This window comes from Harpia harpyja, chromosome 9 (genome assembly GCF_026419915.1).
Source record: "Harpia harpyja isolate bHarHar1 chromosome 9, bHarHar1 primary haplotype, whole genome shotgun sequence".
NCBI lineage: Eukaryota > Metazoa > Chordata > Aves > Accipitriformes > Accipitridae > Harpia > Harpia harpyja.
Window position 1 is genome coordinate 26,218,713 of NC_068948.1, and position 542,730 is coordinate 26,761,442.

At 55.7% G+C, this 542,730-nt stretch overlaps 44 protein-coding genes and 2 long non-coding RNA genes across 92 annotated transcripts; 23 read left to right on the top strand and 23 right to left on the bottom strand.

Annotated features, from left to right (window-relative positions):
- Positions 1-5,394: 5,394 nt before the first annotated feature.
- LOC128146653 (claw keratin-like) lies at positions 5,395-8,956 on the bottom strand. 2 transcript variants are annotated; one of them, XM_052798220.1, is made up of 2 exons: positions 8,809-8,956; positions 5,395-6,338 (listed from the first exon to the last, which is right to left on the bottom strand). In XM_052798220.1, exon 2 carries the CDS (start codon positions 6,315-6,317, stop codon positions 5,805-5,807), a length of 513 nt encoding a protein of 170 aa, XP_052654180.1. In that variant the 5' UTR covers positions 6,318-6,338; positions 8,809-8,956; the 3' UTR covers positions 5,395-5,804. The 2 variants fall into 2 exon arrangements, with proteins under 2 accessions (XP_052654180.1, XP_052654179.1); XM_052798219.1 differs by lacking the exon at positions 8,809-8,956 and adding an exon at positions 7,020-7,155.
- Positions 8,957-20,635: 11,679 nt separating this feature from the next.
- On the bottom strand, positions 20,636-25,625 carry LOC128146649 (uncharacterized). The gene is made up of 2 exons (XM_052798215.1): positions 25,540-25,625; positions 20,636-23,448 (listed from the first exon to the last, which is right to left on the bottom strand). Exon 2 carries the CDS (start codon positions 23,431-23,433, stop codon positions 22,459-22,461), a length of 975 nt encoding a protein of 324 aa, XP_052654175.1. The 5' UTR covers positions 23,434-23,448; positions 25,540-25,625; the 3' UTR covers positions 20,636-22,458.
- Positions 25,626-28,262: 2,637 nt separating this feature from the next.
- LOC128146646 (keratin-associated protein 10-4-like) lies at positions 28,263-31,665 on the bottom strand. Its single transcript, XM_052798211.1, has 2 exons — positions 31,633-31,665; positions 28,263-30,695 (listed from the first exon to the last, which is right to left on the bottom strand). Exon 2 carries the CDS (start codon positions 30,672-30,674, stop codon positions 29,199-29,201), a length of 1,476 nt encoding a protein of 491 aa, XP_052654171.1. The 5' UTR covers positions 30,675-30,695; positions 31,633-31,665; the 3' UTR covers positions 28,263-29,198.
- An 11,785-nt stretch (positions 31,666-43,450) lies between these two features.
- LOC128146648 (keratinocyte proline-rich protein-like) lies at positions 43,451-47,474 on the top strand. The gene is made up of 2 exons (XM_052798213.1): positions 43,451-43,565; positions 45,386-47,474. The coding sequence occupies exon 2, from the start codon at positions 45,407-45,409 to the stop codon at positions 46,457-46,459; it is 1,053 nt and encodes a 350-aa protein (XP_052654173.1). The 5' UTR covers positions 43,451-43,565; positions 45,386-45,406; the 3' UTR covers positions 46,460-47,474.
- A 1,283-nt stretch (positions 47,475-48,757) lies between these two features.
- LOC128146656 (uncharacterized) lies at positions 48,758-50,547 on the bottom strand. The gene is made up of 2 exons (XR_008236807.1): positions 50,312-50,547; positions 48,758-49,186 (listed from the first exon to the last, which is right to left on the bottom strand). It is a non-coding gene; the product is annotated as an uncharacterized LOC128146656 (long non-coding RNA).
- Positions 50,548-53,141: 2,594 nt separating this feature from the next.
- On the bottom strand, positions 53,142-54,103 carry LOC128146652 (keratin-associated protein 9-1-like). The gene has a single exon (XM_052798218.1). It carries the CDS (start codon positions 54,080-54,082, stop codon positions 53,588-53,590), a length of 495 nt encoding a protein of 164 aa, XP_052654178.1. The 5' UTR covers positions 54,083-54,103; the 3' UTR covers positions 53,142-53,587.
- A 6,119-nt stretch (positions 54,104-60,222) lies between these two features.
- Positions 60,223-66,135, bottom strand: LOC128146645 (keratin-associated protein 10-6-like). Of its 3 annotated transcripts, none has more exons than XM_052798209.1 (4): positions 66,064-66,135; positions 64,105-65,253; positions 62,274-62,555; positions 60,223-62,183 (listed from the first exon to the last, which is right to left on the bottom strand). In XM_052798209.1, exons 2-4 carry the CDS (start codon positions 64,193-64,195, stop codon positions 60,619-60,621), a joined length of 1,938 nt encoding a protein of 645 aa, XP_052654169.1. In that variant the 5' UTR covers positions 64,196-65,253; positions 66,064-66,135; the 3' UTR covers positions 60,223-60,618. The 3 variants fall into 3 exon arrangements, with proteins under 3 accessions (XP_052654169.1, XP_052654170.1, XP_052654168.1); XM_052798210.1 differs by lacking the exon at positions 66,064-66,135 and having other exon boundaries at positions 60,223-61,896; positions 62,032-62,183; positions 64,105-65,331; XM_052798208.1 differs by lacking the exon at positions 66,064-66,135 and having other exon boundaries at positions 64,105-65,331.
- LOC128146647 (uncharacterized) lies at positions 65,832-68,045 on the top strand. The gene is made up of 3 exons (XM_052798212.1): positions 65,832-65,891; positions 66,114-66,255; positions 66,788-68,045. The coding sequence occupies exon 3, from the start codon at positions 66,809-66,811 to the stop codon at positions 67,952-67,954; it is 1,146 nt and encodes a 381-aa protein (XP_052654172.1). The 5' UTR covers positions 65,832-65,891; positions 66,114-66,255; positions 66,788-66,808; the 3' UTR covers positions 67,955-68,045.
- A 4,640-nt stretch (positions 68,046-72,685) lies between these two features.
- Positions 72,686-80,351, top strand: LOC128146530 (uncharacterized). The gene is made up of 5 exons (XM_052797960.1): positions 72,686-72,825; positions 78,326-78,465; positions 78,521-78,530; positions 78,806-78,882; positions 79,076-80,351. Exons 1-5 carry the CDS (start codon positions 72,686-72,688, stop codon positions 79,753-79,755), a joined length of 1,047 nt encoding a protein of 348 aa, XP_052653920.1. The 3' UTR covers positions 79,756-80,351.
- A 4,450-nt stretch (positions 80,352-84,801) lies between these two features.
- On the top strand, positions 84,802-93,951 carry TCHH (trichohyalin). The gene is made up of 15 exons (XM_052797961.1): positions 84,802-85,023; positions 85,512-86,835; positions 87,448-87,585; positions 88,162-88,305; positions 88,528-88,665; positions 89,248-89,385; positions 89,602-89,745; positions 89,962-90,443; positions 90,996-91,155; positions 91,402-91,545; positions 91,768-91,905; positions 92,488-92,625; positions 93,202-93,315; positions 93,562-93,705; positions 93,929-93,951. Exons 1-15 carry the CDS (start codon positions 84,886-84,888, stop codon positions 93,949-93,951), a joined length of 3,507 nt encoding a protein of 1,168 aa, XP_052653921.1. The 5' UTR covers positions 84,802-84,885.
- Positions 93,952-102,918: 8,967 nt separating this feature from the next.
- S100A11 (S100 calcium binding protein A11) lies at positions 102,919-105,038 on the top strand. Its single transcript, XM_052798223.1, has 3 exons — positions 102,919-103,141; positions 104,319-104,456; positions 104,750-105,038. The coding sequence occupies exons 1-3, from the start codon at positions 103,139-103,141 to the stop codon at positions 104,900-104,902; spliced, it is 294 nt and encodes a 97-aa protein (XP_052654183.1). The 5' UTR covers positions 102,919-103,138; the 3' UTR covers positions 104,903-105,038.
- On the bottom strand, positions 105,037-126,491 carry COPA (COPI coat complex subunit alpha). The gene is made up of 33 exons (XM_052798207.1): positions 126,372-126,491; positions 126,058-126,171; positions 125,512-125,585; positions 125,120-125,200; positions 124,746-124,822; positions 124,182-124,291; positions 120,148-120,257; positions 119,453-119,552; positions 118,742-118,877; positions 118,216-118,298; positions 117,504-117,654; positions 117,005-117,071; positions 116,824-116,899; positions 114,686-114,768; positions 113,554-113,693; positions 112,547-112,632; positions 111,979-112,117; positions 111,468-111,630; positions 111,224-111,370; positions 110,744-110,933; positions 110,514-110,609; positions 110,048-110,136; positions 109,683-109,806; positions 109,299-109,388; positions 109,100-109,209; positions 108,821-108,898; positions 108,546-108,614; positions 108,183-108,319; positions 107,407-107,593; positions 107,212-107,322; positions 106,835-106,996; positions 106,540-106,734; positions 105,037-106,217 (listed from the first exon to the last, which is right to left on the bottom strand). Exons 1-33 carry the CDS (start codon positions 126,409-126,411, stop codon positions 106,158-106,160), a joined length of 3,675 nt encoding a protein of 1,224 aa, XP_052654167.1. The 5' UTR covers positions 126,412-126,491; the 3' UTR covers positions 105,037-106,157.
- Positions 126,492-126,555: 64 nt separating this feature from the next.
- Positions 126,556-141,040, top strand: NCSTN (nicastrin). Its single transcript, XM_052796351.1, has 17 exons — positions 126,556-126,712; positions 126,969-127,073; positions 128,530-128,653; positions 129,178-129,296; positions 130,353-130,498; positions 130,686-130,836; positions 131,296-131,405; positions 132,236-132,388; positions 133,791-133,895; positions 134,074-134,151; positions 134,297-134,466; positions 135,692-135,794; positions 136,071-136,166; positions 136,685-136,772; positions 136,910-137,061; positions 137,389-137,601; positions 139,131-141,040. The coding sequence occupies exons 1-17, from the start codon at positions 126,601-126,603 to the stop codon at positions 139,251-139,253; spliced, it is 2,148 nt and encodes a 715-aa protein (XP_052652311.1). The 5' UTR covers positions 126,556-126,600; the 3' UTR covers positions 139,254-141,040.
- Positions 141,041-151,264: 10,224 nt separating this feature from the next.
- On the top strand, positions 151,265-159,083 carry NHLH1 (nescient helix-loop-helix 1). The gene is made up of 2 exons (XM_052796352.1): positions 151,265-151,538; positions 154,904-159,083. Exon 2 carries the CDS (start codon positions 155,315-155,317, stop codon positions 155,717-155,719), a length of 405 nt encoding a protein of 134 aa, XP_052652312.1. The 5' UTR covers positions 151,265-151,538; positions 154,904-155,314; the 3' UTR covers positions 155,720-159,083.
- A 4,829-nt stretch (positions 159,084-163,912) lies between these two features.
- On the top strand, positions 163,913-179,118 carry VANGL2 (VANGL planar cell polarity protein 2). Of its 5 annotated transcripts, none has more exons than XM_052795807.1 (10): positions 163,913-164,110; positions 167,003-169,353; positions 170,749-170,943; positions 172,696-172,963; positions 173,060-173,180; positions 174,830-175,437; positions 176,458-176,594; positions 176,783-176,918; positions 177,276-177,507; positions 177,812-179,118. In XM_052795807.1, the coding sequence occupies exons 4-10, from the start codon at positions 172,893-172,895 to the stop codon at positions 178,070-178,072; spliced, it is 1,566 nt and encodes a 521-aa protein (XP_052651767.1). In that variant the 5' UTR covers positions 163,913-164,110; positions 167,003-169,353; positions 170,749-170,943; positions 172,696-172,892; the 3' UTR covers positions 178,073-179,118. The 5 variants fall into 5 exon arrangements, with proteins under 5 accessions (XP_052651767.1, XP_052651769.1, XP_052651770.1 ...); XM_052795809.1 differs by having other exon boundaries at positions 168,709-169,353; XM_052795810.1 differs by having other exon boundaries at positions 169,141-169,353.
- An 816-nt stretch (positions 179,119-179,934) lies between these two features.
- On the bottom strand, positions 179,935-184,862 carry LOC128145553 (uncharacterized protein DDB_G0290587-like). 3 transcript variants are annotated; one of them, XM_052795821.1, is made up of 7 exons: positions 184,613-184,862; positions 183,448-183,654; positions 183,194-183,295; positions 182,615-182,653; positions 182,448-182,509; positions 182,183-182,275; positions 179,935-182,044 (listed from the first exon to the last, which is right to left on the bottom strand). In XM_052795821.1, exons 1-7 carry the CDS (start codon positions 184,671-184,673, stop codon positions 181,985-181,987), a joined length of 624 nt encoding a protein of 207 aa, XP_052651781.1. In that variant the 5' UTR covers positions 184,674-184,862; the 3' UTR covers positions 179,935-181,984. The 3 variants fall into 3 exon arrangements, with proteins under 3 accessions (XP_052651781.1, XP_052651780.1, XP_052651779.1); XM_052795820.1 differs by having other exon boundaries at positions 179,935-182,272; XM_052795819.1 differs by having other exon boundaries at positions 179,935-182,275.
- A 1,532-nt stretch (positions 184,863-186,394) lies between these two features.
- On the bottom strand, positions 186,395-193,812 carry LOC128145550 (SLAM family member 5-like). The gene is made up of 8 exons (XM_052795816.1): positions 192,880-193,812; positions 190,451-190,744; positions 190,090-190,359; positions 189,095-189,196; positions 188,857-188,901; positions 187,265-187,317; positions 186,757-186,918; positions 186,395-186,596 (listed from the first exon to the last, which is right to left on the bottom strand). The coding sequence occupies exons 1-8, from the start codon at positions 192,929-192,931 to the stop codon at positions 186,510-186,512; spliced, it is 1,065 nt and encodes a 354-aa protein (XP_052651776.1). The 5' UTR covers positions 192,932-193,812; the 3' UTR covers positions 186,395-186,509.
- Positions 193,813-194,287: 475 nt separating this feature from the next.
- Positions 194,288-202,223, bottom strand: SLAMF1 (signaling lymphocytic activation molecule family member 1). 3 transcript variants are annotated; one of them, XM_052795814.1, is made up of 7 exons: positions 202,140-202,223; positions 198,904-199,230; positions 198,270-198,551; positions 197,099-197,209; positions 196,356-196,441; positions 195,570-195,737; positions 194,288-195,443 (listed from the first exon to the last, which is right to left on the bottom strand). In XM_052795814.1, exons 1-7 carry the CDS (start codon positions 202,201-202,203, stop codon positions 195,387-195,389), a joined length of 1,095 nt encoding a protein of 364 aa, XP_052651774.1. In that variant the 5' UTR covers positions 202,204-202,223; the 3' UTR covers positions 194,288-195,386. The 3 variants fall into 3 exon arrangements, with proteins under 3 accessions (XP_052651774.1, XP_052651773.1, XP_052651775.1); XM_052795813.1 differs by having other exon boundaries at positions 195,570-195,740; XM_052795815.1 differs by lacking the exon at positions 195,570-195,737.
- Positions 202,224-202,320: 97 nt separating this feature from the next.
- LOC128145551 (CD48 antigen-like) lies at positions 202,321-209,722 on the bottom strand. Of its 5 annotated transcripts, none has more exons than XR_008236514.1 (5): positions 209,654-209,722; positions 206,308-206,622; positions 205,964-206,227; positions 202,818-203,044; positions 202,321-202,400 (listed from the first exon to the last, which is right to left on the bottom strand). XR_008236514.1 is itself a non-coding variant. In XM_052795818.1 (4 exons), exons 1-4 carry the CDS (start codon positions 207,210-207,212, stop codon positions 205,582-205,584), a joined length of 729 nt encoding a protein of 242 aa, XP_052651778.1. In that variant the 5' UTR covers positions 207,213-207,423; the 3' UTR covers positions 204,880-205,581. The 5 variants fall into 5 exon arrangements, 2 of the variants coding, with proteins under 2 accessions (XP_052651778.1, XP_052651777.1); XR_008236513.1 differs by lacking the exon at positions 209,654-209,722 and adding an exon at positions 207,161-207,423; XR_008236512.1 differs by lacking the exon at positions 209,654-209,722 and adding an exon at positions 207,161-207,423 and having other exon boundaries at positions 206,308-206,625.
- Positions 209,723-209,904: 182 nt separating this feature from the next.
- On the bottom strand, positions 209,905-215,157 carry LOC128145548 (natural killer cell receptor 2B4-like). Of its 2 annotated transcripts, XM_052795812.1 has the most exons (9): positions 214,943-215,157; positions 212,359-212,679; positions 212,005-212,286; positions 211,315-211,437; positions 210,733-210,797; positions 210,540-210,605; positions 210,316-210,381; positions 210,119-210,178; positions 209,905-210,016 (listed from the first exon to the last, which is right to left on the bottom strand). In XM_052795812.1, exons 1-9 carry the CDS (start codon positions 215,025-215,027, stop codon positions 209,939-209,941), a joined length of 1,146 nt encoding a protein of 381 aa, XP_052651772.1. In that variant the 5' UTR covers positions 215,028-215,157; the 3' UTR covers positions 209,905-209,938. The 2 variants fall into 2 exon arrangements, with proteins under 2 accessions (XP_052651772.1, XP_052651771.1); XM_052795811.1 differs by lacking the exon at positions 209,905-210,016 and having other exon boundaries at positions 210,023-210,178.
- A 113-nt stretch (positions 215,158-215,270) lies between these two features.
- Positions 215,271-217,898, top strand: LOC128146614 (natural killer cell receptor 2B4-like). The gene is made up of 4 exons (XM_052798135.1): positions 215,271-215,763; positions 216,608-216,928; positions 217,001-217,282; positions 217,594-217,898. Exons 1-4 carry the CDS (start codon positions 215,706-215,708, stop codon positions 217,740-217,742), a joined length of 810 nt encoding a protein of 269 aa, XP_052654095.1. The 5' UTR covers positions 215,271-215,705; the 3' UTR covers positions 217,743-217,898.
- A 2,084-nt stretch (positions 217,899-219,982) lies between these two features.
- On the top strand, positions 219,983-225,401 carry LOC128146586 (uncharacterized). The gene is made up of 2 exons (XM_052798054.1): positions 219,983-221,439; positions 221,775-225,401. The coding sequence occupies exons 1-2, from the start codon at positions 220,986-220,988 to the stop codon at positions 222,047-222,049; spliced, it is 729 nt and encodes a 242-aa protein (XP_052654014.1). The 5' UTR covers positions 219,983-220,985; the 3' UTR covers positions 222,050-225,401.
- A 3,903-nt stretch (positions 225,402-229,304) lies between these two features.
- Positions 229,305-254,819, top strand: KIRREL1 (kirre like nephrin family adhesion molecule 1). Of its 2 annotated transcripts, XM_052797335.1 has the most exons (15): positions 229,305-229,570; positions 246,312-246,461; positions 247,041-247,190; positions 248,659-248,816; positions 248,927-249,077; positions 249,757-249,862; positions 250,006-250,154; positions 250,250-250,377; positions 250,473-250,599; positions 250,770-250,870; positions 250,975-251,173; positions 251,335-251,442; positions 251,584-251,723; positions 251,836-251,913; positions 252,088-254,818. In XM_052797335.1, the coding sequence occupies exons 1-15, from the start codon at positions 229,519-229,521 to the stop codon at positions 252,556-252,558; spliced, it is 2,268 nt and encodes a 755-aa protein (XP_052653295.1). In that variant the 5' UTR covers positions 229,305-229,518; the 3' UTR covers positions 252,559-254,818. The 2 variants fall into 2 exon arrangements, with proteins under 2 accessions (XP_052653295.1, XP_052653294.1); XM_052797334.1 differs by lacking the exon at positions 229,305-229,570 and having other exon boundaries at positions 246,184-246,461; positions 252,088-254,819.
- An 8,319-nt stretch (positions 254,820-263,138) lies between these two features.
- On the top strand, positions 263,139-269,466 carry LOC128146473 (SLAM family member 9-like). 3 transcript variants are annotated; one of them, XR_008236775.1, is made up of 8 exons: positions 263,139-263,294; positions 265,756-265,848; positions 266,207-266,548; positions 266,871-267,164; positions 267,277-267,396; positions 267,502-267,582; positions 268,313-268,437; positions 268,562-269,466. XR_008236775.1 is itself a non-coding variant. In XM_052797881.1 (8 exons), exons 1-7 carry the CDS (start codon positions 263,222-263,224, stop codon positions 268,427-268,429), a joined length of 1,131 nt encoding a protein of 376 aa, XP_052653841.1. In that variant the 5' UTR covers positions 263,149-263,221; the 3' UTR covers positions 268,430-268,437; positions 268,562-269,466. The 3 variants fall into 3 exon arrangements, 2 of the variants coding, with proteins under 2 accessions (XP_052653841.1, XP_052653842.1); XM_052797881.1 differs by having other exon boundaries at positions 263,149-263,294; positions 267,502-267,593; XM_052797882.1 differs by lacking the exon at positions 265,756-265,848 and having other exon boundaries at positions 263,163-263,294; positions 267,502-267,593.
- Positions 269,467-271,906: 2,440 nt separating this feature from the next.
- LOC128146532 (uncharacterized) lies at positions 271,907-274,311 on the top strand. The gene is made up of 5 exons (XM_052797962.1): positions 271,907-272,110; positions 272,470-272,821; positions 273,133-273,414; positions 273,494-273,616; positions 273,813-274,311. The coding sequence occupies exons 1-5, from the start codon at positions 271,907-271,909 to the stop codon at positions 274,139-274,141; spliced, it is 1,290 nt and encodes a 429-aa protein (XP_052653922.1). The 3' UTR covers positions 274,142-274,311.
- A 1,235-nt stretch (positions 274,312-275,546) lies between these two features.
- ETV3 (ETS variant transcription factor 3) lies at positions 275,547-287,521 on the top strand. Its single transcript, XM_052796321.1, has 5 exons — positions 275,547-275,723; positions 277,127-277,189; positions 278,188-278,425; positions 280,649-280,764; positions 283,373-287,521. Exons 2-5 carry the CDS (start codon positions 277,144-277,146, stop codon positions 284,554-284,556), a joined length of 1,584 nt encoding a protein of 527 aa, XP_052652281.1. The 5' UTR covers positions 275,547-275,723; positions 277,127-277,143; the 3' UTR covers positions 284,557-287,521.
- A 9,264-nt stretch (positions 287,522-296,785) lies between these two features.
- LOC128146533 (ETS translocation variant 3-like protein) lies at positions 296,786-298,270 on the top strand. Its single transcript, XM_052797963.1, has 5 exons — positions 296,786-296,846; positions 297,114-297,351; positions 297,530-297,710; positions 297,806-297,926; positions 298,101-298,270. The coding sequence occupies exons 1-5, from the start codon at positions 296,786-296,788 to the stop codon at positions 298,268-298,270; spliced, it is 771 nt and encodes a 256-aa protein (XP_052653923.1).
- Positions 298,271-300,270: 2,000 nt separating this feature from the next.
- On the top strand, positions 300,271-326,101 carry ARHGEF11 (Rho guanine nucleotide exchange factor 11). 10 transcript variants are annotated; one of them, XM_052796302.1, is made up of 42 exons: positions 300,272-300,509; positions 307,444-307,476; positions 308,682-308,773; positions 309,313-309,411; positions 310,777-310,826; positions 310,925-310,982; positions 311,524-311,702; positions 311,837-311,908; positions 312,136-312,255; positions 312,498-312,552; positions 312,632-312,708; positions 313,172-313,309; positions 313,491-313,565; positions 313,872-313,973; positions 314,420-314,518; positions 315,116-315,158; positions 315,623-315,719; positions 315,818-315,940; positions 316,265-316,288; positions 316,734-316,878; positions 317,156-317,252; positions 317,789-317,818; positions 318,234-318,363; positions 318,503-318,682; positions 319,129-319,176; positions 319,682-319,869; positions 319,976-320,122; positions 320,582-320,661; positions 320,861-320,986; positions 321,081-321,198; positions 321,563-321,741; positions 321,831-321,906; positions 322,149-322,316; positions 322,482-322,569; positions 322,686-322,787; positions 323,060-323,148; positions 323,247-323,483; positions 323,603-323,872; positions 324,221-324,313; positions 324,803-325,017; positions 325,156-325,342; positions 325,428-326,101. In XM_052796302.1, the coding sequence occupies exons 1-42, from the start codon at positions 300,478-300,480 to the stop codon at positions 325,475-325,477; spliced, it is 4,611 nt and encodes a 1,536-aa protein (XP_052652262.1). In that variant the 5' UTR covers positions 300,272-300,477; the 3' UTR covers positions 325,478-326,101. The 10 variants fall into 10 exon arrangements, with proteins under 10 accessions (XP_052652270.1, XP_052652262.1, XP_052652263.1 ...); XM_052796303.1 differs by having other exon boundaries at positions 318,237-318,363; XM_052796304.1 differs by having other exon boundaries at positions 307,447-307,476.
- On the top strand, positions 320,733-400,412 carry MRPL24 (mitochondrial ribosomal protein L24). 2 transcript variants are annotated; one of them, XM_052796332.1, is made up of 6 exons: positions 320,733-320,738; positions 399,342-399,534; positions 399,618-399,713; positions 399,797-399,900; positions 399,973-400,103; positions 400,191-400,412. In XM_052796332.1, the coding sequence occupies exons 2-6, from the start codon at positions 399,355-399,357 to the stop codon at positions 400,325-400,327; spliced, it is 648 nt and encodes a 215-aa protein (XP_052652292.1). In that variant the 5' UTR covers positions 320,733-320,738; positions 399,342-399,354; the 3' UTR covers positions 400,328-400,412. The 2 variants fall into 2 exon arrangements, with proteins under 2 accessions (XP_052652292.1, XP_052652291.1); XM_052796331.1 differs by lacking the exon at positions 320,733-320,738 and adding an exon at positions 399,077-399,214.
- LRRC71 (leucine rich repeat containing 71) lies at positions 326,007-330,625 on the bottom strand. 4 transcript variants are annotated; one of them, XM_052796317.1, is made up of 15 exons: positions 330,208-330,625; positions 329,122-329,227; positions 328,928-329,044; positions 328,678-328,809; positions 328,419-328,494; positions 328,241-328,315; positions 328,066-328,134; positions 327,751-327,907; positions 327,560-327,643; positions 327,399-327,485; positions 327,187-327,297; positions 326,957-326,996; positions 326,811-326,878; positions 326,617-326,725; positions 326,007-326,540 (listed from the first exon to the last, which is right to left on the bottom strand). In XM_052796317.1, exons 2-15 carry the CDS (start codon positions 329,216-329,218, stop codon positions 326,080-326,082), a joined length of 1,683 nt encoding a protein of 560 aa, XP_052652277.1. In that variant the 5' UTR covers positions 329,219-329,227; positions 330,208-330,625; the 3' UTR covers positions 326,007-326,079. The 4 variants fall into 4 exon arrangements, with proteins under 4 accessions (XP_052652277.1, XP_052652279.1, XP_052652276.1 ...); XM_052796319.1 differs by lacking the exon at positions 330,208-330,625 and having other exon boundaries at positions 326,957-326,993; positions 329,122-329,815; XM_052796316.1 differs by lacking the exon at positions 330,208-330,625 and having other exon boundaries at positions 329,122-329,815.
- Positions 330,761-342,613, bottom strand: PEAR1 (platelet endothelial aggregation receptor 1). Its single transcript, XM_052796315.1, is given in 25 exon segments — positions 330,761-331,036; positions 331,438-331,626; positions 331,992-332,045; positions 332,186-332,297; positions 332,618-332,733; positions 332,810-333,025; positions 333,109-333,237; positions 333,540-333,668; positions 333,758-333,886; positions 333,993-334,139; positions 334,219-334,321; positions 334,414-334,577; positions 334,653-334,773; positions 335,407-335,581; positions 335,869-336,081; positions 336,509-336,645; positions 336,721-336,835; positions 336,931-337,177; positions 337,614-337,706; positions 337,798-337,898; positions 338,108-338,212; positions 338,309-338,401; positions 340,143-340,167; positions 340,170-340,302; positions 342,573-342,613. Coding segments are annotated over 25 exon segments (3,216 nt in total). The 5' UTR covers positions 342,591-342,613; the 3' UTR covers positions 330,761-330,884.
- NTRK1 (neurotrophic receptor tyrosine kinase 1) lies at positions 344,028-353,581 on the bottom strand. Its single transcript, XM_052796333.1, has 16 exons — positions 353,353-353,581; positions 351,324-351,398; positions 351,099-351,170; positions 350,510-350,578; positions 350,020-350,174; positions 349,726-349,874; positions 349,432-349,558; positions 349,022-349,351; positions 348,534-348,592; positions 348,181-348,283; positions 347,653-347,799; positions 347,413-347,543; positions 347,163-347,335; positions 345,419-345,659; positions 344,827-344,985; positions 344,028-344,718 (listed from the first exon to the last, which is right to left on the bottom strand). Exons 1-16 carry the CDS (start codon positions 353,550-353,552, stop codon positions 344,533-344,535), a joined length of 2,376 nt encoding a protein of 791 aa, XP_052652293.1. The 5' UTR covers positions 353,553-353,581; the 3' UTR covers positions 344,028-344,532.
- INSRR (insulin receptor related receptor) lies at positions 355,491-362,324 on the bottom strand. 2 transcript variants are annotated; one of them, XM_052796314.1, is made up of 20 exons: positions 361,176-362,324; positions 360,941-361,083; positions 360,642-360,786; positions 360,341-360,555; positions 360,145-360,271; positions 359,752-359,990; positions 359,507-359,674; positions 359,188-359,377; positions 359,017-359,058; positions 358,643-358,908; positions 358,356-358,492; positions 357,966-358,131; positions 357,461-357,569; positions 357,256-357,326; positions 356,829-357,058; positions 356,637-356,747; positions 356,358-356,517; positions 356,142-356,271; positions 355,934-356,068; positions 355,491-355,763 (listed from the first exon to the last, which is right to left on the bottom strand). In XM_052796314.1, the coding sequence occupies exons 1-20, from the start codon at positions 362,003-362,005 to the stop codon at positions 355,499-355,501; spliced, it is 3,879 nt and encodes a 1,292-aa protein (XP_052652274.1). In that variant the 5' UTR covers positions 362,006-362,324; the 3' UTR covers positions 355,491-355,498. The 2 variants fall into 2 exon arrangements, with proteins under 2 accessions (XP_052652274.1, XP_052652273.1); XM_052796313.1 differs by having other exon boundaries at positions 360,145-360,555.
- Positions 365,749-371,775, bottom strand: LOC128145731 (death-associated protein kinase 2-like). Of its 4 annotated transcripts, XM_052796327.1 has the most exons (13): positions 371,103-371,253; positions 369,246-369,316; positions 368,612-368,715; positions 368,251-368,472; positions 368,026-368,164; positions 367,702-367,831; positions 367,454-367,502; positions 367,300-367,326; positions 367,012-367,164; positions 366,796-366,841; positions 366,617-366,706; positions 366,339-366,422; positions 365,749-366,120 (listed from the first exon to the last, which is right to left on the bottom strand). In XM_052796327.1, the coding sequence occupies exons 2-13, from the start codon at positions 369,312-369,314 to the stop codon at positions 365,974-365,976; spliced, it is 1,260 nt and encodes a 419-aa protein (XP_052652287.1). In that variant the 5' UTR covers positions 369,315-369,316; positions 371,103-371,253; the 3' UTR covers positions 365,749-365,973. The 4 variants fall into 4 exon arrangements, with proteins under 4 accessions (XP_052652287.1, XP_052652285.1, XP_052652289.1 ...); XM_052796325.1 differs by lacking the exon at positions 369,246-369,316 and having other exon boundaries at positions 371,103-371,768; XM_052796326.1 differs by lacking the exon at positions 369,246-369,316 and having other exon boundaries at positions 365,865-366,103; positions 371,103-371,763.
- On the top strand, positions 372,115-377,810 carry SH2D2A (SH2 domain containing 2A). Its single transcript, XM_052797964.1, has 8 exons — positions 372,115-372,460; positions 373,791-373,942; positions 374,122-374,297; positions 374,437-374,526; positions 374,613-374,778; positions 375,051-375,224; positions 375,374-375,874; positions 376,196-377,810. The coding sequence occupies exons 1-8, from the start codon at positions 372,115-372,117 to the stop codon at positions 376,331-376,333; spliced, it is 1,743 nt and encodes a 580-aa protein (XP_052653924.1). The 3' UTR covers positions 376,334-377,810.
- PRCC (proline rich mitotic checkpoint control factor) lies at positions 377,719-386,655 on the bottom strand. Its single transcript, XM_052796324.1, has 7 exons — positions 385,974-386,655; positions 383,296-383,343; positions 382,270-382,854; positions 381,570-381,665; positions 380,518-380,661; positions 380,092-380,157; positions 377,719-379,474 (listed from the first exon to the last, which is right to left on the bottom strand). The coding sequence occupies exons 1-7, from the start codon at positions 386,514-386,516 to the stop codon at positions 379,388-379,390; spliced, it is 1,569 nt and encodes a 522-aa protein (XP_052652284.1). The 5' UTR covers positions 386,517-386,655; the 3' UTR covers positions 377,719-379,387.
- On the top strand, positions 390,375-398,284 carry HDGF (heparin binding growth factor). Its single transcript, XM_052796330.1, has 6 exons — positions 390,375-390,532; positions 396,874-396,950; positions 397,113-397,251; positions 397,353-397,535; positions 397,606-397,817; positions 397,973-398,284. Exons 1-6 carry the CDS (start codon positions 390,446-390,448, stop codon positions 397,977-397,979), a joined length of 705 nt encoding a protein of 234 aa, XP_052652290.1. The 5' UTR covers positions 390,375-390,445; the 3' UTR covers positions 397,980-398,284.
- A 52-nt stretch (positions 400,413-400,464) lies between the features above and the next one.
- Positions 400,465-403,182, bottom strand: METTL25B (methyltransferase like 25B). The gene is given in 8 exon segments (XM_052796322.1): positions 400,465-400,686; positions 400,760-400,947; positions 401,023-401,345; positions 401,347-401,757; positions 401,850-401,912; positions 401,994-402,281; positions 402,355-402,467; positions 403,079-403,182. Coding segments are annotated over 7 exon segments (1,581 nt in total). The 5' UTR covers positions 402,460-402,467; positions 403,079-403,182; the 3' UTR covers positions 400,465-400,483.
- A 150-nt stretch (positions 403,183-403,332) lies between these two features.
- ISG20L2 (interferon stimulated exonuclease gene 20 like 2) lies at positions 403,333-406,121 on the top strand. The gene is made up of 3 exons (XM_052797620.1): positions 403,333-404,138; positions 404,536-404,736; positions 405,142-406,121. Exons 1-3 carry the CDS (start codon positions 403,497-403,499, stop codon positions 405,253-405,255), a joined length of 957 nt encoding a protein of 318 aa, XP_052653580.1. The 5' UTR covers positions 403,333-403,496; the 3' UTR covers positions 405,256-406,121.
- A 4,265-nt stretch (positions 406,122-410,386) lies between these two features.
- On the top strand, positions 410,387-414,784 carry CRABP2 (cellular retinoic acid binding protein 2). Its single transcript, XM_052798036.1, has 4 exons — positions 410,387-410,572; positions 412,887-413,065; positions 413,827-413,943; positions 414,062-414,784. Exons 1-4 carry the CDS (start codon positions 410,503-410,505, stop codon positions 414,110-414,112), a joined length of 417 nt encoding a protein of 138 aa, XP_052653996.1. The 5' UTR covers positions 410,387-410,502; the 3' UTR covers positions 414,113-414,784.
- Positions 414,785-419,016: 4,232 nt separating this feature from the next.
- On the bottom strand, positions 419,017-423,423 carry LOC128146297 (dnaJ homolog subfamily A member 1-like). 3 transcript variants are annotated; one of them, XM_052797554.1, is made up of 8 exons: positions 423,285-423,423; positions 422,152-422,302; positions 421,882-422,080; positions 420,944-421,048; positions 420,623-420,850; positions 420,312-420,542; positions 420,107-420,207; positions 419,017-420,012 (listed from the first exon to the last, which is right to left on the bottom strand). In XM_052797554.1, exons 1-8 carry the CDS (start codon positions 423,404-423,406, stop codon positions 419,785-419,787), a joined length of 1,365 nt encoding a protein of 454 aa, XP_052653514.1. In that variant the 5' UTR covers positions 423,407-423,423; the 3' UTR covers positions 419,017-419,784. The 3 variants fall into 3 exon arrangements, with proteins under 3 accessions (XP_052653514.1, XP_052653513.1, XP_052653515.1); XM_052797553.1 differs by having other exon boundaries at positions 423,279-423,423; XM_052797555.1 differs by lacking the exon at positions 423,285-423,423 and adding an exon at positions 422,392-422,511.
- A 5,466-nt stretch (positions 423,424-428,889) lies between these two features.
- NES (nestin) lies at positions 428,890-436,522 on the bottom strand. Its single transcript, XM_052797544.1, has 4 exons — positions 435,598-436,522; positions 434,486-434,610; positions 433,822-433,895; positions 428,890-433,210 (listed from the first exon to the last, which is right to left on the bottom strand). The coding sequence occupies exons 1-4, from the start codon at positions 436,408-436,410 to the stop codon at positions 429,390-429,392; spliced, it is 4,833 nt and encodes a 1,610-aa protein (XP_052653504.1). The 5' UTR covers positions 436,411-436,522; the 3' UTR covers positions 428,890-429,389.
- Positions 436,523-440,642: 4,120 nt separating this feature from the next.
- BCAN (brevican) lies at positions 440,643-457,420 on the top strand. 6 transcript variants are annotated; one of them, XM_052797533.1, is made up of 15 exons: positions 440,644-440,911; positions 446,117-446,209; positions 446,333-446,725; positions 446,940-447,114; positions 447,208-447,335; positions 448,385-448,678; positions 450,260-450,685; positions 451,315-451,503; positions 451,675-452,127; positions 454,266-454,373; positions 454,574-454,732; positions 455,762-455,844; positions 456,224-456,368; positions 456,592-456,774; positions 456,867-457,420. In XM_052797533.1, exons 2-15 carry the CDS (start codon positions 446,125-446,127, stop codon positions 456,890-456,892), a joined length of 2,847 nt encoding a protein of 948 aa, XP_052653493.1. In that variant the 5' UTR covers positions 440,644-440,911; positions 446,117-446,124; the 3' UTR covers positions 456,893-457,420. The 6 variants fall into 6 exon arrangements, with proteins under 6 accessions (XP_052653494.1, XP_052653493.1, XP_052653491.1 ...); XM_052797531.1 differs by having other exon boundaries at positions 451,315-452,127; XM_052797532.1 differs by having other exon boundaries at positions 440,645-440,911; positions 450,260-450,517; positions 451,315-452,127.
- Positions 457,421-457,968: 548 nt separating this feature from the next.
- Positions 457,969-460,808, bottom strand: HAPLN2 (hyaluronan and proteoglycan link protein 2). Of its 2 annotated transcripts, none has more exons than XM_052797539.1 (6): positions 460,453-460,808; positions 460,120-460,233; positions 459,493-459,843; positions 459,149-459,265; positions 458,854-459,039; positions 457,969-458,716 (listed from the first exon to the last, which is right to left on the bottom strand). In XM_052797539.1, the coding sequence occupies exons 2-6, from the start codon at positions 460,205-460,207 to the stop codon at positions 458,433-458,435; spliced, it is 1,026 nt and encodes a 341-aa protein (XP_052653499.1). In that variant the 5' UTR covers positions 460,208-460,233; positions 460,453-460,808; the 3' UTR covers positions 457,969-458,432. The 2 variants fall into 2 exon arrangements, with proteins under 2 accessions (XP_052653499.1, XP_052653498.1); XM_052797538.1 differs by having other exon boundaries at positions 460,446-460,808.
- A 2,059-nt stretch (positions 460,809-462,867) lies between these two features.
- Positions 462,868-468,675, top strand: RHBG (Rh family B glycoprotein). Its single transcript, XM_052796603.1, has 10 exons — positions 462,868-463,120; positions 464,567-464,753; positions 465,149-465,299; positions 465,431-465,578; positions 465,895-466,061; positions 466,259-466,396; positions 466,576-466,709; positions 466,913-467,034; positions 467,382-467,455; positions 467,679-468,675. The coding sequence occupies exons 1-10, from the start codon at positions 462,940-462,942 to the stop codon at positions 467,742-467,744; spliced, it is 1,368 nt and encodes a 455-aa protein (XP_052652563.1). The 5' UTR covers positions 462,868-462,939; the 3' UTR covers positions 467,745-468,675.
- Positions 468,676-504,880: 36,205 nt separating this feature from the next.
- Positions 504,881-530,667, bottom strand: LOC128146165 (uncharacterized). 3 transcript variants are annotated; one of them, XR_008236699.1, is made up of 6 exons: positions 530,653-530,667; positions 529,000-529,317; positions 519,437-519,485; positions 513,934-514,031; positions 513,153-513,522; positions 504,881-507,239 (listed from the first exon to the last, which is right to left on the bottom strand). It is a non-coding gene; the product is annotated as an uncharacterized LOC128146165 (long non-coding RNA). The 3 variants fall into 3 exon arrangements; XR_008236700.1 differs by lacking the exon at positions 519,437-519,485 and having other exon boundaries at positions 504,881-505,247; XR_008236698.1 differs by lacking the exon at positions 519,437-519,485.
- Between the last annotated feature and the right edge of the window lie 12,063 nt (positions 530,668-542,730).

The following is a 542,730-nucleotide window of genomic DNA, read 5'->3' on the forward strand; positions in this document are numbered from 1 at the left end:
GGCTGGAGAAACGATGTTCCCACAATGCTCTCCTGAGGGCTGCTGCTGAGAATCGGTCCTGGGAAGGTGAGAACAACTGGTGGGCATACACCACGGCTCTGGAGTCCCCACATGATACCACACAGGGCTCAAGACTGCTGGTGTAGGCACATGGCTGCGTGCACGTCACCTCACAGGCAGGCAAGCACTGGGAGCTGATGTTGCAGTACATTGTTCTCAGGGTTTGATGTGAAGCTGGGAAAGACAACATGTAGTCAGGAAACCACCACAGTCCGGTGCCAATGGGTGCCCATCACACGTGACAGCAGTGGGGTTAGGTAGGCAGATTAGATCCTTGTTCATGCTTCCTATTCCTCCCTCAAGGCCTCCTGTCCTGTGATCCCTTTTCTTCCTCCCTTCTTACCCCTGTGGAGGATGCTTAATACTTTGTTTATTCAGTAGGGTTTAGCTTTATATTTGCATCTGAAGTTTTGAAAGATGTAAGAAAAAATAAAGTAACCCTTAAATATTTTTAAATGTAAAATTGATTCTTACCACTGTCTACAAGTTACTGCGGTGAGTCTTCTATGAAAAGTAAGATTTCACTGCGACATCTTACCTCATTGCCAAAATCACAAAATACAGACACAGGAAAGAGTCCTCATTTAAAACTACCACTACAGAGACATGACAGATACAAAATTATTAGCTTAAATCAAACTCGCCTACAGCACCAAGACAGGAAAGTCAGGAGAAGTTTTTAGGAGTCTCCTGAGATGTTCCTGCTTTTATACCTTTTTGCAAGCAACTCTAGGGATGTGAAGCACCTCATAAAATCTCTAGCACTTACCAAACTATGGGTTTTCCTTTCTGGTTGACTCCTCTAATACCTGTAATTATTTTCATAGTTTCTAATTAGTAAATGATCCACAGACCTACACAATATGACTCTCGTATAATAAATTTGGGCTTTCTATTGTGTTGAAATTGTACAGCCAAATTCCTATGCAATATCATTCTGCTGACTTACTGGATTTACAATGGAAACTGATTGATCCCTACTTACTATTTTTTGCTAACGATTTACCAAGAAGGGACCCCCAGAAAGATCAATCCTGCAAGTCTGCTTTCATGAATGGCCTGACCCTAATGCCGAGCAACATAAGATAATTTTGAAGTTCAACCTCACTTTTAAGTTTGAGATCCACCTTGGAGAAAAAAGAACTGGTGATTTTGGTTATGCCCTTGCAGTGGCCCCGCTGGCACACTCATCACAAGGCCCTAAGCATAACATCCTAAAGTGAATTTTGACACATACTTGGGTAAAACTCTTCAGAGGGCTCAGAGCTTAAAGGAGATGTCATGTGTCACTTCAATCCCATTTACCTGTGTTTTGAAAGACTTTTTGCAGGGCCTTGTCCCGGCCAGCGCTCAAGAATAATTTGTGAGGTCTGATTCTGTCATGGTGCTGTATCATCCATTCAGTCAATAGATACAGGTGGGGTCGCAAAGAATGCTGACACCCCCATCCAAGGTGGGTTGGATGATTCCTTTTGGGAGGTATTATACCTGAATCTAAGGCTTACAAATAAATTGTGGGACTGACACATCAGTAAGCCACCTTCCTTAAAGCCATTAAAGAGAAGTAAACAGAGAGATCAACTCCTGTTTCAGTTGGAACCAGAATGATGCCAAGAGGATTTTTTCCATTATATTTGAGACAAAAGGAAGCTGCTGCATGTTGGAGGCATGTCACTCAAAGTAGGGCTGTAAATGGATCACTAATTATGAATTGAAATGAAAACAATTGCAAGGCTTAGAAGAGTACATTTTTCTTGGTGACAAGAATTTAGTGAATAATGGATGACCTCATATCCTTCCTGTTGTCTAAGAAAGTATATAAAAAGGTAGAGAACTAAGAAATCTTCTATTCTTCCAGGTCCACTGACTTATTGCTACAAGACAACAGGGTAAGTCTAACTTCATTGCACTTCTTTGTAGCTATAGGATGCTTAAAACTTACTTTATCTTGCAAAATGCTAGCAATTTTAGAAAAGCTGAGGTAAAGAGAAGAGTAGATTTAGCAAGAATTCTTAGAAAATCTAGGGGAAAGGGAAGAACAGAGCAAGGAAGATTCTGTTACTTTCCTCTGGAGACTTTCTGAAGTTACAGACAAATCTTCCTGTAGGTCTACTTTGACAAGAGAATGAATGGGACTTTTCTGAACAAGTAATTGTATGAGGATCAGGCAATTTAGTCCCAGGGAAAAGAGCAATATCTTTTGAGAGATTCAGAAGAATAAGAGATAAGGATGGTGCACAAATGAAGAAGAACTGAGAAGCATTAAAAGGGGTCAGTCAGGAAGGAAATAGTAGGGAAAAAGGAAACTGAGGGAGGGTTGAACTGGGAGTTAATGAGCAGCTGGAGGAGAAGGACAAGGTGCTTCTGGCTCATACTGGGAACCTGTTGGCATCTGACTGTGGTGGTTTCCTGACTGCATGTTGTCTTTCCCAGCTTCACCTCTGGTCCCCAAGAATGATGTTGAACAACATTAGCTCCGAGTGCTTGCCTGCCTGTAAGGTGATGTGCACACAGCCATGCGTCTACAGCAGAAGCATTGACCCCTGTGTTGCCTTGTGGGAACTCCAGAGCCATGGTGTATGCCCCACCGGTCGTCCTTAACTTCCCAGGCCCGACTCTCAGCAGCTGCTCTCAGGAGAGCATTGTGGGAACATCGTTTCCCCAGCCATATGGTGCTTTGACCCCATACAGCTCTGAGGAGTTCTATGGGATGGGAGGTTCCTTTGGTTCTTGGGGCATGCCAGGGATGGGAGGCTTCTTTGGATCTGGGGGCTTCTTTGGGTATGGAGGCTCCTCAGGGATGGGGGGCTCTTACAGCAGGAGGTCCTACAGCAGCAGCCGTGGCTCCCGCCTTGGAAACTGTGGCTCATTCTAAGGCAACCTGAATACCCACACAACAGCTTAGGAGATGAAAATGCAAGATCCAGATCCGGAGCCAGGGCTGGCTTTCAGAGATGGCGAAAGCCCATTGCATCAATGGGAGTCACCCTTGCTCAGTACCTCCGAAAACTGGGCCCACACCTCTTTCTTCCATGTTATGCCTCATTGTTGATCAATAGCAGTTTCATATGATGGCTTCTCTCCTTACATACTTATTAGTCTTGTACTATGTCCTTTCTGGTGGAGTGGAAATGCTTCAGAATTTGCAAGTGGGACTTTGCTGCAAAGATTTCAGCTTTACCTTGTAACATGCAGTGCCTTTTATCATTGACACGATGGTCTGGCTGCCTTGGGACTACAGAATAGACCATCAACAAACTGCACCATTCTATACCATAGCACTTATTTCATGTCATATTAAAATCTTGTTGAATCATATTACTAGCTTTCTGGTTTTCCTTTTCTTCCATTCTGCTTTACAAACTAGTTGTAGTGAAATTGAACTCAGTGGGAGTCAAAATAGGAGGTGGAGCTCCACGTATGTAAAGGGAAGTAGAATTCAATACCCTCATGCGTGGCTGCATGAAAGCATCAGTCTCACTGTTCTTTCTGTGTAGGGAAGTATTTCTACACATTTTAGTGGCTGAGCCTGGAAGGAGTCATTCCTGAATACTCATTTCAATTTGAGAACATTTTAGATAATGTGGTTTGCAGAGGATGAGTGGTAATTGTACCTACATTCGGCTTCATGCAGTTGCACTCACACAGTATTAAGAGGACCACAGTCAGCGATTTTGAGGCTGAGCCAGGAATATCTATATAAACTACTATACACACATGTGACTTCAATGAAGGTGATGCCTCACAATTTACAAAGGAGAGTTACACCCACACACAGCTCTTAGTCAATAGACTGAGGAATGAAACATTGAGTAATGAGAGTGAAAATTGCTGGGGCATTGCTACCACAATCTTATCTGCAGTACACTAGAGCAAAGTCAGATATTCCTGAGCTGAGACTAAAACTAGAGTCACAACAGCTAAGTAATTCCTTTGGTACTTTAGGACTCCAGTGTGTACACACACATCTCTGCACATGTCTTCAAGTGGCTGAGATTACCAATTCTGCACTAGGAGAAAGGTTTTATACCCAAATAAAAGCAATCCTGCTTTTTTTAACAATCAAAATATATATTATTACTTAAGTCTGTAGATTATGATCCAACTAGCAGAACATCATTACTTTGCTTGATAGGCTTCTCGTAAAGTAATGCCATTACCACTGGGTGATATAATACAAGTAATATTCTGTTAATGTTGTGGTGCAGCACACTGCATGCATAAACCCACAATATGACTAGAGCTATTTGAATATTTCGCCTAAGATTTTCTGACTGAAAATCCTGTTTCATCAATGGGCTTGCAGACATATTATCTTAGAGATCTGTGTAAAAGATATCAATAAAAAAAATATTTAAAACCACATGCAAAGTTGTGGTGGAAAAATCTGTTTCTCAGGCAGGTCTGGCACTGATTGTGCATGAGGCACTTTGTGATCCTTAATTCTGAGAGCGCACAAGGGCATCCATCTAGCTTTTGCCTGAGGGATCACATGGTGATGCTTAACAAGCTCAGATCATTTACTGCATAAATGCTTCAATTAAGTTAACAAACCACAAGGATTAAGATAATCAAAGGAAGGAAATTAATACTATGCTTGGCACAGCAGCATTTGCTCAGCCTACACACGAGCCCTCTCTTGTCACAAATAGCAACACAATGGAAATGGCTCCTAAAGAAAAATATTGATACAGTTGCTGGGGTGAATTTCTCAGCTTACTTCCAGGCACATCACATAATGCAAGACTTGTAGTCTGATTCTCAGTTGCATACAAATAACTTCTTCCCATTCCTCTTGGCCCTGCCTCCCCACAATACTCAGATCTAGCTTAACCCATTTCCCTTTGCAGTCTGTAATCAGATAAGCTATTTTACCAACAAGACTAGATAAATCATAGCACAACTTTGCCTTCTGATGGAGTCAGGACCTGTGCAGTCATTTCAACTCCTGCTGAGGGTTAAAACAATTTCCTCAGGGATATTCAGGGAATGACTGGTAATGACCCCAAGTAACTGACCTAGCTTCAAAGTTACCTTGGTTTTGAGTGGGAGCTGTACCAGACCATCTCTGAGGTTGTTCCAACCTAAATTATTCTATGATTCTGTTCTATTTATTAGTATGTATACCATGGTATATATAAGAAAGGGGAAAAAATACTTTATTCAAGAATTTCTGACAAATTGCACTGGCCATACAGAGGAATTAATTCTTCTCTGATGATAGCCCTCAATTAATGTATAAGAACTGATGCACAAAGTTAGCTTCTTTCAGACTGGTTTGTAACTATTAAACTGCAGTGAAATGAGAGCCAGAAGACAGTGCTATGATGCAACAGGGCTTTAATACAAACAAAAAGTGGAATACATTCTTGCAGAATGAGGCAATGCAGAGACAAAGAATGTAATTTCCATTTCAACAAGGACTACAATCAATCAGTCCTTCAGAGGAGCACAGGACTCACAAGACATTCTTCTTCAGCTGGACACTTTCACAGTCAAGTCCCATTACTTGTTTTACTGTCTTTAGGTTCAGAAAAAACAAAACATAACATGAGCAAATGACAAAGTGAGGCAACATTGGGATCATAAGCCTTAGAAAAAGCGCAATGAGATCCCAAGCAACCCCAGCTCCTACTGACATCAGCTGGAGCAAAGGCTGCTTGGCATGTCTGATTTCCAGGTCTATATGTCAACTACTAGTTTGTATTTTATTGTTCCTTCAGTCATTACTCTTTCTTGAAGATTTAAAATGCCCCATAGTTTCCATAGCGATACCTATAATAACCTCTGGAAAAAAAGGGGAGATAATTTCTACCAAATCCTGAAAAATATGAGTTTCGGTAAAAGCTTCCCAAACGGGAGATTCCACCACCACACGAGCCCTCTCCACCATATGAGCCCCCTCCCATGCCACCATAAGAACCACCTAAACCATGGGAGCCCATCCCATAGGAGCTGCCTCCACCACAAGAACTGCCAGAGCCCATTCCTCCACCTCCAGAGCCCATCTCTCCACCTCCAGAGCCCATCTGACCCTCAATTTCAGGTATGGCAGTTCCCACAAAACTTTCCTGAGGGCACGAGCTGATAATGGGTCCCGGGAAAGTCACGACAACAGGTGGCGCATACACAATTGCTCTTGAATCTCCGCATGATGTGATACAGGGTTCATTCCAACAGTCAATAGGTGGTTGCGAGCATCTCACTTCACATGGCGGAGCACAGCGGGAGCTAAGCATCTGTCCATAGGAAGACATCTTTCCAGAAGGCAAGTCAACCTGAAAGGCAGACTGTGCACTAGCCTGGTAGTTATAGCCAGAGGAGTGAAAGACAAACTGTTGTAGTAACATGGTTTGTGTAGATGTGTTGAATGGTATTCATCTGAACAGATGCAGATACATATGTTCGAGTCATCTACACTAAACTTGAGAGTTAGTGATTAAAAAAAAAATAATAATAATCATCATTTCTAAGGCACAATCCTTTCTACCCTAAAGTAGACGTATGCATTACAGATCTCACCAATCAAGTGAGATGAATTGCTGGGTTGAGGTTTCTAAGTCTACTCCCACTCCTCTCTAGTGCTCCATTACCCCACAGCCTATTCCCAAAATGAGTTCTGGGAAGAATGTCTCTCTGTCCTTTTCTCACATCATTGCCTTTGCTGTCTGGGAGTCAGTCCTATCCTGATAATGTTTTTGGAGTGTCCTGACTTCATAGATAGATGCTTAATTCCTAGGAATTGCTACCATCCACATTTTTGAAACTCCCATTCATTTTTTCCTGCCACACATGGCAATGCCTATATCCACCCTATTTGCAAGTTAGAGTTTCCAAGTAAAATGTTTTTGGAGAATAAGGTCCTACCATAAAATAGGGTAGGATATATGACCTCATATTAACACTACCTATAAATCCACGTCTATAATTATGAACTGATTCAGTTAAATCAGACTTACCCAGTCACCAAGAAGAATAAGTCAGCAGAGGCAGCTACAGAGATCTGAGTTATGAGCACTTTTATATGCTGTCATAGAGAATAGAAATTGGGAGATACCTTTACGCAACCATTCTCTACATCTTGTGAAACAGAATGTTTTCCCCTGGTGATGCCTGCCTTTATTGCAACTGCTTTGATAACAGCTTATGATTATTAGATAATTTCCAATCCCACACAGCATGATGCGTGCACTTCACCCATTTTGTCTTTTTGCTGAAAACCTCACAATAAATTGAGGTTGGTTTTCTCTTAAATACTTGCTAATACTTGTGAAGGTAGCTCAGAGATGGATAAACTATATGCTGTTAGTAAGCATAGGATTCCAGTTTATCATTTGTCATCTCAGGTAGTAATAACCAGTGGCCTTCTGGAATTTTCCTCTTTAAAGGTAGGAAATCTTTTTACATTAAATAGCCATTAGTGTCCATGGCCATTGTGTACTCACTCCAGGGGCTTTGGGACTGGAGTTTATGGCTTGGGACTGTCCTTTGGACAGATGTTCTCCTACATGACTATACCACGTCCCAAGTAAGTAGAAAGTAAGAGATACCAAAGTGGTTCATGGGCTTTCCTGTGAGCACTAGGATCAGGCACAGTAATCCAATTAGAAATTCAGCTAAGGAGAGGCACCTGTCCAAGCTTTTACAATTTATCATCAGTTCCTCATTTCAAGGAATCATCCCCTTCCAAGGTGCCTTCAGAATAAACACCAAAAAATTACTAATAACTAGGAAAATTCAATTTCTTCATTTCTGAGTGTGCTTATTGGAGGCCAATACAAGGAGAGGAACGCTATACACTACCTGTGGGACTACAGGATTCAGAGGAAAGGTTACCTGAAGAACAGGTCAATAGCCTCAGCTAGAATAAGTTCACAAGACCTGACAAATGCCTATACTGTGGTGCACATAATCACATTTACGTAGAAAAAAACCCTCTTAACTATGTTCTTACAGAAAATTATTAAAACTAAAGCAAAAAAAAAACCAGATTATTTTGTTTACATTTCATGACCATGAAATCAATACAACAACCAGAGGAAGATATGCAGACAATAGAGATACAACAGCAAGCCGCACAGAGTAGTATGACTCACATAATCTGTGGGCACGAGAAGTAACTAATAATTACAGCAATTGACAGCTGAAGCAATTTAAAGGAGTTACCAAACCAAATATTTTTTAAAAGTTAGTAAGGACCTCATTGTTTTTGAGGTTTTCCAATGTATAGAAAACTTGCTCAAAACACAGCTTCTTAACAGACACTACAGAAAATCACACTGGCTTGACCATCTGTACAGTTTGCTTTCTGTAACTGATGCTTTTCCCTAGCAGTTTTAAGTAAGGGGAACTCATGTTTTACATAAGGTAGAAAGCCATAAGAGCAGATACAGTCTTTCAAGCCCAAGCTGTAGTCAGCCCTCATACTCTACAGATATCCTTTTAAAAATATAAGATACAAAATGCAAAAAAGTAATTGGCAATGGTCCAACATCCCTTTTCACAACACCTGAATCTCAGCTACCTTACATCAAAGAATTCTTTTAAAGACAGAGAAATAGATACCCTCCCTCACCAGCTGAAAGCTAAATACTTCGGAAATATGAAGAAAAAAACACCAGAGATTTTGTGTTTTTCTCTAAAGAATTTGTTACTTCATATACAGAGCAACACACTTACATAAACCAGCAATCTGGCCTGGCTGAGGAATCCCAGACTTGGTGCTTACAGCTTTAGATTTAAACTCACCTCACATAAAGCAATTCTTTCTTATTTGAAAGATTCCTCATCTTGTTTTTTCTAGCATCATGTTGTTGTCAGCTTTATTGATTTCCTAGTTTTAGAAATCCCAGTACTGTGCTCTACTCCTTACACAGCTGCTTTGCATACTAAGATTAAATGTTAAAGAGGAAGCTAGTTTAATTGTTATTGCTCTCACCTGTGCCATGCTATAATTTTCTAAATTGGTCTTAAAGCTCTCTTGTCTGAAAGGAAATAGCCTATATTATTATCACAGATTGTAGCAAAACATTATCCTTAACCTTTATTTTTCCACAGATTTTATCATAGCAATTCCAGGCAGATAGTGCTTGTAAGAGAATAGCAAACACCACCATACAGCAAAACAAATAGGCTAAAATATAGGAATCATTGTGCAAGAGTGTAAATTTAAGGCTCCTTTGGATCCTGGATATCCACATTTTGGCATAGGCTTCCAATGTGGTCTAAGACCTGTCAGCTGGAAACCTATTTCCAAAACTGTTCAAACTGGAGGGTCAATATTGCTGAGTGCTTTTTCATCGCCCAATTGCAAGACTGAAGATGGAATAAGGAACTAAAGAACTAGATCACCACTGTCTGCTCTTCCATTATTTGTATATTCAGTGTTATTATATTGCTCAAACCACTGCAGTATCTCAGGTTTGTATTTTTATGTTCATTGTAAGTTGTGCATTACATTTACTTGATTCCCTTTATTTACCCCTGTTGAAAAAAAAATCTTTTTTTTGTTGGCAGCCTACTCCTCTCCGTGTATTTGGAGCTGTTGGAGATGATTTACTCAGACTATGCTATTTTAAGTATAGGATACCTCATGACTGTGGGCTGAGCACAGCACAAGACAACAGAAAAAAATAAGAAAAAGATTCTAGATTGATGATAGTATTGTAGTTTTCCAGAAAAACTGATGCTTCCACCAGTTCCCGAAATCAAAGGAACTTCATTTCTTCTTAAAATCACACCCACATCTGCCTTCCATGTCTCAGGCTTTATCTTATATTTATAATAATCTTCTCCAGTAACCATTTCTTAGAACCTAAAACCACTGCTTGCCTGTCCTGTCAGTCACTCAGTAAAGCTAAACAAGTCGTTGTGCCTGAAAGTTGGGCTTGTTTGTGTAACTATGTGGTTGGCACAGGAGAAAGGAGGACATAGGGGTTAGATGCAGTTCCAGATTGAGATAGCTACACTTGGGTGTCTGAAAATGCATATCTGAGTTTCTCTTACAGTCAGCAAACGCATTTGGTGGAGCCTGGCAATCTATCCATTCATTTACCTTTCCATAAATGCTTGCATTTCATCAATTGAGCAGTTCTGCCATCTTTTCAAAGTACTGTCTAGCTGTCCCTTGAGGGCACTGGAAGTTTAGAAACTCAACTGATATGGACACCCTGTATTCAGCCACCAATGTGTGTTCCTGTTGCCATTGGCACTAAGATGACTTTCTTCAATTTTTTGCCTTTTCACATTCCTCACTTAATGCCCTTTCAGCAAAATTCACCCTGATCCCAGAGGGAATTTGTAGTCAGTGACCTCAGTCTACTCATGTCCCATTTGCATCCCAAATACCTAGTCTCTAAGTATTTAATGGCAAAATGCAGCTCTCTCTTTATATGGATTTCCTCTCTTATGGGTAGGTTTGGTTACACTTTCTAGCTACAGTGCAACAACGAGGTGGTGATTAAATAATTATACACACAAATAATTCTGAAGCTGAAGAATTCTCCCCCACCACTAAATGAGATTTACTTGGAGCTCAGGAATAATTACACTACTGCAACCTTACCAGGCATCTTTCATCTTAAAAAACAAAACAGAACTAATGCTCTTTAATATATGAGTGCTGCTCTCCTCAACAAAACCCGAGGGTATGTGAAATTGCAGCCCAAGGTGTAACTACATCTTGCATGTCTGTGTATAATTTCGCTTTGTATAAAAGCTGGCCAATGTATATCTCTCAGGCTGCATGCAACATACCCATCACCCAAGCATGTTTTCCAGGTCAGAGGCACCTTGCTTGACCAGCAGCAGGGCTGTAGGACTCTGAAGGCTACTGGGTCATCTGAAGTCCCCAGGTGTGGGACGAGCTGATGCAGCAGCATTGATAAGGCTGCTGGGTTGCTCCATAAATCAGCCCAGCCCTGCCCCACCTCACCCTACCCCACAAGACCCAAGATCTGAGGAGGAGAAAAACTGTACCTTCTTCTCTATGTCTGAATTGTTGCAAAAAGAGGTGAAGGACCTCAGTAAGAACCAAGAGGTTTGTAGAGGTGAGAAGGATGTAGTAGTGTGTGTTTGCTGGAGTGGCAATTGTGTATTCAGACAAAGACAGCCTGGAATAACACTTTTGTCCTGTGATAAAAAGGGAGGAAGGGATGTGGGGTTAGCTAGGTCTTCTTAAAATGCAAGTATGGTAGAGATGTGTATAGACCCCTTTCTTAGTAAAATGGGTGCTCGTGAGTCCAAGTTTTGGGTTATTTAGAGTGGAGTGCTTTGGAAGTTCCACCCTTGCAAATAATGCATTTTTAATACTTTGTTAGCGTTCATGGTATGTGCTGATACTGCTGGAGTGGATTCATATTCCTGTATCACCTCACTGCTCACAGAGGTGTGGTGCTAATATCCAATTTAATAATCTATTAATTATAAAGCTATTAATTAAATCTTCATTCTGGTTTATTACTTAAGCCTGCTAATCTCAGCAAGAAAAACTGGCAGCTGGCTTTCAGTTCCTTCAAGGCTATTAGACTAAAAGGGTGCTGATCTGGTGGTACAGAACCCTGTTAAGTGAATTCATAGTTGAGCTTAGAGACAGGGAAGGCTCTTCTCACAAAAGGAAAAGCAGAATTCTGCTATCCAGAGGAAATATCTGAATTACGGTGCTAAGTCCTCCTCTTCTGCAAATATCTGTATAGCACTGCTTCTTCCAACTTGGGTCAACAAAGTTAAAACTTCAGCTTGAGTAGAAAGCTGCCACAAAGGCCAGTGTACTCCTACCTTGCTCCCAGTAGCTCATGTCATGATTTGAAAAGGGATTTAAACAGTAAAAGCAGCCCTGCACCAGCACCTTTTCTGGGCATCTCATGCAGGATTCACTCTGCCCCTTCTCCTGTGTCTGTCCCATGTCTTGGTCTCCCTGGTCCCATCATAAATTTGGCTAGCATGCAATATTGGAATTATAATGACAGGTTATAAGTAATAACACTAATAATAATTAGGTGTGTCTAAGTCTTAGATCCACCCTTATGTACAGAGTGTCTTTAGACAGGTTAGGTGGCTTTTGGGCATCAGTTATCCTGTAATAAGATGATAAATATCTGTGCCATGTAGGTGTAAAGAGAAAGAAGGTCTGCAAGAAGCAGTGAGAAGACGATGTGGGATGTTATGATGACAATGAAATGTGGCATCCTTTATAATGACTGAAACAGCAAGGGTAGAGGAACAGCTGGGCTCCCACATCCAAGGCAGTCTGGGTGGAAAGCACTGAAACAAGCAGCATAAGAGAAACAGGTGAAATGTGTTCGTGGGAGATTGTTAAATGGCAGGCAAAGGAGGAAAGACTAAGAGTGAAGGCCAAATTGGTAGAAAGATGCAGTATTATCAGAAACACTGGAGGTTTTGCTAGGCTGTTAATGCAGTGTCTGAAGATATGGCTTGGGCAGATGAGTAGAGAATATTGAGGGTTCTTTGAAAATGCAATGTGTTAATACACACTGAATGGATCCAAATGACATGCCTGCACCTCAGACAGCAGAGCAATATGGTGCACAGTATGGATATTATACACAAATTTCCCCAAAAGGGATCAAGCTCTAAGTTCCTAGGCTGGAAGGCTAATGGCTCTTCCCTTAAAAGCCTCAGCAAGGCTCTTGGAGGACGGACTATCTTGTGCAAGCTGCTTCATTCTCAAGAAGAACCAAGTTAGTGGTTTTCAGACACAATTTTTTTTTTTTTTTTTAATAAAAGCAGTAATTTGCAAGTCATCTTCAGCAGGTGAAAAATCACTTCCTGAATCCCCTTGTGCAACTAGATTATTGTTAAGCTCCTTGAACTGCTGGACTGGGGTAGATAACGAGTCAAGACTGGGTCTTTTGGACTGGAGGTTCCTGACAGCTCCACCCTGCTGATGACCTTATTACCAGATTTTTCACAAAACTTTTTGTGTGAGCCAGGCAGTCAACAAAGCTTCTATCTCTGCCCTGCCTCCCAGCTTATCTAGGGTGTGACACACAGACACAGTTCACAAGCTAATCTTCTAAGATATAGTAATTACATCTTCATATTGGATTAATAAAGTAGGGCACATGCTAATGTCTGCAAGATAAACAAGCAGATTTACAGGAGTTCTCATCCTGTAAAGGGAAAAATTTAAATATATTTACACCAAATATTTGAGGGGCTCATTTTAGAAAGAGCAGATTTACAGGGGGCAGGGAGCATGTATGGGCTGCTCATCTCCCAGGCAGATGTCTGGGTGAGCCGGCTGAGCAGACAGCAAATCACAGTGAAGGTGAGAGCCTGGGGGGGGGCTGCAGCAGGCAAGTGGGCAAACTGTCTTCTCAGAGGCTGGCAGCTTTCCAGGGAGACTGGCAGGAGTCCAGGCTGCTTAGCATGTTTTTGTATGATGTTTTAACATTCCTGTAAAGTTTTCTGCAATGCCTCTTCTCTTTGAAGAAATCTCTGGGAAAACAGCTTCATCTGGATTGGGCTGCTTGCAGAATAAGGGGCACACCCTGATGTTCATGGGCATCTGCCTCCACAGGTGAGGACAAATGGATAAATAGCAGCTCTCAAGACTCAGCAGCCCAGCAATGGGCAATTAGAGTTTAGCCAGCTTTCACATTTCAGGTTTAGGGACAAGTTTACCTATGAATTTTATTTCATTTCTGTTGAACTGGGCTTTTAGCTTGCAAAGACTGGCAGAGGTGCCCAATCATAACTGCAGCAATATTCTTCTTGGTACCAAAAGGACAATGCTTGCACTTAAAATGTGTGGAAATCTTTAGAGGAATAGAAGCTTAGAATTTGAGTGTGGAGGCGGGTAGCAGGCAATAGCTGGGGGGGGGGGGGGGGTCCTGAACCGAAGTAAATAATAAGAAAAATTTCTCAGGGTGTCATTCCTTTTCATCAACTTGCTGCTTTTCAGCTGACACATCAAGCCATGAACTCTCAAAACCACAAGCTGTACTTAACAGGATGAGGAACAAGTGAAAGCTGTGAGATGAAAGTGAAAATAAAACTGTCTTGTGCAAAGGCATGTGAACAGAGCTGAGGAGTGCAAGAGGGAGTTTTTTATTTTCTCGCTTCGTGGGTGAGCAGGACTGACAGATTTGGTTTTGATCTTTGCCATTTGAATTTCATTAGTAGGTACCTGAAAATCAAGAGTAGAAGAGAAAGAAAATGAGAAAACCACCATGATAATGCAGAATAATTTTAATGGGAAGGGAAAGTACAGGGCAAGATGCTAGAATAAATAACAGCTTAAAGGGCACAGTTCCAGATGCAGATTTTGTCACTCATATACTGCCTTAACTTCTATATGCAAGTAATACATTTAATCAAATACTTTTTTCCCTTTTCTTAAATAAAATGAACTATAAAGAGAGGATCAGTTTCTTTTTCCCCCAGACTTCCTTCCTGCAGTGAAACTGAAAGCCAGAAACAAATGACGCGTGTGTGTGTGTGTGTGTGTGTGTGTGTGTGGCGAATTTCCTGGAGACTAATTCTCTTAAATGTTAAGGCCAGTCTAATTAGGTCTAGCAGTGAAAGGTTTGTCATGTCTCAGTTGACCACATTTGTGGTGTTATTGAAACAGCTGCTGCTTTTATTTTTCTGGAAAGCAATGGAAAAAGAACAAATTGTTCTTGAGAATCAGACACTGTGTGTTTCAGAGGTCAGGTTAACACAAATTAGGATAGGGGGCATCTTATTACTCTAATCACCTGACGGAGAATGTACATGAGGAAAAAAACTGTGAACTTAAGGTAAAGCATAAAGACAACATAGGTAAGTCTGCTTTAGAGAGGCAGTAGGAGTCTATAAGGCCTTGGGACTTGGTCAGTGGGATTGGTATCACTATGTTATGCTTCCGAGATCTCTTCGTCCTCATTTGCTGTATCTGTATTTTCAGTTTCTGGCTTCTCTTTCTCTGCAGCATGCTCTTCCCTCTCACTCTCAGATGGTTGATAGCGTCTGTAGCTGGGTCTACTGCAAGGATGCATCCAGTGGGAAGAAAACACATAGGAGCACTGTGGTTTTGGGACAAATCTCTCTGCAGGTGGCTCTGAGCACAGGACTTCTGCTCTCAAAGATGTCAGTGGGGCTGGTGCATCTTCCTCCAGGACTGCACAACTTCCGACTACTGTCTCCTGTGGGCACGTGCTGAGGATCGGCCCTGGGAATGTCACAACGACAGGAGGGGGGTATATAATGACCCTGGAGGCACTACAGGATACAACACACGGGTCGTTGCAGCTGGCAGCAAGAGGCTGGGGGCACTGCACATCACATGAGTAGAAACACCATCCTGCATCCTGCTCCCCACTGAAGGACATCTGGCAGAAATGGTGGCGAACCTGCAGCACATAAGAGACCACAGGCATGTTTCTCAAAGCACTGGCAACCCACACCCTGCCTTTCATCCCGCCGACCCTTGCACCTTGGGGGGGACTCCTGTTCTTCTCTCCTGTTATCCTTGTAGGGAGGGTGAGGCATGTGCCACAGCTGGGGATACGTTGTGGTGGAGAAGAAGGTGCAAGTAGATAAGAGTGCAGCTCAGGTATTTTAGTTATAGGGGCTATGCAGGTAATGTAGATGCTGTAGCAGAGACAATGTGAGCCTGTGACTTCAGGAAATGAAGCTCACAGGTCAGTACAAGCTTGTCCTCTTGCTCCACTCACCCCATCGCCCTGAGTCCTTCTCACCCTGCCTCCACCCTCCCAAAAAGGACCCTTAGGCCTCTGAGTTTAACCAACCTCCATCCCATTTTATCACTGCTATCCATTGCCCATGGACCATTTCTACCTCTGCCCCGATGCAGTACCTCTTCTCACTCTCCCAGTTACAGATCCTGTCTGAGCAGCCACCAAGGACAACTGGAGAGGTACTGCAGCTGTGGCCAGTGACTTCAACATAGCCACTGCTGGTGCCATAAGGCCACTGGTCATACAGGATTGGGTATTTTATATGGCTGTATTGGAGAATGGCCTTGCCTGGGATTATTTGTTTGTCTCGGTGATAGAGAATGCCCAGCCCTTGTTAAAGTAATTATGCATAATAGGATTCCTATGCCTCTGCTGAGATTGCGCTGGGCACTGTATCAGTGTCCTGAGAGGTTTGTGCAGACTAACAAGTCTGTGTCAGGCAGGACTGGGAGGAAGAAACATTATCCCAGCTCTGCAAGCTGCAGACTGCTGTGTGGGAGGTGGAAGGACCCAATTTTCCATGCTAGTCCCTGAGATCCTAGGAAAATCTTGCCTCCAGGTACCTCTAGATGGTTTTCAGAGACCATTTGTGGCAGAGCCAAGAACGTCATAGAGATTTTTGGTGCCTACCTTTTTGCCTAGACCCTGAATCCATCTTTTAGGTCATTCAATTGGAACTAATTACAAAAATATATTGTGGAATTTATCTGTCAAAGTTAAAAACTGTGTGATGATTACCTATAAAGTAGCCACTTTATTTTTGTCCCTGGAGAAAAACAGGCACTTTCAGAGTGCAGTCAAGCTCATTCAGAGGTAGGTGTTTGAATAATGCATGTGAAATGCCTGTTTCTGTCCACTGACTATGATGGAAAGGTTAAGGGGGATCCCATTACTTATCTTGTCTAGCTTTTTGTGTCTGTCAATACTCAGCATCAGATGCTCTCATCAGAAAAATCATGAAGTCATTGAGTGTGAAAACAATTCTCCTTGCAGAATTTCTCCTTCCTAATAGTGCTATGATAAAGGTGTCTTAACCCAAAGAGAGAGGCTTCAGCCATGAACAAACAGACCCGTATGAATGACCAATTGAAAACTGGGGAGACATCACTTCTTAGTGAAATGAATTCTTTGTTCTAGCTGTGGTTTGGATGCAAACATGATCATTCTGGCAGGAAAGGAAGGAGGCAAGAAGATTTTAGTCCTTTTTTTATCCCTTTGTAAACTAAAACTTGCTGATTTATGAATAAAAACCTTTGGAAAATTAATGTTACTGAGCAACCTGATCAAGTGGGAGGTGTCCCTGCTCATTGCAGGGGGGTTGGACTAGATGACCTTTAAAGGTGCCTTCCAACCCAAACCATTCTGTGGTAATGTTATCTAAACTCTACCTGAATAGAGCTTAAAATGCCTTTTATGTTGGATACCATACAGTAAATAGATAAAACCAAAATTGCACTACCTTTTTTAATAAGAATGCCAGTCCCCATAGATATATTTTTAAGGCTACACATGGTCCAAGTATACAACTAAATAATTTCTAGCAGACTTTTTGAGAAAGAATCTCATTAATATTTTTAGAAAGTGCAGAGTGGCTTGCTGTTAAACCCCAGCTCATGTTAGAGCAACGTTTTACTCAGTATACTTAGATTGAGGTGAATGGGACTTACCAGCTGTCCAGGAAGAAGTCAAGAGAAATAGCCAGAGGAGCCCTAAATCCTTTGAGTTTTATATGCTTTCTTGAACTTCCAGGAAGATGAGACAACCTTTGTGCATGAGGTCTTAATTATTTTCCAAACAATTTTTCCCGCATGTGTAACACTTGTAATTACTATAATTATTTTAACATTGTTTACCGGCACTATTCAGTTCTCTGTGGTACATACTGTCACATGCTGTGGGGTTCCCTTTGTATTATATTTTTATGGTATAAATTAATTGCTGATGTGACTCTACCACTTCTGTCTCTATTAACATGGGGATGCAACTCATTCCAGTTTGTTCAGCTTTGACTTGAACATTGACCACGTGAGCAGTGGTTCACAGACAGCAACTGATGTATTGCAGACATATTGGCTATATCTGCTGCTAGGTGTGGGATTTTAATTCATTCCCCTAAATCCACTGTACATTTAGCTGGAGGGACCATGGGATTCATCCTCGTAAGTGGTTTGGAGGAGGGAGGAGTGGAGAATACAATTTTGCAGACCACACATACCCCATTTTTGTTCACAATGAAACTGATTTCATTATTTGCTTCCTGTCCTTTGTTTCACTGACTGTTGTCACAGCTCCAGCTGGAGGATGTCATTCTGCTTGGGGATCGCCATTCTTACTCTAGGTACTGACCAGCTGCCAACTGGCTTCAGTCACCATGCATGATCAGAAGGCTAAGAAAGATAACCTCTGAAGGATGCCCACTTACGAAGAGAAGACTGGAAGGAGATAAAGTAATAGTTTCTGCACATAAAAGGTAGATGTCAAGGTGAAAGAATTTAGCTGCCATTTACACCTGCTGAGGACAACAGAAGTAGTCATGGGCTAAAAGTGCATCAAGGGAGACTTAACTATGGCAAAAAAATTTTAATCACGTGGCTACTGATGTACGGGAATTGCCGAATTTTGTGGAGCCTCACTGATTTCCCAAGGATTCAGGTGGATTCTCAGAATTAAAGTCACGTGCTCAACTCTCACAGGCTTAGCCGAAGCTGCCTTTTAACTCACTTTGACATGATTGCTTTTGAATGCAAACAGAAATGCATTGTTTAATGAAAATGCAAAATGCCTTGACTTGTCAAGGCTCGAAAACAATATCCTGTTTATGAGAACAACTAAGACACTTCCATCAAGAAATGCATATTCTAAAGTTGCTATTAGCCCTGAGGTGTTTGTTTCAAATAACATACTATTAATATTATAATGATAAAACACTTTGCATGCACAAACCAGTAATGAATATTTTTGAAATGTTTTGACATTCCCTGTTGTGTGGAAACCTCACCTCACCAGTCTCTAATTGTTGGGATTATTTTCCCCATCCTCCCACAAAAGGCAATGAAAAGTTCACACAAAGTTATCCAAAAAGCCAGGCCCCAAATTCATAGCTCATGATGGAGGCTAACCTCATTGAGCTCTGTTACTAGAGATTGCTGGCAATTTATGTTAAAAATTGTATTTCGTATTCTTTGATAATTTCAGGGAGCTTATGGATCTCTTGGTGACTTCTGAACCAATTTCTGATCATACCCTTCTTCCTTAAAAATGAGAAAAGTGTGTGTAAAAATGGAAAATCCTGTTTCTATGCCATTTTACCTGCAGAGCATCCAAATACCCCAAACTGGAAACTCATTTACACCTCTCAGTCTTCCTTGTAGGAAGAAAAGACAGCAAGGTTGCCATTTAATTTCTAGAAGTTATGACACCTTCTGCACAAAACTGCCTTTGGAAATGGGAGTAGAAACACAACCCCAAACAACTTATAACGTGGGCAATGTGGAGTTTGTCCGGCTGGGGGATTCTGCACCAGAACCACTTTGGACAGCAGTTGCGTGGAAAGGCTGTGCAAAGTAAGCCCAAAAAAGAAAAAGCTGCTTTGCAGCCCACCCTGTCACTGTCCACCTCGGAATGGAGACCATCTTTGCTCTAAACACTCATTTGGTGGGTGAAGGTAGTAAAAAACTGTCCATTCAGTGTTTTCTTCTCCAGGGCAAATATACCCAGCTCTCCTAGCCTCCTCCCTCTTCTTGCACCCAGCACACTGACCACCCTGCAGCCTCCATCAGACTCGCTCCTGGCTGTCCATGGCTCTTGTGCTGAGCACCCAGAACCGGACATGGAGGTCTGGATGTGGCTTCCTGAATGCCAGCTGGAGGGGAATCAACACTTTTCTCCTGCCACTGGCTATGCTCTGGTTCAGGCAGCCCAGCCTGTGGTTGGCTTTCACCGCCACAAGGATGCAGCACTGCGTCACGTCACCTTTTGGGCCACCAGGTCCTTTTTTTTTTTTTTTTTTTGCAGTATTCATGACCTCTCCAGGAACAGATCCCACCTACTAATCCATTCGATGAGGGAGAGCAGGGTCTGCTGCCAGAGCAGGTAGCAGGAGGAGAGAGGGAACAAGAGAGCATAAAAACCATCCTCATGCAGAGAGCCACTAAAAGTTCAGGCACTATTTAGTGGTTGCTTTGAGATATCAGGTTTTTATATGCTCATGTCAGTGTAACTGCTTTATCAGGAGCAAAAACACAGAAACAGAAGCTCAGATTTTTAAAAGGAAACCCTTTTCTGCTGATCAATGCCATCTTCCCCATGCCAGCTGAAGGGGAGTCTGGATCCTTTAGGGACCAATAGCAACTGAGATCAGCAGAGCCTTTTAAACCATGCAAGTGGGATAAATGCATGTGGGAGAGCTTCCCCTGGGCCTTGGCTGTGCCACCCTCATGCCTTAATTGCGAACCTCCATCTCCCTCTAATGGCTGCAGACCTCCAGACCTCACTGCCTGTTCTGACTGTGCTGGTGCCTAGGGTGAGCAGGGGTAGAGAGGAGCCAGGTTTTTAATAGACCTGGTATCAGAAAGTGATTGATCCCATGGGATGTAGTCAGGAGGGAGCTACTTGCTTAGGTCTTTCCTCTCTTTTTCATTTAATTCCCCAGGGTTAGTGATTTACCAGAAGTTAAAATGAATTCTCTCTCTGCATGGGGAGCAAGACTCCTCCTAATCCTGGAGGACAGCTGGTAGCATCTGTCGCTGGTTTTTACAGGTGTTGTGGTTTAACCCCAGCCAGCAACTATGCACCACGCAGCTGCTCACTCACTCTCTCACACACAGTGGGATGGGGGAGAAAATCGGGAAAAAAAAGTAAAACTCGTGGGTTGAGATAAGAACAGTTTAATAGAACAGAAAAGAAGAAACTAATAATGATAACAATAATAAAATTACAATAATAATAAAAGGATTGGAATATACAAGTGATGCACAGTGCAATTGCTCACCAGCCACCAACCAATGCCTAGTTAGTCCCTGAGCGGCAACCCCCCCCCCCAACCCCACTCCCCCCAGTTTATGTACTGGGCATGACATCACATGGTATGGAATACTCTGTTGGCCAGTTTGGGTCAGCTGTCCTGGCTGTGTCCCCTCCCAACTTCTTGTGCTCCCCCAGCCTTCTTGCTGGCTGGGCATGAGAAGCTGAAAAATCCTTGACTTCAGACTAAACATTACTTAGCAAAAACTGAAAACATCAGGGTGTAATCAACATTCTTCTCATACCAAACTCAAAACACAGCACTAAACCAGCTACTAGGAAGACAATTAACTCTATCACAGCTGAAACCAGGACACAGACAAATCTATCACTTTATTAGAAAAAGGAGTCTACAGAAATCCTGTTTGGTCTGTTTGGGGCGCTGGAGAGGAAGCCAAGGAGAAAGGAGGGGGTTTTCCTGCTGGGATTTGCCCAGGGAGCTGGCTGAGCAGAGCAAGGCAGAGAAGCAGTGATGGGAAGAGCTGCCAGGGCTCCCACTGCACCTCTGGATGGTGGTAGAGAGCTTCTGCTTCCCTGGTGCTTCCCCAGGAGCACCTCCTGGGAGAGACTGTGGTGTAGGGCAGGTGTGCCAAGAAATGTGCTTTGGGACTTTGCCCCTTACATAAATATCCTAGGAAACCAAAATATTGGTCAAGCACGATTTCCTGCTATCTACAAAAATGTTATTGTCAAGGAACAGCTGGAATTGAAAGTTAGTTTTCCCTCTGGCTGCAATTTTATAACCACAAACTATTGATGCTGATCACCCATCCAATGCAGGCAGGGCCAGCTCAGGGTCACAGCATCACAAGAGACCACCTGCAGCGTACTCTCTCCCTCCTGCTATGCCAGGGACTATCCCACACAACCCATTTCATAATTTGCTCAGCTGTGGTTTGTCCAGTGAAAAAATTGCAGAGCAGGGGACACCTGGGGGAAGCTTGCCCTGGTCCTGGGGTGCAAGAGTGAAAGCTCCTGTGTGACCCATATGCAAACAGGCTGTTCTCCCCTGCAATGCTGGTGTGACCAAACTAAGCCTGGGTAGACAGTAAACTCCTGCCTGAGAGCTGCTAATGAGTCTCATAACTTTAATCAAGCCTTCTTCTAAATACCACCCTGCGCTGCTTCTTTTACTATGTCTCTGGATAACTTTTCAACACCAAGATCTGTTCCCACAGATGGTAAATCTAGTCCTAAAAGCGTGGTTACTGCCATTATTTTACACAAAAGAGTGGTATAACAACAGGGAATAGTTTTTTCCAGCAGTAGGTATTAGAAACAGTTTTAAAAAATGGAAAATAAGTCAGACAGAGAGCAGGAATCCAGCTGCAACCTCAGTTTAATATGACCGGTACAACCGGTGAATATAATTGATCCAGTAACAGTAAAAACCTCTCGGGGTGTGAACACTGTAGCAGAGTTGTATCAGCTTGAAGTTCAAAGCCTGAGCACCTGCTCAGTTACTTAACTTCTCACTAACATCTTTTCTGTTGCAGGAATAACTGAAGTGTGGTCAAAAAAGAAAGGCAATGCACTCTATGAGTTTAACATGGATACAATAAGGGGTAAAATAAGGCCAAAGCTTCTCGGGGGGTTAGGAATGGGAACAGGGGCAGAAAAATAACCTCAGACCTCAGCTACACAGCTTGCTGGTTTTACGACTACTTCATCTCCTTTACCACAGCCATTTTGAAGCACAGCGACTCTTCTTGGAGTGGCTTGAACGTTTCACTCCCCCTGCATGATGCTGGATCGAGTGCTGGGTGGCCCGTGGGTAGAGGCATTTGGACTTGTTTAGGTGTTGCGTGGATGAGCTCTTGTGCTTGACTCCCTCCTGCAGCAGCGAGCATTTAGCTGTGTGTTGCTGCAAGGAGCACTCCTTTATTTCCTGCCCAGGGAGACACTTGGGCACATGTGGCTGCGGCGGGCACTTGCTTACACATTGCTGCGAGGAGTAAGAGGTGACACACTCCTGCATCGGGTAGCCCTTCATGCACTTCTGCTGGGGGAAACTGCTCGTGTACTCCTGCAGGAAAGACTGCGTTATGCACTGCTGGGGGGGGCACTCGGTGACTCCCTGCAGTGGCAGGGAATAGCCGCTGGTCATCCCCTGCAGGGACCGGAGCTCCGTGCCGTACCGCTGCGATGAGCATTTGGATATCTTCTGCGACCTGCATTCGTCCTTGCATGAGGACGAGTACTTGATCCCACATGGTGGGAACTTGAGTTTGCTCGGCTCTGGGCACCTGGGTGCGCATGGTGGGAGGCTCTTGGCCATACGCTTTTTCTCGGGGCGGCTGGTCTCACAGGGCTGGAAATTCTGCATCGTGCTCAGCTTCAGGCTGGGCTTCCTGCAGGGCAGAAGGCGAGTGGTCTCGCAAGGCTCAGGGTACAGCAGGATGCACTGTTGTACATTGGGCTGACAAGACAGCAGAGACATCTGGCTTACGTTTGGCTGTGGGCACACGTAAGTGAAAGGTTGCGTGTAGCTTTGCCATCTCGGCATTGGGCTCTTGATCACGCTTACAGGGTGGCATGTGGTACTGCACGCATCAGACTGGGGCGTGCACTGCTGGATGCTTTCAGTGATATAGCTCGATCCCGGTAGGTACAGGTGTTTATACTGCTCCCCATAATAGTGCATGGTCATGCAAGGTGCTTATGCCTAAAAGAAGCAGGAAAAAGACAGTTCACGTAGGCATTGGCTATTTTTTTGTGATGCAGGCCTTGGAGTTTCCCCGCAGGCATCTCAACATGGCAAGCCCACACCCAAGCCCTCCTGAAGGTCAGAGGCTCTTGGTGACTCAAGACCAGGCTGGGATCACCCAGGTGAGGAGAGGAGAGTCTGTTCTCGGCTCATGCCCCCACACCCTTCTCTTAAGAGCCCAGAAGCAATCAGGAATTGGAGGCAGACAAACCAGGGAGTTTTCATGCCACTCTTCAAAGGCCAGCTAAGTGTCCAACAAAGCATTTCACCAAGGAGAAGTGACATTATGACCTGCTGTCTTACTTCCTGGAAACCTCCTGTGTCCCCACTGGGACGTCCTTTCAAGTTTATATCCTGCAACTCCCAAGCACCAGAGATGAAAGGCAAGCCAAAATTAAAGGTGTGTCCATGGTGTAATACTCAGGCGTGGCTGCAGTTCACATGGGCAAACCCAAGCTGAGGTTAAATTAGCTAGCTGAAGGTAAGGATAGGTTTGTGACAGCACAGAACTCAGCATATATGACCTGCCTGCCAATTCACAGTCCCACAGGGGTCTGCTGGGCTGGCAGTGTGCAATTACAGGCTCTGAGCTTGTCACCATAGCATCAGCTTTGCTGCCTCTGCAAGCCTTGCAGTCCTAGCTTCATACTATTGTGTAGGCATCCTCAAGAAAAGAAAAGAGGAAATACAACAGCGTTGTGTCGAAGTATTTGGTGAAACCATAGCAGGAAAGGAGAAGCTATCAAGGCATGATCTCAGCTGGTGTTAACTGGTCAATTTTCACTGAGTTGAGAGAATTACACCCATTTAAAGCAGCCTCCAGTCCTGCACTACAGTCATACCAAACCATAGTGTCCTGGTTTTGTTATGGTAACACAAAGACCCACTGTCAAAATGCCTGTCATACCAGCTCTGATGGATACTGAAACTTCATCCTGGCAGCCCCTGTGCAAGCAGCATGAAGGGGAGTCTAGCCGAGAGGTCCACATTTTCCTCCTGAAACCACTGTGAAATGTGGCCAACTTTTCCTTGGCCCTGGGACTTGTAGGAGAAACCATCCCACTTCATTCCCCACTCTGGAAAACACCGGTTTCAGGGAGTTTTCTGAATTTTTTACCGGATTATTTTGAGCACAACAGGTACTGGAAGAACTGACATGTGAAAGGTACTCTGATCAAAAATGTTTTTTTTCATTTCAACATTGTTTGGAGATTAAGACATATAATTAAATGACTGTAAAGAAACTGCATTTTCTGAACACTCCTAGTTCTGTCTATAATTACGCAAGGCATTTTATCTTCCAAAAGCCTATCACTGGGTGACTATTAGCAGTAACAATGCTGTGTGTTACTATCATTAGGAAAACTTATTATCACTACAATTATAATAATCATTGACTAATAAAAACAACCCATTGAAAAACAATGATAGCAATTGCTACTACTACATGTACAATGCTAAAGTATCTAGTGATGCTCATCAAGATAAAAAGCTTCTAAAGTAGGGGGGATTATTTGCTTCCAGGGGGTTGTCTGCATCTCAGACTTATTTTTGTCATTGTTACCCTAGATAGAAATTTTAACATGTTCAGACTTAGCTAGAGAGTCTCTCTGCTGACTTTCACATTGGCACTGAAGTTGGTCAGCTTCTTACTATTATCTGAAAAGTTGTTCTGTTTAAATTCCATAAAATGGCAGCAAATTTCTCCATGCCACTTCCTTTAGAGGTGTTGCAAGGTCAGATGTGACTCCTGCCAGCATCGAGCCCTTTATGTAGTCAATAGCCTCCTTTGGACTAGAACTAACAGAAAGCGTAGAAAAGCCCACAAATCCCACTCCTGACTTCACAGTCCATCTGGAAGTGCTCTCCCAGTATTCTTCAGTTTAGCATGGAGGAGATGCTCCAGCTGTTAGAGCCGCGCTTGCCGGTGCTGATGGCAGCATCCCCCAGAGGATGCTTCTCTGCGAGTACACAGCCAGGACCTCTGCCTGCTCCGGCCACCCAGGAATAAAACAGCATTTCAGGAGCTCCATTAAAAGCCAGACTTACCCACTTCATCAGTGAGAACAACCGGAGAGAAGTGCCTAGGAGAGCCCTGCAATGACAGAGCTTTTATACAGTGAATAAGTGCCCTAGGGGAGTAAGGCGGTTTGGCTGGGTGATGCTCTAATTGCCTGCCAGTCCTGGCCAAGCCACGTGCAGCTTCATGCCAGCAGGAATGGCTGTTCTCGCTCTGTGGGGCTGTCACCACCTCCCAGCACTGCTGGGGCATCTGGCTTATCTGTGAAACCTCCTGATCCAACATGCTGAACGAGCAAAGGCCCTGGCAGGCCAAGGATACCCTGTGCAGGGGCTGCTTATGGCCCTCACGCTACGAATCCCCATGCACAGTGCCAAAGCATCCCTGCCTGCCCATTGCAAATCCAGACCAGCTAAAACACACCTTTCCACCCAGAAGATTGCAGTTGAGACCACCAAAGGGACCGCTCAAGGGACTCCTCATTTCCATGGAAGCTGAATGCATAAGTCCCTTTGGTGCCTTTGAAAACACCATCCAGGAAGGACTCTCGGCAACTTTCTGCAGACCGTAATTACTGTGGCATGCAGACTTCCTTCAGTTACACAGGGAACCCAGAGAAGAGACAGATGATTGGCACTGAGAAAGCCTTGGGCTAAGGGCAAGACAGCTACTAAAAAGGACTTGCCACAAAGTGAATAACGTGCTGAAAGAGGTGATGCTTTTCCGGCACAACAAAGGGGAGAAGGGACAAGCAGGAGCACTGGGTCGGCCCGGGGAAAGGCAGCTGAATCAAACCAGGCTTATGTCCTGAAAACACAAATCACATTTCCTGCTCTGCTGCACAGTCTCTGCACCAGTCATCCCTCCCTTTGTTCCCTGTTTATGCCACGAATAAATCCAAGGGAAAATTAACAGTGGCATGAGCGTAAGTGCCGACAGGGAATGCATTTTTATGTAGTCATATCTGCATAAGCGAAGGCCCTGGCATTTTTTTTTTCCTTTAATGCGAATCTGACACCTATGAATTGCATTCCAGCACGCTGGGAATTTGGGTGAGGTCCCACACATTGAAATAAAAAGAGTTGAAATAAGTTCATTTTTATGGAGTAGGTGGAAAATTTCTCACCGATATGAAGCACTGGGGATGGTGCTGGGTTGCCATCCCTGGAGGTATTTAATAGACATGTGGACGTGGCACTTAGGGACATGGTTTCTTGGTGGACTTGGCAGTGTTACATTTATGGTTGGACTCGCTGATCTTAAAGGTCTTTTCTAACTTAAATGATTCTATGATTTGAAGCAGAATATTGATCTCCAGCTTATGAACAATTGAGTAAATTTTCTGTTTCTATTTTCACCAGGAAATCCAGAAGCCTGAAGGTAGGTTTGTTATTTACATTTCTGATTTTCCAACAAAAAAATCTCCCTCAGTATCATGGAAAAAAACACAGACAAAGCGCATGTTTTCCCAGTTGATGCTGACATTTTGAGAGCTACAAAAACCAAAGGGAAGAATGCTTTCTTCAGGCTTATCTTCTTTTTTTTGCAGTTGAAGACAAAAGCACTGAATCCAGCCTGGATTTCTCCAGCTTTCATTACGTTTCACACCCCTGGACTACAACGCCCTTTTTAACGTTAAATGATCTGACCCAAGATTTTAGGAATCAAGCTGGCGTCAGAGAGCATGTAAGCAGATTAATACAATTTTTATAAGCTCCATAAATCCAGTTCCTGGGCAAGCTCCAGATCAAGTAGCCTTCAAGTAACGCTAATACTCAGTTTAGTGTTTCCAGTGCAGGTAGCAAAATATTAACCTGATGATAACATTGTGCCCTGTCATCCAAATGTTCTTAATTAGCATCTGTAAAGTCCTTTCATCCCAGAGAGACGCACAGTGCCATATGGGACATTGTTGTGGGGGCTATTATTATTCCATTATTCCCAATTAAGCACAGGGGAAACTGAGGCACATTGCACTGTGGTCACTTGGCAGCGCAGCATGAGTCAGAGCCAGGGTCAGAACCAGACTCCATCGCAACTGCCTCCAAAACAAGCCCCATGCTCCGGTAGCCACTCCACCCTTGTGACATGAGGTCCTGCACCACCCGGCCACCCACAACCCAGGTATATTTTCCTAAAGACCCCCTGGGCTCTGGCTCCTATGGGAAAGCGACAATGATGTGACAACTCTTCAGAAGGCTACACTATTGCTCATCTCGGTTTTAAAGGGGACACAAAACATTGGGTTGTGAGAGCATCCCTGGCTCTGCAAAGTGGAAGGAGGGCCACGGTCACTGCTGCTCTTGCACGCTGCCTTGCTGGGCCAAAGCATCATCACTGGACATTCAGGAGAAGGTGTGAAAAGGGTCTGCTCCTCCATGACCCACTGAGCACCCTGGGGAAGCAGCCAGATGCCACCTCGACATTGCTAGATGCTCAAGCCTTGGACACATCCTTGCCTTCAGAGGGCAGCCCGTGGTGGCACCCCAAGGTCACCGAGCAAGGGTGGAGCAAGGCAGGATGCGGGGCAGCGTCCCGGCCCCAGTCACACCCTCCTCTTTGTCTTGTGACACTTGTTTTTGCCCTCCAAATAGGCATGATGTACTTAGTGTGAGCTACTACTCATTTTCATAATGATAGGGCATATTACAGGATTTTTGTATTTTTCAGACAGCATTTCGCTATATTTAATAAAGAGGAAGCACCAGAGGGCAAAAAGACAAGATATTTAATCTCAGGTCAGAGAACTATATTTATTTAAGTATATATGTATGTATAATATAAGCATACATATATATATATGGTTTGTTTTCAGTACAGTGTAGAGTACACATCTTCAGGCAGCGTAAAGAATATAGTTAATTGCTTTTATAGCTCAAACATTTATAAAATAGTCGTGCTACAACTTTCAGCGTTATTTCAAAGACTTTCTTTAGTTTCAAGTCATATTTTCAATATTAATTAAAGCAACCAAGTGAATAAAAACTTTCATGTATAAAATCTCAGCAAGGATCAACTTCACCAAGCCAGAAATCCTGTCTTGTCTGGAGACTCTACTGAAGTCAGCGCAGAGTCAGTGGTTTAAAGCAGCAGAAATTTCTGGCCACCTTCTGAAATGAAGGCCATTGGAGTAAGGTTCGTATACGGTTTGCTTAGCAAATTTACGTTTGGCTTCCAAATCTGTGAGTGAAAACAGCTGTTTCGGAGAACTCGCAGCCTCATGGAATCCAGGTTAGCCTGAACATTGTCTCCCAGTGCCAGGACTAAACCCAGAGCCAGGCACAGAACAGTCCTCTGCCGGCCGCACTGCCAGTCCTTTTGATTCTGTCATGATTTGGACTCCTTAGACATTTCTATTTCTTCTTTTTTTTTTAAATTTTTTTAAAAATCACTATTCATTTCAACTAGGTGAGAATTTAATAGCATCCCACTAAACTATGCCTTGTAGCAGATTAAGCCTACTCCAGGTAGGCTTACAAGCCACAGGTACCTGGAGTGCAGCCATGGAAATAATATTGCACCCTGGCCCAAAACAGAGCTGAGCTACAGGGGAAATACTGGAAAACAGAGATAAAGCAGACTTAAGCAATAGGAACTAGTTGGCAGGTGGTACGAGGAGATAAATAACCCCTGCCCCAAAGCTGTACCTCGCTCTTTTTCTGTGGACCATCCTTTCCCCCACTCCTTTTTACCAGGGCCATTTGGACACGGAACAGTACTTTTTAGAGTGACTTGAAGTTTTTACTCCACCTAACTGACATTGCTGCAGGACACATTTGGTTGCACATGGCTGCTGTGGGACACACTTGGTGGCACACTGCTGCTGTGGGACACATTTGGTCGCACACTGCTGCTGTGGGACACCCTTGGTCGCACACTGCTGCTGTGGGACACACTTGGTGGCACGCTGCTGCTGTGGGACACATTTGGTCACACACTGCTGCTGTGGGACACATTTGGTCGCACACTGCTGCAGGACACCCTTGGTTGCACACTGCTGCTGTGGGACACCCTTGGTCGCACACTGCTGCTGTGGGACACACTTGGTCACACACTGCTGCTGTGGGACACATTTGGTCACACACTGCTGCTGTGGGACACACTTGGTCGCACACTGCTGCAGGACACCCTTGGTTGCACACTGCTGCTGTGGGACACCCTTGGTCGCACACTGCTGCTGTGGGACGCATTTGGTCGCACAGTGCTGTGGGACACCCTTGGTTGCACACTGCTGCTGTGGGACACACTTGGTCACACACTGCTGCTGTGGGACACCCTTGGTGTCACACTGCTGCTGCAGGACACAAGTTGTCTCACACTGCTGTGGGACACAAATGGTAGCACCCTTGGTGTCACACTGCTGTGGGACACAAATGGTAGCACCCTTGGTGTCACACTGCTCCGGGACACACTTGGTCACACACCTGGTTGCACACTGCTGTGGGACGTACATGGTGGCACACTGCTGCGGGGCACAAGAGGTCACAAACTGGTGCGAGACACACTTGGTCGCACACTGCTGTGGGACACACGTGGTGACACACCTGGTCGCACACTGCTGCTGCGGGGTGTACGTGGTCACACACTGCTGCGGGATACACTTGGTCGCACACTGCTGCTGCGGGATGCCCTTGGCCAGGTACGGCTGCTGTGGCACACACGTGGTCACGCACCTGGTTGCACACTGCTGCTGCGGGATGCACTTGGTCGCGCTCTGCTGCTGGGGGGCATAGGCGGTCATGCACTTGGTCACACACTGTTGTGGCACACCTTTGGTTGCACACTGCTGCTGCAGCACACACTTCATCACACAAGGCTGCTGCGACACACCCTTGGTCGCACACTGTTGCTGCGGCACGCAAGTTGTCACACACCGAGTTACACATGGCTGCTTTAGGATGCACTGGGTCACACACTGCTGCTGCGGCACACACTTGGTTGCATACTGCTGCCGTGGCACACACTGGGTCACACACTGCTGTTGGGAGAAGCTGGAGGACCTGATCCGCTGCTGGGGGACACAGGGGGTTACATACTGTGGGGTGAACAGTGTCGAGTGCCAGGTAGGCACTGGCAGGCATTTGGCAGCATACATCAGCGGGCACTTGTTGGGGATGGGTTCCTGGTAGACCAGAGGAAGGCACTGATGTAGGTAGCACGACATCTTGGTGAGGCTTTGGCAGGACTGGAATGACATGTGAGAAAGCAGAGTCTTTAGACAGGCACCCAGCTGATTTTCTCACAGTCCTGCTGCTGCCCGTGTAGCAGGACTGGCTCGCTTCACTGGGTGATGGAGACACATCCTGCCTATGCCACAGTCTCAAAACCACGCCAGTAGCAGCCGAGGACCCAACCCATTATTTTTAACTCTGAAACATGGCGCTAAGTCAAACAGTGGGGAAAATCAGAGACACGTAGCACTAAATATCTCCCCAGACTGCAATTCCCTCCCCATCACCTGGACCTCCACTGGGGGAGAACTGATCTTGGAGGTCAGCAGAGGAAGGGCTGATCTCAGAGCTGCCTTTCAATCATTAAATCCAGTTTTCCCCTCCTGCTTTTGGTTGGCGACTGCCTCTGACCTCTTGCTGATGCATTAAGAAAAAGGCCCAACCCAGAAACAAGCTCTGAACCTCTGGCCACATCTGCCATAGCAGGAGAGGCAAAGATCACCCAAGGCACCGCTGCTTGGTGATCCCATCACACCGCAGGCAGGCAGAGGTTCACAGCTCAGTCCCAGCATCACAAAGTTCATGCTCATTAGAGAACCAAAACCAATTAAAGGGTAACGATACCACAACTGAACACAAACCTGCTTACAGCTCTTCTAGCATTATGTTCCCTGATGCACCAAAGCTGCTCTGATTGTTGTCAGGCACCCCCAAAAGCAAACAACAGCAGCACCCCAATTACTTCTAACAACCTTTCCTCACATTTTTCAGGAGTGACTCTTGGACTCAGATGCCCAGCTGCAGACACTGAGAGCGCACTCCCACTCCAACACAGCAATTCAAACGAACTAGTTTTAAAAACTTTTCCCATAGAGCATTTTTTATATGTAAAAAAGCAGAAATAAATCTGCATTTCAGCAGCTACAGAGGCTCAGCACAAACCAGACTTACCCAGCTTCCTGGCGAGAACAGCTTTGTGATGTGACCAGTGAGTCCTAATAGAAGGAGAGCTTTTATATAGCTACTAAACGTGCCTTGAAGGTATGAGGTACCCATGACATAGCCTATTAGCTCCTATGCAAAATCTGTTCTGTGTTCAACATTCGTAGTGACTAGCATCAGTGTACTCATCCCTGAGGATGAGTAGTTGAATGTCGGCTCCCCATTGTAAGAATAATTACCTTTTGTATAATCCTTCCTGGCATGGTAAGACTGAATGGTATTTGGAGAGGCAGCAGCAGTGGCATCCCCTGCTTCAGGGGTTTTGCAAGGCAGAAGTGCACCAAATAACATGCAGTACTGGCTTTCCAGAGGTCTCACTGGAGCCAGGCTTCACAGTCCCTGGAAATGTCCTGGTGGTCCCCCAGAAATGGGGCCATCCCATCACTCAGCCTCTTTCGGCACACACATGGCATTGGCTTCATGCCGTGAGAGCTGCACTGACCGCTCCATGTCCTTCTCTAACTTTAGTCCCTGGTCAGAGCTGGCAGCATTTCTTATCTGCCCCATAATGCCCAGCAGCCAGGATCGGGTTTGGGTGCAGGCTGGACACAGGACACTGAGTTCTCAGGAAAAACAGGAGGTCCTAGTAAAGTTCAAATCACCCTCTTGAGTGGGTGCAGTTCATCATCCATACAGAACTTCATTTTTAGTTCACATAGCTCTGGAGAGTCCCTGGCTGTTGGTGTCTTGATGCTCCCATGATCCCAATGCAATCACCTGTTAGAGCAATGGGAATACACCGTCCAGTGACTCTCAGATGAGCAGAAAAGATGAGCTACAGTCACATTTGATTGCAGCCCTTGCACAACAAGCTCAGCTGTCAAAGCTGTGACCGGCAGCATGACAGTCTACAAAAAGTACCAGGAGCAGATAAACTTCCTCCAGTCCTGCGGGTGACTTTCTCAGTGAGTCAACTTCTTATCACACACTGCACCCAGAAAAAAACTAGTCAGAAAACTGGGAGATTAATTTTTTGAAGTCACTGAAGTTCTAATCAATGCTTTCATGTATATGTTGTCACATGAAATATCCCCCCCAAAGTGACAATTTCTTCCTGCTGACTACAAGGAGAGCTGAGGGGGACCAGTGCAGAGGAGTGCTCTGCCCCACCGACATCTAGCACTGGCTTAGATGAAACCCACCCCAAGGGGACCAGTTCCTGAGTATGCTTATTAAAAACTGCAGTTTCTTGTGAAGTAGAGAAATGGCTCTGCCCATGTGGTTTTGGAGGCAAAGAGAAAGGTCCATAAATAATTTTGTAGTGAAACTGAATAATAAAGTTTAGAAATTCTTGGACAACTATGACCCACACCAGGCAAGAATCACAGGGGGTGAAATGCTCCATTTACTATAGGCTTCTCCAGCAAGAACAAATCCTGACCCTTGCTGGTCAGCACTGAGTGTGTTCATCTTTGCCTGAACCACAAGAAATGTGGCTTTGTTGTGGCATCTCTCCTGCAGAAATTGGTTCTTTGATCCAAAGCCATAACTCTTCATTGCTTTTTAGCTCCAAAGGTTGTAGGTGTGATCCCCCCTGTTAACCAAAGTGAGCCCTTCACTTTTATATTATTTTTATTCTAGTCTGGATGCAGGCACTGCCCCAACCTTCAAACAAATCTTTATTTTATTCTGTACTTGACTGAAACCCCATGTGTACCTGCCTAACTTACTGAAAGCCCAGGTGAACTTTAATTTTTTGATCACAACATTTACTTGTCTTTTATGTTAATACCCAGTAATGTCTGTAAGACTATGTGTCTGAGCCCTCTTAAAAAGTTGTTGTGGTTTAACCTCAGCTGGCAGCTAAGCACCTCGCAGCCGTTTACTCACTCCCCACCAAGTGGGATGGGGGAGAGAATCGGGAAAAAAAAAGTAAAACTTGTGGGTTGAGATAAAGGCAGTTTAATAGGACAGAAAAGGAAGGGAAAATAATAATTACAATTATAATTATAATAATAATAGTAGAATATACAAAACAAGTGATGCACAATACAATTGCTCACCACCCACTGACTGATGCCCAGCCAAACTCCGAGGTGCGGTGCCCCCCGGCCAACTCCCCCCAGTTTAAATACTGGGCATAATGTAATACCGTATGGAATACCCCATTGGCTCATTTGGGTCAGCTGTCCCGGCTGTGTCCCCTCCCATTTTCTTGTGCACTCCCAGCCTCCGCTGGCAGGGCAGTATGAGAAGCTGAAAAGATCTTGACTTAGTATAAATACTGCTTAACAACAACTAAAACAGCAGCGTGTTATCAACATTTTTCTCATCCTAAATCCAAAACACAGCACTATACCAGCTACTAAGAAGAAAATTAACTTTATTCCAGCTGAAACCAGGACATCAGTACACTCCAAAACTGCAGAATCAAAGAAAGAAAGAAAAAAACCAGAAACCCAATTAGGATCCATTTTAACTTTGGCAACATAGCAACTTTGGAGACTTCCACTATGTAACAATTTAATGAGTGTTTCACTTTCGCATGATAATGCCTGTCAAAAATGTGTGCTTCTGTTGTCATCATCTGTGCATATCCTGGTAGTATCCAGTTTTTCTCCCCACAAGCCAGCCCTGCCCTGCAGTGGTTGTCAGCTAAGAAAATCTCCTGCGCTTTTTTAACATGCCTGATGATTGAACCTGCTGAATAGCATGAGATGAAGGTGGGAAAAAGAAGTTAAAACAGGGCTGTGGCACTGAGAAGTATGACGAGGGAAGCTGAAAAACATCCTGGAGGAGATGCCAGGTGAGACATTAGGGATTCCACCACCTTCTCTTTAATAAGTCAGGAATGCAAAGGAGCACCGTCACAGTGCAGCAATTTTGGAGCATGAGCCAATGCACCAGGAATTCAAAGCTCCCTGCCTTCTCCAAATATAGAAATTTGGCAGAAGAACAAGACAGTCAAAAAAGAAAACAGAAGAAACACATGGTACATGGAAAATAAGGAGGTGATTGGTGACAGCCAACATGGCTTCACTAAGGGCAAATCGTGCCTGACAGATTTGGTGGCCTTTTACGACAGGGTTACAGCATTGGTGGATAAAGGAAGAGTGACTGACATAATCTACCTGGACTTGTACAAAGCTTTTGACACTGTCCTGCATGACATCCTTGTCTCTAAATTGGATATACATGGGTTTGACAGATGGACCACTCGGTGGATAAGGAATTGGCTGGATGGTCACACTCAAAGGGTTCAGGTCAATGGCTCGATGTCCAAGTGGAGACCAGTGATGAGCGGCATTCCTCAGGGTTTGGTATTGGGACCGGCGCTGTTTAACATCTTTGTCGGCAACATGGACAGTGGGATTGAGTTCACCCTCAGCAAGTTTGCCAGCGACACCAAACTGTGTGGTGCAGTCAACACACTGGAGGGAAGGGATGCCATCCAGAAGGACCTTGACAGGCTTGAGAGGTGGGCCCATGCAAACTTCATGAAGTTCAACAAGGCCAACTGCAAGGTCCTGCATATGGGTCAGGGAAATCCAAGCACAAATACAGGCTGGGCAGAAAATAGATTGAGAGCAGCCCTGAGGAGATGGACTTGGGGGTGTTGGTTGATGAGAAGCTCAACATGACCCGGCAATGTGCATTTGCAGCCCAGAAAGCCAACCATATCCTGGGCTGCATCAAAAGAAGCATGACCAGCAGGTTGAGGCACATAATTCTGCCCCTCTACTCTGCTCTTGCGGGACCCCACCTGGAGTACTGGGGCCCCCAACATAAGAAGGGCATGGACCTGTTGGAGCAAGTCCAGAGGAGGGCCACGAAGATGATCAGAGGGCTGAAGCGCCTCTCCTATGAAGTCAGGCTGAGAGAGTTGGGGTTATTCAGCCTGGAGAAGAGAAGGCTCCAGGAAGACCTTATTGCAGCCTTCCAGTACTTAAAGGGGGCCTACAAGAAAGCTGGAGAGGGACTTTTTACAAGGGCATGTAATGATAGGACAAGGAGTAATGGCTTTAAACTGAAAGAGGGTAGATTTAGATTAGATGTAAGGAAGAAGTTCTTCACGGTGAGGGTGGCAAGGCACTGGAACAGGTTGCCCAGAGAGGTTGTGCCTGCCCCCTCCCTGGAAGTGTTCAAGGCCAAGTTGGATGGGGCTGTGAGCAAGCTGGTCTAGTGAAAGGTGTCCCTGCCCATGGCAGGGGGGTTGGACTAGATGATCTTTAAGGTCCCTTCCAACACAAACCATCCTATGATTCTATGAAACAAGGTAAATTGGCTAAGTGTGATCTGGGATATTGGGTTGAAACTTCAAGTGATGTAAAATTAGTCTTGCTCCATTAATGGTAACAAAAAAATACCAATAAACTAGACAAAGAGCTGTAAAGCAGGAGGGAGCTACAGTGGGGAGTTGTTAAGCTTTAAAACTAGTGCATAGTGAAGGACACTACATGTGCTAGGCTACAATTGCAAAGCCAAGGAAGACAGTCTTCCCATGAAGAAATAGATCTGCCTTGGAGAAGTACCTGCATGGGGCTGGGATGGCCATTTCCTCCAATCTCTCCAAGACACAGCCATTTCCTCCAGCCTCACCAAGGCATGACCATGTCCTCCAGCCTTGCCAAGGCATTGACATTTCCTCCAGTCTTGCCAAGGAATGGCCATTTCCTCCGGCCTCACCAAGGCTTGGCCGTTTCTTCCAACCTTACCAAGGCACGGACATTCCCCCAGACTCACCAAAGCATGGACATTTCCTCCAGCCTCACAAAGGCACGGACATTTCCTCCAGTCTCTCCGAAACATCGTCATGTCCTCCAGCCTCACCCAGGCCTGGCCATGTCCTCCGAACTTGCAAGGCATGGACATTTCATCCAAGCTGTACAAACCACTAGAGCGCAGCATTCGCCCACGCAACCACCTCCTGCAACAGCCTTGCAGAACCAGATACTGGTAGCTGGGAAACTGCCTTCAAATGCCCTCTCTCTCTCTCTCCAGGAAAATAGTTTAAACTGGCAGCCTGTGAACTAGACCTAGCCCAATGCCTTTGTGTCATAGAACCCTAATGTCTGAATGCTCCTTATTGTACCAAGTCACTGGCATGAAGTTAAATCTGAGTTGCCAGTGCTCCCTGCAGCCCAACCACAGCCTCCTGTTCCCACGGTTGTAAAAGCCAGAGCACCTTATTCCAGCTGCTCACATGTACATGTGCTTCTGGGCGTTGAGAACACACACTGAAACAGTAGCTGGACTGCACATCATGTTCTTCACAGGAGAGTGAGTCTGTTCAGTCCATCGCTGCAGCGTGGTAAGGTGCATGCAGGGAGGGGAGGGTGGACAATAAAGGAAACCTGAGAGAATAAGCAGCGATCACACTTTTATTGTATATCAGACTTGTAATTAGAAAGCAGCATACAGGCTGTAGATAATAAAACTTAACATATTATTAGCCCAGCAAGCAGTAAATTCACAGTCTCACTGTTTCAATGATTTAACTGCACTGAAGGCAAAATACTAACCCCATCATGCATTAGAATGAAATGCTCCTCACTTGGACTCCTTCTTGCTTCATTTTAAAAGTGTTTTATTACTTAATGAACTCTTGCTGTTCTGCAATTAGTAGCCCCACACACCTCTTTGCACTGGTTGCTACCAGGCTCAGTGGAGGTTAGTGTCTGTAGAAAATCTGACTACATGATCATAATAGCCCTGGTGACTTTTAAAATACTTAAGCTGAGCTGTGGAGTTTCAATGCAACTTTCTCTCTTCCCAGCACCCATATCCATTAGCTCCGTCCATTAGCTGGGCTTCCAATAGGAGAGAAATCCAGGCATTGAGGTTTGAACTCAAAGCTTGATCACAGCCACAGATGTCCCCTCTGCAGCAGCAACAGACATTAATTCAAAGGCACAAAGCCTCCAGTAGCACAGCTCCAGGGACTGGAGCACCTCAGCTCTGAATGGGGAAGCAGCATGTGGTCATCGAGGCACCCAGCTGCCAAAGATGAAGCTGTGAAATGTATCTAGTGGAGCCTCTATCACACCAGCAATGAGAACGTGAAGTTACCATGACATGTCCCAGATTTTGTTCCTCTGCCATCACTTTCCATATTCAGGAGCTACTTTGGCCTGGGAGGCCATTGACTCGCATTCTGGTTTGCTATTGTTCTGGGTTTGGCACAGAAACAAGAGCTTGTAGTGCCTTGGCTGGTGGTGGGCATTTCTTGGCTGCTGGTTTTGATGTAAAAAGCTCCTCAGGTTTCTCTTCTTTTTGGCTGTTGCTGTGTCTGTCTCTGCCACTGCTGGGTGACTGGTGCTGGTTCCAGCATGGCTTTGCTTACTGCAGGTGGCAGAGGGGCTACTTGCTTGCACTGCTGCTGGTTTAGCTGGGAGGACATCCTCCTTGCAAGCCAGGGACTGAGAAAAACAGTATAGGAAAAAAGAAAATCCAATGTTTTTAAAGAAGTTAAAATTGCACTTTTTTTCTTTTTGTAAAATGACAAACCAAGAGAGGAAAGAAAAGCAGCAGCAAAATCAGCACTTTTCTATTAGAAACACTAGTAGTTTCACCTTCATCCGCATACAGGTGTTAGAATGAAGCAAACTGTGAGAGCTCAAGATTGTTATGACTAACTCAGAGCAATGGAATGGAGAAGATCCAAGATAAGTCTCTCTCTCTTGAGCCTGAAGACCAATAATTGCCCCTTCCAAGCTATCTTCCTGCTGTATATTCATCTGCTCAGTATCCCTTTCATTACTCAGACCATGTCAGATGATCCCTTTTCCAGCACTCAACCGTTTTAGTATTGGTTTGCAGTCCAAACACCTCTGAGGACACCCATGTTGGGTCAGAGCCTGTTTTGTCAGACACAGCATTCATGCAAAGCTGTGAGACTCCTCAAAATCTTCCCAGCTGCTCTGGGATTTACCCTTTCCTTTTCCTCCCCAAGGAGTTTGTTCTATCACCCAGAACATGTTATTAAATCAGATGCTCAGGACACACTAAGCTTTTAAAATTTCCTCTTTCCATAGCAATTCAGCTAACAGAGCAGTTTTAGGATTATAATGCAAGGCATGTTTGTATAATCTCCGAGTCCTCTGGGCCTGATTCTCTTCCTATAATCACCTTGTGCAATGGTGTAATGCCATCAAAGTCACAAGAATGGCATAGGTATAACCAAGATTATCTCCATTGATCTGTGGCATTACATAGATGTAGAAACAGCTGGAGAAGAAACAGTTTAAATCCTAGAGCCTGCAGCTCCCAAAATTTAATCTCAATTAATTCCATTTGCAAATGGAAGAGTCTGAAATTGCTATCGCCAAACTCTAATCCTACAGTAAGTCGTATTATGGCAAGTCTAATTAACAGTATTTAATAGATTCACCAGAATCAAACTTACCCAACTCAGCAGTGAAGCAATTAATCAGTGCAAAGACAGTCTAACAGACTTGGGAGTCAGAGAGGTCCTTATATACCCCAGGAGCCCTACCTCCCGGAGAGAAGGGCCTGTGCTGTACGTGCTGTACTTTTTTTTTCACAGCTCCAGAATGGCCCCATTTGCAGAAACAGGTGATTTTTCCTGACCTTTAGGAGAGAAAACTCCCCATTCTTAGGCATTTTCTATTTTAGCAGCAGAAGGCTGTTGGTTTGGCCACATCTGAAGCATGAAAGCTTGTTCTTACTCAGATGTTTTCCAAATGCTCTGCTCTAAAGCCCCATGGCTTCAGCCCTGCCAGAAACAACAACAAAAATAACTCAGGCAGCAAATTCACACAGAAATTCGATATGTGCGGCCTGAACCTCAGGGACATTCAAGGTCTTTTCTGACTTCTTTAGGAGCATAAAGCAACCTTAATCCAAATGCAAGCGGTGCCCTGAGAACCTCCCTGTTGCACCAGGCACTTGCGTGACCACTGTGCAGCTGACACTCCAGCAAGCTAGTAATTCATCCCCTTCCAAGAGGTCGGGGAAGCCTGAAACATGGCACTGTACCCCAGCTCACTGTTCTCCAGCAGCAGCAGCACTGCAAAGATGAGCACAAAGCTAGCGTGACCCCCAGGCTGCTCTACTTTACAATTGCACATCCTGGTGTATGGGCTAGAAAAGGCTGATGACAGGCTAAACTCCAACAAGTTCATTCCTGAGTGCGAGCACATGAATGAAGCAACAGAGAATTAGGCTCTTTGATGTGATAGCTGACTGGAAAGTGTTTCTGTTGTGCCCATTGGGTTTTCAATGAGGCAACCTGTTGTACTCAAGAAGCACAGTAATTCTGCAGAAGCAGTTAGGAATACATTTAGGCAGGGAATTAGGAGAAGATTTTCAAGAAGCAGTGCAAGGAGACTCTGGAATAGGCTGCCAAATCAGAAAATTGGAATCAAAATATGGAACAAGCTTTACGATGGAGGTTGTTGAATTTATGGAAGAAGTTTTATAACTATGAATGCAGAGTCACAGACTTAACTCAGTGATTCAGCCATGTGCGTCTCTTGAGAGCTGTTAAACTAATCCATTGATATAGGTTTAATAGGAAATCCTCTGGTTCCTGGGAAGCTCAGGTGCTGTATTTTGGCAAAAACAAAGAGAAATCACTCATGAAATAACAAGCAGAAAAAAAAAATACTGAAGCATGGATACTTCATATCCAATACTTGGATATTACAGCATTTGGCCATCCCTGTGGGTGACCAGCTTCTCATCTTCTGTAGCATGACCTGACACCCAGCCTTCAGCACTAGGAGAGAAGATGCTTTAGTGACTGGATTCACAGGCAGACAAACCGATACTAGGAAATTCAGTAACAGGTAATTATGTCTTTTGTCTCGTGAGATGAGTTAATCAAGATGTCCACCCTGAAATGATGACAGACACAATAATAAAGAACAAGATGGGGTGTTAACAAAACAGTGTCTAATTAAGCCATCAGGGCGATCCGTGTCTTGGGAGATCCAGTTCAGCAACTTCTGAATCACACCAAGACATGAAATCCAAGAGTGCAATAGTTCCCTCAGAACGTTTTCTCTGTGCACAAAGGCTCAAAGTACTGGACGGAGAAAAATCAAAGAGCATCCATACAGACGTGAGGATCACAGCAAGCATTTCACATCTTGAGCTGAATTTCTCTGCAGTGGTCTTCACTTCTAAAAAAGCTGATCCTTTTTTTTCAGAGTGAAGGAATACAGCTTCAGGACCCTTAGAGATATGGAGACACTCATCTCAATGATAAACCAGATAAAGTTGACAGCTACAGACCTTCATTTGGAGCTGCTAGCATAACTGCTGCATACCTCCCAAGACATCTTACTTTTGGGGACTTAATTACCTGATCAGCATTTGCAAGGCCACTGTTGGGTTGATAGCAGCACAGCACCTACCCAAGCTGTGTGGGAGCTGGAGTAACATCTTCTGTCTAGGAAGGATGGGCTCGGGCCAGTATTTATCTCACTTGTGGGGTTATGTTCCCTGGAATTAGTAGTACAACTTCAGTATTGACTGGGAGCTGAGCCAGGCTCCAGCAGGTGAGAGCTGAGGAGCTGCTTAGCTCCACGTTCACTGTAAAGCCACCTTACTCAATGCACGTTTCTCCCATAGTTTCCCAAATATTTCAGTAAGGCAGGTTTCACTGCATATGGCATTTGCTTCTAAAAATAGTCTTTGTGCAATTCACATGGAAGGGGAAAGCAATTACACCTCTACTATGGGAAAAACATTCACTCCCTTTCCACGAGCTGACTTCAGAGCCTCTTCGGTGATAATTACCATCATTTTTCTGCTGAGGTTGCTGACATGGAGGTGAAGTGACCTCCCCGAGCCTCTCCAGACCTGGATCCAAACCAGTGTTTGCGGTCAGGACAGCCCCACCTTCTGATCTCCAGACAGAGTTCAGGTCATCTCCCTTCCAGCTATGGAAAGTGATTTTCTTTAATCGCTCGATGTTGCAAGTTGAGGCTGGAAATTTGACACCTAAATATTCCAGAAACCTCACTGCTTGCTTAAATAAAAGCAATGTCTCAACACAGAGCCATCCATGGCTGTACACCCTGTAACAGTCTTTGCCTCAACACTGCTCCACAAGTGCTACGTGCCCTATTTCTCTCAGGTGCTCTAATTGATGGACATAACAAAGGTTACTGAAGCTCTGACCTGAAGATGCATATTCACTTGTGAATATTGCACAAATATTCAAATGCAATGTTTGATCTAATGAAATGCGCTGTCTCCTTTCGAACCCAGCTGCTCTGTCCTCTTCAGGCCAACAAGTGCAATGATAAAACCCACTTTTTTTTATGAGTCTGAGCTTATTCCCTCTCTCTTCCTGATTTGATGGGCTATATTCCAGGAGCATATCTCAGCAGAAGGGCTACTTTGATAACCATGAAGCATGATGCTACCTAGAAAGCAGACAGGCAGGTTCTCCACTGCTGGAAAGTGTCCTAGTTCCTGCCTTCAGCAGAGCTGCAACTGCAATTTGTACCAGCAGAGCAGCAGGTGAGGCCTGAGTCAGGGTTAGGTCTTGGGCTGGGATATTCTCCTCACTAGGAAAGGCTGGCAACTAAAACTAAGCAGCTTCCAGAGCCAGCCAGGCAGGCAGCAAGGCTGGGCCCCACCTGCCATGAGGTAAGAAAGTAAGTTGCATGGATGAAGTCATGCTATAGGAGAAGAAGATGTGGTCTAAAATTCAGGTGTTCTGTCCTTCAGTTGCCAAACAATTATTAACAGAGGAAGTTATACCACAACTAGAAACAGCTTCTTACATTTGCAGCCCAGGAATCCCAACTGGTGACAGGTACCAGCTCAGCCTGTTGCAATAATTGTATCTGTAGTGCATGCTCTGATAAGGGCTCTGGTAAAATGGTGGAGACAAGACAAAGATAGTCCCAAGATAACCAAATATGATGAAATTCACCTCTGTGTGGGATGAGTCGTCTCTGCTGCTGAAAATAATCCTACCATCAGAAATTAGGACTGTTTGACTTGTCTCCTGATAGCTCCCTGAGATTTTGAGGGTAATAATCAGTGAGCTATTTTCACTCAATAAGCTTTTTTTACATGGAAATAAACTGTAGGGAATAAACTGTATACACTACAAGCTCCCTTTATTTCACATGTAGATTGAAACATCTTTTCAAATGCCATCCTGGCACCTAAATAAGACCAGTGTCCAAATTCCATTTGGATGTGATAAATCTTGTATATTATTAAAAAAACGCTTTACTTTTCACATGATACATGGAGATAAAGTCAGTTCCCTCTTCTGTCACATTTAGATGGCTGGGAGCTGCATCTCCTGTACCATGGAAAATAATATGCATTCAAAATTGTGTTCTGAAATGAAAGAAGAATGAAATCTATTAAGATCTTCATGGGAAAAAAAAATAAACCCATCCATCATGAGTTTATAGAATGACAAGAAAGTCACTTTAGAGAATTCATTGATGAAAAGCAGGTGAAAGACTGTGGTAGGTTGACTCCATCTCAGCCAGACCCAATACAGAGATGTACAGATTAGCCCCCCTGTCTTAAACTACAATACATCCTAAGAAGTGAGGGCATTAGCTGACATGAAATGACTCATGCATGGGTTGAAGTGGAACCACGCTGGCTGACACTGCACCAAGACCCCTGATCTCAATGGGGTCTGCAATGAATGTATTAACCTGAGAGTATGACCTTTATTCACACAGCAGGTTTTTTGTTAAATCGGATTAGTCAGAAAGGGGAATAAAACGCATTCTGCATCAAAAGCCTCTCTTTACAATGCCTACGTGTAAAACAAGTCTGTGGAGGAAATGCACAACAGCAGTTGTGAAAGAATGAGCTCATTACCTAGGAGGACTCATTCCCAGAAGGCAGGGCTTTGAAACCATATAAAAGTTCTCAAATCTCTGTGCTCCACCATCCACTCGACTTTGTGCTTCTCCCTGTTGACTGGTTGGGTAAGTCAGGGAATACTGATACTTTTTTGTGATGTCTATTATTTTACTGCTTGGCTTAATGTAGGCAGACTCTTTAAAGAAGTGTTTTATTTGATACCTTTGAATATGCAAAAGATTTCTGCAAAGAAGAGAAATTGTGGGCATTGGGGTAGGACAAGCAGTCTTGGAATGACTCTACAAGGCAAATTCAGATTGTGCGTAAATCTGAGGATAGTCAAGTGCTAAATTAGACCCTTTCTGAAGAAGAGATTAGATAAAATTATATTGGTTTAACTATAACTGATCCTGCCTCCAGGGAAGGAGGAGGTCTAAATGGCCTCCTAAAGCTCCCTCCAAATCTATTTTCTGCGATTCTGCTATTTATAACAAAAAAATTTTTTAACTTTCAATTTCATTGAAGAATTATTTTGCAAAAGATAGATTTGTGAGTGTGAGGGGCTGTAGGGAGCAGAAGGGTGAAAGTATTCCTAGTGTGCTGTCTCATTTATGCTAACCATGTCAAGAGCAATATATTAATCTGGCTTAAGATCTTATCAGGTCCTTATAAAGAAAATAGCAAGAGACAAGTGATATTGATCTGGAGGATCTAGGAGGATGTAGAAGAGAGGAATGAATTTGCTTTGAAGATGTGCTGAGAGGTGTAGACAACATGAGGAAGAGAGAACAAATTTGCATACTCTCACATGAGCTGTGTTGGTGTTAGTCCTGCAGTGAGGGGATTTAAAAATGCCCCTTCCAACCAACACTTCTGTGATTCTAACCTTTTATTTGTGCCCTTAGATTGTCTTTAGAAAAACAACAGCACAGGCTTTACCAAAGACACAGCACCAGTCCAGCTGAGCCTGGTGCCTGCCTTCAGCAGCCCACAAAACAGAGCGTTTCATAAATTGTTAGGAAAACCCATTTGGCCTGTTGCACATTACTGGCCTTGGGAGAATAAATCCCTCCTGATTATTCTGATTCATGCGACCTACATGTATTATTAGTGGCCATGATAATCCAGAAACATAGGGACGCATTACCACTGCTAATTCTTTCCATGACAGCTGGAAGGACTGTGCCACAGGTAACCTCAATCCATTACATCATCAAAGAAGTCAGAGTGAAACCAGAACAAGAAGAGTTGGCCTATTGTTACTGTAAAGACTCTTAATACTACAGAGAGATCTCAGCTTACTGGTGAGGTCCACCTTGAGGCTTTAGCACCTCAGGTTTCTAATCCCAAGTAAAATCTGGAAACCATTTTAAAAGGGGCAAAATCAAATGAAGTATTTCAGTTTTGTCAACATAAAATATCCTGTTGGGCCCAGATTTATATTCTTCTACATTTTGATACACCAAATGTTTTTAAAGGTTTGTCTTCAGCATTCATTATTTTTTTTTTATTATTTTGACTTTCTGAAACCGCTATCAAACCAGCAGATCTGTTATTTGCCAGCTCCTCTCATCAATTCCCCAGGACAGAAATGAAAGAGAGTTAACACATTGGGAAGAGCTAAGCAACAGGAGGAAGGTCTCTGAAGTGTAAATCAGCTCCAAGTTCAAAGGAGTGGCTCTACCTCAGTTAGACCTGACAGGGCTGTCCCACATTGCAGAACGGAAAGGAACAAGATAAGACAGAGTCAGAGCAGAAGCTGAAAGGCAGGATGAAAAAGAATGAGCAATTCATAATTCTTTCAGAGCCAACCTGCCTTGGGAAAACAAGGGCAAGCTAAGAGAACTTTACTCTTGCAGTTGATTCATGTTTCTTATAATCATTTCACCCCTATCCCAATGCAGTTCATTTAGCAGACACAATAACACTCTGACATTTTTTTCAGATAATCTTGTTTCCTGCAAAGATGTCTTTGAATCAAATGCAAATCAAGCAGGAAATCAACCTCCCACCTGGCCTGAGCAAAACTATTTCAAAGCCAAGCCAAGAGCCTGAGCCGTGCACTGAGCCAGTCCCATGTCCACAGCAGCAACCTGAAGTCCAAGTCCCAACACCTTGCCCAGAACCAGCCCCAGTAGTAGTGGTACCATGCTCAGAAAAAACAGTGCCATTGCCAACACCAGTGCTGGAACCATGCAAGGGAGAAACACCAGTGGTTGAAATACCCAACTGTCCACCCCCGGAGCAGCAGCAGCAACAGCAATGCAAGCTACCACCAACTTTCCCACCTGTATCATGCCCTGAGCCTGTTCCATGCCCTGAAGAGAAATCAGTGTGTAAAGAGCTGCCTGTGCCAGCCCCTGTTTCCTGCTCTGAACCAACTTCATGTGTGCTGGAGAAGCAGGAGTGCAAGGAGATCCCTGTGCCAGTTCCTGTTACCTGCTCAGAGGATGCACCGTGTCCCCAAGAGAAGCAGCAATGCAAGGAGATTCCTGTACCAATCCCTGTTCCATGCCCTGAACCTGCACAATGCCCCCAGGAGAAGCAGGAGTGCAAGGAGATCCCTGTGCCCACCCCATGCCCTCCAGAGAAGCAGGAGTGCAAGGAGACCCCTGTGCCAATCCCTGTTCCATGCCCTGAACCCACACCATGTGCCCAAGAAAAGCAGGAGTGCAAGGAGACCCCTGTGCCAATCCCTGTTCCATGCCCTGAATCTGCACCGTGTCCTCAGGAGAAGCAGGAATGCAAGGAGATCCCTGTGCCAATCCCTGTTCCATGCCCTGAACCTGCACCTTGTCCCCAGGAGAAGCAGGAGTGCAAGGAGATCCCTGTGCAAATCCCTGTTCCGTGCCCTGAACCTGCACCATGTCCCCCGGAGAAGCAGGAGTGCAAGGAGATCCCCATGCCAATCCCTGCTCCCTGCCCTGAGCCAGGGAAGTGCTCCCTTTCAGAGGATTGTCCTCCCATTGAGCAGCAGCAGGTGAAGCAGCCCAGCCAGTGGCCACCCATGCAGAAGTAACTTGCAGCTGACAAGGGAAGCCCTGAAGAGAGAAGATTGCAAACCCAGACCTCCTCTCCCCATGTCTCACAATCAGAGGTCATTTTCCAACACCCTTTTACTCACTGTAGAATTTCTGTTAAGAAGCACAGCTTCCAACTCTCCCCCCAACTAACGCTAGCGTTACCCTGTACTAACAGCCATAAGCTAACTGACACGTCAGGACTGTCGATAGATAATAAGGCTTCAAGCAGTGTTGTAGGCATGTGCGTTCAGCTTTCCAGCGGCCTGAATTTCTGCCCTCTCCCAATCATCCCGCTGGCTTTTAAAGGCCCAGAGAGAGACCAAAGAGCATGATGGCACGCACGAGTCAGGGTTCATTAAGCTAAATATTCAAACTTAACCCAAATGCAGTTAGGGACCTAGAGCTCATCGTCCAGACCCACACACTGCCTCCTGGTTTTCATGCCTTCCTCCCCAGCTCCCTGTACGCGAATGCCATCTCCCACTTTGCATTTAGGGGTTTTGCCTATTAATAATAGGATTTGAGGTTTGTGCAGGACCTGCTGCTAAGGGGTTCTTGTCAATGACAACAAGACTTTCTGAATCATGAATCCATAGTGCTGAATATTTTATGCAATTTAAAAAGTCCATTGGGCTAGAGGAAATAGAAAGATTTTTACAAAAGAGCCATCACCTCTTAATTATCTGCTCAGCTGAATTGGTAGTAATCCCTACCTCAGAGAGCTCACCCTGGATTTTCTAGGATGTGTAAAAGAACAGCTCGAGCTGAGATTATTTATGGAAATATACAGATAATTAAATCCAATCTAGACATGTTTTGAAATAGATTAACTTCAGGTGTGGCTTCCATCTCTTAGAGAGGATAAAGGAGGAAGCATACACAGTGCTGTCTCAATTACACCCTGGAACATGTTTCACCACACAGTGTTGTTGCGTATGTATTTGGTACTTATCTTTAATTATTTTAGGCTGATATTGTATCCAGGATTTACTTCACTGTGAAAATCAACAATAAAAAATGACTTTGAAAACCAAGTTGTGGAGACTTTTAATAGCTTCTGCTTAAAAAGATGAAAAGGAGCCTCAGCTTGCAACAGTCAGTCATTTTTAGGCTCAAAGCTGGGTGAATCAGGACTCAGAAACTTGGGTGCTTGCAGGGGACCCACGTGCCCAGGTTAGAGAACCTGCAAGAGCCCCTACACTGCATCAGTCCATTGGGCTGGCCAATAGCTCCGAAATACCTCTCAGCAAGACACCGCATCCGAGAGCAGGGCACATGGCCTCTGCTAACACCAAGCTGCCCCGTGGTCAGTCTGCCCAATTTAAACATATTTATAGCTACTCTGTGACTTTCAACAGACATAAGGCATGGGCATGTCTACAAGGCGGTTGCAAGCACAAGCAAATGAGTTTTTCCCACGCTTCGGATGAGCCAGGAGTGATGTAATCTCACTAGTTTGGCCCTGTACCTGTTAGATGGGTGTTAGATACATCCAACCTCACCGTCTGATCACAGAATCACACCAAGACACATGGCTTCTGGTTTGCAGAGCAGGCTTATGTCTGTCTGCCAAACACCAATATCATATTATTCAACAGTTTCTGTATTTATAATTTGCTTCCCCTAGTCTGCCATACAGCTGACTAGAAATCAATTAGCCAAGCCCATACATCCTGCTGAGAAACCAAAACATTCTGAATCCTCTTTCCGGTCCTTTTAAAATGGAAACTATTCATTCTGAGCAACCAAAAGCTTCCTTTCAGTGTTAAAGACTTCCAAAGACTGTTTTCCTACAGTAGAGTTGAGACTCTAAAACCACAATTAATAGTTTTGATAGATCCACAAGAATATACTTTAGATTATTATATCCTGCAGAAAACTGAGTTTCCCCAGTTTTCTCAGGTTGTTTGTTCAGGATGATTGCCCTGAGATGGGAAGCACATTGATCCTGAGCCAGTTTTGACACCCAGGCAGCAGCTCTGCCCCAAAGGACCACAAATTTAAATGGTCTTTCTAGAAACTGCAATCATTTTGTGTCCTGTTTGCACTAGACAATTCACACTTCTGGTCCACTTGGTCATCATATTAACAGCTGTAGGTTTCTGGATCTATTGGAAATAAAAATTATGAACAAATCATTCCTTGGGAAATCTGGAAGGCAAATGTGCATGGGTCCCTGGGTATGCATGCCTTGTATACAAGTCTATGTTTAAAGGTAATTCTTTGGCTGATAAAAAAAAGCAACAGAATGAATGACACTAGTAAAGTGAAAACAAAAAATATCAGGAAGCAAGTAATGGGGTTACTTATAATTTTATTGTAGTATGTCCCAAATTAAAGATCAGAAGAAAACACCGCATGATTATTTTTTATATATAGTAGAAGATGAATAAGTCCAAGTTAATGAATTGCATCTCCTTGTAATTTCTGCTTGCAAACAAAGGAGGCACGCTGCAAATTTCTAGCTATTCTGGCAGAGCCAGCAGACAGAAGGAGAACTTGGAAATAAGCATTTGCATCTTCCATGGCACTTTGTGGCCATTACTGTTAGTGCTACTTCTGCTTTGGGCATTGCTGCTGCTGCGGGATGCTCTTCACAGGACACTTAGCTTGCCCTTTCGGGGGCCGGCATTGCTCCACAGTCTTTGGAGGACACTTTTCCTGGCATTTTGAATGTATTTGCTGCTGCTGTTTCTGCTGGTGGGAAGACATCTTTGCTAAGCCTGGAAGAAAACTAAGGTGATATTTCAGTTATTTTAAGCCTTACACACTTCTCCTTTCTGGATATTACAGTTTCAGTCAGTGCTTTGACACCAAACCAACAGTGAAGAGCCTTTAGAAGTTAATCCTCCCAGCAAAATCACAAAAAAACCCACTTGGAAATCCCTGAGGATGCTGCTGTTCAGACCAAATTTGTGTTGGTGACTCCAATTGGCTGTAGCTGCCCCATATTGCTTTTCTGGGCTCCAGTCATGGTTAGCCTCTATGGAGATCAGCCACTCTGCTGAGGCCTCAGGGCATAACTGTATATAAGCATAAATGAATATGAGGCAAGCACCATCCTAACAAAGTTGTGATCCAAACAGGTAAATGGCTACAGAGGCAGAGGGAAGAGAAACAATGAGAGCGGTTTTCCTCCCCCCCCCCCCGCTCACTGTTTTCTGAACATTTCAACTTTGACAAGCTAAGAAGCAATACAAATTTTAATGAAAGCATGCTTAGTTCAAGGAGAACCTCAGAGCAATATTTAAAACTAGTCAAAGAGGAGCAGAAAGCCAGTGACTTCTCAGTATTGCAAACATATTGGAAGAGAAAAATCCTTTGATAACAATCCCTTCCAGCAACAGCCATGTCTCTGCTCAGTTCTTTGAGCGCCTCAGAGCAGGAGCCATATCTCCAGCTGTTAAACATAGGTGAACTGTCCTCCTGCTCAGTGAGGATGTGATGTTATACAAAGAACTGAAACTCAGACCCCTGGAGATCCAGGAGACTGCAGGGATCAGCCCATGGCTGCTCAACAGATGCAAAACAAGCTGCCAGCAGATGCCATCCTTTGGTAGCCAATACTCAATACCCGGTGGTTATCCACAAGGATTCTTATCAGTTGGGAAAGAGTTATGAGAGTTGATGAGGGTTTGCTGGTCCAAAGAGTCAGCAAGCCACTGTCTGGAGCCTCAGAAAGTCTCAAAATAACAATACGTCTTTCACCCGTATGGAGGTGAAATTACCAGGGAGATGAGCTGAAACTGTTACTAGACACACAAAATAAAGAAAAATCACCCTGTCTCCCAAGAACAGGGCACCAGAAACCCCCACCTATATAGCTAAAAGTGCATAGAGGGACTCACCTGGTGTCTCCTGCTGCTGGAGGAAAGGAAGAAGAGGCCACTCAGATTAATAAGCCTCCCAAATGGGAGGCTTTTATATGCTTTCAGAAGTCAGCCCCAGGAGCTGATGACAACAGATTAACTTGATGACCAGAATCTTTCACAACCAGAACCTGCTCCACTGACACCTCCGTACACCTGGACTTCAGTCAAGGTCTGTGAGAGATGCCTCCTCTTTCAGGTGCGGGGGATTTGTTGTTTTTAATGCAAGGCACACCCAATCTGGTAATAACTGGCTAATTTATTAATAATTCATCTTGTCCTGACCTTGGGCAAAGATCCCACAACCAAACTCAGATTTGAGAGACGGCTCAGATCCACTCCGGAGCTAGCAGAACATGTTTGCATAATGTTTAGGTGTTTCCTGATAGTTCTGCCTGTGATCACCAGGACAGATCTCCAGCTGGCATAAATCTGAGTGAGGTCAGGGGGAGGGCTGCGTGCTGCATCCCAGCTCCTCGGAAGGGCAGCAGGTCTGTGTGTGGCAGTCTGTAGTTTGGGGTTTTGTTCCTGTCCTTCTCCGTTTTCCTTCCCCAAAAGGGGAATGAAACATTTTATGTTGCCACGAAATTAGAAAGCTTTCACCTTACTTTTTTCTTGCACTTTCAAGTAGCTTTTCACTGAAGCAACAAAAACTTCTTTTTCACAAACAGTGGGTTTGGCTTGCTGAAGTTGTGGCAGAATTTTCTGGGGATGGATCTATGTTTCAGAAAAATGTCGATCCCCTTGAAATTTTTCAAGGAAGGAAGGAACAGAGAAAATGTTTCAATGGAAACATTGTCTTTAGCGCTAATGGAAAAGGTAGTTCAAGCCTCCCTTGAGTATTCCTTAATGCTATGCCCTGTGGGGTCATATTCAGCCCTAGGAATTACAGCCCAGTCTCCATTACAGGTGTGTGATACATGGAGAGATGATGCACATGGCTTCCACTGGATGTAGAGGAGCAGAAGGTGCTAATGGAAACAACATCATCCCATATCTTAACATCCCTCACTCATGCCTGATTTACCAGGGGTCTTAATGACCCCAAGGTTGATATAGACCAAATGTCACAAATTTGTTGTAAATATACAGGGGAATCTTAGCAATGCTCAGAACTAACCACAGATGTATAGGTGAGCAGTGTGTCAGGGCTTTTGCAACATGTTTTCCTACAGGCACAGGAAGCATGATGAGCACAAACCAACAGGTCTCTTCTGCCGCTTCCTCTGGGGTTCTTAGAGCTGTGTGCTCCCATCTATGATTACAGTGCCTGGTGCAATGCTCACAGCAGAGAGGGAGAGAAGAAAGAATTTTACATTACTAACACAGCTGATAGAGCTGGATGAAGATGCTTGGAAATCAGTCATAGGTGACGAACCTATGGGATGGATCTCATTAGTAGCTGCATATGACTTCCTGACTAAGACTTTTTCCATGCCTGAAAGGGTGCACTGACACTACACATGCGGCAGCAGTAAGCAGTTATTAGCGAGGCAGAGTTCACTGCTGAACCTCCAAAGGTTTGCATTCAACAGTAGGAATTAGAGGTGCACATTCCTCGTCTCCTCCTCCGTTTTCATGCTGTTGAATATCTGGTCCACCTACCCCTGCTTTGTCTATCTCAACTGAAAGGTGTGTTCAGATGTAGAATTTGTTTGCCTTACTGAGACATATTTTGCCTATCATTATTCCTGTTTAATGGTGTCACCTTTTGGTGTTGACAGAAATAACACAAAAAGGAATCTACTGTCAAACTCTACACCTGCACACAAGGTTTTATTAAAAGCTGATTTGGTAACAGTGTTTACACACACACCTAAATATAACTCTTTTCTTTTCTAGATTAGATATCCTCCACCCTTACCATAATGATATGGTAGGTGGATAGCAATTCTCTACATCCCAGACATGGAAATTGTGTGGCCATCACAGAGACAGGTAAGCAAGTCACACGCACAGTATGGAAGACAATGGGAGCATTACCTCTGAAACTCAGCATTTAAACGGGTATAACATCCTGCCAGATAATAGGCCTCCTTCAGTTTCAAAATTATGACTCCAAATAAAGAAGATGCATTTATAAGTGAATTAAAATATTATTGCACCTGCCAGACGTTAATGAACCCAAAATGCCAACCACTCTATCAGTCAGGGATGTGACTTCTCCTCGTTGCAGTTGGGGAACGGAGAGATAACAAGAGTAAGACCTGCCCAAAGTCACACAAAGTATCTGCATCAAACCTGGGAACAAAACTGCAATCTTGCAGGGCTCAGACCTGTTCCTAAACCACAAAAAGATTCATCTCCTGAAGCCAAATCCCTTACTTTCTATATTTAGTCAGTGAGGATCATGGGAAGAGTTAATCAAAAATACCATTTTTGTCTCCATCAGAATGTTTTTAAGAAATAATTAAAACCCCAGCAAGAATGTGTCAATTCCTTCTTTCTTGGATTTGGGGCTTTCTTCCACTTAAATTTACCTTTTAACAGTTTCTAAGATTTGCCTCCACAATCCAGAAAGATAAAGGTCAAAATTATATCATTAATGAAAGTGAAAATTAATTTCTATCATTATTTTCAAGTAGGATAAAACTCATTTTTTTGTATCTGTCAGAAAAGTATTAACCAGACGATGTTTTGCTTATAGCATTAGAAGACATTGCTCCACATTATAATGCATGCTCTCTCCGTTTACAGCACTGCATTTCAGGCACAAATCCTCCACAACCATAGCAGCTTTTTAAAATGAAGATTAAAGGAAGTTGTTCTTGGGTCCAAAGACATGGAAATGGGGAGATGAAAGAAAGACAGAAGACACATGATGCCATCAATGGTCAATTTTTATTGCTACACATAGACATTAAAAGACAAAAGGACATATGTTAAAAGACAAGATGAGAATTAAAGAACAGAAGGGGAGACATCTTCCAACATCAACGGCTTACAGCATAGCCATTGCTAAATAACTTCCCAAGATGCCCAGCAGTATAATATTGGCCAACTGCAGTTACCAAGAAAAAGGTGCTGAGATAGCAGTAGCACAAGTATCATAGGAAGCAAAGATACAGGCTGGAAACATTCAGAGAAATATTTTCCAAGGCAAAGAGAGCATGGGGTAACCAGATCAGTAGAGGTCTCAGTATGTTGCAGATGGGTCTGTAACTTGTTATTCATTCCGCAGGTGCTCATGAGCCTATGGATATTGCAATGCACCGACGCACCAGGGCTGCATGCAAGGCTCATGCATTAAAGCAATCAGCACGGGTGAGAGCAGACCGTGCTGCATGGTTCCAGGCACACTGTCTCGCAGGAGTCAACGCACTTGGTGGCACACACCTCCACGCATGGGGGTGGGCAGGGCTCCACACACTGGGTGGTGCACTGGGTTGAGCACTGAGTGGCACATGGCTTTACGCAGATGTCAATGCACTTAGGGGGGCAGATGTCCACACACTGGGTGCAGCAGGGCTCCACGCACTGGGTGCTGCAGGACGTGGTGCACTGGGTGGCACAGGGCTCTACACACTGGGTGGTGCAGGACGTGGTGCACTGGGTGGCACAGGGTGTTGTGCAGACCTCCATGCACGGCGTGGAGCATGGCTTCACACAGACGCTGCCGCAGGGCTCCACGCACACTGTCTTGCAGGGCTCCACGCACACTGTCTTGCAGGGCTCCACACATTTGGTGCATTTCTGCACACAAATGGGAGGGGGCAGGCAGGGCTGTTTGCACTGCTCATAGCAAGACATCCTTCTGAGCTGCTGGTAAAGCTAAAGAAAAAGATAAAAAGAGAGATACAAAATCAGGACACTCATCTTTTCTTCTTGAGCCACAATTCACAACCTGAGCTCTTGAAACATATATAGCAGTTAGTTGTTGGCCCGAGAAAAGAACTGTTAGAAAAAATTGCATTTGTGAATGATTTCTGGATTCAGACACATGCAACTAACACTACCAGATTATTCCTTCCTTTCTCGGGAACCTGCAAGCATCACTGTTATGGAGACTAGAGCCATAAACCCTGAATTTTATAAAATTGCCCACAGTTAAACTTTGTAGAAGCCGTAACATGAAAACAGTTCATTTCCTTATTTTCTTAATTAAATCAGCAAATGTTCCAGGGCCCATCTTTTGCTTATCATTTCTTCAGTTCCTCACGCACACCACAGCACGTATCTCCCTTTGTGTAGATGCTGAGCTGCTAATGCCCGAGGATAAAGCCAAAAGACCACAAATTCAGACACTATCCCAAATCCTCCAGTGGTATATCATGGTACGTCATTGGAGTTGTATCAAAATTCATGGGCTCATCCCTTCATAAGAGAAGGGTTGGCCCAGAGGTTGCAGCTCCTATTTCCAATTCATTTCCTCATCTTGACTTCTCCCAGATGTCTCCTGCAGCTTTGCCCTCAGGTATTCTCCAGCTTACTTCTTCCAGATAATGCTTCTTCCCACCCATCTCTTTTGAAATCCCAAGACTTACTCTGCAGCATCCACTAATTTATTTAATTTCCAGACTTAAGGAGGTATGAAAAAAGTAATGAAGACAGAATACAAAGGACGATGAGAGACAGTCACAGTTTCTGAAGAGGTGACAGGACATTTGCAAGCTACTTAAGGAAAAGCAAACTCTTTTTTAGAGTCGAACATCCTCTCCCACATTCCAGGACAAATCCTGGAACAGAAACACCAGAAGCAAAGCTCTCCTGTGATCAGTAATACATCCTCTTGACCAGAACAACCAAGTAACACAGCCATCACATTATTCTCTGATAAATCCAAGAAAGACTTACCAGTTCACCAATGCAGGTGAGTGAGGGAGAAGTCAAATGAACTGGTGTGCACATCAAAATGCAAACCTTTTTATATGGCTTGCATGGCGTCAGCTCCGGAAACAAGGGAGCCCAGGGGTATGGACACCTGACCACTAACTACCTGAACAGGCTCCACCTATACATGCTTTACATATTTGTTTACATCCTAATTTTTGATGGAAAAGGTCTTCCAGGAAAAACATGTGATCCTGAGCAAATTCTGCTTCCACTTAATACCCGAGTCATGTGGTTCCCAACAGTAATGACACTGTAATTTTTAAAAATCAGGTACCAGATTAATTGCTTTTCCAAAAAGATTTAATACACTTGGATATTTTCATCTCCTTATTTCCATAAATGTCTGAATGATACCTTAGGTTCTTACCAGTGCAGTTAAGAATGGATAGCTATTATTAGGGAACATGAACAATTGATCTGATTTACTATGAGAAATATCATGTCCTAATTCTCATGGTAAGAAACAGCTAATCCTACAGTGGGCCATCAGCGCTTCCACAAACTGTTGAGATATCAGTTTCTCTAATACCTTTTTAATCATTAAATACACCCAACCCATTCCTATCCACCTTCTATTAACAATATTCATGCTTGGCAATGCCAATAGGGACACAACTCCTGTTACCTTGAGGACCTCTTCAAGCCATTCAGGGCAAAGTAAAGCGGCACTCATTTTAAAGGCATTTTTCACAGCCAGAGCAGTGTAAAGGGCTTCAGTTTAAGTGGGATTTAGGCCCAGGACTGCATATTAGTGTACTGAAGCCTTTTGCTGATCATGAGATCTCACTCAGCTCTGCAGCATAGAAAATCTTTATTTCTCTGGGATATTCCAATCACAGAGGTGGAATGTGATCATCAGACTACATTTAGGATTTAGGTGACCAAATTCCCCAATGAGATCATTTACACAAATGCTAAATGGGAAAAAAAAAAAAACAAACCCCAACCTCTTCAGCATGAGCAGTACATCCTGTTTACACTGGAAACCAGGAGTCCCGCCGGAGAATTGCAGGCATCAGCACTGGTTCCTTTCTAGTGTTTACATGGGGAAACCAGAATTCCTGTCCTAAGCTCATGTAAACTGATGGATTTGCAGTGCTCTTGACATCCTCCCAGCAGCACCTCATGGTTCATTCACTCTTTCCACTCCTCTTCCTTTGCTGGACAGAGTCAGTGCATCACGTGCAGTTTCTCCCCCCCAAGACTCATACTGCTGCACTGGTGGCTTTTATAGATAGGAAGGAATAGGGACTTTTACAGTGTGGTCTAGACATCAGCTTCATTGTGAGGAGAAACATCCATGACTGCATCAAATAGACCCTGCAGACTGTAAAACATAGAGCAACTAGCTCAGATTTAGGTGTCTAATATTTCGACAGATTAATCTCTCCCCATCTTCTCCTCCTAGAGCTAACCCTGCTGGGTGATGCTGAGCAAGCAATTATCCTCCAGTACTTTTAGGTCCCCTCAAAGCAGCAGCCTCCAACACTTATCTTGCCAAGGAGTTTCTCACAGTCCGGTTTGTACAGTTCCTCATGCCTTCCTAGGGCTCCAGGCTCACCTCTAAAACCAATGTTGAGGACCAGTCCTACGTCTCCCTTACTATAGTGGGTTATTGTATACCCTATTGTTATATTTGATTAGCAAGAAATAGTAATGACTTCTAAGAGAAATAGACATTTTAGGAGATATAAATTGATCTGCATTTGTAATATGTGAGAACATCAGAGGGCTGGATTATTATTCTTAATTGATACTTATTTGTGGATTTCTATTACATTTATGAGCAATTTGGTGATTTTACTAGTCACATTAACTTCAGTGAGTCAGGACCCTACAGCAACATCCTTTCATGGCCATCCTCCTTTGGCAAAAGTGCCGAAAAGAGGTGATTTTTTTTTTTCCAAATCTGACACTTCTGGGATCTATTTAATTAAATGGCATATGTTGAGGTCTCTTGCAGAACCAGAGGCTGGTGTGATGGGTAGTGCTTTGATGAAAAGAGCACAACAGAGCACAAACCTGAAGCAGAAGAGCTTCCTGGAGCCCAGAAGGAGACAGACTCCCCTATCCAGAGGTTTGTGTGGCGCTGCAGAAGAGGAGCCCCCTGAGCACTGTATTCTGGTGCTCAGGAGAATATTTCTGAAAAACTCAGTAAAAAAGAACATGGTCAACACTTTTGGCTTCCAGTAATCCAAGAGAGACTTCACATTTCACCACCAAGACCTACCAAAGATGGAACCATATCAAGATTGGACTTATTTTCTTACAGCCATAAAAATTTTCCCTGCAGACATGAAACACCGCATAGTCACGGAGACGTGATTGTTAACATAAATACAAAACTTCAGGATGTGCAGATGTCATCAGTTTTGATGGAAATATCTCAAACTGAAATTTTTCCCTGTGCAGCTGTTTGGATATGCACCATTTGGGGCTGTCCGGCTGGATTCCTGCTGGAAAAAAAAAAACCTATTTATTTCATAAACTGCTGAATACTTTGCTTTAAAAATATGATACCTCTGGATTTTTTTGCATCCCTTGGTTTACCTAAAAGCCTCCAAAGTAAGCTTTCTTCCTCTGTGGCACCCAACACTTGTCAGCATCAGGGATTTCATTTTGCTTATGTGCAGCATCCCATATAGTACACTACCCACATTTTGGTGAGCAAAGCATTTTTCATAGGAATCAAGGATTCTCCCCATATTCTCAGCACGGCAAGGCCTTCCCAGCCCACTCTCCTGCACTTTGTTGCAATTAAATCTTAAATTCTGGGGCTTCATTACACCTGACTTTCCCTTCTCATCATTGCCTACCACAACTACCCAGGGAAGGTGCAAGGGTATGATCCAGCACCGAGGGCAGCTTCTAGGTGAGGCTGGTATCCAGGCTGCTGGTCCATCACTTGCTCCAGCTTTGGAAATTGTCACATAGCTGAGATGCCAGGAGGCTGAGTGTAGAATGCAATTAGCCTCACATGAAAACAAGTGGCTTGTCTAGTCCATGCCCTAGGGACTATTTGATCAAGTAATTAGATCATTACTTCTGGGGCTGAGAGGAACCCAAATATGGCACTATCTGCCTCTTTTCCTGTTTACTCAGGAAGGTGAGTGCTCCATGAAGAATGATAAGTGAGCATGTGAATGCAATTAAATCTGAAAAAGAGGAACTAGCTGTGATTATGAAAAAATCTGTCATCTGTTTTATGTTTTGCCTTCTGACTATTGCAGATATTTGCTTTGATTTTCCCAATATTTTAGAATGGGAATCTAGCTTTCCTTAGGATTTTTTACATTACTGAATAAAACTGTGTCCTGATCTCTGAAGAATACATTTTAAAGCTCAGAGCACATTGCCTGAAAGAGCAAGAACTGTGGGCCTACTACAATTGCTTATGCTGAACAGCAATTTTCTCCCTAACTGTTATAACAGTTTCATAGATGTAGTATAAACATCCCTGTTTTCAGGGAGGAAGGATCTCGTTTTCTCTTCGTATGGCACAATCTTGTGTTGTTCACCCAGAAATGAAGTCTCTGCTCTCTGCTAATGGTCCCAGCCTTTTACAATCTGAATTTTCATGTTCATATGAAGGATTAAATATAATGCAAGCATCATGCCATCAGAAGATTGCTGCAGAAAAACAGTTTAAGGGAAAATCTTATCTGAATGCCATTTTTTCCACCTACAGTTTCTTATTTCCCTGAAGATTGTTGATTTGGGAGCAGGAGCAAAGGAAATCATTGCTTGCACAGAACCTTTTAATGAGTTTTAAAGGAGTTTCGGAGTCAAATCAGACCTCCACAGAGGGATGATTAGGAAGCCTCAATTGGTTTGGTATTTCTATTGTGTAGCATTTGTGCTTAAGTAATGCCTAGAGCACTTGCCGAAGTCCAGACACAGGCTGTGGTGAGTGCTATACAACCAGTGGTGAGAGCCAGGGTCTGCCACAACCTCTTGAGAGAGAAGGACAGAAACAGAAGAGCCGTGAGGGTGGAACGATTTGTCCAAGGCCGGATGTCCCCAACCCACATGCAATGCCATGTCCATTGGGTATGATTTTTCATGTCCTACTATTGGTCAGAATCCTCTACTAGAAAAAGTGAGACAGTGATAATTGCAGGTTAGTCACCAGCCACATGTCCTGGGGCATCATTAAAGAACGAGCCAGTGGGTGCGTGCAGACAGAGCTGTACCCATGTCTGCCCCTCCAGCAGCTGGTCTGGCTTCCCCTGCAGTCTGCTTCCCCTGTCTCTGCTCCCTTCAGCAGTTGCTGCTAAGCCCAGTCTAACTCTGCACCATCTCTGCCCTGGATACCTGCAGGGCACTACCCTTGGCCTGTGTAACAGGGTGACTTTGAGTCCCTGAGGACATTGCTTTACTCCTGGGTGAGCAATCTGCAAACAAATTTGGTGCTAAGGAGGAAGCACTGGGATCCTGTTAGCAGATATTCATGGAGGGTTACCAAAATTGTCCAAGACACCTTGCTAATACTAATAACACTTCTGCAGAATTCAGCAGTGAGTGAATCTGTGTCGATCTCCCTAACTGATGAGGCTTGCCCGATTGCCACCAGAGACATGGAAATAGAAGTCAATTGCAAAAAGCTCAGATAGGACCTCTTACACATGGGTGACAGTCATGAGGCACAGTCTCCCAGACCTGCTCATTTTCCCCTCGTTAGTGGCTTATTTACCCATTGCTCATAATGGAACATTTCATCTCTGCCTGCGGGATGCAGACACAGCTGGCCCTGAGCTCCTCCAGCTCTGGAGGAGCACTTCAGCAAATGGTTGGGTTTTCAAAGTCTTTTCAAAACCATGGGAGAGTGGTGCTTCCTCGTGATGTACAGCATCCCCTCTCCCAGCAATGATCTGGGATATTCCAGAAGAGTCCCAGGTCTCCGGCTATTGCCTTAGACCTTCCCATGCATTCTAGCAGGAGCTGCCAATCTACAGAGGTCAGGCTTTTTGGAAGAAATTAAAAGGAGAACATGTGAGTCTGGGGGAATGCAAAAGTGAAGGAAACACTTGCAGACAGCTGATTCCAAGATCTTTTTTTTTTTTATTGCTTCATACAGGAAAAGAAGATCACAGGAAAGAACAAATGGGGAAATTCCTCCATCCACATCAGTGCGAAGAAGAATTACAGAATCTTTCTCCCAGGCAATATTCCTGGGGGCACAAAATCAATTAGTTACATGTTACAAGGAAAGGCATTGTTCTTGAGGTAAATATAGCAGAAATGATGCAGAACGTAAGGAAAACCATTTGAGGATTTACTCTTCCTAGGACAGGAAGGGCACTAGGGAAGCAAGGATGGGAGGAAGACGCTGGCAGGTGCAAGGATCTGCAAACCATTTTCATTCCTTAGCCTTTGGAGACTCCACAGGGCAATGGCACTGCAGAGTGGGATCCCCTTGCAGCTCCCACCACAGGAGCCCCTCATGCAGCCTCTCAAGGAGCCATGCATTTATGACAGCAGACATCTGCGCATGTGATGGAGTAGTGCCGGCCACAGCCAGAGGTGCATACACCCATACACAGGGGGGAGCCTTGTGCAACACAGGCGGTGGGACAGGAATCCACACACTTCGTAACAGCCTGAACATCCCCACAGCATGGATCCATGCATGTGGTGGTGCACTTGGTCACTTCCTCACAGCGCGGATCCATGCATGTGGTGGTGCATTTGGTCACTTCCTTGCAGCAGGGATCCACGCACATGGTGGTGCATTCACTCACACCTCCACAGCAGGGCTCCACACACATGGTGGTGCACTTGGTCATCTCACTACTACAGGGTTCCACGCATCTGGTGGTGCACTTGGTCACTCCGCCACAGCAGGGATCCATGCATCTGGTGGTGCACTTTGTCACTTGCCCACAGCATGGCTTCACACACTTAGTAGTGCATCTGTTCACATGTCCACAGCACGGATCCACACACCTGGTGGCACACTTCATCACTCCTCCACAGCAGGGATCCACACACCTTGTGGTGCACTTGGTCACCTCTCTACAGCATGGATCTACGCGTCTGGTGGTGCACTGGGTCACTCTGCCGCAGCATGGATCCACACACTTAGTGGTGCATCTGGTGACACCTCCACAGCATGGATCTACGCATCTGGTGGTGCATTTGGTCACTTCCCCACAACATGGATCAACGCATGTGGTGGTGCACTTTGTCACTTGCCCACAGCATGGCTCCACGCATGTGGTGGCACATTTGGTCACAGGTCCACAGCATGGATCTACACATCTGGTGGTGCACTTGGTCATTTCCTTGCAGCAGGGCTCCACACACGTGGTAGTGCACTTGGACACCTCACTACAGCATGGATCCACACACGTGGTGGTGCACTTGGTCACTTCCTTGCAGCAGGGCTCCACACACTTGGTAGTGCACTTGGACACCTCACTACAGCATGGATCTACGCATCTGGTGGTGCATTTGGTCACTTCCCCACAACATGGATCAACGCATGTGGTGGTGCACTTTGTCACTTGCCCACAGCATGGCTCCACGCATGTGGTGGCACATTTGGTCACAGGTCCACAGCATGGATCTACACATCTGGTGGTGCACTTGGTCATTTCCTTGCAGCAGGGCTCCACACACGTGGTAGTGCACTTGGACACCTCACTACAGCATGGATCCACACACGTGGTGGTGCACTTGGTCACTTCCTTGCAGCAGGGCTCCACACACTTGGTAGTGCACTTGGACACCTCACTACAGCATGGATCTATGCATCTGGTGGTGCATTTGGTCACTTCCCCACAACATGGATCAACGCTTGTGGTGGTGCACTTTGTCACTTGCCCACAGCATGGTTCCACGCATGTGGTGGCACATCTGGTCACAGGTCCACAGCACGGATCTACGCATCTGGTGGTGCACTTGGTCATTTCCTTGCAGCAGGGCTCCACACACGTGGTAGTGCACTTGGACACTTCCTCACAGCATGGATCTACACACGTGGTGGTGCACTTGGACACTTCCTCACAGCATGAATCTTCGTATCTGGTGCTGCACTCAGTCACTTTGCAGCAGCATGGGTCTGCATGTGTGGTGGTACACTTGGTCACTTCCTCACAGCACGGACGAACACATGTGGTGACTCCGAGGCAGCATGGATCCATGCACCCCGCAGCCTGTGTCACATCAAGATTACCCAGGTTCACATAAGTGGTGGTGCCCTGAGGAATCCTAGCATAGCAGCAGGGATCCAGACATCGAGGCAAGCTCTGGATGTTACAGACAGCGCCACAGGGATCCACATATTTTTTCATGGGGAAACTCTTCACCAAGATGGTGGGAGGTGGAAGGCAGAGCTGTCTCAGTTGGCAATCATTTTGGCAACGCATCTTTGAGGGAGGGGTAATGTCTGAAAGCAGGAAAGGAATATACTTTGTGGAAAACGGAGACATTCAGCTTTCACAAGGCTATTTTACACAGAGTTCAACTATACTTTTTCCAGCAGAATACTGAACAATATACTGGGAAAACAGCCTGAAATCCATAGCAGGGCATTAACTCCACATGAAAGCATTTTAGACAAGTTTGTAGCTACTGGTTGCACGTACATTTCAGACAACTTCTTCTCAAAACAGGAAAGAAAAGTGGTGTTATTTGGACTAGATTATATTGCAGGGTCTGAAGTCATGACAGCCCCCACCTCTCCACAGCTCCCCTTGGTTTGGGATTAACTCTTTGACACTACTTCCTTATTTCCACCTGAAAAGGAGACTACTAGTCTTCTGATAGTGCCCTGTCCACATGGAGGTCCTTAGCTAGAGGACATGAGTGGAGGCTTTATGCTGGAAAACTTCCTCAGGGAAAGGATCTGATGCTCACAGTGCAGCTGCTTTTCCACTTCTCCCACAGAAGTCCTCCTAGCTCTTCTGATCCAGGATTCCTTCCAGGCATTGCTTACCCTTGCAGCCTGCAAGTCTCCACTTCTTATCTTCCCTCCCACTTTTTTCCTTTGAAGTCCTAGCCTTGCCTTTTGATCTCTCTCAAACCCAGTAATTTCCTGGTTAAAACAGGGTAGCAATGTCATTGGGGAAAGAGAGAGGTTAGTCCACTCTCAACTACCCTGAGATGTATCTTGATGGAGAAAGCAAAGCAATTGCAAAACACACAGCAAATAAAGACTGGTAGAAGGTGGAATGAATATTTACCCTTAGCTCAGCTGCTTGGTAAGTACCATACGCAAAACTTGCTAAGCAGAAGCACTCATAAGTCTTCTAAATTGCTTCTGCAGATAATATTTAAAAATTAAATAACCCCAGCCACTACATTACTTCCCAGTAAGCCAAGAGAGACTTACCCAATTCTCCACCAGCAACTAGCAAACGAAACCAAAATGGTTTGAGAAACACTACAATATGAATCCTTTTATATGATTTCAGTGTCCGTGTCTCCGGAAGTGAGACATGTCAGGGGTATGGAAATAAAATTTTTAATAATCCAGACCTGCTCCACCTCCAATCCTTAAATTACTTGCTTACATTATAATTTTTAATGAAACCTAGCCACTGAGGTAGTACATACAACACTGTGACTGCTGCCTGTAGCCTGAATTCCTGATCCATGTATTTTCTATGGTGGATGGGGAACAAAGAACTGATGATACAACCTGGAAACAATCCCCCTCAGGATTAAACTTTGTTTTGATAAAAGTTAATTTGGTACATTTTCTTGCCCCTTCCCCAAGACAGCCATACAGACCAGGATTACAGATGGGGTAGGACTCTAAGCAGCTTTGTTCTGCTCTACTGTGCAAGTTTGCTTGCTCTTACTTTAGTGCACAATATCCCTCCTACTGAGAATTTTATTCTCGATAATCTGGTCAGAATTTCCCTTGTTGCAACTTGCAGTCATTGCCCCTCACTCTCTCTCGGCACCTCTGAAAAGAGCCTCTCCATTAATACCTTTTAGATAGCCGAAAGGGGCCCCAGGATGTCCCCTAAGTCTTTTCCTTTCCAGGGTGAGCAGGTCCTTCAGCCTCTTCCCAACCATCATCTCCTCAAGGCCCCTGGACCATCTTGGTGGTTTCCACTGGACTCACTCCAGTTTGTTGGAGACTGTCTTGCACTGTGGGCCCCAAATAGGACACAGCATCCAGATGTGGTCTCACATGTGTCAGATGGAGGGGACCACACCCCCCCCCCGTAACTGCTGGTTTATGCTGGAGAGTGTAGCCAGGTACATGGGAGCACCCAAGTTTTCCAGGCAGCTTCATGACATCTCTGCTCCTCAATCAAGTGCAGTATGGCAGCATAACCAAAAATTGTTATGATTTTCGCAGTTAGGCAGCCAGGGAAGGCTTCACACTGTGTTAAGATCTTCAATGTCACTTAGGCTCCTTCTAGGACTTCTCCTGCAGCTGCCCATCTCTATGCAGTGACCCTCCAGGGTGATGAACCATCTGTATTTGGTGCTCTGACCACAGTGTCCATGGTAGTGGCCCTTTTCGGTTTGCTGTGCATGTTTCCTTCATATAGCAGGCTAAACCAAGACTGAGATACACCATTCACAAAAGACAGCTAACTGTGCATGACTGCCGCAACACAGAGTCGCCGCTTTCTGCCTGCCACAACTGTGGTCAAGTAAAGATGTTCTTGTCTGAAGATCCCTCGTTACAAGGGAAAAGGGAGAGCCAACAAGTGCATTGCCTGTGAAAGATCAAAGACTCTGAAACTTCCTTCTCTGCTCACTCCAAACTAGCCTTAAGTCACTTGGTGACACAAGCATCGAACCAGTATTACTTGCACACAGAGACAAGGGCATATATCATCTGGAGACAAAGGTGTGTTCTTGTGTCTGCATGCTGTTCTCCCTTTAAATGTGCATGTCCATACTGCTGAGCATGGTGGTGTCCAAGTTAGTGGGGTTTGGTTATTTAAGCTGAAATAAATAGATCTGGGATGAGTGACCACTTGGGTTGCCAGTCCGCTGCTGACCACAGTGATTTGAATTAACCCTGAGTATAATTCACGTGACTTTGGCAAACCAGTGGACTGAAGGGAAAAGGGTGGTGGTCACTCCTCCTATCACTCATCTGCTCTTCAAGGGTGTACCTGCATGAGGATAAAGGCAACATCATGGCGATGGAGTAGTGCTATGTTATTTGAGTCAGAGCTTTAGGAGAAAATGCAAAACATCACGCGACTAGTGATGATATAAGAGTTTCCAGAAGCACGTCAAGACACTGCCACCAGCAGCACCACGTCTGAACAGGACAGTGGCAGTGACAGAAAGAGGTCAGATGTGGCTAAAAATAAAAGAATCCCCCAGATCCCACATCCCATCCTGTCTCTAATGGCCCAAATGATGTGTTAGGCTGGAGGATGTTTTACCGTCACAGAAAAACTGACCCATGACTGGACGACTATTTGAGAGCAAGCCGAGAGTCCATTCATTTCCCAAATTCTTCTCTGGCGTCAGCCCCTCTGAAAGGCCACGTGAATTCACAAGCCATCTTTGCTCACTCAAGGTTATGCTACAGCCACGGAAATAGCTGGTTTCCATTAAAAATAATTAGTCAAATAACCCATCACAGGGCAGAGGCGGAGCAGGTCCAGGTTAGCAAAGGGTAGCTTGTCTGTGTGCCTGGGGCACCTCATCTCTGGAGGCCAGGCTCTTGAATATACAAGGCAGATCCTAGGTTAAAGTTGCCGTGTCTGCTCGCCGCCTTTATTTGCTGGTACTGAGCCAGGTAAGTATCTTTGGGATTGTACAGATCTAAGCCTATTGCTGGTGTTAATTTTGTACTATGTGCTGAAATAGATTACTGCTACCAGCTGTGTATGGGAAATTGTTTATTGGCTCTCACACCTCCTTGGTGATAAGGGTTTGAAACAGTAATAATCTTCTTCCTTCACACTTACATTGCTGTAATTCCCATGCATGTTCTGCAAAATGCTTCCTGTTGTCTCAGCACTGGATTTAGAAGGATAAAACATCATCTTGCTTGCTGAACACCTACACGGCAGGCAGGAGCTGAAACTGCTGTGCATGTAGTTATCATCTAAGCGGTGAAGTGACTGCAGCATCACGTAAGGCAGCGGCCAAAGTCCCAGGTAAGAGTTCCTAGCCTCACAGTAAACCTGAACTACGTCTTTCTTTTACCTGTCTAGCCTATTGCTGCTTTTAGCCATGGTGAAAGTAGGACAGTGATAGCTGCATCTCTTGCAGCTGCTCCGAGATGGGTATTTGCCTGCAAGGGAGTTTCAGGACAAGGAGAAAACATCTGGAAAAGAGAGGGGATTAACCTGAATTTTATAAACCTGCTGAAAATGTTACTCAGTCCACTGCTATCTGTGCAAGAAAATGGTGCTAGGGTGAAATTGTTTGGCTGAAAAGAGATTTTAATAAGAAAAGCTGAGTTTGGAAGTTTATACAGAAAAACAGAATGACCAAACATCTTTTCATAAGGAATGCTTGCAAAATTTCGGGGAGAAAAAAAAACCAGCAAATTTTCTCTCTATTCCTTATTTCACAAACAAATTGTGGCACATACAGCAACCATCTTGCTGAAGAATTCACCAGCCAAGAAAATTAAATGTCTGACACTTTGGGTTAGTAGGCACCAAATTGCTCTTTTTCTTTCAGGCTTGCCTGCAGTGCAGCAAGATGTCTTCCCAGTGCAAGCTGCCCTGCCTGCCCCCTTCTGCCTGCACGGGGGAGGCTGCACACACTGACACTTGCCCATCGCATTGTGCCATGGTGGACCTGGATGCTCTGTGCCCTGTGCAGGACATGCAAATCTGTCCTGAGCAGACTTTCCAGGTGGACCCCTGCCCATGTCAGGGTGCAGCCACCTGCCTGGATGCTTGCCCTCAGGTTGGGCCCCCCTGCCCACCTCCTGCTGTCCCTGTGCCCAGGGACAGCTGCTGCCCTGAGCACACAGCTGCCTGGGACTCCTGCACACCTCCATGTGTAGGTGCCTGTACGTGCCCAGCAGCAATCCCCTGTGATGCCCCTCAAAGCAAGGGAGGGACTAGCTTCCCATTCCAGCCCACAGTCTCACCAATGGCACCCTGCATGCCTGAGACAGTTGGGATGTGCATGGAAACCTTCCCCCTCCAGCATGCAATCTCGCCAGTGGATCCCTGCATCCCTGAGACAGCTGGGAGCTGCGTAGAAACCTTCTCCATGCAGCACCCAACTTCAGAAATGGATCCCTGCACCCTCAAGACAGTTGGGACCTGTGCGAAGACCTTCCCCCTCCAGCATGCAATCCCAATGGTGGAGCTCTGCCTTTCTGACACAGCTGGGACGTGCATGGAGACCCTCCTCCTCCAGCAAGGAACCTCACCAGTGGAGCCTTGCATCACCGAGACAGTTGGGACCTGCATGGGAAACAACCCCTTGCAGCACCCAGTCTCAGCTGTGGAGCCCTGCACCCTCGAGGTGCTCGAGACCTGCACAGAAGAGCCCTGCTGTGCTCAGGGTGCGATCATTGGTGATCCCTGCCTCAATCAGAGCTTGGTTGCATGCATGGATCCCTCCACATCCCAAAGTGTGATTTTTACAGAGCCATGTGTGTCCCAGAGCGCCACAGAACCCATGGGGACATGCACACCCCAGAGCACTGTGGTGCTGTGCACACCCCAGGGCACTGCAGGACCCACAGACACCAGTTCTACCAAGGGCACAGCCAAGGGTGCCAGTGCCCACCCGTCCCCACGAGCACCTTTCCACCTGAACACCCGCACCGCCACCATCGTGGAGCGGTGCCTTTCCAGGTGTCAAAACTGGCTGCGAGGCAAGAACTAAGAGTGGCATCAGTGGGCACACAGTAAGAAGTTTCCCTGCATAAATGAGACCTCCTCTGGTGAGTCTCTTGGTTTCTCATGTGTAACAACAAGCGAGAAAATTGCTTCATGTTAAATAAAAAATACTTTTCAATCATCTGTTAATTATGGCTCTTATTTTTATTGCCTAATGTTAACTGCAATAGTAATGCCAAAAGTGCAATGCAAGTATTAATTGCATTCAGAGACCTGTTTCATCATCTTCAACCTTTTTACTTCCCACGTACAAATAACTACTTTCATAGTCTGTCTTAAATTCAGTTATGATTTTGCCTTTGGGTTTTCTATCCTCTTTTTTAATGGTCTTTTAGATTGCAATTATTATGAGAATATTGAGAAAAGTAGCTCAAAGGCATCATTTTAACATAGCCTGAGAAAGGTCTTTTAAGGAGATATAAAATGACAGACAGCATTTAGGGTGAAGTAAGAGCAAACACTGAACAGAAAGAAGTTGCAGAAAACACCAGGAGAAGAGTAATGCTGAGTTTTGTTGCACAATGTTCAGTTGAAGACTGGGTAAAACTCTGTATAACTAAAAGGTTTTGTCATGTAACAGCTTTCCCCAGAACTGGAGTTAGATCTCTATTAGCAGCAACCTGATGCAGTAGATGGATAAAGCTTTTGAAAAGTTATAGAAAGACCAGGGTGAGAAGGATATGCCAATTATTCCTGCAGCTGCCTGCTGTGTAATTGATGTATCACCTGATATTTCTTGCCCAGCAGCCCTACCAGACTCAGGGCTAGCATCCAAGGCTCTCCGTACTTCCAGTGGCACTTGGTCATGAGCTGCTGTTTGCTGATATGGCAGTTTGCTGCCGCTGCAAGAAGAGCCCAATGCAGCTCAGGGTAGCCTGGAAAAGTGATGAGAACCAGCCTAGGCATCCGTAAACAGCTGCTCAATGAAAGCCATTTTTATTGGATTATGGCACTTTGCTTGCTGGGTCTTTAACATTCTCTGTTAGAAAGGATTTTTCTGTCTCCGTACGCACATCATAGAAAAGATCTCTATGTGTTAGTGCTCTCTGTGTATTTGCAAAGAGATGAAATAAGTCCTTATAGTGTAGCAATAATTGCAGCTTATTGGATTGAGGGAATAAATCTTGATGAATCTGAAAAGTTCAACAGCTGTTTCCATTTTTTTCCCCAGTAAATAAATCAACAGATATCATTCTCAAGACACTATGTCAGATTACCATGCCTGAAACTACATATATCACCCATTATGTAATAAGACTCTTCAGTGAGTTAGATTACATCTGCAGTATTAGACTTTGGAAACACCTATAAATCAAACATTAGTGAAGTTAGCCTATAGTAATGTAAAAATGACAACTAAAGATGAACAAGCAAAGATTATAAGCAGAGGAATACTGTTTACTGTAGTACCAAATATGCCCTTGCAAAGTTAAATCAGCTCAGTTCATTGTTACAAGATGCTCTTTTGACACCCTATTATTGGCTGTCCTTTACAAATTGTCGTGCTGTCCCACATCATCTCAGTTAGTTACAAAAATAACTTCTCATTACACACTTGCATTGCCCTGGCCGGCACTTCCCCTCGCAACCCCAACATTTATCGTTATGCCAACACAGCATCCTCCATCCCAGCACATTTGACATTCACACACCCATTTACTGATACTCAAGACTTTGTTGGCATCATCCTGGGTGCTTCTAAGTGCTTACCAACAACAACCTGGAGACTGAGCCATTTCCTCCACCACAGCAGCTGCTCAGCAGGCGAGGAAGTGGGTTTCCTTTCCTCAAGTGTCACTAAGTGTTCATCAAGACCAAGGTGAAGGTTTCTTTAGCTCTTTAAAGGATTCCACAGTCCACCCAGGGCCATAAGTATGTCATGTTTTATATGAAAACTAAACCTAGAAAAACTTGTCCTTTCTGTTGGGTGCATTGACTGTAATTTCAGCAAGCGTTTCTTCATTCGAGCAATGTGGGGCAGGGATGATCTTTGTGGCTGGACTGCAGTGCCCTGATCCCAGTCCCAGGCCTGCAGTGCTGGTGGTAAAGCAGCAAAGCAGGAAAGAAGGGCTAGATCCAGCTAGATCCTTTCACTGGTCCATGTTATCTGAGGATGTACTGTGTTTGCATCTCTAAACTCAAGAGCAGCCTGTTCATTGCCTTCTCCCAGCTCTTCATTCCTTTGATGGTTCTCATGTTCCCCTCACCATGATCTCCTCCCCTCACTCATCTGTCATTATTCCTGCCTTGTGACACCTCATCATCATCAGGGTGGAGTGTAATTGGTACAGCTGGAAAAAAGGCATCAGGTGTGATTGTGGCATTCCTAACATATCAGCTAGTAATTTATACCTTTCCTACAGAGAGGAAGGAAAGGACAAAATGCTGTCCAACCTGGGTTTGGCCAAACTTTGTTTGCAAACAAAAGTTGAGGACCTCATTTCTCAGACATGGCTGACAAGGCTGAGAGCTTGCTTACGGACATCTCAGCTGGTACTGAGATGAAGGACTGTAAGCAGTACCTCAGGGCTGGTACTGCTTATTTCATGGAGCCTGGTGAGTCATTTTAGGAAGCTGATCCTTCCAAGCAGGTCAACTGCTGCACGTCTGCACTTGTGAGCCCTGCCAGTCTGGAGTCCACATTCTCCTAGCCTGAGTCACCAGCTCCAGAGGGTCTTCCAGGCACAGGGAGGAGACTGACAAGTCCAGTTAAAACAGGCATCTCCCACTCTTTACTAAAGCCAGAGAGGTCAGCACCCCTTAGCACATCCAAGTAACTCTTCAAAACACACACGAGCTGCACTAAGTGAAGCATTTAACAAAAATAACAAGTTCAGCCATTGCCACATCAGCTCCAAATTCCCTATTTCTTCACCCTGTTTTCTCCCCTCTGGTTTTCAGGTTCCCATCCAGCATCTTGCTGGGTTCAGGACCAGGTGACTTTTGCCCGTGGGCTACAACTGGCTCCATTTCAAGCAGGGCACAGTTCTAAACTTTAGCACAAATGTACACCTGGGCAAGAAGTTTCTGAGAATAGCTGGGAGCCTGCCAGAGCCCAGCACACCTTCCTCTGGGCTCGCCTTTCCAGTGTAAACAAACAGAAATGTTGCTCTTAAACAAGGCAGGCCACAGGCAGAACTGGTAGCGCCTGGTTTCCGCCATCTGTCCTGTGTCCAACAGCCTGATGAAGGGAGAACTGATTAGTCCTTTCTACTACAGCAGCATGAACCAAGCCTCTACCAATTTTCGTGAAACTAGTAGAGATTTAACATTTGTTTGAACCATGCCACTGCGTAAAATTTGCTTGCAAATAATAGGTTAGGATATTAAACACAGGAGCGTAGAAGCTTTACTTCTTGGGAAAGCCAGGCTAAAGAAAGATGAACCCCCATGAGAAAAAGAAAGCAGGTGATTTCCCTGTCTGTATATCTCTGGAAAAAAAGGAGAGGAGTGGGCAGGGCAGGCAGAAGTTGCATTCCTGCAAGCAGCACAGGTGGCACAGTGCAGGACAAGGTGCATCAGCCTGCTTACTGCCTGGCTTTCCCCCCTGCTGCCAGCCCACAAGCCTTGTGCAAGCAGCTTCCAGACCTGCACTGTTCACCTCATTGAGCACTGCCACACTGCTGCCAGATACGCGTCCCTGCCAGGCAAGCTCCATCTCGCCCCAGAGCACCCGCTCCGGTCATCAGCTGCCAGCCCAACACAACCGCCTTGTTCCTCCCCAGCAGCACCTTGCCCAGCCAGATCCACCACACTGCCAGCCAGGCTTTGGTGGGGTTTCTATCAGGTCGTGTTTCCCAACACATCCTCTCTGCCCCCTTCCACCCTCTGCTCTAGATGACACTCCTGTTGTTGCAGCACAGCCACCCCTGAGCAATTCTTAGCTGCTTCCTCTCCACCTGCCCTCGATGCTCCTGCAGTCACTCCTTGGTGACCAGAGCTGCTTTTCAGGACAGCAGAAAGCAGCTTTCCACCCCAACCAGAGAAGACACTAAACCTGAGACTTTAAGCCATTGCCCAAAACTGCAGCTTCCTCTAAAAATGAGCTAGCAAAAGGAACTGAAATTCTCCTGCTGATGTGCTGGGCAGTGAGGAAGCTAACGGGCAAAGACACCAAAATTGTCCCCACCACCAAGGGGAGCAGCTGAAATGAGTGCAGCCCGTGACTCACTTCCACCATGGCCGCAAGAGGTGACTCAGGTCTCCACCAGACTCTCAGCTTTTGAGTGGAACAAGCTAGCAGAGACCACAACCAAGGCAAGTGCCCCATCCCGTCCCAGCCCATCTCCTCTGCTGACAGCCCTGGGAGAAGGCAGCGAGCTCCATGGGTGCACGGGTGGCAGGAGCAAACTGCCACTGCCTCCATCCCCAGCCAGGGTCCCCGCACACAGCAGGAGCGATGGCTCTGGGCTCAGGATGATACAGTACAGGAAGAAAATTAAAGAGGAGTGCTCGCAGCCCAGCTGCTATACCTGCCCAGCCTCTGAGCACTAGCACAAAAAGCTGGTTCATGGTCAGAGCTCTGCCCAGAAGCTGATTTTCCAAAGCTAAACCCCGTGGCCAGCTCAGGGAGTGTGTCTGAGCGAGGTTTGGGTGCAGGCAGCAGACCTGATGGGAGGGACGGCATCCCGGCTGCTCACACCAAATGCTCAGAGGTGTGTCTGTGCATGCACACACTTGGCCTGGGCACCCACAGCAAACACGCACACGTGTGACCATGCATGCATACATGCAGCGTCCTCTGGCGATGTACAGCATGGGAAGGCAGGAGGACATGTCCTGCTGGAGCTTGGAGAAGTTGAAAGGAGAAGAACATGCAGGCAGTGTCAAAGCTTGTTTTCTGATGACAGATAAAAAGTAGGATTTGGAGTCTTCTGGGCTGGAGGTAAAGAGTAGTAGCAGCATGATTAATTTTGTCTTGATCATCTGCCAGTTAACAGCATTCCCAAACATCTGGGGTGAAGGACTGCCATACAGCATGCTGCCTTACCAGCGGTCCTCCTCCCTACAGTGAAAAACAGGTGCCTTCAGAGGGAGGTGAAATAATTCCTCATAGCAGTAAATGTGGGATAATCTCATCTCACCTTCCTCCCTACCCTTTTTCCTTGTTAGATTTATTCTTAGTCTCTAATTGCTAAAGATTTGTTTAAAATGAGACACAATTTCATCCGTGCTCTCTATGCGCTGGCTAGCTACATATCATCATTTCCTTTCCTTTTCCAGACCAGAGCTCTTTAAGTAAACTTGTGAGTTCCTTTGCACCTTCAGAAAACATAATTTACTCCATGACAGCTTCTATGTTTTGAATTAAAACAGACAGCTGGATAAGTTACGAGCAAACAAAGCACAGAAAAATCCTGCCTTCACAAGGAGGATCAATGAGTGAGAGGAACAAGATAATCTGAGATACCCATGCCCCTTTGTGAGTTCTAGGGTACAAATGCAAAGGAAGGGCTTAATTAACTTCTCCATAAGTATAATTAACATATGTATTAAAACCGTCTCAAAACAAGAAAAGTATCCTCAAAAGCCTTGTTTCAGCCAAGAGATTAATTCCTAATTTTAATTGTGGGATTATTCAAATGCAGAAAGAGTCTTTTAGATATTAAAGGCATTGCTAGCTGGCTTTCAGTGCATTACCACAGGGAGACTTAGAATCCAATTATCTCTGAAGAAATATGTTAAATATGCTCATTAACATGTAAAAAAGTGGAAACATCTATTAGAGAAAAGCTGATGTATTACACTTCTTAATGTCACAACGAATTAGCAATAAAGAAGGTTGCAACAGAAATAACTTGCTGAAATGCCTAGGCAGCACAGGAAAACACAGCATTTTATTCCAATTAGCTTAATTCCTGATAATGACATAGATGTAGCGATAAAACACTCTGTATAATGGGCTCCAGCCCCAGGAAAGTTTAGGAAATGTGCTTCGTGTGTGGAACGAGGTAAGCCTGAACCTCGGTGTAAACTGCCCTCAGCTCTCAGCAGGCAAAAGAAAGAAGGAAACAACAGGAAGAAAAGGCAAAGAAGGCATGTGAGGAAGGCAATAACCCCAGATAAAACCTCTGGGTCCCATGGCTGCACAGAGTGCAGGCACTAACCAGGCATTTGCTTTTTCTTCTAACCTCCCCCCTAAAGCAAGCCCCATCCATTCAAGCCCCGAAGACTTCCAGCTCTCTAAAACCCATATTTAAATGCCTTCTCACATTAAACCTTCAGTGCAGCACTTTCCCTCCTTCATCAGCACTAACCTACACTTCTGCTCTTCCCTGCTGAGCAGGAATAATCAGAGTCATGCAGGAATAAACAGTAATTTCCTGATTTAGTTTTTGTTGAGGAACCTGACCGCTCTGACCTAACTCCCACCCCTTGAGCCCCAGACCTTAAACACCCCCAAAGCCTAACACCGAACACCAGCTCAACACCAGTCCCTGCCATTACTGCCTGACATGCGCTCATGACACAGCCCCAACTGCTGGCAATGCTTTTTCTGTGCCCCCTTCCCTCCCAATGCCTCCTTCATCTGCTTCTTCCTTTCCTCCCCATTAACCAAGGAGCTGAGCAATTTCCCAGATCCACAAGGTCTTCGGGCAGAAGAGAGGAAAATAACCCTGGGCTGTCTGAGGAGGCACCGGTTTTCTAGTTCTTTTTTCAAAGAGAAGAATTTTAGGTGAGATGGCTGAAGTTTCACACATTAAAATACAGCAGGAGAAATTTAAGCATGACCTAAGTTGCAGATCTTCAGCAATCACCACAGTGGTAATAACAGCTACTATCTTATTTTAAAGCTCTTATGTAACCATGCAGACTTAGATTTTCCACACCTTTCTTTTTTTTTTTTTTCTGCACTTCTGACACAAATCTTGCTCCAAATAATCATGCTAGAGTCCCAGTGCTGCTGTGAGCCAGGTGTCACCTCCAGCTTCACCCAGGCCTGGTGCACATCACTCCCTGAAACCCATGCCAGTGGTGCAGTCCACAGCCCAGGGAACCATAGCTGCCCCTTGTGTGAACACACAGAACCAGCATGCTTAGAATATCTTTTTGCCCAAGAAACAGAAAGAAAGATGAACTGGACAGATGTGGATAAAATTAGGTACTCAAACTGCTTAAAGGAAGCAACCAGAGAGCATTTTACCAGCAGCCTAAGCTTGAATACACACTCTGCCTATCCAGAGAAGCTGGTTTACCCAGTGCCCCAACACATTTTCTGCTGGTGAGCTCAGAAAATGGAGCTCCTTCAGCAAATACACCTGAAAGATTTGCTAATTTTAGTGGAGTGAGTTTGCCAAGTAAACAAAGTGCTGCAGACTTGTTCCCTCCTCTGCCACACCATGCACCTTACCTCTGCAGGAAATCCACCTTGGAAAGCCATCCCTAATTAATGTGCAATTTGGCTGCTTTGAACGCAAACTCCGAAACTATTTATTCTCCTCTGAAGTGCAGGTGGCATCACAGCGGAAAGAGCTAGCCCTCCTGCCCCAAAATTTAGCCTAATGACGCTTTTCTAGCACCAGCATGGCTTAAAGGTCTTGGGGTGCCCAGGAATCTCTAACCACACAGGACACTGCCTTGGAAGCTGCTGGCTCCTTTTGATATTGGGTGAAAACAGAGAAATTGGAATCTAAGCTTTATTTCAGCCAAAGGCATTACAAGCTAATTGTATTAAGCAATTTGGCTCTGCTGCAAGAGCAGTTTTCACAGTAAAGAGCAGCACAAAAGCTGCTCTTCTGTTGTAGAGGTGTTCCTAGGAAGATCAGCTTCCTTCCAGACCTTTTCAGAGAGCAAGCCCTCCCAGCCCCATCCCAATCCTCTTCAAAACCCCCCAGCATCATTGCAAACCAGGTGTGAGCTTGTGCAAAGCCTCCCCTCCTATTTCACAGCTCTCAAGGCAGCACCACTGAAGTTTCATGTGATAAGGTTAGCACAAGTCTCAGAAGCACCTGCCCTCCACTCCCTGGATTCAACATAATTTATTGCAAACTCTGCTAAAAGTGATGGGTTTTGTCTTTTCTGTTGCAGCACTTTTAACTTCTTCACATATAATTTGATCCTCTAACCTTTTCTGCTTCATAAAGCATGCATGAAATCCCATACAACATAAACCTGTTATTGTCTACAGTTGTCTACAAGAGAAGAAACCGCCCTGCTCAAGGTCTGGGTGGTTCGACTAGAAATAACTTCAGCAAGAACACCCTAAACACTTCTGCCTCTCCAAGGTGCCCCAGTAATTGCCCCCCACCCTTACTGCAGCTTAATGAGAAGATTAGCAGCGAACATGCCACATGTTAGAGGAAAGTGGTGCATTTCCATGCAGGTATGATAGAAAGGTTGATAAACAGAAATAAAAGGGTACTGTTTAGGAGATCGCAGCTCCTCCCTGGGCACTGCCTACTCAGGCTGACAGAAAAGCTGCTTGATGGCACCTAGGATTAAAACCATGATATATTAGCTTAAAGAAAGGACATGGTTTCAGACAGAACCAGCCAGAGAAAAAGGAACCCTGAGTTCAAGAGGACTCAGCACATAACCAAAGGACAGGACAGCCTGCAAAGCCCTCCTGACCCTCCAGCCTCCCATAGTTATCCTCTCCAAGCCCTTCCATGCACACCTGCAAGGATTTCACATAAACAAAATAGGACCCATTAACCTTCCCCCCTGCCAGGCACGGAGCAAGCCAGAGCATTTTCCTGAAAGTGCTTTTTTTGGTACAAAACTGGATGTATATTATTTTCTGTGCCTAAAACACCTTGCACTTTAAAAGCCACATGGATTTCTGATACCATTTTTTTCCAGTCTTTCTTATTAACTACATATTGGCCAAGAAAAGGACTCTAAAAAAGAGAAAGCTAAAGGACACCTAAAAGTCTTACTCAAAGTGCTTAGGAGACAACTGTCATGTCACACTGCATTTGGAGCAGCCAGGGGAGTAATAAGACAGCATAGAGAGATACAAAATTTACTTTCCTGAGCAAAGAGCAATAACTGCATTTAGGTCTGCAAGGCTCCCAGTTAACCCACTGGACCTCAGTATGGTGGCGTCACCCACAGGACACAGGGTTGCAGCAGGGACTGGTGCTGGACAGCACGAGGAGTTTAAGTCCCTTCCTTGCCATGTGCCTCAGTTTCCCCTTCTGGTAAATCGGTGATTGCAGCCGACCATGCCCATAGTCCCCAGCTGCTCACTGGCTCTGGGACACACCATGTCACACCTCTGTCCTACTCCAAGTGCCACTTGGTGGCACTGTTTGAAAAGATTTCTTTGCTCGATTGGGATCCATAAGAGGGAGTATCTGGAAGGAATCACATTAATCTTAGCATCACAATATCCTCAATTTTCTTCCTTTGTTTTCTTTTCTCTTTATTTACCATGCAAGCATGCCCGACCGGTCTCCTCCCCTGCGTGTCAGTCACTGGGGACCTCCTTCTCACAAAACACGTTTGCCAAACACAAGAGTCCCAGGCATTGCTCAGGCATCACCTTAAACTAAATTCTCCAGTGGTAAAAATAGCCTTTTCTGTTAAATTCCTCTGAAATGTGTCTGCAGGTGGGGCAAGCTTAGGAAGGAAGGATCGTGCATTAACTCCAGAGAAAAGCATCAGAGCAGAAGTTAATGAGAAAGAGACAACTGAAGACAGGGGTATGCCACCATAATTGGGTGTGAGATGTTTCAGGTCACCCTGCTGAAGGGGTTTCTCCTCTGGAAGATGCAAGCTGTGATCCTGAACTGTATATAAGATGGCCAAGAGCTGATCTGCTCCAGACTGCACTCTTGAAGCTCAGCGCTCCTCCTCCTCGCCCAGATAAGCCTGGACATACTTTTCACGTTGTCTGACTTTGCTACCGGCAGGAAAGCAGGAGCTTCTGGCCATAAGGATGTCCCTGGATCTGCCACTGCTGAGCTCTCCTGAAGGAAAAAAATAGTAATAAAGGAGATCTGGAATTAAACTATTCCATGGTTTGTTAGAGACAACCTCCATTCACAGCTCTATTCTGCGCCAGAGAAAGCCAAATGGGATTTTTTTCTCTCTTCTCTTACTGTGTGTCCCCAGCCTTTTGGCTCTCACTGTCCCTCACCTCTCCAGCCATCACCTGCTGGTTCTCACATCTAGCCACTTCTGCAGCTGAGTTTCATTTTTCAGATTTGTTTTCCTGTGAGATCCTTCTTGCTCTCTCTTTCCCTTCCTTTATACCATTTCATTTTATCTGTGCCCTCCTCTGGCTCTTCTTTCTCTCTCTCTCTGTCCAGCTGTGTTGTTTAAGAGTAACTTATCTGAAACCCAAACAAATGAACCAAAAAAAAGCTCCTTTTTGTCTGGGTTTTTCTCGCAGGCTGCCTCAAATTTGCAGGGAGATGGCCCAGCTCCAGGAAAACATCAATGGCATCACTGCTGCTTTCTACACGTGTGCCAGAAGCGACAGCAACTGCAGCCCTCTGAGCAGGGAGGAGCTGAGGCAGCTCATTGAACAGTTCACGGGATGCGATGGAGGTGAGGATCCGGCCCCACAGCTGGCACCTGCCGCACGTGTGCCTTCTGGCTGCAGGGCTGGCAGGGTGGGTAAAGCTGCGCACTCCCATGCGGCTGTACAGGACACCTGGCTCCCTGGGAAAGGCACAGATGCCTTCAAAGCCCAGGATCTGCAGGGAAGAGGAGAGGCTGTTCATTCTCCCAGCGCCAGCAGCTTGTGGAGCTCAGTACAGGGAGCAACACAAGCCATGGGGGAGTGGGGGCATGGGGCTGGATTTCTGCCCTGAGACTGCTCCAGTGCTCCTAGAGAGATGGCACAAATGGCTCACGGGCTTTGCCAACACCATTTGTCTCTTTACAGAACCCTCCAGGACCCCAAAACCATCAAGAAGGTGCTGTGCTTCCTGGATGATAACAGCAACTGCAGCGTTGTCTTCAGTGAGTTGCTCAGCCTGGTTTTCCAAGTGACCAAGGCTTGTTGGAAGCCACTCCAGCAGCACTAGGCACCAGAAGATAGTTAAGAGCTGATAGCGCAAGAGAAGGCAGGTAGGGAGCAGTGGCCAAGGCTGCATGCAGCGGGGAGGGTCTCCTGCAACCAGCAGGTGCCTGAGCAGGGTGTGAACAACCAAAGCCCAGGACACTGAGACACAGCACCCAGCCAGCCATCAAATCCAGGAAGGCGAGACACAGGAGCAGGACCAGGACACTGATCAAACCCAGGAGCGTGAGACAGCAGAGCAGGACCAGGACACCCACCAAGATGATGGGACTGAAGCACCAGAAGGGGATCCAGAGAGAGCTGAGATCCTGGACACTGCAACCCCAGAGCAGGACAAGAATACCCATAAGGCTGAAGAGACTGAGGCACCAAAACAGGACCCAAAAACCCACCAGGCCCAAGAAACTGAGGCACCAGGACAGGGTTCAAACCACCATCAGAGCCCAGAGACAGAGTCAGCAGAGCAGAACCTGAATTGTCCCTCGGAGACACGAGGAAGAGACCCAAACAACAAGACCCAGGTCTGCAAGGCCCTTTGGCAGGACCGCAATCCCAGCAAGACCCAGAAGCTGCTGCCCCCACAGTGGGGTGCAAGCCCCCATTGGGATCCCAAGCCCCAGGAAACATGCCATAACCCAACTTGCCATCAGCTTCCTGAATCCAAGGTGCTGGAGCAGAAGCACAGCAGGGCAGACGCTCCGTCTTGTCCAGCACAACAGCAACAAGACGCTCCTCACCAAAGACAACCTACTACAGAGCAACAGCTCCTGCAGTCTCTGTATATCAGTGGCCACCACAGCAGTAAAGGTTGAAACAAGCCCCCATCTAAGTGAGGCTGTTGCCCCCTGCATGGAGGTACATTTTGTCCAGTCCCACTCTGTTTTTTGTATTTCTAGTTGTCATGTCTTGTCCAATTCCTCATTAAACCTGGGCTTCACACCCCTGGTTTGTACTGAGCTATGCATGACTAGAGCCCTTCCCTCTTACTCTTTGTTAGGCTGCCTCTGCCTGTGTAAGCAAAGCAATAAAACTGAAGGCAAAAGGGCACAGTGTCCCGGTGTGGTGTTGCAAGCATGCCCTCAGCCTGAGCAAACAGCCAGGTTGACATGATGAGGTGCAGAGGACCTGAGCGTCTGTCCCTTGCATGACATATGGCCAGACTGCTCCAGGGTGCAGATGGAGGGATGGCTGCAGAGAGGCAGGTGTGTCTTGGGGATGGATAGCCTAAAGGAACTGCTGCTCAGCTGCCTTTGCAATTTAGCCGAGGTGAATCAATTGCTCCCTACGGGCAGGGATGTGACATCCCTGTGAGAGATGTCTTCAGAGAGGGTAGAAGTCTGGCTTAACACAACAGCATGGCCGACCTGAACAGATCCTTCACAGCATCCATCTGCTCCAGGCGCTTTTCATGTCTGTCATGAAAAAAATAAACAGCTGCTTAACACTGAATGGGAGGGATTTGTCCTATTTAACCTCACTTTATTAATAATCTCAGATGCAAGGGGAATGTGGAGCACGCTATGAAGATCAAAAATCCCTATTAGCTATAGAAGTCTCCAAAGGAAGGAGTGGAGATATATTAAACACAGGAAAAATGATTATTCGGGTACATCCAGTCCCAGCAACAACTGAGAGGCCAGAGATAAAAAGCTGACATGCAACTCATGCACAAATGGAGCCAATCTCAAACTCAGATTCAGTTCAAGCAGTTCAGGGTACCAGGTCTTTGGGCACTTGTCCAAGCATGCACATAGGAATGTGGATAATGCTGAGGGCATGAGCAGTCTGGTGAAGTCAGTGGGGTTTATTAGGGGGTTCAGACGTGCTGGACCACCAGGCAGGCCCAGGACTCGGCGTCCCGCAGGGAGGGTGATGCTCAGCCTGTTTTTCACCATGCTATCTTTCACTTGCGACCTATCAGCAAAATCAGCACATGATAAATGCACCCGCACCTCCTGCTCTGTGGCTGGTGACAAGCAGCACACAGAGACCTCACTGGAAAATAAAACGTCATTCCTCTGGGACACCCCAGAATTTCACAATTTGCTAAGTGCTGAATCAGAAAAACCAGCATTTCAAAACTATCCCCAGAACATACATTGCAAAAATGATTTAGTTTAAAAGTGCTAATGTCATAATTAAATGTATTAGACACAAAGTACGCCAGTATGCTCTACTTCTGATAAAACATATTAGCAAAAAATAAGTTCTGACTTACCTCATGACAGCGGTGGACATGAAATGGGAGAGCCAAGACTTTCACCACCTATCTGTCAAAAGCCCATTCCATCTGAGACATTCCTCAAAACATTTCATTTTACAGAGAACTCCATTTTTCTTGTAAAATAGGTCTTAGAGGTTTGTCCAATGGCTCTTTGCTTCTTATTAGTTCTGGCTTAGGGTCTAAAATCACTAGATCCAACCATCCCCCTGTAGTCTGTCTGTCCATCAGCTGCCACCTTTTGCAGCAACAGTAAAAAACTGACCTCCCAGTTCAGGCAGGCACCAAGCCCTGTTAGGGTTGTGTTAATTATATGCTCTATTCTAAACAACACTACCTTTGCCATCAGGGGTATCATATTTGAAGTTAAGGGGGGGGGCGGTTCATTTTAAGGAGAACATGAAAATTATCCCACTGACACAAAAACCTGTCTAAGAGTCCTGCAAGCCTGGGAGGTGTTGGAAGAGAAAAGGTCTTTTATACACCACACAAGAAGCCCACTTCCTCTAAGATTAAATGCAATAGAAGTTCAGTCACCCTGTATAAACAGTGACGTGGATGGGCACAGACTTGGGTAAGAAGCAGTAGGACAGAGCCCACCCTCTTTGGTAATAGCTTTTAAAAACCTACCCAAGTCCTGTCTTATGAAAGCATCTTTGGGGAAAACCAAGCTGTTGGAGAAAAAGGGGTTTCAGTGCTGCCAAGAACGTGCTTTGCAACTCATTGCTTTGACCTGGGAATGGCAGCAAAGCACGGGAAAGCAGGTGAGCATGCCAGCATGCGCATAGCCGAAACGCGACGTACCTTTTCCTGCATTAATACCCCAACTCTGCCTGGTGGCTCACGTGGCACTCGACCATCCCGCACTGTCCCAGCCCCTGCGGGGGGATTACAGACTGTTACAGGACACCAAGCCGCACTGTAATACTCTAATTCTAATAACAACTCCAATCTACCATAAAATTACAGTTTCCCAAGGGTGTTATTATCACACAGGTGGGGTATAATTTGCACAAGTATAATTTAATCTTGAAAAAAAGCTCAAAAATGAAGTATGGTTAGTAACAAATCTTCGTACGCACTTGTATGAGTATCCCCAAGGTGTTACCAGCACTAATTAATTAGGCTCCTACACCCAGTATGATCTTACCTTACAGATGGGCCAGGTGAGCTACTCACCCAAGGCTGCGTGACAAGTTCATGCTCTGAAGGCTTTCTGCAATGTCTCCGTCATGCTTGTCAAGGCAGCATCCTACCTCCAAAAGCAGGGGCCCAGGTGGCATGGCTGGTATCTTCCTTATTTGCTCTGTGTGCTGCAAGAGTTCAGGATGAATAAAGGAATCAGTTGGTCTCTAACTAATTTATTGTTAAAACATTAAAAAAAAAAGAAGATTGTAGAGGTAATTACAGCAAAAGCTGCCTAGGGCAACTAGATGAAGATTCAACATGAATTGACCTCTCAGCAGAGACATTCCTGCTTTTACTTTTAATTAAGGATCAAGGAAAGTTGAAATGAAAGTCATTCATGGAAGACGGTTAATATGAAAAATGTTTTGTCATTATTTTTCTCAATGAAAAGTCGTTGCTTATTGAACAGACATTTTCTTGTATGAAAATTCATTTTGCAAACTTTACCATTTAAAAATATTCTGTTTGTGGTTGGGTTTTTCCCAACAAAAACCTCAATAATATACAAAAAGGCTCCTTAATAAGAAGTTACCAAAAATAAAACACTCTACCAGGATGCCACACAAGCCAAGATCCGGAGGATTTGGGGATCTCATTGCTGCGCACTTGCATTCCGCCATTTTTGTAGTGCTTAGGTCTTCTTCTCTCCTTCTGCGAGCGAAAGCCAGACCCAAACCCCACTGACCTCAGGCCCAAGGTGCCAAAGGAACTGTACAAAAAGCAAACAAAAATAATCTCTGGTATTGTGGTACCGAGCTCATGGGCCATACAGATCGCAGCTGTCCCAAATCTGCTCATAGTGAGCTCTGCTACCATCAATACTTCTGCCCCCATCCTCAGAATTTCATTCTATTTCATTTCATACTGGGTTTATATGTGTGTGTGTGTGTATTGTACATATATAAATTCATACCTATGCAGATGCACATTTATATAAAAATACACCCTCCCATTAATACATATATATGCTTTAAAGCTACTCTAGATTTTTTAAAATCTGAAATACAATCAGCCCATAAAATAACTTTACAGTCTGGATTAGGTGGAACCAGCCAGTGCCTGAATTGCCACATGGCAACTGCTATTTCTGGGTTAAAATGATAGGTAAGGGGATGATAAGTTAAATAACCCGTTTGAGGACGTCAAGGTGCAGCTGGGCTTGGCCGAAGATGAATCAGGACAACATCCACAAAGGGTGTCTCCTTTCTGTAGCTCTGTCAAGGACCCTATAAAAGCACTCCGGTCCTCCGATCACTCCGCACGGCTTCACAGGAATCCCACTTGATCCCATTGGTGATTTGGGTAAGTAAGTCACTCCTTCTGAAACATGCACTTTGCTGAGCAAGGACATGTTATTTCTATAGGATTCATGTTGGGTGGCAGTGTTGTTCCTGCCACAGTATTTTCTGAGTCTTCTGTGTTTATATCCAGTGAAGTGTTGTTTCATGTTATTCGGATACCCACACGCTGTCGTTGTGTGTCCATGCGTAGAGGCAGCTTTTCTCAAAAAGAAAACGAGAGAGGGAGCCAGGTTTCATGCTTTACTTTGGTCTGGAGTCAGCTCCCACCCAGAATGAACAGATTGGAGAAATTTTCTGTTTTCTACAGAAATAGCAAAACCCAGGATTTCGTATGCAGAGCTGTGCACATATGTTCATGCATATGTGCACGTTATAGAGGCGGCAAGGCAGACACGGCACAGCTTCCCCAGCTGCAAGCTGTTCTCAGCACCGATGTACCTGATAACAGGCTTGGGGATCCTGCGAGGAGGAAGGAAGGAGGTGGCTTTTGAGGTTTCCAGACACAAAGCTCCAAGAGGGGCTCTGCTTTCTGCCAAGCAGATCTCAGTAAAATTAAATAAGCAGTTCTGACCTAGGTGATCTGACAGTTCCCCTCTGGCCAAAATCTATTTGCCAATGAACTGATGCTGTAATGAAAGCTTTATCAATTGTTTTGCATTACTACTGGTCACAGGAGCACCAGCCACAGGGCTTGTTTTAACTCTCTGTAAGCACTCTACTTGTCTCTGACCCAGCTAGATCTTGTCTCAGGCCGTGCCAGTGCTGTGTTAGACATCCTCTAACCTCCTTCACAGAAGCCAGTGTATCTCTCTTGGTGTCAGGCAGAGATAGCAGCGTGGGTCCTGGAAACATAAGTACCTGGTATAGCCCCATGGGGATGGGTTCTTGGGGCATCTCTTGAGTCACCATCCTGAGTTCCCTCCCTGCGATCCAAAAATGCAGGCATCCTGCCATCCCCTATCAACCATCATTCAAATACCTCAGTAGGCAAGTTGGAGGACACTCCCCATCCCACTAAAACTCGTAAGCGTTTGAGTGTCTTCCCAGTGCTCTGGTGAAAGAGCTCACCATGGCACAGGAGTGAACACACAGAACATGGCAGCCAGCGTCCTCTTAATGCACACAGCCTGACCCCGGCAATTCTCCCTCCTCTTTTCAGGCTCAGAGGCAAGCCAATCTCCCATCCTTAGGTCTGCTCCTTTTCTTGCAGGCTTGCTTGAATCTGCAGGAAGATGTCTCGCTTCTTAGACAGCATTTCCACCATCATCAGCATCTTTCACAAACATGCAAAGGAAGATGGAGACTGCTCCAACCTCAGCCAAAGGAAGATGAAGGAGTTCATCCGGAGGGAGTTTGCAGATATCATAGATGTGAGTGCTGCTGCAAGGGGGAGGGCTTGAGGCTGAGACTGGAGTGCAAGAGACTGCAAAATCTCCTTCTGGAGAGGGGATGATTCTTATGACAGTGGGATGGGGAGGCTTTCAAAGGGGAGCAGCAGTTGCGTTCCTTTGCACTGACAGCTTCAACAGCTCTTCCAACCCATTTTGCCACGTACAAATGGGCAAAAGCTGGAGAATGAACTGTGGGGAGGTATGGTTTTCTTTCAAAGGTAGGAAGGAAATGCATCCAATAGAGGGATACAGCATATCCCAAAGAGAAGACAGCTGGTTGGCTGCAGCCAGGGAACAACCAGGAAAATAGAGAACAAAGACATGGAGTTCTTGCTGAGCTATGAAAGTGAAGGTGTTAGAGATGGAAGGAGAAAAGATTGCAGTTGTCCCTGCCTTTGCATTTCTTTAACAAGGAGCAGGAAGACTAAACTCCCTTTTTTGTTTCCCTGTGTGTGTTTTCCCTGCAGAAGCCACATGACCCTCAGACGATTGACAAGATTCTGCAGTTTCTGGAGTGGGATGGTGATGGGGAAATAGATTTTAATGAGTTCCTGCTTTTGGTGTTCAGAGTGGCTAAGGCCTGCTACTGGTACCTGCCAAAGGGACCATGCCTTCTGCAAAGAACAAAGCTGACAACCAGTGGCAAGTCACTCCGAGACCCTGACATTAAGAACAGAGGGAGCCGTCAGCAGCTCCAGGGGGAGGAACAACAAACTTGTGAGAGTAAATATCATCCCCCCTGTGAACCTGAGCTGCAACGAGACACCAGGATCAACAAGCTTGAAACACTAGAGGAAATGGGGAGTCATCACCAGCAACATAACACGCAAAGCAGAAACGATGCAAAACGAAGTAGCAAGCCAGGGGAGCCAATCCCTCAGGAATATGAAGAACGAAACCAAAAGCCACATGACCAACAGAAGAGCCAAAATAGACGTCAGCCACCAGAGCCAGACAGACGAGGAGATGTACAACACCGCAAGTGCAGCAGCTTGCAAGCACAAGAGGCCAGACTGAAGGAAGATGAGAGGCAAAATCAAAAGGTGCTGCAGCCAGAACAACTGGCAGACATGAAGAGTCGCAGCCAGAGCTGTGAACCTCAAGCACTGCCAAACCGGTGGAGTAGCCATCAGCCACATGAGACAGCACTACCAGCATATGATCAAAAAACCCAGCAACCACAAAAAGCAGATATAGGAAGTCACAATCAGCCACGTAAACCTGAATTACTCGCAGAAGAGAGAAGCCGCTACCACGTACGTGAGCTGGAACAAAAAGCACTTGAACACAGCAGCCACGAGCCACGTGAGCCTGAATGCCGGGACTCAAAAAACACACATCAACCATACATACAGAAACCGCTAGAACTCGAACACAGACACTATGAGAATTGTGAGCCAAGAAAAAAAAACTCTGAAAAAGGGAAAAAACAGGAACATGAGTTTAAATATAAAGAAGCTGTGAAAGACATCCATCTGAACCAAGAATGGGAAAAACGAGGAGATACAAGAAGGAAAGAACCCATAGAGGACAAGAGGATTGATCTCCAAAAGGAACTGGAACTGGAGCTCTTTGAGCACCACAGCCGACTGACGCAGGAAACGGAAGAGCAAGGTGCCACGACCAACCAGAGAGAAACACACCAGAAACGTGACCATCAAACACGCGAGCCAAAAGACGATGGAAAGAGACAACATGACTCGGTGAGGTATGAAAGGGCGCAGGAGACCGCAGAGGCAGCAGCAGAAGCCGACGTGGAGATCCAGCGCATGTCCAGGGAACTGGAGCCACGTGAGGACATGGAAAGGAGGGACCGTCCCCGTGAGCGCAAAGAACCAGAGGATGAGAGGAGGATTTGCCGGGGAAGAGAGAGGGAAGAGCCCGTGCGCAACAGGAGGATCGATCGCCAACGGGAGCTGGACCTGGAGCTCTATGAGCACCGCAGCCACCTGACAAGGGAAACGGAAGAGCAAGGTGCCACGAACAACCAGAGAGAGACACACGAGACACGTGACCCTCGAACACGCGAGCCTGATGACAATGGAAGGAGACAACGTGAGTCAGTGAGGTACGAAAGAACACAAGAGACCTCAGCGGCAGCAGCAGAAACTGACGTGAAGATCCAGCGCGTGTCCCAGGAACTGGAACCACCCGAGGACATGGAAAGGAGGGACCGTGCCCGTGAGCGCAAAGAACCAGAGGATGGGAGAAAGATTTGCCAGGGAAGAGAGAGGGAAGAGCCAGCACGCGACAGGAGGATCGATCATCAATGGGAGCTGGACCTGGAGCTCTATGAACGCCGCAGCCACCTGACACGGGAAACGGAAGAGCAAGGTGCCACGAACAACCAGAGAGAGACACGAGAGACACGTGACCGTCAATCACGCGAGCCCGAATATGCAGGAAGGAGACAACGTGAGTCAGTGAGGTACGAAAGGACACAGGAGATCACAGTGGCAGCAGCAGAAGCCGACGTGGAGATCCAGCGCGTGTCCCAGGAACTAGAACCACCTGAGGACGTGGAAAGAAGGGACCGTCCCCGTGAGCACAAAGAACCAGAGGATGAGAGGAGGATTTGCCGGGGAAGAGAGAGGGAAGGGCCCGTGCGCAACAGGAGGATCGATCGCCAACGGGAGCTGGACCTGGAGCTCTATGAGCGCCGCAGCCACCTGACACGGGAAACGGAAGAGCAAGGTGCCACGAACAACCAGAGAGAGACACACGAGAGAGGTGACCCTCAGACACGCGAGCCCGAAGACAATGGAAGGAGACAACGTGAGTCGGTGAGGTACGAAAGAACACAAGAGACCGCAGTATCAGAAGCAGAAGCCGACGTGAAGATCCAGTGTGTGACTCGGGAACTGGAGCCACGTGAGGACATGGAAAGGAAGGACCATCCCCATGAGCGTGAAGAACCAGAGGATGAGAGGAAGATTTGCCGGGGAAGAGAGAGGGAAGAGCCCGTGCGTGTCAGGAGGATCGATCGCCAAGGGGAGCTGGACCTGGAGCTCTATGAGCGCCGCAGCCACCTGACACGGGAAACGGAAGAGCAAGGTGCCACGAACAACCAGAGAGAGACACGCGAGACACTTGACCGTCAATCACGCGATCCCGAAGACAATGGAAGGAGACAACGTGAGTTGGTGAGGTACAAAAGGACACAGGAGATCACAGTGGCAGCAGCAGAAGCGGACGTGGAGATCCAGCGTGTGTCCCGGGAACTGGAGCCACATGAGGACGTGGAAAGGAGGGACCGTCCCCGTGAGCGCAAAGAACCAGAGGATGAGAGGAGGATTTGCCGGGGAAGAGAGAGGGAAGAGCCTGTGCGTGTCAGGAGGATCGATCGCCAAGGGGAGCTGGACCTGGAGCTCTATGAGCGCCGCAGCCACCTGACATGGGAAACGGAAGAGCAAGGTGCCACGAACAACCAGAGAGAGACACGCGAGACACGTGACCGTCAATCACGCGAGCCCACATATGCAGGAAGGAGACAACGTGAGTCGGTGAGGTATGAAAGGACACGACAGACAGCAGCGGCAGCAGCGGAAGCCGACATGGAGATCCAGCGTGTGTCCCGGGAACTGGAACCACCTGAGGACGTGGAAAGGAGGGACCGTCCCCGTGAGCGCGAAGAACCAGAGGATGAGAGGAGGATTTGCCGGGGAAGAGAGAGGGAAGAGCCCGTGCGCAACAGGAGGATCGATCGCCAACGGGAGCTGGACCTGGAGCTCTATGAGCACCGCAGCCACCTGACAAGGGAAACGGAAGAGCAAGGTGCCACGAACAACCAGAGAGAGACACACGAGACACGTGACCCTCGAACACGCGAGCCTGATGACAATGGAAGGAGACAACGTGAGTCAGTGAGGTACGAAAGAACACAAGAGACCTCAGCGGCAGCAGCAGAAACCGACGTGAAGATCCAGCGCGTGTCCCAGGAACTGGAACCACCCGAGGACATGGAAAGGAGGGACCGTGCCCGTGAGCGCAAAGAACCAGAGGATGGGAGAAAGATTTGCCAGGGAAGAGAGAGGGAAGAGCCAGCACGCGACAGGAGGATCGATCATCAATGGGAGCTGGACCTGGAGCTCTATGAACGCCGCAGCCACCTGACACGGGAAACGGAAGAGCAAGGTGCCACGAACAACCAGAGAGAGACACGCGAGACACGTGACCGTCAATCACGCGAGCCCGAATATGCAGGAAGGAGACAACGTGAGTCGGTGAGGTACAAAAGGACACAGGAGATCACAGTGGCAGCAGCAGAAGCCGACGTGGAGATCCAGCGCATGTCCCAGGAACTAGAACCACCTGAGGACGTGGAAAGAAGGGACCGTCCCCGTGAGCACAAAGAACCAGAGGATGAGAGGAGGATTTGCCGGGGAAGAGAGAGGGAAGAGCCCGTGCGCAACAGGAGGATCGATCGCCAAGGGGAGCTGGACCTGGAGCTCTATGAGCGCCGCAGCCACCTGACACGGGAAACGGAAGAGCAAGGTGCCACGAACAACCAGAGAGAGACACGCGAGACACGTGACCATCAATCACGCGAGCCCGAAGACAATGGAAGGAGACAACGTGGGTTGGTGAGGTACAAAAGGACACGAGAGACCACGGTGGCAGCAGCAGAAGCCGACGTGGAGATCCAGCGCATGTCCCGGGAACTGGAGCCACCTGAGGACGTGGAAAGAAAGGACCGTCCCCGTGAGCGCAAAGAACCAGAGGATGAGAGGAGGATTTGCCGGGGAAGAGAGAGGGAAGGGCCCGTGTGCAACAGGAGGATCGATCGCCAAGGGGAGCTGGACCTGGAGCTCTATGAGCGCCGCAGCCACCTGACACGGGAAACGGAAGAGCAAGGTGCCACGAACAACCAGAGAGAGACACACGAGAGAGGTGACCCTCAAACACGCGATCCCGAAGACAATGGAAGGAGACAACGTGAGTCGGTGAGGTACGAAAGAACACAAGAGACCGCAGTGTCAGAAGCAGAAGCCGACGTGGAGACCCAGTGTGTGTCTCGGGAACTGGAGCCACGTGAGGACATGGAAAGGAGGGACCGTCCCCGTGAGCGCAAAGAACCAGAGGATGAGAGGAGGATTTGCCGGGGAAGAGAGAGGAAAGAGCCCGTGCGTGTCAGGAGGATCGATCGCCAACGGGAGCTGGACCTGGAGCTCTATGAGCACCGCAGCCACCTGACAAGGGAAACAGAAGAGCAAGGTGCCACGAACAACCAGAGAGAGACACGCGAGACACGTGACCGTCAATCATGCGAGCCCGAATATGCAGGAAGGAGACAACATGAGTTGGTGAGGTATGAAAGGGCGCAGGAGACCGCAGTGGCAGCAGCAGAAGCCGACGTAGAGATCCAGCACGTGTCCCGGGAACTGGAGCCACCTGAGGACGTGAAAAGGAGGGACCGTCCCCATGAGCGCAAAGAACCAGAGGATGAGAGGAGGATTTGCCGGGGAAGAGAGAGGGAAGAGCCAGCACGCGACAGGAGGATCGATCGCCAACGGGAGCTGGACCTGGAGCTCTATGAGCGCCGCAGCCACCTGACAAGGGAAACGGAAGAGCAAGGTGCCACGAACAACCAGAGAGAGACACACGAGAGAGGTGACCCTCAAACACGCGATCCCGAAGACAATGGAAGGAGACAACGTGAGTTGGTGAGGCACAAAAGGACACGAGAGACCGCAGTGGCAGCAGCAGAAGCCGACGTGGAGATCCAGCGCGTGTCCCGGGAACTGGAGCCACGTGAGGACGTGGAAAGAAGGGACCGTCCCCGTGAGCGCAAAGAACCAGAGGATGAGAGGAGGATTTGCCGGGGAAGAGAGAGGGAAGAGCCCGTGCGCAACAGGAGGATCGATCGCCAACGGGAGCTGGACCTGGAGCTCTATGAGCGCCGCAGCCACCTGACACGGGAAACGGAAGAGCAAGGTGCCACGAACAACCAGAGAGAGACACGCGAGAGAGGTGACCCTCAGACACGCGAGCCCGAAGACAATGGAAGGAGACAACGTGAGTCGGTGAGGTACGAAAGAACACAAGAGACCGCAGTATCAGAAGCAGAAGCCGACGTGAAGATCCAGTGTGTGACTCGGGAACTGGAGCCACGTGAGGACATGGAAAGGAAGGACCATCCCCATGAGCGTGAAGAACCAGAGGATGAGAGGAAGATTTGCCGGGGAAGAGAGAGGGAAGAGCCCGTGCGTGTCAGGAGGATCGATCGCCAAGGGGAGCTGGACCTGGAGCTCTATGAGCGCCGCAGCCACCTGACACGGGAAACGGAAGAGCAAGGTGCCACGAACAACCAGAGAGAGACACGCGAGACACTTGACCGTCAATCACGCGATCCCGAAGACAATGGAAGGAGACAACGTGAGTTGGTGAGGTACAAAAGGACACAGGAGATCACAGTGGCAGCAGCAGAAGCGGACGTGGAGATCCAGCGTGTGTCCCGGGAACTGGAGCCACATGAGGACGTGGAAAGGAGGGACCGTCCCCGTGAGCGCAAAGAACCAGAGGATGAGAGGAGGATTTGCCGGGGAAGAGAGAGGGAAGAGCCTGTGCGTGTCAGGAGGATCGATCGCCAAGGGGAGCTGGACCTGGAGCTCTATGAGCGCCGCAGCCACCTGACATGGGAAACGGAAGAGCAAGGTGCCACGAACAACCAGAGAGAGACACGCGAGACACGTGACCGTCAATCACGCGAGCCCACATATGCAGGAAGGAGGCAACGTGAGTCGGTGAGGTATGAAAGGACACGACAGACAGCAGCGGCAGCAGCGGAAGCCGACATGGAGATCCAGCGTGTGTCCCGGGAACTGGAACCACCTGAGGACGTGGAAAGGAGGGACCGTCCCCGTGAGCGCGAAGAACCAGAGGATGAGAGGAGGATTTGCCGGGGAAGAGAGAGGGAAGAGCCCGTGCGCAACAGGAGGATCGATCGCCAACGGGAGCTGGACCTGGAGCTCTATGAGCACCGCAGCCACCTGACAAGGGAAACGGAAGAGCAAGGTGCCACGAACAACCAGAGAGAGACACACGAGACACGTGACCCTCGAACACGCGAGCCTGATGACAATGGAAGGAGACAACGTGAGTCAGTGAGGTACGAAAGAACACAAGAGACCTCAGCGGCAGCAGCAGAAACCGACGTGAAGATCCAGCGCGTGTCCCAGGAACTGGAACCACCCGAGGACATGGAAAGGAGGGACCGTGCCCGTGAGCGCAAAGAACCAGAGGATGGGAGAAAGATTTGCCAGGGAAGAGAGAGGGAAGAGCCAGCACGCGACAGGAGGATCGATCATCAATGGGAGCTGGACCTGGAGCTCTATGAACGCCGCAGCCACCTGACACGGGAAACGGAAGAGCAAGGTGCCACGAACAACCAGAGAGAGACACGCGAGACACGTGACCGTCAATCACGCGAGCCCGAATATGCAGGAAGGAGACAACGTGAGTCGGTGAGGTACAAAAGGACACAGGAGATCACAGTGGCAGCAGCAGAAGCCGACGTGGAGATCCAGCGCATGTCCCAGGAACTAGAACCACCTGAGGACGTGGAAAGAAGGGACCGTCCCCGTGAGCACAAAGAACCAGAGGATGAGAGGAGGATTTGCCGGGGAAGAGAGAGGGAAGAGCCCGTGCGCAACAGGAGGATCGATCGCCAAGGGGAGCTGGACCTGGAGCTCTATGAGCGCCGCAGCCACCTGACACGGGAAACGGAAGAGCAAGGTGCCACGAACAACCAGAGAGAGACACGCGAGACACGTGACCGTCAATCATGCGAGCCCGAATATGCAGGAAGGAGACAACATGAGTTGGTGAGGTATGAAAGGGCGCAGGAGACCGCAGTGGCAGCAGCAGAAGCCGACGTAGAGATCCAGCACGTGTCCCGGGAACTGGAGCCACCTGAGGACGTGAAAAGGAGGGACCGTCCCCATGAGCGCAAAGAACCAGAGGATGAGAGGAGGATTTGCCGGGGAAGAGAGAGGGAAGAGCCAGCACGCGACAGGAGGATCGATCGCCAACGGGAGCTGGACCTGGAGCTCTATGAGCGCCGCAGCCACCTGACAAGGGAAACGGAAGAGCAAGGTGCCACGAACAACCAGAGAGAGACACACGAGAGAGGTGACCCTCAAACACGCGATCCCGAAGACAATGGAAGGAGACAACGTGAGTTGGTGAGGCACAAAAGGACACGAGAGACCGCAGTGGCAGCAGCAGAAGCCGACGTGGAGATCCAGCGCGTGTCCCGGGAACTGGAGCCACGTGAGGACGTGGAAAGAAGGGACCGTCCCCGTGAGCGCAAAGAACCAGAGGATGAGAGGAGGATTTGCCGGGGAAGAGAGAGGGAAGAGCCCGTGCGCAACAGGAGGATCGATCGCCAACGGGAGCTGGACCTGGAGCTCTATGAGCGCCGCAGCCACCTGACACGGGAAACGGAAGAGCAAGGTGCCACGAACAACCAGAGAGAGACACACGAGAGAGGTGACCCTCAAACACGCGATCCCGAAGACAATGGAAGGAGACAACGTGAGTCGGTGAGGTACGAAAGAACACAAGAGACCGCAGTGGCAGCAGCAGAAGCCGACGTGGAGATCCAGCGCGTGTCCCGGGAACTGGAGCCACATGAGGACGTGGAAAGAAGGGACCGTCCCCGTGAGCGCAAAGAACCAGAGGATGAGAGGAGGATTTGCCGGGGAAGAGAGAGGGAAGAGCCCGTGCGTGACGGGATGATTGATCGCCAACGGGAGCTGGACCTGGAGCTCTATGAGCACCGCAGCCACCTGACACGAGAAACGGAAGAGCAAGGTGCCACGAACAACCAGAGAGAGACACGCGAGACACGTGACCGTCAATCACGCGAGCCCGAATATGCCAGAAATAGGCAACGTGAGTCAGTAAGGTATGAAAGGACACGACAGACAGCAGCGGCAGCAGCGGAAGCCGACATGGAGATCCAGCGTGTGTCCCAGGAACTGGAACCACCTGAGGACGTGGAAAGGAGGGACCGTCCCCGTGAGCGTGAAGAACCAGAGGATGAGAGGAGGATTTGCCGGGGAAGAGAGAGGGAAGAGCCCGTGCGCAACAGGAGGATCGATCGCCAACGGGAGCTGGACCTGGAGCTCTATGAGCACCGCAGCCACCTGACGCGGGAAACGGAAGAGCAAGGTGCCACGAACAACCAGAGAGAGACACACGAGACACGTGACCCTCGAACACGCGAGCCTGATGACAATGGAAGGAGACAACGTGAGTCAGTGAGGTACGAAAGAACACAAGAGACCTCAGCGGCAGCAGCAGAAACCGACGTGAAGATCCAGCGCGTGTCCCAGGAACTGGAACCACCCGAGGACATGGAAAGGAGGGACCGTGCCCGTGAGCGCAAAGAACCAGAGGATGGGAGAAAGATTTGCCAGGGAAGAGAGAGGGAAGAGCCAGCACGCGACAGGAGGATCGATCATCAATGGGAGCTGGACCTGGAGCTCTATGAACGCCGCAGCCACCTGACACGGGAAACGGAAGAGCAAGGTGCCACGAACAACCAGAGAGAGACACGAGAGACACGTGACCGTCAATCACGCGAGCCCGAATATGCAGGAAGGAGACAACGTGAGTCGGTGAGGTACAAAAGGACACAGGAGATCACAGTGGCAGCAGCAGAAGCGGACGTGGAGATCCAGCGCGTGTCCCAGGAACTGGAACCACCTGAGGACGTGGAAAGAAGGGACCGTCCCCGTGAGCACAAAGAACCAGAGGATGAGAGGAGGATTTGCCGGGGAAGAGAGAGGGAAGGGCCCGTGCGCAACAGGAGGATCGATCGCCAACGGGAGCTGGACCTGGAGCTCTATGAGCACCGCAGCCACCTGACACGGGAAACGGAAGAGCAAGGTGCCACGAACAACCAGAGAGAGACACGCGAGACACGTGACCATCAATCACGCGAGCCCGAAGACAATGGAAGGAGACAACGTGAGTTGGTGAGGCACAAAAGGACACGAGAGACCACGGTGGCAGCAGCAGAAGCCGACGTGGAGATCCAGCGCATGTCCCGGGAACTGGAGCCACCTGAGGACGTGGAAAGAAAGGACCGTCCCCGTGAGCGCAAAGAACCAGAGGATGAGAGGAGGATTTGCCGGGGAAGAGAGAGGGAAGGGCCCGTGCGCAACAGGAGGATCGATCGCCAAGGGGAGCTGGACCTGGAGCTCTATGAGCGCCGCAGCCACCTGACACGGGAAACGGAAGAGCAAGGTGCCACGAACAACCAGAGAGAGACACATGAGAGAGGTGACCCTCAAACACGCGATCCCGAAGACAATGGAAGGAGACAACGTGAGTCGGTGAGGTACGAAAGAACACAAGAGACCGCAGTGTCAGAAGCAGAAGCCGACGTGGAGACCCAGTGTGTGTCTCGGGAACTGGAGCCACGTGAGGACATGGAAAGGAGGGACCGTCCCCGTGAGCGCAAAGAACCAGAGGATGAGAGGAGGATTTGCCGGGGAAGAGAGAGGAAAGAGCCCGTGCGTGTCAGGAGGATCGATCGCCAACGGGAGCTGGACCTGGAGCTCTATGAGCACCGCAGCCACCTGACAAGGGAAACAGAAGAGCAAGGTGCCACGAACAACCAGAGAGAGACACGCGAGACACGTGACCGTCAATCATGCGAGCCCGAATATGCAGGAAGGAGACAACATGAGTTGGTGAGGTATGAAAGGGCGCAGGAGACCGCAGTGGCAGCAGCAGAAGCCGACGTAGAGATCCAGCACGTGTCCCGGGAACTGGAGCCACCTGAGGACGTGAAAAGGAGGGACCGTCCCCATGAGCGCAAAGAACCAGAGGATGAGAGGAGGATTTGCCGGGGAAGAGAGAGGGAAGAGCCAGCACGCGACAGGAGGATCGATCGCCAACGGGAGCTGGACCTGGAGCTCTATGAGCACCGCAGCCACCTGACAAGGGAAACGGAAGAGCAAGGTGCCACGAACAACCAGAGAGAGACACGCGAGACACGTGACCATCAATCACGCGATCCCGAAGACAATGGAAGGAGACAACGTGGGTCAGTGAGGTACGAAAGGACACGAGAGACCTCAGCAGCAGCAGCAGAAGCCGACGTGAAGATCCAGCGTGTGTCCCGGGAACTGGAGCCACGTGAGGACGTGGAAAGGAGGGACCCTCCCCGTGAGCACAAAGAACCAGAGGATGAGAGGAGGATTTGCCGGGGAAGAGAGAGGGAAGGGCCCGTGCGCAACAGGAGGATCGATCGCCAAGGGGAGCTGGACCTGGAGCTCTATGAGCGCCACAGCCACCTGACACGGGAAACGGAAGAGCAAGGTGCCACGAACAACCAGAGAGAGACACACGAGAGAGGTGACCCTCAAACACGCGATCCCGAAGACAATGGAAGGAGACAACGTGAGTCGGTGAGGTACGAAAGAACACAAGAGACCGCAGTGGCAGCAGCAGAAGCCGACGTGGAGATCCAGCGCGTGTCCCGGGAACTGGAGCCACGTGAGGACGTGGAAAGAAGGGACCGTCCCCGTGAGCGCAAAGAACCAGAGGATGAGAGGAGGATTTGCCGGGGAAGAGAGAGGGAAGAGCCCGTGCGCAACAGGAGGATCGATCGCCAACGGGAGCTGGACCTGGAGCTCTATGAGCGCCGCAGCCACCTGACACGGGAAACGGAAGAGCAAGGTGCCACGAACAACCAGAGAGAGACACACGAGAGAGGTGACCCTCAAACACGCGATCCCGAAGACAATGGAAGGAGACAACGTGAGTCGGTGAGGTACGAAAGAACACAAGAGACCGCAGTGGCAGCAGCAGAAGCCGACGTGGAGATCCAGCGCGTGTCCCGGGAACTGGAGCCACATGAGGACGTGGAAAGAAGGGACCGTCCCCGTGAGCGCAAAGAACCAGAGGATGAGAGGAGGATTTGCCGGGGAAGAGAGAGGGAAGAGCCCGTGCGTGACGGGATGATTGATCGCCAACGGGAGCTGGACCTGGAGCTCTATGAGCACCGCAGCCACCTGACACGAGAAACGGAAGAGCAAGGTGCCACGAACAACCAGAGAGAGACACACGAGAGAGGTGACCCTCAAACACGCGAGCCCAAAGACAATGGAAGGAGACAACGTGAGTTGGTGAGGTATGAAAGGGCGCAGGAGACCGCAGTGGCAGCAGCAGAAGCCAACGTAGAGATCCAGCGCGTGTCCCGGGAACTGGAGCCACATGAGGACGTGGAAAGGAGGGACCGTCCCCATGAGCGCAAAGAACCAGAGGATGAGAGGAGGATTTGCCGGGGAAGAGAGAGGGAAGAGCCCGTGCGCAACAGGAGGATCGATCGCCAACGGGATCTGGACCTGGAGCTCTATGAGCACCGCAGCCACCTGACACGGGAAACAGAAGAGCAAGGTGCCACGAACAACCAGAGAGAGACACGCAAGACACGTGACCATCAATCACGCGAGCCCGAAGACAATGGAAGGAGACAACGTGGGTCAGTGAGGTACGAAAGGACACGAGAGACCTCAGCAGCAGCAGCAGAAGCCGACGTGAAGATCCAGCGTGTGTCCCGGGAACTGGAGCCACCTGAGGACGTGGAAAGGAGGGACCGTCCCCGTGAGCGCGAAGAACCAGAGGATGAGAGGAGGATTTGCCGGGGAAGAGAGAGGGAAGAGCCCGTGCGCAACAGGAGGATCGATCGCCAACGGGAGCTGGACCTGGAGCTCTATGAGCGCCGCAGCCACCTGACACGGGAAACGGAAGAGCAAGGTGCCACGAACAACCAGAGAGAGACACACGAGAGAGGTGACCCTCAAACACGCGATCCCGAAGACAATGGAAGGAGACAACGTGAGTCGGTGAGGTACGAAAGAACACAAGAGACCGCAGTGGCAGCAGCAGAAGCCGACGTGGAGATCCAGCGCATGTCCCGGGAACTGGAGCCACATGAGGACGTGGAAAGAAGGGACCGTCCCCGTGAGCGCAAAGAACCAGAGGATGAGAGGAGTATTTGCCGGGGAAGAGAGAGGGAAGATCCCGTGCGTGACGGGATGATTGATCGCCAACGGGAGCTGGACCTGGAGCTCTATGAGCACCGCAGCCACCTGACACGAGAAACGGAAGAGCAAGGTGCCACGAACAACCAGAGAGAGACACACGAGAGAGGTGACCATCCAACACGCGAGCCCAAAGACAATGGAAGGAGACAACGTGAGTTGGTGAGGTATGAAAGGGCGCAGGAGACCGCAGTGGCAGCAGCAGAAGCCAACGTAGAGATCCAGCGCGTGTCCCGGGAACTGGAGCCACATGAGGACGTGGAAAGGAGGGACCATCCCCATGAGCACAAAGAACCAGAGGATGAGAGGAGGATTTGCCGGGGAAGAGAGAGGGAAGAGACCATGCGCAAGAGGAGGATTGATCGCCAACAGGAGCTGGACCTGGAGCTCTATGATTGCCGCAGCTGCCTTATGCGGGAAACGGAAGAGCAAGTTGTTATGGGATCCTGCAGAGATACACGTAAGAGAAGCAGCCTCCAGATACTCAAAGAAGAACAAGAGAGAGCGATTCTGCAGCACCATCAGGCAAACAAATTACAATGTGAGCCTTCTGAGTGCACTGCCTCTGAGCCTTCAGAAGACCAAGAATGGCAGAACCACAAGCTTTTACATGAGGAAGAAGCACATGAGCCCAATGGGTGCCCTACACATGAGGATGAAGAACAAAGGCACAAGAGGAGCCTCTACCAAACCATAGAGGTGGATAACAGACACCTGTCTCCCCCAGGAGAGCAGGTATCTGTCACCAACCTGAGGGTCTGTTATATGCCCGCTGAGCCCGTTGTACGGCCAGAGGTGCAGGTCATCCCTCAGCCCTGTGAGCCTCAGACCATTGCGTACTTGATCCACGTGATTCAGAATTTGAATGATCCTGAAGCTACCACCTACGAGATTGTCTGCCACCAGCCCCATGACCTGGGGCAGCCCATCTACGTGAAGAAGTGCTACATGTCACCCCAGCTGCCAGCATTCCCATGTGACAGGAGCAACCACCCAGAGCCACAACCTCAAAGGGATGAGCGAGAATCAGGGGAGCCTGAACCACCACAGCAAGGGAGCACACCAGCTTTTAGCTCCCAGGAAAACACAGGGGATCTCAATGAGCCACAGGAGAGGTTTGAAGCAGGGGTGAAAGAAGGGGCTCACCAGGCTTCTGCCTCTAAGCCAGATGGTGTTAAGGGTGACCCTTGTCAGGCAAAGCCCAAGGCTGAAAGGAGGGACAGCCAGCACCCCACGATGCCTGATGCAGAAGAGAAGGAGCATCAGTCCCAGGGAGATGGATCAAAACCTGCCAGAGAGCAGGTCCTGCAAGAGCCCGAATCCAGCTGCCAAGTGAGCAAGCATGAGGACAGGGAGGCCAACAGCTGCCCATCTCTGCCCCAGGCTCCAGAGCCACAGGAAGCTTGTGAGCCAGGCCAGCGAGCCACCAAAGAGAACCATTCCCAGCCACCCTGGAGAGATGAAGCCAGCCACTGCCATGAGGATGCAGAGGTTTCCCTGCCAGAGAAGAGCCGCCAGCCACGGCAGGAGAACAGCAAGGGGAGCTGCCAGCAAGTGAGAAATGCCCAGCCTCAACAGGAGGAGGAACCACATCTTTGCAGCAAGCAGAGCCAGGGCCCCCCTAGCTCCCCAGTCTCAGAGGAGGCACCGAGCCGTCCTGCCAGGGATGAAGCCAAGGCATCTTAAGGGGAAGTCCTCTCCCTGGAGCTGGTGGGGCTTCTCCAAGTCTCTTTGAGGATCACTTCTGCTCTCTGCTTTCAGCTTAGGATGTCACCATGTGGTGGCATAGAAGTGTTCAACACAAAAGGGTTAATGGAGTGCTCTGAGAGGGTGTCAAGTGGGTTTGGGGGTTTTCCATGTAACAAATCCTCAGCAAGTAGGTAGGCAGATAGTTAACCCAGGATCTTCAGCTTCTGCCTTCCTGCATTATATCTATCCACCTTAATGCACTATTTATTCACTTTTCTGCTCTAATAGGAGTCCTTGGGTCTCTCTGTCCTTTATGTCCCTGTCATCTCTTCTACCCTGTGGCATGACTGTTCTGCATCTCTCTGCACTCACATCTCCCTAGCGCTGTGACTGGCTCTCCTGTCAGCTGTGCCTGAAAATCCTTGAGGCTGGGAAAAAAAAACCCACTTTTGTAGACTCAATACTTTTGGTTACACCTTTCTGCTCCCCTAACAGATGAGCAGAATCCCAACTCCAGCCTCACAGAGGCTTTGAAGCAGCTGAGTTATGCTGTGGTTACTGCAGGGTAACGGTGGCAGGTGGGGGATCTCTTTCTTCTTCACACTGATGTATTGCATGAGAAACCAGAATAAATAGCTGATGACTGCACTGACTGCTGCCATCCTTCATCCTTGCATCTAATTTCTACAAGGGCCTCAGCCTGGTGGGAGGGTGTCCCAGTTCAGATCACACGTTCCTCCTAATCCCAGGCACTTAATCCAGACAGGGGCTGCTGAAAATCCCACCAAATCCCCCCTACTACATGTCTAGGAGCCCACATCCCTCTAAAACTCTGGCCCTTGCTACTGATCTGCATGATTTTGGGGGCTCCCAGCACAGCTCGCACATGCTGTGATCTGACACCCACAAGGGGACACACGGATGTGCCTGTGTGCTCCAGCTTTCATGACAGACGTGCACTACAGGGACAGCCAGCAGTGCAAAGCCACTGCTGGTTAGAAGCCATCCAGACACATTTTCCTGGCCACATGCATCCATCTGCCTTTTCCCCTGGGCTGCCCCATACCTGGCACCACTCCTGTATCCTTGGGCAGGAGAGAGGCAGCAGCACGGCAAGGAAAACGCACCGGATCTCACATATGGTGCATAAGGCTAGAGATGGAGACATCCATGACCCTCCCTGGAGAAAACCAGATTTTATTATTTCTTTCCCTTCAGCAAGAGCGAACCAATTCCCTCAGCAGCAGATGGGGCTGCAATTCTGCAAGAAGAGAGAGGGAAGCGAGGACAACCCCAGCACCATCTGTGTCTTTCTCTTAAATGCAACCAGAGCCCGCTGGCTGGTAATGGGGCTGGCCAGGAGGAATAAGGGCATCTCAGGTCCACTGTAGCCTGATGCAGCCTCAGCAGGCAGCACCCAGGGCTTCTCACTCACCTAGCCATGGCCACCATCCTGTGATGTTTGGAACCTGGTGCCAGAGGGACTCGGAAGGGTCTGCCCCAGCCAGGGGCAGGCAGATGCACGGGGCAATGCTCTCAGCAATGCCCCCTTCATGCACATGACAGTCGCACATCTTGGTGACAAACACACGGCAGCACAGATGGTCTGTCTGCAAACAGGGCCAAAGCCTTGACTGCAAACACACACAGCAGCAGCAAGAAACAAAAACCTCTTGAAATCCCCCACTGCAGCCAGGATGGGGCTGAGCCACGACCCCCTCTAGGATTTGCTCTTTCAAAGGGAGAAATAACTTGTCCTTCTAACCAGCTCATATTTTATTGTAAAGGGAGCACAAAGAGGAGTTTGCAAAATGCAGGTGGAAGTGCAAAATCTAAGGAGAAGGGCAGCAGGTTTCCTGCCCTCAGCTCCCAAGTTCAGAAAGTCCTTTTGATTTACATGGACTGAACTGTTTCCAGTTTGGGAGGAGTGGGATGGGGGAGGGGGGAGTACTTTTTCCCCAATACATGAGAAAAAAGGAGAAGTTTGGGGGCAGGAAACTGGGGCAAGAAAGGAAGTACATTGGGGACAGCTGTGCCCCTGATTTATGGCTTCCCTTTCTCCTGCTCTACGCTGAGTCACAGCCTCCACCAGGATTTCCTGAAGAACCCATCCCTGGAAGCTGTCCCAGATCCCTGAGCACATCCCGGCTTCCACACACCGCCGGGACAGCCCATGTTACCCTGACCTCTCCGCTCCAGGCTCCCCCCAAAGCTTTTGGGGAAACGCGGCAGCACCCAGGGCCGGGTGTCACAGGGAAATCTGGCCCTGGGCGGGCGATTCCGTATCAGTGCTGGTTGCAAAGGCGTGGAGCTGGGTGCCATAACCACAGGACTGTGCAAACACAGATAAACACAGGTCCGAGCAGCTTCCCCGGCTCTCGATGGATGGGGAGCAGCCGGCCATCACAGCCCCATGTGCTGGTTTCTGAGCATCGCAAGCCCCACAGCCGCCATCCTCCCTGCTCTGAGCTATTTGGGTACATCACTTGTTTTTCTGGGTGCCTTTTGGGTGCCTCCTGTTCCTCCCCCACCTCCATGTCTCCCTCCTCTTTTCAGCCCTCCAGGGTCTCTCACTCTGCAGCAGCACGAGGGGGGCCAGCCCCGGTGAAGAGCTCAGACCAGCACCACTGCAGACAAATCCTGGCTGCAGCCAGCTCCCAGTGCAGCACCCCAAACCCATGGGGTTGCCTTTCCCCCTCCTTTTACACCACAAGGAGGTTACAAGGTGTTATCAGCAAAGCTCAGCAGGTGGGACCAGTCAGGGTTGAAGGGGACAGGCAGCAATTGCACCCCAGGGGCGGGCAGCCCTGGCTGTGTCGGCAGCGGAACACTGCCTGCTCACCTATGCCTGATCTGCCTTTGCCAGCCTCATTAGAAAAGCTGGGGAAGCCCAAATTTTGCCCCAGCAAGAGGAAACACTGAGCATGCTCCGGGTAGTAGCAAGGCAGCCCTGAGGGGAGCTTAGCCCTGACCCTGGGGAAGAAACGAAGGGAGCCATAAAGGGACGAGTGGCAAAGGACCAAGGAGAGAAAACAGATGAGAAGGAGAAAATGGAAGCGTAAATAACTGTAAAGAATAAAAGTCGGGAGAGAAAGGGACAGAGAGTCTAGGGGAGGGGCCCAGCACATTTCTGAGCCTGAGCTGGGGACCGCAGGCATGTCCAGATTTGCCGTTAGAGCTGACAATTGCCCAATACAGCCCAGGGGGCTGAGTCAGGGCTAGGCGCTGGCTGCACTGGGAAGGGCGGTGGCTGCGGGGTGAGTTTCATAACCACCCCGGCTCCTGCTCTGCCACATCGCACCGAGGCTGTGCTGAGGACCGAGCCCCCTCCTCGCACGCCAGCCATGGTGAGTGAACCGGGACAGGGAGGGAGAGGCAGCTCCATAAGGGCAGGAGGGCGATGGGAGAGAAGCATTTCCCACAAGTGGCCCCAGAACCAAAGGCAAAATGTACTTTGGCACGAGAAAGAGGAAATGGTGCCAAGGGCTGAGCTAAATCTCTGACAGGGAGGGGGCCTGGGCACGAGAAGAGGGTGCCGAGCTAGAGAGGGAGGGCAGAGGGTCCCTGCAGGGGTGGGGGACTAGGGGGTGGCATATGTGGTTGTTTCCTGACACCCCCTCCCCTCCTTTTTTCCTACTGATGTTTCTGATGCCCATTCATCCAATTCGGGGCTACAGTTCTGCCTCCGCTGTCACGTCCCCCCGCCCCCAGCACCAGTGTAGGGGGGTGCAGAGGAGCCAAGAGCCGAGGACCTGTGGCTAAGAGCAGAAGCAACTCAGCTCCTCTCCCATTAACCAAAAAAGGTTGAACTGAGCCTCGGGCAGGGAGTCCCCTGGATACTGAGGTTAGGCAGGGAAGGGTGGATTCCCCCCCCCCCAGCTCTCCCTGCACTGCCCTTCCCCAAAGTCTAGAGCCATGGGGAGGGGAAAGAGCCCCACATCCCCCATACCTCCCTCACCTTGCCCTATCCATCCCCACTGGAGAAGCCCATAGGCCAGCCCAGCTCTTTTCCTGCCCAGAGGCAGTAGTTTGGCAAGCCAATTCTGCTCAAATTTTTCTCTCATGACTCAGAGTTTCTCCTCTGTCCAAACAGGACATGGGGAGGGAAAGGGGGAGGCAGGCTTATCTTTCCAGAAAAGCAGCCCCAGCAAAGCCATGCTGGAGAGCACGGAAAAAACTAGCACGTCGGAAAAAACTAGCACGTCGCTGTGGTTGCAGCGCAAGCTTTTCCCAGTCCAGGACGCTCCTCCGATGGGAACTGACATCTCCCCAGGGGATTTTCCATGAACCACTCCCCAATCCTCTGGGTCCTTCCTGCACCACAGTGCTGTGCCAAGGCATCAGAGAAATTAATACCAAAGAAAAATGCAGCTGGACAGGTTGGGTATAGGAGACTCCTCGAGGAAAGAAATTGCAGGAGGCCCTGCTCGGCCCAACCTTACTCCAGAAATAGAGTCAGGTTCCTCTTCTGCAAGCCCAGAGCTCCCTGCAACACTCACCTGAACTTGCTCTTGGCTCCTGCAGCCCACGGAGACTGAACGCTGCATCGAGTCCCTGCTAGCTGTCTTCCAGCGGTACGCAGGGCGTGAAGGGGACAACTGCACACTCTCCAAGAGGGAGTTCCTGGCCTTCATGAACACTGAGCTGGCTGCCTTCACAAAGGTGAGCAAAAATAGAGTCTCCCGTGGCATGCACTTCAGCCCCCGGGACAGCAATTAAAGCCTCTGCCCCCACAAGCACCATGGGGTAGGCGATGGGAAGAGCTCACTCCCATCAGAAGCCAGAGCGTGGCCTGACAAGAGTTGGCCTGACTGAATTCTGCCTTCCTCTGCCAGTCCCTCTCCACTGGTGATGAACTCAGCAGCTGCAGTTCCACACCTAGGGCAGGGAGGTTCAGTGAGGGGCATCTTTGCCTCGAGGCAGGCATCGATTCCCATCTCTTTGGTCTTTTGCAGAATCAGAAGGACCCAGGTGTCGTGGACAGGATGATGAAGAAACTCGATTTGAATAGTGACGGGCAGCTGGATTTCCAGGAGTTCCTGAACCTCATTGGGGGCATTGCGGTGGCCTGCCACAATACCCTGCTTGTTAACACCCCTCGCCCCTAGACCTGGCTCCTGTGTCTCCCCCACCACTGTGAACATTCCTCAAAAAAGACCGATGCAAAGCTGGAAGCAATGCCCTTAAGATGGGGACATCCCCAGTCCTCATTTTTATGTATAAAATAAAAGGTTTAAAATCCTAGCGTAAGGCATGGTTTTATTTCAGCATCATCAGTGAGGAGAAACCACTAGGAAAGCAGTCCAGACACAAGGGGAGCAGGATCTCTAGGTCATGCATGTTCTCATCCTTGTCACTGCCAGAAACTACACCCTGCCTGGCTTTGGAGATCCTCCAGCCTGTTAAGTACCATGGGGAAAGGTACAGTAATACTAAAGGGTACAACTACACAAGGTAAATGCAAAGACAGGAGCATTACCAATAAAGATAATTTGAGCACTGGCAACAGCAATTACACATTAATTATTGGCGGAAGCAGCCTCTGCTGGCATGATAAATTATTTCAGGACTACAGCCTCCATTTTCTGGAAACTTCAAAACCCACCAAGTCTGGTAGCTTAAGAGTACAAAAGAGGGATGGGGGGAGGGGGGGCTGAAAAGTGGAAATTAAGTCTAATCTCTCTTCTATCTCAGCAAGACCAACTGAGCTACAGAACAGGAAGATCAAGATGGTCAATTTACTTTATTCATGAGAGAAGCTAATTATTTTGAGAAACATTGCTAGGACAACAGAACAAAAAGTCAACACTAGCACTTGGATGCTGAGCTGTTCTCCTGCCACTTCTGATGGGAGCAGAGCTGCCCCTGAGCAGGGACAGGCTCTGTGCTGGCCCCGGTTCCAGACAGTGCCGCATTCCTGTGAGAGCCAGGCTCGGCTCTTCCTGCTGTCCAGGTTGCAGCAGGGTTTTTGAGCTCTTCTTTCAGGAGCGTAACACAAAAGGATACAAGAAGCAGTTGCTGCCTCTCAAGCAGTTTCTACAGAGCGTGATGTGTGGTAACCAGGGCTCAGCAAGAGCCACCCTTTACCCTCTGGAAAAGATTTTTCTTGAGACGATGGTACATAGAAACTTCAACATCAGCTGGATCTGGAAACAGAAGTGCAAGTTGCTACTACTTGGAAGCAGCTAAGAGTCTCACTACAGCATTCCTGGGTGGGGAAGAGCAGGTAAGACACAGCACAGGCATGGCTATGGTGAAGAGACTAGACTAAAGCTGGAATGGTGGGAGGTGAAAGTTTCCGCACTGTGCTATGAAACAAGACCATTTCCCTCTGATCTCACACCTCCTCAGGACAGGCATGCCCTAGCGGAACTGGAGTGGGCTGATCCGCAGCCCGATGACATCTTTGCCAATCTCCGTCACCTGAGGAATAAAAGGGAGATGATTAATGCTTAAAAGCAACTCAACAGCCCAAACCCGTATGCAGCGTTCAGAGCCTAGACAGTTCTCAAGAACACATGCTGCTCATCACTGCAATGTCGGTCCCTGAAGGTAGCATTTAAACTACACAGTATTTCACAATTCCCAAACTGTTCCACCGCACATGCCAAGTCCTCCAACATTCAACTTCACCCAAAACCTATGCCAAGTTAGGGGCAAGCATGGGGGAAGCTGCTGGAGGGGACTCTCAAGGGAAACATCACGGGTTAGGAGTGGGTGGTAATAGACGTTGAGACTCCCTTACTGTAGTGACGCGGCAGATCTGCCCATGGAACTCAGGGCAGTAGCAGGCTCCGCTGAGTGGACACTTCTCCACGGGTTTGCCACGATAGATGGGCCGGTAAGAGGCAGCACAGATGTCAAAGGGGTTGTGCATGTCATAGTTGAGCTGGTAGGTGTCAGTGAGATTCTTCTCACATGCTGACAAGATCTTGCGAGTCTGCAAAAAGCAACCACATCAACCAGAGACGCAGCCAGGAAGCAGTCCGAATAGGGTCTGCCACAGCAGATATTTCTACCCATGCACCTCACAGACATACCTGCTGGGCCACCTCAGGCTTTGGACCCAGCTCCAGCAGCCGACGGGCAAAAGCAGCAGCTGTCTTGAAGTTTTTGAGTTTGAAAAAGAGGTTGAGAGCAGTACGCAGCACCAAGATCATGTGGACAGGCTGCAGGCTGGAGTGGGTGAAATAGGCAGCCATCTGCATTAGGGAGAAGGAGGGAAAGTAGGGATACAATCACTACCAACCACGTAAATAACTGGATGCCCTGAAAATGCTGCAAGAAACCCCTCCCAAGTAATCACTGCCACATCTGCTTTAAAGGAGGAAATGGCCGGATTCAGGATTTCCAATGCCTTTTTAAACCTAAAGGCTACTTCCCCCTCGTGGTGAAGAAATTCACAGAGTTTCTGTACCTCACAGATTCGCTTCTGCTGTTCCAGGGTCTCTTTGGGCAGCTTCTTTCGCTCAATCTCCATTGAGAGTCCTACAATATACTCCCGGCAAATGGCTATCAGCTGCTGGGCCTTTCAGAGAGGGAGACAGAGTCAGGCATTTGGCCTCCAGCCCCACAGGCACGCAGACAACAGACTGAAGAGTATGCCTCTCACCTCAGCAATCTCCTGCTTGTTGTCCACCACCAGCAAGGGCACGCTAAGCAAGATGGAGCGGAACTTCTCCACAGCCTCCTCAAACTTGCCAGCCGTAGTGAGCTGGTAGCACAGCTGCAAGCGCTGGATCAGGTCATTGAGTTTCAGTCCAATGGCAGGGAGGGCATTCTTCAAGCCAGCTTCTTTCCTGGGGGCACCAAAGAGGGGTTGGGCGTACAAACAGGACCACTGCAGAGGCCAGCAGGAACACGCATATTGTCAGCTCGACTGCAACTTTTCAGAAATGTTTTGACCTAGGGCCACACCGTTTTTCTTTGCCATTAGCTTAGCACAAAAGACATATGTGCTTCCATAATTCTGCCACCCACAATGCCCAGCCCTCTCTGCACTAGCACAGGCTGGGAAGTCTGGCTCATTTTTCTACAGTGGCTTTCAGGCACCACTGTAAAAACACACCTGTGGTTCTCTAGATGCCTCAGACCAGCTTTGTCAGAGGCAGAGCATTAGTGCTAGAAAACACAGCATCCCAACTGCCTCACCCTGGATTTAGTCTCTAAAAAACATGAAAGCAGTTCTTTAACATCTTTACATCAAACAGCAAGCAGCAGAAAAATCCCACTAAAGACAGAATGCTCCCTATTTATATCCAGCAAACAGGAAGGCTCCTCCATTCACAACAGAGGAAGGAGACATTTCTGGCTACAACTGTCAAGGAGTCTGGGAGGTATATGGCACAAGTTAAAAAGCACAGAAAAGGAGCTAACCCAATTGCTTACCAGTTGCGATGTGGGTATCCATACATGGTAGGGAGACATGGCAGGGCTTGGTAGGTCGTACGGCCACGGGCATAGGTCTGCAGGAACAGCTGCTTGTAGGGTCCAAAGTTTGTTACTCCTACCTGGTCATGGAGGAGCTGAAATAGACACATTGGTCTGCTGAGTAAATCTTGTCCAGGGCTGTACAAAGGTCGCACAGACATCACTCAGGCTCACAGCACCTCTTATTTTATACCCAGAGGAAAAAAATGCACAAAATTATTCACAAAAGGACACAAAATGAAGCTTCAGACTGGATCAGAGACAGAAGTATATGGGGACAAGGGCACAATCTTTTCCCTAGAAACTCCAGGGGAAACTTACTCTCATTGCTGTCTCAAAGGAGCCTGCCAGAATGTGGTCAACAGGAAGCTGAGAATTGTTACACCACACCTACAAGAATGGAAGGGGAACATATACAAGAGAAATTGTGTATACGCACAGATTTGTCTTATCTATCCTTATCATCCCTAACCCCCCTTAAGAAAGTTCCTATGCTGTGCTCACAGATGAGTGTCAACAAGAAGGACTGAACCCAAAAAAACAAGCGCCGAAGTAGAAAGTTTCTGAGAAAGACAGTCAAAGACTTGTGCCACTACCTGAGCTGGGCTGGTGCCCTTGGTGGGTGGCACAAAGAATCCATCCTCTGCTGCTCCTGCTGGACCAGCAGGAACATCCTGGGGGAACACACAGAGCAGTGATTAGTGTGGAAGTTTCCAGCACCCAGATGAAATCAGAGCTGGCCACAGCTGTGGTGACCAAGTCACTGAAGAACCCCGTAACACATTTCCCCCACCACAACCACCACCACAAGCTGTCATTGCCTTCCCAAGTAACTACAACTGGGCTACTTAAGAAGCCTCCCAGAAGCCTCCTACCAGTTCAGGGGGAAGATCCAAATCTTCTTCAACTTCCCATCCACCTCCTTCTTCCTGGCCTTTACCTAAACCTTCCTCTCCAAAGCCTTCTCCAGCATCCACAAAGCCATCTGCACAGAGGGGGCAGGGGGAAACAGTCAGAGCTCTTACACAGGCACACACTTACACTTCTGCAAGAAAAACTCTTGGATTCACCCACCTTCATCCAGCTGCAACTCTGCATCTTCTCCCCAGCCTTCGGTGCCAACAGTGTCAATATCGATATCGGCAGCTAAGGCACCCCCTTTGCCTACAAAAAGGGTAGGATCCTTCATTTACAAATCTCCGAGTGGGTCAGGTGTTAAGCAAAGAATTACATTAGGCCAGCACCCTCCCCTCCAATTGTCAAGTCCCATCTTGTGCTAAAAGGCCAAAGATTTGAGAGATTTGCTAAAGACAGTGTAAATGCCAAGCTCGATTCCAACCTCTGCTGGTAACACACAACAAACCTGAGGTTAACAGCAACAGTTCAGGAGCCACGGAGACAAACATCTCCATTTTGCATATCCCAGCTTAATGCAACTTTTGAAGTACAAAGCAATACCTTTGCTAGCAATTGTTCCTTCGAAGAACCCCTTGGAGACAGTCAGCAATGGCCAGTTGGTATCCAGAGGCATGACAGGAGCAGGAGGCTGCAGCAGCTTTGCATTGTGATCAATGTCTGGAATCTGAGCAGAGAGGAACAGAAAACAGTTAAAGGCCACATAAGGAAAATCCCATTCTTTGACCTACCCGCCTCCAAGCAGCACAGACAGTCTCAAGCCTGGTAAGTGGCAACTGGAATGGAGATGGTTCCTCCCTCCCAGAAAGAAGCTGCCTAGCCAGTCACACTAACACCAGATCCCACTGTCATCTTCTTCCCAAACTCCAGAGCTCTTGAAGTAGAAAGCATTAAGTCAGTTTGCTAACCGTTTCCTTTTCAGGATCAAATGTTTCCTTCAGACCTTCAGCTTCCTCATCCAGACCATGAGTTGCAGCCGTGAGATAGGCCAGGGACTCTGAAATGAGATACAGCTAACATGAGTGCAGGTTCTTCATTGCCTAGAGAAAGAAAATTTCTCATACCTGCATGCATGGCCACACTGTCACAAAGGAAAGATTAGCAGCATGCCAAAGTGTAGAATCACACCTTTGGGGGTGTTACTAGATTTAGGACTAGAATGTGTACGCAACGACTGATCATTTGAATATGCTCTACAGTTGATTCAGGTTTTCTGGATGGTATTCTAGCTCTTGGGTTACTTTCTGCTCATCCAATTCAGTTTCTCAGGTAAAGGATTACGCTGATCTGTCTCCAGAGATTACTGTTTATCCCAACAACCTCCCCAGCTTCTCCCCAGACAACAGGGACACATGTTAGCCTGATATTACTCACTTTGCCCACAGTTCTTCAGGATCCTCACTCTCTCTGCCACATCTCCTAGATACAAGGCATTCTGATAGTGGCCACTCATATCTTTACGGATCTCAGCTAAACCAAAAGAAAAAAAAAGTCACAATAGCTTTGCTGTTCTTAGCCTCCACTGTGATGCCACTCATTCCCTCTGGGAATGACACTCAGATCCTCTTTATCTCATCCTTCTTTGCCACCATCCTGCCACTCACCTATCTTCATCATCTTCCGAAGCTTCTCCAGATTGCCAGTGATGAGATAGAGGAAGGAAAGCTTATCAAAGTTCTTGGTGCGCTGGTAGCACATCTCCACAATCTGGTGATTTCCTTGCAGCAACGCCACTTCTCCCAGCTTCTCCCAGCAATTCTTGTCATCCAGAGCTTTGGCTGCTTCCAGAGCAATCTAACAAGAGAACTGACGTGGTTACTAAGGCTTTGCAGAAAGCAACTTTATCTGCAGGCTTCTGTTGATAATGCCTGTGATGGAAAGCATGGGATTACAAGGATCACCGCACTAAATCATGCCCCTATCCGAAGGCCTGCACCTTAGTAAGGCTGCTGTCATCCTCAACTCTATCACTCTCAACTAACACTTCTTCTTCCCAATACTCCTCCTCCTTGCAGCAAAAAGTAAGGTTTGCAAGTGATGCCCCAAAAGACATGCCTTTCTCACAGCACCACCTGCTGCCTCACCTCAATGTTGCCACACTCCAGTGCCAGGCTGAAACGGGTCTTCTCATCCTTGACAAAGTGCAAGGCCACCTCTGGGTAGCCCTTTTTCTGCAGGTAGGCAATGATGGACTGGCCCACAAGCTTAGCATTCCTCACCATGTGCAGCACCTGCAAAGAAAAGGCCCAGGCACTGAAGCTGTCAACAACTTCCTTTACCCTCAGGTATATGTCAAGGAAGAGTGCAGGGTTTCTTACATCTCCTCACCTCATCATACTTTCTGTTGATCAATGCCAGCTTGAATTTGAATTCTGTGGGATCAATGGTGAGGACCCTGGGGCGGCACTCTCTGTCCAGGCAGTACACGTTGTTCCCCTTCACACGGGTAACATAGATAGGCAGGTCCAGGGTGCGGATAATTCCATGATCCCTATGCCAACACAGCACACACATAACATGCACACCAACACAACACGTGTATGACTACATTCCCTACCTCAAAGAAGGCTCAACACTCTGTATGTTATTTTAGCCTGCATTATAAAAGCAAGCCCCAGTCAGAGGAACAGTGCAGCAATCCAGCCCAGTGATAAAATACCAGTGCACAAGGTAAGCAACCAAACATGAGTATTTAGCTCTAGCTGTATTTGGGTATGTCCATGCTGTAACAGAAGTGCTGTTTCACAAGCACCAGCTTTGGAGTCTGCCAAAAAACCCCCATGGTAGTCTGCACAAGGCCTGCCAGTTCAAGGACTCAGCGCATGACTCCCAGACTCACCCAGTGGTGACAGCATATTTGATGTGATTGCTGGTAGTATAGATGAAAACACCGCTTTCATCCCAGGCACCGCTCTTGACACGGATGTTTTCATGGATGTTACACAGTGACTCCAGCTTTCTGTTGCAGATCATGATGGCTGGAGAGGAAAGCCAAAAGAAATAAGGCTAGGGAACCCTCTACTGTTAAACACCTGCCTCTGAATTATGGCTTCTCTCTTCCATAGTCCCAGCAATAGAGACTATATTCAGAGTGTCAGACAATAAGGATATGATGGCAACCACAACTAAATTGTCACTATCTGCCTTTGCTTTATGAAAGAGATTAGCTGGATCATTCTGAAGAGTACAAGAAGCCCTCTGTTTTACAAACTTGCGGAAAGGTTTTGCTGAAGAGACAAAGTGGCAGGGCTCACACTGTGAATGTCTTCAGCTGCACCTTCACTGCTAGCCATGGCACTGAATGGTTTCTCTAGCAGGCCGTGCTAGCAGGGACACTGCTCCCAACCAAGGAAGGAGCTAGTGTGCTCTAGGATCCAGGTGAAACACTGCACCCCCCCACCACTTACCATGCTTAGCCAGCAGAGCTACATGGGACATGTCAGCTGACCAGATGACGTATTTCACCTTGGAGATCTTCACTGAGGCCAGAGTTCTGGGAAAGGACAGCACTGACATCAGAGAGTTGGACAACATCCCTCCAACAGCAAGCTCTATGATCAAGCTGTATGATAACTAGCAGTGCTCAACACCCCGAACCCAATTTGCAGATGCTCTGAAGCCCCTTTTTGCCACTCTGGAGCTATAAAATCATGAGGCAGAACTGAGTGTCTCTGCAGTCCAGTACAGCAAAACAAACCTCTCTCCATACCTGTGCAAAAACAAATATATTTGTATGACAATTGACTTCAAAACCTAGATTTCTGAGGGGGTTTTAGGGATAGATTTAACCGAACGAGGGAAATAAGGCATTTCCAGGCAGCATTTGCATTGTTTGATTTACTTGTAACTTTCCCAACAATACTAGAAAGACAAAGGCATACAAATAAGGAAATGAGACAAGTTCTGGGACATAAGCGATCAACATAGACCATATCTATCTGTAGATAATCCAGAACCTTCTCAAGCCTACCAAGATGGCCAAAAGCACCAACTCCTTGCCTGTTTCTTTGTGGCTAGCAACACATACACCAGCACAAACATGCTGCTAAAAGAGCATTCTGAGCAGATATAAAACCTAAGGGACAAGACATCAGGCAAGCTTAGCTTGGTTGAGTTTGGGTTTTTTGATTTCTCTCCACTTTTATAGCACCCAATTCTGTAGTCACGGGATTTACAAGGGTATGGCACACATCTCCCTGTGATCAATGGCACGATGCCTGCAGCATAAATTGCACCTTGGCTATGTTTACACTCTGCTCTTCGTAACAGTTGTTAGCCATGGTTTGGATCAGTCTGACACAGCCTGCAGCTGATGCTAAATTCTGGAGTGCATTAATAGCTATTACTTGTCCCCAGAGGGCATACGCCAGCAGGATTACAATATTAAAACTTCTCCCTGCAGACTGGATCTTACCGCTTCTGCTGCACGTCAAAGAGGGTGATGGAGTCTGCATCTCTCAGTAACAGGTTCCCTGTGCCAGCATAGAAAATCTCATCACAGTTCGGCACCTGCACCTTCTTCGTGATCTCGTTCTTCAGGTTTTTGATTAGGATCTGCCATTTGATAAGAGGAAATGTAACAGCACAGGACAGTTAGGTAGATTCTACAAAGAAATTTAGGATTATTTTAACACAGAAATTTTGTATAGCTGAATCTCAGTGACAAGAGGCCAAAATAAGAGCTGCAGCTTTTCTCAAAGCAGGATCAGACTTTATCCTGCCAGAAAACCCAACCTCAAGTTTGCCAGGTGCAGACACAGTGTATCCTTCCTTTTCCGCCCCACTGCTGTGATTACTAGCTGGCTGATACAGTTTGCAAACCCCCTCTACAATTAGTATATGAACAAAGTAATATTAGGGAAAAGTGAGAGAGAACACAGTGTAGATAGAAAAAGGAAACGATGAAGTTGAGAGGGGTGAACGGCAAGTGGAGGAGGGAAAGGCAGGGAGGAGTAACAGAAAAGGCATGAAATAAATTTGAATTTACTAAGGCAAAAAACACCCTGAATTATTAAAAAAAGAAAAAGGAAAAAAAAAAGAAAAAATACAATATCCTGCATGGGTCAAAGAGCAAGACTTTTCTTCCCCTTCACATCAAGTAAATTCAAGCAGAGAAAACTTTCCATGACTGTCTTTCCCCCTTCTTTCTCCTATCGCATTCCACAAGTGAGAACAAAGAGCTTTATTAAAAATCTAACCTGTATTTTTACCATTTCCCCATTACTTTCATGCTGTGAAAGTGACCTGGGTGGCTTCACAGTCCTGTTCTGGTCAGCTTTCATTCCTGAACTCACCTGCTCTAGCAGGCTTCCAGCAACTGAGCTAAGATGTACTGTCAAAGAAGTTAAATAATATTTCAAATACATTTTCACTGTATTATATTTCTTCATGTACATCTGCAGCCCACTCTCTACTGACAATGCTTTGCCAGTCTACTTGGATCTCCAATAATTCTGTTAACCCAATCTCCCCACTTTCCATCTGCATGCTTCCAAATGACAACATACCCTGTTAAAAAGATGACCCTATTAAGCTTGTCCCCTTACCGAATGCATGCGATCCAGGACTGCAAAGCGGTTACGAGCTACCCACACAGCTGTTAGCCCGGAGGAACGCTTCCCTTCAGGGGCTAGGGAGAGCAAAACGCAGGCAGTGAATAAAACCTCTGGCAGGCTCTTATGGCAACACATTAGTCAGTCTTGTTTGATCCCATCTTGGCTGTTGTAGCTGCTTCCTAGTAATTCATGTTTAACCTGAGGCTATTCAAAAGACTCATTTCGTCCCCCGATGTCCTTTCGGATCTCAGTGTGGCCAGCGCCAGCCCTTCTCTCCAGCCAAGGCACAAGACAAGTGGCTGTCTGTACCGCCAATGCCACTGCTTGGCGCTGAAGCAGGCCATCCTGGGCGACAGCACCGTCTGTCAAGCTAATGAGCAGAGCCTTGCTGGCCAAACAAACTGAGCAGCGAGGGTCCCAGCTTCAACGTAAGCCCCCCTCTCTCTCCCCCCTCCAAACTGATATAACGAGCTGGAGGAGAAAGGCTGCACTCTCCCCAGCACGCAGCTGTTCTCCCAGTTTTAAAATGCTAATACAAACACAGCACTCTGCATGTCAGAGCACAGAAAGAACAGTACTGCAGGATGTGTATCAGATGTGGAGAAGGCTTTTTGCAGCAGCAGAAGGGAACAGAGCGAGACAGCTGCTGCTGGTTTTGGTAAAATAAAATTTTCTTTAGCTCTCAGCCCCTTTTCTCACCAGTCCTGCTGCTCAACACAAGTGTTTTTGGAGATTCACATGCTAGACCAAGCACTACTTCACCAAGCATAGTGCCATTTGTGGCAGATCTACATCCTAACAAATGATGATTTAAACCTGACTGGCTTGCCCTTCAGCCCTCATTTAGTACCCAACACAAGAAAGACTTGTCCAAATTCAATTTCCAGCTCTGCCTGGGGTTTTCTGATGGCAACTTCAGCTGTTTTTCTGAACCTCCACAACGCAACATTTTTACTGGCTTTAAGTCTTTAACGCCAACTGTAGATCAGGCAGAAAATGATTGAAATATATTACACAGAAGACTGTTAAAGAGTGACAAGAAAGCTTCCCTTGTAGGTCAAGTAAATAAGCTGAAGGACATGAGGATGACAACTCCAAGGCACATGTTAAATACCTACATTATAGTCCTGGGAGATCATCAGAAGGTTGCACACATAACAGCTTGTTGGAGAAGATACTTACCAACCAGTAGAATTTTATGCTATCCTTGAAAATGCACTAAAAGTGCATGGTTTTCATGAGGCCTAGACATTTCTTCCTCTGGAAGAAGAATATCCCCTTTCCTCATTTAAAGGGTCACAAGCTGGGTGTCCCCAGACAAGTCAGCTTTGAACATCTCAATCAAACTAAATATTTGAAAAATATTCAGTAACATTTAATTTATGTAAAGTTACTATAAAGCTCCCTTTCTCTTTCTCTCTCCAAATACACCTGCTGACTGTACTCAGCAAAGAAATCCTTCATTAGACCCACAGAAATCAATAAATCGATGAACAAGTGAGCTGGATTCCAGTCTAACTCATTCATCACTCCCACTCATTTCAAAATCTTTACTGCCGTGATGACAGAGGCAGGAGGAACCAGCTGGAGTTTCAGATCCCAAATGGAATTCATAGTTAGGAGAAAGAATTTTTTTTTTTTTCCTAAATCATGTTTTGATTTGTAAATTGCACAAAACTGATCTGGAATTTGCCGAGAGGAAGAATGACTACTGGCACCCTGGCATTGTCACTTTTACAGCCACTTTTCAGAGTATAAAACCTCTTAGAACAAAACATATCTGGTTAAAATCCATCTCTGTTGACAAGCCAGGAAGGCTGCCTGCTGCGTTGAAAGGGAAAACAGAAAGTTCCTAATAACAAAATTATAAAATATATATTTGTAGCAGTAAAAGTTTGGGATGAACATGAATTTTTCAAGTCAGTGTAGTGTGATATAGTGAGCAGGAAGCCTGCCAAATGATGTGTGCTGCAGGGGCACTGGGAAACACAGAGAAAGAGTCCAACAAGAGAGGCTTAGAGAAAAGAAGCTTTTTTTATATATAACACACACAGTTGGAGAGCGGAGGAGGGGACAGCTACATAGTAATAAACATTCACAAGGACTAATGTGAAATAAGAAATGCCTACCATCCGGATTCTGGGAGTCTGCATCCTTGGGAATGGTGTATAGGTCATAAGTACTGTTCTCTAAGTTACTGGCTCTCTGCAGAGAAGGGGAAAAACCCATTTTGAGATAGGATTTCACAGAACCAACATTCACAGCCTCATGGAAAGTTCTTTAGCACATTATGCAGCAAAACTGACTTACTGTGCAGAGAAGGACGGCGTTCTCAGCTGGGTTGTATGACATGTTGAACACAGGGAACTTGGAACCACTGAAGAAAAGAAGAGTCATGAAGAAAAGAGAAAGTTAGAGTGGACCAAGATTGTTTCTACTAAAGTTATCTTCTGGTAAATGCTCTTCATTCTCTGAAATATACCAACTACCAGAAAAGCTCAGTTTTGATGAATTTCCTGAATCAAAACCACCTGGAAACACTGTAAGAGCATGAGCATTTCCTGAATGAAAGAGCTGGCCCTTAAGCTTGAGACTTAAAACTAATTAAAAAAAAAAAAATTATATCTATGCACAGATAAAAATTGACCTAAAAAACTTCTTGTAGGTTTTGTAAGTTCATCTGACAGAAGAGTCAGCTGAAACTGAAGTATGTGAATACAATAATACGACCTATCTGTAAGCAAGAACCTAACAAGGGATTCAAGATACTGGCAACACCTCTTATAAAACGATGAGCACCATCTCCTACCTTCGCAGCTGCATGACAGCAACATCTTTTGAACTGTTGAAATCAAGCTGGCGGAGGAAACGGTCCTTCACATAATACAGCATGTTCCCATGCACAGCATAAGCAGGCCTCTCACGCTCCAGTTTGAATACAATCATGCCACCGTCATGGCCTGAGAAAAGGCGTGCAAGAATTCAAACATGTGAATTAAATCCTGTGGGTTTTTTCTCATTATGAAGATGACACTACCAAGCCCTTCTAACCAAAAAAGAGCCAACAAAAATCATAACTGATGACCGAAGCCATGTCTGCTACACCTCAGCCTGACTGAATTAAGTGATTCCTCCTAAGGGCCCACACCCCTTTAGGTTTCTTAATAAATCTAAGATCTGACGCTCTTCTAGAAACACTTTGCCTCGCTGTCATGCATTTCTTTAAGTGTTAATAGTCCAGCATGGCTTCCCCTAGGATCTGTCCCATCCCTTCTTAGCCTTAGAACATTTAGCTAGTTAATGCAGAGCCTATCCTGTTCTAGCTTTGAACTACAGCTGATACAATGAGATTGTGCTCCAGTAAATAAGGATCTTTTCCCAACAATACATTTAATATAAGCATCTGCAAGTCAGTGTGTTCTGCAAAGTGTGCTAAAAGCAAATCCTGTATGGATTTCCTATACGGTAAACATTTTCTCTTCACAGCAACCTATCAGACACTGAGTAGGAGCTTTTTTTACCTGCAGCAAAGAGGTTGAGGTTGGGGTGAGCAGCCAATACCCAAAAGCGATCATGATCACGCCGAAAGGTCTGGACACCCGTGCTAAATGTGCAATAAAAGCAAAAAAGAATATAAACAAAATGGAAACCTTGGCGTAAACTTCAGTTCCCAAAATGAAGATCCTAAGTTTTGCCATACAGACCATCTCCAGCATTCAGCACAAGTCGTCCACGGAGCGTAAAAACACTGCATTCAAAGCCTTCTGTCAAATAATATATTCTCATTTAACATATTTTCAGCAGCAGTATCGCTTGACAAGTCAGCCCTCTTCCACTTGCTTTCAGACAATTAAAAGCCTTGCTCTTAACGTGTGTCTCAAAGGGACAGAGAATGTGAAAAACACGGCTTCTCATTCATGAATTATCAAACACTAGCACTGATGTTTTAAGAACTGCTAGTGTTCGGTTTCTCTAAGAATAACTGTAGGTCTTTCATACGTGTAAAAACTTTCATAAGATTGAGTCAAATGCTTGACAAGCACTAACCGTTTAGACATATCCCAGACACGGATACTCTTGTCTTCTGAATTGCTGAGTATTAGCTCCTGCCGTGGGTGAAAGACAGCGCACGAGACGTTGTTGTAATGCCCCCGGCAAGTGTCAACCTCCCAGGCCTTCGATTCTAACCAGAAGTGGAAAAGAATGAGGAAAATAATACTTAAACAGGTAAGCTCTGCCATAGCGGAAGCAGAGCAAGTGCTTTATTATAAAGCGAACTGCATCGGCCACTAGTTACTATACCATTCTCTGCAATTTACATTTATCACCTCTCCCTAACCACTACCACAGCTCACCTAAGAGAGATAAGCTAGAATACTAAAGAGGTGATAAGAATTGTATATAGTTTAGTTGGACTGAGCTGACAAAAGCACAACCGGTCCTGATGGAGGGCTTCTGGCTCTCGAATAATCTCCATGTCTTATATATTCAAAAAACTTCAGAGTCAAGTTTTTGTACTCCTACAAGCTTCTGCTCAGCAGTGCATGCAAACCAAAAGAAGCTAGAAGTGTTCGCTACAGAACTGAGCTCTCCTCAGATTGCAAAAGCCAATGCTGCTTGGGATTATTTACCACTCTATCATACAGACACGTTTGCAAGGTGTAAATTACCTCCAGGTTCAGCCTACAGATATTCAAACATATATTTCAACTCTTAACCCCCTTCTCCCTGTGGGCTCCCCCTGGAGAATCCTCTTACCATTCATACGCCAGATCTTCACTTGCCGATCATCAGCTCCCGACACAATAAGTGGCATTGTAGGGTGGAAGGCAGCCCAGTTCACCCCACGATCGTGGCCCTACAGGCAAAAAGAAAACAGTCCCTTGAAGCAATTTGGTGACTGAATGGAATGAGCAAAGGAAGGACAAAGCAACAAAGACTGCAGACAGGCTTGCCAAGACACAGCTTTCACCGTTTTTATACACCATGCCGCTCATACCAAATGCTTACAGATAGTAAGATTATAGATGCCCACAATAATAAGCTTTGTGGATACCGTTCTTCACCAGTAGAGCAAAGCTGAAGCTCAGCAGCAGAGCAGCACTGCTTCCTAGCTTTAACAAGCCATTACAGAAGGCTGTCTCTACCATAATCTCCTCTGTTGCTTCCAGTAACACAAGGCAATAACATCTGCTATTTAACTGTGCTTTTGGCTGTACAGAGAAAACCATATCTGTTTGGTTACAGTGCAAACATCTCCAGATTTCAGATTTTAAACTCAGAAAAAGTAATGTTGTAATCTAAAGAGCATATAACTCTAGAGCTGAGTCAGGCGTTTCAACTGTTTTTTTCCTCTGCTATTTTCCTGGGCTTTTAGAGGATCAATTGTGTTACAGAGATTTCACCAAATAAATCTGAAAAGGCTGTACTGCACACATACATTGACACTGTACCTCAAGAACGTGCTTCACAACCGCATCCGTTGTCCCAAACAAATCCACCCCTGTTATTCCCCTGACATCCGATTCCACAGCTCCAGGGGACAGGTTCTTCTTCCTTAGGCCTTGTGGAACAAAGAGGAAGGAGAAGCAGGGGTGGAGGAAGCAAAAATCGTATTATCAAGACAATGTTTCTAATTTAACAAGTTGAGCGCTCTCCCTGTGCTGGGAACTTGAAAGAGGGTGAGAAACATCCAGGACTCCCTTCCACTTCCTCCAAAAGCTCAAGCTCTGATTAGACACAAAAGAAAGTTTGCGATGCAGCAAATCGTACAAAGGATCACCTCAGCTCACTGGGACACAGACAGCAGCACCTCAGCAAAGGAGGACCGACGCATTCCGATTTTTCTCCCTCTCACCCCTTTGCTAATCTAAGCTTGCAACTTTCAGGACACTTTCACCCATGCCACTTTGATGACCTCTTGGTTATGGATTTGAACAATCTGCCTGGACACAAAATATTTTCTGGAGCTAAAACTGTATGAAATAAAGACTGTTCCCAATTCTGAAGAAAACTAAGTCATCCAAGTTAAAACAGACCTGTATCTGCTGTCCTTCATTAAAACCCAACAGAACACAATAGGGAAACTGAGAATCGAGAAAAGCTTCTCCTCCAACAGTGCACAGGGAAAAGACTGTACATGTAACACTCTAAAACAAAACTTAGAAAATGTACTTTTCCATTTAAAAGTACTTGGCCCAAGGATGCTGCCATGAAATTTATCAAGGATAAGAAAAAATTGTCTAGGATAAAAGGAGAATTGCACTGGTGTGGATGCCAAGAGAGAGGGAAATGTAAGAAGAAAACAAACAATACTGAAGACAAAAAATTATTATTTTCTTGTTGCAATTCTGATTCCCAAACTCCTCATGGATTAACAGCTCAACATCTCAACAACCTCTCTGGCAAAGTTAGTCTAATGAAACCAACATGTTAAGCAGTGTCTCACAGCAAAGCACAGATGCTCAGCGCACTGAGTGAGGTGCACATACAGATGCCCAGGTAACGGTGAAAGACTTGAATGGCTGAGTAGATACTTCTACAAAGCTGACACAAAGTACCCCAGAAAGGAGGAATAAAACATCCATAATCCAAAAAAGATGAGTGAAGAAACACCAGACTTTTGGAAGAGAAAACACTTGAGCCTTTGACAAGCCAGTGAAACAGGACTGGGACACAAGTGGAAAATTTCTGGCATAACTGCACAAATCGAGAGGAAAGGCAGGACACTCACAGAACACACCAGCCTCCTGTGTTGCTCTGGGGAGGGAGCAGGGACAGAAAAGGGACTTGTGGCAGAAAGGCAGATATTAGGCATTCTGAGGTCAACTGTTAAAAAAAAAAAATCTGAAAAGGAGACTCAGCTCAACATGCACACAAGCACTCAGGAGAACAGGTATTAAAATAACCAGAGTGAAGGGGCAACATGCTAACTGTGAATGACAAGTTGCAAGTTAGGAGAGAAAGAAAGCAGACAGTGCTTTGCAAATTCTTTTGGTCTATTCTCTTATTCAATGGAAACTAAAGAGGGCTCTTGGGTGCAGACTCTTTCATTGCTGGGCTCAGATACTTTCCTGTCCCTGTAATCCATCCACCTTCAGTGGATAATCAGAGAAGTGCAGTGGAAGCTGAAGTTGTACCAAAAGTTTTGCCAGCCATCACCATATATCCACTGAGGGTGCTCAGAGAGAGGCAGTCTAGGTCTACAGATGCTATCTGGGGACTCTCAGCTCAGGTCCTCCCAGTCCCAGGGCTTCTCAACATTGCCAGCCCAAACCTTCAGGTGATCCTCACTTAAGCTGGTCATCCAGATCGACTAAACAGAGCCCTGACAGAACAAGGGAGTTTCCTGCCAAGCATCAGATGTCAACATTTGCCAACCACGAGTAAGGTTAAACAGGAGTTGGTGTGTAATGTTAGAGCACACACAAAAGCAGTCTGATCAGGGTAAGACCACTAAGACCCTCCTTGGGGGTTAATACTTATAAAGAGACAGAGAAAAACAGAAGATTATTTTGTAGTTTCTGCAGGTTAATATCAGCATCATGAGCAAGGACTTCATTCCACAGCACAGGTGAATAATACAACACAAACATTCATGCATTTTAATATATCTAAACAAGCTTATTCTGACTGCATTCACACAGTCTCTCTCGGGAGATTAGCAGGAAACAAACCCTTTAACCTTGAGCATACTTGTTTTGCATTGAAGATCCTTTTGCAGCAGGTTTCAAACCAAGGAGCACTATCTGTATAGGAATTCAAAACAACAGGGCCATCTTCACATTCTGTTGCCCAGTCTGGGTCACGCTCCTCATCCCTCACACTCTCTGCTGAGGCTGACAGTTTTGGGAGGAGGATTTTGGAATGTGACCTTTAAACTCACTTAACTGAGGGCATCAAAGAACCTGTGCTCATAATCCCAAAACCTGCTGAAAAAAATCCCCACTGATGTCAGCAGAAGCTGCAAGTTAATAGCAGCACTTAGAAATGGAGTTAAAGCTCAACACCAAATGATGCTCTCTATGACTAGGATTATGTGCACAACAGACATCAGACAAAATGGGGGAACAACCCTTCCCAGGAGACTGCTAGAGCCAGAACAGAATCCTGCTAAGGACATAAGTCATTTGGGGGACAAACTGGGGAGTGGAATTGTATTTTGAATCCGCTTCTCGACTCTCTGTAGGTTTTTCCACACGCTAGTATTCTCACAGTGTCATGTCTGACTGGAGCGACAGCTGAGTCAATAATTCACCATGTCTCTAAAACCCCTCATCACATATCAGCTGAGAAAAAAAGGTCTGTACTATCTCCAAACCAATTTCGCAGCTGGAACTCTGCTGAGAGAGAGTGTTTGTGGGAGAATGCAGCAGCAAAGCTTAGTGGCAGAATAGCTGTTAAACTCCCCATGCTGGCAGTACAGACAGGGGGACAGGTTTTAAATAACCAGGATATCCTGTCCCCAGCCCGTACTGTTGACACAGCTGGCCGTGTCTGAGCGCGTACTACAAACAACGCAGTGCGCCCAACGAAAACTGCAATGGCGAGAGCGGCAGGTCGGATGAAGCCTGTCTCTAGAATAGTTTATGTAGTAACACCACCAGTATTGCCCCCGCGAGCCTCCCACCCGACCCTTATCTCCATCTAATATTTTCTCCATTTCTAGGTTTTCATTTAGGGATTATATTTCATTCCATTAAGTCACCTTGTGGCCTAGGTGACTAGGCCTTTCTATAACTAAGAAACAGCTAAGATATCAGCAAAGTACTTTGGAGTTTTGACTTGCAACTCCTGCTCTGATCTTTAGGCCACACTTCATTTTATGAAATGGACAAGCAGACTGAAAAAGCTGAAAGAATCCCTAATAATATTAACTTCCTGTCACCACCCACAACTAGGCTACCAAAAAAAAAAAACCCCAAACCCCAAAAAACCAAAACCCAACATAGGCCTTTTTATCCTTCTCTCAGAATGAATGACACATTGCTGTCTCCAAGAGTTTTTCAAGGGGATAAAGGTGGTCCAGAAATTTCTAAAATCCTCCTACAAGTCTGTCACATCTGCAAAGCTGGTCAGTTGACAACACTATTTCCCTTCTGACAGCAATACTTGTTGCCTATATTGGCTATAAAACCAGACTGGGAGATTAGGTTGCAGAATCTCCATCTTTAGAGGGTTTTTTTGGCTGCACAAAGCTACAGCTCACCTCATCTACTGTTGCAGAAGACTTGCTTCAAGCAAAAGGGTGGACTAGATGATGCCCAGAGCTCCCTCCCAGCCAATATCCTATGACTTCATGGCAGCTGAGGGGAATAGGTCCCCATCAATAGAGAAATCTTAATTTTCTCCTGAGGCTTCTGCAGTCAACAGGCTCTGTTCCTGCTCTCAGATCCAAACCCCTCTTTCCTGCCTCAGTTGGCTTTCAGCAATTGCAGTTTTGAAGTGGGCTTTGCCACTGGGTACCCCCTTGATCTGGGCAGCTCACCAGAAATATCCCAAACGCGCACAGTCTGATCCAAGCTGGCTGACACTACCAGGTCCTCAGAGGGGTGAAACTGGGCACACATCACATAGTGGTTGTGTCCTGTCAGCACACTACAACAGAAAGGACAGAAAATACCATATGAACATAAGATATATTAATACACATTCCAATCTGCACCAACAGCAGTAAGCTCAGTCTCGGGTAGGATGATGAGGAATACAGGATTGCTAAATAAATGCTACTCTTGTTCAAGAGTTAGCATGACTGAACACTGAGCACATCTGTTCTTACATTCAAGGGTCAAATTCTGATGTCAATAACTTCAAAGGCTCAGCACTGACATGTGTGATTTTAACCTCAAAAATTTTTCAACCAAACACCACGTGAATTTATGAATACAAGTCTAGTGGCATCAGAATAAACAAGCAAAAGACAAGACTGACGGAAATATTCATAACTGATGTCAGTTCTATTCCTTCAACTAAGCACAGTTTCTGCTTGAAAACAACAGACAGCTCGTCCCCAAACCATGCAGTTATTTTTTAAAGCAACCGTTGATTTTACCAAACACAAGTTCTGGACTGCCAGTTCCAAACCCGAATGGTCTGGTCATCAGAAGCACTCAAGATCCATGGATATTCCTAAAAAGACAAAGTATTCTGTATATGAAGTAATACACACCCCAGGCATTCCCTCCCTACATGGTATTTTCCAACTGTCCCCAGGTATGACCCTTTTTAAATCTTATTTAAGATCTTGGCAGAATTTATGCCTCTTACACCTCTACAGAAGACCACCATATCTGGAGCGCCCTTATACCAGCAAGACCAGCACAACTTCTTTAGCAAAGGTTCCCAACGTGGGAAACAAAAGAGATTCCCTTTCACACACCAAGGGAGCAGACACCCATCACCGGGGTAAGGACGAGAGGAGCTTACGTGGTGGAAGAAGGTAGTGCGAATGTAATCCAAGTGCCCGAGCAGAGTGAAGAGACAACGGCGCAATTTGTAATTCCAGACCTGCACAACGCAGAAGTAGAACAATGATGGTAGGTGCCGCCGCCTGCTAGATTTTTTGTGTGCATTCTCACGTTTCAGTTCACCGACAAGCCCCTCTCTTCCATTTTAAAATGTGTTTCTAATGCAAGCTACAACGAGACTTCAACTCGCTGCAGTTAACTCTAAGGTCCCTGAAACAGGAGAAACGCAACTGCCAAATCTTGTTTCCCTCACACACACACTCTCTGTCATCTTTTAACCGGTTTCTTTGCACATTGCCTTCCCTGAATGATGCCTTTTAGAGAACAAGAGCTAAAGGGGTAAAATTTTACCTTTATTTTGTAATCATCACCTCCAGAAACAAACAGAGGCTGCTGTTTGTGGAAATCAATACCTCGAACAGGTCCTACAAATAGGAAGAGCAGGTTGGACACAGCAAGATGGCTGACAGCTGAAGCAGTCCCTTGTACCACTTAAAGACTACAACTTGCATTCCTCCTTGCTCCTGTTGCTATTGATAAATTACGAGCTTCAAAGCAACAATAAAGACGTGTAACAGTCTGACATCCCATCCCCAAACCCATTCCTTTCCATCAAGGTGCCTGCAGCAACCCACCGCAAAACATCCAGGCCCTTCAGATCTGTATTTACAGGTTCATTTTCATACCAAAAATAAAACTACTACCCCACTTTAAGCATGTGCAAGCAATGTTCAGAGCCAGCAAACTGGCCACAAAAAAACACAGGCTAAAACTGAGAGGCTCTGAAGCCAAACAAGCAGAGGCCTCAGTAACACTTCAGCAGAGCCGCCCTTCCTCCTCTCGCACCCCAGTTTTCCTCCACACGCAGGTCTCAACACTTCCCCCCAGCACACTGACCGTCGTGCTCATCGAATTTGTCGATAAGGGTGCACATCCGATAATCCCACAGCTGGATAACGCCATTGTGCAGGCTGGTGAGGATCCACGGCCGCTTGGGGTGAAAGCTAAGCCCTGCCGAGGTACAGAGATGTGACAGCGAAGCCTCCGTGCACTTGGGAGCCCAGAGGCCCGGAGCAGCCCTGGTGGAGCCGTCCGCCCCGTCCCCCGCCCCGCTCCGCTCAGGGACTCCAGGGGCGGGTGGGAGCTCCCGGCACGGCCTCCCCAGGTACCCAGGGGCTCCCAGAACGGCGCGAGCCCGGTACCGCTATTACCTTTCACCCGGGCCGACTTAGTCTCGAACTTGGTCAGCATCGCCCTCCACCCCGGCCCACGGCACCGCCACCTCCCCAGCCCTCCACGTCGGCGCCCCGGAAGTACCCCAGCTAACTTCCGCTTCCGTCACCTCCCCCACCATCGAGTGTCAGTCCTCCCGCCGGTGCAGAACGGCTTCTGGCGGCGCCTGTGCGTGGCCGCGGCGGAGGAAGCGGAAGGGCTGGGAAGATGGCGGCGGCGGGGAGAGCCTGGGGCAGCCGGGGGATGAAGGCTGCTGCGGGGAGCTGCCGAGCCCAGCTCCCAGCATGGTGGGGGCTGCTTCTCGCCGTGCTGGCAGCGGGTGAGGCTGGCTGGGAGAGGGGCGGGGCAGGGCAGGCCTGGCCTCCCCCGGTTTGGGGCCGCTCCGCGACTGAGGCGGAGGGAGGGCCTCGCCTGGCCCCCTTTGAGGTGGCGGCACTGGGAGCCCTTGCCTGTCGCCCTCTGAGTTGGGGAGGGGCTCGTCTTCCCTCTCCCTCCCCGAGTTGGGGAGAGCCTTTTGAGATGCGAAGAGCCCCTGGTTTGTCCCCCTCTGAGGTGGGGCTGTGTTTTCTCCCTAGGCTCCTGCCAGGGGAATTCTGTCGAGAGGAAGATCTACATCCCCCTGAACAAAACGGCACCGTGTGTTCGCCTCCTGAATGCCACCCACCAGATCGGCTGCCAGTGTGAGTACAGCTGCGGGGCCCTGGCGCAGCTCCTTGGCATGGTTGTGATGGGGCCTAATGCAGCTCTCCTCTTGGACTTGCCTAGATCAGTATCACCCTTGTTTTCAGCAATCTTTTCCCTCTTTTCTAATCCTGCTTTAGTAATGCTGACCTGTTTCTGCTAAACTGAGGGGTGGAGACCTTAGAGAGACTGTGTTCTTACAACCTCAAAAATCCCTGCCAAGGCAGAGAGCAGCATTTTGAGCTTTTGCAGTCAGTGCACACACAAGGCAGAACAAAGCCACGGCTTCTAGGGGTACGAGGCAAAGCTGTGAGCACCGCAGAATGCAATTAGGGGTTAACAAAGTATGAGAGGAAGGGAGCAGGAAGTGAAGAAGTGAGAAGGTGATGGCTGAAGGGAGTGGGGAGCTTGGTTGAGCTGCTTGTGCAGTGCTTGTTAACTTTGTAAGGTTTTTTGTCATGTTGAAATGGGGAAGGCAGGACCACATGACTGTTTAAAAGATAGACAAGGGAACCCCATTCAAGCTGGCTGAAGATAATGTGAGTCAGTGTTCTGCTCATTTCCGGTTCAGTTTTGCCTCCACGGTGAGCCACTCCCTGCAGCAGAGGTTGTCAGCTGCCGCTACAGGGCAGCACAGCTGCACTTGGTCTGTCAGACAACTGAGGGTACAAGGTTCTCTGCCTCGTCTTCCACCCTCTGTGTGAGCCTAGTGTTTGGTCAGACAGCTGTACGCAGTCCTGCCTTCCTGGTCACAGGCAGTTTCCGACAGTGACAGCGGTTACTAACTGTGGGGGTTGACAAAATGCTTGTTTTTATCAGTAGCTTCTTATGAAAGTCCTTTGTCTGTCATCTGTTTTCTTTGGGACGGGGCAAAATGACAAGCAGTGGACCTGCTTTGTTGCTAGTCCCCTTTGCTGTCACAATCTTTTGCCCCTTGTGCTCCTCTGGGCCTCGTGCTGAGCTGTCTTTGAGCTCTCAGTTTCTGAATTTGCAATCTTTACTCTTTGCTGAGGGGCAGCACTGAACTGCTTCTGTGACTGTGGTCCTTGAGGCAGGTCCTGTCTCCTCTGTGTGCCTTTCTTCTCAGGGCCTCAGTTTCCTGCTGTCCTTCCTTATTCTCTTCAGTCACAGGAAACTCCTAGTGCTTAGTTAGCTGAAGGTCCTTAAGTGCTTTGATGTGCTTAAACAAAAGATGCTTTCAAAGCCTGAGTGCTTATTTCTTAATCTATGCTGTTCAGCTCTTTTTTCCCCTACTAAAAGCCACTGTTCCTTTTTCTGTCCTGCTCTAGCTAAATGGTGCCATTTCACCAAATTGCTTCCTCCAGCCCTCTAATCCCATGAGGTGTTCTTCCCTGAAGCCCTTAGTAACACACTGCTCTGCTATTCCGGGATGGTTTGGGGGTGTGAATGAAGTAGATCACTGTGAAACAGGAAGGGCACACTCTCTTTCTGCAGCCTCCATCAGCGGAGATACGGGGGTGATCCACATGGTTGAGAAGGAGGAGGACCTGAATTGGGTGCTTGTTGATGGCCCACATCCACCCTACATGATATTGCTTGATGGGAACCTCTTCAACAGGTCAGTCAGTCATCATCAGTTTTTATCTTCCCAGGTTGACTGAAGCCCTAAAGACCAATATGGGTCCCTAATCTGGTGATGAAAATGTCATTTTTCAAGTGACAGATGGCAGAATCAGCCCTGACTGCACTGAAGTATAGTGAGGTAGAAACATTTGTGATTTTACTGTGGTTTAGTGCCTGAATTTGTTTCTTCTTAAATGGGCTGCTTTGCTGTTACAAGAGCTCTGCTCTGTGTAAATTCTCATGCCATGTGCATCACTGTAGCAGTTACTAAAGTTCATTAAGCAACATGATTAAGATTGCTCGCATCTCTTCCTGGGCAGGAAAGAAGTAGCTGAAGTTTTCTGCTTGTTGCTATATGGATAATCTTATGCAGTTCTGAGAAGAAAAAGGGACGTGTTGGTTATTCTGATCAAAAGCATCATGACATGCTCAACTGTAATAAGCCAGCATTAGCATGTCTTGGAATTGTAACTCTTCATTAATTAATTCATAATTTCTGTTGTATTTTCTGTCTTCCAGGAGGGTAATGCTGCAGCTGAAGGGAACCTCACGAGTGTCAGGCCTTGCTGTAGCCATTTCCAAACCTAGCCCTCCCCAGGGATTCTCTCCTGGTTTGAAGTGCCCCAATGATGGGTTTGGTAAGGAAATGTTAAGTCTTTATCCTTGTTAGGAGGAGGAGGAATAGTGCCTTTACATTGTATGGTCAAAGAAAGAAGCGCAAAGGATAGCTGAAATTGCAGCTGCACTTTAATGTCAAAATGGTGTTTAAGATAACAGGCTCAATATGTTCTTTCAAAGTAGTTGGCCTGAGCTGGAATCTCATCATTTCTCAGCAAAGGCTGGGGCAGGTGTTTAGGGGAAGACTGTTATATAAGCTGGCTAAAACAGCATTAAGTCACTAAAGTGTTAAACCTGACCAAGGGTTGTTGTAACTTCTTTAACATGTGAAAGTTGTACTTTGTCCACACGTGATCATTAAAGCATCTTGTGTTTGCATAGATTGAGTGGAGTGTGTGTTAACCTCTCTAGGCCAATTGCTACCTTTTAAAATTACATTCTGCCTCCCTGAACTCCCCTTGTGGTTTCAGTTAGGTTTTCATTTCACTATTTTTTCATGCAGCAAATTTACTGTATTGCACTTTGAGGGGAGAAATTGCTACACCTTCTATCGTTTGCACAAAGCTTTCTGCTGTGAAGGATGCCATGTATGCTCCTGAGATGAGTTTGGTGTGCTGGCATTTGTTGTGTCTCTGCCTTCATGCTGTTTGCACAGTATCTAGGTGTTAAAATGATTGGCACATTACGGATGCCTTAGGGGTACTTCCAGCACATGATGAGCTCAGAAAATACGGGTTTGTATGTTCCTCCTTTTGAAATATAATGTTTCTCTGTGTGCCTCCTCCACTCTCTCAGCATGTGATAAATGCTCACTGAGTGCTCATGCCAGCCTCCTGGCATGTGATGGCTTTGAGCATGCATGTTTCTCATTCTCTCTGTGTGGCACAGCGCTCTGTCTCTGCCACTCTGCCGCATACAGTGACCAACTCCATCTCTCCAAGCTTTTGTCAGCTGGTTCCTCAGCCCATAATAGTGCTCATTCTGTATTTGCTGCTATTTTCTCAGCAGGCCCTACCTCTCCTGCAGTCTGTTATTCTCATGCAGGCTCAGATTTGTCCATTTCTTTCTGTTTCCAGGTGTCTATTCCAAAGATTATGGCCCTCAGTTTGCACACTGCAATAAGACTGTGTGGAATCCTCTGGGGAGTGGGCTTTCGTATGAGGATTTTGACTTCCCTATTTTTCTCCTTGAAGATGCCAATGAGACACAAGTTATTAAGCAGGTACTGCACTTCCTCAGTGAGTAGGAGAGGGGAACTGCTGCACTATTCGGGAAAGGGGGCAGAAGTTTTGTTTTCTCTCAGCTTAGATGTTGAAATCTACAGTAAAAATGTATCGTCCAATTTTATATGCAGTATACAATGCTGTTACAGAAAGGCTAAGTTTTGTAATGATTTTACTTCCATCCAGTGTTATCAAGACCATAATGTTCCTCGTGACGGATCTGGCCCCGAGTACCCTCTCTGTGCCATGCAGCTTTTTTCCCACATGCATGCTGTCACCAGCACGGTTACCTGCATGAGACGCAGCTCCCTCCAAAGCACCTTCAGCATTAATCCAGGTGAGCAGATTCCTCTTTCCTTGTCGTGATGTTGGATAAGGCTGGTGGTAAAAATCCCAGTGGAATACAGTTGTGCAAAAGAAAGAAGATTTTAGAGTTTCTGTAAAGGCTTGCTTGCCAACTGAGCCTTTCCAAAATAAACTATTCAAGTGGTAAGGAATTTTTGGCTATGTTTGTCATCAGTTTAGAAAATAATATGTAGAAGAGGTGCTGGCTGAGAAAGGTACCTAATACCTGCTACATAGATCATCAAGAATGGCTCTGAGATTACTGCTCCATTAGACTGTGTGTACATGAATTGAAATCCTGGTCTTGGTGAATGTTTTGCCAGTGACTTTACCCCTGCTGAGCAAAAGCGTGCTCCTCTGATAGACCCACTGATGAGCTACAGCTGACCAGAAAGCTCATTTCTCACTTATCACTGCTGTAGTCTCAAGTAATGTTGCTTCTGCTTCCTAGAGGTTGTATGTGATCCTCTTCTTGATTACAATGTGTGGAGCACCTTGCAACCTATCAATTCCTCTGGAAAAGTCGATCCCGAGAAGGAAGTTATTATTGTCGCTACACGAGTAGGTACCTCTTAATCTTGCTTTGTAGAGCATGGGTTGGAAGGATTCTGGGAAGATGTGGGCTTAGGGTCTCGTGGGAATAGACTTCTCATATGTTTTTCATTTCTTCCTGTATTCCAAACCTTTTAGATCTGACTGGCTATTGTGTTTCTACAGGTACAAGCCTTTTAGTTGGTGGGTTTACCTGCTCTTTCAGTATAAGGACATTTGCCTTTTGTTTCTTTCCATCTTGTTATGTGAGACTTTTTTCAGCATTTTCTTCACTGATGGAACCAGACAAGTAGAAATAGCTAGCATGTCTGTTATGCTTTCCTAAGATACTTCACATCCTCAGAAAGCGTTGCAGAGAGGGAGACGGCATGGTTGGCTCATCTGTATCTTTTTGGGGGGGAAAGGCTGGATCACATGGAGATCTTCTTGTGTGTCAAGCAGTGAGTCAGCGTCAGAGCTGAGAAAGAAGTTCACTTCCCCATCTAGCAGTCTGTTTTACAGTCACTTTACACTCTCCAGAGATGCAAGTTCAAAACTCCATTTTGTCACCATCTCAGAGCCTCATGCTGAACAGTGATGCTAGCATTAAAATTACGGCATGCTTGATAATCCCAGTTTTCAGATCAGGGCTGAGGGGTGGTGGTGGTGGCAGGGCTCTGAGGCCTTAGGACTGCCATGGCAATGCAACTGGTATTTTAAGTTTCATTAGGTGGGGTGCTTTGATTCTTCCCTTGTAAGTAGGATGAGTGGGATAGGAGAGAGGTGATAGATTTGATTTCCCAATACAGTATTCCTCTGTCTATTTGCACATTTCTTACACCTCCTGTTCATGCTTACAGATTGACAGCCATTCCTTCTTCTGGAACATTGCACCTGGAGCAGAGAGTGCTGTCTCTTCTTTTGTGACCCACTTGGCTGCTGCTGAAGCCCTTCATAAAGCATCAGATGTTCATTTGCTGCAAAGGAATATAATGTTCACCTTCTTCCAAGGGGTAAGAGCAGCAGCATCGCTCCACCATTTGGCTTGTTCTAAGATAGCAAATCAGCCCTTGGCTCCCTGCAAATGAACTTTTTCCATACTCTTCGTGCAGAGTCATTTGTCTGCATCCCCACACCATGGTTCTCTCCACTCCCCCAGTGAGAACAGGATCTTAATTGCATTGGGATAACAACAGCAGATGGAGCTTCCACTGGGGCAACGCATATTCTGCCCCACAGTTCATTCTGGATGAATGATTCAAACTTTGCTTTCCCTCCTGTCTCCTCCCATTGTGCCTGTCTGTATGTCTGTTCTCTGCCTCACCCCCGTTCAGGAGGAACTGCAATGGCCAGGCTTTAAATTCTGAAATGAAGCCCAGAAAAGGCTAGATTAAAAATATATGTGTTGACAGCAGCAAAATGTAGCTCATTTCTGAGAGCCCAGCACTGGAGTTGGCAGCTGTGGAAAAGCAGAACAAGCACGTAGAGGAGGGACTGATGGCCAACAGCTGATGTTCCCCTCAAGGCATCTACATTGATGGCTTCTTTTGTGCAGCTTTGTGAAGCTGGCTCCCACAGCCCCATGCTGTGGCCATGTGATTCCCTTCATTCACCCTCCTCAGCACCAATATCCCTAGTCAGGATTTCCCTGGGGGAGACAGGCATACAGTGCTATGGAGCAGACATTCTCTGTCATGCTCCCGGGATGTAGGAGGAATGATAAGACTTGGCTGTAAATTAGTCAAGGGGGAAGTCTGGTGGCTGGCTGACTTCACTGCCCTTCTTTGTCGTGGGGATTCTCTTCTTAGGGGCACCTATTCTTCCCCAGGCAATGCTCAGCTTTTTGCAGCTCCCATGACAAACTCATTTCTGTCATCTAGCCTTCCCTCCCTTTTTTCCAGGGAAACAGACACCCCTCCTTTCAGGAAAGCTTCATATGTTTAATTCCTGGAATAGAGAATTGCCCTTTTCCCTGACTTGCTGTCCTCCTTACCAAAAAACAAAGAGGATGACTTATGCCAGAGTGAAGGCTGTAGTAATGCCTCTCTGCTGTTACTCACAGAAACAGTATCTTGCTAGATATCAATGCTTACTTAAGTCTAACTTTGCCTCCGTGCCTTTCTTGCTTGTGGAATTCAGTAGCTGTCCCCTGGTTTTTTTTGCTCTTTGCCTTCCTTTTTGTCCTTTGCTGCATCCTCTCCTACAACACCTTTGTCTTTGGAGCCAGGCACAATGTAATATTTACTTTGGTCTTTTGGTGTGTGCCAGGCTATGTGAACCTTCAGAAATGCTTGGTGCAGCAGTTGGCCCTCGAACTCCTGGTTGTGTTCCACCTCAGCGCCTCAAATATTGCTGTTAGTTGTGCCAAGCAGCTCTCCGTATGTGATTCATGTATTAATTTTTTTTCTGTTGTAGGAGACCTTTGATTATATTGGCAGCTCACGAATGGTGTATGATATGGAAAAAGATAAGTTTCCTCTCCGCTTGGACAACATTCATTCATTTGTGGAGTTGAATCAGGTGCGGGATAAGTTAGGGAACCTTTTTATTCCCTGTTTCTCTGTGATAATTTAGCTGTGGTTTTCCCAGCTAGCCTTCCACTGTTTTTGATTTTTTTCCTTGGACTGGACCTCCCTGCTCTGCAAGACTCAGTGATGTCCAGTCATGTACTTATGGTGGGGTTTTTTTTTTCTTGAAGGTGGCTCTAAGTAATGACTCAATTCTATGGATGCATACAGACCCTGTCTCTCGGATGAATGAATCTGTTGAAGTGCAGGTAATAGAAAGCAATCTGTAGTCATTCATCTAACCAAAATGCTGTGGGATCTTTAGCACACTGCAAATGATCAGGATGTTAACCTTTCCAGAGAAATTACACATCCAGAAGAATAGCAGAACAGTGCCATTTTCTCTTCTTTCAGGTTAGAAACTTGCTAGATATTCTGAGTAATAGCAGCGTGGGAGCAAACATGACTTTGCAAGAAGCTGGATATTCGCAGCCTCTTCCCCCATCTTCCTTCCAGCGCTTCCTCCGGGCCCGGCACATCCCTGGAGTGGTCCTAACTGACCACAAGACTGCCTTCCAGAACAGGTACTTTTCTGGGGTCAGTGGACGCAGGCTGGCCCATAGCCGAAGGCAGCAGAGCCGGCAGAGGGCATCTGAGCTCCTGCAACACCTCTGCCAGGGGTGTGCTGCCTAACATCCATGTAGAGCGGTAGTCCCCGCGGGGGAGCAGAGGAGCAAACATGTGCCATGGGATTGAACAAGCGCAACATAATTATTCTGACAACCGAAAGAAATCCAGTTTTGTACAGAAAATGTTCCCCACAGCTGGCTGGAAGCCAGAGGTGAGCAAATGGCAACTGAGTGTGCCTAAGCCTCATCTGTTCTTCCAGAAGCTAGCTGACTTTTTTTTTTCTTTTTTTTTTTTTTTTTAGTATAGCTTTCTATTTGTGATGGCAGAAAGCCCCAGGCATTGGAAAGGGCACTTTCATTTACCCCACATGACCCTACTGCAGCATGTTCCTTGGGTATCCCCTGCTCCTCTGCAACTTTGGAAGTGGAAATGTAGGGTAGAGGACAGACATATGTTTCTCCCCTCTTCCCTAAACTCTTCAAATTGTCTCTTTCCCTTCACCTTCTATCCTTTTCTACTGTTTCTGAGGATCTCTGTAGCAATCAGGGGGAAGTAGCTTCCCTTTCACCTCTAAATCTGCACTGCTGTAAAGGGGTGGGAAGAGGTGGAGTGGAGCAAAGCGCAACTCACTGCGGTGTGACCCATCTTTGGACTGGGGGGATTAGTCCCAGACTGGCTGGGAATGTCAGGCGCAAAGACCATGCAGTGGGCTTTCAGCCCAATTCCCAGTTCAACTGCATGTGCTGCAGATGCCTTGGTGTAAATCTCTCATAGAGTTCACTTGGAATTCCTTGCCGCCTTCAAGATAAGGCATTAATAAAATCCACTGGCACGACTTGCATCAAAAGCCTTCTTCCCAGGAGACCTTCTGCATGGGTTGTCCTTGCCTCAGTTTCTCTACCCATTTAATAGATTGGGCTGTTGTCCACCTGAAAGCTAATCACAGCTTCTAAATTGCTTGGAGATCCTCAGATGGGAGAAGCTGTGGAAGGGCCAAGTTAATTATAAAGCCTCATTAAATGGTTTAAGGAGCGTGTGGCAGGGCAGTGCTTTGGCAGGGCTGTATCTCTGCTCCCAGGAGACTGCTCCCACTGTTTGCTTTAGGCATACTCGGAATTTAATTCCGTGCCCTGTGGTTTCTTTCTGCCCCTCCCCAACCTCTGTTTGCCTTCTTTTCAGATACTACCAGAGCTTGTATGACACTCCAGAGAACATCCGGATGCAATATCCCGAGGGGCTTAGCCCTGAGGAGACCTTGGAGTATGTCACAGACACAGCCAAGGTTCCTACTTTGCATTTTCTCTAGCTGCTGTATCTGGGGTGGATGGGGCTTTGGGTAAGGGCAGATAGAAGCAGGGTCATGGGAAGAGGGGGAAAGCTGTTTCCAAAAAGGGTAGAAAGAAGGTGGGAGTGCTTTGTATAGTGACAAAGGCAATAGGCACTCAAATGCTAGCACAATGTAAGCATTTTGATGGATGTGTAGATTCTGGCTTGCTCTCCTTGCTTGTTTTGCTGGATCTGCCTATCTTGATTAACACAGAGCACTCTTCCTTTGCAGTCCCTGGCAGAAGTTGCCACAGTGGTCGCCCGTGCTCTCTACCGGCTTGCGGGGGGAGCCAACAACACCTCTGCTATTCAGGCAGATCCAAAAACGGTACGAGCAGATGGAATTGAGTCCCTGGCATCTCTTATGAGCCCTCACGTACTTCCCTTCTGTCTCTGTTTATGTGTGTTTACACAGCATGCTGTCCTGTCTGTTTCCATGAGGGCTTTGCCTCCCCCCCTTCTCTCTTTCCCCACCACAGCTGAATAAAAAACCTTTCACCCTTCTCCAGTTCCTTGCCTCTTGATCTCAGGGCAGACATCAAGCTTCACGAGCCCTGTACAGAACAGAGCTCCTTTATCCTCGTTCCACAAAGCAGAAGAGGAAGCTGAGGTGAAATGGCAGTGTGTGCCACAAGGATCAGCTAAGGAGTCAGTGGAGCTGGAATCAAACCCAATTCTCACAGCTCAGTCCTGACTTATATACAGTTGTGAGATACAGTCTCTCCTTTGCTGTGCTCTTGGCCCCTGTAGCGAAAACATCTGTAAGCCAAATAATTTTGAGAGGTATAGCTGTTAAGATGCTATTTTCTCTCCTCTTTGTATAAACCAATTTCCACCTCTTTCCAGGTGTCTCGAATGCTGTATGGATTTCTGATTAAAATGAACAATTCCTGGTTTCAGTCCATCATTAAACCAGACATAAAAGGAATTCTGGGTAAGAGCAACATAGGGAAGAAGAACAAGGGGATGGGTTTGACCCTATATGGTACCTGGCAGCTTTCTAAAGCGCTATGCTAGCATTGTCTGCTTCTGGCCGTCTCCCCGTCAATCCCATTTCTCTGACTGTTCCAGGTGATGTTCCCCAACATTACGTCGCTGTTTCCAGCCCTGTGAACACTACCTACCTTGTACAGTACGTCCTGGCCAACCTCACAGGCACTGTTGTTAACCTCACCAAGGAAGAGTGCCTGAACCCTGAAAAAACACCCAGCAGTGAGAAAGAAGTATGTATCCATTAGAGTGGGGTGATAGGTAAGGACAGATCTGCTGTCCAATTTGCTGATTTCTGCTTTTGAGGAAAGCTGGTTAGGATTGTTTTTTATTGCTCATAATAACACATGGGAGAACTGGGAAACTCCTCCAGCAAGGAGGCATCTCTTAATGCCAAAGGGCAGGGGAGGAGTGGGCAAAAGGATCCCTTTACAGTGACAGCAGTCAGAAAAGCCCCTCTCTCTCTCTCCCCAAAGACAGGTAATGTTCCAGAACAAGGGATGGTCTGGTTATTTGCTAGTGGCTGTTTGCTGTCTCTTACTCTCCTGTTTTCTTTGCAGCTGTATGAATATGCCTGGGTGCAGGGTTCTCTGGAGCCAAACTCAACATCACGAGTCCCTTACTGTGTTCGGTCAACTGTTCACCTAAGCAAAGCACTCTCTCCTGCCTTTGAGCTGAGGCAATGGGGATCTACAGAGTACTCCACATGGACAGAGAGTCGGTGGAAAGAGATCCATGCCCGAATATTTCTGGTAGCCAGCAAGGAACTAGAGGTGAGTTTGTACATGTCTGAAAAAGAAAGTAAAGAAAGAAGTGTGGCTAGCTTTGAATAACATTTCCTGACAGCTGGAGAAACAGTTCAGAGTTTGTTACAAGATCTTGTGCCATCATCCTGTGTGAGCTCCCTAGTTAAGAGCAGCCAGGCTTTGATCCTTGAAAACAAGGTAACCAAGAATGTATCACTGGTGATAACCCTACCACCTCCAGCCATTTGTGGGTTAATAATATAGTCGCTGGAGCTGAGACAGTGCAGAGTAATCAAGAGTCCCATGAGCAGGCTGAGCTCTGTGAATAAAAGATAGAAGTGACAGGAGTCTTAACCCCTTCCCCAAGCCCACGGAGACAAGCCCGTGAGTCTGACTGTTAAGGTGTTTTGCCTGATGTGCAACCCAGATCTTCCTTCCTGCAGTTCAAATCCCCTCTCAACCGTGCAGAAATAACTTTTGCACAAACCTTCACAAATGAAAGCTGCTGTTGGTTCAGTGTCTCAGATTCTATGTACCCCTGAGCTGGGTGTGATGTGGCTTAAGTGCCAGCAGAATAGGGGTTAAGTGTACAGTCACTTTGGGACTCTCTGCCTCTCTTGATGCCCTCTGGTTGGCTGTTAATGATGTCATACCCTGTCAGGACAGACTCAGGAGTGCACAGTGCTGTTGTCATCATGTGCTAGCAGTAAGCCACCCAAAGGCCATGCAAGCCCAGGCAATTGTTGCATCTCTCAGTTAGTTATTTGAAATCTGAGCAATTTATTTGTGTGGCGCTGGGCCTTTTTAACACTGTCAGGCAAGCACAATGCCCTGCCTGTGTCTGTCGGCCTGTTACAGCCCAGTAGATACTGGTGCCCTGGAGAGGCACAGTTTGAGCCCAGCCATCCCTGAAGTGTTGACCCAATAGAAAATGTACTGAGAGAGTTGTAGCGGCACATGAGTGTCTGGCTGCTGTATGAGTACTGTTCTGAGATATCCAGGGGAGACTGGGCATGGCAGTCCTAGCATGCAAGGAAAAGGGTTGACAGGCCTTATTGGTCTGGAACTTAGGCTTCAGGAAAGGTGCTGAGCAGGAGGTAATCTCGGTTATGCAAAGGCTATTGGCAGATGTTGATTCTGCCAGCAACTGTGCTTGTTGAAGGCATTTACAGTCCTCACGGGAGGAGGTGACAGTTCATGCAGGAGTAGCCAAAGTGTCACATTAAATGCTTGCTAAAAATCCTTGCAAACTGCGTCGACCACTCTGAAACGCAATACATTCTTTATCTGTGATACAACTTTCTTACCTTTTTCTCTTAAACATCAGTTTGTGTGCTCTGTTGATAACTACAAAAGCTGGCCTGATCCTCTCTGGCAGTTGCTTTTGTCTGAGGCTAGGAGGTCCTCAGAGTATCTTTTTGTTTCAATGTACATAGTGCCTCAGTAGTGAGCTGCTCTCTGTAGCTTTCTCTGAGACCCCCATTTGATGCAAATTGTGAGGTGCTGCAGGTCTGTGTTTGTAACAACAATGCTAAGTGTTTCTCATCCCTTCCTAGATAATCACTTTGGTTGTGGGCATTGCCATTCTGATCTTCTCTCTCATCGCCACGTATTTTATCAACGCCAAAGCAGATGTACTTTTTAGCATCCCACGGGACCCTGGGGCTGTGGCTTACTGAAGATGCTCTCGGGGCTTGAGAAGTCTTAGCCCTTGGATTACAATTGTCAAAGATAAAACTACACTGGAATGCCCCTCTCTCTGGATAGGGATGCAAATGTTTCTCTCCAGAGCTTCCCTGCTCGGGTTCTGGGAACTGAGCCCTAAAACTTAAGAGACTTTCCCAGAAAACCGTGCCGACCAAGCCCTAAAGAAACTGTGACTGAGAAGTTCCCAAAACCTTTCTTTTTAATTTGTCCTTACTTCTGAGCAACTTGAGAGGATTGGTCCTGAATGCCACTGAGACGACAATGTGATGGATGTGTTCCCTAAATGAAGGCAAGGGTGGAAAGCGTAAAGGTATTTTCTCTGGGATGTATGTGGACCAGCAGATTTCCATGGTGTCTGACAGCACAGGTTGCCTGTTAATGTCCAACAGTTGCTGTGAGTCTGTGTATACTACAATGCAGGGAGGGCAAGATGTGTTTAACAGATGATTAGGTGTAAAATGTCCTTTTTTTTAATGGTGCAATATTTTCTGGGTTTCATATATATATAAACAGTTCCGTTTAATTAAAAAAAAAAAAATCTCCACTTACAAATTAACCCATTGCCTGTTTTGTCTTAGTTGCTGCCAAAAGGACCAAAAACGCTGAGTGTTGCAATGTGTTTTGGTCTTGGGAGAAAGAGAGTTTGTCTGATTTGGTTTTTGACTCGCATTGAAACTTTTAATTCTTTCTACAGCTGGACAAAAGAAAGACATTGTGCTCTTAGACAGGACAGGGAATTAACTTGCTGTTGTTTAGACTGTAAGCTCTCCAAGGCAGGGATGGCCGATCACTCCAAACAGCGCTTTGTACCATGGTACCTTGATCTCGGTCGATCCCTAGGCACTGGTATAATAAACATGTTTTTTTAATGAGCATGCTCACACACTTTGTTTCCTTCGATGCTATTGCTTAGTGTCCAGCAAGACTGGACTCTCAGTGCTAGCGGTTGTGACTGACCAGGCACTTCGATATTCCTGGTTGTTCCTTTTGTATGAAAATTCACTTGTTCTTCAGCAATCGTGATTTAAAGGTGCAATAGTGCTGTTGTCCAAAGCGAGGAGCTCAAAAATAGGTAGAGAGGATTAATTCCAGAAATCAGAGCTGACTAGCACTAAAGCAGACATCACTTTCCCTTCCCTAGAGGACAGTGAGGGCTTATTGTTTTTAAGTCTTTTCTCAATGAGGCACACACTCTGGAGTTTTAAAGTAATTCAGACCTTGTACTTTCAGTGCTACCCTGAGGGAGACTTTTTCCACTTGCTAGTGCATCCTGCTATCAGGAAACTGCTCCTGATACTTGGTGGAATGTTTCTGTGCCTGATTTCTTTTAATTTCTCCTAGCAATGCTGAAGAAACTCATATCTCAATTTACATGGAGATATCTTGTCTTTACAATAAGGATTTTCATAGCCTCTAACTCCTAATCTTTGGACTCATTCCAACTTTGTCAGAACCCCAGAAAATCAGTTCCCCAGAATTATGCAAGTAAGCTATTTCTGTGCATGGAAGTACTTGGGGTGAGACGGAGGACCTCAAGACAGCATGTGGTCTGGCAGAGAATTTTGTAGAATGTGTTTTTCCTTCCCTAAGGTAAGTTCATTCTGGTTTTGTACATATCAAAATGCAAATGCTTAATTCAAGGTGGAGCAGTGCTGTGTGGAGAGATGTTGGGATCAGTGATGGCTAATCAGCAAATTGGGTCAATATACACAGGGTTCTTGATAATTTTCAAATTAAAAGTGCGTCTGTCCTTCCCATACTGCTCACTCTCCTGTCTTTCAAATCTAGATTCTGTGCTCGGGTTTGAGCTTTTTTGATTTTTTCCTTTTTCTTTCCCTGAAGTTTTCTGGTTGGAATTTTTTTCCCTCCTTGTTTTCCCCATACAAACAGGAGTAAACCCTTTTACCACTCCCAGCCCCATTTTCCACTCCCAGCTTTTTGTTCAGAGCTGCTCTCTGGCGAGGCAAACAAACAGCTGCCTCCGTTGTCTGTGCCTACGCCGCTCCTTGGATGGCCAACAGGTCTCCCCTGTGGACAGTGCAATGAGCAACCCTCCTATCAGTGGCTGACAAAAGGAGGGGAGAAGCAAGGGGGCTAGGCTGGCAGGCGCTGCAGCAGAGACACATTTTCCCTCCTGCTGCCAATGCTGGAGAACACCGCAAGTCTTCGCTTGACTGTCAGCCCAAAATTTACCCTGAGCTGGGGGTTTGCATGTCCCTCAAACTCTCTTGGTGCCAGCAGTATCGCTCGCTGCTCAGAGGGGTAAAAGGAAGGCAGTAGCCATTAGTGTTTCCAGCCCTCCTCATTTTGTTTTGCCATGGTCAGTAAATTTGTTTTGCTCAACTGGCTTTTGATGACGAGGCTTGCGCCGTGCAGATCTGAGCCTTCCCTCCTCTGGGGAATTGGGCCTGACTGTTGGATGAAAGGGGGTGGGGAAGAAATAGTCAGGATTGCAGGATTCATCTGGGAAGTAAATAAGCTACAAGAGTGAATCCTACTCCCTAGGTTTCTCTTCCCTGTCCAGCCCCAGACTGGCTGCAGCTGCTTCCCTTCCTCTCACAGAGAGAGAATCTCACCGGTGACACGGACCCCGCTACTGCCCTGTTTCACAGGGGTGAGGGGATGCTCTTGAGATCTTGAGGTGAATGGTATTTGAAATACAAAGGTGTTTTGTTAAAGTAAAGCCAATGTTGGTGAAAGCTGCTTTTTGTGACGTGGAGAATGAAATCTCATTTTACACAGAAACAAGACCATGCAAAAAGTTCTTATGTTCACTTGCATCCCTCTCCAGATCATAAACGGGGCAAGATGGGAGGAATTGGGATCTCTGTGACCTATTCAGTCGTTTAGTCTCACTCCTGATCTTCAAACAAAGAGCTGACAGTGGATTTGGGAGCGCTCATTCACCTCTGCTGGGACCAGGAAAGTCTCTGCTGCTTTTGTGTACGACTGCTCAAACGCTGCCCTTTAGGGAATTGCTGTCTGCTGCTTTAAGCCCGGAGTTAGTGTCTTAGCCCTGGAAAGGCTCGCTCTTAAGCCATCCTTTCCATACCTTCAGAGTACAGTTATCTGCAGTAGATACATGTCCCCAGTTCAAAAATGAAACAGGTTTGACCCCTTGTGTGTCTTCCTTCATAATGTACAGTAGCTGCCTTTGGTTTGGGGCTGAGTTGTATCTCTAGTTCCTCCTTGCTATCCTGGTATAACAGCAGCTGTCCTCAGCTGTGCAAACCTTAAAGTTGATAACTCCCCTGATACACTTTCCTCCATCACTCCTGACATTATATGCATTAATTAGAGCATCCCTAATGCTAATAAGCAATGGGGAATAAGTGCCTTCTCAGTACATTAATGTGCAAAATAGTTTGAGTATCGGCAAACATGTAGATTTACTTTTATCTTTGCGATAGAAGCAAAATTACTGAGTTCTGAGGAACAACTGTGTATTTTGATGTGTGCTGGCTAAATAAGGTAGAGTCTAAGTTGTGCTGGGTGACAGTGCAAAGCTGGTGGTACGGCCTTCTTTGAGGTAGGCTGACGTGAACGAGAATTCCCCCGTTCAAAGCCCATTTGCTTTGATAATTAGAAAAGTTTGCATGGGAAATTATGCAAAACATATGGAAAGCAAACAACTTTCCTGCTCCGTGTCTGGTTGTCTTTGAAGCAGCAGCTCACAGCAGAGTACCCCTGGCTGCCTCTTGGTCTAGGGAAGGGATGCAGCAAGCACCACTTGCATCTGTCGTAGCTGGTCCTGGAGGACATAGTCCAGCTGAGAAACAATTCACAGGAATGCTCTAGAGATACATAGCTGTTTTCTGGCTTTGACAGATTTCTCCTGGCAAACCTTGCTGCATTGATTTAAGATACTCTCCCAGCTGACAAAGGTTACCATTTCTCTAGCACAGTCAGCAGAGGAGACAAAAGCTCAGTCCATTTCAGTTCAGCATCACAATCAAGTTCAGATACTGGGAAAATGCTCTTTTCTGACTCTTAAGACTTTGGCTTGTTGCTCCAAAGCATGAGTACTTGAATTTCTTCCAGAACTACTACATTTTGAGGTTGTTTACATCATTCCTGGTCTAACCAGTTTTTCCTGACACTTATAGATGCTGGACAGCTTTGAGTTCTGTCCAAGCACTTGGCATCTTTGGCATCTTTTAGGCACTGAGTTCAGCAGGTCAGTTATTCTGCCAGTTTAGTGGGATGGGGTTCTGCAAGCTTTGTCCCCTGCTCAACACTTGACCAAAGAAAGAGGGAAGAAAGGAGAAAGCGGCTGAGCAGCCAAGGGCAGATTCACCCTTAAGAGATGGAGCCTGGAAGAAGCAAGTTCTGCAGCCCTCTGCCAGGGGAAAAAGAAGTGATGCAACTTCTAGCAAGTCTTGCTGAACTGCTCCTCAAAATAAACAGGCCATTGACACCAGCAAAGGCTTGGGCAGCTGCTCCCAGGGGCAGTTGCCTGTCTGCACCTTGCACTGTGTTTTGCTCTTGAAGGTAAAGGCTGCAGCTTTGAGCCTATTCCCATCTCCTCCCCACACCCAGCTCCAGTGAGTCTGGTGCTGGCAGGACAGCCCTGGAGAAGATCAACTGGACACTGGAACCACCTTTCCTGTTGTACTTGGAGAGAAGTAATTCACTATACCTGCTGCTGGCTCTTTTGGCTACAAGGTGCCAAGCCAGGAGTAGAAACCCAGGGATCTCTCTGCCTCACTTTTCTCTTGACTGTCAGTGACTGTCCTCCAAAATTCGCTTCATGCCTGTACCTTGCCTTGCATGGATCCATGAGAAGTCCTGTCCTTACCGATAACCCTGCAGACTCTCCATGGCACTCCCACCCATGCCTCTGGTACTGAGATAGTGCTTGGATTACCCCAAACCACCTCCAGCCTATATCAAAGCCCAGACTAGGTTTTTTGGGCAGCCCCTGACTCCTCTTGCTGAGGAGGGCAGCTGGCACATGCTCTCTCTGCTGTAGAGCCCCCAGGCATGTTGCTGAGACACACACTCCCGCCTTCACACACACACATAATTTGCAAGCATCAATTTCCTCTCCTCTCTCCCCACACAACTCTACCAGGGATTTCTGCACAAAAAGAAGATACCACTGACTCTCTTGACCTCTGAACTCAGCTGCCTCCCAGGAGGCAGAGGGCTGGGGCTGAGCCCAGAGAGGAGGGTTTGCAGCTGCCCTTGTGCCCTGAGGGGGGAGGCATATGGGGGTGACAGTCAATGAGACAAGGAGAAAGGAGAGGAAATGTGTGTTTTCTTAGCACCCGGCCTTCCAGCTCCTGGGAACTTTATGGCTCTGGAATATTAAGAGGCAGGAAAGTTAATTAATACCCAGAACAAAGCCAGGGCTGTTTGGCTTCTGGGAGAAGGAAGCAGTGGAGACAGGAAGAAAAAAATGGTGTCTTAAATAAGTTGTTTTTTACCTTTTGTCAGCAGCTAAAATAGAGATGAAGCCCACTGTGGGGGTGAAGGGATTGATTTTTGGAGACCAAAGAAAGAGGCTTTCTGACAAAGGGCAAGAGAGTTTGTTGGGTGAGCTATAGGAACAGCTACCATTGCCTTATTCAGGCTGGGGACAGAGCTTGGGACATCGCAGAGCAGTATTAGTAGTGCCATGCTCTCTGTCACTTCTCTAAGAAGTCGCTCTTTCTCTTACTTGAGATGACACTTCTGCTCCCTATGTAGCACCCTTTCCTCACCAGTCTTCCCAGCTTCTGCTGCCTCTCCTGTTCCCAGCACTGGAACCCAGCAGCAGTGGCTGCAGCTTGCTGGAGTCGAGCTGTCCCACAGATGGCCTTGATAGGACTGTCGTTCATCCCCTTCACTTCTCCCTCAGAGTCAGTATTGCAGTGTGGCTGGGTTCAGCTTCCAGTTGGGCTATTGCCTGCCTGATATCTAGCTCAGGATTTAGAGAGACTGAGGTCTTGCTCTACATACTGCTTTAAGGCATATACAAACAACCAGACCCTGTTTTCACAAGTGACAATTGCTTAGGCATGGATTATTCAAGGGAGAGCATTTAGCTTTAACTCCCAGATAAATACATGGAGAAAACGTGCTACCTGCCCCAAGAGCTACTCCTCTGCATGCCTTCGAAACTGCTCTAGATCTGTCTGTGCTGAATACTTTAAAGACATCTGAGCTTTGTGTGCCCTGTGCCTCAAGTGTCTGTGGAGTGGGCCTGAGCCTATCCTTTGCCTATGTAGACTGGCAGGTCTTTGGTCCATGGACCAATAAAGCGGATACAGACGTAATGGAGCCTTTGCGTGATGCTGCTGTCTAAAGGATACATTGAGTCCTGTGTCCCAGTCAAGTGCTCTGTCCTGTAGCCTATGGTCCCTCTCCAGTAGTCCTGCTGCCATGATCATTGACAACTGCTTTCTGTGTCCTACCCATGAGCAGCAATGAGGTCCAGCTGAAGGAAGGAAGTCAGCTTAGCTCAGGATAACTATCACAGCAAGCAAGGGCCATTGGCTGGCACCCAGCAGGCATCCAAGTCCAACATGTGTTTAAAATCAGGGTCTGACTACTACAAATAGGAGTGTAGGAATTGCCAGACTGGATCATGCCCAGGGTCCATCTCTGCCACCTCCCTTGTCTCTGACAGAGACCAGCACCCACTGCTGCTGGGAAAGGCACAGAAGACCCTGGAGTGACCCCACGCCCCAAATCCACAACACACTGATACCTGGCCACCTGGTTCCCACACTGGGTACCATTGCAGCTGTCTGCACCAGCTCTGCTCGACTTTGTCCTCTCTCTGCGTGCAGCAAGAACATCCAGTCAAATCTCACCACCACCACACCTGCATGTCTGTCCATCCGTCTGTCCGTCATCCAGTCAGTTGCATGCATCCCTGGAGGAAAAATACCAGAGCTAGAGAAAAAGGAAGGTAGTTTGGGGAGATACTGATTCAAGCTTGGTCTTCCCCAGCCTGCCTTGTGCAGCCCTGTGTTCCTGGGGCCCTGTCATTTTATCTCCAGCCTCTTTCACCTGCCTGTCCAGCCTGAGCGCTTGTGTGTGGTGCAATTGCTCAGAGGAGGTAGAGGGTGAGGCAGGGATGGAGGATGCTGCTTAGGACCTACAGCTCTCTGCTACCCAGGTGATCTTTCCCCAGTGCCAGCACAGCTTTAACAGTGAGGTTTCTGGGGCTAATCAAGATCGACATACAAACAAAACAGCATCTCTGCATCTCGCAGCCAGCAGAAAGGGAGAAGCAGATGGGCTAGAGGAGGCAGGGAGCTGCTGCTAAATGGATTGATGGAGAGGCCTTTAAGAGAGATGGATTGGAGAGGGAGCCGCTGGAGGAAAGGGCTGGGGCGGCCACGCTGTGAATGGGGCAGGGGCCCAGGGAGATGATGGGAAGGGAGAAAGGCCTGCAGATAACAGATGGATGGACACAAAGACTGGAAGGGAAGAGAGGGACAGATGGACAGGCAATAGAGAGTCAGGAGAAGAGAGGGATCTGGACATAATTAGATTGGATCCGATTATGACAGACTCGATTAGAGCAATATTATGATCAGGAGCTTCTGTCGCTATTTGGCTTTTAGGGGGGAACAAAGCCAGAGAGCACGTGTGGAAGGGGGACAAGCAGAGGCGAAGGGAACCGGGAAGGATGAAAGGAATGGGGTTCCTTGTGAAAGCTGTCAGTGGTGGTGGTGACAGATTGTCTAGTTATCGAGCACCGGGGCCGTCTGTCACCGACCGCTCACAAAACCTGCACTCCATAAAAGCCAGGGAGACAAAGGCGAGGAGAGGGGCTATCGGAGCCGAGAGCTTCTGTCACTAGCCAGGCAAGCATGCCCAGGGCGTGGGGAGAGCTGTGCAGATCAGGGGCCTTCTGTTATTAGTTAGGCACATGCACAAGTAAACATAGGTGTGTGTGCAAACACATGTGCTGAGGGGTGCTGGACCTTGCTCAGCCACCTACCCGCACGCATGTGTACTCTGCAGCCCAAGTTTGCACATGCACGCACACTTGTGCACACACAGCTTGCATAGACAGCCTGCATGTGCACACACATTTGCGTGTTCTAACATCCTTGCCCAAAAAGGCCTTGAGCCCTGGCTTTGCAGGTCATCATCACCCTGAGTGAAGATTAACAGGCTGCCCAGGTGCTTCTGCAGCGTCGATCCAAATAGCTCTGCTTCCCTCTCACTGTCTGCAAAGAGTCTGGTAGCTGGAGCATCACCCGGCTGAGCATTGCAGCGTGGTCGGCGAGGCCTTGCGCCATCTGTGCAGAGTGTCTGAACCTTCACAGCCAGCCTGGGCTGCAGCCATTAGTTGCAAGAGCATGCTGCAAACCAGACATGATGGAGCTGGCACCTGCCCCCTCCACAAACTGCACTTGTGCATGTCTGGACAAAGTATAATGGCACCAAAGGCGACACTGTGGATGCTACAGGATCTCTGATGGCTTGGCTGCAGGGAATGGTCCAAAAAGGCAGGTCTGCCAGAGAAGACTTTGCCATGAATGAGCAGCTGGGTGGTCACAGGAACACGGCGGAGCCCAGCACCTTTTGTTCTTCAGAGGGTCCTTGCTGGAGAGATGGGGCGCAGTCCCACCATGTGCATGAAGGTACCAGTTGATGGGCAGGAGTAGTAATGCCCCCCAGGGACTCTGTCTTTCCAGCATCTGTGAGTTGTGGCCGGGATCTTCTTTCAGGTCTCCAACCCATTGTTTGGACATGCAGCCCCTCACTGTATAAAAGTTACAAAACTCCAGCTGGTTCTGCTCCAGCAGCACAAGGGTTAAAGCTGCCTGTTTTCCCCGACAAGCCCAGGCCAGTGTGGTCCCCAGTGGCTTTGTACAATATGTCGCCTCATCTCCTGCCAAATGCTGCCTCTTCTAGTCTCTTTTCATACCTCGCCGTGCCCTCCCTGCACGCACGCAGGAGGCCTGGAGCAGCAAGCCCAGCTCGGGTCCCCCCGACCCTGTGCCACAGCTCCTCTCTCTGCAGCCAGTCCCTGAATCTTGTGGGTGAAGGTGGGCAAGTCCTGGAGGGCTTCATCCCCTTGGATGGAAATGCCACAAGGGACCCACCTGGGTCCATCAGCCTCATAGGTCAAGCTGAAGATATCAAGAGATTTTTAAAAGTTGGCAGTGCTCCCACTGGTGTTCACCACCCTCTTTCTTCTTGAATGCTGTATTGAAAGGGAGGCCCAGGAATTCAGAGGAAACGGGGGTTTCTGCAGGCTCCAGCTTGTGGGCTCCTGCGATTAAGAAACCTGGTTGGTTTTTACAAGGAATACCAGTTTCTGCCAGCCAGGAAGTCGGGAAACTCAGAGGTGAAGAACAAAGCCAGAGGGTCTCTTGTTCTCCCTCCCCCAAATCTCATCAGTTTTTTGCCAGCCTTAGGATATTTGAAGCTCAGAAGCTCTTGCCAAGAAGGTAGAGAATGAGGCAGTAGCCAAAATCCCCAGGATCACGGCAGCTTCCATGGGCTGCAGGCTCTGAGCAGGCACCAGGGAGGATTGCAGCTATGGGGGGAATATTGGCTTCGATTGCAAGGGAAGGGTCTTGAGTTTCTCGCTCTGTCGTCACCATCCCACGAGACCTGTGGCTGTGGCTTCATCTTCCCCTGCTCCCCAGCACAGCCCTGCTGGTGTTCGTCTTGCCCTCCACGAGCCAGTCAGCTCTGCAAGGCCGTGCAACGCTCAGCATCAGGGCTGCGTTCTGCCCCTTGACACTTCTCAGGTACAAAGAAAAACCATTTTCTAAGCTGAGGGACATCCCCAGATGAAATCCTCCCTCCTGGCAGTGCAAAATATGGATGCTGACAGATGAAGGGGCCTTTGCAATCTCAGCTCTTACCTGCAGGAGGAGGAAGTCTGAGAGTCTGTGTCATCCCAGGGCAGAGTTAAGGTGACTGCGTTATGGGAAGGGGACCTTGGCTGCTGGGAGCAGGCGCTGTGCTTGTGTCACTGCAGCCGAGCAGAGAGGGCTGACCCCAGTTAGTGTCCCCTGCCTCAGGGGTAAGCGGGGCAGTCCGTGTCCCCACAGAGCGCTGTGCATCACTTCCCAAGAGAACTGCAAGGATCCGGGGTGGGAGGATGGATCTGCCAATGCCTCGACTTGAGGGAACAACTTGAGTGGAAGCCCGCTGAAGGGAGCCGAAACCTGCCCGCTCGGCTGGATGCTGCACACTGCAATGGCTGTGAGGCCAGCACAGATCGGGCCTGGCATCCCCAGTGGGGAGGCTCCGGCAGCCAGCTCCGCTCCTTCCCTCCCCTCCTCCCCGAGCCCAGCCCGGCAGGATGCCCGGAGCAGCGCAGCATCAGCTGCGGAGAGAGGTGGGGCCCTGCTGGCGTCCTGGCAGGGGGAGAGGAGCTGGCCCTGGGGGTGGGCAGGCAAGACGGGAACAGAGGAGGGGCAAGGAGCACAGAGCGAGAAATAAATACAAACAGCCCATCAGGCTTCTCGGGGGAGATGGGGGGCTCAGGCAGAGCACTGCAGCGAGGGAGGAGGGGGACGTGTGTGTACGGGCAGGGGGATATGGAGCGCACAATGGGGCTGGAAGGGGTTGGGGAAGGGTGTGCATGCCTGTGTGAACGTGTGCTGCTTGTGTGTCCGCATGTGAGAGAGGAGTAATTTGTGCGTGAGAAGTGTGCGCAGGACGTGCATGTGATAGATGCATGACGTGCATTGCATCCAGTGTATTATTCAGGCATGCTGTGCATCGTGCGCATGTTAGTCTCGGGGCGGATGTGGCTATTGCCACGAGCTCATTAGGCGAATATTGTTTTATAATCGGTGCCATAGCAATGGTGAGGCAGGCTTCTCACTGCCACCTGATCCCTCTGCCTCATCCGCCACTCGCCCTGCAAACTCTGAGACCATCTGCTGATCCGTGCGCCCAGGTGCAAATGCCCATCACCTGGGCTTCGCCTGCCATGCAGCGGAGGGGGAATCAGCCCCCAGGGCCTGGGAGGGAGGTGAGGGGGGGCTATAACCTCCAGCACTCGGTGGAAGGAGAAGATGAAGGTGGGAGACTCCAGCAAGCAAGCTGCAGGGAGGTCTGGGAGGACACACACAGATATGTATGCGTGGGGTGGGGGACGCAGGGATTTCAGAGCAGGGAGTTTACTGATAATGAGGACAAACTAGAGCTGATTTTCTCAGGACAGAGTTTAACAAGATAATTTGAAATTGGAGAAGGGTGAGAGGCAGAGACCAAGTCTAACCCACAGAAGAGATCATTGTTTCATGATTAAATAGAGGATCAGTGTTTCAAAGCAATACCTGTGTATTCTGGGTACCTCTTTCTTTCACTTTCTTTCTCTTTCCTCACCAAACTTTACTACAGGTGAATTTTACAGCAGCTCACAAGCAGGACCTGTGGGATAGTTGTTGCTGCTGGTAGAACCTGTCTGGGAGAGGCTGTCCATGGTCCGGGCATCCACCAGTGCTCACCCGCCCCACACACGTACCTGCAGACCCATGCATCACGCAGCTGCATGCACACGGACACGCATCCATGCCAGCACAGCACGGACACACAGGCCAGCTCACACACACACCCATGCCATGGCTGCAGGGGCTGCACACCGGTGGGAGCCACCAGGAAGGCTGTGCTGTTGGTCCCACTTCTTCTGCAGACACTGCTCCTCGTCGCACCGCAGCGCAGGGACTTGCCTGCCTGCCTGCCTGTCTCTCCCTCTCCCCTTTCCACGTTCGCTCCCATCTCTCTATTTCTCCTTTATGAAATATGCATGGAGAACAGATGTCGCCTTCTCCCGGAGCACCCCCACCCTCCTCCCTCCCTCCCTCCCTCCCAGCCCACCACCTCCATCCACCCTCCAGGACCACATCCAACCTCCACCTCCCTCCTCTCCCGGGGGCTCCAACCTCCCGCACAGCCAATGGCATCCCCTCTCTTGACTTTAATATTTATGAGGGGGGGAGCACCGGAGCGGCCAATGAGGTGGCCGGGGTCGGACCCGGCGTGCGAGGCTGGGGTGTATATATAGTGTATGGGGCACATGCCTCCTTGGGGTGTCCATCTCAATGTGCGTGGCCCGCTCGCACTCCTGTCCAAGGAGTAGCATGCCTGGGCCCCAAGGCTGCCGGGGTTCCCCCTGACCCCCCAGGTCTATCCCGCAGAGCAGGACACCATGCACACCTAGGGAAACTTTCTGCCTCCTCAATGGATGGATGAGCCAAGCGGTTCCTCCCTTCCTGGATTACTTGAGCTTCATTCTGCTGGAAGAGAAAAGCTGGAGCCCGGGAATGGTCATCGGCTTGGGGGTAAGGTGGCTGTCCTGGGGGTGGGTGAGGAGTGCTCCTGGATGTTGCTGCGAGGTCTGATGCTGCTGAAATGGAAGTGTGGCAGGTGGGGAGAGGGATGGCAAGATAAGCAGCGTGGTCTGTGTGGGAAGATAGCCCTCTGCACAAAGCCGCAGGCTCTCCCGGGCAGGGGGCTTGACCTCGGTGCAAGGTTTAACGCACAAACCTGCGTGCGCTTCCTTCGCTTTGGGCTCGGCGGTGGCATGGGGGATTTCTGATTAGGAAAAAGAAAAGGAACCTCCATTCAGATGGCCTGAAAGTGGGTCCCAGACACACTTTGCATGGCCAGGGAGTCTCAAAAATGGTTACACCACTGGTCTGAAGGGCAAGCGAGGAGATGGGAAGCATTGCTTCCCATTGGGGCTTTAAGCATTACTGGGGTTTTGCTGAAGGCAGGACTGGAGCAAGTGTAGGTTTAAAAGAGGTTCTTGCAGTAGATGAATTTAGGAAGATGGCGGTTTACAGTTCATCTGAAGGAAAGAGTGAAAAAGAGCCTCTCAGAGCACAAGTCACCCATGCAAAGGAAAAGCTTTTTGAGGACTGGACTAACCCAGCAAAGGAGGAGTGGGATAAGGAGTTTATTTGGGTCCAGTACTGAAACTTGTCTTCATGCAAATGGTCAGGCATCTCCTGCCGACATCCTTCTGCAACTGAGAATAGAGACCCCCATGCAGGACTCCTGCCTGCCATGTTTGATACACCTTAAATTCACTCACAAGGATGCTGAGACAGGGACAGCAATGTGTCCCACAGCCTGTGCCCTCTGCAGACCACAGCAGACTGGTGAGTGGTTCCCAGGCTGTTCCTAAGCCAGGTCGCCATCCCCATCTGCCCAAGGAGAAGGAGTTTTTGCAGCTTCCCCTACTGCAGGATGAAGTAACACGCTTGTGCCTCAGCGCTGGTGTCCCAGGAGGGGACAGAAGGCGATTGTTTGTCTCCTTCCCTGCCCTGTGCTGAAGCAATGGGGCCAGGAGGCAGCGGAGCTGCTCTGCAGTTTCTTGCCAGGGTGGCTCACCCGCACATGGACTGCACCTCCAGCACGGCCCCAGTCAGATGAGGCAGCACCTGAGTTTGCAGAGCAAGAGGAGAACAGGCCTGTTGTTTTCAGAGCAGCAGCACCTGGATAAGAGGGAGACAGAAGAGCGGTGAAGCTGTGCAAGAGATTCAATGCAATTCCCCATCCCTAAGAGCAGGGGGGAGAGTTTTTAAAGAGAAGCTGTGCACACGGGTGCGGAGCTGCACACCTGAGCATGATCCTGGATGTCCATGCACCCACTCCTCACCACGGCCAAGATGCTGAAAGTGCAGAGCTGCTGTGGCACATGTCCAACCCCAGAGCTGACCTTCCCTCTTTCTCCTGGCCCGGCTGCAGCGTCTCCGGAGCTTGCACTCACGGCTGGAGCAGCAGTCCTGCCCTGCTGCGGGGAGCCACTGTGGCTGAGAGCAACGCTCCAGTGACGGCTATTGTGAGTGGGAGCAGGGTGGCACCACCAGCATGCAGGGGAACGTCAGGGCTGTGGCAACAAGCCTCGAGCTGGCCATGAAGGGCTGCCCTGGCTCACCGGCCATGCACAGACTTGCTTTGGGTGGTGTTCGCCCACAGACACACTGCTGCTGAGGGCAGAGCAGCCGGCAGGGCAGGACTGCTCCTTCCATCGCCGAGCACCAGAAAGGAGGTCCCGGGTATGCAGGAAGCGGACAAGAGCAGAAGGAGAAAAGAAATTAGAGCGGGAGGGGAACGGAGAAGGTTAAACAAGGTGCAGGAGTCAAGGCTATAGAGGACAGCTACAGCAGATGTGGCTAATTCAGGAACTTGAGATACACTCTCTTGCGTTGGTCGTGGTTCTTGGTCCCTGGCTGGTTTGTCTCTGAAGCTGATCACAGGGAGAGCAAGTTAAACACAAAACCAAACTCAGCTGTACTCTTAAGGACAGTGCAGCTTATTGCAAGCTCAAAGCCTTGAGACGGCATTTCCACAGATCCTGAAAGCCGTGTTTCCGTCAGCCCTTCCATCCTCTCCAGACTAAGGGCTTCACAAGAGTAACTTTTTATTTAGGATTTGAATGGTTTACTTGTACTCTCATGCATAGCTGAAAGGTTTTGTGTTATAGAAAAAAAAGTCCAGGTTAATTTTTTTTTTGTGAAATCTGAATATCACAGTGCAAGGGTGAGTGTGTGTGTACACAGAGATGCCTAACTTGGGGTAGATTTATGAGCGTGGGTGTAAGTTATTGTGCATAAATGGATGTGGCATTCTCACAGAGGAGTTTTTGACTGGGAACATTTGCACATATGTGCTGGGAAATATGTCTGTGTGTATATGTGTATCTGTGTGTGTACATGTGTGTTTGTGTAAGCTTGCAAAGAAGCAGTCACGTATGTTGGGGGGGGCTCAGAGGAACTGTGCAGACATTTCTATACATGCTTAAGAGGTTCCTTGTGTTTCTTGGGCAGTGTTTCTGCAAACACACATCAAGGGCTCTGCCCCCCGCCAGTCTTTTAAAACGGGATGTGGCCTATTTCTTCCCAGTCATTGCCTGTCCATATTCGTTTAGTTTCCGTTTCTCAGTCATATGGCTCATTACAAGCTTGTCAGGCCTGAGAGAGGTAATATGTTGTACATCTCTCCCTGGCTGGCTTCCCAGCCAGGCTGCCGACTCTTCCAGCAGCAGCGTTTCCCCATCTGAAGTTTGTTTCCCTTCCCCTGTTCCACCCCAGCCCTTCCCCTGCCCGGAGGGAAGATGCGCCTTCGGCAAGACCTGCCTTTCCCAGACCTGCTCCTGGGGTGCCGGAGGCATCTGTGCAGGCCTGGGGCACCCATGCCGGAGCCTCGCAGGGAAGGCAGTGGGGGAGAGGAGAAGGGAGAGGAGAGGCAGCTTTCCTGGCCGGTGACACAGCATCCCAGAGGGAGCGGGGAGCCAGCGTCTATTTGGACACATCAAGCAAAGCAGCTGTGTTGGGTTCCATATGTTGGGGGTGCCAGGATCCATGACATACGGGCTCATTTAGTATACAATAAGCCCCCCTTCCTCTCGCCCCTGCAGTCTGTTTTTCCCCTTCGCTCATCCACCACCTGTCATCTCTCCAGAGAGCCTGGAGAAATGGCTTCCACCTTCTCCCGGAGCCACCCCAAAGGCTCCCTCTCCACTGCCTGTGACCAGGGACCCAGAGCCCCAGCCCAGCCCATCAGGGACAGGCTGTGCCCTGCTCCGGCTGGGGCCAATGCTGCAGGGCAGGTGGAGCAAACAGCCATGCTTTCTAGCTACGTCTCTCGTGTCTGCCAGGAGCTGGGCAATACTGAGAGCGCCTGTGCTTCTGTTTTCTAGAGCACGCAGGAGGAGTTCGGCTTTGACACCTGACAGCTCTGAAACTGGGTCCTGCCACAGCTGCACAGAAGAGCCCACAGTCTCTGTGCACACGTGCACGCAGAGGATATTTATTTATTTATTTATTTAATTTATATGCATCCTGCCATCTTTCTTACATTATTTATTGTGAAGGTTGTTGCCCGCCCAACGAGTTCTCCGGAGAAAAGGGAAAATTTTGAAATTCCCTTGTGGAGACTGTGTGTGATGAGGAGGAAGAGAAGGAGAATAACCAGGGGCTTGCTGTGAGCCAGAGACCCTCCCTTTAAAGTAGAGCAGTTTTGCTTTGACGTACTGCCTGGGTCAGTGTGTCCTCGTGACATACCGTATCTCTGAAGCATCCATCTGTCTGTCCACCCCTCTTCTGCGAAGATGATGCTCAATTCAGACCAGACAGAGATCGACCTGCCCCCGACACACTCCGAGTCCGAATCTGTCTTCAGCGACTGTGGCGGCGGCCGCGCAGGCAGCGCGGAGGATGCCAGTGGCGTTGGCTTGTGCGCTCAGTCCCGGATAGCTGAGCCGGGTGAGGCTGTGAAGAAAGACCTGCAGCACCTGAGTCGGGAAGAGCGTAGACGCCGGCGGCGTGCCACGGCCAAATACCGGACAGCCCATGCCACACGGGAGCGCATCCGCGTTGAAGCCTTCAACATGGCCTTTGCTGAGCTGCGGAAGCTGCTGCCCACCCTGCCACCGGACAAGAAGCTCTCCAAGATTGAGATTCTCCGCCTGGCCATCTGCTACATCTCCTACCTGAACCATGTGCTGGATGTCTGAGCCGCCCAACCTGCGTCCGTCTGTCTGTCTGCCAGCCACATCTCCTACTGAACCATGTGCTGGGCATCTGAGCCAAAAGCTCAAGTCCGTCTGTCCATCTACGACCTGAACCACATGTTGGGCATCCAAAATGCTGTGCCTGTGTTCATCCATCTGTTCAAATGGACCAAGTCCCCAGCTGTCTGCTCTACCCCCTATCTGAACTATGTTCTGTATTTCCCCATCACCAAGCCCACATCCGTCTGTCTTTCCATCCTGCCTGAGACAGGCTGGATGTTTGGTCCATCAGCCATCTGTCCGTCCTGCTGGATCTGCTGCCTGAAGCCTGTGCTGGCCGTGTACGCTCCCAAATTCTGTCCATCCTTCTGCTGCGCATCCCACTGATACTGCCTAAGGGATCCTGAGCCTGCATCCATCAGTCTGTCTGCCACGTCCCCTCGCTGACCCATAGCAGGAGCCACTGAGCCCAAGTCTGTGTGTGTCACCTCTTTTATACAAGCCACAAAAAAATGGACCTGTGAAACACTGCAGCGCCAAGCAGCACTGCACTCTTGTCCATCTGTCTGCCTCCGCCTTCTGCCACCGGCCGCCCCACCAGCACAGCCAGTCTGGGCATTTTGTCTGTTTGCTGCTGTTCTGCCCCTGGCATTGTGCTGGTCACTTAAAGGCCCACGTCAGGACTATCTTCTCCGCAGAGGGAGCACAGCCCAGGAGCATCCATCCTTGGGCACAGAGCAGCTCTTCTGTGTTTGCCCAGGCTTTTCACACCCCAAAAAGAAGAATAAAGTGTGGTGCAGACCTGGCAGGACCTGGCCACGCTTTCCACAGATGACAGCAGCTCATTCCCCTCGAGATGGAGCAGAGAAGTGTGCTCACTCAGTGCTGCCTGCAAGGTGCCTGGAGCCTGGGCCAGGCTGGAGCAGCACCTGGGGTCTCTCCAAGCCCCTCCATCACACATCTGGTCTCCCTGAAGCTCAGCACTCTGCTCCCCAGACCTGTGCATCCCAGGCTTTGCTGCCCGACCCTCCTTTGCACTAGTGCATGACGAGTGTGAAGCCCCCCTGGCCTGGCCCATTGCACCTACAGACACAACAACCCCAGAGCACCAGACCTCCCCATGCAGCACTTCATCCCTCCTCCCCACTATTCCTCTGTCTCCCCTTCAGTGCTCCTGGTGAAAAAGGCCTGAGTGGGTCACAAGCGTGGCACATGCCCCAGAACAAGTGGACACCGGTGCTCAGCTCCCCCTCCTCTGCAGTGCAACTGGTGCTGCTGGGGCTCATGTGCAAAGAGGCTTACCCTCAGGGTGCCAGAGGCCCTCCGATTTACACCAGTATGGCACTGGTGCAGCATGACCTTTCACAGCACGCGCTCTGCTGGGGTAAACTGCACTTTACCTGCAGCTTGCAGGGCAGTGGGTTTGGAAAGGGGAGGAAGCAGGAACAGCCCCTTTGCCCAGTTTCCAGCAGCTGGGGCTCTCCCTGGCCCTCCCTAACATGGATCAGCACTTTGGGAGAGGGAGGGGAGTGGGAAGGGAAAGCAGAGCTGAGCAGCCTTTTCTCCAGCAAGAGCACGCTGAGGCTGGGGAAAGCTCGTTGCAAGAGTGAATGTTTTGCCTTGTTTTATGGGTGTGTGTTTGTTTTAAGAGTTAATTTTGCACTGGCAGTGGCAAGAGCACAGGCAGAGCCTGGGCAGGGGACCAGGACCTCGCAGAAACCACTGGCTGTGCTTAGAGCCAACGCTCCGGGCCAGGAACAGAGCCACAGCCTGGCCCACGGGGAAGGGGTTGGGGCTGCTCCTCATTGAGGGGAGACGGGCAGTGGTCCAGCCCACAGGGTAGGTGCTGGGGGAGATGGACTTGGTGTGCCAGAGATGAAACAGTCATGGTGAGAGGGTCAGTGCCATGTCCTGCAAACACCAGCAAACCCCCAGAGCTGGAGCAGAGGGTCCCAGCAGCACTGCCCTGCAGGGTCCCACCCTCTGCTTTTTCCCCTCCCAAGGTGTTGGCCACTGCCCGTGCCAGGTGTCCGAGCCCTGGGAGCCCCAGGTGGGCTTCCTGGGACCTTGCAAACCTCCTGGCTCCATCCCACCCCTGTCTCTACTGCCAGCTCCCAGCGATGCCTCGCTCCATACCTCATTTCCACCCCTCTCCCCATAAAAGCAGGGAGAATGATCGCTACCTCTGTCTCGCAAGGACTCGCCAGTGAATGTGGGATCCCCAAGGGCCAGAGCAGTGGACCCCGCAGCCGGCTCCCCCGTCACTGCACTGCTCAGCAGAGCAGCGGCAGAGCAAAACAGAGCAGGGCAGCCCACCCTTCCCCTCCACTCACCAGCCATGTCTCTGTGCCACAAGGATATTTATTGAATTAATTTATTGATAAATGTTATTATTTATTGCTGTGTTGTGCACTTTTGGGAAAGGAAAACTAGAAAACAAACAAACAAAAAAATAATAACCACAGCAGAAAACCAACCAACCCACCCTTGTACACAGTGTGCCCTAGCGTGTGTTTGTCTTGGCTGTTCAGACTGTGCAAGGATTTATTATTTATGAGTTCACAAGGAAGTTGGGGAAGGGGAAATGAATTAAACTGCCAGCAAAAGAGAGATCTTGAACTTGGAGTGCCCGGCTTCCCTTTTTCTTTCTTTCTTTTTTTTTTAATCTTGTTTTTAACCATCTCTTCCTCGTGCTGTTTGGCAGTGGTGGTGGATTCCCCATGCAGTAGTTGATGGCTGCGGCTGTGCCTGTGAAAGGAGGCAGGGGGAGGGAGGCCATCACCCACTGCTCCGGCCAAGGGACCAGGATGTCTCCTCTTGGCACTCAAAGAATCCTACCAGCACCAGCCAGGCTCGGGCTTGCTCAGAACCAGGGTGCACACCGTGTCTTTGGCTTTCCCCAGGTCTGCAGTCGCCGTTTGAGCCCAGCTTGGGTTTGCTGGGACAAGCAGACCCCAAATGGCCCAGTCCCTCTGGTGACAGCAGAGGGATGAGGACATCTGGTTCAGACATCAGCATCTCCAAACACACCCAGTAAACCACCTTCTCTCTCCTGTGTACCCCTGGGAAATCAGCGCAGCCCTGGCTCCAAAGTCACCCATCACTTGACCATGAACCTCTGCCTGGCAGAGCCCCCAGGATCCCCTTCTCCATGTCCCCCAGCCCTCTCCCCTGTGAGCCCCTGGCACTCTCCCCACTTCCTCGGCCCACCCCGAGCTACGTGGGGAAGCAAGTTTGCAGCTTGTCTCCTTTGTCTGCACCGAGCCCGTGTGTCCCTAGGGGCAGGTTGCAGCTGTTCGCCGACTTGCTCCAAATTTCTTCATATAATCAATTGGCCTCGGCTGCAGCTCGGCTCAGCAGAGATGCGTCAAAGGGGAAATAATAAACATGGGGGAGGGAGCAGGGGAAGGAAGCGGGGAAACTTTGCACCAGGCTGCAGGCTGGTGGGGCACAGGAGGGGACCTTGGGAGACCTCAGCCCTTCCAGGGCCCCTTTTTGTCCCAGCTCAGGGATTTCTCTCCGGCGTTCACCCCTCGGGATGCACCGTGTCTCCGCCGCCTGCATCCAGACCCAGCTCTTCTCCCAGTCCCTCTGGCACCAGCCTCCAGCACGGAGGTTTGTGCGGGGCGGCCATCTCCATCCCACCCCTGGCCACCCACTCTCCAGGAGGTGGTAATCGGGTTAGGGCAGTGTGAGCTCCACAGCGGCGGCTCCCAAACCTCTGTAGGGCTGTTGTTCCCCGCTGCCAACCCTGGCCCTGACATATGGTCCTCATTGTGCCTCACACAATGGAAACACTTCATGCTAATTTAGATGCTGGTTCTGGCCTTGCTGTCATCTTCGACAGATTGGGTCCCTTGCCTGTTCTTTGTGCTTGTGGGCAGGCAGGGTAACAGGCAGCTCGGCTTCTCCTCTACCTCCCTGAGCGTTTTCCTAGACACTTTGCAACTCTTTCCCTATTCCCACAGCTATTTCCTTCTCTCTCTCTCTCTCCTTCTCCATACACGGCTCCATCTCTCCATCCCTCCCCTGGCCTCTGGAGGACACTGGTCCCAGTGCACAGGTAGGTGTGTGCACGAAAAGTGTTTCACAATGGCTTTTCATTTGAAAAATTACCCATGGAAAATAGTCCTGACAGTGCAGATAGAGACATGCATGAAACTGCTCAGCTGCTTCTGCCTGGTAGCATTTCTGTATCCCTGCCCCAAGGACAACAAGGTGGAGATGACTGCTAGGCCCCTTCCACGTCCCTTCCTCCCCCCAAAAAGGAGTAGCCGGGGCAGGATGTGACACCCCGGGTTGGGAAAGGGGAAGGACACCCCTTGTTTCAGCCTGCTGCCCCAGGGCCAGGCTGCCTGCGTGTGCCCTGGTCCCCCAGGGGATGTCACCGTGGGCAGCAGCTGTGTCCCCAGCTTGCCTACACGAGGCAGCAGTGCCATCTGCTGGGTCCCCGGGACGGGGCCCTGCACGCTCATGCCAGACCCCTGTCACCCCCCAGGCTGGGGACCCCATTCCTAGAGCATCCCTGTCCCCTGCAAAGTGACCCAAACCCCACTGAAGCTCTCAGGCAGGGCTGGGACTGGGACCCACACAAGGGACAAAGGCAAACGGCACCCATGCACACACGTGGGACGTTCCCAAAAGCGTCTTCCATGACCCATCGTTTTAAATGCTCTTTCCTGCTTGGTTTAGAGCACAAGGGTCCCCTGAGGCTGCGATACTGATCAGAGACAGGCTACTGGGAGAGGCAGGCCTGGCCCAAACAGGCCGACTTGCTCGCTAGGTAAAGGGAGATCTGATCCCTTCCTTCGAGACATGGAACAGGAGCTAATGAGCCATCAGATGCCTCGTGCCAGCAATCACATGGCAGAGATAAAGAGCCTGTCTGGACAGCAGCGTGGCAAGAGCATGCAGCAGGGACAGTTTGGGACCCGTGGGTCGTTGTCCACCCCAGGCAGGGTCCACAGCACATGACACTGAGAGACGAGGGCCAGCAGGCCAAGGAGGGTCTGGTGAGATCACCGGCAGCCTGCATAGCCCCAGGGCTTGCAGACAGGTCAGACAAACATCTGTGGGGATGGGTTAGATGCTGCTGATCCTGCCCAGGGCAGGGAGAGGCTAGCCACCCTGCACCCTGCTTTCTAGGACTCCTAATCTCCAGAGTTACCTGCCCAGAGTCTCTGCCCCCCTCCCTGCAGAGTGGGAAGCCCAGCTGTGACACCTTGGGACCTATGGGTGTTGGACCTGTCTGGGGTCCGGTTGTTAGTGTGTAGGGTGGTGGGTCAGCTCTGGGCAAGGAGAGGGGTCTGGCGGGTGTGAGGGGACATAACTGCTCCCCACTCTGCTCAGGGAGGTGTATGAGGACTTTGCAAGATCCCTGGGTCTTCCCTGCTCTGTAGAAGGTAATTTCCAAGAACAAGACAAGACAGAGCTGGTTCTTGGAGTCCTTCATCCCCAGGAGATGGATGGGAAGCACCCAGCACCCTGTGCACTGCTGATTCCAGGTGCTCCACATGGGACAGGGCTGGGCACCTTGCAGAGCCGGGCAGGCTCTTCTGTCCTGAGAGCAGGGTGCAGAGGGAGGGGACCCTGTAAATCACAAGGTAGAACAATGCGGCCCTTTCCCAGATGGCAGGGAGGCTCCAGCAACCCCAGCTACCCAGGAATGAGCTCTGAGGGCCCATTAATCACTCCCGGAGCCAGAGAGGGAGTGAGAGGACGGCCCGGGGCAGCTGGCTGCAGGGGGAAGGGAGAGCAGAGGGGGCCCATACCCGGCAAAGATCCCCAAGCCCTGCTGGGTCACAAGGTCCCAAACTTGGCCACAGCTCCTGCACTCCCAAGGTTATACCTCAAGGCTGCTCCAGTGACTCACACAGCCCATTGAGCCATGTAAAAAGGGGGGGCACTGACCCCCCCAGCTCTGTGCCAGGACCCAGGGGACCAGCACAGGCTGGGATCCACCTCCCTCAAGTCTCCACAGCCAGCGCAGGATGCAGCATTGTGTCTCCTTGCCATTTCATAGGTGGAGACAGAGAGGGAGCTGGAGCAGCCCCGAGGCTGCTCAAGCTGCCCCAGGGAATAGGCTGGAGCTGAGCTTCCCAGTGACACCTGCAGCATGGAGCCCAGCTGAGAGGTAGGAAAACACACAGTTGGACAAACGTCACTGGCTGGGCTGAGCTGAGCTGTGTGGAGCACCCCAGAGCAGGAACCACAACAATGGCTCCTAGATGGGCTCCTCCACAAGAGCTAAGACACTTGATAAAAAGAGGAGGGAGAAGCTGGACAGACTGTGGGGGGGGTCCCTCCCGAGGTGCCCCAAGCTCTGTGTTCCAGCTTACAGCTCTGGCTGCCCTTTCCCTCCCTTCTTCCTCACCCAGTCGCTCTCACCGAGCTCAGCCTGGACCATGCATTTCTGGTTGCCGCGGAGAGGATGTTGCCGGACACCCCCTACCTGGTGCCTCGGCTTTATGGGGCACCACGGTGGCAGGGAGGTGACCCAAAGGGACCCAAAACACATGGGCTGAGCTGTGTCAGGGCTCAGACAGGGCATGATCCCTCCAGCCTAGCCTGGCCTGGCCTGGCCTGGCCTGGCCTGGGACGCCCCTGCCCCTGCCCCTGCCCCTGCCCCTGCCCCTGCCCCTGCCCCTGCCCCTGCCCCTGCCCCTGCCCCTGCCCCTGCCCCTGCCCCTGCCCCTGCCCCATCGCCCCTCCCAAACCCTCCTCTCCATTATGGGAAAACAAGCCATTTAAATCCGACCAATGGCGTGCGCCGGGAGGAGAGCGCCTCACGCCATTGGGCAGCGCGGGGGGGGCGGGCCCCGTCCGTTCCCACCCTCGCTCATTGATATAAAGCGTCGGGCGGTCCGGCTAGGCTGTTCCGGGCAGGTGGTGTGCCCCCGCTGTGGGCTTCTGCATGCGTGGAGGATGTCGGGGGTCCCACGCTGCCCGGTCTCCCACTCGCCCAATGGAGAGACTGGCTTTGTGGGGCGCTCTGCGTGGGGGCCCCTGGCCCGTGGGGGCATTCGGGTGATTGGGGGTCCTTCCCTCTGGAGCAGGTGGGGGTGCTGCCCCCCCCCCCCCCCCCCAGCACCTATGCTGCCAGGCTCCTTCCCACGGGTCCTGCTGGGTGAGGGGATGGTGCTGCCCCAGAGCACTGGGCCCTAAGACCTCCCCCCCCCCATAAGGGACCCCCACACCTAGTGTGGGGGCTTGCATGGGGCACAGTTTGTCTTTTCCAGCCCCCCCAGCTCCCTCTCTGCAAATGGGTGGTCTGCAGGTGTGTGCTGAGCTGCTGTCCCCTGTGTGTGTCCCCCCATCCCTCTTTGCTCCCAGTGCATCCCTTGTTCCTGGGGAGCTGGGAGATGGTCTGGGGAGGGGGGTCTTCCAGGTGCTCCCACCCAGCCCAGTGCAGCAGAGGCTCAGGGGCTCCTACATGCTGTGACCTGTTCCTGGGCCAAGCCCAGACACCTTCACCACGAGGGTCATGGGTGGGCTGTCCACCCAGACACACTGGGGTGACAGAGCCAGACCTGGGTGATGGACTCAGTTTTCATCGGTCGGGGGATCCAAGGACCACAGGGAGTCACTTGTTCACACACACACATCCTTCTCCCCCCCCCCCCCAGAAAAACCAGCCTGGCCTGGCACAAAGGTGGGAGCAGGACCATGACCCCAGTGGGCTGTTACCCCTTTGGGGGCACCTCTGCCAGGGTGAAGGCTCATCCTTTTCCCCCACCACACCCCACCGGCCTGGCTGTGCTCATGCCTGGGTGCAGAGGGGCAGTTGGGGGCATGGTAACTCCCCCCCCGGGCCCGGGGGTCACCTGTGCTGTGCATGACCCCACCGACCACCGAATCCGGGGGAGATGCCAGTGGGGCTTAACGCTGAGCTCCACCATGCCACCTCCCCCCCCCCCAGCAGTGGGGACCCCCCCGGGACACCCACTACCACCACCCTCCCCGCCATCCTTATCCCAAAAGCCCTGGCTGCAAGTCGAGGACCGGAGGGGACCCTGCTCCCCACCTGCAGGTACGGGGGGAGGGAGCCGGGACCTGGGGCCTTCTCCCCCCACGCAAGACAATGGCCCCGGAGGGGCGCCGGGAGCGCGGAACGGAGACAATGGGCGGGAGCGGGGGGAGCGGCCGGGAACAGCGGCGGCGCGGGCGGGAGCTGCCGGTCTGGGGTGCGGCGGACCGGGGCCGGGGCCGTGACCGGGGCCGGGCAGACGGCGTAGCGGAGTTGGGGGCGGGGGGGAGCCCGCTCCGCTGGGATTCGGGATTTCCTCCGCCTCCTCCTCCTCCTCTTCCTCCTCCGCCGCCGCCGCCGCAGCAGCAGCAGCCCCGGGATTTCGGTGCGGGGAGGGGGGGGACGCGCACAAAGGTGCGGCGGCGATGGTAAGTGCGTGAAGGGCGGGGGGAACGGGGGGAAATGGGGTGCGGGGCAGCTCCGCTGCAGCGCGGGAGGGGGGGGGGGGCGGGTGGAACGGGGCCGGGTGAGCCGCGCTGCGGGGACCGGGGCCGGGGCCGGGGCCGGGGCCGGGGCCGGGCTCGGCGCGTCCCTCCAGGAAGGGCCTGGGAAGCCGGGGACTTTCCTGGGCCGGCAGCCAGGCGGGGAGCGGCTGCTCGGCGAGCCCCGCTCCCGGGGGTGCCCCGCAGCGTGGCGGGGGGAGATGCGGGGCTGCCAGGGTTTTGGTTTTTTTTTTCTTCCTTCCCCCCCCTAGCCCCTGAAGCAGGGGCCGGGATGGGGAGGTGCTGAGGATGCACCCCGGGGATGGGCCCTGCTCCCAGGGTGCTGCTTATTCCCTTTTCGCAGGGCTCCGCTGGCCCTGGGAAACCTCCCCGGTGGGCGATGCAGCAGGGGCCGTGTCCCCCCCAGTTGCACGCAGCCTGGCACCGGTGCTTCTGGCTTTCCACTCTGCAGCAGGCATGCTTATACTGGAGTTTACTGGCCAAGCTGCCCTGCTGCGGTCAACCACCCCTTAGCCTCCGAGCCCTTTGTGCCCAGCATGGGTGTAAGCACAGGGCTTCCTCCCTGCCTGCAACCCCTGCGAGCAATAGTTGACTGCAGCAGCGGCTGGGGGACAAGGGTGGGCACCTATGGGGTGTCCACCCTGCTACCTGCCCTGCGCCAAGGCTGGGTGACTGCTCTGAGGACGGGGAAGTGAAAACGGCCGATGTTCCTGCCAGATCTGTGGGACCTGTGAGGCAGGGTCTGCCCGCTTCACCTGTCCCTGACAGCACGCTCACCTGCTTCTGGGAGAGACCCAGCCGGATTCTGATCCGGTTTATCTTGGTCCCGTCCTGGCGCAGCACCCTGAGCCAACAGGGAGTTCCCTCCATGCTACACCGGGTGCGAGCTCAGACATCGGCCCTGCTGCTGTGTCTGGGGTGAGAGGCTTTATTTCCTTGAGAGAGGGCATAGAGTCTGTTTCCCCCCGCCAGGCCTTGGTATAATAACCGAGGTGGAGGTTAAAAAAAAGAAGAAGAATTAAATATTATCTTCGCAGAGCCTCTGGGGATGGCTGTTGCTTAATCACAGCAATTCGGGATTGTGTTGGGACCGAGATGGGCTCCGAGGCAGCCTGAGTCAGATGTGATCCCTGTGCAGCCGGGGCTTCTCCTGTGTATTTACACTGTCTTTGTGCTGGGGAGGCGTAGCTCAGGATGAGACCGGCTGACTTAATTAACAGATGACTTCATTGGAGCCAGTGATGGCTCCTCGACCAGCTGTTGGACCGTGGGGTGGTTGTTTTAGGGTTGCAGGTCGCCAGGTCCCATGGGCAGCCCCCATCCTGAAGGCACAGCCCCAAGGATGGGCACGGGGCTGGGGGCACTGGCTGCCCATCCCCATGCTCCTTCTGGGCTCCCTTCAGCCATTTGAATGATTAGATGTGGTTTCTCATTTTCACCAGCTTGCAGACAATGGGGCCAGGGGGAAGGCAAGGAGCCCATCTCCCCTGTATCGGTCAGGGCTGAATCAACCCCAGGTCTTTAGTCCGAGTTAATTTTATATTTTGGTTCTGTTTTCTGAGGGCCGGAGCAGCTGGCAGATGCTTTATGGCTTTATTGTCCAGCCGGGATGCTTGGGAGAGGGCCTCGGAGAAAACCACGGGGTTTCGCTGCCCTTCCCTGGCTAGCCCCGTGCAAGTGCCAGCAATGAAGCAGTGAGTGCTTGGACCTGTGGGCATCGTGGCACCGGGGCTGCCAGGGCAGCAGGATGAGCTGCCAAAATCCCCCACGCAAGGGATTTTTTTGCCTTGTACCCTCCAAAGGCGTGTGCTGCCTTGGGCTGAGCATGGCCCCACCTTGAGCACTGTGGTCAGTGGGTGAATGCGGTCACCTTGCTCCTTGCCTGGACCCAGACAGATCCCATCTCTACGCTGTTTTTCCAGGCTCCGAGACGCGGATAGTACTGTCGTCTGCCCACTGCAGCCTGGCAGGATTTAGTAGGGTTAAGTATTAGGCACCCAGAGCCTATGGAACAGAGCTATAATCAATCTAAAAGTGCAGTTGTTTATGCTGCGGGTGTCCCTTTGGGGTAGGAACTGGCCTTTTGGGTTGTAGCCTTGGGGACAGAGTTTCTGACAACGCTTTTGGAGAACGTGCTGAAATGAAAGTAACAGACCAAACCGTGAGCGCAGACCCCTGCACCTCCTCAGCTTGCCCTGTCCAAGCATCCTGCGGCACTGCTCAGATGCTCGTGCCCACCAGAGAAGCAGCCTGGGACTCTGGCATTTGCATCCTCCAGTGCCCCAGGGTGACCGTAGGTTTGTCACTTCATGCCAGCATCCCACCCAGAGGTGCCACTGGCATGGCTGGAGGGGTGGTGGGAGCAGGAGGGGACTGGGAAATGTGATTTGGGCAGCAGGAGGGAGATCTGGAAGCTGCAGCACCTTGCCACAGGACTGGTGATGTCCTGGGCATAACGATGCCATCCCACCTCTGCTTGGACCCAGCACTGGAAACCACGAGGACAAAGCCGCCGCTCATCTTCCTGGGGAGCCCCGAGTGCTCCCCATGAGCTCGGGCTGAGGCAGACGGGGGCTGTGAGGATGCAGGGTGCGGGCTGAGCCCCTCCGCAAGGCGCCAAGCCCTGGGAAGGGAGAGATGGAGCAGGTAAGCAGCCAGTGGGTGTCTGGAAGCGCAGCTGGGTGTAGGGCTGCAGTTAGGATCCCTTGGTGCCAGCAGGGCAGGTTTTGCAATGCAAATACCTTTCTCTTTGCATCGAGCCCCATTCTCACACATATCCCTGGGTTTTGTACATTTTTTTATTTCCTCTGGTTCTAGATCTCGGTGCAGTCATTTTTACCTGCGCGGAGGCAGGTAGTGCATCCCCACCGCCCGATGCGGCTGCCACCTCCATCGCTCCCAGACATGCAACGGGATTGAACTGCCAGGTGAAAGGCTGGGCTTTGTCCCATAGTCGCACAGTGGGACTTCCCTGCCGGAGGAAACTTGGTGGGGACCAAGCGCTTGAGGGACTGGACGTTCCTGTGGATATTGTAACAATCCCGAGTGATCGTAATTAAAGCTGGCAGTTTGGAAGGGATATTAAACCTTCTGCATCCAAGCTGACGCTGAGCAATTTGAGAGCAGAATGAGACCCCATGGGGGAGTTGGATTAAGCCACTTGGGCTTCCCATGGGCCTTTCCCGCGTCCCTCTGAAGCGCCCGGTCGTGCCAACGGACCAAAGAGCTGGAAGTTTGCAGATTCCTCCCAGCAGCGGCATCTCCCAGGGCTGGGGCTGGAGTGGCGGCAGCAGCGGGGGGCCCGGGGCGGCCGCTTTCCCAGCCTGACACGGGGGGACTCGGCTGCAGAAAGGAGCGGAGCAGCCTCTGGGTTGAGGGACGTGCCACAAGCTCATTGTGAAGCCTCAGCTCCGCCAGGTGAGAGGAGCTGCGGGGCTGGATACGATCCGGGGAGAAGGGAAGGAAAATTGTTGGTGTTTGTGCTTCTGGAAGGGGGTGCAAACAGGGGGAGGGCAGCAAATTGCCTTGGCGGCCTCTCCCCAGCTCCTCGGTAGGTGATGCACGGCCAGTGCTTGGGGCTTGAATAGACATGGTGGTAGGGGATCTGCTTTGACCCCCCAGCTCCTGCCTGGGGAGCCCATCCCCCCCCCCCATCGAAGCAGAAGCACCCCTGGGGTTTCTCCCTCACTGTGCACCTACCTTCTGCTCTTTCCGGGTCACCCGTGGATGCCCAGCTCTTGGTGCCGGCAGCCGATTTGGTGCATATGTGAAATATGGCCACCGCTCCATTCCCCCCTCCACTGTCTCCCACTTCCCCAGCAGCGCGGGGCTCGAGGGGCCGGTGGCTGGCGGGGGAGCGCGGTGGTTGCTAGCCAGGGAAGGCATCTATTGTGCAGAGGCAGCAAGGCGTGTTTGCGTAGCCAAGCAAGCAAATGTGCCGGGTGCTTGGCTCGGCAGACCCATGTGCTGGGGCTGGGATGTGCCTCCCATTCCCAGACTGGTTTCGGAGGTGTGCCGGTGGCATCCCCACCGTGGGCATCGCTACTCCAGGGGTCCCCGGGCCAACCTCCCTGGTGTCAGTGTGGTGAGGGAAGACAGCCCAAAAATTATGGTGTGAGGCAGGGCTGAGGCTCGTGTTAGGTTCTCTGCCTGTCTATAAACAGCTATGGACTCCGGCTTGCTGTGTGCCTCAGTTTCCCCATCTCTGTCATGGGCAGAGCCATGCTTCCAGCCCTCCCAGGCTTATTGGGAGGATAAACAGCGGTGGAGTCATGTGCCGGGAATCCAGGACCCCAGGGTCCACCTGGCTCGCTCTGTGACTCAGTTTCCCAGTCACCGCAATGCTTGTTGGGTCAAGCAGGAAAACACCTGCCCAGATGTGGCTGATGGTTCCTTCTGCTCCTGCTTGGCCCCAGTGGTGGGAAGCCAGTGATCATTGGTGTGCGAAGGGCTGCGTTCACACCCCTCTCATAGCCACATTAGAACATCCTGACTTAATGCTGGTATTTATTTAATGGATCTAGATTTGCAGATGCTGGAAAAAGAGCACCGCTGGCATAAATCGCTGAGCTCTGGCATGGGAGCAGGTGGATGCTCGCCGATCCGCTCCAGTGCGAAGGCAACCAGTTTGGTCCCAACTCTCTTGGCCAGGACAGAAGTTGTTCGGCCGCCAATTTCTCCCTCTGCCCTTCGCTCAAAGTGGGTTTTTCTCCAGCAAATGTCATGCCTGGCTCTCACGAGGTCTTGGCACTGAATAAAGCTGGGAGAGAGCCACGCAGTGTGGGTTTGTGCTACCTGGTCCGAGGGGCATGCTGCCTCGCCGGGGATGTGATGAGAGGATTTCCCTCTTAGGATTTGCCCTGCAGCTGTTTGAAATAGGAAAGCTTTCTCATCGAGAAACGCTTGGATCTATGTTTTTTTGAGCGTTTGAATGCAAAAGATAGTTTGTGTTTGAGGTTCATGGACTCAAAAGCAGGAGAGGCAGCGGCAGCGGCTTTTCTGACCGCCCCGAAGCCCCAGCCGAGCTCTCTCTGCTTTGAACCCTGTGATGTGCTCCAGCATCATCCCGAGAAGCCATCCAGTCTGGACTTGAAGATGTCAAGAGATGGCAAATCCTCTCCTCCCCTGGGGAGTTTGTTCTGATGGTTAATCACCTGGCTATTAAAAATGTGAGTTTTCCTCCTCGTTTGCATGCGTCTGGCTCTCGCTCCCCGCCCTTGGCGGTCGCTCCGTGTCTCCACGGCCTCGGCAAGGCAAAGCCACTTCTCCTCCTGGAGACGAGGCATCCATTTCCAGCCTCTCCACCTGAGCACCTTGTGCTGCCGAACCGGCTTTCCCCACTCTGCCAGGCAAACCATCCAAAAAAAAAAAAAAAAAAAATCCCTCTCTTCCCTGCTGGAGCGGCCAAGTTGCTCCACTGGCACTGGAGCGGCTGCGGGACAGGAGGACAAGGAGCTCCCGGCTCCAGTGACCTGCGGGATGGCTGCTTGATTTACAATTTACAAATTAACCTTGCAAAACCATTGGGTTGGGGGTTATTCCACCCACCAGCCTTTGCTGGGGAGAATGTTCAGCTGTTTTGGTACAGGCAAGACAGAGGGTCCTCGTCGGCCAGAGCTGAGCCCTGGTCCGGATGCGGAGGTCGCCTGTGGTTCATCTGTGGATCATGCCAGAGCAAACCATCCCGCACCGCTGCTCTGCTCTGGGAAACCACCCCAAAACCTGCCCATAACCTCTGCCCCTTCACCAGCTTGTGATTGAAGGGCTGGCCTCACTGCAGCCCTCTGCAGCCATTCCCATGGCTTGTTGCTCGCTCCCCTTGGAAATGCGTGCCTTGTTCTCCCTCTGAATGGATCAACCTTCATCTCCCAGCTCTGGCTTTGCTTTTGGGAACTGGATGGCCCCGGGTTCCCCACACCACCGGTGCAGCCGTAGGGACCCCTGACCCAGGGGTGGACTTGAAGTGTGACTGCTGGCCACGGGATTGTGGTGGCTGAGGAGCGTTAAATCCATGGGCTGGTGCCTTGAATGACTGAGATGCATTGGAAAACCCCATCTTGATTTCGGCTTCACCTCTCCAGGAGTGCCTGGCTCTGGCTGGAGTGGGGAGGCATGGGAGCAGTGCTCAGCCTGGCTTGGGACACTTCGGGGAGGGTTGCATCCAGCAGCAGACAGCCGCGTGGTGCCGGCGTATGGGCCAGGGTGCCAGTGTGGCGTGGAGGTGATGCCTGGGCAGGTTTTGGGCTGTAGTGATGTCTGGGGGGTTTTCCAGCCCACTCTCATTTTCCTCCCCTGCCCATCTGGTGCTTGCCAGGGGTCAAGGTGAAGCGAGGAGCTCTCATGGGGCGGATGCCCCCGGAGGGAACTGGAGTGGGTGACCTGCAGGACAAGGAATTTGGCTGATGGTGCCCAGTGTGACGAGCTGCGGCTGTCCCCCAAACACGTGGCTGGGTGGCTGCCACGGCACACATGTGGTCCCGGTCCCCGGGGAGGGGATGCCGTGAAGCAGCCCTGTGCAGCAGGGATGCCTGGCTCCTGATTTCCTTCTTTCTTGCTTCCCCCAGCTTGACAGCGGACCCCCGGCACAGCCACCCGTCCTGTGAGCGGCCCCCCCATGCGCAGCCCCCCTCCAGCGCCCGCCAGCTGGATGCCGTCCCCGCCGGAGACTGAGGATGCCCCAAGTGCCTCGGTGACCACCGGGACGGGGGACAGCACCTGCCTGCAGCCGCCTCGCCTCAACTTCCCACACTGCCCTGCCGGTGAGTCCCTGGGGGTCTGTCCCTTGCCCCAGTATCAACCTCCTAATGGTGTTAATGGGACCAGACTGGGGACAAGCCAGTCCTCAGCCCCCCTGCGCCAAGGCCCGGGCATTGTTGCCAGCAGAAACCCGATCCCTGCCTGCAAACAAAGCCCAGAAGAGGGGGGGCTGGCAGGGGCTGGGGGGGTGCACAGGGGGTTCCTTTCTCTCCCAGTCCCTTCCCCTTCCCCCATCGCTCGCTGGGGATGCCAGGAAGAGTTCCCGGTCCTGTTGCCATCTCCTAGACAACGGGGGGGGGGCTTTTGTTTCCATAGTGATAAATGTGTGAGCATCCAGCATCTGGGACAAAAGGATCACCACCCCTCCCTCCCTTTTTGCCTCCTCGACCCCATCTCCCCCTCTTTGAGGCCTTGGAAAAGAGGCCAAAAGACATTTGGGTTTTATTTGGTCAAAATGACATTTCCGTGGTAACCCAGCATGGGCTTACCCCCAAACACAGCTGCCGTAACCCCCCCCAGCATGTGGTACTGCCTGGGAAGCGGGGTTTGGGGCTCTGGGGGATGCCTAATGCCCGCAGCCCCCCAGCACCCTTAGGGTGAGGGCAGGAGGATTTGGCAGGACCCCTCCGACGGGCTTCAGCATCCCCTGACATGGGTCAGGCAGCCCAGTGTCTGCGATGGCTCCCATCTGTGTCCGGGTCCCCTCCCCGGTGGGATCACAGACCCAGGCAAGCCAGCACCGAACCTGCATCAGGGCTGTAAGCGGCTTGGGAGTCCCCAAAACCAGCAGGGTGACCCAGACTGGGACCCCAGGAGACCACCGACAGAGACCCCGGCTCCTGCCGGCATCCTGTGAGCCTTTGCCTGAGGTCCTGCTGCCCGGCTGGGATCTCAGCAAGGTGTTCTTATTCCCAACCCAGCAAAGATCCGACACCATAAGTAGGTGTAGGTGGGAATCATGTGCGTGTGTGTATATATTTATATATGTGTGCATCTACAAATGGCTGTAATGGGAGTTTGGGGTTGGCTAATAACGACATGGCAGCCGTGAGTCAGCGCGCGGGGCGATGGTATCTGCTCCAAGCCAGCCTTGCGATGGTGGACCAGTCCTTGGATGCTGTTGGGGTGGCCCAGGCCAGTGGTCCCATCCTCAGAGCCACCGCGGTGGCATCTGGCAGCCTGGGAGCCCCCCGATTCCCCCGGTCCCAGCAATCCCGAGCTCTCCCCGGCTCAGGCTGCTGCTGCAAGGGGAGCTGGAGCTGGTGCAAAGCGATGCTCCTCAAGAAACCGGGACTCCCGCGCCTATCTCCTGGGTGTAAGATCCCGGCTCCACACTGGGAAACGTGTCCAGGCAGAGCCCCGTGCTGCAAGATGGGCCTGAAACATTGCCTGCACCCAATTATTCATTCCTTTTTTTTTTTTTTTTTGGCCCCCACCCTAGGCACTCAAACTAACTATTGTGGTATTAATTAAAGTGTAAGTCACCCAAAACAGAAGCTAATCATGCAGTATCATTAATAAAGGGGAAGGTGACCATCCCGGACCCAGCTTGGGCATGGGATAAAATAGAAAATGCCCCAAAGTGACCCAAATTCCCTTTCTCTGCTGAAGTCCCATCCCCATTTGCCACCAGGGCTGGAGCTGCAGTGGTGCAGGCACGGTGGGCGAGGGGATCCTCACCGGTGGCCAGGACCCCCAGGGGATTGCCGGGATGCTGTTGTGCCACTGCTGACCCTTCCCCTTCACCTCTGCAGGCGGGCAAGCTGTTTTCTCCTGAGACGACCCCAACCAAGTGATCAAAATAGAGTCCCTCAAGGTGACGGTCGACTTCTTGAAGGTGCCCCTGGGCCTGAAGAAGCCCCCTCTGAAGGAGGCCCTGGCTGCTGTCCCAGGGCCGGGGAGACCCAAGCCCCTCGGCGTGGAGCGGCACAAGCCCCGGCACTCTGACACCATGGACAATGAGTCGCAATACTCGGGATATTCCTACAAGTCCGGGCATTCCCGCAGCTCCCGCAAGCACAGGTGAGGGGTCAGTGCCTGCCTGGGGAGGGGTTCCCTGGCCCCAGTGGGTGCTGCCACCCAGGTGCACCCACCCCGCTCCCCTTTTTTGCCTTCCAGGGATCGGCGGGACCGGCATCGTTCGAAAAGCCGGGACGGGAGCCGTGGGGACAAGTCGGTAACCATCCAAGCACCAGGCGAGCCCTTGTTGGACAATGAGTCGACCCGGGGGGATGAGAGGGTGAGTTGGGCAGGGGGAGGAATAGGGTTGGCATCTCTGCCCTGTTGTGGGGATGCTGCCGAGGGTGGGAGCCGCTGGCGGGGTGCGGGGGCTCCCGGCATGCCTGGTGCTCCCCGGCAGAGCGGTTGAGCCGGTTGGGCTGGCCCTTGGCTGGCGGACGGGCTTCTGTGAGTGCTGTGGCAGCGCCAGCGGGGAGGGCAGATGGGCGGCATGGGTGCAAATGAAAGGGGACCGGCTGTCACGGCACCCTGGGGAAGTAGCTGGGTTGGGCACGGGCTGCCTAAGGGTGGAAAACACCCTGGAGATCCAATCCCTGGGGATCCACTCCCTAGGGATTAGCTTCAGCTCCTCGCTCGGTGAGATCCTCCTGCAGGTGATGCTGGCTCAGCCATGCCAAGGCGTAATAACCCCAGCCCGGCTCCCAGCAGGATCACACCGGCGAGCGGGTTGGTGCAGAGGAGGGTCCTATGCTGCATCCCCCCACTGGCTACCCCAGTCCCCTAGTCTCATGGGGGTCTCTCGCCATGAGCGGCAGTGGGGGCAGAGCTGCTGTGCCCCCCACACTGGGTGCCGGCACTCCTCCGGCTGCCGCAGAGCCTGGTCCCTGGCTTTAATCATCTCCCAGCCACCTACGTAGGCGGCTCCAGCTCTTTTCATCTTCCCCCACCAAGAAGTCGGCGCCGGCAGAGGCCGGGGTTTGCGGTGGCCGAGACGCCGGCGGCTGAGCCTGCTCGGTCCAGCTGTGGCCAGAGCAAGCCGATGGCAGCGTGGGTTCACCTGGGGATGGGCTGGGACATGGACTGGTCCTCCCGGACCCTCCTCTGCTTCCCATCCCTCTGGAAAGCCCCAGGCTGTGGCTTTATTTTGTTGTTTGGAATGAAATTGCTGGCTTTCCTGCAGAAATTCAGGGGGGAAAAAATAAGATACGATAAAACCCCAAGTTTCAGGGATGCCAAAGTGCAGTAAAACAGAATGCGCAAGTCTGAGTGAGAGGACAGACAGATGGACAGACCCATGGCTGTGCCAAGGTGGTGTTTTCAGTGCCTGTGGCGCAGCACCTTCTCTCTCCACTAAAACCCCATGTTTTAGCTGGGAAGGAATCATATGGGGACAGGTCATTTCCGCACCCCTCTGGCTGGAGGAGGGGTCTTTTTGGAGGCAGTGGGAATCCTGGCCGGTGCAGTGAGCTGCCAGATTGCCGGACACTTTGTCCTGCCCAGTGCAGTGCTGGAGGAGGCAGCGCCCGCCCGCTCGGCAGCAGCGAGGGTGTGTTGGGATGGCAGCTGGGCATGTTCCTTCTGGCCCTGCTAATGAGGGGGTTTGCCTGGAAGCAGGATGCTTCCCACTTCCAAAGCTGCTCTCACCAGTGCCGGAGAGGTGAAGCACAGCACAGAGCCGCCGACGGGGGTTTCCTAGAGGGTCCCAGCCAAATTGCTGCATTCCCCTACCCCAGGCTGAGGTTTCCACTGTCTAAATGGGGGTGATGGCGCCAGGCAGCGCACCGGGTTTTGAGGTTTGGTGGATGCGAGATGCTGGAGTTGGGTTGGGGTGGGGGTCCAGTGCAGCTGGCAGCCCCCTGGGGTGCTGGGGATGGGGAAGGGGGGACACGGACCCATCCCCTGTGTAACCCTCCCATCTGCCCTTCCCAGGATGACAACTGGGGCGAGACCACCACAGTGGTGACGGGGACGTCGGAGCACAGCATCTCGCATGATGACATCACCCGCATCACCAAGGACATGGAGGACAGCGCCCACCTGGACTGCTCCCGGCACCTGGGCGTCTCGCTGGCTGGGGCGCTGGCACTGCTTGCCTTCCTCACACCCCTCGCCTTCATGCTCCTACCCCAGCTGCTGTGGCGGGAGGAGCTGGAGCCCTGCGGGACACCCTGCGAGGGGCTCTTCATCTCCGTGGCCTTCAAACTCCTCATCCTCCTGCTGGGCAGCTGGGCTCTATTCTTCCGTCGCCCCAAAGCCTTCTTCCCTCGCATCTTCGTCTTCCGAGCGTTGCTCATGGTGCTTGTCTTCCTCCTCGTCGTCTCCTACTGGCTTTTCTACGGTGTACGGATCCTGGACTCACGGGACCGCAACTACCAGGGGGTGGTGCAGTACGCCGTCTCGCTGGTGGATGCCTTGCTCTTCGTGCACTACCTGGCCGTGGTGCTGCTGGAGCTGCGCCAGCTCCAGCCCCAGTTCACCCTCAAAGCCGTCCGCTCCGCTGATGGAGCCAGTCGTTTCTACAACGTTGGCCATCTCAGGTATGGGGGTGCCCGGGGGGGTTGCTGCCGCAGTGGGTTCCCCTCTTTGTGTGTGTGCATGAGGTGTGCGTGTCTGCTGGTTGCTCCCGGGTGTTTGTGCAGTCCCGTGTGTGCATTCTGTCGTGGTTTAACCCCAGCCAGCAACTAAACACCACGCAGCCGCTCCCTCACTCCCCCCCACCCAGTGGGATGGGGGAGAAAATCAGGAAAAGAAGCAAAACCCGTGGGTTGAGATAAGAACGGTTTAATAGAACAGAAAAAGAAGAAACTACTAATGATAATGATAACACTAATAAAATGACAACAGCAATAATGAAAGGATTGGAATGTACAAATGATGCGCAGTGCAATTGCTCACCACCCGCCGACCGACACCCAGCCAGTCCCCGAGCGGCGAATCCCTGCCCCCACTTCCCCGTTCCTATACTGGATGGGACGTCACATGGTATGGAATACCCCGTTGGCCAATTTGGGTCAGCTGCCCTGGCTGTGTCCTGTGCCAACTTCTTGTGCCCCTCCAGCTTTCTCACTGGCTGGGCATGAGAAGCTGAAAAATCCTTGACATTAGTCTAAACACTACTGAGCAACAACTGAAAACATCAGTGTTATCAACATTCTTCGCATACTGAACTCAAAACATAGCACTGTACCAGCTACTAGGAAGACAGTTAACTCTATCCCAGCTGAAACCAGGACAATTCCCATGCACGTGTACATGTGTGCACGTGCACATGTGTGCACGTGCATTGGTGCATGTGCAGGTGCACATGTGTACTCACGAGTGGTTGTGCCCACGCCACTGCCCTCCACGGCACCCTGGCATCAACCAGCTGGAGGAGCTGCAAGCGTGCCCCGCAGCGGGTACAGCCCCGCTCCATCCATGGGATGAGATGTCCCCACAGTGCCGCACGCTGTCCGTCCCTCCCTCCTTGTCCTGCCCCGGCTGTGTGTGCCTCCTGCCCTCGGCATGGTGCTAACTGGCTCTCTGTGCCCCCCATGCCTGGCTGTGTCTCCCTGCAGCATCCAGCGAGCAGCCGTGTGGATCCTGGAGAACTATTACCACGATTTCCCGGTCTACAACCCTGCCCTCCTCAACCTGCCAAAATCCGTCCTGTCCAAGAAAATGTCCGGGTTTAAAGTCTATTCCCTCGGCGAGGGTGAGCTCCCCTTCCCTTGGCTTCTCCTCTCGTTCTCTCTCCTCCTTCTCTTTCCCATCCCTTTGTTTTCCTCTCCGGAGGCTCCTCTTGGCTCCAGAGAGCCTGGAGTGTGATTGCTGCAGCCTGACTGTGGGGCAAGGGGAGTGTGGGGCACCAACCCCTCTCTAACCTCACCCTTTTCCCTGCAGAAAACACAACGAACAACTCCACGGGCCAGTCCCGGGCTGTCATTGCGGCGGCTGCCCGGAGGCGCGACAACAGCCACAACGAGTATTACTATGAGGAGGCAGAGCACGAGCGCAGGGTGCGGAAACGCCGAGCCAGGTACGGGGCCCGTGGTGGGGACCAGGCTGCGTACCGCATTGGGTGCCCCACTGCTGTGTGTCCCATGGGGTCCCCATCCCAGGACCCCCCGTGAGGACCTGGGCAGTGCTGGCAGGAGGGAGTGGGTGCTCCTGGGGTCACCTCCAGCCCCCCAAGACAAGGTTTTCCTGCTCTTAGGGAAGCGCATCCCAAGCCCAGCTGTTGCGTGGCCCAGCCAGATCTCCCCCAAAACTGTTTTGGGGTGGAAGCTGGGTTCCCGCCAGCAGCAAGTGGCTCTGCCCCCAACCCCAGGGGATCTCCTGCCCGTGGCCGGACTCTGCCCTGTTGCAGCCACATCCATGGCTTTCCTCCCAACAGGCTGGTGGTGGCGGTGGAAGAAGCCTTTACCCACATCAAGCGGCTGCAGGAGGAAGACCAGAAGAACCCACGGGAGATCATGGACCCGCGGGAGGCGGCTCAGGCCATCTTTGCCTCCATGGCCCGGGCCATGCAGAAGTACCTGCGCACCACCAAGCAGCAGCCCTACCACACCATGGAGAGCATCCTGCAGCACCTTGAGTTCTGCATCACCCATGACATGACACCCAAGGTGCATGGAGGAGGGGCATGGCGAGGTGGGGCGGGTCCACGGGTTTGCCCAAGGGCTTGGTCCAGATCGTGAGGGCTTGGGGGGGGGGTCCCCACCATGTGAGAGCATCCCCCTGGGAGGACAACGGATTGGGGGATACAGCCAGAAAAGTGGGTGTAACCCCAAGGGAGCAACACACAGTGATGGGAACCAGCGCCGCGGGGATGTTTTTCCTGCAGGACCTGCTGAGCAGCTTGAGGCTGCAAAAAAAAAATAGGCCGAGCCATGGGAAGGTGACGTTCACATGTCTTTTCCCTCCTCCAAGGCATTCCTTGAGCGGTACCTGATGGCCGGGCCCACCATCCAGTACCACAAGGACCGCTGGCTGGCCAAGCAGTGGACACTGGTCAGCGAGGAGCCGGTGACAAATGGCCTGAAAGATGGGGTGGTCTTTGTGCTGAAGCGCCAGGACTTCAGCCTCGTGGTGAGCACCAAGAAGATCCCTTTCTTCAAGCTCTCAGAGGAGTTCGTGGACCCCAAGTCACACAAGTTCGTCATGAGGCTGCAGTCGGAGACCTCCGTGTGAGCTGAAGAGGGATGGAGAGGGGTCGGGGGGGAGAGACCCTCTCCACACCCCTCCGTCTCATCCTCGCCATCTCCAACGGGGCTCAGGGAGGCCACGGCTCGAGGGCAGAACTGTGGCGGGCGCCAGGAAGGAGCACCCATGCCTGGCTCCATCACCTACCTGTGAGCACTCGCCCTCAGCCTCGGCTTGGCCCCCGTTGGGGTGGGCTGAGCCCCTTCCTCTTCCTCCTCCTCCTCCCCGAAACCCAGGTCCTTGTAGCAACCCCCCAGAAGGCACAGCCGGTGGAGGACAGTGGCATGGCCAGGAAGGAGACAGTGTTTCGGTGCCATAACTCAAGGGCTAACTCTACATGTTCTTCACCAGCGTCTTCAAGAACCATCAGGTCCCCAGGACCTTCTGCGCTTGCGTGTTTTCTACCTGGCAACTGTCCTGGCTCTGGCCTTAAACTACTGCCCGGCATCTGGGGCTGGTTTTTAATCCTAGAGATTTGGGGGGGCGGGAGTATTTTGCAAACACCTCCGTGATCTGTGGCTGCTATGAAAACCTCCTCCGGCATCCAAGACACTGGAGCGGCGATGCTCCTGGCTGTAGGAATGTCCTCCTCGCCTCTCTGCTGATGGTTTCTGTGCTCAGCTCTTAACAAAAGCAAGTGAAAATCTGGTTTTTAAGAGAAGCAGAAGGTTTTTTTTATATGATTTCCCTGCTCCCGAGGTGACCCATGTCCCTGGTCCCAACAGCATCTCCATGGGGCTTCCCCATGCCGGTTGGAGCTGTGGCCGTGGGTTGCAGGCACAGCAGCTTGAAATGTCTCTCAGGGTCCAATCCTGGCCCCGGAGCCAGCGGGGTGAATGAAACGAGGGGTTCCTGATGAGGGTGATGAAGGCTCGTGGCTCAGTGAGGTCCTTCATGTTCCACGGTGGCAGGTGGCCTGTGGTGGTCCCACAAGCAGGGGCTGGGGCTGGCTCACCATCAGGGACGCAAAACCTTTTGCCTTCCCTTGGTTTTGTTAAGGTCACAAATACCTCATGGATTTCCCCCCCCCCCCCCCCCCCGGATCCCATCATCCGGCCACGCCGTGCCTTGTCAGGGGCTTGTGTGGTCCCTGTGGGGGGGTTGTGGCTGGTTTGGTCATGGGAGCTGCCAAATTTCATCCCAGGGAGGTGTGAGGTTGGATTTGATTTTGGTTTATTTTGTCCTAAGCACTAAAAAGGGTGTGATTTCAGGGCGGGGGCAATGATACCGCTTGGGCCGTGGCACACTGGCCACATGTGCCACCCCAGAGGGGCTGGAGGCTTCCCTGGTAAGTACCAGTAGCAAAATTAAGATGCTGGGGGGGTTCTGTGGGGTCTGTCCCCATCCAGGCACCACACTGCTCGGGGCTGGCTTTCCCGATTTCCAGGAAATCGCCATTTTGGGGGAGATTCTAACCCCTCCCTGCTGCTCCCCTCGTCTTCCAGCTTCTTGAGGCCGAAGGACCTGGGTTTCACCCCCCTGGTCCTCCCAGCTCCATCAGTGCAGCTGCTGCTGGGAGCCTGTTTTGGGGTGTTTTACTGCAAAAGAGACTTCAGTGAGTGCGAGCAGATGGGTCGGCCGGGGAGGGGGGATTTTCCACTTGGGAGTTTAAGAAGAATAAACCCTTTTTCATTCGTTTTTGGTTTTGGTTTGGTTGTTTTTTTTTCCACAGAGCTGAGACCTTGTGCATGCGTGTAGAAAATTGTAAAATGTAAAATTGTTTTTTAATATATAAAAAGCTTGTTTTTACAGTTTGCAGTGGATCGAAGCATTATGGCAGTGGTAGGAAGTTTTGTTGGTTGTTTTGGGGTTTTTTTTTCATAGAGCAACTAAAATTGTACAAATTTTTTTTTTATAAAATAAACCCATTTTGACTTTTTTTTTTCTCCTTCATCTTCCTGCACCCAGTGCTTTGGGGTGAGGCAGCAGTTTTAGGTCCCAGCTCTGCTCCTGCCCAGTCTGGGCAGCTCAGAGATGCTGCAGTGGCAGGATGTGGCCTCAAGGGAGCACTCGGAGAGAAACACGTCCTGCCCTTGGAGGATCCTCGGTGCAGGGCAAGGGCTTGGGGTTGGTGGGGGGCCATGGATTTAGGGTCTATAGGGCCAAGGGGGTGGGATTTGAGGGGCCAAAGATTTGGGGCTTATGGGGTCAAGGAGTTGGGGTTGATGGGGTCCAAGGGTTTAGAGTTTGCGGGGTCCAAGGATTTGGGGTCTGTGGGGCCAAGAGTTTGGGCTTTACGGAGCCAAGGGTTTGGGATCTGTGAGGTCAGGGAGTTGGCATCTATGGGGCCAAGGATTTGGAATTTATGGGACAAACAGCTTGGAGTCTAATGGGGCCAAGGGTTTGTGATTTGTGGGGCCAAGGGTTTAGAGTTTGAGGGGTCCGAGGATTTGGTGTTTGTGGGGCCAAGGGTTTAGAGTTTGAGGGGTCCGAGGATTTGGGGTTTGTAGGGCCAAGGATTTGGGCTTTATGGAGCCAAGGGTTTGGGATCTGTGAGGTCAGGGGGTTGGGGTTTATAAGGCCAAGGATTTGGAATTTATGGGGGCCAAGGGGTTTGGGGTACCAAGGGATTTGGGGTTTATGGGGGTGAAGGGCTTGGGATGAGCAGAGGGGAGCAGGGGCTGCTGCTCTACCTCCCCCCAGTGCAGATGGGAGAAATGCCCAAACCCTCCCCGGGGCAGGGAGGGGGGGGGCAAGACCCAACCCCTTTGCTGGGGGGAACGAGTCCCCTCCATGCACAGCTCCCCAGGGCAGGGGCTGCTCCCAGCCTGCAGAGCCTCCACCTGCCCCGGGGCTGCTGCCGCCTGCAATCCCCTCACTGTGACAATTGAGGTGGCGGATGTTTGGGCTCCTGCGCACCCCATCCAGCACCTACCTGCACACCCCCCAGCCACCCCTGGGCACCTGTACCCCTGCTTGTGGGGGGTCCCTCATGCAGCAACGGCACTACTGATTCACTGGGACCCAGTGTCAGCGTTTCCTTTGGCTTTTACACCTTCTCTCCCCTCGTCTCAGCCCTGGGTCGCCCCCCCACACACACATGCTGTGCCCCGCTCCCTGCAGGAGGATGTTTGCCGTGGGTGGGGGGAGCAGAGCGAGGGGAAACTGAGGCAGGTCAGTGCAACTGCAGCACTGTCCCCAGCACAAGGGACACAAGCTGGGGTGGGGGGGGTGCTAGCCCCCCTGCCAGGCTGTGCTGGGGCTCATGGACCCCCCCCCCCAGCTCCTCATTTCCCTGGGGACATTCTTGCTTCTCCAAGGGTATGTTACCCACAGTGGCATTGGGGCTCCCTGGGGTGTTTATTTCCCACCCTATCTTTGCCCTGTGATGAGTTCAACAGTCATCTGACAAGCTGCTGGCCCCAGGGTGGGGAGGGCGGGTTATTTCAGTTCCGTGTGGTTTTTTTTTCCTTTCCGTGACTAACGGAGGCAGCACAAGAAACTCCTTCCCCCAGCCATCTCCGAGTGGGCTGGCTGCCAGCCACCTCTGATCTGTTCCCAGACACAGGGGAAAAAGTGACAGCTGGGCTGGGCGGGGGGGGCTGCCTGTCCCAGCAGAGAAAGTTCAGGGGTTTTGGGGTGAAATCCTGCTTTATTGGCTCGGCCATGCCCACCACAGACACCCTGAGCCTCTGTCCTTGCACGTGGGGCACAGCAATAATGGCGCACACACAGGCCACATCCCACGCAGTTCCCTGTCCCACGCGGGTCCCCATTCCCACCAGCATTTGGGCACACTCTCGAGCATCCATAGGAAGGGCTGAGGAGGCACGTGATGCTTATAGCACCCCGGTCGCTGCGTGGCCTCCGGCCGGGAGCATCATCCTGGCTCAGTCCCCTCGGGGGCGGCCTCGTGGTCCCTGGGGGTGTCTGGAAGCCACTGGGATACCCTGGGTGCCCTCAGACAGCACCGGGCTCCCTGGAGCAGCAGGGACCACCAGCGACTGTGGGTGTATCAGGCTGGGAAGAAGCAAAATCAGGTGCTAGGGGGGGCTACAAACCCTCCCCAGGGACCTGCATGGGCTGGAGGGGCTGGGACTCAGCTACCAGCACACCCCCCTGCCAGACACTGGGGTTCAGTGCATTGGGGTGAAATACCTGGGGTGGCGGTGGTTGGGGCGGTGGGGGATCCGGCTCGCAGAAGGTGGTTTCAGTGTGCTCTGAGGGTTTCTCTGGCCCCTTCTTCTCCTCCTGCAAGAGAGGCAGTGGCTGCTTGAGGAGCTTCACCACGTCAGTTGCGGTGGATGGGGAAACTGATGCACGGGCTTGGGCTTGCCCAAAGCCGTGCAGGGGCTGAAAAACAGCTCTCAGCCCTCCCAGCTCACGTGTTGCCGGCAAGAAAATCCCCATCAGCTGGGCTCACCTGGGAAGTAGGGATTATCGGGGTGGTGTCCTGGATAGGGACATGGTCCAGGGCTCCCAAATCTGCAATGCAACGAGCTGGGATGTGAATCACGGCACTGAGACCAGGTCAGCGATGATATAACGAGATGCCTCGGCCTCACGGGGCTCGGGCTGACCACGTCTTACCTGAAGAGTCGCTAGCAGGGGTGGCTTGGTCCTGGGTCCCTGCGGGCCAGGGCAGACACAGGCGTTACAACAGTGAGGCCGAACGGGCTTTGCAAAAAGCTGAGCAAGACCCTACTGGGAAGAGGGCAGCAGTGGGGGATGAGCTGGTGAGCTTTGGGTTTTGATTTTCAGGAGGAAAAAAAACCTTGAGCTTCAAGTTTGTGTTAAAGCAGGGAAGGAGAAGCTGTGGGGAGAGATGGCAGAGCTGGCACGGAGAGATGCAAAATTGAGCAGAAAAGGGAATTATGGGTTAAACTTCTGGACTTTTAAAGCCAGATCTGAGCAAGGGGGAACACTCACCATAGGGCTAAGCTGTGGCCAAAGGGGTTTCTGGCTGGTGCAAGGGCCTGATCCTGCCCCCACCCCAGCACAAAGCCAACCCCCCCCCCCCACCAAGCTGTACCAGAATAACTGACTTTTTGCAGCACTTCTCAATGCTTTGAGGATGTGGGCTGCAAGATGGCTGTCACCCTTTCCTGCTAACCCAGCATGCGACTGAGTGAAGGGGAGAGATGCTGGCACCCCAGTGGGGGAGCTCACCTTCCCCCTTGGTCTGCCGGTATGTGAAGAAGAGCACGAGCAGAGCAACCACCACAAAAATGGCCGGGGACCAGTACCTGATGGGAACAGCCGATGTATTTTCTACAGGAAGAGAGAGGAGATGTGGGCATGCTGCCCGCAAAGGTGGCTGGGGGCGGTGCCAGGCACTGGGGGGTCTCTGGGGGGGTGCAGGACCCTCCAAGGATGGTGGCACATCCCCAAGTCACATCTTTTCCTTTCTCTGTGGGACTCACGGGTTTTGTTCCCCACGGCGCCTGCTCTTGTCGGCGTGGAGGTGGTGATGGTGTCTGTGGTCCAAGGAGGCATTGGGGTGGCCGTTGGCCACCTTGTCAGATTGTCCACATCCTCGGCAGTTGTGGTGGGCTCTCCCACGTGCTCCAGGACGTCATCACGCTGCGTGGTGCTTTGATGCCCTGGCTCCTCTTTTTTGAGGATGAGAGCTGGGAACAAGTGTCATTAATTCACATTAATGGCTCCCCAAACCAGAACTGCCCCCGAGGATCAGGAACGCAGCTGCAGAGCTGGGAGCTGCACCGGCCCCACCATGGTCCTGCACCGGCAGCTCAGCCTGCACTGCAGCACCGTAGCTTAGGGAAAGGCAAGGCAGGAGCAAGAAACAGCTAACCCACGTCCCTCTGGCCTCAAGTGACTTGGGACGGAGGTGTGGGGCTGGGGGGCCATCGCCTGAGCGGGCGAGCGGATGCCAGCAAAGCAGCAGGTGCTGCCGACCCACATCCTGCCAGGGCGGCGAGCAGCCGGGTTCACACAGTTCTGCTGCACGGCTCCACCAAGACAAACCCCCCGCTAACGAAGAAGGTGCTAAATGGCAGCTGTGCCGTGGTGGATGCTGGAGAGACCAAGCCAAAGGCTTGTTGGAAGTCATGCACGGCCACATGCTGCTGAGCAGCGTCCCGTTGACACAGCACCCGTGGAGCTGCCGGAAGTTGGGCAATTGGTAGCGGTGCCAGCACGGATGGGTGCTCTGCGGTGGCAAAACAGGCTCCCCAAGCAAACCAGCCCATGGCCGCTACGGTCCCGACCATGAAAGGGGCTGGGTGGTCAGAGAGCATCCCTGCTGCTTGGCCAGCAAAGGGCTGGGCAGGTGTGAGGAAACCCAGGGTGTAGGTTTGTGGCACAGCCCAGCACTGGCACAGCCCAGGAAACCCCAGCCCTTCCCCTGCACACAAGCCAGACCCAAGCCAAGCAATAAAGCAGTCAACCTGAGCCTTACCCCCATGAAACAGCCAGGCAAGCATCCTGCCCTGCTGCAAAAGGTCCCCCGGGAAGGCATCGGGGCCCGCTGCCTTCACACCACCTCTTCTTCCTCCTCCTCCTCCCTCCAGCCCCAGAGACGGGGGGAGCCCCCAGACCCCACTCTGCCACCCCAGCCCCACTCACCAGCTCCACAGCAGAGCACTGCGATGCAGAGCCACCCCGTCCTGATGCCTCTTGGCTCCATCCTCCTCTGCCCCACCAAGCCTTCCACCGCCGCTCCCTCTCTTGCAATGTCTTCCTTCCCCTTTCTGCCCAACCAACAGCTTCCTGTGAGCTCAAAGGTGTTGGCACTGAAATAGGGTGATTAATGGCCAGAAACCGTGCTGGGGAGTCATTTCTGGGGCTGTGCCCAGGGTTAAGGGATGGAGCCCTGTCAGCTTGGGCGAAGGAGGAGGTGATGCTCCAGCGCTGCCCTGGCTCCCTTCAGGCCAGTCCCTGGTGCCAACACTGCTGTTTTAAGCCCTGTCCAGGCTGGGGATAGGAGTTACAAGGACAGATTTGGTGCCACACAGACGAATCCCTTGGTAAAATGCATGACCCACTGAGGTATATATTTTTAATTGATCGGCATGGATTTGAAGAACTCAAAAACAAGCCTGTCATATACTGTGAAAATGCAGAGAACAAACAAATTACTCCACAGGCTCGTCAATAATGGACTGTTTTCACCCAAAATAATATGCAGACAGAAATTGAGCTCAGATGCATCTTGCATTTTTATTCCAGCAGCTCCTAGAAGGCTCTCCTGTGCCAGGCACTTCAAAGAAATCTCCAGTTTCATCCCTGAATAATTTACTATCAGCACAGACAAGACAAAGAGCAGGGGGGAGCAGCACGCATGGGAAGAGGCTTCCCAGCTCAGGCAGCATCTGTCTGTCCGGCGGCACTGGAAAATTGATGCCAATGTGCGCGTTTCACTCAGTTGCTGGTTATGGGCGGGTTTGGGGAGCAGGAAGGGTGGGGACGTGCCCTGCTTACTGGGCACCCAGGTCCCTGTAAGTCCCAGCTCAGGGTGAACCCACGGAGACCCTGCTGCAGGACACGCATTCCAGTGGGATGCAGCCGCTACCACGCCATGCAGCATCCCTGCATCACTCGGGGCTTGGAGAGCTGCTCTCCTCCCTAAAGCTCTGCTGGGAAGCTGCCTAACTCCACAGACACAACACTTCACATCATAAAAATATTTCATCCAAGAATAAAAACCTCATATACAAACACATCAAAGGAATGGAGCAGAACAGCATCAGCCACGTTCCCTGTCCTGTTTTCCCCCAGGCCCGGACCACCTCGTGCTCCTGGACCTCGGCACAGCCCTGCAGCGTCTCAGGGGACTGCAAGCAGCTCGCTGGCAGCATAAAGTGATGCTGAGCATGGTGCTGGGGTGCTGCAAGGTTTGGAAGGTCCCCAGCAGGCACTGGAGAAACAGCCAGCACCAAAACTGCAGCAGCCTGGATGTGTTCGCCGTGGCAAAGGCACACGTGTTTCTATATTCAGCTTTCTACCAAGTGTTATTTTTGCTTTCTCTTGGTTTAGCAACCAAAGGAAGCAGCCAAAGTATTTGCCAAGTTTAAAAGTATAGCAAAAAACAAAAGGGCTTTAAGAGGCTCCTCAAATCTTCCTGTCCTCTTGTCCTGAGGCTCTGAACTGCCAGGTGCTGCAGGACAAATCCCAGGAGCATCAGCTCATGTCCTTGTGCTGGGAGGACTGGACTTGCAGCCCCAGTTTTGGTCCATGTTCCTTGGTCTCGCCAGAGAGGGCAGAAAAAGAAGCCCAAACCCCACGCGGATGCCAAAACATGGGCAGAGCTCCTGTGCCAGACGAGCCTGCACTTATGCGGCACTTTTACATCCTCACATCGATGGCCAGGGACCGCTTGCCGACAGGCAAATTGGAGGCAGCAGTAATGGGGAGGATGCTGCAGCCCCATGGGCCAGGGCTGGGCAGAGAGGAGCACCACGCTCAGAGCAGGCTCATGGGTGCACTGGAGGGAGCCGTGTCGGGGCTGCGTCACATGGTCTGTCTAGCTGACCGACGAGTAGACACTTTTCTCATCTTGCTCCTGGCACCACACCATACCGTTGCCCATCTTCTCATCATCCGTCTGCAACTGCAAAGAGACAAAAGCTTTGCTTGGCCTCGTGGGAGCTGATCCCTCCATTGGTGAGAGAGAGGGGACCCACGGGCTTGGCTTGAAGCTCTAGACCCTGAGAAAGCCCAGTGAAGACTCGTCTGTCTCTGCCCCTTGCTCCAGGGAGCACATCTCTCACCCTGGGGTCTTGCTCATCTCCTTGCTCAGCACTGGAACCCCTGCAGGGCAGATGGCCATGAGCCTGGATGGTGAAATAGATGGGTTTGGAGGTCTCCACACTGGCATTCGGCATCTTCTTTGGGTCATCTTGCTGTGCCTTAGAGAAATTCTGCAGGTGCACCTGGGGAAAAGGTTTTTAAAAGTATTTCCAGAGTCTGGAGCTGGCAAAGGGATTTCAAAGCCTGGGTGAGCCAGGGACAGAGGCCCTGGTCATGCACTGGGAAGTGCAGGCAGGTGGCTGTGGCCATCCTGGCTGCTCTTGGACCAGCCCCAGCACTGACATGTCCCCCTTCAAGTTCCCAGGAGGAACTAACAGACAAACCCAGGGGTTGTCCAGCTACCGTCCTTCCATCCCATCCCCACCACGTGGCCCCCAGGCTGTCCCTGTCCTGTGCAGGGAACCCCCAGCTGCGCAGCCCAGTCCAGCCACATACTGGGAGGACAGGAATGAGCCTGCGTGGACTCACCTGCTGTGAAGGGCCGACTTGGGCGTACACCGTCATGTACTCTGCTCTGGCCTCTGCAAGGAGAAAAAAGTGGAAGGTCAGCGAGGGAGTGGGTTGCTGCAGCTGGGAAGGGGCTGTAGTGGGATCTCCCTGCTTGACCCATGGTGCTGCTGGGATGCTCCTCGCCGAGGGCTGGAGGGAATCTCGGCTTAAAGTGTGCCAGGCTCAGGCAAAAGCTTAGCCGTGCAGGAGCTGCAGCACCCAGCAGCCCCTTGGAGCTGATGGAGGTGTTTGCTGTGGGTCTGGGTGGAGGTGAGCATCGCTTCTCATCCCACTGACCCTCCTGCCCCGGCCGCTGCAGGAGCGGGGAGCTTGCTTCCAGTTCAAAGGACAGCAGTCGAAGGGACTTGCCAGTGAAAATCAGTGCTTTTTTATTTAAATACAAGAGCCCAGGCTGCTTTTGGAGGGTGATATGCATTTGTCTCTCCTTCATATGTTGCCACCATTGCAGCAATCGTTAGTGTCGTCTTGTTCTTTGGCTCATCAAACAGAGGTGGGGAGAGAGGATTTAAATCCTTCATAATCCCTGGTTTGGTTCAAAATGTCAGTGCCTCCCATTTGAAGTGCTGCTGCCAGCCCCACAGAGGAACAGCCATGCAGGCTTCAGCCCATGCAGAGAGGAGCGCTTCGGGGAGAGGTTTTGCCCATGGTTCCCGAGGAATGAGTTGGATCCAAATTATGGGCTGGGAGGAGCCCGTGGTCCTGGTGCTGGGTGCACCCCAATATCCTGCTTGGGCACATGCAAATGCAAAATATGAGGCAGGAACTCCCCCATTCGTGTCAGCTTTATTTCAGCTTACAGAAACAACAAAACACACACATAAAAAAAGAAAAAATTCAGCAAGATCTTTGCTGGGCATTGGCTCAGAAGTAGCAGTGATGGGCACAGCACGTCCCATCACAAAACAGCCCTGAATGTCAGGGAGAGGAGATGAGAACTGGTCCAGCGGTCTCTTCTTCCACCAGGTCTCTTGGCTGGACTTATATCCTGAACCCCTGAGTCTAGCAGAGCTGATCCCAAAGCAACATGAAGGGCACGCTTCAGTCCCTGCAGCCGCCGTTGTGGGAAACCAGGCAATGGCTGTTTCAGGCAGCAATTTCAGGCAGCAATTGCAGGCAGTGGTTGCTTGAGTTGCATGTGGTGCTGCAGGGGAGTTTTTTCTGGTCATGGGGCACACGACCCCTCATTGCTTGTCTCTGACCCCCAGTTGTCTCTTGTCAGCTTTTCCCCAAAATCCTTCTTGCTTTGGTGATCTCACGGCTGTGCTCCCAGCTCCTTCTTGGTGGGCTGGCAGGAAGTTTTCCAGCAAGAGACTGGGGGAGAGCACGGCTTTAGCCACTGCGATATCACCTGGGATCATCCCCTTTCACTCGCCTTTGTGGGTGTAGGGTGGGGGCACAGGGAGGTATCGGGGTCCTGCGAGCTGGGGTATGCTGTGGTACCAAGCCACAGTGGTGGATGATTTCCCTCCTGATCTTAAATGCGACTAGGCTATTCCCACCAGGAAAAAGGGGAAGGGAGGGAAGTGCCTGGGGGAGCCCCAAAGTCCTACCTGTGTTCATAGCCTCGGCTGCAGGCAAATGGAAGATCCTCCAGCCTGGGGGAGAAGCAACACAGGGCTCCCGTCAGCAGCGGCAACAAAAGCAAACCCCATGCAGCATCTTCAGATCTGGCTGCTGCAGCCCCCCCGGGGACCTGGGCACTGGGGCTGGGTGTATCCTCCCCTCTCAGGTCCTATCTCCTGCTTGCCAGGTCTGCAGCGATGGTTACCCACAGGGGAAGCAGCTCACCTTTGGATTTACAGTAGATTACAAAGATAACCACTGCTAAAAGCGCTCCGGCTCCAATCACCAATGCAGCCATGATTCCAGCCTGCCTGCTGGAGTAGGTGCCTTGAAAGAGAAGAAGGTCTGGTAACAACATCCCCAAAATACATCTGTCTCTTTCTGGCATCAGAGAGGGGGGAAATAGGCACGTCTCTGCTTCAACAACCCGCTGAGCCCTTCCCTGCTTCGCAGGGACCCTTGTTTCACAATGACGTGGTCCAAGACAGAAAAGAGGTGACACACTGCATAAGGACAAGTGGCTTTGCAAACAGAGCAGCAGCTGGGAGACTCCCCCCCCAGCCCCTCCATGGCCACGGCTGCCCCTGCCGATGCCCCTTTGCCCTCCAGGGACTTCATAGGTGGCTTTTTGAGGGGAGGAACCCCACGTGGGCTGGGGGCAGCAGCTGCACACAGAGTCACGCTCCCACCTCCAGCCCATCCTTGGCTCTGCCTCTCCGTTGCATGAACTGATTTAATGTTCCCATCCCAAGCCAGGACTTTTTGGGGGACACCCCACTCTCCCCAAATTCCCCAGGTGACAAAGCACATGGATGCTAAGGGCACGGCCCAGAAAGCCTGAATATCCCCCCGTGAGCTGTTTTGGGAGAAGATGGACTGTGCTGGCCTCAGGCTCCCCATCTCTCCCCTCCCCAGGCGTGGGGGTCTGGCGCAGCCGGATGCTGTTAGCTAGCTTGGGCACACTCAGACATTTAGGAGTGAGGCCAGACACAGACACGCAGTTTGGCATCTCACCAGTGGTGGGAGGGTGGCTTGTGTTTTCTGGTGGCACAAGCGACACGGTGAGGGGAGAGAACAGGGAGAGGGGTAAATGCCTCTGCCAGGGGTCTGTGTTTCTCACTTTGCACACCAAGGCACAGCTCAGGGAAAAGCTGGAGCCACTGGGAGCAGGATATGGCCCATCCCTGCCACCCACCCATGCATATTTCCATGGCTGTTACCTGCACAGAGGGCAGAAGGCGAGATGACGGTGACATTGCGGCTGCTGACAGGGTTTTGTGCCGTGCATGTGAGCGGGATGAGTGGCTTGTCCAGGGGTGACTCCTCCACCAGCACTGTGGGCCCCTCCTGCCATGACAAGCCCCCAGTGCTCCAGTTGTAGGAGATGTTGCCAGAGCCGGAGCCCAACGCAGTGCAGTGCAGGGTGTAGAGGCAGCCACCAGCTGAGCAGTTCTGCGCCACACAGGTCACCATCAGCACTGCCAGCTCCCCTGTGGGAAGTGGGGGGCTGTCAGGAAATCCCCGATCCCCCCATTTAGTACAAAGCATTAAAAAAAAAAGCCAATGCTAAAAGGCACTTACTGTACACATGCAGGATGAAGGTGGCTTTTACCCCCAAGGTCTTTGCAGTGTAGGTACCAGCGTCATCCATCCTCAGCTGGGAGATGGTGAGCGCGCTGCCGTTCTTGGGGAAGGCCAAGCGCGGCTTGTAGTTGTCGTCAAAAAACGTGGCTTCAGGAGGATCGCCGAATTTCACCGTCACTATGACATCATTGTGAAAGCTCCAGGCTGTGGCTTTTCTATCCAGGTTCTTGAGGTGGAAGGTGACAGACCTGCCCACGGCCCCAGTCACCTCTGCCCCATCGCTGGTGCATGCTGGAGAGAGAAGCCGGGCTGGAGTCGGTGTGCCCAGGGAGAGGATGCACAGCAAGCTTGGGGGCTGGCTGGTGGAGAAGGCAGGAGGGCTTGGGGAAGGGTCCTTGGCCAGAAAGAAGAGCCTCAGCTGAAAAGAAGAGCCTCACCCTGCTGCAATCACACAGCATGATGCCATGGACAGGCTGATCTATAGGGGCCAGAGCCCCCTGTGCTATCGCGCACACAGTACCTCTGTTCAGCTGCGGGTAAAGTCACAGAATGGTTTGGGTTGGAAGGCACCTTTAAAGGTCACCTAGTCTGACTCCCCTGCCATGGGCAGGGACATCTCCCACTCAATTGGGTTGCTCAGAGCCCTGTCCAACCCAACCTCGAATGTCTCCAGTGATGGGGCATCAACCACTTCTCTGGGTACCCTGGGCCAGTGCCTCACCAACCACAGCATAAAACATTTCTTCCTGACATCTGGTCTGAATCTCCCCTCTTTTAGTTTAAAACCATCACCCCTTGTCCTATCGCTACAGGCCCTACTAAAGTGTCTGTCCCCATCTTTCTTATAAGTATTGGAAGGCCACAGTGAGGTCTCCCCAGAGCCTTCCCTTCTCCCAGCTCTCTCAGCCTCTCTCCGTAGCAGAGGTGTTCCAGCCCTTGGATCATTTTTGTGTACTCCCTCTGGACCCGCTCCAACAGGTCTGTGCCTTTCCTGCACTGAGGATCCCAGAGCTGGACGCAATACTGCAGGTGGGGTCTCATCAGAGCGGAGCAGAGGGGCAGAATCTCCTCCCTTGACCTGCCGGCCACACTTATCTCTATGCACCCCAGGAGATAATTGGTTTTCTGGGGTGCAGGCATGCATTGCTGGCTTACCCAAACTCTCTGGGGCATCCGTGGGGACAAGGATGCATGCTGGATCACCGACACTGGATATGGAGAACACTGAGGAACCACTCCATTGCGGGGTGATTGCAGAAATTAGGGGATTCCTTTTTATTTTAAATAAACTAATTGCCTCTGAGGCTCTAGGCTGAGGAGGACCTGTGCTTTCGCATACCCCAAGGGCTCGTCAAGCGAGCAGCACCAGGTTCCCCTGCAGCTACGGGACACCCACGCTGCTTCCCATGTGCAAAGGGGGTGCAAGAGACAGACCCTTGAGGTGCAAGGAGGAGTTTGCAATGGCTCAGAAAGGTCAGGCAGGTTCCCTTTCATCACCGGTCCAAAAGGCCAAGCTCACCTACATGGGCAGGCAAGAAAACAGATAACCTCTTCCCCAAATGTGCAGCTGCTTCTTCCCTCTTCTGAGGAAGAATATGACATTTCCCTTATTTTGTCTACTTCCCATTTTAAAAATCAGTGCTGCCCAGTCTGGACTGGGGACAGAAGTTTTCTCCCCAGTTCCTGGAAAGGGAACTGATCCTGGCTTAGCCAGGCAGCCAGACCCCGAGGTTGTCACGTCTCCCCAGGGCTCTGCATTTCTGCTCACCACTGCCTGACCCCATGGGGATGCCTCCAGGACATTGAGAGCAGTCATCTCTTGACCGCATGGAAGGAAGAGCTGGTCGGGGAGGATAAACTTGCAGAAGGAAATTCAGCTAAAACAGCAGATGAGGACTCATCCGGTGGTAAAACCCTCCTTGAGACTGCAGGGAAGGGGCCGGGGCAGAGCCAGTGTCTGCCCATTTCCCTCTTGCCTGAAAAAAGGCAGAAAGTGTCTCCTGTTCCAAACAGCCCTAAATACCCCACAATGAAACCACAGGAACATAGAAAACTCAGAGATGACACAGTAGGGACAGACCCTGAACAAGGAGCAGAACGGTAAACTTGGTGGCTGGTGCACATCTGGCAGCAGCTGGACAGAGGCTGGGCTGGAGCTGAGACCTGATGCATTCCCTCATTAGCAGAAGGGGACCACACGAGAGCAAGAGGCCAGCACCGGGTTGCGCTGGGCGTCTTTCACCCTGGTTTGCCCAACATCCTTGGGACAAACTCCAACCCCGCCGAGCTGCACCTGCACTTGGCACCGCTGGTCCCACACAGGCCAGCCCTGTCCCTGCTCTCCCAGGAGTCCCTAAAACCACCCCAAACCCCCTGTGGGCTCCTTCCCTTCCACCACCAAGGGAAAACGAGCACCTTGTACTTACTTGCTTGGTGGAGGAGGAGGAGGGCGAGCAGCTGGCACCAAAACACGTCCATTGCCTCACGGCGCACGGAGAGGGGCTCGCCGCACACAGCATCTACTACAGATCATGCATGATAGCAAGAGGAAGATGTATGCGCCTGCACCCACACAGCTTCCCCTCCAGCGGCTGATCACCACAGTGACATCAGGCAGTGACATCATCGCAGTGACGTGACAGACATACCCTGTCTGGTACCAGAAGGGGTATGACAAGAAGGAAAATCCCACATGCATAATGAAAACTTGAGCTGAAAAACTCCATTTTGAAGGAAAGATGAGTGTGGCAGCTGGGACAAAGAGAATCATCACGGCCATGTGTGACAAGTGTCCCAGCTCTTCTATGGGAACCAGCTCTAAGAGAGGGGTGTCGTGGAGACCATTGCAGGTCAGTGCCCAGGAGCACGCTGGTGCCCATGGACCGATATCACCAAGGGCATCCTTCATAAGGGATGCTGAGATCCAAACTCTCCCATCCCCTCAAACTCCATCCCCCCTAGACAGGACAGCTGAATGACAACTGCAGGGAAACCAGCCACTTCCCTAATTCAGATTATTCTGGGAAGTAGCATGACACCGATGTCATACTGAAATTCAGGTAGGGGAAGCGTGCTGGACAAGCTGGGGGATGTCAGGCTTTAAAATAACCCTGGTTCCTCTACCCCAGCAAGGAAGTGGGGGCTGCTGTTGCCCTTCAGTGCTGTGGCAGGGGCTGCCTCCCCCTCTCAGCCAGAAATTCAGCTTTAAATAGTCCACTTGGAAGATCCTGAACTCCTAAAAGCAGCTTGTGTTTCACAACACCCTGGCAGGGGGGCTGAGATGAGAGGCACAAAGAGACGCTCTGAGGGATGAGCTACCCCATAACCCCCCTTTGCCACCTCCAACCATCACCTGGGAGCTGGGGGGGAGGTCCTGTGGCATCGTGTCTCAGTGCTCCTCTGCAATGGCAATATTAGCAGTTTTATTTGAACTTTTCCCCATATTGAGCATCTGACGACCCCTCAGAGCCATGGGGTGGGCTGCAATGAGTGCGCGCATGCCCGGGCTGTGCGTTGCAGGGTCAGGCACCTTCCCCATTATTCTGCAAGGACCAACACAGGTAGCACTGGGCTCCATCCTGCACAAGTGCCAGGCACAGAATTTGGGGCTTTTGCACCATTTTAGAGGCAGAAGGGCAAGTGTGACCTTGCCCTTCCCTGGATCCCCCCCAAGCTCCTTGGGGAAGCGGTTGCTTTGCGGGCAGACTTTTCCAAGGAAGCTGCTCAGCTGGTTTTCTGTTGCAATGAAAGAAGGAAGCTAGGGAGGTGCAAAAACACTGATTTCTCTTCCCCCTAAAGCCTGATGCAGCGTCTGACACACTCCTCCAGCAAACCTTTCCAAAACACTTTACTATAAATTTATTTTCCTTTCCCTTAGCAGCGGCACACAAGATCAGCCCTACTGTACGAGCTGAGTTATGTTTGGATTATAAAATAGCTCGGACTCAGGGGGGAGTTGGAAAGATTTTACAGCCTTGGTCCCTCATCCAGGCCATCTCCAGCATCCCCACACCAGATATTTCTGAAGGGAGGTCGGGAGCTGCTGCAGGCAGGGGGTGGCCAAGGCACAGGCAGGGGCTGCCTCCCCCTCAGCCAGAAATTCAGCTTTAAATAGTCCACTTGGAAGATCCTCGCCTGGTCCCGTAGTCATCCCGTAGTGGAAAAGGATGGGGATGGAAAAGTGCAGTGGAACGCAGCTGAATCTCCAAGCATGGGCATGGGCTGCCGGTGACCCCAGTGCAGGAGGCAGCCAGGGCTGGGCAGGCACCGGGCAGGGCTCAGCCCCAAGGGGACTGCAAAACTTTCTTCAGTGCTTGGACCAAAACCCAGGCATTTTGTAACCAGTTGCTGAGCAGAGGTCAAAAAACAAAACTCGTTTCTGATTTTTTCTCCGCTGCCATTGAACCCACATCCCTGCACATCACCAGTGTTGCTGGCTGCCAGGAGCTGGGGGCTCCCTCTATCGAAGCCGGGGGCCACAGGATGAGGCCATGGGGTGAAAACCCATGGGGCCGGGATGAGATTGGGATGCAAACCTGCTCTGGCCACGCTTGCCAGTGCTGCCTCACTGTGCTGACAAGGCTCACCCTTCCCCTCTGAGGCACCGATTCTCTCTCCCTCACTTATGCCCAGCTGCGGGGTTGTATCCGGAGCCCCTCGACCCTCTCCCGGTGCTTCAGCATCTTGCCGGCCACCCTTAGCCACAACCTGGGGAGATTTCTTGCCTGGCTTTAACCCTGCTCTTTGCTCCACCGTCCTTCACCTCCGCAGCCATCGTTGCAGCCCCAGCTTGGCTGCAGTGGGGGGTCGGTGCGTGCCAGAGGGTTTTGCCCCGATTCCCTAGGGACAAGCATCCAGTTGGGAACGTGGATGTCAGTGCCCGGCAAGCAGAGGCGGAGGCTGGGCTCGGCTGCTGCCCACTGCCTGGAGAGGCTCAGGCCATGGGCATCATCACGCTGGCGTAAACTGTCATGGGCTCCTTGTCGGGGCTCTGCAAGCAAGGATCAGGGAAGTAAAGGGGTCAGCGAGGTGCCTGAGCTGAGGAGGGGAGGCTGTGGGTTGCCCCATGGTGATGCCCAGCCAGGGCGATGACCTGGTGGGGGGCAGCCACCCTTACCTGCGAGAGGGATGGGTAGCCCTGCGGGGCAGACGGCTCTGCCAGGCAGCTGTGTGGGGGTCGTGGGGCTCTGCCGGGGGCTGGGGCTGTGTCCGGGGGCAGGCCGGTGGCTGCAGCGTAGATGGTGGTGCAGGAGGGGTGCTCGGCGGCAGGGACCCCTTTCTGCTTCTGCTTGGAGAGTGAAGGACGAGCAGCGGTAGGCAGCTTGCCACAGGGGCCCTTCCCTCCCTCCGCCCTACATGGACCCACTGTTTCCTCCTCAGTTTGCGCTGAGCAGGACTTGGGGAGGGGGGAAAACCACACAGTCTGGCCCCAAAGCCACCCTGGGCTGCTGGGGGCTGGGGAAGTTGCAGCACCCAACCTTATTCCCAGCAATTCCTAAATTAATGGTGACTGGGCTGACTCCTAGAATGGCAGGGATGGGTGACCCCAGGGACCCCGTGGCCACCCCAGTGTCCCTCCCCACCCCGCCCACAATTTCACCCTCTCCCTTGCCAGCCACAGGGCTGTGTTGACACCCAGTGGTCAAAGCCCATCACAGAGGGTGCTGCAGACCAGCGAGGAGGCACCCAGCAATGACCCAGAGCTTTGGGTGCTGCTGCTGCCCAAAGCCAAGCTGCCGCTGTCCGAGACCCCCACCCAAGAAACCCTGGCAGGGTCATGCCCGCGCTCCCCACCAGCTGCAGCATTCGGGGTCCTATTACTAAAGGAGCATTTCCATCACTAAAGGAGCATTTTTCCACCCAGGTGCTGAGGCCAGCTGGGGTCATGCTGGTCATGGGTCACCTCCACCCGCTGCACTTGGGAGTAGATGGTGTGCACTGCATTGTCCTCGGCGAGTGGCAAGTGCTCCTGCTCCTGCTCCTGGCTGGCTGCAGGGAGATAAGCAAGTCACCAAGATGCAAGGGGAGCAGGGGCTGGGGGGGACCCCAGTGCTTTGCAAGCCACATCCTGCTCCTGTGCTCCAAGGACAGCAAGGGTGAGCCCATGCTGGATTCATCCCCAGCACAGTGCCTGCTGGCTGGACCCGGCTGCATCCATATCGCTGTAGCCGCCCAGCCGCAGTCGGAGGATTTCTGGCTGCCACAGGTCAGCTTTGCAAATCTGTCATTACACAGGGAATGGGAAGGGGGAGCACGGCCCGGCTGAGGCACTCATAGAGATAAGGTGCTCTCTAATTTGGGCTGGGATCATTCAATTCCCATTGAGACCGTGCAATATGAGCTTAGAAGCCCATCATCCGGGTAGAGTGTTGGATATCATGTGCAGGTTCGTTTCTCTTTTTTTTCTTTTTTCTTTTTTTTTTTCTTTTTTAAGCTCGTTTCCTTCCTGCCTTTTACTCTGTGCTTCAAGAGAAACAGGTTTCGCTCATCCCAAGGGCCAGGGTACTCGGTAGACAAGGTGCCCGCAGGAATTAGCCCCTTGGTCCATTCACTAGGGCTGGCTGGGCGCAGCTTCTGTCCCCCCGCAAGGCTCACCCCACTCATGGACCACCAACTGCCCCAGCACCCCTCCCTTCTGGCACTCACCGATTGGCGTGGCCAAATAGGCAGCCACAAACACTCCAGTGAGGACCATCACTGCAGCAATGGGCACCGCCACCATCAGCACAAGATGCTCTGTCCTCAGCTCGGCATTGCCTGGTATGGGGGGCAGAGAGAGGAGGGGGGTCAGCCACTGGCCCTGGGGCCCAGGGTCACCTAGAGCTGAGCACAGCAGGCTGCTAAAATCTTTCTTCATCTCATCACCTAATTTTGGGCTGATGATTTCAGTAGAACAGGAAACAAGGGGCAGGAAGTGCTTCTCTTGCAAAGCTCTCTTTAATCGCCTCCAGACAGCAACAGTCAGCAAAAAGCCTGCTGAGGGCCAGACAAAGCTCTCAAAACATCGCTGGTGGCTTTATGGAGGCCTGCGGGGAGGCAGCCCCTTTGTATAATGCCCTTGCATTGCAGGTGTGTGAGAAGAGGGCCCTGGGACGGAGCTCTGCAGCTCCAGCTGCCAGCTGGGCTCCCACCGCCGGGAGGCACCCAGGGTGGCCCCGCTCCTGGACCACTAACGGTGACACCACGCAGGGGTGTCCCTCAGTGCAAGGGGTTTTGGGGCAAGGCGGGTTGAGAAACAAGCCTGAAACCCTCCTGGAGCATCTCATTTCAGCACCTCCTTTTCCTAAGCAAAAGTCCTGACCTTTTTTCCCATGGGGATGTTTTCTCAGCACAGGTCACTGAGAGAGCCCCAGCAGAGGTGTGACTTCACCTCTGGGTCCCCAGGGAAAGGGGCAGCCACCATGCTTCCCAGCCCCGCGAAAGTCCCCCATGTCACAAGGGAGTGCTAGAAAATCCCAGTGAGACAGACCGTGACTTTTGCCCCAAGAGCCTCCGAAGGGGAAGTTGTCACCGAGGTTTTTATCCTCCCCAAATCACCCAGCATATGAGTCTCATGCATTTAAAATGAGCCTCAAGCACTGGGGCACAGTGAGTGCAGTGGCCTGGCTGACCGGGGAGGCAGGTGGGACCTGCAGCTCCGTGACCGGCATTTACAGGAAGGACTCAGCAACCCTGGGCAGGTGACACAGCAGCCACTTTTCTTGCAAAAGGCTCCTTTGAGGTTGCCTAAAGCAGCATGAAAAAGAAGTCCCCTGCAAAGCAAGAGCAGGACTAGGAGGCTGGAGAGAGCCACATCGGCAGCTGGGGACTTACTTACCCCCTTGCTCATAGCTGCACTCGGAGAAGTTGAAGGCAACAACCCGGCTGCTGACTGGGTTGCTGGCCGTGCAGGTGCAGGGGATGCTTGTGTTCTGCAGGGGATAGGAGAGGTGCAGGAGGCTGCCATTGCGGGAGCAGAGCCCCAAGGTGCTGGTGTCCCAGCTGCCCCAGCTGTAGGAGACTTTGTCCCCTTGCTCCGCCGTGCAGTTGAGGGTGACAGTGCAGCTGCCATTGGCCAGCACCCAGCTGAGGATCTGGATGCTGGGATCAGACACCGGCTCTGGAGAGAGGGAGGGAGGGAAGGGGTAAAAGTTTGTGTCTGGGAAAGGATGCAAACGTTGCCTTGGCCCCTGCCTGGGAAATCCTGCTGGCCTCTCCTAAATCCCCGGGAGATGGAGAGGAACCGGTCTGGCCCCAGAACCACTGCAAACAGCATTAGGGAGGGACATGGTCTGTACGTACCCAAAGGCTCCTGAGGGTACCCAGATGGGGTTGAAAGACTCACTGCAGCACCTTGACATCAGGGTGGGCATCTCCCACACCTCCTTGACCACCACCCACCTCCCAGACCTGCTCCCAGCACGAGAGGCTGGGAGCACCCAGCACTGTCCTCCCAAAGCAGCGTGTCTCACCATACACCTCCAGCTGTATCTGCCAGACTTTCTCCTCCGGCCCCTTGCTGACTATGTACTCGTAGAGCTGCCTGTCCTGCCGCTTGGTGTTCAGGATCTCCAGGGAGAAGTCCAACTTGTGGAAGCGAGTTCGTCCCTGCATGTAGTTGGTGTAGTTGCCATCTGAGTACTTGAGCAGGACAAGCTTCCTCTGTGGGTCCTCTGTGTCCCGCTTCCAGACGGCTGCCCCAAAGCGCAGGGTGAGGTCCTGGAGTTCAGGGGGGATCCGCAATATTGTCGCCTTCCCCAAGGTGCCCAGCACAGTCTCCCTCGCCCCGCGGCCCATGCCTGGCAGGAGACCAGAGAGAAGGGCTGAGACAGGCAGGGAGGCACAGGATGGCTCAGAACGACCATGTCCCCCACCCCCCGCCCCCATCCCGGCTCTGCTGGAGGAGGGCGGATGCCCACAGAGCTGCAGTAGCCAGCGATGGCTTTGGACCCACCCTGGTAATCCACAGATTGGGGACAGCTTGGGTTGTGTGAGACAAATGGGTCGAAAATTGAACAGATTATCGAACCACATTTTCAAGCTCTGGATTATCCACCACATCCTGCACCAGTGATTGCTGGCAGGTGGGAACATGAGTTGCACTGTAAATCAGGGCTCAGTACGAGCTCTGCCCCATGCCCACCTCACAGGACCATCCCCAGAACCAAAGGAGCGACCCCCAGCCCTTGGCCCCACATCCTTGACCCTGAAGGATGTGGGTTGAGGGCTTGGCTCAGGAGCCGGAGGGGAAGCGTTGCCTTCCTCTGCTCCTCTCCTGGAGCAAGGCGAGAGGGTCTTTATCTGCATCAGCCTCAGCATTCTCCTGCATCAGGCACCGCTGTGCGCAATGGCCGAATCCTGGTTTAAGGCTCTGGACTTTCTGTTGGCACAACAGCAGCCAGCCAGAACAGTGAAATATCACCCCATGGAGCCGGGCTGCCTCAAGCAGGGGAAGGCGCTTGTGGTCCCAGTGTGGTGGGGATGCTGGTCCTGGGAGAAGGGTGCTGGCTGTGGTGGGACCAGCCCGGAGAAGTCCCAGTGACACCAGGGCAGTCCAGAGGGAAGCGATGCTCAGTGGTTCTTGGCCAAAGCCTGCAGTTGGGTGCATGTCATGGCACCCATCTCCCTCAAGCACCTCAGCGCCAGAAACCTTCAGTGGGACTTTTCTTGTAGAAATTGCAAGAATTTGGAGGTGGGCTCAGGTGTAAATCCCAGGTTGTCCTTCTTCTGGTCGAGGTGGTCCCAGGTGCATTTCTTGGTGGCCACAGAAAAGTGCTCTTAAGAAGAGTGCAAGCATCTCCCACGTGTCCTGAAGCATCTGAATCACCCGGATTTCCTGGAGGGCATGCAGGAGGATCTTCTCCCCCAAACCCTTTCCTGTCTTTTGCTGCAAGGCAGTGATTACCCACACCCCTGAGCAAACAAGTTTGTTTGCACAGGAAACAGCATGGGAAGAAGTGCCAGCTCACTGTTGCTGCCAGCCACCCTGAACATGGAAGGGACCCCACCGTGTCACCCCCACATTTCCTATCGACTTCTTTCCATTGGGGCGAGGCTCTGCCCCAGAGCAGAAAAGAAAAGAGGAGGAGCTACCCCAGAAGAACAGGTCTAGAAAGGCCCAGATAAGCCCAGTATCTGCCTCTCCTGTGGCACATATGGTTCCAGTAAAAACTACAGAGTAAACACTCTCCCTGCCACCATCCCAAGTGAGTGGCATCACTTATTTTTGGCCCTTCCATGGCATGAAACACAGTAGTTTCTGAGCTGTGCCTGTGGGCTGCATCTCCCCAGCATTGAAGCAGCCATGCGGACATGGTCATCATCCCCCAGAAGCCCCACGGTCTGTCTGACCCAGTACCTCATATATTTTATGCTGATACATTTACTGTAAAGCCCAGCATGCAGACGGATGGTGTATTTTCTCAGCAACATGTGTTTTTGACACACAGCAGTTAGGCTCCTCATTAATTACCAAATGGAAAAGTCCTTTTTACATCACATTAGAAAAACCCTCTACCCCAGAGAGAAGCACCTCCTTTGCAGGGAAGACGACTCATCTGAAGCAAGACTGCAGGAGGAGGGATGTAAAGAGGTCTGAAACCATCTGTACTGAAGCCCAAATGGAGGAAGGTAAGCGATCCGCACAGGCACAGCGCTAGGTCCAGAGCAGCCCTCGCATCAGGTATTGGGTTCATGGGACTTTCAGTGTGCTGGCTAGGCAGAAAACCCCAGGGGGATTTTCAAGGCAGGTATTCTAGTAACAGTGAGCCAGCAGAGCTGAGGAGAAGCCCCAGCTCTGCCAAAGTTGCTGGTTTTCTGGCCAAGCCCTTCATTTGATACCCCTAATTACACAGATGCAGTGGCAGAGGGCTGACGGGGCTGCAAGGACACACAGCATCCCCAGGGAAGGGGAACGGACATCAGACTGGGACCAAGAAGAGTGTCAGGATTAGTCACAGCTCCCTTTGCTCTGCTCTGCTCAGGGGGCCCAACTCACCCGAGTGCTTTTGCGCAGGCTCACTACCACTGAAACCAATTTTGCAACATCCTCCCGTAACTGCCGACGGGCTGGGAGGAGAGGACCCAGGAGCCCTGGTGGGTCCAGGTGGTCCTCACTGCCTGACCAGCTGGTCTGGGGGGAATTTTGACTTGCCTGGGACACCATCATCCCCAGGACACCATCCACAGCCAGCCAGGGCTCTTCGGGCACCCAGAAAACAACCATTGCCCCACTGCCAGTCCCTTTCCACTTGGCTTATACACATTTTATTGCTTGGGTACCGTCTCCCAGCACACTGGCACCTCTTGATCTGAGACACTTGGTATCGCAGAGTGAGACAATCCACCAAGGACCTTCATCTCAAGTATCTCAATTCACATCTGGTACTAAATTATTTGCTCAGTGCTATTAATACCCCATTAAAACACACGGTAGAGTGCTTCACTATTGCAGCTACATTTTGTCCATCACCATCTTTGTTCATCATCTTTCATACTCTCCTCCCTCAGCCTGACTAGTAGGAGCATATTAGGGATGCACCACACATCCAGCTTGGAGTTGCGAGCCATTTATCTTTTACATGCATATTTATACTCAATCTGCCCATCCGCCTGGCACACAGCTCATGATTTCTAAAGGTCTTAATATCTGACAAAAATCCCCAAACAATCCAACCCAAGTATTGCACGGAGAGGAAAATATACATACCCCAAACACGGCCAAGAGAGATCAGCAGCCAGAGACACACGCTGCAGCCCATGCCTTGGTTCATGGAGCCTCTGCTGCAGTGGAGTTAATATCTACTGCCAGGCTCATTATAAGGACAGGTGTACTCAAATCAGAGACGATGCCTTGGGCCATGTGTTTCCTGTTTTTGGCTGAATAACTCTTTTTTTTTTTCGTCAGTGGAAAGTATTCAAAGCACTGAGTCGTGCTGCTGAACGCTTCACCAGAGTCAGCCCAAGAGACCTGCAGAAGGAAGCAGAGCATCGATTTATAGTTTGTGCCAGAACTGCATCATCCTGCCACAGGTCCTTAACCCAACGGCAAAAGAAGAGGAAACGACCAGCAAGTTAATCATTTCACATACAGTAACAGCTTCCCGGGGCTGTACAGAGCCTTCAAACCCTGCTACCACAGCGGGGGCGGGCAGGCGGCCGCTCCCCCCACGTGGCATCGTCCCAACCGCTGCTGTTCAATCCCCGTGCTGTGGGGCTGGTACCCAGCACGAAGCTCACCCAGAGAGACGGTGTGCACTTGTGCTCACAGCCACAATGCCCACCGGTGCAGGAAAACCCCAAATATTCTGGGATAAACCCATACTCCTACTTTGGGCTGCATGGGATCTACAGCGAGGAGGAGTATGGGTGGTCTTCAAAAACTCACTGAGGAAAAGCCCAATCCTTGTTCTCAGGCTGAGTGCTCAGGGAGGTGATCTGGACTTCAATTTGCCATCGTTCAACACCATAGTGGGTGCTCAGGGATGGGGACAGTCACCCGTCCTGCTGGTGTCCCCCTCCGGGTGGGCATGGAGAGGGGACTGCACCCTCCCGCACTCAACGGAGAGCTGGGGATGGGGAGCACAGGGAAAACACCGCTCGCTTGTTCCACTGCTGAAAAGGGGTGAGAAAAGCTTGGTTGTTTTTCTGGTTTTAGTGGAATGAATTATTCATCTCCGTCGGTGCTCAGCCCGCGCAGCTTTAAAATAGGAGAATGTTTTTTTCCTATTGCTTTCTTCAAGTTTTCATTGCTTTATTTGGCTTTGAGAAAAGAGCAGAGGCAACAGCACAAAGCAGGAATTCCTCCACTGTTTTAAACCAAATTTGAGTGCCACAAGGAAATAAAGGGTGATCTTACAGCCCACCGCTTTTCAGTGGAGACAAGCTCCAAGAGTTTTGTTGCCAATAAATTATTTCTAATGATAAAAACCCTAAAACCACCCCAGCATCCTGCTAGGCCGCTCCTTTCCTGCTCAGAAAGCATCTGGCTGAGAAAAGAAAAGAAAAAAAAAAAAACAAAACCAAGCCATTTCCCAATAATCAGCACTTTGCTGAAGGGAAGAGCTCCGCAGAGGCCTGAAAAAGAAAGGATGAGTAAGAGCAGTATGAAGGGACTCAGCTCCTTTTCTTGCCACGCGCACACAAGGAGCTTCGGCTCAGCTGAAACATGGCGGTGGTTCCTACCAGAGGCAGCTGGCTCCCAGACCGAATGCTTGGCCAGATGGTAGAGGGGCAAAGACATCGCCTAGGGGTATTTTGCAGAGCAGCAAGCTTCCCCGGCACAAATCCCACCTGAAAAGTTGGTGGTCAGGACAGGGGTGTCCAGTGGATGGGCTCCTTCAGCTCAGCCCCCCAGGTAGGGCAGCAGGATGGTCCCCAACCTTCCCCTTGCCACAGATAGGCGCCCCGCACTTGGGTACAGGCTGTGCCAGCATGGAGAAGACTGTTGATGGCAATCTGGTCCAGGAAAACTATAAAATGCCAGTATCACCCATGGGGCCCTACCACAGCAGCATGCCCCAGGCTGGGCTGGCACCAGCCAGGAGAAATGGGAAAAATTATTTAATAAGCAAAACCGTCAAGGAAAAAAATCCTTCCAGGAAGCACCTGGGGGCACAAAAAACATACAGGCAGTCACAGAAAAACCTCCTTTAACTGAAAATAATGATCCTAAATGCCTTTACTTTCCCCATCAGCTCAGGCTGAAGTCTCCTGGCTAGAAAGATGACTGAGGCACAGCACCAGGCTCTGTATTTATTCATCACGGGAGGTTTTATGATGATGCTGTTGCTCAGTGGTCATCTTGGATTTTGTCAGAGGCAGAAAAGCCCCAAACCTCCATATGGGAATGGACCAAGACCCAAGCAAATATTTTCAAGGGGGGGAGATTTCTGCAAAAATATACATTGGTGCTAAAACCATCAGCCACATGGCAGGAATTACCCCGAGCTGCTCATTAGACCCAGGAGCTTGAACGACTCATGCTCGTTATTGATTTTTCAAATGAGCCGGCAAGGTCCCTGTTGACCCCTTGATGAATCTGCCCTTAGGAGTCTTTGCTTAAAGATGGCTCTGGAAAGTGATGCTTCTTGGGTTTTACAGAGGGTAGAGCCTGGTTCTCCCTTTTCTTGGGCTGGTTTGCTGGAGCTGGCAGGAGCAGCAGCATCCCAGGGCTGCGGTGGCCCTGAGACATGTCCCCGTCCCTCCTTGCAGGTTGAGGGACTGTCTCCACCGCTCACAAGACACATCCTCCCACACCAATGGGCCTGTGTCCCACCATCCAGAGCCAGCTCCTCCCATGGGGGACAACTGTGGAAGGGCTTCTGTCCCCAGCAAGGGCGTTGGGGAGGGAAAGTGGGTCCCTCCATCATCTCCCCAGTCCCTGAGCACCCTCTGTGGCCAACCCCAGCCCAGAGGAGAACGCAGAACAGGCACCTAAAAAGGTGGTGTTTAAGGTTAAAATTAATTTAATGTATACACAGACACATTTCTGAAGGCAGAGGCCATACTCGCCCTGCTGAATACTCCCTTGCAGAGAAAGCCACCTTAGCAGCTCTCCCCCCTCAAGATGTTCTGGTGCTCCAGACCTGGAGGTCAGGCAGCACCCAGTTGCATCCATGCCAGTGTCACTGGTTTCAGGCTAAACACATCATGTACTGTCCTGCACTGTCACGCTGCTCATCAGCGCCATAAAGGGCATCATCAACAGCAGGCAACGGCCAAGGATCCCTCCGAGTCCATGGGCACCCCTGGGAAAGGCTCAGATTGGGTCTCCCCACAGATCTCAGGGCTGGGGAGAGGAGGATTTCCAAGAAGTTAACCATGAACTTAACAATTTAGATTGCCAGGGTTCTTGAAACACCATTGCAACAGTGTTCATCCCGGTTTTGTTCAGAACTGGAGAACATGACCTCTGATTGAAGCAAAGTAGAAAAGGTGAGGAGGGAAAGTGAAGCACGGAACTACCCTGAAGGCAGCGGCAGAGAGGCCAGAGCCTGGGCTGGTGGGAAGCAGGTGGGTGCTGGTGTAACTGACACTGGTTATAATGGTTCCCTTGAGCAACCGCATCATTCTGCATCCAGCCAGTTTAGGGACCTCATCCAGGCACTGGGGGTGATGAGATGAGGAGACATGTCAATCGCAGAGCATCCTTAAGCCAGACTGAGGAGGAAGAAGAGGGGGAGGAGGTGTCCCAGGACCACCAGCATGCTGGTGGTGGTGCAGGCTGCAGCAGCGGAGGACTCACCTGGAGGCAAAGAGAGACCTGGGACATGGAGAGGGCTGTGAGCTGTCCAGCCCTGGCAGGGGACCCCCCCCGATCCCCTCCCCAGCTGGGCTCCTGCCACCCACCAGCCCACGGTGCAGGGGGAAAAGGCACCCACCACTCCTGACCCATGGGCCACCTTCAGCCTTGCAGGGACTCACTGTCCTCAGGGTCATCACCACTGCTCTGGGGACCCTCCAAAGCCAAGGCCACCTTGCAGCCCATCCCACCCGAGTTTTGCCATTTCATGTGTGAACCGCAGGCGGTACCTGTCCAGGAACAAGGGTGCCTGTAGGTCAGTGAGGCATTGTTGGAGGAGACGGGGTTGCTGACTTTGCAGGTGTAGGTTTCTATCAAGGGGTCAAAGGAGACATGCTGCTCAGAGGCACCCGCATCCTCCAGCGGGAGCTTGCTGGGGGGGATCCACTCGTAGGCCACCCCTTCGAGCCCCACTGAGCACTCCAGGGTGGCTTTGCACCACGTCGAGTCACCCCTGATCACTTTGGCGTTCACAGTGGGCTTCGGGACCAGCTCTGCAAGAGGCAGCGGGATGTCACAGCCACCCTGTCCCCCCACGGGGTGCTGGGACAACCCTCCCATTCTCCCAGCTCACCGTACACTGTCAGAAGGATGTTTTCAATGTGCTCCTTGCCCACCTCATCCTCCAGGTACACCTGGTACATGCTGCTGTCATTTTTCTGCAGGCAGCTGATTTTTAGGGTGTTGTTGGGGAAGAGCTCCAGGCGTCCCTTGTAGGTGCTGTTGGCATACCAGACCTTCCCCCTGCTGTCCCGGCTGGCAATCTTCACCGAGTTGTTGCGCCGCCAGTGGATTTGGTGATAGGAGGTCTGGGTTTGCAGTCTGGGGCTGAGATATGCCACCCCATGAACAGCCCCTACCACCTCCAATGGACCGTGTTGTGCCCAGGCTGCTGAGAAAGCAGAGATTGGTACTGCTTGGCCAGCCAGACACAGCCCACTCTTCCCTGGAACTCATCCCCAGGGACCTCCATTCCTCCCAGACACATGAAAAATGCAAATAACCCATTTGCTCACTAATTCCTAACAGCTTTGCGCTCTCTTGGCCTTGGAGGCATGTGGCATGAACAAGCCCTACAGCTGGCAGCGGAATTTCCACCTCCCCACCCTGAGCATGCAACCACCCAGATGCCCTGGTGGGGTTTTTTTTTCCCTCTTTGCTTTCATTTTTGGGGTCCTTTCACCGCTCCAGGCTCACCCAGAGCAGCCCCTCAACCCTCAGCTTGGTGGTGGTGATGCCAGGGGCTCCCACAGGAAGGGAGCCAGTGGGTCGCACCTTGGGCACAGTGCTGGAATGGGAAAAGCCAGGGGAGAGAGCAGGGACGGGGAGGGTTTACCTGCAGGCACATCCCCAAGGTCCCCCACCATCCCCAAAGCCATCTCCCCCCCAACCCGGCACCCTCACCCCCAGAGAACCCACCGCCATACTTTGCATGATGAAGAAGAGGAAGAGGAACACCCTTGTAAGCCCCATCGCCATCTTCTCTCTGCGTCTGCACCCAAACCCCAGAGTGGAAATCCTCCTCACCAGGCAGCTGCTCACCGAAGACCCCCCAAGTCTGCAGCCCCTTGCCACTGTCCCTAAACCCAGGGCCAGGAGGGGGGGCTCTGCAGGAAGGGGGCTGGCTGTGCGGCCACGCAGCTGGGAGGTGACATGAACCCACCACACTTCCTCCACCACTTCCGTCTCCCTTAAGAGAAGTCACCCGCACAGGGTTTGGGGGAGGTTTGTGACGCCGTCCAGTGGGCAGCCAGGAAGAACAGGCACTGCACCCCTGAGCCTCCTTGAGGAAACCACGCACAGCACCCCATGGACCCCTGAGCCTCCCTGGGGACACCACGCACTGCACCGCATGGATCCCTGACACCCCCACCCCCCATCAGAGTCACCCCGCTATCCTGACAGTAAATGAAAAGCAGACCCCAAGGGTCACATCTCCCCTTTACAGCTGCTGTAACCAACCCACAGGGTTCCCATTTGTCCACCTGCAAACCCAGGTCTGTGTCCTCACCAAGGTCTGGCCCCTGGACATGCCATTGAGCAGCCCCAGCTTGAGTGGGGACCACTGGCACCAGCCTTCAGGGTGTCCCCATGATCCCGGTTTGCAGGTGAGAAGGAGATAGGAGGGATGACTTGCTGATACTAAAGCACGTGCCACAGCCCAGCATGCTGGCCTCTGACCAGGGCAGATGCTTAAAATGATTTTAATTACAGCCTGGATTCCTTTCTGAAAGACAACATTTCAGGGCCTTTGTCTGGCACCGGCCGAGGGGTATGTGGGGCAGCGAAGCCAGCACAGCCCCCACATCGGGGGCAAACAGCTGCCGGCATCTTCCCACGCACCACCCCAGCCACGAGTGAGGACTGCAGGGGCCAACCCCGGCCATGAACAAAGGACGACGGCAGCACCCGCTGAGCCCTGACCCAGTTTAATTTCAGCCCTGAGCAGTCCCCGTCCATTGAAGAGGAGATTCGATGTCAGCACAGGGAGACGTTAGTATAAGCACGCCAGCAGGCACGCAATGATGCTATGGCCAGACCACTGGCACCAAGTCAGTGGCACTGTGGTGCCAAGCACCCACCGGCTCATCCCCACGCCTGATTACACCATGCTGATAGAAATGAATGGAGATGGGAAAGCAAACTTCCCTGGCAGGGAGCAAAGTGCTGCCTCAGCGCTTGCAGCAAGTGCTGCAAATTATCTCCAATATGCAAAAGCAGGTCATTAGCATAAATTACAGCCCCGTGATGGAGCGTGGCTTTGGCAGGAGCCCTATGTGTTGATGGATGCAGCAGCCCCCAGGCTCTGTGCTGTCGCCTTCAGGCGTTTCTGCTCGTCAGGAGCATGGGGACCAGGTGTTTTGGGCTGCAAAGGGGCTGAGATGTGGCTCCTGCTTTAGCCCCTGCTCCCAGGCAGCAGCCACAGCCCAGCAAGGACAGCCACCACATCCCCAGCACCTGCGCTAAAGGATTTCCATCCCCTCCATCATGCCTGAACTTTTCCCACTGAATTCAGCGGGCCACAGGCCCCGCTGCCGCCTGCCACGTGCAGAGGGGAATGCCCTTACAGTGCAAGAAGTATTCGACTCACACCTGCACATCGTGAAAAGCAGAGCATAGGGCTTGGGATGGTGTAAACCAGCCCAGCACTGGTGGCAGTGCCGGCATGCTGAGACTGAGTCCCCATCCATGCCAGCCCAGCCCCCTAAATTCCCTTGTTGTGGCAGCCAGACACCCCCTCCCTCCCTGTGCCAGCCTCCTAGCACAGCTCCGGTTAATGATCCCAATTAATGCTTGTTTCACAGGGAGCAGCCACAAAGCTATTTTGATCCAGGGACTCGGGCAGGAGAGGAGCATTGCGGAGCCACCATTGCTCCCCATGCTGCCATCAAAGTGCCACGTTTCATTTTCATCCCAAAGAAAAGCCCTTGATCTTGCCTTTGGGAAGATCTTTGAAGCCAGAGCCCTTCTTTCTCCACCTCCTCCTCCCATGGCCACTCGTGCTGTAGGAGCATGGGATAACTTAGGTGGGAAGGGACATGGCAGCGTCTCTGGTCTCAGCTCACCATGGGGCATCCGGGGCCGTGCCCAGCCCAGCCAATGCAGGCAGGGACCATCCTGCCCAGGGCCACCTCTCCCCTACCCGACACACGTGGCTGAAACTCTGCAAAGTGCATCTCTGCACGAGATTCTGATCACTTCAGAGGGTCCCGAGCCACAAACAAGGCAATTCCCACTTCCTCCCTGTGCCCGAGGTACACTTTGGGCTATAAATAGCCAATTAAGCTAATTAAACAAGCACCATAATGCCTCATACAGTTCAGCTTATATTAGTGCCTAAAAATAAATTCCCAAGGTCTATCAAACCTGTCAAGACCTATAAAAACCCACAAGATCACACACTGGCACTAAACACATACACATCACACGTGTCCTCTTCCCCCACGACACCGCCTGTCCAATTTCACATCCATCTCCTCCGAAGACAGGTTTCCATCACCAAGTCTTTCCTCCTTCCCTCACAGGAAAGCCTCCAAGGCACAGCTGGGGTTTGCATCCTTGCAAAAACCCGCATCTGACCATTCCCATTCCGAGCAAGACCCCAGCTTTCCTGGTTGGGGTCCTGGTGGGTGCTGGAGGTCTCTGTGTGATCCAGGAGAAGAGGTCTGTAGGGAAGGGAAGGTCTTGCTGAGGCAGCCGGGGCACTAGGAATGGTGGTAGCCAGCAGGAGCCGGGGGTGATGTCTGCAACGGGGGACACCAGCTTCTAGAACCCCCCGTAGCCTGCAAGGAAATGGGTGAGGTTTAGCATGCCACAGCCCCAAAAAGCTGATGAGCTTTGGAGATACCCAGGTCTTGTCTTCCCACTGGTCCGGTGCCTGTTACCTCTACGTAGGCAGTGGAAACCAAAGCTGGGTCCAACCTCTTCTTCTTGAGAGAAGACGACTGTGGAGCAGAGCAAGAACCTGCCATTAGGCAATGCATGAGCAGGACAGTGAACCCAGCACCCGGTTGATGAACCGAGGAGACCTGGGTTTCTGTGCCGCTGCGGAGGGGCCGGGGTCACAGTGGGGCAACTTCACCTTCATGGTGGGCTGAACCGTGGAGTAGATGGTGTAGCTTTTGGGCTCCTGAGGGTGGCTGGGTCCCTGCCAGGGAAAAACGGTCGAGATGTGCAAAGAAAAACAAATTTTGGGCAAAAGGGGTCATCTTGACAGCTGCTATAGATGCAACCAGCACAGGGGCTGCACAGCCAAGCCCACAAGGCAGCTCCAGTCCCCCCTCGCCAGCGCAGGACTGACCCTACCTGCATTTTGGTGCAGATGACAGCATAGACAGTGTTTCCTCCCACGGTGGCCTCACTGGTCCCATTCTGGGGGAGAAAGCAACCCCAGACTGGTTAAAGGATGCAACCTGGGGTGACAGACATTTCCAAACAGAGGTTTCATCCCTCCAGGTAGTGTGGGGAAGAGATGCCCAGGGACACCCCCGGCACTTACGGGGTTTCGGCCGGTTTGGGCTTTGCCCACCTCCTCGTAGACAGTCAGCATCTGCTCAACTTGTCCTGGGGGAGTTTGAAGGGTCAGTTTAAGACCACTGACATGTTAGAGCCCCCAGACTGGGGGGGTTCAGCCCTCAAGCAAAGCAGAGGGAGAAAGAGGTCCCTTGGCAACTGGGAGGTTTTACTTTGTTGGCACCTGGCAGGGGCTGGGGAGGGATGGGCCAACTCAGAATAAAATTAATATCCAAACCCAAACAGTCCTCTAGACCCCATGGGACAAGGCCTCCAGGTTTGAGCACCAATGCTTGGGCTGCTGGGATGCTTCATCTAGCTCATCAACCTGGACCACCCTGCATCAGCAGGGATGGGCAAAGACTTCGCGCCCTGTGCAGCACCTGGCAGGGGGGTGACAGTGCCCGGTGGCTTGTCAGGCACCAGCCCCAGGACAGAAGGAGAACCCCAGGGCCAGCACGGAGAGCATTAGGAGTGTCACAGCAGTCAGGAGGAGAGCAGGGGCTGCAAAGCCAAAAGCCCACGGCTGCCCATCCCGCCAGCTACCGCACCAACCCCAGGGACAAACCTGCCGGGGGGTCCTTTGCTCGCTTCCTCCACCAGTAGCAGGAGACAATGAGGGCTATGGAGATGGCCAGTGCCAGCACCAGGGACACAGCCACTGCCCACCATGGAATGATGCTGGAATGCCCTGGGGAGGAAGGAAAGGAGAAGGGGACATCTTCGATGCAGGGCAGAGCCTTGAGCCATTTCTAAACACAGTCTCCATCACAGCTCACAGCACAAGGGGAAGAGACCTGGCCAGGAAACCTCAGCCCTGGTTCTTTCCCAGGAGAGGAAGCTGGGCACATTTTGGCGTCAGTGTGACAGCCTCCATGGTTTCACTGGCCCAAGCAGGGAGATGAAGGGCCCCGACAGAGGACTGGAAGCAGTGCTGCTTGCACGCCCCCTAAATCCTGCTTTTGCAGAGCTGAGGACAAATTACCTGGCTAATTACCCCTGGGCACCGAGGCTGGGTTGGATGCCAGGTTGGATGCACAGGCTCAGAGCACTTGCGGGATCGATCCTGCCACATCCCCACCGCTGCCAGCTACGGTTCACAGCCACGCAGCACCTTCCACGCTAGCTGCGCGCTGCACCGCGGCCCCAGCCCGTGGCTACATCTCCCGTTTACTCATCCCAAATGGATTTAAGTCCCAAATCTCATTTTGGAGCTGGAGGGGCAGAAACTCCCCCCCCCAACATTTGTCCCACAAACCTGAGGCCACAGCTTGGCAGGAAGCTGCTGTGACGTTGGTGCTGTCTGTGCTCCAGCTCACCGGGTTGCTCACGTTGCAGCGGCAGACGGTGGGGTCGGCATCCCCATGGACCTGCAGGTGCAGCCAGGGCTGGTGCTCCAGGGCTCCCCAGGGATCCCCACTGCAGGACCAGCTGTAGGAGACGTTGCCAGCACCAGACACAGTGCAGACCAGTGAGAGGTTGCACCAGCCCTGTTCCCAGTCCAGGATGTGTGTCTCCAGGTGCAGCGAGTGGACGGGCTCTACGGGGACAGAGCTGGTGAGAGGGGACAGGGGAGACAGGCTGATGGGGTGATGGGGACCTGGCTACTCACCCCACACTGACACACGGAAGCACCGGGTAGTCAGGGTGCCTGATGTGTCCTCAAATTCTGCCTCATAGACCCCACTGTCTGCTGTGCTAACCAGGCTGATCTGCAGGGAGAAGGTCTCCTGCTGGAAAACAGCTCTCCCAAAAAAAGTACTGTTGGAGAATAGGTCAGCTTTATACTTCTCAACCGTCAGGATCCGCTGCTGGTATCCCGCATCCAGTCTCACTCTCCATGTGACCTTTGTCCATCCCTGCGGGGGTTTCTCCAGCTGCAGGTGCAGCGCTCCATTGGCAGACACGGCTTGTTCCCAGCACTCCAGGGGTCCTAAAGCAGAAAGGGATGAGCGAGGGCTCGCAGCCCTGGGAGATGCTCCATGGCTGGGGAGGAGGCATAGCTGCTGGAGCCCACCTGTGCCCCCAGCACAGCCCCTCCTGCTCCTCAGGGGTGAGCTCAGCCTGATTCTCCATCGTCATCCCCAAGATGGTGGTACCCTTCGCTCTGCACCAGCCCAGGTTGGTTGTGTGTCTGTCTGCAGCTGCTACTCTGGCTATGCATTGCAGATGCTCACGCAATAGCCTCTGGCCTGCCCTGAGCAGGGATGGTTGCAGACCCTCTAATCATAGCATCTGGTTGCTTGTTTGTGCCTCAGCTCCTTCCTTGCCCATCCAGCCTGGGGAACAGCAGGAATTTTGCCCGCTGGACCTTTTTTCTTGAGTTTCTGTGCTTGCCTCCCTCTTTTCAGTGCAGCCCCGGATGTCAAGGGCTCTGGCAGAGGCAAGATAAAAAAGCCCCTAAAACAAACGAACACCCACGGCTGCCGGGGCCAAGTGTGCATACAACCTCATGGCTTCCTCACGGCTGCATGTGGTCAGAGCAGTGCCGGGAGCTGCCTCAGCCGTGGGTAGACTTTGTCCAGTACAGCCCCACACAACCACCTGTCGTGCAGCCCTCAGCAAAGCCCGGCTTGCACAGCCATCAAGGCAAGCATCAGCCTCCAGAGCTTGGCTTAGCCCACCCAGCCCACAACCCCTGGCAAGGCTTTGTCTCCGTGCAAGCGGTCCGAACACCGAGCTGTGCTTGGAGGACACCTGTGGAGCCACCAGCTTTGCTATCTCCTGGCACGGCCAAGAGACCCCAGGCAGCTCCAGCTTAAACCTTGTCTTTGCAAAGCCACAGGCATGAGGATTCCTGCCCTCACCAGACCCTGGGGTGTAGAGGAGACATCCCCATACTCAACAGATCTAGGAATACAATCAGCCAGAGCAAGCAAAGGCAGAAACATCCTCCCCTGGAGACATGAAGGAGCAGGCTCTATTTATCAGTTCCCACCCCTGATGGCTCACACCTGGGACCTGCAGCTCATTACAAAGGGGGCCCTTCCCACCACCCCAGGTACTAAACAGCCTGCAAGAAATAGGAGTTATTGCTTATTACTGCTTTGCAGGCATCTAAAACTGCAAGAAAGATGTAAGGGCACCTTAATGCCCTCATCCTAGGCTCCTGGAGCTGCCCTGGAGGGAGGGTGCTAGGGCAGTGGGTGTGCAGAGTCAGGGAACAAACGATGCAAAAACACACCCTGCAGCCTGGAGGTGTGATTGTAACCCACTGCATACAGCTGGTATGAGTGCTGGGGTCAGGCTGGTGCAGCACACCGTGGGTTAACCATGCCAGCACCTGCAGGGAGGTTTTGCAGCTCAGCTGAGCCTGTGCGGGCTGTGGGCTTTACTGCTTTAAGCAAGCAACACCCCATCTTGTGCACCCACCCCTGAGCAGCGAGTGCCCCCCAGCCCTGCACCATCAGGGTGGGCAATGGGGTTGGGAGACGCGTCTTAGGGTGCTGAGAGAGGGAAGGTGGAGGTGATACTTGCCTGCTCTCCCCATGAACAGGGAAGGGTGGCACGATGGGGGATACAGAAATGCAGCCAGGAGATGCTCCAGGCATCAAGCTGGCCCCCGAAATTGAGCGTTTGTCTGTTCCCCTCATGCAGGAGCTGCTGGTTTTAGGAAGAAGACCCTCAGCCTCCACCAGCTCCACTGAAATCGTGGGGGAAAGGTGCCATGTTTGTTCAGTGGAGAGACCTGGCCTTGAAAAGCTGCATTTCTGGGTGCAGGAAAGGTCAGGGCCGGCCATGGGGTGTGGGCTCAGCTCTGTCAGGGAAGTGACTTCTTTCAAGCAAACCCTGCATGCTGCAGGCAGCAATGCTGCCTGCGAAGGGGAATCGGCACTGCCTGAAAGCTGTCCCGGTTCTACCTGCTCTGGGCAGGACTGGACACAGAGAACTGAAGAAAAGCCAAAAAAACCCCAACCCAGCCCCACTCCATCTCCCAAGGGACCCCGAGCCCGGCTCACTGCCCGTGACCCCGCAGACGTCCCTGGACTGAGTTCCTGTGGATGCCTTCACGCCAGCAGCCCAGTCAGCCTTTCTCCAGCACCCAGCTCCCCGGGGCAGGCAGCAGCAACACCTTCCCATCCATGCATCCCTCCTGTCCTGCCTGCAAATGCTGCCAGCACCCAGGCAGTGAGCCCCTATCCTGCAGTGAGCACCCATCCTCCCAGCGAGCCCAGCACCACGTTCCCCTTCCTCACCTTGGCCGCTGGCTGCAGCCAGCAGCACCAGGCAGAGCAGCACCGATGGTGCCAGTGGGCACCAGGGATCCCGATGCCAGTGCATCTTCAAATGGCACCCGAGGGAGCTGCCTTGCAGCCAGAGAGGTGCAAAACCCCTCAGAGCTGGCGACTGTCCAGCAGCAACTTCCTCTCCCGCCTGCGGTTCCTTTGCACCCTCCGCCTCTATGTGTTATCCTCCACGCTGCCACTCTTGACCCTGCTGTCACCCCCGCTGTCACACCCCCCCCAAGCCCAACCCTCCCCCGTGGTGGACGCCAGCGTGGATGCCAGGGTACCCCGAGTCCCCGTGGGGCAGAACACAGTGGGGAAGGATGGGTTGCTGGCTGCCCCGGCAAGTTTGGCTACAGGGCTGGATGGCTGCAAACCTCAGAGGAAACTAATTTTAATTACCCAAGGGGGTGGGGGCAGGTTTTGGGCGTTTTGCTTTCCTTTTGCAGCTTGACTTTGGAGCTGCACGGCAGCACTTTGTAATGTGCGGACGTGTCCAGCACCCTGACGGCAGGCCAGGGGCAGCCCTGAGCAGCAGGATTCCGCCCATTGGGTAGCAGTGGTCAGCCCAAAAACCCCTGTGCCTTGTGGTCAGGGAGTTGGGGAGCAGTGCAGCCCAGCCAGGGGGGCTCCCAGCAGATGTGGGGGGCAGTGGACGCAGAGCAGGGGCTGATCTTCCCCCCGTGCCCTCCCTGATCTCCAACCCCAATTCCCACCTTTCCCTGGCACAGCAATGGAGCATGTCATCCTTCTCCTCTTCATCTCCCTCTTCTTCCTCTGCCGAGCCCAAGGTAAGCGTGGGTGGGTGGCCCCCAGCTCTGCCACGGGAGCTGCAATGAGTTGTGTCCAGCCTCTGTGCCAGGCATCCACATGGGGCTGGTATATTCCTTGGGAAACTGCTTTTAAAAGCATGCCCAGGGTCAGTGCCTGGCTGTGGGTTGGTTTTTGGGTTTTTTTTCCTTGTGCAAACTAGTGAGCAAACAGCTTGTCATGGGTTCAGAGTAGTCTCTCAGGTTGTCAGGTGAGGAAAAAAAAAAAAAACACAAACTGAAGCCAAAAGCAAAAGGCTCTTTTTGAGCATCAGAAAACCTCAGCACTACAGGTATTGCTTAAATTGGGCCATTGAGAAGGAATTTTTATGAAAAATTGTCCATTTTTTTAAGAAAAGGCTGCGTGTCTAGGAAAAAATGCTCTGCTCGTGAGGATTTGACTTGCTGTAGGAGGCACAGGGGAGGGCAGTGAGCAAGAGCTTTGTCAGTGCTTCCCCCGTCTTTGGAAAATGGAATCCCCTTTATGTTAGCCTTAGATAACAAATATATATTGGGTGAAAATAACCCCCACATGCACTGTTTGGAGTAGCTGTTTCTTACCAACCGAAGGTAAGCGGAGGCGGAGGATGAGAGAGAAGGAGGAACTGAAAACAGCTTGCCAAACCGCTCAGCCACTCCAGGGGCAACCAAGGGATGGCTGAAGGCGCACAATGCCAGAGGCTTTGAGCCCCAGATCCCCAGGGACGGACAGAGCCGGGCTGTGCCAGGTGTGGGACCCCACAGTGGTGGCGGTGACCATGCCCCGTCACGAGCCATGGAGCATCTCCCAGGGCTGCGAGCCCTCGCTCATCCCTTTCTGCTTTAGGACCCCTGGAGTGCTGGGAACAAGCCGTGTCTGCCAATGGAGCGCTGCACCTGCAGCTGGAGAAACCCCCGCAGGGATGGACAAAGGTCACATGGAGAGTGAGACTGGATGTGGGATACCAGCAGCAGATCCTGACGGTTGAGAAGTATAAAGCTGACCTATTCTCCAACAGTACTTTTTTTGGGAGAGCTGTTTTCCAGCAGGAGACCTTCTTCCTGCGGATCAGCCCGGTTAGCACAGCAGACAGTGGGGTCTATGAGGCAGAATTTGAGGACACATCAGGCACCTTGACTACCCGGTGCTTCCGTGTGTCAGTGTGGGGTGAGTAGCCAGGTCCCCATCACCCCATCAGCCTGTCCCCCCTGTCCCCTCTCACCAGCTCTGTCCCCGTAGAGCCCGTCCACTCGCTGCACCTGGAGACACACATCCTGGACTGGGAACAGGGCTGGTGCAACCTCTCACTGGTCTGCACTGTGTCTGGTGCTGGCAACGTCTCCTACAGCTGGTCCTGCAGTGGGGATCCCTGGGGAGCCCTGGAGCACCAGCCCTGGCTGCACCTGCAGGTCCATGGGGATGCCAACCCCACCGTCTGCCGCTGCAACGTGAGCAACCCGGTGAGCTGGAGCACAGACAGCACCAACATCACAGCAGCTTCCTGCCAAGCTGTGGCCTCAGGTTTGTGGGACAAATGTTGGGGGGGGAGTTTCTGCCCCTCCAGCTCCAAAATGAGATTTGGGACTTAAATCCATTTGGGATGAGTAAGCGGGAGATGTAGCCACGGGCTGGGGCCGCGGTGCAGCGCGCAGCTAGCGTGGAAGGTGCTGCGTGGCTGTGAACCGTAGCTGGCAGCGGTGGGGATGTGGCAGGATCGATCCCGCAAGTGCTCTGAGCCTGTGCATCCAACCTGGCATCCAACCCAGCCTCGGTGCCCCCCGGGGGAGGCAGGGGATGTCCCCCCCATCCCCAGCTTCTGTCTTTATTTGCAGGTGTTTCCTTGTCCTACTGCAGAGTGAAAGGGCTCCTCTGGCTGCTGCTGCTGGGCAGCCTGGTCGCAGCCGTGGCCATCACACACGTCCTCGTCTGGCAGCGGGGATCCCCTTCCCACCGTGCTCCCGGCTCTTCGGGTACTGGGTAGGACCCCTCAAAGGGGGAGCCTGCAAAGCAGCCACTGGCCCCCACCCCACTTTGTGCATCACATCAGGCCTCAAAACTCCCTAACAAATGATCTGCTTTTAACTGCAGAGAGCTGCTAACCCGCCTGAGCATGGATTAAAGAAAAATCTGCTTCTTTTTTTTTCCCCAGTATTCTGTATTTTGGGTTCATGAACAAGTTCTGGGCTGTTCTGTGGAGAGGACAGATCAAATTGGCTGCAGGGGTTTTCACCCCAAAAGATGAGGCTCCCCTCCAACAGCCCAGGGCAAAGCTTCCCCCCACCCCAGAAGAGACCCCAGGGGTGGTGTTCTCCCTCCGGTTTTGAGCAAACAGGGACACACTCCCCTCCCTGGTGTCCTGCCAGACTCCTCACTCTCGGATGGAGCCGTCCCGATGGGATTGGGATGCGGGGACTGAGGAGCATTACCCCACCCCAGCCTTGCGTTAACTCTCCTTCCCATCCTTTAAAGAAGCAGCTCGGCGTGTCACGCACTCATCGCCGGAGGTTTATTCCCTCTCCCAAATATCTTAACTCCAGATCTGACGCATTTAGATAAACCGCGGATGGGGCGCCTTGTGGAAGGAGTATCATGTTATCTGGGCGCAGCAGCAGTTTGTTTGTCCCTTATCTAGCCCTGGCCAACAGATACCACCTCGTTAAATCGCTGGTAGATGTTAATGAGCTTGTCCTGAGAGTGGTTTTGCTAGGATCCAGCAGCAGTCTCGGCTTTTCCTTGGGATATCAGGGATGCCCAAGCCCAGCACAGCCCTGCTGAGGCCAGGCTTCCCCAATGTCCACACCATCCCCTGCCCAGCAGCATCATTTGGGGCCAGTGGGTTGCAGGCAGCCGCAGTGCCGCTGGAAGAGAGCAAGAGGCGCCAGGGCCAGTGGCCCCTAATCCGATCACCCCGGCGTCTGCTTCTGCCCTCTGATCCGTGCCACTAATCACCTTATGGTAAGCTCATTGCCTCTGCGGTGGCCCCGAGCCATTCCCCGGCTCCAATGCCGGGTTGGATGCCGGCAGGGAAACCGTGGCTGGGAACTGGGTGATGCATGGGATGAGTTGGGGAGCAGGGATCCCCACTGCGAAACAGCCACCCCGAGAAGGGGCCATTGGCTGGTTCTGCTGGGAACTGGGCAAACAGGTGGGAAAGGGGCAGATTCCCAGCAAAAGTCGTGGAAAAAGGCTGTGGCACGGGGATCAGGGAGAGATGAGATCAGCTCAGCCTCTCCAGCAGCTGGAGCGGGTTCCTGCAAGCCCACCAGCATGCCCACCCAAGGATGCACAAGCCAATGGGTCCCCACTCCATCACCCGGCAGTGACCACAATGCAATGGCTTCAACTCCGCCGGTGGGGGAAACTGAGGCACGGCCTGACCCCCCAAGCCCAGACAGAGACGGGGCTTTCCCTCCCCGTGCCGTGCCCCGGCAGTGACGTGGGACACGCTGGCTCCCACAGCCCCTTCCTCCCCCTTGCAGGCAGAGGAGCAAAAAAACTAATTAAGGCTACAAAGGGAAAAGCAGCGTTTTGCAAGGTTGAAAACCTCCGCTCCAGCGAAGGGGCTGAGCCGATTAATTAGAGCTTTTGTCTGCGGCTCCATTCAACATGTAGGGAACAATTTACATCAAGGGGACCTTCCTTGGGCTGGAAGAGCTTTGCCCAGGGAGCGCGAGAGGGGGGAAAAAAAGGGGGGAGGGAATGAAAGGGGAACATTTACCATCTTTCACAGACCACGTTGAGGAGGAAGGGAAGATGCTGCATACTTGAAGCACCGCATTGCAGAGGGTGTTTTTATTCAGCGCATCATCCGCGGTTTCTCATTCCCCTTCCAGCTAAATTTGGCCCAGGAGATGCGCAGGCGAGGAGGGCGGCGGAGGGCTGGGGGGGCGGGTCTGCACAGGCAGAGCTGCTCGCGTGGTGGCGACGGCTCGGGGATGCGTGGCTGCTTTCCTGGTTCCAGCATCCCTCCGGTGTTCAGGAACGCAGCCGGTACGGCCAAACCAGCTGCAGGATGGGAGCGGGAAGTGGGCGGCCATCCTCTATGAAGCTTTTACACGGATGCCACTGTCGGGGACCCCCACAGCCCCCACACACACACTTCTCAGACAGGCAGGTTTTAAATGCTTTTTCTGTTTTAATGGGCCTGCAGGCCATCCCCGCAGCATTCCACCTGCGCTCCGCTTCTAAACCACGGAGGGAGGAAAAGCCACTTTTTTTTTTTTAACCAGAATACTCTCTCCCAGGCCGGAGCGTGGCTCTGCCCGAGAGGTGGCAGCATGCGACCGCACTCGGTGGCAGCCAGGCTGGGCTTGTCCCTGGGGGGCCTAGGCCTGGCCCTGGGCGGGGGTCCCTGACCCCCCCCCAGCATCCATCCCACAGGAGTTGAGCCCTGGTTCCATACGCTGATCCCAGATCACTTGGGAAAGCGATAACTGGGTGGAAACCTTCGCTTTTGAGTGGGACAGGGATGGAGGATGGGACTGCATCCAGGGGAAAGCAGCTTTCCACCCAGAGCATTTTATAGAGCACCTGAGCATCCCCCAGCCCCAGCTAAAATTCACCTGTCCTGGGGGACAGCCCCTGCAGCAGTGTCCCCCTTCCCAGCTGGTTCCAGTGGGAAAAGGGCCGGGATGCACAGGGGAAGGACCCCAGCCCCAGCTCTGCCTGTGCCCCCCCGGGCTGGTCACACCCAGCAAGCAGGATCTTAAACCTCTGCCTCCCCTCTGCCTCTGGTCCCATCACCTCCGCCGGGTTATTCATCATCCGCACAAGACAGTGGTGAAGTGGGAGCAGCCCCTTGCTCTCCTGCCTGTCCCGGGGCAGAGTCAGGCCCTGGTACATCCTGGCAAACACCAGCTGCCACCGTGTCCTCCATGAAGCCCGTCCCACCCACCAAGTTACTGCTTCCCTCGCCCCACAAAAACCCATGTCCTTCCCCGTAGCAAGCCTTGTGCAATCCCTCTCTGCCAGAGTTGTCACCAGCCCCGGGGGGTTTCCTGGCCCTGTGGGGGGGCTCAGGCCCATGTGTTGGGGGCCACAGCATCTGCTCAGGCCCCCCCAGCCAGCTCCACCCAAGGAGGGGACATGGTCGGAGCCAGGATCACACTTCTTTGCTGCATGCTGCTAGCGGCAGATGGGGATAAGGATGCTCCTGGAGCTGGGGTGGACAGTTTGCCTCAGGCAGGGCTGAGATGCTGGGGCAGGTGGGCTGGAGCACCCTGGGATGCTTCAGGGTTTTGGGGTGCTTTTTTTTGGGGGGGGGGTGGAGACCACCCTTGCCCTTACAATCGCCACAGCTGTGGTCATGTCTCCCCCCCAACCATCTCGTGGCACCTGGTGCCTTGCAGGTCTGTGTCTCTGTTGCGATATCAAGCTGCTGAAGGGGCTGAAGGGACAGTCCCTGTCCTTCCCGGCCCTGCACCCCTTCTTTGCGGATATCACGCGGGTCACCTGGAGGTCCCAGGGGACCCACATCACCGAGGCCAAGCCCAAGGAGAAGAGGCTCACCATCGACTACATGCCCAGGCTCCGTGGCCAGCTGTTCATCCACCCCACCAACCTGTCACTGGAGATCAGACCACCGAAGCTGGGGGACAACGGAAAGTACGAGGTGGTCGTGGACACCTTGTCTGACCCCACCAAACCAAAGACCTTTTCCTACTCATTGAGGATTCATGGTAAGTCCAAGAATGGAGGGAGGAGGGTTGTGGGGACCAGGCTTGGGTTCAGTCCACCCTGGGCATGTCCCCATGAGGGTGGGCTCCCACTGTGTAAGGCCCCCAGCCCTGAGCCCACCCATCCCATGACATCTCCCCCTTGACCATGCAGAGGAGCCCAGGAAGAGCATGGTCAGTGGAGAAATTCCCCTTCCTCTTTCGGTGCCTGCGTTCATCCGCTGCACCCACTGTACCCAGCCCCAGTGACACCCAGACCCACCCCAAGGTGGGGGTTGGTCCCTGGTCCCCAAAACAGCCGCTGGCCCCATGGCTCATGCCATGCCCCGTGCCCATAGGTGGCTTGCCCATGATGCCAGCCGGGACCAGTGACATGGGAGGACAGAGCAGGAGCACCGTGGGACCTAGGGGAGTGACCGAGCCTGATGCAGGAGATACCAGGACACAGGGCACAGGTGGGGGGCAGCCCCCAGACGGCAGCGGTGGGCTGGAGGCATGCGGGGTGCAGGACTACTACTGTGTGGTGAAGGCGTATCTCATGGCCACTGTCTTCGGGCTACTGCTGATGCTGGTGGCCACTGTTCACAACGTGACCAGGGACAAAGGCACCTAGCTGGGGGATGAGGTCTCAGTGGGGCCGAGAGTGGGGTCTGAGCCCCTCAGCATCACCGCTCTGCAGGGATCGTCCCCATGGCAGCGATGAGCCCGTATTCAGGGCTCCGGGTGCGGTGGCTCCCCTGCCTCCGTTTCCCCAGCCAGGGAAAGCCAAGATTGCTCTAATAAGGGCCCCTCAAGGATGTGAAGTGAAACCCAGTTTCCTCATTTGTTGCACAAGCAGCTGCCCCAAAATGCGGCAATGCCTATTCCTTCCAGAGGCCACCGCAGCCCATGGGGTGCCCGGCAGCTCCCTGGCACCCGGCGGGACCAAAACACATCCTGGTGCAGCCCCTGCACTGAGCGTGCAGCAGCATCGGGTCTCAGCACACCTGATCCAGGGACACCTCTGTTACTGGGACATCATCGGTTTCATATTTACGGCCCCGAATCCAGTGCGAGATAATAATTCAGCATTTCATAAAACCTTCTATAGTTTATAATAAGTGAATTATTTACTGGTGACCCTGACTAAATGCTGCGTGGCATAAATTATTGAGTGGCAGATCTGTCAAAAAGTTCTCATAAATAAGTTATCTGGTGCCGTCTTAATGTTCCCAGTAAATTACTCATTCAATCTCCCATCTAAATGCTCTCCTGGGGAAATTACTCACGCCTGCTGATTTATGAATTAGGCCTGGGCAAATAAGGACGATTAGGAAGGAGAGCCCTGCCAGGACACCCGAGGGTTTTGCGTCACCGTGATGCTTCATCCAGAATGCATCCCTGGTGCTGCCCCGTCCCAACAGCCGCTGGCTGGGTACCAGGCAGGACAGATCCTGGTCTGCCCTATGCACTGGTCCCAGAGGGACTGTCCCAACCCCGGGGTGCTCAGCACCCTCCTTCCAGCTACAGGCACCAGCCAGGCAGCCATCCAGGGTCAAGCACCGATCCTGGGGTCCCACAGTGATCCCGGAGTCGGGCAGCAATCCCAGGGTCCCGCAGCAATCCCATGGTCCCACAGTGATCCCAGGGTCAAGCAGCAATCCCGGGGTCAGGCACCGATCTCGGGGTCAGGCAGCGATCCCGGGGTCAGGCAGCGATCCCGGGGTCAGGCAGTGATCCCCGGGGTCCCACAGTGATCCCAGGGACAGGCAGCGATCCCGGGGTCAGGCAGTGATCCCGGGGTCAGGCAGTGATCCCCGGGGTCCCACAGTGATCCCAGGGACAGGCAGCGATCCCAGGGTCAGGCAGTGATCCCGGCGGCGGGCAGCTTCCTGCAGCAATGCCTGAGGAAGCAGCACCCACTCCCAGCCCTGCTCCGCTATTCCCCATTGCAGGAGGGAGTCAGTGGGGCTCCCCCAAATCCACGAGCATTCCCCCCAGCACCCCAGTCACCTCAAACAACTCCGCAGCAGCCCTGGGCTCGTTACCTGTGCTTTATTGCCTGCAGGCTATGGCACACTGCTCTGGCCATATGTTTTATTGCCATTATAATCATCGCCCGGCAAGCACGCATTTCCATCTCCCCCAACAAGCCTAAATCCTCCCTGCCAGCAGCCCAGGGTCGCTCTCGATGTCTCGAGCACACCAAGAACCATATTTCTACCAGGTCCTGGGCATAATTAAAGCATCACCCAAGGAGCTTGACAGCTGCGACCCCTATGCAGAGGCAAAGCACAAAGTCACGAGCCCTGGGAGGGGACCTCTCCACTTTTACCATCCCTCTCCCCGCCACTAGTACGCGGGAACTGCAGCCGCTTTCGATGAATCTCTTTGCTCTGCCTCTTATTCCAGGAGTGGAGCTGATTAAAATAATATGTTAAGCACAGCTCGACCTCGTGGGGTGATGGGGTGGGGAAGTGCCTTCCCCGTTGCGAGGCACAGCCTGCGATGGAGGCAATTAAATCAATCATGGAGGATGATGAATTGGGGAGGGGGGGGTGAGGCAGGAGAGAGGAAAATTCATGTGTGAGAGCCGGGAGTTTAACGGGAGACCAGGATGCTGCACAGTTATCCGCAGTGGGAGAACCGGATTTGCCCCCGCAGAGAGGGGATCGGGATGGGGATGGGTCTCCCTGGGGATGCTCCTACATCTGCTTCAGTGCAAAGGCCACCCTGGCCACTCTGCCAGGTCCCCATGGGAGCCCTGCTCGGCCATCACCCATGCATCAGGCCTGCACCAGTGTTTGCTTTAATAATTGAATGCCGGTTTGGGGGACAATTATTTATTTAAAGGAAACAGCATGTTAACAAGAACACAATCTAATCCCCGGTGACAGATGTCTGCTTTATTAGCACCTCTGTCCGAGAGCCGAGCCCGGGAGGCAAACAAACAAACACAACAAATAAAACCCTCATTAGAAGATGTAAGCACATGCCAGAAATTAGTGTGAGGGGGAAAAAATAAATATTAAAAGGCGGCAGCACTCCTGAGATGGCTGCTCATGCTGGGTGAAGTAGAGGGAGGTGATGCTCGGACCTGGGGCTGGACTGGCGCCGGGGTGATGCTGGAGGCTGCGTTTCGGCTAAATCCCCTGCTAGATGGCACCTGGCTGTCCCTGGGGCCCTGCACCAAGGGGTGCAACCAGAGCTGCTGGGTGAGAATGTGTTCCCTTTTCACCTCGTGACGCCCAAATCTGCTCTCCTTGCCTGAGCCCAGCATCAGGGAGCAGCAGGATTTGGGCAATGGGGAAACTGAGGCACAGAGGGGCAAAGGGATGCGTCCATGGCGCCCAAGGGAGACTCGTATCAAGGAGCCCTTTGTGGAGGAAACCCTGGTTGCGGTGGCGGGGAGCAGCCGGGGAAGGACAGGCAGCGCAGGCAGCAGGTTATGGAGACAGGATTTGTCCTGGCAAAACAGGCTCAGTCCTCAGCCACTGTCTGGGGTCCGGAGGAAGGAGAGCAGATTTTCCCCCCGTGTAGGATTAGTCCAAGGAACTGTTGGGGGGTGGCTGGCCAAGCGCTTTGGGGTGCTGGGGATGGGGTCCCGATGGCCAGGGCAGGGCTGGGTCACCATCACCCGCTGCCTGTGGCCGGATCCAGGGCACTGCCCCCCCCCGCCCGACTGCCTTCATCCCAGCTCAGCTGAGAACGGCGGCGATCGAGGCAGTGATGGATGCCACAGCACGCCAGCCCCGCGGGGGCTCTCTGGCATGTCCCCATCTGTTTGGTGTCCATTTAGCAAATGCCTCTGTGAGGACCAGCTGTGAGCTGGCACCCAGCACCCGCTGGCACCCAGCACCCACCCTGAAACCAACTGGGGAAGCCAGAGTGACTGGTCCCCCGGGCTGGAGTCCCCCCTCAACCATTTCTCCCTGGGACTCAGCTGTGCTCCAAAAAATAAAGGAATTAAAGAAAAAACGACATCAGCAAGTTGTGGAGGGTTTGGTACCTGGCTTCCTGCAGCACCTGGTGGGGATGCTCTGATGTCTAATATAGGGCTGAACCCACTGAGCGCAGTCCCAACAGCTCCCACCTCCCCAGCCCCCTTCTCGTCCCATCTGCTTTATCCCTGTGACTTGACCCACTTGTGAAATTTATTTTAAATCAGCCAAGGAGTTGAGGAGTTATTGGCAGGGGGAAGGAGGCCAGAGAAGCGAGAGGAGCTGCCTTTCCTTAGGAAATCAAGATTCCTGCAGCTCTTTGCAAATCACCATCCACCAAGCAGGCAGGAGCTGGGCAAGCAGTGCCCGCCGCAGACCCTCCTGGAAGGCAGTTAATTACCATGGAATAGAGGTCACGCCAGCAGGAGCATACAAGCACAGGCAAAGAGACTTCCTCGTAATTGCTTTTGGAAAAAAAAAAAAAAAAAATAGTAGAGAGACCTAACACAGGTCTGAAGGGCTGAGGTATAGACTTCTCCAGCCTGGCCGCTTATCTAAGCAGGGAATTCACCTGCCTTTCCCCGCCGAGGTGCTTTTCATAAGCCAAAAAATATCTCAAACTATTTTTTTCTGCTCCCTGGCCTTGTCCCCTGGCGAGTGGGAAGCAAAATCCCTTCTCCTGCATCCCACCTCAGCCACAGCGGGAGCATCGGGCATTGCAACTCCCCGGAGACCCCCAGGTCCTGACCCGGTGCAGACTGGGGACGGCTAACGAGCGACTTCGTTAGCCATTCCGCTCCAGTGCATTGTTCATAATGAGGAAAGGCGAGCGGCTGCCTCCAAATGGGTTCTGGAAGCTGCTCGGAGACATTAGACTCTGTATAAATATCATTATGATTGTTATTATTATTGGCACAGATGGGCTTTCATGGCCCGCCACGCACCGCAGGAGATCCTGTTCTGCCTCCGGTGCTCGGTGAGTGGGAGAAAACAAATTGCCAATGCCAGTCCCGGCTCTGCGCGGTGCTGGGTGGGGGGGGTCGTGTACCCCCCTGCCCTGGTCCAGCTGCTCCCCCCCCAGTCTTCCACCCCAGCCTGGGTAGTGTGGTGGGATGGCATGGGAGGAAGGACCTCTCACCTGGCACCGTGGGGACTGTGCCACCAAGGATGTCCCCAGGGCCACGATGGCCAGTGCTCACGGCAAGGATGGGCGTGCTCAACCCGCCCCGACGCTGGGGTTGATGGGCCTAACGCCAAGTTGGTTGAGCCGTGCTGTCCTGTGGGGACTTTGCCCCCCAACCTGCCAAGCTTTTGGGGCCTTTGGGGTCCAACACTGCCTCTGCTGCTCCCCCTGACCTCCCAGCCCAGCCCCGTTCCCAGGGGAATGCAGTCCCTGACCCTGGCCACTCCTGGTCCTGAGCAGCGAACACGATGGCATTCTCCTCTCCTCCCATCAGCAAATTCCCAGCCACCGTCGCTGCTCCTCCCTGACCTCTCTCCCCTTCCTCCGTGCTCGATAAACTCCTTCATATTTCTCTCCACTCCGCAGCCATCTCCTCTCCTACTCAAATTCCTCTGAGTGGCTGGGGGGGGTGAGGGGGGGGCAGTTCTGCGGGGCCCCCCGTCCCCTGGGAGACCCTCCAGTGCTGAGGGAAGAGTTTGGCTGGATTTGGGGTAGGAGAAGCCAACAGGCATGGCAGTGCCCGGGGACAGCATGGCCACAGTCCTCCCATCAACACCTCCCGTCCCCCCGTGCCGATCCGGACACAACCTGCATCGCCCACCAGCTGCCTCCCAAGAAGAGCTGCTGTTATTACTTTTAATAAAACATCCTTTATTATCATCTCTTTTTATTGCAATCATCTGTCTCAGCTGCTTCAGAACCCACGAAGGCTCCTGGTGCCCCCGGGGGCTGTGCTGGGAGGGGCTTGGGGGTCCCCAGCTCTGTCTGGGGGGGTCTCTGGGTGTCACTCCCCATCCAGGAGCAGCGGGTCCCGGAGAAAAGCTGCAGCTGAAGGAAGTCCCTGAGGAAGAGGAGGGAGCCTGGAGCCCCCCAAGCAGGGAACTGAGGGGGAGGCCGGTGCCTGGTGTCAGCTGAGAGCCACCTCCTGCATCGCACAAGGGACTCCGGCGACCTGCCGAATCACAGCCACCGGGCTGGGGTCGAGAAATCCCTTCTAGAAATCCCCATCAGAGCCAAAAAATTTGGACTTTTTGCTGTCACGTGTGGCAGTTCAGCAGCCTTAACTCCTGCCGCGAATCAACCCCGCGGCCGGGCAGCATTGCTCTCCTACCCCCTTGGCAAAGCCGGCAGCCGCAGGCGAAGCGCGGGAGATGCCTGCTGACTCAGGCGCTGGTTCCCATTTGCAATGTTTTCTCTAAAACCCTCAGGGCTAGAAATTCTATTTAAGAAGGGAAAAGAAAAGAAAAGAAAAGAAAAGAAAAGAAAAGAAAAGAAAAGAAAAGAAAAGAAAAGAAAAGAAAAGAAAAGAAAAGAAAAGAAAAGAAAAGAAAAGAAAAGAAAAGAAAAGAAAAGAAAAGAAAAGAAAAGAAAAGAAAAGAAAAGAAAAGAAAAGAAAAGAAAAACCCAACAACAAGAAGAAAAAAAAAGCACCAAAAAAACCCCAACCCCACCATGAAAGCTGAAGCTTCTGCCTCCACCAAGAGCTTAGCTTGCTCTACTCAACTTGGAAAGCTTCCCTTCCCCGGAGCCTGCGGGCAAGAGGATTTTTGGAGGCGCGGATATCCAGGGCCTTTAGCTGGAGCTTAGGAAGTTTTCCGAAGAGCAATAGCAAGAGGAAAAGCTGAAAGCTTGTGCAGTGCAGGGAGGGGAGGGGAACGTGCCTGGGACACTGGAGGAGAGGGCAAGGGCGAGGGTGAGGGGTGCAGCACAGGCACCCGCGTGCTCTGCCCTGGGGGTGCTGGGGGGGCCACACACCCAGCCAGCCACAGCGTGCACTGGCCCCAGTGTGCACACACATACTCACAGAGACATGCACACTCCCCCCAACACGCATGCACAGATGCACACACACATGGATGCACACAGAAGCACAAACCCAGGCTGGCATGCTCATGTACGTGTAGACACCCCAACATGGACACGCACACATGCACACCAGCATGCGACCATGTGCACGCACACAGGCGTGCCAACAGGCACACACAAAAAGCCCCCAACATACAAACACACGAACACAGACACCCCGACATGCATGCACACATGCACACACGTGAAAGCACCCCAGCACGCAAAAGAACATATGGATGCACACCCCAGCGTGCATGCATGCACACCCCAACATGCACACACATGCAAGCACACACCCCAACATGCATGTAAATGCCCCAACATGCACACGCCCCAACATGCACACACATAAATGCACACCCTAACATGCATGCATGCACCCCAACATGCACACACCCTAACACACATGTACACACCCCAACATGCACACACATGCAAGCACACACCCCAACATGCATGTACGCACCCCAACATGCATGTATGTACCCCAACATGTATGTACGCACCCCAACATGCATGCAGGCACCCCAACATGCACACCCGAGCAAACGCACACCCCAACATGCATGTATGTACCCCAACATATACGTACACACCCCGACACGTATGTACGCGCCCCAACGTGCATGTACACACCCCAACATGCATGTACACATGACAACATGCATGTACGCACCCCGACATGCATGTACATACCCCAACATGCATGTACGCAACCCGACATGCATGTACACACCCCGACATGCATGCACCCCCCCATGCACACACACACACACACACACACAAATTCACCCCCCAACATGCACGCGCAGAACCCCCCCACCCCCACCCCCGCTCCCCCCCCCCTCCCCCACTCCCCCCCAGCCGTCCCGAGTTGCCGCCCCCCCCGCCCCGCCCCGCCCCGCCCCGCCCCGCCGGCAACAGCGCACTCCGGGGCTCGGCGCGGAGCGGTGCGGAGCCCGGGGCCCTTCTCCGGTTCCATCTCTGGTTCCCGGTCCCGAGTTCTGCCCGGCCGGGTCATGCTCTAGCGGTGCCGGTACCGGGGCGCGGGGCCGAGCGGGGCGGAGGAGCGGAGCGGGGCAGCGGGCCCCCCCCCGCGCCCCCTGCCCGGAGCGCGGCCGGGACGGGAGCATGCGGATCCTCTTCTTCTGCCTCCTGACTCTCGCTGATACCCACGGACAAGGTGGGTACCGGGCGGTACCGGGCAGTACCGAATAGCAGCAGCGCGGGGCCGCCCCAAGTATGACTCCCAACTCCGCGGGCAGCGCTCCAGCCCCGGCTGGGTTCGGGCAACGGCTCCGCTCCCACCCGGTGCCCCCCCACTCCGCATTCCCGGTAGGATAAAAGCGAGTTCGAGCGGGGAAGGCGGTGGTTTCGTCCGCCGGCAACCGGCGGTTTGGTCTGGGCGGGGGGGGGGGGCGGATCCTGGTGTCGGTGCGACCCCAGGCCCCGGCCCGGGTGCTTGTACCCCGGGTCCGGTCCTCGTGGACCACCCCCCTCCGTTACTGGGCGGTCGTGATGGAGCCGGGTCGGGTTCTCCTCCTGCCACCCCGGGGCTGTGTCTGTTACCCCGGGTCTGGTCCTGTTGGATACCCCAGTCTGGGGTCAAGGTCTTGTGCGTCCCCCCTGTGTCATCGTGTGTCCCCTCCCACCACACATCTGGGTCCTGGTCCCCCCCAGCCTGGTCGCACGGGCGTCCCCAGGCCCGGTGCTGCTGGAGCTGGGGAGGTCGTGGTGAGGCTGGAGAAGTCAGGGTACGGGGTGGGCAGCGGTGGTGGGATGTGGGAAGTTGTGGGTGTTGGGAAGCCAGGGCAGGTGGGGGGGGGGGGGCGGTCAGTAGGGTGCCCCAGCAGTGGGGACCCAGCTCTGGGCACCCCAGGTGCTGGGGGGAGCCAGGGCTGTGAGGGTGACAGGGGCACCCAGCCTGGACATGGCGATGCTGGCGGGGAGCTGAGTGGGGGCTGCTGTCCATCCATCCGCAGGGAGTGGAGGGGGTATCTCTGGGGAACAGCCAGGACCCTCGGCTCCTGACCCGGGCAGCCCTTGGGAGAGGGGCTGGGGGGAGCGTGGGGCACCCTTCCTCCCCCCCATGCTTGCTTTCCAGGGCCTGCTGTAAGCCAGGGAACAGCCTGAGCCCCCCCTCACCAAGTCCCTGTCTGACCCCCAAAGGACTGCAAGGTGCCCTCTTGAGGAAACTGAGGCACGGGGAGTTGCTCGGCCAAGGTCACGCAGACCAAGAGAAGCAGAGTGGGGGGACAGCCCCACTGCCCCCCCCCCCAGGGCCTCCCTGCCCCGCTGTGCGAGGGGAGTGGGGAAGTGCGCCATAGGTGCAGCGAGCTCGCAAGGTCTCAGCTGGCTTGTCCCTCCACAGGGCTGGAGCCGGGTATTGCCCTGCACTGAAGCAGCCCCTGCACGGCCTCCAGTTCCTTCCCTGCTGCAAAATCCAATCTAATTTTTAATTAAGGGGGCGGTGTTGCTAAGATGCCAGGAGGAGGGAAAAAAATTGAGTTGACCCGGGGTTTAAAAGGAGCGTGCAAAGCCTCTTAGGGGGCCGGGGGGGGGGGGGGGCAGATCCCAGGCTCCCCTGCGCAGGGCTGGGGGAAACACCGCAGGACTCCGCTGCCCTCCCAGGAACAAAAGCACCCGCTCTCCCGCCCGGTGCCATGTGGATCTCATCGGCGAGAGGGGCCCAGCTCCAGCATCGGCGGAGGGAAGAGTCGTGTGGTTGGGCCCAGGGCTCTGGTGGGAGGGGAGGTTGGTCACATCGCTGGGCAAGGGACCCGGTGACCCCCCGGTCCCTCCTGAGCAGCCCCGTCCCACGGCAGTCCCCACTGTCTAAGTTTTGCTCTAGCCTCAGAGAAGAGCTTTGCTATAAATGGTGGTGCAGGAGGGGGGGGTCCTGCTTTTGCTGGGGGACAAAATTTGGGGTTGCCTCCCCCTGGAGCCGGGGCTGTGCTAGCTGGCGTGTGCACGCGTGTGGGGGGGCCGGTGCCATTCATGTCCTTGCACACAAAGATGTTGAATGGGTTTCATCACTCTTCATTTCTCACTAAATAATTTTCTGTATCTTATCTAAATGAAACCCATTATTCTTCCCCCCATTTCAATCACTCGCCGTGATTGCGCCTCAAATTGAAATATTTATTCATTTTCTGGGTGATTCTTTCTCTCTGTGGTTTTTTTTTTTTTATTCCCTCCCCCCCCCTTTCCCTCTCAAAAGCTGCAAAATTGAAACACTGGAGAGATGGGGGCTCATGGTGGGGTGGAAGTGGGGACTTGTCCTTGGGGGGGCTCATGCCAGCCACCCAGTGGCTTGTGGGCTGCCCCAGTGTGTGGCTCTGAGACCCAGCACACTCACTATATGTCCCCAGCCAAGCCCTGGTCCCTTAGGAGATGTCACCGCTGAATGAGCAGGGGTGGCATCAGGTGGTTTGGGGTCAGCCTGGTCCCGTTGCTGGGGACTTTTTCAGGTGAGCTTGGATGGAGCTTGCTTGGATGGAGCTTGTATGGAGGGATGTGGCACCTTGGCCCGATTTCTAGGGCAGGAGGGATGGTGCCAGGGCATGGGACAACCCTGGCTGGCCCTGAACTGGGATGTTAATGCCCTCGGTGGCTCCCCAAGGGGGAAGGAGGTGAAGGAAGGTCCCGGTGGTCCCAGCACAGCCGAGGTGATGATGGGGATGGGGAGATGATGGTGGGGATGGCAGCGGGCACCTGCCCATCCTCCCTCCGGCGGAGCAGCGGCAGAAGCGGCTCGGCTCCCCGTACGCTGCCGGAGCCACGGTGGCGTGATGTGGTTTGTAAGATGACCGTTGTCTGCTGCAGGGTAATAAAAACCCCCAGGAGATGCTCCAGGGCTGAGATGTGGTGGTGGGGGAGGATGGTGGCCCTCGCCCCCCGCCTCCCTGGGGCTGGGGGCTGCGCCAGAGCTGGTGGTGTTCGACATCGTGCCCTGGCCATGGGCACTTGGGGACTGGTGGTGATACTGGTGACCCCTGGGCTCTGTCCAATCCTGGGGGTCCCCGGGCTTCCCTTGGGTGCTTGCCTGGGGTGAACCCACCGTCCCTGTGGGCACACGGTGCCCTCAGCCCGGAGCTGCTTTCCTGGAGGAGCTGATCCATCCCTCGCCCCAGTTTGGCCTTGCTGTGTCCAGCAGCGTGTTGACGGTGGCCGGGTTCTGCCTTGCAGTGTACCTCCCACCCCCTGATGCTGTGCGGACCCGAGCCAGCTGTCCCCCACGTCCCCACCAGGCAGAAGCCTGGATCACCACGATTGTACCTGCCACCCCTCCAGACCCCTGTCCCCAAAACCCCTTGGTAGAGGGGACAGAGCCGCAGCGGGTCACCGCAGCCTCCCCACAGCAGGATGACACCCCCAGCCCTGCAGCCGCCCTGCAGGAAACCATTTTGGCAGCTGTGATGGGGGCTCTCAGGCACCAGTGGGGTTTTGCCAATGCTTTTCCCTTCTCCAGGACAGGCACAGGAAGGGGATGAAACCCCTTTCCCACCCTGGGGATGCCTCCATCTTTCCGCAGGGAAGTAGAACGAGGGAAGGGTGCATCGCAGCCCCACAGGAGGGGTGCAGATCAGGCCCCCAGCTCTGCCCCGCTGCGGGGCCGGGGCCAAGGCAGCCTTTGGGGCCGACGAGACGGGCCCTGCCGCAGCAGCCACCGCCCCGTGCCGGGACTTGCCTGGGCAGTCTGTGCCAGGGCTGAATCACCCGCTGCCGCTCTGGGGCCCGGTTCGCTGGCGGAGAGGCAGCCAGCCCAACCGCGGAGGCCCCCTGACAGCCTCCTGTGCCGGCCCCGAGCACTGCCTGTGCCGGCAGCATCCTGCCTGTTTTCTGCGGGACCCAGAGCTGTCTGTTTGTCTGTCTGCGGTGACCTCTGGCAACCATCCAGAGGTGAAATCAGGGTCGTTGGGCGCCCCTCTCCCACTGACCAGAGCTGAGTGGCATTAATTACATTCCCATCCTTTAATTTGGGATTGGCTTAATCCCGAGCCAGCTTTCCTCCTGGCCTAGATCCTACCTGGGATCCTGGCTCGCAGGGATGCACGCCCATCCTGGTGAGCACATCCCCAGGAATGCCGGAGCCAGCTCCGGTCACGGAACTGTGGCATGCAATGGCTGCCCGGCCTCGGTGCTCCACCACTGCCATCCATGGGTCCATCCGTCTGTCTGACACGCAGCCCCCCACCATGTGGGCAACACGGGGATTATAGCTAACTCTCCATAAAGATTCCCCTAATTGCTTGCCTTACCTCAGGTTTTATCATCAAAGCATCCGTTATTCCCTCTCTAGCCTCCTTTTCTTTTTATTATCTCTTAATTAATCACTCTAGCTTTCACACTTACCAGATAATTACAGTCTCCTGGGCACACAGCTCATTTTCATAACCTCCTGCTCCCAGCCAGGAGTGGGCACGGAGTGGGAGGGAGGCAGCGAGCGGGGAAGATGGAGGGGACGAAGGGACCATCCCGCGCTGGCAGCGTGACCCACGTCACTTCTCTCGGTGGCAGCGTGGCCACTGTGTCACCCTCCAGATGGGCAAGCGGGCAGGGCTGGGTACCAGCCCACAGGAGAGGGTGCTCAGGTGATGACCCCCCCCCCAGGTACCAGCCCAAAGGGGAGGGTGCTTGGCAAGCAGCGCAGCCAGAGGATGGGACAGAGTTAAGGGTATCTGGAAAAGGGATGGAGCTCTGGTCCGGGATGCAGCCTGGACTTTGCTGCAATACATCTGTAGGGGCTGGGAGCTGGAAAATGAGCTCCTTTCCACCCACCCGCCACAAAAGTCCCGTCGGCGTGGCATCAGATGTGGTGTGGCTGGTGACGCCAGGCCCTGATGCTGGGCTGGATCCCAGCGATGCTGGGGTCGCTGCCGCGAGGGGATGGCAGGAAGGAGGGATTTAAAGAGCAAACCCACTTGGGGAAGGCGTAGGGAAGGGAAAAAGGGGGAGAGAGGCCTTTTCTGCAAGGGTTGGGACATAAAGGGCTGCCAGCGCTGCCATGGCAACGGGCGGATTATGATCCAAATGGAAATCAAAATAAGAGGTGGGGGAAAGCAAAAGAGTGGAGTAAAGGAGGAGGGGAGGAAAAACAACTTTTATTTCCAATCGGAGAGCAGTTGTGTGCCTTGGAGGGGTTGCCATAGGAACGGCAAAGAAAGGGAGCTGGGAAAGTGTGTGCGAGGGAGCGCGCGGGTGTGTGAGGGAGCGTGCGCATGCGGGGGCGTGCGAGGGAGCGTGTAGGTGTGTGAGGGAGCACGTGGGCGTGCAAGGGGGTGCGTGTGCCTGCGGGAAGTGTCGCAGGCGTGAAGGGGGAAGTGGGTAGAGCAGTGAGGCAATGCAGAGGAGCGGGATGAAGGCTGCAGCCCCCTCGTTGGGGTCTCCCCTAGGGCAAACATGTCGCCCTTGGCCTCTGACACCAGGGACACCCAGTGAGCTCCATCCCGTGGGTGCTGCGGGATTGGGGGGGGCACCCAGGCTGTTCCGTCCTCAGGTTGCCTCCGAGCATCCTTGCAGGCATGGGAGTACCACGGTGCCGGAGATGGGAATATCCAGGTGCCGCCACTAGGCTCAGAGGGTGCCGAGGACAAAGCGGGGCTGGTCTGGGTGTCCAGTTCCCATCGCTCCCCCAGACAGAGCAAGCACCCTCTTAACCCCTTATGGGGGGGGGAGTTCCAGCCACCCCCCCTCTTGCTTCCTCCCATCCCTTTTTTCTTTTTATTCAAAAAAAAAACCCCAAAACCCCACCTTTTCAAGTGGATTTGATTTAAAATAATAGCTTTAAACGTTAAAGAGGGGATTTCCTGTCCTGCACTGCTGCCAGCCTTGATTTGGGGCATGCAGAGCTCCATCATGTGTCCCCCAGTGAGGGCTGGGGGTGCTGAGCCCCCCTGGCTGGGGCCGGTGGGCTGCTGGAGGTGTCTTGGGGGCTCATGATGGGATGGGGGACGCAGGGTGATGGGCTGGGTGCTGCAGGGTGGTGTGTTTGGGTGAAGGCTGGAGCAGGCTCCCTGGGGCCAAGGAGGAGCCAGGAGAGCGGCAGTGGGGAAACCGAGGCACAAAGCGCTTTGCTTTCCCCATCAACATGGGCAATCCCAATGCAGGGCCCCAGCTCTCCAGCCAGCTCTGCACCCAGCAGCGTTGGCCCAAAAAGCTGGGGAGCAATGAGAAGCAACCCCCTAAAGCTAAATGTTCCCCCCTAAAATGCGCCCCGCCCCCAGCCCCTTGCCTGGGGTCTCAGCCCCCTACTCGCTGCGGGGCAGGCGTGGGGAGCTGAGGGTTAAGCTCTGGGTTTTCTTTCTCTCCCTCGTCTTCCAGAGAGCCTTGGCAGGAAATTCCTCAAATTCCAGGCTTGTGGGATCATTGCTGGGCTCTGACCGCAGGAGTGGGGAGCAGAAGCCAGGGCTGCTCCCTCCAGCTCCAACTTCTCCTGAGCAGGATTTGCAGAGCCCCAGAGGGGAGGGAGGGCTGCGTGTCCCCTCCACCCCCAAACCCCAGGGTCACCCCAGTAGGGTGGGTGCCCCCATGGTCGGAGATGTGATGCTCATAGGGACCCCAGCACCCAGCTTGGGGTGACCAAGCTGGTGTGCGGACTGCTGGGCTCAAACTTCCATGGGACACCACCTGGCCTGCCCCCCCCCCCGCCCCAGATGTCCTAAGTGGGGTGCTGAGTCCCTCGGGGACCCGAGAACCCCAAATCCTCACAGCGGGGCCCCGTGGCTGGTTATGGGATGTGACGTGGCAGCTGGGGTTCCCCAGCGTGGGGAGCCTTGCGGTTTGGGTGGCCAGCTCTTGTGGGGCTCCCACCCCACCGGGTCCCCTGCACTGCTGCCATGCCATGCCAGGGCAATGACTCCACAGCCAGGCATGGTTGGGGAGGAAGGAGCCAAAATTCCTGTCCATGTTCTCCCTTTGGGAGCAAAGGGGGAAGGGAGCACCCAGGCTGGGGGACACACACACACAACCTGGGGTCCCCACCACATTTGGGGTCCAGCCAGAGGGAGACACCAACCCATGCCCAATCCCCAGGGATTTTTTTTTCCCTTCAAACCCATTTCCTCCCAGATTTGTTTTTTTATTAAACCCCCTTTGCCAGGGATCGAAACGAGCTGCTGCCAACTCCATCAGAGATGTTGAATTGAACCTCATCTCATTACCAATGCTCACGGTGCCGCCTTTACCAGTCGGGACTCAAGCCACCCATGGGGAAACTGAGGCATGACATGAGGCGTGCACGCCCCATCGCACACGTGGTCCCCCTGACCCTAATCAGGCGGCTAACGAGGCTGGGGCTCGTCCTCTGACTCATCCTTTTCCATACGTTGGGACGCGGAGGCCCGTATCGGAGCCTCGCGCTCTCACAGCTGCTTGTCCCGATTCAATGTGAATGATAATCCCATTATTAAGAGATGTCTCATTAAGACATCTGTAACGAGAGCGCTTACCAGCAGCTTGGTGGAAGGATGCCAGCGCTGTTTAAATATTTTTTTTTCCCCCTTCATTAATGATTAGGGATTTTTATTTCCCCCCACACAGACACACTTTTCCCAAAGAAGAGCTCCCCTCCCTCCCCCCGCCCCACACGCACACACAAACAAAAGTCTTAATTAGACATTGTTCCTAACAGGGATATTACACAAATTAATTAAACTCAAGCCAATAAACAGCACTGCTCCATAATTCTGACAGCCCCAGAAATGAAAAGGAAATAACAAGGGGAGAGGTTCCGCCAGCTCCTTCTGTCTGCTGGGGGGGGGGGAGGGGGCCCGGATGCCTGGGTTTCTCCGCGACGGTTTGGGGGGGGCTCGGGTCAGGGTCTGCACTGTCGTTGTGGGGCTCTGACCTGGGGACCCACTGGCTCTGGTCCCCACTGGGAGATGCTGGGTGTCCCTGGGGACATCGCATGGGGTGGGATGCTCAGGGTAGGGGATCACTAGGTTGGGGGGGGGAGCTGGGTGCAGGGAGGAGTGGGCTGACCACGGGAAACCCGGGTGGGAGCAACATCTGCAGCGTCCCGCACATCTGTAGCGTCCCGCACATCTGCAGCCCAGGCCTTTGTTTGGCAGTGCTGCGAAGAGCAGCGCTGGGAAGAGGAGGAGGAGGAGGAGGTGGAGGAGGAGGAAGGCTAGGGTGCAAAGGCAGCCCCGATCTGTGCCCTCGCCCCTTCTGCAGAGCCCCTGAGCATCAAAGGTGCAGCTCAACCCTGGCTCGGAGGCAGGAGCGTGCAAAGGCCCCGGGGACCCGGCAGGCAGCCCCCCACCCAGGGGTGCTGCGGGGACGAAGGAGCTTGTTTGGGGGTGGCGCAGGGGGTGTCCGTCCTCGCCTGGGGCATGCACACAGCTGCACACGCAGGCATACACGTGTGCACACACATTGCCTGCGCTCCTGCTCCCAGCTCTTACAGACACAGATATTCCTGTGCAAGCACCCAGCGGGTGCATGCACACACGTGCCCGCTCCCGCACAAGCACCCAGCTGGTGCGTGCGCACACACGCACACTCCCATGCAAGCGCACAACCAGTGCATGCACACACATGTGCACATGTACATCATTGCAAGGACAGAGCTGGTGTGCACACACATGCTCCCGTGCAAGCATGCAGGTGGTGCATGCACACACATTGACACATTCCTGTGTGAGCACACAGGCCAGCGCATGCATACACATGCACACACACCCCCCCATGTGCAAACACATAGCTGGTGTGTATACACACACACCCCGTGCAAGCACACAGCCAGTGCATGCACACACTCGTGCACATGCACTCCATAGCAAGGACAGAGCTGGTGTGCATGCACATAGCTGGGGTGTGCACACATGCCCACGCATTCCATTGCAAGCACACAGCTGGTGTGCACACACACACGCACACGTGCAAGCATACAGCTGGTGCGTCCCCCCCCCCATCGCCCCTTGCACCCCTTGCCTGCTGGCCTTGCCCGGTGCCCCCCGTACCCCCCTCCTGTGCCCCCTGTGCTCCCCGTGCCCCCCGCATCGCCCCGCATCACCCCGCTCGGGGCCGGCCGAGCCCTTTGTCTTTCTGCCTGGCTGCCCCCTTTCACTGGGATTGACGGCGGGAGAAAGGGGTGGAGTTTTTCCACCAACTTTGGGTGGCCGGCGGGTCCTTCCCCAGCGTAGGGCAGGTGGGAGGGAGAGAAAGACCCCCAGCCTCCCCCCTTTTCCCCCCCAGCCCCTGCCTGCACTGGGTGGGGGGCAGGAGTGGGATATCAGGGTGCAGGGATTCCTGCCGGGACCCCCAAACCAGGGTCCCCTTAGGGTGAACCCTTGGTACCTCCTCAGGGGGGTGAGGGTGGCTCCACTCTACCCTGGACCCCCATGTGTGGCCTTGGGGACATGCACCAAGCCCCGTGGGGCAGCAGTGGTGTCCCTGTGGGGCAGCAATGGGGATCCCAGCTCCCCACAGTTCCCCCTCCACCCCCAGCCTGGCTTGTTTGCCATACCGCACTAAAGCAATTCATTTATTTTCTTCTATATTTTCTCTCTCTGCCCAGCGCTGGTTTATATTTTATTGGCATCTTTGCAGCGCTGAAAGTAATGTAATTACGAGGGGAATTTATATGTTGTTTTGTAAGTTGGGAGTTCATTTTTTTTTATATTATTATTATTAGGTGGGGAATATTTAAGGCTCCTCGGGAAGGAAAAATAGAACCCAATTCCACCACGTCATCTCCCCCGGTATTTATGCCTCTTCCCAATGAGATTTTAATTGAAAATTGTTTTGCATGGTCCCTGCGTTGCGTGTTTTTACCCTGCCTCTAATGATGACCTGGGGCCTCAGCCCATCTTCCCCCACCATGTACCTGGCCTGGCTGTAAAAGGCAGGAGATTCTGGTGGAAAATTTGGGGATGGGTCACGCCGGCAGCAGAGGGGATGGGGTTATCCTTGGAGCTGATAGACCCCCATCTCCCCTTGATCTCTCCCTTCCCTGTGCCTCAGTTTCCCCACAAGGATGGCCAGCATCTCCTGGGGACCATGGCAACCCAGGGAGTGGTACCCGGGGTACCAGGGACTGTGCCCACCACCATGGGCATCCTCCCACCGGGCTATTGATGGGGTCCGACACAGGGATGCCGGCACAGCATGGCAGAACCCATCTCCCTGCCCAGGGAATAATTGAGGTGGAATATTTGATCGGATGGGAAATGAGCTGCTAAATTTGTTGTGAGATCGGTGTCACCAGTGATGGTGACCGGGACTGGGAAATGAGAAATCAGGAGGTTACGGGAGAAGCCAGTGCCGCTGCGGTGGGGACATGGCATGTTGGTTTGCCAGGGACATGGAGGGACGGCAGAGCCGGGGTCACCGCAGACACTTCGGTGGCACGGAGGGGATGGGGAGCCCCGGTCCTGATGGGCACCCATCCTGCATCCTGATGCTCCGGGGGATGCTGTGCCAGGGTGGCACGGTCAAGGTGACCCCGACCGGGGCACGGGGAGGCCGTGGGGACCCAGCGCTGCCAAAAGCGGGTGGGGAGGAGAGGCGGTGGGGCCGGGGGAGGGGAACCAATCTCCTCCTCATTTGTTTTTATAATTTTGCCTTTTAAAAAATGAAAATAACTGGAGCATCCTTTCCCTGGAGAGCTTCGCTACCACCAGCTTCGGGAGCAAGGAGTGGAGCGGGGAGGCATGGAGCAGCCCCTGCCAGCACCCTGCCAGCCTGCTGGGGACGCCCCAGTGTCCCCAGCCATGGGGAGGGATGCGCAGCCCCAGGGGAAACAGCGTGACTACAGGGGAGTCCGTGGGTGGTTTGTGGGGGCTCCTGTGTCCCCCCCAGCCTTGTTTTCCCCGTCGGGGGGGTTGGGTTAAAACAGCCCCAGTTCTGCCACTGCCATCGAACATACAGAAGTAACGGCGTCAAACGCAGCGGTGGCCAGGGATGCTCGGCTGGGCGAAGCGATGCCCCCCAAGATGGTGGCTGGGGTGGAGGGGGGCCGGGCTGGATGCAGCCCCGTCCCAGTGCCTCCCAAGACCAGGCACTGGGCGCTCGCCAACGATGTGCTGGCGTCATATGATGGTGTTGAAATACTTTCCGTTCCTGCCGGGATGGGGAGGACCTGCCAGCGCTGGGAGCGGAGCCAGGGCGCAGGGTCCAGAGGCAGCCGGGATGGGGACAACCGGCCACCAAGGATGCTGGCGCGGCAGGGATGCTGCCAGCTCCCCACACATCATGGAGCAGCGGCTGCAGGATTCAATTAATGAGGAATTAAAGGATAGTAATATTCAATTAATGTCAATCAGAGCAGGATTATAGGAGAGAGATTTTGGTCAAATGGGGTCGATGCCATTTTGACAAGGATGCGCCAGGGGCTGATAATGAAGCCGGGGGGGGACACACGACAGAGCTTCAACCCCCAAATGGTATGGCGGGCACCAGGATGGGTCCCCGGTTGCCGGTGCCCCTGACATCACCATCCCAGGGTCCCCTCTGGAACTGCTCCGGCTTTGCCACCCACCATCCAGCCACATTAGCGTTAAAAAGCCAAGAGGAAAGAGAAGAAAATAGAAGGCGGCATTGAGTGACTTCGAACAAGGAGCGGAAGCGGCTTCTCCTGCCAAGCTGCTTTCAGAGCGCCCGGCTCTGCCTGTTCCTGGCCAGCGCTGTCATGCCGGGGTAATCACGGCAAAGGAGGCTCATAAATTGTTGATGCCAACAGGGACCCTCTCTAGCAAATATCAATTTACTGGCTGGGAGCTGCGGGCGAGAGCACTGCTGGGGTGGGCAGCCACTGGTTGGGTTCCCAATCTGCTGGGGCCAGCAGTGACCGGGGGATGCTACAGGAGATGGTCGGGGGCATCCCCAAAGTGAGGACCCTCCCGGGTCCTCTCCGGAAAACCTCGCCGGAGCCTTGTCCCAGCCCTGCTTCCCATCCCTGGGGTCAGGATGGGGCCCCGCTGCCACCCTGGGCCCCCCCAGGGACATGCAGGGTGTGGGGGGGTCACTGGCCCCCACCAACCACCCAGAGACGTGGCTGGGTTTAGCTGAAAGACCCAAATTGCTGGAGCCAAAAATAGCCCCCGACGCCAGGCGGTGAGGGGGGAGCGCGGGGATGTGCCAGGGCCGATCACGTCTTGGCACCGGCACATCCCCGCAGCAAGGCACGGCACAGCTCTGCCAGCACCCGGCAGGATGGGACCCTGCGGGGGCTGCGTCCCCGTCCCCAGTGGGATCCGTCAGCAGGCCGCGGTGCTGCTGGCTGGGGTTGAGCTCAGTCCCCTTCTGTGCCTCAGTTTCCCCACACAGCTGGTCGCAGGCGAGGGGTCCGCGGGGTCCCCTCCATTGTTGGGTTATTTCAGGGCTGGCTGCAGCACTTGCGCTTTTTTTTTTTCCGTACCATTGCCTCGCACTGGGTGACGAGTGGCTTGGGGCGCTGGCACCAGGGCCGTGACAGCGCGGTGACAGCAGAGGGGGGATGGCGATGGCGACCGGGACAGGAGCGATGCCCCATCCACAGCATCCAGCCACGGCCTCATCCTGCCCTCCTCTCCCATCTCTTCCTTTCCGCTCTGCCGGGCAGGGCCACAAGGAAGCCAAATCCTCTTTTCTCTCCCACAGAATAAAACCAGTGGAGGGGGTTTTTTTTTTCTCTTTCCCTCCCTAATTTTTTTATTTTTTCTTTTTTTTCAATATAAATAGAAGCGAACAACTGGGAAGAGGAAGGGGGAAAGGCTTAAATTTAAAAGCAGCCAGAAGAGGAAGGGGAGGAGGGAGAGAGATAAAATAATAAAAAAAAAAAAAAACACAAAAAACCTCTAGCACGGAGAGATTTAGCTCCATCTGAAAGCTGTCAGCACGAATAAAAAGCTTTTCTTTGAACCCTGAGTTTAATAGCGAGAGGAGAGAGAGGGAGATTGGAGCACCAGCCCCAGGGCTTAATCAGCCCTTCATTTGATAAATAGAGGGAGACAGGGCTGGGAGTGGGGCTCCCCGGCCCCCACCGGGTCCCTGCACCTCGCCGGCCTGCCCCACACCCAGGGGACACGCGGGAGCCACGCGTGGGTCCACGTGTGGGTCCATCGGGGGCACGGGAGAGCCCTGCAGGGATCCCACATGCCTGCCTCTGCCCGTGCCCCCCATGCGTGTTCCCACACGGAGACACATTCCCTTGCACACATGCATGTTCCCAACACCCATGCGGGTGTTCCCAGACACATGGGTGAATTCCCATGCATGCATGTATATGCTCCTGGGCACACGTGTGCATTCCCACACACATGCATGTTCCCATGCACACAGGCACATTCCCATGCACATATGCATGTTCCCATGCTCACATGCATGTGTTCCCATGCACACAGGCACATGCTCCCATGCACACGTGTATTGCCATGCACACATGCATATGCTCCCATGCATTCCCATGCATGCGTGTTCCCACGCACACAGGCATGTTGCCATGCACACATGCACAATCCCATGCATGCATGCATCTGTTCCCATGCACACAGGCATGTTCCCATGCATGCATGCATGTGTTCCCATGCACACAGGCACATTCCCATGCATGCATGCACAATCCCACGCACACAGGCATGTTCCCGTGCACACCTGCATGTGTACCCATGCACACATATATGCATGCACGCTTAGAGCCCAGGGCCTCAATCCTCTCCATGCCTGCCACAGGGTGAGGAGTGGGTGGGATCGGCTGTGCCGAGGTGCCAACACTTCCCGGGGTGGGCGGCGTGGCGAGGCAAGGCGGGCACGGTGGCGAGGCAAGCACCCCTTGCCTTTCAAGCCTCCAGCCTTTGGGAAGCTGCCTGTCTCCTGGGCATAATGTCAAGGCCCCGCAACATGGAAAGACTTTCAGCGCTCGCTGTGCCGTGGCAATCACTCAGCGTGCAGCCTCCCCCGCGCCCGCTGGCCCCTTATCACCCTCCTCCAGACTAAACAGCCCTTTGCCCAGCAGGACAGGCAGCGCAGGGGGTTGCTTGATGAGGGTGGAGACATTCAAGCCCCCCACCCCGATACCTTGGAGCACCCCCAGCAAAGCTCATTTGAGGAGGAGAGGGAAAGGGAAGGAGGCAGAAACCCCCTGCAAGCTGGCGTGCAACACGTGCTGATGGCTCCTGCGCTGTGACAACCGCCGCCAGCACCCACTGGTGACCCGTCACCTTGGCTGGCATGGGGAGGGGGGGGTAGCACCAGCACCCACCAGTTCCTGCCCCGGGGATCTGCTGCATAGGGTGCTGGGGTGCGGGAGGGTCCTGGCGATGGGTGTTTCAGTGCTTGGGGACAGCTGCGTGGTGACGGGCATGGGGGGCCGGTGGCAGTTGCATCCCCTCTGCACTGGGTGGGTACCATGGGGCATCCCTGCTGCAGTGGTGCCCTCACCCTGCCGGGGAGGAGGGAGGTGCTGCCTGGGGAGCTCGCACCCTACATACCCATGGCAGCCGATTATCTGCTGCTGGGATTAGCAGCCAAGTTGGAGTTTGCAGGAGCTGAGCAGGGGCAACATCCCCTGCACCAGGGATGCTGGCACAGCTGGAGGAGGGCAGAGCATCCAGAGTGGGCAGCTCCTCGCTGCCTGCCGTTGTCACCTTCATCTGCAGAAAACATCACCCATGTTGCGCCATGCCAGCCTCGTACCATGCCAGGCCTGTGCCGTGCCAGCCGGGTGCCAGGCCACCGCTCCCCGTCGGGCAGGCAGAGGGCTGCGGGCGTCCCTCCCGTGCTGTCTGGCAGGCGGCCGCCGCTGCCTTTGCCTCCTCCCACCCGTCTCGCTCCCCCTTTCCCGGCTCTGATCTTCCCTCACGCCCACCTCTCTCCAGGCACCTTCCTCTTTGATCGCCGCTCTGCTTTTTATTCCCCCTTCCCCTCGGCCCCCCCATTCCTGCTCCATCCCTCCCCTCCTTCCCCCATCTCTCCCACTCTCTCCTTCCCTTTATCTCCCTCCCTGCCTGCATCCCTGCTCTGTCTCCCCTCCCAGGGGGGGCCACAGGGCTGGCAGGCGTGGGCTGGGGGGGTGGGGCCAGGGCGGTGGCACGGGGTCAGTCCAGGGGGGGCCAGGAGCAGTGACTGTCCGCAAATCACCACTGTGGGCTGCAGGTCCCTGGTGCACGGCCAGCAGTGCTGCGAGGCCTGTTGGCTGCACCCTGTTGTGCTGGGGTGCCCCGTCATGGGGATCCTGGGGTGTCTGATCTGGAGGTGTCTTATCCCAGGGATCCTGAGGTGCCATGTCCCAGGGATCCTGGGCTGCCCCATCCCAGGGATCTTAGGGTACCCCATCCTGGGGATCCTGGGGTGCCTGATCTGGGGGTGCTCTATCCCAGGGATACCTGGGTACCACATTCTGGGGAACCTGGGATACCTCATCCCAGGGATCTGGGGTGCGATGTCCCGGGGATCGTGGGGTGCCCAATCCCAGGGATCTGGGGTGCCATGTCCCGGTGATCGTGGGGTGCCCAATCCCAGGGATCCTGGAGTGCTATGTCCCAGCAATCCCAAAATATACCAGGTCCCAGGGATCCTGGTGTGCCCCATCCTGGGGATCCTGGGATGCCTGATCCGGGGTACCCCATCCCAAGGATCCCTGGGTACCCCATCCTGGGGATGCTGAGGTGCCACATCCCAGCAATCCTGGAGTGCTTAGTCCCAGGGATCCCAGGGTACCCCATCCCATGGGTCCTGGGGTGCCATGTCCCGGTGATCCCGGGGTACCAAATCCCAGGGATCCTGGGTGCCATGTCCTGATGATGCCAGGGTACTAGGGATCCTAGGGTGCACAATCCTGGGGTTTTGGGGATGTCTGATGCTGACTCTTTCAGCGTACCTGTCGGCAAAGCCTGGCACCTGGGGATGCCGCGTGTGGGTTGTGGGGTCTCTCCAGCTCAGGACCCTGTGGATTGCCATATCCCCACCCTGTGCCAGGACCCATGGGCAGGCGCCAGGGCGATGGTGGCAGATCGGTCCCCCGTGGCGGGCATGGCGAAGAGGGTGCCAAGCGCCAGCATGTCCTGGTCCCTTTGGTGGGAACAGGCAGCCCGGCTGCACCTCAGCACCACGACGTCCGCGGGGCCGGCGGGAGGGCGGAGGCTGCCGGGAAGGGAGGCAGTAGCCTGGGCTGCGGCAGGGGGATTTTGGGAGCTGTCGGGGGCTTTGTTTGCAGGATCAAAGGCAGGAGGGAGGCTGGAGCCCCCAGGTCTCCCGGGACAGAGCACAAGCTGGGGACAAATCTGAGCAGGTTGGGGTGCCTGAGCTGTGGCTGTGCCTGTCATGGCCGTGGCAAGGGCATGGGGCACCCCATGAATGGCATGGTCATGCCGTGCTGTGCCGTGCCAGGCCCAGCAGGGCCATGCAGGCGGAGGCCATGCTGGGGACTTAGTGGCTTCATTATCCACAGCTCACTCATCCCCAAAAGGGATTTCTGCCTCCCCCTCTCCTGCACCATGGCGGAAATCATTTGAATATTTTAGAAAAAAGGCTCTTAAGGGAGGGAACCGCTGGAGGAGAGGCAGCTCCTCCACCTCAATGCCCCTCTCCCCACTACCCTCCCAGGGTCCTGGTCCCCATCCCCTGCCTTGGGGCCAGCAGCACACGCATGTGTCAGGCACACCCGCACTGGCACATGCCATGCGTCCCCTCCCTGCCGCGTCCTGGTCGATACCCACTAGCCGTGTGACGGGCGCCGTGCTGGGGCACTGAGATCAATCCCAGTTGCTGCACAGGGCTGGGGCTCAGGGGCACGGCGGAGCCCGGCTTGGGGGGGGTCCAACACCCCCAGCAGCCCCTCCAAAACCTCCAGGGACAACGGGGACCTCTGGGGGGGTTCCTGCTGGGGCTGTGCTGGAGGCAGCTCCGTGGCAGCTCCATGACAGAGCACCGGGCGCTGCCGGCATGGCCACCAGCATGCGGGGCACCCCGAGCCCTGGCTGATCCCCTTCCTCTGTCCACAGTGGCACAGACGCGGTTCGTGGAGGAACCAGAGGACCAGACAGTGGTGGCTGGCCAGAAGATCATCCTCTCCTGCGTGGTGCTCAATTATTCCGGGATCGTGCAATGGACCAAAGATGGCCTTGCCCTGGGGATGGGGCAGGGGCTCAAAGGTACCCACGGGGCCGCAGGCGGTTCTGGGGACGTCACCGTGTGGGGCAGGGGCTGTCACTGAGCGGGAGGCTCTCGGGTGTTACGTCTCCTGCGGTGGCTGCTTCCCTCCTCTCTGTTTCCCAGCTCCCTGTGCAGCATCCCCGGCTGCCATGGGGCCGGTGCCATGTGCCCCAGAAGCGAAGCACCAGCTGGGGCTGGGTGCCCATGCTCTGCTCCTTCCTGCGTGTGCTGGGGTCCCTGTGCACACCGGGGTCCCCATACACACTGGGGTCCCTGCATGCACTGAGCATCCCACATGCACCAGGGATCCCACATGCGCCAGGTCCCCACTGGCTGCCCATGTCCCCACCAGGGCTGGCAGCAGGTACAGGCAGAGACCTGCCTGCAAGTTGGCAGCCCCTCAGGTCTGCCCAGGATGTAACCAAATGGGCAGGAGCTGATTCTCCATGAACAGGGGGTTCCCTTCCACACTGGCCTCTCCTCCCTGAAAAAGGGGCCCTGGAGCATCCCCCCAGCCCTAGAGAATTTGGGTAAACCCCATCCCCTCCATGTTGACCCTCCCCATGCTGTCCCTGCAGCCTGGCCACGCTACCGCATCGTGGGCACAGCCGACTCGGGCCAGTACAACCTGGAGATCACTGATGCCGAGCTCTCCGATGATGCCGCGTATGAGTGCCAGGCCACCGAGGCTGCACTGCGGTCCCGCCGGGCCAAGCTCACCGTGCTGAGTAAGAAGCCAGCCCCTCACTGCACCCCGTGTCCCCCACTGCACCCCACATCTCCCGAGCCATCGCAGGGAGCACGGCTGCTCGCAGGCACAGGAAAGGCTGTCACTGCCTGCACTGCTGCCCTCCCCCTTCCCTCCGGCAGCCTGGATGTGCCATTATCTTTAATGCCTTAATCTATATTCACGCCGTGGCTGAGTTACGGGACCTACGAGTGCAGTAACTTTGATTTCCCTGACTTTTGTGTCTTGTAAAAAAAAAAAAAAAGGAAAGAAGATGCTGGAGCCGCAGCAGAAATGTTGCATGAATGGGGTTTTGGGGCAGATTTCTTTTCTTTTCTTAATAACATTTTTTTTCCCTTTCTCCTTCTTTCCCTGGCATTGAAATTCCCATTAGAAAGACAGGAGATAAAAGGCACACGAGCAGGAGATGTGGCTGGGGTACTGAGCAGCATGGTTCTCCCCATGCCGCAGCCACTGGAGCCCCCCCAGGCAGGGACTGTCCCTGGGGACCCCCAGCCCGAAGGGGCCACGCTTGGCCTGGGGGGCTGTGAGCCGGTGGGAACAGCCTTGCCCCAGAGTCTTTGGGGCGGCACTGCCAAGGCTGGGGGTACCTGGGGTCTCCTCCATCCCCTGACAAGCTTATTGGGGTCCCCCTGCATCCCCTGCCCATTGTTGGGGCTCAGCTGGGGCAGGGCAGGGGGTTCTCCAGGCAGGGGGGTCCCTGGGCAGAGAGATCCCCAGGCTGGGGGTTCCCTGGACAGGGTGGGGGTCCCAGGCAGGGGGTTCCTCTGGCAGGGGGGTCCCTGGGCATGGGGGTCCCTGGGCAGAGGAGGCTCCTGTGGGTATTGGGGTCCCCAGAAAAAGGGGGACCCTCCCTCTCCGCCCATCCTACAACCACCTCTGCCCATCCTACTACCACACTCTTCCACCAGACACCCAGTCCCCATTCCATCATTACCGCCAGCTCCCCGGGGCGGTTCGCAAACAGCCAAGGCTGTTCCAGCGCATCCATCTCTGCACGCATGGCACAAAACCCCCAAGCCGCCCTCTCCAAGCCCCCACATCAGGGACACCCCAGGCCAGGCAACTGTGCCTGGCTTGTGCCTCCTGCCCCGGCTTCTGCCGGCACGGTGTCACCTTCCCGACACCAAACGGCATCTTTACCTCTCCCCGAGAGCCGAGCCCTAATAAATCAGTAACGGGGCTTTAACTCCTGATCAAAAAGAGGATTAATACCCACGTGGCGCCAGCCTAGTTGACACTCTGCTGTCAAATGCTGCCTGCAGCTGCAGGCAGCAGGGAGGAGGTCTGCCTCCGCTGCCCTTAAATCACTCTCCCGTTATCAGAACAGCATCAATTTTTCAGCATCACGTGGCGCAGAGCAGGGTCTGCCTGTGCCCGGGGCTGCAGGCAGGAGCCCTGGCTCCAAGCAGCTGGCACCCACCTGGTGTCCCCTCTCCCCTCTGCAGTCCCCCCCGAGGACCCCAGCATCGATGGAGCCCCCGAGATCCTGCTGCGTGCAGGGACGCCATACAATCTGACCTGCCGGGCACGCAACGCCAAGCCAGCGGCCACCATCGTCTGGTACCGGGATGGGCTCCAGCAGGACGGAGCCATCACCAGCACGGTACGAGGATGCACTGGGACCCCGCATCCACCCCCTCCACCCCACGCCATGCCTCAGTGTCCCCAGGGCTGTGCTGGGAGCCAACAGGGACCGTCCCCTCTCCCTGGCAGGAGGTGTTGGCCGACGGCAAGCGGGAGACGACCACCAGCCAGCTCGCCATCAACCCAACTGACCTTGACATCGGGCGGGTGTTCTCCTGCCGCAGCACCAATGATGCCATCCCAGCGGGCAAGGAGACCTTCATCAAGCTCAACGTTCACCGTGAGTCAGTGCTGGGGGCAGAGGGGACAATCCCTGCATGTCGGTGGCACGAGGAAGGCAGGGAGAGGTGGCACAGGGGTGCAGCTGGGGCAGGGAACTGGAGACAAGCTCTGGGGGTACCTGGGTGTCGTGGGGGACCCCAGCCCCGTGTTTGGAGCTGGGTCCCTGCAGAGGGGCTGTGCCCACGGGGGGGATTCACCCAGTCCCACCCGGCTGGAGGTGGGAGGCCAGGCTGGGTCTTCGTGGTGAACACCGACCTCCAGTGGCTGCTGCGGGAAGGCTCTGCCCTGCCAGGGCCCGGCACCCACCGCCAGCACCCACACCGGGCACGGATGCTGGGTGCCCACACCAGGAAGGGATGCTGGGTGCCCACAGCAAGCATCCACACCGAGAAAGAATGGTGGGCACCCACGGTGAGCACCCACACCAGGCAGGGATGCTGGGTGCCCACACTGGGAAGGGATGCAGGGCACTCACAATAGACAGGGATGCTGGTTGCCCACACCAAGCATCAGAGCTTTTGGGATCTCCCACACCACGGGCCATGCCCTGGGTGGCAGCGTGGGGAGGGGACGATGCAGGCAGCACTGGGCAGGGGGATTTTTTCTTTGTCCCCTCTCCCTCTGCCACGCTGAGCCTGTGCCAGCACCCGTGACGGCTCCGTCTGCCCTCCCCGCAGATCCCCCGACTGTCACCCTGTCCATCCAGCCCCAGACGGTGCAGGAGGGCGAGCGGGTTGTGTTCACCTGCATGGCGACCGCCAACCCTGAGATCAAAGGCTACAGGTGAGGGTCCCGCAGCACCCCAGGAGGTTCCCCCCCCAACCTCCTGGCTTGGGTTCGGCATCATATGGAGATGGGGGGGGGTCAAAAGGGGCCCTGGGGGTCCCCTGAACGTGCCCGCCTTGGGTCTCTGCCCCCCCCCCCAGGTGGGCCAAGGGAGGGGTGATCATTGAGGATGCCAAGGAGAACAAGTACGACACACAGGTGGATTACACTTTCTTCACGGAGCCCGTGTCCTGTGAGGTGCACAACGACATCGGCAGCACCAACGTCAGCACGCTGGTGGACGTGCACTGTGAGTGGGGCAGCCCCCTCCCCGACACCCCCGAGCTGCTGCTGCCACCTGCCCCAGGCTCTGCTCCTCACCCTCTTCCTCCCCCCACTCTCCAGTTGCCCCTCGGATTGTGGTGGACCCTAAACCCACCATCACAGACATTGGCTCTGACGTGACACTGACATGCGTGTGGTCCGGCAACCCGCCGCTGACCCTCACCTGGACCAAAAAGGAGTCCAACATGGTAGGGTCTGGTGGCTGGGGTGGGGGTTGGTCCAGGGGGGCGGTCCAGGGGGGCCTCGTGCCCCCTCCCTGATGCCCCATGGCACTTGCATCCAGGTCCTGAGCAACAGCAACCAGCTGTACCTGAAGTCTGTCACGCAAGCCGACGCAGGGCAGTATGTCTGCAAAGCCATCGTCCCCCGCATAGGTGTGGGCGAACGCGAGGTCACCCTCTTTGTCAATGGTGAGTGCTCCCCACCCTGGGAGCAGGTACCAGCCCCCCCGTGACAGACCCTGCTCCAGGGCACAGATGGGTTGATGCCATTGCAATGCCCATGATGAGCAGTGCCTGTGGCACAGCATGTGTCCCCCTCAACCCAGCGTTTCGGTCAAGCTCCCCATTGCTTCTTGCAGGACCCCCCGTCATCTCGAGCGAGGCCGTGCAGTACGCGGTACGTGGGGACCGCGGCAAGGTGGAGTGTTTCATCGGCAGCACACCACCCCCGGACCGCATCGTGAGTGCCGCGGCGGGGGGCCGGGAGTGCCATGGGGGTGCTGGGGACAACGCTGAGCTGCAGGTGCTGACGCAGCCCCCTCTCCCCCACCCTGGCGGGGCCAGGCATGGGCCTGGAAGGAGAACATTTTGGAGGCAGGGACACTGGAGCGGTACACAGTGGAGCGGACTAACACGGGCAGCGGGGTCCTCTCCACCCTCACCATCAACAACGTCATGGACGCCGACTTCCAGACCCGCTACAACTGCACGGCCTGGAACAGCTTCGGGCCGGGGACCGCTATCATCCAGCTGGAGGAGAAAGGTAGCGCCGGCATGGCACCGTGGCTGCCTGGCACGCCGGGACACTGGGGAGCCCAGCTAGGTCTCGGGCGTTGCAGGCAACGGGGCTTCAGCAACAGCAGGTGCCCTCCTGGCAGTGCCCCTGTCCCTTGTCGCCAGCTAACGTCTCCCCATCTCCTGTAGAGGTCTTGCCCGTGGGCATCATCGCCGGTGCCACCATTGGGGCCAGCATCCTCGTCATCAGCTTCCTCGTCGCACTCGCCTGCTTCCTCTACCGGCGCCGGAAAGGAAGTGAGTGGGGGACACAGGGGGTCTGCAGCCACAACAGAGGGAAACATGGGTGCTACCCATGGGGGGGATGCTGCCCACGGGGCGGGGAGTGGGAGGATGCTGCTGGTGGCCACCTCCATCCCTGATCCCGCATGTCCCTAGGCCGTAAGGATGTCACCTTGCGCAAGCTGGACATCAAGGTGGAGACAGTGAACAGGGAGCCCCTGACGCTGCATGCGGACCGCGACGAGGACACGGCCAGCGTCTCCACGGCCACCCGCGTCATGAAGGCCATCTACTCGGTAAGGGACACCCCATGCCAGGGTGTCGCCCTGCAAGCATCTTTCCCTGCCCTGTGCCGGGACAGATCGGACCAGGGAGGAACGAGCCCATCTCTCCCCCCCTCTCCTGCAGTCGTTCAAGGATGACGTGGACTTGAAGCAGGACCTTCGCTGTGACACCATCGACACCCGTGAGGAGTACGAGCTCAAGGTCCGGTGATGGTGCCGGGGCACGTGGGGTGTAGAAGAGGGGCAAGTCCCGGTTTTGTCCCGGAGGCTGCAAGATGCTCAGTGGAGGGGGCCGGGGCTCGTGGGTCCTCTCCCCTGCAGAGCCCAGTCCCTGCTGGGCTCAGCACGTCCCCCCACTATCCCTGTCTCCTTGCAGGACCCCACCAACGGCTACTACAACGTCCGTGCCCACGAGGACCGCCCGTCCTCCCGAACCGTCCTCTACGCCGACTACCGCAACCCCGGCCCAGCACGCTACGACACCCGCCCGCCCTCCCGCCTCTCCCACTCCAGTGGCTACGCTCAGCTCAACACCTACAGCCGTGGTCCCACGTCCGACTACAACGCCGAAGCGGCACCGGGTCCTGGACCCCCTCCCGGCACAGCGGCTGGTGAGACGGCAAGCCAGCTCTCCTATGAGAACTATGGGGGTCATGCTGCCTTCCCGGCCGGCACCGGTTATGCCACCTACCGCCTGGGGTACGGTCAGCCCCCCAGCCTGGACCGGGCACCCTACGACGCCTACGACCCCATGGGCAAGTACGCCAGTGCCACCCGCTTCTCCTACACCTCCCAGCACTCGGACTACGGGCAGCGCTTCCAGCAGCGGATGCAGACGCACGTCTAGGGTGGGCAGGGGCTGGCAGGCAGCACCGAAAACAGGGGGGTGGGGGGGCACAGGCAACAGGGGTCCACAGGTACCTCACGACTGTCCCCTGATATTCAGGGGCTCATCCTGACCCTCCTGTCCCACTTCTCCTCCGGCGGCTGGACTTCCCATGCCGGGGTTTGCTGGTGGTGGGGACGTGCCCCAAGTCTCTTCGAGCTTCCACACATTCAGTTCTTTCTTTTCGGTACCTTCCCAGAGGAGGGAGAGGGTTGGGGGGAATCCTCTCCCCCGTGCCCACCCCATCTCCCCCCCTTCCCACCTAGCCTCAGCGGGTGCGTGCAGGTCCGCGCAGCTGTTGGGGCCGGCTCTGCAGCCTCCGCTTTCCCCCCCACCCCGGATCCCCCCCCGAGCTCCACAGGGCCGGATCCTTCCCCAATGGGTCCCCAGTGCCCCTGAGCCAGCACCCGCTTCTCCCTCCTCTGCAGGAGCAGGGGGCTGCACATGAGCTGCCCCCAGAAACACCTCCCCCATCCCAGCCAGACCCCCGTGCAAGGGAGCAGGGAGGTGCTATATGTGCGTATATACATGTCTGTATGTACGTACATATATGCAATGCCTGGTTTCTGGTTTCGCGCAAAAAAGCCCCATTCGCGCAAAAAAGCCCCATCCCAACCCGTTCCTGTTCCCTGTGCCTTGATTTCGGGGACAGCCCCCACTCGGGGCCGGCTCCCCCCTTCCCCATCCGTCCCACCTGCCCACAGCCCCTGCGCCCACCCTTGGAGCTGCAAGCAGGGGGTGCCCCGGGGGTCCCAGGGGATCAGGACCAGTGAGTTCTGAACAGCAGACCCCCAGTGTCTGTGTGTCCCCCCCCATACGCACACTCATACCTGTGGGACAGGCAGCGGTGGATTTCCATCCCGCTGTTGTCAGCCTGACCCTGAGCAACATGCTGTTGGACCGGCCAGCTCTGTCCCACCATCACTGCCACAGCCGGTGGCACCAGCCGGCATGGGGATTGGGGGGGGGGGGGGTCCTTCTTATGAATGTATATAAAGGGTGTAAGCACCCTCCCAGCCACCAGCAAGCGTTACAGCTCTGCAACCCCATCCCCAGCATGCTCATGCCCCAGCCCCGAGGGTTTGGTGAATGTTTTGAGCCGTGGCAAACCAAACCAGCCAGGAGCGGGAGCTCGGCCAGTCCCCCAGCTCCAAGGACTGGAAGGTACTGGGCAGCCAGGGCGATGGGGGCCCCGATTTCGCTGCCTGCAGCAATAATGCTCGCCCGGCCGCTGGCTCAGGAGCTGGGGGACGGGGGTCTTGCCGGGGTGTGATGAGTTTTGGAGGGAGAGTGGAGGCACAAGCCAGGTTTTGGCTGGGGAGCCTTTCCCAGTCACATTGCTGCCCGAAGCTGTCCCTGTGGTCCCTTGGGATTAGGTACGAAACACCTCCCCATGTATGCCTGCCCCACAGGGTCTGCCCCGGGAAGGGGGACGTACTTTGGGGTCCCCATCCCACCGAGCACACCCTGTTCCCAGCCGCCAACAGAGCCGGACCCCCGGTGGGCTGGATCTGGCCCCGTCGCCAGCAGGTACGATTTTGTAGGGCTGCTGGGAGGGTTTGGGAAGGGGCTGGCAGAGCCGTGATGCTGATGCAGCCCCAGTGGCACAGCCAGAGGGCGGGGAATCACTTACCCCCCTCCTTTCCTCCTTGACCCCCCCCCCCCAAAAGGTACCGTCAGGACGGGCCAAACCCTGGAAGGTGCTGAGCCCGCGCCCAGCCTGAGCCTCTGACTGCAGGACTGCGTGCCATTTCTTTTAATGGTGCCTGATGTAACCCCCACCCCGACACTCTTCTCCTCGCCCCGCCCCCCCCCCACACACACACCCCCTCCCCGGGGACAGCCCCGTTTTTGGGGGGCTCCCATCCCAGGTGCTGCACCCCCACATCGATAGCAATAGCCACTGCGGCAGCGCGGGACGGGCACCCTGCCCCAGCCATCCCCGGGTGCCGTGAATCGAAGCCGAAGCTTTAAATTAAAACTCCCCCGGGGTGGGGAATGGGGCTCCCCCCCACCCCACCCTGAGACCACGGCTGAGCCCCCCCCTTCCGGCACCGGGTGAGCGGGTCCCTTCCTTAGCACAGGCTGTTTTAGACCCCTAGAGACATGTATCTGTGATCCCCCACCCTGCCCCAACCTCCCATTTTTTATTTTTCATTTTCCTTTTTTTTAAATATTATGTACTATATTTTTAGTCTTAAACACAATATATTATATATATTTAATTTTTTTATATATATATATATAAATATAAATGTTAAAAAAGGGGGCTGCAGTTCGCCTTTGTTCTGCGGGAGCATCGTGATGGGGTGGGCGCAAGTGACACCCCCCCCATGGGACAGAGCAGCTCGGAGGGGCTGGGGGGGGGTCTGCAAGGTCTTGGGGGACCCAGCGTTGGGGACATGGGTGCTACAGCTGCCCCAGGGAGGGACGACCTCCTTCCCCATGCCCAGCAAGGGGCAACACTTGAACCTGGGGTGAAGTTTGCTCTGGTTCCCGTTCCCAGTGGGGACATGGGCCGGCAGGGCAGGGGGGGTCCACTGGCCCTGCGGACACCAACCAAGCAGCCGAGGGGGCAGCAGGATGCGCGCTGGGCTCCGCTGACCTATTTCGGCGATGCTTTTAGCCAGAGCCGATGCCAGGAGGGGCAGGGGAGGCTTGCCAGCCCCTCCACATCCAGCCTGGCTTTTTTTTTTTTTTTTTTTTTTTCCTCCAGAAAACCCTGCAAACAGGCTTGCTTAACGATTTTGTTTCCTTACAAATGTAGCCTATTACTCGGCATGTTTCCATGCCTGGTTTATTATGCATCAACCAAGCAATTTGCCTCCTGCTCCCGGGGACCCATCTTTAAAACAAAAAAGGTGCTTTGTCATCCTTAATGGTTTTTGCTGGAGTGAGGAGCAGGCAGCTGGAAGCACGGATAGACGGATGGATGGAGACAGAGGAAAGGAAGAGACATTAAGTTTCTTCTCCGTCCATAACCCCTCTAACTCAAATGCTGCCACGCGAACCAAGCCAGGCAGCTTCAAAGAGATCAGCTCAGCACCGAAATCCAAGCCCCGGAGGTGTTTCTACCTTGCTGAAGAGGCAGCCTCCTTTCCCCAGGAAACAAATCTCCCCTCCTCGCCATCCGGCTAATTTATTCCTGAGATGTATTCTAATTTATTCCCCAGGACGGCAGCAGGCTCACCGCCTCCTTGCAGCGGCACAGAAATCTCTCGCCTCATTCTTCCTCCCGCTTCCCTCGCTGAGGCTGAAGCCTTCGGCAGGGGGGGAGCAGGAGGGGGTGGAATTTGGGGTTGGCTGTGTGATTTTCTTGTCGCTTCCATCTCCCTGCGCACCCGTTCTCCCCTCGATGCGACAGAGAGGAGGGTGGCAGGCAGGAGGGTAGCATCTCTTGCCAATGTTTGGGGGTGCAGGTGAAACCCCTGCCCTTGTCCCCGCATTTGGGGGGGGGCGACACCCAGATGTACCCACCTTCACATCCCAGGGTTTTTTCCAAAATCCACGCCAAGAAACACAACCCTGCAGCTTGGAGCTTGAGTCACCCTGATGACTACAGAGAGTTAAAAAAAAATAAATTAAATAAAGATTCCTTCATGAAAACCATCATTTGTCTCTCAGAGCCCAGCGCCTGATAACAACACGCTGTAACCAAAGAGAGATACGATTCCTGTCCCCTCCCTCAGCGCCAGTTGTCATGCTGGAATTTAATCTGTTACCCAGGCTGGTGATAAAATATAATTTGATTTCATTTCTAATAAATCATGAACTCTTGGAGGAAGAAGAAAGATGGCGGGAGGGTTAAGGTTCCCTGAATTTGTCTGCGTGGCAGACCAACATAGAATTGGGAGCTAACATCAGCACCCCAGCTCAGGGCTTAACATGAACACCCAAAGTAGAGGTTACAGGCAGGAGACAAGCAGATGCTGCCTACCGGCAGGGCCACATCAGTCCTGGGAGCAAACCAGGAGGGCACTGACCCTGGGACAGCGTGACCCAGTGGCCACCCCTCCAGCTGCAGCCCTTGGGCAGGACAGCTGCTTTGAGTTCAGTGGAGAAGAGGGGCCAAGGGCATGAGACACACCCCCCCCAAGTGCCAGTCCTCGGCCCTCACAGGCCTCCAGAGCAGGCCTCAGCGGCAGTCCTCAGCCCTCACAGGCCTCCGCAGCAGGCCTCAGCACCGGGCCTCAGCCCTCGCAGGCCTCCGGAGCAGGCCTCAGCGCAAGGCCTTGCCCTCACGGGCCTCCGGAGCAGGCCTCAGCAGCAGTCCTCGGCCCTCACAGGCCTCCGGAACAGGCCTCAGCGCCGGGCCTCAGCCCTCACAGGCTTCAGGCCTCGGCCTCGCCCCTTCAGGACAACCACCCTGGCTCTCCCGCGCTGCCGCAGTACCTCCGGCCCCAAGACCGTCGGTGCCAGTCCCGCCGCTCCCCGCCCCGCCGCTCCCCGCCCAGGCCTGGCACTGAGAAGCCCCGCCCCCAGCGGGGCTATTTATAGCCTCGGGAATCCCGCGAGACTTGGGTGGGGCCGCCGTCAGGTGAGAACGAGGCGGGGCGGGGTGGGGTTTGCCTGCTGTTGTTCTCTTCGTGCGTCATCACTCGGCGCCCGGCGGCAGCCAGGCCCTGGGGCGGGGGGCTGGGGGGTGCCGGTTGGGGCCTGGAAGCAGCAGCGGCGGGGGGTTCCCCGGGAGGCTGGGGTGGGGGCTGGGGGTTGAGGGGTCCTTGGTAGGGTCAGAGAGCACTGGGCCGTGGGGGCCTGAGGGGGGCGGGAGCCTCCAGAGGTGTTGGGGGGTGACTCTGAGGCCCGGGGCTGTGGTAGGCCCAGGGCTGGGGCCTGAGCCTGGGGGCTCCACCCAGAACTGGGGGGCGCTGGGGACCTTGGGGGGGGCGTCTGCTACCCCCATAATCCTGTTCTGCTCCCTGGCTGGGGGGCAGCAGCTTGGCTGAGGTGGGCAGGGTCTGTCTGTGTATGTGTGTCCCCTCGCTTCCACCTCCAGCCTCACCCACAGGCAGGCCTCTGTCCCCGGCTGCACCCCGAGCAGTGTGGGGTCTCCTCAGCCTCGGCAAGAGCAGCCCGGAGGGCACGGCTGAGGCCCAGAGGCGGCCACAGCAGCCAGGCCCATGCCCGAGAGTGATGGGAGAGGAGGCAGGAAGGGACAGGATGGGGTTTGTAGAGCGCTGCTGGGCTCTCCTGGTGAAGACGCTGCTTGCAAAGTGCTAAATTGTGTTACTGCTGGCCTGCCCCTGGAGGAAGCAATACGTAAGAGTGAATCTCTATCCCTAACCATTGGTGGTAAATAATAAAAGACTGCATTTCTCTTCTCCCTGTGTTCTCAGCCCCCTCCAGCAGCCGTTTCTGGAGCAGTGGCCTGTTTCACAACATGCGCTTTCATGGCAGGGGCACTTGCTGCATGTGGGACTCGCTCACAGCAGCCCTTGGTGCTTTAACCATGTCGCAACTCTTTTTCCGAGGAGAAAAAGTGTCTTAACTATTTTGAGTTTGGCCATCTCTGCCCCTCGCAGAGGGTCAAAATCGGGACCCCGCCCCGACACTGGCAGGTTGAGCTCTGGCCCTGGCTGTGGGGTGCACAGGCACCCCCAGTTTTTGTTACCTGCTGAGTCCCTCATGGTTTTAAATGGTTGGTTTTTGGTCAGTGGTGTGTGCTGGAGGGAACTGAGAGCTGGCATTGGCTTGCCGGGGGGGAGGGGGGGTGTCCGTGCCCCACCACCGCAGCACTATGCTGGCCCCGGGTTCCTTCTCGTGCTTCGGGGCATGAGATGGCAGCACTGGGGGCGAGTCCCGGTCGTGTGGGATGAGATCCCAACCCTGCGCCGGGGCAGGGTGGTAACGGGGTGGCTGCAGTGGGGGTACCCCATGGAATGGGGGGCTGAAAGCAAGGCCGTGGGCTGGTGCAGCCCCATGGGACCCACAAGATCCCTACAAAATAACATGTTTTCTGTCTGTACCGGGTGATGAGTAGCTGTGACTGTCACTGAGTCCTTTCCTGAGGCCACACTTCCCTCTTCTGGAAGGCCACACGGGCGCATCCTTCTCCATCCAGAAGATCTCGTTTACTGGGAGCAGTGGGGAAACCCCTGAACCCCCTCGGGTTGTCACCTGCAGGCACAGAAACGACCGACAGTGCACTGGGTGAGGAAAACGTGGTGGTGCCTCAGACACGACACTTTCACACCTGTTCCGGGAGCTGAAGCGAGGGGCACGGTCTGGCCGGGCACTGCTCCTGCTCCTCGCCTGCCAGCTGAGCCTGGGGTCTGTGGAGTCTGGCAGCTGCCGGCACCGCTGCCCGTGGGGACCAACATCTGCGAGATGACGCCGGGCAGCCTGAATGTGGCTGTCTGAAAGATGGGAGAGGCTGGGGGACGGTGGGTGAGGAGGGCTGGATCCAGCCCTGAGGCGTCCCCCACAGGAGGTTATGCTGCTTGTGGCGCTGAGCCAAGCCCATGCTCTGAGCAGACTTTGTCATCACTACTGTGACAGTGATGGGGACAAAGAGAAGTGGGCTTTGACGCCCAGGACCCTCCTCGCTCACCCCACTGCCAAGGCCTGGCTGAGGGGGACTTGACACCGGCTGGCAGCCCCGGAGCCAGGGGGATCCCCCGGTTCTGGTGCAGGGACGTCACTTCTCAGCCCTCCCTCCTTCCGTGTCTGGCAGGGCTGCGCCTGGGGGGCCACAGCAGCAGGGGTGGCACGGTGGGTGGCAACGCAATGTCCCCTCCTTGTCACTCTCACCCTGCTAACACAGGGACAGCAGCGCAGGTCGTGAGGCGGGAGGTGAAGGAAGGCCTTGCTGAGCTGCGGGCTGGCAGACGGGTGAGGTGTGAAATCGCGGGGGGTTGTTGCTACTTATAGACGCCAGAGTGTGAATGTGGAGCCCCACGGCTTTGCGCTTTCATTTGCTGCTGCATGAGAAGGCAGCAAGGGTCGAGGATGGGCAGGCACCACATCTGCCTTTTCAGGGTCACCTTGCTGACTGCAGCCGTCGGCTTTGCAGGTGGGTGAAGGGCGAGAGCAGAGTTGTCTGCAAAATGGCTGGGGACGGTGGGCTCAGGTCGGCTGCAGCAGTCAGATCCCCTGCTGCGGGTAGTTTGCGGTCCCTCATCGCCCTGTGCCTGCAGCCCTGGGGTGAGGGACGGGGCAATGAGCTCCTGGGACCTCCCTTAACTTCTCTTCTGCACCCTGTTTTTCTGATACTTAATAACCCCAAGCCTGGGCACAGCCCCAGCAGATGAATGGTGTCCTGGGGGGGACCGTGCTGCTCTCCCCGGCTCTGCCCCTCAACCAGATGGTGAAGGAGATCGAGTGGAGCTTTTCAGATGGTGACAGTGCCACCATTCGAGTGGCAGAGTTTGGCCCTGGCAGCTTCGAGCGCCCCGACTCCAAGGACCGGTTCAAGGACCGGCTGGAGATGTTCAACAAGACAGCACTGAAGATCAGGGCCCTGGAGTGGGGCAACAGTGGGGTCTACGGGGCTAGGATTAAACTGCAGCCGGCGCTGGTGGAGGATCAGTTCTTCAACCTCTCCATCTCCGGTGGGTGGTTGCAAAGCAGGGGGATGGATTTTACAGAAATTCTTTTGTTTGGGCACTAAACGCCAGCACGCGTGGCCCCTCTGCTAGTGCAGTTGGGTTGTTTCCAGCCCTGGGAACAGATTCGCCCCCATGTCCCCCTCCCCCCTTGTGTGCAAAGTGACAATTTATAATCACTTGAGCTGAGTTCTCAGTAAATTCTGTGGTTTTCCTGGCTGTGAAAAAGCACGGTCCCTGCTCCCCGCCCACCCAGGACTCAGCACTGCTCAGCATCAGCCATGCACCGGGCTGCTGGCTGCACACCGGGGCCCCACTTTCCCCCCAGCACGGCACGCAGGCGCTCGCCGCTCCTTGTGCGTCAAACAGCAGCTGCTGAGCCAAGGCCAGTGAGCACGTAGGCAGCTCCGGCTCTGAGCTTCCTGCTCCTGCACCGTTTCCTGACCTCCTCGCTCCATCATGCTGCAGCCACGCCGGGCTTGAGCTAATTGGCTCTGGCAGCTGGCTGCGGCACAGGGCGTGCGGCTGGTCCCCGCAGCCACGGTGCATGTTGGGCTGCGTCCTGGCTGTTCCCAGCCTCTGCCCAACCTTTCGGTTGCCCCTGAGCTCCCCCGATACAGGAGGGCAGCAGGGAGCATCCACTTTTGCCAGTGTGTATAATCCCCTTCTGTTGCAGAGCTGCTGCCGGACCCCAAAATCCAGAGCTGGCTGCTTTCGAAGAGCCCCGTGTGGTGCCACCTCATGCTGTGGTGCCACATACCCACTGGGACCGGAGGCACCATCATCTGGATGAGAGCCGGGGGGTGTCAGGGTGCATCCCCTCTGCAGCAGTGTGCTCCGTGTTGGGGTGCAGCCCGGCTCCCCCAACACCACCCTCACCTGCAGGGTCTGGCATGACCCGGAGGAGAGGAGCTGATCCATAGACCTGGCCAGCACGTGCTGGAGTGGAGGTGAGGGCAGCATGGAGGGATCAGAGGGGGGGTGAGGGTCTTGGGGGGCTCTCCTGGTATTTCCAGGCACCCACAAGCTCCCTGCTGCCCCACAAAGGGCTGGTTTGGGAGCCAGGCATCCCCTCACTGTGGTCCTTTCCCCATCGCAGGGGACAGCATCAGGCCCAGCTGCTGGACCACGGTGGCTGCAGTGGTGCTCCTGGCAGCCTACGCCACCACGCTGGAGTTTCCCCAAGTCCCTCTGCGGCACCATCCCTGAAGAAGAGGGATGTGGTAACGGCTCAGACCTCCATGCCCGCCTTCACTGACGCTCTCCACTTTGCATTGGCGCTGCCCAGCTGCCCCTTCGGGCCAGCTCCTCGTGTGGCGGGGACATCCCTCGCTGTCACATGCCAAGAACCACAGCCTGTTTCCATGGCCAGATGGCCCCAGCCACAGCGGTTCTGGCAGCAGCACGTGCTGACAGGAATGATGACCTTGGGACTGATCCCATCTCCTTCCCCTGGGTCCCACGGACACCCCGACATCCCCGCAGAGGACCAAGCCAGCGGCATTTCCCGGCGCGATTGTGGGGGAGTGACAGAACCAGCAGCTCTGCTCGGTGTTTTCCAAAGTCCTGAGCCAGCACCTGGTGCTTTCAGCCCACCCAGCCAGACAAGCCCCCGTGAGATGCTGCCCGTCTCCTCATTCACGCAGGGACCACGGGGGATGTCCAGTACGGTGATGCTTCACCTCGCCAGGGATGTCCCAGCCTGCAGAACCCCTCAGTGCCAGCTCACATGCAGGAGAATTTGGCAGGAGGAACCCCCTGCCTTGCACAAGAGCTGGTGACATCCCCAGCAAGCGCCTGCCGCGGACCCCTGTCTCCAGATGGATGGCCTTCGTGCCATCCAGCTGCATTGTTCTTCTTCTCCTTGGCTCTCAGAGGACCAGCTGGATTTCCTCGTTAGCTGGAATTTTCAACTCAGCGATTTTTATTTCCCCTCTGCCCTTGAGAGATGTGGGAGGAACTGGCAGAGTGGGCAGCGTGTCCAGCCCCTGCTTGGCTGCCTGCTCCTCTCAGGGGACCCCGACGGGCAGTTTTGGGACATTCACTGGCCACGAACAGCCCGTGTCCCTCTCTGCACCAGCCTCAGTTTCCCCAGCACTTTGAGGACCCTCTTTGAAAGTGCCCCAGGAGAAGCGCTGGAGTTAATAGTCCCCTGGGTGCAGGTTAATGATTTTGCTCATAGGTGGGGAGCGGTGAACACTGTCCCATCTGCTCTCTCCTGCTGCAGGGAGAGCAGCCCTGCTGCAGAGGCTGCTTTCCCCCTCCCTGTTTTCCATTTTGAGTTGCTGGAGGTTTTAAATAAAAAATAAGCTTTCTGTGCTGCTAATGGAAAGTGCTTCCTTCCAGCCACAGCCCCCGCAGCAGCTCAGGGCTCTGACATTGTGGCTGGAGGGCTTGGTGGGTGGCTTCTGCAGCCCCCTGAGAGGGGAGAGGTGTGTGAGGGACCAGGGGGAGCCCATGGGGATGATTTGGTGGGTCCACGGCTGCCTTGGCATTACCACAAGACCCTGATAAGGCATCTATTTCCCAGGTGTGCCCCCTGTGATTCAGGCAAGACCTCCCATCTGCTCGGGGACATCCCTTCCCATGCTGTTTTCTGCACCCAAGGGGGCTCAGGCACCCCCATGCTTCCCCATGGGAGTGGAACTGGGGGTGCTCCCACCACCCAGCTCCAGGATGCTCCTGCTGCCTGGGTTTCCCCAGGGAAGTGCTCTTGATATTGGGAAGCCCAATTTCAATAAGCCCTCGGTCATCCCCAGGGCTAGCGGGAGACCTGGTAGGGCTGTGCTGGCCATCACCAGTGTTAATCCAGACACTGAACCAGGCTGACGAGGGATGCTGCAGGGTCGGGGGTCACCAGCAGCTCCCACCATGCTCGCTTAGCATCCTCGGTGGCACGGGTCCTGCACGCTTCCCCCCCCCCGACCACCTCATCATTTATGGCCAGCTAATTAATAAGCTGGCTGTGCCCTGCTATGCACGGCTTCCTACGACTTGCAGGGAGAGGCAGCTTTGCTCCTCCCCATCTCTCCTGCTGCTGACTCTGCCCACTGAGCCACACGAAGAGTCGAGGAGGAGAAATGGAGGGGGAATTGGCCAGGAGCAAAGCCCAGCTACCGTTGCTGCTCCTGGCGCTGCTCAGCCTCGGGCCAGGTGAGTGGGTGGGTGGCCGCTGCTGAGCCCTCGTCCCTCGGGAGCCTTGTGGCAGGGGGCTGGTGGCAGGGTGGGCTACGGGCAGGGATGCCGACCCCATCCTGCCTTCTCCCTGCCTGCTGCTGGCTAATTGCAGCCCACCCCAACGCTGCCCCTCCATCCCTCTACACTCCCAGCCGGGCGCGAGATGATTTCTGGAATGCTGATTTAGCGGTCCAGCCTTAATGAGAGGTTTCATAATGAGGCAGCAGCCAAGCGGCCATGGACCCCCCGACTCCATCCCCCCGTGAGGGTCCCCTCACCCCTAATGTGGCTTCTGCCGGGTGCTGCTGTCGCCCCACGGAGCCCTTTAACCCCCCGGGACCATGCCAGATCTGACTGTGAAGCGGCTCCTTACGTAAAGCAGGAGCGAGGAATCTCCTTAATTCCCAGCATGCTAATCCACACTTTTAATAATTCCCATAAAACCTCCAATTCCTACAGAAAGCATCTAGTAGTACGGGCAGATTAGCGGCAGGGGGGTTATCTTCCTAATGATTAATTGGCTTCACGAGCAAGACAGGCTGTCGCCAGCCATTGGGCAGGAGGGCTGTGGTACAAGGTGCCAGCTCTGCCACACTGCTGACAAATATCTGACCCAACTAGATGGAAAATAGACTGTTAATGATGCTTCGGAGTTTTCCAGCTGCTTTCTTTGATCAAAATTATTTGATATAAGAGTGTAGTGGGGTGGGGGGGTGTGTGTGATGAGAACGAGCAAAATCTGGGCTGGTGGTGAATAAACACTGGGCTAAAATCAGCCCTGTAGCTGTATTTTTGAGGGTCTGATGGAGACCCGAGTTGGACTAACGTGGGTGCCAAATGCATCATGATGCATCGAGCATCAACGTGTTTGTCCCCCTCCCTCGCCCACCGGATCCTGTCATTGGGTCGTGGCTACAGAGACTCGGGTTCCCGGAATCCTGTGGTAAACAGGATGAACCGGGAGGATGCCAGGGAGGCAAGGCAGCAGCTGGGCTCGGCAGAGGCCTGGAACCAGCCGGCTTTTCCCAGCCGTCATTTCCTCTAACCGCTCATACAATAGGGTGGGGGTGGCCGGCGGGGACCCCCACCCCCAGAGCCACAGCTGGCGGATGTACTGTGGGAGGGTGGAAAACGCCGGGAGGGGTGCAGGGAGGATGCCCATGCCGTTGCCCATGCCGTTGCCTATGCCGTTGCCTGCACGGTGCCCTAGGTGAGCAGCCCCTGGTTTAAACGCAGTGGGCAGCGCCACTGGGGAAGCATGGCTGACGGACAGATGGACGGTGGGCAGACGGGGCACACATGCACCTCCAGCCTTCACATGGCTGTGGTGAGGGATGGGGGAAGAGCATCTGCCCGAGGTCCTCCATAAGGAGCCTGATGAGCTTCTGCAGGACCCCCCCAGCTCCTTTTTCCTACTCAGGGTGGTGGCTGTCCCCTCCTGTCCCCCCCCCCAGACCCCAAACCCAGTGTCTCAGGACTCCCAGCTTCCCCCTCACTATCCCACTGATCCCCCCATGTCACCCCACTCCCACGCACAGGCTCAGCATCCTCCCTTCAAGCTCAGCGAGAGCCACGCGTCGATGATTCTCACGGCCGGGGCAGCTTCACAGGGCCCCGAAAACTTCACAGGTACCCAGGAAAGCGGTAGAAATCTGATCAAGGTTATGATTCGCCTGGAAGAACAGGAATCGAGCCTGGGATAAGCAGGATCAGCGCAACAAAAGCTCCAGCGACGTGGAGCACTTCTTATAAAGCAAAGCAAAGAGGCAGCTTGTAATGTGGAGCTGCTGGAGGGTTTTATACAAAGTAAACACTCGAATGTCTGTGTTTAATCTGCTTTAATATACAGGCACATCTGCTTCTGCCTCCTGCGGGCGGGGGGAGAGGAGGGGAGGCGGCAGGGGGCTGCACCGAGGCGATGCAGGACCCATCAACCCATTGTGGGGACCCATCCTAGCCGGGACAGGGGGAAAGCCACTTGCCCCGACCTCACCATTCCAACGGCTGGGCAACCCGGTCCCCACGTGGGACAAGGAGAGGGAGAAGGGGAGGCTGTTATCCCGGGGCAGAGAAGCGTGGGGGGCTGCAGGGGCCGGGGCCGGCAGAGGAGACAGCTTGTAGGTAGGCGGGAGCTGCCAGGAGCGAGGGAGGTGGTGCCGAGCAGCTCCTGGCATGATTTTGCAGAGAGCTGTCGATGCTGCCAAAAAAACCCCATGGTGGCAGCTCAGATGGAGGGGCTGAAACTTGCCCCTTGCTGAAACTTGCTGGGGAGCCGCCTGGGATAGAGACAGCAAACTCCATCCCTGCGGGAATCACCCTGGTCCTGCATCTCGGAGGTGGCTCCATCCCTTCTGGGTCCAGCATCTCCACCCTGCAGGGACCCCAGCAGCCATCCCAGCTCTCCCCCATCACCTTAACCCTTGTCGATCTTTCGTAGGCATCTTGGCCGAGGCGCGTTTTAAGGCGGACAATGAGGTTTTGCAGATGCTGGCTGGGAACTCCTCCCAGACTCTGTTGGAGCGTTGTTCTGGTGAGAGCCCGGCTGCAGCCCCGGGGATGGCACCGTTCAGATGGGGCACCCGCATCTGAACCAGTAGATGCTTTATTTTTTTTTTGGCAACCAGTCTCCAAGCCCTGCATCCTTCCCTCCCTGCCAGAGTAGGAAGCGGCTCTGTCGGGATACGGGGTCTTTTGGGTGGGGACATCCCCGTCCCCAGCCCAGAAAGGGACCAGCCGGTGGAGAGACCAGGTGGCTGCGTCAGGGTGGGGAGATGCTGCTTCTTCCGCCTGAAAAGGGACACGTCCCCAAGGGTCCTTCTGTCCCTGTCTTTTCCCTGCTGTCCCCATCTTGTCCCTAGGCACCCAATGACTTTCTGCCTTGTCCGCAGAGCTCCTCTTCGGCCAAGCCAGGGCACAGCCCCAGGAGGTGAATGGTGTCCTGGGGGGGACCGTGCTGCTCTCCCCGGCTCTGCCCCCAAACAAGACAGTGAAGGAGATCGAGTGGAGCTTTTCAGCCGGTGCTGGTGCCACCATTCAAGTGGCAGAGTTTGGCCCCAGCGGCTTCGAGCGCCCCGACCCCAAGGACCGGTTCAAGGACCGGCTGGAGATGTTCAACAAGACAGCACTGAAGATCAGGGCCCTGGAGCGGGATGACAGCGGGGTCTACGGGGCTAGGATTAAACTGCAGCCGGCGCTGGTGGAGGATCAGTTCTTCAACCTCTCCATCTATGGTGAGCGGCTGCATGCTGGGAATTTGGCAGAGGTGCTGGGGGCAAACCTAGAAAGCCCTGAGTGCGAGCACTAACCCCTTTACAGGTGGGGAAACTGAGGCACGGAGCAATGTTGGGGTTTACCAGGGTTAGGTTAGACCCCAGCCTTTGCACCCCAGTGCCTGCAGCCCCTCAAGCTCTGCAAAAGGCCAAATCCTGCCACTGCAGGGGTCCCCGGGCTGGCCGTGCCATGCCCCGCTGGGGACAAGCATGATGGTGGGGATGCGCAAGGTGGAGAAATCCTCGCCATCCCATGCTGATCTGTCCCCTCCATTGGATGCAGAGTCGGTGCCAAGCCCCCGGACTCACAGCCAGCTCCTGGCCAGCACCCTAGAGTGGTGCAACCTGACGTTGCAGTGCCAGGGCGCCGGCAAAGGCGCCGTCAATGTCACCTGGAAGAAGGACAACAACATCCGGGACCTGACCTCTGACCGCCACCAGCTCTCCCCGGATGGGACCACCCTACGGTTGGCCCTACCACCCACCGCTGCCAACGTCACCTATGCCTGCACCGTCAGCAACCCTGCTGACCAGAAGGTCGTCCTCTTTGACCTGCAAGCCATCTGCCAAAGCGGAGGTGAGACCCTCGCCCCGGGGATGCACAGGTGTCCGACATCAGCTGGCTGGCTCGGCACGGGGGGGGCTCAGCCCTTGATGGGGGGTTGGCACCACTCTCTCTGCCTGCCCAGGGGGACAGACATCCTTCTCAAAGTCGGGGTACATCGTCCTGACCCTCATCCTGCTGGCGGTGAGCTTGGGGGGAGCCTTCTGGTGCTGGCGGATGAATAGTGAGAAGGCAGCAGACCCAGGCAAGTGAAGCCACCCCCCTCCCCAAGAGCTGGCATGGCTTTGAGGGGCCTGGGGGAGTGTGTGGGGGGGTTCCTGGCCCCCCCTCATGCCCTGCTCCCCTGCAGCTGCCACCCCCACAGTGCCTGCCGAGGAGAGCCACTCCGACCCCCAGTACACCGAGATCGTGCGCCGGAGCCCCCCGGAAGGTAATGACCAGGTGAGGCCCCCGGCGGGTCTGGGGGCTGCTGCCCAGGGAGGGCTGTGCTTTGGGGTCCCAGCCATGCTGAGGGGGTCCCAGCCATGCTGGGGTTCTGACAACTCCAGGAGTCCCAGTCATGCCGGGAGTCATGGCAACACTGGGGGTCCCAGCCACACTGGGGGTCTTGGCTGACTGGGAGTCCTGGCCGCGCTGGGGTCCTAACAACACTGGGGGCCCCAACCATGCCAGGGGGTCCTGGCCAAACTGGGGTCCCAGCCACACTGGGCTTATGACAACACTGGGGGTCCCAGCCACAGCGGAGTCCTGTTCAAACTGGGGGTCCTGCCAAACCGGGGGTCCTGGCCACACCAGGGTCTTGGCTACGCCAGGGGTCCCAGTCACGCTGAGGTCATGGCATCATGGGGGCCCCAGCCACACTGGGGGTCCCAGTCACACTGGAGTCATGGCCACACTGGGGGTCATGGCCATACTGGGGGTCCCAGCCACACTGGGGGTCCCAGCAATGCCAGGGGTCCCATCAACACCGGCGTCCCAGCCACACCAGGGACCTGGTCACACTGGGGGTCCTGACCACAGCAGTGTCCTGGCCCCACGGGACACCCATGGGTGCAGGCTGAACTCCATGCCAGGGCAGAGCAACCCGCAGGCGCTCCCCAGGGCTGGAGAGGGGAGTGGGGCTGGCAGGTCCCTCAGCAGCCCCCCAATTTCTGCCGCAGGGCCTCAGTCACCCTGAAAATAACCAGGAGCAGAGCCCGCCACAGAAAGCACTGGTCACCACCGTCTACGAGCAGATCCGCCAGGCGCCAGAGGACACAGCCGAAGAGGTGACATAGGCCCTCAGGTGCGGGGGGGCTGCCCCCAAAAAAGGACTGATGCCGGGTTGGGGGGGGTGTCTGTATGTGGGGACCCCCTGAACCTCCATCACTGCACACTGCAGAGGCTGAAGGGGCTCCTCTCTCCCACAGGCACCCGCAGAGCCGGAGCATCGGGATTTCCCGGAAGGGCTGTAAAGTGCATTGTGTGCCAAATCCGAACCCTTCAGCCCCCGTTTTGGCTCCGGGGATGGGAGGCACCATCTCGGGGTGATAACCGGCCGGATACTTCCCCCCCCACCTCCGGTTTCTCTCCAATCTCCTTGTCTGATGCCCTTCGAGACTGTTTTGGGGAGCAGGATCCCAGACCAAGGCAGAGACAAGCAGCAGCGAAGCTGGGGGACCCTCCGTGGTCCCCAGATACCCCGGGATGCTCCGGGATGGGGACACACACACACACACCGGGGTTCACCTCCCACGTGCCGCCACTGCTGGGCTTGGCCGGGGCTGGGGGCATCGGGGAGGGCAGGGGCACATCCTGGTGCCAGCCAGGCCATGCTGTTTCAGCACGGCACTGCACGTCCAGGATGAGACCCCCTTGGGCAGACTGACACCCCCCCACCCCATCCCACTCCCACCCATTCCCAGGCCTCTCCCCCGCCTCCAGGTCCCCCCCGGGGCCTCACAGGGACCCTCTGTGGGGAGATGCCCACGCAGGGTGGACCTGCCCACCCGCTTCGCTGCTGCCACAGAGACACGGGGAGGGGGGACACTGGGGTGTCCCCCCAGCCCCATCCCATGCAGCTTCCACTGGAGTGGACCTGGGTGGCATCTCTGGGGCCATGGAGGGATGCAGAAGGGACCGTCGCCCATGCAGACCCACCGAGAAGCACCGCCCCCTTCCCCACTCCCCGAGCTGTTGCCTGTGTAGCCCGTATTGTGATGATGGAGGGGGTGTCTCACTGCCTGTGTGTCCAGCACTTACTGTCACGGGGCCCCTCGCTCGGCCAGACCTCCCGCCGTTGTAAAAACAGCAAATAAATGTTGGTGAGATCACAGGGGAGAGCTGGCAGAGCGGGCACACGTAGGTGTGAGTGGGCATGCAAGTACATGTGTGTGCATGCATGTGCGTGTGTGTGCATGCATATACGTGTGCACACGTACACCTCTTTCTCTCTGTGCATCCGCACGTGGACCCGTTGCAGTAAAAACATCCTGGGGCCATGCAAACTGCCCAGGTTTGGGGCTGCAACCCAAGAAACCCCAGCCCGGCCCCCTGTGTGCAGGGGAGGGACACAGCTGCCTCTCGCTTCCCTTTTTGGAAAGGCAGCAGCGGTGTGACCTCTGCTTGTGGCCTGGGTGCTGCCTGGGGCCAGCCCGGCCCCCCACATCCCTCCCCGAAACCCAGGGGGCTCTCGCAGCCTGACCCTCCATCACAGCTGGCAGTCCCAAGGGGTGACAACTGCCATGGGGACAGGGCAGGGCTGTCCCCAGAGACCTGCTCCTCTTTTACCTGTCTTCTGCTGCTGCTGTGGGGGTTTTGGTGCAGCAAAAACTTCTCAAGCAAAGACTTTGCTGCTGGTGGCGAGAAACTGGCTGAGCCCCCAGCAAGAAATGCAGCATCGGGGCAGGGGAACGGGACATCCCGGGTGCTGGGGATGGGACATCCCGGGTGCTGGGAACCCAACCAGGACATTTCCAAGCCAACAGGGACCCTCTCCCCTCCATTTAAAGCCAGGGAAACCCTCCCAGGGAAGAACACCCACCCCAGCTTGGCCCCATGGTGGGAACAAGAACTCATCCTTATCCCAGGTGTGCTCAGCTCCATACAGGCAGCCAGCCCAGCTGGTATTATTTACCCAACAGCAGGCAGGAGCAGACAGCATCCGGCTCCTCCCTTTATTTATTACACCTGGTTCCCAGGGGGGTAATCAAGGGCTGGGTAGTGGGGATCAGCTTGGGGGTTTTGGGGACCAGCAAAAAGCCCTTGGTGCAGCTGGAGGGAGAGATCCCACTGACCCCAACCCATAGCTGGGCTGTGGCTTGGCAATGTCCCCATGGTGTCCTTGCGTCACCACTCCCCTGGGAAGGTGCATTGCCATACGTGGGTAGATTTGCATGTTCACTCCCTCCAAGCTGGTACATAGAGCTGAGATCAAGGCTTTGAGCTCGCAGCAACGTTGGAGCAATGGGGATGTCTGGAGCAATGGGGATGTTGCTTGGCCGCCCACGTGCCCTGGCTGCTGGTGCTGCTCCTCGTGGTGGCAGGTAGGAGCGAGGGGAGGGCAGCAACTGTGCTGGGAGGGGACCATGACTGTTCCAATGCTTGCGATCCCCATTTTTTAGGGAGCGGGTGGCAGTGGGAGAGAGCTGGGGAGGGTGGCTTTGGGTCCCAGTTGCAAAATGAACCCTAGCCCTGGGAGTTTAGAAAATACATGAAATATTAAGGGCGAGAACAGGAATTTCCCTCTGCGAAGGAGCCGGGAATGATGCACCAGGGCACTGGTGGTTCCTTGCCAGGGTGAGCTGGGGCAAGCTGGGGCTGCTTGCTTGCAGGTGATGGGGGGAAATGATGTGGGGCATTGCTCAGACTCCCATCCTCACTTTATTGCCAGCATAAATCAATCCTCGAGAGGTTTATGGACCCCAGGGCCAGCGCCTGGGGCTGTTTCCTCCTCCTTCTGCTCCGTGGCTGCTGCTGGACGCCCTCGGCCCAGCCAACCTGCCACAGGAAAAAGGAAAATTAATTTTGGCGAGTTACAGAGGAAGGCAAGGAGGGGCGATCTCCCCTCTTTGTTTGCCTGTGTGTTTCTGTGAGGAGGAAGCAGGAGGCCAAAGGGTCGCTTGGCCCTGGGCTGCTCCGGCTGTGCTGCAGCATTACTGCTACATACCCACCTCTTTGGGGTTTGCGGGGGGGGGGCGCCTGTATCCTGCAGCCTGCAGCTGCCGGGTGCACCTGGAAAACGCTCGATGGGTGCGACGAGTGGGCAGGGGTTGGGTGCTGCCCAGCGTTTAACCACCACCTAGCTGGGTGCCCCCAGGGACAGCTGGGACACGGCAGTGCCATGGTCTCGCTCCCCACCACCACACACAGCTGCTGAACTGAGCACAGTGTCCCGCCAGCACCCGACGTGGTGGTACCCAAATGAATCCCCCCACTCTGCTCCCAGGGGAGCGCATGCCCTGAACTGGGGGGTGGGGGTGTCCACGGCCATGCTCGCATGATGGGGTGATGAAGCCCCCAACGCTGCGCTGGTGCTTGCGGTTTGCAGCTATGCTGGCTGCGTGGTGCCCTTCACCTCACCTTCCTCTCTGAAAACCAAAGCAGTGGAGGGAGAGGTCAGAGCTGGCCCCAAAGCACGCAAGAGGTGAGCAACCGGCGAGTTGGGGTGCAGAATGAGCCCTGCAGTGTGGGGACATGGCTGGCTGGCTGTCTTTCCCCTGTCCGGGGGTGGCTGCATCGACATCTCGCAGCATTCAACATCTTGGAGTCGCATCATGCGGCATGGGCAGCTCTGCTGCTGGGAGCATCTCACTGTCACCCCAGGAATAGAGGGGCTGCGCCCCCCCAAAAGCTCAGCGCTGAGCTGCCCCACAGCCCTGGACGGAGGGTCCCTGTCCCCACTGGGACCCATGGGCACGTTTCCCAAAGGTTTAACCTCAAATGTGCCCTGGTTTGAGCCCCGCTTGGGTGCAGGCATGGTGGGGAGAGCATCCCCGTCCTCTCTGTGAAGCCCTGGCTGGTCCCTATCATGGGGATGACCCATGCACAGTGTGGGGTGACACTGGGACAACACAAGATGATACTGGGAAGGCACCACGAGCACCCAGCATCCCCCCTGGCCCAAGGGGATGCCCAGCCCTGTGCGTGGTACCCAGCCACCGGGGATGCTGGCAGGAGAGGTGATGGGTGTAGGATTAAATGAATCATCTCAGGCGGGCACCACACTCATGACTAAGGCACCAGTGGGCAGGCGCCCACAGGTACCTCAGGTGGGGGCTGTGGGCAGGAACAGGGGGTCTGCTGGGGGTCCCCATCCTCCACACTATCCCTGTCCCAGCCAGGCACTGCAGCTGCCCAGCCCCAGCAGGTGAACGGCGTCCTAGGGGGGTCCGTGCTGCTCTCCCTGGCTCTGTCCCCCAACAAGACAGTGAAGGAGATCGAGTGGAGCTTTTCAGTTGGTGCCGGTGCTACCATTCAAGTGGCAGAGTTTGGCCCCGGTGGCTTCAAGCACCCCGGCCCCAAGGACCAGTTCAAGGACCGGCTGGAGATGTTCAACAAGACAGCGCTGAAGATCGGGGCCCTGGAGCAGGGCGACAGTGGGGTCTACGGGGCTTGGATTAAACTGCACCCGGCAGTGGTGGAGAATCAGTCCTTCAACCTCTCTGTCTATGGTGAGCAGCTGCAAAGCAGCAGGTGGTAGAGTTGGGTTTACAGCCCCAGCGGGACCAGCCTGCGGGAGAGGCAATAAAACCCTTCTACGCCCAGAGTTATCAGCGCCCGGGAAAGGGGAAGAGAAATTGCTTTTGCTGCTGAGCATCTGTCATGGGAATTTTCCTGGGTTTATGACTAACCACAATCCACCCCCACCTGCACTTCCCCTTCCCGCATCCCCCCCGCTGCCCCTCCGGCCCAGCTCGCTCTCCCTGGGGGATCAAGGGTGTCCCGGGGTGTCCCTGGGCAGGCTGGGTCCCATGACAGGTTTTGTTTACACCTTAAACAGGGCCGGTGCCAGTGCCGGGGATCCGGCACCGGCTGCTCTCCCTCACCACCCAAGGGTGCAATGTCACCCTGCGGTGCTGGGTGCCGGCTGGCAGTGATGCTGAAGCCGTCTGGCAGCTCGGCAGCTCCCCCAGGACGCCGTGGGGACAGCTCTGTGAAGACAGCCAGACGCTGTGCCTGGCCGTGCCTGCCAGCACCTTCAACTCCAGCTACACCTGTGTGGCCCGAAATCCCATCCAGGAGAAGAACACCTCCATCCGCCTGGATGCCCTGTGCCAGCAGGGTAAACACCCACCCCACCACCCCGGCACCCACTGCCACCCAACCAGCGGGGTCCTGGCACCCACCACGGCTTGTTGCAGCAGGGACGCCTGACTGGTGGAGGTGGCATATGTGCCTGGGGCCGCTGGCCATGGGCGTGGGAGCCCTGCTCAGCGTCGTCTGGCTGCAGAGGAAGAAGAGGAGGAAGAAAGCAGCCGAAGGAGGTGGGTGCTGCTGGGTCAAGGCTGTGTCCTCGCAGCCGGGATTGCCTGGCAAACAGAGCTGGGAAAGAGGGAACCAGGTTTTTTCCTTTGTTGTGGCTCTGCCTGCCTGCCCTGCCTGGACCAGGATGGCTCCATCACCTCCTTCCCCACATCCCAGCTCCCCTCAGCTCACTCCCACCTGCTCCTCTCTCCATAGCTGCCCTCGCCTCCCCCTCCAGCGAGGATGCTCTGCTGGAGCCATTTTACGCCGAGACCCAAAGGAGAACCCCCCCTGAGACGCATGAGTGGGTGAGGCTGGGGGGCCGGGGCCAAATTTGGCTCCTGGCCAGTTGCACAGTGATGCTGGGGCCGAATTCGGCTCATGCTGGGGCCAGGCTCCAGCTTTCAGCCCTTCCCTCCAGGTTGAGGGTCCCTCCATGTCCCCGAAGTCCCCTGAGCTGGGGGCTGCAGCCCCCTTCCTCAAGCCCCATCCCCCTGGAAGCGGCTCCTGGCTCCTGGGGTAGACGGGGAGGTGCCGCGAGGTGACATTGAAGGGCACTTTCCAGGGCCACCATGTCCCCGGGGGGCTCGTCCCCAGCCAGGGAGCGGCTGTGACCATCCCCCTGCCAAAAGGTGGGTGGCTCAGTGGGGGTTTCCTCCCTGTTTTCTGGCCCCAAGCAGCGAGAGCACCCCACCACCATCTACAGCTAGCTGCAGGCAGGCACGGGCAGCTGAGCCGAGATGGTCGCCTTGCCCGCCGCGGCCTGTGAGTGCCGCCGGCATCTCGTCCATGCCGGCACCGGGGGGGGGGGCTCCATCCTCATCCCACCAGCCGCGGAGGGACCCGGCTCTGTCCCAGCAGTGATTGTCCCCACTTTGTCCCCAAGCAGGACAGCTGGAGCAGCAGGACGGGACCCACTGAGCCCCCATGACACTGGGCAGGAGCGGCTGCCGCACGAAGCCATGGGCTGACAGACACTCGTGTACCCCCCCCCCCGCCTCCTCCATGTTCCCCCACCTCTGCTGTGGGAGCAGAGCAGGACTCGGGGCAGGGGGTTGGGGGGGGTGGCAAGCAGCAGCCCTGGGGGCTGCCACATCCCCTTTCCCCAAACCCAAGAACAGCCCGGCAGGGATGGGGGTGTGGGACAGGCTGGAGAGGGGGGGCCAACCCCCACCCCCACCCCTTGGCTCATGTGTGACTCCAATAAAGGTGGGTGAAGGTGAGGTGTGGGTGGATTTATGGGGGCCAAAGTCCCCCCTGGGGTACCCAGAGGTGTGGGGGCTCTGCAGCGTGGTGGGGGGCTCTGGGTGATGGGGGGCCCAGCACCCATAGGGGGGCAGGGAATAGCACCCCATGTCTCTGTGCAGCAGGTCAGGGGTGGGTCACAGGGTGCCCTCTCCTAGAGTGTGGGGCCACCCCAGCTGCCCGCACCCCAGGGCCGGATCCTGCACAAGCAGGTCCCCCGATAAAGCCTCATCCCCGTAGGGCCTGGTCCCCATAGGGCCGAATCCTGCATGGCTGGATCCCTACACAGCTGTGTCCCAACACAGTCATACACCTGCACAGCTGGATCCTCATACAGTCACACCCCTGCACAGCTGGATCCCAGTAAAGTAGGATGTCTTCACAGCTGGATCCCCATGCAGCGGCATCCCTGCACGACTGGATCCCAGCAAGGTGGGACCCCTGCACAGCTGGACCCCCATATACCAAGACCCCGGCACAGCTGGATCCCTGTAAATTGGGACCCCTGCACAGCTGGGTCCCCGCATACCAGGACCTCTGCACAGCTGGATGCCGGCCCAGCCGGGCCCTTCGCTTTCCGCCCTCCTTTGTCCCCAGCCGCCACCCGTCGCAGGGGCGGGGGAGGCGGGGGCCGTGCGCCCGCGCCCGCCCGCCCCGCCCCCTAGCCGGAAGCGGAAGCGCGTGGGAGCGTGCCCGGAAGTGTGTGGGCGGTGGCGGCGGTTCCGGTTCCGGCGGCCGTGCGGGGGAGGCAGCGGCGGCGGCGGCAGCAGCGAGGCAAGCGGCGCGTACCCCGCATCGGCACCGCGGCCCGGGCGCGCTCCGCCGCCCCACCGCACCCGCTTCAACCCGCTGGACCCGGCCCGGCCCGCGCCGCCCCCGCAGGTGGGTCCCGGGACCGAGCGGGGCCGAGTACGCCGCTACCGCCGCCTCCCGGCCTCCGGTGGGGCCGCTTCGTACGCGCGGGCCCGGGGGCTCGGTTGCTGGCGAGAAGGGGGCCGAGGGCGCCGGTTACCGGAGGCGGGGGGGTAGGGGGGGGAGGAGGGACGACGATACGGGGACGTGGGTGCCCCGGGGAACCGGGCAGCCCTCGGTGAGGCGGAGGCCGCGGCGGGCCCGGCTGCCGGAGGCCTTTGGCGGCGATGCGGGGGGTGAAGGCGGAGGGTAAATGGGGGGCCCCCGGTTACCGGGAGGCGCTCGGCGGGAGGGGCTGCGGGAACGGTGTACGGTTATGGGGAGCCGTAACGGGGGACCCTCCCGGTAACCGATCGCCTCGGTACGTAGGAGGTCGATGGGGGCGAACGGTTCCCGACGGCTGGGGGCGGGGGGGAAATGGCCCCGGTAACCGGGAGGGCCCGGACGGCGGAAGGGTCCTGGGGAGAGGGGGGGCGTTAGGGGAGCCGGCGGCGGCCCGGGCCCTTCCCGGAGCTCCCCGGCCTGGGGGGGATGGAGGGGGGCGGCGGTGCCGGTGCTGCCCCGCCCAGGGCAGGGGAGGGAGCGGCTCGGCGGGCGGGCAGGCCGGGGCAGGCCGGCGGGGGGGGGGGGTGGCGGCTGTAACGGGAGCCCGGCAGCCCGGGCCCGGCCGCCGCGGCGGCGCCTGCTCTCCTCCTGGCAGCCATTTACATACTTTGAACATTTCAAAGCAGGAAAGCCTAGCGGGGCCGGTTCCTCCCGGGGGCTCGGCTGGCTGCCGGGTCTTTGGGGGGGCTCCCCCCCTGCCCCAGAACCGGCGGCTGTCGCTGCTGTTGCACACCAGAGCCCCTTTTACCTTTTGGGGGGACACCCACCCTACATCCCCCCCCCCAACGCTTGATTTCCGAGGCGCTGGCAGGTACAGCTTTGAGCTGAGCTGAGCCCACCTAAAGCGATTGGAATCAGATGTGCTGTATCCGAAGGGGATCAGGAGCCGGGATTTTATTCCCGCCCCTCCCCTCTTTTTCCCTCGCTGGTACATCTGGGCGAGCTCAGCAGCTTGTGTATTTTGGCAGTGGAGCCCGTCTAGTAACAGAAGACAAACTGTGTTTGGCTTGTTTTGTCTGTCTGACAGCCTCGCCATGCCACCACATTTCGTTCATGGGCTTTAACGGCAAGGCAGGAGGGAGGCAGGGATTAAATACCAGTTTTTGGGAAAGACGGACAGGGATGATTATGGTCAGGGAGAGCCCGGGCAGCGTCTCTGGGCACGGGCAGGGTTACGGCTCAAGGTGGCCTCTCCAGAGAAATTCCAAGTGCCGCCTGTGATGATGGCGTGTCGATGTCGCTGATGCCGATTTCCTTCTGTTTCGCAGTCAGCAGGAGGGAGAAAATGAAAGCAGGCTGCAGCATTGTGGATAAGCCAGAAGGAGGAGGAGGTAAGGAAGTCTAAAGGCTGAGTTGTTCAGCTGTTACAAATTCTTTTCCCAGGATAAAGGAGCTCAGGCAGGATTAATTCCACCTCTCCCAAAAGCTTTCGTATGTGGGCAAAAGCCGCATGTGAGTGTGGATCGATCAGACATCTGCATGATGGGCTGTCAGCGAATTTTTAAGAGTGCTGGGTTTAACATGCAAATAAATCTTCCCGGAGATGTTTTATTTGTAAGGATTTGGGATCTCTAAGGTGGATCTCCTCTGGTCTGGTACAGCTCGTGCCTGGTTTTGTCTCCCATCGCAGCCTGCAATAGTGGTGTGGGTGGCATTGGAGCATGATGCGACTTCTTCCACGCTGCCGGAGCCTGAAATTGTGGCCATGATGATTTGGGGGGAAAAAAAACAAAAAAAAAACACAACAGAAAAAAAAAAACCCTCGCGTTAGTAGTTGTGCTGGGAAACTATTCTGAGAAAGCTGAACTTGGCAGTCACTCAGAAACATCTGCCGGCGCAGTTGAAGCTGGAGCAGGCTGCCATGATCTGAAATCAGGGGGAGCTGGAGTCGCTGAGAGCTATCCGCCCTCACCCCCTCCTCGACATCAGCGCACCAAATGCTCAAATCCGGATTATTTGCCTTATTTCAGCCACCTGGAGTCCAAATTGTAGCGATGTCTAAAGCTTTTGGGCTCCTTTCCACTGCTGCTCATGCTTATGTCCCTTTCAGTCTTACCATTTTTTTGGTGCTGTTCGGGCATGCTCCAAGGCAAGGGGGCTAAAAGGAGGACGAAAATGAGCAGCTAGAGTAGGAGAGCCGGGTTTCTCTGCTTCCACATTGAATATTTAATAGAATTACAGCCCCCAGCAATGCTCTGTGGTCTTGCTCTGGAGAAAACACAATAAATACACAGTAGAGCTTGGCAGTGGTGAGCTCCTGTTGCTGTCTGAATGACTTTTTCTTTTTTTTGGTTGGGTTTGTTTTTTTTTTTTCCTGGCCTTTCCCAAGGTTATCATTTCCCAGAGTGGGCTTACAAGACTGAGTCCAGCCCCGGCTCCCGGCAAATCCAGTTATGGCATTTCATCCTGGAGCTGCTGCAGAAGGAGGAGTTTCGCCATGTCATCGCCTGGCAGCAAGGCGAGTACGGAGAGTTTGTCATCAAGGACCCTGACGAAGTGGCCAGGCTGTGGGGCAGAAGAAAATGCAAACCCCAGATGAACTACGACAAGCTGAGCCGGGCTCTCAGGTGAGCAGGAGTTTCCTTGGAGGTCAGGGGCTTCTAACGAGCTCTCCCTTCATCCTTCCCTGCCTTATTTGGGTGACTGTAGGTATTCAGTCCCTGGTTTGGTGGCACCCAGACTTCTGGGAGGTTTGTGTGAAATTCTGAGTTCTGGGATGCCAGATTGCTTTGGTAGGTCTGACTGTACTTGGGTGTGACTGGGGAGGGAGTCCCTGGTTCACCGTGCCGTGTTCTGCATCACAGTGTAAATTTGCACCTTTAGTTCAGGTTGTTATTATCAGGATGGCTTCCTTCCGGGGAGCTTTTCTGTCTCTTTTCTCAGCTTCCATAGCCGCTGCTGGCTTGAGCAATGAAGGTGTGGGAGGAAACCAGAGGTGTTACTCTATTATCACACCGTCAAGGGTACCGTTTCAGAGAAAGCAACTCCACTTCTAACATAATTTGTACTTGCCTCTTTACTGCTAAATCTGTACGAGGCAGAGGTTCGGTGCCAGTCCCAAGGCGAGGGCTTGGACTGGGTGTTTCCCGAGCCCTGATGACATGAATTTGGGTGTCCTTAAGGACACCCTTTGGCCACCAGTGTCCCCTTGCGTGAGACAGGGGCTGAGCGTTCCTCACTTTGCACTTTGTAACTCCAAAGCCTCCAGTACAACTTTGCCCTCTATTTTGACCCTTCCATAGGTGTTGGTTGGGTTTTTTTTCTGGTTATCACTGTGTATTTTGAAGTCAGTGGAAAACTAGTATGACCCTCTGAAGTATTTCAGCATTTCAAGCCTGTCACCTGCAGGAGTGGCTGGGTTCCTAACAGGTTCTGGCATTATCAGTCTGTAACGTGGACTTCGTTGCCTTACGCCCTCTGATACCTCCTGGGTGGAGCTGACAAAGACAAACAAGGCAGCAAACACAAGAGTCTCGTACTGGAACAGGAAGGAAACAATAAAGTGAATGGCACTGAGGCTGTAATTGGTGGATGGGAGTGGAAAATAGCCTCCACCTGCCAATACTGATCACGTCTTGGCATCTTGATGCTGAGTGTGACAGAAGGGCAACAGCACTGCAGGTATCAGCAGTCACTTCGGCTCGGGACCTGTGGCTCCTTCCCCCTTCCTGCTCGGAGCTGGCCCTGCTTTATTTGGTGCGCGCTGTGGCAACAGGCAGCATGTCTTAATCCACCTCTATGTACAGAGAATGGTGGCGATGATCTGCATGTAACACCTTTGTTTGTATACCAGTCTTAGGAGGCTGAGGACAAACAGTGGTGGTGTAAGTGGGGAGGAGGCTGTGGTGGGGATTATACCTGCTGTCTCTGTGGCCAAGTTCTTCTGCCTTCATTTAGTGCTGGGAAGGTGAGGAAGGGAGGCTGGCCAGCGGTCAGGGCTGGCTCCAAACGCCTGCCCTCCGCAGCCCTGATCAATGCTGCCTGCAAAGGTGAGGGAGTGTTTCTAGTCCGAAGCTGCGAATGGGTGAACAGAAGGGAAGCAACTTGCTCACTGGCATGAGAGCAGCAGAAACCAGCTCTCCCGATTTCCAGCCTGATGCCTTGTACGCTGTTACAAATACCCAGGGCCTTGAAGGTTGCAGAAATAAAAAACAAGTCTGAGGCTATCTCGGTAATTTGGTCCCTCTTGCTCAGCTCCGTCGTTGCACTGAGTTTTGCTCTGCCCCAGCCCAGGTACACGTTCCCCTCTTTCAGGTTCAGTCTTAGCACAGGTTCACCTGAATTTTCCCCTCCTGTTCTGGGTCCTGTAACGTTCCCCCAGCAGTCACAGCCCATGTGGAGCGACCATGCATGTTTCACTGGCTGCAGGGCACTTGGCGCAGATGGGATTAGGGAGGTAATGCCAGCGCCATGTGGGATGCTTGTACGAGACCCCTCCAGCCCATGGCACTGGTCCCAGTTTGGACAGGGGTGAGAACAGCATGTACAGGCTTGGCCTGTTCAGCTTTCGCTTCCTTTCAGGATCTCACCTTTTCCCAGATGTCCTAAGGAACATAATGGCCTGTAAAATGGTTTGAAACCTACTGCTAAAGAATGTGTTGTAAAAGGAGTGGGTGTCATTTGGAAACTTCCCGATTGACTAATATTTTCTTGTATTAATAACATAAATTCTCTGGGCAACTTTGTTTTTGTAGATACATCGTAGGTGGATGTTGATGGCGCTAAAAGAAACGAGAGCTTTAAACGGATCACCACATGTTTTGATTGATCTCTTTCACTTTTATTAACAGATACTATTACAACAAGAGGATTCTCCACAAGACAAAAGGCAAAAGGTTTACCTACAAGTTCAACTTCAACAAGCTGGTGATGCCTAACTACCCGTTCATTAACATTCGGCCTAATGGTGAGTGCAGGTTCGGGGCTGCTTCTTTTAACTGTCCCTGCTCCTGGCATGTGGAACAGGGCCGGGACCAACCCCACAGCCTCTGCAGATCCCCTATCAGTCATCTCCTACACTTGAAAGACTGCTGGGGCAATCAGTGCTGCTGTGGTGAGAATGTCTGGACGTTGATAAAGCCTTATCTGGAGTGCTCTTTCCCTCGGGTTTGTCACAGACGCATCTGTGGTTGTCTTCAGGGGAGACTGGAGACATCTTGGTTTCCTATTTGAGCTTGCTTGTTGGACTGTCTTTATGGGTGCCGCAGATTTGCTTTGCTTTGCTGTCGGGCGGCGGGTGTCCTTGGGATAAGAGGGTTTTAGTTCTGTTGCAGGGACCTTGCCTCACTCACATGCTTGTAACGTAATTTTATGGTGCCATATAAATGTGACCCTTCTTGACAAGGAGCTTAGAGGTGCATGGTGAGGCATGCATGTGAGCACTATCAGAAAGTTCGCAGCTTAACAGCAGTTTGCTCTCCTCCCTGCTTCTGCAAAGGCCCCTTGTTTGCTTCGGTTCTGGTCCTTTTAAATCAAAAGGAACTTTTCTTGACCAACTTCTGTCTAGAGTTCAGAGGAACGTGATAGCAAGCGCAGAGGAGTTTCCAGAGAAGAGTAGTAACTCATCTGAGTTTGACTAAAATCACAGGTATTTCTCGATTCTCCCTGTGGCAGAACAGTATGCTGACGTTCAGGATAACGAAAAAGAGTTTGGGAATGGAGCATAATTGTTCCCTTCTCGTTCTGAAAGGCCTTTGAGTCTCTTGCCAGGAGCAGTAGCAGGAGTTCACTCTGGGTTTGTCCCAGAGTCAGCAGTACTGCTGTGGTTTCTCTGGAAGAGGGTCCTTTGTTCGCTAGATACTTTTTGGTGGAGTTAAGTCCCCCCATAGCTAGATTTCTACAGCTGGGGCGATTGCCTCCATAACTGCACAGCCACCACGCGACCAGGGAAATTAGTGGCCATCGAGTCCATCAAAAAAAAACCCCAGCCCTTCTGGAAGTCATTACAGTGAGGCCCGAGACTGCAAACTCTCCACAGCACAGAAGGCGCGAACGCAGAGGCGCCTGAACCGGCCTTTCTCACAGCACTGTGCGCTTAGTTCTCACCTTGTGAAGAGTGCCCCAGGGGAAGCCTTGAAGATTCATCTAGCAGGGAGAGAGCAGGGGAAAGTGGGGATTGAATGTTGACTCTGAAACCCCGGCGGCTGAGAAGAACAGGTTACATGTGGGCAAGAGTATTTCTCATCAGTGCTCGTGTAGCCTGTGCCGACATACGGCGGTGACTGCTCATTCATAGAATCATAGAATCATTTCGGTTGGAAAAGACCTTCGAGATCATCAAGTCCAACCATTAACCATGCCCCCTAAACCATGCCCTGGTTGGCAGTTGAAGCGACCTGCATCCCTCCCCGCCCCAGGGGAGTCCCAGCTGGTCATGAGCACAAATGCGATTTCAAGGCATTGTCTTCTAAGCAAACAGTAACCCCAAAACAAGGCTGGGAGAATAGAAATATTCATAAAGGCGTTCTGCTTCACCTGTGTGGGACACACTGCCTTTATGGCAGTGAGGAGAAGGAAGTGTATTCTCCAGGAGTCCTTAGCCAAAGCATGGGGGTGTAAGATGTAGTATGAAGCTGCGCTGCAAATCTATAATTACTTGCAGCAACGAGTCTGGGCAGTTCCAGCTCAATATTGCTCACTGCTGTTCCTTTTCCCTGTTTGCAGCCACTCCCTCCTATCTCTGGGGCATGCATTTAAAAAAAGAAGTTTGGAGAACTGGAATGCACTTGTCTAATTACAACCTGTTTTCTTTCCTTCTGGCTGGGGTGGGGGTTGGGATATCAAACCTGTTTGGGGCACTGGAATCAGGTTTCTTCTCTCAACTCTCGCTTGTGCAGTTTTGAAGGGAAGGGAGAATCAACGGGTGCGTTGTGGAGGTGAGAAAGCAGGTGGAAGAATTTGCCTCAATATGGCTCGTTATGGCACGAGTAAGTTGTAGACAGGCGGCTTCATAGGAACGGCGGTGGAAGAGGAGCCAGCGAGAGCTGGCAGCGTTGCTGGCAGAAACATTGGAGAAAAGATGTCTTCCCAGAAAAGCACAAATCAGTGACTTTCAGTCAGCCCTGAGAGCTTGAGGTTTACCAGCAGCGCTTCTGCCGGTGGCATTCGAGCACGATTGCTTAACCTAACGCACCGTCGCCGAGACGTTTTCTGGTTAAACCAGAGTGGGGAGGTCAGGGGAGGGCGTCTGAAAGTGGAAGTTATTTCGGTGGCACTGGAGGTTCATGAAACCTCAGCCAGGGTGGAGAGAGGAGAATATTCATCCCCAGCAGTGGCAAGGTTTTGAGGTGGGCAGAGGAGACTGGAGCTATGCAGGGGAAGGGAGCAGATGGGAGAGGCACCTCCCATCTAATCGCCTGCTGTATTGTTGATAGCGCATGGTATTTTTGTGTTACTCTTCCAAACGCCTGCGGGTGCAGGCCAAAAAGCAGCTCTTTACCTGTGATTTAACTCCCTCAGCAGCTGCGCTCTTAACTCTCTCCCGTACTCTTTCTCTTTTCCCCTCCCTGTCCCAGGTGTTGTGCCACAGAGCGCTCCTCCTGTCCCCACAGCTTCATCCCGCTTCCATTTCCCACCACTGGACAGCCACTCTCCCACCGAAGATGCCCAGCCTGGTCGGTTCTCCGGTGGGTCCCTGGTCCCATCCAACCCAGAAGTGTTGGGTGACAGCGGCGAGAGGAAGCCGGACATGCCGGAGCTGGAGGATGGCTCCTCGGATTGGCGCCGTGGTGTGGATCTTATGGCCTCACGCAACGCCGTGGGCACTGGTAGCATCAACCACCAGAAGCGCAAGCCCGATATTATGCTCCCTCTCTTCACCAGGCCCGGGATCTACCCGGATCCTCACAGCCCCTTTGCCGTGTCCCCTCTGCCAGGGCGTGGAGGGGTCCTAAACGTCCCAATCTCTCCTGCATTGTCCCTGACTCCCACCCTTTTCTCCTACAGCCCCTCTCCGGGCCTCAGCCCCTTCACAGGTAGCAGCTGCTTCTCTTTTAACCCCGAGGAAATGAAACACTACCTGCATTCGCAAGCTTGCTCCGTCTTCAACTACCACCTGAGTCCACGGACTTTCCCCCGCTATCCGCTCATGGTGCCGCCACTACAGTGCCAAATGCCCCTTGAGGAGCAGCCCCAGTTCCCCATCAAGCTACAGCCTCCACCTGTGGGGCGCAAAAACAGAGAGAGACTGGAAAGTGCTGAGGAGCCGGTGGCCCCCCAGCTAGCTGCTCCTCCTCCCAGGGTCAAGGTTGAGCCCATGATGGACAAGGAGGCAGAGTCCGAAGAGCCACTGGCGAAAGGAAAAGACAAAAGTGAGAGAGAGGAAGGCTCTGGCATGGCAGCCAGCCTGGAAGAGGAGAAAGGGCCTGTGTTTGTCAGACCAGCTGCCCCGTCGTGGCACCCAGCCCCACTGGCACCCACCCAAGCCAGCTTCTCAGCTGAAGAATCCCAGGAGCAAGGGGAGAGCAGCGGGGAGAAGTCATCCCGAGAGTCTGCCGGAGAATCGGGGGCTCAGGAGAAGAGAGAGGATGCCCTGATGCCTCCGAAGCTGCGTCTCAAGCGCCGCTGGAACGGTGACCGGCAGGCAGATGTCCCCGAGGAGCACCAGAATGGCCGAGTCCACTGGAACGGGGCACTGGGCAGCCCACACCTCACAGCAGGTCCCAAGGCCGTGACGGCCACAGCTGCCTCCGACACCTAAGCCCGGGGGAGCTTTGCAGTCCGTCTGTGCTGAAAACATCTGTGTATTTATGTAGCAAGGTTGCAGAGCGTGGGGGGCGGGCGGGGGGCTGGGGCTAGCCTGGTTTGGTAATTCTAGAAACTAGGGGGTTTGTGTTCTTTGTTTTCATTGTTGAATTGCAGGTGAGACGCGGTTGTCTTGCTCCGATTAGGAGAGGCGAGGGAAGCCGGCCGCCCTTGTGCGTGAGCTTCAGGCCTTGCACGAACTCCAGCGGGGTTGAGGCCTCCACCGGGACGGAGGAACTCCAGACACGGTCTATTTTATATACACTCTAGCATTTATAGAAGCAGGAATCTCCGAATTCATCTAGTTCCCTTTTTTTTATATATATATGGAGCCTGGTGCGATGGTGGGAGAGGATTTCCTGCCTGTTCGAGACGTGCCGTGTGTCAGCCTCGGAAGCCGCCTGTATTTTGCGGGGAGGGTGTGCTGGGGGACAGGCTGAGGGAATATTGCACTGTCTGTGGAGTGGAGAAGGTTGCAGAAAGACAACTTGGAAAGTCACTGGCGCGCCAGCAAGGTGGGACGCTGCTGGAGAGAGGGAGCCGCGTTCCCAGCGAGCGGATCTCGGTAGCGCTTCAGGATATGTTAGTCGTCCTTTTCGCCTTTCTGAAATACTGCAGAAGCCATGAGCAAAAGATTTAAAAAAAAAAAAAAAAAAAAAAATCTTTCAGGGAAGGGAGTGGGGTGGGAAAAAAAAAATAACCTAATGCCTTTAATATACGCATTAAAATGTAACCTAGGTTTTGTTTTTTTTTTTTTTCCTAATTGTATGGGTGGAGTTGGGAGTGATTGGAAGATTAACACTGAAATGATTGTGGTGAGTTCATAGAGAAGGAATGACAGGAGCTTTGTTAAAACTTACTTCCTTTGTTTGGTTCCCCTATCACTTTGACTCATGCCTTAACTACGTGTACACTTTATGCGAGCAGGGTCTATTGACAGGAGCAGCCTGCGCCAGAGCCGGATGCACTTGGCCGAGGTTGGGTTTCGCGGAGATTTTGAATTTTGCCTGATGACGGAGAAGTGATGGAGAGTGTGGTGGTTGCGGGAGCGAAGGATAGTGGAGGGGCAGCTGTGCCTGCCAGGCTCTGTCTCCGCAGGCTGGGTCAAGGCGGGGTTCGCCATGTAAATCTCGCTGTATTTTTGCTATAAATCTGCTATTTCCCTACGCAGCTGCGTTTCTTGTTAGGCTGATGAACTTAGGCTCCGGGTTACACTGAGGAACACGCTTGTCTCCCGCTGTGTCGGGACGAATCCCTAACGATTCCTTGAAAGGAGCTTGGAAACAACCCATCTCCACGGGGATAAGAGCTGTATCCAGAGAGCGGCTGATTATTCACACGGTCGTAGGCGAGAGGCGTGCGCGGGCAGATTTTTCCAGTCGAGGACTCGGTAACTGTTGGAGGAGGACAGGGAGCATGTGTGAGCACAAGATTATTTGCAGACATTGTTAGATGGGGCTGGTTGGGCCCTGCCGAAAGAAGATTCCGTGCGTGGTACCCAAAGAGGTCCCGGGGAGGGGGGGGATGCAGGAGCCGTAATCCGCTTACCTGGGTGAGCTCGGCTCCGGACCCCCAGCACCTGAATTTACCTCCACGGCCAGAGCCGAGTGTGGAGGAAAGGGGGAAGGAACCCCTCAATCCGGTCCCGGAGAGGGGATCGAGTGAACTCAGGAATTAGAAACACGAGGCCTTTTCCATCAGTAATGCATATCGTCACCCTTCCTCACGCCCAAGTGCCGGAGCCCGTGGGTGCCTCTCCCGTTTGAGGAGGGGGCTGGTGGGGCAGGGAGCCACCCTTCTTGCCCTTAATTTAAGGCAAAAAAACCAACAAAAAACAGAAAAGTTGAACTGTTGTTTGGCTTTAAAAGTTTGTAATTGGTTTTGGGGGGCTGGGGAGGGGAGGGAGGGGGTGTTGTCTTCATAGCCATTGCACTGCAAACCGGGAGCTCCGCGTTCAGGGATAAAGGACTCAGGTTCTCAGGACAACGGACCAGTGACCGGCTGCGGGTGATGGGCTCCGCTTTGGAAAGGAGGGGGGGTTAAGGGGTGGGCCGGGGGCGGCCAGCCAGCCCCCCCTTCCCCGCTCCCTCCACACTAGCAGCGTCACCCACGTCCCTGCCGGCTCAGGGGGTCACCTCGGTGCAAGGTGGGGGCTCCTCCCGACCAGACTTCACATTGCCTAGCAGCAGCCTCGGAGGAGGGCGCTTATAAATACATTTTAAATAATAAATGAAAAAAATATATATATATTCCGATGTGCCAAAATATTTAAACTTGTAAAGTTTAAATGGTTGAAATCTCAACGTCCACCTGTATTAATTAATCAAGAGCATGTTAATGTTTAAACCATTTTTGCTTTGTTTAGTCATAGAGAATCTGTAGGAAAGAGACTTTAATCGGACAACCAGCAGTAAGCCAAGATATTTGGGGGGAAAAAAAAAAAAAGATCAAGATGGGGCAGGGAGGATTAGCCACACATCTCCCTGCAGTGGTGAGCGAGCTTGGCAGAACTTAACGAGCTGTAGAGCCAAGACGACCCCCGGGCTGGGGCCACCGTGCCCGTCCCCTCCTCAAAATGCCAGGGAGGAGGAGGAGGAAGAGCCCCTCTCCAGAAGCATTAACTTTGGCGGCCGATCACATCGCCATGATCGCCTGTAGGAGGTTCCACCTGTTGCTTGGTTGTCCCTTGCTTTTATTTATTCCATAATTATGTTTTTGTTTTTAAAGTAACTTTTTTTTCATGGGGTTTTTTTTTTTTCCTCTTTTTGTCTTATGGATCCTGGTGGGTTTAAAAAAAATGAATTTCTTCTTTTGGTTTGAAATAATCGTAATCAGATTGTTTAAAAAAAGTTCGATTTTTTAGAGTGCTTTTAAGGAGAAAGTATTTACCAATAGAAAGTTGGTTTTTTGGTTGTTTTTTTTTTTTTTAAAGAAAAACAAATCACTTTTTCTGAGGCATGTTCTTTGACTTTACTAGAATTGATTCAGCAGGGATTAGTGTGGATGCATACACGTATGGCGGGGACATGGTTAGCTTGAGCTGTCTGTCCACGGAGAGCAGGATTGAACGTGTGTGTATATGTACATAACAATGTAAAGTAGTCTTTAAATACTCCATTGTGCAGTGCCTTTAGACGTTCCACTTTCTATAAAGTCTTCAAAAAAAAAAGTTTGCATATATATATTATATATATATGATGTAATGTTATAGAAATATATGTATAATATACATATTTTTTCCAGGGGTATCTGATAGCTCTGTATTTTGTTATGGAAGTTGAAAGAAAAAAAAAAAATATTTTACCTCAAATTAAAACGTTAAATAAACCTTTTAAATAAGCATTTCTGCTGGTAGCTCAGTTCTTGGTGGGTTTCGCTCTGGGACTAGGGAGCCGGTGGTGCCGCTTTGACCAGCATCTCTCCAAGCTTTTCCTAGAGCCCATGTCACGTCCGGATCCCAGGTCGCATCCGGAACAAGATGCTCTTGGCTCGATTTTGGAAAGGAGCATCCCCTGTGACCTGCTGCTCTGCCCTGCAACCCCCTGCGCTCCCATCCCTGCCGCCGCCAGGGTTTTCCCAAAGGTAATTGCCGTCCCGTCCGCCTCTGGTGATCCTGATTTCCCATGTCCCCGTCCCCCGGGGGTGGCTCTGCAAGGGGATGGATGGACAGACAGAGCTTTGCCGACAGGTGCAGGTTTGGGAAGACTTGAAGTGCCGCTGAGCGGGATGGGGGGGATGCAGGGCTGGGCTTGTAAAGTTGTGTTTAAACTAAATTCAACTAAAACTTGCTTAAATTCCAGCCCTGAGACCAGTGCGGCTTTCCACCTTGGCCAGGCCCGCTGCCAACGGTGCCTTTTTTTATAGGGTTTCTCCAGTGGAAAGGGGCTGGGATGGAGGGCCTGGGGACGTGCTGGCATGGGGGACCCTGCTCAGGCTGGGAAGGCAGCTCAGAGCTTTTTTTTTATTTCCTTTTTCATTTTATTTCTGAGCACAGAAAGGGATCTGTGTCAGGAGGGGATTAGCGGATGGAGCTGGCTCTCAGCCTTGTGCTTACACCGTGGGGCTCTGCTCCATGGCCATCACCTTTCCAGGCCTTTATTATTATTATTAATTCTCTTGCAAATGGTGGTGGGACATCTGGGGCAGTGACACCAGGCACAGGGCAGCTTGACCCCCCACCATCCCCCCAGCACCCTCTTGTTCATGCCACGCTTTTGGAGGGACAGAGCTGCCCGGCAAGAGGTTTCCACTCCCTTCCTTGGACAAACAATCTAATAAGAAGTATTTTTAATTAAACGCCCATTAATTCCAAGGACACACGCACTAGGGTCCTGACAACCGGCTAATCCTGATGGTGGATGTTTTTTTTTTATTTATCAGTTGGGTGTGAATTCAAGACCTTGGTTTTGCTGTTGCTGGTGGCTGGGCCAAGTGAGGTGGCTTCAGTGGGGCATTCCCAGGCCAATTCTTGGGGGGATTTGAGACATTTTCAGAAAAAACAGGTCCTGTTTGGAAGTTAGCAAAATGGTCATTGCAAAAAAAAAAAAAAAAAAAATTCCCATTGCACAATGAGGCAGCAAGTGCAGGAGCCGGAGGAGTTGTGTCCTCTAGCCCAGAGGATGCTGCTGGCCCCTGTGCAGGATCAGGCCCCTCCCAGGGAGCAAGTGGCCAGGAAAATAAGGGGAAAAACTGCACTTTTGCAGATGCTTTTCCAGCTTCTTGATTAAAAGGGAAAACTGCAAATCCGGTTCCCATTTCATGAGGAAGATGAGCACCCTTCCAGCCCTGCTGAGGATTCCTCTGGGGCGGAATGTTGTCTGCTTTCCAGGATAAAATAAGGGAGATTTGAGCCCAAACTGGAAAACCAAAGCTTTATCTTTAGAAATTTCCAGCAAAAATCCAAGCGGGAATTTTCCAAAGTGGCCTCAGCAGCTCGTGCCGGCAGCTGATGGCAAAGCTGATTAAGAGCCTGCCTGCGCTTCGGAGCCAGGGCTGCGCTCCCAGCCAGGTGCTCCCCCTCCTTCCCAAACACCGGCACGGCCAAGAGCCGAGTTCAAAGCCTCGCGTTGGGGGAGCAATGTGGGGGCTGGGAAAGCTGCCCCCCACCAATGCTGTTCCTCCTTCCATTGCTCACTTTTCACTCCCTGAGCTAGAGCCGCGTTGGCTTGCGGGATGGGGGTGATACTGCAGCCCCTCGTGGTTCAGGTTTTTTTCGGGGGGGTGGGGGGCAGCCTGTGATTCAGGACTCCTCGTCCTCATCCCAGCCCCAGGAGCAAGTGCTTGGGGGGAGGATGCGGGGTGTGAAGCAGGACATGGGTTGCGTCTCCCTCTCTGCCTCCTCTTCATCTCCCTCCCCTCCTTCACCCCCCTTTTCCCCCTTCCTCCTCACCTGCTGGGGCCGGGGGGTCTGCCAGTATTGATCTGTGCTGTTCCTCCATTTCACCCACATTGATCAGGTACTTGCTTTATCTCTTATTTGGCCACCGCGTTATCTGCTCTCGCTCTGGCTCCCGGCTGGCCCCCCCAGTTCCCCAGGGAGGGGTGAAAAACCATGCTGGGGTTTCATCTGTTCCTCCCAGCATCGGGCCTCGCATCACCCAAGCAAAGACCCCATGGTTATGCCAAGCCGATGGCATCTGCCATAACCTAATGGGAGCAGAGTCTGGCCTCCCTGGAGGAGCTGGCAGCCGGCTCCTGCCCCTCTGTCCATGCCCACGGCCATATTCCACCTGCTCCATCCTGAAACAGGGTTTGGGGCAAGGCAATCTGCACACCCCTGCCCCGTGTCCTCACGGGGACGGCAGGACAGGCGTCCCCACTGCATCTGTTGGCTCCCAGGTCTGGTGTGCTGACGCAGTCAGTGCCAGCAGCCAGCACCGCTGCCAGGTGCTGCTGCTCCAGCCCCGCAGGGCATCAATCAGAGCCCTGGAAAAGAAAAAAACAGGTTTAAGAAACAACCCCGCAGGGTTTTCCCTTCTCCCTCAGAGGCACAAGAGCCCCAACGAGGTCTGGGGCAGGGCAGGGACGGGGTCCCCTGTCCCCAACTCATTCCGCATCACCCCAGGACCACCGCTGTCCCCATGCTCTTGCTTGCAGGCAGTGAAGATGAAATGGGAATGGGGGGGACGAGGCTCTACAGGTTGCCAGAGGGGAGCTGGACCGGCACAGACAGCCCAGGAGCTGCTCCCTGACCCAGCACCACAGCATCACGCCATGGCCGAGCATCTCCCCGATGCCGGAGCATCATGCTACCAGGGTCATGCTAGGCTGGATAACACGGCACTGGGCAGGGGGGGTGGGAAATCTTTCCGGGACTTTCCAAAGCCTTTTTGGGGAGGAATGCCCGGCTCGGGGTGGGGGGATGCTCGTGTGCAGCTGGGCATGTGGGAGGTCCCCCCACCCCGCTCCCTAAGGGTAGCGAGCCTGCAGACCCACTGGGAATTTCCCCACACCCTCTCCACCCCATGCTCACAAGTCCCCCGGGTCTCTTCTTGGCATCCCCCCACACCCCCCCAGATTTATCCCGGGCGGGGGGGTCTCTGCTCCCCGCAGGGATCTGGTCAGGAGCACCTCCCAGGTCGGCGGGAGCCTGCTGCTGTTGGAACCACCCAAATTCACAGGTGCAATAAAACCCCAAAGCTCTTTCATCCAGTCCCAGCCTCCTCTTAATGGCAATTAAAACCACCTCCAGCCCCATTCCTGCCTGGGGTGCTGTTAATCCTCTCTTGGCACCCGAAAGGCGCCTCTGAGAGGCTGAGAGCACTGCTCCCGCCTGGCCAGGAGGAGGGATGAGCTGTGTCATCCCAGCTCTGCGAAGCCCCAGGGCCTCATCCTGCCTGGCATGTGGGTTTTGCACGACGTCAGCTGCAGCCAAAAAGGGGCCTGGAGGCAGCCATGGTCTGGGGGGCTTGTGCTGGGGGGCGGCAGGCAGGTGCTGGAGGGGGCCGGGGCACACAAAAACGTGAGCAAAATGGGTTTATTACCGGGAGTCTGTTGGTGCAATTGCTATCGATCGGCAGCTGTCACCTTCCATCCCCGCTAATGGGACCTGAAGAGGCTTTGGGATTGGGAGCGGGGCGTGCGCCCATGTGCCAGCCTCATCCTGCTCCCGGCATGGTCCCCCAGCACCCCTTGCCCTGGCTCCTGCCTCCTTTCTCCCTTTTCCTTTCCTCCGCTTGCTCTTTTACCATTTTCTGTGATTCTGCCTTCCCTCCTCTCTCCCCATCTCTCGTTCACCACGTCCCCTCGCTCTTCATCTCCCCCTCTCGTCCCATCCCTTGTCCTCATCTCGGATGAGCAGTCCCCCACCCTCAGATGAGCCCCCTCTGCTTGTCCCCTCCCTCCTCCTTCCCTTTTCATCCTCTTTCCCCTTTTTTCTTTTATTTCCCCCCCTCGCTCCCCAGGTTTGGCCGCTCCACTCTGCCCTGACCCCTCAGCTCGGCCACCAATGTCCATGGCCGTTCCTTGGCTCGGCTCCCTGCTCCCAACCCACCTCTTGCTTTTCCCCCCTTCCAACCCGACCTCATCTCATTATAATTTTAATTTGCGAGGTCTCTCAGCAGGGTGGGGGGTATTAACCCATGAGAAATGACTTACTGATCCCAGCTCATGCTTTGCAGCTCCATCCCCGGGGAGATGGGGATGTCTCGGTGGTTTATCTACAACGAGCTGCTGGGACTGGACCTGGAGCATCCCCTGGCTCTGCACTGGTACAATGGGCAGGGGGAAGCTGTGCACGAGGTGCTCTGGGTATCAGGACATGGGTCTGGCACCAGCGCTGCTGCCTCCCCATCCCGCTCACTCCCGGCACGCTCTAGACATTCAAGTCTGAACAGATAGCAAGCCGCCCAGGCCCTTCCTCCCAATTACAAGGAGGGAAAGCAAAGGAGCGGGAACCCGCCTGGCGCTTTGGTAGGCAAAGCGCTCGGCGCCTGAGGCCCTGGCACCACGCCGTCGTGGCTGACGGTGTCGCAATGGGTGGGCAGCCGCGAGCCGGCTACACCCTGCGGGATTCGCAGCGAGCTCCTGGATCGGCAAGAAACATTCACCAGCTCCACCCAGCCTCTGCGCTGCCAGGGCACGTCTGGCTGGCTCCGGCTGGGCTCGGGCCGCGGGCAGGAGTGTTGCCGACAGAGCTGTGCTGGCTGGGAGCGGGCAAAGCTTGGCCTGAGTGCCAGGGAGGTGCCGATGGGCACATCTCGGTGAGCGTGGCCATGCAAGGTGGGGCGGGGGGGGTCATGCTTCCCACCGTGGCGTGGGCTTGCATCCCAGTGGGAATCGGCCCAGGGGGACGGATGCCGGGTTGGAATGGGGTCTCTCGGCACCGACCAAGCTGCACAGCGGTCAGGAGATGGATGCGGCACAGAGAGATGGGAGATTTTCACTCCAGCCCTGATGCCTGGGCGCTTTGGACCCAGACACCTCAATTTTGCAGCATCCCTGTGATTCCCAAGGGGATGAGCACCCACCAGGGATCCCCACAGCCATCCCCCACGCCCGTCTCGCACACCCCTTGCTCTCCCACCCCCATCCATCCGTCCTGTCCCCCCCCCAGCCTGTATCGCTTTCCACCATGTTAGCCTCGCTTGATTTCACCAGCAAACAGTCCCAGGATTTAATTCCCCAGCACCAGGCAGAGCAGGTGCACGGGAAGGAATGCTGCTCCCCACCGTTGCTGCTGGCTTCCTGGGATGGTTGAGCCGAGCGGGGCCCATGGCAGATGGAGGGGGCATCTGGCTCTGTGCCCCAGCCCCTCCTCACCCAGTCTTCCCCTTTGGGTCCCAGTTTTCCCCCTGGCCGAATCCCTCCCGGCTCAGACGTGACCCTGTGTCGCTGGAGGAGATAAAGTGGGGACGGTCCCGTCACCTTTCTGGCTGTCTGGCATCACCCGCTCCTACAGATCACAGGGATGGGCAGTGCAGGCATGTATGGGCTACTGGCCCTTTTGGTTCCCCTTGGCTTCATGCGTGGTTCTGGCAGGGTTTTCCAGAGGCCTCCAGGGCTGGTGAAACCCTGTCCTGGCCAAAACATCCCTGCCGGATCCCTGCTTCTCTGGCAGGGCCGGCCAAGGTGCTTGGTGCCCTTTCTGGCTGTCCCCACTGGCCAGTCTCCCATAGGGAGGGACCAGTGCACAGGGAGCTGCATCCCCATCACCCGCAGGGACGGGGCACGAGGAAGAGGAGGAGGATGGCAGCAACGGCAGCGGTTGGCAGCCCATGGCTGGTGAGGGGTTAACACAATCATCTGTGCAGCCACGGCAGCCCTCCCGGGAGTGAGCACGGCAAGACTGGGTTTTCATTTTAAGTGACCCTAACGCAGTGAAATGCATTGGGCCAGGCACGCCAGAGGCGAGGAGAACGCAGGCGAGATGGATGCCGGGCACCGGTGGGAGGTAGGAGACCCCCCGAACGATCCGGTGCGGAGGCTTTGGGAAAGGCACCATGAGCCCTTCCCTCGCAGAGACCCGCGGGTCCCAGCACCCCTCAGAGCCCTCCTCGCTCCTGGATGCCCACCGCGATGGCACCAGAGTGGGCATGGGGCACAGCCGGTGCCCCCAACACTCAGCTTTCCCCCCATAGCTCCCGCCCACGTGCTGGGATGTCCCTTTGCAGATGTTTGGGGCAGGACATGGCTCTGCTTGGGGTCACCGTGTTGGCCTCACGCTCCCGAGGCTGCTCAGTGCCTCCACCTCTGCCTGCAGGCAGGGCTCACTACAGGCAGGGTTCAGTGCAGGCAGGGAATGGGTCTCGTTTTCCATTTTCACCAATTTCACCAAATCAAGGGTGGGGGTTCACCCTATTTGCTCGGGTTGGTGCCCCTGCGCCAGCCCCCCCTTTGCTGCTGGCTCCAAAGAGGATTTAGGTGGTGAGGGAAAACCCCAAAGGGCTTTGAGGATTAGGGCTGGGCTTGGGGGATGAAGCCGACGATATCCCAGCCCAAATCCCAGCCCTGCTCCTCGCAGCGGCCATAAGAGCTCCACGGTCAGGAGCCAGATCCAGTGCCCCCATCTCCTCTGGCACCCAGCATGGCCAGCCCCAGGATGGCCATATCCAGCCCCAGGATGGATATATCCAGCCCCAGGATGGCCAGATCCAGCCCTGGGATGGCCGTATCCAGGCCAGGACAGATGTATTGAGTCCTGGGATGGGCTGTATCCAGCCCTGGGATACAGGAGGGGATCAAGCTGGGGACAGGGCATGCCACCGTCCCAGAACGCAGCATGCCTGGGGATCAGCCTGGCCCCCCCCCCGGGCACCCCCCCTCCGCCCCTCGCCTGGATGTCTCCAGGGCTGTGACTTTCCAATGTGACCTTCATCCCTTTGTCATCCTCCCCCCCAGCCCAGTTAGGGTTTCTGTTTGAAACCTTTTAAATCCCATGGTCCCAGGACACCAAAGGATGGGAATGAGTGGGGACAGGAAGGGAAAGGGGGAAAACACTGCAAGCATCGGCAGATGCTCCGAGCCTGGGATGGGGTTCCCCGCTGGGGTGCGGGTTGGATCCTGCGGCACAGGGTAGGGCTCCTGGCCCTGGGAAATGAGGAGGTGACGTGCCACCAAGGGCACGCTCCTTCCCCATCTTTCTGTGGCAGCCTCTGTCCCCTGCCCCATACCTGGGATGAGGCCCAGGATCTGGCCCCCCCTGCCCAGTCCTGCTGGGGTGTTGTCCCCCCCGGCTCCTGGCTGTTCCGATGCTCCCTAATCCGCTTGTTTTAATAGCATTAAATGCCTTTAAACAAACAGGCCCTTCACCTCTGCCTGCCCAGGGGACGATGCCCCGGTAGGGCGGGGGGGGGGGGGGGCGCAGCTAAGGAGATTGGAGCGGGATTTGGGAGAGATAAAGGGGCACGAACCCGGCCAAATCCCAGCCCTGACAGCCAGCCCTGCAGGATCAGCCCCAAACCCTTCCCTGTACCCCCCTGCTGTCCCCCTCCCCCCATCCTGGGGGAACCCAGGCATCCTGGCTCCCTGCCCACCCCCAGAGCAGGGCACCGGGGACCCCAATTTGGAGCCCCCCCCCGCCTCCACATCTGTGGTCCCCGCTTGGCTCCTCTCCCCCCAATCCGTGGGGGACCTTAACCCAGAGACGGGGCACCCCAGGAAAACACCCCTGGGGTTCAACAGCTCCTGTGGGACTCACGGGGACCCTGGACCCCCACCCTGCACCAGAGACTTGAAAGAGGCGTCAAGGCCCTTGCTAATGAGAAATGAAGAACAAACAAGAGGAAAGCAAATTAAGAGAGGAAAAAAATGGGCATGAAGCTTTTCCATCGCTGCCTGAGCCCTCGGTGGGGGTTGGCAGCCTCCTGCCCTTTGGATCTGCTGCTCTCGGAGCCCTGTTTGCCTTCCTGCTCCAATCCAAATATCCCAAATTGCCTTATTTGTATTTACACGGCTGGGACACAGGGCCAGGGAAGCACCGCGGCCACTGGGGCAAGGGAGAGGAGGGAACGGGAGTGGGCGACGAAGCCGCCATTGCCTAGTCCCATTGCTCCCATCTCTTTTTTTTTTTTTTCCTGGTTTTTTTTTTGCTGAATCTGGAATCACACTCAGATAAAATGGGGGGGGGGGGGGGGGGGGAAGGGGGGGCACCCACCACCAGGCACCTGCAGCCAAAGGGGCACAAAGCAATCGGGGTTTTCGGCCACTGCTGAGCAGGGACCCCCAAACCTCCCCCCCGCACCCTGACCCTCCACTCTCCCCTCTCTTTCCCAGCCATTTCTCGCTCCCTCTCCTCCCTGCCAGGGTGTAAGCAGATTTACACTTAACCCATCCCCTCCCTTTATATATCCAGGTGATGCTCCCTAAGACCCTCAGAGGGTTTCTCCTGCCCAGCAGCTCCTGCCTGGGAAGACCCCACCACGGCGGGGCCACAGGTGAGTGGGGCAGGAGGGGGGACATCCCACGGGAAGTAGTCAGGGCCGGCAGGTTTTGGTTTTTTGGCAATGCCGAACCCCCCCCTGCAAGTGAGGACACAGCTGTCCCCGTGAGTTGTGGCAGCACGGCCTGCTCCAGCCATATCGGGGAGGTCACGTACCACTGCAGCATCCTCCTCCGGTGGTGGGTGCATCCCCCAAGTGATGGGTGCATCCCCAAAGTGATGGGTGCATCCCCTCCGATGCAGGGTGCATCCTGGGTGCTAGGTGCTCATCGCAGGGCTCCTCTGCTTTCTGCTCGCAGGCTGGAGGATGCAGTGTGGCTGTCTGTCCCAAGGGCTGCCTGTCCTGTCTGACTCCTCCTGGGTATCAGGTGAGCACCCAGTGAGCGGGGTGAAGCTTTGGGGAGGGAAGGGGTAAAGAGCCCACCCTCAGCCCCCCTGCTTTCCTCCCTGCCTGCACCCAGGGTTGGTCCCTCTCTGCAGACCCACAGCCACGCCAGGATGGGGCACGGATCTTGTCACCATCTCCCCCCTCAGGAGCTAAAAAGCAGCTGCCTTTGGGGGGGGGTAGCAGTGACCTTGGGGTGATGTCCCCCGGTCCCCCCGAAAGCCCTAAGCATGCCCCGCTCGCTCCGCAGGGCTGGCATTCCCCGACTGGGCGTACAAAGCCGAGTCCAGCCCCGGCTCCCGGCAAATCCAGTTATGGCATTTCATCCTGGAGCTGCTGCAGCAGGAAGAGTTTCGCCATGTCATCGCCTGGCAGCAGGGCGAGTACGGGGAGTTTGTCATCAAGGACCCCGAGGAGGTGGCCCGGTTGTGGGGTCGGAGGAAATGCAAACCCCAGATGAACTACGACAAGCTGAGCCGGGCGCTCAGGTGCTGCAGGGGATGGGGGGCATGGGGTGGAGGGGGCACAGCCCTTGCTGTCCCTGAGGGACCCCACGGGGTGGCATCTGCCATCCCAGGGGGACCCCTCGGCTCGCCTAGTTCCTAGCCCTCGGCGGGGGTGTCCGACTGTCTGCCCACCCGTTAACACCCCCCGCCTCCCCCCCAGGTACTACTACAACAAGCACATCCTGCACAAGACCAAGGGCAAACGCTTCACCTACAAGTTCAACTTCAGCAAACTCATCTTCCTCAACTGCCCGCTGTGGGACACCCACTGCCCATCCCCGCTGCCAGGTGCCGGCAGCCTGTGCCACCCCCTCGCCATGCCCCCCAGCATGCCGAGCCAGGTAGGGGTTCCAGGGGACCCAGGCCTGTCCAGGGGACATCCCTGGGGACAAGCTGCCCTCTCCCCACACTGCCACGTCCCCTTTCATCCCCCCAGTTGGTGCCAAGCATGCTGCTGAGCCGGCGGGTGCTGGCAGACCCACTGGTCTGGCACCGGGGTCCCCGGCACCCCTGGCACCCCGACACGCTGGAGAAGAGGATGACCACCGCTGGGACCTGTAAGTGTGAGGCCAGCAAGGCTGGTGGGCATGACAAATGCCCAGCACCCAGCACGCTGCTGCCTGCACGGGCAGGGGATGCATTGGGTACAGGCAGGGCTCGCTGCCTGCAGGCAGGACACGGGCTTGCAGGGTGGTGGAGAGCAGTGGGTGCCAGGTTTTTTGTGGGTGCAGGGTATGGTGGGGCTCAGGCAGGCAGGGACACGGCCGTTGCTGGTCCCACAGCAGCACCCAGTGGCTGTGGCTGGGAGAGAGGACGGGGCACCCACCCGGAGGATGCTGAGGCCAAGGGAGAAGGGACCTGCCAGAGCAGCCCAGGGTGCTGCCCGCACCCCTTAGCATGACCCCGGCTCGGCCATGCTGTACGGTGCCGCCACCGGTCACAATCATGGCGTTCTCCGTCTCTTGCTGCCTGCAGGCCTCTGCTCCGTGTCCCCTCCATGCCTGGGGGGCTCCTGTTGCTATCTGGGGGTCCTGGAGGAGCTTTCCCACCTGGCTGCCTTCCCCCCACCGCTGCCGGCCCTGGGCCACCCAGCACCTGCCTGGGCCACCTTCCCTGGCCACCTCCTGGCCCCCGCCAGCCACCCCCAGCTGCTGCTGCCCCCAAAGCCAGGGGTCCCCAGTCACGCGGAGCTCCCCACATCGGTGCTCCTGCACCCCGGCTTCCCCCCCCCAGAGCTTTCTCCGGGCTCCCACTCATGGCCGGGGGGCTGGTGCCAGAGCCCCCGTCATCCCAGCCGGGGGAGGAAGGCAAGGAGGAGGAAGAGGAGGAGGAAGGCCGGAGTAGTGCCATCGCTGCACAGAGCGGCCCTGGGGTGAAGCTGGAGCTGAAGGGCAGGGGGACGGGCAAAAGTGCGGTGCTCCCACCCAGCAGCTTCCCACCGCCCCGGCCCTGCGGCTGGTCCCTCCAGCCACCCTAGGATGGGCTGTGCATCGGGGTGGGGTGGCAGCCATGACACCCCCTCGTCACCCCATCCCAACCCTGCAGCACCCCGGGACGTGGCCAACATCCCCAGCGCAGCCCCCAGGGTCCAGCTGAGCCCCTTGCGGGGTCTGGGGTGCCCCTGTGGCCCCCAGGCTCAGCCCTTCGCCCCTCTCCCCAGCCATCGGGTCCCTGCCTGCACGCAGCTGCCAGTCTCACCCTGCCTGTACAAAAGGCAGGAACCAGCCCCACCACCCCCCGACCCCCCAAATAAACCAGTTTGCAGAGAGGGGTCTGGCTGTTCTCGCCCCGGCTGGCACCCCAAATCTGGTGGCACCCCAAAGCCACTGTCACCACAGAGGGGAAGCCGCATCCACAATCTCCAACCCCCCCTCAGGGGTGTGCAAAGGGGATTTTGGGGTACGGTGGCGCGGGAGGGATGCAGGCAGGATGGGCTGGCCCCCAAAAAGCCGATTCGGCCCTGGAGGGGCAGTGGGAGGCTGGGACTCGGTGCAGGGTTTGAGATTTGGGGTGCAGGGAGACGAGCCAAGGGGCTGCCACTCATTCCCAGCAATTCCCGGAAAACGGCTCATTTTCATTTTCACTTTTCCATGTTTTCCACGCTGGGAAATCTGTGGGAGCAGGAAGGGGGGAAAGCGCCTCACTCTCCTTTTTGGGGACCCCCTCTGTCCTCCCCTCATGGGCACCTGTGGGGGCTCAAGGGGTGGTGAGGGTTTGGGGGGCTCCTTGTAGGGCACCCCTCAGTGGGGTGTCAAGGGGGTGGCCCCCACATCCCCTCCAAAGCCTTGCGCCCCCCAAATCCCTGCTGCGGCTAAGGCTGCCCCCCATACCTGGGGAGACAGGTGGGACCCCTATAACCAGTCTGTGTCTGTGGGTCCCCCACAGCTGGGCTGTGACGGGGGGGTCCCAGCAGACCCCAGCCATGTGCTGGTCCCCAATGCCAGGCTGTGCGGTGCCCCCCCCCATACCCAAGCTGTGTCTATGGGTTCCCCCATACCTTGGTCTATAGGTCACCCCATATGCGGCTCCCCCCATGTCCAGGCTGTATCTATGGGTCCCCAACACTGAGGCTGTGTGTGGGGGTCCCTCCACACCTGGGCATCCCCATGGGTCACTTACACCCAAGTCTTGCTGTGGGTCCCCCCACATCCATGCTGCCCCTGTGGGTCCCTCACAACTAGGTCTCCCCGTGGGTCCCCCCGAATCCACGCTACCCCCGTGGGTGTCCCCGCGGGTCGTGTCGTGTCGTGTCCCCCCCCAACCGCCCTCCTCCCCCGCACGGCCCCCGCCGGCGCTGCCCCCTCGGCGGCGGCGGCCGGGCGAGCCCGGGGATTGGGAGCGGGCGTAGGCCTCTCCCTCGGCCCGGCCCCCCAGCGCCGCCGGGCGGGTTCGGTGAGGGACGGGGGGGTCGGGGGGGGGTGGCGGGCGCGCCGCCGCCGAGCTGAGCCGAGCCGGGCCGGGATCAGCGCCGGAGCCGGGGGCGGTGGTAGTGGTGGTGGGGGGAGTCGGGCCCCGCCGAGGCCGCCGAGGCCGCCGGGGATGGTGGCGGCCGGAGCGGGGCGGCGGCTCCCCGCGCCCTGACCGCCGAGGGGCCGCGGACGAGGCACCATGAGCGTGCGGCCTCCGCAGGCCCTCGACAGGTAGGTGGGGGGGGCCGGGGAACGGGGAGGACGGGGGGGACGCAGCTCACGGGGGCCTCTGGGCGGCTGTCAACCGGGGGAGCGGGGCCCGGGGCGGCGGGGAGACCCCCCCCCTTCTCCCTTCCCTGCGGTTGGAGGGTCCCCTCTGAAAAAGCGGCGTTTTGGGGTGAAACTCTGTGTTTTGGGGAGCGTGGGCAGGGTAGGCTGCGGCCCCTCCGGCTCCGGGGGAGAGCGGGGGGGTGGGTCTCAGTCCTCCCTGACAACCCCCCCCCCCCCCGCCCCAGTCCTGTCCCTCCATCGCCCTGGGATGGTCCCGGTCCCACCATGATGCTTGGACCAGGCTTATGGTCCCATCCCGTCCCCCCTCCAAAAAAAAAAACCCACCCCAAAACGAACCCACATCTGACCGGTGGGAAAATATGGCCAAAATTAGGAATGGGGGAACACCCGGGTTGACTCCTGCGCCGTTAAATACCTTTCCCTAGGCGCAGCGGGAGCGTTTTGCCCCAGATAGCCTCAGTTTTAACCTGAATTTCTTCAGGTGGGTTTCTGGGGGTGCAGGGGTGCACCCCTGGGGTGGATGGGGTGTCTTATCCTTGCCAGGGCTCGGTTCCTCGCAGGCAATTAAGCTAATTAAACCCCAGTGGGATGTGTTCGCTTTCTGCCCCAGGAATGGGGGGCAAGCAGCCAGTGAGGGTCCCACTCGTTGTCCCCCCCCCAGTCTCTGGACAGCGTGGTCCCAGGTTGGCAGTGCTGCCTGCATCTTCCCTGCTCTGTGCATGGGAAGATGGAGGTCCACGGACGTCTGGGAGCTGGAAATGGGCACCTCATTCCTCAGCAGCCAGCTCAGATCCCTCTTGGCATCCGTGCTCGGGGTCCAAGCAGACCGGCATGGCAGAAGGATGCGAGCCAGGGGAATAAGCCCCAGAAAAGCCCCATTTGCTTTTGGGGTGACTTGAGGGTGGAGGCAGATTGTGATTGCCCTGCCTCAGGGTGAGGGGCTTCCCCATGTCCCTGGCACGGCTGGGCTCCTGGTCCAGGACCCCCTGGTCCAGCCGTGGGGATGTGAGAGCATCTATTCCACATGGATCTCACCCATTCGTGCCACCGGCATGGCTTTCTGCCAAAACCAAGGTTTTCTTTTCGTTCCTCGTGCCCAAAAGAAGCCGATTCAGGGCGTTGAGGGCAGCTGCGATGCCGCATCCGCTGGAGACATCCCTGGCTGACGGTGTTGAAGATGCTCAACATGGGCTCCCGGCGCATCGGCACATGCTGCTGCGCCAAAAGGTGGTTTGGTGCGTTCGTTGGCAGGATGGGCGGCATATTTCCACATCCTTCGCCAACGAGCCCTTTGCATGGCTTTCTCCTGGTTTGGGGGAAAGAGCGTGTGTGCGAGGCAGGGGCTGGGGTGGAGCACAAAACCACCCCACCGCACTTTCCCTCTCCGTAACTCTTAATTAGCCAGAGAACCCAGCCACAAGGCCAGCGATGAGGCTCTGCATGTTTGCAGCCAGCCCCTCCGGAGCAGAAATTAAGGAGCTGCTGAATTTTGCTCCCATCCCGGGTGGGGAAGCGGCAGGATCAGGTACTGGCAGCATGTCAGAGCGGGGACACACCGCATGAGCCTCGCTGCCTGACTTCCCCGCCTTGGGGAGCTGTGGGGCATCATTACCGGGCTTAAGACTTCTCTCTGCTCTTTAAATAGCCGCGGTCTCCTCTGCTCTTTAAGGTCAGGCGCCTGAAGTGCCCTGACTGAGCCGGGAGTCACTTGTTACTGGGTGGCACAGCTCTTCAGCAACAAAAATGACTTGCAAATGGGTTAATGTGAGGACTTTCCCCCCCAAAACACCCCAGCAGCCCCTGCCCTCCTGCCACCACCACGCAAACATTGGCTTTGGGGTGGACATAGGGCTTCTACCCGCTGGTTCCCACAGCCCATTGATGTCCAGACAGCCCCCATGGCAAGTAGGCAGGCTTCCAGGAGAGGCAAACCAGTACAGATCTTCCTCCTCCAGTGTTAGGAGACGCCAAAGGAGCTGTGCATCACCGGCGAGCGCTGTCCGGCTGTGGGGACTGACTTGTCTGTGGGTTTAGTCGCCGCTCTCTAACCTCTTGTATTGCCATGGTTTTAATCATAGAAGGAGCCCACAGGGAGGCTGGAGGAAAGCATTTCAAGAGTGGCTGTTCCCAAGCTGCACTGGTGGAAAGAAGCGCAATCTTCCCCTTTGCGGGGTGCATGGCTTTTATTTAGGAGAAAGGTCGGGGAGAAAACATACCTTCAGGGGAGGTTATTCCATATCTTGGTATCTCGCTCGCTGCTACAGATCTCGCACCCCAAAAGCACCATCAGTGCTGGACAAACCAGATCTGCCAGTCTGTTTTCCAGGAGACGAATGGCACCATTAATGATTACACTGCCCGGCACAGGGAGGGTGATTTGGGGTTGCTCACGGTTCTTGCCCGTCTTGCTGCACACTCTGGCAGCATTCCTGAAAAAGCTGGGCCCCGCGCTTCGTGTGAACCGCATCTTCCTTGGTGGAGAATTTGGATCCCGGCTCTGCTTTCCCCATCGGACTCCCTCCACGCCCCCATGCCGTGGTTTTCTTGCAGGCGGGGAGAAGGATGGCACACACTTTTTAAAACAAAATTTTGTGAGAGGAAAGGGCTTTTGGTGTGCAGGATTGCTGCTGATCTGGCCTAACTTTGCCAGTAGCGGTCATGATACTTAACATTTATGTAGCAGAGTGCGCGCACAAAATGCTTTGCAAACATTATCTAATTAAGACGTAAATACTTGCTCACCCCTTCCTTGCCTTCTGCCTTGTCGCCGGCAGCCCCTCTGTGCTCTTCCCAAGCTCTTGCTGGTCTCTGCTGGGCAGAGCACTCCAGTCTCCGTCCCTTTTTGGGTCTAATCCTGCTTGGGAGCTCCCACAGCTGCCTCTGGGAGTGGAGCTTGGGTTGTTTAGGGTCTCCCTTCCCCGTCTGTCCCCTTGTAGAGGCTGCCAGGGCTGTTTTGGGAGAGAGCGGTGCAGGAGGACCCAGGCCCAGCAAGCCGGGCAGGCATCACGACTGCAAAACTCAACAAATTTTGCGTAACCGACTGACTGCCCAAAATCACAGCTGTCCCCGTGCTCAGCCTCTGTTCCTCCCCGTGGGGAATTGGCATTGCAAAAATTTGCAGCACACAGACAATTAGAAATGTGGGGAATGGAGTCTGCCGCGCCATTAAACAACCAGGGCTGCCGTGCTCGTCGTGTTAATTTTTTTTCCCCTGTTTAATTAAAAGTCTTAATTTAAACAAAGCTTTTGCAGAATCCCCTGTCTGCTGCAACAAAGTTGCTGGAGGAATCCGGGGATTTAAATTCAGTTTGCTGTGGCGCGTACATGGGACTTTGCATCTGATTTGCAAAATGAAATTTGCTACCAGCCGCCTCCTGAGGGCTGAGGCTTTGCTTTGCTTTTCTCCCCTGGAAAAAAAAAATAAGCAGAGAGAGAAAGAGAGAGAGAAGGGAAAAGCTTTGCTGCATAAACCCCAGATGGATCCGGGATGACTCCAGCCTTGTGGGTTTGCGGGCGGACAGGCATCAACTGCAGGGTGGCTTGGCAGTCGCACGTAGCCTGCGTGCCACGGGGACGCGCCAGATCTCGGCCGGCCGCTGCGTTGCTGGTGATGCTGCCCCAGCCCTGCCGAATCCCTGGAGTTGGCAGTACGCTGGCAGTCCCAGCTCTGCTGCCAGGAAGAAGGAGCTGGGTCTCAGCCTGCAAACACACCGGGGTTGGCACGGCAGGGATGGATGCACCGGGCTCTTGATCCAACACTGGCCAAAAGTCCCTGGAGGGCTGCTCTCATCCCGCACTTGAAGTGGGCTCTGACGTGCTTTTCTGGTTGGGAGTCGGAAACCTGTTGTGCGCTCTCGTGTGGGAAAAGATGAGAAGAAAACCAGATCTCCTCAGGGACAGGGGATGTCATCGCAAGCTGCATCTGCAGGCGGCCAAAAATGTTGAGAAAGGACTTTTTCCCCCCCCTCTTTCTTTCATTTGCTCACAATACCCTAGCAAGGTTTAAATCTGCCTCGCCATGTGAACTTAGATGCAGAAGCATAATTGCAAGCTTCCCTGATGTGTCACCGTGCAGCAGTTGATGGGACAGCTGCAGAGCAGGAGCAGTGGGCGACTTTGAGCCTCAACCCCTCCGCTGCAGCCCGGAGAAGCAGCAAGCATTCCCAGGGGACACACACCCCGCTCCCGAGGGGATGCAGAGGGATGTCCCCGGGAGATGCGCATCCTCAGCACGGCCAGCTTTCCGCTGCAAGGCTGGAGTCGCTCCAGCGAGAGGAGCGTCAGGGCTGGACACAGCCGGGCCAACGTGTTTTCCCTCTGCCATGCCACAGGGAGGGGGAAGGGGAGGAAGCTGAATCATTTTTATATTTCTTTTTTTTTTTTTTTTTAGCTGAAATTCCTTCCTTCCTTCCTGTCCCCAGAATACCAGTATGTGAAACTGTCTGCAGGGCTGTGGCCTGGGATAGCAGCCGGCAGCAGGGTTTGGCACAGGAGATGTCGGGTAATCCTGGTGATACCGGCAGTGCAGACTGTAGTGTCAGGCTGCGGTGGAAGCAGTGACTCAATTGCAAGAGGCACCCCACCAAGACACTGATTTCCCTTTTCAAGTTGTGGGTCGTTTGTTTTTTGTTTTTTTTTCTTTTTTCCATATATATTTCTTTTTTTTTTTTTTCAACTTTTCCTGCTGATGGGCTGATGCTGTCCCTGCCTGCCTCCCCACTCACTTCAAAAGGCAGTGGGTTTCCAGGCATGCCAGTGCGGGCTCCGGCTGTTTGCAAAACGTTTTCTCTTCCCCGGAGCTGGGATCACAGGGAGCAGCCGTTTGGAGACCTGGGAGAGAAAAAAAATTAAGCTCCCAGTCTCAGAGAGAGCATTTTGCAAAGCTCTGGCTGGAGACTGACCCTCTTTGAGGATTTGATCCTGTTCCTCTCTTAATCTTTTAATTGTGGCGTTTGCTCTGCGTGGGCTCCTGAGATGGCAGCGCCTGTCCGTGCTTTGCTCTTTAGTGTGCATGATGATTTTATTTTCCTCCTTGGTTTTCCTTTTTTGCCTTGGCTGTGCCCACCTCCACCTGGCTGGGTCCCTCTCGCCGGGATGCCCACCGTGCCCTGCCCTCACTTCCCACCGTGCTGCCCTCTCCCATCCTGCCACCATTGCAGGCAGGCTAGGCAGAGCATCTTGCCCCCGTCGTGTGTTCATGAAAAGCAAATAGCCATGATTTAACTGAAAGTAGCCAAAATCAGGGAAAATAAACTCAGAGCCAAAACCTCTGAGGGCAGCAGATAGGATGTGACTGCAGGTGCTGGTTCGGAGACTGGCATCAGCGCTGGGACTGGGTGAGTCAAGGGCAGTTGCAGGATTTGGGCATTGTACAAGGGCTCTGGAGTTACAGTTTTTAGGAAAACCGGAGGGCTGGGCTTTCAGGGCACCGAAAGCTACTTCCTTGGTTGGAAACAGGCACCGGGGTCAGGTCTCTGTTGAGCTGGCAGTGTTTGGTTTAAAATGGCATGTTTTGGCTCTCTGTAAGTCAATTAGGAAGGAGCTTATGCAAAGCCGAATTAAACTACTCTTTTAGACGGCAATAAGCCAGCGCTGGCCGGGCTCCTTCGAGCGGGATGGAAACGGGCTCCTGCCACGGGCATGGGGTTAGCATCTCCTTGTGTGGTGCTGGTGTCAGACTGGTGACTCCTGGCTGAGCTGTGGGCTCAGCTGCATGTAGTCCTGGCACCGTAGGGCACCAGGGAGCTTCCCCTAACGAAGAGGCTTAACGACTGTCCCACTGTGCAGCAGCACCTTAAGTCTTGGCATCCGGGGTGATGCAGAAAGAGGAGCGGATCCTTCCTTGGCCTGGATAAGCAGCAGGTCTGACCTGCCCCGAGTGCCCTCTGCCTGGCTGCCAGGTAATCCTGCGGGGTTAATCCTGCACCTACCCTTCAACCAACAATGGTGCCGGTCCCCATCCTGGATTGCCTCTGAAACAGGGGGGACCGGTCCCACCCCTGCACCCAGCTCCTGGGGAAGCTGTTGGGGATACTTCGGCTGTGTGTCCCCTCTTCCGCAGCCCCCATCCTGGGCTGCGACCATGCCCGGGCTCCTTCACACTGAGGTCCTGGTTTATTCCCCCACTTCAGCAAGCGAGGGTTGTAATCGAGTAAATTAGAGGCTGTGGCATAACAGTTGTGCAGGTTGGGTTTGGATTAAGATTACCCAGGCAACCTTAAATGAGGTGTTTCCTAATATCGTCTCGCTGGACCGGGGAAGGACCCAGGGAGCTATTGCGCCTCGGGAACTGGCTACATGAGCGGGACTGTTGGGTTTATACCACTGCAGGCTCTGACTTTGCATCCCCGTGGGGTGGTTTTGGGGGGGGGACCCTTTTGCTTGGCCCCCACAAAGGGCTGAGAGTCTTGCCCAGCTTTGTAGTCCTGCAATGAAACTGGGCTGGGTTCACTGCTGATGTTATTTTAGGCAGTTGGGGGCTTGCCAGGGGGGATGCTTGCCCAGGAGACACCTGCTCTGTGCTTCCTCCAGGCAGCCCCCCTGCCCAAGAGACGATGCTGGGGGGTGATGCTGGGGGTCGATGCCTCACCCTCCCCATCAGCCAGAGGAAGGTGCAAAACCAGGAGGAGGATTTTCACTGGCGAAGGTGAATCCTGCCCCAAGCCCAGCGGGCGCTGAGAGGCCATGCCGGGCACAGGGAGGTGTTTTTGGGTCTGGCCACCCTTCCCGAGGGGTGTAAGCGTGCTGTTGCTGTGCCGTCTGTCACACCTCTGCCTCTTGATCTGTTTGTCTCCTCTCTCCCCCACTCCCCGCACCGCTGTCCTCGGCATGTCCCTTGTGCCACTGCCACCACCCCTGTTTCTGTCCTCCCCAGCAGCCGACCAGGCAGCAAGAGGCACCTGCCCAGGTAAGCGGGGTCAGGGATGGGGCTGCTTGTGCTCTCATCCTGCACCCTCGCTTCATCGCAGCCATCGGGGTGTAGGGCAGAGAGTGGCTGCTCTTCCCACCGGGAGCACCTTCATTTTCTCGCTCTTCCCGTTGCTTTCCAACCCCTCCGGCCCTGCCCCAATGGGGGAGAGCTGTGGCTGTTTTCGTTGGGAGGAGGAGAGACAGGACAGCAGAGCCAGGCTTTCATCCCCGTGATGGTGTGGGATCATGGAGGGGCACAGGGAAGGGGAGGCAGTGCTCCAGGGCCCTCGTTTTGTGGATGGAGCTGGGTTTGGAGGCAGTCAGGCCCCCAAGGAGGGGTAAAGGCTGGGGGCTGCTCTGGCATGCTGTTCCCTCCAGCAGCAGCTCATGGGTCTCCTGCCCACGCACCGAGCCTGCTGGCACCATCTTGTTCAAGCAGTGTTTGCAGGAATGACTGCCCAGCCTTGACTTCTCCAGACCCCTGTTAGCTGGAGAATAAACGCCAGGGCTAAAAAGAGCTCTGCAGGTGAGCCCCTGCTTCCTATCGCAGTCCTTCCAGCACAGCAGCAAGGGGATGTGCTGTACCCCTTTGATGCACAGAAAGCCCTAGCCCACACACCCATCCAGCATCCAAAGCCTTGCTGCAGGACGATAGCAAGGCTCAGCGAGAGGGCAGGACCGTAAAGTAACTGTCTGTTGTCTGTCTGTCTTTCTCTCACCCATCCTTCACTGCTTCATGTCTCTCCTTCCAGCAGCCCCATTGCAGCCTGGTAAAGACCTGCCACTGAGCTCCATCCTGTCTGCACTGCATGATGCATCTCTGCCCTCACCTGCCACCTTTGCTGCTCTCCCTGAGCCCCGCTCACCCCGGGCAGCCCCTGCCACTCCTCCCTGCCAGCAAATGCAAGAGACCTCGGGGTCCTGGCCCTGAGCGGGGTCTCTTCTGGGGCTCTCCCCGGAGCCCTGTGGTGGTGAAGGGAGAGAAGCCTTTTCCCAAGGCGGCTGGGGACAAGCAACTGGAGGGACGAGCAGCACTTGCCCATGCTGGTTGCCATCACCTTCCTGCTCCATGCATTTGTTTTTCCTGAGCCCAAGAAGGAGCCGTGGCTGGAGGATGGCTCTGTCTAGTCGTCCCCAGTCCCAGCCGTGGCCAGAGGATGGCTCGGTCCAGCCTTCCCCTCCCTGACCTCTCCTCCTCTGCAGGTTAAGCAGCCTGTCTTCCCTGGGTGATTCGTCTTCAGAGCGGAGGTCTCCCGGGCACCACCGCCAGCCCTCGGACTCCTCCGAAACTACAGGTAGGTTTTCCTGCCCCCTCCTCTGCTTCCCTTGGCGCTTGAGGACTGTATTTAGTGCCCTGTCCATGCCGGGAGCTTGGTGGCACATTGCCACCTGCCTCAGTCCTTGCAGCGCCCTTGGGGACAGGCCTCCTGTGCCCCTTTGCAGCACCCAAAGTCACCCAGCCAAGGCTGCATGTGCCTGGGGAGGGCAGGACCCTTCCTCGGCTGCTAGTGAAGCAGCCCAGCGGGGCCAGGGATGATGCTCTGCCTGCAGACAAGGGCTCTTCCCACCCTGCCCGTGCAGGGGCACCCTGTTTTCAGGAGAAGGGGTCCAAGTGGGGACGCGGCACAAAGGGTTTGTAGAGTGAGGATGAATTAGCTATGCTTTTGGGGTCTGGCAGCAGGGTGGCTGACTCCAGGGGCTCTGCACCCAGCTCTGGCTCGGGAGAGCTGGCAGAAGCCACAGCCCCTGAAACAGAGTGGCAGGGACTCCCCACAAGCCAAGCCTGCCCCCCAGGCTCAGAGCCTCGCTGGTTCTCCCTCCCCTCCCTCCCCAGGTCTGGTCCAGCGCTGCGTCATCATCCAGAAGGACCAGCATGGCTTTGGCTTCACTGTCAGCGGGGACCGCGTCGTGCTGGTGCAGTCGGTGCGGCCAGGTGAGAGGGGCCGGCACTGGCAGCAGGCAGGGCGAGGGCGGGGGGAGGCAGGAGATGCCTCAGGGCTCCCCTCACCCACTCAAAGCCACATCCCTTGTGAGCAAACATGGGAGAAAGGGGGTTTCCTTCCTAAGCTTTGCCAGCTTGGGGTCTCGCTACAGCATTGGCTAGGATCGGCAGGATACCATCGCTGGTGGGAAGGCAGGTGTTTTTGGGAGAAGTGTTTTGGGGAAGCTCCCCAAAACCGCTGTGCTCTCCCCACTCCCTGTACAACCCAGGGAGCTGCTGATGGTGGGTGGGTGGGGAATTCCCTTTTGTAGCCGTGGGTAAACACAGATTCAGCAGCTCACTGTTCTTGGTGCTGTGCTACAGGAGACGCTGCCGGTTTTGCTGTATAATGACTTTGCGGGGTGGCTGGGCTTGGAGCAGCAATTTAAATAGACAATGAGCTGCTTATTTTACAGCGGATGTTCCCACCTCCTCCCCATTCCCCCCCCTCTAGCCCGAAAGCCAGGAAAAACGAGAATATAGGAAAGGGAAAACGCGAGAATATAGGAAAGGGAAAACGCGGCGAGTTTCAAGAGCAGGTTAGCACTGGAGTGCTTTTCTCCTGCAACTGGAGCTGCGTGAGGAGCCCCCTGCATCGGCCCCTACACCCCGGGGCTGGCTGGGGAGACAGAGCCGAGGTCCGCAGGTGCAGGACAGCCTGGAGTCCTGTCCCCATCTCCCCACTCGCTTTGTTTGCCAATAATGAGACTGTTAAAGCCAAAAGAATCCGAACAATCCGGCTTACTTTCCACTCTCGGAGCTCGCTGCCATGTCTCAGGCCCTTGGCTTGGAGCTGAACCTAATGCAAACATTTTCCTCTTGGTTTCAGCTTTAAGAAAAGCGAATTTTTCATGTATTCCAACCTCAGCAGCTTTGTTAAAGAGCAGGCAGGGGGAGAGGAGGCAGAGCAGTGCTGCTCTTCCTGGGCCTCGCTCCTGCCTTTGGATCCAGGCACATGGTAGCTCTCTAGATGTGTCAGAGCCAACCCGGATGGTGGGTTAACAGGTTGGGGCCCTCTCCTTCCACCCTGAGATGGATGGAAGAGGCTGGGGTCTGGCTAGGTGAGCAGAGGAGGGCTTGTCTGGATGAGCTGTGAGCTGAATGTGTGCTGGGTGTTTTGTGTAAAGCACCCGAGGCTTGGTTGCCAGCCTTGTCCCATGGGAAATATGTGCCTGGTGGTCCCCATGTCCCCACCCTGGCAGGACGAATGGCACAGAATATGCCAGGACGATCTAGGACTGGCGGGAGTGGAGCCCCTGGCTCTGTCTGCTGCCCCTCCGTCCATCCTGATGCCTGTCTCTCCTCCCTGTATCACAGGGGGGGCAGCTATGAGAGCCGGGGTGCAGGAGGGAGATCGGATAGTCAAGGTGAGCATCCTCGTCTGTCGCCCCTGCTACTTCTCCACACGGGGCCACGTGCCCCACTCCCCCCACCAGCCTGTCTGACCCCCTCTCTCCTCTCCCAGGTGAACGGCACAATGGTGACCAACAGCTCTCACCTTGAAGTGGTGAAGTTAATCAAGTGTGAGTATGACCAAGGAGCTGCGGCAGCTCCTTCTCACCCCAAGTGACTGGCAAGGCTGCTCTGCCTAACTGCCCTGCACCATCATGCCTGTGCTGCTGTGGGTGAAACGGGTGTGCAGGAGCACATTTCCATCGGGCTACTGGGGAGATTGGTGGCAGCCAGCCCCCACCTCTTGCCCCCACAGCATGACAGTCTGCCCCATAACAGGGTCCTAAAATGACAAATCAGTGTTTACAGCTTCAGTCACAAGCCTTGCAGCACCAAGAGGGGCACCTCATTCCTCCCCAGCCCAGGAGGCCACAGGATCCCACCCAAGGGCGGGTCTGGATTCTTGGGAAAAGATGGGAAAACCTGTCTCCGTCCTTCCAATGAGTTTTTGTAGGGTGGGCCAGGGTAGCACCCACCACGGCAGAGGTGGCCTTGCTGCTTACAGGGACATGCCCACGCTGATGCCATGAGTCCCGTCGGCTGCTTTAGGTCAAAAGAGTGAATAATGGGAGTCTTTCTCACTCTCCCTTTCCCACTCCCAAATTTTTCCAGCTGGTGCCTACGTCGCTCTGACCCTGCTGGGCTCTCCCCCTCCCTCAGTTGGGCTCTCCAGTTCTCAGCAAGACGTGAGCACGGTGGGGGCTCCCCGCATCACTCCCGCCTGTCCCCCACCGCCACCCCCATCGCCGCTCCCTCCGCCGCAGCGCATCACCGACCCCAAACCCCTGCAGGTAGCAAACTGCATGGTGCTCCCCCCACCACCTTCCACTCTGCCACTCTGCTCTGTCCCCCCCCATTGCCTGGCGCAGTGGGCAGGAGGGAGGCAAAGCTCATCCCATCTCTTTGCATCCATCCAAAATTGCAGGACCCTGAAGTCCAGAAGCATGCAACGCAGATTCTCCGGAACATGCTGCGACAGGAGGAGGCAGAGTTACAGGTATGACAGTGGCACGGCTCTTTTCTTCTGTGGAGCCACAGCGGAGCAGCCCTCTGTGCTGCCCTGGTGCTGTCCTGGCTTCCCAGCCCTTGCAGCACACAGTGACCTGTGCATGCTTCAGCCCATCATCCCACCGAACCTGCTCAGCCCCATCACCTCATGGGCAGCAGGACAGGGCTTACGGGGTTGGGGCCGGTGTGAGCATCCCCTCTTGTCTCTCCGCTCAGCGCTTCTACGAGGTGTACAGCCGAAACCCTGCCACGGCAGTGGAGGAGCAGATCGAGGGAGCGCGCCGGCGGGTCAGCCAGCTGCAGCTCAAAATCCTCCAGGAGACTGGGGGCTCCATGGTACGTGAAATTAGTGGGGTTACCCCCAGTTCAGGGGTCCTGCCATCCTCCCAACTCCTTCCGAGCATGGCTGGAGCCTGGGGAGACCCTCCCGAGGCGGTGGGCGCAGCGGCAGAGACATCCCTAGTTTCCAAAACCTGCTGTGGGAGCTGCTGCGGGTGGCCCATCCCTGGCCCTGCGCCCAGGTGTCCCCACATGCCAGGGAACATCCCACCGCTCCAGCACAGCTTCTCGTGTTGCAGGATTCAGGGCGGCTGTGCGGTGACTCTGGCTTGGCCGGTTTCAGGGTGATGGAAGGTGAGTTGTACTGGCGGCTCGGACCGTCCCCACGTCCCCGCCTCCTGAACACGCGGGTCAGTCTCTCCTCTGCTCCCAGGACGCCTCTCCCTGGACTCACAGGATGGTGACAGCGGGTTGGAGTCTGGGACAGAGCGGTTACCCTCTGTGAATGAGGTGAGAGTGGGGTTACTGCGGCCATGGGGAGTCCATCCCAACTTCTGCTGGGCCCTGGGAGCGGTGATGAACGGGTCTGTGCATCCTTAGGGGTGAACGACCTGCCTTTACAATCACAATTATTTGTTTGTCATCTGAACAAACTGAATTTCTTGTAATGCAGTCTCAGCTCTGAATTTCTTGGGCTTGAAATGCTTAGCCTGGTGTGACTGCCCCCAAAATGAAGGGTACCCCAAAGTTTCTAGCTTGTGGTCCTAATCTTGAAGACTTTCTGATGGCCCTGGAGGGGTTTTGTAGTTTTCAAGTTCCCTGGGCCCATCTCCCTTTATGGTCTCTGACCTGGAAACTGCTCTTGAGACGGCCCCAAGTGCCTCTGCTGGGTGGGTGAGTGGCAGCATCAGCCCCCAGCGTGGAGCTTGGCCGTCCCCCCCTCCCCTGACGCCTGCGCTGCCATCCTGAGCAGATCTCCCTGAACCGCAACTCTGTCCTCTCTGACCACGGCCTGGACAGCCCACGAACCTCCCCGGTCATCACTGCCCGCCTCTTCCAGCACCACCGTCGGCAGGGCTCCGACACTCCCTTCACCCCTTCTGCCGAGCAGGTGGGTTGGGGTTGGGTGGGGGGTCCTGCTGCACAGCCAGGGTGTCTGATGGGTGCTCGACCCGATCAGATGTGGTCCGAGCCTCCCTCGGGAGCTGGTGGCGTGGGTGCTGGAGGGAGGGCAAAGGCGTGCCCCCAAAGCCAGGTGCCTGGCTCCTAAGTCTGTCCCCTCTTCCTGGCAGGGGTTGGACCGGACAGGACAACCGCTCATCATCGGGCCGGAGGAGGATTATGACCCAGGATATTTCAATAACGAGGTAATGCTGTCCAAAGTATTCTTGGCTTTTGTCCCCTCTCCTTAGGGCACAGGGCTGTCCCTCTCCCACGTGGGTCCTTTTGTGGGGCCCCCATGTCCTGGCACCTGTTGGCATTTAGAAATCCTCCCAGGGGACATCCAGGGATGGGCTGGTCCGGGGGAGGCAAATGCCCGGCTGGGATGAGGAAAGGGGTGTGGAAGCTGGAGATTCACCCCGGTGCTGAGCTGTGGGATGGGCCTGATCTGGAGGAGTTAATTCCTTTCCTTTCTAACTGGCTTTTTCTCCTCTGGTCCCTTCTCTATGCAGTGCGACTCCCTCTTCCAGGACCTGGGCAAGCTGAAATCCCGGCCGGCGCATCTGGGGGTCTTCTTGCGCTACATCTTCTCCCAGGCAGATCCCAGCCCCCTGGTAAGAGACGCACCGGTGTCACCGACACAGACACCAAGTGGGGCGGCGGGGGATGCAGACAGGGTGGCATATTTGGCACGTCCCCTCCTCCAGCTGAGCGGAGGGTGGTGCTGAGGGTGGTGCTGGTTTGCTGATCCCATCGCAAAGCTCTGCCGGAGGCTGCCTGAGGCTAAGGCAGCTGCCTGCGCTCCGGCTGCCTGCTGCAGGCAGCTGCCAGCCAGTGGTTCCCACAGCTGTGTGTGCACGTGAGAGGGAAACACAGCATAGGGTTACACTTCCTCCCCTTCCTCCCAGGCGTGGCATGGTGGGGTGCTGCCCTCCCCAGACCCCAGTGATCGTTTCCTGTTTCGTGGCCATACGGGCGCCCGCTTTACGAGCCTTTCGCTTCCCTGCTTCTAAACCTTCCTCCTCCTTCGCTGCCCACCTCCGCTCTCCCTTCTTTGCAGCTTTTCTACTTATGCACAGACGTTTGCCAGCAGACGACCGCCAAGGATTCCCGGGGCTTGGGGAAGGACATCTGGAACATCTTCTTGGACAGGAACGCGGTAAGGGCAGGACTTGACTGTGAGCCTGTACAGGACTCCTTGTCCCTGCAGGGGATCAGTTGGAAAGCCAGCATTAGACATCATGGCCCTTACATGGGGATGCCTTTTTAAGGGTGTTTTTGCCACTGACATTGCTTTGTTGCTGCTGGTTCCTCCGCATTGGTGTGAGCAGTTGCGTAAGGCCTGTACTCAAATGTTGCACAACTGCAGCTGCCCCGGTGTGTGGAAGCTCGGCACAGGCAGGAGAGGAGGGTCCTGGCAGTGAGGACGGGGCTCCAGACACTCCCGTTAGTGCTCCTGGGGCCCAGTGCCCCCTCAGAGGGAGCAGGCTCCCACTGCACTGCTCCAGAGGAGGTTGTGTGTTGGGTGCTGGGATGAGTGCTGGGTGCTTGGTGTGTGAGATCTCCAGCACTCACCTCTCTGGCTGCAGAAATTGCCACGGGGCGATGGTGCAGGAGCACAGGGCACCCTCTCCACGCTGGCTTGAGCGTGGCTCTGGCATGTGCACCATATCCCCAGCTCCTTCCAGCCCTGCTCACTGCACTGGGAAAGTGAACCAGTGCTGAGCCACTCTTCTGTTCTGCCTTCCCTCCCCAGCCACTCCGAGTGAAAGTGTCTGAGCAGCTCCTGGCTGAGATCGGTGAGTGAGGGGCTCCCAGGTCATGTGTCACGGCCCAGGGCCTGCCGCAGCACCCACGGTCTGCACGGCTGGCATTGCTGGCACCTTTGCCCTGAACAAGGGCTGTTCATTAGGATGCCAAAGCAGGATCCCAAAGGACTTCTGCAGGACTCTGCCTGTTGCCCTCTTAGAGAGGACATGCCAAAGTTTGGGACTGGGGCTCCTGAGCACTTACCCAGCTTGGTTCCGGTGGTCCTGGGTGTCTTGTTATGGGCAGGTGTCTCAGCCTGGGTGAGCACGATGGGAGACAGGTTGTCCCAGCCAAGGGGGCTGTGCTCTTGCAGGGGGAGGCCAACAGAGAGGCTCTGCAGTCTCCCTGCCTGCCCTGCTCTGCCCAAGGCCCTGAGGCTGCAAGAAAATCCCCTGTGCCCTTCCTTGCATGCTGAGCATGGTTGGTGACACCGACTCTCCTCTCCCATCCCCAGAGACTCGCCTGCGGAATGGGGATGATGTCCGAGCTGCCCTCTTTGAAGCTCAGGAGATGGTAATGCCCGAGATACAGGAGCAGATCCAGGACTACAGGTAACAGAGCTGCTGGGATGCCCCGCAGAGCTCAGCGGGCTTCTGCCCGTGCAGGCGGCCGTGCCCAGGCTCGTGGCCCTGACCCTTGTTCTGCACAGAACAAAGCGCACCATGGGCCTGGGGAGTCTGTATGGGGAGAACGACCTCTTGGATCTGGATGGGGACCCCCAGAAGGAGCGGCAAGTGGCCGAGAAGCAGCTGGCCCAGCTGGGTGACATACTGTGAGTGCCGGACTGCCGCGGAGGCTCCCTGCCCTGCACGTGGGGGAGCGCCTCTCCGCCCGGATTTGGGGCGAGGACATGGGGAAGGGGATCGAACAGGGGCTTAGCTCTGCTTCTTGGTGCTGCTTCATCCACACATTTGCTGTTGGAGGTGGGAAGGAGAGTTTGGACCAGGCGCTGGGCACGGTGAGGGGCAGGGGGCACGGTGAGGGTCAGGGGGCACGGTGGGATGGAGGGCTCAGTGCTGTGAGCCCCCTGCTTGAGGGCTGAGTAAGGAGCCCGTTCCGAACAAGCTCTTTTATCCCTCCCCATCTCTCTCTCTAGGTCAAAATACGAAGAGGACAGGAGGTGAGTGGCCCCAGGGCACAGAGGGAGCACGTCCAGATGCGACTGCTTTACAGTTGTTAGCTGAGGAGGCAAAAGGAGAGGAGTTGCAGGAGCATCCCCTTCCCATGCTGGCCTCCGGCACCCTGTCCCCATGCCAGGCATATCCCCGTGGGCTCTCAGGCTGGCCCTGGGGAAGGGTGAACACTTACCTCGGGGTCCTGGTGCGCCGGCTGCAGCCCCCTGCCAGGCCCTGCCGCCCCAGCTCTCTCTCTTCAACTGCTTCTTGCCTTTCCTCCTTTCTCACTTGCTCGCATCCCCACCCAGGCATCCTCTCCTGCCTGGGGAGGGATGGACCCTCTCCCCACAGAGTCCCACAGAATATCTCGGCTTCTCCCATTGTCTCCCCTGGCCTGCAGTGCCCTGTCCTGGTGTTGGATTTACAGCCTCACACTCTCCTCTCTTCCAGCTCCCCCATGGCCTTTGCCCTCAGCACGTATATGAACCACACAGGCATACGCAGCCGGGAGCCCCGGGTGGCCGGCACCAGCGAGAAGGCCCAGTCACTCCCGGACAGGGACAAGTGGCTGCCCTTCTTCCCCAAGACCAAGAAGGTGGGTGGCTTGCTGGCAGCCGCTCCTCTGCCCCAGGGCCAGGCTCTTGCTGCTGGATCTTTTGAGGCGACTTGAGGAGGGGTTCTCCAGAGATCCTTGACTCCCCCCATGCCTTGCAAAGCTGCTTAGCGCCAGGGCAGAGCCAAATCCCGGCCCCATCCCTTCCCCAATGGCTCATGCCACAGCTTTCAGCCAGCACAGTGAAGGCTGGGGACACCCTCGGGGCCTGTGTGGTGACACGTGTTTTTATCAGAGCTCCTCTTGGGTGTCCCAACAGAGCAGCAGCACAAAGAAGGACAAGGATGCCATGGAAGACAAGAAGCGCAACCCTATCCTCAAGTATATTGGGAAGCCCAAAATCTCCTCCCAGAGCAGTGAGTATCAGGACCTTCTGGGGTGCTGTACCCACCAGCCTCCCTGCTGCCTGGAGGAGATCTGCAGCTGTCTGCGTGCCTGGGGCCATTGGGTGGCCTTTGGCCCCCATGGGACTCCCATTCACCCGGTAGCAGGCACTTTGCATCAGCCACCCTCTGCTTTCCTCCAGCCACTTATTGGAAACCTGTTGTCTCAACCGTCTGTGCTCCCACACGGCTTTGAGGGGAGTGGGAAGGGAGCAGAGCTGAGTTCTCCCCCCAAATTTATCTTATGTACCCCATCCTGCAGGCTTACAGGCTGCTCGCTGTGTAGTAAAAGTGCCACAGCTCCTGGAGGGGCTGGGGTGGTGGAGAGCAAGTGTGTACACGTATGTGTGTCTGTGTACACGTGTGTGTACACGTGTGTGTGCCTGTGTTCCTCTTCCTCCACTTTTGCTTTGAGTTCTCATGTTGTTAGCTCACACATTCCCACTTTGCCTCCTTCGTTGCTGAAATGCAGGATTGATTTGACCTCTCATTTTTGTTTTTCCTTTCAGCATTTCATGTCCCTTTGTCCCCTGTTGAAGGTAAAAGGCCTCTTCTTTTGTTTGCCATTCACCTCATGTGCTTAGTTTCATTTTGTCCCCCCGAGCTACCTCAGCATTGTTACTCTGGGTGTTGGGGTGGGCTTGGATGGGTGCCATGAGGTCCGGGAGGAAGGCTGCCTGCAGCAGCCGGCCATTCCCACGCAGCATTTGGGCATCCTGGGTGCCTGCTCAGTACATCTCCCTGAGGAAGCTGGCAGCCAGCCTCGGGGAAGACCCCTCGGTGAGCGGTCACGGTGCTGCCGGTGCCTTCGCCTCCGCAGCCCAAGCTCAATGGGGCTCTGTGGGGCAGACGGCCGAGGCCGCGGTGCCACAGGGTGGGCAGCAGCACCGGCATCTCCTGCCCAGCTGCGCACAGCCTGGTCTCACTGGAGTTGCTTCCTTGCTTTTGCCCCAGCAGTCAAACCCGGTAATGTGAGGAACATCATTCAGCACTTTGAAAACAACCAGCATTACGAGAGCCAGGAGCCTGGCACCCAGCGTCTCTCCACCGGCAGCTTCCCCGAGGACCTGCTGGAGTCAGATGGGTAGGGCAGGGGGATGCGTGGGGGGCAGCTCCTGCTCTTGGGGGTCCCATGGCAGTTTTTGGCGGATTTGCATGCACAGGGACATCCCTGCTTGTCCCACCAGGCTCAGCCTGTTCTCGGCTTTGTCTCCCTGCTGCAGTTCCCGTGCTGAGGTAAAGCTGGGCCGCTCAGAGAGCTTGAAAGGCCGAGAGGAGATGAAGAAATCCCGGAAAGCAGAAAACGTGCCTCGATCCCGTAGTGATGTGGACATGGATGCTGCAGCCGAGGCCACGAGACTTCACCAGTCGGCATCATCTTCCGCTTCCAGCTTGTCCACAAGGTGGGAGACCCCATCCGAGCCCCGGCCAGGGAGGACCTGGGTTCCCCTGGGCATGTTTGGCTTCAAAGGGGAGCTGGGACAGCCAGGGGTCTGAAAGCTGAACCCCTTGGGCTGAGACGCTGTCTCTTGGGAAGGGAAGGCTTTTGCTGAGCCTGTGGGTCAAGGCCAAGCCCCAGCCATGCACAGTGGGGTGGTCCCGGCCCCACAGCACCCAGCTGTCTGCAGAGCCTCCTGGCCAATGTTTGCCAGGGGAGAACAGAAAGAATTGGGCTTTAATTCCCATTTGTGCCCCAAACCCCTTTCGCAGCCAGTAGCACTGGACCCACATCTGGAGGGGCTTATGGAAATACTGCTGGGTGCTGCCCCACGGGGTGCAGCAATGGGAGGAGAGGGGCCAGGATGTTGGGACATCGGGACATGAGGGTGACTCTCCCATCCCTCCCCAGGTCGCTGGAAAATCCCACCCCCCCATACACGCCGAAGATGGGACGCAGGTGAGTGGCCCAGCCTCGATCTCTGCCATCTTTACCGAGCCGGCCGGGGTCCCTGGAGCCAGTTTTCTTTCAGAGCAGAAGGGTCGCTGTAGGGGTGTGCCAGGGCTGTGCCTCGGCTTTGGGGGTCAGAGGGGCTCCATCTGTGCCTTCCTAGCTTTTCCCTCCCCGTAGGCGAGCCTTGACAGAGCACAAGGGGAGGGGAGGCGATGCCCAGGGCTGCCCTGGGAGGGAGTCCCCTGTTAGTTCTCCATCCTCCTGGGGCGAGGGGGCACCTCTGTTCCCTTGTGTCTCACGCAGGAGCTTAAAGGACCTATATAGATGTCTGCTGGGGGACCTAGTCTTTTAGCTCAAGAGTCAGAGGCTTGTACTTCTTGTGCTGAAGGCCCCGGGTTCAAGCCGAAATAGGGCCCAGGTAGATATTGGCTGTACTGGGAGTGCTGCGGGGTGGGCTGGCTTGATGCGGGTGGCTGCAGAGTACTCCCACTGCCACCTTTCACCCTCCCAGGAGCATCGAGTCGCCCAACCTGGGTTTTGGCGTGGACCCCTTCCTGCCTCATCTCCTGGAGGACGAGCAGGGCCAGCTCTCTGACCTGGAGCCCGAGCTGGACTCCCAGAACTGGCAGCACATGGTCAGCCGGGAGCTGGTGGCCAACCTGCCGCAGAAGGAGATCGACCGACAAGAGGTGATCAACGGTAAGGAACATGGGACATGCCAGGGACACAAGGGAACCCCCAGCAGCGCGCCCCAGCACTGCAGGGCTCCCCTGGGCACTTCTCCACCCCTGTGCCTTTCGCACAGAGCTCTTTGCCACCGAAGGGTCTCACCTCCGCATCCTCCGAGTCCTCGACCTCCTCTTTTACCAGCGGATGAAGAAGGAGAGCCTGCTGTCCCGGGAAGAGCTGGCACTCCTCTTCCCCAACCTCCCTGACCTGATAGAAATCCACAGTAAGCCTCTTCCCGCTCGGATCCTGCTCTCCCCTGGAAATAACCCCCTGCAGTGGGAGCAGAGGGTGGCCCATGTGGCCCACGGCTACCCAGGGCTCCTGTGTGGTCACCCACCATTCAGACCAGTCCTGCTGACAGCATCATACCATCTCACCGCTCCAGCCTCTCCGTTCCGTCTCCTGGGAGTGATCCAGAGCCTGTTTTTTCCAGGCTCTGCCAGTGCCTGTGTCTGGGACACCTGGTCTGTACCAGCCCTTGGTGTAGCCCGCTTTTAGTGTCACACTCCTTGACACACTGCATCTGTGATGGCAGCAATCGAAGCCCCTCCTGCCTGCACCCATGCTGGAGAGCTGGCAGGGACCCTCTGGGGCAGGCAGCTCAGCGAGTGCTTGCACAGATGAGTGGTGGGTGGCCACAGCTCCCCCGTTCACGAGTCCTGTCTCTCACATCCTCATTCAGATTCTCTCTCTGAATCCATGAAGAAGCTCCGGGAAGAAGGACCAATCATCAAAGAAATTGGGGATCTCATGCTGTCTCGGGTAAGCGGGGACAGGTGTGGTAGACATCTTCTTGCCCTCCAGCATGGAGGGGTTGACATCTTTAAGGGGAGGTGGAGGTGACTGTCATGCTGCCCTCTGGCCATGACTGTGCTCAGAGCAGACAAGGTCAGGGAGACTCGGGGCTCAGGGCCAAGCCTGGGGGGTGCCTGAGCCTGGTTCTCCTCTGCACCCCCCCCAGTTCGATGGCCTGGCCAAAGAGGAAATCCAGCAGGTTGCTGCTGACTTCTGCTCTTACCAATCCATCGCCCTAGAGCTGATCAAAACCAAGCAGCGCAAGGAGACCCGTTTCCAGATCTTCATGCAGGTTTGTCCCTCTCCTGGGCAGTTCCTTGCCCTGGTGCTCCCCTGGCTTCCCCCAATCCCACCTCGGGGCTTTCGCCCTCTTCCCTCCGCCCTAGGAAGCAGAAAGCAATCCACAGTGCCGGCGCCTGCAGCTGAAGGACTTGATCATCTCCGAAATGCAGCGCCTGACCAAGTACCCGCTGCTGTTGGAGAACATCATCAAGCACACTGAGGGTAGGGGCTGGGGGGGCACTGGGGGCTTGTCCCCAGGGTCACTTGGCTGTGTGCTCCCATCTCCAGCACATCCTTCAGCTGGTGGGAGGCGATCGCTTTCTACCGTGGGGCTCGTGCCTCTTGTTGCCATCCAGAGCAAAATCCCAGGGCAGTGGTGAGGACGTGCTGCCTTTCCAACAGAAAGAGCCGGGCCAGGGGGGTCCTGGGTTTGGGAAAATCTCCCTCTCATCAGCAGGGAGCTCTGGGCCAGTGGCATTTTGTGCCCAGGATGTGGCTGGGAGCCTGTCACAGTGAGATGAGGACAGCCCCATCTTCTCTGGTTGCTGCTGCCCACTGACCCGCTCTCACCTCTCTGCCATCCCAGTGGGTACCTCGGAGCATGACAAGCTGTGCCGAGCCCGGGACCAGTGCCGGGACATCCTCAAGTATGTGAATGAGGCGGTGAAGCAAGCGGAGAACAGCCACCGGCTGGAAGGCTACCAGAAACGCCTGGATGCCACCTCGCTGGAGAGGACCAGCAACCCGCTGGCAGCCGAGTTCAAGGTAGCCTCAGCTCCCAGGCAGCAGTGGGCAACTGGCAGGGGTCTGCCCGGCCCCGGCCCACACTCATCACCACCCTCGGCTTCCCACAGAGCCTGGACCTCACCTCCCGGCGCATGATCCACGAAGGGCCGCTCACCTGGCGCATCAGCAAGGACAAGACTGTGGGTACGGACCTTCCCCACCACCTGGTACTGGGAGCACTGGGAGACCTCTCCCTGGATCCTCAGCATCCCCCAGGACATGGGCATTTTACCCCAGCGCCAGCAGCATTACAGGGACCCCCTTAGTCCCCCTTTGCCACATCCACTGGGCCGTCGTCCCTCCTGACTGCAAGGAGGGAGGTTCCACCTGGCTTGTGAGCGCATCCCTGGCTGAGCCTTCGTGCTCTGTCTCCTCTCCCACCCCAGACCTGCACGTGCTGCTCCTCGAGGACCTCTTGGTGCTGCTGCAGAAGCAGGATGAGAAACTGGTGCTCAAGTGCCACAGCAAGACGGCACTGGGCTCTTCAGACAACAAGCAGACCTTCAGTCCTGTCCTCAAGCTCAACTCAGTGCTCATCCGCTCTGTTGCCACAGGTAGGGACAAAGGCCAGGGAGAAGCCACGGGGGCCGGCAGCGAGGACCGCCTGTCTTCCAGCCATGTCCCACTGCAGCCATGCTGGCGACTGCAGTGCCAGTGGGTCGGGTTAAAGCCCTCGCCATGCTCTGACCTTCCTCATCACTCTTGGTCACCCCACACAGATAAACGAGCCCTCTTCATCATCTGCACATCAGAGTTGGGACCCCAGATCTATGAACTGGTGGCACTGACGTCCTCTGAGAAAAACACGTAAGGCTCGGCGGGATGTGTCCTGGTAGCGATGGGCAATGCCTGCCCAGGGTGGGGGCTTCTCTGGGGGCAGCAGCCCCCCCTGGGGAGCTGATGAGGGGCTCTCGGATGGGCAGGTGGATGGAGCTGCTGGAGGAGGCGGTGCAGAGTGCCACAAGGAATGCCACCTTCCCCCCCAAGCGCCGGACGCCAGAACCCACCCGCGCGGCATCCTCCGGGTGAGCAGCCCAGCCCTTGCTGGGAGCCAGGGTCCTAGCCCAGTCCTGTGCTGGGGGGGTGCCAGGAGACGAGGCCAGCAGGCTGCTGGTCTCTCTGGAGGGTGGTTGGGATGGGGACAGGGGTCCTCCCTGGTCACTGGGGACATGGGGGTGGCTGCCAGGGCGCCTTGCACCTTGTGTGGGAGCTTCGGCAGTGTCTGCCCTGGGGTCAATGCTGTCCTTCAGCCCTTGGCTCCTGCCTCTTACCCAACACCCCTTCTCCGTCTTTGCAGCCTGGTGTTACAGGACCCCGATGTCTCCCCAATCCTGTCCCGAGGCACCAGCTCTGGAGCAGAGGCAGAGGCAGAGGATTGCTCCTCAGGTGAGCTCCCCCCAGCCCTGCCTGCTGCATGCTGCTTGCACCCTGCCAGTCTTTCAGGGATGGGACATGGGTCTGAGCAATTCCTCTTCTCCCCACAGCGGACGACAATCCCACCGTGCTCCTGGGCAGGGAGAAGCCCCCGGCGCTGCTGGAGGAGTCGGTGAGCAGCGATGTGGAGGAAGGGGAGGAAGAGCTGCCCGCAGCCCCCGTGCCCACAGGGACCTACCTGGAGGTGGCTGACACCCTCCCAACCGAGCGGCCAGGGCCCCCCATGCGCCTACCACTCCCAGGGCCCGTCAGCACAGAGGGTCTGGCCGAGGCAGCACTGGAGGATGGTGAGTGCTGTGGGGGGCTCCGGTGGGGAGGATCCCCCCACCGCAATGCCAGTCTCTCCCCAAGGTAGCTGAAACCCAAACCCACCTCTTCCCCCCTCTCCCTCCACGTCCCATCCCAGTGGAGAACCTGCGGCTCCTGATCCTACGGAGGCTTCTGCCCTGCCGGGACGCGGAGCCTGAGGACGACCTGACACCCACGCCGTCGGTCATCGGGGGTGCCGGCCAGGCCTGGGACTCGGTCCTCTCCAGCCAGGATTCGGCTTCCCAGGAGGTGCTGGCAGAGCCTCCGAACACTGCTGAAGACACAAAGCTCCAGTCGAGCCGGGAGGAGATGGACGAGATAGCTCCGGCTGCTGAGGCGCCGAGCAGCTACAAAGTCGTCCGAAAAGGTAGAGGGGGCGATGGTGAGGGTCCTCGGCCAAGCAGGGTGGGGGGCAGGCACCAGGGATCCCCTCTCCTCTACCTGATCTGCCCCTTGCTGGGATTTGGGGTCTCACTCCCTGCTTTCCTGCATGAGCTTTGCTGGATCAGCGCTGGGGGCTTGCACAGGGGGCCCAGGGGTGCAGGTGAACCCTCTCCTCTCTCCTGTATGCACCCCAAGACTGTAGGGGCTCTGACGGGTGCTGGTGGCAGGATACTGATGGGTGCTGGTGGTGGGTGCTGGTGATGGGGTGCCAGTGGCGGGGCCTGCTCACTCCTTCCCTCTCCCTCCCCTCCTCTCTTTTCGGGGTGCACAGCCCAGGTGGAGGGTGCTAAGGAGGCCACGCCCTCACCAGGCAGCAGCCAATCAGAAACTGAGCTGCAGGAAGGAGGCGGAACTAATGTAGATGGTAAAGAGACCCCCCATCCCCTCCCCAGACCTCGCAGGGTGTCCCCACGTCCCCAGGAGGGCCAGGTTCCCATTTCCCCACCAAGGGATGCCCTCACGTCCTTTGAGGGGAGCCGTGTCCCCTAAGGGGATGTGTGTCCCTGGCGGGGGGGCGGGGAACGGGGACAGGGACGGTGTCACTTGGAGGGACCTGTCCCTGTGGCGGGGGGGGGGGGGTGACAACACAGATGGACACCGTGTCCCTGAGGACTGTCCCCATGGCCGAGGACGCCCAGTGCCACTGCAGCCCCAACCCTGACGCCATGATCCAGAATGAGCTGGAAATGGGTCTGTGGCCGCATCCTGCTGTGAAGGGGCACAACCTGCTGCCCCCTACGGGGGGGGGGGGCGGGACCTCGGGGAAGCAACCCCCCCCCCCGAGGGGTGGCCACCAACACCCACCCGAGCAGGTCCCTGCCACACTAACGCTGCTCAACCCCTCTTCCTTCAGGCAACTACTTCTACGTCAGCATGCCTGCAGGACCACCCCAGACCCCGGACCCAGACCCTGTGCTGCCCCCCAGCCCCCCGCGGGGCTCCCCGCAGGAGGCACCCACCCATCCCAGCCCCACCGAGGGGACCCTGGATCCCCCAGCTCCCCTCCGTGACGTGGACCTCATCTTCCGCACCATCGAGCAGCTGACGCTGAAGCTCAACAGGCTGAAAGTGAGCTCCCCCAATTGGGGAAAACTGGGGGGTGGTGTGTCCTGTCAGGGTGTCATGGAGGGGGGCGGACGTGGGCTTCAACCCCAAACCTGTGCCCACCCCTCTGACCTGCCACCCTTTCTCCCGGGCACCCTCCAGGCTGTCGAAACAGCCCACCGGGAGCTGCTGCGGTCCCTGGGACGCAGCTCCTCGACCGACGCCACCCCCCTGGGGGGCTCAGCCCCAGAGATGGATGGGTGGTCCCAGCGACCCGCCAACTCCGACAGTGACAGCCCCTTGTCCTGTGCCCTCAGGAGCCTTCAGGGCCCCACCACCAACGCCCCAGGTAAGACCCACCACCCTGCGGTGCTCGCCCTCCCCATCCCCTCACCCCCCTGTCCCCCTCACCCCCTTCTTCCCATCTCTTCCAGGCTCTAGAGCCCCCCTCGCCGAGGACCCCGCTCACAATGTCGGACTTTAGCCGCAGTGGGGAGGGGGGGTCTCCCCCCCAGAGTTGCTCAAAGCTGGGGAGCTGCCCAACAGCCCCCCCATGCCCCCCTCCCCGTGCCGGCAGCCACGGGAGCCTCCCCCCAGACTGCCGGGGGCTTCAGCTGGAAGGAGGGAGCACGATCCGGTGGGGCTGGCAGCCAGGCCCCCCCTCACCCCCTCGCATGGCAGCCCCGGCTCAGCCCCACCCCCCTGCCCCCCGGCCGCGAGAGCTGGATCTAGTCTGTATAAATGCACTTTGTTCTGTTCCTCTCCGTGCTGCGGCCCCCTCCCCGCTCCCTGCTGCCTATAAATATGTACGTACGTGCACCCCTCCTGTAAATAACCACCGCCGGCCCCCCCCAGCCTGCCCGGCCAGCAACCAGGGATGGGGGACAGCGAGGACGCTCCGAGCACTGGGCTATCCTCCCTGGCTGCCATCGGTGACAATCGGTGACCCAAGGGGGCGGCCAGGGAGCCGGGGTGATAGCTGGGGTGCGTCCCACCTCCGCTCCTCCCCCATCCCTTCTCCCCCTCCCAGATGTCGCGGCGAGGCCAGCGCTGGGGTGTCTGATATATATATTATATATAATAGAGTCAAGACTGAGCGGTTGCTGTTCGACACTGTATCATCTGGTTTATTTTCCTCCTTTTTACGGTAAAGGTTTTGATTTCTTTTTTTTGTTGTTTAAAGAAAAGGCAAGAAGCGAGCTCTCCTTCACCCGTGGGCACCTGTGCAGCTCCTCGGGGGCCAGCTAGGTGCCCAGTTCCTGCTCCTCCTCTTGGCCCTGGGTTTTGGGGAGGGGGTCTTGCAGCGGCGGCAGCAGCTCCTGGAGCCGCGCGAAGGCTGGGCTGGTGGGAGGGATGCGGTTCTTCTGTGGGGAAGCGGGGCATCAGGCCCTGTCCCATGGCGATGCCAGCCCCATCACCCACCTGGCTCACCTCCAGGGAGAGGCACAGCAGCCCCTGCTGTCCTGGCATTTTTGGCTTCTTCTCCTGCTGCTGCCCCTCCAGTGCCGCCAGGAACGCACCGAGGCCCCGTTCGGTGATGTGGTTGTCTGCGGAGTGAGAGGGCGGTCGGGAACAAGCATTGGGGGGGGGGTGGGGACGAGCCCCCCCACCCCCTTCACTCACGGGTCAGGTTGAGGTTGAGGAGTGCCCGGTTTCCCGGCAGGATGATGCTGCCCTGGTGCTGCCTGGCCGCCTCCAGTAGCGGGTGCAGTGGCTTGGCCGGATCCGGCACCTGGACACAGGGGGGGCCCCTGAGGGAGTGTGGGATGCCAGAGTCGGGCACCCCCTCCCCACGCCATCCCCCCAGTGTCCCCCACCTCTGGGCTCGGCTTCTCCTGGCCACTCAGTTTTGCATCTCTGCTGCGGGCAGCTCTCAGCTCTGGTGCTGCCGGGAGAGCAGGGAGGGAGCTGAGACAGGCGCAGCCCCCCCTGAGCCCCCCCAGCCCATCGGACCCTCACTCACGCTTCTTGGACTGTCTGGCCTCCTCCCTCCGCAGCGGCTCCTGCAATGGATTGGGGCAGTGGGCAGCGGCTTGCGGACCCCCTGCCTTCCCCCGGGAGGTTGGGGAAACTGAAGCACACCTAGGGCAACGCCTGCCCGCAAAGCCAGGGGAGCTCGGGGATATCTGGCAACTGCCTGCTGGGCTTCCCCCTGCCCGCCCCGCTCCCCGCATCAGCCACCTGCCTCCTCACCTTCTTCTTGGCGGGGGTTTTGCCGTGCTTGGCCGGGGGCAGCTTGTTGGGGGCCATGCTGCCACGCAGGCTGGAGGGACGCTCGCTCTGTTCCTCCATCTCTTTTGGGGTCTGGGGGAGAGGGGTGCTCAGGCTGCTGGGAGCCTCCGAACTTTCCCAGAGGTAGGGAGGGAACGTGGCCCCCGCAGAACAAGGAGTCGGGGGAGTCTCACCTTGCGGAACCATCCCAGCGCCTCCGCCAAGAGCAGCCGCCTCCTCTCTACCACTTCGGCATGCGTCAGCGCAAACGGCCCCAGGACCTGGCAGGCAGCAGGGCTGGGCTCAGGGCAGGTGAGCCACGCACCCTGCTCCCGGAGAGGTGGGGGGCACCCACCTCGGCGAGCCTGGTGGCCCCCACGTCGCCGATATCGTTGTTCGCCAGAGACAGAGAGAGCAGGGAGCGGTTCAAGCGCAAGCCCTGGAGGGCCGAGGGACAGGATGGGTGCTGGGGTGCAGGGTGCTGGGCACCCAGCTGACCCCCAAGCCCTCCCCTGCCCGCAGCAGGCAGCCCCTCCCGCTGCCCACCTTGGCAATGTAGCCGGCTCCAAGGTCCGAGATGCGGTTGAAGCTGAGGACAAGCGAGACCAGGCTGTTGGAGGAGCTCAGGGTGGAAAGGCTTTGCCCAATGAACCGGGCGGCCGCGTCCCCGATGCTGTTGTTGCGCAGCGAGAGGTGGGCCAGCCTGCAGGATGGGCAGTGGAGGCCTGGGCTTTGCTGCCTGCACTGAGGCAGGGGGGACGGGGGTCTTGCAGCAGGCAGGGGCTGCCTGCAGCTGGGGACCCATCAGTGGTCCCATGGGGGGAAATAAGCCAAGCGTGGCTTGATCCAGCTCCGACTCACGTGCTGTTGCTCCCCATCAGCGTGTGGAAGGTGGGCTCGGGCAAGGGGTTTCCCTCCAGGCTGAGCATCCTGTGGAGGAAACCCCCCCACCCCTAGCCAGCATTAACGATCCTCCCCGACACCCCTGTTCCTCAATTAGCAATAACGAGGGAGCACCCCTCAACCAACTGCGTACCGCAGATGAGGACAGTGTGCCAGCAGTGCCGCCAACGCAGGGAGCAGCCGCTCTGTCAGCCCAACCTTCCAGAGGCTGTGGGAAGAGAAAGCTGGGCATCAGGACCTGCTGCCAGGGAGGGGATGTGCTGGTGTCTTGAGGGGGGGCTGCCTGGGACCCCCTCCCTGCCTGCACTCACTGTACTGCCTGCAGGCCAGCCAGGGCGGGCAGGCACTGGCTCAGGACCCCCAGCATGTCCCCCTCGATCTTCCAGCCTGCCAGAGACAAGGAGGTCAAGGGCACGGGATGGGGGGGGCAGATGGGGGGAAGAGCCCCCAGATGTGGCCTCTCCCCTCCCACGAGCACTGGCATGGCTTGGGGGGGATCCCACAGGCTGATTTCCAGGGGTTCCTCAGCCCTGGGAGCCAGGGGGAACCCTGGGGCTCCCCAGGACCCACCTCGCAGGAAGATGGCACGGACACTCCGGGGGTCCTCGTGCTCCCTCTCCACCTGGATGCAGGGCTGGAAGCAGCTGTACTTGCGCTGGATGTGGGCGAGGACCTCCGCCAGCGGTAGCTCGGCGGGCTCCTCTGCGGGACAGGGACAAGGGTGGGCTGGAGGGTGCTGCCAGCAGCCCTGTGCTCCCCCAGGAGGGACCCCACGGGCACAGGCTCTTCCCACACTCCAGTGTCGCCCCAACCCGCTCACCATTGGCAGGGAAGCTTGGGGGTGGCTGGAGGGTGACTTTGGGGACACTGGCGATGCCAGCCCGGGTGCAGAGCTCGGGAAAGTCCTGCTCCAGGAGGCCGGTGCACTGGTACTCCTCTGCAGGCAGGGCAGGCAGGAAGGGGGGGACATAAGGGGGACCCCCACAGCCCCCCCCCCACCTGCCAGGGTCTCACCTGTGCCCTGCTCAGCCTTCCTCTCCGTGCTCTTCATCTCCTCTTCTGCGGCCACCGCTGCCTTCTCCCTGGGCACCCGCTCCCCCCGCCGCCTCATGGTCTGCAGCTGGGGGGCACCGGGGGGGGGGGGGGTGTCAGTGCCCCCTGGCACCCCCTGGCCCCAGGGCTGGCCCTGCCCAGCACCCAAGCCCCCAGCATCCCTGGGCCAGGGGGTCTCAGTGGGGTCCCTATGCAGGTGAGGGTGGACGCCAGGGCCCTATGAGGGTCCCTGGGCTGGGGGCCCTATGGGGATCCCTGGGGGGGGGAAGGGCAGGGGGGTGTCCGAGGGACAAAAGGCCTTATGGGGGGTCTCTTGGCTGTGAGGTCCCTATGGGGATCCCTGCAAGGGGAAAGGGGTGTCCCAGTGGCAGGGGGCCCTACGGAGGTCTCTCTAGGGGGTGAGGGGGGTCCTAGGGGGTCTCCCTGGGGTGGGGTGGAAGTCCCAGGCCTGGTGGCCCTGTGGGGCTGCAGGGTGGTCCCAAGGGCCTGTGGAGGCCTTCCTGGGGGGGTCCCAGGGCTTGGGGGGGGGGGGGGCCTATGAGTGTCCCTAAGCAAATGACGGGGGGGGGTCTGAGGGCCCTATGAGGGTCCCAGGGCTGGGGGCCCTATGGGGATCCCTATGTGGGTGAGGGGAGTCCCACGGACAAGGAGCTCTATGGGGTCCCTATGGAATCCCTGGAAGGGGAAAGGGGGGTCCCAGTGGCAGGGGGCTCTATGGGGGCCTCAGTAGAGGTGTCCTTGGGGTCAGAAAGGGTCCCAGGGTTGGGTGAGCCCCATGGGGGTCCCTATGGGAGTCTCCCTGGGGGGGGTTCCAGGGCTGGGGGGGGGGGGGGGCCTATGGGGGACCCGGGGTCGGGTGTCCAATGGGGGTCCCTATGGAGGCCTCCCTGGGGGATTTCCAGGCCTGGGGGCCTATGGGAGTGCGGAGGGTGTGTCCCAGGGCCGGTGGGGCCCATGGGGATCCCTATGGAGGCCGCCCTGAGGGGTTCCCAGGCCTGGGGGGGTCTATGGGGGTGCGGGGGGGAGGGTCCCAGGTCTGGCTGTAACCTCACTCCTCGGCCTCTGCCCCTTCCCAACGGACAACGCAACGGCCGCGCCGCGGGGGGCGGGGCGTCGGGGCGCTGCGGCGCCTGCGCGGGGCGGGGCCGGCCGGGAAAGGGCGGAGCAGGGTCTAGGTGGGTGGGGCTGGCGGGGAAAGAGCGGGGTTAGCCTGGAAGGGGCGGGGTGGCAAAGAAGAGGCAGGGCCGGTACGGAAAGGGGCGGGGGCGGAGCGAAAGGGGGCGGGGCCGCCACCTCGGCAGCCCGTGGTGGGAGAAGCCGGGCACTGGGCAGCGATACTGGGAGCACTGGGCCTGCACTGGGCCGTGACTGAGCCCTGACCGGGCCCAGCGCTGGGCCCCCCTTTCCTGGGGCCACCGTTGGACCATCACTGGGCCTTTACTGGGCCCATCACCAAGTCCATCCCTGATACCACGCCTGTGCCCCCCCCCAGGCCCCCACCCCAGCCGGCCATCCCTTCCTCCCCCCGGTGCCATGGAGGTCCATCCCCCTCCCCCCACCCCATGCAGACCCCAGGGACACGGCTGCAGGCAGCCCCAGCTCACACCGCACCGACAACCCCTTTATTCACAGCCCGTGTCCTCCCCCTCGGGCTCGGGTACAGGGACAGTCCTGGGGTACCCCGGCCCCCCCGGGGTGGGGTGTGGGGGGGTCCCCACAGTCCCTCAGCGGTCCTTCCTGCGCAGCGGGGGGGACGGCGGGTAATGGCGGGTGGGCGGCACATCATAGTGGCTGGGGATGTGGCTGTTCTTGGGGGAGTCGTAATGGTTGGGGGCATCTGCAGGGGTCACGCCTTCAGCACCCCCGGGGCAACTCTCTGCAGGGACAAGAAGAGGCTGCAAGGAGTCCCACCCAGGCCATGCAGCCTGTCACCAGCACCAGGACACCCCCCCCCCCCCCCCAGCCATGCAGCCCCCGTTACTGGGGTCATGTTTCCCCCTGAGCCATGCAGCCCCCATCACCAGCTCCATGACCCCCCTCAGAGCCATGCAGCCCTGTCACTGGGACCCTGTTCCCCCCAGAGCCATGCAGCACCCGTTGCCAGCGCCACGCCCCTCCCGAGCCATGCAGCCCCCATCACTGGGGCCATGACCTCCCCTGAGCCATGCAGCCCTCGTCACCAGCACTGTGTCCCCCCCAGGCCATGCAGCCCCCGTCACCGGGGCCGTGTCCCCCCTGGCTGGGCTCACCAGACCCAGGGGACACCCCCAGCCGTACCCTCCTGGGATGGCTCCTCTAGGAGCCCTATCTCGGCGTAGGACATCTCCCGTTGGACAGGGGATTTCATCTCCATGTAGCTGCCCTCAGGGGCCTTGGCGGTGGCAGGGGGCAGCTCCTTGATGGTGGCGTAGGGGTTCTCACTGGCCAGGGAGCTGGTGCTGGCCCCCAGGCCGTCCGGGGAGTGGTCTGGGGGAGAAGGGGTTGGGGGGAGGGCTCCCCATGGCAGGGAGCACAGGGGAGAGGGAGCAGCTGTGTCTGGCTGTGTCCCAGGCAAGTCCCAGCCCCATCTGTTCCCTACCCCAGCCCCATCCGTTCCCCACCCAACCCCATCCCATCCCCATCTCATTGCTCTCTCATACCCATCCCCATCCCATCCCTGTCTCTTCCCCATCCCCATCTCATCCTCATCCTTTCCCCATCCCATCCCTGTCCCTTCCCCACCCCAGCCCTTCCCCATCCCAGTCCTGTCCTTTCCTGACCCCATCCCCATCTCCATCCCTTCCCTTCCCCATCCTGGTCCCTTCCCCATCCCTCCCCATCCCACCCTGTACCTTTGCTGTTGTACTTCCCCAGGCTGCAGCTGTAGCTCCGGTCCAGCTGCCCCCCTGTAAGGGGACAAGTTTGGGGTCACCACCCAACCCACGCCAGCACCTTCCTGGTGGATCTTGAGCAGGGAGGGGACCCTGCTCCAGCCAAGATCCCCACCAGCTCCCTGGGAGCTGCAGCCCCCCCAACCCCCCCTTACCCCTGGGGCCCAGGGCCGGTGCCCCGAGGTGCTTCCAGTCTGGGGGCAGTGTGGCGTTGCCTTCGGGGCCGTAGGGTCTCTCCGCGCCGGGGAAGAGCTGGGTGCTGGGCACCTGGAGCCCAAACAGGGGATGGGTTGGCCACGAGGCTCCTGGCAGCGGTGCCGTGCCATGCCGTGGTGCACCGTGCAACATCATGCTGCACCACAGTAGACCACACAACACCACAGTGCACCGTGCTGCACCATCATGATGCAATGTGCAACACCGTGCCACACCATGCAACATCATAGTGTACTGTGCAAAACCATGGTGCACCATGCAACACCATGCAACACCATGGTGTGCAACACCGTGCTGGCACCATGGTGCACTGTGCAGTGCCATGCTGCACCATGCCACACTGCTGGGTGCCACGCTGTGCCGTGCCGTACCTTGAGGGAGCTGGCCCTGTCCTGGACGCCGGGGCCGGGGGCTGGCAGCGTGCACTGGGATAGTGTGTGGTAGCTGGGGTTGGAGTAGTAGTGTGCATGGTGGCTTGGTGGAACATCTGGGGGGACAGGCGTCAGCTTGGTGCAGCGGGGTCACCGGGGCTGAGGCCGCATCCCCACCACCACTGGGCTCACCTGGCACCACGTAGTCGGAGGTGTCCGTCTGTCCCGCCGTGTAGGCCACGGCCAGGTGCCGGCTCTCTTTCCCCTTCTGCCAGTGACGGTAACACAGGGCCACAGCTACCACGGCCACCAGCAATGCCACCAGGGCCACCAGGCTGAGCACCACCCCCAGGGAGCTGTAGCCTACTGGGGGGGCCGGCACGATGGTGTAGGGCTGCTCGGGGGTTCCTATGGGTTGGGGGGGGGGGGGGACAGTCCTTAGGGTGAGGCAGGGACCCCGGCGGGGGCCCTCCCATTCTGTGCCCACTCACCGGCCTCACAGCGGGGCTCGATCCTGCCTGGGGCGCAGGAGCACATCCCGCTGGCGGGGTGGCAGGTAACATTGGGGGGGCAGTGGCAGAGCTGGTTGCACTGGAGCCCGAAGGTCCCGAGGGGGCAGGCTAGGGGCACAGGGAGTGGGGGATTCAGAGCCATACTGCCCAGCACTGTATGGCTCTGTACGGGGACCACAGAGCTCCATACTGCCCAGGACCATATGCCTCCACGCTGGGACCCTATAGCTCCATACTGGGCCCATATAGCTCCATAGTGGGCCCATATAGCTCCATACTGCCCAGGACGGAGCTGGGTTGGGGTAACCCATACGGCCCTGGGCAGTTCTCGCTCTTTCCCCCCCTGGACCCCCAGGCTGGATCCAGGGGGTGCAGACCCACGGTGGGGGGGTGTCCATGATGTATTCTACCTTCTCCGCAGAGTGTCCCCGTCCAGCCGGCCGGGCAGTAGCATGTCCCCTCAGCAGGGTGGCACGTCCCCCCATGGTGGCACAGGCAGGGCTGGGCACAAGCATCCCCCCAGGAGCCAGGGGCGCAGGCTGGGGGTGGGGGGGGAAGCAAGGGATGAGGTCAGCCCCACACCCCACTTCTCCCCCCCCCCCCAGACCCCTCCCAGACCCCCACTCACGTTGGGAGCAGCGAGGGCCATGCCAGCCCGGGGCGCAGAGGCAGGAGCCATTGGTGGGGTGGCAGGAGGAACCATTGGCGCAGGAGCAGCTCAGGGAGCAGCGCTTGCCATAGCGGCCGGGCGGGCAAGCTGGGGCGAGATGAGTGCGTCTGGTCTCAGCCCCAGGGGTCGAGGGGCAGTGGGGAGGGGGTAGGTTGGGAGCAACCCACAATTTTTTGGGGGGGAGGGCACTCACGGCGCTGGCAGGTTGGGCCACGGTACCCTGGGGCGCAGGTGCAGGATCCATCCTGGGGTGAGCAGGCAGCCCCGTTGCGGCAGGAGCAGGGCATGAGGCAGCCTCGGCCCCAGAAGCCATGCAGACAACCCTGCTTGCACTGCGGCCCTGCAAGGAGGATGAGGGATGAAGGTCAAGGGCTGAAGGCATAGTGGGGTCCCCTGCCTCCCTGGTCCCTGCCCCTTACCTGTCCAGCCGGGCAGGCAGCGGCACTCTCCGGTCACTGGATCGCAGCCGTCAGCGTGGGCGCAATCACACCATTGCCCGCAGCTCACCCCGAACGTCCCATTCTGGGGTACCAGTCCAGGTCAGGGGGTCAGTGCCCGGGATGGTGTCACCAAACCCCAGCGCAGGCAGCACCGGCACAGCCGGCAGGACTCACCGGGCAGGGCTGCAGGCAGCGGGGGCCCTGCCAGCCTGGGGGGCAGCTGCAGGTCCCACTTTGGGGGTCACAGGCAGCCCCATGGGCGCACTCACAGCTCCGGTTGCAGCTGGGACCCCAAGTGCCGGCAGGACATGGCATCGAGCAGTCAGGTCCGTGCCAGCCTGCGGAATGAGGGGACAGTAGGGTGGGCGTGGGGACGGGGATAGGGACACCCCCCCACCCTGGTGTGCACCCACCTTCCTTGCAGAGACAGGAGCCGTCGAGGGGGGAGCAGGCGAGGGCATGCTGGCAGGAGCAGCGCCCCGAGCAGTTCATCCCAAAGGTGTCGGGGGGGCACAAGGAGGAGCAGTGCTCATCCTGGGGGTGGGGGGAGAAGACTTCAGGACAGCTGGGACCCCCACCCAGGGCTGGGGAAAGGACCCAGGAGTCTGGGGACACCCCGTCCCCTCCCCGTCTCTCCTCTTGGCATCCTGGTGCTGGAGGGAGAGTGGGTGACCCCCAAAACCCCATCCCACCATGGGAACCCCAAGGTTGCCTCGACCCCCCAAGCTGCCCCCCAGGAATGCCCACATGCCCATGCCCCTCCCCACCACACCAAGGGATGCCCAGACCCCAAAACTGCCCCCAGAGACAACAAGAGCCCCAACCTATCCCCAAGGATGCCCAGGCCCCCGTGTTTCCCCCCAGGGATGCCCAGGCCCCATGCTTCCCCTCAGAACCACCCAGACCTCCACACTCCCCCCCCCCCAGGACCACCCAGACCCCCGCACTCCCCCCACAGCCACCCAGACCCCCCCCTCAGGACCACCCGGACCCCCCTGCTCCCCCTCAGGATGTCTCCAGACCCCCACTCTCCCCCCTAGGACCACACAGACCCCCACCCTTCCCCCCAGAACCCCCCAGACCCCCACTCTCCCCCTAGGGATGCCCAGACCCCCACCCCACTCCACATGCTGTCCCAGCACCACCAGGCCCCCGTGCCTCCCGCACCGTGTAGCCGGGAGGGCAGTGGCAGCGGCCGGTGGTCCCGTCACAGGTCCCCCCATGGAGGCAGAGGCAGGTCTGCAGGCAGCCAGCCCCGAAGGAACCAGGGGGGCAACTTTCATTGCAGAAGAGCCCGGCCCAGCCAGGGTGGCAGATGCACTCCCCGAGCAATGGGTGGCAGCTGGGGGGGTACCCGCTCAGCACCCCGGTATGGGGCACTGGGTGTGCTGGGAAGGAGCTTTGCAAGTGGGAGGGGGGGCACAAAGCACCTGCCCCAGAGGGGGTTTAACCTCTTCTTGGCCACCCAGCCAGCTTCCCAGCTTGCTCAGCGAGGGTGCTGAGGGGAGGTGAGGGTGCTGGGGGGAGGCGAGGGTGCTGGGGGGAAGGTGGGGGTGCTGGGAGAGGTGATGGTGCAGGGGGGAGGCAAGGGTGCTGGGGCGGAGCTAGGGTGGGATTGGGGGGTCCTACCTCTGGCTGTGCTGGGGGTGGCAGAGGCAGCGGCTCTGGCAGTGGAGGCCGTAGAGGCCGGGTAGGCACAGCCGCTCCTCGCAGCGGCTGCCCTGGAAGCCGGCTTCGCACAGGCAGCCCCCGTCCACGTGGAAGCACTGGCCCCCGTTGGCACAGTCACAGCTCTCCTGGCAATCCTGCCCGTACCGCCCCACCGGGCACCTCTCCCGGCACCTGCGGGGGGGGCGGGGCAAAAGGGGGTGATATGGCCCCACCAGGAGCAGAGGTGGTTACTGGACTCCCCCCAACCTGCCCCAAACTGAGGCCGTCCAGCTCATTGCATGCCAGGCTGGGGGAGCTGGGGTGGCCCTGCCTGTACAGAGACCTGGCACTGGCAGCAGTGGGGCTGGGTGGCCCTGTCCCCATGTGACTCATCCCCGCGTACCCCCAGCCATCCGCTGTACCCCTGTGCTCCTTCCCTGTGCACCCCCATCTCCATCTGCCCCCAGCCCAGTGTGCCCCTGTCCCCTACGCTCCTGTCCCCATCTGCCCCCCAGGCCCATGGACCCCCATCCCAAAGTGCCCTGTCCCCGTGTGTCACACCACATCCCCCCTGCCCCCCAACCCCCTGTCCCCCCCATGCCCGGTCCCCCCGCCTCACTGCTCTCCGGTGAAGCCGGGGGCACACTGGCACTGTCCCCCATGGGGGTCACAGTGGCCCCTGTTGTGGCAATGACACTCGCCCTGACAGCCGGGACCGAAGCGCCCGGGGGGGCACGGCACAGAGCAGATCTCCCCCTGCAAAGGAGCACCAGGGTCAACGGGGGAAACTGAGGCAGGGACCGCATTGAGGGGGGGTCGCAGCCCACCTACCATCCATCCATGGGGGCAGACGCAAGTGCCAGTGCTGGCGGGGTGGCAGATCCCCCCATTCTGGCAAGGGCAGGGGTTGCTGCAGGGCGTCCCCTCGGGGCAGTGCACCTCGCAGCTGCAGGGAGAGGGGGGCGAAGGGTGAGCGGGACCCCCACCCGGGTGGGTGCCAGGGTTGGGGGGGGTGGTGCAGAGTGAGGAGCCCCTACTCACAGGGGGCCAGCCAGCCCTGGGGGGCAGAGGCAGGCGCCGGTGGAGGCATTGCAGGGGGCCCGGTGGTGGCAGGGGCAGGGCAGGCGGCAGCCCTGGCCGTAGGTGCCGGGTGGGCATGGCTGGTGGCACAGTGGGTCGGCAAAGCCGGGGGGGCAGGAGCAGACCCCACTCAGAGGGTCGCAGGGGGCCCCGTGGTGGCAGTTGCAGCGGTGTCCGCAACCCGGCCCCCACGACTGCTCATCACACTCTGCATGGGGGAGACCACCGGTACCTCCCCATCCCAGCCCCATCATCCATCTTCATCCCATCCTCCTCCTATGTCCATCCCCATCCCACCCCAGCCCCATTCCATTCTCCATCTCCATCCCATTCCCATGCCCATCCCATCCTCATCCTATCTCCAACTCATGTGTATCCCATCCCATCTCCATCCCCATCCCATTCCCTGTCCCCATTCTATTATCCATCCCATCCCAATCTCATCCATATCCCATCCCTATCCCAATCCCATCTCCATCCCATCCCAATCTCCATCCCTCTCCCCATCCCCATTAACCGCCGGGATGTCCCACCCCAGGCTGCCCAGCTCTCCAGTGAAAGCCGCTGCCCCACCCTGCCACCCCCAGCTGGGGGTCCCCACCTCTGTGCCCCCCCCACCCAGCACCCCGACACCCATCCCTCACCGCTGGAGCAGTTGGTGCCCCGCCAGCCCGGCTCGCACTGGCAGAGGTCGGGAGCCACGCACCGGCCATGGACGCACTCCTGGGTGCAGCGTGCTGTGGGGACAAAGCCGGGGGGGGACGGGCTTTAAGGAGCCAGGATACGGCCCCCGGGACCCCCCCCGCTCGCCCTGCTTGCCCCACTCACGGACGCAGGTGTCCCGGCTCTCGTAGTAGCCCAGGCAGCACTGGTAGCGTCTCCGGTAATCGGTCCGGACTGCCTGCCGGTACTCGGTGCGGTACACTATCCTGCACCCCGCACCAGCACCGTTAGGATGGGAACAGCCCCACTCCAGCCCCCCCATAGCCATGGGGACACCCCGCAGTGGGACAGCCCCGCTCCAGCCCCCCCCATAGCCGTAGGGACACCCCGCAGTGGGACAGACCCGCTCCAGCCCCCCCACCATAGCCATGGGGACACCCTGCAGTCCCCAAGGTGCGGCCAGGGCTGCTCCCACCTCTGCTGCAGGCAGGGCAGGGGGGAGCCCAGCGCCCTGGGACAGGGCTCAGTGGAGGACACGACGTGGGGTTTGGTGTAGGACTCCTTCACCGCCGCCGTGAAGCTGCCGAAGGAGAGGACGTGGGGTGATGGTGGGTCCTGGGAGGCCTCACCGCTGTCACCCGCCCCCCCCCGCCCCAGTCCCCCCATTCCTTCCTACCTCTCCCAGTAGCTGCAGACATTGGGGTCGCTGGGGCGGAGGGCAGCCAGGAGACAGGCGTGTATCGCCAGCACCGCGGCCCGCAGCACCATCCTGCACGGGGAGACAGCGGGGAGACAGCTTCGCCCTCCGCCTCGCTGCATTCCCGCTCCCCACCCACCGCCCCCGGCCCGGGCTTCGGCACAGGATCCAGCCTCCCCTCGGAGCTGGCTTTGCATTCCTCTGTGCACAGGAACAGCCCCAACCCCGGCCCCTGCTGCTCCCCCAGCACCGGCCCGTGCCAAGGGGAAACTGAGGCATGGCCGCTCAGCAGCCTGGGTGGCCCCACGCAGCCCTATCTCCGCATCCCGAGACACCCCAGGGCTGCATCCTGGCATCACCACGACGTCTCCCACCACACCCCATCCCGGTGTGGGATGCTGCTGGGGGGGGGGGGTACCCGGGGTGCCGGGGAGGAGTTCGGCACAGCGGCTCCCAGCCCTGGCATGGCGCCTCGTGGCCCCGTTTCAACCCGTTTCATGTTTATTCCCAGTTGCGTTTCCTGGATCCATTGGCTTCTTGCTCAACCCAGCAAGGGTCTGGCTTTGCCGGGGCGGCTCTGGGATCACTGCCAGCTTGGGGGCCGGCAGCAGGGGAGGGACAGCGAGCCCCCCGAGCCTGCGGTGCTGTGTTTACCGGGACGCGTGTTTTATGGCTAAACACACGCGTGCCGGGGGAGGAAACAGAGGTTTCCTGGTCGGCACAGCTGGATTTATGGCCACTTCCATGCCACTCCAGCCATGGGACACCCCAAAAGTGCTGTCCTCCGCAGCCCCCCGAGTCCATCCTCCCCCTCGCCAGGGCTGTGCTGTGGTTTGGGGCCAAATAAGGGGGTGGAGGGAGGGAGCGACCCCTTTGTCCCGGAGCAGCCAGTTTTGGGTGGAAAAACCGTTTAGTGGGAAAGTTTCACCCCATTTCCCATCAGCTCCTGGCGGTGAGGAATTAATTGCTCATCCACAGGCAAAATTCCCTCCCCTGGACCCCCCCAGGGAGCAGAGCTGGGGGCACCCTCCCAGCCCTCCCCATCCGGCCCCATCCCCTGCTCTAGCAATGTAGGGAGGGGGTCGGGGGGTCCCAACATGGCTGCAACAACAGGAACCGCTGGGAGATGCTGGCAGGAAAAGCGAGGATTCATCAAAACACACCGGCAGGCCCCATCTGCTCCTCGTTGGGGGGCCCAGCAGTGAGGAAGAGTCCCCCCAAAGTTGCCATAGTGGCAAGAGACCCCACAAGAGCCAGCGCTCCCCAACCCATGGGTGCTCCAAGCACCCCCCAAGCAGGATGGGGACCATGGCCCGCCAGTGATGGGGGGGGGGGAATGGGGTGAGGGCTGGGGACCAGGGGACCAGCTCTGGCCCATCCCCAGGGGGGACACTGTGCTGGGGCCCCCCCCGGAGCCACTATCTGTGCCCCCGTGCTTCCTCCAAGGGCTGACACGTTTCCTCCAGGGGCTGCGAACCCACAGGGATGGGGCTGGGTGAGGGTGAGGGGGGTGAGGGTGAAGGTTAGGGTTGGGGTTGGGGTTGGGGTTAGGGTCAGGGTTAGGGTCAGCAATGGGGTCACCACGGGGTGTTGCAGCACCGTCCCACACCCCATCCGCTGTCCCCCCACCACCGTTTCCCCCCCCTGCCACTGTCCCTTTGCCTCGGCCATGGGGACCTGCAATGTCCCCAAGCCCCCGCCATGGTACTCGGGACCATTGCCTCCAGCAGCACCCTGGCAGGGCACAGTGCAAATCCCCCCAAACCCACCCCCAGGACCCAAGTTGCCCCAGGCTGGGGATGGTGGCACTCACCTGGCCAGGGGCCGTGGTGGCAGGCAGGGTTGGGGTGCGATGGCCCCCCACGCGGGGCTGGCCTGGCCCGTTGCCTCAGCCGGCCGGGACGGCACAGCGCAGCCGTCGGAAGTGGAGGGAGGGCCAGAGCCACTCTCAGGAAGTTTGGACGCGGAGATGACTACGGAAAAGGGAAAAAAATAAAAAACCTTAGGGTTTTTTCTTTTTTTTTTTTTTTTTCTGGCCAGAAACCAGCATGTTTTGGAACAACATCACCGGGGCTGCTCGCACACGGTGCTGGGTGGGGTGGGGGGTCCGTGGGGACATCCCAGCGCGGCCCCTCGACCGGGTCCCAGTGCTGTCCCAGGATGGTGTCCTCATCCCCTGAGGTCTCTGTGGGGACCAGTGACCCCTCAGCAGTGGGGCCAGCTCTGCCCGCCCCACGGCTGGTGACAGCAGGACTCTGCGCAGGAGCGGATGGAGACCGTGGCACCGCCGAGAGTGGGGAGCTCTGTACCCAGCCCCGGCTTCTCCTCCCCAGAGGTCCCCACCCAGGGCTGGCACCCATGGGTGCAGGCCTTGATCTGGGGTGTCCCGCAGGGTCGGGGGGGGTGGGCAGACGGGACCCCCGGCCGAGCGGCTGCTGCTCTCGTGCTGTGAGGGGCAGCGGGGACAGGGGTTTCCTTCGGCTTAACAGCAGCATCTGGTGGCAGCGCAGAGCAGAGCCCGGGGCTGGTGCCCAGCATCCCGGGCACACATCGTCCCAGGATCCCTGCAGCCCGGGCACACATCGTCCCTGCACCCCGAGCACACGTTGTTGCTGCATCCCGCCATCCCAGGCACACATTGTCCTGGCATCCCAGGCACAGATCTTCCCTGCATCCTGGGCACACATCATACCTTCATCCCAGCATCCTGGGCATACATTGTCCCCGCATCCTGACATCCCAGGTACACATCATTCCCGCATCCCAGGCACACATCTTTCCTGCATCCAAACATCCTGGGCACATATCATCCCTGCATCCCAGGATCCCAGGCACACGTTGTCCCTGCCTCTCAGCACCCCAGGCACACATCCCCACATCCCAGAATCCCAGAAACACATCATCTCTGCATCCCAGGATCACCGGCATGTATCACCCCCACATCCCAGACACCCCATCCCTACATGGCGGGATCCCTGGCCATGTGTTTCCCCTGCATCCTGGGATCCCTGGCCATACATCACCCCCATATCCTGGAATCCCTGCCCTTGCACCAGCCCTGTATCCCAGGATCCTGGCCATATATCACACCTACTAACCTATATCCTGGGCTCCTGACCATACATCCCACCTACATCCCAGGATCCCCCATCACGTCTCACCCCCATCCTGGGACCCCTGGCCAGGCAGCTCAGCACCACATGTGTCCCCCACCTCCCCATGCCCAGCCGCCCCCCGCTCCCAGCAAGCACACGTACATTAGCCGGCCTCAACTGATGTCAAGGCGCCGTTAATTGCTTTTCCTCGCTACAGTAATAGCTCTAATCACTCATAAAGATTTTCATGTCCCAGGGTGGCTCAGCTGCCCCCCCTCCCCCTTACCAGCCCCGGGGTTCCATTAGGATCAAGCCCACCCGCAGCTGGGGGTCTGCTGTGGCCACCCCGAAATGGCACTTCCCAGAGCAGGGATGGGCACCAAGGCCGTGGGGGTTGCGGATGCAGAGGGGTCCTGGGCTGGGGACATCAGGGCCGGGAAAAGCTGGGGACATCCAGAGCCAGGAACCTGGTGTGGAAGTACCCCCCCCGCTGCTGCCCCCTGATGCTCTTAAATAAGGTGTCCCCAGGGTGTCCCCCGGGCGGTGGGGCAGGTGTCCCCCGGGCGGTGGGGAAGGTGTCCCCAGGGCAGTGGGGAAATATTGCTCAGGGACACTTCAGCTGTGCCTTAGCACCGAGATGCCTTTGCAGCTCCCCTGAGACCCCCGGTGCCGGAGAGGACGGGGACCCCCAAGTGCACTTAGGGGCAGCTGGGGGCTGCGCAGGGTCCAGCCAGTGCTCAGCCCCCCCGGGACCCACAGTGCTGGGACACAGCTGCATCCCCAAAAACCATCCCCCCCATCCTTGGGAGGGAGGGGGAACCCCAGAACACATGGTTGGACTCCTTAGGAGGGACCCGGGGGTCCCCATAGGGGCTTCTGGGGGAGCGGGACCCCCCAGGGAGCAAACCCAGCCCCACCAGCATCCGAGGTGGCAGCAGCATCGGGGAGCAGGAGGGCAGCTGGGCTGGGGTGGGACCCCCTGTGCAGGATGCGGCTGTGGCCCACCAGTGACTCTTTGCAGTTGCGTTGGCTGCAAGAGGCAGAATCGGGCCCGGGACCCCCCAACCTTCATTAACCCTCGTTAGTGGGGCCAGGCCGTGGTGCCGCTGGGGCGGGCAGCTTTGCCAGGGAGCAGAGCCGTTAATTACCTCATTGCCAGAGTCCATTACCGCTCCCCCTGGAGCGGGTGAAATGGAGAAACTGCAGCAGGAGGCGGGGAGCAAAATCAATCAGGGTTGAACCCTTCAGGGACAGGGGCTGGGGGGGAGGCTTAACCCTTCCCTGACCACCCTAAGGGGGAAACTGAGGCACAGCCACCTCCATGGGGGAAACTGAGGCACTGCCGTCCCATGGGGGAAAATGAGGCATGGCAGCGGGGAAGCCCACCTTGCTTGGGCGGGGGGGGGTGTCACTACCGTGCATGGTCCCTTCTGGGGCGTTGGTCTGCAGCAATCTGCGGCATGGGGCTGGAAAAGCTCAAGGTTGTAATCTTGTTCCTTCCTCAAATTAGATAAGAGGGAAAAAGGCCATAAATCAGCGCAGGCAGCGATTAGAGAGACCCCAAGGAAGCAGGTGGGGGGCTCTGCCAGCCGGGCTGTGCTCGAGCAGGACTGGATCCTGCCCACGCCGGCTCCCCATGTCCCTGGGGCTGGACCCTCAGCAAAGATTTGGGGCCAGATGGAGGGACCGGAGCCCCAGGCTGGGGGCTGGATCCAGCCCCGCTGTGGGGTTTGGGGATGGATTACAGGCTGGGAGCCACAGGACGCTGGGGACGGCTCCGGTTTCCTCCAGTTCTTGTCATGCCGCATCCAGCCCTGGCCACCCGGCACAGCTGTGCGCCGTGCCAGCCCCAAGCCCCTCGGCAACTGCCACGGACCCCCCCCCACTGGCTGCTCCCACCTTGCACCGTGCCTCAGTTTCCCCTGTGACACCACTTTCCTCGTGCTTATCTCAGGTCGCGGTGGGTAACAAAGGAGCTGTCAGGGCCCTGCCTGCACTGCCTAATTAGCCAGATGAAATCAATTCAGCTCCATTACGGTCAGATCCAGGTCTCAACCATTACCAAGGCGGCCCAAGAGCCCGGGGAAAGAATGATGAAGTGGATGCTACAGGGCATGCGATAACCCCCTGGCTCCAGTGATGGGGTGTGGGGAAGGGAGGGTTTCGTCCTTTTTAGGCAGGGGGTTGGCTTTGTGCTGTGAAGTCCCATCCCACTCCAGACCCCTTGGTGAGGGGACCCAGGTGCCCAGGCTAGGATATGGCGTGAGCATCCCTGGAGGGATGCCCAAGGTGGTCCCCGTGGCACAGCCAAAATAATCCTTCTCTGGGCTGGGGACAGGGACATCGGTCCTGCATCCCAGGCACACAACATCCTGGGATCCTGGGCACACATCATCCCTGCATCCCAGGATCCTGGGTACATGTCATCCCTGCATCCCAGGCACACATCATCCCTGCATCCTGGAATTCCTGGGGCAGTACATCCCCTCCAGCTCCCCAGCCAGAACCTCCCGGCTCCAAAAAGCCCCTTTTTCTCCCCAAAAGCCCTCCATCCCACCCCATGTCTGGCAGACACCCCGGAGCAGGCGGGTCCCAGCGCAGGGGAGAGATGGACAGTTTTATTATCGACCAGTTTTGCTGCAGAGCGGGCGAGCGTGGGGTGTCCCCACCAGCCAGGAACCGGGATGGGGGACAAAGGAGCAGCCAAGCCACAGGCTGCCCGCATCCCCCCAGAGAGCTGAGCCTGCCCAGCTCCCACACAGGCATAGACCCAGTGCTGGAGGGGCTTTCAGCTCTGCCCACCCCTCCCCAGAGCAAACCCTATATCAGCCAAGCGCCTCCCCCCCAGCACGCCAGGGAAATGCCAAGGAGCCTGGGATCATGACCACAACCCCGGGGGGGCACAGCCTTGGGGGTCCCCCAGCCCAGCCCTACAGCCCCCCCATGGTGCTGGGCTGGCATTTTCCACTATAAATAAGGTTTCAACCCTCTCCCCCCATCAAGGCATCAGTCCAAGGGGCTCCGTTGGGTTGGGGGAGAGCCACGGCCCCGGGCAGCGGGGAGGGCAGGGGGAACAGCAAGGAGCGGAGGGTGGGTGGGGGTCCCCGCTCAGCCTAGGATGTCCAGATAGACTGGGGGGGTCTTGACAAGGGCCTGAAGGTGGCTGTGGATCTCCTTGATAGGCCGGCGTTGCTGGGGCTCCCGCTGCCAGCAGCTCTGCATGATGGCGTACACCTCGGAGGGACACGTGCGAGGACGTTCCAGCTCCCGTCCCTGCGTGATGCACTCGATGGCCTGCGGGAACCAGGGATGGAGATGGAGTACCCCACCCCAACACCCCCCCCCCTCACCGGGTACCCCCATGGGGGTCTGCTGCCATCCTCATCCCCCTCCCTCCCTCACCTCGGTGTTGGAGAGCTGGTACCAGGGCTGCTTCCCGTAGGTGAAGATCTCCCAGAGCACCACACCAAAGCTCCAGATATCGCTCTCAGTAGTGAATTTACGGTAGAGGATGCTCTCGGGGGGCATCCAGCGGATGGGCAGCATGGTCCTGCCCCCCACCTGCCCACAGCGGGGCCGTCAGAGGGGCAGGGACACACCCCACCACCATTTGTCCCTCCCCAGCCCTAGCCCTGCTCATTAAGCACGCCTCAGGCCAGATGTCAGGAAGAAATGTTTTACACTGGAAGTGGTGAGGCACCGGCCCAGGGTGCCCAGAGAGGTGGTCGATGCCCCATCACTGGAGACATTCAAGGTCGGGCTGGACGGGGCTCTGAGCAACCTGATCGAGTGGGAGATGTCCCCACTCATGGCGGGGGGGTGTCAGACTAGGTGACCTTTAAAGGTCCCTTCCTACCCAAACCGGTCTATGATTAAATATGGATGGAGATGGGTTGGGAGGCAGCAGCTAAGAGGGAAAATTGAGCATGCCCGCCCCTCCCAGCCTGTCGCAGAGCTTGTGGGCAGGGAGGGGGCAGCTCACCAGCCCACTCACCCGGTAATAGTCAGTGCTGTAGATGTCCCGGGACATGCCAAAATCCCCAATCTTCACCACCAGGTCGTGGCCCACCAGGCAGTTACGGGTGGCCAGGTCACGGTGGACAAAGTGGAGGGAGGCGAGATAGACCATGCCTGAAGCGATCTGCGTGGCGATCTGCAGCATGTGGCTCAGCGTCAGCTGCCCGCAGGGCTGCCCCTGCCCCTGGTCCAGGATCTTGGCGTCGGGGCCGTGAGACCTGCCAGGGCAGAGGGGCTGCTCAGAGCGGGGGACAAGACGCGTATGGGGGTGGGTGGGCAGATATGTGTGTGGGAGAGGGCGTGCAAAAGCAGGGGAAGGGCTGTGCACATGCATGCCAGGGAGGAGGTGCACATGTGCATGCACACAGGGGAAGGGTGGATGCGCACACATATGCATGCGTGCCAGGGAAGGAAGTGCACGTGTGTGTGCAGGCACATAGGGGAAGGGCATGCACATGTGCCAGGGAAGGGTGTGCATGCACAAGGGAAAGGCATGCACTTGTGTGCATGCATGCCAGGGAAGGGTGTGCACATTTGCACACATGCACAGGGGAAAGGTGCGAGCAGGTATGCGTGCGTGCCAGGGAAGGGTATGCACGTGTGTGCATGCACACAGGGGAATTGCACGCACATACGTGCGCACATTTGCCAGGGAAGGATGTATATATGTGTGTGCATGCACACAGGGGAAGGGCACACACATATGTGCATGCATGCCAGGGAAGGGCGTACACATGTGTGCGTGCACACAGGGGAAGGGTGTGCACATATGTGCGCAGATAACAGGGGTGGGCACGCACCTGTGCGCATGCATGCTGGAGAAGGGTGTGCACATGTGTGTGCATGCACAGGGGGAAGGCATGCACAAGGAAAAGGTGCCAGAGAAGTGTGTGCAGGCACACAGGGGAAGGGCATGCACACGCATTTGTGCATCCTTCCCTGGCATGCGTGCACTTGTGTGTACGCATGCAAGGGAAGGGTGCGCACATGTGCCTGCACAGAGGGGAAGCACATACGCATATGTGCACACATCCCAGGGAAGAGCGTGCACATGTGTGTGCATGCACAGGGGAAAAACGTGCACCTGTATGCATGTGTGCCAGGGAAGGGTGTGCACGCACAGGGAAAAGGTGTGCACAACTGCCAGAGAAGGGTGTGTACATGTGTGAATGCATGCATGCACACGCATGGACCGTCACGCCAGGGAAGGCTGCGTGTCAGGGGCTGCAAGCCCGCGCAGGCCGGGTGTGAAAGCGTGACGGCGTGTGTGAAGCGGGGCGTGCGAGGCAGGCCAGGGGCCAGCGTGGCTCCGGCCGCCTCCAGCCGCTCTGCCTTTGATGCCGAGCGCGGTTGACAACTGTGCTGGGGCGGCCGCGGCCGGGAGCTGGGGGGGGTTCTGCTCGGCAGAACCATTAATGCCAACTCCCATAACAATAATCATAAAAGCCACGTCTCAGAGCTCATCGCACGGCCACTAAAGCGATGCCTCTGGCAGCCCCCCCCCCCCCCCCCCCCCCCCGTCTAGCAGCAATACCTGGGGGGGCAATCGAAAAGTCTCTGCTTATTCCAGCTGATGGCCAATCTCTCTCTATTTAAGCCTCTCAGACAGCTAATCTAATCAATATTGCAAGGAGGGCTGCATTAGCAGGGAGCAGGCTGGCTGCGCTGATGGAGCAGCAGTGGGGGGGTGGGATGGGACCCCCCCCTGCCCCCGAACCCACCTGAGGAAGCGGTTGAGGTCGCCGTGCTTCATGTACTCGAAGACCATGATGAGGGGTTCGCCTTCGGTGCAGACGCCGTAAAACTTGACGATGTGTTCGTGCTGCAGCACTGTCAGCAGCTCGGCTTCACGTTGGAAATCCAAGCGGGCACTTTCTGTCACCTCCTTCAGAGCCTGCCAGCACACGGTGTCAGCCTGGCATTGACCGACACCCCCCAACCCCCCCCCCAGCATTGTCCCCCCCTCCTCACCTTCACGGCCACCAGCATCTTCTCCTGCTCTGGGAGAAGGTTGTAGCACTCGGCCAAGAAAACCTTCCCGAAGGCGCCTTCGCCCAGCTCCCACTTCAGCACGATGTCCCGCCGCTGCACATGATGCACGCCTGGGGGGACCCCCAACCGTCAGTGCCCCCCCCCCCCCCGGGACGGGGACGAATGCATGGGAGGATGTTGGGGAACTGCGGTCGTGTTGTCCCCCACCCCAGCCCTTACAGGCATCGCAGAAATACTGGGGGTTCTCAATGAAGTTGCTTTTCAGCCCCTCCAGCTTGCTCTCTGCCGAGGAGAGGGGGCTGCTGCCCAGGTTCATGAAGTGCAGGGACATGGCCAGGTCGTCCTCTTGGGCCAGCACCGCCGAGCCTTGCAGAGACAAGGACAAGGCCATCGGCGGAGGGGGTCCCGCAGCCCCCCCTCAACCAGTGCAGCTAGTGCCAGGCTCTGCCGAGCATCCCCCCCCCCCCCACCTCGGTCGGCCCCCGGGGGCCAGGCAGCCTGATCAAACCCATTTAGAGGCTGAATCCATTCCAGGAGTGAATTAGCAGCTGCTGCCCATGCTGCTGGGGGGGGGGGACACCCGGCACCCCTCCACGGTCCCCACCCCACAGGGACCATCACCCCACAGCCGTGTCCTAACTCGGGTACCCAGCACAGCCCCAGCCGTCCCACGGATGCAGGAACCGGGGTGTCCGTGTGCCACGGCTCGAATCCCCTGCGATGCCGGGTGAGATGGGGGGGACTCACGGTTAATGCCGAACTTGGACCGGTGCCCGCACTTGTTGAGCACGATGAGCATGACGGAGAGGAAGAGGCAGGCGAACACGGCCAACGCCACGGCCACCGAGACCTGGTGATGGCAGGGATGGGGTTCAGGTTGGGGTCCCACCAGGTCCCTTCTCCCAGCCCTTGGGGGGCTGTGATGGCCACAAGTCCCAGGAGCTGCTGCAGGGGAAACTGAGGCAGCAGGACTCTGCCCTTCATCCCCATCACATGCCTCAATCCCGCTTGGCTCTGGTTTGGCTGCACCCTAAGGATTTGTCCCACCCTTCCGTGAGTGTCCTGGTCCCCCCAGCCCAAACCACAGAGCATACCCTCACCCCGAACGTGTGCTCGTCCGTCGTCTCCACGGGCCCCTCCAGAGAGCTGTTCCTGGTGCCTGGGGCAGGGAGAAGGGCACAGAGTGAACATGGGGCAGAGGGGTCCCCATCCCCTGGGCTGGTCCTGGCAAGGTGGGGGGGGGGGGGGATGCATGGCTTGAAGGGGGGGGCTGGGGCAGGGGGTTATGCCCGCTGCAGCGGGGACCCCGTGGGATGCAGTGTGCCCGGTCACTCACCCAGTGGAGACAGAGACACTGGTGCAGCCCAAAGGGAGAGAGAAAGGAGAAACACTCGTTATTCTCCAAGCAAGAGTGCCCCGTCCTTGCCCGCTCCCACCCTGGCGGAAACTGAGGCACATCAGGGCTTGCTCGGAGAGCCAGATATAACCCATTTTGCACACTAATGCAAGGAAAGACACGGCACATCTCATCCACCGAGACCGGGGTACGGGAGGAACCCCGGGGCAACTCCCCCTGCCTGGCACATACCAGGGATGGGCTCCTCGGGGCTGAAGCTGAAGGGGTTTTCCATGAAACGTCCCTGGATGCTGCGGGTGGCGAAGCCCAGGGGATTGCGGACCAGGAGGGTGTAGTTGCCATTGTTGACATGCGTGGGACGGTTGAGCTGGAGGCAGCCATGGAGGACGGTGGAGTTGTGCTCGTACTCCACGATGCGGGTGTGGATGTAGGGTCCCTCGGCCAGGGCTGTGCCATTGAAGAGCCAGCGGATGCTGGGGACCGGATTACCGTCCACCGAGAAGGGGATGCACCAGAAGTGTTGGGGGATGGCTTCATGCAGGAGAAGGATCACGGGGGGGACTGGGGGAAACAGAGCTGGGTGGGTTCCCGAGTCAGTCCCCTCACCCGGCCCCCATGCCGGCCCCCTCCAGGCTGCTCACAGGTGACATTCAGCATCACGCTGTCCTCCGCTGGCCCCACTACATTCTCCGCCCGGCACGTCAGTTCTTTGTGGTTGAGGTTAGAGGAGACATTGCTGATCTCCAGGACGATTTCCCAGTCCGAGAGCTGTGGGGAGCACCGGGACAGGGTGAGCAAACAGCCCCCCGCCATCCCCCCCGAGCTGTGCCAGCTCCTGCATCCCCCCATGCCCACCCCACCAGCGAGAGGCTGCTACAGCGGGGATGGTGCTGCCGGGAAGGTCCCCGGCTGTGCCTTGGCGAGGATCAGCTTGCCTTGGTGACGATGGGCAGCTCCGGTCCCACCTCTGGGACCACCCATTCCCCAGTGGCCAGTGACTCGGCCGCGATGTGGCAGGTGAGGTTGACGCTGTCGCCTTGGCGCAGCACCCTCTCGGGGTGTTCGATGCGGATGGTTGGGGGCTCTGCCAAAGAGAAGGGGGTGAGCGGGGCCATGTCGTGTCCCCCCACCCTTCCACCACACATCCCATGCTCTCCCCAGCCAAGTGACTCAGGATGCGGGGGGGGACACGACAAAGCCAGCATCCAGTGGGGTCCCCTGCCACGTACCGCAGGCGTGGAGGGGCTGGCTGCCCAGGGGGACCAGTACGCTGCCCTCCCAGCAGCCCAGCGACTGGTTCCCCAGCTCGGCCCGGCTCCCATTCTGCCAGAGTTGCAACCAGCGGAGGCCGCAGGAGCAGTTGAAGGGATTTCCCACCAGGATGCTGAGATGAGACAGGGAAGAGGACAAGGGGTCAAACAAGCTGCGGTGGCCTAGGTGTATACATCCCCAGCAAGGTCAGACGAGGCTGGATGCTGGCAGCCCCAACCCTGGTGGCACTGATCCTGCACCGAGCGCTGCCGGTGCTCCCAGATGCGCCCAGGGCCAGGTAGCGTGCCATATGTGCCACCCCTGTCCCTGTCCCCATGCCCGTGGTTGTCAGAGCCGCCATCTTGCTGCAGCCCCATGCCCATCCCTGCCTCCACATCACCCCAGGGTATCTCCCAGGCGAGGGATACTCCACACCCGCCTTCTCCCCCCCGCTTCACCATCACTCACAGCTGTTGCAGGGGCAGATGCTGGAAGGTCTTCCAGGAAAGGCTCTGCAGCGCATTGGAGGAAAAATTCCTGGAGAACAGAGCCCCCCGTCAGTCCCCCCTTCCCACTGCAGACCCCTGTCCTGCATCACCCCACTCTTGCAGAGGGTCTGGCCGGGGCACAGGGCAGCACCCAGGTCACCACTGTCACACCGTGACCAAGCAAAACCACCTCTGCCAGGGTGCCACCAGCCTTTAGGCACCTTCCTGCAAGGGGGGGGGGGCCTCACACACCCCAAGACAGGGTGCGTGTCCCCTGCTCTCTGGGGTCCCCTCCCATATCAGGGCAGCACGGAGCTCCCAGGGGAGCAGGCAGCTGCCTGCACTCCTGCCCTCGATCGATGGTTTCCCACTCAGCAGCAAAGCCCCACACAGCCCCCCCCCAGCCCAGCTGATATGCCAATGGACAGCGGGACACCATCGATCCTGCCCGGGCGTAGGGACAAGCCACCCTGCAGTAGGGCCGAGTGCCTGTGGGGATGGGGGGCCGAGACTCCAAACTGGGAGGGGCGGGTGGTTAGGGGAGGGAATTTGGGGGGGGGGATACTCACACATAGCTCAGCCTGGGGGTGTCCAGGAAGGCGTCGGCAGAGACGTGCTGCAGCCCCGACCTGGAGATGGTGCTGGGGGAGGGAAGGGCTGAGCACCCACACTGGGGACCCCGAATCCCCATCCTAGGAGCACCCCACTTCACCTCCCTGCAGTGAGATCAAGCTCTGGGGATCCCCCAGCCCCCCCCATTTCCCTGTGCAGGGACCCCACCCCGGGGTGCTCACAGGCTCCTGAGGTCCTGCAGCATCCTTGTGTCAGCCCGGGTCAAGGTCATCAGCGTCTGCTGGTTCTCGATGACGCTGAAAGGCAAACGAGGCGGGGAGTAGCCCCGGGACCCCCCATGCCAGGGGCTGCCAGCAAAGTGTGCAGTGAGAGGAGTGAGGGGGGCCACGGCTCTCCCCCTCCCCAGGCTGTGCCGGCACTACCCTGTGGCAGCCTGCAGTTGGGGGGACAGGGGCAGGGATGGAGCTGAGCTACCCTGCTGTGCCTCAGTTTCCTCCAGGCAGACAGGGATGAGCTGGGAACGGGGGGGCTGGGGATGGCGGCAGGCAATCCTGCCGGCACTGAGTCTCCAGCGGGTGCGTGCTGTGCGGGGCCGGGGCTGAGCTGCCACTTGGAGCCCATGGAGCTGCCCCAGATAGTGAGTTTGCCATGTCTCAGCCCCACTCTCCCATGGGTCCCCACCTTTCCTTGCACCCCACAGTGTCCTGTGATGTGACGGGGGGCACCAACTGTCCCCCCCCTGCCTTCTCCCAAGGCAGGGGGTGAAGGAGGACCCCTTTGGGAGTGAGTGCGGGGGTTTCCCACCTGCCCCACCCCAGGGGCTCCTCCTGCAAACCCCAAATTGTCAGGGGTTAATTGGAGAGTCAGACCCACACTGAGGGGTTTTTGGTCCCACTGACCCTCATCTGTGTGTGGGGGGGTCCCTACTGCCATCCCTATGGTCAAGGCTGTGGGGATGGGAAGGATGAGGGTGGCTGGGGCAACGGGAGGGCCAGGGGTCTCTCGGGGGACTGCCATCCCCACCGCCACCCACCCCACCCCGCCAGCCAGTGAACAAAGAGCTGGCAGCGCCCATGGCGCAGCATCCCCCGGCACGTGGGGGAAACTGAGGCATGGAGACATGCCGCAGACAGCCCCCAGCAATGCGGCACAGCCAGGGCTGCGGTGGGGGGGAGGACCCAGGAGTCGAGGCACCCCGGTATTACCCAGCACCCTGTAACCCCCCCCCCCGCACCCTCCTCGCCTCTGCTCACCCCAGCCCTCCTCTCCCCACCAAGCGTCCTGGAGCAAGGGGATGAGCGAGACGAGAGGAGATCCCCCAAACCAGCAAATTTGGGGTGCCACCCTTCAGACCCCCCTCAGCATCCCAACCCACAGGCCCTGGGGCAGGGTGACAGCCCCACCAGGTGCAGGGACGAGGGGCTCGGTCCCTCCCTGCACCCCGGCCCTGCCCACCACAGCATGGGTGCTCCCTGCCCAGGGACCCCGCTGCACCCTCAGCCCATCACTCCCGCTGGCATCGCTGTGGGAGGGGGCAAAGAGCTGCCCCAAGCCCCTCGCTCGCTCCCTGGGAGGGATGCAGCAGGGGCCCCCCATCTTTGCAGCCCCCAATGCCTCCCACTCAAGCAGCCCCACTCCCCACAGCAATCCCAGCCCCACAGCAGATCCAGCCCCACCACCACGGTCTCAGCCCTGCAGAGGTCCCTGCTCCATCCCTGCCCCAGCCCAGCCTCATTGCCCCAGCCCAAGCTCTGTCATCCCCAGCCCCATCGCCCCCATCATCGCCATCCCCCAGCCCCGTCACCCTGTCCCCCAACTCCATCACCCCATCATTGCCCCAACCCCATCACCCCCCATCATCACTGTCCCCCAGCCCCATCACCCCCATCATCATCATCACCCAGCCCCATCGCCTCTGTCCCTGACCTCCGTCACCTCCAGCTCCATCACTCCCAGCCCCATCACCTTCAGCCCCATTGCCCTGTCCCTCAGCCCCACCGCCCCCCACCCCATCACCGCATCCCTCAGTCCCATCATTGCCGCCTCCATCACCCCCAGCCCCCCTGCCCGGTCCCCGAGCTCCATCACCCTCAGCTCCATCACCCTGTCCCCCCACCTCCATCACACCCAGCCCCATCGCCTTCCACCCCAGCACACCCAGCCCCTCCGCCTGGTCTCCAACCTCCATCAGCCCCCAGCTCCACCTCCCCCAGCCCCATCCCCGCATCCCTCATCCCCAACCCCACTCACACGTCGGTGAAGCTGCCCGTTCCCAGCAGCCGGGCCACGCTCCCCACGGTGCCGGGCTCCCGGCAGAGCAGGGTACCGGCCCGGGGGCAACGGCAGGGCCGGGGACAGGGACCGGCAGCTCCCGGGGCGGGCAGGGGCAGCAGCAGCAGCAGCAGCAGCAGCAGCTCGGCCAGACAGAGCCAGGCGGGCAGCGGCGGCATCGCGGGGCCGGGGCCGCCCTCCTTCGCACTTGCCCGGCAGCCCGAACACGGGGCCGTTGCGGGGCTTAAAAAGCAACGTAGGGACCGGCCTCCCGGGAGGGGCCCGTGGCTCCCCCCGCCCCGGCACCGCCCCCGCCCCGGAGACCCCCCCGGCCCACGGGCGGGGATGGAGGGGCAGGGCTGTCCCCCCCCGCCGGCCCCCTGACTCACCGGCACTCGGGACCCCGGAGCCCCCGGGACGGGACGGGACGGGAAAGGGGGGCTTGGCCGCAACCCTGCCCGGAGCCCCCCGCCCCACGGAGGGAGTGTCCCACAGCACACGGGCACCGAGCAGGGTGCCTGCCTGCACCCTGCCTAGACCCTTGCACCCTGCCTGAACCCTGCCTGCACCCTGCCTGGACCCCTGCGCCCTGCCTGCACCCTGCCTAGACCTTTGCACCCTGCCTGCACGCCAGCACCCTACACCTGCACCCCCCAGCCCCAAACCCACCCCCCAACCCCACAAAGCAGCGTCCCGGCACCCCCAATCACACCAGGGCACACGCAATGTACACGCATGTACACATGCACACGCACAACCTCCCCTCCAGGACCCAGCTCCAGCCCGGAGCTGGCCACACATAAGGGACAGGGGATGTCACACCAGCACCCCCGGTCTCATGGGGTCACCAAGAGCCCTCCAACTTGTCCCCCCCCACCAGGCCAAATCTCAAAGCATGACAGAGCTGCCCTGGCTCAGGGTCTTCCCCCAGCACCCCGTTATGTTGGGGTGCAGAAAGGCTGGAGACAGGGGGAATGTTTGGTGGCACAGTGGCCCTGTCCCCAGCTGTCACCCCTGGCCAGGACCCTCCTCCTCCTCCTCCCCGGGGAGGCAGGGCATGGCTGGTGTGCACCCACTGCCCTTCCCCCGTGGATCCCCAGCCCCACCCGGCTGCTGTCTGTCCCTGAGCCCATCCCAAAGCACCTCGGGGGTAGCTCATCTGTGCACTGAGTTTAGCACGTTCTCAGCCTGTGTTCCTCCCACATGGCTCAGCCCTGGGCCCACCTCCCACACCAGCCCCCAGTGGCACCCATGGGTCCATGGTTCCCCCCTGGGGTGACCCCCCCCCCGTAGACCCCACTGGCCACCCCCAGCAGCCCCCCCCGGCAGAGCGGGTCAGTGGCTGCCGCCCGCGACGTCCTCCCAAGTTCCGGTGCTTTGACGTTTTTCCCCAGAAACGCCTCCAGTTTGGGCACCGCAGGGCAAAGCCGCAGCCGGGGCACGCAGGAAGCGGATGGGGCCAGCAGGGGGGGGGAGCGGAAAGCCCCATGTGCTGCCCCCCCCCGTGACCCCCACAAACCAGGCACTGCCACGACCGAGATTTGTCCCCCTTTATTCACACTCATCTCACAGCCACAGATTAGACAGTGAAGGCCCTTCCGCAGACTAGCACAGCCCCGACACTGGTCCCAGTGCCGGGGACTGGGGGGAGGTGTGAGGGTGGCCCAGGCGTCTCCCGCTGCAGGGCTCCCCCGTGCCTCAGTTTCCCCACCTGTAAAAGGGGGGGGGGTCACACTACTGACCTGTTTGCCAGGTGGCTGGGGAGCAGCAGCGGAGGTAGGTTGGTGGGGAGACCCCAAACTCCGCTTCCCACTCCCAAACCCCCATTCCTCTCCCGCCCCGCTCCAAAAAATAAGGAAAGACCAGGGTGGTCTCCTCCCAATCAGCAGTTCCCCTGCTCCCTCCCCCCAACTTGGGGTACCCCAATTTATTCCCAGGGGAAATGCACCCCAAGGAGCATCCTTGCTTCGCCTGCCACCCCCTTCCCAAGGCACCCGCTCCTCGGCCGGGCCCTTGGAAGCAATAAATAATGCGGGGAGGTCCCTGCAGGGGGGCGGGGGCGGCAAGAGGAGTGGGAAGGGGTTGCAGAGTCCGGCACGGTTCCGAGGACGCCCTGGGGTCAGAGTCAGGCCGTCCCATTGGGGAGCCGGACGGGGCTTCGGTCCTTGCAGATGGGCAAGGGGGACACGGGGGGCTCGTCCTCCCCAGGGGACTGATCCGTTTCGGCGTCGGAGGGTTCAACCGAGCCGCACCGGCGGTTCTCGGGGCTGTAGAAGAAGGAGAGGGTGCGGAAAGCGGGTGCCATGTGGTCCTTGATGCTCTCCAGGAGCTGGACGAAGGAAGGGCGCTGGCGTGGGTTCTGCTGCCAGCACAGGCACATCAGCTCGTGGCTGCAAGAGAGAGGGTACCCGCTGGGTTTTGGGGGGGTCCCGGCACCCCACGGCCATCCCAACACTGTAGAGACCAGAGGCCAGGATGATGGGCTCAGTGCCGATTTCTTCCACCCTGCCTTTCTCATAGCAGGCTGGGGGTCCAGGGGAGGTCTCCCCCCACTACTCACAGTTTGTCGGGACAGTTTTCGGGCCGCTCCAGGACACCGTTGTCCATGACGAAGCGCAGGACCTGTTCGTTGGACATGCCCTGGTAGGGCTGCTCAGCCAGCGTGGCAATCTCCCACAGCACCACGCCAAAGGACCTACCGGCATGCTGTCGCTCAGCTGGGGGGTGTCCCCCAAATCCCCCCAGGCTCACCCTGCCCCAACACCTACCAGACATCAGACTGCGTGTTGAAGATGCCATCCTTGAGGGCCTCAGGGGACATCCAGCGGACGGGGAGCAGCCCCTTGCCCCCTTTCCGATAATAATCTGTCTCATAGATATCCCGGGTCATGCCGAAATCTGGTGGAGGAGGAAGAGGAGGAGGAAGGCATGAGCACTGGGAGATGCGGGGCTGGCGGTGAGCCTACCCACCGCTGCCCACCCACCTCCAATCTTGACGGTGAAGTCCTCTGACACCATGCAGTTGCGGGCGGCCAGGTCCCGGTGCACAAACTTGTTGGCGTTGAGGTACGCCATGCCATCGGCAATCTCCCCCGCCATCTGGATCATGTCCTTGAGTGATGGCGGAGGCAGCCCGGGGTTGTTCTACACCATGCACAGAGAGTTGGGGCTGGGGGGGGGGCACACCGGCACTCCCCTGCCCCATGAACAGGGTGGGTGCCTCTTCGCCCGTGGGGCAGTGTGGCACCCAGCCAGCCCCTCACCTCAGCATCAGGCCTGAGTGAGCGTAAGTAGCTCTTCAGGTCTCCGCGCGTCATCAGCTCCATGATGACCAAAGCTGGCTGGCCCTGGGACACGACGCCAAGCAGACGGACCTGGGGGGGACAAAGAGGGGTGGCACATGAGTGGCCAGACCCCCCTGTGTCCCCTCCCTCCCCCCTCGGCCGCCCACCTACCACGTGGTGGCACTTGAAGGCTTTCATGACAGAGGCCTCATTGAGGAACTCGATGCGCTCCCGCATGGTGGCCAACTCATTGACTGTCTTCAGGGCCACCTTGGTCTCCTCGCTCTCCGCAGTCAGCCCCAGCGCCAGCCCCTCGTACACCATTCCGAAGGATCCCTGTCCCAGCTCCCGGATCACCGTGATCTTCTCCCGCGACACCTCCCATTCATCAGGCATGTACACTGCAGGTCAAGGGGGGAACCATGCCAGCACCATCACCATCCCCACCGCTGTCACCACCCTTGTCACCATCTCCACCCCCATCGCCGTCACCATCATAATCCCCATCCCCATCCCATCCCCACCCCCCATCGGCATGGCCCCAGCAAGGGAAGGGGCAGCAGATCCCGCAGGGATGCTCCTGCCCATCCCCACGTACTGTCCGAGGCACTGAAGTACTCAGGGTTGACGGAGGCGTAGAGCGTCCCACTGGGGTACCCGTCGTTGCTCCTGTGAGGGGTGGGCATCACTCAGAGGGTGGGGGGGGCGAGGGCATGATGCCACCTGCCCACGACCCTTCTCCAGCCCCAGCTCGGCTGGATCCAGCCCCAGCCCAGCCCTGGGGGTGCAGGGAGGGTCACTACCTCTTCTTGTTGTAGAAGAAGATGAAGACGGCAAGGCAGGAGATGAGCACCATGAGGACCACAGGCGTAACGGTGAGCAGGATGTAGAAGCTGCCGGACTCTTCCTCGGCTGCCGGGAGCAGGCGGCCATGGGCCAGGGCCCAGGCACTCATCCCGCCCCACGTGTTGCAGGCACACTTGTCCCACCACCACTGCTGGGCCAGAGACAGGGAGCCCCCAGCTCCCCAGACCAGCAGCACCCACTGATCTCTGGGTGTCCCTGGCCCAGAGCATCCCCCAGTCCCCCAGATCTCCCAATCCAGCAGCATCCCCTGATCCTCCAGCTTCCCAATGCAGCAGCACCCCCTGATCCCCAGCGTCCCAGCCCAGCAACATCCCCCAATTCCCCAGTGCCCTGATCCAGCAGCAGCACGCCCTGACTCCCAGCTCCCTGGCCCCACAGCCCCCCCGCCCTGCCTGCCCTGCAGCCGGGGACCCCGCTGGTCCCCCTGTCCCCTGCAGGTACCTGGCCCCAGGATGTAAAACTTGATGAGCCCCGTCCATGAGCCGTTGCCGGCCAGCGAGGTGGCCCGGACCTTGGCTGAGTAGTTCCCCGGCTGGAGCAGAGCCAGGTGGACCCCCCCGTACTTGGAGTAGCGGTGACGGGAGACACAGACAACGGTGGTGACCTCCTGGGGAGGGGGAAAGGGAGGGGTGGCGGAGGGGGCTTTATCCCTGCCCCCAGACATGCACAAGCCTTGGGAGAGGGAGATGGGATGGGATGGGATGGAATAGGACTGGATGGGACAGGACAGGATGGGATGGGACAGAATGGGACAGGACGGGACGGGTGCTGTGCCCCTGTAACCAGACCTGGCAGGGCTGGGGAAGGGTAGCCATGGGGGGGGGTCCTCACCTCACTCTCACGGCTGTACTTGATCTCATACTTGAGGATGAGCCCATTGGGGTTCCTGGGCTCTTCCCAGCGCAGCAGGACGCTGTTCTTGCCGGCCGGCTCCCATGTGACATTGCCGGGAATGTTGTCAGCTTGCACTGGAGAGGGGCACGGAGGGGGTCAGCTCCTGGGGGCATCACCCAGACCCCAACCTGCTGCCAATGCCCCATCTCGAAGGTGCCAGGACCCCAGAGCACCCCAGCATTGCCGAGGCAGGGTTTGGAAGAGGCGATGCTGCCGGGACGTACGCTCCGGCATGGTCCTGGCGAAGACGAAGGTGGCGGCGCTGCAGCCCACGGTGTGCGCAGCGTGGTTGCAGGCATGGATGTCAATGCGGTACTCAGTGAAGTGCCGCAGCCGTGACAGCACTGCCCGGTCACGTACCACCTTGTCCTCGAAGATCTGGAAGTCGGGTTTGGGCTCACCCCTGGCATGGCTTGGGGCTGGCAGCTCAGCCAAGGAGGCGTTGGCCGGGGATGTGACGGCCACCACGTCCCTGCGCCGCTTCGGGGTCCTGCGGGTGATGGGGACAGGAGGCGGTGTGGAGCCAGGGTGCTTGGGTTGTCCCCCAAAATCAAGCAGGGGAGCAGACACCCTCTAGGCTTGTGTGGTCCCCGCTCACCTCTGTGGGTTCTTGTTGATGGACGTCACCTTCCAGGGTGGCCTGAGACAGCGGGAAATTGGTTAAAGGATCTGCCAGAAGCAGCCACCAGACCCCCAACCCAGGCCAGACCCATGCACCCAGCCTGGGGGACCCCCCCAGCACAGGGACAACAGCCCCCCCAGACAGCACCTGGGGATGATGATGGAGTTGTGGAGGAAGTTCTCGAACTTTTTCTGGAAGGACTCAGCTTCGCCCTCCATGCGGAGCTGCCCATCAGCAGGGCGGCAGGGGCAGCACCGCTCCTCCACATCCTGCTCCACCTCGGGGCCGTCTCCATCCCCAAAGCGGGTGTCCGCGCTGCTGGTGGGCAGCTTCAGACCTGCAGGCAGAAACGGGCAGGGCTGCCAGAGCCCGGCTCGGTGGGAGAATCCCTGTCCCATCAGTGTCCTTGGCTGCAGCATCTGACCTGCCTGTGCTGCCCCTGCTCGGCAGCCCTGCCTGCCCTCACCTTTGTGGCAGTAGTCATTGACATAGAGCTCCATGTCCTCGGCCAGCTGCTGCCACAACACCAGGTAGTAGGTGATGTTGCCATTGCGCTGCGTGGGCGGCTTCCAACGCACCACGATGTGGGAGGAGGAGTTGGACATGGAGATGACATCCCGGGGCACCGTTGGGGCTGGGAGGATATGGGGGTGTCAGTCTGTCTTTGGGGGGCCACCACGGGAATCCCCAGCCCCCTCGCCAGCCCCTTACCTGCCGGCATGGTGCGGATGTAGACCACCTCACTCTGTGCCCCGTAGTTGCGTCCTTCCTCGGCAGTGGTGAGGGTGATGGCACGGACAAAGATGGCGTACTGTGTCCAGGGGCGGAGGTTGAGCAGGGCCACCCCTGGCGCCTGCTCACTGCTGAGTGGCAGCTCCACATCCAGCACGTTCCAGCTCTGTGCCCCGCAGGCGTCCTGCCCCACGTACTCTGACACGTTCTGGAAAGGTCTGCCCCACACTGGGCATCGGGAAGAGTCCCAGGACCCCCTCCCAGCTGCAAGACCCCCTGAGGTCCAGCAGTCCACCAGTGCACAAGGACATCATGGGCTGGGGTTCTCAAGGCCTCTGCAATGGGGACAAGTGGGTGACGGGGACCACTTACGACTCCTTGTAGTAGACAATGAAGCTGAGGAGGTCCCGGTACTCAGGGGGCCGGTATCGCTCCCACTTGAGGAAGATGCGATCGGACTCGGTGACGTTGGAGATGAAGCGCAGGGTCTGGGTCTTGCCTGCAGAGAGAAGGCAGGGTTTGGGCAGGGGGTCGTGGCACTGCTGGGTGTCCCCATCCCCATACTCACAGGACGCCCGGTCCCCGTTGGTGCGGGGGTTGATCTCTGCCTTGTTCTGCCGTCCCTTGGTGCCCGTCACCTCCTCCATGCGGTAGATCTCGGCCAGGCACAGCTTGGGGTTGAAGGCGAAGTACATCTTGCCCACAGGGATGGAGAGGACATGGTGGGTCCAGTCCCAGAGCTGCTGCAGGTTCTGATTGTCCAGGACGTACAGGGTATAATTCCTGGAAGAAGAGACATGGACAGAGGCAGTGGGCGCAGGCACCCCCAAAGCCACGTGTGTGTCCCCAGACCCACACCCCGTCCTCACCCGTCCACCATGGAGTCACCACGGATCAGCTTGAGGTTCTTGAAGAAGGACAAGGAGACGAGGGCGAAGGAGTGTTTGATCTTCAGGAAGCCCGTGATGGTCTCGATGAGCCCCAGGCTGCTCTGCAGCTCCGAGGCTAGGTTATCTGGGGACAACCCTTGGGTGTGAGCGCAGGTAGGGGGGGAGCCCCCCATTAATTCACCCTGCAAGGGAAAAGACCCCCGTCCTTCACCCCCCACAGCCCGCAGCAACTCTCCCACCCAGGGCGGGTTGCAGGGGGGACCAGATCCAGCACTCACAGCCCCGGCGGATGTTCACGATAAGATTGCCCTCAATGAGTGTGCAGCCCCGCAGCTCCTGCGCCGCCCGTGTCGAATCGATGGTCTTGGTGCCCACCTTGCACTCCTTGGGGCACAGCCCCTCACACTTGTGGCAGAAGGTGCTGTGGGCAGGAGGACGGGGACGAGATGTGAGCCGGGCACCATGCCACCACCACGGCCATGCCAGGGGACACCGGGGACGCCCCTCCCCGACCTGCTCTCATTCCTGGTGTAGCCCGAGGGACACTCGGAGAGGCATTGCCCCTCGTGGATGACGAACTTAGAGGCGTCGCGGGGGTTGTCAGAGACCTTGCGGAGGCTGGCGCAGTACTCGGCGGTGACGCAGCGCCAGCCCTCGTACTCGTAGGTGCGGGGCGGGCAGGAGGGTAGGCAATGCCCGTTGAAGTGGAAGTGGCGGCAGGCAACGCAGGCTCGGTTGTCACGGGGTCGCCCGCAACCCCCCAAGCACTCAGCGTGGCAGCACTCGCCCGCCGCCGTGCACGCTGAGCCCACGCCGCATGGGCACACTGCGAGGAGAGAGAGAGCACCATGGGCGAGGAGAATCCTCCGGATACAGATTCCCTGGCCCCGGATCAGCACGGCGGGGCAGGGGGTCTGGGGTCCACATGGGGGTGAGAGGGAAGAGGTGGGAAGGACTGGGGGGCGGCTGCTGACACCCTCCGGCTCTGGGGGGCAAGGGGAGAGGAGTGGAGGGATAGATGGAGTGGTGCAGGGATGCAGGAATGGAAGGAGGGATGAAGGGATGGAGGGATAGAGGGATGGATGGAGGGATGGAAGGAGGGGTGTGGGGATGTGGGGATAGAATGATGCAGGAAGGCATAGAGGGATGCAAGGATGAAGTGATGAATGGATGGATGGAGGGATGAATGGAGGCATGGAAGGATGGAGGGATGCAGGGACAGATGGAGGGATACAGGAATGGGCGGAGGAATGGAGGGATGGCCAAATGGTGCACAGACGGATGGACAGGTAGGTTGACGGGTGGCTGTGTGGCCAGCTGGATGGGTGGATGAAGGGTTGCATGGATAGACGGCAGGACAGACTGATGGATGGGGTGAGGCTCAGCCCATGCCGAGCCCCAGCTGCCCGGTGCAGCCGGTGCTGGGGCAGCAGGCGAGGTTACAGCCCTGATAAGGATCTGTGTTTATAGTATGTATTTCATTACCAGGTCTTCTGTTTACAGCAAACGAGCCAGGGAGGGGCCTGTATTTACCTTGCCACTGGGAAAACATGGCAGCCAGGAGCTGGCCTCTCCTCTGAAGGATGATACAGCGTGGATCCGGTTACCCCTGCCACACTGCTGGCACAGCATGCTCCCGGTGGCAGGGGAGTGATGGCCATGTGCCAGGGCCTGCCATCCCCTTGCGGCTCCACCAGACTTCCCCAGTGCCCTCCCAGTTTACCCCACAGCAGCCATGGTGCAAACTGGCACCATCCCGGCAAAGCAGCTGGCATGATCGAGCGCCGCGCCGCTGGCACCCACCTTTCTGGCAGTAGCTGGATGTCCAGCAACGATAATCCAGCTGCCCGTTGACGCTGGTCTGTGCACATGGCTTCTCCACGTCCAGGATGCCCGGGCAGACGTCGGCGCACTCTTCGGCCAACTTATTGCCGACGATGTAGGTGGTGTCCACGGCGTCGGGCAGCAGCAGCCCCCAGTCGATGGTGGAGAGGTGGCAAAGCTCCTGGTTGCGCTCGATACGGACCGAGCCACGCAGGACGTGGCTCAGGCTGTGCAGCCCCACGTCCCGCAGATGCGGCATCTCGAAGATGACCAAGGCATAGCTGAAGAAGAGGTTGGTGCCGCGGATGACAGAGAGGTTGGGGAAGAGATCTCGCAGGCTTTCCAGCCCGTAGACGCGGAAAAGGAGCAGGTACTCGGTGATCATGAGCAGACGAGGGAAGCTGAGCCCCCGAAAGTCCTCAGCACCCGTGGTGAACATCAGCAGGATCTGCAGGTTGCCCTCGATGATGGAGCAGTTCTCCAGCTTCTGGAGCTGGGAGACGTCGTTGCGGATGTCCATGCTGCCACAGACTGGGGTGGCGAGAGGGGGACCCCGTGGGCAGCAGGGACGGGGCAGCTGACCCCCACCCCCACCCCCCACCTAGGGATCCCCCCGCTGTACCCACCACCGGGGCCGGAGTGATGCTCGGGGCTGGGGGGGTATGTATTTAATATCCCGGCACTGCCTGTCAAATGTGGCTGCAATTGGTTTGGGCTGTCGGGGAGATGCGAGCAGCTCTGACAGGCAGCCGGCGCGCTGCGGCTCTCCAGGGCACGATGCGTCCATCAGAGATGATGCTAACGAGGTTTGGCTGCCTGGGCGGCCGTCTCGCCCCATGTCAGCCCCAGGCCCATGTCCCAGCCCTGCCATCTGCCCTGGGGGGAGCTGGCTGGGGGTGCAGAGGGCTTTCCCCCTTCCCCGAGCTGTGGGGCAGCCATGGGGAGCTCACGGCATCTTCCCTCCCTGTGGATGTGCGGTTACTCAATGGGCTGGCAGCTCCCGCGAGGTCATTCCCATTAACTCCCCGGCACAGCGCCCAGGCAGCTAATGGGGCACGCAAGGCTACCGCGGGCACCCACACAGCACGGCCCCGGCGGTGGGTTCAGTGTCCTGGGGCTTTTCCTCCCAGACCCCAGCAGGGAGCGGGAGCATCGGGGGCAGCACAAGGCTGAGCATCTCCCGCTTCCCGGTCCCAGTAGGGAGGCAAGAGCCAGGACGAGCCGGCATCTTCCCACTGGCAGCATCTCCAGCCTGAAATCTGATGCCAAGTTATGGTGGAAAGAAGCCACTGAGATCTCGGCGAGGTATTTACTGTAAACACCCAGAGTAAACACAGCCAGCGCGGCGTGTACCCTAAACACCAGGCAACACCAGCACCCCAGCTTGGCCACCCATGCCGCAGAGACCCACAGGCCAGCACACGGTACACAGCTTGTCGGCACGGTCCAGGTCCCGGTGGGGGTCCAAGTGCGTGGTTCACACCTCATCTGTCCACAGCCAGCCTGGGCCTGTGGCTCGTAGCCATACCCTTGTGAACGTGTGCCCAGCGGCATTTTTCCCCTCTCGGTGTCACTCATTAACCGTGGGCACCGTGGCCCTGGCAGCTGCCCACAGCAGCAGGATCACGCAGGCAGGCACATGCCGCTCACCCCCAGCCCTGCACCGGGGCTCAGGCCTTTGCGGTGGGCTGGTGCTGGCCAGGGGGACCCCTGTCCCGCCCACAGTGTGGACACGGGGGTCCCCTCCATCCTCCTGTGGGACCGAGGGACCGACCACGGGTGCAGCACCAGCACCGGAGGTTACAGCCCCTGCTGCCACCACCACCCTCCTTGACCTTGGCAAAGTCACCCCGCCCCTCCACTGTGCAAGGGGACAGAGGTCCCCCGTGTCCCTGGGGGGGACAGAGAGGGGACATGGGTTCCTGGTGGGGACAGACACGGTGAGGTGCACCGGGATGCTTCACCCCCTCCCCCTCCATCACTCCCACACACACCCCCAGCACTACCCCTCGGTCCTAGGGGAAACTGAGGCACAAAGTGGCGGGGAGAGGGGAAAGCAGGACAGATCGACAGACCCCAAACCCAGCCCTCCTGGTGCCCCCAGCATGTCCCAACCAGCAAAATTGGGGCGGGAGCCCAGACGTCCCCCTCCGTGGCCATGACAGCCGGGACCCACCACTGCAACCCCTCCCCTCCATGCCATCCCCTCCCCAGCCATTTTCCATCCCAGCAGCAGTGCGGGGAGCAGCAGTGCTGGTCCCAGCTCCTGCCCAGCTACAATTTTCCACCATCCCAGCTCCCAGTGGGGCCAAGCGAACGATGCCCCTGGCTCCAGCTGAGCCCCCTGCCACGCTCCCCTCTTCCCGTCCCAGCAGCGGGGGCGTCCCACGCTCTGCCTCTCCTGCCCCAGATCAGGGGGTCCACAGCACGCGGGGGGGAAACTGAGGCAGGGAACACTCAAAGAGCTTTGCCTCGGGGTTTGGCTCTTGCAAGCCCCCACGGGCATCACCACGCAGCCCCCCCACCCCAGAGCTGACCCCCCCCAAGCAAGCACCCCCCCCAGCTCCCAGCCACCCCTTTCCAGGCACTTACTTTCAGAAGGAGCCCACACGAGGGGCAGCAGGAAGGGACTGAGGACCAGCAGCATCACCCCCAGCCACAGGGCACCCAGCACCCTCGTCCCCATTCCCAAGTGGGACCCCCGGGGTCCCGTCCCCGTCCCACCTCGGGCGCTGCTGGATGGTGTCCGGCCCCACACGTCGTGTCCTGCTGGCACTCCCCACTGGCACCCGTGGCACGCCGGGATAGGGGTGGCCCCCGCAGCCCTCGTCTAAACCCTGCGGCCCCTTCACTTTTGTTTTCGGCTGCTGCACACAAAATATTTAGCCTGACAACTGTCAGGGCCAGGGCCAGGGCTTGTTTGGGAAATAGAGAGGGGGAAAACAGGGCAGCCCCCCCGCACTGGGGCGGGCTGGGAAGGAAGGGCTGCCTCCTGCCTCAGTTTCCCCAGTTGGAGCAGGAGGATCCAGGTTGTTCTGATGTGGGGATGCCAGGAAAGAAGCCGAGGACCAATGGAGTCCCCCCCGGAGCGGCACAGAAGGGACCACTCAAGGGTCACCCTCCATTGCAGGGTGGATCCGGAGTGCCAGGACCCCACGTCCCCTGGGGTCCCCACACCCCAACAGCCCTGCAGCGAGGAGGAGAAGCTGGAGGAAGCTGCAGGTTCTCGGCACCAGCTGGTGCAGACACAGGAGAGGAGGATGGATGAGGGGGTAGACATTTATTTCTCGCACCAGGGCCGAGCACAGGCGAGGGTCCCAGCTGTGGGGCAGCCCCTGTCCTGCTGCAGCAGAGACCTGGGGGGGGGCAGGAGGTGGGGGGGCTGCTGCCCCAGTGACCCCCAAGCAGCACAGAACTGGGAGCACTGGGGCCGGACAGTGCTGCTGCTCCCTGGGATGGGGAGATGGGGGGACCCCCAGGGTTCCTCTCATGGGATGCCCCCTCTTGGGGGGGTCCCCATCTCCTTTCGGGGGGGCTCAGGAGCAGCTGCTTCTCCGCTGGCGCAGCAGCGTGACAGGGTGGCTGCCCTCCTCCTCCTGGTCACTCTCGCAGTGGCGCTGGGGGCACAGGCGGGCTGGAGAGGAACCCCCCCAGGGGACAGAAACCCCCCTAGGAGAGAGGATGCCCCCAGGGAAGAGGACACCCACCCCCCCAGGGGAGAGGGCACCCCAGGTGGGGACACACTACATTGCACAGCCCCCCGCACCTCCATTTGGGGGGCCGGGCCCCCCCAAATGTCTTCTGCCCCAGCCCATGCTGAGGTGGGGGATCTGGGGGCTCCTGGCCACTCACCAGCTCCTCGTCCTCCTTCCTCAGGCCGCAGAGCAGCCGCGTGCGGCAGAGCCGGTTGCAGGCGGACACCATGTTGTAGGAGAGCTGGGGGGGCAGGAGGGCAGGGGTCCGAGGGGGGGTCGCTCCCTTTTCTGCTCCCCCCCCCCCACTGCAGCGCTATGTCCCCCCCACGTAAACCCCTGAGACACAGCCAGCCCCAGGATGGAGCACAGCCTGGGCTCCCTGGGGACCCCACTGCTGAGTGTCCCCCCCCACCCTGGGACCGGGACCCCCTTCACCTTCCACTTCCTCCGAGCATTGAACTTGCGGAAGTTTTTCATGTTGATGGAAGAACGGCTCCGGTTTGCGACCTGCTTCCGGCTCAGGGGCTGCCAGGGGCGAGGACACGGCGTCGTCACCGTGCCCCCATCCCGCTCCTAGGGGTCCGGCACCCACCCCCCCTGCCCGTCCCTCTCACCTTGATCCAGGGATGGACCAGGCATTCGGCCGCCGTCATGCGGTGCCTGCAGCACAGAGGGATGCGGCGGCGGGGGGCAGTGGGGGTCCCGGCGCCATATATCCACCACAGGGATGGGGATGGGGATGGGATGGTGATAGGATGGGAGGGGATGGAGATGGGATGGGGATTGGGATGAAGATGGGGATGGGGATTGGGATTGGGATGGAGACTCACCCTGGCTCCTTCACCAGCAGATGCCGGATGAAGTCCTTGGCCATCTCGGAGGTCTGGCTGAAGCAGCGCTCCTCGAACTCATAGGTGCCAGCTACAACGTTGGAGAGGGTCTCGGCGTCCGTCTCACCCTGGAAGGGGGACAAGCCGCTGAGCCTGCGGGGACACGACAGAGCCACTGAGTGCCGGGACAGCACCAGCCCGGCCACCCCACCGCCCGGGCTTGGCCATGTCATGGTGTCCCCATGCCTCAGTTTCCCCTGGCCACAGGGAGCATCGGCCCATACTCACAGGATGTAGGTGATGACCCCGATGCTCCTGAAAGGCAGAGGTGGGGGTCAGGCACTGCCCTCCCCAGGGTCCCCCCTGTGCCCTGTGGCACCCAGGGGGTTCCCTACCCACCCCCCCCGGCTCACCCCATCACCCCCAGGTCCCTGCTCCTCACCACATGTCAGCTGCAGAGCTCAGCGGCTCATAGTTGATCACTTCGGGAGCTGGGGGTGAACACAGAGCCGGAGAGGGGACAACATTAGAGGGGATAGCACCTTCCTGGCCACCTCCCTCCCTGCACACCTGGGGGGCGTCCCTTCCCCACCATGGGGTTCCCTTCGCCGCATCCCCACAGAGCATCCCAGCTGCACCCTACAGAGCAGGGCTGCTTGGGGACCCCCTGGGGACCGGCCAGCCCCATACCGATGTACTGTGGGGTCCCGCAGAGGCTCTTGAAGGTGACGCCGTCCTCCAGGTGCTGGGCCAGCCCAAAATCGATGATCTTGATCCAGGGCCTGGGGACATGCTTTTCCTGCAGCATGATGTTCTCGGGCTGCAGGGATGAGGTCAGGCATGGTGGGGTGCCGGGGGTGGTGCCGGGCTCTGCCAGCGGGCACTGCCCCGACAAGGGCAGCAGCATCCCGGGAAGGCGGGCAGGATGCAGCCAGGGCTCTGGAGATGCCCAGCGGGGGGAGATGCAGCCCCTGGATCCCCCAAGGGGTGAGGATGGGGAGTCCCCGCGGGCACCTTGAGGTCAAAGTGGGCGATGTGGTGGGCGTGCAGGTACTCCACCCCACACAGGATCTGTCCCAGGAACTCGATGGCCTCCTCCTCTGACAGCATCTCCTTCTCCGCAATGAAGTCAAAGAGCTCCCCGCCGCCGATCCTGCACGGGGCGAGGATGGGGTGAGCTTAGCCACCTCCAACACACGGTCCAAAAGGGGGTCCTCCCACTCCGGGACCCCCACTTACAGCTCCAGGACGAGCACCATCTCGGCTTTGCTGACGAAGAGGTCGTGGAGCCGCATGACGTTGGGGTGGTCGAGCTGACGGAGGATGGCAACCTCCCGCTCCACCTGCGCCCGCTCCAGCCCCAGGCGACTGCCCCGGCATCGCCGCGTCTTCATAAATTTCGCAGCATAGAAGGTGCCGGTGCTGCGCTCTTGGCATCGCTTCACCACGCCAAAGTGCCCGCTGTGGTAAGAAGCCAGGCTGGGACATGGCCGGGTTGCCCCCCACACCAAGGCGAGGGAGAACCCAGGCATCTGGCTGCCTCCAACGACCCCATGCAGGCAGGATCCCTGCCCGCACCCCTGCCTGCACCCCCACTCACCTGCCCAGCTTTTCCAGCAGCTCGTACAGGTCCTCCACGTTGCCTGGGCTGAGGGCGACCGCCAGCCCCTCGCTCCCCGCAATCCCCGCAGGACTGGTCGTATGCTGAGGGGATGCACCGGGACCCGGCTCAGCTGCCTGCCTGGCCAGGGTGCGGTGACGTGCCGGATCTGCCCCGTGCAGGGACCCCCATCCCATGGAGAGCACCGCAACCCACCTCCTGCACTCACTAGAGGAGATTCTCTGGTGTCTAATACTGTGGCTGAGCTCGGGCCCTGGCCAAATCTCCCGGTTCACACTAAACTCTCCGGCACGTCAAACTTGGAGACCTTCACCCCTTGATCAGGGCAGGCAGGAGCTGCTCATGGGGCTCGGAAATCAGGCAGGGGCAGGCAGGGAGGGGGGTCACACCAGCCCCTGTGACCCCCACTGTGCTGGGGAGGATCAGGGGTGCAAAATGCAGAGGAAAAACTAACATTGCTGGTGGTTTCTTTTCAAAAAAAGGGCATTAATAGTGGATAAAACCACCACCGTGAACTAATCTGTGAGGATCCCACCTGGTCATCCCCTGCAGCTCCCAGGCAAGGGACCCGGCATACGTAGCCCCAGATCTCAGCCCCTTGGCCGCAGCTCACCTGGATACTGTCAGGGGTGTCCCCTGGCTCCCCCTCAGCCAGGACCCCATCCCGGCTGCCCTCGGCCATCACTGCAAAGACAAGAAGGCACCAGGTGAGGGGGAGAGGGGCTTTGGGGGGACAGCACAGCCCCACAGAGGGCTCTGCTGGGCCAGTGCCCTGCCTGCACCCTGTGGTCCTGGCAGAGTCCCCCCCAGCTCATTACACTGATGGGCAGGGCACACTAAGTGGGGGGGCAGCTCTTGTCCTCGGCAGCTCCAAGCCACAAACCAGCCTCTTTTGGCTGCCGGCTCATGCGGCAGCAGGCAAACACCAGGGTCCGAACACCTGTGCCTCAGTTTCCCTAGCTGTAAGATGGGGCTAGTGATGTTCCAGTGGTCAGGAGAGCCAGGACCAGCGGCTTTGCAGGGATGCAGAGAAGGGGGAACGTGGGCTCCAAGCCCCGTCTTGGGGCCACCTCGATGTCCCCAGGGCTGTGTTGCTGGGAGCAAGAGGTTTCCTGGACTGGTGCAGGCAGGGGGTCCTGGCTATGGGGTTTAAGGCCACTGGGAAAGGGATAAGGAAGGTGATACCAGCCAGAGGTGGGGTCCTTCCTGCAGGAAAAAAACAGCTCGATAAGGGAGCATGAGACCCCAAGATGTCAATCCCCTCCCAGCCGCCTGGCTCAGCTTTATCTCAGCAAAAAAGATGATGGGGCCTGATCCTGCACAGGTGCCCCAGCAGCCAGACGCTGCTCTCCAGCCTGTGCTCGGCATGCCAGGGTTTATCCGTCCTAAAGCCGGGGTGCACCCACTGCAAGGGGTTCGCTCCCCCTGCTCCTGGGAGGATTTGGGCATTGCCCCCTCCCCATGGGGCACCCCAGGACCCAGGAGCCCCCCAGGGGACTGTCCCCGGGGTCGGACCCACATCACGCTGGTTGCACGCAGCCCTGCCAGCATGTCCCCATCCACATGGGGTTGTGCTGCCCTGGTGCTTGCACCAACCAGTGGCCAGGACCCCTCCTGTCCCCCCACGATGGCCCTGAGGGACAGTGAGTGGTCCCCAAGCCCAGTCCCCCCCTTGCTCACCCCTGCTCTCAGTCCAGCTGTGCCCCCTTACCCTCCTGAGCCTTCCTCCGTGCCCAGCCAAGCTCTCCCTCACTCCCCAGCCGGCCAGGACAGGGGACGGCTCCTGCCCACGGTGACAGTCCTGTGGCACCCCAGGCTCAGTGGGGGGCACCCGGCCAGGCACTGCTCGCCCCCGTCACCGCATGGAGCCAGCTGGTCTGCAGGCTGGTACGTGCGTGGGGGCGGCTGCAGCTGAAGCTGGGCCACCGTTCCCAGCACGTGACACATCCGCAGGGTCCAACACACCACCCCGGGGCCACAGCAGGTCCGTTTGTCCCCTGGGGATGGACACAAGCAGCCGATCCCCGCCATCCCTCACCGGACAACCCCCTCGCACTGTGCTGCTGAGCTGCTTTTGCAAGGAGGGAAACTGAGGTACGGGTGGCCCCACGTCACTGCGGCCACAGCTGAGCTCACGGCTGCAGGGTGGCTGGAGCTGTGGGGGGCTGCATGCTGTCCCACCACGTCCTGCTGCCGGTCAGCCCTCCGCCGGGAAAACCAGCCCAGACTCAGCTGTGTGCCGGGACTGGGCTGGGCTGGGCTGGGCTGCGCAGCCGTGCCAAGCAAACGCCCCAGCATCGGTCAGCCGGAAAATGGACTCCAGGCAAAATGACCTCGCAGGTGGCAGCAGCTGCTGCCCAGCATGCAACTACCAAAAAGCACTGCAGGACCCCAAAACTCCCTGATCCCCCCACCCTGCACCAGGACAGACCCCAAACCTGGCATGCCAGGGGAAGCCAGCACCCCTTACCTCCACGCGAGGGTCCGGGCCCCCTGCACCACTGCGCACAGCTCCAGCCTTCCTCCAGCAAACCCCAGCAGTGCCAGGCTTTTCCTCGAAGTCTCGGCGTTTCCCAGAGAGCTGGGGCAGGATCTGGTCGCTGGCCGACTGTCTCAGAAGAAGAAAAGCTCTTTGCATTCCTCCTCCCAAGGTCTCTTGAGAAATCCCCCCACGCTGTCCCCGTGGCCAGCTGCAGAGAGGAGCTGGAAAAGGCCTTTTAGGGGCAATTCCCGGCGTTTCCAGTGCCTCGGCTCCTCGAGGAGCTGCCAGGACCTGGTGGGACGAGCCGCTGGCAGCCCATGTCCCCCTGGCCGACGTCCCCCAGCCGCTTGGCACCCATAAGCGTGAGGATTGCAAACAGGAAACCTTGCTGAGAGATAAAAATATTGTACGGCCGCTGCTGGAGGGGAAGCAGAGTGGAGGGTGTGAAGGTAGCAGGGAGGGACAGGTTTCTTAAGGTGGAGAGAGCCAGGGCTGGCACTGCACCGTGTGCCAAAGGGGTGCTGGGGGGCACCGGGCACCATCCCCAACCTGGGGCTTGCAAGGTCATTGCCTGGTGCACCTTGTCCCTGTCCTGGTGCCATGGATGAGCTGGCCCCAGCCATAATTCCTGCCCTAATCCCTAACCTCTGCAACCTCTGGTGTGCAGCTGGGTTGGCACCGGTCTTGCCACAGGGCCGGCTGGAGCCTGGCACTGCCGAGAGGGAGAGTTGCGGCTGGCGTGTGGCAGAGCCAGCAGTGCTGGCAGCTAGGCTGCTGCATTTCCCAGCTGGGCTCACCTCCCCCTTTTGCCATGCCCCCAGCACGTCCTGGGATGTGCCCGGCTCCAGCAGCCGGTGGGGAGAAAGACACTGCAGCCGGAGCATGAGGAAGGGAAGTGGTGCCAGATCTCACCGTGCCAGGAACCGAATCCCGACTCGTGGCATAAGCCTCAGCCAGCTGAGCCCCCCTGCCCTTGCACCTGGCTGCATGAGATCCCGGGATGCGGATGGGAAGAACAAAGAGCCTTTTGCAGGTGCAGACATGCCAGCGGGGCGGGTGGCCGGAGCCCCCTCCTCGCCACAGACCAGCCCGTGCCAAGGGTCCCAGTGTCACCTGGGTGTCACCCCAGTGCCACCCCATTGCCCCATGCCGCCTTCCTGTGACGTCTCCCCATCACGCGAAGGCTCTTGCGGCATCGGTCGCTGCTTCCTGCCCTTCACAGGCAGCAGAGGTGCGAGTGCAGGCAAGGCGGCAGCGCTGCCTGCCCTGCCAGCCTGCCCCGTCAGCCTGCCCCGTCCTGTCGGCACCAGCTATGGACTCTTGGGTCACTGCGTGGCCAGACAGAGGTAGGTGCCTGGGCTGGATGATCAGGGCTGGGGTCTGTCCGGGGTTGTATTTGTACCAGGATGGGAGGAAAAAGACCGAGAAGCAAACCCTGAGCAGGGGGACTCAGGATGGGCAAGCGCCGAGTGATGTGGGGATGCTCGGGGTGCTCCCCCCATCCAAATGCATGACAGAGAAGGGGCAGAGGACAAGGGGGTGTGGAGAGAGGGAGCGGCATCCCCTGCCTATCTCAGCCCTTCCAGCCAGGTCTTACCCCCTTCAAAGGGGGAAATCCAGGCCAGAAAGGTCTCACGGAACAAAGCCGGGCTTTAACCCGTTTCAAGTCCGATTGCACACATTGTCACCCCAGGAGCGGGGGGTTGAAGCAGCACATCCTGCCTTGGGGATCAAAGCCACCCGAGCCACCTCTCTGAGGCCGAGGTGCTGGGGTGGGGAAGCAGGGACGAGCCCCCCACCTCCACCCAGGACCCCTACCCAGCTGGGGGAACGCACCACAAGCTGGGGACAATGACGTTGTCCCCAGCTGCCTAGCCATGCCCAGGCAGGACCTGACCCAAATTCGCCTTCCTGGCGCTCCCCATGTTGGTTTGCTGCGGTTTGGGTGGTTTTGTTTCGCTTTGTCAACAAGCTCCCTGCCCTCCCCTGCCTTCCCCTGCCCATCCCCGCCTGCCGCTGTGCAGGGACAGGCTGGGTGCTGCAGCCGGTTAAAGGTGGAGATGAGGTGCTATCCACCCCCGGTTCTCCCCGTCCCCCCAGCTGGATCCCCCCACTCTCAGATGAGCCTCAACTGGCTCCTCTGACTCAGCTTTGCCTCCCGGATCGAACCAGCCCTAGCCTCTTCCACCCCCTCAAGCATCTGCCAGGGATTAACGTTGTTTTGCCAAGCGTTGGTGGCTCGGGGCCGAGCTCGGGGTCCCTCGGCGGCCGCACGCAGAGCTTTGTGCCCGCTGCTTCGCTCCCCTTCCCGGGGCTGATCTGACACCCTGGGGACTTTTGGGGGTCTGGGGGATTCACACGCTTTCCTCTCTCTTCCACCCCACCCAGCTCACCAATGCACGGGGCTTTTCTCCTCTGGGGTCCAAGGGTCGTTGTCCCTTCTCACGACGTAGGTCCAGGGTGGAGAGGCAGAGTGATGAGCCCCAGGATGGGGGGCACAGGTGAAGGTACCCCTCACCCAGGCCATGGGCAAAAGCAGCGCTTTGGGGGGGGGGGGTCATGGAACCCCCCCCACGTGCTGGTATCCCATGGGCAGCGACGGGGCACAGGGACAGCTCAGGGCCCCGAGGGAGGCTTCGCTGCCCTGAGCCCATTTCTCCTTGCTCCCTGGTACAGGGGACCCCATGGATGACCACCGTCCTCTCTTCAGCACCTTCAAACCCATCAGCGAGGACAACATGGCCAGTGCCAAGCCAGGACCCGACATGACCCTGGTCCGGCCCCGGGGAGAAGAGCAGTCCCTGGGACACCAGGACACACACAGTAGGGTAGGACGTGGGGCTGCGATGGGTCCGTCCCCCTCAGCTCGCCATCCAAGTGCCCCTGAGCTCACACACCTGCAGGGACCGTGTCCTCTTGGGCTACGCCAGGAGCCCCGTGTGGGGAGCAGAGCATCCTTAGGGCACGTCCTCACCTGAGCCCCTGGCCGCTCTCCCCTTCTCTCCAGGTCCCAGCAAGCTCCTGGCCGTCCCCACCAGGCTGGTCCCCACAGGCAGGGGACCTGCGGCCGGAGCTGGTGGCCCTGCGTGCCCGGACAAGGCTGTGGTTCGAGCAGACGCAAGCCAGGAGGCTGCGGGCTGAGGGTAAGCTCCCAGCCTGGTTCCACGGCTTCATCAGCCGGAGGTGAGTGGGATGGGGAAGCCAAGGTGGGGGACAGGGTGGCCCCTTCAGCATCCCCAGCCCTGGGCTCCGAAATAGGGAGCTGGACCCCTGGATCCCATGAAAGGGGTGATAGCGAGTGGCTCCGGGCCCCTTCCTGCAGGGATACAGAGCAGCTGCTGCAGGATCAGCCCCCGGGCTGCTTCCTGGTCCGCTTCAGTGAGAGCACCGTTGGCTTCGTCCTGTCCTACAGGTGAAGGACCCCCGGCCCTGTCCAAGGGACCGACGCGCTCGGTCCCTTTCCCGCCCGCTGTGCTTACCCCATCCCCTCTCCCCCAGGGGCAGGGATTGCTGTCGGCACTTTGTCCTGGACCAGCTGCCGGATGGGCGGTATGTGATCCTGGGGGAGCAGAGCGCCCACACCGAGCTGGCCGACCTGCTGCAGCACTATGCTGCTGCCCCAGTCACACCGTACCATGAGTTCCTGACGGTGCCACGCAGACGGGTGAGGACCTGGCCCCTCGTTCGTCCCTGCAGCCAAAAAAATTGAGTCATTCCTGCTATAAGGATGGGGGTGGGATTTTCCCAAGCTGGGAAAATCAAAGGCAAGGGAAGTCCAAGCATCACAAAAGCCAGGGTTGGAACCAGAACAACCCCGGCCAACGTGCAGCATCCCAGCTGGGAGCGAGGAGCCGAACCATGGGCAGCACACCTGAGGGGGGACCAGTGCCCGGCTGGGTTTGCCCCAGACCCTGCACCTCTTTCCTCTTGTTGCAGGAAGATGAGCCCCAAGGACGGACACAGAGCCCAGCCAGCAGCGATGCTGTGCGTTCCCAATTGAGTGAAGCACCACCAAACCTGCTGGTGTACAGCACTGTCTTGAAGGGGTCCCCAGGAGCAGCCCCCCCACTGCCTGCAGAGCCCAGCGCCAAGAGAAGCTCATCCAGGGAGGTAAAGGCAGGGCAGAGGGGATGGAGGCACTTTCCCAAGGACAGAAGCCACAGCCTGGCCACAGGTCTTGCGAGATGGGGGGGATGCAGCCGGGGTGGGGGGATTCCAATTCCAGCCCTCACCTCCAACCTGTCCCACCTCTTCCACAGGCTCCCAGCATCCCCCCACCACTCCCAGCCAAGGCCAGCTCCTTGGCCACAGCTCAGGGGCCGCACAGCCCCGCCAGTGGTGGAGCAACTTCCTATGCTCAGGTGCACGAAGAAGCTGTCCTGTCCGAGCCACCCGATGCCAAGTACCAGCAGCTCATGTGCTTCCACACCTACGCCCAGCCCCATGAGGACATGGCACGCAGCCCCTCCACCAACTACGAGCCAGAAGAGCTCATCCCCTTCTATGCCGTGGGACGGGGCTCGAGCCCCAGCACTGGCCCCCAGGAGAACATCTACTCCGAGGTGGCGCTGGCCCGGCAGGATCTGCCTGCTCCACTTTCCCAAGGGACCCAAGGTGCCTTCTCCACGCTGCCCTCCAAATCCCGTGCTCACCACCGGCTCTTCCGCAGCATATCCAGCCAGGTGTCCAAGAGGCGGCAGCTACCCGCAGTTCCCACTGCAGACAGGAAGGAGAGAGGAGCCTCCAGCCCAACCGCAGAGGTGCGTTCCCCATAGCAGGTCACGTTGTAGAGCTGCTTGTTGCTCTAGAGCTCAGTCCCAACCCAGCGAGACCTCCTGTAGAGTCTGGTGGGCAGGGGTTTGCTCCAAATCAGGGTCACGGGGGGAGAAGGGGGTTCCCTGCTCACGGCTGCACGCTGGAGCAATGGTCTCCAACTCACAGCCAAAGCAGGAGCAAAGTTGAAGGCTGGGAGGGTGAAGGACCAACTTTTAACCACGTCCCCACTCTCAAGTCAAACCTCCACCCAATAAAGCATGATCTCACAGCCGTTTCCCTTCAACCTCTCCCCACGGATTACCCAGGACACAACAAACCCTCCGCTCAAGTTCGATGATCCTGTTTACAGCCGGAGGACGAGTGCCGCAAAGCAAGCTGTGGCTGCAGCAGGGCAGGAGAGCCCCGAGAACATTTACGAGCAGCTTTCGGGACAGCGTCTCTAAGCCGCCCGCACAGGTACGTCTAAGACAAGGGCCAGTTCCCGGCTCCCAGGCAGAAGGAAGCTCTCAGGCTCCTCCACTGCTAAAGGAAGCCCTTGGACCTGGAAGCAGAGGTCCAAGGCTGCAGTTGGCCCCTCCACAGATAACCAGCACCCTGGCAGCATCAGCGATGCCAGTCCACTCCACGCTGGGATTCCCACGCCCTTCCCAAGGCAGCAGCCTGCTTCCCAAGCCCTGCGAGACAGTTAAGAGGGGAACGGATTTAATTTGTCTTTGAACACATTCAGAAAGCGATTTCTATTAATAGAACAAGGGTGGAAAAGGCCATTCTAGTAAAATTAGAGATGGGTTTCAGGCATGGCTGGTGCATCCAGAGTCAGCTATTAAATTGGCCACAAGCCAGAGCAACGCCACAGCCTGGCAGGCAGGGCCACACCAAACCTCACGAGCCCAGTGCTGACACTTCCAAGCCCTGCGCATTGCCTCAGCCACAAAACACAAGATAGCACCAACCCCGAGGAGCAAATTCAGCTGCAAGGTTGGCAACACCGACCCTGGTGCTGCCCAGCAGCGTGCAAATCCCCGGCCTTGTCATTTCTTCTGAAACGACACCAAGGCAATGTCATTCTCACTGCAGACAAGGTGCACCCAGCCTTAAACGGAGCAGAAAGCATATGAGGACAGCCAAAGCCCCACGCTGGGATGTGTTAGAGCTTCAAGACAGGAAGGGAAAAGGAGGGCTGCAGGGTTGGAGTTGTTTTCTTTTACCTCTCTGAAGAAAAACTCACTTTCGCTTTTCACAAGCCTACTTTTTCTTGCTCTTAAATGGCTAAAAGCAGAGCGCAAGTCAGCCACGATTCCCGCCCTCATAACTCCCCTCTAGTGCTAAAAATGAGTCATTACACACCAAAATAGAATCAGAAAAGGGAAACCCGTGAGCTTCAGCCTCCCTCTCAGCTTGCTCCAGGACTCCACCAAGGCCGCTGAAGAAGAGTTTGGGAGCAGAGGGTCTGCCAGAGGATGGAGTTTCCTTGCCCCACAGCAGCTGCTCTGCCTTCGATGCTGCAGCAAAGCCCTCCAGCATCACCACTGGCTCCGAGCTGGGAACACTGAGGGCAAGGCTTGGCATTTTAAACTGATGGATCCACAGCTGTGAGCACAACTCACTGCTGGGATTCGCACCCCGGATGGGCTGTGCATAGCAAACTCCCCTCAGACAAGAGTTTTGTCACCGGCTGTGCAACAGCATCCGCTCTGCGAATAAGCTAAGGCAGCCATCACCAAAACACGGGCTGCCACGATGGTGCTTCAGCCTTGCCAGGGAGGGGAGAAGGAAAACCAATGCCTCGAGCAAGGAGTTGAGCACCTCGTGACGGAAACAGGTGTGGTTCGGTTCATTTAAAAGTTTATTCCTTTATCAAATCTCTTTTGAGAGGATTTTGCTGTACATATAACATATGAATAAATTACTCAACAGTAACTTTATTCTGGTCATTCAAATACTCAAAATGGGCTCTGCAAAGTACTAAAACATCCGGGGAACTAAACTAGAAATCAGATTATTTTAAAATATTCTAAGAAAAGACTTCATTCATGGGGGTTGGTTTGCTTGTTTTTAACAGGTAACATGGGAGAAAAACAACCTCTTGGGAGTTTTTCTAAATGGAATAACAAATATTAGCTGTTTTAGCTGCAGTTACAACAAATATAACCCTTAGTGGTGGGAATGTAAGTTAAATAACCAGACCAGATCTCTGTTCCCTTTGGCATCACGCGCTTTGGTGAACAACAAACTAAGTGAGGCCACAGAGATTTGGCTAAAGATACATGGATCTGGCCAGCAAGGCTGCACATGATTTGCAGTCATATCACCTAGATCTAATACCTTAAATAAAAGAAAGACTTCATTTTAAAAAGTTAAGGCCGGATATGGTTTCTTCTTCCCAGCCAGGAGGGTAAAGTTAATGCTTAATTGAACAGAATTGATACAAACAAGCTGGAGGAAAAATAAAATTGTACAGTTGGCAGCTTTCATCTGTGTCTGCTCAGAGGAAATACTGCTGCTTCACTTGCCGAGCTCACTGCCAGCTGCACCACACCGTGACACTGGCAATACTCAGTTCAAGGAGTCTGGGGAGCAGCCTGGTACAGCACTGTAGGCCTTGGGTCAGGGGGAGGAGGAGGAGGAGGAGGAAAGAGGGGAAAAAAAGGAAGAAAAATGTACATACACACATTGACCACGTTTATCCAAAAGCCCTCAGCAGCGCCTCGTACTGGGCAAGAGATCCTCACTGCTTTTTGTGCGTTCCACACTCGGGGCGCTTCCACCTCTATTGCAAGCTCTGACCCGTAAAGGAGTTTCCCCTCAGCATGGTTCGAGACATACGGGCCGGTGGAGCTGAGAACAAAACCACTACCTCAGCCACGCTTAAAAAAAAAAAAAAAAAAAAAAAAAAAAATGTATCAAAATCATTTGCATGAGAGGAGCACTGGATTTACTCAGACATGAGTAAGCAGCCAGGGGGACATCTCAAATAAAAGGACAAAAAAAAAAAAAAAAAAAGGCAACCAGGCTTGCTCTTGAAACTCACTGTCTTTTAGAAAGAAAAATTACACTCTCAACACACAGCGAGTCCAAGAAAGGAGCAAAGTGGAACTTGGAAGTTTATTGAGACTCTGCCTAAGGTTCCAGTGGCGAGGCTACGTCGAAGGAGGAGTAGCCCCTGTACCCACAGGACAAAAGCTCCAAGCCTTGCACCAGGCACGTTCCCTGCAGCTGCCTCAGACTGTCATCAGTCGTATGAAACAGGTTTGGTCTGAACCTTCCACATTATCATTTATAAGAAGGGAGGGGAAAAATTACAGATGGAGTTTCGGGACCGGCTTGCATTAAACCTTTCTCCTGGCAGGCAGGGGAGTGCAGTATCCTCCCACCCGCTGAGCAGACCTGCCGAGCAGACCGCGTTCTGCACGGGGCCTGGTTGATCTCCAGAAGGCCAGGAGAAGTCTGACACAGTAGGTCACCTGGGACAACAGCCAAAAAGTGGGACAGAGGTGTTAGAATCCATATTTGGCTTGAGTCTGACGTCGGCTGAGCTTGTTTTCAGACCATGTGTTTTTCAGTTCCAGTTCTCTTTCCTTTGCCTGCAGAAATTGAGAGGATTAACATCAGCGTTGCTGCTCACTGACTCAGCAGTATTTCACCCTCCTCTGCCCCTGCTGACGGGGATTACAGAGCACTTCAGCGAGATGCCTCATTACAGGAGTTAGCACAATTATCTTGACAGCAGCCTGAATTAATTGGGATGCACAGGCATTTCATTCACGCTGAAACACAGCTTCTCTTGTGGGACAGTCTCAGCAGCCGCTTACTAACCACACAGCAGCGGTGTGGAATTAAGACAGGAAGCAGAGAGTCTCGTAACACATACAACCACACACGCACTGGAGCTGGGCAGGAGGGGAAGAGCAAAGCAAAGCAAAAAGCAAGCTAGAAGCTCAGTGCCATGACACCCGCGGGGCCAAGGCACTGCTGTCACAAGGCTATTCGGGCCGGTGGTGGCCAGGACACTCCTGCCACCTCCACCCCCGTCAGAACTGCTGCAGGTCTCGCCTGGGGCTCGGGGCGCTCATTAATCAGAGACAACCCCTGCTCCCCAGCTGCTGAAAGAGCAGCTCCACCAGCCCTGCCTGGTGCTGCCAAGCATCAAGCCTTGTAATTCTGCCTGGATCCGTTTCCGTGCTAGAGGGAGGCCACTCACTTGATGGATCAGGTATGTGATCTGGTGTTTTCTCCTTTGCTGTCCCGTGGGCTGATCTCCTTTTTTCTAGAAAGCAAAACCAGGTGAACTGTTAAGTCTAGAAAGATACTGACCCAGACAGTGAAACAAGACAAGAGCTTGCACAAAGCCATTTGAAGAAGCATTTGTTTCATATTAAATGGCTCTGGGCAGATTCCTTAGGCTGAAGCAGTTCCTGTCTGGTCTTTACCACGTGCACGCTGGGACTGTGTTTTGACAAGCTCTACTGGTCTCTCACGTGTAATTATTTATACAACAGACAACACAAGGGTCCCTGTCTCCCCACCCTGGTGACTGCATAGCATCTAATACAGCTCCAGCTGTGGTTGAAACGGGAACTGAACAGAGGTCTCCAAAATCCCAGCCAGCACTCCTCCCTTCCTGTACCTTGCTGAACGATTTCATGGTCTTCTCCTCTGTTAAGGATTTGGTCAGCCACTGCTGGGCTCCACTCAGCTGATCATCACCTTTGATATCCACAAAGTTGATCTCTTCCCTCCCTCGATTCCGCTTGCCTTGCAGACGCTTGAACTGAAAGAAGAACAGAAACAACCGGAGTTACACAGGCACACAACCTGAAACAAGTAAAGGTAGATAGGGTCTGAGCCTTAGCTTCCCCAGCAAGGGACAGGCCACATCAACAACCATTTTTCCAACCAAGATTTTTTTCCTTTAGGAGAGTTCTGCTTTGCTATAGATCAGAATGTCTTAAACTACTTCACATGAAGGTTATAATCTCATCTTCCTGTGCATTTAAACAGCATTTACTCTTGCTTTCAGTCTTGCTCGGGGGAAGGCCCTCAGACTCCTGAGTCTCTCATTTTACATGCTAGGAAGGCACCTGAAGTTTTGCTGCTAACACATCCACCTCCCCTAACACAAATCCACCTCTAAAGTAAAGTAAAGAGATCCCTTGAAGAAGTGAGCACCAGACAGGCTACTGTATTCTGCAGCACTGACTGGCTCAGATAACAAGGCTGGCAGTTTCTGGGTTAGATCAACAATGGGAAAAGAATTTTTAAAACATGGTTTTGAGCATTTGAAATAAGTGGGGAATTCACTGCTATGCTAGAGAATGTACCGTGAAGGTATCTGAACAGTAGCTCACCTGCACCTCAGCAAGCAACATCTTCGCTCTACGCACCTTGTCTGCCCTAGATGCCCCTCACGAGAACGAACTGGGGCTCGGTGGAAATAACAAACATCAGCTACTTATATAACAAGCACACCCGTCTGGAGCAACAGCCCAACAGACTGCTGGAAGAACACCGCACATGTCCACAACACAGCGCTAGACCCTATGGAACAACAACCTGGTCCAACTCAGCATGAAGCACAGGTCATGCTGGTCAGACAGGACCGTGGCTGCCAAGCGGGTCCTGTGTTCTAGCAGAGCTTAAATGCAAACTCCGCAGTGGGACAGACAGTAAAGTGCCAACCGCTTCGTCATCTATGAAGGAGGAGTCGGTGCTCATCTCCTGCAGCGGTGCCTGGGCTGGTTCCATCTCCTGGTAGTACCCGCTGCTGTAGTAATCCTGTCAGCAAAAGGAAAACCAGTTTGTCACGAGAGCAAAGCAAGATCGATCCTGGAGTTATCACACACAGAGGTCTCGAGGCAGAGCACTGAATCGTGTACCTCGCCTCATGAGCTGCTGCTTTTTCACCTAGAGGGATTTCACTCGGCCTCCAGGGAGTACAGTATGTTACACATGTACTTCCTCCCAGGGCTGACCAAAGTAGTCGTTAATCACATCTCATTACTCTAGCACTACTGAAGAGTACAGGGCATTTTTTTCAGAGGTACTCAACAACAAATACTTTGCTGAATTACTAGAAACAACCTGGCTTCAGACACCAGCTCTGGCGAGCCTCGATTCTGCACCCTGAGAACAACAGGGACAGTTGCGCAGGGGCATTTTACATTGAGTGCAGCTATGAAACATTTATCCAGCAAAGAGCATCTACATCTCTCATGCCAGAGGAATCCTGTTGTGCTAAGTGCTGTGGATCTCTGCTCCTTGTCCCAGCTAGCTCAGATGGGTTAGATTCCTACAAGGCGCAGCCTGCTTCAGTAACTAATTTGGAGCCCCTCGTCCCAGACCCCTTTTCAGAGCTTCACCTCCCAGTCAGTGAACCCACCTGATAATATGCACCAGCCACACCGGCCTCACCGTAGGCAGGGAACTGGCTGTACGGCTGGCTGCCGTAGTCTTCTCCGGGTTTGGGTGCCCAGCTGTGCTGAGCACCACTGGAGCCCGCACCCGTCTTGAACTCCAGCGGGGCATTAGCAGCAGCATCCTGGAACTGGGGCTCTGTCTCTGTCCCAGGAGGTGGGTCCTCCGACACCACCGTGCCAGAGTACATGTATGTCTCAGCACCCACAATGCTGGGCTCGCCCCTGTCAGACAAGGAGAAGTAGTTCTCTGGCTCGACCTCTTCATCACTGTCATCCTCTTCCTGCGTGATCTGCTTTGTTACCTGCAGGGCAGCGCTCTTCGCAGCAGCTTTGATGGCAGACGGAGAAGGAGTTGTGGGCACCGCTGGCTTGGACAGAGGTTTTGCTTTGGAGGAAGAGGTCGGGCCCTTAGCAGGCTTTGAGTCGGAGGTGTTTTCTCCCGCTTTCCTTGAGAAAGCGTAGGGCAAAAGTAACCGATTGGTCTCTTTCACTGTCAAATTTTTGGGTTGAGGAAGCAAAGCCGACAAGCCAGAGCCCTCGCCGCGTCCCTGGTGAGTTTCATGCAGGGCAAATGGTTCACAGAAATGAGAAATGAGTGAGACTATTTAGTTTTCCTGACTCCCTGCCAATTATCTCCTCCAATTCTAACAACATTAATGGGTTTCCCATTGCTTAGCACAATCGTTTGCTACTTCAAACATGCTGCAGGACTTTCTTGTACAAAAGGCCAGTGGGACTTCTAAGGGAAATGTGGTACTTGCAAATATCTGCCAACTACCCAAATTAATGCCTGTTTTTCTGAGATTTAAATTTATGAAACTGCCCAAAAAGGAGGGACTTGACACCCCAGGGGATTTCAGGAATTTTCTATGCTACAAGCCATGCGCTGATCAGAGTGGCTGATTTACACTAGTGGAAGCCCAAGATCTGTCACAGTCAAATGCTCCTTTCCTGTGAAACTTGTTTAATTTAATATCCTATGTATTTACCTGAAGAGTATTTTTCTTCTTTGTTGGTTCATCTTCCTCTGAATCTGACTGAGAAAGAAAAACAGAGCTTAGCACAACTTGAGATATTAAAGTAAAAGAAAAAAAGCCCACCCACTATGCAATTTATTAATTTTCAGTTTGAACCAGCTAAAGAATCACAGTAACACAGATTTGCCGAGAGCCGAGATAAAAAGCAACAGTGGGATGCGGTCAAGCTCTTTTTCACAGTCTTGCTGATGCATCTGTGTCAGGGCAAAGAGAGATAAAAGCCTGCCCTGGTTACTACTATGAGAGATAAACTATCCACAGTGAAAGCAGGACCACAGTACTTGCTGCTATATTTAGAGATAACTGGGTCTGCCACAGGCCAGGCAGAGGCAGAAAAATAAGCTGCATTCTGCTGTAAAACCTGAAGCTTTGCAAACAAGTCAGCATCTCCTCTTAAAAACCTCGTAAGAGCAATCCATCCGTAGCCAAACAATAATCTCCCACTTGAGCTCATTTATGCAACTTATGGAACAAAAAAACAAAGACAAAAAAAAAAAGCATTTGCTAACCGAAAATTCCAAATTTTCAAGGCGGCTTTTTAATGCTGTTCTAAAGCAGAGTGGGTGGGCAGAGAAACTCAGCTTCTACGTAATTGGCTCCTGCCAGAAATTAGCATTTAGAGAGCCTACAGCTCAAGCATTTTTTTTTTTTTAATAAATCACGTGAAAATCAACCTAAAGCAAGGCAAAGAACACAAGCTGCACAGCATAAGGTCACCGCTCCCTTTCAAGGTAACAGACAACATTACATTAATAAAATCACACAAAGCAAGGGTGTAAAAATTCACCGTGGGGATTAACAGGGAATTGTTCACAGTAATGCTGGAGTTGCTAAATATCCATTTAAAACTTGAGTAGAAAGTCTGGTCATCTCTGGCATCAGAAAAGGCCCTTAACATCTTTATCGTTTTATAGCTTTGCAAAGCACTTTAAAGAGATTACAGGAAACAAGGTCTTCTGCCAGTTTACTATCTAAATTATAAAACAGGACAAAGACAAAGAACATGCATAAATAAAATCAAGTCAAGAGTTGCCATAAAACCCACATGTTGCATTTGGGAGAGAGGAGATAAAGCAGACTGCCCAGGAGTGTCTCCACAGGTGCAAACAAAAGGGACAGGAGGTGTTTTAAGGAGAATGAGGGGACGAGCGAGGACATCAGCCACAGGCCAAGGGACTTCCAGGAATCCCAAACGGGAACCGCTCAGACCAGCTCTGGTTTTAAGGTACTTTTTCTCCCTTCAGCATTAATTCACTCGCCTGACACTGACAACCTGCAGCATTTCTGTTCAAAGCCAATGCACTGGAACACAGAGGGGGAGATAAAGGGGAGGAACAAATCTCCTTTCATTTGAGCTTATTTCAGTAACTGTACAACCAGCGAGGAAGCGAAGAACCCTAATGCTTGCTTTATTACGAAGCGCCCATTCCAAAGCACTGCAAGAAAGTGAGTAAGCAAAAAGCAGGTATGAGAGAATGGGATATCCCTCATCCGTTTGCCTAAAAGGGGAACCCGTGCGTCCCACTGCCTGGTGCACCTCTGCCGTGTTTGGGAGCCGTGGCATGAGGAGCTCAGTCTCTGGCATTTGCCAAACTGGGCTGGTCATCGGCAAGCAGCGGAGTGTGGTTCAGGGATGGCCAGGAAGCCCACATCCTCTCATCCGCTCTCCCCATGCCCCCGCAGACTGCTCTTCCAGCAGACTGCTCTTCCAGCAAAGCGAGATGCACTGACTTTGCTTCAGCTCCCCCAGGCCCAAGATGCTGGCAGACCACTCTTAATTGATGCTGTTTATAAATCCATACAGTCAAACCTCTTCTTTGAGCTACCTGTCCCCATGGAAATGACCCTAAAGCTTCGCAGTTCAGCTCTTCCTACAGCCCGAGGCACTCACATCTCACCAGAACCAGTGACTGAGGCCAGAAATGGCCACAGCCACACGAGCTATGATAGTGCCGTCCCAGAGCAAATGAGCAGAAGGGAGAGAAGGAAAGCTGATCAATAGGGACACCTAGAAAAAAAAAAGGGGGACAAGGACCTGCCTTTCCCTGCTCTCGCCATGGGGTTGTCCGGATTCAGTGCTCAGGAGCCCCGTAAGGCACAGGGCACTGCAAACACGAAAAAGCATAAGCTAAGAGGGAAGTGATTACCTAAAGGTCCAGAGGACGTCTGATGCCTTTAGCTAAAGAAGCAATAGATTGACAGGAAAATCTATCAATTGCACAGCGAACAACAGAAGAATTTTTTTGGGATACCCCCACGCAAGGCCATACAGCTCCACATCATCAACTTGTTAACTTCAGTAATAAATAAGGGTGCAGATAATCTGGGTTTTGCTGTATTACGATTATAAATAAGGTTTCTATATCAGTTTAATTCTGCAAAGCGCTTTAGGATTAGGGCTGGCAGCTGGGACAAATCTCCCTGTAGATGCCACAACAATTGGTTTTGGTACCTTGCTATATTATGATGGGAGAGAGCGAGGAAAGAGACACTCAGCTTTCTGGGCAAACAAATCCACACGGGATTGCTCTCGGGAGATGATTTCACGTACTAAGGTGCTCCTTCTCAGGAGGGCTTGAGCTGCTCCCCCCCCCGCCCCCAGCAATGCTGGTAGTTTATTTCATACTCACATCTCCCTTGTGCAACTCGGGCACTGCGATCCGCACCGGCTCTGTCCTCTTCTTTGGCTTGGGGAGGCTCAAATCCACCCCAGCCCCGGGCAGAGCACCAGAGGCCGAGACAGGAGGGGGCAAGTTGAGGGTAGAGGCAGAGGTCGTGGTGGTAGCGTTCCTCGGGGGAGGCAGGAGGAGCCCCCCCAGCCTGGGCTTCTCCCCGCTCCCGTTCCCGCTGGCGGCCAGCTCGGGCAGGCTGACGGTCGAGGCCTGGGCCGGGCTCATGCCCGGCGGAGGGGCGCTGAAGCCCCTCATACCAGGCGGGGGGCCCATAAGGAAAGGGGGGGGCGGCGGCAAGGGGAAGCCGCTGCCCAGGGGCTGGTGAGGCGGGGGCAGCGGGGGCATCACGGGGGCCTTGGGGGGAGGCAAGGTGGCGAAGAGCCCCCGGGCCGGGGGCTGCTTGGCTGCGGCAGGAGGCGGAGCGGCGGCTTCTTCCTCCTCGCCCGCGGCCTCCTCCGCATCGCTCTCCTCTTCGCTGCTGGCATAGGCCACCAGGGACATGGCCCTCCGAGGAGGGCGGCCCTCCGCGGGCAGGAGCCGCTACGCGAGGCCGAGGATCCGCCCTCCCGGCTAGGCCGCGCCGCCGCCGCGCCTTCAACGACCGTAGCGGAGAGGAAGGGAAGGGTAGGGGCGAGGCTAAGCCGCCATGGCGGCCCCACCTCCGCGCAGCAGCGGGGCCGCGGGCTCGGAGAAGCGGTGAGGCGACCCAGCACCCAGCCCCACACCCGGCGCTCCGCGCTCCCAGATAATGGCTGCCGGCAGCGCCCCCGCCACCTTCCCCACACCTCAGCGCCGCCGGACTACAACTCCCGGCGTGCCCCGCGCGCCTCTTCCCCACCCGCCTCCCAGCGCGCCGCGCCGCGCGGCATCACGGGAAATGTAGTCTGCGCCGCCGCCCGGCGGGACCACCGCTCCCGGCGTGCCCACCGCTCCCGGCGTGCCCCACGAGCCAGGGGAGCGCGGGGCGGGGTCGAGGGAGGTGTCATGGCGGGGGAGCCGGAGCGGGGGGGGAAGGTCACGGTGAGGGGGTGGGGAGGCGCTAGGGACAAGGCCAGGCCAGGCCTGGCCCAGTCGAGCCTGGCCAGGCTAGGCCTAGTCAGACCAGACCAGGCCAGGCCTAGTCAGGCCTGACCAAGCCCCCGAAGTAAAGTGCGGCTTAGCCCGGCTGGAGGCCGTGAGGGGCCCAGGCCTCCGCCGAAAACCTCTGAGGGGGCCAAGGGACGGGCAGAGCCGTGAGCCGAGGTGGGGCTGGCTCGGTCCGGCCTGCTCAGAGTGAGTCCCCGGGGCGGGGGGGCTGGGGGTTACTCGCCCTGCCCGGCTGTGATGCGCCCGGCTGCCCTCCCCAGGCCACCCGCCGGGACTACAGCTCCCGGCGCTCCCCGCCCCCCTCCCCCGGGCCGTTTCCCCGCCCTGCCCGTCAGGTCGCCTAGTTAATCGCCAAACCGAGCCGTGGAGCTGGGGACTACAGCTCCCGGCGTGCCCGGAGGGGCCGGCGGGTACCCCGGCGACAGGCTGCTGTGTCACTGCAGGGGGACAGGGCGACGACGCGGAGGGGGGCGGGCGAGCAGCTTTTTGCTAGCTAGCTAGTTCCCTCCCTGCCTATTCATCCTTGCCTGTTTAATTTTAAGGCAGGAGCTGTGCTTAGACTGTGCTGTGAGTCTCAGTGGAAGGCTTTGCTGCAGCGAGGTGGAGATGGGAGTTCTCTCTTGCAGCAGAGGCCCTGGCCCGGGTCCCTCACAGCCCGTTTATTCCTTTAGTGCTTCACTGACTTTAGGTTTGACTCCAGAGACCTCCTTCTGGTTTGTTCTGGCCTTAATAAGAGAGCTGGGCTCTGAATTTGGGTCCCTAACACAAAGCCCAAGGAAGTAATTTGCCAAGCTGCGGCGAAGTACTAGCATAAGTATTTAAAGCAAAATCACGATCAATGAGAATCGTGTCCCATGATGCAAGCCCTTTATCATTTTGAACGGTATGAAACCCAACTAACGTGCCCTGTCCCACCCCCTCCCACCCTGTTCTGAAGGACTGATCGAGTATTAAAAATAGGTGTTGAGGCCTCTGAGAGCGAGAGGGAAGGGTGAACGCAGTTTTCAGTAGCTGTGACACTGGTACATTTTTTTCCCCACTCTACACAGCCGAGACCTGTAAGAGCGAAGCCGAGTGATGCTGGCACAAGGATGCTGAGGAGGAGGATGTTCCTGTGGCTGCAGGGCCGGTTTGGCTCACAGAAGGTCCTGTCTGCATCAGCCTTTCTTTGTGGCAGTGCAGAAAACCCCCTTTCCCTGGGACTGTAGGTTTCCCTGTCTGCCAGAAATGGCGAGGCATTGTCTCAGCTGTGACACGTGTGCAGTGACTTGTAGAGCAAACTCCTTGTCAAGGGGGCCTGAACCCCACCACCAAAGGGTGTCACGGAGGGGTTTAAGCCCCTTTCCTTTACAGCTCTGCCCACCCACTCTCCAAATCTAATGGAAACCAAAACAGAGAACAGCCACGGTACAATGGAGACTGGGATTTTTGAGGGAATCAGGCCCCCGGTGCCATCACTTCCCCAGCAAAGCACCCCTTGGGCTGAAATCCTGGGGGTGTGTTGGGATCTCCCCAGCATTTGGGGTTTTTTTTCACTCCTTCCTAAGTGTCTGGGTCCATTGGAAAGGAAAATCAGTAAGAGTCCCTGAGAAGCACTGAGTGAGCAGGTTAAACCCCCCCAAAGCTTTGATGCAAGGCAGTCCTCATCCTCTACAGAGGAAAATCAACAATAACCCCAGCACAGAGAGGAGGGACCAAGTTTAAACAAGGTCCTGCTCTCACTGCACAGGAGGGAAAAATCTTTGTTCCCCTCACCCTTTGTCCATCTTTTCTGTTTAAGCTGGAGATTCCTGGGCCTGGCTCTCACCCCTGGGCAGCAGGAGTCCTGCTTTCAGTTGTGACCCCTCTGATTATTTATTTGTCTTACTTTGCAGCTCGTTAGGAGAAATTAAGCCAAGGAAAGCACATGGGGGATGGAAGGAAAAGAGCCCAGCCCAGGAACCCCAACTGCCAGGTCACGGTGGAAGTTCTGGTCTTGCAAATGGCTTAATCTGTGCTTAATTTAATCACAGGTGTTTGGTTAGGCCAGGCCTGCAGCCTGTCATGGTCTGGAGGACCCAGCCTGGCCTGGCACAATGTCCCTGCCAGTGCCTGAGCCACATCACCCCGCCAAGGAAATCCCCAGCACCCAGAGTTTCGCCTGTTTTAGATGCCGGGATGCATTTAGTAGCAGCGCTGGGGGTGAAAGGAGACCAAGGTGACGATTTACTCATCTGGTGACTTAGTCACCCCCTAAACCCCACGTCGAGCCTGGCCGGGCAGCCCGAGCCTCCTCCCCAGGCACGCAAAGATTTTCCTATGTGCTTAATTTCGTGCGCTGTGAGTAATCCCAGTACCTCCAGCCCAGGATCTGCAGAACAGGGTATTTCTGAAGAAAAATGCTTTGCCTGTTCTGCTTTAGATGAAGGGGAAAGCGCACCCACCGAGGCCAGCTGCTTGGACATGAAACGCTCCCGATTGTTTATTTTCTTTCTTTTTAAGGGCTGGCCTCCTTTCCTCCAACATAGTCAGCTGTGGCCGGGATGTGGAATTTGGGGGATGCCACTATACTGGTTTTACACTGGTTTTGCAGTGGTTTTACACTGGATACCTCCATTTCCAGGGTCGCAGCGGCGAGCTGGTGGCCAGGCGTCCCTCCGATGTCACGCTGGGGTGGCCGTGTCGGGTTGTGTCCTCGTTCCTCGTGACATATTCACGATTATTCACCAAAATGGAGCTGGAGGCATCCCCAGCGCCGCCCCCCCCCCCCCCCAGCCACCTGCAGCTGCCGGAATTTTTCGTCTTAATTAGGTTTCTGGGGTGGTTTGGGTTTCCCCCCCCCCCCCTTTTTGCACCACGACAAGGAGGTATTTCGCAGCCGAGGACCCTCCTGTCCCCGATCACCCGGGGGGGGTGGGGCGGGGTGGCTGTGCGCGTGCAAGGCAGCGCTGCCGAGCCTCCGAGCGCATCCACCGGCAGGAGGAGGAAGGGAGGGGGGTGGGGGGTGGTGGAGGGAGGGAGCAATTGAATTTCAAACACAAACAACCGCATGGGGCACGGACCCACCGCCGCCGCGCCGCGCCGCTCCTAGTACCGCGGGCCGGGGCCGCCGCCGCCCCCCCCGCCCCGGGCTCTCCGCCGGGCCCGCCGCGCTGGGGGGTAGGAGAAGCCGCTGGTTCTCCTCCTCCTCCTCTTCCTCCCCCCCTTTTATTATTTTTTTTTTTATTTTTATTCTTTCTTTGCTAATTCCTGTCTCGCCGGGTTTTGCCTCCTAAACTTCATCCTTAAACCCCCCCCCCTCCCCTGCCCGTCCCCCCCCCCCCCCATCCCCCCCTCAACGTTCCCGGGAGGAGCCACCGGCAAAGATGTCCCGGTCCAACCGGCAGAAGGAATACAAATGCGGCGACCTGGTCTTTGCCAAGATGAAGGGTTACCCGCACTGGCCTGCCCGGGTAAGGAATCGGGGAAGGAGGCGGGGGAGGAAGGCAATGGGACCCCCCCGCCCTGCTCCCGCTGCTCCCCGTTGCATAACGCGGGCGGCCGCACGCCGCAGCCGGTGTCCCGGGGCCGGGGGGACACCCACAGCGGGGTCAGGCTTCTCCGGTGCGGGGGGGGGTGCTGCCGGTTTTCGGTTGGATCCAACTTTACCGGCACCTTATGTAAAGGCCGGGCGCGGGCCCCGCTCCCCGGGACGGAAAAGTTGGGGGTTATTCGTTACCGGGGTGGGGGGGCGGCTTGGGGAAGCGCTTTTTGGTTATTTTGTTGGGTTTGGGGGGGGTTAATGTATTTAAAACAAGGTCCTGAGCTCCCCCCGCGCCCCCTTTTGTGCTATTTATTCATTTCCCTCCCGGGGGTGGGGGGGGAAGGAGACAGGTGGGGGGGGTCACGGGTGGGGGACCGCGTGGCTTTTGCTACCGCGCGGGATTGGGGAGCCCCCCACCCCCGCGGCTTGCTCCTGCTCGTTTAGGTCCCTGCCGCAGGACCCACGGGGCAGGACGAGCCCCCCCTCCTGTCCGTCCCCCCCCCAGTGCAGAGGGATGAAGCCGTGACCTGGGCCGCATCCTGCACCGACCGGAGCACGAGGCCGGTGCCAGCCCGCACCTCTTCCCCGGGATGATCCCCCCCCCCGGCATCACCCAATGGGTCTGGGGGGGGTCCCCCATTCCCACGTGGGGCCACACCACGCCCGCCCCCCCCCCCCATGCTCTGGCTCCCCGCTCCATCGGGGTGCTAGCAGCGGGACCCCCCTGAAGCGTCGGAGAGGTGGCACGTCGCACCTGCGACTTGCTGCTCCACTTCACTGATGATTTGGGGGAGACTGGGGAGGGGGCGGCTTAGCCAACACCACCCCCCCCCCCAGTCTTGGCTTTGCTGGTGGGTCCCCAAGCCTGTCCCCCAGGTCTGCGTGGCCTTACCTCTCACTGGGGGCCTGGGTGCCAAATAGGTGCCAGCGCTCGGTGGGAGTTTGGCTTTGAAAAATCAATAGAATTACTGAGAACTTAGGACGGGGTGGGGGGGGCACACACACGTGGAGAAGGGTGGGGGCGTCGAGGCGAGGTGCAGGACCTGGTGTTTGCCAGACCCGCCATCTCTGCCCAGCTTGCTCACACTGGAGCAGTGGTCCTGGGTGCCAAGCAGATGCTGGGGGGGTCCCTGAGCATTTGGGGGGGGTGTCAGTACTATGAGCCCCCCCCCCCCCGGTATAAAGCACTTGGGCAACGCTTGCCGAGAGCCATTGGGGCCTGATCCTTCCCCAGGCAGGCCGGGTGGCCGAGTGGTGGCTCGGCTAGGTGGCCATGGGGAAGCTCTGGCTACAGAATAAGTTGCTAGTTATTTTTAAGTGGTTGATGATGCAGTTTAAAATTTCCTTGGAGTGTTTCCCCCCCCCCCGCCACCCCCCCACCTTCCCTGCCCGGCCTTGCTGCAAAGGGAACGGGGCTGCCTGCAAACCCCGAATTAAACCAAAATGGGGAGGAACCGCACAGCGGCCTTTAAAGGCCTAAGATTTCCCCCCCGCCCCTACAGCCCCCCAACCCACATCCCCATCCCCTCCTCCTTCCCCTCCTCGGGTTTGAATAACTTTTGTTTGGTTTGTAGGGTTTCTGGCGGGGAGGCTGGGGAGGGGGTGGGGAGGCGTTCGGATTTGGCACTGGCCTCCCAACGCGCATTTGAAAGCGGCTTTGCGAGGAGGAGCCAGAGGGATCCCTGGGAGCCCGACGCCTGCTTCCACCACCTTCCACCACTGCTTCCCTTTGGGGGGGGCAGGGAAGGCGGGGAGCAATGCTCCCCTGGCCCCCAACACAGACTCTGCTGCTTCATCTTCCTTTACCCATTCCATGCTGGTGGGATTTGGTCTACCAGTTCCCAAAAAGCTGCTCTGATGGGTGCGCCCGCACCCCATCTCTGTGGGGTAGGGGGTGAAAGAGTGGGGGTGAAGCTGGGTCGGGGCTCGTGAAGCCTCGTGCCAGGCTGAGCTCCTGGAGACCAAATTAGCGCCTGCGTACGCCGGGCCAGGCCTGCTCGGGTTTCACGCCGTGCTCGGCTCCCAGCAGCCGGTTTCACCACCACCATCATGGCCCGAGCATTGCGGGGCTGCTCAGGCAGGCGGGGAACAGGTTTCCCCCTTCCAAAAGTAGCGGGAGATCGGGGCAGGCTGCCCTCCCCGACCTTGGGGGGGATGCTGGGTTGAACTGGGGGGTTTTGGGGTGTAGAAGGGGCCGAGCCCCGCAGTCCTCTGTCTGGTGATGAATCCTGTTGCGGGCTGGGGTGAAGCAGGCAGGGTTTGCCTGTGACTAATCGGGTGCTGTGATGAAACGTTACCCAGCCGTGCGTGGTGGTTGCTGGGATGTTTGTTTCCAACCAGGTGTGGCTGGAGCAGAAGGAAACGGTGAGGGAAGAAATGGAGGGGGGAGAGCCGGAGGCACCACGGGGAGATGGGGCTTATTCCCCTGGCCCATGCTCTGGGGACGGCTGTCACGGTCCCCCCAGGGAGATGGCGCCTGGCACCATCCCCCAACACCGGCAGCTCAGCCCTCCCCCTCAGTGGAAACGTCTCCTCACGAGGGGCAGCACCAAATGGGGGAAACTGAGGCACGAAAGCAGGGAGATGAGTTGTCAGCGCCCAGAGCAGGCACCCTGCCTTTGCGCACACATAGCTATCCTCTTTCCCTCACCCCGTCTCCCTGGGGTCCCCGGCACCTGGACCCTCGCCGTCGCCTGCCCATCGGCACTTCCGTCCTGCCACAGCCCTTCTTCCTTACAGCCCACTGGGATGGTGTGGGAGCGTGGCAGGGACTGGTGCACCAGCCCAGGGCTTGGCACCCGTGGTGGGAGTCCTGGCGCTGCTGGCGTCCCCCTCCCTGAGCACCCTGAGCATCTCCTGTTCCCATCACTGGGCATTTGGTGGGGGCAGATGGGAGGTGGAGGGCTCCTTGCTGCTGGGCTGGATCTGGCCAGTTGTACACTTTGCCACCATTTGGAGAAGAAACTGGGTACTTTGCTGCTGGTGGCAGGAGAGCCAGGGCTGCCCGGTGCTGGGAGAAGCCCACCACCACAGGGCTCTGCCCTGCTGTCACACCACTGAGGCCAGGCAAGCTTGATGCCCAGCCTGGGTGCTGGCATGGGGCTGCAACGATGTACCCTGGGGCTGGGGACGGCCCTGGGTGGGTACATGGCTCCGGCCGCAAGGTTCAGGCATGCCCCAGGCCCCCAGCCCCGCTACATGTGCCCTCAGGCATGCTTTTTCAGCTGTGTGTGACCCATGTGAATTCCATTAATTCCCCCTTCCTGACAGCCGGCTCCTGATTGCCAGCCTTCTTCCAGCAGTGGGGAAACTGAGGCAGGGGGTGGGTTGCTCCCAGTACCCTGGTGCTGTCAGGGTCCCCCGGGGCTGACGCAGGGCAGGCTGCTCCCAGCCTTGCTCCGCTCGCATTCTGAGGACCAGTTGCAAAGGTCAAGTGCAGAGGCTGGGGCAGAGTCCACACCGGGGTACGTGCCCGTCCCTCCCCTGCCACGCTCCAGAGCTTTCCCTCCCGGGGGGCCTGTCCCAACCTCTTGTTTTTGGACCCCTGTGGTCCGCAGGTCCCCGGGCAAGGACAGGCTGGTGACACCAGTGCCATTTGCAGGAGCTGGCGGGGGAATGGCAATGGGCACACATGTACTTTAACCCAGCACTGCAGGCCTTTAACCGCCCCCCCCCCCCCCGCCCCTTGCCACCTTTCCAGCGAGCGACGGGGATGGACAAACAGGCATCGGGCAAACAGATGGCGGTGCCTTGAGCCCCAAATGACCATCACAGGGCAGTTGGGCAGCCGGGTGGGCTGCAAGCACCTCGCCTTGTGTGGGGGGTGCGGGATCTCCTGGGGGGTGATGGGTTTCCAAACAGCCCAAGCCCTCCAGTGAGAGTAAAGCCCTCATGGCTGTGCTCGCTCCCGGGGGCGGATGGGGATGGCGTGCTTTGGGCAGCGTGAGCCCCCCCCGGAGTTTTCGGGAGGGTTCCCATCTCCGATGCCTGCCTGCGCTATCGGAATTGGCATCCCCCTCAGGGTATATCGCCTGCTTCCCCCTGTCTCCCCCTCGCCCTGCCTTCCCCGCCTGCCCCTGCAGATAGTGATGCCGCATCCTTTTTGCCAGGGGCAGGGGTTTGGGTGGAGAAGGGGTAGATAAGGGGCTGTTGCTTGTGGGATGGGCTGGGCAGCAGATCCTGGCTGCCATGTGGTCGGCTATGGGGAGATGTGAGCTTTCCCCAGCACTGGGCCCACCACCGCCTGTCCTTTGGCCATGCCGTGACCTTGGCCAAGGACGGTTCCTGGCGTGCGCATGGGGACGGGCAGCGGTGGGCTCAGGGACCACGGTGCCGTGGGGCAGCTGTCCCTGTCCCTGCTGCCCTTGACGCCACGTGTGCCGCCTTTCCTCAGGGAAGGAGGTTTTAAAACTAGCTGGGGGAATGGCACAGCTGGGGGGGCCTCCACCAGGGTCCCAGCACTGTGAGGGGCTATGGGGGCCATGTCCTCACCCGGGGGGGCTCCGGGACTGGCAGGGCCTTTGCTGCATCATCCTGGGAGCGACCTGCAGAAACATGGCTTGCAGAGAAGCATCCCCGTGGCAGGGCCGGGCTGGCCGGCCTCCCCTCTGACTCATATTTTCTTCTCCGCCCCATCGGTGCCATGCGGGGACAGAGCCGCTGCTCCCAGCTGCCACCATGGTGGTGGCTCGGGCAGGCGAGCACCAGGGGCTGCAGGCGGGCAGGTATCTTGCTGGGGCATGGTGGCCGGTGCTAGACTGACTATTGCCCCCCCACTGGGGGCTCTCCCCACTCGCCCTATCTCTGCTCCTGAAATGCTTCCGTGCAGCTGGGGGTGCCGGACAGGGGGAGCAGGGGGATTCGGGGCAGGACAGCGGTGCCGGGAGCCCTGAGGTGCTGGGTGGGATGCATGTCACCGATCCTGAAATGCACCCTGGATGTGGGAAGATGGATGCAGGAGTACAGCCTGGGTGCCCCAAACCACATTTGGGCAGCGGGGATGGTACGGAGGTGCATCGTACCCTGGTCCAGCTCTTTGGGAGCAGGGACTGTGCATGGGCCACCACACCGACTGCCCACCGTGTCCCGGTGTCTGCATGGAGCCCCTTGCCGCCATCCCATCCCACCCAGCTGCCCTTGGGGCTGTGCCGGCATTGCCACCCAGCACAATGGCACGTGTTAGTTCTTGGATGTCAGGGAATGAAGCTGCATGGTATTCCCAGCTCTGAGAATGAAACCGGGAGAAACCCTTGGCCAGGTCAGCCATTGAGCATCACATTTGAGATGGATCGGTGACATGCTGGGAGGAAGGAGGGGAAAAAAACCCCGGTGGCAGCCCGGCACCATGCTGGCCTGGCTGGCTGGGGAAACTGAGGCTCAGCGAGCTGGGGGGGTGACAGTGATTTAGCAAAGGTCGTGCCGTGAGTCAGCAGCGTGCTGGGAACGGGACCCAGCACCCTGGCTGCCGGCGCTGGCACCTTCCTGCCTGGTGACGTGCTGGTGCCCGCCCTGAGACCCCCGCCTGCATCCTCCTTCGGCTCCTTCCACCTCCCTTTGAGGCTTTCTCGGGGAATTTATGGCTGCGCTCCTTGCACTGGCTGGAGCGGGGAGGGGGGTTATTTTTAGACGCTATAAAAAGCAGCCGGAGTCGCTTTCGCTCTATTCTTGCTTGGCGCCTCGGGAATATTCATGCTCAGTGAAACGGCACCTGCCGGCAGAGTCGGCACCATTGCTTGTGGACCCCCATGGTCCTCGCCGTGCTGTCCCCGTGGCCAGTGACCCTGTTTCAGCTGCAGGGGTCCCAGCAGCAGGATGGCATCACTGGGCATCCCGACACCTCCAGGCTTTCTCCTCCCCACATCCCCACACCCCGACCCAGGGCTGGAGGCAATGCCTCTGGCTTCACCGGCACCACCGGCATGCCTCTCGTGCGAATTTGCTGAGCTAAATATGTCTGAGCCAGTCTAGACAAGAGCTTATGGTGACTGCTCCTCGGCCGTCCCCACGGGATGGGAGAAGGGGAGCCCCCGCTGACCTGGCACTGGTGGGCACAGCCACTTGTTTTATTAACTGCTGTTCTTGCCCATGGTGTCGCTGGCCGGTGGGTGAATTCCCGAGGAATGTTTTCCTCCCTCCCTGGGCTGTGTTGGTTGGTCAGTTGGATGCGGCATGCAGGACACCCATGTCCCAGCTGGTGGTTGACATCCCGGTGTTGGGGGGAGCCAGGGCTCTGCCCTCCCAAATTCTCACCCCATCCTTTGTGTCACACAGATTGATGAGATGCCAGAAGCTGCAGTAAAATCTTCCTCCAATAAATACCAAGTCTTCTTCTTTGGGACCCATGAAACGTGAGTGTGGCCCTGGCACGTGTGGGAGACAGGGCCGAGGGGGGCACTGATGGATCGACCCCTCTGTGGGGCAGTGCTGCTGACAGCCCTGGGGGGTTTCGGGGTGAGGTGAGAACCCCCCCGGCTGCCATCCCTCACTGCTTCCCCCCCTTCCCCGAGCAGGGCATTCCTGGGGCCCAAAGACCTCTTCCCCTATGAAGAATGCAAGGAGAAGTTTGGGAAACCCAACAAACGGAAAGGGTTCAGCGAAGGTTTGTGGGAGATTGAGAACAACCCCACCGTCAAAGCCTCCGGCTACCAGGTGGGTCACGAGCCAGGGTGGTCCCGGCGCCTCGTGTCTCCCTCCGACTGCCGCCTTCTCCCCCCCGTTCCCCCTCTGTGAGTCCCCCATGTCCCCTCCAGCCTACCCAGAAGAAGACCTGCCCCGAGGACGCCGAGCCGGAACGGGAGCCAGAGGGTGACGGGGAGAAGAAGGGCAACACAGAGGGCAGCAGTGATGAGGAGGGGAAGCTGGTGATCGACGAGCAGTCCAAGGAGAAGAACGAGAAAGCCGGGATCAAGAGGAAAGCGGAAGATGCTTTGGAGGTAGGGGGATGTTGGGGACGTGGGCAAGGGGGGGTCCAGGGCAGGGCTGAGCTGAGCTCCTCCCACCCAGGACTCCCCCAAACACACTAAGGAGGCAGAGGGGCAGGAAGGGGAGAAGAAGGTAGACAACGAAGAGGCCGCCAAAGAGGAGCCGAAACCCAACCTGGCTGAAGGGGAGAAGGAGAAGAACAGTGACGCTGCCAGTGTGCTGGACGCCAATGAAGCCAAGCAGGAGGGCAAGGAGAAGGCAGGCGCGGAGGAGGTCAGAGACCACAAGGAGAGGTGAGGGTGGTATGGTGAGCCCCGTCCCCAAAAGCTGGGCTCCTCCCTGCCCACCCTGGGCACGGGGGAATGTCCCTGGCAGCACGGTAGAGGGGGGGGTCCCGGTGCCATGGGGTCTGTGACCAAGCGCCCGGGTCTTTCCTTGGCTCTCACAGCCTGTAGCGGCCTCCCCGGCAAGCTGATCTTCCTGCCTGTCCCTTCCCCACTGGGCTCCCTGGGCGCTGCCCTGTCTCGCCCTCGTCGCGTCCGCAGCTCTGGACAAGAGAAACAAAACCCAAAATGAAATTTAAAAAAAAAAAAAAAAAAAAGAGAGAGAAAGAAAGAATTGAAGAGAAACCCGGTAACACGAACCCCTGAACCGACCCACATCTCCTGGCCCTGCCGTCGCGGGGCGCATGCTTTGTATTAGTGATTTCTAGGGGGCTGATAAGTTGATTTGAAATAAAAGCAATTCATGCCTTTTTAAAGCGTTTCCACCCGCGTCTCTGTGCCCCGGGGTCAGCCCCTTCTCACTGTGCTGGTGATTTTGGGCTGCCCTAACCCCGCAGCATGGGGGCTGTTGCCAGAGAAGAGGGGCTCCAGCATCCCCCGGTAGCTTCAGTTTGTTTTCTCAGTGCTGGAGGGGGACCAGAAGGAAATGCAGAAAGGGATGGGAGCAAATAGGGATCTGGGGGTGAGAACTGTTGAAAGAGGGAAGGGAAAGAGGTGAGGGGGAAGATTTTTGGAGCGGAGACATTTAATAAAATAGAAAAACACAATTCTGCCAGAAAGCAACAGCGAGAGGCTGGCATGAGGGGTCGTTTCAGCCGGGGCTTTGCTGTTCAGGGGCTTGTTATGGAGCTCTGCCTCCATCGCATCCCTGTGGCAGGCCGGGCTCGGGGAGGGGGGGGGAACAACCCCCCCAGGATCAGCGCCGGGATCAGACGGCAGCTCTCGCAATAGAAAATGGAGGCCTGGCCGGGTGCCAGCGCCGCCGCAGGACTACAGCTCCCAGCTGCCCCGGGCAGGGTGGCCGCCACTACCGAGGGGTCTGGGCCGGTCACGGGGAGCCCCCAGGCCCCGGGGAGCCCCCAAGCCTCGGGGAGCTCGACAGCCCAACCCCCTTCCGCCCTCGACTGGTGACACTGGGGGGGGGCAGGACTACAACTCCCGGCGTGCCCCGCGGCTCCCGGCGAGCTCCGCGACAGGCCGCGCCGCACGCCCCCTCCCGCGTCCCCTCGTTAACCCGGCCCACGGCCGCTCCCAGGATGCACCGCTCCGGAGGGGAGGGGCGGGGGGCGAGAACTACAGCTCCCGGCATGCCCTGCGGCGCCGCACGGCGGGACTACGCGTCCCGGCGCGCATCGCGTCACAGCCCCGCCCATCGAGAGGCGCGAGAGAGGCAGGGGGAGGCGGAGGTGAGCGGCTCTACGGAAGGCCTGGGTCCCCTCCCCCCCATCCGAGGTTCATCACCCTGGGGAGCACAAGGGGGGACTCCTGGGGGGCGCAGGGCCCCCCTCACCCGTGTGTCCCGTCCCCCTCCAGCCCCTGTGCCACCATGCGCCTCTCGGCCCTGCTGTGCGCGGGGCGGCTGCGGCTGCCCCCCGGTTACCGGCACGGCACGTGGCGCCCCGACACCGCCGCCGCCCAGCGCCGCAACCCCCCTGGGCTGCGCCGCCGCAAGGTCTTCGTGGAGCCCATTGCCAAGGAGGACTGGAAGGTGTTTCGGGGCGATACGGTAAGTGTCCCCCCTCCCCGGGCCCCCCCAAGGACAGGGGCTGGGCTGGGGTCCTCCCCTTGACCCCCCTCCTTCCGCCACAGGTCCAGGTCCTCGCCGGGAAGGACGCGGGGAAGCAGGCGATGGTCACCCAGGTCGTGCGAGCCCGTAACTGGGTGGTGGTGGAGGGGCTGAACACGGTGAGGCTGGAGCCGGCGGGGGAGCTGCCGGCGTGGTGGGGGGGGCATACGGGCCGTCGGTAACCCACCCCATCCCGTCCCAGCACTACCGCTACGTCAACCGAACCGCCAAGTACACCGGGACGTACATCGCGAGCGAGGCGCCGCTGCTGCTCAGCCAGATCTCCCTGGTGGACCCCGAGGACCGGTAATGGCGAAGGGGGGTGAGGCAACCCCACCATGGCCGCCCCCCCCTCACTAAAACGCTCTCTGGTGGCAGGAAGCCAACGGAGGTAGAATGGCGATACACGGAGGACGGCGAGCGGGTCCGTGTCTCCCTGCGCAGTGGCCGGATCATCCCCTTGCCCCTGCAGCAGCGCCGGGACGGCATCGTCCCCGAGCAGTGGATCGGTGAGTGGGGCTGGGGGGAGGGGGTGGCTGCTGCCGGCCCCCGGGGGGGACTGAGGGGCTCAGCACTGTCCCTTTGGCTGCACACAGATGGCCCGAAGGACACGGCGGTGGAGGATGCGCTCGACAAGACGTACCTGCCGTCCCTGAAGACCTTCGAGGAGGAGATCATGGACGCCATGGGGATTGTGGAGACGCGCAGGGCCAAGAAATCCTACTGGTATTAACTGGAGGGGGCTGGGGGAGAACCAGAAACACCCCTCCCTCTCCGGGGCTGGGGTCTGCAATAAAGACACCCCTTTATTTTCCCTATTTGTGGCACGTGGTGCTTTCGGGCACAGCCCCCAACTCACGCCAAGCCCTGGGCCATACAAATCCCGGTTTTATTGTGGTTCGCGCCTGGCACTGGGAGCCGGGGGGCTCTGCTTCTCTCCAGAGGGCTCTGCCAGCCCCGTGTCCTCGTCCTCACTGCTGTCCTCGTCCAGGCCCGACAGCACTGCGCCCAGGGGGGTCCGTGCGGCCACCAGCACCAGGTTGCGTGGGGAGAACTGGGGATCGAAAAGGGGGACGAGAGCGCACTGGAAACCTGCGGGGAGAGGGAGGGTCAGTACCGGCAGCGCCGTCACCCCCTCCCTCCCCATCGCCGTTCCGGCACCTACCTTGCTCCCGCAGGTAGAGCAAGCGGTCGAGGAGGATGAGGGTCTCCACCAGCGGTGCCAGCAGCAGGGTCAGGCTGAAGAAAGCCACCACCTTGTGCTGCTGTTCCAACATAGCCTCCACAGCCTCCGAGTCCAGTGAGATGGAGGCTGGATCCAGCCCCACGCGGGGCAGCCCCAGGCGGGCGTACCTATGGGGTAACGTCACACTAAGGGCAAAGGGAGGTGGGGGGGGAGAAAAGGGGGCCCCCCCACCCCAAACTCACTGGGGGAAGCTGAGGGCATGCGCCTTCTTCACCGTCTGCACCCCTGGGCGCTTCTTGCTGGGGTTGGCCGCCCGGATGAGGGTCTCGAGGACGGCGCGGTAGCAGTGGGCGCGCAGGCAGCCACTCTCCCCCCTCAACCGCCCTGCATATTCCTCCAACGCGTGGCAAGCGGCTTCCCGTGCCCGGTAGGAGAGTTCGTGGCCTGGTAATTTGGCTACCCAAGCGCTCAGAGGGTAGCCAGGGGAAGAACCGGGGTTTTCTGGGGGGGTAGAGAGCTTCATGTAGCAGCAGGCCACTGAGGCGACGGCAGCCACGGCGGGGGCTGCGGGTGAAGTGACGCAGCAGGGCTGGGCTGAGGTCCCCGCAGGCATGCAGCCCTGTCACCAGCACCTGCTGCCCCCCCTCGGACCCCCCCGGACCCCCCAATGGGTTCCTGGTAGCGGGACCCGGCCCCGGGGGGTCGGGGGGCAACAGGAACTCCCCCCAAGGAGCACTGGGATCAAGGCGGCCAGCCACATGGCGCGGGCCCCAGGGGGTGAGGGGAGATGGGGGGCCGTGGCAGGGGGCGGTTTGGTGGCACCGGGGCGGCCCCACGTTTCCCAGCACCCCCGTTTTCCCCAGCTCCCGCAGCAGCTCCCGGTCGAAGCGCTCCGCCATGCCGGCCAGGCGGCCGTCGCCCTCCACTGCCGTGACAGATAAGCCGAGGCCGAAGGCCAGGAAGCGGGAGAGGTGGCCCTGGGTGGGGGGGACATGCGCTCAGCGGGGGGGGGGGGGCACCAGCACATCCCCCACCCCTCAGAGCCCCCCCTGTCAGCCCCTGCTCCTACCTGCCCCGCTCCGACGTCCACCACGCGGTCACAGCCGGTGGCCTGGGTCAGCCGCTGCAGCAGCTGCAGGGAGAGAAAGGTTTTGGGGGGATGTTCGAGGGGGGGGGGGTCACAGGGGGGTGCAGGGAGCGGGGGAGCACCCACCTTCCCCAGGCGCTGGATCTCATGCTGCTTTTTGGGCTTGACATGGCGGCGGAGCAGGGGGTGCAGACGGGTGCTCTGGCAGGGGGGGCGCGAGGACCCCCCCGGCCGCCCACGGGGGAAGGCGAGAGCGCGGGTGGCAGCAGCAAAGGCCAGGAGGGAGAGGGGCCAGGCGGCCCCCGTCCCCCCTGGGCCCCCCAGGAGCCCAGCCAGCTGCGGGGGGGCGGCGGTGGCCAGGGCAGCCTGCCAGGGTGGGGGGAGCTTCGCCCACAGCCCCTCAGTGAAGAAGTCCTGTGGTGATGCGGGGGTCAGTGGTGGGGGGGACATGTAGGGGGGGCACTGAGGGGGAGGGGGGGACACTCACGATGACGTAGGCATCGAGCAGGGGCCGGTAGAGTGTTAGGAGGCGGATGATGTCGGCTGCTCGCTGCTGCTCCCACTGCAGGGCAGGGCACGGGGGGGCTGCCATGGTGGTGCCTGGGGGCGGCCAGGGGTGTCGTCAGCCCTGGCGTTCTGATGTCACCCTGGGGTGTGGCTCCTGGGCTTCTGATGTCACCCCAGTCTGCCACCCCCCCCCCCCCTCCTCTGGCTGTGACCTCACAGGGCTATCACATCATCAGGCCATCATGTTTCTCAGTAGCTATGACATCACCAGGCAGTGACATCACACAAGGATGCAATTCCCACTCCCCCAGCCGTGACGTCGCCTGGCTGTGGCATCACCCTGTGAGGCACCCCCTGCAGCCATGACATCACCGGATCATGCCATTTCTCCCCCCATGGCCCTGATGTCACCAGGCCACGGCATCACCCAGGGATGCAATTCGCCCTCCCACAGCCATGATGTCACCGGGCCATGACATCACCCAGTGTGGCGCCCCCTGCGGCCGTGACACACACAGACACACACACAGCCCCGCCCCCGGCAGCTCGAGCAACCCTCCCCACGCCCCCCCCCCCCGCCGCTGCTGGGCAGCGCCGGCGAGCTGTGACGTCGCGGCAGGCCCTGACGTCACGCGAAACGTCAGCACCCCCAGGCCATAGAGCCGCCCCGCCGGCGGGACAGAGCGGTCCCACGCGCCACTCACCGCCTGGCCCCTCCGAGTTCCCGCCGCGGCCCGGCGCATGCGCGCTCGGCGGCGCTCAGGGAGCATGCGCGGAGCCAGTGCCAGCTGCTGGGGGGACGCAGGCGCCTTGCGTCACTACCGGCCCGGGGGGGGAGGCCGGGCTGCGCGCTAAACGGCGAGAGCCGGTCCGCGCCGGCCACGTGCCTCTCCGCTGCCGGGGGCAGCTTCCGCTTCCGGGGTGGGGAGGTGAGGGGGGGTGGGGGTGGGAAGCGGCGGCGGGGTCGGTGCCTTTCGGGGGTCGGTGCCGGGGGGATCCCGGTGCCGAGCTGCCTCTCCCCACTGCGGACAGCACCGGACCGGACTGGACCAGCTGCTTGGGGGTTGTGGCGGTTCCCCGCCCCCCTCCCCCAGCCCTTTCCCGCCGCCGCCGGGCCCCGTCATGGCGGATTTGATCCTCAACGTGGACTTCGCCCCTTCGGAGCGTCCCGGGAAGAAGGAGACCGGTAACCGAAAGCACAAGAGCTTCCTGCAGCGGCGGCGGACGCTGGAACGGCGGGGTGTGCTGAAGCAGAAGCAGCTGCCGGTGGCCCAGCCGCCACCCGGGAGGGGCTCCCGGCAGAAACCGGGCCCCAGGGGCAGGAGGGACAAGAAGCAGGAGGCAGCGACCAGGAAAGGCCCGGAAAAACCAACCTCCATCCAGCCCAAACCCTGCCCCAAAGTGAACGGTCCCGCTTCCATAGCCCAGCCTGGCGCGACCGGCTGTCCCGGTTCCAAAGGAACGGGCTTGTCCTCAAAACCAAAGACGACAGCCTGGGGCATGGCTAAGAGAAACCAAAAAGCCCCCAGCTTCCCCCCGCAGCCCACCAAACTGGTGGCTATAGACTGTGAGATGGTGGGCACGGGGCCCGGCGGGCGTACCAGCGACCTGGCCCGTTGCAGCATCGTGGGCTACCAGGGCGACATCATGTACGACCAGTACATCCGTCCCACCGCTCCCATCGTGGACTACCGCACCCGCTGGAGCGGCATTCGGCGGCAGCACATGGTGAACGCCATCCCCTTTGGCAAGGCCCAGCGAGAGGTGTGCTCTCGCCTGCATTTTTGGGGTGATGCAGCCCTGGTGGGGGGGGGCGGATAGACACGGGGCTGGGGGCTTTGTCTCGTGGCCTTTTCAGGCCATTTGGGGGTTTGTCAGGCTGCGGGGACTCGCAGGGCTGCCTGCATCCCCTTCTGGCCTCTGCAGCAGAGGGAACGTCTCCCCACGGTGCCACCGCTCCCATTCAGGCCCGCGTCTTCACACCAGTCTGCTTCTCCCTGCCGGCAGTGGGGCAGCCCCACATCCCTGAGCGCGAGCAGTGCTCTGCTGTGGGGCAGAAATCCTCATGCGGGACTGCCGGGTGTCCTAACCACCAGGTGTCCTAACCACCCCCCCGCCGCCTCCCCCTCCCCCCTCCCGTCTCTTCATCCCCTTTCCTCAGATCCTGCGCATCCTCTCTGGGAAGATCGTGGTCGGCCATGCCATCTACAACGATTTCAAGGCGCTCAAGTACTTCCACCCCAAAGCGCTTACCCGGGACACGTCCAAAATCCCTTTGCTGAACCGTAAGGGTGGTTTCCCTGAGAACACCTCCATCTCCCTGAAGCGCCTCACCAAGGAGCTGCTGCACAAGGACATCCAGGTAGCTTGGCAGGATCCTCCTCCCGGATCTCGGCGGCCGCCACGGGGTGCCGCTGCGAGGCTGCTGCCTCAGCCGGGAGCTCCCCACATTCCCCCAAGAGTCGGGGAGTGGCATGGGGATCCCCCTGTGCTGCGCTGGGGTGACAGGAGAGGGGAGATTCATCCCCAGGGAAGGACTGGGGTTTCACACACTGTCCTGAGACCAGGGCGTCCCGAGTTCAGTCGCTGCTGCCAGTCCTGGAACAAGGCAGCCCCGTGCCTCAGTTTCCCTTTCCCTGGAAGCCAGTCTGTGGGAGGAGGGACCCCTCAGCTCAGCCCCCACAGCATCAGGGGGGCTTTTTCCTGCTCAGCCAGTGTCGGAGCAGTGCCTTGGGCTATGCCCACACCCTGTCTCTGTCCCCAACAGGTCGGGAAGAACGGTCACTCCTCGGTGGAGGACGCCCGAGCCACCATGGAGCTCTACAAGGTGGTGGAGGCAGAGTGGGAGCAACACCTGATGCTGAACCCCAAGCAGGAGTGATGGCCCTGCAGCCTGGTCCTGCACCCCAAAAGGGGCCCAGAGCCCACGGGGAGGAGCAGCGAGCACCAAATGGCTGCTCCATCTGTCCAGGCAAGGTAGTGGGGACGGACAGACGGTGGGAGCATGGAGCCAGGCGCAAACGTCCCTTGTCCCTGTGCCCCCGACGTGCCTTGTCATGCTGCTCTGTCCTCCCCCAGGGATGTAGGGGAGAGCTGGGGCCAGCCTGTGCCTTCCCGGTGGTGTGGGGGTGTCTCTCAGGTCCTGCATCCCCCCCAGAACAGCTCAGTGGTGCCAATAACACGGTGGGGCCCAAGCCGGAGCGGGGCTGCGGGTCTGCATGTGGCGTTGGGGCTCTGCCGGCTGCACTTGCTCGATCCCTGGAGGAATCAGTGCCCAGGGCAAGCTCCTTCCCCTCCCGGTTTTTCTTTTCTTGCAAAACTACCTCTTGACAAGGGCAGGAACTGCCAAAGGGCTCCGGGCTGCGGCGGGGGTGTGGGCGCGAGCAGCACCCAACGGGTGGGAAGCAGATCGCGCCGGAAAGTCCCCGCTCTGATTTCGGAGCTGCTCACCCTCAATGATTTGGGTGCCATCTTCCTCGTTGCGTAAGTGCCGCTGCAGATGAGGGGGCCAGGACAAGCCCGGGCATGGGGAACCAGTGTCACCGGGTCCGCCTGCGCCGTGCTGCCCCGCGCAGTCCTCCCCATCCTGGGGATGCCGTGTACTTCACAGATGCCTCCAAACCCTGACGTGCGGTTGTTCCCTGAACTCTTGAACATGCCCTGAGTTCTTGGTCTGCCGCGGGGAGGGGGGGTTGCTTTTAACTGAAATGTTTATGTACAAAATCCCAATTAAAAAGAAATGATTAATGAGCCCTTCCTTTCGGGGGGGGGGGGGGGGGACGAAGAGGAGCTCCAGGCCCTGGGGACGGCGCTCAGCCCCAGGTACATGGGGAGTGTTGCAACCAACACCAGCCAGAGAGGAAGGCATCCAGGCTCCACCTGAGATTCCCCTCCACCTTGTCCTTTGAAATTGAAACAGTTGCCCCTCTCACCTCAGCAGTTGGCCACCGAAATGGGTCGGGAGGGGAGAGCCGCGGGGCTGGGGTGTTCCTGGGGCTGGGATGGGCACTGGGGAGCAGGGACAGGCAGGCAGGCAGGGGCTGCAGGCAGCATCTCGGGCCAAGCTCCCAGGGAATTCAGAAGGGGCTTAGGCAGACATGGAGCCAGAGGGCCCCAGCCAAGCACTTGCTGCTGAGCCGGTGCCGTTCCTCCCTGCTGGCTCCCACCTGGCTGGCTCCCACCTGGTCACGGGGAACCCTGGCAGCGCTGCCAGGAAGGGAGGGGGGACCATGCCTGGCACAGAGCGGCCGAGCGCCACATTTGCCGGCTCCAAGCAGGCCCCTTGGGTGGCTGTTGTCAGCCATCACCCATCGCCTGCCAACATCTGCCTCCTGGTGACCCTTCCTCCACCTCCTCTTCACACCAGGTGTGACCTGGCCCCTGCCAGCAGCTCCTGGGGGCCCCCCCAGTTCACCCCCTTTTCTGGTTAAACCGCAGGGTGCTGGGGAGCTGGCTGGTCCCCGCCACTGGCATCACTGAGGGGCTGGGGCAGCCAAAGCAGCCAAGCCCTGCCCAGGCTGCTGGCCGTCCCTGCGCATGCGGCTCCTCCTCATCACCTTCTTCGTCACCGGCGGCTCTGGCTGGTGGGACCAGGAACGGTGCCAGTGCCGAGCCAGCAGCCGCTCTGGGGGATCACCCCAGCCTGCGCTGGGCTGGATGCAGCCCCACGGGGTGGGGGGAGGCAGCGGTCCTGAGCCCCTGGTGTGCGTCACATTTTCCAGCCATTCAACGTGTTTACGTGGCTGCGCTCAGCTCCTGGCGGCGGAGACCGAGGGGGAGTTTTGGGGGGGGGGGGCACAACCCCCCCACACACACACCCTGAGCCCCTGCAGCGATAGGGGGGCGTTCCCCTTTTTTGGAGGGTTTAAACACAAAAAGCTGGGGACCCCTGCATTGTGCTGGGGAGGGGATGCCTAAGCATCCCATGGGCTGGGATCTTGCAGGGTGGTGGGTGTTTTTGGGGGGTAAGCAACTTTGCAGCATTCTCCCTCTCCCAGGCCCTGCCTGTGTGCACATGTGTGTGCCCAGTCCTGCCTTGCACGTTCCGGGAAGGGGTGGGAAAGCTGTTACAGCCCCAAAATCCAAAGGAAGGTGAGAGCGTGGAGGAGAAGCCAGGAGCCTTTGTGTCTGGGCTGGGTTTGGAAGCGATCGGGGTGGGGGGCTGGGGAGAGGGGAGTGGGTTTATGAGCTCGGTTATAAATGGCCGGTCGTTAAAGTTTTTTATGTCTTTGGAAATGAGAAGCAGGCGGCCAGGCCCCAGCTTGTTGGCAGATGCTGGATGCAGCCGGTGGCTCGGGGTCGGAGGGGGCTTTGCTCGCATCCCGCTTTGGCATCCCTTCAGCCACGAGCCGGGGTCTGGGGCAGGATCCCCACCATGTCGGCAGCCGACGGCGCAGCGGAGGCCGTGGGGCGTGTGGGCTCCCTCCAACCCCACAGCCGGGGTCCCTGGCGGCTGCTGGGCCAGGGCAGGGTATGGTCGCGCCGTCCAGCTGCGTTTCATTTCCGCAGCGGCCGTCACAGTGGCCGGGGAGGCGGAGTGGGGGGACGGACATGAGTGCACCCCGCCAGCTGGGATGGATTTGCAGGGATGTGGGGCAGAGGTGATGGGCGTCTTGCCTTCCTCGCTCAGCCCCACACTGCGGCTGCCCCCGGGCAGGGGGGGCTTCACCACCCTGGCCCCCCCTCCGCATTGGAGCCCCCCCATCCGCTCTCCCAATGCAGTGAGAGCTTGAGGGGGGGGCAGATCAGAAACAAGCCCCTGGTGGCCCCGGCTTCTTTGCAACCTGTGGCATGTGGGTGCACGTCACCCAGGTGTTGACACCATTTTGGGGCGGGGGGTGGACACCCATGAGGGTGCTGAGCCAGGGAGGGAGCTGTGCCTGGGCTGCGGGGGGGCCCACAGCGGTCTCTGTGCTCAGGATTTCTGTGGTTTGCGAGGATTTTTGCAGCTCATCCTGCCGGGAAGGGGAGAGTAAGACGGCGGCGGCCGATGCCAGCTCTTTTCCAGAGGCTGAGCCAGCCGCTGCTGCCTGGGCACCAGGACGTTGCTCCTCGCCTGCTTCCGCCTCTCCCGGTTAATCCGTGGCCTTCCCGGGGGTCACTGGCACTCCGGGGGGGGGTATTTAGCATTGGTTATCTGCCTGCCCACCCCAGGGCTTTCCCTGGATGGGATGGAGGGAGAGGAGGGTGGGGTGTGAAGGCTTTACCCACCCTTTTCAGCAGAATCCCTTCCAGATGTGGGGCTGCCGGGGCTGGCATTCATAACCCTGCTGGGTCATGGTGTCTGGCACAGCCCCGGCCCACCAGGACAAAGGGTCCCCGTGGGGATGGGGGTGCCCTGGGGGATGGAGGGGGCTGGGGGTGCAGGCAGGTCCCACCCCAGTCCCCCTCCACCTGCTTCTCCTGCAAATGGGGCAGGTTTTTTTTTCCCCCACTTTCCCCAAACTTGGAGCAAACATGTGGCATCGCCCCCTCCCATGTCTCTGTGATGGCACAGGGGGGGACATGGACACACGGCTCCTGCACCCCTGAGATGAAGGGGTTGGGGTGACCCTTCCCCTGCACCCCCTCCCCGAGCCCCTCCGGCTTTGTCGGGGGAGTTGCAGAGAGTACCGTCCCCATCCCCTGTCCCCTCTGGCATCATGTCAAGCATCTGCATTGCTGTAGGTAAGGTTATGTCAGCTCTTTGTTATAAATCCTGTTCTTCGGGGGATTAGAGACTCACTGCAAGCCAGAACTTGGCTCACCAGCATCGCAGCCCAGAGATTTTGGGGGTGAGGGCAGGGGGGATGTGGTTGGGAGGAGGGGGGGGGTGATGGTGACTCTGGTGAGGCGTTTTCACCCCAGACCAGAGCAGAAATCTCTCTCCTTGCATTTCAGATCTGCCAATGAACCAGAAACGCCATTTCTTGCTCACCCACCAGGTTTCGGTCAGGGCCACGATGCCCGGGACCAGCACCGCAGCACAACCTGCCCCGCATGGCACCTTCCTCCAGCTTTTCGCAGAGGAGAGAAACCCCCCAAAATAATTAATCACACTTTACCCGGGCATAATTTATCAGGGGTTTAATCTAGCGTTAGCAGTTAATCTTCTTGCTTCCCCCCCACACCCCAGGCCCGCAGCCAAAGCAAACCTCACGCAGCACGGCGAGGGCTGCCGGCTGGTCGCCCAACCTGGGGGTGATGCAGCTGCCCTGCTCCCTGGCCGTGCACACACACGTGTGTGCAGACCCACACACGTGTGTGTGCGTGAACGTGTGGCCAGACAAATTGCATGCGTAGGTACTTATGTCCACGCACACGTATGTGGGTGTGCAAGCACCTGTGTGCTGTGCACACGCATGTACAAACAGCTGCACGCGTGTGGAGGCGTGTGTGCAAACGTGCCCGCTGCATGCACGCACGCATGCCCTTGGCATGACCCCAGGCGTGTGGATGCTCGCAGGTGCCCGGCCAGCACCCAGCTGTGCTGCTGGTGTGTGAGCGGGCATGGGGCTGGGCAGCTCTGTGTCCTCAGGGCTGCTTGGGGTTGGGGGTGCAGCTTTGGCGGGGGGGAGACAGGCAGATTTAGGGGGATGCAGGCAGCTCGGGGTCAGGGGGATGCAGGTAGTTTAGGGGGTGCAGGCAGCTTGGGGGGGATGTGGGCAGGTTAGGGTGTGCAGGCAGCCTGGTCGGGGGACATAGGTGGTTCAGGGGGGTGCAGGCAGGTCAGGGGGATACAGGAAGCTTGGGGGGGGTGGGCCACATCGGGGGGGGATGCAGGTAGTTGGGGGGGTGGGCAGACTAGAGAGGTGCAGGCAACTCGGGGGGGGATGTGAGTAGTTCAGGGGGGTGCAGACAGATTTGAGGGGTGCAGATCGGAGGGGTGCAGGCAGCTGGGGGTACCTCCACCCCACTCCCCCCGGGGCAAATCCGGGGGGGGGGTGTTCTCGCAGGTGAGCGCAGAGCCCCCCCCTCCCTCAGCGGGGCCGGGGCCGGGGGCGGAGGGGGTGGGACCAGCCCGGCAATAAAACGGCCGGCGCGGGCGGGACGGGACGGGACGGGACGGGAGAGCGTCGGGGCCGGGGCCGGTGCGGAGGGAGCGGCGCCTCGCTCGGTTCCACCTCGGTTTCCCACTCCGGCAGCCGCGATGCCCAATTTCTCCGGGAACTGGAAGATGAAGAGTTCGGAAAACTTCGAGGAGATGCTGAAGGCGCTGGGTAAGTGAGAGTCCCCGGGGTCCCCCGGTCCCCGGCCCCCCCGCCCCGGCCCCCGGGGCTGGCTGCGGGGGGGGGGGCGGGCGAGACAGGGGAACTGGGGGGGAAAGGGGAGTCCTGCCTCCCATCTCCCCTCCAAGCCTCTTCTCCAGCCCGGGGGGGATTGCAACCGCCGTGTGCTGGAGGGGACCCCCCCCACCCCGCTCTCCCTTTTCACAAAGCTCTCGGTGTTGCTTCGCCACTGGGGAAACTGAGGCACGGGGGGAGGGGGGCTAGGCAGCGTCTCCTGCTCCCGAGGGGTCCAACATGGCCCCTGCGGGCCCCCCCTCCTGCCTGCCTCAGTTTCCCCACCGTGGTGGCCTCCCCAAGTGCAGGCACCTCCAAATTCTCCCCCCAGGACCCTTCGCATCGAGGGCTTCCTTCCCACCAGCACCCTACACCTCTGACCCCGAAGGCACCCAAAGGGGCTCACCTGCCCCATGGGGGCCCAGACCCCAGGGTCCCCAAAACCCCAGCCCCGATGGGACCTCACAGCGTGGGTGCTCCATCCCCACAGGGCTCATTTTGGGTCCCCTCTGCCTCCCACCACGGTGCCGTGTCCTGGCTGCAGCTGTGAACGGGGCTTGGGGGAGAGGGGATTGGGGGGGCTCACAGGGCCAAGACCCATTGCAGGAGGGGAAAGCGGGGGGCACAGGCTATGGGGGTCCCCAGGGTTTTGGGCAGGGCTGGAGCCAGCCCCCCTGCTGCTCCTCTCCGCCTGACCCTCTCCTCACCTGCCGGGGAGCTGCCGGAGCAGAATATTTTCCAGGTTAGGGGATACGTAACAAATATTTCAGTATAATTATCACTTTCTTGGATTTCACTCCCCTCTCCCCCCCGCCTTCACCCCCTCTCCCTCCTCCAGCCCCACCGGTGAAAGTGGCTCAGAGAAACCTCAGCAGGAAAATAAATCTGCCAGTCCAGAGTGAGCCGCTCTTCCTTTCCCACGGCACAAGCAGGGGGCTCCTGCCCTTCGCCACCCCTCCACCCCCCCCCCCCCTCCCCGGCCTTTCAGCAGCTTTGGGGGAAGCTGATACCTCTGGACCCCCTGGGCAGAGGCGTTAGGGCAGGGGAGGATCAGCTCAAGACCCCAAGTCTGGCTGCATCATGCCCCCCCTCCCCAGCTTTTGCTCCCTTTGTGGGCTGTTTCTCCTCACCGCCCCCCCCCCCCCCCCCCCCCCCCGCCATGAGCATCATGTGATGGGGCTGCATCTGCCCATGGCTGGGTTTTGGGCACCCACTCTGGTGTAAGTCAGGCCTCGCAGGGAGTGAAGGGACCTGGGGGGGCTGGGGGGGCCCAGCCCCACCACGCCAGCCAGCAGCAGCATCCTGGAGGGTCTGGCCATGGGGATGTGGAGGGGACCCCGCAGGGATGTGTCCATCCCCGCTGCAGGAGGATTTGGATCCCGGATCCCACCTGTGTCCCCACTGTGGGGCTGGGACTATCTGTCGCCCCCCCTGTCCCCATCCCTGTGCCGGAGGGAAGCCCCTTTCTGCAGGGACCCTCTCTGGGGGTGCAGGGGGTGGTGGCCAGGGCATGGTCCCTCTCCGGGGAGGGCTGGCCAGGTGCCCACCCGCAGTTTTCAGCTGCTGGAGGGTGACACAGGAACAATGTCCCCAAAGAACAGCTTTCCAGGGAGCCAGGCTGTCCCCGGGTGACAGCCAGGGGCTTGGGGACATGATGGATGAGCCGCCTCCAGGAGCAGGGACAAAGCCCCAGCCGCCCTGCAGTTAGCGGGGGGCTGGAGGGGGAATGACTATGGGGACCCCTCGGTGAGGTCACAGAGGTCACCAGGCACAGAGCTGCTCCTCGGCCAAGCTCAGAGCGGGTGCCTTGTCCCTTCCGTCACCCCGTGAGCTGGGTGAGCCCTCGCCCCCACGCACCCTCCCCATCACCCTTGTCCCTTCCCCCGGGCGCCTCTGGAGCCTTCCCCGGCATCAGCCCCCGCCCCCGCTCCTTGCCGCCAGGTAACGAGAGCCAGATGTGGGTTGCCCTGAGCCGCCTCCAGTGCTCGGGGTCCCCCTGGGATGTGTCACTGCCAAGTGTGGGGGCCATGGCCGTGCCCCCCCCCCCCAACCGCCATATTCACCCCCTGCCCCGTCCCCAGGCTCCCGGGGGAGAGGGGGCCGCATCCAGCCCTGAGAGGCACTTAACCTCCCTGGCTGCCGGTCACCCCACGGGGAAGGGGCAGCTCCGGTGTCCCCCCCCCATGCCGGGGGATGCTGCAGGCAGCAGTGCAGAGGAGGGGGAGCTCGACGCCACCATCCCCTTCCCCAGGCGTCAACATGATGCTGAGGAAGATCGCGGTGGCGGCGGCCTCGAAGCCGGTGGTGGAGATCAAGCAGGACGGGGAGACCTTCTACATCAAGACCTCGACCACCGTCCGGACCACTGAGATCAGTTTCAGGATCGGGGAGGAGTTCGAGGAGCAGACAGTGGACGGGCGGCCCTGCAAGGTGGGGGGGAGACCCGCCTGCGCCAGGGGGGCTGATCCTGACCCCATGCATGAGGAGCTCTAATGCACGTGTGCGTGCACATAGGTGGGCGTGCACGTGTGTGCATGCACATAGATGCATGTGTGTGCACGCCCACACATTTTGCATGAGGCCAGGAGCAGTCACTTGTGTGTGTGCATGCACACAGGCAGGTGTACGCGTGTGTGCATGCACACAGATGCATGTGTGTGCATGCACACATGTGTTTGTGCATGCACGCACATTTTGCATGAGGGCAGGAGCATTCACTTGTATGTGTGCGCGCACAGGCATGTCTGCGCGTATGTGCGTGCACACAGATGCATGTGTGTTCACACTTGTGCATGTGCATGCACGCATGCATGTGCATGCACACATGCGTGTGTGCATGCCCACAGGTGTTTGTGCATGCACGCACCTATTGCCTGAGGGCAGGAGCGCTCACCTGTGTGTGTGCATGCAGGCACACACATTTTTCATGCATGCATGTGCAAAAGCGTGCATGCACACCTGCGTGCACACGCCTGTTTGCACTCACACAACCACACGCTCTCCCCTGCGAGCAGAGGGCTGGTCCCCCTCTCCCTGCAACTGTCCTGGCCAGGTCGCAACAGGGAACAAATGGCCCTATCCATCTCTTGGTTGATGGATGGTCCTGCCTGGCGGGGGCTGCGTGGGGGCTTGTTGGGGTGTCCCATGTCCCCGTCCCCCCTGCAGCATCACCCTTCTCCCCCCCTCTGCAGAGCTTGGCCAGGTGGGAGAGCGAGAACAAGATGGTGTGTGAGCAGCAGCTGCTGAAGGGCGAAGGACCCAAGACGGGCTGGTCCAGGGAGATGACCAACGATGGGGAGCTCATCCTGGTGAGGACCTGGGGAGGGAGGGGGGGCATCACTACCCCAGTGCATGCTGGGAAACTCCCGGGGGGGGGGCAAGGGAGGGTGGCCATGGCCACCACAGTGACCCTGCTCCTCCTTGCAGACCATGACAGCCGATGACGTCGTCTGCACCAGGGTCTACGTCCGGGAGTGACACCCCCCATTCCTCTGACCCCCATCCCTCCCCCAGCCAGCGCTGGTCCCCCAGCCCCATGTCCCGTCCCTGTCCCCCCCCAGCCCCAATTACCCACCTTGTGTCCCCTCTGGTCCCCTCCACTCACCCCACAGCGACAGGGAGGGGGTTGCACCTTCCCATGGGGGTACATCAGAGCAACCCCTTTTTTGGGGGGGGAGGAAAACACAACATTTTGCCCCCCCCCCCCCCCCATGGCGTGGGGTCTCTTCGGGGGCAGGAAAATCTCATTCTCTGGCCCTGTCCTGCTGCCGCCCTCGGTGCAGACAAAGCGCCCAGTTTTTGGAAGGGCGCCGGGGCTGTGGCAGGAGGGTAATGCAGCCGCCTCCCTGGGCTTTTGGGTTGGTTTTAACTGGTTTTAGTTCAGTTTGATTTTTTCTTTGTTATTATTTTTTAATGCAGGCCCCTGGCGCTTGCCCTGCCCAGGGGCTGCGCCTGCTCTCCCCCTCCCCAATATTTATTTGTGAATATTGTATCGCAAAGAAACACCGAATGACCCCAACCCAGTAGCACCGCGGTCCCTGCAGCTCCAGGTCCGAACCCCCCCAAGATCTGACCCCCCACCCCGAGATTGTCCCCACCACCTCCCTCCTCTTTTCAATAAATGTCCTACAACTCCCCCCCCTCCCCAGCGTCCCTGTCCCCTCCAGGCCCCGCTAGCACACACACACCTCCTGCACCGCAGCTGTTGCACAAGGGGCCGGGGGCAAAGGCAGTGGCCGGGTTGGCACATCATGGCGTGGGAAGCAAGGGGCAGCCGTGGGGCAGCCGTGGGGCAGGGAGGATGGCGTGGAGCTGGGGTGCAGCTCACGCTGGGGGGGGGGGGGGGATGAGGCACCCTCCCAGCTTAGCTGGAGGAGCTGGGGCACCCATGGGTGCTGCCTGCCAGGATGTGGCTCCCTGGTCCGCTCCAGGTGATGCTCCTTGGGGTGCTGCCTGCTAATTGCCCTACGTGAAGTGGCATTAATTATGACAGGGGGTGTGTGTCTGCTTGTGGGTCATTGGGGCTCAGCCTGTGGTGGTGCTGGAGAGGTTTGGGGTGCAGGGGAGCCCTGCCCCGGGGATGGGGGGGTGCACTTGCTCCCCATGCCCACCCCAGCCTTGGCAAAGCTGCTCACCCAGGGCAGCCCCAAGTCACCGTGGGGTAGTTGGGGGGCACTGACCCACCCCCCCCCCGCCAGCACTGCGGTCCTGCTGAGCCGGGGGGTGCCTGCGGCTGCCTTTGGGGAGATGGGGGGTGTGGTGTGGAACACTGTTCCCCAGGACCCAACACCCCTCCTGCCCCGGCTGGGGAGGGGACAGCAGTGAGCGGCCCCCGGGGGGGGATACAGGGGGAAGGGGGCCAGGATTGGGGGTTGGCTTCACCCCCAGTGCCCCCGGGTGTGATGCTGCACTGCCAGGGAGCGTGTTCAGCAGCAGGAAGGGTGTAATTACACCTTCCCTGGGGAGGAGGAGGAGGGGGAGGAAGGGCTCCGGTATCTCCAGGTAGACACTTGGCAGACACCCATTGCCCCTGTCACCATTCCCAAAACACTGCCTGGGCCGCGTCCCGGTTCTCCCAACATCCTCGCGCCATAACTGGGACCAGTTGGCATCACCGGTGGGACCAGTGCCTGTGGGTGGGGTGGACGCTGGATCCGGCCCTCTCCGTTCTTCACCAAACCGGCCGTTTTTCTCCCCAGAGATCTCGCAAAAGCCACAACCAGGCGGGATCAGCCGGTAATGGAAACCAGCCGCTCCCCACCCCTCCCAACTCCGACTCTCTGGCTTCTCCGCTTCGGAGAAATATCCTCTTTCTCCCCGGCCGCCCTGGAGACGGCTCCAATTTGTCTCTCTTCTGAGCCCCCGGGGTTGGCGGGGTGGGGTACAAAGGGGGCCCTGCTACCCTGAGAGAGCCAGGGCGGCAAATCTGGATGTGAGCGGGGGTCTATGGGGCTGCCAGCTGCATGCACACTCATCCCCCCCCCCCGCAGTGTCCAGCCACGCTGGGCCTGGGGGGGGCCCACTGGGGACCTGGGGGTCCCCATCTTGCTCCATAGGTGCTGCCCCACAGTGATGGGGGGGTCTGGGGAGGAGGGGGTGAAGGGGCTGGATGTGCCCCCTCCCTGGTGCATGGCCACCCCATGCCGAGACTTGGCGGCCAGCACTGGGCATTGGATGGCGGCTGCTCCTTAAACAAAAGCAAATTCCACCTCCTGCTGCTGCTGGGGGAGCGGGACCGGGGCGGGAGGGGACGGGGGGGGGGGTTGGAGGCAGGATGGAGGAACCACGAATGACCCCAAAACCTTGCGGGATGCTCTGGGCTGTGCCGCCCCCCTCCCTGGGACCGTGTGGGTGGTTTCGGGAGCCCCCCGGCGCCTCTAATCCGGCACTAATCCTTCCCAGTGACCTCGGTGGCCCCCGGCTCGCCCTACTGCCCCCCCCACCCTGGAGGGGGGCTGGGGAGGGGGCCCAGGCTGGCCCCTCGCCTTTCATCTGCCGGAGACAAAGCGGGGCCCCGGCCCCCCCGCCCCGCTTTGTGCTGTGGGTAATGAATGCCCGACCCCGGAGCAGGGGGGGGGCGGCCCTGGCCCCTCGCCCCGGCATTTTTAATGGATTTGCTGGAAGCGAAGGCTCGGCCGGGTGCGGGTGAGCAGGGCGGGAGATGTGGCCCCTTTGGGGTCCCCAGGGTTATGTCTTATTCCCCACCCCGGGCCCTAGCCCCCCCGCTGGAGCCATTGGGAGGGTGCAGGGGGGCTTCGAGCCACCCAAAGTGGCGGGGGCGGGGACACACGCTGGCTCTTGTCCCCACCATGGTGAATACCTGCCCGGGGCGGGTGGGGGGGGGACAGGACTTGTTGGGCAGGTTTGGGGGGAAATATCCCCCTCCGCTGGGCTTGGTGCTGGGGGGAGGCTCCTGGCTTCGGGGGAAGAGGGGGCTTAGCTGAGCTGGAGGAGTAAACCCCCCCCTCAGCCCCACGGTGCTAAGGGGCTGAAACGGCTCCAGCCAAGCTGTGTCCCCCCACCCGGCCTGACCCCTAACGCTGCTGTAAGTGGGGGCCAAGCTGCTGTGTGTGTCCCATCCCACGTGTGTGTCGCCCGCCCCGGGGCTGGGGTCCCCCCCTCCACCACCCCCAGCATCCTCCAGGCTGGCTGCTCCCTGAGTCGGTGCGTACCCTGGATGGTCCCGGGGGGGGTGGTCCAGGCTGGCTGCCGGACCTCCCAGCAAAGGCCCCCCCCACCAGTACCCACTTGTTATGGGGTCTGGCTAATGAACCGGGGAGGTGCCAGGCTTGGGGGTCTTCACCCCTCAGCCCCCCCCCTCCAGTCCCAGGAAAGGGGGGTTTCCGTGTGGGTCACCGGTTCTGCAGCTGCGTGGCCTCGGCGATGCTGGTGCTGTGCCGAGGGGCTCGGGTTGGGGGCACGGTGCTGGTGCCAGGGCACAGCCAGGGCATCGCGCAGGGCGTGTCGGTGAATCACCGAGGCCGCGTGCCCGGACGGGCTCCAGCACACAGCGGTGGCCTGGCCCTGCCCGGAGCCGGCGGCGTGGGCAGAGACCAGCCGAGGGTCCCATGGGTGTGGGTCCCCATCCGTGGGGACGTGGTGCCTCGCGAGGGGACCCTCATTTGGGGGGTGTCCCCATCTGATGTGGGGCGACACGCCCGACCCCGCAGGTGTCCCTGTGGCTTGGGGCAGCTGGGGACACTGATGCAGCAACCAGGGAAGCTGGGTGGCTCCCCAAAACCGCCATCAGCTCTGGGAGGGGACAGCCAGCCCTTTTTGGGGGGGGGTGTGACTGTCACCTCCCGTGAGGGTTCACACCTCACCCCCGCCCCGCACCCAGCTCACTCTGCCGGCAGGGCACCCCACTGTCCTCCAGGCTGGGGGCCATGGGGCGGGGGGGGGCCGGGGAGGGAGCCCTCCGCCCTGCTCCCCCGCAGCTGGCAGCCGGCCAGCATTGTTCTCGGCCTCCTCCTCCTCTCCTCTCCGCCCTCCCAGCCCCATCTGGCGTCAGACGCTTTCCTGGGCTCCAGCAGGGAGCAGGGGGTCTGGCTGCAGCTCCCCCCCCCCCAGCTGGGGGTCCCCATGGCCGAGGGGCTGCAGGGTTTCACCTCCATCCTATTACAGGGCAGGGGGGCATGTGGAGGGGGATGTGGGGTGTTTTATGGGGTGCAGCTTGGCCCCCCCCGTGCTTTTTAGGGGGGGATCTCCCCACCCCTGCTTGGTAGCCTGGCTCTGCCCCATAGCACAGCCTGGAGTCCCCCACTTGTGTGCCCTCCCATGGAACAAGTGCAGGGCTGAAAAGGGGAGCCTGAGGTTGTTTGGGGGGAGGGGGGTCTGCCTCCTTTGTGAGGGGCTCCAGAGATGCTGAGATGATGTGAAGGGTCCAGGGAGAGTAATAAGGGGGTGAGGGGGGTCTGGGGGTGATGGAAGGGGGCAGGGTGAGGGGCTGTGGGGCTGCAGAGGTGATGCAAAGGGTCTGAGGTTTGGGGGGGCTTGGGATGAGGGGTTCCCAGGCTGGTGAAACAGGGTGAGGGCAGGCAGGGATGGCAAGATGAGGTGGGGGGGGGGTCCGCAGCCAGGGCTCCAGCTCACCTGGAGCAGGAGGCGAAGGGGAAAAACCCAGGCCGGGAGGGCAGGACCTGGCTCCTGGCCCCGGCCAAGCCCCACGGGTCACCTCCCTGTTGTACAAAGCTGGGGAAACTGAGGCACGCCCAGCAGATCAAAGCGGGGAGCAGGAGTCACCACCCGCACCCCGCCAGCCTCTCCGTAGGGAGCATGGCCCCGCTGCAGGAACATGCAGCCACTCCGACTCGGGATTTGCTTTTAATGCCATGTACAAAGTCTCCCCCCCCCCCCCCAAAAAAAAAGAAAAGAAAAAAAGAAAAATTTTTAAAATTCTTCCAAAAATAAATTAAAGGGACAGGTTCCCCCCCCAACCCCCTTTTGTTCTGTGCAAAGAGAAAAGAGAAATCCCCCTCCGCTCCCCAGGCCTGACCCAGGCTCCAGCAAGGAAAGAAACGGGCAAAGCAAGGGATCTCGGGGGGGGCCAGGCAGTGGCACCCCACAGCGTGGGGCCGGACGGCGCCGTGGGGCAGTGGCAGGGACCCTGGTGGGGGACGGCAGCTGAGCCAGGCAGTTCCCATCCTGCCCCAGTTGGTTCCTGCGGGGGCTTTGCCCCACGAGATAAGATGGGGAAACTGAGGCAGATGGCGAGGTCCCCCTCCTCCTCCTCAGTCCAGGGCTGAGCCGTCCTGGGGGAGGATGCACCCGTTGGGCTGCCAACAGCTGGATCCGGCCACCGAGCCCACAGCCAGCGGCTCCTCCATCGACAGGGAGATGGAGCCAGATGGAGGATCTGGTTCCCTCTCACCGGCAGGTCAAAGAGGGGCTTCGTTCCCGGCCTCTTCCCTTGGCGGGAGGGCGTGGGGGGGTCCCCCAAACCAGGGCAGCCCCGTGCCTGGCTCCCCGGGGGGGGCGAGGGAGGTTAAGTGCTGTCAGAAAGGTGACCTATGTACATCCCTGAACGTGACGGCTCTCCGAGCCCCCTTCCCCGCTGAGCGGCCCCAGCCCTGTCCCACGATCCCATGGGACAAGCCCAGCTGCCACCCGTGGGGGGGGTTCTGGCCCCCGCCTCCCCCCTCTGCCCCCGGCTACGAGGTCTGGCACTGGACATGTTGGCGCACGCCATCCTCGAAGTCATCTTCGTGGTAGGCTTCGCCAGTGTAGGGCCGTCGGCCTGGCCCATTGTGGGATGTGTAGTCGCTGAGCTCTACCTCCTCTGTGTCCTCGGTGGCCATCACCTCCTCCTGGGGTGGGAAGAAGGCCTGGAGCTGGCGCAGACGGTCAGTGGGGAGCCAGCCAGGCTCTGGGAACTTCACCTGTGACCGGAGAGGGGAGATGGAGGCACGGGATGAACACACAGGGACCGCGGCAATGGGGGACACCGGCTCCTGCCTGGCTCTGGCTCCTCACCTGGAACTGCAGGATGAGTTTTCCCTTCTGGAAGGGGCTCCTGTAGACAGGCATCCCCTCGTTGGGGACACACTTCAGGTCCCCAGGTCGGATAACATCACCTGAGACAGAGATTAGTGTCACCTCACTGAGCCTGGCAGCTCCTGGCACCCCCCCTTCTCCTTGTAGGGGGTATCACATAGCCCCCCACCCCATCCCACCCCACCTGGCTGGGAGGAGATGAGCAGAGTCCGGTTGTCCAGGGTGCGGATGACCTGTCGGCAGCCGCACAGGGCGTCTGCCAGGCTGATCTCCCTCTTGACGATGAGGTCGTCACCGCTGCGCCGGAAAATGGGGTGTTCCTTCTGATCCAGGACGATAATGATGTCCCCGGGCTCCAGGCCGGGAACCTGGTCCCCTTCCTCGTGGAAGGTGATCTTCTGCCCGTCCTTCATGCCTGCGGGGTGTGCAGGGAGAGCTCAGGGCATGGGGGCCATTTTGGGGGTGACCTTGCTCCCCAACACGACCCCGTCTCACCTTTATCCAGGTGAACGCTGAGGATCTTCTTCTCCCGCACAACCTTGCGGCCGTTGCAGGTGAGGCAGCAGTCCCGAGGCCGGATCCACTCGCCCTGGCCCTGGCACTGGGAACACACTGTCTGGATCTGCTGGATCATGCTGGGCCCCAGCTGGTGGATGCGAACCTCCATGCCTGAGCCGTGACACTTGGGGCACCTTCTCTGGGCACCCTCCCGCACCCCGCAGCCTGCGGCGAGGGGAGGCAGAGGGGTCAGCAGCCAGGCTGCGGTGCTGGGAAGGATCCCTGGGCACCCTGCAGCCCGGCCCCTCTGGCACTCACCTCCGCATTTCCTGCAGATGATGTTCTTCTGCAGGGACAGCTTGCGCGTGGTGCCGTTGTAGAGATCCTCCAGCGACACCGAGAGCTGGTGCACCACTGTCTTCCCTGGATGGACGGAGGGGAGAGCCCAGATCAGCACCCGGCCGCACGTAACCCCCCGAGCCACAACCAGATGTATGCCGGATGCCATGGCTCAGCACCACCGGTTCTCCACGGGGAGCGGTGGCTGACAGCTTCCCTCCAGAGCCAGTCCCGCTTCATCCTCAGGGACGGCGGCAAGGACAGGAACAACTTTAAGCCGAGCTTGGTGCGAGGGCTCAGAAGAGCCTCTAGCAGGGATCTCCTTGCGTCTCCAAGCCCGGATCCTGCCAGCTGCCCCGGGGCAGCCCCGTGTCCCCAGTGTGGGTCGAGTATGGCTCCTACCCCAAGGCCCTCCGCCACCCGGCCACCATCCAGCTGCTTATTGCCTCAACCTGGCTGGAGAGGCTCTACCTGGAGTTGCCGAGACGCTCCCCTTGGCCTCCTAATTGCCTTGCTATTAAATCGTGCCACTTCAGCAATAAACACCATGGCAAGTCACCCTCTCACTGTGACCCAGGCCAAAAGCATCCATACAGTCACCAGAGCAGCCCTGCACACCCTGCATCTTGCTGCAGCCTCCCCCGGGGCTCACGGGGAGCTGAGGGCAGCACTAGGCTGACTCAGCCCCAGCCCTGGGGACAGCGGGGGAAAGCTGGGACAGGGACAGGGAAGGGCCCTTTGAAGAGGGGTAGATGGAGAAAGTAATGAGGATGACGAGGAACCGCGTCAGGCTGTGCACCGCAGGGAGGGAGGTGGCCCATGGGCCACCAACTGGATCCCGATGCCCACTGTGCCGTGCCTGGGCGTCAGTCCCCTCCCAGCACCCAGGGTCCCAGCAGGTCCTTTGCCCCCGGTACCTCGCCTGTCTGCCCGGCCGCGCATCCGCACTCCCCCGCCGAAGAAGAGATCGAAGATGTCCATGGGGGAGCCAAATCCGCCGCTTCCTCCTCGGCTCCCCAGGCCACCCTCCTTCATGGCCCGCTCCCCGCCGCGGTCGTAGAGCGCCCGTTTGTGGGCGTCCGACAGCACCTCATAGGCTTGGGAGATCTGCTTGAACTGAGGAAAAGGGGGAAAAGCGGGTGAGATGAGGGGGAAGGTCGGGGGGGGGGGGGGGGGGTTGCACCTACCCGCTCGCCCTCACTGGGGTTCTTGTCGGGGTGGTAACGCAGCGCCAAGCGCCGGTATGCCCGCTTGATCTCGTCCAGGCTGGCTCCCGGCCGCACGCCCAGCAGGTCGTAGTATCCCGTCTCCTTCACCATCTTCCTTGCTGCTGATGTGCTGCAAGAGGAGAGAGCTGTCTGGCCTGAGACCCCTCCCCATCCCATGACACCTTTTCCTGGCCCAGGACCCACACCCATGGGACTCACCAAGGGCTTTTATCCCTATTCTCCTCCCTGCACCCGGCTCACACAGCCCTGCCTCAGTTTCCCCACAGCAGCAGCATCCCATGGGATGGCGGAGGCTCGCCTGTACCGCAACCTAGCCGCTCTCCCCCGGCACCAGGCAATGTGCCGAGAGCCGATAAGCCCCACACGGGGTGTGGACGTGTTTATCTTGTGACACGGGTGGGGGGGAACACGGGGAAGTACCCATCTTCCTGCTCCCTGCCCTCCGGCAGGAGATAAATAAGTGGGTCCTCCTGAGAAGCGCCACTGGATCGGGCCCCCCCGGGGCTGGCAGCCCCCTCCGGGGCCAGGACTGGCTCCGTCCCGTGGGGACCCGGCTCGGGCCGCTCCCCAGCTCCAAACCGGGGACTTCGGGGCTGGCGTCCCCTCCCGCCCGGGCACCTCCGAGCCCCCGCTCCCCGGGGGGGTATATGGGGCGGTCGCTGGGCCGGGGCGGGGGGGGAGGTGTCCGCGGGCGATGTGACATTCCGGTCCCCAGGACGTGACAGCGAGGGACGGGCGTGGGGACAGTCAGCACCCCCCAGGGGGCACCCCACAGCGCGAGGGGCGGGACACACGAGACCCCCCAAAGCCGGTCTCCGTGGGGCAGGGCCCCGCCATGGCGGGGGAATTGGGGGGGTGGATCACCCCCAAAGCACCGGACACCCCCCAAAGAGCCGCCGCCCCGGCTGGGTCAGGGCTCACAGGCCCCGGCACCGCGGAACCGGGCCCGGCCGCCGACTCCTTGGGGTCTCCCAGGACCGGGCCCGTCCCTGCCGCCGCGGGGGGGGTAGGGAGGGAGATGTCAGGCCCCAGGGGGGGGAGAACCAGGGGGGTCCCGGGGGGGGCCGGGGCCGCCCCCCACTCACCGCCACCGCCGCCGCTCCGCTACCCGTCTCCGAACTCTCTGGAAGCCGGGGACACGCCCCCCGCGCTCCCCATTGGCTGGGAACGGCGCCGCGGGGACCGCCCTCTCCACCCCTCGCGCCGCGTTCATTGGCCGCGACTCTATGAGCCCCCCGCCCACCACCTCGCCCCCTTCCCCCGGCACCGACTCTCATTGGTTGTTGGCGTTTCCGGGCCGGTTCGGGAGGTGGAGCGCTTTGTCGGCTTTTGATTGGTTGCGATATCTGCCGGGACCGCCTCCCATGCCGACACCTACTCTTTCATTGGCTCGAACCGGGTGGCCAATCGGGGTAGAGTGGGAATTCCGAACGCCGCGGCTGTCCTGCAGGGGGCGGCGTGGTGCGCGGCGGGCCCCATCCCGCCCCCGCGGGGGCCCGATCCCGCCCCCTCGAGGGACCGATCCAGCGGGGCCGGGAGTCCGGGGGGGGGCTGTAGACTGGGGGGGGATCTGCCCTCTCGTGCCTGGTGCCCCCCAACAGGGAGAGGCTTTTGGGGGTGGTGCTGGGCCTGCCTGGCAGTGCCCCCAGCGTGGAGCCTTTCTGGGGAGGTGTTGGTTGTGTCCCCCCCCCTCCCCAAATAGGATTTTGGGGGGAGGGGGAGCTGCCAACAGCAGGGAGGGGTTGGGGGGGGACCCACGTCCACCGTGTTTGGAGGTGCTGGGAGCTGCCAGAAGCAGGCAGGGACCACCGTGCTGTGGGGTGCTGCCCTCCTGGGCTTGGATGCTTTTCCGGGCCGGCTGGCTGGTGGCCTCCCCCCCGCCGTCCTCCCCCAGGCACCAGCCCTCCCCGGGGGTGACAGTGATGTCCTCCCTTGGTGGCCTTGGGTTCAATCCTGCCTCGGGGAGCTGGGCTGGCCCCCAGGGTCCGGCCGGGTGTCCCTGGGGGGGGACCCATGGTCAGAAAGGAATAAACCCCTGGGAGGAAGAGGAGGAGGAAGGCACTGGGGTGATGCTGCCAGGGTTGCAGTGGAATTTGGGATGCGCAGGGTGCCCCTCCCCCCGATGGCCACCCCGCTGCCGTCCTTCAAGCCAGCTCCGGTGTCGGCCTCCGAAATCACTGGCCATGTTTGGGCAAGCAGCTGGGCCCCTCTCTGGCTCCTGTGGGGCAGCCCCAGCCCCCCAGCACCATGCTGGGGGGTGGCAGCAGCACCCTGGGCGATGCCGGGGGGGGGGGGGGGTGTCCCATGAGCCTGGAGGCGATAAATCTCCCCTCCTCCCCCCTCCAGAAACCCAACCCCGCCAGGCAGTTGTCGCCCCACTGGGGTTTCAGCGACCCCCACCCCACCTGCCAGGGGGGGTTGATGGAATTTGGTCCGAATTCCTGCCAGAAGTTGCTGCCGTCAGCTGATCGACAGTGAGGGGCTGGGAGCAGGGTCCGACATGGGGTCCCCAAACTGGGAATGGAGTCCCCAAATTGGGAACGGGGTATCCAAAATAGGCATGCCATCCCCAAACTGGGCACGGGGTCCCCAAACTGGGCAGGGGGTCCCCGGCCATGTTGGGGCAAGGAGTGCTGGAGCCAAGGGACCTTCCTGCCCCTTCCCAGGGCAGGATCCAGCATCAGCTGATTGCAGTGACTCAGGGCTGGCCATGGTCACATCCTGTCCCCAATGGTGTGACCCTTGCCTGGCACTGTGCCCCAAACCTCCAGTGGGCACCAGGTCTGGATCCAAGGGGGCTCAGCCCTGTTTGTCCATGGCAGGTTTGGCCCCGGGGGTTTGGATCTGACCCCAGCAATCCTGGGGTGGGGGACAGTCCTGTTTGTCCCAGTGCCACCTGCATACCGGGGACCAGCTGTGCCGTGAGGAAGGAGCTGCTTTGTGGGCATTTCCTCCAGCTGCTGTGTCCGGGGGTGAGTCACCTCCTGTGTCCGCTGCTCCCCATCCCAGGTGCCCCATGGCTTGCATGGGGTGGGTGCAGCTGGGTGCCCCAGGGTTGTGGGGTGCCCTGGGCAGGGGGGCTTCCCCTCTCCCCATCGTTGGATCAGCCTCTTTCCACTTGTGGCTAGCCTGTGGCAGGCTGTATGAGAAGGGAAACTGAGGCACGGTGCTGGCAGGCACATGTCAGGTGCTGCCTGGGCTACTTCCCACGCCACAGCCCTTTTCCCGTACTGCTCCTACCCCACGCCCCTGCTTAATGACAGGCGGCCGACTGCAGGCTGCGTGCCGCATCCTGTGCCATGTTTATGGGCGTTGGGGCCATCCGCGATGCTGCTGGGGCTGTGTTTACCAGGGCTGGGAAGGAGGAAGGGGCTCTTGGAGTGCTGGTTCGTGGTGGGTGTGTGTGTGTGTGCCACGTTTCCCCTGTCTTCCCCCAACCATTTTGGTGCAAAGGAGCATTTTGGGGAGGTAATGGCATGGGGATGGGGGTCAGTTCTGTGGTGGGCTGGGACTGTGGGACCTGGGGGGGATGAGGGGAGCGTTGCCCCAGGAATGAGGGTGCATCACCCCGGGGTGAGTGCATCATCCCAGGGATGGGTAAGCATCGTCTCGAGGGGGGGATTCATTACCCCAGAGATGGGGGAGCATAGCCCGGGGTGGGGTGAATCGCTCTGGGGATGGGGGACCATCGCCCCAGGGACCCCATCAGCCTCCCTGATGCTGACAGACGGCCGCAGGCGCGCATTCCCGGTGGGGCTCCCACTGCGGGGCTCGGCCATAGGCATCTGCGCCGCCCCGATTTGGCAGCAGCTGTCACGGCACTGGGGTTGGTGCTGCTGGGGGGGTCATGACCCGGCAGCTGGGCGAGCCCCTGAAACTGGGGCAGAGCTTATTATAGCTGGCGGGAGCTATTTCTGGGGGGGGTGTCTGACCTGGGTGAAGGGCGGGCGAGGGGGTGGGCGAGCCACCCCCCCCAAACCCGGCACATCCCTGGGGGTGCCGCGGGAAGGGACGGTACTGGCTGGGGATGGCGATGCTTCGCTGGGGGGACACCCGCTGCCCACATCCCTTCCCTGGTCTTGCATGGGGGACAGGCCCGCCTCTCCCGTGGGGGTTTTTGTGTCCCCATCGATTGCCCCCACCATGTATCCCCGTACCCCGGTGGCCCCAGCGTGGCTCCTGCTTGCCTGCATTTAGCTTTCCCAAGGGCTCATTTTGGGGAGGGGGAGCGGGGGCTGCCCGTGCCCCTCCAGCTGTATTTTTAGTCCTTTCCTTATAAGGTTCCCATGATTTTTGGGAGCTGTGAGCGGAATGAAGTCATCGCTGAGGTCATCCTGCCTCCCCCCCCTCCTCATCCCGGCGCGGGCTCACCCCAAGGGAGTTTTTGTGTGGGCTCTATTGAAATCCCCCTCTCGCCCAGCCTTAAAGGAAACAAAACTCTTAGCTGGCTGGCGGGGGGCCAGGCTGCAGGGGGTCCGCGGGGGCTCTTAAAGCACCAACCCGGCCAGCCCCAGCAGCTCCCCCCATGACTGCGGCCCCCAGGACCCCCTGCAACCCACCCGTCCTTTTGCACGCGTGTGTGCACCAACACGGTGCTTCCGTCCGAGCGTGCAAGCTGGTTGGCACCTCCGCTTCTCTTTCCGGCCCCTGAAAGCGGCGTGGTCCCTAAAATCAGGTTGCATGTGCTCGGCTGGCGGGGTGGAACCGGTGGGTGCTGCCCGAGGGGCCCGGCAGCCTCCAGTTCGGTCCGGTGGCTTTTGGTCTGGGGGGGTGTATCCGGTGGGGGTCCGAGCTGCAGCCCTACGCTGGGGACGGGAATGGGGGGACCCAGGCACGCATGGTCCCATTGAGCACACTTGGTCCCGCTGGGGACATGGTCGGTCCCATCGGGGACACACACGGTCCTATTGGGGACATGCTCGGTCCTGTCAGGGGCACGCTTGGTCCCATCGGTGTCACACTTGGTGCCGTAGGGGCACGCTCGGTCCCACTGGGGACACGCTCGGTCCCACTGGGGACACACTCGGTCCTGTCAGGGACACGCTTGGTCCCGTTGATGCACACTTGCTTGTGCATTTCTTGCAGCCTGCAGACGAGCATCGCCAGGGTTTTGCTCTCCAGGCTGCAGCTCCTGGGGTTTGCAAAGTACCCAGCAGTCATCCCCACCCCACCGGGTGACCCCCAGCCCTCGGCAGCCTCATCCCATCCTCCTCAGGGCAAGGAAGGGGCTCCCCCCCGCCCCACCATCTGTCCCCCCTCATCGCTTTGTCAGCACTGGCTGGAATGTGGATTAATTTCGGGAGGAATGCCACCCCCCGCCTTGCGAGGCTCCTTGCCTGCCGTCATCTCCTCCGCAGCATCCTGCCACCGCCCCTCCTCGCCAGGGGACCCCAGCGTCTGGGCAGCCCTGCTTTTGGGGGACCACTCGGGGGTGACACTGGGGGTCTTGGGGGGGGTGTTACTGGAGCTGCCATCGGCTGTCAACAGGCTGATGCTGCCCAGGCCTCACTGGAGGGGTGCGTTCGGGCCAAGGGCTGATTGAACGCAGGCTCAGCGCCCAATTAAACTAATCGGAGGGGTTATTTTTTTCTTATTACGGTGTTTGGATCCGTTGGATTTTAGCCTTAAAAGGAAACCGTAGCCTTTGGGCAGGGGAGGGGGCCGGGGGCTTCGCATGGAGGAAGGCAGATAAATGTCGGGTCCTTATCGGTCCCTGGCTCCGAGCATCCCCAGGCGCTGGCACAGGGACGGCTGGGCTAAATCCGGTGCGTGGGTGAGCAGCAGGGCCAGCCAGGCAGGCGGCCCGTCCCCGAGCACCCAAGGAGCTATGCTGAGCACACCCGTGGGTGCAAGGCTGTCGGTCCCCAGGGATGCCGTAGCTGCTCGGGTCCCCTCGTCCCCTTGCCCAGGGTGACTCAGCCCTTTGCCTGGCATAAAGGAGCCCATTCTCTGGCCGGAGGCTAATTTATGCGGCTCTTCCCGCGCCATCCCCACGCCCAGCCACACAACGGGGAGATTGACCGGGAGGGGTCAATCGGGGGGGGCTTCGGGGGGGGCCCCAGCTCCTCATAGCCCCCCCTGAAGCCCAGTACCCTTTGGGAGAAGGGGCAAAGCCACGTCTGCCAGGGTGATGGGGTCTCCACTGTGATGCTCGGGGTACCCAGCAGCTCCTGGGGCTGGGCAGCCGCACGCTGCCCCGCGGGCAGCCTGCCCGATCCAGGCAGGAATAGCAGCTGGTTTTGCTGGCTCATCGCTGAAGGCACTGGCATGGGGATGGGGGGCTGGCATCCCATCCTGGTCATGCTGGCCAGCTCAGGCGGAGGTTGGGGAAGTGCCTGGCCAGCAGTGAGCCCTGAGTGGCATCTGTGGGGCTCTGGGGATGGGGGATCATCACCTTTGGGATTGGGGACCATTGCGCCAGGGGGGAACATTGCCCTGGGGATGGAGCAGCATCACCGCAGGGGGGTGCATTGCCCCAGGGATGGGTGAGCACTGCCCTGGGGACCCTGTCCCCAACCGGTGCTGATGGACAGCCCTAGGCACACTTTCCTGGTGGAAAGCAGTCTGGAAGTGCAACCTCTCCAAGCCGTGCCCTTCCCTGCCACCCCAGCCCTGCCCCGGGGCTGCTGCCTCCTCCCCTCCCATGCCCCCAGAGCCACCCGCCCACAGGAATGAGAAGAGCCGGGCTGCAGCGGGTCCGAGCGAGAGGACAAGGCTTTATTAAATTAACGTCAAGGTAGCGAATACATCCAGCGTGGGTCAGCCCCGCGAGCATCGGGGGGTTGGGGCTGCGGGCCCCAGGGTGCCCTCGCCCCAAGGCGCTGGGCCCTGGGGTGCAGTATGTGGGGGTCCCCAGCCTCCAGCTGGGCTTCCTGGGGTGGATGCACTGGGGGGATTGAAGGGGGGAGATCACAGGGAAGGGGGAAACGGGGTTTAAATTAAATACAGCCACAGCAACCCACCCAGAGGGGGCACAAAATGAGGCTGGGCTCCTGGAGCAAGCATGCGAATTTGGAGGGCTAGGGAGGGGAATTGAGCTTGGTGGTTCTTCACTCTGAAAAGGGGTGCAAAAAATCCACACAAACATGTTAAAAATCATAAGAAGATGGAGAAGCGTTAGGTGGGTGGGTGGGCAAAGTGAGGGTGCTGGGTTTTGGCAGGGAGGGGGCTACCAGAGGGGTCCCCCACTGCCACCGTCACTCATCCACCAAGGACCAGGGCTCCTGCTCGGCTCTCAGCTGGCATGCCGGTGGCTGGTCGGGTGTGAGGCACAAGACGTTGTCCCCCAAAGTGGACGGTATGGGGATGGCGTCAGCTCCGCTGTGCTTGCTATGCGGGGTGGCATCAGCCAGCTTGGTGGCGGTGGCATCTCCAGGAGCAGGGGGCTGTGGTGGCATCACTGCAGTGGGGTCTGCGGTCTCTGTGGGGAACTCCTGTGCCGGCAGCACGCTGGTGATGCCATTCAGCATCTCCTCTGTGAATTCCGCCAGGTCCTCCAGGCTGGCCTCCCGGTGCAGCCCATTCTCGGCCCGAACCGGACCCTCCATCCCCGGTGCCACATCTGCCAGTGCCTCCTGCACCGTCAGCTCCTCCTCGCTGGACAAGGTGGGTGAGGATTCTTCCCCAGCATCCTGGGGGAGCTCAGTCCCACCAGGATCCCGCTGCCCACCCTCAGCCGCCCTCACCCCCATCACCAGCTCCTGGTTGAACTCCAGGGCTTGCTCGACTATTTCCAAGATATCGGAGTCTTTCATGATGTCCGCCGGCACTTTTGCAGAGAGATCAGCTGCACTTGGGCTTCCTTTAATCATCTCTGGAAAACCTTCCTGCTCCGGTGTGGAGCCCAGCCGAGGTGGATTGGCCTCGGGAGGCTCCTCATCCCCGGCCGGGGGAAGGTTGTCACCGTCCCGTGCTTCCTCCTCCATAGATGGTTGCTCATCCGATGTCTGCTCTGCTTGGTCAGGCAGCGGAGAAACTGGCATTGCCTGGGCCTGGAGCCCTGCCGGAGGGATGGGCTCGGCTGCATCATGGTGAGCCATGCTGGGCTTATCATCCTCCTCCTCCTCCTCCTGCCCCACCAGCTCCAGGTTGCAGCCTGGGAGCATTTCAGCTCTGCCAGCATTGCTCTCCAGCTCCACCGTGTCATTGAGCTCCCCATCTGATTCAGCAGCCAAACCCTCGGAGAGCCCTGGTTCCTCACGCGCGCCAGAGCCTGTGGCACCCTGGGCTGACTCATCACTGCCTCCTGCTAACAGCCCCATGTCCCCAGGCGAGCCAAGATCTGCTTCAGGCACAGCTGGGCCTTCCTCCAACTCGGCAGTAAAACCCCCAGCATCGTCCTCATCCTCATCCTTTGGCATCTCAGGTTCTTCTATGGGCATCTTCATGTCTTCATCTGCTTCACCAACAAATGCCTCAAAGTGCCCTTCGTCCTCTGGCACCAGAGATGCTTCTCCAGGAGCTTCCAGATCATCTTTGCTGGCTTCGGTTGCTTCAACTTTAATTTCTTCAAAGTCCTCGGAGATCTCGGGTTCCTCTGAGCTGGACACCTCTTGGTTGGGAGCAGAGACCATGAAATAGCCTTCCTCCTCCTCGGCACCCTCTGCCACAGGGGCTACCTCCATGCCGGCCTCCTCTTCGCAGCTCTCTGGCATGGTGGGAGTTGGTAGCTTGTGCCTCCCTTCTAGCCATCCTTCATCCTCTGGAGCTATTTCAGATGCAGAGGCTGTCTCTGTAGTCTCCTCAGTCTCTGGTGGGTTTTGGCTGGATGCAACCACAGCCAGCATCTCTCCTTCATAGAGGTGCAAGGGCGTGCTGTCCGGCAGTGTGTCCTCCAGCTCCACCCTCCTGCCTGTCCCCAGTGCCTGCTCCAGCTCTCCCAATCGCCCACCATCCTCCTCTGCCGACTCACCGGTCTCCGCACCGTCACCTGGTGCCTGCTGAAGTGCCATAGGGCCAGTGCTGCTGCTTTCTGGCTGTCCCAGCTCTGAGTCGATCTCATCGTCAGCATCTTCATCCTGCACCTCCCATGGCTCCTCCGGAGCCTCGGCCAGCTCCTGGCTGTCCCCTTGCCCAGGGACATCTGCGGGTGCCTGGGCAGGTTGCCCTGCAGTGCCCTCCTGCTCATCCCTTGCCAGCTCCGGGGCTGGCTCAGCCTCCGGCGGTGGCTGCTGCTGGCTCATACCCTGGCTCTCGGCATCTTCATCATCTTCCTGGGTTTCCTCCAGCTCTGCCGGTGACGTGCTGTCTGTCTCCTCACTTTCCAGCCCTCCTGCGCTTGTCGGGCTGTCATCTGCCCATGCTGGCTTTTCTGTCCCCAGAGCCCCCTCTGTGTCCTCTGCTGTCACCTCCCAGTCCTCTGGATGGGCCTTTTGGCCACTGCCATCATCCCCCCTGCCCCAGGGCTCCTCTCCTGGCTCCGGCTCTGGCTCCAGCTCCGGCTCCAGCTCCTCCTGCTCCCGCACCTCTTCTGCAAAGCCATTTTCCTGCAGGTCCCCAGGCTCCTCCCGGGCTCCGCTCTCCTGCCCCAGGGTTTCAGGTCCCACAGCCTCTCCTGCCCAGGGGTCTTCTCCTCCCAGAGCCTCCCCACCAGCCTCTCCCTTTTCTCCCTCACCATCTTTTGCTCTGCCTGTGTCCTCCCCTCCCACGGCATCTTCTTCAGCCCCCAGTGAAGCCTCTTCTGCTGGGATGGCCTCATGGATGCTTGAGGGCTCCTGCTCTGGGCATGCCTCCTGCCCGCTTTCCTCCTCTGCAGCGAGATCCGTCTCGTACACAGGCATTTCCTGATGCTCAAACTTTTCCTGGTCTCCATCAACAAGGTCCTCCTCCAGGTGACTTTCCATGGGCAAAATTGGGTGGCTTTCCACGAGGACAGCACAAGAAGCTTTGACTTCCCTTTGCAGGGACTCCCCTCCTTGCACATCCATTCCTTTGACCTGGAAATCACCGTCCTCCCCGCAGGGGCTGTGGGGTCCCCTCTCCCCCTTGTCCTCCGAGGGGTGCGATGCCTCTGTGCTTGGGGCCTCCGCCTCATCCTCCCCTCGCTCTGGCTCTTCCCAGCTGCTCCCCATCTGTCCAGGGCCACTTGCGTCCTCTTTCTGGGCCACCGCTTCTGGTTCCCTTGGGCTCAGCATCTCCTCCTCCCACGGTCCCATCTCTTCCCGGCTCGCTGCAGCACTTAGGGAAGAAGCCGTGCCACAGGGATGCAGTCCTGGTGGGGATGCGGCTCTGTCCCACAGGGCGCTGGTCTCCACATCCAGCCCCTGGAGCATGGCTTCCCCAGCCCTCTCCTCCGCTTCGGGGGCTTCGCCATCCCTGGCACCCTTGGAGGGGTCTTGCCTTTGCCTGGCCCCCTCTGCAACAGCCCCTCCACAAGCCTCTATGGGTGGAACGGGGCTAGGGACACGGGCATCCTGGGGTGCCCATGCAGCGCTGAGCATGGGTTCTTCTCTGGGCTGAGCATCATCTTGCATTTCCTTGAGAGCATCCTCCAGCGCCTCACTGACCAGCTGGGCTGGGTACTGCAGGCTGCAGGCTGGCGCCGTTCCCAGGGGCTCAGTGTTGGAATTGTGGGCCTCTGCCACGGCTCCAGGTGGAGGATGCTCCATCCCTTGGCTCATCTCACCACCGTCTCCCCCCGGCCAGGCAGGACCCTCTCCCCCTGGGCTCCCCGGCTCTGGTGGCACGGGGCTGGGGGCCTCTGGGGAGAGAGGAGGGGCAGCTTTGCCGGGCTGTGAGGGGCTTGGCACGGGGCAGCCAGAGGTACCTGGCTCTCTGGCCGTGCCGGCAGCCTGAAGTGCTGTGGCATGGAGGACTGAGCTGATTTTCTGGAGCTCCCTGGCACCAGGGCTCTGGCTTTTGGGTGTCAGGGTGTCACTTTGGGCTTTTGCTGTCTGCCCCCTCCCCTCTGCCCTGGAGAAGACGGAGGGGCTGGCACGGTGGTCCCGGGGCAGCAGCCGCCTGGCCTCAGCGCTCACCGGTGCCAGCTTGCCGCCGCTGCTCACCTCCAGCTTGAGATCTGCAAAGAGCGAGGGGGAGCGCAATGAGCATGCTGAAAACCTGCTCGTGTGGCTTCCCCATCCCTCCTTTGCCGCCTGGGTGCCTCTTGCTACCCGCTGCCCCCTGTCCTATTTTTAAACAGCCCCTTCACGGAAAGTGGGAAATTCCTCCCTCGAGTGCAGCCGATGCTGATGCTCCCAGGGGATTTGGCATCGTGCAGGGACAGTAATGCTCTGCCCCGCTGCAGCTGCAGTCATCTCCTGCTGCTGGGGGGGAGTGTGCAGTTGACAGGCTTTCCTTGTTATTTTTTTGGAGGAAAAAATAAATTGCTCAGCTTGTTACAACAGCCCGCAGTCCCACTGGGCATGTGGATCGGCTCCTGCCCTCCCCGTGCGGGGCAGGAATGAAAAAAAGAGGCAAAGAAGCAGATAAGCCCGTATCTGCACCGCAGTGGCTGCAAGCCCCATGCCAGGACCACCCCCGGCCGCTGTTCGCACCTTCCTATTGCGGCCGAACAACCGCTGCCAGGAAAATGCTTGTGTCTATATTCAGCCTCATCCCCTCATCCCCCCCAACTCCCCCCGGGGTGACGTGGCAGCAGTTCCGGGGCTGGTGCCGGTGCCCCCTTACCTCGCAAGCCATTTGCCATCTTGTATTCCCCAGCTGGCATTTGCAAGCGGGTGCTCTCTGCTTCCAGCAGTGTCCTGCAAGGAGAGGAGTGGGGCGGGTGCTACTGGGTGGGTGCTGCGGGGTGGGGGTGTGTGTGTCTGCACCACAGTGAGAGCTGAGCTGCTCCCTGTGCACTCCAGCACACCCCACTTGGCTACGGCGGCTGCTTTGCAGGTAAACTGAGGCACAAAGGGGTTATGGATGGTTTTGCTTGGCGGAAGTACTGGGGTTGGGGGGGGTGTCGGAGCAACCCCCCTTGCTCCTATCTCCCCTCCCATCCCCCCATCCCCAGGATTAGTGTCTGTGCTGGGTGACATCATGCTCTGCCGGGGAGGCCCCTCGGCTCAGCCGGGGACAGTCCCTATTCTCATGCTAATTGTCCCCCCAGTCCCCTGGCAGCCTGCCTTTGTCTGGGGCCATCTGGAAAGGTTGGAAGAGGGGCGCGGGCCTGCCCCTATGCAAGACCCCCCTTGTGCCCAAGACCCCCCTGGTACCCGAGACTCCTCCTGTGCCTGAGACCCTCCCCGTGCCCACCACGGTGCAGGGTTTGGCCCCAGCACCCTGCACATGGGTATGTTGGGGGGAAGCGGCTGCTCCCCAGCCCTGTCCCCATCGGGGACCTCACCTGTAGGTTGCCACTTCCAGGCTGAGGGACATCTTGAGGTGCATGAGCTGCTGCCTGTCCTCCAGCACTTGGGCAATCTGCACCCGCAGGGTCTGCTTCTCCTGCTCCAGGGCCTCCATCGCCAGCTGCAGGCAGCACGGGGGGGCGGGGGGTCAGGGACACCTCAGCCCTGCCTGAACCCTGCCTGAACCCTGCCAGATGTGGGACCATGTGGGTGGCTCTCGTTTCCACCCAGCACCCTTTGGGATGCTGCAGGGAGAGGGGTCCTGGGTGCTCGATTTTAGCACGGGGGGGGGGCTGAGGATGGGGAGGGAGGGGGGTGAGGAGAGGAGCAGGGCTGAAAAGTGAGGGGGAGGCAGCTGCTGGAGGTGGGAGGAAAGGCCGGGGGGATTCAGGACTGCAGGACGCCAGCGTGGGAAAGAAGCATCTTTCGGGTGAGCGACCGAGGTGGTGGCACCCTCTGCTCCGTGGCACCCATGCCCAGTCCCCAGACCTGAAACAAAGAGGGACCCTTTCCCGGGCGGTCCATGCTGCCCCTGGCATTTCCAGCCCCGTTCCACCCCGCCCCCCCCGGCGGCCACCTCCCTCTGCTGAATTACTTTTGCAGCTGTTGGGTTGCAGCTGCAGCAAAGTCGGTCAGAGTTCATCCTCCGCACAACCCCCCCGCTGCCTGCACCCCGCTGCCTGCACCCAGCACTGGGGGGGGGGGCAGTGGGCAGGGGGTGCCGTTCCTCTGGGACCCTGGCTCTGGAGCCCAGCAGGACATGGAGCAGCAGCCCCAGGCAGGGTGGTGGAGGAGGGACCCAGTGTCTGGGTGCTGGTCCCTTGCAGCAGGGGGCCCCCGGGTCCCTGTTGTGGTGGGGACAAGGATATCCCTGAGCTGCTCTGCTCTTCTTCCACCACCACCCCCAAGCTTCCTGTCCATCTGTAGCTCACCCAGGGCCACCATCCATCCCTGCCCTGGGGTTTGCTCCCCCCCGTCTTGCCTCCTCCTATCCATCTTCCCTGTCCCTTTGCAGGGGGTGGGTGCCCTTAGCACCCCCCCAGGCACCCACAGCACCCCGTTCTCCTCCTCCCCAGGGGACCGGTGCTTCCCCACTGCCTTCACCCACCTGGAACTTCTCTGCCTCCCCCCGCTGTTCCTGCCACTGCCGGGCCAGGCTCTCCTCCAGCATCTCCTTCCGTGCTTTGAGCCCCGCCAGGTCCTTCTCCAGGTGCTGCAGCTGCAGCTGGCTCTGCTGGTTGTCCTCCACCGCTTTCCATAGGTTCTCCTTGGCTTGGCAGAGGGAAGTCTCCAGCTGCGACACCTCCGTCTTGTAGGTCTCCACCGCCCCTTTCCAGATTTCTGAGAGCCTCTTGGAGTAGTCCTCCACCTCCACTGGCTGGAAAGCCACCGGTGCGCAGCGGAAGCTCTCCAGGCTTTGCGAGAAGCTTGCGATCTCCTGGTCTAGCCCCGCTTTCTCCTCCTCGTGCACCTCCAGCAAGGCTTCCACCTCCTTCTCCAGCTGCACGGCTCTCTCCTTCAGCCAGATCTGTGCTCTCCTCTCCTCCTCCAGCTCCTTCCTGCTCAAGGACAGCTGCTTCTTGGCTTCTTCTCGGGCTGCTTGCTCCTTCTGGCACCTGCTTTTCACCTGCTGAACCTCCTCATAGAGGTTGTCCCTGGCCAGCTCAGCCGTGCACTTCTCCCTGAAGGCATGATCCAGCGCATCCCGCAGGGCTCGCAGCTCCTCCTCGTACTTTGCCCGCCAGGAGTCCCCGGCTGGGCTACCCTTGGCACTCTGGATTTCGGCTCGCAGCACCTCATTTTCTTCCTCCAGGAACTTCACGCGGGCCAGGTACGCCTCCAGCCGCTTGTTGAGGTCCCACATCTGCAGCGACTCCTCACCGAGGGCTCTCGCCCCTGCAAAACTTTCCGTGCTTAGCATCGGCGCTGCCAGAGGATGCTGGAGAGGATGCTGGAGAGGATGCTGGGGCTCTGGAGGAGAGGGAAGGCAGGGAGGGAAGCGAGTGGCTGGGAGTGGAGGGGAGCGCAGCTATTCATACTCCACACCGCTTGAGTGGGAGGCCCCTGAGACCCAGGCGAGCAGCGGGGTTTAACTCTTCCGCAGCCAGGCCAGCTCCAGCCCACGTGGGCTCGATGCCAGCTGCGGGAGAGCTGAGCCCTGCTCCGGCAACCACCACCATGATTTCCCAGCCCTTGGGAAGGGCAAGGTGTTTCTTTGCACTTTGGGAGGGTGGCTTGAGGGGTTGGATCTCCCCCCCACCTCCCCGGGATGGCTTGGCTGGGAAAATCCTCCCCCCAAACCCTGAAAGCTGTGCCGGGGTGCTGGAGGGCTGCTGTGGGGCTCGGCATGGAGGCTGGGAGATGTCCAAGGGTGGGTTGGCAGATGCCCATCTTTGAGGCAGCAGGCATCCCTCTGTGGAGGTTTGCCAGCCCCATGCTGCTCTGAAACCTGGGCCCAAGGGCACCCAAATGGAGCCCGTTGAGGCTCTCACAGTCCCAGGGATGGGATGGCTGCACCGGGGACACCGGTGCTGCTTGGTGGCCGGGGCAGTTTTGGGCTCGGCACAAGTCACAGCTGAGCCGGTGCCCTGGATCCAGTCATACGGGCATCCCGTTACACATGGAAAACCTCCTCAGGGCGGGTGGCAGGGGGCATAGGGCATCATCCTGGCCACCCCCCCTTGGGGTGCTGCATCCAGCTGCGTCCAGCTGCAATCTTCTTTCTTTCCAGATGTGCGTGGCAGGAGGCGCCAAGCGGAGCTGGGAGCCCAACAGGGACTCGCGGCTGCGGCTGGCCGCCGGTTTCGCCGGCAGCCTCTGAAACTTGGCAAGTGCCGACTCAACATTTGGTTTCATTCACAGCTTTCACCCATACGTCCGAGCCGTCACAGTGGGGTTATGAATTGCTTTGCGGGAAGTGTTTGGGGATTATTATTTTTTATTTTCTCTTTCTTTTCCCCCAGCTGATTTATTGGGGGGGACGACAGTGGGCTGGCAAGGGGAGGAGGTTTAAAAATTCAAACTCGGGAGGTTTCTGTGAACAAAAGAGGCAGGAAAACATCATTTGGGGAGAGACTTGTTGCCAGCCTTCCCTCCCAGTCCTCCTTCTCCTGGAGACATGGCGGTTTTCCCACGGGAGGGTCCTTGCTCTGTTCTGGCCAGGGCAAGGAGGAAAAGAGTAAATGTCCCCTCCCAAGCTGTCCCACTGGGCAGGCTCCAGGCGACCTCCTCCGGACAGACAAGCAACAGTCCCCTCTGCTGGCAAAGGCCACCCAGAGCCACCCAGCTCTGTCCCCAAGCTCCTTCCAGCCTTGCACCATCCAGGAGCTGGTGGGGCCCCCAAGTCCCCCACACCTGGGAGCAGCAATAACAGGGGTCCCAGCCCCCTCTTCGCATGGCAGGGAGTGGGTTTTCCCCTGGGTGCTGCTGCGTCCCATCTCAAGTACCTGGCGGGTGGGGAGGGGGGGATGCCCTGGCTTGGGGGTTCCCGAAGGCATTGGCTTCCAGGCTCATCTCCGGCCAGACATCCTGTCTGGCTCGCTGGCCCCAGCTCTGGTTTGCCTCTTGCAGCCAGGATTGAAATGCCATTAAGCAGCACAGGGAGCGCTGAGGTCAGGTAATTCATCTCTGGGTCCCCAGAGCTCCGGGCAGCAGGGTGATGGAGCCTTGCCATGTGCCTTCATCCTCCTCTTCCTCTTTGTTTCCATAGCACATCTGCTCCAGAGCCAGCTGTCCCCACTGCGTGGCTGCTCCACTTTTTCACCACCTCCCAGTTTTCTTCTCCCTTTGGACGCCCATGGGGTGGCTGGGTGTCCAAGGGCTGGCACCCAATATTGGTGTCTGCCGCAAGGCGGCCCTCGGTGCCTGCAGCTATGCTGGGAAGTGCCCAGGGAGGGAGAGTTTCCTTCCTCCCTGGCCTCTCTCCCTTCTTCCTCCTCATGCCTTTGCTTTGGCTTTCCTCACTGTGCCTTGTCTCCTCTCCCTCAGCCAGCACCAGGGCTTGGTGGGACAGCCCAAATCCTGCAGCCCAGGGAGGACTCAGGATCCCCAGGGATGTAGAGGGGTCCCAGCACTTCCTTGCCTGGGGGAAGCTGGGGACAGAGCTGGGGGGGGGCACCCTGCGATGGGGATGCCTGTGTATCCCTTCCTTCTGTGGCATCCTCAGGTTTGGGAGTCACTTGGGATAGGTACATCTGTGTCCCTGGCAGATGCTCGGGGTCAGGATCCACCCGGGGTGGGGACATCCATGTCCCTGAGGGATGCTCGGGGTCAGGATCCCCTGAGATGGGGATGTCTGTGCCCCCCCAGTCCCTGTCGTCATTTGGCAGCAGCAGAGGTTTGTGGGGACGGCAGGTTTGAGGGTGCCACAGCCCTGCAGCCCCCAGTGGTGCGTGACACCCCAGGGTGGGGGCCTGGCGGGGTGCCGGCGAGCCTGGCACGGGGTGCGCGGCAGGCACTGCTACGTGACTTCGAGCAGGGCTGGAGGGGGAAGGAGGAGGAGGAGGAAGCACAGCTGGGCATCGGGGCCCTTCCAGCCTGGATGCAGCTGGGGACCGCCTGTGGCCGGGGGCTGTGGTTGCTGGATGGGGTCACTGTGGGGCTGGACCCCTTCTCATGCCCTCAGCTGCTGGGGCTGGGCCTGGGGCAATGGGAAGGGCTGGGAGGTCCCTGATATCTCAGGGGCTGCAGGCAGGGATGGGGATTCTCTGTTGTCTAATAAGGGTTGTGCCCTGCTGCCGCCTTGCTCCTCTCCCTGCTTCCCTGCCCCTTCCAGGAGCTGGATGTCCCAAGGGCTTTGCCCCACGGATGCCGCTGTCCAGGAGGGACCAGGAGCTGCCCTGGGAAGGGGCAGGCAGAGTGGCAGCCCTGGAAGATTTGCTCTGAGCCAGCAAGGAAACCCCAGCCAGGCTGGGAACATTTGTTCCCAATTAGGATGGAGGACGCTCCTTGCTGAGCAGGCACTCTGCATTTCCCCCAGCCCTGAGCCTTTTGCCACAAAAGTGCCGGGTGCAGGATGTGACCTCATGGGTTGGGTATGGAGGGGGCAGAGACTGGGGCAGCCCATGGATTTCACCCCTGCCCATCCTGGTGTCTGTCACGGTGTCTGTCCCAGCATCCATCCCAGTGTCTGTCCCAGCATCCATCCCGGCCCCGCACCGTGATGTGGCTGCCTCCAGGGCAGAGCGTTGTGTCGTGCATCACCCACTGGACTGTACTGCTAACAAGACTGTCTCCATCGCCTGTAATTATTTCCCAGGGCGACGAATGATTAATTCTGCTCAGGAGCTGTGGCTTTCTGCAAACTCAACCCGAGCAATTGTCTGGCAGGCTCCATGCCAGCCCCCCTGGGCAGAGGATGCTCCACGCCAGAGAAAGTTTGAGCGAGATCTGGTTAAAAAAAGCCCTGACACTGGCTCATGGGTGCTGCTGTGCTCCTGTGGGGCTGGGCTCTGCAAAGGAGGGTCCCCAGCTGCACCCTGGATCCCACTGGGTGCCCAGGGCACCGAGGTCGTGACATGTCCCTCCAGGAGCAATCTGCAAGCCATCAAACGTAAAGATGCATTCATTATCCTTGGTCCCCATGACACAGATGCAGGTAGGTAAACTGAGGCACGGTACGTGCTCTGTGGGACCAAGCTTGGCTGTGAGTGCCGTGCTGGGAGGTTGGGTCTGGCTGCTCCCATCACCTTTTTGGGGTTGGTGAAGCCCCTGGGTCCCTCCAGCCCCCGGATGGTGCCTCCACCCACATGGGGACCTGCTGTGGCCTCACCAGCAAAGGGGGTTTTGCATGACAAAGCGTCCGCTGGCTACTGGGACCCCTACCCGTGGCCTCCTCCCCATCCAGCTGAAGCTGCCAAATATTAGAAATAACCATCCAAAGGGCATTCCCGTGCCGTGGTGGGGGGCCATGGCAGGTGGACCCCCTTCTCCAGCTGGGTCTGGGAAAGCCAGGTCTGGCTGCTCTTCCACTTCTGCTGCATTGGGTTAAATAATGTGCCCGGGTTGAGCATCCTCCTCTCCCCGTGCTCGGCATCTCGTGCTGGGTTTGCCAGCTGCCAGGAGGGAGGGAAGGGGAGGGACGAAGCGCCTGCCAACACGGTAATAATTTTTTTTTTTTCCCTTAATTAGGGGAAGGAATAAATATAAAAGGAGGAGGGAAAGGGGAAGGAAAAAAAAAAAAGAGACGAGGACACGGACACACACAGAAGACTCCTCTTTTCTCGGTGCCTGCACTTATGCCTGGTGGAGCTCATTCCCAGCCGTCCTGCCAACCTGCTGCCGACCGCTGCCTGCACTGCCCCGGAGAAGCCACAGCTCAGCCCCGCACCAGGGCCCTGGGGAAGGGGAGCCCCCCCCAGCACTGCCGTTCCCCCCACCGCGATAAAGGGCCACCGCGGGGTTGCCACCGCGCACCGAGCAAGGTGGGATGTGGGGAAAGCGTTGGGCTTGGCCGACGGTCAACCACGGGGTGATGCATGGTCCGACCGGGCAGCTGCCTGCTGCCGTACTGCGCTATTAATTTCAATATCTCATTTCACCTCTGCGCTGGCGGAAAGTAAGAGGAGAGCTGATCTGGTGTGGGGATGCTGAGAGCTTTCCCTGTGCTTTTCCCCATGGGATGCAGGCACAGGGGGGACAAGGCATCATCCTGCCCTGCAGCAGAGGATGCTCAAAGCTGGTGGTCCCCATGGTCCCACTTTGGAGAGGTTTGTCCTTGTCACCGACCCCCCCGGGAGGACAGCATCGCTCTGCAAGTTCTTTTTTTTTTAATGGATCAGCTTGTACCAGTGCTGGCTCTGCAGCACTGGAGGCAGAGCAGGGGCTGAAGGGGGGTTTCTTGGAAAAAGGACTTTGGTGCTGCCTGGCTGCCACAGCCTGGAGCCCAGCCCGTCCTGCTGCCCAGCCGGCACTGGGGATAAGGGGGATTTTGGGGGCTGTTTCAGCAGCTGCTTGCACGGGACTCTTGTTTTGGGATAGCTGCTGGGGGTCCAGCATGGGTCTGGGGTGTCCCATCATGGGGGAGCCCTCCCCATCTGTCCTGCAAAACCTCTGGATAGGTCCTTGTCCCAAGGATGCTGCAGTCAGGGTAGCAGTGGAAAGGGAAACTGAGGCACGGAGCTGGTCAGGGGCTTGCACAGAGATCCAGAGGTCCAGCTGCCCCCTCTCCTGCCTGGTTGCGTTGCTGCTCTCCATGGGGACATTTTCAGGGGCAAGCTGCCTTGTCCCAGAGGGGCTAGGGTAGAGCCCAGGGTTTGGGGTGGCTGCAGGGCACCACTGGATCTCCCCATCCTCCCCCGGCTTTCTCAGCTCCATCCCCGGGCTCTGCCAGTGTCCCAGTGTTGGGGATGGGAGGGGCTGGGGGAAAATAGAAACATTTTGTGGGATTTTCATGGCTTTTCTCCAGCAAGCAGCCCTAGCGTGAACCCCAGGTCCCCCGTGGGGTGCCCCTGGCTGGGGTAGTTTGCCGCAATCCCCTTCCCCTCTCACAGCCAGAGCATTTCATCCCTGGGATGAAGGGGCTGCCCTTGAGCAACCCCTCCAGGGACCGCTTTTGGCCGAAGCCTCCTGCTTTCTCATCATGCTGACTTCTCCCATCTCAGTCCAACCCAGAACCTGTTGCTCTTCCTTTTGGTTGCTGGAGGGGTGGGAAAAACTCCCTCTGCCCCAGCCTGGAGCCTTTTCCAGCTGCTGGGCGTGTGCATGGCAGTGTGAGGGTGATCAGGATGCTTTAGGGCTGCTCTTTGGGGAATGGGTTTAGACTGGGGAAACTGGGAGACTGGGTGATCTTGTGCTGGGAGCGAGGACCTGCAAGTCTGCTGGTGAGCGTGCAGAGGGGCTGGGGAGCCCCGGCATGGCAGGACACATCTGAGCAGCAGTGCCGAAATCTGGGACCCCCCATCCTCCATCCCACACTTCTCCTGTCCCACCTCGTGCCTCAGTTTCCCCACCAGAGCCCCACAGCCAGGAAAGGCAGGGATGGGTGTGCAAACCTTCACATGTGCGTGCGACATGCTCACCCAGCCTCACACGTCCCTGCAGGTTCCTATGGGGTCTGCTTTCACCCCCACCCCTCTGTGCGGGACTGTATCTCCCCAGGGGCCCTCACTGGGCTCCCCTGGTCCCCCTGCTATTGGGGGGGCACATCCCTGCATCCCAGCCCTGCAACAAGGAGCCCCTTTCTCCCTGCTGGAATAGGGGGGGCTGAGTGGTTCTGGCAGCCAGAGGGACCCCCCATTCTCCCCAGCTGCTTCCGGCCTTTTAAGCTCTGCCAGCCGCTGCTGCCAAGAGATTGCCAGGTGCTTCCTACTGCATCCCCTGTGCAGAGTGCGGCCCTCCCACCCCAGCCTCCTTTCAGGGGAGCCGGTGTGTCCCCTGGCACTGCCCTGCTCCGGGGACCCCCACCAAGCACGGCTGCACCCCATGCACATCCAGTGATGGGGGCGGATCCTGGATGAAGGGCCAGTTTGCAGCAAGGAGGGGGAAACTGATACGGAGGCAGCCACGTGTGTGCCGGGATGGATGCGTGTGTGGATGGGGACATCGGTGTGGCTGGCTGGCTGGGGTGGCAGTGGGGTGTCCGAAGCCCTTTGCCGGTGGGGATGGGGCTGCCCGCTTGTGCCTGGAGCGGGGCCAGACTCTGCCCGTGGCTGCTGACTCATTCTGCAGCTGAGCATCCCTGGAAAGCCAGCACTCCGCTGCCTGCCCTCCCCCCGGCTCGCTGCGGGCTGGCAGGGCACCTTGTGAGCCTGGATGAGTAACTGTCACATGGAGGGGACAAGGGGGCCATGGAGGAGAAAGACCCTCTCTGGAGATGGGAAGGAATCCAGCCCTCAGCCATCCCCTCACAGCATCTCCTGCCTTTCACCCTGGACTGGGTGCTGTAGTTCAATTCGCACTGGCCCCGTGTTCAAGGAACCACCTCTGAAAGCGGGGCCGAGCTCAGGGGAGAACGAACGATCACTCCTGTCCCAAAATAGACTTCAGCTCCATTTTCCACCTGGTTTCCCACAGAAATGGAGGTTAGCCAGCCCCGCCACTTGCGTGCGTGCCTATGTCTCAGTCCGTCCCCAGCGGCTCCTGAGCTCCGAGGTCTCGGAGACGATTGAGCCCCTCGAGCCGCCGCCATCCCACCCTCTCTGAGCTTTTTGGCTGCCTTTCCCTAGTCCTGCTCCCAGCTTTTCTCTCCCGATATGTGGGCTGAAAAATTTTCCATTTGTGGCAAATAGGAAAAAATAACCCACCCAAAAATCCAACCCCAAACCCCAAATGTGATGTCTGAGAGTTTCTTCCAGGGCCTTGGGGCATCGCCCATGGGCAGGGTGAAACTAGGTTTAACCCTCTCCACATCCCATTCCCAGTGCCGGCACCCTGGTCCCAGCCAGGGATGCGCATGGGAGGGGAGCAGACACCCGCTTACCCCAGCGTGCCCTGTTCCTGCAGAGTTTTATCACTTGAATTTCCTCCCTGGGGCTTCATGGCCGCTGCTGCCGGCCACTGCTCACGCCACCTCGGCGCCTTGGGAACGGGAAGAAAAGGCACCCGCGACAAAAGCCTTCCTTGCTTGGCCGCCTGGGGGGACGGCAGCCAGCCCCCGTGCTGGAGCCTGGCCATGGCCGCCGAGCAGGAAGGTTTTGTCCCTCGCTCCAGAGCTGTGGGGCTGAATTCAAATGATCTGGCCGGAGCACAGAAAGCCCCCGGCTTGGTTCTGGCACCACCAGCCGGGTCCTGGGCAATCGGGTTTTGGCTGCCCGTGCCGAGCTCCTGCTGGGAAGGGGGGGTGGTTTGTGGTCTGCACATGATAGTCAGCATCCACGGTGCTTGCTGCCAGGGGCTGTATGTCCCTGGTGCATGGTGCCAGAGGCTGTACATCCATGGTGCTAGGGACTGTACATTGATGGTGCATGGTGCTAGAGGCTGTATGTCCATGGTGCATGGTGCCAGGGGCCGTATGTCCATGGTGTGTGGTGCCAGGGGCTCTGTGTGCATGGTGTGTGGTGCTATGGGCTGTATGTCCACGGTGCATGGTGCTACAGGCTGTACATCCATTGTCCCTGGTGGTAGGGGCTGTATGTCCATGCTGCTTGGTGCTACAGGCTGTACATTCATGGTGCATGGTACCAGGGGCTGCATGTCCATTGAGCTTGGTGCCAGGGGCTGTGCGTGCATGGTGCGTGGTGCCGGGGGCTGTATTCACACCCTCACCCTGCTGCATTGGTCCCATGGGTAAACTCAGATAGCACTGTTCGCAGAGGGATGCAGGTGATGAGGACAGCCTCCCGTCAGGCTGGCCCTGGCAGCTGGCGACCTGGCCCAGAGAGTGCTGTGGAGATGCCAAATCCGCTTCTGTGGCTGCTGAAATCAATGCAGCACAAAGAGTTCATAAATTAAAAAGCTGCTCTGAGTCTCAGGGCTGCTATGCTCCTGTCCTGGGGAACCCCACGGTGCATCCCTGGTACGGGGGGGGGGGGGGGGGGGCTGAGGAAACCCCCAGTCCCCTGAGGAGCCTCTGCAGAGGGGTGAGGGGCTACTGGGGCTGTGCTCCCCTACACCATGCAGGGGCATCTCCCCGCATCCCCAGCATCGGCCTCCTCTCCAGATGGCTGCAAGAGGCCGTGGGTAGCCAGAGCCCCTCCACGATGTGCCCGGTGTCCCCAGCGGTCCCCTGTGCTTTTCCCCAGGGAGGGTTGGGGGCCAGTAATGGCAGTGCTAGCCACTGGGCTCTCCTTTCAGCCACCGATCCCCAGCCTGCCGGGGAGAGCCCTTTGTGCCAGGCAGCCTTGAGAGAGGCCTGGGACATAATGGCTGCTTTGGTCAGCCCCGGTTTTCCCAGCCTGCGTGTGGGGAACCTCCAGCGTGAGCTGAATGCCAAAGAGAAGCCCTCCTGCTCCTTCCCTCCCCCTCCACCCCGTGCTTTGTGTGCCCTCGGCTGTGTCCCCCCGGCTCCCCGGCAGCTCACTGACCTCAACCCCCTCCGCACAACCCACACCCCCTCCCTGCAGCGCACACTTGCACAAGCGCATGCACATGCACGTGCGCACCTGCATGTGTGCACACTGCAACACGCGTGCAGAAGCACAAGCGCACACGTGCATGCCTTGCTTGCACACTTGCCTCCCTGGCTGGGGCTTGCTGCCTCTTTCCTGCTCAACACCAGCTATTAAAAAAAATGCTTCTGAGGTTTTTCACTGCGGCGCCTGCGAACACACAGCCCCAGCTCTGGCATCGTCTCCCTGCCCGCCAAGGCCAGGGTTTAGGCTCAGATTTTCCGTGCCATTGGGGCCAGGTTGGGCTTTGCTGTCCCCAGGGGACCCGGCTCCCTGGGAAGGCTGGTGAGGCTGGATGGGACCCAGTGGCACCCAGCCAATGGTCCCAGTTGCTTGTGCTGTCTCCTTCCTCCTGTTAAACAGGGCACATTTCCTTCTCTTCACCATCCAAGGTCCAGGTTACCCCGTGGCCGTGCTGGTGCTGGCCTCTCCCTCTGTGCCCTGATGCCACATGCATCATCCCATCCCCACACACATGGGCTGGGGTCTCTCCGTGACTCTCCCCCTCGTGCAGGGAAGGGATATTTTTGATGTTTCTTTGGATTTTAAGCACAGCTGGTGTTTTTTCCTTCCCCCTTGCAGGGCAGAGGATGGCCTCAGCCCTGCCGCTGCTGCTGCTCTGGGTGTTTGCCCCCACGGTGGTCCCGGAGGTGTTTGGCCCCGGAGATGGTACAGGTAACTCGGCATCATGGGCCACGTCTGTGCTGCTCCCTGCCCCATCGGTGCCCTGCGGTGGGGGTCTTGGGGTGGGGCACCCCATGCCAGTCCTGCTCATGGCTCCTCTCTTCTCCCACCCAGAGGACCTCAAGGCTCTGCAGGTCTCCATCCCACGCCACCCAGCCCTTGACGCCGTGCTGGCAGGCGACATCACCATTCCCTGCCTCATCACCTACCTCGGCCCCCAGCCCACCGCTGGCACGTCCGGCCGCCGGGCAGTCCTGGGAACCCCCCGGGTCAAGTGGACCTTCATCTCTCAGGGCAGGGAGGTGGAGATCTTGGTAGCCCGGGGGGACAGGGTGAAGGTGAGCGAGGACTATCGCCTCCGTGCCTCCCTGCCCATCTTCCACCAGCGCTACACCAACGCCTCTCTGCTGCTCACTGAGCTGCGGCCCAACGACTCGGGGATCTACCGCTGCGACGTGCAGCACGGCATCGAGGACGGCCACGATATCCTCGATGTCAAAGTCAAAGGTACCTCAAGGTGGGGAGTGGTGGGATTTGGGGCAGAGGTCCACCCTGCCCAGATGCCCTCTCCTGGCTCAGCAAACCCCTCCTGCACCCAGGTGCAGATGCACCCATGTGGGTGGGGGGGCTGCTGCAGAGGGGCACCTGGGTGCAGATGCACCCATGCAGGTGGGAGCTGTCATGAAGCCCCTTGCTCATGCCCATGTCCACTCCCCCGCAGGAGTGGTGTTTCACTACCGGGAGGGCTCCATGCGCTATGCCTACACCTTCGCCGAGGCGCTGGAAGCTTGTGCCAGGATCGGTGCCCGCATCGCCACCCCCGAGCAGCTGTATGCTGCCTACCTCGGCGGCTACGAGCAGTGCGATGCCGGCTGGATTGCTGACCAGACCGTCAGGTGGGCACCACTGCTGCCTGGGTATTGCACCCATCGCCTCCCCCTTCACCCCTCCACGAGTCGCCAGCCCTCCCCTGTGCTTTCCTGCCCCAGGTACCCCATCCACACGCCCCGTGAGGCCTGCTATGGAGACATGAACGGCTTCCCTGGGGTGAGGAACTACGGGGTGGTGGACCCAGAGGACATGTACGACGTATACTGCTACGCCGAGGACCTCCCAGGTGCCTGTGGTGCCACCAGCCCGGTCCTGCCCTCCCCTGCTTTTGCGGCCACGCTAACTCGCCCCCATAACCCGTTGTAAACCCAAGTGAAAAAGCCACCCTGAACCACAGTTGCTGGCTCCAGAACCTCTAAGCTCTGCAAAGCTTTGGGCACTTTGATGCACGCGAGCACAGGGAATTTCTGTGCTGCTTCCCAAAGAAGTGCTTCTGGTTTGGTTTTGCGGGGTGTGGGGCTCTCTCCCTCGTAGCAGCCGGTGCCCATCTCTGGCCTCAGGGCTGACGGATGCCAAGGGTGATCTGCCCTGGGTTGGCAGCATGTCGTGTCTATAGCGCTGCGTGGTGTTTTGGGGTTTGGGCAAGCTCGCGCCGTGCTTTGCATGCACTGGGGTGCTGCATCTCCTGCAGCTCGGGCACATCCCTCCCGGCCGGGTGTGCGTGGGGGTGGCCGGTCCCTCCTTCGGACCCCAGTGGGGCTCCCCACCAGCGGCTGTGGCGGGGTTGGTCAGGGTGAAGCCAGGCGGGTGGCAGGGATGCAGTGCAGGTCACTGGTGTGTGAGGTGCGATGCGCTGGGAGGGGGAGACTGGTGTGGTCGTGGGGCCTGGCACGTGGCGTGCCTTAGGGCAGCGATCTCCGGCCCTTCTGAGCATGAAGCCCCACCACAGCATCCACTGGGCTTGTAGGTCCCCTTAGAAATGTCCCATACATGGATTGCACCATGCAGGGCGCGGACTTGCTCCTCTGCAGTCCTTTTCATGGATGCTTTAAAGTCTCAGCTCTGTTTGCGAGGGCAGCTATCCCGCGTGGCATGAGAGCTCCAGCCATGCCTGTGCTGCGATTGTCCTGTGCATGTGCGGGAAGACCAGACACAGGCAGTGAGGCAGGCAGGACCCTTCAGCTCCTGGTGCTCCTCCTTGCAGGGACCATGCTGGAGGTCCCCATCTCCAAGCCTGCTCCTGGGGTCGTGCAGAGCATGGAGGAGGTGAGGGGGGTCCCGGAGCCCATGCCCCCCTCCCCAGTTCTGACGCTCGTCTCCTTCCTCTCTTTGCAGGGGAGATCTTTTTGGAGACAGCCCCAGACAAATTCACACTGGAGGAGGCGGCGGCACGTTGCCGGGCGCTGGGTGCAGAGCTGGCAAGCACGGGGCAGCTCTACGCAGCTTGGAGTGCAGGGCTGGATGCCTGTAGTCCCGGCTGGCTGGCTGACGGCAGTGTCCGCTACCCCATCGTCACCCCCCGAGAACGCTGTGGCGGGGCCCTGCCGGGTGTCAAAACCATCTTCCTCTTCCGCAACCAGACGGGATTCCCCGATGCCCAGAGCAGATACGATGCGTACTGCTTTCGAGGTAAAGAGGGACACCCCGCCAGCCTGCGGATGCTCCCGGGCAGGGACCAGTGTGAGGTTTCGGGAAGCCTCTGGGCAGCGGCACAGGTGCCTGATGGGTGCGGGGTGCTGGCTCCAGCCCACCCACGTGCTGAGCGCTGGGTGCAGCAATGCTAGGATTTCTTGCGGGGTTGGGATTGCATTGGGATCCCTGCGTGCTCTCCATGCTACAATACTGCAATAGTGCAGGGGTGTTTTGTACCATCTCAGTCATGCATATCAACCTACCATGGTAGGATAGGGATGCCTTGCACCACCTCCGTATTGCATGCCAATATATCGTGACGGGGAGGGATAACTTGCATGGTCCCGATACTGCATGCCGATACATCATGATAGAGGAGGGATGCTCTGCATGGTCTCAGTAGTACACGTTGATGTATCACGACAAAGTAGGGATGCCCTACATGTCCTCAATACTGCATGCCACGATATCACAACAGAACAGGGATGTCCTGCATGGCACAATCGGTCTGTGTGAGCTGCGTGGGCATGGCTCCGGGATGGTTCATCCCCCAGCAGCTGCCAGCTGGGGCAGGGGCATTGCCGGGTCCCTGTGGGCTGCTGGGCACAACCTGCAAGGCTGATTTTGGGCAATATCTGACTGCAGTGAATAGGAAACAAGACATGCAGGCAGTGGCACTGAGCAGCCTGTGCTGCCAGGGATGGTCTGTGCACTGGCTGACGTGGGCAATAAGCCAGGAGGGTATGAGCAAGGATGGAGGCCAGCAGAGATAACAGGCACAGAGGGAGAAAGAGCCACCCATCTGCTCCTCCTTCCCAGTACCACATCTCTGTGCATCCCCTCAGGGCCACGGGGGCTTGCGGGATGGGGATGCTGTCCCCCCGGATCAACTGGATGCTGAGCATCTCCATGCCTCAGTTTCCCCATCTCTTGGCAGGGAAACCCATGGGTTAGGCAGGATGGACCCGTCCTATGAATCCGCGATCCCTGTAACCCACTAACTCCCCATGCATATCTGTGCTCCCTGGGATGGGGGCAGGGGCGTGGAGAAGGACCCCCCCCCGTGGCTGGGGGTGCCGGCGTGCATCAAGGATTAGAGTTTGCTGGAGGGGGAGGAGGAGAAGGGGGAGAGCCGCTGTCGGGAAGGGCAGGGATGAGCAGAAAATGCTGCGAGTGTAAAATTTGGCAGTGCCTGGATGCCTGCCGAAGCCACGAGCCTTGGCCGGACAGTGGCGGGGGGAGCTGGGCTGGCACATGGCTCTGGGGCCAGCGCAGGTGGTGTAAATCAGCATCGCCTTGGGGAAACAGGGCTCAGGATCTGGCCTCACTGCATGCTGCCAAGCCCCACAGCTCCTGCTGGGGCTTTTGGCTCTGCTGGCTCCGGCAGCACGTGGAGAGGGCCTGATGCTGCCCCACGCTGTCCCTATGTAGAGGGGCAAGGGGAGGTCGAGGAGAGCTGGGTCCCCACCGGGGTGCCAGGCTGTCCCAGGGCTCCAGCCCCATGCTGGGGCAAGGGCATCTCTGCCTGCTGTGGGGCCAGGATGGGGCAGTAATATCCCACTTTCTTTCTGCCCACAGAAGGGACAAACTCTTTCCCTGAGGCTGCAGGAAAATACCAAGCCAGAGAGCCCGAGGGCTTCCAGGAGATTGTTACAGTGGCAGAAAAGCTGGAGGAGCTGCAGCTGCCCAAAGCGCAAGTGGAGATTGAGTCACGAGGGGCTATATACGCCATCCCTTTCTTTAAGGACGCTGAGCTGGAAAAGCCGAGCCTGTCCCCCGAAGACGCACCTGGGCCAGGGGCCCGGCACCCCCCACTAGATACCTCCGTGTCCTCAGGTCACCCAACCTCTGCCGCCCCTTTCCCCATGGCCCCGGCCATTCCTGAGGCAGGCATCCCGCTTAGTTGTGGTGCAAAACCGGGGAGCTCATCCCCCGCGGAGGAGGATGGGGCGACAGGGACAGTTGGGCAGTGCACAGCGGCTGGGCACAAGCCGTCTGGCATGCGTAGGTCGAGCAGCCACTGCGGCGGTGCCAGGGCTGGGGTGCAGAGAGGAGCCGCAGGGATGGAGGTGCCGGGATTGCAAGGAGAGGTCAGAGGCACCCATGGGTGCCCAGGTCGCCCCAGCTGTCCCCATTCCTTCTGCAGAGGGAGTACCCATGGCCGGGGCACCGGTGTCTTGGTGTAGGGCTCTGCATAAGTCACTGGTGTGGGGACATCTGTCTGTCCCTCCCCCGGCCGGGGTCCTGCGTGCAAGGTTGGTGCCGGACCGCAGTTTAGCAGCACAAAGAGCTGGAGAAGGGTGCTGGTGGCCGGAGGGAGAGGAGGCCAGGCACAGCAGTTGAGGGGCTGAGCATGGCCCCTGCCACAGGGAAGCCTTTGCCGGGGCTGGGCTTGGCAGTGGCCGAGCCAGAGCTTGGTCTGCCGTGCCAGTTCAGAGGGGACAATGTCACACGGGCTCGGGGCCATTTCTATCTCCCTGTGCATCTTTGTGCTGGTGTTGCCCCCTCCCGAGCTCTGCCTGCCGTGGGCAGGATCTGCGGTGCTGGTGGGCAATGCTGGTGCCTGCGGCCCCGTGGTTTGGCTGGCTCCCCGGTGCTGGTGTCTCACTGCCTTTGTGCCTTGCCCTTTGCAGAGGAGGAACAGGGAGCAGCGCTGGGCAGGGACCCTGGCAGCATATCGGCAGAGAGCCTGGACAGAGGGCAAGACCGCAGCCAGCCCTTGGAGCCGGATGAAGCTGCCAGCACGGAGATGCTCTCCATGGCCCCACGGGTGGGCACAGAGGAACTCACCGGTACCCCATCCCCGGTGGGGGCCATGGAAGGTGACATGGAGCCTCCTGAGGGGTTTCCCCGGCCGCCCAGTCCCACCGCCTCCACACGCCGCCCCGACCGCCCGTGGGATGCCATGGGGCGGCCAGCCCACACTGCCAGCCCTGGGGCACCTGGGCACCGGGTGACGTTGCCAACCAGTGCCACTTCTGCCACCTCATCAGATAGCCGAGAGTCTGGTGGGATGTCCCCACGTGGCCACAAGTCCGGCGGGGTGAGTACCCCCATCCCCGCCGCTGAAGACGCTGAGATCTCGGGAGACGTGGTCGAAAGCCCCAGGGCATCCCCGCTGCCCCCCGCGCCCTCGCAGCCACAGGAGGAGGGAGAAGAGCAGTCAGGGGCCCTGTGGCTCCCCTCGCCCACAACCCTGGGGGACGGGAGCACTGTCCCCATGGCGGAGGTGACGGCGGTCACACCGTGGCACACGGAGGTGCCTGGCAGCAGCAGCATGCCGGCCACGGGAGGTGAGGAGGCTGTGCCGCGACTCCCGAGCACTGACCGTGGGATGCCTGCTGCACCTTTGGAAGAGGAGGAGGAGGAGGAAGAGGAGGAAGACCAACCCGCTCCCTCTGTTGCAACCGTGGAGGGTTTCCTTGCAGCCGTTCCCGGAGAACCAGGTGGGACCCGCAGGGATGGCCTCACCTCTCCCTGTACTGACAGTTCTGGGGTGGTTCCGGTGGGGACCCCACTGGGGGACCCGGCCCCCAGCACAGCTGCCCCCCTGCCCGCCCTCCCCACCGAGCGGGCCAGCATCGGGGCGGGCACCCGCTCGGCCGGGGGTCCCCGCTGTGCCACCCTCGCCCTGGGGGCAGCCCTCCTGGCTGCTGTCTGGCACTAGAGAAAGCCAACACCTTTCCTTCATGCTGTGCTTCCCTCTGTCCGTCTGTCTCTCTCCTCTCTCTCCTCCTCAGCTGGGTAAGGGAAGGTTACAGGTCTGGAGAAGCACATATTTGTCAAACAAATTGGTCCGAGCTCTGCATGCACTTAAATCTCTTCTACTTCTGTGAAGTGTTTCAATGACTGTTTCCATGAAAAAAAAAAAATCAAAAGAAGGCCCCAAACCCTATTCTGACTAACAGTGATACTAATAAAGGGAATTAAAAGCTTTCTAGAACAAGCATCTCGGCTAGCTCTTCCCTTCGTCCTTGCGCCTGCTGCCTCGCTCACCGCCTGCGCGCCTCTCCCACTGACGAACTAATCCCCCGGCCCGCCCCGTACCTGCGAGTCCCTGGGGAACAGGGTGGATGGGACCCCGTGTGAGGTGTGGGGGGGGTAGTGTACGGCTGGTTTGCACCCTCCGTGCGGTCCTCCCCCGGGGTTGGCTCACCCCACGCTGCCCTGGGAGGAGGAACAAGGGCTGGAAGCTGCATGACATTAGCACGGGGGGCTTCCTACCCCTGGAGCCATGGGAGGCACAGATGGGTTATGGGGTGCAGAGCCCCACCTAAAGCACCCTGCCTCGTGCAGCCCTCAATGGCCAAGCGCCCCAAAGTCCCTGAAGTCTGCCCGGGGAGCACAGCCCCCCCCCCCCAAGCCCTGCTCCCCCTACATTGGGGGTGAGATGGGCAAGCAGTGGGTGCATGAACTGCCACGGGCAGTTGTCACCCACCCAGACCCATCCTCCGGCCCCCATGCCGGGATGCTCCCAGCTCCAATGCCGCTTACAGCAGCCAAGCCCCTGCCCCCTCTGCCCTCCTGGCTTCCTGCAAGGGCAGCTGCAGCGGAGGGGATGGTGCAGGTTCCCTGTCCCCCTGGTCTGGCAGTGCCCTGCCGAGTCCTGTAGCACAGAGAATGCTCCGTGGTGGGTGGCCAGGCCTTGTGGGATGGTTGCCTTTGCTCTGGCAAGGAGAGATGCTCAGAAAGAGCCGGCCATGTGGTGTTAGGGCCCTAAATAGCTCATCCCACTCCGTGCCTCGGTCTGCTGGGGATGAGCTGGGTGTCCCGAGTGAGCTGCTGGCACCTTGCTGGGAGGTGACGGTGCCTGGGGATGGGAGAGGGTGGCAGCATTGTCCTTGGCATGGCTCCACCGAGCCAAGGACCATTAAATGGGCATCATTAGGCTGAAGGGTGTCAAGGACTTTCAGGCTCCGCTCCGCCGGCGCTGGCGGCAGCCCTTAATCATGCTCTTGAGCCAGGACTGGGAGCACACGATGTGCTCCGGGCGCCTTAATGACTGTAACGGGCTGGTGGGGACATGCAGGTTGGGGACGGTGCCGGCTGAGTTATCAGCCCCGGCCAGGCTGAAGGTGACAACAGAGGGACAGGCGCAAGGCTCACCTTGCCGCCAGGCTGAGGACGTGCGGCTCGGACATGCAGAAGGTTTTACCCTTTACATGTTCCCCTCCCAAAACACATTTGCTGCATCACTCCAGGGGAAAGCAGGAGCTGTCCCTGGGCGACGGGAGCAGGCCAGGGGCTGGCACGGCAGCAAGCTGATGCAGAGGACAAGAGCATCCAGCTCATGTCCCTATGCCCTGGAGGGAGGCCAAAGCTCCAAGTCCAGCCAACTCTGGGCTGGGGCAGCTGAGCTGGGTGCATCCCATGGACCAAGGGCAGCATGGGCAGACAGGGTGGCTGCAGGCACATCACCATGTGCCCGAGTCCTTCTCCTGCTCCAGACTTGGTGCCCTCAGTGACCAGATCAGGGACCTGATTGCTGTGGGGCTACTCACTGCAGAGATGAGGCTTTAACGATGCTGGGCACTAACGAGGTCCCCGAGCTCCCGCGGTGAGGAAGGCTGCGTGTGCCTTGCAGGTGGCTGCGTCCCCAACCCCTGCCTGAACGGAGGGACCTGCATGGAGGACAGTGCCCACCTCGCCTGCCTGTGTCTGCCGGGCTATGGAGGCAGCAGCTGTGAAAGATGTGAGTCCCCCAGGTCCCACCATGGCCACACCGGCTGGCCCCTGCTGACCTCCCGCTGCAGCCTCGGCTGCTGAAGCAGCAGCCCAGGAGACATAAATGTGGGGAAATCAGGTTTGGGGGGGTTTTTGCTTGCTGGTGAGCTGGGCTCCATCACCCTGACCCTTTCCTCTCTCCCCCCTTACCCCCTTACCATGGCTCAGTGCTGGAGAAGTGCAGCCCCGGCTGGGACAGCTTCCAGGGAGCCTGCTACAAGCACTTCTCCACCCGGAGGAGCTGGGAGGATGCAGAGACCCAGTGCAGGCATTACGGGGGACACCTGGCCACCATCCTGACCCCCGAAGAGCAGGACTTCATCAATGGTACGTGATGCTGCCGCAGACTCCGCTGCATCCTCCCCCAGACCTCTGCCCACGGGACCCTCAGCGCTGGGCTTCAAGTTTTAAACCTTAAGCCAAAAAGCGGCCAAGAGCCAAGGCAGGGCCCTACCCTGCTGTGCTGAGGAAGAGGCAGACACAGTCTAGGGAAGTCAAAGAAAATAAAGAGTAGAGGAAATAGCCAATATAATGGATTGACCAGAGTGTGGTTAGCTGGTCACCGGCCTCTTGGCTAGTGAGCGGTAGGGGAAGAGCGACAGACAGCAGGGTCGCTGCTGGGCTGATGGAGGATGGACGGATGGACAGATAGATACATACATGGATAGACATGGGACCAGAGAGATAGATGTGTGATGGGTGGACAGACCAGCAGAGCATTGGACATGTGCAAGTAAATTTGAAGGCAAAGCAATAACTTGCCTGAAAGCAGACATGGAGGGAGTGGGGGGGCAAATGCAGAGGGAGGCAGAGCAGGGGACAACAGCAGTGGGGACGGGGCAGAGAGCAAAGAGGCCTGGAGGGATGTGAGGATGAAGCAGGAAGGGACAGGGAGAGACCTGGCAGGGAGTTGCAGCGACAGGCAGGGACAGGCAAGGGCAGGCAGGGAGCTGCAGGAACAGGCAGGGACCGGTTGGACCAGAAAAGGGCAGGCAGGGACTGGCAGGGCCGGGCAGGGACCTGCAGGGCCAGGCAGGAACAGGCAGGACCGTGGGGACCCAGAGCTCTGCCGCCCTCTCCCGGCTAGCCCCGTCCCGCCGCTCCCCCGGGGGTGCAGGGTGGGGGGTCCCGCTGTGTCCCCTTCGGGGCTCCCCTTGTCCCCAAATCCCAAACCTCCCAGCCCCCAGCCCAACCCCGCAGGGCTGGGGACACCCCCACCTCCCCGCACTCACCCCCAGACCGCAATTCTCCCCAAATTCAGCCTCCAGATCCCTTGAGCCCCCTCCTGACAAGAGGGTGCTGGGGGGCCTGGCTGTGCCCCCACCCCCCACCCCAACACTCCCCCTGCCCCCTCAGACCAGTACAGGGAGTACCAGTGGATTGGCTTGAACGACCGGACCATCGAGGGGGATTTCCAGTGGTCTGATGGGAGCCCCTTGGTAAGTCAGGCTGCCAGCCCTCGTGTGCCCCCCGGAGAAGACACCCCCTCCCTCCCCAGGCACCTCGTCATCCTTCTCCATTGCTTGGGAATGTGCCTGCGGGATGGGTCCAACCCTGGGACCAGGCATTGAAGCCCCCCCCGCCAAGAGCCGCTTGCCTCAGCCAGGCTGAGCATCCTCAGGGGTGCCATGGGTGAGCCAGACCCCAGGATTTGGGGTCCCAAAGCCATGCCAAGGGGCATGGAGATGGGACCTCATTCCCGACGGGGGTGTCACAGCCAGGAGGCTGCAGATGGGTGTGCGCTGGTGCGGCCCCCCCCCCCCAGCTTAAAGTGTGTGCTGGGGTGCCCCATGCACCCCGTCCCGCCTGTCCCCCCAGCTTTACGAGAACTGGCACCCTGGGCAGCCCGACAGCTATTTTCTCTCCGGGGAGAACTGCGTGGTCATCGTGTGGCACGATGGGGGCCAGTGGAGCGACGTGCCCTGCAACTACCACCTCTCCTACACCTGCAAAATGGGGCTGGGTAAGCTGTGACCATCCCTGCCCTGGGCAGGGGTTGTGCTGAGGGGCTGGGACTGCACCCCTCTGTGACCCCAACTTAGAGGTTCCCCACCATCCCCACAATGGGGAAGCAGGTCCTGTGTATGGGGTCCTCAGCTTGTTTGGGGTTTATTGGGGGGTGGTTTGCTCCAGTTTGGGGGTGCCCATCCACGGCTGACTGCAATGACCCCTTTCCCCCTCTGCAGTGCAGTGCGGGCCGCCCCCCGCCATCAGCAATGCCCACACCTTCGGCAAACCAAAGCAGCGCTACGAGATCGGCTCCATCACGCGGTACCAGTGCCGCCAAGGCTTCGTCCCGCGCCGCTCACCCATCATCCGGTGCCAGGAGGATGGGATGTGGGAGCCACCCCAGCTGGCCTGCCGCCCCGGTGAGCGCAGGGCTCCCCCTGACTCCCCCAGTCCCCTCAGCATCTGCCTTTGGGGCTTTCCCTTCACCTGGGGCTTCTTGTGTCGCCCCCAGGTCTGGCTCAGCCCCCCGACGACTGAGCGAGTCCCTGGGGCAGAAGCCACCACCTCCCCGGGCCCTGGAGCCGGCGCGGATGGGGATGGCACTGGGACACCAGCACGGATCCCGGCATGGCACGACACCTCACTGTTGGGTGTCTGCCTCCTTGTTGGTTTTATATCTGTACAAAGAAATCCTAATAACTAAAGATCCCCTCAAAAGGAACCGACAGTGACCCAAAATGTAGCACAAGGGGTGTTTTGTTCCTGGAGTCACAACAGAGTCGAAATCAAAGGGGCACCGCAGGCAGGTGATGGCACTGATGTGCCAGCATCACCTCCAGCCGCTTTCTCCCACTTCTGGCCCAAGGATCCTCATCCTGAGACACGCTGGTGGGGCATGACACAGGGACATCCAAGCTGTGCTGCAGCTCAGCACCCGTTCCGGGGTGCAGGGGGGCTTTTGCACTTCCCAGGAAAGGCAGAAGCTACTGCCTCAGGCTTGGAGTGGGTACGTGTCACCCAAACCCCCTCTCTGTGCTTCTGTGGGTATTAAAACCAGTAAACAGATGGCACGGAGCAGTGGCCTGGTCATTTGGGGCAGCCCTGGCACAGAGGTGGGAAAGGGAGAGCTGCACAGCCCCAAAACGGGGACCGTGGCAGCACCCACCAGCACCGTGAAGCTGGAGAGCCCCTGGCACAGCAACATCCCCAGGGACCACAGAAACAGTGAGGCACAGCCCAAAGTGCCCCTGCATCCCAGTGGCATTGGGTACCGGTCAGGGATCAGGCTGGGATGCTGCTCCTGGCAAACACATGGGACTTGGGGGGCACATTGTAGGTGCCAGGGGATGCTGACATCTCCCCACACTGTTTTTCCCCCTGCACCGTGCCAGCTCCAGTGCTTTTTATAGCTCTCCCTGACTGTCGAACAGCAAAACTCAGAAACCCCTGGTGTGCGGTGCCAGGAACACCGATAACCCCCGGGACAGGGCGGCTGGGGGGGGCCTGCAGTGGCTGCCCCCCTGCCTGAGACGGAAAGTCTTTGTCAAATTCCCCTCATTGAGAGGCCAGACAGTCCCAGGGGGCAGAGGCCAGGCAAGAGCGTGGCTTTGCCGTGCAGCTTTACCGTCGCTTTATTAATTGAGAAGGCGAAACTCCATTAGTCACGCTCGTTAATGCCCAGCCCTCCAGTGCGCTTGCACCAGCCAGAGTCCTTGTGGCTGCAGGGAGCAAGGATGGGCCAAGGGACGCACCGGGGTTGGGGAAGGGGGGGCCTGTGCTGCTGGCTGGGGGGGCTGGATTAGACCCCCTTCCTGGCCCAGCAATGGGTCTGGCTTCTCCAGCAAGCCCTGAACACCCAACAAGTCCCAAAGCAGGCTGGGGCGTGGGGAGCAGCTCCATCAGAGGATGCACCGAGCACCCAAACCCAGCTCTATCGCTCCATCAGAGGATGCACGAACCACTCGAAATCACTGGGAGACCCCCCCTAATACCCCACCTCAAGCTCTCCACCCAGGTGACAAGGGCCGGCATCCTACCACGGTACCCTTTGTTCAGCCCACCTCTCCTTCTGGCGTTCCTACTTCCCCATGAAGCAGTAGGTGCCATAGGTCCGCAGCTCCTTGCTGGGAAAGCCGAAGCTGCGGACGCCGGGGTCCGGCAGCCCCCCGCAGCGCTCGCGGGGTGTGGTAATGGGGTACCGCACACTGCCGTCCGCCAGCCACCCTCCATCACAGCGATCCAGCTGGGAAAACTTCCAGGCGGAGTAGAGTTGCCCCACTTTGGCGATGGCAGCCCCGTGGTTGCGGCATGCTTGTCCGGCCTCCTTGAAGTTCAGGTGGCCCCGGATGAAGTAGACCTGGCCTGGGGATGAATGGGGACATGGCAGGTGAGCGCCCACCATGGATGGCTTCCTGGGAACAACCCCAGCCCTGATGCCAATACAGGTGGGCATCGGGGTTCGGTGCCACTGTGGGAGGGACAGGGGACGCCAGCACTACCTTGAAGAGCAGAGGTGAAGCAGAAAGCATCGAATCGGTCCTTCTGCTTGTCCCTGGCCCCATAGGTCCGAACGCCCGGCAGGAGGAGGCGGCCACCACACGGCTCCCGGGAGTTGATGATGGGGTAGTGGACGGTCCCATCGAGGATCCAGCCAGCGTTGCACCAGTCCAGACCCTCCGTCCAGGCTGCAGGGCAAGAGGAGGGTTGGCACCAGTGCTTCCCTCCCCCCCACTCCTGCGCCCAGCAAGGCACATTTTGGGGTGGATGAGGGGGTTTTTTTTTTGGATGCCTCACCTTTGTAGAGCTGCTGGTAGGTGGCGAGGCGGGAGTCCTGCTGCTCGCAGGCTCGCTTGGCTTCATGGTAGTTGAATTTGTAGCGTCCGTTGCTGGGCTGGTAGGGGAAGACGACGCCTGAGGGAACGGGGACAGAGGGTGAAGGAGATGCTCTCCCTGAGGAGGCTTTGGCTTATCATCCCTGGGGATTCAGTGCTGAAGATAAGGCTGGGGCTTGGGGCGTTGCAACAGGGGACACAAGGGGAGGAAGCACCCAGCCATGGACCCCCAGTCCCAGTCCGGGGTCCCCTCTCCACTCTCTCTCACATCCCTGGGGGATGCAGCAGGAGGGACCCCAGCCTCACCTTCGAGGTGCAGCATGAGCGAGACACTCTCATCCTCCAGCCCATTGACAAGCTGGCAGCGGTAGCGTCCCTCGTCCTCCAGAGCCACGTCAGTGATGGTGAGCGAGGCATCGTAGCGGTGGCTGTGCCGCAGGCGCACCCGTGGGCTCAGCGGCCCATAGTTCTTGTGGTACAGCCCGTTGGTGATGAGGATGATGCTCTCCCGATAGTTGGCCGGCTCCAACTTGCTCCACTTCACCCGGTAGTTGCGGGGCAGGGTGCGCAGGACACAGGGCAGGGTGGCTGTGGCACCCCGCTGCGTGTGCACCGTGGTGTGAAGGGGCTCCAGCAGGTACTGCAGGTGGGGGGGGGCTGCAGCATACCCGGGCAGCCTCAGCATTGGCTCACCACAGAACACTGCTGTGGCTTCACCACCTCTTCAACGCCTCCCCCGACACCCCTCAACCCTCATCAGCATCTTCAGCCTGGTTTCCATCACCCATCCTGGCTTCTTTTCCCTGCTCCTACAACCCTGGGAACACACAGCTCAGCCCCTGCCCTGGCTGGATCCCCCCAGCACCACCTCCCTCCTCCAGCACCGACCCCAAACAGCAGCACCCCATCCTCCTCCTGGGCCCTGCTCCCTACCCGGGCTCCCTGTCGGCCGCTGGAAGATGCTCGATGCTGGGGGTGCTGCCAAGAGCCAGAGGGAGCTGAGCAGGAGAAGCCGGTGCATCCTTAGAGCTGGGGGCAGGGCGGTGCCTGGGGGGGGGGCACAGGGGTCAGGGATGTGCAGTGGGATGTACCCCGATGGCTGGGGGCATCTGCAGTGCTTGCTGCTGGGGATGCCATGGGGCCGATGGATGGCCCTGCTCAGCTGGGGGCTCACTGACATTTACTGTGCAAAGGGGACGTCCCCTCGCAGGACATTGAGCCAACAGAATGTGCCAATCCTCCTCCCCAGTGCCGCACACCTCTTACCGTCCCCAGCTGTGTCCTTTGGGGAGCTGCCGGTCCCATCCAACGCCTCCAGCGTGCGTCCTGCCCCGGTGCCCGCTGCGTCCTGTCTCCGTCACAGCTTCCCCATCGCAGGGTCGAGGGCTCCGGAAGGGTCAAATCTGTGTCACGGTGCTGCCGGGAAGAGGGGACACAGGGACATGGGAGGCGGCGAGTGGGTGCTCCCAGCCAGCCCCTTCCCTGTCACCGTCCCGGGGCGGGCAGTGTCCCGGCAGCCCCACGGCCCCGCGGTGCCTTGGAGCCTGCTCCCATGGCGTGCGGGAGTGGCGAGAGCTGGCCGTGCCCTCGCTCCCTGCCCTGTTGCTGTCTCTTCCTGCTTTCTTCTCTTTTTTTTTTCCCCCTCAACACCTCCCCGAGGAACGCATGGGGAGGAGGAAGCACAATTTCCCATTGTAAGCATCTTTCTCTTTATTGTTCTGCTCGGCAAAACACAGCGTGCCCAGCTAACAAACATCCCTTTCTTTGCAGGCCACAGCATTGGGGAATTCAGGGAAGATGCCAGCACCGCACAGGGCTCCGGCAGCCCCTTGGACCAGCAAGGCCTCCCCTTGTCATTGGCCCCCAGTGCTGGGATGGTGCTCGCTGCTCCCGCAGACATCAGGACAACGGTTAATTTTATGCCCCCTCCACCTCAAGTCTCCGATGCGGGGATGCTGTTCCCGTCCTTTGGGGCTCCCGTGGGTTGTGCAAGGGGGGTCTTGTATCCTACCCTGCGAAAAGACATCAGAAAGGCTTCCCCATCATCACCTTGGGGCCGGGATGCTGCCGGGAGCAAAACAGGGCCACACAATGGGGCTGTGTTCTGGGCTCCCTTATCTTCTCCCTCCCCCAGGGTCCACCTCCAAGGGTGGAGGAAGCTTTTCTCAAAGGAAACACAAGACAAGCAGCATCTGTCCCCGGCACCAAGGGACACAGTGATCCTGGCTTTGCTGTGGCACGCATGGCACAGAAAACAAACCTCCCTGGGGGGAAGCAGCACCAGGGCGCACGCTGTCTCCCCGGCCCCTTGCCCCAGCCCGCTCCCCACAGCTCCCAGCCCCTGTTCAAATTTGGCTGCTTGTACAGAGGGGTTAATGCAATATCCTGCCCTAACACTGATGCCAGCAGGCTGGACTGGAAGCCTGCGAGGCTCTCCCAGCTCAAACTGGTCAGTGCTTTGGCTCATTTTAATGAGCAAAATGTGGCCAGAACTTTGCTCCCCCCAAGCAGAGAAAGGCTAAACCACAGCAGCACTGCACACTCCTCTCCTGCATCTCCCCACAGTTATTTTGTGGGTCCATGGCTGTTCAGAGAGCACCTGTGATCTCCCTCCATCACACTTCCCATGCCCACGGCTGCGAAAGTGGATCCTGATCCCCTCCAGCAATGCCCGTCCCTGGGCAGCAGCTCAGGGGTCCTTGGCTGGAGGATGCTGCTTCCCAGCTCTGTGGTACCACAAACGAGCTGAGCTGTTTCTTGCATTTTTCCCAAGTGAAGGCAACAGCTACACCCCTCAGCTCTCACAAAACCACAGCCTGAAGCAGGACACTTGCTGGGGCCTCCAAATGTGACTCATTCCCGTTCCTCTTCCTGTTGGCGTCAGGGCATGACCCCAGCCTGATGCTGCTTATCTGAGATCATAATTTGGCCCGGCGCTTTGGAAAGGAGTTACCCGAGTCACTTCCCAAACACACACTGTGTTTTACTTCTCGGCTCCTTTTCTATTCCTCTCCCTTTTTGGGATTTGTACCCGCTCTCGGTGCATTACAAACACCTCTCTGCAAAAGCAGAAGCAGCCAAAGTAAAGCAAAGGAAACTTTCGCGTTCCAGCTCCTGGCACGGGTCGCTAACAGCAGCCTCTGACACTGCTCCTTGCCCTTATTTTTCAAGGCTCAGCTTCTCCTCCTCCCCACACAGCCCCACAGGTAAGCCCTTCACCAAAGCCCCCCTGAACCATCATTTTTCCTACTGACCAGGGAGTTTAAACCTGGCTTTGCTGAGCTTGCCGGAGCCCAGCACCTCTGCAGCGGGTCAGTCCCACCGTGCTTGCTGCACCACCCTACATCTCCTCTGTCTGACCCAATCCCCCAAAACCACCATTTTTCTCCCATGCTGCACCTCCAGAAAGGCTGAAACCTTGGATGTCCCCCAGCCATGGCTCCCCCCCCACCCCAAATCCCACCCCGACCCTCTTGCACCCAGCTGAGATGGATGCTGACACCAAAAGCTCCGCGTGCTTCCCCGGCACAGTGGCCTGAGCCGCCTGATGTGGCAAAACCAGGTGCCAAGGTGTGCCAGCCCAGGGTTTCTGTGTTGACAGTGCTGTCCCGCTCCCAGCCGGTTCTTCCACCTGTGGGAAGCACCAAGGCGAGGGCAGGACCTGGCAGCCACCCTGGCAGGCGGAGTTTGCAGCCCCAGCGCGTCTCTCTTCGTGTCTCCCCGGTTTCAGGGGGTTTGCCTGCCCCCGGCAACATGCCTGAGTACACCACTGCCTCGAGGTTCCGGCTCTCTGGTCTGTGCTTCCTCCTCCAAATCATTACCATCATCCTCTTCGCTGTCTTTGTCCGGTACGGCCCAGAGAGCAGCCCCGGCTTCTGCTCCCAGCAACTGAACTGCAGCTGGAGAAACCAGGATGTGGGTTTGCAGCACCCCCGTGAGTACCCCCACCCCGGGTGGGTATAGGGAGCGGCATAACCTCGTCCCCAGGCACTCCTGAGGGGGTGGCACGGGATGTCACCATGCTCGGTCCAGGCTGCAGATCTGTCACACTGTCTAGCTCTGGATCAGACTCCAGAGTAAAACAGAGGAGGGGGAACATCAAGCCGCAGGGTTGGGGTACCGGTGCATGCCACCAAGGAGGGGTCGGTGGGTGGACAGGAGATGTGCTGCAAGGATTTCCCATATTCTTGGACAAAGCCAGGCCCAAAACAGGAATATTTGGGTCTAGGACATGCGTTTCGGCAGCTGGAGTGTGGAGGGGATCACTCGGTGCAGTGATTAACCTGGGATTGTCCTCCCATCGCCGGGGGGGAGCACGGCAGCTGCTCCTGGCACTTTGGGGTCTGCAAAACTTCCCACTGACCTGTCGGGTTTTGCAGTGCCAAGGGATTTGCACCAAGCCCCTTTCACAGAGGACTTGGCTCCCTCGGTGCTGCCACAGCTTCCTATGCAGGCCTGTGGGTCTGCCCCGCTGGCAGCATACTCCTGCACGCTGGGCATCGCTGCGAAACTCATCCTAGGCTGGGGGATGAAGGACTGACCCCGGCTTTTCCGAGGCAAGGACAAGGCAGGTGATTGGAAAGGAGCCTCCGGAGTACCCTGGCCAAGGGAGGGGAGCTGAGCCAAGCAGAACTACCCATCAGGGAGCAGGCAGCAGGCAGGTTCTCCTGGTTTGGCCTGCACACGTAACCCCACCCAGCGCAGGCAGTGACTCACAGCTTCAGCACACAGGGAAGGATGGGACACAGCTCTCAGCACAGCTGAGGGGTGCAAAGGGCATTTAGCCCAAGTGAGAATCTGGTCCCCCCTCCTCTGGTTTGCCACCAAACGGTACCAGACTGGTCCCATTTTTCTGTTCACCCTTCCGGTCCACTCACCCCATGAAGTGGGACATGATGTTTTCAGGGACAGCAGAGAGGTGCCGGGGTGTGGTTGACATCTCAGACCCACCTTCATGCTGGTGTAGTGGAATGTAGATGGCTCTTGGCCACCCCAAGAGGTTTCTGGGCTGCAGGCTGAACCACATGCATGTACCGAAGTATCTGCACAGGGTGGTTGCAAACGGGGAGACCAGGAGCCACTGCAAAGGGTGGCGGGGGCCACATCAGGCGGGGACAGATTTACCTGTCACTAGCACAAGCACTAGCACAAGCACAAGTGGTTGCTCATGCTCTCCCCTGGAGATCTCCAAGGGAGATCCACCACAGTTCCAGAGACATGTAGGTGGAGCAAGGCTGATTTATATCAGTTGAAGCCTTCAGCTCCCCAAAACCTCTTAAAGCAGGGGGTGTCTGAGCCCCCTCAGTGGGACCAGCAGGCAGGAGGGTGGCTGCCTGTCCTCAACACCTCCAGACCCATCCTTCTGTCCCTCTTCCTCCAGGTTTCCGGGATGTCCACCTCCAAGCTCTCCTTGGCTTTGGGCTCCTGGTGGCCTTCCTCAGCCGCTATGGGCCAGGCAGTGTGGCCATCAGCATCCTCATCATGGCCTTCGCCATCCAGTGGGCCGTACTGATCCAGGGTTTTTTACACTTCTTCCTGAATGGCAAAATTTACATGGGAGCTCAGAGGTAAGGCAGGAGGGAGCTGCTGCTGCCTGGCCTTGATTATCCCAGGTCCAGCCCCGGCACACTGGCTCCCTCCTCTGTAAAACTCACAGCTCTGCTTTGGAGGAGGATGATGAGGGCAAGTAGGACCAGACTTCTGGGTTGAGTACCACACTAGTAAGGGCCATGTAAGTACTGCCAACAAGTTACAGCCAGGCATTTAGGGGGGCACGCTGGCCCCCCCCACCTCAAGCCCAGCTGTTCCCTTGTCACCAACATTGCAAGGCTTGGGCTGCCCATTCAGCTTGCAGGAGCGGTGGGATACAGGATCTGGGCTGCAGGCTCAGCTCTTGTCTCCCCAAAACCCTGCTCTCCCCAGCTCCTGTCCTCCAGCCCCACACCTTCCCTCTCCTTCCCAGCATGGTCAGTGCCGACTTCTGCACTGCAGCCATTCTGATCTCCACCGGAGCTGTTCTGGGTAGGGTAAACCCTGTCCAGATGCTGCTGCTGACCCTGATGGGAGCCATCCTCTCCACTCTCAATGAATACATCCTGCTCAGTCTCATGGGGGTGAGTCACCGATCGGGGAGGGACCCACCAGAAAGGGGGTGACTATGGGTTTCAGCTCCTCATGTCAATTTGTTTGTAGAGACAAATCCCATATCCTCCTTTCCTGTACGGTGTTTTTCTGTACTCGCCAGGTAAGAGACAGCGGGGGCTCCTTGACTGTCCACACCTTTGGTGCTTATTTCGGCTTGATGGTTTCATGGATCTTGCACCAGCCCTATATGGACAAGTGCAAAAAGCAGCAGGACACGGGGAACCAGCCAGATGTCTTTGCTGTGGTTGGTATGGAGCTTGAACTCTACAACACTGGAGTCATAGACATGGTGGTGGAAGGACCATCACCAACATTAGGACAGTGTGGCTGTGGCTTTGATCAGCAGAGTCCCGCAAACCATCAAGGACAGAGGTCTTGTACCTCCCTGGGGACTTGTCCTGGGGCTGTACCGCCCTCTCCAGGAAAAAGCTTTTCCTCATATCCAATCTGAACCTCCCACACTGCAAGCTGTGGCCACTTGCATCTCTTGGCACTAGCAAGAAGTTTCTTTCCCATGAGGGATCAACCCCAACATCAAAACCTACCTGTTCCCCTTCCCCGCAGGAACCATCTACCTGTGGATCTTCTGGCCCAGCTTCACCTCAGCCACCACGGTCCATGAAAATGCTGAGCCCTGGGCAGTGCTCAACACCTACTTCTCGCTGGCAGCGAGCACACTGGCCACCTTGGTCCTCTCGCCTGTCCTCCATGAGGAGGGCACACTGCAGATGGTAGGTCCTCTCCTGGAACAAACCCACATCCCATCCTACAGGGACAGTGAGCATGAATACACCCGGGGCAAGAGGGGATGCCCATTAGGCTTTCTTCGGTTCGTTAAGACCCAGTTTGATCCCTGAGGAAGTCCAAATCCCCCCCAGCCCCATGCTGATATCCTCCACGGAGCCAATTCCATGTCCTGCTCCATCAGGTTCAGATCCAGGATGCCACCTTGGCTGGTGTGGCCATGATGGGTATGGCTGGGGAGATGATGGTCACCCCCTTCGGGGCCCTCGTCGCGGGGTTTCTGGCCGGCCTGATCCCCCCACTTGGCTTCAGATTCCTCACGGTGAGTTGCTTTGGGACAGCCAAGGACACCGGTCCCAGGGCAGGGGACCACCTGCCTTTGGGGGAGGCTGCATTGCCAACCTGCAGCTCCCAAATCTGCAAACACCGAGCTGCAGCGCAGCCTCCCTGGGCAAGCATCCCCCATCCAAACCCTGGCTTTTCCTTAAATGCTCTCCCCAGCCTGTCCTGTGCTCCAGGCTGAAAACCCAGGACACATGTGGGGTTCACAATGTCCACGGGCTGCCGGGGATCCTGGGCGCCTTGCTGGGGGCGCTGCTGACGGCACTGGCCACTGCAGATGCTTACGGTGGCAGGTGAGAAGAGTCAGAATCAGGGGTGCCAGTGACTCCGTGCACCAAGCTGGGGCCGCCATGACCCCTAAAATCGGGGATGCTCCATGCACCCTCTGTTACAGCGCCTGCTTATAGCACATCACCCAGAGCCATGAGCGGAGCCCCCTGTTTCCCCGCCTGGGAGAACAAGCTCCCCCAAAAAACATCCCTGCTCCGGCTTGCAGGCTGGAGTTCATGTTCCCGCTGGTGGCCCAGGGCAGCTGGACGGCCACTGACCAGGCGCTCTGCCAGCTCTGCGCCCTGCCCATCACCCTGCTCCTCGCCACACTCGGAGGCAGCCTCACAGGTGAGTTTTGCCTCCGGTGAGACGGGACATGGGTGTGAGGAGCAGGGGGAATTGGGGAAAAGCCAGGAAGAGCCCCAAAACGGATCTTCCCCATCAGCCGGGGCGGGTGCTCGGCGCTGCGCAAACCCCCTCGGGGCCGGAGCCGGGGTCGGAGCTAGGGCTGCTCCCGGGGCTGGAGCTGCCCCCGGGGCCTGGGCTGGGACCGGAGCTGCTGCCCCCGGGGCCGGGGCTCGGTGCAGCCCAGCCCAGCGCTGCCGCTAGATGTCAGGGGAAGCCCGGCGAGAGCAGCCGGGCTGGCCCAGCTGACCCGTTCTCAGACGCCCTTCCCCGGTTTTGGGCATCCTCAGGAGCCGTCCTGAAAATGAAAGGGTTGAGGTCTCCCCCGGACACGCAGTACCTGGAAAACACGGTCCTCTGGGAGGTAAAGCTGGGGGTTTGCTGGTAAAAAAAAAGGGTTTACGGGGCTCAGGCAGCAGCAGGGGTTGGATGCTTCCCCCCGGCTGCTGATACCCTCCCTCCTCCTGCAGCAGCGTTTAGGGTGGGAGACAGCTTCATTAAAGCCCCCCACGTCCCCCCCATCCAGTCCTGATTTGCTCCGAGCAGGCCCCACTTCTGCCCCTCTCTGTGTCTCTGCGTTGGGGCAGGTGGCTGAGGAAGGATGCGACCGCAGGGAAAGCAGAAAGGAGCCAGGCACCAGCACCTTGGTCTAATGACCCTGATCTCCCGGTGAGGTCTTGCACCACCAGCCTCAACCCTCTGCTGGCATCACCAGTGTTGGGAAGCTTCTGGCAGCCTGAATTTCCCAGCAACCTGCTCCGGAGACAGCCAGGCTTGTCCCCATGTGGGAGCCAGTTCCTGGTCCCAAAGGTTTTGGGAGCAGGTCGAGTGCCCATGGGCCTTTGGAGGGTGAAGAGATGCTGCAGTGATATGGATGCTTGCTGTGGGAGTGACCCGGCTTGCTCCAGGGACACCTCTGGGCGTCCAGACTCGGCTCAGCCACTTCCCCGCTCTGCTCTGTGCCTCAATTTCCCCATCTACTGCTCTCTGAAGAGAAGGTGGCAATGAGGAGGGCTGTGTCAGGGAAGGGGCATACCAGGGTCCACAGAAAGCAGCAATGACTTTCTATGGACACTTTTGCATACAACCATTAAAACATGTAGATCCTTTGTAGCTTCAGGATTTGCCAGTGGGTTCACACAGCACCTGCCCAGCTTTGCTGGCTGGGTTTCCTTCAGGTTTCTTTTCAGGGAGGAAAGCAAAGCCCCCAGGACCCCCCTGCACCCTAAAGACCAATGCCCATGGGGTGGGTTTCATGGGTTGCTCCATCCCTGTCGCCATCCGCGCTGCCCACCCCCCCCAAGCAGGGTACACTACCGGAGCCTTAGCCACCAGAGCATGCGATAGCCCAGAGCAGCCACCACCCAGGGGCAGTCCAGGGTGACACCAGGGTCCCCAGCACAGGGGTGACCCCTGCCTTCCCCTTACCACTCATCACCTTGCACCGGGGCCAAGAAAAAGCCCCCCCTCCTCAAAACAGGAAAGTGCCACCCAACACTCAGCCCCTTTGGGAGACAGATGCTCCCCTGGCAATTGCAGCCCCCAGGTCCCCCTGCTTTCCAGGGCCCCCAGCAGCACCCAGCACCCCATCTCCACATGCCCCCCGCAGAGACGCTCTCACCCTGCCTGCCTGCTCCAGGTGCGGGCAGCAGCCCCCAAACTTCCTGCCTGGGAGCAGGTTCCAGCACCCTGGGAAAGTGGCAGCTCAAGTGAAGCCAAGGGGGGGTCCTGCAGCACCTGGAGCAGGGGCACAGCCCCAAAGGGCTCCCGGAGGTGCAATGGCGGCCGTGCCGGAGGTCCCCGGTGGGAGGAGGCCTGGGGGGGACCCACATCCCATGAGCCCAGGGGCAGCTGCCAGACGCTTTCACACCTCCAGTGCCAGACTCTGGCGCTCACCATGTGGGGTTCCCGTGGGTGCAGGTGTCCCCAGCTGCCAGCACCACACACACCCCCCGGGGGGGGGGGAGCCACAGCCCCATTCCATGCAGAAGGGACAGGGGGGTCAGGGCCAATGCAGCGAGGTTTGGGGTAAACGGTTTGCTACCCAACCAAAGTGGCTACATTTGGGACCATCTTGTTTTAATACCTGCTGCTGTTGAAATGCATAGATTTTTTAAAAATAATTGCATCAAAGATGCAAAAAAAATACTAAAAATAATTTGGTTGCAGGCTGACCATAAAACATCACTTTTAAACAGGATTCTCTATCCTTTCTAAAAGGAATGAAATTGAATTAGAGAAAAATTTGAGTCTGAAGCATTGCTCCACAACAGAAATTCCAAACTTCTCGCTTTGATATAAGTCAGTCCATCACTTTAACTTCTCCAGTTTCAGTCGTTCGTTACAGAAAACCTGGTGAAATCAACATTTGCTAAATGCTTCGGTGCCGCTGAATTTCCATGACAAAACACAGGGAGGTGAGCCACGCGGCTCAGTTCCTGCTGCCACCGCAGGTGCTGGGGAGGGTTTCTGCTGTCCCTGCTCCGTACAGATACCCCAGCCCCACTCCACGCTCAGGACATAAGGAAGGACACGTCCCGCATGCCCACGTCCCCTTGGCACACACCACTCTTCAGTGGCACGTCACAGAGGAGGGATGCAAGAAGGAGAAGCGGCACAAAGGCTGATGCCCCAGCAAGGGGGTGTCAGGCTCCAGTCATCACTCCCAGTCTGGGGTGCAGGGCTCACCCCCAGCCCCGCGACACCCCCTCCCACCTCACCTCCTTCCCAGCTTTCTCCTCCTCTTTCCCAGGCAGCCCCTTTCCCCTTTTTGATCTCTTCGCAGCACGTTTCAAAAGCAACCCACTGCGACTGGAAGAAAAGCCCCTCCAGTGAGATCATTGCGAGACCCCCAGACGCAGGGGTCGGGTGTGAAATGGACCTCCCTCCTCCTCCCCTCGCCCGGACCCCCTGGCCCCTCTGAAAGGCTGTTATGTTTTGTAATCGGATTAGGGGAGCCCTGTGCCCTCCCCGTTCCCATTTACCAGTGTGACCAGCTTGCGCGCCGCCACTCTCCCTGCAAATTGTTTAAGCGAGCCGGGCGCGAGCAGAGAGCTCGTCCGTACAGTGGTGAGAGTAGGTTCGGACGGCGAGAGCCTGAAAGGTTTAGTCTTCGAACAAATTGCTTCTCTGTAGGGGCCGTTTTCTTCCCAAGTTGAACATAATGATGGCAGTTTGGCGAACAGATGGTGCAGCTAAGCAGATAATCCCGCTGGCCTCACTAGCTTGGGGAGAGGCAGTGCTGGTTCTGCCTGCAGCTCTGGGGGCTCGTCCTGGGACAGGCGGGTCGTGGCGGTGGCTGGGTGATGATCACACCCCAGTGGGGCATGAGGAGCTTGGGCGAGCACCCAACCTTCACACCTCTTCTGCTTCGAGGGTGGTTTGGGTGCCAGACGCCACTTGTGCCTCAGTTTCCCCAGTCCTGCAGGGAGCTCTCTGCTCCATCACTTTTCAAAGCAGGGCTCACCCTCAGATCACAGCCTAACACGGGGAGATGTGCCACAAGACAGCACGTCTTTCCCTGCAAAGGAGCAAAGGATGGCTGAGAAAAGCTCATTTTATTCTCATTTTCCTGTTTTGCCTCTCCCTCCAACAATATTCAAGATGTGGAAAGAGCTGGAGAAGAAATTCTGCCAGCTCACAGGGGTTGGGTGGATGCTGTACCTGTGTCAGACTCAGGGATGGTAGGACCTGCCTGCTAAATAAGTCTTTATTTAAAGTACATCAGCAGGAAAAGCCCAAGGCCTCGCCGACACGATGCAGGCAGGGGAGGGCACGGACACATCTGTGTGGAGCAAGCCTTGCCCATGCTACAATGGCACCAGGGACCCCTTCCCCACACTGCGGGGCTCTTGCAGCCTGCAGCACACACTCCAGATGCACCACACCACATCTCTGCTTCCAGGGGGTTCATTTAATTCATGTTCCCCCCCTGCTGCCACCAGCCTTGTCCCCTGAGAGCCCTGACTTTGACAGCTCCCTTGCCCTTTCCTGTGGCAGCCCAGCTGCCCAGAGACCTGCCTAAATCACCTCTTGCTAGCGCAAGAGCTCGATCAGCTGCTCAAAGGATGTTTTACAAGGAAAAGCAATAACAACATCTATCTGTTACAGCTGGGGAAACTAAGGCACACAAAGACATGCCCGAGAGTCCATTGGAATTAGAGGCAGGACAAAGCCCAGGATCCCTGAGCTCCTGGCATACGTGTCCTTACACATCCGCAGCCCTCACCACCTCCCCACCCCCAGGAACAGCTGATGCCGTGTGCTGTTTGATAGAAAGCCAGCTAATCATCTTTCCCACCTTCATTAGAGTGTGAATCGTTATCCGAGCGACACCTGTAAAGCTCCTTGTCAGACGAGGCTGATGCACACGTCTAATAATGGGCACCATATGGGAGAGGGAAGGCTCAGGAGAGGAGCAGGGACCCTACCATCCCTGTGCCAAACAAAGAGCAGTGCCCAACGGCTTCCCATCATGGCAGAGCATCACCACCACTGGGCCATTTGAAAGACTGGCAGCGCTGTGCCACAGCAAGGGAAGAGCCCAGGCAGCACCGCTGGTGGAAGAAGAGCCACTGCTTGGGGTATTAAACATCTTGATAACACCCCGAGCAGCCCCTGCCCTTTGGAAAAGGACCTAGCAAAAGGAAACCACAGCTTGAGCATGCAGGTTAAAGGCAGGAGAGCCATAGAGCCCTGCTCCCTGCAGCGTGCCCAAAGGCTGGGACCAGGCACCCCAAATCCACCGAGGCACATCCCGCCATGCCTTGGAGCATCCTCTCACTGCCAGCCTAGCAGAGGCCACCCATGGGTGCAGACAAAGCCTCCTGGGACCCATGGGTTATACGATGACAGGGAGGACACGGTGTGAATTAGAGATGGGTCCCTGCGTTGGGGCTGATCCACAGTCCCCTAGACCCTCCCTGACCCCAAACTTGGGGGGCAGAGCTCAGCCCCTCTGCCAAGCCACCCCTCCAATGAAAGCCCCCACCACCTTCAACCCACTGCAATTACAAAGCCCCATTTTCAGGCCCCCATTCATCTCCAGCAGTGTAATGAGCCTCTGGGCACCATTAGTGGGGGCAAAGCAATTAAAATCGCTGGCATGGCAGCCACATGGGTGGCTCTGTCATCCACTGCTGCCAGCGCCCAATTCGGGGCGAGTGGGCAATGCCAGGCCGGGCAGCGCCTCAAAGCGCCACGTCTCCCCACGGGCAAACAATGGGCTCGTTCTTCGCCGGGTTAAAAGAATAATAAAATAAAATAAAGAGGGAATAAAAGCCCCAGTAAAACTGGGAGTCAAGTTTATTTACAAACTGAATATGAAGTGAAGGGCCTGGAACAAAGGTGTTATGTAAGGGACAGTCACTAAGGGGCTCTTTACCCACGCTAATTGCCACTTGCTCCGGGATATCCATTTATCTTGCAGCTGAAATGGCCTCCTCAGGCTTGCAGGTTCAAGCACTGCTTGTTTGCAATGCTGCCTGGCACAATTAGTGTGCAGAAGCAGTGGCCAATGCAGTCCCACTGCCCAAACCCACCGGCAAGCCTCACACCTCCCTGAAAAGCGGGATCGTGCCTAGAATGGGTGGATGTGCCGACGGGCACGCGGCTTGGTGGGGAGAGATGCTGCCCTGCGTGGGGCTTCGGTGTCGGTTGTGTAACGGGGAGGGACAATGGGGCTCGGTTCTGCTGGAGAAGACCTCCAGGTCCCTGCATCAACCCTACCCAAGCAGTGACGAGCAGCAAACCATCACGGGATGCCCATGGGAGTGGCTGCAAGAGTGATAGCTAATGGCCGCAAAAGGAGAACGAAATCTGGAGAGGATGAATGAATCTGTTGCTCATGATGATGTTTCCAAGTGGTCTGGCTGGAAACTGTCCTCAGATGCAAAAGACCAAAGGGCAGAGACTAGTAATAAAGAAAAAAAAAACCAACATGGGGAGAAGCAGCTGCCACGATCGCTGCTGCATCCTGCAGAACATGGCCCTTCTGCTCTCATCCCTGGTCTCACCCTCGGCACATCCAGCAGTGCGAAGACCGTGGAGGGACTGTTAGCTCTACTCCAGCCGATCCAGCGGGAAAGGGAGGAAGAAGAGGTGGCAGCATCCGTGGGAGCTGAGAGGTCAATTTTATTGACAAACTGCCTCTTGAATGGAGCGTGGGGAACAATGCCGGCCCTCAGCCCGGGTCAATTGGGACTGTGTAAAGCGAGGGGCCAGCACCAGCAGCCCCGGGAAAGCCCTCCAGGCGAGTGGCCTTTACCACCATGTTTGCATAACCCCTGACCCCTTCTTTTGGGGTTTAATTGAAATCCCAGCTTGATGACAAATTGGCATGACCAGCGGGCCAGAGGGTGGGAGGGCGAGTGTGGAAGCAATGCCGGGAAGCCCTCTCCCTGCTCTGGCAGAGACTGACCTGCTGCCTGCCATGGGCAGGCTGCCCCTTCCTGTCCTGGCACGGGCCACCTGCAAAGCGGTTTACACCCAAGTTGAGTGTTTTAATCACAACCTGCTCCCCTTCCTTTCTTCCCACAATGGGCTTTGGACAGGCAACTGTCCAGCTCCGCAAGCAGCTCTGGCTCAATGCGGGCAGGAGCAGGCAGGCACTGCCTGTGGATGTGCAAGGCTCCTTCAGAAATGCTCATTTGGGCTGAAGTCTCCTTGGACTGAGATGCTCTGATGCTTCCTTAACCACAGAGCTCGTTAGCCCAGGGCAGAGGCATTTGCAGTTTGCACCATGGCAAACCCCCACCACGCAGACCCCTCTCCTCTCCCTGTCCAAAGGAGCCCTTCACCAGTCTTTTGTCTTTAAGTAAAGACTGCTTTTTTGGAGCCAGTAGTAGAAATGAGCTTCTGAAAAACAAATATAACTAAAGCCCCAAAGCAGTTCCCACAGACTGGGGATCAAAAACTGACATTGCGGCAAATGGGGCTGAAGTTGTCCCATTTCAGAAGTTCCTGGGAGAGAGGTGAGAAATGACAGATGCACCCTTGTGATCACAGAAATCTCATTTTCTGCAGAAACCAGACTAAAAACAAAGAGAAAAAGCCCCAAATCAGCTGCCTCAAAATCCCCATCCCTTTTACAGAGCATTAGCAGCATCCCAGCCGCTCCATGCAGTACATCAGTGATGCAGAGTTGCACTAGATGAAGGTACCACTGCACCTGAGATGGATGTCAAGGTGGGTGTTACTGTTGGCTAAAGGGACTCTGCGGAACTACAGCATAATCCTCCAAAGCACTAATATTTTTCCCTTCACTTTTACCCCTGTCCCAGAATACTGTAATGATCAGATGCTGAGATTAGACTGCAGAGTTTTCCTGCCCACAGGTAGATATTTAATATTTTATGTTCCATAGATCATCCAAGATGAATCCCAGATGCTCTTTAAAGGGGATGGAGTAACATCTGGTCCCATGTGCAACCGAGCCCCAAAGCGCAAAGAGCACAAGTGGGGCTTGAACAAATTCCAGTCTAAACCCACGCAATTTCCACGTGCAGGCAAGAGCCCATGCATCACCAAGGCTCCTGCCCATAGTTTTGCCAGCCCTGCCCTTGCAGCCCATCCTACCGGATTTTGCCACATCTGGTGAAGCATCCCACACTTTGGAGAATCAATCACATTTTTACAGTACCAAAAGGAGACTTTCACTTGGTAGCGGATGTCTGTATATCCAACTTGCACTAAATCACCTTAAAAATGGAGTGGCCCCACTTTGAGGCAAAACCCCAAGATGTCCCCATTGCTGCCTGCTTTACTGTCTGTACCTCATTTGCAAATCATTTACAGGGATTTTTACACATCCTAAAATACTTTACTTTTAACTGCAGGTTTCATGTCTGTCATCTGTCACTGATTAATACATTTCATTGCTATTATTGTCATTATTACTATTAAACATGCATCCATCCAATTCATAAATCAAACATCCTGTCAACTAGGACAGAGCCAGCAATAACCAGGTTCATTTTCAGGAGGTGCAGCCACTGGAGATGATGAGATTTGTAAGACCAACCCCTTGCCCCCTCCATTAGTAGATCTCAAACTGGTTTGCAAAAGACAACTAGATTGCCAGTTTGCAGAAGGAGAGGTATGAGGTGGGAGGTAACTTGCCTCCAGTGATTCCGATAAACCAGGGGCACTGGTGGGGACTGGACTATCTGATCCCTTCATCCTCCTGCCTCCCCGTGCTATGTTGGAGTTTGCTATGTTTCAAAGGAGAGAAACAGACTGCAATTTTGCATTGCTTAACCTCCTTACCTCCCACCTCACCCACCCTTGTGAATAAATCCAGGATGATTTCATCCCCTGTAGTTTCTCTCCCCACCTCCCAGGACAACAAGGTCCTTACGCTCTGCTGGCTGTCACTTAGCCACCTTCCTGCATACCCTGCGGGTCACTATTCCTCCAAACAATTTTTGGTTTCCACCAGCTGAGGTTCTTAGGGTCTTCTTGCACAAAACCCTTTGAGGCATTTCAGGCAGGGCTTGAAAAGGCTCCTGCTTCCTCTGGGGGGCATTATCATGACAACTGGCTTTAATTCAGTGCAGATCCAGGCTCCCAGCTGGATCCTTAGCCACGCCAAGTCCCCCTGACACCCTTTGGCTGGCACAAGAGGCCAAAGGAGCACGCGGGTCCCAAGATCGCGGGGAACTGGCCCAGCCCCATTTCCCAGTCCTCGCCCTCATATATATTCCCTTCCAGTCGCCCCGTGCTTTTCTCTGTATGTTCTTCTTTTGCAAGAGCTGCCCTCCTCTTCCCCACTCCCACTGGGCGCTTCCCCCCTCCCCGTGGTCCTCCTCTGTCCCCAGCATCCCCCTTTCTCTTGGCTCTCTATAAACAAAGCGCCTCAGTGTCTGGGGGAAGAAAAGTTGCATTATGCAAATGGGAAAAAGCGAACAGGAGATTTCTCACTCCGAGAACCCCCATTCCGGGCCTGCACCTCGGTTTCCATGGCATGTCCAAAGCCTGCTGGAGGCTGGTTTGCATACGGATGAGAGAGGAGATGAAATCAGCACGAAAGCCCATCGCTGACAGAACACCATTGTTTAGCCTGTCTGATTTGGAGGCTAATGAAACGCCATTAAAAAAAGAAAGAAAGAGGAAAAAACCCGCACCGCTTTCATCCTGGCTTTGGTCAGTGATGGAGAGGGGGGGGTTAAATATGACGATGGAAGATCATCTGCACAATCGGGCTTGGGGTGAAGGTATTCTGGCACCAGGGAAGGAAATTCCCAGGATGCACTGCCCCTGAAGCCAGAACGATGCCGACAGGAGATGGTGCTATGGGCAGAGCGCTGGGCTGAGAAAGGCTGCAAAAGAGCCAGCAAAATCAGTCCTGCTCCCCTTGAGTAGATACAGCAGCACCCAGCATAAAAACACCCCAACCCACCGATGTTCAACAGCAGCTGTGAACCCGTCCATCCCACAGCTCATCTCAGGGAGGGTATTGACCCACTCAGAAACACACCGTGTCTGGGAAAGACACTGGACGGGGCACATGGGCTAGGATCAGGCTCTCTTGGTCACAGGCTTTCCAAGTGGAATGAATTAAAAACTGTGAAACCAAGGGCTGGAGCAGGAAGGGAATCAGTGAGCAAGCATGGTGCATTAGCCCTCCTTCACCATGCAAGCTGCGACCATGCTGGCAGAGAAGGAAAAGCCATGTGCATCTCAAAGGACAACACAAAATATAGAGAAAAACACCCAATGGGTGCCCCATCTCCCCCACCCCTAACAGCCTCCTTGGGCTATTCCTGATGTATCTCTGAAAGGGCTCTGAGGAGGTGGGATAGATGGAGCAGGAGCATGGCCACCACCTCTCGGCCCGAGGTAGCTCTCCTCCCCTCGCCCTTGCCATGGCCACCCAGTCCCTTTTCCCCTGCCCTGCTGCCAGCAGCACATTGTCTCCAGTGTGTGCCTTCGAGAACAGCATGATTGGCCTTGAAAGGGCTGATTTGCTTTTTGAAACAAGGGAGAGCAAAGCCTGTTCCCTCCAGGCGCTCGGAAACCTGGCACCCTTTCCACGTTGCTTTCCCGTGCCCCTCAGCCCAGGGGCTCCTGCTGAGATTTTGCTGTCAACAGAGTTTTGTTCCTTTTCTAGGGCGGTGCAGAAGGGACACAAGGACCTTGAAAATGGCAGCTTCTTTGACACTGCTATTCTCCTTCGACCGCCCTGGCTGAATAAACAGCTCACAAAAATGGAGTTTACTGTATTTCCTCCTCAGGGGGAAAACACTGCATCTTGGTCCTAATTAATTTACCTAATTAACATTATCTTCATTGGGTCTGTATGCAAAGACGTCTTTCCGTACTGGCCAGGATAGAGGAAAAAACAGGAATAAAATATATTCAGGCATCTCTCAGCCCCGACTGTAAAAGGGGCATCACAGAAAGAAGTGCACCGCTCCGATCACTTCAGCCTCAGAGAAAGCTGCTGCGGGAGAATTGCATCCGCCTTGACCTCCTCTCTTTTGCAAACAGAGCACAGGATGGGGCCGTATTACTGCACACCAGCCTCTTGATGCTGTGCTGGAGGTGCAGTGCATGTCCTCAGGGAATTAACTGTTGGGATGGGTGTGCCTGGGGATGCTCGGGTGGATGAAGCTTGCGGCAGGAGAGAGACCAAGGGATAGATACTGTGAATGGGGGAGCCAGGAAGATGCCCATGAGCAGGCTAAAATTCAAGCCGCTGGGCTGAGCCCTCCACTGGACTTAACCAGCAAGCTCTGTGCCAGTTTATACCTGCCATGGGGCCTGCCCTGTGTTTAGACCCTGAATTTTCCTAGGCCTTGCCCAGGTCCTGGGCAGTCACTGCCGTCGAGGCAGAGGGCCCTGTGAACCGTCCGCTTTCGCTGCTCCTGCCTAGCAAAGCCCTGCTCTGCTATTTTGTTCTTTTCCCTGCCAGATGCCAGCTCTCTTCAGCCTCTTTCTTCTCCCCACGCTTTGCTTTGCCGCATAGTTCCGGAAATCAGAAACAAAAGGAGAGGAAAGAAAATAGGCTGGATCAGGGCGGGGGGGGGGGGGGGGGGGGGGAGAGGAGGGGGAGTTTCCCTTCCGTTAAGCTTTTTGCAGCTCTCCCTGCCTCCCAGTAAGAGACGCTATATGGCATCTCACATGACGAGTGCTTGCACCCACGTGCATGGCCACGTGATGAGATGCCCAGCTATGCCAGGCTGCGGGATGGAGGTGAAAGGGAAGAGGCTGGGTTTGCAGCCCGACCCTTTTGGCCAGAGAAACAGGAGGATGCAGAAGAGAGAAGCTCCTCTCTGCTCCCAACCTGCAGGCCAAAGGTGTCTGCACTGCCAAAACACACACGTTGGGGGAAAAGCATTCCCAGGCTGTGTGCTTGCAGGCTTTTGTGGTTTAGTTTATGCAGTAAGATCTGTGCGTTCAGGGCAGGATGTGGACTCAGTGCCACTGTTGTTATTGGGGCTCCTTATAGATCAGATACTGGCAGCCAAAACTTCCTAAGCACTGTGAATTGCAGAGTCTGAGCGGCACATCTCTGCCTCCACATCTTCCCATCATCCCCCCTTCAAATGAGGCTGTCAGCATGGGTTTAGGTGTCCACATCATTAGAATCATTTGATTTACAGACATTTTTGTTTTATAAAGGGAAATCCTCCAGCCCAGGCTTCATAACCACTAGCTGAAATGGCCAGCAATCATCCTAGAATTTGTTTGCCTTACCAAAATGAAGTCCCAGCTTGGTGTGCATTTCCATTTGGAAACGTCAGCTCCCCACAGCAGCCCGCTCCAAGGACGCTGCCTTTCCCACCGCCCCTGATTTACAACGGCACTGAATTTTAACGATGCAATAAGCAGTTCCAGTCCTCGGGAGCCCCGTAGGGATTCTGCGCACCAGAGGAGGAACAGGCAGAAACCTTTGTGCATCCTGATGGACAAGGAGGAGAGAGGAAAGGTCTCCATGCCACAGGCATCGCCCTCTGCTTTGCTTTATTTGAGGAGAGTCGGAGCATACCTCCAGCCCCGGGAATTGTGCCACAGACAGCACGAAGCCTGTCTGAGTGGCAAGGCAGGGTCTGGCTGGCTCCAGCCGCTAGTAGGAGCTGGAAAGTGAGTCTGAGCAGCAATAAGAGCTGAGCAAATGGGCCACAGAGCCATGCCAGAAAGGGACACGCCAACGCAGAAACAAGGGCTAGCGCAGCTCTGCTGCTCCGGCACCGGTTTTGCATGGGTGCATCTCCCAGGTTGTGCTCTCCCGCTGCAAATCCGCTTTAGGCTGTTGGAGGAAGAGCATAGCAAGCACAGGGTCTGCACTGGGCTCCCGAAGCAAAGCCCTGTGTTGCCTCAGCGGGGCACAGGGCTGACAAACACAATGGCGAACACCAACCCAGCAACGCAATCTGCCAAAAGCAGACATCTCCGTAGTCCAGCTAAAACCCAAGTCATATCCTGGATGATATAGACATCAGACATCTTCACCTGCCTGCTGGACCAGGCAGAGGGGAGATGCTCCTACCATCAGAAACCTGCTGTTTGCAGCAGGTGCTTTGTCCACCCCATTTCCAGCTGCTGCTAGACTTTCAGTAATTCTCAGTGACCTCATTTTCACTTAATTTTGTAAATAATTTTTGGGTTGTTTTTCATTTTACTCTATTTTTAATTTGTTGTTGTTTCCCTCTGAGCCAGAGTTTGTTTGTTAATCAACTTAGACCCAGATAGCCTGGAGGGTGTTTGGGGAAGGGGGGTAGGAGGGGGAAGAATGAAAACGCTAATGTCACATCACCTCCCTAAAATGAGTTTTAATTGTAATCCTTTAATCCCTCTCAGATGGCCCTCTCTCCACTGATGTTTTTCGTAATTATTCCTTGCCATTTTCCCATCGGTCTAAGGAGTGTCTTCAAGAGGGAGGGGGTGGAGAAAAGGCCCTTTTATAAAATAATAATAATGGGCCAAATTAAGACACAAAAAGGGAAATAACAAGGGGGCAAGGGCTGCAGAGACAGAATGGGGATTATTAATGCCTCCCCCCTCAGAAATTTCAGTGATGGTGCTCTCAGCCACCCCAATCAGTGGGCAATTGAGGCTTGTTTGCTCAAGTGGCTGCACCCTCCTACAATGACCCACATTTAGCCAAGTGGCTGCATTGACAGAGTACCAGGTGCGCAGGATTGGGAAACCGCCTTAAGGCAGCATCTCACCAGCCCACCCCACTCAGCACAGAGGGGTCTGCACAGGGCTGCCCACCTCCAGGACAGTTTCCGCCTGCCCAAGCCACAGGCTGGAGCCAAGGATGAGATGGTCAGTGGGAACATCACCTCCAGTACTGCCCAGCACCCAGGGCCCTCTGCCACCCTGGAGAGCTTTGAAGGGCATCATTCCCACTGCTGCTGCCAGCTATCAGCCCCTTCACCCTCTGAAATGAGTTGTAACTCATCTCTTGGCTTCACTCAGATGCAGCCTGAAGGATGCTGAAGAGGAAAGGGATTGCCTTCAGCAGCAGCAGAGAAGGACATGGCTGGGTAGGGGAGCAGGTCAGAAAGGGTCTTCATGGAGGTCTCAGTCCTGCCCAGGGGCCACCAAGCCCTCAATGCTGTCTCCAGCCCTCCACCAGGATCAGCACTCCTTGTGCTTGTACCTGCCAGCGCACACCATCACAGACACCCCTGCCATTCCACAAAGCTGAGCTGGCAGGAGAGCAAAGTGACTTTTTCCTGACTGATTTACTTGGCTCTGAGCAGCACCAAATTTCACCCAGGATACCAGGGCCTCTGCTGCCATGGAATGCCAGGCACATTACAGGCATGTCCGGTGGTCCCATCTGTGCTAGTGCTGTACAGATGGGACCATCACCCAAAGCCCAGTGGAGGGACCACAAGCCCAATAAAAGTTCACTGGATGCTTCTGAGCAGCTTAGAAAGCTAACAGGAAGGAAGTATCCAGGTTAACAGGGCACTTGGGGGCTCAGGTCTCTAAAGACACAGGGATGTTAATTCAGGGGAGTTAAGCCCAACCTCCCTTTGAAAGGATGTGGACCCGGTGAGCACAAGCAGGGTATTGAGATGCCCTGAAAGTCTGGTCCCTGAACACAAGCTGCAGAGCTTTCATTAACTCCAGAGTCACTCTGGCAAAGCACCCCAGCGAAAGGGGAACGTTTACAGACCACTGAACTTGTACTTAATCTGGGAAACCTCTTGTACAGGTCTGACAGGAGTTAATCCACCCCTAACATCTCTTTCACCCTCTCTCCCCCTCCCCAGCCATAAAGCTCAATGATCATTGCTAATCATCACATTACTTCAATGAGCCTGACCCAAAAGGCTCCTCCAATGCCTCCTCCCACCCCTCATTTCAGCTTTCTCCCCACAGCAACCTGCACCATCCCACCCTCCGCCACGGTGCAGGGATCAAATTGACAGTGCATGTCAGCGGGGTGACCCTCGGGGACAGCAGGTCACAGCCACAGCGACCCCAAAGGGCAAGTGATTCCTGTGGGAACAAAGAGCCCGTGTGTGCCAACGGGCCGGAGTTTGTGTGCAATTAACTCTGGTCAAACCAAACAGACTGAGTTCATGAGCGTGGTCTAAGAGCATCATCAGGGTTTATAGACTCCCAGCTCCGAGGGAAGGGGGACCAGCAACGCCTGAGCAGCAGGAGCTGCAAAACAAGAGGCAAGGAGAGCCCTGGACACAAAGCAGGACAGGGAGGGGGGCAAAAATAGGATTACAGCAGGGGTATGGCTGACAAATTGTGTCAGGCACCAGGAGCATTTGGGGAGGAGAGCTGCAAAGAAAAGGATCCCTTTAATTATCAACGGTTGGGCAGCAGAGGAAGAAGCACCTCGTGGCTGGAGGGGAGCAGTGGGACAGCTGGATGCAGGGCTCTCACCCACAGCCTGACTCGTGGTCAGGAACAGGGAGGGTGGACAAACCCTGGCTCTGCCATGGGCCGAGGGCTGGTCGGGGTCCTGAGCATGGGCACAGAGGGGCTGTTTTACCTCCCACCTCCCCTGGCACTGGAAGGATGCAAACCCCATCTAGCCAGGGGGAAAAGGGAAAAGCTCAACACCACAAAGGGTCCCCTCCACCCCAATGCATCCTCCTCCAAATGACATCTTTTCCTCCTTACAAACAGGGAAGAAAAAAAAATTAAATTTGCCACGTGGAATTTCTCAAGAATTCCAGTGTAGGAGCATCAAAATGTTTTGCTTTGAATTGCATTGAAACATGACAATTCCATGCAGAATTTTCAATTACTTACATAGTACGGTCTCACCAGAGATACAAGATACAGCAAAAGTTTACTGAAATGAAACAACCAAAGTAAAGGTACTTTATGGTGTTTTATGTTACCAGCCCTCAATAAAAGCATCGGAATAATGTATTCACAGGGTTGTTCTGCTACTCACAAGGAAACCTTCCTGTAAAATGTGTCGATTTCAACAAAACTGCATTTTCTCATTGACACATCACCAATGAACTGAACACATCCTCTCCTGTCAGCCCTAAGCTGCTCCCAGACTCAGGCACAAACGAGCCTCCTTGGGCTGTGTCCAGAGACCTCAGACCACAAAAATGACCACGAACCCCGCTTCCCACCCCCCCCACCTCCCACATTAACCTCATGCTCCAGTGGCAGCATTGTCCATCCCCTGCAGCACCCTGGTTTCAGGTGAGGCTTTTAGACAAAGCCGCAACAGCCAATGCTAGTGATTTCAATCACCAGCCTCAAATATCCATGTTGAGCTGCCCTCCTTCGGAAGAAACACCTCTTCAGACTTGTAAAAATGAGATGTATCCCAGGCATAAAGCCAGGGGAAGAGGGAAGGCTGGAGAAAACAACCCCCAACCTTTGCTTCCTTTTGAATTGTTTTTTAATTTTTTTTTTTAAACCCCTTTCCTGGGCATTTGGGAAGTTTGGAAATGCAGGTTCAGCTGCAGCCACCTCCAAAGCAATTTCACATCCCTAGGCAGCCCTGCTCCCCCATCTCCCAGCCCCATTGCAGCCCGCCAAACTCCTGACCCTCTTCTCCCAGCCCTGTTTATTGTCCTTCAGGGGCAGACATGGAGGCTGGCACCGAGTCATGGGAAGCAAACAAGCAGCTGTGGGTGCCAGAGCCAGGCGGCTGCCCTGCCAGGCCCCTTTGCCCCCAAACCCGGTGCCATCCCCACCCCATGGTGGTGGGCAGCTGGGGAGGCTTAGGGAAGAGCTGGGGTGAGGGGGGGGGTGTGTATAAAAAAAAGGAGAGGGGGAAGAAAAAAAAAGGGAAAACAGCCCCCTTTAAAATAAAGAGAAGGAGGAGAGAGCAAAAGGGGGGGGGTGGGTGTAAAAATCGTTAGCACTAATTATCAGGCACAGGGACAAACGATTAATTTGCAAGTCAATTAGTCTCAGATAGGTTCACATTTCCTGTTCTCAGCCACTGAGGGGGAAAGAAAGAGGGAGACACAACTGCGGCCTTAATCCTCCTCAGAGGCAACCATGGCAGGGCCGCCTGCCCGTGCCAAGGAGGAGGGAGGGGGGCTACAGCTGGCACCACCGCGGTGCAGGGGCGGTCGCGGTGAGGGGCCGTTATGTGCCAGTCATTGTGCCCTCCAGAGCAGCCCTGGCACCGCGCCGGCACCTTCCCCGCCGGGCCCTGCAGGACAGGCGCCGCCATTTGGGAGCTCCTGCCGCCATTTTGTTGATGCCCGGGGAGGGCGGCGGCTGCTGCTGCAGGCTCTTCCACATGTAGAGCCTGCAGCCGTGCTGTCGTCCTGCCTCCTCTCCGTCCCTCGCTCTCCCTGCCAGGCCTGTGGGGCCATCAGGGCCTGCAGGTGCTACGGAGGCCTGTGGGCACCATCAAGGCCTGAGTGGTTGCTAGGAGACCGAGCGGCCTGGCCTTATGGCCATACCAGGCCTAGTCTGGCCTGGCATTATGGCAGCACCATAGGGACAGGGCGAAAGCCTCCTCTCAGCTGGGGAGCTAGCAGGGACCATGCCATGAGGGGCTAACTGGAAAATGGCCCCATCTCAGCAGTTGAGGAACGGAGCTGTCACCTCTCTGTGGGCGTTCCCAGCCCTGCCCTGCGCTGCAGAGGCTATCAGAGTCCCCAAGGGGATGGGGTTTAGCCCAAAGTTGCCCTTTGAGCTGCAGCAAGCTGGGCTCCCAAGAGCAACTGCGAGGCTGGGGGCTTGGGCAGCTGAGGGTGAAGAGGAGCCCAGGAATCTGGTGGGAGGAAGACACACGGGATGAGTGTTCAGGGTGTCCCCCTACCCTGAACCTGAGTTGTGGTTTCTCCATCACCTGGCATCACTATTTACACAAGAACTTACAAAAAATGCACTGTAAAATATCTATTTTCTAGGAACAACTTGAGGACTCAAACATCACCCCGTGCTTGAGAAATATGGGGAAAAACTGAAGAAAAACAGCTCAAAGCAACGGATGGACAAAAGCAATAGGGAAAAAAACTCGAAGCAAGGGAGAGAAGTGCCAGCAGCCCCTCGGCTCCATCCAGCAGGACAGACAGCCCCCAAGGACACACAGACAGCCACCGCATCGCCTGGAGAACGGGCACCCGCACCGCTTCCTGCCCCAGCCACCACCAAACCCCAATTCTGACCACCTCAAGGAGGCCACAGCAGCTGTTTAGCATGCATGCACACCCCGCGTGTGTGCGTTCGTGCACGGGAGGGTGCAGCGCATGATCTGAATGTGCGCCGCGTTCCCCACACTCTGCACGGGGATATTTGTGTGCGTGTGGACACAACATGTCTGGGACCTGACAAAAGCCATCTGATTGACACAGAAAAGGGGGCTGACAAAAGGCCAAGCGGGGCTGGAGAGCGGTGCACAATGCTGGTCGCCGGTACCACGTGCAAGAGTGGGGGATCAAGGGAGGCAGGGGGGAGCAGGGTGGCTTTTAAAGACACCTCTGCCATCCACATTTAAAAAAGAATAAATACATTAACAATCCTTCAGCCTTGCTTTTGTGCAAAGCAGGAACGTTCACACCTAGCCAGAGAGGTTTTTAACAAGCATCCTCAGCAGTGGCAGTAACAGGTTTGCTGCCATCCCATGGCTGCAGCCAACATGGGAGCCCTTTGTGCCAGGTGAAACACCTATCCAGAGACAACTGGAAGCCACCATCCTTTGCCCAAAGCCCACTGAAGCTTTTATAACCCTTCGCAATGGTAAAACCCAACACGTTGTGAAACACGACAAGAGTGGCCTGAAATTTGGTTAAAAGGCCCATAGAGCAGAGGGCAGCTGAGCTCCACCCTGGAGGGGGCTGCAGCCTCCAAGACCACCACTTTGCCCTGCCCGGGGGAGCAGGCACTGGCACCTGTCCCCTTGAAAGTCCCTCCATGGTGCTGGGGTGTGTGATAAAAAACAGGTATTTTTCCTGTTCTAAGCAGCTAATTCCAGCTGGAGCAAGGACCCAACCAAATCCTCAGGAATACTTGCATTTTTCTAAGAAGCTTTCTCAAAATCCATTTGTTGGGTTGTTTTGGGGTTTTTTTCTCTGTCTTAACAAGAAACAAAAGTGTTTGTGATTTAAACGGCTCCACTGAGACAGAGAAGTCCTGGAGCAGCAATTGCTTCACTGCAGAAGCTGCACTGGCTCTGAATGCCTCCGAACAGGGAGGGTGAAAAGACACTATTTATCTTTAAAAAGTGAAAACACACCACAATTGTTATTGTTTTGCTCTAATCATATTCTGAAAATTTTCCACCAGCTTCATAACTGATTAAGCTTTTATACCTGATAGTCTCAAGGATTGTTTTTCAATCAAAACTAGTTTTGAGCAGGATTGACCCAAGTTTAAAAACTGTTGTTCAGCCACACACCAGGGATTTCATATTTCTATATGCATTGAATATGTCTGAAAACACACACTCTTTTGAAACATTTTCCTTTAGAGTTTTTAATTTTATTTTTTTGCAAGAGAAAAAAAGGGAGCAGTGAAAAAAATGTTTAGTTCACAATAAAGAATCAATCCAAATTCCTAAGAATAATAGGAAATACCCTGGGATGATGTTACACAATGGAGCTAAATTAGTTCCCACCAGCTCAGGACCCTGTAAAAGCCTTGTTAAGATTTTTTTTTTTTTTAAACGTGGACATTTTAAATTGTAAGTACAATATTTTATCAGAATAATTTCTAATAAAATGCTGACATTTTACCATGTTCAAACATTTTTCAAGCATTGTTCATTATATAAGTGAGCAAACATTACTTCCAGTGGCAGTAACAATAACATAGCTAAAATCCTCTTTTTTAACTTCTGCAGACAAACAATCTCTACGATTTATGCCCCGAGCAGAAAAGTATTTTTTCGTTTGCTAAATTGAGAGGCAAAGTGGGAGAATTACATTTAGTAACTGGCTTAAAACGGGATCCTGCCTGACCCGACAAATCCCGGGTAACAAGACGGCTTTGTCTGAACGTGTGGCAGGCGAGATTTCACACTTCCTCCCGCACAGAGCTGAGACCAGACCCAGAAACACACGATATTACCCCAAAAATTCCCCTCCTAGCTTTTAAAGGAGATAATTCGACTTCAACGATTTTTAGAGGAAAGAAAGATCAATTGAGTCAATTTAAAGAGGTTTTTGCCGATTTGCTGGGATGGAAAAATGTCAGGAGAAATGGCAAAAACGAAGCTGAAGTTTGGCGGGGCAGGAATAGGGGAAATTCGGCGCTATTTGGGACTTTCCCACGCCCCCCACCCGCAGGTGGCAGCTCCTGGCGAGCCCTCGGGGGAGGCTGGAGGGGAGCAAACCCCCCCCCGGAACGAAACGGGGAGCGTTTCTCCCGGGAAGGGGGGGGGGGGGCAAGGGGAAAAAAAAAAAGGAAGAAATTCCAATGAATCTTTTAAAACGAGGGACAGCGGGACGAGCCGGTGGGATCCGGGCTCTGCACTTTCAGTCCGAGGTGCTAAAACCGGGGGAGGCGTTTTGGCTCCCCCCCCCCCTCCCCAAATGACCTTTTTCTGCAGTTTTGGGGGCTTTAACGCGGGTTAAAACAACTCAGCTCTTGCGAGTTCAACACGGATTTTTTAGCTGCCGGCAGAACCCTCTTTGCAAACGAATTAGTTGCCCCAGGTCGCCTGGTGCGAGCCGGCTGCCCCCCCTGGGGACCCCACGCCCCGGCAGCCCGGAGGCTGCACCGAAAAAAAAAGGGGGGAGAGGAGTTAACTTCGTGTCCTTTGTTATCTCTGTTTGTTTGTTAGTTCTGTTTGCTTTGCTCATAATCTGGGGTTACTCTGATCAACTGCGCATCAACTAATTTAATTAAAAAAAGCTTATTTTATAATCTGATTTTGGAGGGGGAAATCTCCGTTTATGATTTTTTTTCCTCCCCCTCTGCCTGCTGGATGCGATCATTATTCTTGCATTTTCTAATGAAATGTAAGATTACAAATTAATTGAATTGCTTTCCCCCCTTCAATCTGTCATCTTTGTTAAATTTGGGGATAATCGTAAATAAATTGCAAATATCCAAAGTGAGCATGGGGGGTTTTTGTTTGGTTTGCATTGTGCTTTACCGGGGAAGGGGCTGGTTTGGGGCACCTCTTTGCAAAGAATGGAGAAATCCCTGCATGGAGGGTCCTGTTGGGGCCCCCTCTGCCACAGGTGCCCCCCTTCCCAGTCCCAAGCTGGGGTCCCCCCTGCAGTCTGCCTCCCCATCACTTCTGGGGAGAGAAGTGATTGGTGGGGGGGGAGGACAGAACAACAAAAAACCCCCACACCATGGAACAAAAGAGAGGTTTGAATGGCTGGGACGAAAAACAAGTAAGGTTTTTTTAATAAATTTTTTTTTAATTAAAAAATACAAACCCACTGATTTTAGGCGGTTACGTAACTCTGCAGAAAAGACTGCAAAAGGAAGCACAGTGCAGGAGCACTGGCAGCTTAAAAAGTGCCCGAAAACCTGGGAGACCCCCAAGCTGAGACTGCTGCCAGCAAAGCCTGCGCGGATACAGAAGGGTCTTGCAGGAGCAAGCGCTTGGTCCTTTCTGCACTGTGTCCATCCATCACCCACCGAGGCTGTGTCCGAACTCCAGCCCCCAGATATTCTGACACTTGCAACCCCCCGAAAAAACTTGGAGTCTAAACAAAAAATAAAATAAAATGCATTCAGCTTTGGAATGCACTGTCAGTTTGTCAAGCTATAGCAGTACAGAAGTACTGGAAATCCTGGGAAATAATAAATAAGTGATTTATGTAGTTTAAGCTTTCCACTTGATCCTCTAATATTAATTTCATTGGTTTTAATGATTTTTGCATACCTAAACACAGCTCCTGTATTTATAGCCACAGAGATTAAATATTGTATTTTTTCAATTTATAGCACAGTTCTGTTAGAAAGCACTGCAACTAGATTATTTTTTTTCTAAATTTCAGATTTGTCCTTTTTACCTGCTGGCATATTCAGTCACTATTTAATTACATTTATTGTAAACAGGGCACAAATGAGCACATTTTATATCATACAAATAATTTTTAAATTTGATGAAACATTATTCCTCCACAACATAAAGCCATCACTGAAGCGAATGCAATTGTATTTGCCTCATGGATGTGTAGATATACACTCATGCACACTCAGGCGCATGCACAGATAGCGGTATTATAGTATTTCATATTTATCCCAGACTCATGCCATTTGCCAAACATGGACAACTTTTCATCTTCAACTCAGAGTTTTAACCAAAAATCAAGGCATTCCAGGATAGACAATATCTTCATAAATATATAAATTGCTGCTTATTATTGCTGCTGCTTCCCCAGGAGCCACAGGCAAGAACCAGGACCCTCCTGTTTTCACTCTTCTCTTGCAAACAGTGAAAAGTGAGGATTTGTCCCCAGAAACCTCCACTCCAAGAATTGACGAGAGGTGCCCTCGCACAGCCAGCTGTCCCTCCTGCAGCTTCCCAGCACCTTGGCTTGCTCCTTGCACCCCTTGTGCTACCCAGGCACATTACAGCATGGGCATTGCTGCCACAGAACCACCCCTTGGCACTGCCAGCCGGTGTGACCTGGCTATCCCGGAGCCCTGGCAAACCCTGCAAGGTGTTTTTTTTCCCCCTCTGCCCTTGTGCCCAACCCTTGCTGTCTCCCCGCTGCAATCTTAAACCAGCTTCTATTGTCACTAATACACAGATTTTAAGGGGGGGGGGGGGGGGGTGCTATAATAAATTAGATATGCCAGGGGCTTCCCAGCCCCAGGACGTGGAGACCACTCTCCCAGCAGGGTAATTTTACAGCAGAAAAGTCTTAAAGCCCATATAAATTACACTTAGTATTTGTTTTCAGAATAAGAGGGTTGCACTGGAACTGAAAAATCAGCAAGTGTCATTTAGGGGAGCACTAGAAAGGACGCATCTCCAAAATTTCTAGCAATTTAAACCTGTATTTTAATATTTTCTTCAGGAGGTTGAAACTTTTTTTAACCTAATAAAAACCAAAAGTGGCTTTCAAAGCCAAGCATTGCTCTGAGCTGAGCTCAGCCAGGTTAGGGGTGTGGGGGGGGAGTTGTGTGCTTCCTCCCAAAGCAGGCCCCACATTTTCCCCTTAAAAAAAAACAAACCCAAACCTCAGAAAGACAAGACTGAAGCGTGCACACTGCCTGGCTCAACCAGCATCCTTTTTTCCACACTCTCTAAAATGCTGCATCCCAAGGAAAACGTTTCGACCTCATGGTAAATAACGATTCCCCCTGTGCAGCTAATGGCAGCAGGACCACACTGCCAGGCTCTGCGCAAACCCACCCCGAGACGAGGTATTTTAACCCACCATGTTCAATGAGGAAAATTTCAGGACAACCTCTATTACCTTTGAAACCACAAAAACAGCCCAACAACATGTTATTGTTCTCTTATAAAGCAGACAGGACTATTTTTCCACTGTCACTCATTTTATGTATGCCATACCCCATTTCTTCCTAATCCCCCATTAGAAAGAAAATAAAAAAATATTATCATTTGGAAGATGACAAAGTCATACGTACATATCCTTTAATTCTATATAAACAATTTCTGATAACATTGTCACAGCTTTTCTTTCTAATCCTGATAACTTTTATTCAACCTTTATCTAAGGCATCGCCTTCCACCACAGGAACAGCCAAGGCCTGATCCTTCCTTCTTTGCATCACTGAAAGTAACATGGACAAAACCAGCACTTTTTGGTGCACGCACAGTTAAGCAACAAGGCAGACGGGATTCTTGCGCCCACCCTCGCTCCCTCCGGTATCATAGGGAGGTTTCCATGAACTTGACTGTGATTTCTCCTATTTCTCTGGCTGCAGCAGCCTGCAGGAGCTCGCTGGTGTGAGTCAGCACCAAAAACTCGGCTGGGTAATGGATAAAGCCAAACCTATGACAATTTACACCAAACACAGCTCTGACCAGGGTGGTGTTTAACTTGATATTTCATAGGGATCAGTTTAGCATTCTCTACATGGGCTTTTTTTTCCCCCCTTAGTGCTGCAGTTCCAGCAGTAGTTATGGGATTTAGCACGCAAGGGCTTCTAAGATCACTAATCCTATTAAACTTCTGCAAACAGGCAGGGTAATAGCCATTGGCTGCCCAGGGCCGAGGAGAGGGGGACACACACAACAGCAATGACCCCAAATCCTTGGGAAAGACGACACGCATGTGTGTGAAGCTTGGAAGAGCCCTCTATGCTCAGCCTGATGATCTGCCCCAGATCTGGCTCACCGAGCCCCCTTACCCATGGGTGCAAATTCACACGGACGTCCCTACACTCAGCTGAGCAAAGGGCACGGGCAAGGTCATGGGGTGGGATGGAGGGTTGTATGGTGACCCCCCAAAACCCAGGGTCAGTCCACACCCATCCTACCTTGGCTCTGTCACCACCAGGCAGGGACAGGGGGGCACCAAGGATCCTGTGCCAAGCCCTGAGCCAAACCAACCTCGCAGCCAGGCCAGTGCCCCATCCCTGGGGATGAGCACCAGAGGGACCCTCCCTGCATCCTCCTTCCCTCGAGGACACGTGCCCCTGCAGCAAGGTCCCCCCCAAGTCCCATCCATACAACAGGGCAACTACCCCATGAAAACCCTAACAGCCCAACAGAGGGGAAATAGGTGCAGCCACCACCCTGAAACCCCAGCTAAACCATTTCTTCCTCCTAAAACATACCAGTGTTTCCCAGTGCCAAGAGCAAGCTCATGCCCTGGCACACATGACAGAGAAAAGAGGGCAGCAGCTGCCAGGCAGTGCCGAAGCAATGACATTTATTGGGGGGGGTTGATGGGGGCAGCTGGCTGCTGATTTTTTTTTTTTTTAATTCATCTTCCTTTAAATAAGATTGTTCCAATTAACAAAGCACTCGCTCAGAACAGGTTTCAGAGAGGAAAGAAGCAGACACAGGATGCACGACAGCCACACACACAAAAAAGACTTAAAAAAAAAAAAAGAATCCAAATTTATACATGTAAGTCTCTCATCTAAGCTGATCTGAGCAAGACTGGAATGGAGGCATTATTTATGATTTTATCTAAGAATGTACCCAGCTGGGGCTTTATAGGAATCAGGTTTTATCTCCCCCCCACTCACCCTGAACAGAGGCAGCGTCTGTGGGTTCTTTCCTACACATCAGCCCCTTCCCAAACCCGATTCACCTGCACCACACACAGTTGCCAGCACCCTCTGGGCCAATTTGGGATTTGCACCAGGAACCATTTCTACCACCTGCTTGTTGCAAGCACAAGCTGCAACATCCAAAAAGCATTGGGAAATGCCCTGCAAACCCAAAAAGCAAAAACCCCTGGGCTCAAGCCCAGCTCGTTTGCAGGGTGATGCCCGAGGTGGTTCACAGCCCTGGATCCGTTTCCTATCCCAACTTGCCATACCTGGTGCCACACAACAGCCCCTTTGTCTCCCAGCCCATTAGTGGGGGTGCCCTGTGTTTTATTGCCATTAACGTCCAGAAAATAAATGGAAAATAAACAGTGTCTTCACAGCTGAACTGCCACATTCCCCCCCCCCCCCGCATTAATACAACGTTGAGCTGCTCTGACAAATATTCCCTTTTAAAAATACCAGCACAGTTGAAAAGGGATTTGTTTCCATTTAGGGGAGATGGGTAATTTTTGCCTTAATAAATGTTTTTCCCCATTTACACTGCAATAGTATATTTATGAGGGATTCATTTGATATTATAGCCATGGCAGACAGCAGCAGCACACACTGCAGATACAGGCATCAGGATTATCACAAGGCATCGCTGCTCTGTGCCACAGTTTTAAGCCTCAAGACCAGCTGAACTCTGTGATGCTTAACTTGATGATTTATTAATATTTCATCATATCTAAAAGTTAATTTTTTTTTAAATGATCCTACCTATTAGAGCACAGGAAATTGCATAGCAATTGGCTAAATTCGGATCTGGTCAAAATATTTGTAGCATATTTTTGCGCTTTTTTGTGATGCTTTTGCAATATTTTTGTCAAGTGCTAACTGTGACTATATGGGTATTTCATGACAAAAAAATCTGGTTTACTGAAAGAGTGTTTTCTCCAATTTAAATATAAGAAACTATTGATTTTTGCTTGACAAAAGTTTAAAATAATTCCCATGTTCCATTAAAAAAAATTTAACAGACATCCCCCCTCTCCTCTATGGCACTTTGGGTTTTTTCGCCAAATTTTTTTGCAGGTGAAGGCAGGGATCTCCCAACCCGCTCAGAGGAAGGGATTTCAGCAATTCCAACAAGAAACAAAAACCAGCCCTCCCACAGCTATTGCCGGTCTCTGCTGAGCACAGTCCTCCCTCCTCACTGATGTGGCCAGAACAAGGCAAATAAATATATTTTAAAAGTGTTTGTGTCCTTATTGACAGCCACAGGGACCCTCAGCTGGTTCAGAGCCACGTGGCACTGACCACCCTCCAAACTCCCCTCTCAACCCTGGCCAGGGATGAGAGGGAAGGAGCAGCTTAGGGTGGTTTCATTGCTTTTGCAAAAGCAGCTGGGGGAATACAGGAACAGGGAGGGACAAGATTTGCAGCCCCCAGCCCCTGCCCAGGGGATGCCAGCGCACCCCCGTTTCCCACCCAGGCACTGCAACCCAAAAAGCAAATCCTGTTTTAAACCACTTAATCAAGCTTTTAACCATTAAAATAGCCACAATTGTAACCCTTTAAATTCTCTTGCAGCACCCTGCTGCAACCCAGGAGATGCTTAGCACTGAACAGGCCCAGTGAGGGCAGGATCTGGCTCCCAGCCCATTGCTCCACTGAGAGCATCGCTGCCCATCCTGCCCCATGTCACCTCATACGAGCTGGGGCTCTTCATCCCTGCCAGCCTTGCCCGCTGCCACACAGGGCTGGCATTTAGGGTTTTTCTCGCATTTTCCGTGACTCCTCTCAGTGCAGTGCTGGGGACATGGGGCTGCACTGCAGTTCCAGGGCTGGCAACAGTAGAGGCTCCCGGAGCCGCTTTCAAGCCCTGCTTGATGCTCCTGGCTGCTCCATCACCTTCCCAGTCCCCAAAGTCCCTGAGGGGCTCCTGGGGAGTCCAGCATCAGGCCACCTGCCTGCTCAGCTTTCTGCTTCTGATCTAACCCATGCACCAGCAGGTTTGGCTCTGGGGGGTTCACGTGGGGTGGGGAAATTTGCTGATGTCTAGCACAGGGCAAGCATCCACCACCTTCCTCCTCAGTGGGGCAAAGCCACTGCTGCTGCTCTTCTCCCTTGTCATTTCATAAACCTTTTGTAATCAGCTAAAGGGCTCAAATATTAGAGCAGGGGAAGGCAGGGCTGTTGCACAGCCCCATCAGTGCCCACCTGATTTTCCTGGGAAAAACCAAACAATTATGCTTTTAAAAAATAACTCTCTCTCTGTGCTGAGTCAAGTATGTGGCAAGAATAGCTCAAAGAGCACAGGGCTTTCCTTCTGAGAGCTGCTGTTTGTTTTCTGGGGGTGCCAGTATGATTTATTTGCAGCTTTTACCTCCTCCATGCTCAGTTTTGGTTTGGATTTTTTTGAGGGGTGTGGAGGAGGACACACCACACCAAGTCATCTCTTGCTGGAGCGGGCAAATGAGCCTCCTCTGGCACCCTGGGTGTTCAGAGCTGCCAGAACAGGCAGAAAATGGTTGCAGCCTCATCCCAGCCCTTTTACCCCAAACCCTGCAGGCATCGCTCACCCCAGGGAAGCTCTCACAGGCCACAGTGGGAACACAAGAGTGGCTTTTCTGGGAAGTAACAACATTTACGCGTCAGATAATGAACAATAGCCCAAAAACCTTCAGGAATCACCTTTCCTAAGCCTGGAGCTGCTCAGCTTTTCCCCAAACCTTGCTAGAGGCAGGAGGAAACACCATATCCTGCACTCCTGGGACAAGCTGAGCATCCCAGCCTGGTCTTGTCGGATGGAGAAGAGAGGTGGCAAGGGACAGCCTGGAGTTCAGGGGTGAAAATATCTGGGTTTGCACACAAGCACCCCAAACCCGGCCAAACCTCAGCACCCAAGAGGTGCCCCAGTGTTATCTTGACTTTTGCTGGTGTCAGCTGGGGGATTTGACTCTCTGGACTGGAACAGGGGTGGAAGCAATCCTTCACTGGGGGCTGAAGAACTCTTCTCTCTAGTTGTGCACAAACTGAAGCAGTTGGGGATATCAGCAACACATGGCTTAGTGGGTGGAGCTGGCTGGACATTTTTCTGATGGAAAATGACAATTCATCAAAAGCAGGATGTCACACATAAATGCAGTCCACTTCTACAAAGAGTTTGTTTTGAAAGAGAATTTGGGAGGGGAGAAGCACTGAAACGAGATCAACACATTTTGCTTTGGGCTTTTCAAGAAGGAACACTGAGCTTGTTTAAAAAAAAAAAATCACTTTTCATTTTAATATTTCACATTATAGAGTCTAAAGTAATTTACTTTGCAATTTCACTCTGAGAAAAACATTGAAGTTTCAGCTCTTGTTCTTCCTCAGAAGTGGAAGAAAGGGGGAAGGAGAAGGGAAGAAAAACCTCAAGTATTGCCAATGAATATAAAACATCCAGTTCCCCTTCCGGCTGTCTTAATGAGATCAGTCTTGAATCTATAGGAACCCTGCTCAGGAAAAATCTCATTCGAAATGTTTTCTCAACAACAACAACAGATTCAGAATGGAAATGCCCATGGGAAAGCAGCAAGTTGGAGAACACTTTTTTGGTGGGGGAGAGGGAGCTTTTGGGGAGGATGAGCATGAGAAGGTCCTGTGGGATGGGGGAAGGGACCATCTGGAACTACTTGTAGCCAATGCAACATCACAGGGAGCAGCACCAGATGAAGCATGTTGAGGTTGCACTGCACTGCCTCCCCTGCAGCCGTTTCAGCAGTAGCAGTCCTGATTTACCCCAACAGTGGTGCTTCTGTCCCTGGCTACATCAGGGAGCACAGGCTCCAGACCTTCAGTCCAGGGAGCTGATGCTGCCAGAATAGGCAGCTTTGCTGCTGGAGAAAAGCAAATTCAAAGCCTTTCTATGCAGAAAAAGAAATCATGTAGAAGAAACACAGGAGCAAAGAGCTCATGGATGAGGCAGAACAACAATCCAACCTACAGCTGCTGGAGAGGCAGTGTCCGAGCAGCGCTTGCTACTGGACAGGAGAGGGAGGATGCCACAAAATGTTGGATAGCTACTGCAAAACTGCACTAAGATGGGTGATCAGGAGCCCTGCAGCCAGTTATGACTCACACCGCTGCATCCCCAAGGGCAGAGCTGGGGCTCACTTTCCCAAGCAAAGTGCCACCATCATCACCTTCTCATATCAAAGCTCCTTCCAGGAGAAAGCAATGGGGACAAGGGAGGCTCTTGGTTCTCCATACTGACCACTCTGCATGCAATTGGTACCAGGCAAACGAGCACCCAAGACAAGCAGTGCAACTGGAGGAAAAAAATCCACACCAATCCTTTCAGTTTGTCTTTTTTTGGAAAACGCTTCCAATCACAGGACATAAAATAAGGTAGAGCTGGAGGGATGGCCAAGTCCTGGCAGACTCAATCCCCTGCTCCTCCTCTCCATCCCACCCTCCAGCACCTGCCTGGGGGGTAGTGCTGCCTCCTGCTCTCCCCTGGCACATGGCTTCTTCGCCGGCAGATTCTTAGCTGCCGCGATGGCACGGGCAATGGTGCCAGGCTGATGCCAGCCGCATCCCGGGCTAACGCTGCCGCCCCTTTTGTCTGAGGGTATTAAAACCCCAGAAACCTTGGGGTGGTGGTAGGGGGACTGGGAGGCTCTCAGCACGTGATGAGTGGCTGTGCAGCGTAACCCATCTGGCACCAGTGCCCCTCGCCATAAATGCCATTGGCAAAGCTCTGCACAAACATCTTTTCAGGGCTCGCCTGGTTCTCCCGGCTGCCATAGAAACCCCTGTTTAGCTGAAAGTATATTAAAGGGTGGCGCTGGCCCTCACGCTGAATTCATCACATTGTATTCCCCCAGGAAAAAAAAAAAAAAAAAAGAAGAAAACCCACCCCTTTGTGTCTCTGCCTTCACTTTCTCTGTCCAAGGGAGATGGTCGTTCTCTGGTTCATTTTGTACTTGCAGTTGCATCCCCCCTGCCCTCCCCAAGCGCAGGACAGCCCTGGGAAGGACCGCTGTGTCCCACCAGCCCTCACCTTCTGGCCTCCTCTCTCTCCATCTCCCCAAACACCACCAAGGAAGAACCAAAAGGCTCCTTAGAATAAAAAAAAAGCAGACATAAGAAAGCTGTGGGGGTAAATCCCTCCCTGCTCCCCCATCCTGCTCTTCTCCACCCGTTCCTCCCCAGCACTGCAGGCAGCCATGGGCTAAATCCAGAGTTGCAGCCAACAGGTCCCAACAGGGTTTTTTGGGAGGCAGGGAGAAATGGGCAGAGGTATATCTGGTCACACACGTCCCTTTTCTTACAGAACCAGGTTGAGAAGGAAGTTTCCACCTTGAACAGCAGCAAAAATGCTATGGAATACATCTCAGTTACAGATAAAATTATATGTAAGGTATGATTGGAAGAGGTATAAGCCCATTTTTCCTCAACTACTGAGAAAGCTTATCCCCTCAACACAAGCAAGGACCTGGCCTTGAAATCTCCCTGTGCTGAGCGGAGCAGCTTCCCCAGCCCAGGATGGACCTCAGGGGCAGCAAAGAGGTAATTTAGTCATTTCAGGCACATCAAACAGTGCAAGCTGGGAGTCACCTATTCAAGTAGATTTCATGCCCTGCCACTGGACATATCTCTCTATCAGGGCGGCCGGTGGAGGTCTCGCAGCAGCACCCATGATCTACCTCCAACCCCCTCTGCACAGCCGAGCCCTTGTGCCACCACAGCAAAGACCCAAGCAGCCCCAGGACTCTCCAGATTTACACCAAGTCAAAAGTCCAACTGTGTTAGTCAAAAAACCCCAGTGCTTTGGGGTTATAACCTGCATTTTCACTTCCAGAAAAGGGAAACCTCTCTGTTTCTTGCAGAATTTGCTCATGGTTTGTGACTAATTCTCCTGCAGTTTTTTCCACTCTAGAAGATTTAATTTTGTTGGACGTTTCCTCCCAAAGCTTCCCATTTCAGCAAAAAGGAATCAGTTTTGCCCAAATTTATTGGCCATTATTTTTAGCCAGTTAGTCCTCAAATCTAAACTGAACTTACTCCTCATTGCTCACATCAGCACCCACAGAGGTAGCTGAACACCGCCGCTATCTCAAATCTGCCATGAAAGTATTTCTTAAATTTTCAAAAACCTCTTACCAATTTAATTTTTAAACCATTTATTTTACCTCCACTGACAATAAAAGCAGAAAGGATCAAAGCCAAGCCCTTTTGTGGCTCGGGGTGCCCCTGCCATCAGCGTGCTTTGTTCAAAACACCCTCAAAGAAACTCTCATTTTGGTCAAGGGCCAATTATAAAAATCGGGTTGGGGGTTTGCTAAGCTGTAGAGGTGTAAAATTGTCATTGCATCAGTAAAGCTACCAAATGGTCACACACAGGCGGTGCGCTAAGCAGAGTCTAACTTTGCCTGAGCAGAGGGAGCACAGGTGGAGGGAATATTTCATTGCCTAAAGGCCAGTGGAGAAAGACACTTTCTCAGCTCAGGAATGAGCTCTTCATTCCTTATCCCTCCTGCACAGCAGCGTTTTCCCTTCCCCTGCCACATGCAGCAGGTCATGGGTTAGGTCCTCAGGAGCACAGCATGGGGTTTTGCTTGCCCTCAACAGCTCACTTGATCCCCACAGACCCTGGGGGTCTCAGGGGGGGTTCACCTCGCTCCCCCACAGCTCCCCAGGTCCCAGCAGCAGGGCCAGGATTGCAAGCATAGCCCAGACCAAGCTGACAGGGGTGCAGCAGTGCTGGAAAGAGCGACCCAAAAGCCATCCCCTTCCCAGTCCCACATGCAGACAGGGGAAGCTGGGTGTCTGCTCCAAGGTGGCCCCACACCAGGACCGAGCATCCCATGGCCTTGCAGCACTGCACAGCCTCGCTGCAGGGATGCACGCACCCCAAATGGTTTGCTAACCTCCTCCTTGTGCTGCAGGAGCACCCACAGCCAGAGCCTCCAAACCTACCCCATGAACCAGCACAGGGCAGCCACCAGTGTCCCCCGCCACCCCAGGGAGTGGGGGAGCCCCCCGCTTGGGCCCATGCCAGCGCATCAGTCCCACTCCACGTCACGGGTGGGGGGGGACCCTGCCACGCTCATCTGGCCGCTCTCTGCTGATCTGCATCACAAAAGCCCCATTCTTGCGAACTTGGGCGACCTCCCGACCTCGCCAGCTCTGGGACTGAATGGCTTTAGTCTGCCACGACCATCATGTCACTTTGATTAGTGCATGAATAAACTCTCAATCCCAGGCTGGGGGAGGCAGGGCTGGTGGGAGCCACACTGGCTCAGTCCCAGCCGTGGGGACAGCACCCTCCGTCCTGTGCCCAGTGATGGCTGCAGGGATCCCACCACCCAGAGCACCCTCACCCCTCTGCCAGCCAAACCAGACCACATAACCCACCGCCCTGCCCCGCATGCAAGGAACCAGTGGCAGCGAATCCCACCTTGGTGCTTGGGGATGACCCCAACCCCTTTCCCCCACTGCTGCCTCCCCACGGGACCTTGATGGTGAGCAGAGCAGCCAAAATTAAAAGTTTAAGGACCCCCCAGAGAAATACTGCCAGTCTCCCTCATTACTTCAGTGCCCAAAACTCAGGGAGCAGCACCGAAAGCATCGACAGGGAAGCTCCCAGTGCCAAACCCCACTCTAAGCACCATTTGAACAGACTGGGCTGGATGCAGCCCAGGTCCCTTCAGCCCCCAAAAGGGTTCACAAAGGGCTACAGGAGCCTCCGAAACATCTGGCTCTTCCCAAATTGCACAAGAAAAGAGCAGCAAGGGCAACAACTTCTCCCCAGCCCAGCCCAGGACAGGATTTTCTGAGCCCACAGATGTCTCTGGATCCATGGGGAGCTCAGCCGTGTGTTTCTGTGACAGCAGGCAGCCAGTGCCACTCGCCCAAAGGAGGGATGGGTGCTGCAGGGACAAGAGTGCTGCCCCTCGCCCCAAGGAAGCTCACAGCTCATTCAGGTCCAGCAGCCGCATCCAGCTCAGCAGTGAATGGTCATGTAATCCACACTGACCCCCAGCTCTACCTAAGAAACCAAGCATCACGTGGGAGGATCAAAAAAGTTTGCAAGAGCTGATAGCAAGGTTTCAGGCAGGCAGAAACTCATGCTTTGGGGGAAAAACCCAGGGGATCTTGTATTTCAGGAGGCCCTGCAGTATGTAATGAGTCTCAAACATCTGCTTTAGAGGAGAAGCTGAACTCTTGCACATCCCTCCCACTCGCTACACATCCCACAATATCTAATAAACCCCAAGTTGTTCAACACCTATTGAAACTGCCAAAATATCACCATTTTAAGTCTAAAAATGCAAGATCTGTAGAAAAGGGTTAGGAAGACAGTAAATTAGGCCCTGCACGAAGGGCTCTACATGGGAAGCTAATGACCTTTTGTCTCTCCTGTCTACAGACGGGCCTCATTTGCATGTATGCAGTTGGAATAATTTCACCCATATTTCAAGCGTGTGGCTGCATCCCCGCGTCCTCCTCCAGAGAGGTTCCCTCCCGCTGTGCATGCCATTATAATAGTGCAGCCACTTCAGACTGCCTTTAAAGCCACCTAGACACCAGCCAGGCTTCTCCAGCCCAACAGGAGACTCTCCCCATGGAAGAGAAAGAGAGGTTTGAGGCCCCATATGTGACAAAACTGAGAAGTCCCAATGTGGCACAGCTGGGGGACACCCTGAGCTGCAAGACCCTGACAGCAGTGCCCATACCTCAGCTATGGGAAGCATCCCTGGGCTTTGGGGGAGCTGCTGGGGACCAAGATCTTAGGTTAATATCAGATTTATGGAGTCCAAGCGTTTTACCAGATCCCTGTACTGCAAGCTGGAGCCCTGGGATGCCCTTTCTTAGGTGCCTTGAGGATATTTTTGAAGCAATTCCCAAAGGGCAGGTTAAAAGTGTTGGAAGTGGAAAAATCAGGGTGTCACTTGAGGTCTCTCCCCAACTCTCCCTGCTCATGTTGCTTCTCCTCAAAGCCTGGAGGTGGTATCTCAGAGCTGGTTTAACAGCCCAAAGAGAAGCTGTGAGCCTGACTGGGGTAGGGGGCTGTTGTTACTGGGGCCAGAGCAGCTCTTTGCAATGTCCACAAACCCAATTCCTGCTCAAGGTGTGCAGCAGCAAGGCAGCTGTGCTGGCAGGGGACACCTTGCCCAGCAGAGCCATCTGGTACCACTTGGCTTCACACTGTCCAGCCTCATCCACCTGCCCCACAGAGATCCCAAGAACAGGATTAGCCCCAGCTCAGAGCAATCTGGATTGCAAGAGCCAGAGCAATGAAACTCGGGTAACCCTGGCTGCACCATCCATGCCAGGAACCCTAAACACTGAGCACCAGCCCCCCATTCCTCCCCAGCCCTTTCCAAGGCTTCCGGCATTAACAAAACAAAAAAAATCTCTCTCATTTATGCCATTGTCTCCCTCCACTGAGCCCCAAGACCTGGTCTCAGCCCCTCTCCCTGTGCCAGGATCAGGCCCGTCAGGGAGCAGAGCAGCTCCGCTGACAATAACATCTCCCGTTCAGGCACTGGGAAGGCAGTGCCGTGGCAAACACAAGACCTCAGACAGGCAGAGCTGTCAATCCGGCCCCGATCTCTCAAAAGATTAAGGACAAAAAAAAACAAACAAAAGAAAAAAGGGAACTTATGGACATGAGCTGAGAGGCGGGGAAAGAGGGGAGGGGAAATGAGCTGGGCCAAGTTAAAATTCCGACGGAGAAGTTGCAGCTGAACTATAGAGTCTAGACAACCATTCACGGCCCCGGCCCCAATTGTTATATAGCCTCTATTGTCTTAATTAACCATTTTAGCTAAAATGGGAGCAGACAAATCTTTTCTTCTCCGTTCCACCCCTCCTCTGCTGCACACTCATGCAGACAAACACACAACCAAGTCAAGTGCTTTGATTTAAAAAAAAAAAAAAACCCTCGGCATATACAGACACACACACCTTCTTTCAGGGGAGATCTTTACAAGGTTCCTTGAGAAAATCACTTGCCAAACAAGCAAGGGGAGAGGGGCTAGTTGGAGGTAGGGGGGAAAAAAAGAAATGCAAATCCTGACGCAACATGAATGGGAACAAATGGGTTGATTCTTTTAATCTCCTAATGTGCTTAATAAAGCATTATTGCAATGCAAATTTTATTTTAATGCTGTACATATTTTATTTGACATGCTGGTAATTTTAGTTGGCTGAACAATCCACTGCTTTGTTTTACTGAATTATTTCTGTTTGGGGAGATATTTTTGAGGGTATCATGGGACTTTTGCCAACTGATACCCCCTGGGAATCTCTGCAGTACACCCTTCAGAGGCTTAAGCTAAAAAAAATAAATAGAGGGCCAAATTCTCCTCTCATGACCCCAATAGAAATGCAGGAGCAATTCAGAAGCACTGCTCACCCCCCTCTCTGAACCCTCACAAGCCCCACAGCCTCTTTGCCCTCCTCACACCAGTTGCCTTCCTGCCTGCTACATTCCATTTACGGTGATTTAACAGGGTTTTAGTGGAAAAAGCTCAACCAGCAAAGCAGGCAGTTACCCTCAGCAAGGACACCAGCATAAGCCCCAGCCCTGGGTGCACAGGGAAGGTGCATTGGTGCAAGAGGATCTCGGTGCAGAGCCCTGCCCAGTCCTGGGACTTTCCAGCCCAAACCAAAGACAGTGCAGAGCCTTTCATCCCCCCATCCAGCCTTCTCTAGGGTGGGTTTAGGATTTTTCTGCTGTGAAATGTGCTTGTCCCTTCAGACAGTGTTTGCATGAAACATTCCCAGTCCTCCGCTCATGGTCTATGTGTTGCTAATATTGCCCTTTCCTCACCATAAGCCAAAATTGGGCATCTCTGCAGAGACACCATAGAGCTGCACCAGCTTCCCCTAAAGAAATCAGGGCTTTACAAACATTTTGAGACCCAGCCTTGCCCTGAGGGGGGGGGGGGGGAAATCTGCCTCATTTTATGCCAGTGTGTCAAGGTACAAACTTGATTGCAAAAGAAAGAAATTAGTGACAATTATAATCATCATGCTGGGCTGCAGCTCTCTAATAGAAAACTGTCATTTTGGCAGGATAAACGCAGCTCAAAGAGCTCTGTAAAACAAACATAGATGTGTGCAAATGTGCAAGTTTGTGAACGCTCCCGAGTCCACTTGGAAAGGGTTTTTTTCAGCACAGAGCTGAGCATCAAACTGCTCCCTGCACATAGTGAGCCCAGGGACTGCTGTGCTCCCCCATGGAAACCCCAAGAGATGAGCTGAAGGGCAGGGAACAACCACATGGAGCACTTCAGGAGACAAGACACAGGCAGAGAAGCACAGAAAAGGGATGCAAAAGCATTTACTAAATGCACTTGTGGGGTCCTGGAACTGGACACCCCTACAACAGAGTCTGCAACCCCTTCCCATTTCACTGAACTCCTCCTGCTGCAGCATTTCAAGAGGGCAGTCTGATAATGGGGATGGGGTCCTCTGGCAGGATGGAGGGAAGGGAGCCAGATCTTTTGCAAAGACCTTGAATGCAGAGGGAGCATGCCTCACTGCAAGCCTTGAAATCCAGACCCCAAATCTGTGTGGCAGCAGATTCAGGAGCAGGCAGGGAGCTCTCCTCGTCCTCCACTCAGCCCTGCAAGTGTGCAAGCCTTTGCTGCAGGAGGTGGGGAAACCAAAGGCATGAAGGGGGTCAACAGTCTTCCCTTCACCTCTGGGGAAGGTTGATCCCTCCCCAGTTAAACATAGCAGTTCAGAGATGGTGGCAGGAAGCCTTTCAGCTGCTGATCACCAGCAGGGAATGGCTGCAGGAAGGATTAGGGGGATTAATGTGGTCCAGGAGCTACTTTTAAGAAGTTTGCCACAGCCAAGAAAGCTGGTCTGCAGGGCAAGGAAGGCCAAGTAGGGACCCTTGCCTTTACTGAAGGAGCAGGGAGTTTGCAAGTCAAAAGAGGTCCAAAATGTGTCTTGGTCCTTAACAGTGCTCCCTCAGGACCTGGTACAGGTGTGCAAACCCACTGGGCTGGCACTAGTGCCGTCCCAGGATGCAAAGAGCAGCATTTCTGATGAGAAAAAGTTCTGCCTACCTACATTCACAGCCAGGTCTACAGATTCCCAAATTCCCATCTCACTTCATTCCTACAAGGTACACAGGGCACACAGAAACAAAGACCACAAAGATTTCACACTGCAAATCCTGCTGGGGCTACCTGAGGGATGAGACCCATCATGCCATCTTGGCCTCCAGCCACTTGCAGCCAACAAGTCCAGCTGTGCACCCCTTCCCACCCACACTAGGGCACCCCAACCACTGCAAAAGCAATTTCATTAAGGTCTTCCAGAAGAGCAGACCCTACAAAGATGATCAGGACCATCAACACCCTCAGTAAAACCTTTAACATCATCACCAACAAGAAAACAGCCAGACCCTTAAGCACATACAAATAACAGAGACCAACCTAAGAGCTGAGATGCAGGAGGACCAGCGCCAGCATGGATGCACATCACAGCCTGCAGCAAAGTCAGAAGCTGAGATGAAGTTAGAGGGAAACCAAAATCCTCCCATGCCCTCCTTTAAATAAAGCATCAGCCCCAGGAGCCCAGGCCAGCCCCTGCCCTGATTGGGTCTCAAGTGTCATCTCCTCAGGCCCATGGGTGGGACCACAGCTGGTTTCCACCACCCAGCTGCTAGCACTCTGCTTGATGCCTCCCCAGCTGGGCTGCAGGAGGGACCTAGAGCAGGTGGAGCTGCGGTGGTGGGAGCTTGGTGCATGATCTGACCATCACATGCACGCTCCATCCATCACATGCGTTCTCCATCATGTGCACACTCCAACCATCACAAGCACACTCCATCCATCACATGCACGTTCCAACCATCACGTGCATGCTCCAACCATCACGTGCATGCTCCATCCATCATGTGCATTCTTCATCAATCACAACCACACTCCAGCCATTGCATGTGTGCTCTGTCCAGCCAGGCGTGGCTTAGGGAGGGCACAGACAAGACCTATGCCCAGGAAAGGGGCTGGAGAGGTCCAGAAGATGGCAAGGGTGTTGTTGCCTCTGCACAGCGCACTAGAGTCTTCATCTTCGTTAAAGCCTCCAGGCATGCTCTTAATGTTATCTCTCTAATAATAATATTTCATCTGCCTTATCTGATTAGGTTAGGCTCATTTGATTTTTGCAAAACACCTTTAATCACCTTGCAAATTCCCCGTCGTTATAAACAGAGCCACCACAAACATTTTCAGCAATCCAAGTTTTATTTTCAGCAATCCTTTTTTTTTTATATGCAAGAAAGGCAGTTGTAAAAAAAAAAATTTTAAAAATATGAACAAGACAGAGGCTGAGAAAACATTAACAAGGCCCTGTGCTTTCTGCTAAAGTGCCTTCATTTCATTATCATTAAATTTGCCTAGTAATTAGATTTCAGTGCATGAATATTTAAAAAAAAAAGTAACAGACAGGCTGTCAAAAAAAAGCACGACAACATCAATTCAATAATTTTTTAGACAGAGACATTCATAAGCAATTAACACAGATTTCCTGGGTTTGGAGACTTTTTTTTCTTTCTTTTCTTCTTTTTTTTCTTCCAGCCTTGTGTTATTCACCTGAAATCAAAAGAAAAAGAAAATCACTGTAAACACCAGCCCTTCCATTTCTGCTATTTCTTTCCTGGTTTGCCAACATGCTAACATGATCCCAGTGCCATTTTTCCCTCTCGCTGGCCGTGCCGAGCCCTTGCTTAGCATGCTCTGGCACTCCTCTCCCCCGCCTCCCACCCCAGCTTTGCTAATCACAGGCAGGCACGAGGTTGGGTCATCCATCAGACCTCCCCACTCCTGCAGGACCAGATTAAATTAAGGTTGCATGAAGCTTCTGTCTTGATCTTCAGGCATTTCTGCTGAAAACAGTGATTTTGATCACTATTTGCATAATTGTACAGTTACGTATTCACTGGGTCCCTAATTATACGATCTGTGTTCGACAGTGCTCCAGACGAGGGGAGGCTTGCAAGGGGCACACTAAACCGGCTCCTCTGCAGTTATCCCCCGCACCCCTGGGCCTGATCCTGGCTCCAGGTGAGCTCAAGCATGACCGCCTTCCCACGGCTCCTCCCTGCAGGCTTGTGACCACCAAACCGTGGTGGGGACAGCCCCGTGCTTGCTCTCCTCACCCTATTAGTGTGTGAGACATGCACGGAGAGCGATGCCAGTCCCAAAAAGGAGGGGGTTGTGGTTGGGATGCCAGTCCCTGCTCTACGGCTACCCAGACAACTCCCTGCAGAGCCAGCATCCTCCGATTTTCACCCGATGGCATGCAGTCGAGGTGCAGCACCATGAGCATTTCTCTTGCCCATGCTGCACAATTCCAACAGGACTAAAAAGTGGATGGAAAACAACATAGTCCCAAATTTCCCCCTTTTTTTCCTCCTCAGCGGTCCCAGAAGAACCTCATGTGCCAGAAAGAAATCCAGCCAGGTATTGCTGGAATGATTCAAGATCTGAGCTATTTTGGAGGCAGGGGTAGCACAGGGTAGGTTCAGTCCGTGCCTGGAACCAGCACAGTCCCCAGACTGCATTTCCCTACGACCAATATGGTGCCACCGACCCCACAGACATGCCCAGGAAGGAGACGGTTGCTCACAATCGGCTTCTTGCACTTGCAGGGGGGGCAAGTTCCTGCTCCCTCCTGAACTCTTCATTTGGAAAGCAGCAACGTTTGGGGGGATTTCAGACAGAGCTTCCAAAGGTCCTGGGTTTAGTCCTAAATCAGGACCAAACACTTGAAATACTCTAGAAAAGGGGCCTCTTTCCTCTGCACATCCCAAGTCCTTAAGAAATCAAGTCCTTATTTTAACTCAGCCCTTGAAATGCCGAAAGCCTGGCCAGACCCCAGCGTTAGGTCTGTGCTCTCCTACAAGAGCAACATTTTGCAGTAAGCCCCACTTGGGACAGCTCAGGGCTGTTGCAGACAGGTAGCCAAGATGATCTTTGCAGGACTTAAAGAGCATGCACCAGGGCCAATAAGTGTGCTGGGAAGAGAAAACAATAACCAAAAAACCCCCCCAAACCCTAATTATTTGACCTAAACATACATGGATGTTAAAAATCTGTGTGTCTGTTATTTTTTATTATTGCTATCATCATGATCATCATGTCTGGCAAATTAAAAATACACAAAACAGCCACACACAAAGAAAACCCTAGACCTCAACTCAGGTCATGCTTTCCTAAAATCTCCTTTGCAAGGTTTTATCGGCAAGAGCAGGGAGTAGAAGCAGTTGGTACAAGCAGCTGAAAGACCAAATCAAAAGCATGTGAGCAGATTAAAGAATCAATCTCTCCATTTGATGCAGAGGAAATCCCACTAATTATAAAGAAGGGGCTTATTTCCTGGAGTCACTCTGTTTGAAGTCATCAAAACTAGTAATACTTAATTACTCTACTTTATGGAATATATAACATCAAGCCCCTTCTCCCACTCGCCAGTCCTCTGATGCCATTGCTGGCACTGGGGTTTCCAGGGGGTTATGGTGATGTTCCTCCTGTACCTGTGCACTTATTTATTCAAATGAAGCCCTTAACAGCCCTCGCATTAGCCTGTGGGGAAGCATTTAAACATGCTTTAAAAGGAGGTTATAATGAAAGAAAAAAATCCAGAGTGATTTAGCCATGCAAGCTACCTGGCTATTATTGCAAACACGTGCTCATTGTATGCATGCCGTGCCAGCAAACACCTTCAGAATCAGGTATTTAGAATTAAACCAAAGTGAAGGTATTTGCCTCATCCTAATCCTCAGAAAGGGAAGGGGACTGGCAGTGGTGTTACTGAAACATGGCCTCCGCAAGCCCTTAAGCAGCCCTTCGGACCTTGCTGAGGAATCTTTGAATGCCCCAGTAAGAGAAGAGTGAGCTGCCAACTTTTGGTTTATGGACACATCTAGATTACATCCACAAATAGAAAAAAAAAAAAATTGAGGTATTTTGAGGAAAAGAAAGAGTGACAAGTAGGCACGGGATCTTCTCAGAAGTGGTATAAAGATATTTAATATCGAGGACTGTCTGATTTTCTTCATCTCTCTAGGTGGCTGTAGGGCAAACCTGCTTTGCTCAAGAGCCAACAACTGCCAGTCTCATAAAACACCATGCTAGAGCTCGTGTTTCTGGAGCCAAGTGATTAACATGGAGGGGAATCGTAGCTTTTGTTAGGAAAAAATAGCACTAATCATATTTTTACAGGTTGAGAGAAACCTTGAAAAATGTGACCCAAGAGATTCAGGCAGGAAAAGGCAAGTAAGTTCATTTTTATTAAGTCTTGCCATTCTCGATGCAATCTCAAGAGTAGCTGAATACTCCTGAGTGCATCCCTGACACCAAAGCTGCTCCCAGGACCTGAGTCCTCAGGCAAAGCCATCCCTGCCAAAGGAGTGAAGCTCATGGGACCAAAACCCTCTTCCAGGATGAGATTAGGCTCTCTAAGCCCATCATTCTTCTAAAGGCAACCTCCAGAGAGCAGGTTTCATGAAGAGCTGCCCATTTCCATGGCTGGGGAGCACCAGGACAACCCAGGTTTGGGTTTGAGTTGCTCAGCCTTTACTGGTCAGGAGACTTTTTCCAAATCGCTCTCTTTTTCCAACTAAGCTGGTAAATTTTGGAGGGGAGAGACAGGAGAGACACCTCTTCCTTCATCACCGCCTACACACACCTACCTGGGTCTATGCGTGCTACACAGACATCACTATTACTAGTAGCAATAATAAATCTTGCTGCTCCATCCTGGAGTTTCTCCCAAATAACTGAGTCCAGGTGGGGGAGTGCACAGGAGATGTGGAGCTATGTGCCGCTGTTTGAAATTCTGCACATACCTCCCCACGTTGGGAATGCCCCAGGAATGCTGCTGTGGAGTCATGAGGCTTCACAGCCAGAAATTGGGGGTGAAAAGGTTTGATGGGTTTTTTTTTTCCTAAGACGGAAAGGGAAGAAATCTGCTAAGCCCAGGTTTGACCTGACTGGGAAATGCAACTGGGCTCCACACAAGTTCAGCCGGCCTGAAAAATCCCTTTCAAGATGTCTGAGCTTTGTGAAAACCCCAAGCCGGAGCATATCCCTAAAAAGCCCTCTAGCTGCACAAGGACCCTTGCAATGTTGCTGTCAGTGGGAGAATGGGTGAGTGCCATGCTTGGCATCTCACTGCTCCCCCTGCTCTCGGCTTATGCTCTCTCTTGGTGCTTTTTGCAGATAAGGTCCCAGAGACACCCCAGCACTGCTGGGCTGTGCAGGAGGATGGATCTGCGCAGACCTGGGGGGATGAAAGCTCAGTTTCCAGCCCAGTGACACATCTGCTCTGTGGCCCAAATACTGTGTGGCTTCAGCAAGACTTTCTCTGCTTGGGTTTCTCCTTTTGAGAGCGAGCATCCACCTGAACAGGCACAGCTCGAGCTCTCTTTGCTCTATCTTTTACATGCTTGCATAACATGAATCAAAATAATATTTCCCTGAGCAACACAGGGAGCATTCCAGCATTTAGCCCCTTGCAGGTGATGGAATAGTTTGAGCTGGACCTGAAATAAAACTCTCACATCTCAGTCCCTCTGGAACTAAGAAAAACCCAAGATGAGCGTATCACTGATAATTTTTTGCCTTAGCTCTTCAGGCCTAAAGTATCAAAGGAAGAAAAGAAGGATCTGCTGCGAGGTGAACATCCCCATCTTTGCTGGCTGGTAAGAGAGCAGCAAGAAAGGAATTGGATTTTATCCAAGGAGGTTTTCTAGTGCTGGAGACATTCTTCCCTGCAATCTATCACAGGCAGCAGAGGAAGGAGAAGACCCAGGTCTGAGCTCCAGGTCTCTGTCTCAGCCACAAGAGCAATGACCTGCTGCGGGTGGGAAGGAGCCCGGGCTGCATCCTTGCTTCCCCGGGGGACAGGCTCTGGGCAGATGGACAGACTTAAACCCCCACCCTGGTTCTAGCCCTGTCCTACATCAGAGCTCCATGCAGTGCTCCTAACAGCAGAATACAAACTGAAGTTTTGGGCGCTGCTTCTTTGCCCGCTGCCCTGAGGCCACAGGCGATGGACATTTTCCCTGTGCAACCTCGAAAAGGGATGCAGGCTCAAGCAGAGGCGATTTCTGTGCCTGAAAAATAAACACATCTGCAAGACCTAAACCCTTCTGTAAGTTAAGCACAAGGGCTTAAACGCTCTGCTCAGAGGAGCCTGGGAAAGGGGTCCTGCTCCCTGTTGGCTCTCCCCAGAAGAAGGGGCAAGCAGGTCCCCACCACCACCGTCGAGTGAGGACCTCGCCGCAGCCTGGCCGAGGTCTGTTTGTCACTTTTCCTTCATTATTTGCAGTTTGTACACAGGCATCATTAGGGATTCATTCGGTTTCCCTAGCAGCAGGCATTAGTCTGGCTTCCCTTTCCCCCTTCTCTCGCCAGCACCCTTTATTTTTAGTGTCTTATTTACAGTTTGACAGAGTAACTGTAACCCTTGCAAGCTACTCCAGCGGCTTTAATCGGGGGAATAATGGGTCCTGTCTGGTGATGAATAGAATTTAGGGGACAGATTGTTCCACACTCGCCCGGTGGGGTAATTTATTTATGTGCGCACTTGTCAGGAGGAGAAAGGGACGGGGGATCTGTATGCGCCGAGGACACTGCTGGCGCTGAAAGGGAAGGGAGAATGGAGCCAAACGCCCCAGATCCCGCTGCCCCCCCCTCCTCCTCCGGCAGCTGAATGCCTCCGGTGGCCGTGAACTTGGAGGGGCCGAAAGCCCCATTCCCAGGCCCTCAGCACGTCAACAGGGCCGTCGAGCGGCTGGGTTGCCGGCAATGGGGCTCGGGGCTCCAGATGGGTCCGGCCACGGCGGGCAGCCCTCCCCAGCACTGCCCCGCATAGCCGCAGCGCAGGGAGCACGTCCCATAGCAACGGTACAGTAGCAGGAGCACAGCGGGGGTCTGGGAAGAGAGGCAAAGCCCTCGGAAAAATACAGGATGGGTCCAGACAATGGCCCTCTCTCATATCATAAATTACACGGCGGCGACAAAAGGGGGATGGATCCTCCCCTCTCCCCCGCTCCCACAGCCTGCGTGCTTGCTGGGTGCCAGTGGGCATCCCTGGGCACAGGGATGGTGGCGGCACAAGGGAGAGGTGGTGGCATTGCACCTCCCGGCCCGTGACATCTTGAGACTTCACTCTTTCCCCATCCCCCAAAGCACATCTCCTTCACTCCGCAGCATCCCTGCTTTCTGCCATGCCATGCTGCCTGAGCATCCACCACCTTGGCACCGGAGTTGTCCATCACACCATGACTGTGGTCCCTCAGCTGATGCTAACCATGCCCAGGATCGAGGAGAAATGGCTCCTGGTCCAGAGATGGGATGTTTCTCCTTCTGCTCTTCAGAGAAAAGGCCCTTTTGCTCCTTTTTCCTCTCTGTGGCTCAAGGCCAGGAGCATTTTGCATCTAAAACCGACAGCAGCAACATCTCGTTCAGCTTCTCCCACGAGCTTTTGCCCGGTGATGGCTGGGGCTGGAGCAGGCTCCATCGCTGCCATCCCTGGGTTCCCATGCAAAGGAGGACAGCAGGATCCACTGAGCACCAGGGTCACCTCAGCCAGGTGATGGTCCCCCTTAGCAGAGAGGATTCACCCCACAGAGACCCTGAGAAGAAGCAGGAAGACATGCAGGGGGTCCTTTTGCACCCACAACTGCCAGACAGCATCAGGCTAAAAGACAAGGGGGTCTCAGGGTGAACCCACCCAGACCCAGACATGGAGATGCTGAAGCTCCACCAGAATTTGTCACTGATGTGCCTTAAATGTCTCCCAGCTTGGCCTGGCTCCCACCTACGCTTGGCACCTTTCCTTTCCAGAAAAGCCTTAAAGTTAGCATATAATTACACTTTCTACCTAAGCAAAGACCCTTTTTAAGTTGCCAGCGTGGTATAAAGACACCCCTGGTCTGGCTACACACTTTTTCACCTGTGTAGCCGTTTTGGCTGCAGGGGGATTTGCCTTCATGGCTCTGTTGGTAGCGTCAGGAATGAAACCACCATGGCTGCAGACTCCGATCCCTGTTAACAGCAGCCACGTTGGTACAGAGCATCTTCCTGTTCCTGGGGTTTTACCAGTTTACTGGTGTACTGGGAGAGATGCTTAGAGCTGGGTGAGCTGTGGGAGTGTGAACACGGGCAGACGTCCAAGCAGGCACCCACACCCACCTCACCCATCCCAGGTTCCTCTCCCGCAGGTGAGGATGCTACAAGGACCATGGTTTCTGGCTACATTAGACTTCAAACCATGCAAGCAGTGAGCTGGTGGATGGCATAGGAGGACTAAACCAGACAGAAAGCACCAAGATGTCATCTCTAGGCCACAGTGCAGAGAAGTAGAAAGTCTTCTCTGGATCTCCACTGGCTGGAGGACAGCCCATGTGATGCTCCTGGCATTTCTCCGCCACTGCCCCGGGACCAAAGGCGATGTGCTGGCTGCTTCGGGAGCAGAGGTCTGACTGACAGCCCCCACAGCCCGGTCCGGCCGTTCGTGAGAGCTCTCAGCCAGCACGAGCGCCGGGGCATGCTGGAGCAGGGCTGCACATGGAGGTCTAGCAAGGTGGGGACAGTGTCTGCCCAGACACATGGACAGGACCTCACCCCAGGGGCCCTCCACCAGCTCACGGCTGAGGGACACACTCAGACCAAGAGCCTATTTCAGGGAAGACCTTCCCCTTGGCAGAGAGATCAAGATCTCTCCTTGCTCGGCTGAACTCAAGCCAAGGCAAGAGTCCTTGCATACACTTAAAAAATGCAAGAAAAAGGTCTTTGCACTGGACACCCATGGGGCTTTCGCTGCCCCATGCCACGGGCAAGAGATCCGATGGGTGCAGGCAGCCCGGCACCCAGGGGTCAAGGGCAGTCCCTGCACTGCTCTGTCCTGCCGTGAGAGGATAGCAGTGATGATCGGCAGTGAGACCTGTGGCACGATTGCGTTGGGCCTGGGGAGGGAAACCCCCTCGTCCGGGTACAATGACTGTCTATTCTGCTGATCACAAGCTTAATCCTCTTTGGTTTTTAATTGGCATTTGGGCTAAGCTGATTTAAACCTCTTCACCTTGTTGGGTCCCCCCCTCTCCACTTCTTTCTTTTCTTGGCGTTGGGTTTTTTTTTTTTGGACCAAATAACAACGCTGCCATCACCAAGTCCCCGGCACAATGACATCTTTGTGCGAGGGTGAGAGGAGAGGAAAGGGGAAGGGAGGGGGAGAAGGGAAATGTGCTGAATCCACTTGGAAACAATGCAGAGTTTGTGGTTCAGAGTTGACCACTGGCAAAGGACCTGCTTCAGCTGCGCCTCATTAATAAACGCACTGTCCCTTCCCAGCCACTCTCCCCCTGCCTATCACCTCCACCTCAGGCCAGCTGCCTACGGGCCCAGGGTCTACCTGTGGTCCCCATCCCTCGACAGATGCAGCATCCCCACACCCGCCGGAGCAGTACCCACATCCCACCCCGGTCTCACCAGTGAGCTGCCCATGAGGTGATGCGCAACAGCGGGACAGGGACGTCCAGGTGTCTTCTCCACCCCATCTGTCCCTGAACCGGTGCTGGTGTCCCCGCGCTGAAGCCCTGTGCTGGCTGGCAGCCCCAAGCAGCCTGGGTGGATGCTGGTGCAAATAATGATCTACATCCAGGCCAGGGTCTGCTGGCAGGAGGAGGAAGAGGAGGAGGAGGGTGCACACAGGATCAGCCGTGGTGAGGGGCTTCTGCTGAGGGTCCTGCAAGACAGGTCCTGCTGGCAGCTTCTGCATGGCCAGGGTCTCATGGCTTTTGGAGGGTGGGGTTTTTTCCATATAGCCCCCACTCCTGGGTTCATGTTATAATGAGCCCATCTGAGTTAAAAACAAAAGCAACAGAAACACCTTATCTTTCCATTTGAAAGACAAAAAACCCGCCAAAGAACCCCAAAGGAGCCCTTTGTTTCTGTGGGTGGGAAAGACACCTCTCACAAGGTTTGAGGATTACGAGTTAACAAATCCACGATAACAGATGTTAAATACAGAACAAAATCAATGGTTGTTCAAGACTTCAGGCCATGTGGATGGTGAGGAAGATGCTGGTGACCATGGAGTTTTGGCCCTTCTTTTTCCCCATAATGTGGTCACCGTGGTCTCACACCAGTCCCCAAGCATTTGCTACAGGGACACAGCCCATCCCAGTGGCATGCCGGCGCTAGAGACTGCCCAGTGTAAGAGCTTATGGAAAGCCTTCAAAAAAAAAAAAAAAAAAAAAAATCCACTTACCAGGAAATTGCCTGCGAACTTTCACTGGGGCCAAAGAACTGCAATTCGCCAGCCAGACAATGAGCAGAGCATCACGTAGGGTGAACCCACGCTCCTCCCTGGCAGGGAGAGAAAGAAAAGAGGATGGGAATGCGTTAAATGCCAGCCTCATCCTCCCCTGGCTGGATTACACCAGAACAGGGAGATTACAGTCACGTTTCTGGCAGAAAAGGGGAAGGAGGAAGAGAAGTCAGTTGGAAAATTCTCAGCATCCTTGCAACTGTGCCGGTTTCCAAAACCAAGCCCTGTGGAGATGCCCCGGCAGGTCTTCAGCCCTGTAGGGAGCGAGAGGAACCGGAGTCTGCTCCAGGGGAATTTGAAATAGGGGAAAGCTCTTGTTGCACCATCACTGTTCCTTGTCCCTGCCAAGCATGGTGCCAGCCAGCATCCTGCTGTGGTCACGGTGGCAATCCTGCCAACACCAAGTATTCAGGAATTACGAGGGAGGACCAAAAACTATAAATCTAAGTCAAAAAACCACTTTGTTTGTTTGTTTTATTTTTTCGTTTGCCTTCTGGGGAGCTATGTTCTCCAGGCTTCCTTCCCTGCTCAGGGCAGTGGCTGCTCTGCCAAGGGCACTTGAAAGGCAAAACCAAACCCAGCAGCATCCTGCAACTGGGGAGGGATTTATCCAGACACCGAGAAAGCCGGGCTGCCCCTAGCTTTTTGCCGTGGCCAAGCCAGGGGAGATCCATCACCAGTGGGAACTGCATCGAGGGAAGATGCTTGGATCAAATGCAGAGTGAGGAGCCTGACACGGTGCATCCCCGTGACCTTAATCCCAGCTCTCTGCGGGGTTTTCCCCTTGCTGATGCAGTAGGAACCAAGTGGGAGAGCCCCAGCACCAGCAGCACCCCTGCCTAAAAATAACAAAACCAAGCAGTCACAACCCTCGTGCTGCCAGCCACTGCTCCATATTGCTTTGGAGTATCCTTACAAAATTATTTTTTATTTTAGTATTGTATTAATATTCATTTTATGCATTTTTCATCTATATAAACTCTGCTTTTGTCCATGGCTATTCACAGGCTACACATTGATTTAAACGCCCAGTGCAGAATTTACTTGGCTTGTTTAACAGAGGAAGGCACTTGGGCCAGAGAAAGAGCCTTTTCTCCTGCCCATTAGTCCCATAAATCATTGATAACACTACAGAAATCAGAGAGACAATCCGATTCTGTGGAAATTAAGTAAGTGATGGAGAGTGAGTGAGTGGCACTGGTGGGAGTAGAGTGGGAATGCCCAGACCCGTCCTCTCCTTCCAGCCCCACTTCCAACCAATTAATGTTCCCCATCCCAGGGTAAGAACAAGAAAAAAGGAAGAAAAAAAAAAAAAAATCCCCCCGTGTGGACCAAAGGTTATAAATAAAAGCAGTGAGAAATCAACTAAGTAGATGCAGCTTAGCCAAATAGCTAAGAGCCTTAGTGCATTTTTGCAAGCTTTAGGAAAGTATTTCCCATTCCTGAATAAGCAAGTTTGTCAGGCGGAGGGGAGCACGTGGCTGCACACCCTTCACAGCTCGGGCTGGATCTGCCGACACGGGCAGGGACACCCTGCAATCTCACAGGGACCTCGCTCTGCTTTGGGATCAAAGCATTGCAGTCCCCAGGGGCAGCAGCTGAGGCCACCAAAAGGGATACAACAGTGACGGTCACCACTTCCCCAGTCCCTTCCCACCTTACAGACCCCACCAGGGACCGGGATTGGGCCGAGCTGAGCAGCTCTTCCCCATGGGGACGACCCTAGCCAGGCACATTTGGGGCTCTGGCATCAGCCCATCAGCAAAAAAATGTGATTTATTTTTCTTCTATGGATAAATTTCTGGTTATTTTTAATCTGCTTTCAAAATTCCCATCACACCAGGGTTAAACTCACTCAGCATATTTAGACTTTTAAGTTTCTAGGTCTCATGGCAACAGAGGGATGGGGAGAAATTGAAAAGAACAACAAACCCAGCCTCATGTAACACCAAGATTTTCACCTGAACCACAAGCCTCTCGCAATGGGATCTTTAGATAAAACCACCCCAAATTATTTCAAGTGCTGTAGCAAAATGAATCAGTTCACACCCCACCAGGTTGTATGTTGTATAAAGTGATTTTTCCCCTCTCTCCTGTTAACCTTAGTGCAATAACTTCGTACCCACAAATCATCTGGACCAGGTGAAACTTCTCACGCCTCTGCCTATCACGCACAAAGAGGGGATGAATTTGCTCATGTTTCACATTGAGGGTTTTTTTTCCCCCTCCTAAACAGCCATGAAACAGTCTCAGCAACAGAAAAATGAGTGTGTTGAATTTTTCTAGTCCAAAAAAGTGGGCGGAAGAAAAAAAATTAAACAGCTGTTTCCCTAATACTATCACAATACACAAAGAATCAAATATCATCTATTGCGACTAGGCAAAAAATCTGCAGCCAAGCCTCAAAACTCACAATATCTCCATGTGGCGTGGAGGTCATTTTAAACGATAATTTAAAAAAAAAAAAAATCCAGTAAAAAAGACTGTACGCTTGCCTTTGGTGCCATTCCCGCTGCAAAAACTGAAGATGAAACAAAAGAAGGTCAATTTTTGGGTGTGGGTCAGTGCTTTGCGTGTGGCCGGGAGCATTTCGTGGCCACGACGCCCCGTGCCGAGACTATTGCTGGCGGGAAAAGGAAAATCCCCACGGCCGAGGCCAGGACGAATGCCCCACAGAGCCAAATGCCCTGCGGCGAGGACGCGGTACCCAAGGTGCCGTGGGCAGGATCCATCCCTGGTCCCCATCCCTGGGATGCTGCAGGGATGCAGCAGACCGCATGGCGAGGACCAAGGGGGAAGAGAATCGGCCATTTTATGTATCGGCTGCCTAAAATGGTGGCTCCCACCTTTTTTTTTTCCCCTTTCTGCTACCGTTTCAGCACGCATGCACCCGCGGGGAGGGGAGGGAGAGGGGCCGCAGCCCCCCGCGCGCGAGGGCGCTGGGAACAGGAGCCAAGATGGAATTAGAGGGAGAAATTAAAGGAGGGGAAGGGGGGGGAGAGGGAAGGGATGCGCTTCGTCTCAACACACGGCCTATCCGCCGTTGGCTTTTGTGCATCCTGTGGAAGGGAGAGGCAGGAAGGCATCGAAGAGAGGGGGAAAAATGGGGGGAAAGAAGGGGAAAAATAGAAAAAAAAAAGAGCATTTGGGTGAGGATGGCGAGGGGCAGGGATGTGTGTGGGGTGCGGGGAAAAAAAATCTTCCCTTCTTTCTTCGCCGACCCCCCTTCGCCCTCCCCGCAATCCTGCTTTGACTTTTCCCACAGAAGTAGCCAACCTCCAAGAATGCAAATGACATTCATTATGCAAATGCATGCAAATCAGGTTTAACTATCGGAAGAAGGGCTCGGAATTTCTAATGGGTTAACTCTTTCGCACACAACCAGGATAACAAGAGCCCCGTGTCTTCCTCGGGGCTTTGTGTTTCCCCATTCACCCATGGGCACCCTGACCCACACCCCTCCGCAGGCGCCCCGTGATCCCCAGGGAGGGCATCGGGTGGAACAAAGCACCAGAACCCCCCCCAACAACAACAACAAAAAAACCCCATTGGCGTCGGAGCTGCTGCCCCTTCGTTAAATGCACTGGCAGGAGACGAGACAAAGCAGGCTTAAATGCAGAATTGGAAAAAAAAAGAAAAAGGAAAACAAAAACAACAAAAAAGAAATTAAAAAGGAAAACAAAAAAAAAGAAAAAGGAAAACAAAAAAAAGAAAAAGGAAAACAAAAAAAGAAAAAGGAAAACAAAAACAAAAACAAGAAAAAAGAGAAAAATATTAATTAAAAAAAAAAGATAAAGAAAAGGAACAGAAAAGCAGGCCGCTCTCGGCAGAAGGTGAAACCCTCCCCACGATGCATCGGCAAAGGGTTATGGCAGCCACAAGGGTTCAGCTGTTTACATCCAACCCGCTCGCCAGGACGGGCACAGAGCCACCATCTCTTCGTCGGCTGGAAAAGAAAAGTCACAAAATGCACCGAAATCCCATGCTTTGGTTTTTTTCAGCTTTTGCGTTGAGAAGAAAAATAATAAAATGACACAGTTTCCCCGAGTGCTGGATGAGGCTGTTATCGTCCGGGGAGGGAGGAGCAGAGGGATGGCAACGGTGGCACCAGGGCCCGATCCGCCTCCCCATGACCCACCCCAGCACCCCGGGATGCTCCAGGAACGTTGGAAACGTGCTCAGCATCAGCAGCGAGCGTGACTTGTGGGACCACTGCCACGCTCCTCCAAAACCTCTGGAAAAATCCCAGTTCCCCATCCCAGCCCCCAAAAATGCAAAGGCCCCAGTGCTGGGAACAGAAACAGAGAAATCCCGGGTGCATAACCTCGCGCTCACCAAATGTAGGGATTGCAGGAATTATGAATATTACAATGAGCTGTAAAGCAGAGAAATAGATGCATTGCATAATTCAAATATTTTATAGTGATGCTGTTATTGATTAGCAATAATAGTGCGTTTTAATGTTATTGCTGTGGTTTGCCTAAGAATTATGCCTCATCTGCACTAAAACCTCCTGATTTTTCTGTTATTTCTATAGCTCCTTCCAATACCCACATTTGATTTTTTTTTTTTTCCCATCTGCTCAAAAACTGTTGTTGTTTAAGCTGGAAGCTGTTGGGGGCAGGAGCAATAATCTGTGCTCAGGCAAGAATTTCCCAAATTTTAGGGGCTTGGTTAGAGACACCATAAAAATGATTGTTTTACAGGCAGTCTGGCATGCTCTGAAATGCATGAGCCCAGGACTACTGGCCAGTTGTAAAAAAATAAACCCTTTTATTTCATTAATCTGGTCCCAGCCTGGTAAGGCCTCTGCAGAGTGTAAAATATTCAGCACTTCGGCAAACCCTAAATGTCAAAAAAAAAAAAAAGCGAGCCAGCCCCTTCCCTACTAAAAAAGATGGGGGGGAATAAATACATAAAATAATAATAATAAAGAAAAAAAACCCAACACCAAAAAAACCCAACAAACCCCCCAGCAATTTGGGTTTCTTTATTTGTCTTCTGGCCTCCAGCACACAGGCAGCTTGACACCTGCAAGCCTTCCTCTGCTCCCTTCATCCGCTTTTGACTCCAAGCCCCAATTTCCAAGTTCATGCATAATTCCAAAACTGGAATTAGGTGATTTTTTTTTTAATAATTATTGGAAATTATATTTTTAAAAAAGAAAATAAAGGGAGGCAGAGAAAGCCAAGTGCTGTGCAGAAAAATGGGCTGGAGGGATGCTGGTGGGTGCACCAGCGTGTGCCTGGCTGTGACTCCCGTGCCCAGCCAGCAAGGCTCGTGCCGACAGCTACTTATTGCTAATGACTAATATGCAACATCATTATCATATCACAGTGCTGAGGAAGCAAACTTCTCTAATGCTTTCTTACAAGCACACAAATAGCATGTAAATTGTCATTTATCCGGGACGGTAACTAGTTAGGATTCACTTAGCAAATACCTGGTGTAAAAGGCATCCCTGGAGCTGCAGCAGGACGGACTTCAGGCTGCTGGAAGAAAACCAAGTTTGTGTTTTTAGCACGGTGCCGGCAGAAATTGCTTGATTTCTTAAAACCTCCCTTGCGGAGCCATGTGAAATGGGGTTAGGCACTATTTTCAAAAGTGATTTTTAAATGTTTTTTTGTTGTTGGTTTTTTTTTAAAGGGCTCCTGTTCATTCACCTCTCTTTTCCTTCACGTCCCTTCTCTACCAAATTTCACTATTCACATCTGTTTCAAAACTATTTGCTCTGTTTTTTCCTGATCCTTGATACACCTCTTTGGCCCTGGAAAACTCCAGCATCTTTGCAGCCTGAAGGCACTACGCTGCAGCCTTTGGGCACAGGGTGCGAAAAGAGGTGCCATGGACCTTTGCAGCCTCTACATCCCCCCCATCAAAAAATTCAACTTTCAAAATGTTTTAATCACTTTGCATTAGAAACCGACTGCCAAATAACACATGCTGGGAGTGTTTATCCACACAGGGGGTGGAATGGAGCCTGGCAGCTTTGACAGCGATTCCTTGTGCAGAGGGCTCTGCAATATTACTGGAAAGAAGGAAAAATAAGAAGGAAAAAAAAAAAGAAAAAATGACAAAGGAAACATATTTCTTGACAATAATTTCAAGCGGCTTCTTGATGAGGCCCAGGGGCTGCACGTCCCAAGAGAGGCGTGCAACGGGAGCAAAGCAAACAGCGCGCCAGACAGCCGAGCATTCCCCATTACAGCCACTTTCGTCCCCATTTCTACCACCTGCCATTTCAAAAGCCACAAGCGACTCTGCCCAGCCAGGCCGTTTTCTGCCAAAAAGCTGTGGTTTTCCCCCCAAAATCCCCATTTCCCGTTCGTGCCAGAGTGGGTGATTTCCAGATGGGATGCTCAGCACTGGACTTTGCACAGGGCTTTTCCAAAGCCCCATCGTGGGCAAAACTCGGGCTGGGAGAAGGCGCTGCTGGTCTTTGAATGAAGCCAGCATCAGATTATGAAAAATTAGCAAGGGCAGGAAGAAAGCATCCTGGACAGAGACACATGGAAACACTGAGTCCTCGGGATGGGACATGGGGCAGCAGGAGTCACCATCAGGGGTGAAAGTCCCCCAAGGCTCCAGCCAGATGACCCAAACCAACCTTCCCAATGGAGAAGAGCCTTTAAAGTACCAAACTGCTGTGGCAAACCTCTTGGTTTTCCTACTAAGGAGGATCTTTGTGGGTTTTTTTAAGAAAGATCCGGGGTTTGGGGCTATTATAGGTAGCAGAAGGTTTCCCTCCTGCACGCTCGCACGGTCACCAGTGCCAGGAGTCAGCCGGGGACAATCCCGCACCAAGCGCTAATTAAAGCGCTTTCAGGGAGAATCCTGACTTTTCACCACTCCTGTCAAGGGCAAGAGGAAAAGAGGAATTTTTTGCAGTGACAACTCAAACCACCTCGTGATAGTCGACACTCATCACCTCTCGGGATGCAATGGGATGTGGAAGCGCCCTTAGACCACGAAACAATTTTCCCTGGGCTCACAGAGGGTATTTGGGTTTTGATTATTGGGCCTTAAAAAAGCAGGATGCAAAGGCTCTCGATACTGTTAATTTTGGAGGCAAAGGCTCCTGATACTGTTATTTTTAACTGGTTTTAACTTATCTCACCCTGCCTTTTTTTTAAAGTCATCTCACCAGCCTTTCCAGGGCCAGATATTTTTTTGCCAGACTCAATTTTCTAGCACCTGGGGCTGCTGCTAGCCCTCAAAAAAAACCCACAAAAAAACCGCCAAAACCAAAACCCCCAAGCCCACCATCCTTTTTTCTAATTTTTCCCAAAGAACCGGGAGGCGTGAGCACTCGAGAGTCAAATTTGCCCAGGACCCACGTCCCCTAAGAAAGCAGGGCTCATTCGCCTTCCACAAACTCTGCAGCAGCAACAAAAGTCCCTTTCAAGCCCTTCCAGACGCAAGTCCTTCAGCTCAATTAGTCAGGCACACAGAGACACAAAAAAGCCTCCCATTCAGGCTAGTGGCTGGCTGTGGAGGACAAGGGCGAAGAAAGGATCTTTCTCCCACGCTTTCACTGGGTGTCATAACAAGCAGAAAGCCCTCTTATGGGGGGATTATTGGAGATAAGAGTCCGATGGAGGAGCTGGTGCAGAAGCTGGGGCTGTAGAAGCAGGGGAGGAGGGGATGGGGATGGGGTTTGGAGGTTGCAGCTCCCAAGGTCAGGTGAGCACGGCCATCACCCTCCATCGAAAATGTTTAAAAAAAAAAAAAAAATTACAGTATTCCCCCCCCCCCGCTCTGGCACACACACACGCAGAATAATCCCGGTTCTCCATGGCAACCTGCTCCATGGCCATCCCTCGCACCGGAGGAGGGAGGCAGCTTGCCTTCGCCCCGGCCTCGTCGCCGGCTTGTCCTGGTGCTGGCAAAAGTCTCGGCTGAGATGGGCAGTGGGACCAGGCAGGCCTCCTCTCCCTCCCTGCTTCTCCAAAAATAAGCGGTTATCTTGAGCAGAGAGTGTCAAGAAGGTGCACAGCTCTGTGGCAAAGCTCTCCCTCCAGAAACCCACCCAGCCCTGCTGATGCTCCTGGAGTTGGGTGGGCTTAAGATTAAAAGGAACTTTTTTTCATTAAAAAAAAAAAAAAAAGCTGGGGTGACTTGGTGGGGTTTGTTGTTCAAAGCTAAAACAAAGGGGAAGAAGGGAGAAAATTCTCCAGAGAATGGGGTTTGTCTGCAAAATCATGAGGTGGGTTGGTGGCCCGGGGTCACCCGTTCTCCGTGGTACCCATCCAGCCCAGTGAAGCATCCCAAACCCCCAAACCTCCCCACAGCCAGAGCGGTCAAACCTTGCACCTCCCGGCCAAGCCCAAGCAGATAGAAAAGTCCTCTGGATACCAACAGTGCCTTGCAGGATTAATCAAAAGTTCCCAAGTTAATTACGTGCCTAATTCCCTTGAACAATAAAGAAAGTTATATTCCTAATTCCCCATGGTTTTTCCATTGGCTCCATATGTGGCTGCGGAGGCTGGTGCACTTCCAGCTCTTTTCAAAGGCATGATTCCTCTCTCGAAAAAGGGGGCGCAGAGGCAAATTCAAAGCAAACACTAGAAAATTTAGGGTTTGTTTTTTTTTCTCCTGCTCAGCCCCAAGCCCCTGCAACTCGCTGCTGCAGGACGTCCCCACTCCCGACACCATTGAGGAGCGGATGACAAGAACATCCAAGTTTAGCAACATTTTACAAGGATCAGGGAGGGGATATAAACTCTCCAGCTCAGGGACAGAAAGCCGAGAAACTCTCTCGGAATACATTATCCCATAATTGTAGGGTTTCAAGCACTTTCCTCCCAAGCAGCTGGTGCCTGCTGATGCCAGAGAAAGGTTATTTGGCCCAGATGCATTCCTGCCTGGTTCAGCCCGGGAATCCCTAAAACCATCCACTCCTATGAAACACCGCAAAAGCTGAATATTTCACTCTTATCTAAAATAGTAGGTATTTACTAAAAGCCGGAGGAGAAGGAACAGATGAAACAAAGCAGGCTCCTTAGGGAGAATTCTTCCTCCTATCCAGAGGGGACCCAGTGCCTCTGAAAGGGCAACCAGGATCTGGGGACCCCCTTTCCCCTACCCGTCGCTCACATACTCATCCAGGAGATGTTTTTTCCCCCCTGCCTCTAAAGGGATGAGTTTTGAGCTTCCAGCAAGCAGGAACATGCTGAAGGTCAAATTAAACCTGGTTTACCTACATCGACCTAAGCAATGCAAGGCCACAGGATGAGGCAGCAGTCCCCCCCCTACACGCGGGGCTCAGGGCCAAGCCATCCCACCACACCAATGGATACCCAGTCTTTTTCATACCCAACACTTATTAATCAGCTTTTTCCGCACACACCTGCCCCCACTGAGAGCCTGCATTTTCTCCCTGTCCCAGAGCAAGCTCCACCTTGTGCCCTCCACCTGCCTGCAAAAATTCATCGCACAAGACCAAGCGGTTAAACCCAACAGATGCACCCAAGGCAGATACTCCCTCCTCCTGCACCAGCATCCTGGCACTACTCCCTTTGTCTCTGCTCCAGCAATACTAAAAACCCTGAAAGTGGAATTAAAATGATTTTTACACCTAGCCTGGGTTGTCAAAGCTGGAGCTCAGGCCACGGCCGTCACCACTGGGTGAGGATTACACAGCTTAGCTTTACAGTTACAGATGCTGGGTCCAAGTCCTGCCTCAGCTGTAGCAGGATAAATCCTGGAGTTATACAGCAGCACGAGACTGTGATCCACTGATATCCAGAGATGGATTCAGCCAGGAGCACCGATCCAAGGCCTCCCCGTTAGCCTTGCAGGCTTCAGTACATAAAGATACCCCTGCCCCAGCCCCAGGATTCCTGGGGTCCCTCACCATGCCTGGCACGGGGCTCCTGAACCAAGACTTCCCAGCTCTTTTTCTGCAAAAAGACGGCCACTACAGTTTTGCAGGTGGCCAGATCCTGCCTGCTCCAAAGCCCGTCAGCTCTCACCCTTTTCCCCTGCATTTTACAGCGGTGGGGAAACGCAGTGAGCAGGGAGGTGTCAGGACTCACACGCACACGTCCCTTTCTATCTCTGTCCCTGAAAACCCCGCAGGGCAAGCCACAGTGCGGCCCCAGGACTATTTTTAGGGACAACCCCCCCCCCCCCCCGCTGGCAATGCTGTCACAGGAGCCTGGGCCAGCAAAACCTCCCACAGCAGCGGTGGGTGACGGGGAAAGGCAAAGCTGCCAGTGCGGGCGACGAATGCCGCAGCTCCGCTTTCACATCCAATCACCCCGGCTGCATCTGAGCGACCTGCCCGCTGGCGAGCCGTCTCCTCTGAGCAGCCTGAAGACCACAAAGCTCATCATTTTCCTTCCAGCTGTCCCCCCACCCCCACCCCCAGGGCATTGCCACCCACTTTCCCCGGGCAGGGTGCAGGAGAGCCGTCCGGTCCCATTTGCTGGACACCCAGCACGTTTGCACCCTGGGATGGGGGGGAGATTTGAGAAATCCACTCTCCCTTTTGCTCCTGCCATACAGAGACTGGCACCGGACACCCCAAAGCCATTGCATCGCAAGGCCTTGCAAAGCACCTTGCAAAGCGCCGTGCATCATCAGCCAGATCCACATCTGCAAAGCCACAGTGGGGACGGGGACCTCCGGTCCGTTCACCGAAACAGGGGTCCTGGGGCCCAGAGCTCAGACGGTAAATTCAGAGCATCGCCCCAGCCTCCGTTCCCACACACCCGCCACTTGCTGAAATTAAAGCATGGCCTGATCTGATTCCTATGGCGGCTTAGCGCGCCCACTCAGCCGGTTTATCATAATCCCGACATAAAAATCGTTCCCTTGAAAACGCTCAGGGGTTTTGAAGCCCTGATTGTTTGAAGAGGAAAGACTCTGCTCTCGGCACAAAGACGTGCTCCCCTCTCAGCCTTGGTCCAGCGGCTGGAGGCTTCAATAAGCATTTTTTACCCCTTTAGGTACTGATGGGAGGAAGCCTTACGCTTTCTCTTGGCCCAGAGCTCACCCCCAAACCCAGCCTGACAAGGTGTCCCGGACCACACGTCGCACGGACCCGACACCCCAAACAGCAGCAGAGCTTCAAGGACAGCTGCTGGGAGCGAGCTGCCGCCACCGCCTGCCTCAAGAGCATCTTTAAAAACTATCCCTTCTCCCACGCAAATCTGGCTGTGATCGCTCAGAGGGAGGAAATATATCTATATATTTCAATAATATATAGATATACACACATATATATCTATATTATATCTATATGATTTCTTTGTGGTTGCGCTGCAGTGCCATTCCACACCTGCCCAACCCACAGCACGCGGGAGCGTGCAGGAGCGCGCAGGGCCCACGGAACCACAGTAGGAGGGAGAGGTTGGGCAGGAAAAGGGGCAATTCATGCTCCATGGAGGCCTCAAAAGAGTTTGAGCCATCAGGGCCTCCTTTTGTTTTCAGTTTAAAATTGTAAAAGGCCAGCAGAAAATCCTGATTTTAAAAAAATTTTTTTAACTATTTTTCACAGTTTGGGGCTGAGAATTTGCTAATATTATTTATAAAAAATAGAAGTGTTTTATCCTTCACAAAGAAAAAGTTAATACCTACTGGCAGCATTGACCAGCTCGAGTATTTCTGCATGTTTGGCCGTCCCCCGACCCGCTGTGCCAGCTGCAGCGCAGCGCTCGTATTATAAGAGTGGTGTGAAGGGGCTTTGGTCTCAACAATAAACTGATCTGCTGCACTTCTGCATCCTTGGCACAAGCATTAAAGACAGGAGCTAAAGGCAACTCAGTCACAAGCTCTTTCCTCGATGAAAGTGATATATTGAATGAAATTAATAATTTTCAATAATTATATTTGTATAGGCTAGTTCTTCTCAATGACTCACCGAACCATAGAAAAAATTAGTCTTACATTTGCTTCTTTTTTTTTCTCCAAACACACTGCTTCTAAGCATGAAAAAGAATGTGGAGAGCTAATCTCTCAACACAGAACATGCAAGCATATCTCCTATTAACGTCTCCAGCAGTTATGTGGTCATAAGAGAGAACAGAGTAGACAGTGCTGAGTGTTAACCAGTCAAATCACAGTGTCCAAGCAAGCTTAAATGGCCACATGTAAGCTGCAATTTGGATCAACGTCATGCCAACACACAGGGCTTTCTTATTGCTAGTGTACTCCGGTAGCAAATCAGGGAGAAAAGGGAAAAAAAAAAAAAAAAAAATCAGCTGTTTGCAAGACTATTCCAGTTCATGTTCCCAAAGGCCTTCAAGAGAGCCAAGCTCTCAGCCACACAGCCAGTCCCGCTGCTGGGAATGGTCACCCACCACAACAAAAATCCAAATTAAAAAGAAATCTCCACCCGCACAGAGAGCAACCTGGTCCGACGGCAACCCCAGACCCTGGGGGAGCTGCGGCAAAGCTCACGGCACCAAAAGCCCCAGGGAACCCACCCAATGGTCTGCACCCACTGAAGAGCAGCGAGTGGGGTGAAACTGGTTCCCACTCGCCCTGCCAGGCTGGGAGCACAAAGGGATGAGTGAAGACCTGGAGATGCTTTAGCCTCACAGTGTCACCATGTCCCCGAGCAGAAGCAGGGGTTCACGACCATTTTAAAGGGCACTTTTTGCAGCAGGAAATGAGGTGCACAAGCTCCGGAGACCGAGGTCGGGCACAATGGGTTTTAAACCCATCCCCTCCATCACCAACCATCATGGGCACCTCCTGCCCCTGGATCCGGCCCACCATGCACAGGCTCCCTACGCTCCGGGTTGTTAAATTCCCCACTGAGTTTCGCCCTCGTCCCAGCTCACATCCTCCCATTCCTTCTCGTGCCTTTGTTATACCCAAGCAAGTGACACCATCAAACATCAGCCTATGGCAGTGCCGCCTTGGCCCCGCACCGACCATGATTGGTCACCTAGGAACACCAAAAGATGATCACATAGCATCGCTTCCAACCCCTGATTGGACAAAAGGCGCTTCCCCCCCCCCCCCAAACGAAAATACCGGCCAATGGTGGATGGCACATGGCAGCTCACCAACGAATAAAAGTCCCTCATCCCCCGCGTGAGCCACTGCACCTCTTTGCACGAGGACTTACGGGCCACCACTCAATGTCGGTGTCCACCCGCAGACACATCCCAGTCCACAAGCCGGGTGGGCGCCACTGCGACCAGCGACCATTCTCGTCCTGGCTCAGTCCGCCTCAAAGGGATGAAGGAGGAGAGCTCTGTGCAGTGACATCCTGCTGCCACCAAAGTTAAGGGTGTCCAACGTCATCCTATAAGATGCTCAGGGTGTGAGCATCCGTGGAGGATGCTCTCTCCCCTTCCATGGACCAAGGGTCGGATTTTTTCCAGAGCGGGTTCTCTGTTGCCCTGTCCTCTGCAATGTCCCCCTCCAGCTGGGGACAAGCCACCAGGCCAGGAGAGTGGCACGTTGCCCTCACCCAGGGGAGGAGCACCAGCAAAGGCAACAGAGAACAGGGAATAAAATAAGAGCTTGTAAAAACTTCCCTACGCCCCTGCCACCACCATTGTGGGCTGCAGGAACAGTGCCAGGAACAATAGCAGCACCTAAATGAACCTCGAAGGGAAGACAGAAAGGAGGTTTTCCTTACGCTTTCCCCAGGCAGATCATTATAGGCAGTTAACACATGCACTAAATTATTCTGAATTACAGGGCCATGGGTGGATGGGTGGGGGAAATATCTTGTTTATTAATTTAAAGTAATCATAGGAGCAGGACAAATCTTTCACATTACACCCAGAACTACAGCCTTTCCCCAGACAAGGTACCAGGGACAGTTTCTTCTGGCCCCCCCCGCCTTTTTTTTTTTTTTTTTAAAATCCCTATGAGCACATGAGCGAAACGAGCGGGTCCAGCACAGGTCAAAAGTCAGTTCTTTCTCTAAGTCTCTCCCCAAAGGGTTTTCATAAAGTTGCAATGCTATAATTGCCCCTTTCCAAAATAAGTTCAGGTGCTGTCACCTGTATTTGTTCTTTATTATTACGAAGTCTTTTTTTTTTTCCTTGAAATCACCATTCTGAGGTTATATATAATGTATATCTTAATCCATCACAAGATCTTTGTGTTCTTCTAAGCAACATCAAGACACCTTTCCAAATAGGTTGCTGTATTTTTGCAGGGGGCATCTAAGGCAACCAGTCTGACCATTAAAAGTGAGTGGGAAGCACCCAGTTCACCTATTTGACCCCAAATTCCCTTCTACAGTAGAGAAGGTAAAAAAAAAAAAAAAAAAAAATCTCAGTTTCCATAAGGAAGAGGTTGACATATAATCCAGTGAAGGGGGTAAGGACCAGCATGAATTTGCAGAGAGGACAAATTATACAAAATCAAGTTCCCCAATTAGTCTCACACAGTTTCATACACAAGTTAGATTTTTTTTTTTTTTTTAAATCCCCACTCTTGGAATCTTGAGTCCATTCAAAGAAATGTTCATAGACAAAGGTTTAAAAGAAGAAAGAAAGCATTTGGATAGAGGTACTAGGGAAGAAAAACAAAGAAAAACACAAGAAACGATTTTCCAAATCACCATACCCTTCTTTCTAATCCTGATATCAAGTTTTATCTGTCAGGGAAGAAAATTAAACATATTACAGATAGGGAATGGGAGGGGAGAAAAAAAAAAAAAAAAAAAAAAGAATCCAGCGCTCATATGTGCAAAACAACCATTAATAAACATTGCTCTGTTGCTGCTTTATTAAACAGATAATCCAACACAGTAATCTGTATTGATTTATGGATTCTCTGATGCTATACGACTGGTTACGCAATGAAAGTTCATCCTTGATCTGTAGTCTGTGTCCTGGACTTAACTAATTCATAATCTGATTGGAAGTTTTACTTTGTTAATTCAATTACAGTTAACAGCCGAGGAGAGAGCGGCAACATCCTTGTCTTTCTCAAGAAAGACGTTTTCTTCACATGCACAGAATCAGCAAACTCTTTCTTAAAATCATAGGAGGTAAATAGGTTCTTTTAAAAAAAAAAAAAAAATCCTACCTCAGGTTTTAATTCCAGTCTCAAAAAGTTGTCTTTTTTCCCCAGTTTTTTTTTTTTCCGCCTCTCATTTCTTTTCTCTTCCTTTTTTTCCATTTCATTTTTTCTTTTCCTCCTCTTCCTTTTGATGAATTTCCTTTCTTCTCCACATCCTCCTCAGGCGTGTAATGGGGTTATTTTTACTTTCGGTTATCTAGCTTTATGAAGAATTGACACCACTCATACAGCTAGATAACCAAAGATAACAACCAACCCCTGAAGTCTACAGCATTAGCAGGAAAAAGACAACCTCTTCTTCTCCAGGGGCTTCGGGGCACATGGCTTTTAAGGAATGAAGGAGGGAGGAAAACGAATAAAAAGAGATGCAAATATTAGCAGTGAGATCCATAATATCAGTGCACAGCTACACCAGTGGCCCTGTTCCTGCAACCCAGTGAGCCCAGAGCAAAGCTTTCCTGAGCATCAGTGGGACAGGCAGGATCAGGCCCCTTGAAAATACAATTTTGAGCAGAATTACAGGATAACCACACAGGAGCAGCCTATTTTCTGCCACGGTTAAATTTGTTTCATTTGCAAACCAAATGATATTCTGCAGGTGCTGAGAATTAAGCCCGCATTATTTTTAATAACTATCAAATTAGTGCATTCAAACTGGTAATAATCAAAGCAAATATAATTTGCGCCCGCAACTTAAAATATGCATAAAACACCAAAAGGACATTTCCCCACCCATAAATGCATTTAACGCTCGCTAAACAAAATGACTGCGAAAAAACCTGCCGGTTAAAATAAATAATAACTTGTGATGCTTTGGATTCAGCCAAGATCTGGGGGAACAGAAGCGATGAATAAACACAGAAAAAACAGAGGAAATGATGAAAGGGAGGGAAGGGAGGAAAGAACGGAGGGAACGACCCCTGCTCGGGGCTCAGGACCCCCGGCCCTGCGCGCAGGGACCGCGCACCTCGGGCAGGGACCCGCATCCCTCCTTTCCTTCGGGGGGGGACGACACACGACCCCCGCATCTTTCCTCCGGTGGGGACCCGCATCCCTCGCTTTCCTTGCCCCGTATCCCTCGCCTTCCTTTCCCCGCATCCCTCCGTTCTTTCTTCTTTCGCGGGGAACCCGCATCCCTCCGTCCTTCCTTCTGAGGCTCCGCATCCCTCCATCCGTCTTTCCTTCCTTCCTTACCCCGGGAGGGGGGCAAACCTGCATCCCTCTCCTTACTCGGGGTGACCTGCCTCCCCCGACCCTTCCTTCCTCCAGGGAGGAACCTGCAGCATCCCCCCCCCTCCCCTTCAGTGTACCCCGCATCCCTCCACCCTTCAGGGGAGGAACCCGCAGCCCTCTCCTTCCTCCGGGGAGCCCCGCAGCCCTCCCTCCCGCATCCCTCCCCAAGGGATCCGCACCGCTCCAACCCTCCTTCACCTGCATCCCCCCCCCCCTTCCTCCGGGGGAGCCTAAGACCCCCGCTACCTCCGAACCCCCCCCCCCCCCCCCCACACACACACCGCCTCTCTCCCGCGGAGCACCGCGCGCAGGCAGCGCGGAGCCGGGCCCGCCCGGTGGCGTGGCGTGGCACGGCACGGCACGGCACGGCACGGCACGGCACGGCACGGCACGGCACGGCACGGCACGGCACGGCACGGCTCCTACCTGCTGCCCGCCGCTGCCTGCCGCTGCCCGCAGCCTCTGCGCCGGGGGGAGCGGCGCGCGGCACTTTTCATTCATGCTTTCACACTCCCGGCCCTCGGCGCCGGCTCTCATTGGCTCGGCTCCGCCTGACGTCACCTGCCCTGACTCCCACCCCTCTGCAGCGCCTATCGGTTCATCAATGGGCGGGGGAGGGGCCGGGAGAGGCGCGCATACGCGCGTCGCCGCCGCCCATCACCCCCATCCCCGTCACCCCCATAGCCCTCCCCATCATCACCCCCCCACCCACCACCGCTACCCATCACCCCCGTCTGCACCAGCACCACCACCAGCACCGTCATTATGACCACCGCCCTCGGTACCACCACCATCACCCTCAGCACCATCACCACCACCTTCAGCACCACCATCATCCTCATCACCATCACCACCACCATCAGCCTTATCATCACCACCATCCTCATCACCACCACCATCACCACCCTCATCATCACCATCATCCTCATCACCACCACCACCCTCATCACCACCACCATTGCCACCATCACCACCATCACCACCACCCTCAGCACCACCGGCCATCACCCATCGCCATCACCAGGTACCACCACCACCACCCGTGACCACCATCACCATCACCACCCTCCTCCACCTCTCTGGCCTCCCAGGGGACTCAGCCCCTCCTGGCTCCCCTCTCTCACCAAAGGGGAAGCCCCGCCTGCAGCCCATCGCTGCCGGTGTCCAACCAGCACTCTGTGCCGATGCTGGGGCCTGGCCGCGCTGTGCAGACCCCGGACGGAAATCAAATGCTATTTTATTTCTGTAGTTGTAACCCCACAAGCTCTCTATTAATTACTTTTTTATTTTCCCTGTTATAATACCGATAGCATCAAAACTAATAACATGATTTTTCCTCAAACAAGAACGGGTTTGGGTTGGTTTTTTTTTTTTCCTTTTCTCTTAAAATTCTTCCTTGCCTTGGAAATTTTTTTTCCTAGTGTAAAACCAGACAGCTTTGGGGCTGTGGGTTTGGGGCGGGAGGTTATTCATGAGTTTTGCCTCTTTCCTGGAGCCAGATTCTCCCGCTGCCACCACCAGCACAGCCAGTGGCACATCCTCCCCATGGAGGGCCCATCTCCCAGTTGCCCCCACTGGGAAAATGGGATCCCACTGGTCTGGCTCCTGTCAGGCCCAGTACTTACAGCCCTGGCTGGGAGTGGGGGAAAAAGGGGACAGGTGACGTTAGGGACACAACACCGACAGGGTGAGCAGGGAGAGTCCTGGGGGGGCACCCAGACAACAGGGACTACCTCAGCCCTGGGGGTCCCCAAACCTGCCTGGGGGGGTCCCCAGCAGCTCGGCGTTATGGACAATGCCAACTGTCCTGGCTCCGCTTCCTCCAAGGATTGGGCTTTGCCCCCCAGGACTCTAGATTCTCGCTGGCAGCCCCCCACCCCGTGGCCTCCTACCTGGCAGGAGCGGGGACGCTGCAGCACCCATCGGGGGCTCCCCGGGGCTCAGGGACACCCCCCACCTACAGCCCCCTCCCCCAATTTGCAACCTCCAAGCTGCTGCAGCTCTTTTAGGCGAACGACCCTTTCCCACCCCTTCCTGGAGTCGGTTGCTCCCCGGGGCTGTCGCCCCCCCCCCGTGATTCCCCCCCCGCCCCATGATTTCACCCTCCGCGTTTTCCCATGACCCACCTGGGTTCCCCCGTGGGCGGGGGCGGGGGGGGGCGGGGGGGACTGAAGCAGCGACCGGAGCCGCGGGGCTGTCCTGGAAGAGAAGAATTTGGGGGGGGACGGGACACGGGGACACGGTGGGAGGGCACGGTTAAAGAGCCGGCAGCGCGGGGGTGGGTGCCCACGCAGCCCCCACCCGCGGCCGTCCCGGCGGGCCCGGCTTGAACCATTCCCCACCCTCGCTGAGAGGAGATTTTGGGGGGGGGGGGAAGACCCGCACGCCTTCCCCTCTTTTAATTCTCCTTTTTATTAAATTCAAGTAAAAAAAAAAAAATCTAAACTTATATTTTAGGGTCCTCCAGAAATTATAGTTATTTTTTTAACCCGCCAAAAGAGGAAACACGACGAATATCGCTATTTATCCCGAGACACGCTGCAAAGACACGGATTCAGCTTTCAAACTTATATTCTCCCTGGGATTATCCCAGTGACGGTGCATTTTATATATATTTTTTCTATATATATATATATATATAAATATATTAACATCGCGTTAGACACGTCCCGATCCGAGAGGATTTAGGGAAGGACACGAGCGATTTGCAGCAGATGCTCGGGTGTGTTTTGAGTTTCATTAGCGAATAAAAACCTGCTCCATGCTTTGCTGCTTTTCTAGAAAGTCGCTTTACGCAAACCGAAGCCAGACAAAAAAGCCAATAAATACGAGGAACCGTTGCCGCGATCGCGGGATCCCCCGATTCACGGCAGATTTCAAGATTTCCAGCCCTAAAATTTGCACGTACACCATTGCATAAAGAAAAACTGAATTTTTTTTTTTGGGGGGGGTTGCCCAGGGCTAAAAACGGAGCTGAGCTGGGCAGGACCTGACCCAGCGGGTACCAAGTGCTTTTCTGCAGAGACGAGAATCCACGCACAAACCGAAAATAAACCCCAATACACGATTTTATTTTTTCCCGTGCACCGTTTGAGTGCAATCTCCTCCCCTTTCCCCGCGCCGATGGGGAGAATTAAGGACAGAGGACAGGGATGCGTATTTTTAAGAGAAATCGGGAAAATTAAAATTAAAATTTAAAGGCAGAAAAACAAAACAAAAAAAAAAACAGGACGAAAAAATAAAAAGCCGTGCGGGGTTTTCCACCGGTGGCAGCACCGGGTGCCCGGGCCCGCTGCAACCCGGGAGGTGGGTTTGGGCCGGGGCACGGCCAGCTGCAGCTCCAAGGCTCACATCTGGCCCCGAATAGCTACTAAAAAATAATAATAATAATTTTTTAAAGAAAAAAACACACAACAAAACACCCCACTTCTTTTCGGTGACCTTCCCGGCCTGCTGCGGGGCCGCCCGAAGGCAGAAATCCCCGGGCGGGGGGTGGTAATTGAGCGGAGGACCTGGTTGGGGGCGGGGGAGGGAGAAATTAAAGAAATGCAACGAGAAATTTGCGAGGAGGGGGGAGGAATCCCCTCTTTGCCCCTCCGCTCCACACCCGGCCGCACTCAGCCGCGTAACCTCCGCGCTGGGTTTATTGTAACGCGGATTTAATTTATTTTGAACCCCATCCATCGGGATTTGCTTATTCGATTACGAGGTGCGGATCCGGGAATCCCCCCCCCTCTGCCTTACATCACCTTCCCCCCCCCCCCCAAAAAAAGAATAATCCTCCTCCCAGCGTGGAGCGGCAGCGATCTGGGGGGGGGGGGGGGGTGGCCCGGCCCCTCCACCCTCCACTTCCACGGTCACCCGTGTGCGTGTCCCCACGCAACACCGCTCCACGCTGCTCCCCGGCCCCTTGCAGAACCCCCCCACCCGGCCCCTCCCGCGGGGAAGCCGCTTCCAGGAGGGGGGATTTGGGGGAGCTGCCCCCTCCCCCCGCACGACAAGCATCCCCTCGAGCAAAACCCACAGTCCCCGTGGGCAGCGGTGCTGCCTGCTCCCTGCCCACGGGTGGGAGTTTGGTTTGGCGGGGGGGGTAACCGTGGGCCCACAGACGCGCGTGGAGTGGGGAGGCAAGGACCGGGAATGGCCGTATCCTGCCAGGCTTTCCACCCACTGCTCCCATCCCCTGCCCAGAGCGGCGGGCGGTGCGGGGGAGGCCTCTGCGCCCCAAAACTCGGTCCCGGGGGGGGGGCAGTGCACCCTCCACTCGGAGCGGGTCTGGGTCACCCTCGGGATCATGGCAAGTTGGCTGCTGCCCGGGCGGGTGGGGGGCCGGGGCATTTCTATGATGGTCCCGGCCCGGGGTGGCCGGGGAGGGAAGTCCGGGGGCCGTCCCCAAACTTTCTTAGATGCAGGGGTGCCGGCGGGCGGGGGGCGGGGAGGCTACCACCCGCCCCCAGGGCTTTGGGGGAAACGTCGAGCCCGCAGCCGGCCCTGGGGGGGGACGGGACGGGACAGGACCCGCACCGGAACAGGAGCCGGACCCCCCCCGCTCCCGGGACATCCCCCCCCCCAGCCCAACCCAGCCCCACAGCGCTGCCACCCCCAACCCCTAATAAAGACGCTTTGAGAGACGGAGGCCCCCCCCCTCCCCCCCCCGCCGCCGGCTCCCCCCCCCCCCTTTTTATTTATTATTTATTTATTTTATTATGATTTTCTCACCAAGTCCAATAAATCGCGCGGCTCGTCTGGCCTCAGACGTGTTCAGCAACCCAAGCCCTGCGGCTTTTGTTCCGCCAAGTCGCACATTGTTTGTCCGGCTGCGGGGCCGGCCCAGCGCGGTACACGGAGGCTCCGCGGGGGCTCCGCGCCCCGGCCCGGCCGCCGTGGGGATGGGGATGGAGCGGGAGCAGCGATGGTTCGCGGGGGGTCCCGGCCCGGCCGCCCCTCTTCACCCCGGGGTTATCCCCGACTTCTTCAGCCCACCTCGGGGCGGCTGTCGGAGGGGGGGGGGGCGCCCGTAAGGCCAGAGGGTCCTGCCTGCACTGCCTTCCCTGCCCGCACCGCCTGCTCTGCCCTCCCTCCCTGGGCTCCCCCCGCCACCCTCCTCACCTGCCTGCACCCCTTTCCCTGCCTGCCTGCCCGCCCCGCTCCTCTGCCTGCCCTGCCCTTCCTCTATCGCCTTGCATCCCTACCTGCCCTGTCTCACCTACCCGCGCTGCCTGCCCTGCCTGCATCGCCCTCCCTGCCTACCTGCCCTCTTACCCTGCCTGCACTCCCCTGCTCGCCTCGCACGCCTGCCTGCCTCCCCTGCCCTCCCCTTCCTACCTCCCCTGCCCTCCCCTACCTGCCTGCCCTGCCCTCCCCTGCCTGTCCCCAGCCCCAGCCCGGTTCGCCCCCACCTCTGCAATCCGCGGGTCTCGGCGGCCGCGGCCGGAGGAGAGGGGGGCCGGGCCCGACGTAAGGATATATAGGAGCGGCCGAGGAGCCTCCACGTAGCCTATACGTAAAGTATACGTGGTATATTTTAAAAAAGTTGCCATGCAAATGCGGGGCCAGCTCCATCGCAAGGGGGGGTCCGGCGGGGGGGGGGGGGGAGGGGGCGAAAAGGGGGGGAGGGGAGTCGCAATATTTCCAAGCTTCCTTAACCTATGTATTGCTCGAAATCGATCAGCGAAGCGCAGTAAGCCTGGCAATTAGGAGCTCATTACCATATATGCAAATATGGCAACCTCTCTCCCGCAGCCAACGGAGGGCTGAGAGGCGGCGAGCGAGAAAACCCGCAGCAGGGTTTGGGGTTGGGAATTGGGGTGAGGCGGGAGGGGGAAAAAAGGTTATTTGGGGGGGGTGGAGGGGGTTGAAAGTGTGCACAAAGAGCTCAGGGCGCGCAGACACGCGTGGCCGGGTCCCGCGTGGCCGCTCCGAATTTGTTCCTTAATTAAAAATAAAAATGTCCTCCCTTTGAAATAAACTCCCGGTGAACAGCACAGCCCAGCCGGGCTCCTCCGAGGAGCCCCCCCCCAGTAACCTGTTAATTAGGGGAAACGCCGGGTGCCAGGGTGGGGGGGGCGGACCGCTCCTGGGACCGGCTGTGCACATCCGCTGCAAAGATTATTTTAAAGGTAACTACTGACTTCTTACATTTTATTTAAAAGAAATAATACCAAAGAAACCAACAAAAAATCCAACAAACCCACCATAAAACGGTGATTTTCCGGCGCACACGCTCGCTCTCGGGTTCCCTTGTTGCAATAAAGAGTTACCTGCGATTTTATAAGCATCGTCGGGGGGGGGGGTTTGGTTTGGGTTTTTTTGTTTAATAAGCACAGCTTAGGAGCAAAGTCGCCCTGGCATTTACTGAACGCTGATCAAAGCTGGGGGTGTTACCGCAGGAACAACGCAGGGAGCGGATTTCCCCCACGGTATCCGTCGGAGAAGAGCGGGGGGACATTGGCAGCGTGTTCCCCCCGTGGCATTTTCTCAAGTTATACCCGGCTCTGTGCTTTCCCCCCTTCTACTTGGGAAATGACTTTGTTTTCCTCTTTCCACAAACTCTAATCGCGGCTTATTAAAGAATAGTAATGCCCATTTCAAGTTGGACTCTAATTTTCTTCCCTACTTTGAATTTTTTAATTTTTTTTTCCTCTCCAATGAATAACATTTACTCTATTTCGCCAGCTACCCAAACCCCAAAAGAACGAGAATGAAATGAAATCAAGAATCGATTCCTTCCGCTAAGCAGGTTTGGGGGATTGGTTTGAATAATAAATATATATATAAAAATACCCAAAGTGAGCAAAACCATCCCAAGGGCTCGGTGCACCGGAGCCCGGGTTATTCCTGCTCCTCACCCGTGCCAGGCGCAGGCAAGCGCAACAGACGTGAGGAAAGAGGTATTGCAGGGGTTTCTGTCCTTCTTTCTTTCCTTTTTTTTTTTTTTTTTCTTAATTGGGAAAAGCCCTTTTCAGCGGTTTTGCAGCTCCTCGGCAACTGAACCGCTTTTCCCAGCCCCGTCCGGGTCGTTGCTCTCTGCATTCCTCTGCCCCATCCCTCACGAATTCCTGAGCTACCAGGATTTATTATTATTATTTATTTTTTCATTAATTTCTTTACTGTGAATGGCCACAAATGGAAAACAACCTGCACGGCGACAGGCTGAGGGACCTTCCCTTATCCTGGGCATCTCCCTTCCGTCGCATTTTATATTTTGATTTGGTTATTATTTATATTTGGGGAATTAAGCCGCTAGTTTCTACAAATATCCTGTGAGTTTCGAAATGCAGAGAACACTGTTCGGAAAGGGGAAAAAAAAAATTTAAAAAATCCCTTTCCGTTCCCCTTCTCTTGGCAAATTCGCAATTACCGACGACCAACGAGATGAAGAGTTTTCCCTGCAAAAATCCTCACTCCAGACCCCAGAGGCTCTGGCATCACCCGCGATCATCGCCCACCAGATTATGCTAAAAAAATGGATTTATTATTATCCCCCCCCGCCCCTTACCCCAAAGTAGCAATTAAAGAAAGTGGTGACTTTTGCCTTCAGAAGAGGCTCGGGTGCCGCTCCGGCTCCACACCTTCATTTTTCGGGTCTCAAAGCTCTGCTTTATTTTCCCTTACATTGAACTTTAAAGAGGAGGGGTTGGAGGGAAGAGACAGATAAATTCATCCCAGTTTTTTCGGAATTACCTCTGAAAGCCCTGAGGAAATGCTGGCTCCTCCATCCGAAGGCACGCAGCCTTTGCCTACAGCCCAGGAGTTTTGTACCCATCTCAGCTCACATTTATTTTTTACAGCGTCACTCATTTGCCGTACGGGCAGTGAAAGGGGCGTTCTTTAAGGAAAACAGGCGTTTTAAACTTATTTTTTAAGCAAGTTTATGATAGAAGACAAATGCCGGGCTGCGGCAGCGCGGGGTCGGGGGGGGGGGGGGGCGGTTAGTCTCGGATGATCCAGGAGGATTCTTCACCTTGGAAAACCGGGATTTTCGCTGTCCAGGGGTGGGGGAGGCAGGCGGGCAGGGGACCCGCGAAGACCCCCCGGTGCCACCACCAGCCCCGCGGGGGTCGCGGAAGAGCCGCAGGCGGCAGTGCTCCCCCCCTCCTTACCCCCCTACCCCCGCACGGAGCCGCACAGCCCCCGCACCCATTAAAAAATACTTGTTGAGATAATGCAAAACACCCCCCCCCCCACCCCCAACCCCTAATTCTGCCCAGAAACGCGCCCGTCGCTGCGCTTGCTTGCAGCAAGGCACACGCCATGCAGGGGGGTGGGTGTGAGGTGTGTCCCCCCCACTCCAACGGCCGGTGTGCAGCCCCTGCCAGATTTTATTTCTATGAGTCTTTGCAAGATATTGCAGCCCTGCGGGGTCCAGGTTCTGCCCCCCACAGCACCCCAGCCCCTTCCCCACCCTCAGCCCCCTGCCCAGGTCAGACCCGGGAGAGGCCATGCACATCGGGGAGCTGCAAAGAGGGGGGATGCCTGCTGCAAAAGCGGGGAGCTAATTCACCAGCAGCAGCCCCCCCAAAACTGCTCAGAAACCCTTGGGGTGTTCATATACCCTATCCATATGTGCCCTATATGTGTGCGCCCCGTGCATGTGTTCCTTGCAAGCGTGCAGCAAGCATGCTTGCACGCCAGGTGCACGTAACACGCATGTGGGACACACAGGCTGCGAGCGTGCAATGTGCATGCAGAGTGCGTGCACGGTTTGATTTACATACAGCTGCATACGTGCACACACCGGCTCCATCCACGCAAGGAGCTCCCGGCACTGTCCGTGCAGGACACCTTCAGGGAGATGCTTTCTGTGACCCTGCACGTGTGGAAGGGCAAAATACCCACTGTAAAAATGCTCTGCCCGCAGCCTTTGCCCTGCTTGGGGGGAAAAAAAAACCGCGTGATCTCTTTACTCACTAGTGGGTGCTGGACACCAGCAAGCAGTTCCGAGGCCGTGACAGCTCTGCAGGGTGCAGAGAGCCTTGCAGGGCCCCAGCATGGAACAACCTGCCTCTTCCCTGCTGGGGTTTTTAAGGGAAATTCCCTCATTTTTTTTGCCTGCCAGCTCAGAGAGGCTCCATTCAGGAGATGTTTGAGCTCTGTAAGAAATGCCACATATGGTTCAAAGAAGATTTTGGGCTTTTTAAGTATTTGCACTGAGATGTGCACAAACACGTGTGACTCTATCTAGACAAGCTGCATGTGCTTATTTTCTATAAACCATGGCCATGCAACAACCGCTGCCCCTAAAAGTGTGTATTGCTGATACTGGGTGATGTTCAGATACAGGTTTTTGTTTGAAATTCTCCGGGTGGCCCCAGTCACATCAAAATTTGGGGTACAGGTGCCTGAGCAGGTTAGTGGCTTGTAGATTTGGGGGAGGGAGAGAGGTCTGGAGCTGGGTGATTTCCAACTAAATGTCTTTGTCTCTGTGCTAAAAAGCAGCAACCTTGTGTACTGCACTTTTCTGCAAGTGACTGCTCTCACTGGGCATTTTTGCTGCTGCCTGGGCCGCATAGTGCCACTGCTTCAGCATCCCCCCAACTCCCCAGACAAAGAAATTTGCAACAAAAGATGCATTTTGAAGCAAGCGGTTGCGCGCTGAAGGACAGCAGCAGAGAAGCTCCGGAGACGTCCCCAGGCCCACAGGGCTGTGCCAGCCGCGTACAGGCAGCTGCTGCCTGCCCGAACCCTTTGCTCCATCCTCAACCAAGAAACCCACTGGCCACGTGCAGTCACAGAAAGACAAACCCTTCTCCCCTGAGCCAGCTCCTGGGTTGGAAAAACTCATGCCTTCCTCCTGCCTTTCCCCAGCAAGTATTTCCTCCCTCAGGTGGAGATTTTAATAGTTTACCCAAAAGACCAAACTGCAGCTCGATGCCTTCCAAGGCAGCCACATAACCTGGGAGTTTCAGAGCAGAAGGGGGCCAGAGCCTGAAAACAAGCAAATTCATTTATATCAGCTCATCTTGGCCTGAGATGCGATGTTATCCTCAGTTTCAGCTCATCCCCAAACCAGTAGCAAAAAACCCCAACCCCAGCCCCAAACCAAACACAAAAATTCTCTCTTCCCATAGCGGAGTGGAGCTCTGTTTTGTCTCAGTAAAATTGGGTAAAGTGTCCCCCCGGCACCTACCCCAGCTCGCACAGCTGCCCGAAGCACTCAGTCCAGCAGGTGCCTTTTCTTCTGCTTCAAAGGGCTTTGATCTGGACAGCTCTTTTGGAGAATGGCGTTTGTTAGTAAGAGATGCCTGGCACGAACGCGGCCTGATTACAGCCCTGCTCGTTAAAAAAATGTTCTCTAGGTATTGAAGGGGATAACAAGGATATTTAAACATTCCCAGCGTGCACCTTTAAGCGGCAGAAAATAAGGGAAATTGCTATCGTTTAATTCAGTATTGCTCCTTTTGAACTCCCACTGGCTTTGCCTGCAATTGTTCCCTTAGCCGGAGCTTGAAGCTGAGTCTAGATTACAGAGGCGTCAGGTCTGCGGGTCCAGAGGGCTGGGAGGGTGAGCACAGTAGGACCGGCTTCCCCATATGGCAAAAGGCCGATGGGGCTGGTTTCCATTCGGATTTTGAAAGATTTCCCTCAATAGCCCAGAGCAGGGTCTGGGTTTGGGGCCCACGGCCCCAGTTTGTAATTAGTCTTGTATTTTGTGTGCGTCAGGGAGAGGGTGGAGCAGCGTTTCTTTTTTGTCTGTATCTCTGAGGAAGCTTTTTCCAAAGCGAGAGCAAAAAAATCCACAGCTGGTGTTAGTGGATGAGACACTCAGCTGTGTTCTCCTAGGGGGAAGAAAAAAAAAAAAGTCTAATTTTAGATGTTCTGAAATGCTTACAACATGCATCCCTCCAACTGCCTGGCATGGGCACCTGGTGGTTATTTCCACCCCAGCACAGGGAGAGAAAAGAAGAGCTTGGCTCTGCTGCAACCTTTGCCAGGCTCTCCCCAGGTGACCCCAGGGGATATCTCCTTCAGGGTTCTTTCTGCCCTGGGAAGGGCCATTCATTAATATTTACAGAGGGTAGCTCCTGGGCAGAGAAAGAGGCAGGGCTCCTCTTATTTCGGGCAATTTGCTCACGTTTTGGCTTAGCCCCTCCTGGCCTTTCAGAAAGTCTCCATCTCCCCCAAAAGCGGCTTTTTGTGATGCATTGGGAGCCCTACGGCTGAAAACTCAAGTCATAGTATGACAGCCCGTTATTTAACAAGTTCATTATTTCCCAGGTCTTTTGCCCTCAAGACCTCTAGCATCCCCCTACCCACTTCCCCCAATGCTGCAGCGGTGTGCCGTACCTCCACCGGACGCGTGTGCCGATGGAGCCCCCAGCCCCATCCATTCCTCCACGCACCCACCTCCCACTGAGAATTTTTCTGCCAACCCCCGAAGATTTTAGATCCAAACCCAAACAATTTCTCATTTTCCCATTTAACCCCAAACGAGCGGATCCAAAGCACCACGTAAATAAGGGAGAAGCTTTCGGGAGGACAGCATCCCCGACCTGAAGGGGAAATCTTCTGTCAAGGCAGGACAATGCAACTCAAAGGGCTCGGCGGGCTGCAGCCCCCTGCTAGAGCCAAGCCTTAGGGGAGGGTGAGGGTCTCAGCTTACCCGGCCTCTCATAAAAGTCTCCTCCATTCTAGCAAATAACCTTTATGTCCAGGGACTAGCAAAGTTTGCTTTCTCCCTCCAGGGTTAGTCACAGCAGGAGTGAAAGAGAAAGCAACCGCTTGTAGGAGGTTCCCTCAACATAATAACCTCAGAGGAGTTTAGGTCTAAAGACTAAAAGGCTCTATTTACTTTCACTGACAAGGAACAATCTAAGCAGATGTCCTTTGATGGGATTAGTTATTAATCCTTGAATCATGGGTAAATGGGAAAATGATCCATTATTTTCTGCAAAATCCTTCACTACTTTAGATTTCAAGGATGGGGTGGAGGATTGTTAACAGAAAGGTCTCGACCTGTCTGTTTTTTGCCGTTTTAAAATGTATTTTTACAGTTTGTGCCGTGGAGTGTAACTCTGAAATAAAATAATAAAAAAACCCAACAAAACCCGACCAAGAAAAAGGGTTTTGCTTCCACTAACAACTGAGAACAATGCGCTGTGTCAGATATTTATCAATATATAGGCCCAAGCATTCCTTGGATAATAATGCCGATGATGACAACAACAACAACAATAATATTAACAACAACACTCCCCCCCCTCCAAAAGCATACTCTGCACTATTCTCTGAACAGCTTTGGCAACTCTGCCTAAATGTTTAGATCCTTCCAATGCCTCTGTGTCACGTTAGTGGCAAAACATGAGCCGGGCCCTACAGTGCGATGCTTCACAGGCAGGTGTGGCTTTGTGTCGGCTGTGTATTAGAAGTGCTATTTTATAAATAGCGTGTGTAGGTGGGTGCAATGCGCTCGGGAGAGGGAGGTATGGAAATAGCTGGTGAGACATGCTGGGTTGGCTCAGGGGAGCGATTCCCATCAGGTGGAAATCTGCGCAGATGCTTTCT

Coding starts and splice junctions, on each gene's coding strand:
- LOC128146653 (XM_052798220.1), bottom strand. CDS start 6,317: ATGTCTTCCTATGGACAGATGCTTAGCTCCCGCTGTGCTCCGCCATGT.
- LOC128146649 (XM_052798215.1), bottom strand. CDS start 23,433: ATGACCATGCACTATTATGGGGAGCAGTATAAACACCTGTACCTACCG.
- LOC128146646 (XM_052798211.1), bottom strand. CDS start 30,674: ATGTCGTGCTACCTACATCAGTGCCTTCCTCTGGTCTACCAGGAACCC.
- LOC128146648 (XM_052798213.1), top strand. CDS start 45,407: ATGTCTTTGAATCAAATGCAAATCAAGCAGGAAATCAACCTCCCACCT.
- LOC128146652 (XM_052798218.1), bottom strand. CDS start 54,082: ATGTCTTGCTATGAGCAGTGCAAACAGCCCTGCCTGCCCCCTCCCATT.
- LOC128146645 (XM_052798209.1), bottom strand. CDS start 64,195: ATGATGGTTGGGAAGAGGCTGAAGGACCTGCTCACCCTGGAAAGGAAA. Junction 62,556..64,104: donor CCCTTTCGGCTATCTAAAAG/GTATTAATGGAG, acceptor TCCTGCTTTCAG/ACATTACCCCTCCCTCAAAG. Junction 62,184..62,273: donor CGGAGTCACCACATGTGTTC/GTCCGTGCTGTG, acceptor CCAGATACGAAG/ATTCATGCTGTGAGGAAGTG.
- LOC128146647 (XM_052798212.1), top strand. CDS start 66,809: ATGTCTTCCCAGTGCAAGCTGCCCTGCCTGCCCCCTTCTGCCTGCACG.
- LOC128146530 (XM_052797960.1), top strand. CDS start 72,686: ATGCATGCATACATGCAGCGTCCTCTGGCGATGTACAGCATGGGAAGG. Junction 72,826..78,325: donor TTTCTGATGACAGATAAAAA/GTAGGATTTGGA, acceptor TCAAATTTGCAG/GGAGATGGCCCAGCTCCAGG. Junction 78,883..79,075: donor CAACTGCAGCGTTGTCTTCA/GTGAGTTGCTCA, acceptor GAACAACCAAAG/CCCAGGACACTGAGACACAG.
- TCHH (XM_052797961.1), top strand. CDS start 84,886: ATGTCTCGCTTCTTAGACAGCATTTCCACCATCATCAGCATCTTTCAC. Junction 86,836..87,447: donor GTCCAGGGAACTGGAGCCAC/GTGAGGACATGG, acceptor CCGAATATGCAG/GAAGGAGACAACGTGAGTCA. Junction 93,706..93,928: donor GGAAAGAAGGGACCGTCCCC/GTGAGCGCAAAG, acceptor CGAATATGCCAG/AAATAGGCAACGTGAGTCAG.
- S100A11 (XM_052798223.1), top strand. Junction 104,457..104,749: donor AGCTGGCTGCCTTCACAAAG/GTGAGCAAAAAT, acceptor GGTCTTTTGCAG/AATCAGAAGGACCCAGGTGT.
- COPA (XM_052798207.1), bottom strand. CDS start 126,411: ATGCTGACCAAGTTCGAGACTAAGTCGGCCCGGGTGAAAG. Junction 120,258..124,181: donor GCGCGTTTGGGATATTTCTG/GTGAGCTGCCCA, acceptor TTGTTCCACAAG/GCCTAAGGAAGAAGAACCTG. Junction 111,631..111,978: donor AAATATGCTGTCACCACTGG/GTGAGTCTGGGA, acceptor GTGTTGGCATAG/GGATCATGGAATTATCCGCA.
- NCSTN (XM_052796351.1), top strand. CDS start 126,601: ATGGCGGCGGCGGGGAGAGCCTGGGGCAGCCGGGGGATGAAGGCTGCT. Junction 127,074..128,529: donor CCACCAGATCGGCTGCCAGT/GTGAGTACAGCT, acceptor CTCTTTCTGCAG/CCTCCATCAGCGGAGATACG. Junction 136,167..136,684: donor TTCAGGCAGATCCAAAAACG/GTACGAGCAGAT, acceptor ACCTCTTTCCAG/GTGTCTCGAATGCTGTATGG.
- NHLH1 (XM_052796352.1), top strand. CDS start 155,315: ATGATGCTCAATTCAGACCAGACAGAGATCGACCTGCCCCCGACACAC.
- VANGL2 (XM_052795807.1), top strand. CDS start 172,893: ATGGACAATGAGTCGCAATACTCGGGATATTCCTACAAGTCCGGGCAT. Junction 172,964..173,059: donor CGCAGCTCCCGCAAGCACAG/GTGAGGGGTCAG, acceptor TTTGCCTTCCAG/GGATCGGCGGGACCGGCATC. Junction 175,438..176,457: donor TACAACGTTGGCCATCTCAG/GTATGGGGGTGC, acceptor GTCTCCCTGCAG/CATCCAGCGAGCAGCCGTGT.
- LOC128145553 (XM_052795819.1), bottom strand. CDS start 184,673: ATGGAGCCAAGAGGCATCAGGACGGGGTGGCTCTGCATCGCAGTGCTC. Junction 182,654..183,193: donor CCGGCAGACCAAGGGGGAAG/GTGAGCTCCCCC, acceptor CCTGGCCCGCAG/GGACCCAGGACCAAGCCACC. Junction 182,510..182,614: donor CCCTGCTAGCGACTCTTCAG/GTAAGACGTGGT, acceptor GTTGCATTGCAG/ATTTGGGAGCCCTGGACCAT.
- LOC128145550 (XM_052795816.1), bottom strand. CDS start 192,931: ATGGACGTGTTTTGGTGCCAGCTGCTCGCCCTCCTCCTCCTCCACCAA. Junction 189,197..190,089: donor GCCTTCTGCCCTCTGTGCAG/GTAACAGCCATG, acceptor TTCTCTTTCAAG/GCACCTACTCCAGCAGGCAG. Junction 186,919..187,264: donor AAGTCGGCCCTTCACAGCAG/GTGAGTCCACGC, acceptor CCTTTTCCCCAG/GTGCACCTGCAGAATTTCTC.
- SLAMF1 (XM_052795813.1), bottom strand. CDS start 202,203: ATGAACCAAGGCATGGGCTGCAGCGTGTGTCTCTGGCTGCTGATCTCT. Junction 196,442..197,098: donor CTATTTGGCCACGCCAATCG/GTGAGTGCCAGA, acceptor ATCTCCCTGCAG/CCAGCCAGGAGCAGGAGCAG. Junction 195,444..195,569: donor GCTACCCATCCCTCTCGCAG/GTAAGGGTGGCT, acceptor CCTTGCTTGCAG/AGCCCCGACAAGGAGCCCAT.
- LOC128145551 (XM_052795817.1), bottom strand. CDS start 207,212: ATGGCGATGGGGCTTACAAGGGTGTTCCTCTTCCTCTTCTTCATCATG. Junction 206,626..207,160: donor CCTCTTCTTCATCATGCAAA/GTATGGCGGTGG, acceptor CTGCTTTCTCAG/CAGCCTGGGCACAACACGGT. Junction 206,228..206,307: donor CATCCTTCTGACAGTGTACG/GTGAGCTGGGAG, acceptor TGCCTCTTGCAG/AGCTGGTCCCGAAGCCCACT.
- LOC128145548 (XM_052795811.1), bottom strand. CDS start 215,027: ATGCACTGGCATCGGGATCCCTGGTGCCCACTGGCACCATCGGTGCTG. Junction 212,680..214,942: donor GGCTGCAGCCAGCGGCCAAG/GTGAGGAAGGGG, acceptor TTTCTGCTTTAG/GACCCCTGGAGTGCTGGGAA. Junction 210,382..210,539: donor TCATCTGCACCAAAATGCAG/GTAGGGTCAGTC, acceptor TTTCCCTGGCAG/GGACCCAGCCACCCTCAGGA.
- LOC128146614 (XM_052798135.1), top strand. CDS start 215,706: ATGGAGCATGTCATCCTTCTCCTCTTCATCTCCCTCTTCTTCCTCTGC. Junction 215,764..216,607: donor CTTCCTCTGCCGAGCCCAAG/GTAAGCGTGGGT, acceptor TTTCTGCTTTAG/GACCCCTGGAGTGCTGGGAA. Junction 217,283..217,593: donor CTGCCAAGCTGTGGCCTCAG/GTTTGTGGGACA, acceptor CTTTATTTGCAG/GTGTTTCCTTGTCCTACTGC.
- LOC128146586 (XM_052798054.1), top strand. CDS start 220,986: ATGCTTCAGGGTTTTGGGGTGCTTTTTTTTGGGGGGGGGGTGGAGACC. Junction 221,440..221,774: donor CTACTCATTGAGGATTCATG/GTAAGTCCAAGA, acceptor CCGTGCCCATAG/GTGGCTTGCCCATGATGCCA.
- KIRREL1 (XM_052797334.1), top strand. CDS start 246,227: ATGACAGAGCACCGGGCGCTGCCGGCATGGCCACCAGCATGCGGGGCA. Junction 250,155..250,249: donor CACGCTGGTGGACGTGCACT/GTGAGTGGGGCA, acceptor CCCACTCTCCAG/TTGCCCCTCGGATTGTGGTG. Junction 250,600..250,769: donor GGTCACCCTCTTTGTCAATG/GTGAGTGCTCCC, acceptor TGCTTCTTGCAG/GACCCCCCGTCATCTCGAGC.
- LOC128146473 (XM_052797881.1), top strand. CDS start 263,222: ATGGAGGGGGAATTGGCCAGGAGCAAAGCCCAGCTACCGTTGCTGCTC. Junction 265,849..266,206: donor TCTGTTGGAGCGTTGTTCTG/GTGAGAGCCCGG, acceptor CCTTGTCCGCAG/AGCTCCTCTTCGGCCAAGCC. Junction 267,165..267,276: donor AGCCATCTGCCAAAGCGGAG/GTGAGACCCTCG, acceptor CTGCCTGCCCAG/GGGGACAGACATCCTTCTCA.
- LOC128146532 (XM_052797962.1), top strand. CDS start 271,907: ATGCGGCATGGGCAGCTCTGCTGCTGGGAGCATCTCACTGTCACCCCA. Junction 272,822..273,132: donor TGGTGAGCAGCTGCAAAGCA/GCAGGTGGTAGA, acceptor CACCTTAAACAG/GGCCGGTGCCAGTGCCGGGG. Junction 273,415..273,493: donor GGATGCCCTGTGCCAGCAGG/GTAAACACCCAC, acceptor GGCTTGTTGCAG/CAGGGACGCCTGACTGGTGG.
- ETV3 (XM_052796321.1), top strand. CDS start 277,144: ATGAAAGCAGGCTGCAGCATTGTGGATAAGCCAGAAGGAGGAGGAG. Junction 277,190..278,187: donor TAAGCCAGAAGGAGGAGGAG/GTAAGGAAGTCT, acceptor GCCTTTCCCAAG/GTTATCATTTCCCAGAGTGG. Junction 280,765..283,372: donor CATTAACATTCGGCCTAATG/GTGAGTGCAGGT, acceptor TCCCTGTCCCAG/GTGTTGTGCCACAGAGCGCT.
- LOC128146533 (XM_052797963.1), top strand. CDS start 296,786: ATGCAGTGTGGCTGTCTGTCCCAAGGGCTGCCTGTCCTGTCTGACTCC. Junction 297,352..297,529: donor AAGCTGAGCCGGGCGCTCAG/GTGCTGCAGGGG, acceptor CCTCCCCCCCAG/GTACTACTACAACAAGCACA. Junction 297,711..297,805: donor CCCCCAGCATGCCGAGCCAG/GTAGGGGTTCCA, acceptor TCATCCCCCCAG/TTGGTGCCAAGCATGCTGCT.
- ARHGEF11 (XM_052796302.1), top strand. CDS start 300,478: ATGAGCGTGCGGCCTCCGCAGGCCCTCGACAG. Junction 315,159..315,622: donor GCAGCTCCTGGCTGAGATCG/GTGAGTGAGGGG, acceptor TCCCATCCCCAG/AGACTCGCCTGCGGAATGGG. Junction 318,683..319,128: donor GCTTCCAGCTTGTCCACAAG/GTGGGAGACCCC, acceptor ATCCCTCCCCAG/GTCGCTGGAAAATCCCACCC.
- LRRC71 (XM_052796317.1), bottom strand. CDS start 329,218: ATGAGGCGGCGGGGGGAGCGGGTGCCCAGGGAGAAGGCAGCGGTGGCC. Junction 327,644..327,750: donor GAGCCGGCTACATTGCCAAG/GTGGGCAGCGGG, acceptor TCGGCCCTCCAG/GGCTTGCGCTTGAACCGCTC. Junction 327,486..327,559: donor GGGCCACCAGGCTCGCCGAG/GTGGGTGCCCCC, acceptor GCTGCCTGCCAG/GTCCTGGGGCCGTTTGCGCT.
- NTRK1 (XM_052796333.1), bottom strand. CDS start 353,552: ATGCCGCCGCTGCCCGCCTGGCTCTGTCTGGCCGAGCTGCTGCTGCTG. Junction 349,875..350,019: donor CCAGCCCCTCCACGCCTGCG/GTACGTGGCAGG, acceptor TCTCTTTGGCAG/AGCCCCCAACCATCCGCATC. Junction 347,544..347,652: donor CCAGTATTTCTGCGATGCCT/GTAAGGGCTGGG, acceptor GGGTCCCCCCAG/GCGTGCATCATGTGCAGCGG.
- INSRR (XM_052796313.1), bottom strand. CDS start 362,005: ATGCAACCCTTCATCCACCCATCCAGCTGGCCACACAGCCACCCGTCA. Junction 360,787..360,940: donor CGTGAACATCCGCCGGGGCT/GTGAGTGCTGGA, acceptor GGTTGTCCCCAG/ATAACCTAGCCTCGGAGCTG. Junction 358,493..358,642: donor CGCCAGGACCATGCCGGAGC/GTACGTCCCGGC, acceptor GCCCCTCTCCAG/TGCAAGCTGACAACATTCCC.
- LOC128145731 (XM_052796325.1), bottom strand. CDS start 371,270: ATGCAAAGAGCTTTTCTTCTTCTGAGACAGTCGGCCAGCGACCAGATC. Junction 367,327..367,453: donor AGCTCTGCAGCTGACATGTG/GTGAGGAGCAGG, acceptor TCTGCCTTTCAG/GAGCATCGGGGTCATCACCT. Junction 367,165..367,299: donor GGGGTCATCACCTACATCCT/GTGAGTATGGGC, acceptor GTGTCCCCGCAG/GCTCAGCGGCTTGTCCCCCT.
- SH2D2A (XM_052797964.1), top strand. CDS start 372,115: ATGCGGATGGGAAGAACAAAGAGCCTTTTGCAGGTGCAGACATGCCAG. Junction 374,527..374,612: donor GGCTTCGTCCTGTCCTACAG/GTGAAGGACCCC, acceptor CCTCTCCCCCAG/GGGCAGGGATTGCTGTCGGC. Junction 375,225..375,373: donor AGAGAAGCTCATCCAGGGAG/GTAAAGGCAGGG, acceptor CCTCTTCCACAG/GCTCCCAGCATCCCCCCACC.
- PRCC (XM_052796324.1), bottom strand. CDS start 386,516: ATGTCCCTGGTGGCCTATGCCAGCAGCGAAGAGGAGAGCGATGCGGAG. Junction 380,662..381,569: donor CCTTCATAGATGACGAAGCG/GTTGGCACTTTA, acceptor TTCTTCTTTCAG/TTCAAGCGTCTGCAAGGCAA. Junction 380,158..380,517: donor CCATGAAATCGTTCAGCAAG/GTACAGGAAGGG, acceptor TTTGCTTTCTAG/AAAAAAGGAGATCAGCCCAC.
- HDGF (XM_052796330.1), top strand. CDS start 390,446: ATGTCCCGGTCCAACCGGCAGAAGGAATACAAATGCGGCGACCTGGTC. Junction 396,951..397,112: donor TTCTTTGGGACCCATGAAAC/GTGAGTGTGGCC, acceptor TTCCCCGAGCAG/GGCATTCCTGGGGCCCAAAG. Junction 397,252..397,352: donor TCAAAGCCTCCGGCTACCAG/GTGGGTCACGAG, acceptor TGTCCCCTCCAG/CCTACCCAGAAGAAGACCTG.
- MRPL24 (XM_052796332.1), top strand. CDS start 399,355: ATGCGCCTCTCGGCCCTGCTGTGCGCGGGGCGGCTGCGGCTGCCCCCC. Junction 399,535..399,617: donor AGGTGTTTCGGGGCGATACG/GTAAGTGTCCCC, acceptor CTTCCGCCACAG/GTCCAGGTCCTCGCCGGGAA. Junction 399,714..399,796: donor TGGTGGAGGGGCTGAACACG/GTGAGGCTGGAG, acceptor ATCCCGTCCCAG/CACTACCGCTACGTCAACCG.
- ISG20L2 (XM_052797620.1), top strand. CDS start 403,497: ATGGCGGATTTGATCCTCAACGTGGACTTCGCCCCTTCGGAGCGTCCC. Junction 404,139..404,535: donor TTGGCAAGGCCCAGCGAGAG/GTGTGCTCTCGC, acceptor CCCTTTCCTCAG/ATCCTGCGCATCCTCTCTGG. Junction 404,737..405,141: donor TGCTGCACAAGGACATCCAG/GTAGCTTGGCAG, acceptor TGTCCCCAACAG/GTCGGGAAGAACGGTCACTC.
- CRABP2 (XM_052798036.1), top strand. CDS start 410,503: ATGCCCAATTTCTCCGGGAACTGGAAGATGAAGAGTTCGGAAAACTTC. Junction 410,573..412,886: donor GGAGATGCTGAAGGCGCTGG/GTAAGTGAGAGT, acceptor CCCCTTCCCCAG/GCGTCAACATGATGCTGAGG. Junction 413,944..414,061: donor ACGATGGGGAGCTCATCCTG/GTGAGGACCTGG, acceptor TCCTCCTTGCAG/ACCATGACAGCCGATGACGT.
- LOC128146297 (XM_052797553.1), bottom strand. CDS start 423,406: ATGAACGCGGCGCGAGGGGTGGAGAGGGCGGTCCCCGCGGCGCCGTTC. Junction 422,081..422,151: donor ACCCCAGTGAGGGCGAGCGG/GTAGGTGCAACC, acceptor CCTTTTCCTCAG/TTCAAGCAGATCTCCCAAGC. Junction 420,851..420,943: donor CATCTGCAGGAAATGCGGAG/GTGAGTGCCAGA, acceptor CCCTCGCCGCAG/GCTGCGGGGTGCGGGAGGGT.
- NES (XM_052797544.1), bottom strand. CDS start 436,410: ATGCTAAGCACGGAAAGTTTTGCAGGGGCGAGAGCCCTCGGTGAGGAG. Junction 433,896..434,485: donor CTGGAAGTGGCAACCTACAG/GTGAGGTCCCCG, acceptor CTCTCCTTGCAG/GACACTGCTGGAAGCAGAGA. Junction 433,211..433,821: donor GATGGCAAATGGCTTGCGAG/GTAAGGGGGCAC, acceptor CGCTCTTTGCAG/ATCTCAAGCTGGAGGTGAGC.
- BCAN (XM_052797531.1), top strand. CDS start 446,125: ATGGCCTCAGCCCTGCCGCTGCTGCTGCTCTGGGTGTTTGCCCCCACG. Junction 446,726..446,939: donor CCTCGATGTCAAAGTCAAAG/GTACCTCAAGGT, acceptor ACTCCCCCGCAG/GAGTGGTGTTTCACTACCGG. Junction 456,775..456,866: donor CCAGCTGGCCTGCCGCCCCG/GTGAGCGCAGGG, acceptor TGTCGCCCCCAG/GTCTGGCTCAGCCCCCCGAC.
- HAPLN2 (XM_052797538.1), bottom strand. CDS start 460,491: ATGGGACCGGCAGCTCCCCAAAGGACACAGCTGGGGACGGTAAGAG. Junction 460,234..460,445: donor ACAGCTGGGGACGGTAAGAG/GTGTGCGGCACT, acceptor CCCCCCCCCCAG/GCACCGCCCTGCCCCCAGCT. Junction 459,266..459,492: donor GCTCATGCTGCACCTCGAAG/GTGAGGCTGGGG, acceptor CCGTTCCCTCAG/GCGTCGTCTTCCCCTACCAG.
- RHBG (XM_052796603.1), top strand. CDS start 462,940: ATGCCTGAGTACACCACTGCCTCGAGGTTCCGGCTCTCTGGTCTGTGC. Junction 466,710..466,912: donor GCAGATGCTTACGGTGGCAG/GTGAGAAGAGTC, acceptor TCCGGCTTGCAG/GCTGGAGTTCATGTTCCCGC. Junction 467,035..467,381: donor ACTCGGAGGCAGCCTCACAG/GTGAGTTTTGCC, acceptor GGGCATCCTCAG/GAGCCGTCCTGAAAATGAAA.